We start from the raw sequence: 576716 nt of genomic DNA, 5'->3' as shown, positions 1-576716 counted from the left end.
ACCTAAGCTTTTTCCAATTATTTAAACTACTAGGAAAAATTATATGACGAAATCGGCGAATAAGTTTAATAGATTTTATTAATAAAAATCTCTACAGTCTTTGTCGGGCCGAAAGACTGACGTACGTGAATAGGATTTACAATTAAATAACTTTCGGTGAGAAAGAGAGAGAGAGAGAAGATACGAATATTGGCGCGATCTAACGCTCGACGCGAATACAAAAAATTAACGCTAACACCGTTGGACAAAATATCAAATATATTATGTCACGCGATAATTAAGGGAGGTGCACCTATCCTGCGGTGCAATTATGGTGATCAGCCGTAATTGTTGAAGCAAATTAAAGGTGCTCCTCTGATCCAAATCAGCCGTGCTGCCTCGATCGCAAATCTACTGTATAATTGCTGTCGATTTTGCTGCTGCTTCCGTGATGCTGCTACTGTTGCTGCTTCCTCGCTCACCCTTGCACACGTATCCAAAATCCAAATAAACTTTTTTATTGGCAAATCGTTGGAACACTGTGCTAAACTATTTTGGCGGTACTACACAACTAACAGCTGAGATGAAACTGCTAATTCAAAAGATCGCGCGCCCCCTCTCTCTCTCAATACTTAGAACTAACGCGCGAAAATCAGAATCGCGAACGGTTCGATTAATTGAATCGACTACCGTTGCAATCAATAAAAATCATTTTAATTTTTTTAATCAAGTAAACTTAACAGGTATATATACGCATATCATTTTTTTTCCATGTAATAAAATTATCAATATTATCATTAATTATCATTTTGAACCCGTCTAATAATAATATTAAAATGAATATCTACATACATTTAGCCACTGAAACAAATTTTTTTATGAGATAAACCTTGGAATAAAAAAAAATCAAAGAATGCGGTAAAAAAATTCATCTATATTAACTTAGAAATTCATCTGGATTGCATATGAACCTACCTAGAATTTTTTTGAAATTCCATGTGGTAATCCTATAGATCCTTAAAATTATTACAAAATCCACGTGTATCATGCTACAATTCCAACGAAAAAATCCATCTAGATAGACCAGCGTCGACATTCAAATTCATCTGGATTGACCAAGAAATACATTAAAATTTCCCAGTAGATACACCTGGATTACTAAAAAAATTCAGCTGGATTAACAAGTAAATCCACCTGGATTTACTAAAAATCGACGTAGATTGTCCTAAAAATCCAGCTGGATTGACCAGTAAATCCACCTGGATTTACTGAAAAAACCACGTGAATCATCCTAGAAATCCAGCTGGATTGACCAGTAAATCCACCTGGAATTACTGAAAAACCATGTTGATCATCCTAGAAATCTAGCTGGATTAACCAATATATCCACCTGGATTTACTGAAAAAACCACGTGGATCATCCTAGAAATCCAGCTGGATTAGACCTGGATTTGACCTGGAAATCCATTTCCAATCCACATGGAATCCATGTCAATCCATATGGATATCCAGCTGAATATCCACCTGGAAATCCAGCTTGGATTTCCAGCTGGATTTTTGCAATAGGGGAATGTTTCTTAACTTTGAGGAGGCCATATTATGGTGACCTTTTCATGACCTTGAAGGCCATTTTTAAGGTCATTTCAAGATTAAATTCATTTTTTTAAATGGCAACTCCTATTTTTGACACCGGATTCAGAAAGAGCGGTAAAATTTACGTTCAAAACGGTATTTCAAAATTTTTTTCATGACCTTGAGAAGGTCGATTTAAGGTCAATTACTTGATAAACTGGCTACGGGTGATTTTTTTAATATTTAAGATATCGGAAAATGACCTCTACAAAATTTGTACATAATATAGTCGGGCCCCTGAGGGTATCAACAACTTTGACCTTGAACTTTATCTACAAGGTCATTTCAAGGTCAAAGTGTTTTTTTAATGGAGACCCCTATTTTTGACATTGAATTTGAAAAAAGCGAAAAGTTTTAAATGTAAACTCACATTTTAAACTTTTTACAATTACCTTTAGAAGATTAAATCAAGGGTAAATACTGAAAATTCGCTAAAAATCGTTTACTTTAAGCTTTTAAAGTTTATGAACGAGTAAATATCAAGATGAACTCGTGAACCAATGACCTTGAGTATTTTGCTCTTGAATGCAGTTTTCAAGATTATTTTAAGATCAAAGTAATATTTTTTATGGCAACGCCTATCTCTGACACCGGATTACCATGATTGGAAACAATAATAATTTTTAGGCTCTAAATAACTAAATTATTATTTTTAAATTGTAACAAAATAACGTAAAATTGAACATGAAATAATTGTCAAAAAATAATGATCTATGGCTATTAATTAATATTACTAAACTAATCTTTTAAAATTATAAATTTGACTCGAGTGTGGTTCAATGTGTTTACGACGGTACGTGTTTATTTTCACTGTCAGTGCTTTTCGTTAATAATAATTTTTACTCAGTCAACTGTCAAGAATTGAGTTGGCATCCCTTATTAGAAAATTTGCTACGACTAGTATTGTTATGTGCGCTTCATGCAATCTTTCTTAGGAAGCATGGTTCTTTCGGCGTGTCTTAGTTTCTACGATACTATTTTGTTCCTCATTATTAAAATAATATGACTTCCGCAAGTTTTTGAATTTGCGATATTTTGAAAAAATATGACAAATTATTCAGCAAATGAATGCGTTGAAATACTACTGGTTCTTGGAGAAAGCCGTCGTTATTATACTGCTGCTGCTTGGCTGTATGCCGAACGTTTTCCCAACCAGCGTCAACCGAGCGATGTGCAAATAAGAAATATTGAAAGACGCTGTCGTACAAATGAGCTACATCGATAGAGACGTAGACAAAGAAATTTAAATAGTAATGATGGAAGACTTATTACCGTATTGGCTATAGTTCATTTAAACCCTCATATAAGTACAAGAACATTTGAACGTCAAATCGGAATTCCTCATTCTACAGCTCATCGTATGTTAAGATCAGTGCGTTACCACCCATATCATATTACACTGCATCAGGAGTTGAATGAAAATGACTATTTACTTAGAATGGATTTCTGTAGATGGGCGCTCAATCAACTAAATGAGGATCCAGATTTTTTTTGGAATGTTTGTTTTGGTGATGAGACTACCTTTAAAAGTGATGATACCCTTAATAGACATAATTCTCACTACTGGTCTCCTGTTAATCCTCATTGGCATCGAGAAGTAATTAATCAACATCGCTGGAACGTTAATGATTGGGTCGGAATCTGTAATGGACAGATCGTTGGCTCGCATTTTTTTAATGGCACTGTCAACGCTAATAGATATATCGACTTTCTGAAAAATGATCTACCTGGATATTTGGAAAACATTCCGCTGAATGTTCGACAGCAAATGTGGTGGCTACAAGATGGTGCTCCAGCTCATTTTGAAAGAAACGTAAGAGCATTTATAAATAATCGATTCCCAAATTGTTGGATAGGTCGTGCTGGGCCAGTTCCTTGGCCATCAAGGTCACCGGACCTTAATCCATTAGATAGTTATTTCTAGGGATATTGTAAAAATGTTTTTTACGAAAACGCGCCTACGACTAGATTAGATATGATCGCGAGGATCAGAAAAGCTTGTGCAGCACTCACTCCCGAAATACTTGAAAATGTTATAAATAATTATTGCTGCAGACTAGAAATTTGCTTGGCGAACAATGAAGAACAATTTGAGCATATTATGTAATTAAATTTTTCAAATATTATTAGTTCATTTAATTCTAATTGAAAGTTTTTTTGTCGATTTGGAAAATATTGTTTAGTTAAATAATTATCATTATTCGTTAAATGAAATCGTTATCGTAATTTTAAAATTTTTAAGAAACCAAAATTACTGTAAATTTAATAAAGTTACCTTATTCTAAAATCTCTATCAACATTTATTTTTTTCTACCCATCCAACTTTTCCAGTTACGAAATCAGAAATTAAAAAGATCGTTTTATTCAATAAGAACCTAAGTGATAGCATTATGATTTGAAGAATTTTCACGCAAATAAAATAACCCAATAATTTACCTTAAAAGGTTAAATAGTCCCACAGTAAAATTTATAATTTTATAATATTAGTTTAGTAATATTAAAAGACCTTGGCCTTGAAATGACCTTGAAGATGAAGTTCAAGGTCAAAGTTGTTGATACCCTCCCTACCCGACTCTATTATGTACAAATTTTGTAGAGGTCATTTTCTGATATCTTAAATATTAAAAAAAATCACCCGTAGCCAGTTTATCAAGTAATTGACCTTAAATCGACCTTCTTAAGGTCATGAAAAAAATTTTGAAATACCGTTTTGGACGTAAAATTTACCGCTCTTTCTGAATCCGGTGTCAAAAATAGGAGTTGCCATTTAAAAAAATGAATTTAATCTTGAAATGACCTTAAAAATGGCCTTCAAGGTCATGAAAAGGTCACCATAATATGGCCCCCTCAAAGTTGAGAAACATTCATCTGAAACATGTTTTCCGATACCCATGAAATCTTCGAGTAATCTTCATCCGAAAGTTAAAATGGGACACCCTGTGTATATACTTAATAATATCTCCTGATAAAGTCGAGGTTGTTGCACTAAGTACAGTCAACACCTCTCGCGACTTTGACAATTGGTTGGATGATTGGTTTGATGTTGCAAACGTGAGCGATCGCCCCTCCCCAGTAATTTGCGTCATGTATGGCCACTAGAAAAGGAGGGATCACGAGAGTAGTATCAGCCGATCAGATAACTAATTGTCGGCTTTCGGACTGTATCTGTTGGAAGTACCTGACAGATATAAGGAAGAAACCTATTGATTGCCCGCTTTTTACAAACAATTAGACGAAACATTCGGTCATTATATTTTAGATGAACAGCGAGGCTAATCGGGAGATGGGGGCGGCAATGGAGGGGGACCGTGTCGTCGATCAAGTGTCAGGGGCATATGATACAGGCATATAAAATTTAACAAATACTATATGTTTAGAGTTTTAGAACAGCTGTCGAACAATCATGGAGAAATAGAGTGCGGATCCGCGATTAATCAGAGTTTTTCTTTAACAAATCAGAGTTAAGCACCGAATGTTTATAAAGAGATATTGTTCCTTAGCACCTTCAACTATGGCCAGCGATACCACTATATCAAGTGTCGCGTCATCCGTACCCGATACCGCTACGGACGACCGCGGCCCCGAATTCGTCGTGCCTTTAGGCCCCATTCGACACACGGCTGCCAACAATGCGAGGGCAAGAAACCCTCGCATGATAGTACCCCTCAAGCCTCCCCAGAGAACTGGTGCAGTGAACGCACCATCCAGGGAAGACCTGAACACCCCTTACACCACCTGCCTCGAACACATAATGGAGTCTACGGAGAAAGTGGCGGAGCTTCAGGCCAAAGCGTGGCCCGAAATAAATGAGGTAATCAGACAAGCCAGGATAATCCTGGATGCTTCTCTCGAATCAAAGCGACTCGAGATAAGAAGACTCGAGGTAGGGTCGAACTATAAAAATGCAAACACTAACACTAGTGCGATAACCTCTTCGCCACTTCAAAACGGTGGGAATCATCCATTCTCCATCGACAGAATTTTAGACCCTGAAAACAACATAACCTCCAATAACACTAGAGCCCCTGATATAACTACTAGAGAAAATGAAACTAACCCTGATATTACTGTAACGGAATTATTTAAGCCGACTATTCGTTAGAATACTTGCTCGCGGCCGTCCGCACAATATTTATCAAAAGGAGGGCTCGGGAGGCACGAATGCTCCCACGACTGAATGGCACACCGAGCGTGTGTGCCAATCGCGCACGAATCAAAGGGAAGTCGGAAAACGAACGGGTTGACGTAGTGACATATGACACAAATATATATATTACAAATTTATTATTACAAACACAATAAAAGAAAATAAAAGAAAGACACACAAATTAATAACTAGACGGAGCACGCACACTCTGTCTCGCAAATCGGCCTAATACAAAAATCGCTAATCCGCTTAATCGGATTATCGGCAATCACTGCCCGATAATCCGCTCAAGCCTAAGCGCCCGCGAACGCACTCGCGACCTCAACACCCGGCAACGGGGGCCGGCATCGCTGCCCGACCTGCACCGTTGCACCCACGAGCACCACTGAACATGCAAGAGAGCGAGAGAAGGAGAGAGAGAGAGAAAAAACCGGCACCGACCTTCCCAACGACGACCTCGGGCGAAGATGGCCGCTCTCGGCCAACGGCTGCGGCTTGTTGCTGCTGCTGATATTGTTGCTGTTGTTGTTGCTGCTGCAGCTGGCCGCCGCTAACCCCCTGTTGTTGCTGTTGTTGCTGCTGTTGCTGCTGTTGCTGCTGGTGCTGCTGCTCAGCTGCTCGCCGGACTTGCTCGCCGAACGCGCGCGCGCCGGCGGTACGGGCTTCGCTCTTACCCGCGCACACCAGTGCTGGGCGGCAAGGCTTGGCTGGGCGCGACCCAGCCACTCACTCCACACTCACACCAAATGGAACCACCGATGCGCGCCCACACACCGGGTACGCATCCACAAACAAACGACGTGGCGAAGCACCGCACCGCTTCCAAAAGCCAACGGAACAAAACCGGAAATCGGCGACGACAAAATAAACGCGCGCACGCGATCGGCCAGCCCAAACGATACTACCGATTTCCCCCCTCGGCCGCGCTCTCCCCATTCCACTCGCCCCCACGCATAACGATCCTGGCAACGGATCGTCGCCTCATCAACCGCCTCCAGCTCCGCCAATGCCCGTTCGCCGCACCTCAAACAGAGAAAATGTAGGCATGAGAGTGTATCCAAATACACCCTCAGCCCGGGCGCAACGAACGGACGAGAGAGAGACAAAGGAGAAGCCGGCAAGCCGAAATTCTCCGTCACATTACATACAGGGTGTCCAAAAAGTTCCGGGATACCCTAGTAAGTCCTAAGATATAACTATTTCCGAGGAGATTAAGGTCACCACTGGATTCCTCGTTCAAAGTTACTACAGAAATGACCTTAATCTCCTCGGAAGTAGTTATATCTCAGGACTTACTAGGGTGTCCCGGAACTTTTTGGACACCCTGTATACTGAGGTTAACCAAAATAATCTTACCAGCGACATTAGCAATCAATTAAATCAAACCTTTGGTGCACTAGCTAAAACAATAGAGAGCACTAATTCTACGTCTAAAGCATCCTTCAAAAGGGATTATACCCTCACATCAAAAGCTAATGTCAATGTATGGTTAGATCGGTTAAACTCAGAACTATCAGCAAAAGAATTATTAGATGTGATAGATTCAAACACTAAACCTAAAAGAATTTTTGATATTGATGAAATTGATAAAAGAAATAGACTGGTTAGAGATATTATAATCAATCATCTAGATGAGAACTACCACAAGATAATTCTCAATATTAATGACCCCAAAGAAATATTAGCAAAGATTAGAGAACATAGAAGAATAGAGGCGAACACAAATGATGCTAAAGTGAGGGAAGAGCTGTACAGCATTAAGATCAATAAGAAAGATAAAGTCTCAGTATTCTTGGATAAATTTGACTCCATTATTAGAGAGTATGAACTCTGTGATACAGCCTTTCCTCTCACTGACGCTGAGAAAACGTCTGCCTTTATGAAAGCTGTGAAAGACATGTACCCCCGAGTTAGAGAAATGGAAATAATCACTAAATAAACAAAAGGCAGAGGAATGAATATAGACGAGATGAAAAATTTCATTCGACAGCTGGAAGCTGACTTAAGGAGCTCTGGCGTCTCAGAGGGAGTCTCTGCCAATGTCGCAAGAACTGGCGCAGCGGCCGCAACCGGTACTGGTCCTAGCGGTGGGGGCAAGTGCTTCAGATGTGATCAACACAATGTTGATCACATCTCGGACTCTTGCCCGCTGATCTAGTATGGACTGTGGTTCTGCTATATTTGCAGAGACTTCGCGCACCACACGGGCAAAACCTGCCCTCGTGGAGATGGATCCCACCGAGGTGGAGGGTACGTTGCCAATAAAAATAATAATAGAGAGCTGAAAGAATCTAAAGAAAAAGGTACATATAGAGATAACAGGGAAATTTCAATAGAGGTAATGGTAATAACAAAAGAGGCAAAGGTTATTGCGAAAACAATAGAGATAACAAAAATCAAAACTCTAGAGGTCGCAACAATGGTAGAGTAGGTAAACGGTGCGCAAGAAGATCTTATTACCCAAGCGGAGACAAAAAAAAACAGAAACTGGCGAACGCTGCAGTCGCACATACTGAAGGTAAGAATAACATTAATAAAGTAAACAATAAGATAACCTTCTTATTAGATTCCGGAGCGACGGAACATATTACAAATAAAGCGTTCATCTTGCGAAATTTTAAGAGAAGCTCAGGAACTTATATTAAGAGTGCGAACAAAAATAAATCAGCTGAAATCGAGATAGATGGAAAAGGAGATCTTTACCTTAAAAAATTAAATAAAGAAGGTCATACCATTGGACTATCTACCGTTCTAGCTGCCCCTGATATATCCGAAAACCTAATGTCCCTTAGGAAATTATTAAAATTTCCATCATTAAAGCAAAGGGAAGACACACATTGTCATTCATTTACCTCTAGTTGATAGAAATTACTATAATCTATACCGCCTGCACTCAATATTGATACCACAATTAACGAACTCAACTCAAAAATCAGCATATATTAGACACAGATATCCGTACTTGGCATTAAGTTCGGACCAAAAACAGTATATAGAGATGGACCACCACTCATTACAAAGTTGTGTGCGAACACGCTATACCTTTATATGTCTGGTAGGAGGACCTGTTTTAGATGCTAATCTAAATAGTAAATGCGAACTAGGACTGCTATTACAACCATCCAGACATGAACTATACCATTGTGACATAGTTCTGAGAATACAACAAATTACCAGTTGGAATTATACGAGTATATCAACGGATGGGTCATGGATATACTCAGCCAACCAACAAGATACAGTCCAAATTATCTGCCCGAACCAAGTGAACCAAAAAACCGAAATACAAGGGGTAGGAATATTAAGAATTACCCCAGGGTGCATCGGTTATACCAAGGATGCGACCTTGTTTACGGAAGTGGACAAAAATAATACAAATGTTTACCTATATCAACCAAACTTAACCCTTAACCTAACGAATCTTTACCCGACACTAACCTACTGTTCATGGTACCCCGGGTGAGGAGTGTATGATGTAAAGAGGTTCAATCGTTAGTTTGTTGTGTTGTTATAGAGTAAAGTTACGATAAAGGTCCACCTTGCTAAGGGTTCGCGAATCGTGTTAGCTACGTACACGTATATATATAAACCCAATGGCGCCTATTGCGTTAGCGCGTTTAGTCGCGTTGCAGACCCATCGGAAGGCCAAGATCGAGCAAATCGGGGCTCGTATGAGGGAGCACGCGCCCGACACGCTCAACCGCGTCATCGTGCAAACTCGTGTAGATACTATCAGTGAGATCTGGGCCGAAGCCTGCAAGACGCACCACGACATTACCTTACGTGCTGAATCAGAAGAGCACCCGTACACAGTCGGAAACGAGTTTCAAGCGATGCGCTGTGCTTACGAGGACGCGTCTGACTGGCTCATCACGACCCTCACTAACCTCCCGTCGGAGGACAATCACAATCCGCGCAGACGTACACGCGAGGACGATGAGACAGATGACCAACTCGCGAAACTCCCACGTTTAGACCTACCGTCGTTCTCGGGAAATTATGTGTCCGCTGTGGATTTGCGCACGTTCGTCGACGAAGTTCAGCGAATCATCCGGGCACTCACCAATCTACGAACACCTGTACAGCACTGGGACATCTGGCTTGTGCACGCACTGGATATACGTCTAGATCCTGAGTCGAGAAAGATCTGGGAGAGCGAATTAATTTATCGCGAACGGCAGACGACCGCAATCACGATCGACGGCTCAGATGAAAACCCATGGCGCTTCGCCAAGTTCGTGGATCTAGTCGCGTTCTTAGATCGAAGGGCTCAATCACTACTCGCGATTCATGCAGATAAGGACGAGAAAAAGGGACCGTCTACCAACAGCTCGAACCATAACTCGCGCCGCGTTCATCACGCTAACGCATCCTTGCTAACGAGAACGTCTAGGTGCGCCCTATGTACGGGAGAGCACTTCATTTCGCGTTGCCCGACTTACCTTGCTAAAAATGTCCACGAACGTCAGAGCGACGTGTGTCAATTGAAGCTCTGCTTTAATTGCCTCCGCCAGCATAAGTTCAATAAGTGCAGGTCGACGTACACATGCAAGGTCTGTCGTGAAAAACACCACTCGACGCTCCATCGACCGAGTAGCAACCCTAGTAGCGCCGCGCCCAAAAGCACGCAGAATGGCACGAATGCGAGTGCCGAATCGGAAGTCCGAGCGAATGTCGCACGAGTAGGCGCGCACCGCAACATCGCGGCACATGCATGCAACAAAAGTGTGCCCGAAGATGACTGCCCAGTTCTCCTAGCCACCGCCTTGGTGAAAGTCGTAAGCCCCGATGGCAGGGAAGTCGGTGCCCGGGCACTCCTAGACCAGAGGCGACCTTCGTATCCGAGTCGCTTGTTCAACTGCTCGGACTCTCGAGGGATCGCGTACACACTAATCTAACCGGTGTGGGAGGATGCGCGGCTGGATCAGTAAAATCCGCAACTCGTTTCACATTACGATCACGATCGGACGCGAGCTTTCAAAAGCAGGTCAACGCGTTTATCTTACCGCGACTTACCTCTGATTTGCCATCGCGCGCCTCCACGAAACAGGACCTCACGCAGCTTGAGACTTTACCTTTGGCCGATCCTTTCTTTTATACGTCGGGTCGGATCGATCTGATGATCGGAGCCGACCTCTACGGTCAGCTGCTACGCCCGGGTCTCATGCAGGTTTCGAGCTCGGGTTTGGTCGCGCAAAACACTGCATTCGGGTGGATAATATCGGGCCCTATCTACAAACCCTCGTCACGGCGGGCGGTACACGCGAACTGTGCGTCGATCAAGGTCCTTCGGTGCGTAGTCAATAGTGACCTGAGCGAGCTGCTACAACGCTTCTGGACGCTTGAGGAGGTGCCGGCCGTCACCGATTCGCTAAAACCGGACGATAAAGCGTGCGAGAAGCTTTTCACTGAAACGCATAAGCGAGGAAGCGACGGTCGTTACCAGGTACGTCTTCCGCGTGTAGGAGAGATACCACGCGTCGGTATGGAAACGCAGCGTATGGCCTTGCTCTCGTTGACTTATCAGCACAAGCGCTTGGCTCGTGATCCGCAGCTCAACCGCGCGTACACGGAATCCATGCAGACCTACTATGATCTCGGCCACATGGAGCGGGTCCCCGACTATGAGAGAAACAATCCCTACGCGTGGTACCTGCCACACCACGCGGTTATGCAGGCTGCCGCGATACAGCCGAAAATACGCGTTGTTTTCGATGCGTCGCGTCAAACTCGGGACAAGCACAGCTTGACTGACTTTCTCATGGCCGGGCCCCCGCTTCAAAGTGACCTCGACCTCATTTTACTCAATTGGCGCAGATATCGCTATGGCTTCACGGCCGACATAGTGAAAATGTTTCGGCAAATTCGTGTAGCGCGCGAAGATCAGGACCTCTAGCGCATCGTATGGTCACCTGTCGCCGAGTCACCCCCCATTCACTATACACTGACGACGGTAACCTACGGTACCTCCTGCGCGCCATACTTAGATATTCGTACTCTCCAACAGCTAACTCGCGACGAAGGGAAACGCTTCCCACTCGGCGCGGCCTGTCTCGAGTCAGAGACGTACATCGATGACACTTTCGCCGGCGCGGACGACCTCGCAAGCGCGACGAATACAGAAATGCGACGAATTGATAGCCATTCTGAGATCGGCCGGCGTCAAGTTGGACAAATGGGCGGCTACGCACCCCGAGCTACTGCCTTCAAGCACGACGCAAGGCAACGGCTGCGCGTCGAAGAAAATCGACAGCGAGAAGGCAGTGAAAACCCTCGGTGTGCACTGGTCGCCTTCGCTGGACTGCTTCAGTTTCACCACCGATGAGATCGAGTGCCGTCGCGAAAAACTGACCAAGCGAACTATCTCCTCCGATATCGCGCGATTATTTGACCCGCTAGGCTGGCTCGTGCCAATCACCATGACCGCAAAGACCATCCTGCAAGATTTATGGCTCGAGAAGATAGACTGGGACGCCCGCGTGTCAGGTGAAGTTTTTGATAGATGGCTCACCTACTGCCGCTCCTTAGGCTTTCTCTCGTCGTTATCGGTGCCTCGTTGGTTAGGCCTCTCGCAGCGCAAGTCATACGAGGTACATGGCTTTTCGGATGCCTCTAAACGTGCGTACGCTGCCGTTGTCTACCTGCTGATTGATAACGATGACGGTACCTTTGCCGTTTCGCTACTCGCGGCTAAAACAAAGGTCGCCCCCGTGAAAACTGTTAGCATACCTAACCTTGAGTTGCTCGGCGCAGTGCTGACAGTTAAGCTCGTCCGCCACCTGCAAGGGCTCGAGTTCGTTAGGTCCGCGCCGGTGCGCCTATGGTCCGACAGCCGAATCGTCCTCATGTGGCTCAAATAATATCCGTGCCACTGGAAAACGTTCGTCGCCAACCGCGTTTCGCTCATACAGACCGAGTTACCTTCTGCGACGTGGGATCATGTACCCACGAAACAGAACCCGGCTGACATAGCATCTCGCGGCGCTACCCCCGCCGAACTAAAATCGCTCGATCTATGGTGGCAGGGCCCACCCTGGCTCGCTTCTCACTCACAAGCATGGCCTCAGTCGCCAGAAACTGTGAAAGTCCTGCACACAAAGTCGAGAAATGACGAACCAGAGGTATTGTCGCGGTATTCGACCTTGACCATATTGACACGCGTGACAGCTTGGTATTTGCGACCGTTTTTACAATACACGCGGCGCAAGGCGCAAGAGGGTTTATACACTCCGTTCTTCTCGACGGCAGAGCTCGACAACGCCCGGCAGGTAATCCTGAAGCTTGCTCAGTCGCATGCATTCGCCTGTGAGATCGAGCTTTTACGGGACGGTAAGGGCCTCAAACGGCACGCCTTGCACTCATTGAGGCCGTTCCTCGATAGCGATGGTGTCTTGCGGGTTGGAGGTCACTTAAGTAACGCGCCGCTACCTTCTCACGTGCGAAATCCGCCGATTCTACCTCGTCAATCGGCCCTTAGTCGACTATTCGTCGCTCATGCACACTGTAAAGCCCTACATGGTGGACCTACTCTGACCATAAGTGTTCTGTTACGATTCGCATGGATCATAGGTATGCGTGCGCTTATCAAGTCTGCGATTCGCAAATGCGTAAAGTGCCAACGCCACAAACCCCGCTTGGCCCATCAACTAATGGGTAACCTACCAGCCGAGCGAGTGACGCCTGCTCGCCCTTTCACCATCACCGGCTTGGACTACGCCCGACCGTTTCAAGTGCGTACCTCCAAAGGTCGTGGCCAACGCGCTTTCAAAGGATATATCGCCTTATTTGTTTGTTTTGCCACCAAGGCGATACATCTGGAATTGGTGAGCGACCTAACAACAGCAACCTTCATCGCAGCCTTCCGCCGTTTCGTCAGCCGACGAGGGCTATGCAAGCAACTCGTCAGCGACAACGCAACGACCTTCCGAGGCGCGGATGCCGAGCTGCGTGCTATGTTCCGCGCAAGTTCCATTTTCTTTCAAGAAGTCGCTTCTACCTTAGCCAACGATGGTATCACGTGGACTTTCATACCACCCACCACGTCTCACTACGGAGGGTTGTAGGAAGCGGGTGTGAAGTCCACTGAACACTTGCTCAAGCGCTTCGTTGGCGAGCACACTCTCACCTTTGAGGAACTTTCGACCGTGCTTGCTGAAATTGAGGCATGCCTCAACTCTCGTCCGCTCTGTCCGCTCTCTTCGGACCCAGAAGATCTGCAAGCTTTGACGCCGTCACATTTCCTCATTAGTGCTACATCAGGCCTCATTCCTGACGAGAAGACACCGGCTGTACCAATATATCGACTTAGCCGCTTCCAGCTTCTCCAACGTATTCGCGACCAGTTCTGGAAACGTTGGACCAGTGAATACGTGCTCCTACTCCAGGAAAGGGGCATTGGACAGCTGGTCCTTCTGAAGGACGACCGTTACCCAGCTTCCAAATGGCTTCTTGGTCGGATGCTGGAGATGCACGCTGGATCTGACGGTGCTGTCCGGCTAGTCACGATGAAGACGGCCAACAACACCTTCAGACGACACGTCGCTTGTCTCGCACCGCTGACGCTGGATCATCAAAAGGATCAAGAGGAGTCGGCCAAGTGGGAGAGATCAGCGCGTAAAACTAAGTCGCGATAGAAGGTTCGTCCTTAAGGAGGAAGGCGGGCGGAATGTTTTCGGTATCTGCGCCTGGGTATCCGAATCGTCTGTGGGCCTCGCGTAGCGCTGCATCGCACATGCATCGCAGCTGACCTCGCAATAAGCTGACATATATTTCCGGCTACCTGTGCCGCGTCCGAGACAGGATAAGCTGTGATGCATGTGCGATGCATCTGCACGTCATTATCGACACGTGTTGGACAACCGAAAGCGGTGCGGTATGGGCGGAGTCCGACCGTGCGACGCGCTCTTAGCTTTTCTATTTGCGCTACGGGCCCTGAATGCGGGGGAAGCGGGAATGCTTGGCGCATATAAGACGAGCATCGCTTTCCCCAGTTTTCAGTTTGTTCAAGTTCGTACGCCTCCCTTGACGGATCCGAACTTTGTCATTATTCTGTGCGCTGCGGTGACAGTTTTTTGTGAACGAGAGAAGTGATCGTCATGACCCCGGCGAGAGCACCGTCCGACCTCGTGACCAGCGACTCGTGGCTACTGAGCCACGGACAGGGAGACCTGCTGCCGTAGGTGAGGTGACCAGCCCTCAGAAGTGCCTCCAACCACGCGGCTCTGTGCCCATCAGCTTACTCAGGTGACGCTGTAGCGAGGGCTGTCCCCGAGACGTCGGGGCTACACCGTTCCTTTAATTTCGGAGACACTTTCTCTATCTTTCTCCCACTCTCACGAGTCCTAAATTAAGCGGTAAGTGGACCGGATGATCCACCGAATTACGCGAGCACATACGACTATAATTGTAAGGGCGAGAGCCGAAAGGCGAGCGACGTCTCTGTGGCGGACATATTTGATACTTGCGTTCTACCTGTTGTAATTTGTTATTAATAAAGTTGCTGCATCTAAAAGGCTTTTCCCCACTTGTGACTGGGGTTTTTATGCCGGCTAGGTGCGGTCTCTTCCCTAATCCGGGGGATATAAAACTGCGACTCTTCTTTGTATATTGAACCTCTAAACAGCATCCATTTCCTTGGACCTACCTAGTACTCACTCACTTTCTCTCTCTTCTGCATATACTATTGAATTTTGTTCACCTACTTATCTAAAACAGATATTAAATTGGAAGAATGGACCCCACAAACTGAAACCTGAACCAGCCAAGAAAAAACATTAAGCGACATCATGGAAAAGACGCAAATGTGTGTTATAAGAAATCATAAAAAAATCACAACAACGCAATCAGGACTGATTTATGGAGGATTCAGTATTAATATCCTAATCATAATAATTATCAGTATAATTTATAAATGTTGCATTGTACGCACAAAAGCGATAAATAATACCATAGTACACGAATCACTTCACGTGCATACACCGGACCCTCGACACAGATCAATCTTTCATAGCCTCGGACTGATTACGAATAAGCAAACGCCTGCCCGGATGTCTGAAGAACGATCTAAGCAACAAGCTCAAATTGAAACCCTTCACATTCAACCCTCGAAGAAACCGAAACCCTCGGCGACTATACCTAATCCGTTGATAAAATCTGAAAATTCTTCGGGTTTACAAATCCAGACAGCGGAGTCTGTACGAATTTTTTTTTAATCAATAAATTATTGATCATTTGTTTCAGTACCCAATATCGTCATGAGTGACATGTCCGGCCACTTGATAATAGACCCGACTTGCATCAAGATCCGGTACTTAAAGCATAAGCCGCTGAGCGAACTCTTGACACGATTAGAGAGTATCGGACCCATAGAGGAGTTTCATTCACTGCAAAATCTCACAAACAACAGTACAAGAATTATTCTCTGCAAATTTACTAGAATTAAATATGCAGTTGAAGCAAGAAAAATAAAAAATTGGAACATAAGCGAGATAAATCGTGCCCGTATTGGAAAACCGAAACCGTTACGAACAAACGATTCTAGGCCCACGGAGAAAACCCGACTATTTTGTCGACTTCCCTGGACAATTGAAGAGAGTTATAGGGAAATCTCATTTTTCCAAGACTTCATACAATTCGGACCCTTAGTGTATCATAAAGTGGTGCGGGATAACAAAGTAGCCCTTGCTATAGGCTACGCTCAGTATTACAAAGCTGCTGATGCCGCAACAGCCTTAAAAGAATGCGACCCTATTTACGAAGCTAGATATGCTGACATAAGGAAAAGAAGATGGAACCACAGTGATGAAACTAGGCACCACTGGCTTTTAAAAAACAATACCCTAAATCAAAAGTGAGAAGAGTGTATAAGGTGAATTCTACCGAAACAAGCCGACCTAACATAGGATTAGACAAAAATGGACCCTCTACAGATCTTGTTACGCTCACGGAAATTAAATTAATGGATCCTACTCCTAATCCACGGGTAACCTTACGAAAAGCCCGATGAATTGACCTAACGGAAGAAGACGTGATAACAGGAATTGACCCTGAAGATAGAAGATACTTCGAATCAGCTGTATAAATTATAAGTCATAGGATAAAAAAATTATTGAACCATTCAACTATATTATTATTTTACTTAACGGACCCATAACTCTTTAATCTTTGACCTATTTCTTTACTCTTGTTCATGTATAGTCTTAAATCTTTGTACTTTTTCTCTCCTCTCGACCACGCAACTAACTAGACCATATTTCTACCTTAGGATGGAAGAAATTAACGGAATTCGCCTCCGAGCTGTGGTACCAGTAGATGACTCCTCCACTGCAATTCGAGTCAAATTTGATGACCCTTAATAAGAAGCTGCGGTCATCAAATTATTTAGTACAGTGGGGACCATACGCTTTGCTACAACGATAGCAGACCCATCCTCCTCACATTATGGAGAAATCATTATAGAATTTCTTCTTGAGGATGATTACCTTGCGGCAGTATTAAGATTCTTCCCGTGTACCGTAGGGGAATGTCACCTTACACTTCAAATGAGCACTCTTCGGAAGACGAAGATGAGGAAACAACAGACCCAATTGGGTTCACGCCACGATCGACTACACCAGACTATGCGAAGGAGGATGACGCTGACCGATGATTGCATTTCCTTTCCGCGATAAACAGGGTAAATCATGGCCAGAACAGCGGGTCCATGACGACTTCATGCAATTTGGACCAGTAGATTATATTAAAACATGGCAAAGCTCTTGCGGGCCTATGGGAGTAATCAAATATAAGTATAAATACATATTTAGTTGGAGTGTCACTTCGACATTAAGCAACTTAAATAAACGTTATATCGTATATATAAAGCACATCTCACAGCCAAACTCCGGAACAGGTCCATGTACGTTTATCATGGTGCCTGCAGACACTATGTTACCAAGACAGAATTGGAAGCACATAGGACCATTTGCCAATACCAAAACAGGAATGTACTGAGAACGCATTGGTTCTATGGAAGGGCAGTGTATCTTTCCGATTGGGACCAACATTTGCAAGACTGTAATCTAGAGACCTACGATTACAACAGATCACCCTTTGATAGTATAAACAAGCTGACCTTGTTTTTGCAAACTCCCTCAGCCAAACCAAAGGACCAAATTTTGTTACTCCAGGACCAAATTTCCTGTCTACAAGACTTAGAGGGACTAGATCTAACAACCGGACCGGATAACCGCCAACTTGCGTTGCGCAAATAAAGATTGGACCAAATTAACGAGCTTTTGCCTACTTCTATTAACTATTTTGCTTGTATATCAATAAAGAGGACCATTTATCTTATTTTACTATTATTATTTATCATTATTATGTATATTATTATTTTCTTCTTGTACTGCCCTAGTTGAACCCAAAACGTTACCGAGAACGGCAACGATTCTAAGGGGGGAGGGATGTTACGTGACGTTCCATTATGTTATAATTATATTTTACGATTAAGATTTTGCTCTCTAGAATTCCGTTTGAATATAGTAATAAAACACTATAGCTAGCAGTATTCGTGTGCGCGACTCGGTGGGAATGAGCGGCAGAGGCTGATTCACTGCGACAGCATGCTGCAGTCAGCGTGCTTAGCTAGGTAATACGAGCCGATACGAGAAGCGTAACCGTCTAAAGTATATGTGCGAGAGAGAGACGGAATGCGAGGGACAAAGAATATATAATAAACCGGTGAAAACAACGAGGAGAGATTAGTCAGTCAGGACTGAACGCTAGAGCAACTAGGCCGCAATATTTCCGAATTCAGAGTTCATCTCGCCAATTGAAATTTAAATTTAGTTTGATTTGTCCGAGTTATCCGGCATTATTCTTTTACTTAATTAATAGTTGAGTTCAGTTTGATTGTTAATAAAAGGCAAAGAAACACAGCATACAGGCAACTTGTTCACGCTGCTAGGACCAAGAAAAAATATATTAATCCACAGTATTAATTGGACATATACGAATATACGTGTACATTTGACGGACCTTACAATCCGTTTAAAAAGAAACAGAAAGGAGAGAGGACCAATAGATAGAAAATAATATATAAAGGTCCGATTGTCAATAACTTTAATTAAAAAATAAGTGAGTACGATATTGTTTATAGATAATAGACAACGCGAGGCGAAGAACACGCGTCTATATATATATATATATATATATATATATATATATATATATATATATATATATATCTTTTAATTTTCGCTCTATCATGTACTTAAGCTTTACAAAATAAATTTTATAAGTACTATTAAACGCACTTGAATATATCCATATGCTTCCCCGTTATTGCTTATTTTATATATAACCGATTACAGATAAATATATACGAATACGTCCGATCGAATATCTCACGATCGCGGTATCGCGAGCCCGGATTCAAATCTACGAAGACTTTATTATTGACGCACGAACGGGACGGGGTGCCTGAGAGCCTGATTGCCGGCCGAGTCAAAGGCCGCTCGGCTGTTGAAAGGCCTTCGTACGGGACAAACTCGCCTCGCGCGAGTTGTCACCCATCACACCGGGTCCGAAGTCAATCTAATAAAGAAACGTCTTCTGTCACCTGGAAATGAAATTGACACCACGCAAAAAACGCAAGTCCGAGGAATAGGAAAAGAAATAATATCAACCCTTGGTACAACCCAAATAAGGATATTTGACATTTACACTATCTTTCATGTAGTCGATGATGCTTTTGGAATGACTTATGAAGGAATATTAGGTACTTTATTTCTCGAAGAAGCTAAAGCTATTATAGACTTTGGATTCAATAATTTTAGAGGAGAAAACTTTGTTGTACCTCTATTATTAGAACGAGACCTCGGAAAAATCATGCTAAGACAACAAATCAATAAAGTGCAGCTTAGTTAGTCCTGACGAGTTTGACAGAATATTAAACGAATTGATACCCTTAGATTTTGGAGTACCGCTTAATTCGGCCGTCAGACACGTTTATAGTATTGCACAAGACAGCGTTAACGAGGAATTAGATATAGAAGATATAGATAATGATTTAGGGATAGCCGACAATTCTTAGATGAAACCAACGAAGATAGTAATAAAAGCATAGAAGATTATTTAGATTTAAGTCACCTGAACGATACTGAAAAGAGTTACATTGTTAATCTCATTAAGGAAGTACGAGATGTCTTCTATCTTCCTAGCGACAAATTACGGGAACCGATCTTGTCTTGCATGAGATAAGAACAATCGATGACGTACCAGTAAATAGTAGACAGTATCAATTTCCTCACGCTATTAAGGATAAGATTAACTATCATGTCGAAAAATTACTAAAAGCTGGTATAATACAAGAATCTACTTCACCATACAATATCCCCATATGGATCGTACCTAAGGCAACAGACAGTAATGGAAGAATGGTGTTGGACATGAGAGGATTGAACGAAAAAACAATTGCTGATTCGTATCCAATACCTAACATTACACAAATTTTTGACCAAGTAGGAGGTGCTAGATTCTATTCCGTACTCGATCTCGCCATGGGATTTTACCAAATCAAGATGCACCCAAAAGTTGCGCATAAAATGGCTTTCAGTACTCCTTTCGGCCACTATGAATTTGTGCGTATGCCATCCGGTTTGAAGAATGCGCCCGCGACTTTTCAACGTTTAATGGATACGTTGCTCCGCGGACTTCAAGGGGTAGATCTGTTCATGTATTTAGACGATATAGTTATATATGCAAATACACTTGAAGAACATGATCGCAAAGTTTCGAATATTGGTTGAAAGATTACGAAAGGCAGGATTGAAATTGTAGATTGGAAAATGCAAATTTTTAATGCGACGAGTTAATTACTTAGTTCATATAATAAGTGAAAATGGTCTAGAGACAGATCCGAAAAAAATAGAAGCAGTTAAGGAATTCCCAAGACCAAAGACGGTTAAAGCTGTACGTTAATTTTTAGGGTTATGTGGTTATTATCGTAGATTCATTAAAGATGTATCGTAGATTCATTAAACCTTTGACCAGACTTTTGCAAAAAGATACGGTGTTTGAATGGACAGATAAAATCGAAAGATCATTTTGTGAACTTAAGGAGGCTCCAGCGACTACCGCCGGGATCAAAAACACAACAAAAAATAAACTTTCAAACTAACGGCTAAAAAATCTTATAAACAGTTTCTAAAGCAATATTATTACTAAATAGTACGATTTTCAACTACAGTTGGTAACTTTTTACAACAGAAGTTCCAGAACTTGAGTTTGGTACGACGCACTTAACCTATAAAGTAGACAATTTCAGACTTTTTTGGAGAATATCTCAAAATTTTCCACGGCTATCCATATTTTGCAGTACATTATTCGAAAGATCAAGTTTTTATCTATAAGAAGATCAGTTTTTCATTGCGTAACTACACCATTACTTTTAGTTATTGATGAATTTCTAACATTTTTTCACCTTGTTCCATAAGATACTATACAAAAAGCGCAAACTTTGAGATGAAATATCTCGAAATTTTCCACGGCTTGAGGGGTAAAGAAGAATACCGTTGGATTCAGTGCATTTTCACTTATCGAAATCACTATAACTAACATCGAAACTTTTCAATACCCCTCCTCGCTGGAGCCTCCTTAAAGAGTTGCTGTGTAGCACTCCATTATTACAATTCCCAAACCTTGATAAAGATTACATAATTCGTACTAATGCCTCTGGAATTGCAATAGCAAGAATACTCTCACAAGGCACCATTGGATCGGACCAACCTATCGCATACACCTCTCGAGTACTACGTGGTCCGGAGTTGAATTACGAGGTTTACGAAAAAGAAGCGCTTGCAATTATTCACAGTATCAAAGCATTCAAATCATATGTCTTCGGAAGGAAAATCACCATTATTACTGATCACCAACCTTTAGTTTGGTTTAAGTCAGCCGACCTCAATACCAGGGTTTTCAAATGGCGTTTTTAAATTTCTGAATATGACTATGAGATAATTTATCGCCCAGGCAAAGCCAATGCGACAGCCGATGCATTATCACGAAATCCAATAGAACCAGTTAATGTAAAACATATACGTCAGAATGATAGAGAAATTAAAAATCTAGTTTACTCTTATATTAGCAAACAGACGGTGAAGAGTTTCAATTCTTAATTGATTCTACTTCCACTACCAATATCATTAAATCCTGCTGTGTACCGGACGATATACCTATCCAAATGTCCAATATCTTACCCATGCAGAGTATTTTTGCTGAAGATGATTATTAAGAATGTGGATTTGTCAAGTTAACAATAGCCGGAAATGAAATAGTATTTTATGTTGTGCAAATTGTCAAATGTCATATCACGGAATCATAGGTAAAAATTTCTTATACAACACCAGTACGAGGATAAACTATAATAATGTGACGGTGTAGGCCCGTCATGGCCTGCACCGTGCGCTTATCTCCCTCTCCTTCCTGGGCAAAGGCGCACGGCCGGCATCAAGCGCACGTTTTTACCACGTGCCTGATGCCTGCCCTTTATTTTTCAGCTACGCACGAGAGTGGAAGGAGAAGCCGTGGACGCGACTACGCGCTCGAGTATTGAGAGTGCGAGAGAGAGAGAGAGAGAGAGAGAGAAGCAATAGTTTGAGTATTGGGCTTGGCGCGCGGCACTTGTCGCGACGGGCAGTGCCGCGTGCCGCCGATTAGGCAAGTGGTGGGAGAAGGCGTGAGAAGCCGACTCGCACGCACTCGTCACTAGATCGACAGACAAGGAGGAGATCGGCCGCACTGGAAGGACTACCATTGCTTCCCTGCCTCAGACCAGAGAGAAAGTGCGAGAGCCGTGACGACAAAGAAGACTGGGCCACGTTTTGCGCTAGTCGCCTCACCTGCAGCCCACCTGCCAAGCAGCAAACAGAATTTGGTCAGGTTTAGTTTTCTCTCCTCTCGTTTCTCTCTCTAATTTTCCTCGGCGATTCTCACGGTTCGCGTTGCTACGCCAGGCTTTTCCGAGCCGGCGTAGTTTTCGGCAGTGCGCAATTTAAGTGATTGTTTGAGCCGGTTAACGAGGTGACATGGCGCTAACGTGCCGGTCATCTCGTTTAGGCTAAGTTTCGCGTGTTATTAGTAATAAGTGATTTGTGTTCTCGTCGGCACTCGTGGTAGTGCGTTTATAATAAACGTGTGTTAACGAATTGTGTGTGAAGTCATTTTGCCCGCTGTTCTCCTTCCTGCTTTGCTTGGAGCGATACACCGCCTCCCTTGCCTTCCCCCTTTCAAATAATTGGTAATAGTAGTGAAGATATCGGCATTGCAGGCCGACGCTATTACAATAACAATAGCATAAACGAAAGTAACGCAGTAAAACCTGTTATTAGTGAGAGTAACATGCAAAAATATAGGAAAATTTATAATTTATATACGCCACTCGTTGAGGAAGAATCTCCTTTATTGAATATATATAATCCAAAATACGGATGGACACAGTATATGATTAATAGTTTATCTGAACAGAGTCTAATAAAGGAAAAGTATACTTTAGGAATTCGTGATGAAACCGATCAAATTGACCTAATAGATATTAATGGTTTAACCCACAGAACTTTAGGACCAATAACACTGAAATTATTTAAGATACCAATGAAATTCCATATTGTACAAAATGACTTTCCTGTTAATTGCGAAGGCATAATAGGATCTGATTTCCTTTTTTTTAGTAAAGCAAGTGTTAATTTTGACACAAAGACAATAAAAATAGGAGACACTTACATTCCTTTTAGAAGACGGAAAATACCAACACAAGAGAATGACAGTTACATATCAGTAATCACCGAAGCAGACAAAACTCATCAAATTCCTGAAATAAATGTAGTTACTAGAAGGAAAAGACAACAAATGGAACAGTCGTTTGACCCTGTGGTAGTTCAAAAAGAAACTGATGAAATCAAACCAATAAAACGTCCACGTGGATGACCCCGGAAAATTCCTGTCAATAATGATAATAAAAATATTATTCCACACCCAAGAACACCTCCTGTCGAGAAGTTGCCCATACCAGAATCTGTCGAAGTTGTTTCTAAACGTTACCCCGAAAGAACTCGAAATGAGATACCTGATTACGTAGAAAGTGATCTAGACGATAGTGAACTTGAAGCTGAAGCACGAGTTATACCCAAAATACCTATGCAACCCAAACAGAATCTACCTCACAATATACAAGATACTGATTCCGAAGAGGACTCAATGAATAATAGTTCGGATGAGTCCATAAATAACGACAATGACACCGCTAATATAGTTAAAGTTAAAGAAGCCATACATGTGCGCAACGACAATGTTGCTTATTTTATAAGCAGTAATGGACAACCTTGTGACGAAGGCGCTCGAAAATTGATAGAAAATAAGAAAATTAATACTAAGGTAATCTTACAAGTGGGTGAAGTCTCAAAAGAAAAGAAGAAGAAGAACTATCATCAATTTGGACTCTGCATACGAGGAGACCGCCCAGAATCGTTAACTCATATCAAAGATTATATACATATTACTTTAAAATTATTTAGAGATTTGCTAATTAATACTAATCAAACTGAAGTCTGTATTGCACAGAGTAAACATATAGAGAATTTAAGTTGGTTAGAAATAGAGTATTTATTAGATAGCGTCTTTAGAAATAGTGGAATAAAATTAATAATTTGTACAGATAAGTTAGAGTATGTACCCTTAGAACAACGCGACGGAATCTTTTATGAATTCCATAAATCCCCAATTGGAGAACATTGTGGCGTTTCAAAAACCTTTCACCGGATCAGACAAGAATATTATTGGGAAAATCTAAAAGACGATATATAAAGGCGAATCCAACAGTGTCTAGAATGTCAATTGAAGAAATTAACTCGTTTACAAACCAAACAATCTATGATAATAACTGATACATTTGCTACAGTGTTTGATAAAATTGCTATGGATATTGTAGGCCCTCTAAAAAGAACAATAAAAGGAAATGAATACATTTTAACCTTACAGGATCAATTAAGTAAATTTTGTCTAGCTGTCCCATTAGCAGACACCTTATCATCAACAATAGCGGACGCATTTCTTAAGAAATTCATTTATGTTTTTGGATGTCCGAAAGCTGTGCTTACTGATCAAGGCAGAAATTTTTTGAATTCACTAATGACGCGTATTTCCAAGCGATTCAAAATAAAGAAATTAAAAACCACAGTATTCATGCCTCAGTCGAACGGTTCCCTGGAGAGATCTCATCACGTATTAATTGAGTACTTAAAGCAATACACCGATCTTGACAACAATTGGGATGATTGGCTCGACCTAGCTATCCTAAACTACAATACCTGTGTATGAAGTTGTATTTGGCCGCTTAGCTCTAATGCCCTCAAATAATCCCCTTCGTGAAAGCGATACGTTACCTACGTATAAGGGATATATAATAGATTTAGTTGCGCGTTTATATAGTATACGAAAATTAGCTTACAAAAATTTAATTAGCTCTAAAGAAAAATCAAAAAAATATTATGATAGACATATAAATCCAAAAGACTTTAGTTTAGGTGATTACGTTTTCTTAAAATCAGGACCTAAACCAGGGAAATTCGGGGATCATTACTCAGAGCCTTATAAAATAGTTGGTATTCTTCCAAAACATAATGTAAAAATAGAGACTAAAAAGGGCACAAAAATAGTTCATTTAAATAGACTCTGAATTTCACATATAAACAAATCAACTAAAGAAAATAAGCCAAAATAGAAAAAAAGGGAGAGAAGAAAAATATAATATAATATAAAATAAAATGAGATAAATCATAAAATAAAATATACATATTATGAAACAAACAATAGATAATTGAACAAAAGGAACATATAATAAAATATTTTCTGATTACAGAACCGAAAACATGATGCATTCTTCTCTGTTATCACTAAAAATGCCTTCTACAAAAATAAACGTAACAAGAAAATACATTCAATTATTAGTTAAATAACTATGAAACTGCACAAGTGATTCAATATAAAGTCCAAGTAGACCGAACTGTTTATTATTGTGGAATGCATTCACACAATTCCATAATAGAGTATGGCGCAATAGAATATTTAATGGATCTAAGCCAACAAACGTATTATGATTTGCACAGAAGCGGTACATTTTACTTTGACAATTCTTATGTATTTCGAGACATTAAAGTTAATCAAACCACACTTAGACCCGCTATACTTGTAGGAAGCGTAGATCATAATGGAGAATGTACCTACGGTAGTTATTCCGATGCTTATGGAAGCTGGAGTTCCGTAGTTATCCAAGCTAAAATAAAAGTAACTTTACAAGAATATACCGCTTCTGTCGACTTAGATAATAACCAAATAATATTACGTAGTGGCGTTAGATGTATTTTAGGTAGTGAACATTGTATAGATTCTACAGTAGTACAAGTAGGATACACTTTTTGGGAAAGTATACCTAAAGATGTATGCAAATTTAATCAGTATCAAATATTGTATGAAGGAGCAGCTAATCAAATTGAAGGTGAAATAGAACAAACTTTATACTCGTTCATAATAGAAGACATTGCTTTCGCGTTAATATCCAAATCTAAACGTAATCTATATGGTTACGAAATTATAGTTACCGAACACCCAAAATTATTTGTTTATGTTGTCGAAAATAATGCATTTTTCCTAAGTAAGAAAATATCGATGAATAACCTAGATATATTTGCATATGTAAATTCTAAATTTGTATATGTAGAACGTCACATAAAAGTACAATTAAGTCGTATGTACAAGGATGTACATCGCTGTAAGCAAGAAAGAGAAATTTTGAAAAATGCACTTGCAATTGCTAGTCATTCTCCCGATCAGTTTGCCTATAATCTCATGAAAGGACCCGGATACATGGCTGTAACAGCAGGAGAGGTAGTGCACATCGTTAAGTGTATACCCGTTGATGTGAAAGTATCGCAAGGAGACGAATGTTATGCTGAACTAAAAGTAATCCATGACAACCATACCAAATTCTTATCTCCTTAAACTGTTGAATTATACGTAATAACTATACTGTACACATATACAAATGTGATATAAATATATCCATGAGTGATGATGCGCGCGCCGCTATCAGTATGTATGTGAGGATATGTGAGTGCGTGCGCACATGTATAGAGTATATGACAGTCAGTCGGCTATGTAAGAGACAAGAGAGCGCATCTCGACATGTCTTGGATACATGTATGTAATCTATATGTATCAACTCAATCATTGACGTTTAACATTAAATAATCATGTCATTATTATTGTTGTAATGAGGGGAACCTCAACATTGTTATTATTTCAACGATCCACCTCATATTCAACATGGTAGCAGAGCGTGGTTTAAAAAAAGGTGAGAGGTTAGGTTATACACGTGGTGTGAAAAAAACTATAAAAGTATAAAAAAAGGTGAATACAAAATCAGGAAAAGAATAAAATGAACTTTTAAAAATAATATGTAAAAAGAATTATACAAATTAAACGAAAAAAAACGAATTTATGAGATAATTGAAACACAAGGTGTATAAAAGAAGTGAAAAGAAAAATATACTGTGTAAAAAAAATACAAAATATAAAAATATGAATGATTAAGAATAAAATGAACTTTTAAAAATAATATGTAAAAAAAATTATACAAATTAAATGAAAATTGAATGAGATGCGCGCGGATAAAGTATGAAAATACATTTTGATAAGAGAAGCACGTGTAACGAATCCGAGTAAAATGACAAAGCCGGACGAAATGTCGATACCCGTTTTTGACGGTCAAGAGTATAGTAAATGGAAAAAACGAATCCTTTTATTTTTGGAGTGGAAAAAGTGTAAAGACCAAGCAATAAAAGAAAAATGTGATACTACGGGAAAAGAAATGGAGTGGCAAGAATCAAATATTAAAGCTATGAATTACATATACTCAAGTATAGTATATCGAACAAACAACTTGAATACGTCGGTGATGAAGACACCGCGTACAAAATAATAAAAAAATTCGACCAAATGTATTTAAAACCATCAACATGTTTACAAATTTGTGTGAGGAATAGACTTGATCGACTAAGATTAAAAGACTTTGAAAACTCAAGCACATTTTTCCTTGAATTTGAGAAATTAATTAACGAATTGAAAAGTGCTGGTGCTACAGTAACAGAGACTGAAAAACTTGACTATTTAATTAAAACGTTGCCTGATACACTCAGTCATTTCGGTGACATTATAGACAGTGTTAAAGACTCAGATAAAAACTGTGAATTTCTTAAAAATAAAATCGTGCTGATGGAAACTAAAAATAAAATTTCTAATAATCATATAAAATCAAGTGTATTTAAAACTGAAGTTCGTGACGTTGAGTGCAACAAATGTCATAAAAGAGGTCATTACGCGAGAGATTGTCGAAGTCGAGGAGGCTTCAATCAGAGGGGTAGATGGCCAGGAGATGGTCACTACCAGCAACAACAACATTCAAATCAACAACAACAACAACGACGACAATACGAAGAGGCATATCAGCCAAGAGGTTTTGTGAACAACGCGAGCAGAGGTAACTTCACAAATACAAGAGGTAGAGGTTACAACGAGAGAGGCTATGGTCCAAGAGGACGTGGAAGAGGTTATTTCAACAACAACAACAACAACAACAACAACAGTAAATATCAACATAACGCAAGGTATACATCTAATGAAGAAAATAACTTTAGGTCAAATGAATCATTTTTTGCGAAAGTAGAGTTCGAAAAAGAAAATGTTTATGATTATAACAAAAAAGAAGAAACTTGTAAAAATAATAGTAGAGTTTATATGAATGATTTTTGTAAAATAGATTGGATACTTGATAGCGGTTGTTCTGATTATATAATAAATGATGATTCTTATTTTATCGAGAGTTCAGAATTGAAAATACCAGTAGTAGTAAGAGCAGGAGATGGTAGACCTTTAGAAGTTACAAAAATTGGAAAAGTTTTGATGTACCTGATTGTAGGTGGTAAAGAATTTGAAATCACAGTATCTAATGTATTTTTTGTAAAAGAAATGGATAAAAACTTGTTAAGTTCTGCGAGAATTACAGATAACTATAAAATTGTTTCAATTAGAGAAAAATCGTTGATTTACAATAAATTTGAAAAAATAGTTCGAAAAGCTTACAAAGAAAATGGAATCTACAAATTAGAAAGTTATGTTTTAAATAATAATCACAATGCAAATAGCACACATACGATGACTGAAAAAGAGAGATACCATAGAATGCTAGGACATATAAATTTTAATTATTTAAATACCATGTGCAGAGAAAATTACGTGGACGGAATTCCGAAAAATTTAGAAAATATTTACTTGAAATGTGGTACATGTATACAAAACAAAATGCATAATTTACCTTTTAAAAACGATAGAAGCAGAGCTAGAGAAATATTGGAACTGGTTCATACAGACGTAAATGGTCCACACAAAAATACTGGTTATAATAATTCGAAATATTTTATAACGTTTATTGATGACTTTAGTAAATTATCGGTGGTTTATACCATAAGATCAAAGAGTGACGTACCCACATGTTTTCTAGATTATATAAATAAAGTTGAAAATTTCACTGGTAAAAAGATTAAAAAATTGAGATGTGACAACGGCAAAGAATATATAAATAGAGATATTCTTAACTTGATTAGAGAGAAAGGTATAATACTAGATAAATGCCCCCCACACGTTCACGAGCTGAATGGAACAGCTGAACGATTTAATAGAACTATTATGGACTCTGCAAGATGTTTATTATCAGACGCAAAGTTAAATATTCGATATTGGCCTGAGGCGATTTTAACAGCGAGTTATTTAAAAAATAGAACTATTGCAAATACTTTCGTGAGAAAAAGTTCTTATGAAATATTCTTTGAAAAAAAGCCTAATATTAAAAATTTGAATTTATATGGAAGCAAAGTATTTTTTAGAGTAGACGAAAGTCAAAGACATAACAAATGGGATAGAAAATCGGATTGTGGAATTTTAGTAGGTTATGAGAATGTAGGATACAGAGTATTATATAATGGTAGAGTTAAAGTTGCAAGAAATGTAGATATAATAGAAAAAGATGAAAAGTTGATTGGTTTTCAAGGAATTAATGAAACTGATAGCGAAAGTGAAATGAATGATAATGATGTAGAATATGAAGTTTTTGATGAAAAAAATAAAAGTCCAATAAAAATTAAAAGTACAAAAAATTGTCCAAGTCCAAAGAAAAATTTGAGTCCAAAAAGTGAAAATGAACAACTTTTAGATTGCGAAGAGTCTGAGATTCCAACACGTAGAAAGTCGAACAAAGAAACAAAAAAACCTGACAGATGGGGTTACAGTAATAACGAAGTATATTATATTTATGTAAATTTTGTAAGCGCGAATAGTCCAAAAACGTATGATGAAGCAATGAGTAGTAGTGAATCTGATCTGTGGAAAGATGCAATGCAAAGAGAAATTAACTGTATAAATAAAAATATTACATGGAAACTAGTACAAAGACCTAAAAATTAAAAAATAATTGACGTTAAGTGGGTTTACACAAAGAAGGCAAATAATTTAAAAAAAGCAAGGTTAGTAGTCAGAGGATTTCAGCAAAAAGAAATTGTAGAAGATATATACTCACCTGTTGCGAGACTGCAAACTTTAAAATTATTGTTAGCATATTGTGTACAAAACAAATATTTGATTGAGCAAATGGATGTGGAAACTGCGTTTCTAAATGGTACAATAAAGTCGGAAATTTATGTAAAACAACCGGATGGATACAACGACAAAACCGACAAAGTGTATAAACTAGAAAAGGCGTTATATGGACTGCGAGAGAGCCCGAGAGCTTGGTATGAGTGCTTTGATAAGTTTATTACAAAATTGAATTTTAAAAGAAGTAATAATGATTATTGTTTATACATTTTCGAAGATAAGAATGGGGAAAAAATATATATAATTTTGTTTGTAGATGATTTATTAATTTGCGGAAGGAATAAAATCAAAATAAATGAAATAAAGTTGAAATTAAGTGAAAGATTTGCAATGAAAGAAATGGGTAAAGTAAAGACTTATCTCGGTATTAATGTTGATTATAATTATAAAAATGAAATTATGACTTTAGATCAGAGTGAGTATATTGAGTCCTTAGCAAAATACTACAAAATAATTAATGGTAAATTACACAATACACCTATGGAACAAAATTTGAATATTGATCCCGCACAATCAGCATCAAATGACATAAAATACCGTAATTTGATAAGACCTTTACTGTACATAAGTTCATGTACAAGATTTGATATAAGTTATAGCGTAAACTATTTGAGTCGATTTCAAAACTGTTATGACGAAACACATTTTAAATACGCTTTGAGAATTTTAAAATATTTATACCGTACAAAAAATTTAAAATTGACTTACAAAAGAAATTTAGAAGCCGAAATTCTAGATTGCTATGTTGACACTGATTGGGCAGGCGATACATTAGATAGGAAATCCACTACTGGATTTGCAATAAGAATTTATGGAAATATTATATTTTGGAAAACAAAAAAGCAAAATAGCGGAACGATATCATCAACATCTGCTGAATATGTTGCATTGTCAGAGGCAGTAAGCGAATTAAAGTTTATAAAAGGTTTGATAAATGATTTCAAAGTTAAAATTGATTTACCAATAAAGATTCATGAAGATAATGTTGGAGCAGTTTTGATAGCAAAATATGGTAATTTAACAAAAAAATCCAAATATATAGAAATATACTATCATTTTGTAAACGAATGTTATGATAAAAAGGAAATTGACATCGTTAAAGTAGACACCGAGAATAATTTAGCCGATATTTTTACCAAAGCTTTAGGAAAAAATAAGTTTGAAAAAATAAGGTCATTGTTAAATTTGAGAAATTAATTATTACGATTGCTATTTTTACTACAATAACCAAAAGTTTATTGAGAAAGGAAAATTGTTAATTTAATTTTATAATTTGAAAAATTGTTTGTAATCAGAAAAATAACTGTTTACCAAAATTACGTTTGTACAGTATAGAATTAAGGAGGTGTGTTGAATTATACGTAATAACTATACTGTACACATATACAAATGTAATATAAATATATCCATGATTGATGATGCGCGCGCCGCTATCAGTATGTATGTGAGGATGTGTGAGTGCGTGCGCACATGTATAGAGTATATGACAGTCAGTCGGCTGTGTAAGAGACAAGAGAACGCATCTCGACATGGCTTGGATACATGTATGTAATCTATATGTATCAACTCAATCATTGACTTTTAACATTAAATAATCATGTCATTATTATTGTTGTAATGAGGGGAACCTCAACATTGTTATTATTTCAACGATCCACCTCATATTCAACAAAAACATATATTTTGAAAGCTTATGGGACAGTAGTTGATTGTAACGCTCTACTACCCACATTCTTTTATTTCAATGATGACTGGTATAAGTTTTTACCAAGAGCAGTAGAAGCAAAAACTCCCATCACTCTTAAGCCTTTTTCTGGATTAACCTGGAAATACCAGAATATTCCTTCACTAGCCACTAACGGAATATATACAGAAAAGGATCTACAAGATTTAATGAACAGAATCCTGTTCCCCTTGGAACAACCTGCAGTAATAAATGATGTAACCCGAGAAATTCGTGGACACACCATAAAAGACAGTAACGGAATAATTGGATAGTTAATGAACGAGAATGTAATGGAGCAGTTAGTAGTCAATACCTGGAACAAAATGTGGATGAAATTTATGACCTTTGGTACTTTCAGTGCCGGTATACTTGCAATTATACTAATTGTCCAAACTACAAAAAAATTAATAGAAGTCCTCATCAATGGAATAACTCTACATAGTATTTATGGATGGTCTTTTCATCTGATTGGGGCCATATGGAATAGTTTAACTACCTTTCTGATACATTTAGCACCAAAACCCACAGAAGCGAAAAGGGATGTAGAATCACCAGCAAATATTGCCACCACTCCTGGACAGGAGTTATATCCAACTCTACATACAACAGAAAATGAAATAACACAATACAACCAGAGTAGTTCGATTCCAGCATTACAATCTCAAGCAGTTTAACCATCATTCGGATTTCTCCCATGTTAGGGCAAGACCTTCGAGATTAATAAAATATAAAATATAATAAAACCTTGATTACAGCATGATACGACAAGATCTTTATAATTAGAATAAAAATTTCGATTGCTCTTCCTCGTTGCATCCTCTAGTAATCGTTTAAGTGTGGGGGTGTGACGGCCAGCTGTAACTTAGTTTTTTTTTAGATTAATTTAATTATTAAATATGACGAACGGAGTGGAAACCTTCCTGATTTCCCACGATGAAGACGCTTTCGAAATAAAGTGTTTATATAAACTTTGATAGTGGCCCGAGCCTGCGTACTCGGCCTTACAATCGACGCTCTATCCTGCTTTGTCCCACGCACATGTGTTGACAGGAGCCTACGATCATCGCGTATACATCGTGAAGCGTTATCACGCTGATAATGGAAGGGGGCCATAAAAATGCAATTTATCTTTTTTTTTCCAACCGAATTTTAAGAAAATATCCGTAATATTAAATAGATTTTAATCAATTTTGTAAGTTATTATAATGCGCATCTTTTAGTCACCAAATAACCAATAAATAATTTTATATTAGAACAATAATGCATTTTATAATAAATCGTAGAAGTTTTGGATTTTTCGAAATATTTATAATAATTGATTTATTGTAATAATCACTATGTATCGTTAAAATTAACTAAGTTTAGTACGATTTTGTATAAGTAATTATAAGCTATAGCGTTACTCTTGCTCTTAAAAGTGGCACTCCGAGAGCCATCTCTGGAGAAAAGGGCCCAAGTTAAAAAGGGACCGCTCTTTCTCTCTCTGAAAATTCACGCCCACAGACCAATAAACAAATCCTAGATATGATTAGAAAATTTCCCACCAATACAAAATTTGGCCGTTATCGCTTCATGGGCCTGAGGAAAGGGATTTCCACCCAATCACCTGCTTATAAAACCACTGCTTATAAAAAGCTCTGTACAAGACTGGAGGAGTAGAGTGAGCACCAGGAAGTGCCTAACAAGAAGTGATTACCAGTGAGTGAGTGCTGGAGGAAGCATCAAAGAAGAAAATTTTGAAGAAGTCAGCCAAAATTCAATTAAGAAGTCACCCAACTACATCCAGAAGAGAGAGAAAGAGGTCAAAGAGCAGAGAGAGCGCAGCCTTAATAATAAGTAATTAAATAAAATAAAAGTAAGTAAAACCTTATATCTGGCTATCCTTTTCTTTCTTAAAGCAATCCGTTTTTTGGAAATTCATTAAGCGTGAGTCTGGTGAATTTTCATTAAAGTCCCTTAAGAACACATTAAGCGTGATTCTGGTGTGTTCGTAATAACATTTGGTTATTACATACCGCGCTAGCATACAGTTTTCTCCACGCAACAATATTGCTCGTCCCGGCTTATGTGTTAAACGATAGCCAAATCAGAGCAAACCATGAGTTTACGCTTACTCCAAGCATACCTGAGAGTGACCCCGACGTCACATTATAGAATAGAAGTAGCTAGCTTGGAGGCTGGTCCGAGATTAGCTACAATCGGACTAGCCGAGGTTACGGCTACACAACAGGCCATGCTGCAGAAGACCATCGACTTGGCCCTATCTCGAGCCCCGACGGGCTTGGGATGTGCGGCAGGCATTGAGCACGAGATTCGGGTCGGTGATACGACGCCAATCAAACAGCGTTACTACCCGGAATCGCACAAGGTCGAGCAGGAGATGCATAGACTGGTAAGGGAAATGTTAACCCAAGAGGTAATCGAACCAGCGGACAGTGGCTGGTCGAGCCCAGTGGTTATGATACGCAAGAAGGACGGTTCGTACAGATTTTGTATTGACTTCAGAAAGGTCAACAAGGTCACCGAGCCGAATGCGTATCCCCTACCGTTTATGCAAGATATATTAAGGCGTTTGCGAAACGCACGCTATATATCGACGCTCGACCTCAGCAGCGCGTATCACCAGATTCCACTCAAGGCCGAATCTCGGCAAATTACGGTCTTTACCGTACCCGGACTGGGACATTACCAGTTCGTACGAATGCCGTTCGGCCTCTCGTACGCCGGCGCCACCTTCCAACGGTTAATCGATAGCGTAATCGGTCCCGAACTAGGCGAATTCGCTTTCGCCTATTTGGACGATATGATAGTGGTATCGTCCAGTTTCGAGGATCACCTACGACACTTAAAAACCGTATTGGACAGGTTGTGCAAAGCTGGCCTCTCGATTAATCGAGAGAAAAGTATCTTCTGCAAGTCTGAAGCCAAGTACCTGGGCCTATTGATCAACCGCGAGGGAATCAGGCCGGACCCTGAAAAGGTGCGCTCTATCGTGGAGTACCCACGACCAGGAAACGTGCGACAGCTGCGCACCTTCCTGGGGGTTGCTTCATGGTACCGCAGATTCTTGACCGACTTCGCCACACACGCTCAACCGTTAACGAGGTTAACAGGAAAAAAGAGCGAATATGTGTGGGGAGAGGAACAGGAACAAGCCTTTGCCAAACTTAAGGCACTCATGATGTCCGCACCATGCCTGGGATTACCGGAACCCGATGGGAGGTATGTGCTGGAGACAGATGCTAGCGCTACGGGAGTCGGTGCCGTCCTGATACAAAATGTAGGAGACGGAGACCGAATCATAGAGTACGCTAGCAGAGTCCTTAATCCGGCTGAGCAAAACTACTCAGCTACGGAGCGCGAGTGCTTGGCGGTCGTGTGGGCCATCCAAAAATTTCACCCATACATAGAAGCGTACCCGTTCAGGGTGGTAACTGACCACAATAGCCTGAAATGGCTATACAACCTGAAGAACCCAATTGGACGTCTCGCCCGATGGACCTTACAACTTCAAGGCCATACTTTCGAGATCGAATACCGAAAGGGGGAATACAATGTGTTGCCCGATGCCTTATCACGCGCTTTTGAGCCCACGAAGGCAGAGGTTGGCGCAATGGACCAGCCGAAGTCAAGGGACAGCGCCTGGTACACGGATCAATTCAGGCACGTCGAGAGCCACCCAGAGAGATACCCGAATTGGGTGATGTATCACCGAAAGCCGAACTACGACCACCAAGAAGAAGACGGATACGGCGACGAATGGAAACTCGTCGTGCCCCCGGAGGAACGCAAAGCGGTGTTGTTCGAGAATCATGACATAGAGACGGCAGGACACTTGGGACGCGAGAAGACCTTCGCCCGCGTCGCCCAATCCTATTACTGGCCGGGAATGTACACGGATGTTAAGGGATACGTCCAAAAGTACCAGGTCTGCCAACAGTGCAAGGTCGAGCAGCGACCGCCGCGCGGGCTCATGCAGGACCAAACGTGGTCTATGCCTTGGCAAGTGGTCGCGGGCGACATCGCCGGACCCTTTCCGAAGAGCCCTCGAGGGCACGAATACGTCCTAATATTCATCGACGTATTCACACGATGGGTCGAATGTATACCCATACGTAGTGCTAACGGCAAGACAATAGTGAAGGAACTCCGGGAACGGGTAATTCTACGTTTCGGTACGCCAAAGATCTTCTTGTCCGACAATGGCACCGAGTTCCGCAACCAGTTGGTAGACGGGTACCTAAGAGATCAGGGGGTAAAACGGACCTTCACCCCAACCTATACCCCGCAGGCTAACCCTACGGAAAGGGTTAACCGTACCTTGAAGACGATGATAACATCGTATCTGCAAGGGAATCACAGGGAATGGGACCGAGCGCTACCCGAACTCATGTTCGCATTGAACACGGCCGTCCATAGTTCCACAGGGGTCAGCCCTGCCATGCTCAACTACGGCAGACAACCGGGAGCCCCGAATACTCTCCGGAAACGGATGGACGAGCTCGCCGCGCAAGAGGAGAGTTTGCTTCGAATCGGGCAATGGAACGAGCACATGCAGAATAGCCGTTCCGCCGTTCAGCAAGCTCACGAGAGCGCCTCGGATGAGTCCCTGAGGCAGTCAAAGTACTACAACGCCAAGCACAGGGACCACAGATTTAAAGAAGGGGATTGGGTGTGGAAAAGGAATCGCGTACTGTCCTGCGCGGCGCAGGGCATTTCCGCGAAGCTAGCACCCAAGTTCATAGGTCCCTTTATCGTCACGAAGGTGCTCGGCGCCAACTCATATCGCCTCGCCAACCAACAGGAGGAGGTCACGGAGCTGATTCACGCTAAGGACCTCAAACCCTATTATGGGTGAGATGGCGATATACCGGAAGATGGAATCCGACCACGAGATGACGACGAGGCCTCTACCACCGAGGGAACCGAGGCGATGAGCGTTCCGCCCAATGCGAGCGATACAATAATATACGGAAACGGGAGCGCCGATACTCCGGACAGTACGCTCCGAAATGACGACGCGACAACTCCGAGCTCGCCTCGCCGTACTCGTCGTGTTCCCCCCAGCCGAGTCCCACTAAATATCTCTCCTACTAACGCGACGAAGCGCCCACGAGGAAGACCTCGTAAGTGTGCGCGAACTACACACACTACACAACATCGACAAACTACTCGAGCCCCTCCTCCTATCATCGGGAAAAGGAAGAGGGGCAGACCACCGAAAACGACAACCGTGAATGCATGAGACACGGCGAACGAAGGACCTGGGAGGACGACGCCAAGGACCCCACCTTCGACTCCGGCGACGAAGGCCGACTCAGCCGAACGGGCGCCCACCTTCGATGTCCAAAGCTATTCGGGATATTAACTTGCTGGATTATTACAGGATGCAGATCACGCTTGAACAATTCGAGCAAGCGGCAGCCGCCCTCCTCGGCCTGGACTTGGGTCCCGCCGTTGAAGGGGTGGTACATGCCGCCTTGCACCTCATAAGTGCCCGGAGAGAAGAGGAGGAGCAAGCACGGTTGCGAGCTCACGAGAGCTCGTCATCCGTGCTCATCGAAGAGCTCCCAACAGCAGACCCCACCGCGATGCCGTCAACGACTCCCGGCATCGCGCGCAGCGATGCCACACCGCTGCCCGGACCCCCAGCGGGATCAATCCCGCTGAAGGCCCCGACATCATCCATCGGCACCCAGACGGAGAAGGTTGCCACCGACGCGACCTGGCGCCCCAGGTTCACTAGCCAGACACCCCCGTCTGGCGAACGGACCTGGGAGGAAATAGTCGAGGGGTTGAGGGAAGTCGAGCAAGGCTGGGCGACCCTCAACGCCCTCCAACGGGCCGTGTACGCTGAGTACGACGGGTACGCAGCCGCGGGACACCACCTAGACGAGATGGACCACTGGGATAAGGTGGTGTCCCGCCGTCGCCAGTTCGCGTCGGCGATCAGGGAGGTGCAGCAGCGTCACCGCCAAGCCCTCGAGGGCCCGGCGAGTGGCAAATCCACGGATCTCCCCCAGCCTCCGATCATCGGAGCCAGAACAGCGGCTCCGGAGGTCAGGTCGGAGGTCGGCTCGCGCCAGGGCCCGCAAACGTGCGGGGTATACCTGGTGGTGAATGTCAACGGCAGCCAGGGTGGTCATGCAACGGGGCCCATCCACATCAATGTGGTATTAGGGCCCGCGGGTGAGGACCCCACGGTTGAAAGACCATTGTGGTCCGCCCCGAACCGTAGGGACGGGTTGCCACTGACCCCCAGGGAACGTGGCCTCCCACGGGGCACCCTTTCCCGCGTGCAATGGGAAGGGTGCAACGTATGCCACTACCCCGGGGTGACCCGCACGGACCGTTGTCCCCGCGTGCGACGCCACGCCGACCTGGTCCAAGAGAGGCTGGGGTGGGAGGCGCACGGCCGTCCTCCATTGGATGACCAGGGCGAAGAACTACCCGGGAGACCAGCCAGGTGATCTTCCCCTGCCCCGTGGGCAGGGCCACCATTATACTACCCGGCAAATAAAAATTGAATTGAACATCTCACGGACTATGACCCTTTATTATCCTTTCTCTTCTTCTCCTCGGAAGGGACAGCGCTAATGGAATTATCGTCAAGGACCCCATAGGTCCAGACTGGAAGGGGGCTGTGACGGTAAACGTCAAATTAGCGCTGATAACCTAACTTAATTACTGCCTGGGAGGGCAGCACCTACCGGGGGGACGAAATACGTAACGAAGGAATTCGGCGCGCGAGCAGAGGGAACGCGCGCGATTGAAACCGAAGGAGTGAAGCACTGGCCATCGTCACGTTTGCTCGCCTTTGTTTCGCTAACGCCGATTTACGTACTGCCGATACCGGAAGCCTACAAAAGTACGTGCCAGTGATCCAGAGAAGTGCCAGGACAGTAACTGCCGTTGACGTGGTGCCGCACACCTGCAGAGGGAAGGAGCACGAGCCGCCGAAGGAGAGTGTGTGAGGTTTCGCCATCGAGGGCGAAACCGTGTGCGCGCGAGTTCGCGACCGGCAAAAATAAATAAGACAGTTCCGCGCAGTGCGACTACTTTTCATCCGCTCCGTACACCTGCAATAACAAGGTAAGCTGGCCAGCTTAATCTCGCGATCGCGGTTGCATGTTCAATAATTAACTTCCGACATTCGAAGTGTGCATGTAGCGGCTCTAATAACAAAGAGCGGCGAGCGTCCCGACAATACGTGTTGTCGATGAGCGATCGTCGATGTAAACAAACGCGCGGGCTGACCGTATGTAGTATTTGAGTAATAATAAAAGATTCAGTTCGTGTTACTAACAAGTGTTTTCCGACTCGCTTACTCCTTATAGCTTCCACTCATTTTATTATAGGTTAATTAGAATTACTGGTTGGCTGACGCCTGTCTCCGCATGCTCTTCGGACTACATTTTGAGCATAGATTATTAAGTTCGCCCTTTCAACAAAGTCGCGCGAATAAAAATATAATTAAAGGTGATACCCCGTTACAATAGATGTACATTCATGAGTTTAGCGGGTTGTAGTAATACAGTGAATATGACCGTTACAAACGTGTGAATCGATATTGATAGTAGATCAACTATGGAATGAGTCTTGTAATTTCCATGTACTTTATAAGGTTGAAACTTTTATTAATGATTTAGTTTATATTTATTAAGCAACTAGGGAAGATATACAATTAATTCAATCAACAGTCTTTCCTATTTGTATTATATTTTACACATTCGTGTTACGCAATTTCGTTGTTTCTACAACGTAACAAGTAAAAAAAGAACAGATCTTATTTTTGGACAATGATTTTCTGAGAACTTAAATAAAAACAACAGTGACTACCCAGTCTGATTTTGTCGGCACTGCCAATAAACTTTTTTCGCCTTCCCGACCATCGTCAGCCACCGCACATTACATTTGATTAGCAGTAGTTTTATTTGAACGAATGGCAGGCACACAAGTATTTTCATATCTTTTGATATGTACTTATCATACCATCGAATATATATGAAAAAAGAACGTAGACACAAAATAACCTTTAATGTGAATTCGGACTATTTCAATTTTGTCATTCACCGTTCTGACTAAAAAATAGTGCACCAGATTTTTTATCTTTCTAAAAAAAGACTCTTTTTTTCATTTAATGGTAGCCTGCTACTCTACTTACTAAATTATTTATGTTACGTATTTATCAGGAAATTTAGAAAATAAAAGGCTTCGGCTACTAACCAACCTGCCGGGCTTGCAGGTTTCGATGCTCACGCGCAAAAGAGCTTAGAATGAGAAACAGAAAAAAGTTTGAATTCAGTTCAATTATTCATGTACAATTATACATCCTAATATCGACAATTTATTTAACTACAAATAAAATAAGAAAATTGAAATTTTTATTAAAATAAAAAAACAAAAAATAATAATAATAAAAATAGTCTTTTGTGCGGCATACAGTGATGAATCTCTCTGACAGACTCGGACAGTCAAATGTTACTCAGCGATTGAATTTCTGTTCACCACGGAGCATCAAATCGTCCTGAGTCTGAGTCCATTGTCGTGGTGCTTGCTTCTGCGAGGTAACAGAGAAGATAAAGAGAATGGAAACTCACGCTGTGCTGGTTATCTTCAGTTGCCTCCTCCTCCGATGAGCTCGGGCATGGGTTGTAATGAAGCAAACACCTATGGATATGCTGCAGAGGTCCAGGACGATCCGGCTTACCAAACCAACAGCTAAAGTCCTGTAGCAATCCTCGGTGTTGAATACTGGTTGTTTCCTTTGCTGCTACTACCGGCGTCTTAGCGGACAGAATTCACCACCCGAACTCTCTCAATTTCCTCTCTTTTAGTCCTCTTTTATTTTCTCTCTCTACTCCCCGCGCCGTCATGTCTTAAGTCGCGCAGCTAATCCGCTCTTAGATCCTAAGCCGCTAATCCATACCTCATATGAATAGCTAGGCATTACTAATGCGCTAACAAGATGCTTAACGATAGTGCGCGCTATCAATAAGAAGCCAGAGGCGACAGGAAAATAGCTACTAAGGAGTTTTTCCCGTTATACTTACTGCGAACATCCGATCCTTTAATAAGAGGAGAGGAGCTTCATCTCTCCTTTAACGCCCTGAACGCCATCGTCGACCGGGCTATAAATAAAATAAATAAAAAACAATCAAATAAAATAGTGAAAAAAAATTAAATAAAATCCACACACCGGGTGACGAGCGACTCTGTCCACATCAATCGTCACACTAACATCTTAGAGATAGATACATGCTACCAGGTGCGGCCTCACTTGAGACCTGAATCCTAAGACGGGAGCCCTGTAGACTAACCTCTTGGAAAAGACGCTGGCAATCCGTCGGAAGCATCCCCGCGAGGACGACACAGACAAGGTCCCATAGTCTTGCGAAGACCCAGCCATCTTCCACGACAGGTCACAATGTCGGTGCGAGCAGCGAGCCAGCCAGCGATACGGATGGAGTCATCTGGTGGTCAACTATCTCGGTCCCGATAGCTCCAGTCGCCGCAGCCTGTTGCCTCTTCTTTTGACATGACCGCTTGGCACCACCCCAGGTGCGAGGAAAAGTTCGCCCATCTTCATACATCCTGTAGGTGATGCCATCCTCAACTCGGATCCTCTTGAAGGACAAAATTGGCGGCGTGTGCATTGGACGACCGGGAGGTTGGTACGTACGCGCACTAACTCGCACTAACATTACCATTGCGGGTTTCCTGATGGTAGAATCGTCCGAAACAGCAGTCGTCGCTGCTGTTAATGACTTGACCGACATTGAAAGTCCGTAGCCCGCGAATGTCGACAAAGTGGCTTTCTGTGCAGCCTTTGCTTTTCCCTCTTGGTAACATACCGTAGCTTGCAACAGAGCATTACGGGCATGGCTTTTCAGTCGCAGGGATGAATGACGGATGTCTTATCCGTCCGCCATCCCATGCTGATGTTGACAGTTACCGGACTAGGCCCCTTTTCAGAGTCTGCATCTCTGGGCCCAATTCTAATACTTCAGAGATGAATAGCTCCTCCATGTGGCGTTTTTTTTTAGCGGAATGCCCCGGTATGTTACGAGCTGTCTGAAGCACGGACTCTAACTGGCGAGCCGAGCTAGAATTTGAACTAGTTTTCCATTCGGCCCAACCTGTCAGCCTCACCATATCAATAGGCAACATCTTAACCTAAGTATCTGGGGCAGAACCAGTCCGTGATACTGCTTCCGATAGACAGACGGGCGGCAAAGTTACCTCAGTTGGGATGTCGTCGTCCAGTTGTGACCCCCAGTCAATAACGCTGACAGTTCATGTTAGGCGTTACTGCTATTTATCTCCAATCACCTCCCTCTTCAGCGCTGTCATAGTAATCGCCGCGATCACAGATGCTCTGTAGTGCGGTCGAGGGACGGATTGGTTCCTGTAAAGATTTCCAGGCATTCCAATCTCAGAGCGAGTGGTGTAATGCACCGGTTGTGGTTAAAAAGCACGACGGTATCAATCACTTGTGTATTGATCTTGCGGCTCGTGAATCGAAAAACGCTTATTGACGCATATCCGACACCAGGAGCAGACCTGGTATTCGATAGATTACCTGGTGAACATTACATCTCGAAGATCGATTTCAACAGTGCATATCTGCATGGATGCGTTGTTCGGTACCGAGTACGAACCGCACATGTTCAAGTACCTGGATGATGTGATCGTGGTGAACGAGACGTTTGAGAAATACCTGGTGTGATTAGAGAAGAATCTGCGACAAATGATGGATGCTTTTTTGGAAATCAACATCACTAAGAACTAATTCGGGTGTTCCAGTGTTAGGTTTTTGAGTTATCATTGGATAGCGCTGGTCTACGCCCAGACCTCGATCGTATAAAACAAGTTTTGGAGTTCTCTGTACTTAAGAATGTCAAGCAAGTATGTTGTTTCTTGGGTATGCGTGGATAGTACGCTCGATTTATCGACCACAAATTTGAATTAAAAATGCTACTCATGAAGCACCTGCATAAGAACCTGACCTGATAATAGGGACAGGAGCAACAACGAGCGTTCGAGATTTTGAAAGTTGCACTACGGAGGCCCCAATGTTAGCTCGACCAGACTTTAGTAAGCCCTTCTACGTTAATTGTGATGATCTTATGCGCTCGGTGCATGTTTGATGCTTAAGAACGACGAAGGTCATCATCATTCGGCGTGTTATGCTAGCCGCATGCGAACTCAGCATGAGCGGAATTATACTGTTTCGAAGCTGGGATGCCTAGTGTTCTTGTTCGGAATGAAGAAATTGCGACCGTATATTGAAAGAGATTATTTCATAGCAGTCACTGATCATCCCACATTAACTTGACTCCTTATTAAGAGGGAATCCATGAGGCGCTTTGCACGTTGTGTGCTCGAGTTGCAACAGTGGGACTTTGAGTTCGTCTATCGGAATGATGTGTTGCATCACGTTCCCGATGCTTTCTGTTGGGGATTTAAGGAAATGGAGGAAATCCCGGTATTCGAACCATTGCAGATCACTGAAATTTTCAGCAACTACAGGAGGACGAACAGCGTCCATCGAAATTCCAAAATTGAAAGATTAAAGATTAGATGGTCTACCGCTATTGTTGCCACAAACTTTTGGACCCGGTGACGTACCCGAAGATATGTTAGTGCTTAGTGACCCCACTGGAGCTTCGGGAGCACGTAATACGTGATGCACACCTGGAACGTTCAAGCGGACGTTACGGTTAGGAAAAGACATATGATCAGATAGCCCGCGAGTACTTTTGGCATAAAATATGGTACGACGTACTGGAATTTGTGCGGTCATGTTCGCAATGCCAGCAGTACAAACTGGAACAGCGTACGCCACAGTGTTTGATAAGTAAACTCTTGGTTAAGCGATCGTGGGCACTAATTGTGATGGACATCATCGAACTGCCGCATAGTAAAAACCAATTCAAGTATGTCATTGTATTCCAAAACCTGTTGACCAACACCATGACGTGGGTGGAATTCAGAGCTCTGTTTTCGGAGATTGGGCAGGCAATAGCACAGACATTGTTGAAGTTGATCCTGTTTCGGTGGGAAGTTCCGGATTACCTGGTGAGTGACAATAAAAATTATTGCTGTGAAGTAGAAATTATCGAGGAATTAAAGAAATACAGGATCGAGCACGTTCTTTACTCGCTGTACCATCAACAGGTAGACTTTTCTGAGCGTGCGATCAAAATCCTAAAAATGATTCAGTCGCGATGTCGCCGTCGAGCGGTGCGGAAGTGCAACCGCCTAACGCATCATCGCTACATAAGCATTTCAAGTGTCATCCAAATAGAAAAGTAGGAGTAGTTGTGTGTTTAGTATGTGGAAATTTCTATCATACGAGTGAAATAGTAGCAAAAATCAATGCAGGAAATGCAATCAAACTAATAAATAGCTCATTCATAATATGCCAGGAGCATCCAAATTTTGCACTAACATCAAACTTGCCATATGGGGACTTAAGTGAACAAGCTAGTGCTTTCATAACACAATTCAAACTTGTAAGTAGAGAACAAATAAAACAGGAAATATTAAATGAGCTTGTGAATGAAAAGCAAATTTTAAATGAAAAAGATGATCATATGGATGTAACACAGATCAATGATTTGGATGAATTACAACAATTAAAAGCCGAAAATAACCTATTGAAAGAACTGTACAAAGAAACAAAAGAAAAAAATGAATTGCTCAATGAACTACTAATTAAAGAAAAACAAAATAAAAATGCAAATACTAACATTATGAGAAAAACATATGCTGAAACAATTGCACTACCAAATCCTAAACCCAAAAGAATACCAACATTAATAATAAAGAAAAAGAGTAATGATAACATAAACTTAGAAAATCAAGTAGCACATTACTTAATTAAAGACAAAAACATACAAACAAAAAGTGTACAAGTTAAAAATACTGACACAATAATTATCAACTGCATGACCGAAGAAAATGTCACAGTGTTAGAAAAAACTTTACAAAAAAAACTACCGGCACTTACTGTTCTAAAAGAAGAAATATGTAAACCGATAGTTAAAGTAGTAGGAATTTCTAAAGCTTTCACAACAAATGTAAAAGATATAGAAACTGATATTAATGCAAGAAATTTTAGTCAATACGAAGAAAAATGCAAAGTAAATCATGTATTTACAAATGACAAAAATAAAACAGTAACTGCAATAATAGAAGTTCCATCTATTCTATATAAACATATAAAAAACAATAGTAACAAATTATTTATTGAATGTCAAAACTGTAGAGTCTTTGACGTCATCAACACATATCCGTGTTACAACTGCTCAGGTTTTGGCCACGGCGGCGGAAAGTGTGAAAAAGCAAAAAAAGAGCCAACGTGTTATAAATGTGCTGGCAAGCACCAAGCAAAAATGTGTAGTAGCAGCATACTCCAATGTCCAAACTACATTTTCCACAATGAAACATATAGTAAAAACTACAACGTAAACCATAGTGCAATCGACAGCGAAATGTGTGAAGTTTTAAAAATGAAAATAAAAAGGTATATTGAAATGACAGATTATCCAATTCAACCAACCTATCAAAGATATTTTGGTAGAATAAACTTTGAAACAAACACCCGCAAGATATATAACCGTTCGAGAATAAATAACAGTTTATCGTTATCATCATTATCTACTCCAAGTCCAACAGGTAATAAAACCAGGAATACTAAATAGTTTTCTGCAATATTACAATATGGATAACAGCTTATACGATATTATATTTGAAAATGAACATAAAACAGATAATATTGATGATCTAAACAAATATATATGTAAAGAAAATAATATCATTCTTTGTATAAACATCAGAAGCCTAAAAAAAAATTACAATAAATTACTAGTATTTCTGAAGAACCTCGAAAAAAAACCATGTATAATAGTATGCACAGAAACATGGAATTTAGACAATCATGAAATGTTCAATATTCCAGACTATAAAATATATTACAATGAAAGTAAAATAAACAAATCAGATGGAGTTGTTTTGTATATGAAAGAAGAAATCACCGAAATTACAGAATTTCTTGAAATAGATAAATTAAAAATAATTAACTCTAATATTACACTAGAAAACAACAAAAATTTGGTGCTGTCTGCAATTTACAGATCTCATGATTTATCTAAATCTGAATTCCTATTGAATCTCAAAGAATTATTGAAAATAAACAAAAAATATAAAAACAATATTTTAATGGGAGACTTTAATTTTGATATATTGAGTGAAGAAATACTAGATCAAGATTTTTTACAAGTACTGCTAGAAAATGGATATTGCCCTGGACTACATACCATAACAAGACCATCCAATATTGATATTAACAAAGGTACATGTATAGATAATTTCTATGTTAGGCTAGGAAAAGTCAAATATAAAACTTACGTCCTCAACGTACCCTTCAATGATCACTACCCAATAATGATGAGTTTAAGGAATAATTATAAATGTACACAAAAAACCAATTTCAAAATAATAAACTATTTTAAACTAAAAAATAAAGCCAAAAGAACTGTTTGGACTGACATATAAATTATAAAAAACCCTAATCTAGCTACGAACAAATTAATAGAAAAAATTCAAACATGTATTACGGCATCATCTAATAACAATAAACACAATAAGAATAAAATGAACCCAAGGAGTAATTGGATAACTAAAGCAATAATGATATCATGTGCACACAAAGAAAAACTTTATAATAATTGGAAAAAAGATCCCAATAATGCAACAAAAAGAGAAAAATATAAAAACTATGTAGAAACTTTAAAAAAGACCATAGATCTAGCTAAAGAAAAATATGAAAAAAATCAAATCAAAACAAATCAACACAATCCACGAAAACTATGGGGAAGAAAACCAAAAAAAACAATAACATAAATCATCTATTAATAGGTAATAATAAAATTACAAACTCAAACGACATTGCAGAACAAATGAATACATTTTTCAGTACAGTAGGCAAACAGATATGTGATAATATTAGACAACCAATAAATAGTAACATTACTCTACCATCTATGAACAACAACAGTATTTTTCTACATTTAACAAATAGAATAGAAGTTCAACAAACAATAAGGAAAATGGGCAACAAAAATGGAGGATCTGACGGCATCAACACTCAGGTACTAAAGATGATAATAAACCATATAAGTGATCCGTTGACCTATATCTTTAATTTATGCTTACAAAAAGAAATATGGCCTGACGAATTAAAAAGTGCTGAAATTATTCCTATCCACAAAACTAAAGAGAAGTATCTACCAACAAACTATAGACCTATATCTTTAATATAAAATATCGCCAAAATTTTTGAAAAATTAATACAAATCAGGATTACAAGTTTTTTCAACAAACATAATTTATTTTCTAATAAACAATTTGGTTTTAGAAAAGGTCTTAGCACCAAAAATGCCCTATACTACCTAACCAATCAACTAGACAAAAGTAAATCAATAGCAGCAACTTTCTTGGATCTAGCGAAAGCTTTTGACACTGTGGACCACAAAATTCTACTCAAAAAACTCTATAGATATGGAATTAGAGGTAGTGCGTATGAACTTATCAAAAGCTATCTAAGTAATAGGAAACAAAGAGTTAAAATTAATGGTGAATATAGTCAATATCAACACGTCAACATTGGCGTACCACAAGGTACAATATTGGGACCTTTTTTTTCATAATCTACATTAATGATATGTTACAATTGCTACCAAATGATAATGTGTTGGCTTTTGCTGATGACAAGGTAATTATCGTGAAAGGTGAAACATGGCATGAAGTCAAAAGAAATATGAACTTCTACTTAAACAAAATATCCATTTGGCTAGCATTGAATAAACTGTCACTAAACATTGACAAAACAGTATACATGGCATTTGGAAATAACTGCAATAGCAACTCAACATATTTACATATAAATATAAAGGGTGCATCCATTTGAAAAGTTGATAACACTAAGTACCTTGGAGTGCATTTCGATAGCCATATGAGATGGGACATGCATACAAACATGCTATACAATAGACTAAAATATCTAACTTATATTTTCTACAAATTATCTAGGATAATGAGCACAAATAATCTACGTATGATTTACTATATGATTCACCATGGAATCTCTAGTGTATCACTATGTCAACCTGCAAGATATGTTCCTGAAAAAAAATTCCGTAACAAGGAAAAAAACTATACAGCCCCTTAAAAGAAAATTAACAATCAGCATTAAAGATAGCTATACAAAAGCTTTAGCCACCTTCAATCAACTACCTTCTCACCTCAAAACTTTAAATAGCAATACAAAAACAATAAAGGACAAAATAAAAAAATGGATAAAAGGCCATCCATTCTAGATACAGAAATACAATGAACCACAAAATACATTGCAACAATTTACAACAAATATATTACAAACTAAAGCAACAAGGGAACTTTGATAATAGTCTAAATTCAGCATTGGAAGTCCATGTGGATATGGATAAGGATAAGTTTCTCTTGGATGTAAGGACATATTTGTGTTCACAAGGCACTTGTACACTTCATCACAATCGTTCTCATCATCGAATGTCTGAATATAACATGAAAAAAATTAATGTATCAGATAACTACAGAAAAATAATAGAAACAATTGCAAATGTGACTAACATAGCATGGAACTCACAACGGATAACTATTAATACCAAAACAAAAAACGGACTTAAAGAAGGAAAAAGAAACGAAACTTACATTCTAACAAAAACAGATACAACCAACATAAATTTCATTAATAAATGTGAATATTGCACATACAAACAATTAATTGGTAAAAAACATATACATTTCATAAAAGAAGAAAACAAAGAAGATCACAAAGAACCAAATACAGATAAAGTAAGATATAAACCCATAGAAACAGTATTTAAACAAATAGATGATATTGCAGACAATAATAGTATGCAAATAGAAACAAGTAAACCAAAAAATACACCAGGAAAACCGATTCTACAAACAAATAATATTCGAATGACCTATGGAGACATCAATTATCTTGGAAACAATAAAGCATTATTATACTTTTATAGAGGTATCAAAGGATATCAAACTTTCACTAATTCATTGTACTCACTTGAACAACAACCTAAATATAAAGATTTGATAGTCTTAGATGACATAGTATTCACAGCAACATGTAAATATGATTCACATAGACAGCATACTGAAATGTTCCCTCACTATAGAGTCACGTGTGCTACAGGACTTACTTATCCTGTTAGACTAAATACATACGAAAGAATATCATACGCAAGAAAAATGAAAGCATCAATGACGACAATCGTAACGGCCAGACAAATGTTAATCAGATATTGGAGATAGAAGAACAAAATCGAAGATATTTGGTGAAGTAAGCTTTTATAGGAAGCATTCTTGCTACCAATATTAAGCCATACTTCATCTGTGAAATATTATAATATTTTACAAACCAACTCTTAGTTTTAAGTTTTTTGTTTTTTTTTTATTATTTTTTTTCTTAATTTTCTTTTTTTTTTTTTATTTTTTTCTTAATTTTCTTTAAGTGTTTAGTAGTTTTAAAATACCAGACCAGCGAACAGGTTTATCCTCTGCCGGGTTACAAATTTGTAATGTAAAATTGTATAATTATTACTACTTGTTGTAATATTTTGTACTATACTCTGGTTAATAATAATAATTATAATAATAATAATAATAATAATAATAATAGATTATGGTGACCTTCGTGGATCGTGTTCACCGTGACTGAGAATAAACACTTCCACGAACTCCACCATGCCATGAATACCGCAATCCAGTCAAGTATCAAGATTTTTCCCGCGTTCCTGTACTTTGGTCATGAGTCACAACCCGACAAGAGCTTGCACCGTGAAGTTGAGATGCCTAGCCCTATGCTCTGAATTTCGCATGAGGTATGGAAAGAACGGATGCAGCGGCTTAACGCTTTGCGTGATCTGATGTCTAACACTAGAGATAAGCATGCACTAGAGGTAACGTACCTAATGCAGCGTATCTTCACACGCGGGTAACCCCCACTACCGTGAATCCACTTAAACTGCTCTTAGTTCTGTAAAGATAATTCGGGCTTCGAGAAATATTGAAGCAATATTTAAAATTGGAACTAAATATTGGAACTTACTTGGTAATGAATATATGATGAGAGCCACGGCTCGCGCCGTTGGCTTCGTCAACGTCTTTCCCTTCCCAGTGACAGAGAGAGAGAGAGAGAGAGAGAGAGAGATGCCGCCGATTTCCCGCTACTCAAAGGTTTTTGGTGGGAGACGCTCGGTGTCCGGCAGTAGACTGCGACAGCAAGTGAGTGAAGTACGCTTTGTCCGCGCCGTCTGATTCCTTGGTTTTTTCTGTGGCCTTTGTATAAGCGAGCGAGATTTAATTCTCCGACGCATGTGCAAAGTGGTGCAGCTGTTTGTCATGAGGCCTGTGTTACAAGAAAGAATGAATGAGCTACCAGCATCTGTACAACCCGGGGACATCGAGCAGTTTTCCCTCAAGATTGGTCAAGTTTTTCTCTCTCTCGTAAGATCGCGTCGCCGGCAACCCACGGAGGATAGGATAGCTCAGCGGTTATTTCGCTCGAGGGCCTATGGAGAAACGTGAAGAATAGCTCGTAACTGTCGCGCCAGGCGGGTTCCATGCGATTTTCCGCAGGAACTCGCGGCTGCGGTAGTGCGAGAGCGCGATTGTTGTCATGTCGAATTACTGATTGGAATTGTTAGACTGTGTAGATAAATATATGTATTAAACGAATTTATGAGGGATTACTGTGTAGACCATTGCTGCCTGTTCCTTCCTACGCGCGTCGACACGTTGTCTTTCTCGTTCCCGGCGAAGCAGCTTGGCCTTCCGGGCTTCGATCTCTAAAGAATTCGTCGTGTTCTCTGGCAACGAGAGAAAACCCATGACATGGCATCTTGTGGGGAACGGGGGTCGACCGCGTAACGGGAATGGTCAGTAGTGCGAATTGATTTTCTTTTTATTGTTGGCGACTTAGTATAAGTAGGCGTAAGCAAGCGCGAGCGGTGTTATTGTTGTTATTCTCGCTAGGCATCTTCTCGATTGGCATGTGCTTGCTGGCGAGTCCGATGTTTACACCGTGAGTGCGGCATTGGTGTTGAATGTGCATAGGAGAAACTTATTGGTTGCCGGTGCGCTGTTTACGCGTTTAGAGGAGTGAAAGAGCTGGGTGAGTGCGCGCGTTATTATCGCGCGTCGAGTATCGGATCGGTGTGCGGGCAGTGAAAGGTCGCGAAGGCCCGTTGTTTTGTTTACGGTCACGCGCTCGCTAGGGTCGCGCATCTGTTTACAGGCGCGTAGAGAAGTGAGTTTTCTCGGCGGACCGTGCGCTGTTGCCTGTGCGGCCAACGCGTCGATCTGAAATTTGAACCGGAGCGGTAGCCGTGGAAATATAACGGATAGAGGCGTAGGCTACGTGTGTGTGTGGACGGTTTGTAGTAGTGAGTAGCTTTGCATGTTAGATATATGACGAGTGACAGTAATTTTTATTCATGTGACTGTGATGAGTTGAGCGTTCGACCCGCTGACTCGTGGAGCTTCTCGAGCTAAAGCTCAAGGAAGAGGATCCCTCTCGCGGTAACGCACAGGAGAGAAGACTTTATTATTGTGGTAAACAGTGCCGCGTGGGTTGGTCTCCCCTTGATTCGCGATGCCCCTCGCGTGCAAAGATGGCGTGAAGATGCGCCGTATTCTGAGAGACGCGCGCGTGAAGGTATTGAAGAAAAAGATCGAGGACACCGAGCCCGTCCAGTTGATCAACCTCAGGACTATGAGGCAGCTCAATACGCGCGGTACAATTGACGAGTTGTACGATCGCGAGTTGCGGTTTATGATGGCATGTGAGAGGCCTGACCTTGACCCTCCATTGCGACCTGATGATTTTGCATCAGGAAGGGTCCCTGATTTCCCATTCAGGAGCTTCGGTAAAGAAGTTGGAGCTAGCGCGCAGGGAGAAGCGGGGGTCGCGACGCCGTCACTAGGGCGCGGGCAGTGGGAGACTAGGTCGGAGGCATTTGTAAGCGTTCTTCTACCGCAACGCACGGAGCAAGTAGGCGAGAGGGATGCGGGCACATCGGCGCATGAGTCCTTTTATAGGGCTTCGAACCTGCCGGAGGTGTCCGCTTCTATGGAGATGAGAGCGAGCGCGAAGCAATGCGAGCCTGTGAAACAGGTGGGATCGAGAGAGGAACACTGTCCATTCGGGCAAGTGTAGGAAATGCTGGCAGCTTTTCCGCGATGGGTATATCGGATGGGATGTTCGATAGCAAGAACACGGTATATCGTGTCGACCGAGAAGTCATGAAGCGATCGGCAGCGCGGCCCCCCCCCCCCCAATCTCCGAGAGCAGAAAGAGCAATGGGCCGTGCAGCGTTGAACGTGCCGTCTGCCCGCGTGGGGGGCTACCAGCGAGTGCCGCGACCCAGGGATCGTTGGCTAGCGATACTGCCCGTGATCCGGGGGACGGCGGCGTGTTCCGGACCGCGTTCGAGCATGATGGGGCATCGCTTCACGCGAGTACGCCGCGGACGAGAGTGGGAGCCGCGCGTCGTACCGTGGCATGGGAGAGGCGCGCGCGCGATTTACTCGCCGACGGTGACTCTGCAAGCCGTGAGGGTGCGATCCGCAGCAGTGTTAAGCATTTAGATTTGGCTACGTTTTTGAGACATGCCAAACGATTGTTTCAAGCTCAAATCTATGAAGCTTTGAAGCGACATAATTCTATAAAAGTGAATGATGTATTTAATGCTGAGTATGCAGTTATGAAGAATGATGAGAAAACACTCGATGTAAAGCATTTCAATACTAAGATGATGCCGATGTACATAACTACAAGTATTTACGAATGGTATATTGAGAATGTACTCGAGCCTATCAGCACTAGTATGGAAGAATTCCAAGAGCGAGATTCAGGGTGGCCTCTTCGCGTTATACTAAATTTAACTGTCAATATCAGTAAATACAATCCTATAAGGGCTGATTCTTATATTAAGTTGCTAGAACCTATCAGAAAAAGGAGGACCTGTCTAAATGTGCAAAACTACGATGATGATGAGTGTTTCAAATGGGCTATCCTCTCAGCATTACATCCGGTTGCACTGAATCCAAATCGTGTCAGCGCATATACTATGCATCAGCATAAGTATAATTTTAGATATTTTACATTTTCCGTGGATCCGAGGCTAGTCGTTAAATTTGAAAAGGAAAATGATGTTTCAGTAAATGTGTATTTTGTAAATTTGAAAAATGGCATCTACGAAGTTTTACCTCGGCATTTGACCGCTGAGAAGAAGGAAAAGCACATGAACCTTCTTCTAGTGGAGAATTATTACGTTGATGTAAATGCTGAAGAGAATGAAAATCAAATACAACGTCCTTATATGCCTTATAAAGTACACTATGTATGGATAAAGGACTTGTCTCGACTGATGTATCGACAATTATCATCTAGGAGATGTAAGTCATATATTTGTGATCGTTGTCTGCACTATTTTCGAACTGAAGAAAAATTGAAAATACACGATATTGATTGTAAAAATGTGAATATATGTAAAATTGTGCTTCCTGATGAGAAAGACAAATTTCTACAATTTAACAATCTCAAAAATATGTGTCCTGTGCCATGTTGTGTATGCTGATTTCGAGACTCTCTTGAAGCCGGTGTCTAATGATGAACGCGCCTATCAGCATCACAAATCGTATAGTGTTGGTTTTTTCGTGATGTGTAGCTATGATAACTTTAATTCACGTTACCGAAGCTACAGACGGACAACTATCGATGACATTAATCCAGCCAAGTGGTTCGTACATCATCTCTATGATTTAGCTATGTACCTACAGAATTTATATAAAAATTGTCATCATTTTGGGTGACGAAACTTCTGGTTTCTCCTCTGTTGTCATACGTTGCACTTCCGTCACGATAGCCTTTGGTTGTGGTGGCTGACTCACTGGATTCTGGTTCCGAGGTAACGTCTGAGATGGGCCTGCCGTATTCATTTTTGCACAAGCCCTATTGAAGTTTTCATTGGTGGCATTTCCTGGTTGCTGATATGACGGGTTTGGCCTAAATTCGTCCGATCTCTGCAATTGGTCATAGGCAATTGCTCCATATCGACGTCCCATAGATTTTTTATATGAACCTGTGTCTGAGTTATAAAGACGTCCCGGGTGTCCTGTATTCTCTTGGTAATTCTTGTAATTTTTATTCTGATACTGCCTTTGTGCTGGAATTCAATTCTGTGTTATCATTGGTATTGCTGTTTATAATTACACGGATAAAATTCCTATCCATTACTACGTTCAACAAATAGCTGCTGCAATCTCCAGGTAGCTCTTCCTATTCCTCAGCGTACTATACTTCGGGTTGTTGATCCTGCACATAAGCTATATTAAAGCTCGGAAGAAATTTTGACCAATTGCTAATGTACGAGGGTGGTCCGATCAGTACTTAGCCTCACCGCCCGATGGCGCCACTCTCGCAAAAGAAATATTCTATCACGTAGTACAACCTTCTCGATGGTTACTGTCAAGATTTTAGTCGGATCGAAGTTGTAGTTTATTTTTGAGAGCGTCTGAAAGCAAGTGTGTTCGTTGATTTTTGAAAAATGAAAAAAGAGCAGTATCGCTCGGTGATTCGATTCTTGTTTTTGGAAGGCAAATCGCCCAGCGAAATCAAAAAACGCTTGGATGCTGTGTACGGTGACTCTTCTCCTTCGATGGCGATCGTCAAAAATTGGTTCAACGAGTTTCAAGGTGGTCGCACGTCGATTTTTGAAGAGCCACGTCCAGGTGCTCCGAAAACGGCTACCACGCAGGATAACGTGACAAAAACTCATGATCTCGTATTGGCAGATCGACGATTGAAGGTGCGCGAAATAGCTAAGATCGTAGGCATCTCAAAAGATCGCGTGGGTCATGTCCTGCATGAAATTTTGGGCATGAGAAAGCTGTCGGCGCAATGGGTGCCGCGTTTGCTCACTCCGGACAACAAGCGCAACCGTGAGACAACTTCAGAGCAATGTCTGCCGCTGTTTAAGCGCAAACCGAAGGAGTTTCTGCGTCGTTTCGTGACAGTCGACGAAACATAGATCCACTGGTATACACCAGAGACCAAGGAACAGTCGAAACAGTGAACTTTACCCAGCGAAAGTGCTCCGAAGAAGGCGAAGACTGCCCCATCAGCCGGAAAGGTGATGGCCACCATTTTCTGGGATTCACAAGATATGATCTACATCGACTACCTGAAGAGGGGCAAAACGGTCACAGGGCTGTACTATGCCGAATTATTGGGCCGATTCGACGTCGAATTGCAGACAAAACGACCCCATTTGGCGAAGAAAAAAGTGCTCTTCCTTTTGATTCCAAACTTGAAAAAGTCATTCGCCGAGTAGAAATTTGAGTCGAATGAGGAGGTAATCGCTGCCACGGAAGCCTACTTTTCAGACCTCGAGGAAACGTATTTTTCAGACGGGTTAAAGAAGTTGGAGCATCGCTGGGCCATGTGTATGAAACTAAAAGGAGACTATATTGAAAAATAAAACGTCATTTTTCCAAAATTTTTGTTTTTCTTTTGTAGGCTAAGTACTTATCGGACCACTCTCGTAATATTCCGAATTTTTCCATTTAGCTTATTTTTGGTTTCTATTCGCAGCGCTTCCTTGTACGCTTCATTGAGGGTCTCGGATTGCGTACTACCTACGAGGTCATCACTTTCCTTTGGTAATCCATCAATAATTATCGTAGAATTTTGCATTGTCATCATCATTAATCCAGTGAATGCTTCCCTGAGTTGCTCTTTTAGAGCATTCTTCGCACAGTTCAGCAAGATATTAATCCAATAGTGAAAGTCTTAAACGGAATCCCCTTGCTTCATGCGCTGGCTATGAATTTTCGGTTCATAATAGGCGTAGTCTTTACAAGACGGGAATCGTTCTTTAAAATTTTTTATTAATTCATGAACGTTCATAATAGATTTTCCATAGATACAATCGCGCACGGGTCCCCGTAATTTCGTAAGTTGAACGTAATTTTGTTCTTATCCACTTGAGATATGTCTTGAATAAAGTTCTTTGATGAAACATTCTTTTCATCGAATTCGGAAATGCGTTGGACAATAATTTGCAGCGTAAAGCTAGCAGACATATTTTTCAAGAGATCTAACGTGGCTTGGTCCGTCATGACTGTATTTATTAGTTTTTATATTTTTAAAAAAGTGTAAATTTACTATTTAATTCGGCATTATTTGGTATTATTTAATAAAATAAAAGAATAATAATAAAACTTTTAAGCGAAAGAACAAAAGATATTTCTGATAAATTCAAGCAAGCAAAAAAATTTTCTTACAAAGCGTGTGAAACAATTTTCAAAACCGAAACGAAAAACGAGCTGATAAGTCAGCTTCTTAGGGTTTCGGTTTTAGCAGTGTTGCGCACTAAGCTCTACGAAGCGTGAAGAGAAATATATATAAATATATATAAAAAAATTACATTTAATAAAAAGAACAAAAAAAAAGATTTTTTCACCATTTACGGTTTGCAGAATGCCTCTTGAACAACGCTCTGTTATCAGTTGTTACGCGCCAGGGCTATTAGGCCAATTTGGCCGTTATTTCGAAGCTCTTTTCAGTAGCCGATCGGCCTCTAGCTTGGATTAGAATAAAAGACTAAAATAGTTCATCAGCCACGCGGGCTAGCAAACTATTTATTTATAACAGATACTCTGACTCTGCTTGATTACTCGTTCTCCAGCGTATCGTGTTTTCGATACACTGCTTATAAATTGAATTTATAATACGTAGTAATTTTAGGAAGGAAAAAGAATATAATTTTTATGGATTATTAATTTATTATATAATTACGAGTAACTTGAACTTTATTTACATGAAAATAGAACACTAAGTAGCAGAGATATGTTTTACTAGTTTCAACAATAATTACATAAATGATAAATAAAAGAGACAAAAAGGAAGATCGTCTGTCATGTAACGGTACAGTAAATTGTCCTCCACTTTTCAATTTCTGTACTTCTTAGACCGTTCAAGAACCTCTTGGCGTCTTTGCACGTACGAAGAATCCTTGCCGAGAATTCACAGACCTCTGCCGTATTCTCGAACTTGTGCGAGAGTGCATCTGGAACATGATACAAAGCATCTTTCCTATGTACGATCTCACACATGAGCTGTTGGAACTCTAGCAACCATTGCTTGTCACCCCGAAAAGTCTCGCTTATATAGAAGCTGCATCAACGCGCTTGTGTGATCCGTCATTACCACGAAGTGGAACCCCTCGATAAACGGCCTAAACTTTTTAACTACAAAACGAACCACTAGAAACTCGATCTCACTAACCATATACCGACGCTCACGCTGGTTCAGCATGCGGTTCGTATAACAAATTGGGTACTCATCGTCCTCGAATATCTGCATTAAGCCTGCACCCAATACCAGAGGAACCATCGCAGTGCAGATAGAACGTTCGTCCAAAGTCTGGCCGCGCAAGCACAGGAACTTCCATGAGCGCACACTTTAACCGATCGATCGCCTCTTGCTCCTCGTCGCCCCATACCCACGGTTGATCCTTTTTGATCGATTAATATAAACTGTACCTTGGTATCGATCTCGTTCTCGATAAACCGCACATACCATCTGACAATGCCCAAAAATCGATGCAGTTGCTCTACATTTTTTGGCACCGGGTAATCCAGGATCGGCTGAATCCTTTCTGAGTCGAGGCGCAGGCCCTCACAGTCTAATCAGTAGCCGAAATATGTAACTTGGGTACAAAAAAAATTCGATTTTTCAAGTTTATTTCAAGGCCTACATCTACTAACCTACGCAACATTCAACCCAACCAAGCCATGTAATCCTCGAAACTCGTACTCACTACCAACAAGTCATTCATATATCAAAACACATTCGGTGAGTACTCCGGGCCAAATCAGGCCTCCAGTACCGCAAATGCAGTGTACTGCTGGCTGCTTTCATCCACCAGAATTTGCTAACATGCTGACCGTAAGACGACTTTCGAGAGAAAAACCGCCCTGTGCAGCTAGTCTAATATTAAATCGAGGTTAGGCATGGGATATGCATCGATTTTAGTCACCTTGGTCACCGGACGAAAGTCTAGGCAAAATCGATATGTTCCGTCTGCCTTCTTAACGATCACCGGCAAACTACTCCACTAACTGTCCGACAGCTAATGATGCCCTATCTGCATCATTTCCTCCTGCATAAAGATCAAAATCGGAGGTGACATTCATCTCAGAGGCGTCTTAATAGACCGCCTGTCGTCGATCTCTATGATATATTTAATCAAGTTCGTCACGGCTGGTGTCACGGTCGGTCTCCAGGCTTCGATACAATACTGTGCACGAGCGCCAACATATATTCTCGTTGCGTCTCACGGTATCCGGTTAGTTCCACGCACTCCGCGAAGATATACGTTAACCTATCCTCGTTACACTTCTCAATACTAAATTCTTCCATCCACTCGTTCCAAAAATCGACTCCGAGTATAAGATCATGAACAGACTTTACCACTGTACATGCCGTTAAGGCTCCGCAGTTTCCGCCAATCTCCAGGTGCAGTTGCAAATCTTCGAGCGTACCTGGTACTTCATCCGAGACTCCCTTTACTTCTATTATCGGAGATTTCAGTTGCGACTTGAATCTATTCGTCAACCCGGGGCTCACGAGGGTCATCTGTGCACTCGAGCCCAACAGAGCCGAGTAATTCACGCCATTGATATTAATCGTGACAAAAAACCTATTTTCAACTACCGCAATATGCGCTATATTCCTATCATTCGTTTCCTCTGTGGTAGAGCTTCCCAAGCTTGCCTCGGCTTTCCCCTCTACTAATACAAAAGGTACCTCCGTCACCTCCTACGGCGTATTCGCTTCTTTGGCAACGACCCTATTTACATGCATCGACTTATTCATTGCTAACTCAACCTGCCTGGGCGGTTTCAAGGAGTACCGGTACTGGCTTGACTTGTCCATCACTTCACTAACACTGACCCCATTGGAGGGTTCAAGGAGCGTGAAGACTACGTTTCCGCGGTCCGCTTAACTTGGCCCCTGTTCAGCGCTTCGTCTATCCTGTTTAGGTCTTCGTCCTCAACGGTATAGCCTAACTCACCGCGACCGGAGCATTGCGGTTTACCCAAAATTTCGCGTCCTTCTCCCGTTTCCTCAGACTCTTCCACCGCCACTTTCTCTGATCTCGTTAAGCCTCGCGGTTCTTCCGGTGCCACACCCCCTTACTGGATGTGGTCCGGGGACACCGCACTCAACAGATCACTTCGGTGTACTCTCTGCCCAGCATACGGCCACTCTAGTACGAGCGCGGACAAACAGCAATTTCTTGACCTACTTGTCACTCCTGCCGATTCCAAAAACTCCTAACTGTCGATGTTGGCTACGCTTAACTGCTCGTACCTATTTAACAGATTATCCGAAAAAAACGCTCTCAATCCGGGCTGTCCACTACACGTGTCCTTAACCGCTCGCACATGATCAATTTTCTGCTTCTCTAAATTCCTCGTCCTATGATCCGGGCCCGAGCTCGGCGGGTTGCTGATGAATACGCCCTGCAACGCCACCTATGCTCGCTCAAACAAATTTACGCAAAGCTCAGTGAGCGGATACCGGCCCCTGCCTGCGGGTTTCCCTGTACGTTCATACTACCCACATACGTGGGGCAACTTTTAAACATAAAATCCGGCGTGTCGCAAACCTGTCATGACAGTAATGCACTCGGACACGCGTTAGCACAATGCCTCAGTCGTTAGCACTTAAAACATCGTGACGTGGTCCCGTCGCCTCCATGACTCTCACCGATACCTCGGCTAGGAACTGCGCACTTCGATGTCCGCTCACCCCAGACATATAACGAACCCTGCTAAACGGGTGACCACTGGCAAATCCATCACCATTTAGACGTTGTTCATCTCTCTGCTGCGGCATCCGGCTCGGCGGAGTCGCGCCTTATTGTTTCGCCTGTTTTGAGTCACTCGCCTGAACACCAGAAGGTGCGGCATCTCCCGCACTTAAACTTCTGGTGTCGTCGTTGTGACTTCTCCATCCGTGGAGGAGCTTTTCTTTTTTTTACTTCGCGCGCGCGATCGAGCGTTTTCCGACCACTCCATCGGAGCGACGTCGGTCTTTTTCTCCAACTCTAGTGTCACCACATTCGCAGCTCTTCTTCTGAGCCTCGATGTGTCCTTATATGTTGCGTCAGCCACGAGCATGTTATCGGGGGCTGGCGGTGGCCGCCAGTACTTTTCTCGATCACGTTGCCGATTATATTCGCAGCCTACTCGTTTCAATTCCCTCATAGACACGAATGACGTCCTATGTAATACTCTCGCAAATGTCGGGTGCAGGCCCTCCTTGCAGATACTCACTTCCTTTTTCTCCGACTGAAGACGGTCAAAGTACCTTATTATACACTGAAATGCGGTGATGTAGTCGCTCAAGGACTTGCCCTTGGCTTACGTTCGTAAGCGCAACTCATGATATAAGTCTTATCGCCTCTAATGCCTCCCGAATTTCTCGTTAAGTTCTTTGAAAACTCGTCGAGTTTTGACCAGTTCATCTCGTTATTTCGGTACCATAGCGCTGCCTTCACCGAGAACATCATACCTACCGCCTCCGGTACCTCACCGTCATCTAAGCCATAAAAATTTTGATATCGCGTCAATTCATCCACCCGCATCCGCGTTACTTTTACCGTTAAAATTTGAGCAACCAAACGCGGAAAACGCTCACGGCGTCAGCCACGTTACCACTAATATATCCACAACGTACTGAACCTACACACTAGATGGTTCTTACACTCACCCAAATGTGGCTTTTACACATCTATGGTCGGTTTTTATTAAAACTCTGTTCGGGAAGGTTGCGAATTAGCGCAATTTTCTCTCGTACTAGGTAACCTTGGCGGATTTACGCCAAGTTTTACCGTCAAGTTATACGGTTGCCTCTTTCAAAACAAATACTATACAATAACTAAAATTTTAAACATTCACATTAGCCGTGCTCTCGTGTGAAGACGCGTCAACTTCTTAGCATCAATCCGCTTAGTAACAACACTACTCAACTCGACTTTATGCCGCAAAACAAAACAATCAAGGACGGTTGAAGACCCTCGAAACTCTAGTCCGAACTCACACCCGTCCAGGCCCAAGCACAACGACGACAGTAAGCAGTGATGTTCGCTAATATAAAATTAAATAAAACATTGCACTCGCTCACATTAAAACTTGGAATTCCGTTGGCTAACGCGGCTCTCTTCTTGCTTCGTTTCAAAGGCACAGCTAGTGAAATGGAAAGTAAACAAACCGCTCGGATTACTAACAGTCACGACTCGATCGCTCTCAATACATAACAAAAAGCGCTATTTTATGACGCTCGACCTTTGTGAAGCTTCGAACGCGCATTCTCCTGTCCAACCTTCGTCCTCTCAAAATTTCTCGTATTCAAAATGAGCAAGTTCGCTTCAAACCACCTACCGTTCCTCTCGACAAAAACCCTGCCAATTTTACAGATTCCCCACACGGGATGCCATGTAACATTATGATTTATTAAACGCGTAAGGGGAAGAATCATATTTGATTATTCTCACAAGCCGTACGAGGTCTGTCCGGAAAGAATCGGGCCTACCTTTATATTTTCGTGCTAGCGTTATTCTTTATCATCTGATAGGTGGCATCCTTCAGAGTAATCCCCACTTGATTGAATAACACGGTTCCATCGATGTTTCCACTTTTCAAAACAGTCCTGGAACTCATTTTTAGGGATAGCCTTAAGTACACTCGTCGCATTGTTTTCAACCGTTGTTTTGTCATCGAATTGGTGTCCTTTGAGTGGTTTTTTTAGTTTTGGAAACAGCCAAAAGTCACAAGGGGCTATGTCAGGACTGTACGGAGGTTGTCGAAGCAATGCGATATTGTGTTTGCTCAAAAACTGCTGCACAAGATTGGATGAATGCGCTGGCGCATTATCGCGATGGAGAAGCCAGTCACCACTTTCTCAAAAGTGCGGCCGTTTTCTTCTTACTACATCACGCAAACGTTTTAAAATTTGAACGTAGTATTCTTTATTGATTGTCTGACCTGTTGGTGCATATTCGTGATGTATGACACCTTCAAAATCGAAAAAAACAATCAACATTGAATTAACATTGCTCCGACTTTGACGTGCTTTTTATGGTCTTGGCGATTCAAGCTTCCACTGTGAAGATTGTTGTTTTGTTTCAGGATCATAACCATAAACCCATGATTCATCACCTGTAATAACTTTTCTAAGCACATTATCATCATTATTGATCATTTCCAGATTGTCCAGAGCGATTTCTAAGCGAATGTTCTTCTGCTCTGCTGTGAGCAATTTTGGGATGAATTTCGCACACACGCGTTTCATTCTTAAATTTTCGGTTAAAATTTCTGAAATGATAGTTTTTGCTATCCCAAGGTCTTCTTCTAGTTCTCGTCAGTCATACGATGATCTTGTTCGATTGCAAGTCGCACCCGCTCAATATTATCTGCGGTTTTTGTCGTCGAAGGTCGGCCGGAACGAGAATCACTATCGACAGAAGTGCGACCATCCTTGAACCGTTTATACCACTCTTTTATTCGTGTTTTGCTCATACACTCGCTTCCGAAGGCCTTTTGCATCATTTGCAATAGTTTCCGAACTCATTTTTCCGAGTTGAAAGCAAAATTTGATGCAAATTCGTTGATCTTGTTTTTCAGTCATTTTTCACAATATCAAAATCCGACGAACGCGAAAAAAGGCACTGTAAACAAAGACACGCTGCGTATGAACTATACGTCCGGCAGGTGTCAGTAAGTAACCAATAGATTCGCGAGGCTTTACTATTGACGTTTCTGTCCGGTAGAGGTCGCTCGAACACTATGGCGCGAAGATATAGACGTAGGCCCGATACTTTCCGGACAGACCTCGTACTAGGCCCGACTACAAGCGCCGTGTTACTAATTATTTTTAAGGGAAAGATACGGGAGGCTCATTCGTTCCACTGCAAATGTGATAGCTGGGTCTCGTTACAAAGTTGGCGGGCTGGGTGATAGCTTGACAGGACGGGAATGACGGGCGTACATAGAAATAACTCTCAATCATTTTCAATTATATTTATTCCATTAACACATATAAAAGTAGAGCTTAGCTCCCATTAATGATGCCGGCCAAAGGTATTGCTCCTGAAGTAATGTGTAGTGGGCATCGGTAATGGTTCTTGACTTTATCAGGTTCTCCATGGCCATAGCAAATGAGCAAGTCAGGGCCGGCCAGGGCCCCATTACAAACCTGAAGAAAATTACACAAAATGCACTCGACATTGAAAGAGGATTTAATATTAAAGATCCAAAAAAGCTCTCGAAAACAGTAAAAATTTAGCGAAAGTTGAAAATATACGACTAGTATAGAATGAAGGACGTAGGGCGACATGCGAAATGTGCAATAAACCAAATCATACAACAAAGAGTTACTGATACTGTACACTTAAAAATCAAAGTACCCCAATAGAACAATCTATACAATATCAACACTTAATATCTTAAGTAACGCCGCAACCGAGCTGGACCGCCTACAATAACCAAATTCAAGCCTCGAATAATAATCCGATAATTAAAAATAATACTATACAGTAAAGACCGCCTAAAACAAATTCTTCTATTTGTAGTTATCATAAGAAACCAAAATAGATTATCAAAAAAGGAAGCTACGTAATGGAAAATTATAGTTAATGGCAAAAAGAAACGGATCCTTCCGCAATCGGTCTGATCCGAGAATCACAATGAAAATAGCGCCGAAAAAACAAGCAATAAATCACACGACACAAAAAACTATTCTTTTACTTAACAACAAATCACCGATATTTTATTTAGGAGCAGTATGTCTTCTAGTAGATACGGGCACGGCAGTTTGATTATTAGAAATATTAAAAAAACCAATAATACTGTTAGTAACACTAACTAATGCCTAGAATTAACAGGAATTACCCAAAAAAGTATGTTAACTCTAAAAAAATTACACTAAATTTCATAATTTTCATTTATATTTCTACCTAGTACCTGCCAACTTCCCTATTTAAGAAAAGGATCTAATTGGAAACGATATACTTAGAATATAGAATGCTTAGATTAACAATGCAACAAATTTTATAAGACTAAACTTTTTTCGTATAAAATCGATCTAGATATGTCTTATATATTATATATTATATCCGAACCATACCGTCTGTACAAAAAAATTTTAATACTCAGAAACCAGTGTCATAACTTTGTGAGACTATCCTAGAATGAAATAATCACTGAGCGCTACAAACACGAGTAAAAAAAATTCTATCATAAATTAATACAACTTCGTACACATGTAATATGGTAAAACAATTCTAACACCCGTCACAAATTAACAAATTTATCAATGAACAAATTCAGGACTTATTAAATAAGGCATCGTGGAAAAGTCCACTAGCGTATATTTCGGGCCAGTTTTCTATAAACCGTAGAAAAATACGAAAAAGAATGAATCATAGCCACTACGAATTGTATTTGATTATCGTGCTTTGAATGAAGTAATTCCGGATAACAGCTTCCCTTTACTACTAGATTTAGATTTGTTCGATCAAATAGCATGAGGATAACTATTTTCATCGTTCCATATGAATTTATCATACAATAAAAAAATTATACAATTATATATATATATATATATATATATATATATAATTGTATAATTTTGAAATTCCAAATTCAAACTAATTCTTATTCATTAACGCGACAACCATGAGAGTACGAACTATATAAAATAATAGGTGATAAGTAACATCACACTATTGAGACAAACCGAAAGCGATATATTATAAAGGATTATTTGAAGTGACAACAGTACGCACGTAATATGAGAAAGAAAACTATTATTCCGCATCGATATTCACAAACCGTAGATCCCCAGAATCCCCAGGATCCAATTTAAAAATAATAACGTCCTCGCAACAAAGAGCCCATGGGCAAACAACGAGGGATGTACTCGTATGTATGAACCAATCATAAACTAGTTATGACATTCATATTTGAAGTGTAACGGGGTAAAACCGTTTAATTATCTTATTCGCGCTATTATACTAAAAGGACGCGCGTAATTATTTATGCTCAATACATAAATCGGAGAGCATGTGGAAACGTGCGTCAGTCAACCAGTAAGTCCTCTAATCTGGGAAAAGTGAGTGGAAGCTATATGAAAAGAGCGAGTCAAAAACACTTGTTAATAACACGGACGGAGCCTTTTATTATCATTCAAATACTACACAAAGTCGGCCCGCGCGTTTGTTTACATTGACGCTCGCTCATCGACAATACGCTTTGCCGGGACGCTCGCTGCTCTTTGTTATTAGAGTCGCCGCATGCACGCTTCGAATGTCGGAAATTAATAATTAATCATGCAACCGCGATCGCGAAATTAAGCTGGCCAGCTTACCTTGTTATTGCAGGCGATCGAAGGAAGCACAGACAAACCGCACAGCGCGGAACAGTTTTTAATTGTTTGTCGCCGGTCGCGAACACGCGCGCACGGATATGGTTTCGCCCTCGATGGCGAAACCTCACACACACTCTCGTCCTGGCCTCGAACTGGTAGCTGGATGGCACCTGGGCGGCTACGATCACGGACGACTGGCTGTTGCTGCTCTAGCGTGTTGATGTTGATGGCTCGTAGATTGGCGATAGAGATAGCGAAAGCGGGCGGACTCAACGATAGTCGAAGCTTCACTAGTTCGGTTTCAATCGCGCGCGTTCCGTCTGCTCGCGTGCCGAATTCCTTCGTTATGAATTTCGTCCCCCCGGCAGGTGCTGCCCTCACAGGCAACAATTAAGTTATATTGTCAGCGCTAATTTGACGTTTACCGTCACAGCCCCCTTCCAGTCTGGGCCTACAGGGTCCTCGACGATAATTCCATTAGCGCTGCCCCTTCCGAGGAGGAGAAGAGAAAGGATAATAAAGGGTTATAGTCCATGTGATGTTAATTCACTGTTTATTTGTGGGATAACATGACGGTGCCCCTGCCCACGGGGGCAGGGGAAGATCACCTGGCTGGTCTCCCGGGTAGCTCTTCGCCCTGGTCATCCAGTGGAGGACGGCCGCGCGCCTCCCACCCCAGCCTCTCTTGGACCAGGTCGGCGTGTTGTCGCACGCGGGGGCAACGATCCGTGCGGGTCACCCCGGGGTAGTGGCATACGTTGCACCCTTCCCACTGAGCGCGGGAAAGGGTGCCCCGTGTGAGGCCTCGTTCTCTGGGGGTCAGAGGCAACCCGTTTCTACGTTTCGGGGCGGACCACAACGGTCTTTCAACCGTGGGGTCCTCACCCGCGGGGCCTAATACCACATTGATGTGGATGGGCCCCGTTGCTTGACCACCCTGGCTCCCGTCCACATTCACCACCAGGTTTACCCCGCACGTTTGCGGGCCCTGGCGCGATGTGACCCCCGACCTGACCTCCGGAGCCGCTGTTCTGGCTCCGGCGATCGGAGACTGGGGGAGGTTCGCGGAATTGCCACTCGCCGGGCCCTCGATGGCCTGGCGGTGGCGCTGCTGTACCTCTCTGATTGCCGACGCGAACTGGCGACGGCGGGACACCACCTTATCCCAATGATCCAAATCGTCTGGGTGGTGCCCCGCGGCTGTGTACGCGTCGTACTCGGCGTACACAGGCCGTTGGAGGGCGTTGAGGGTCGCCCAGCCTTGCTCGACTTCCCTCAACCCCTCAACTATGTCCTCCCAGGTCCGCTCGCCAGACGGGGGTGTCTGGCTGGTGAACCTGGGGCGCCAGATCGCGTCGGCGGCACCCTCCTCCGTCTGGGTTCCGATGGTCGATGTTAGGGCCTTCCGGGGGATTGGTCCCGCTGGGGGCCCGGGCAGCGATGTGGCATCACTACGCGCCATGCCGGGATTCGTCGACGGCATCGCGGTAGCGTCTTCCGTCGGGAGGTCCTCTATGAGCACGGATGACGAGCTCTCGTGAGCTCGTACCCGTGCTTGCTCCTCCTCCTCCTTCTTTGCACCGAAAAGGAGCAGGGCGATTTGCACCACCCCTTCAACGGCTGGACCTAAGTCCAAGCCGATGAGGGCGGCTGCCGTTTGCTCGAACTGCTGGAGCGTGATCTGCATCCTGTAATAATCCGGCGAATTAGTATCCTGAATAATTTTGGATATCGAAGGTGGGCGCCTGTTCGGCTGCCCAGGGCCTTCGTCGCCGGAGTCGAAGGTGGGGTCCTTGGCGTCGGTCTCCCAGGTCCTTCGTTCGCCGTGTCTCATGCATCCACGGTTGTCGCTTTCGGTGGTCTGCCCCTCTTCCTCTTCCCGATGATGGGAGGAGGGGCTCGAGTAATCTGTCGGTGTTGTGTAGTGTGTGTAGTTCGCGCGTACTTACGAGGTCTTCCTCGTGGACGCTTCATCGTGTTAGTAGGAGAGATATTTAGTGGGACTCGGCTGGGGGGAACACGACGAGTACGGCGAGGCGAGCTCGGAGTTGTCGCGTCGTCATTTCGGAGCGTATTGTCCGGAGTATCGGCGCTCCCGTTTCAGTGTATCAGTGTATCGCTCGCATTGGGCGGGACGCTCATCGCCTCGGTTCCCTCGGTGGTAGGGGTCTCGTCGTCATCTCGTGTTCGGGATCCATTTTCCGGTGTATCGTCCTCTTGCCCATAATAGGGTTTGAGGTCCTTAGCGTGTATTAGCTTCGTGACCTCCTCCTGTTGGTTGGCGAGGTGATATGAGTTAGCGCCGAGTACCTTCGTGACGATAAAGGGGCCTATGAACTTGGGTGCTAGTTTCGCGGAAATGCCCTGCGCCGCGCAGGACAGTACGCGATTCCTTTTCCACACCCAATCACCTTCTTTAAACCTGTGGTCTCTGTGCTTGGCGTTGTAGTACTTGGACTGCCTCAGGGACTCATCCGAGGCGCTCTCGTGAGCTTGCTGAACGGCGGAACGGCTGTGCTCGTTCCATTGCCCGATTCGAAGCAAACTCTCCTCTTGCGCGGCGAGCTCGTCCATCCGTTTCCGGAGAGTATTCGGGGCTCCCGGTTGTCTGCCGTAGTTGAGCATGGCAGGGCTGACCCCGGGGGAATTATGGACGGCCGTGTTCAATGCGAACATGAGTTCGGGTAGCGCCCGGTCCCATTCCCTATGATTCCCCTGCAGATACGACGTTATCATCGTCTTCAAGGTACGGTTAACCCTTTCCGTAGGGTTAGCCTGTGGGGTATAGGTTGGGGTGAAGGTCCGTTTTACCCCCTGATCTCTTAGGTACCCGTCCACCAACTGGTTGCGGAACTCGGTGCCATAGTCGGACAAGAAGATCTTTGGCGTGCCGAAACGTAGGATTACCCGTTCCCGAAGTTCCTTCACTATCGTCTTGCCGTTAGCACTACGTATGGGTATACATGTGAATACGTCGATGAATACTAGGACGTATTCGTGCCCTCGAGGGCTCTTCGGAAAGGGTCCGGCGATGTCGCCCGCGACCACGTGCCAAGGCATAGACCATGTTCGGTCCTGCATGAGCCCGCGCGGCGGTCGCTGCTCGACCTTGCACTGTTGGCAGACCTGGTACTTTTGGACGTATCCCTTCACGTCCGTGTACATTCCCGGCCAGTAATAGGACTGGGCGACGCGGGCGAAGGTCTTCTCGCGTCCCAAGTGTCCTGCCGTCTCTGTGTCATGATTCTCGAACAACACCGCTTTGCGTTCCTCGAGTTTCCATTCGTCGTCGTATCCATCTTCTTCTTGGTAGTCGGAATTCGGCTTTCGGTGATACATCACCCGGCCGACGACCTTCCAATTCGGGTATCTCTCTGGGTGGCTCTCGACGCGTCGGAATTGATCCGTGTACCAGGCGCTGTCCCTTGATTTCGGTTGGTCCATTGCGCCAACCTCTGCCTTCGTGGGCTCAAAAACGCGTGATAAGGCGTCGGGCAACACATTGTCTGCCCCCTTTCGGTATTCGATCTCGAAAGTATGGCCTTGAAGTTGTAAGGTCCATCGGGCGAGACGTCCAATTGGGTTCTTCAGGTTGTATAGCAATTTCAGGCTATTGTGGTCAGTTACCACCCTGAACGGGTACGCTTCTATGTATGGGCGAAATTTTTGGATGGCCCACACGACCGCCAAGCACTCGCGCTCCGTAGCTGAGTAGTTTTGCTCAGCCGGACTAAGGACTCTGCTAGCGTACTCTATGATTCGGTCGCCGTCTCCTGCTTTTTGTATCAGGACGGCACCGATTCCTGTAGCGCTAGCATCTGTCTCCAGCACGTACTGCCCATCGGGTTCCGGTAATCCCAGGCATGGTGCGGACATCGTGAGTGCCTTAATTTTGGCAAAGGCTTGTTCCTGTTCCTCTCCCCACACATATTCGCTCTTTTTTCCTGTTAACCTCGTTAGCGGTTGAGCGTGTGTGGCAAAGTCGGTCAAGAATCTGCGGTACCATGAAGCAACCCCCAGGAAGGTGCGCAGCTGTCGCACGTTTCCTGGTCGTGGGTACTCCATGATAGAGCGCACCTTTTCAGGGTCTGGCCTGATTCCCTCGCGGTTGATCAACAGGACCAGGTATTTGGCTTCAGACTTGCAGAAGACGCTTTTCTCTCGATTAATCGAGAGGCCAGCTTTGCACAACCTGTCCAATACGGTTTTTAAATGTCGTAGGTGATCCTCGAAACTGGACGATACTACTATGATATCGTCCAAATAGGCGAAAGCGAATTCGCCTAGTTCGGGGCCGATCACGCTATCGATCAACCGTTGGAAGGTGGCGCCGGCGTACGAGAGGCCGAACGGCATCCGCACGAACTGGTAATGTCCCAGTCCGGGTACGGTAAAGGCCGTAATTGGCCGAGATTCAGTCTTGAGGGGGATCTGGTGATACGCGCTGCTGAGGTCGAGCGTCGATATATAGCGTGCGTTTCGCAAACGCCTTAATATATCTTGCATAAACGGTAAGGGATACGCATTCGGCTCGGTGACTTTGTTGACCTTTCTGAAGTCAATACAAAATCTGTACGAACCGTCCTTCTCGCGTATCATAACCACTGGGCTCGACCAGCCACTATCCGCTGGTTCGATTACCCCTTGGGTTAACATTGCCCTTACCAGTCTATGCATTTCCTGCTCGACCTTGTGCGATACCGGGTAGTAACGCTGTTTAATTGGCTTCGTATCACCGACCCGAATCTCGTGCTCGATGCCTGCCGAACATCCCAAGCCCGTCGGGGCTCGAGATAGGGCCAAGTCGATGGTCTTCTGCAGCATGGCCTGTTGTGTAGCCGTAACCTCGGCTAGTCCGATTGTAGCTAATCTCGGACCAGCCTCCAAGCTAGCTACTTCTAGCTCCATTTTGGCCTGTGATCCCTTGAACAGCAACGTGTTATCGTCGGGGTCAAGTACCGCTCTGAACAACTTGATGAAGTTCACTCCTAAAATACATTCCTCGACGAGGGTAGGGAGGATGGCTACTCTCGTCGGCATCGTCAATTCTCCCACGGTGAATGGTAGCAGGGCGTGACCAACGATCGTTAACTTACGACCGTCTGGTAATCCTGCTGTACCCGCGTGGGTGGTGTCCAATCTGACGCCCAGTACAGACGCTATTTGTAGAGCATTACTACCCATGGCTGTGGTTGAAGCTCCCGGATCATAGAGGGCCCGTATTTGGAAGTCCCCTATTTTCACCGGTAACCACCAACGCGTCTCCTGTTCCGGAGAATATCGGGAAACAGTTTCGACGGCTCCACAGCTTTGCTCCTTATTTATCATAGCGCTAGCCATTGTGCTGTCGCGTGGTCGAGTGACGTTACTTGTCGTCCGAGCCACTTTGGTTAGGACGAGCGGAGTTTCCATGGGGTTATTCTTCGACGATTTATCCGCCTTTGCCCGTGCCCCCGAGGGCGTGTGCGATCCATACGTCACCGCCTCGGCTGGTCTAGGGTCTCTGGCTTTACTAGCGTCATAACCCTTCTTCTCCATGTGCACTCTATCGCCACGCTTATCTTTGGCGTCACTAAGGGAGTTCTCGCTCTCGTCGCTCAACACGCTCGCTACTAACGGCGTGGGCTGTGTTGGCGGAGGCTGCGAGATCTCTTTGACGGGGTTTGGGTTACTGGATGAAGGAGTGGGATTAACCCCACCTATCCACTCCTTTGCTCGTTTCCCTTATTGCATTGGGGACAGAACTTCCTGTAGTAACCCAGTAGGCCGCACTCGGCACATTTGATCGGTCCTGAGAACTCTCTTCCTCGTCTGCGGGGAGTCTCTGGCCTTTTGGCTCGGTCCTCGGAAGTTAGACTTTTGTCGGCGCGATTATTCTTCATTTCCGCCGACATTTCCTTGATGGACAACAGTATTTGGTTAAACATGTCGATGGGCAGAACCTTTTTCTCGCCATCGACGGATTCCAGACTCGGATTAGGTGTCGCCCCCGAGGATACCTCCCCAATTTTCTAAACTAATACAATGTTCAAGAAGAAATCGATAGTATCGATAAAATCACACTTCGATTATTACGGCGAAAATTTACAGAAATCAATGGTTTCAAACAGTGATAATCCAATAGACGAAGACAAGGTAAATATATATTATATAAGAAAAATTCGTGAAATCAAGATAAGAAATAGAGTACTCCAAGAGCGAATTCCTAGCCGTTCGTAATAAGAAAAATGGGTTTCAGGTATGTAAAACTTTACAAGATGTCCGCATTATAATGACTTGATAAGAATTAATTAACTAACATTAATCCCGAAGCAAGAAAATGTTTACAAAAGAGAAATTCACTAATACTATTCCTTTTAGTTTTAATATCTTTTCAAGCGTAATTATAGAATGCATAAGCAGAAATTTATATTAATTTATCATAGGAAAAACATATAGAATAGAAGGAATTTTACAACAATCAATTGAAAATTCTTGGTCAAAAATGACTGAAGTGCTCAAAAAAAAAAAAATCCGAATCCTCCCCTTAAAGTTAAAAAACAGACTTTCTCATGAAAATACCACAATATGACAGTAATTATTTTGGTGCTGCTAATGATAAGTATGAAAATCTATAGTCTATCGGTAAAGATACTGATGCTACCGTTACGTATAACAATACGCAAATTTATCACAGTTTATCTGAACTATGTAAGGATGATAGCCTGGCTGTCAATGAGTCAATAATAGCCACTAATTTAATAACATCATTGATCCATTATTTAATGAGACTAAAAAACCTAAGATAGGAGAGCAAAAGTTGAAAATTGGTGTATCTTTACCTAGTTATAAGGTTGCATAAAACAACATTATAATGAAATGAGTATTAGAATGATCCAAATAAGCTCGTCGATTACTTGTAGCTCGTCTTCAATTACTTGTAGCTCAACAATCAGCAGGTAACAATAGTCATATCAACGAAATCCATTCGATAATTCAAGAACTACGCAAGGATGGATAATATATATATTGAGAGTATTACTCCCATACGTTCATTATTAAAGTGAGCGTTGAGGTATTCGGACGTAAACTTAGTCATCAAGCTTTCGAATATCGATTACAACATTGACTAATACCTCCTCGAATACCTTTTTGAATAAATAAAACCATATATATATAAATCAGTTAAGAATTCTCATTCAATATTTGTGCACTTCAACATAGCATCCAATAATGATCCCGGCGTTGTGTTATAATGCACTGATATCAAGATGATACGCATCCATACAAGTTTTATAGAAATTCTCAAAAGTATCAGCTAATAGTAGTATATCTGTTTTAAGATATAGATCAGAGTACTCTTTCAAATGTTTGATATTGAATGCATTATACACTTTGCGCATTCTAATAGTCAGCCTCAGAGATATTGTTATCAGTCAATTGGCTATGAAAATCCTTAATAGAAGGTAGATCTGTCTGCTTTAATTTTTCGAAACTATTAACATACTAGTATGGAAAAATACCTTTTCTTTGAGCTATTCTATTTGTATTCTGCTATATTCATCTTTATCAAATTCATACTTTGAAATATCAAGCTTAGTTACATATGAAGTTAACTTTTCTAGATGAAAACAGAGGAAAAACAATAATTATAGGAGGAGACGTCAACGCAAGAACAGGAAATAAAGGGAGAGAATGGGAGACAGAAGAAAACCTAGAAGAAATAAAGCCCAACGAGTGTTCAACGCAGAGGAAGAACAAGTGATAAAATAGCTAGGAGAAATGGGCTTAGTGATAACGAATGGAAGAAAAGAAGGAGATGAAAAGGAGGAAATAACATATATAGAAGCGAGAGGAATGTCAACAATAGACTATGTAGTAGGTAACGAGGAAGGTGATGAGGCAATAAAAAGAGTTTAAATAAAAGAGAGGGTAAAGTCGGACGACTTACTTGTAGAAGTGGAATTGGGACACAAAATATCAGAAGAATGAAAAGAAAAGGAAGAAAGAATGATAGTCGACTGGAGCGAAGAAGGTATAAGAGAGTATTAGAGATGGATAGACGTAATAGAGGGAACAGAAAAATGGAAAGAGATAAAAAAATAGAATGAGGAACGCAGTCGTAAAAAAGAAGGAAAAAAAAGGATCGAAAAAAAGCTGGTGGAGAGAAGAATGTAAAGGCTAGAAAAAAGTAAAATATACAGACAGAGGAAAGAGAGACACGAAACGAGAGAAGAGTTTTGAGAAGAAATAAGAGAAGAGCTAACGAAAAAAGAAGAAATAGAACTAGAAGAACAGCTAGAAAAGTCAAGATACATAAACGAGTGGAAAGAACTGAAAGAAGATATGAAAAAGTACAGATTAAAGGAAATTCAAGGAAAGGGAAGAATAAAAGGTCTACAAATAAGGGAAAGGTTTAGGTTAGGTAATGAAAGGAGAGGAAGCAGGTATTGAGAAAAAGAAGAAAATAAGAGATGCAGAATGTATATGAAAGAGGAAGAAAATTGGAAGCACATATTAGAAAAATGTGAAAAAAGCAATAAGGAAAGGGAAGAATGGGAAAAAATAATAATAGGAAGCAAAGAAAAGATAGCGTGGATGATGGAGCTAAAATAGAAAAGAAGATGAAACGAATAGAAGAAAGAAAAAGAAAAACAAGAAGACGAAATTTTAAGACACTAAGGACAGAAGGAAACAGACAGAGACGCAAGACTCGCAGACATATCTACATACGCAAACATACACATAAAAACACACACACACACTCAAACATACACATACACATGCAAACACATATACAAAACACAAGTACTAACAACTACACAAGCGAGAGGAAGCAGGTATTGGATGCAGGGGTAAAAATGGAAAAGAAGAAGAATCGAAGAAGAGAAAGAAAAAGGATAACAAGAAGACAAATTATAAGTTACTAAAGAAAATAAGTGAGGTTGAGGAAAGGAAAGGCAGAGGGAGCAATAGGAAATGAGAAAAAGGAGTCAAAGCTCTAATAAGGAAAAAGACAGATGAAATGATTAGCAAGAAAGAGAGCAAAAGCAAAAAAAAGGCAAAGGTGAAAAGGCAAATGAAAGTAATGAAGGAAGAAGTCGAAATGAAAATAAGCAAGAAGGAGAAAAACAGAAGAGCGAAAAAGGCAGATCTCGGAGAGAGAGAGGACAAGAAGATTAATCAACAGAAAAATGGGAAGAAAAGCTGAACAGACAGGCGCGGAAGACAGAGACACAAGATTTGCAAACACACCTACGTACGTACACATATACACAAAATACACACACAGACACATACACACACAAAACACATGCATTATCAACTACACAAACTGGACACGAGACACAAATAGTAATGTAAGAAATGAAAACCAAATGTAACATATTGTAAGTAAATAAACATATTATCGTACAGCGGACTCTTTTTGTTTTTATGATTTGCGATTATATTACTAATTTCTTTGACTTTAACGTTGTTTAGCATAGGATTTATTTAATTTGTTGGTTCATTTTTTAACAGGTTGGATTCGGCATTTTCAGTTATGATTCGTTGTTAGGGCTTAAAAGTATTTTCTAAATGTTCCGCGAATGTAGTAGCTTTTTTCGAATCTTTTCTAGCCCATGACTTGTCGTTTTTTAAAATTGGGGGAGAGAACTTTTGGGCACGATTTATTTTTTTAGTTGCTTTCCAGAACTAGTAGTCTATGGCTTCTGTAGCTGTTAAATTTTCTAGAAAGGTTTTTATTTCCGTGTTTTTTTCATAACATTTGCTTGATAACATTGCTTTTAGTTCTTTAATCGACCTATTGAAATTTGTTTTATCCAATTTTAGTCTACTCCGTTGCCATATTTTCCTTGACTTTCTTTTTTCTTTTAGTTTTTCTAGTACACTTTTTGAGATAGGTATTTTAGATTTCGTGGCTTTGTGATTGGGGATTGCAATATTAATAGTTTTATAAATATATTGTTGTAAAGTTTTAATCGCAGTGTCAACCTCATCCCGAGTTTTAAGTGAAACGGCACACGTTATTTTTTTCATTTTGTATCTTTCTATAAGTATCCCAATTTGTTTTTTTTTTATATAAAAAGCTATTTTTGATGTTTAATTTGACTTTCACGTTATAGCTTATAATTTATTAATAATTTAAATTATTAATAATTTATTAGTAGTAGCATAGTAGTAGCAGTAGTAGTGTTAATTTTATCAGTAGATATCGCCACAAACTTCTTCAAAGGATCAACCATAGGCTTAAAAGTTTCATTCAATGTCTTTTTTAAATCAGCTTAACCGCGTTAATTGATGTTTGTGCCTGATGGCCTCAGATAATTGCTCGAGCACATTCTTATCTTTTTTAAAATCAACCATGTTGATACTTATAATTTCTAAAGTAAAATAATCTTCATCTACTTACTCAGTTATATTTATAGCAAAAGATCGAATCCCTCTCTATATCGTCTGTGATTTATTGTTCTTTCTCTGTCAATAACTAAAAATCTGTGATTATCATCTCTCAAACATTTTAAACAAATAGCTTTAAACTTCTCAAAAGATATATCTAAGTTAATATGATCATTTTAGATATGTTTAATATTTACGTCATCTTGTCGAAACAAAACTAAAAATTTACATTATCTCGAATGAAATACTTTGAAATGTAAACATACAATTGACAGTGATAGAAACTATCTACTTTTTTCTATAAAGAATAATGCTCTCACGTTGTCTTGCTTTTTAGTGACTATATTATCGAAAATCATGATGGAATTTGAATGAGCTTTATTTGGTAAAACAACTGCTTCATGCTAACCGAATGCATAAAACTGTATACCATCAATCGATTCCAAGAAATTTTTTGAAAATTTATATTCGGGCTTATTAAGGGACTTTAAGTAAGCATATACATTTTCAAATCTCAGTCCATTAGGATAAGTGATTGGTGTTAACAAACACTTAGTTTTTCCATAGTTACTAGGTCCATAAACGCTCTTATACTATCAGGTAGTAGTTCACCATGTTTTTTTTCTCGTTTTTCCGTCTTCATCATCTTATAAAAATTTATAAATATAAATCCATGTTGTTTACACGTTGCCAATATAACAACGAATGAAACCACTAACTATAAAAAGACTGCTTATATATTTTTAGTTTCATTAAGATTTCATCTTCTAAAGAGGTATGATCATTCATTGTCAAAGAAAGATTGGTTCCAGGTTAGTGAAGAAGATTATCAATAACTTGCTATTCGAAGCTCATTTGCCTCGTTACCAGTATTACAGACCGGGTACTAAATCGAAAAAACGACTGACTCGAAGTGATCCTGAAAAAAATTCGATTTTTTTCAATTTTTTTAAATAGAAAGCGCCTTTTTTGACATCAGCAATCAAAAGAGCGGGAAATTTCACGTTCAAAACCATTGAAGTCAAACATTTTCCGTTGACCTTGAAGGTCATTCAAAGGTCATTCAATTCTGAGGCCTCTTAGAATAACTTAATTGATGGAAATAGACCAAAGCTTGCTTTAGTTGTTTTGTTTGATGGCAATTAGCGCTTACCTCAAATTTGATCTTGTTTGTATCCTGTATAATCATTTCAATGTCAAAGACTTTTTCCGATGTCCTCCTCATCTGATATCGGCAATTGATAGAGCAAAAATTTCCTTACTTATACTTTTAGAGTTACCCAGGAACAACGGCGTGGACGTAGTAATTTATGTTTCTTTTGGGGCGCTTTATTATCGTGAGTACCCTTGCCTCTCATGTGATTCAATAAATATTTTCTCATTATATTTATCGCAGATGCTCGAACAGCAACCATACTTCTTGACAGTATCCTAATCGATGGTAAAAAGCACCAACAGTATTCTTGACGATTTTAGCGGAAATAAGAGCTGATTCATCAACAATCCTTTGCCGTAATTCATCCAAATTTTGGGGATTTGTTTTATATACTCGATCATTCAAATATCCCTAATAGAAGTAGTCAAGATGCGTCAAATAAGGTGACCTAGCTGGCCATTCAATTATGCCTCTTCGTCCTATCCATCGATTAGTATATTACTGCATCTAAGTAAGCATGAACAGTTCGTGCATAATGAGCTACTGCACCATCCTGTTGATACCATGTATCATTGAAATTTTCTCCAGTTATTCATCTTATTGTAGAAACTATTTGATTCTGCAGCATAGCTTCATAGTTTTGGGCATTCAAGTTACCATCAATAAAAAATGGCTCTACAATTCGATTATTTAGCATTATAGCTCAGACATTTGATTTTTGTGGATGTTATGACTTGTCTTTTCTTACCTAATGAGAATATTTAGATGTCCAGTATCTAGAATTATGCCTATTCAAACTTGTGTCAAAATTCAACGTGAAGATTGAAATCATCTTCGTTTAGCTTGTGTATCAGTGTTACTTAGAATAGATGAAAATTCGCTTTCTGTTGGACGTTATTAACAGATGATTCACTTATTTCGTATTCTTGAGTGGCTCTACGAATGGAAGTATGTGCATTGGTAGTGAATGTTAACAAAACATCTAATGATTTCTCTTCACCACTTACTGGCCTTGGTCTGCATGATCTAGGTAGATCACTAATAATGCTGGTATTTTCAAACCTTCTAACAGTTTTTGAACTGTTGAAAATGAAATTAGAATTCTATCAGCCCTAAATGTTGCATGAAAAACATCTCTCATAGCACTATAAAATTACTGCACTGGACCCCAACCTTTCATCATGAGAAGCGTTATTCTTTCACTATCAGTTAGTTTGTCCATTGCACTATTCTCTTCAGTAGACCGTATCCGTATGCTAATCAGAATATGAAAATTCAGAAATAAGTAAAATATTTTTTTGAATTGTAAACTATTGCACTGGAAAATTTTTTGACGAGCATACCAGAGCAGCTTGAAAGGGCAATAACCAGTAATTATTCCTAGGTAACGCTAAAAATAAAAGGAACTTCTGCTTTTTCAATTGCCGATATCAGATGAGGAAGATATCAGAAAAAAACTTTGACCTTGAAATGACCTTACAGAATAAAAACAAGGTTAATTTTGAGGTCAGCGCTAAGTGCGACCATACAAAACAACTAAAGCAAGCTTTGGTCTACTTCCATCGATTGAGTTCTTCTAAGAGGCCTCAGAATTACCTTTGAATGACCTTTGAATGATCTTCAAGGTCAACGGGAAATTTTTGACCTCAATGTTGAACGTAAAATTTTCTGCTCTTTTGATTACTGATGTCAAAAAAGATGCTTTCCATTGAAAAATATTGATTTGAGTTTGAAAAAACCGTCAAGGTCATCTTCAGGATCAAACCCAAAGTCACCGTTAAAGTCCTTGTTGAAAATTACTTCACTAGTGACCTTGACATATTTTGAAAATAAATCACCTGGAAAGTTATTTGGGTATTTCAGGACTTTTTGGACACCCTTTATAGTTCTCAGTGTATATACTAGTTATATATATAGTATAGAGCTCGAGTGTGCGAAGAAAGGGAGCGCGTGCTCGCTGTAGTTGAGCGCGGTTTTAGCGGCTTGCGGAGGATGACAGACGTGATCACTCCGGATCAGCGTGGGTTGGTACCATTTTATCTCTCTCGTAGAGATGAATTTTAGTTTTCTCTCCCCGTGGAGGGGAGCTATAATTGTTTTAACTCCCCCGCTAGACCTTGTTGAACGACGTGCTACCCTAGTCATTTTCGGGAGTTAGAGAGACCCTACAAGTGTAGTCTCTCGACTATTTGCACCCTGAGATGTTCTTCCTAAACATTTCTTCTAGTAGAGAACTTTCTATCCCGTCCATTCACTCTATCCTTTCTTGCAATTATCATTAGTTAAATAATTACGCATATCAATTATTTACTTGTATTTATTCATTGTTTTAATTGTACATTGAGTATGGCATATTTTATTGATATAATCTATCTTTTCAGTATGCGTCATAGTTATTTGAAAATTTCAGTTGAATTTTTATATAAATTATAATCGTTTATAAATCTTTTAACTGTATTGATCCCTTCCAATTCTATTTATTTTTACCTTATTTCCAACCAATCATATATGTTATGTATTTAATGCAGCGCAGACTATATTTTCTTAATTTTGATTATATATATTTTTTTTATTTACAACTTATGTTACATATTGGTTTAAATTTTCTACTTCACTATTTGTGTCTCGTATCCAGTTTGTGTAGTTGCTAATGTATGTTTTCTGTGTGTGTATGTGCGTGTGCGTGCGTGTTTTATGTATATGCGTATGTAGGTGTGTGCAAATCTTGTGTCTCTGTCTTCCACGCCTGTCTGTTCAGCCATTCTTTCCATTTTTCAGTTGCTTAATCTTCTCTTCCTCTCTCTCTCTCTCTCTCTCTCTCTCTCTCTCTCTCTCTCCGAGATCTGCCTTTTCCACGCTTCTGTTTTTATCTTTCTTGCTTATTTTCTTTTCGACTTCTTCCTTTGCTACTTTCTTTTTCCTTTTCACCTTTGCCTTTCTTTTGCTTTTGCTTTCTTTCTTGCTAATCATCTCACCTATCTTTCTCCTTATGAGAGCTTTGACAACTTTTTCTCATTTCCTATTGCTCCCTCTGCCTTTCATTTCCTCAGCCTCATTTATTTTCCTTAGTGTCTTATAATTTCGTCTTCTTGTTTTTCTTTTTTTTCTCCTCTTCGTTTCTTCTTCTTTTCCATTTTAGCTCCATCATCCATCATAATAACATCCATCATAATCATAATAATAGGAATTACTTCCTATTATTATTTTGTCCTATTCTTCTTCTTCCTTTTTACTTTTTTCACATTTTTCTACTATGTGCTTCCAATTTTCTTCCTCTTTCATACATATTCTGCTTCTCTTATTTTCTTTTTTTTCTCAATACCTGCTTCCTCTCCTTTCATTACCTAACCTAAACCTTTCCCTTATTTGTAGACCTTTTATTCTTCCCTTTCCTTGAATTTCCTTTAATCTGTACTTTTTCATATCTTTTTTCAGTTCTTTCCACTCGTTTATGTATCTTGACTTTTCTAGCTTTTCTTCTAGTTCTTTTTCTTCCTTTTTCTTTAGCTCTTCTCTTATTTCTTCTCAAAACTCTTCTCTAATTTCGTGTCCCTCTTCCCTCTGTCTGTATATTTTACTTTTTTCTAGCCTTTCCTCTCTCTTCCTCCTTCTTCTTACACTTTTTATCTTTATCATTTCTTTCCCTTTTCTTTAGTTCTCTCCATGCTTCTTTTTTTAATTAGCCATCTATTTCCTCTGTTTTTGTTTTCATACCTTATTGCTCTTTCTAATGTTGTTTCTTTCATTTCTTGTCTTCCTATTTCCTATCAGTAACTTGGCGTGTTTCTATCCAATCCCAATACCCACTTTATGTATTTTAGTTGTAATCTCTCTATTTCTTCATATCTCTTCCATCCCCAGATTTCTGTTCCATAGATGATCACGCTTTTCGCCAGTGCATCGAACAGGTTTATCCATAGCTTCCAATTTTCTCAAAATAGCTTTTCTCGTAGCCCCCAGACTCTTCCTAGTTCCATATTTCTTTTCCCCTTTACATCCTTTATCTGCTTTTTATTTCCGTTATTTCTGCTTATCACATATCCCAAGTAGTTGTACTCTTTAACAATCTCTATCTTCTCACCTTCACATTCGAATTCTTCTTTCTTTTCCCTTCCTCCTCCTCTCCTGCATTTCATCATCTTTGAGTTTCTTACATTTAGCTCTAATCCCCTTTCTTCCAGATACCTTTTTAATTTTTCCAGCATTGCATTCATTCCACTTTCACTCTTTGCCATCGTCACTATATGATCTCTATGTCCTAATGTCTATATTTTCTTCCTTCCTATCACTACCCCTCCTTCTTGCACCTGTTTGATCTTCACTTCCAGGTCGGCGAAGGCAAGATTAAACAGCGTGGTGCTCAAAGGGCACCCTTGCTTCACGCCTTTGTAAGTCTCAACCTCCCCAATTATTTCTCGTCCAACTTTTGCCTTACTCCCTGTTTTCTTATATATTCCTTCTATTCTTTTCCTAGTTTTTTTGTTTATCCCTTTCTTTTTCTCTTTCATTGTTTCCCATATTTTCTTCCTCTTTATCTTGTCAAAAGCGGCTTTCATGTCAGCAAAGAATACACACAGTTTTCCTCCGTTCTTCCCTTTTTCTCTTCCTTATTATTGCTTTTAATATATATATATTGCATCCATTGTTTCTCTTTTCTTCCTGAATCCCATCTGCGTTTCGCTTAGCGTTTCTTTAGCTTCTAGTTCTCTTTCCAGCTTTTTCCTCGATATTTTCGCATATATTTTATATCCCGTGTCCATCAGCATTATTCCTCTATAATTTTCTACTTCTTCTTTCCTCCCGGTCTTATATATTGGTACTATTCTTCCCTTCCATCATTCTCCCGGGTATCCTTATCCGTTCCATATTCCATTTAAGCATTTTGTAATATCTTTTAACAAGCCTTCCGTGCCTTCCATCCATGCTTCATTTGCTATACCATCTTCTCCTGTCGTCTTTTTCTTTTTCATTCTTGTTATTACCTTTTCTACTTCTTTTACTTTGATCTCTTAACCTTCCTCTCCTTCGCTGTCTTCGATTTCTTCCCCTTTGCTTTCATCCTTTTCTTTTTCTCCCAGTTGTCCCTTAAAGTGCTTTCACCATTCTTCTTTTCCTATATTTTCATCTGATCCAATTCTTTTCTTCCTATTGCAATTCACTTTATCCCAGAATTTTCTTCTCGTCTTATCTTTTCTTATTTCTTCTTCCACTCTTTTCCCCTCAGCTTAATTCGCATTTCTTATTTCCTCTCTGTATTCTCTCTTTGCTTCTAGGTATTTGCCTCTGTCTCCTTCCCCTTTTTTTACCTAATTTAACTCTGCCATTACCCTAGCCCTTTTTATACTACATACTTCTCTCCACCAGCTTTTTTTCGATCCTTTTTTTTCCTTAGCTTCTTTTTTACGACTGCGTACCTCATTCTATTTTTTATCTCTTTCCATTTTTCTGTTCCCTCTATTGCGTCTATCCATCTCTGATACTCTCTTATACCTTCTTCGCTATATTCGTCTATCATTCTTTCTTCCTCTTCTTTTCTTTCTTCTGCTATTTTCTCTCCTAATTCCGCTTCTACAGGTAAGTGGTCCGACTTTACCCTCTCTTTTATTTAAACCCTTTTTATTGACTCATCACCTTCCTCGTTACCTACTACATAGTCTATCGTTGACATTCCTCTTGCTTCTATATATGTTATTTCTTCCTTTTCATCTCCTTCTTTTCTCCCATTCGTTATCACTAAGCCCATTTCTCCTAGCTATTTTATCACTTGTTCTTCCTCTGCGTTTTACACTCGTTGGGCTTTATTTCTTCTAGGTTTTCTTCTGTCTCCCATTCTGTCCCTTTATTTCCTATTCTTGCGTTGACGTCTCCTCCAATAATTATTGTTTTTCCTCTGTTCTCCTCTATCTCTTCGCTTAGGTATTCATAGTTTTTCATTTTCTCATGTTGCATATACACCGTTGCGACCATGTATTTCCTCCCTCCGATCTTTATTTCTCCTGCTATTAGCTCACTTGTCCTTTCTTTCTTTCATTCAACCTTATTTATCCCTTTCCTCTCTCTTACAGCCATTCTTCCTCGCCCTATTTCTCTTCCCCTTCTTCTTTCCCTTCTTGAGTCTCTCCACTCTGTGTTATACCCATTCAGTTTCTTCTCCACCCCAGTTTTTGCCCATGCCTCTTAATCCGATTTTCCGTTAGCCCTATTATATTGAATTCCATAACAAATTCCCAGTCGTCTTCTTCCATGCTCCTAATCCCCTCCACGTTACAGAATAATATTTTTATTGCCTTTCTTCCCTCTCTCTCCCTACTCTTCTCTCTCCCTCTCTTTTTTCTCTATTGTTTTCGAAGCACTTGGGCCCTTTTTCTTACAATTTTACCTTCTTTCTCGCTCCACTACCATTCTTCCTCTGACTTCACCCCGTTATGGCACATCTTTACCTCTTTACCTTTACTTTTTATTTCTCTCGCTTTCTTTTTTACTTCCTCTCTTATTTTCCTCTGCTTCCATGTCCAGTCCTGATCTATGTACATCTTTTTCTGTCCGAGCTTCTTTTTCCTCTTCATAATTCGTTCTTTTTGTTCCCTTAAAACGCATATAATTTGTCACATCTTTTTTCCTCTTCCTCTCCGATCATCCCTCCCTGCTATCCCTCCTATTCTTTTCAAATTCAGTATCTCCCCTTTCATTTCTAGTTTTTTCCTTAACCAGTCCTCTGCCTCTCTCTTATTTTCCCATCTTATCCCACCCTCTAAGTCTGTCACTATTATATTGTTTATCCTACTTTCTCTATCCATTTTTTCTCCCATATAGTCTATTGCTTCCTTGTTGCCTACTTATGTTCCTCTTTGCTTCTCGTTTCCTCCTGCTATACTTTCTTTTGGTTTAACGCATTCTTTTCCCAACTAGTTCATCCTCTCTCCCCATTTTTCCTGCAGTTTCTTTTCTCTAAGTTTTGCTTTTTCCCTTTCATCTTTCATCTCTTTTTTCCTTTCTTCTTTCGCTCTCTCTCTCTTGTTCCCTTCTAACTCTTCCTATTTCTTTCTCCCATCTTTCTTCTCTTCTTTTCCCCTCTGCCTCGATTCTTTCCATTTTTCCATTATTTCTTTAAACATTTCTGTCCATTCTTTCCTTTCATCCTCCCATGCCTCTCTTAAATTCCTTATATCTGCCCGAATTTTTTCCATTATATCTTCTGCAGAGCTGCTTTTTTCCACTTCACTTATCGCGGTGTCCAATCCCTCTTCCTCCTCCCCTTCCATCTCGCTCCCCTCACTTTCACTCTTGCATCTTTTTGCCTCTCTCATTTCTCCTCTAATATTCTCCCTCAGCCCCTCTCCGCTCTTTCTCCCCCTCACCACCTTTACTCTTTTCTTTTCCTCCTCTGAACCTTTCTTATCTATACTTCCACCTTTATATCTTAATTTTTCTGTTGTCACAAATCATTCCATCACTATCCCGTACGCCTTAATTCGACTCTCTAATTCTGCTCGTGATTCCACCTTTATTCGCTGTCTTACCTTTTCTGTCTCCGCCTTTACTTTTTACCGCCCCTCCTCTCTATCTGCCTTTCCCGCTTCCTGATTTTCTCTCTTAACCTCGACTTTTCTTTTTTCTTTATTCCTCAATCTCTGCTTTTTCCTACTCTTCTCCAAACCTCTCTCTCTCTCTCTCTACTGCACTTCTCTTTCGCCTCCACGCTCTTTTCACCTCTATCTCTCTCCTTAAACACTTTTCCTCTTTAACTTTCTCACCAAAAATCGCACTCACAGTCAAGACACGTCAACTCCATTCCACGAGTCGAAACCCCCGGGACACGATAATATAAATAGCAAATTACTAAAAGAGTTACGCTTAAAAGCTGAAAGATTTATTACCATTGTAATAAACGCGATATTTAGATTGTCATATTTTCCTACACAATGGAAAATTGCAACAATCATCCTAATCGCTAAAACAGTAAAATCTCTCGAGCTAGTTTCTTCTTAAAGACCGATCAGCCTACTCTCCACCTTATCAAAAGTCTGTGAAAAAATAATTGCCGCGAGGCTAAATAAAGTACTAATACAAAAAAAATACTATACCCAAACATCAATTTGGTTTTCGTAATAAACAAGCTACTATCGAACAAATAAGTAGAATTACTGCAAATATCGGAAAATTCTTAAGAATAATGAATATCGTGTAACAGTTTTCCTTGATGTAACTCAGGCTTTTGACAAAGTTTGGCATTAAGGATTATTATACAAAATCAGTAAAATCCTACGAGTAAATCTTTATTCACTTTTAACCTCGTATCTTGATTGCAGAACATTCAAAGTTAAAATAAATAATGAAATAACTAAACTCTATCCAATAAAAGCCGATGTTCCAGAAGGTAGTGTTTTCGTGAAAATTTTATATTTAATTTACACCCACGGTCTCCCTACAATGAAAGGTATTAGTATCGCCACTTATGCAGATGACACAGCAAACTCTACCTCACTCTTGTCTCCTTGAAACTACAAAGATATATAAAAAAAGCAGAAAAATGGTTCAACGAATGGAGAATAAGGGTCAATAAAGATAAATGTATCCAGGTTACCTACACCTAGAAAAAAGGAACATGCCCAGTAGTAGACATAGATAACCATCCAAGACTAGTAGGAGATGAGGTTAAGTATCTAGGTATGCACTTACTAAGGAACCACCCCAACCCTCCGACTCCGATTTTTCTGCAATTGAGATATGTTATAGCTCGTAAAAAAATAAAAGAACCGTATTTTTTTTATCGACCGAAAAAGCTATCTAAGGGATGAAACCCACCCCCAAAAAACAGCTTCCGTTTAAAATCTAAAACAAAAGTATACAGAATTCGTGACCAGGGGCTGTTACCCCTTCATTGGAGAGTGAACAGAGCATTCATTTGTTACCCTGATTTCCTAACACCACGAACACAATTTCCATAAACCACGAGCTAGTTACGCTGTCACGCTATAACCCGTAACTCCTAAAACCCAATTTCCATAACCCTCGAGCTAATTACCCTGCCACGCAGTCACCCCGAACACCTACACCCGAATTTCATCAACTATCTAGCTGGTCACCCTGCCACGGTGTAATCTCAAACTCTTAACCCAAATTTCCTTAACCCTCGAGCTGGTTAGACTGCTACGCTTTAAACCCGAACTCCTTCACCCGACGTTCGTATAAATTTAACCTATAAATCCTACACCCAAAATTCATCAACCGTTAAGCTCGCTACTCTGCCAGTCTTTAACCTATCATTCCGACACACGAATTTCATCAATCCTCGAGCTGGTTACCCTGCCACGCTGTAACCCTCAACTCCTAGACACGCATTTCATCAACCCTCGAGCTGGTTACTCTGCCACGCTCTAACCCCGAACTCCTACACCCGAATATCATAAATCCTCTAGCTGGTAACCCTGCCACGTTCTAACCCCGAACTCCAACATACGAAATTCATCAATCCTCGAGCTGGTCACCCTGCCACGCTTTAACCTGTAACTCCTACACCCCAATTTCCATAACCATCGAGATAGTTACACTGCTATGCTTTAACGTGTAGCTCCTACACCCCTATTTCATCAACCCTCGAGGTTGTCACCCTGCCATGCTGTAACCCTAATCTCTTAACCACAAATTCCTTAAACCTCGAGCTGGTTACGCTGCCACTCTGTAACCAGTAACTCCTACCACGAATTTCCTCATCTCTCGTGCTGGTCACCCTACCACGCTCTAATTCCGAACTCCAACACCCGATATTCATCAATCCTCGAGCTGTTTGCACTGCTATGCTTGAACCTGTAACTCCTACACCCGAATTTCATCAATCTTCGAACTGATTACGCTGCCACTCTGTAACTCGTAACTCTTACCCCGAATTTCTTCAACTCTCGTGCTGTTTAACCTGCCATGCTGTAACCCTAACCTCTTAACCACGATTTCCTTAAACCTCGAGCTGGTTACGCTGCCACTCTGTAACCCGTAACTCCTAACCCGAATTTCTTCAACTCTCGTGCTGGTTACCCTGCCACGCTGTAACCCCATACTCTTAACCCCAATTTCCATAACCTTCGAGCAGGGTACCCTGCCACGCTGTCACTCCGTACTCCTACATCCGATATTCATCCATCCTCGAGCTCTTTGCACTGCCATGCTTGAACCTGTAACTCCTACACGCGATATTCATCAATCTTCGAGCTGGTTATCCTGCCACGCTTTAACCTGTAAATCCTACACCCAAAATTCATCAACCCTTAAGCTGGTCACTCTGCCAGTCTTTAACCTATCATTCCGACACACGAATTTCATCAAGACTTGAGCTGGTTACTCTGCCACGCTCTAACCCCGAACTCCTACACCCGAATATCATAAACCCTCTAGCTGGTAACCCTGCCACGCTCTAACCCCGAACGCCAACACCCAAAATTCATCAATCCTCGTGCTTGTTACCCTGCCACGCTGTAACCACATACTCTTAACCCCAATTTACATAACTCTCGAGCAGGTTACCCTGCCATGCTGTCACCCCGAACACCTACACCCGAATTTCATCAACCCTCTATCTGGATACTCTGCCAAGTTCTAACCCCGAACTCCTAAACCCGTATTTCATCAATCCTCGAGATGGTTACTCTGCCAAGCTCTAACCCCGAAACCCTACACCCGAATTTCAATAACCCTCGTGCTTGTTACCCTGCCATGCTGTAACCCCATACTTTTAACCCCAATTTCCATAACTCTCGAGGAGGTTACCCTGCCATGCTGTCACCCCGAACAGCTACACCTGAATTTCATCAACTTCTAACAGGTCACCCTGGCAAGCTGTAATCTCAAACTCATAACTCAAATTTCCTTAACCCTCGAGCTGTTTACCCTGACACGCTCTAATCCCGAACTATTACACCCGAATTTCATCAATCCTCGAGCTGGTTACTCTGCAAGCTCTAACAACGAACTCCTACACACGAATTTCTTCAACCCTCGACCTGGTTAGCCTGCCACGCTGTCACCCTGAACACCTACACCCGAATTTCTTCAACACTCAAGAATGTTACCCTGCCATGCTGTAACCCCATACTCTTAGCCCCAATTTCCATAACCCTAGAGCTTGTTATCCTGCCACGCTGTCACCTTTCACTCCTATATCCGAATTTCATCAACCATCGAGCTGGTTACCCTGCTACGCTTCAATCTGTAACTCCTACACCCCTATTTCATCAATCCTCGAGCTGGTTACCCTGCCACGCTTTAACCTGCAATTCCTACACCCAAAATTCATCAACCCTTAAGCTGGATACTCTGCCAGTCTTTAACCTATCATTCCGACACACGCATTTCATCAACCCTCGAGCTAGTTACTCTGCCACGGTCTAACCCCGAACTCATACACCCGAATATCGTCAATCCTCGAGCTGGTCACCCTGCCACGCTTTAACTTGTAAGTTCTACATCCCAATTTCCATAACCATCGAGCTAGTTACCCTACTATGCATTATCGTGTAGCTCCTACACCCTTATTTCATCAACCCTCGAACTTGTCACCCCGCCATGCTGTAACCCCAATCTCTTAACCACAATTTCTTTAATCCTCGAGCTGGTTACCCTGCCATACTGTAACCCCATACTCTAAACCCCAATTTCCATATCCCTCGAGTTGGTTATCCTGCCACGCTTTAACCTATAACTCCTACACCCCAAATTCATCAACCCTAGAGCTGGTTACTCTGCTACCCTCTAACACTGAACTCCAACAAACCGAATTTCATTAACCCCATTAACTGGTTACCCTGCCGCGCTCTAACCTTCATCTCCTACACCCGAATTTCATCAATCCTCGAGCTGGTTACCCTGCCAAACTGTAACCCCATACTCTTAACCACAATTTCCATAACTCTCGAGCTGGTTACCCTGCCTCGCTGTCACATTGAAAACCTTCACCTGAATTTCATCAATCCACGAGCTTGTTACCCTGCCACGCGGTAACGCCAAACTCTTAAACCCCATTTCGTTAACCCTCTATCTGGTTACCCTGCCACTCTCGAACCCCGTACTCCTACACATGAATTTCATTAATTCTCGATATGGTTACCCTGCCTCGCTCCTGAAACACCTACACCCTAATTTCATCAATCCTTGAGCTGGTACCACTGCTACGCCCTAACCCCGGACTCCTACACCCGAATTTCATCAACCCTTGCGCTATTACCTTGTCATGCTGTAACCCCATACTCTTAACCCCAATTTCCATAACCCTCGAGCTGGTTATCCTGCCACGCTGTCACCCCGATCACCTACTCCCGAATTTCATCAACCCTCTAGCTGGTTACTCTGCCAGGTTCTAACCCCGAACTCCTACACCCGTATTTCATCAACCCCCGTGCTGGTTACTCTGCCGCGCTGTAACCCCATACTCTTAAACACAATTTTCATAACCCTAGAGCTGGTTATCCTGCCACGCTTTAACCAGTAACTCCTATATCCGAATTCCATGAATCCTCGTGCTGGTGTCATTGCCATGCTGTAACCCCATACTCTTAACCCCAATTTCCATAACCCTCGAGCTGGTTTCCCTGCCACGCTGTAACCCCATACTCTTAACCCCAATTTCCATAACCCTAGAACTGATTATCCTGCCACGCTTAAACCAGTAACTCCTATATCCGAATTCCATGGATCCTCGAGCTGGTGTCATTGCCATGCTGTAACCCCATACTCTTAACCCCAATTTCCATAACCCTCGAGCTGGTTTCCCTGCCACGCTGTAACCCCATACTCTTAACCCCAATTTCCATAACCCTAGAACTGATTATCCTGCCACGCTTAAACCAGTAACTCCTATATCCGAATTCCATGGATCCTCGAGCTGGTGTCATTGCCATGCTGTAACCCCATACTCTTAACCCCAATTTCCATAACCCTCGAGCTGGTGTCCCTGCCACGCTGTAACCCCATACTCTTAACCCCAATTTCCATAACCCTAGAACTGGTTATCCTGCCACGCTTAAACCAGTAACTCCTATATCCGAATTCCATGGATCCTCGAGCTGGTGGCATTGCCATGCTGTAACCCCATACTCTTAACCCCAATTTCCATAACCCTAGATCTGGTTATCCTGCCACGCTGTCACCTTTCCCTCCTATATCCGAATATCTTCAACGCTCGAGCTGAATTCATCAACCCTGGAGCTGATTACCCTGCTATGCTGTAACCCCAATCTCTTAACCCTGATTTCCATAAACTTCGAGCTTGTTATCCTGCCACGCTGTTACTCCGTACTCCTAAACCCGATATTCATCAATCCTCGAGCTGGTAGCACTGTCATGCTTGAACCTGTAACTCCTACGCCCAAATTTATCAATCCTCGAGCTGGTTTCACTGCCACGCTGTAACCCCATACTCTTAACCCCAATTTCCATAACCCTCGAGCTGGTTACCCTGCCACGAAGTAACCCCAAACTCTTAAACCCCATTTCGTTAACCCTCTATCTGGTTACCCTGCCACTCTCGAACCCCGTACTCCTACACACGAATTTCATTAATTCTCGATATGGTTACCTTGCCTCGCTCCTGAAACACCTACACCCTAATTTCATCAATCCTTGAGCTGGTACGACTGCCACGCCCTAACCCCGGACTCCTACACCCGAATTTCATCAACCCTTGAGCTATTACCCTGCCATGTAATCCCAATCTCTTAACTCCAATTTCCATAAACCTAGAGCTGGTTACCCTGCCACTCGGTAACCCGTAACTCTTACACCGAATTTCATCAATCCTCAAACTGGCTACCCTTCCAAACTTCAATCTGTAGCTCCTACACCCCTATTTCATAAACCAGCGAGCTGATTACCCTTCGACGCTTTAACCCCGAACTCCTACACCAGAATTTCATTAATCCTCCATATGATTACCCTGCCACGCTCTAACTCCGAAGTTCTACACTCGAATATCATCAATTCTCGAGCTGGTTACCCTGCCTCGCCCTAACCCCGAACTCCTACAACCGAATTTCATCACCTCTCGAGCTGGTTACCCTGACACTCTTTAACCCCATACTCTTAACCCCAATTTCCATAACCCTCGAGCTGGCTACCCTGCCACGTTGTCACTTCAAAAACCTACACCTGTATTTCATCAATCCACGAGCTTGTTACCCTGCCATGCGGTAACGCCAAACTCTTAAACCCCATTTCGTTAATCCTATATCTGCTTACCCTGCCACTCTCTAACCCCGTACCCCGACACACGAATTTCATCAATTATCGAGCTGATTACCCTGCCTCACTTCTGAAACACCTACACCCGAAATTCATCAATCCTTGAATAGGTACCTCTGTCACGCCCTAACCCCGGACTCCAACACCTGAATTTCATCAATCCTTGAGCGACTACCCTGCCATGCTGTAACCCTAATCTCTTAACCCCAATTTCCATAACCCTAGAGCTGGTTACCCTGCCACTCTGTAACCCGTAACTCCTACACCGAATTTTATCAATCCTCAAGCTGGTTATCCTGCCAAGCTTTAACCTGTAGCTTGTACACCCATATTTCATAAACCAACGAGCTGATTTCCCTGCCACGCTTTAATCCCGAACTCCTACACCAGAATTTCATTAATCCTCCAATTGGTTACCCTGCCACGCTCTAACCCCGAAGTTCTACACCCGAATTTCATCAAACCTCGAGCTGGTTACCCTTCCACGCTTAAACCTGTAACTTCTATACCCCAATTTCATCGACCCTCAAGCTGGTCAGCTTGCCACGCTTTAACCCCGATTTCCTACATCCGAATTTCCTTAACCATCGATCTAATTACCCTGCCACGCGGTAACGCCAAACTCTTAAACCCCAATTCCTTAACCCTCTATCTGATTACCCTGCCACTCTCTATCCCCGAACTCCTACAACCGAATTTCATCAACCCTCGAGCTGGTTACTCTGCCACGCTGTAACCCCATATTCTTAACCCCAATTTCCATAATCTTCGAGCTGGTTACCCTGCCACGCTGTCACCTCGAAAACCTACAACTGAATTTCATCAATCCTCGAGCTTGTTACCCTGCCACGCCGTAACCCCAAACTCTTAAACCCTATTTACTTAACCCTCTATATGGTACCCTGCCACGCTCTAACCTCGAAGTCCTACACCCGAATTTCATCAATCCATGAGCTGGTACCACTGCCACGCCCTAACCCCGGACTCCTACCCCGTTAGGGCGGTGAGAGTTGAGCGCACCGACAGGACCTGACACTCCTGACGTACCCGAGTCATACACGCTCCACATCAACATGCATCTTACGATACTGCACTACACTGACACACCCAATCCCGGGGAGCTACTCCGGAGATTCCTCACCATACTACCACAAGCACTACACTAAAACACACAGAGACGTACATTTCCCTGAACCAGGTGGTAGGGGTAACCGTGCCTATCTGGCTTTCATGGCACCCAGGGTCACGATAGGTGTCGCGGACGGTACCTCGGGAGCACCTGGCGCACTCTCGAGTATTAAATATGGAAAGACGGATGCGTATTGCTCCGCCTGAAAGGCGATTCTATCGGTAGACAGTCTTTCCAGGCGGCACTGTGGAAAAATTTGGGAGCGGAATCTCATGTCAGAAATATGACGGCAAGTGTACACCTGCAGATCTTGGATGTAGATTGTACAGCTTCTAAAGAGGAGGTAGAGGCCGCCCTGGAAGAAGCGACCGGCGACTCCCGAGATCCGAAGGTACTCATATTCGGCCCGAATGCCTGGGAGCAGTACACGGTAGTATGCGAGGTGTTACCGCTGCCTGGGTTACAACCAAGCGTGTTGGTTGTACGGGCAGTGACAGGAGTAACGCTTGTTGGAAATGTGGGAAGGATGGCCACAAAAGCAATAAATGCACGGAGGTAAATCCGATGTGCTACTTATGCTATGAGATAGGTCACACGGACGCGGGGCACGTACCAGGGTCAGGAAAGTGCAAGGTTTTCAGGGAGGCGTTGGAGGAACGCAGGGCGGCTCTGAAAAGCAATGGCGAGGGTACTTCAAGGTAACCTAGGACATCGAGATGCCGCACAGCTATTACTACCACAGATAGCGACGGAGAACAGGACAGACATCCTCATACTGAGTGAGCAGCACAAGGACTGGTCAATGAGTAAGACGTGGTTCAAAAATACCTCTGGCACATGCGCAATTTGAATAAGGGGCTCTGAAGTGAAAAGGATTAGGGGATCAGGCGCAGGCGAAGACTTTAATTGGATCAAGGTGGGGGATATAACGTACGTTAGCGTATACCTTTCCCCAAACCTTGTCATAGCGGACTTTGCAAAGAAATTAGAAGGGATAGAGGACCGGCTGAGAGAAATTCCCGGCTACCTAGTAGTAGCGGGGGATTTCAATGCCAGGGCGACGGAATGGGGAATGGGAAGGACAGAGATTAGGGGTAGATTGCTACTGGATATGGCTGCAAGGCTAGACCTGGCAGTTGCCAATAGAGGTCAAAGATCAACTTACATCCGACCGGGTTACAGGGAATCGATCCCGGACGTGACGTTTTTGTCGGAGAAATTACAGCAGCGGGTAGAGGGTTGGCGGGTAATAGACGACTATAATGCCAGTGATCATCGGTATATCACCTTTGAGGTGAAGGACAGGCCGGAGCAAGGTCATAGGGCTACTCCGCGCCCCTCAAAGCGGAGCCTGAAGGATCTTGATAGAGATCGCTTTTCAGAGTTGCTTCTGGAGGCACCGGCACCTAGAGATAGACTGCTAGATGGTCTAGCGGACAGACAGGCGGCGGAATTCCTGATAGAGGAGACCTTGGCCTTGATAGAAAGGATATGCGATGCTACCATTCCTATGAAAGGCGGGCGCCCGGACGGCAAGAGGGCAATTCATTGGTGGTTGAATAAACTGAGTAGTCTGAGGAAGACGTGCATAAGAAGCAGACGTAGAATGTACAGGGCGGCGAAGAGACGCAGGCCAAACGCGGATGCTCTAGCAGAAGAATATAGGGTGGCTAGGAAGCAGCTAACGCGGGCAATAAAAGACAGCAAAGACAACAGTCTGAGGCGGCTGTGCGAAGAGGTGGAAGGAGATCCGTGGGGACTCGGATATAAAATTATGACGGAAAAACTCAAAACTGGAAACGGCGCTGAGCGTAGAGAAAAAGCCGTGATGGGAAGGATAGTAGATGAACTTTTCCCGACGCATCCAGCCAGAGAGGATACGGAAGACGAGGGTACACCGGGCGCTCCAGTTTTCACGAGGAAGGAGCTTGAGAGAGCGATATCCTGCCTGAGGACTGGAAAAGCCCCGGGACCGGATGGCATTCCAAGCGAGGTTCTACGACTGATCGCCAGTATCAGGCCGAGGCTCCTCCTGGATATGTACAACGGATGCCTCAAGGGAGGGATGTTTGGGAGAAGATGGAAAGTAGCGAGTCTAGTACTCTTATACAAGGGGAAGGGAGATCCGGACGAACCATCGTCGAACAGGCCATTGAGTCTTTTAGATACGGCGGGGAAGCTTTTCGAGCTTTTATTGAGATCGAGACTAACGGACGCAATAGAGGCAGCAGGCGGACTGGCCGATAATCAGCACGGTTTCCGCAAAGGTCGCTCCACGATAAAAGCGATAAGATCTATCACGAACGAAATACTCGAGACGAGACGCGTGAAACGCAGAGAAAAACCAATAGTGCTGACGGCGACGTTAGATATAAGAAACGCATTCAACTCGGTTCGGTGGACGGACATTCTTAAGGCCTTACAAGCCTACGGGGTACCGGAGTACCTGGTGAGGGTGATGCGGGATTATCTACGACAAAGAAAGATTAGATACGAGACGACGGAGGGGTGGATCACAAGAGATATCACAGCTGGAGTGGCGCAAGGTTCTATCCTGGGTTCACTACTCTGGAATCTCATATACGATAGTCTGTTACGCTCTCCGTTGCCAGACGGAATAAAGCTGGTAGCGTATGCGGACGACGTCGCTATTGTGATTGTTGTGCAGGAAATAAATCTAGCCGAGGAGATCCTGGATACTGTGATGACAATCATAGGGGACTGGATGAAGGCTCATGGCCTGGTGCTTGCAATCCACAAGACAGAAGTGACCATATTCACGAGGCGAATGATAGAAACAAGAATAACAATGGCGGTACTGGACACTGAGATTCAGACAAAAGGGGAGATGAAGCAGCTTAGGGTCACGCTTGACTCCAGATTGACTTTCTGGCCTCACATAGAGCGAGTGGCGGAGAAGGCCACGAATAGGGTGGCTGCCCTTAGCAGACTAATGGCGAACACCTATGGGCCCAGGCAAAGAACCAGGAAGCTCTTAATGGCTACTACTAACTCTATGCTCTTGTACGGGGCAGAGATTTGGGCGGATGCGATGGAGGTGAAGAAATACCGAAAAAGACTGACGGACACGCAGAGAAGAGGTGCCTTGCGCGTGGCAAATGCGTACCGGACGGTCTCGAACGAGGCTATTCTGGGAGTGGCGGGTGTGATCTCGGTGGATTTGTTGGCTAAAGAGCGTAAGAACATCTATGAGAGGTGCCAAAACGAGGGTAGAGAAGAGGTGGCTAGGTCAGAGAGAGAGAAGACACTCCAAGCGTGGAAGGAGCGCTGGGTAACTGATGGCAAGGGCGCCTGGACCAGACGGATCATCAGTGACTTGGGGGCGTGGGTAGGTAGAGGTTTTGGAGAGATCAATTTCTACCTGACGCAATTTCTCACTGGACATGGGTACTTTCGGAGTTACCTACATAAAATGAATAGAAATGGTTCGCCAGACTGCGTTCTCTGCGGAGGTGTGACAGATGATGTGGAACACACAGTTTTCCATTGTCCACACTGGAACGAGGATAGGCAGCGTCTGATAGAGGACATAGGCATAGTTATTACACCGGACAGTGTAATCCAAACAATGCTCGGAAGCAAGGAGAACTGGGATAGAATGGCGGAGTACGTGGAGAGTATACTCAGGCGCAAAAAAGCGACAAGCTACTTAGAAGCTTAGGAATGCGACGACGACTAAAATCTGACTTAGTAAGGTAAGGGAAGGGCGTCTAACTTTCTATGATACGTGACAAACGGGGGCGCAATTGACGGCCGTGTACAACTTGGACACGCGTTTCGCAACGAACAGCGAGTTTTATCAGTGTGACGGAGGCAGGCATAGCAGGATTAGGCTAGCACAGGCCACCCAGTGGAGAAGTAATGCTCGCGTAGTTCCACACTGGGCGGTGGTGGGTTGATGTTACTTCGAATTGAAGCGGTGATCAGGCTCGCTGCGAGCATGTTCACGGCAGCAAGGATAAGGGGGTTTGGATGGTCAGCTGTCTCCGATGATTATGCCACTATATATAGTGGCGGTATATGAGGAACCCGGCGAGTCCGTCACACGGGCGAAGAATGGATTTGGAAGCGGAAATATCCGCAACCCAACCCGATCAACGCTTAAGGTCCATGAGGATTTATCCCCGTTTTTAACCACCATAATAAACAAAAAAAAAAAAAACCTCGGACACCTACACCCGAAATTCATCAATCCTCCAGCTGGTTACCCTGCCACGCAATAACCCCTAACACTTAAACCCTATTTCCTTAACCCTCTAGATGGTTACCCTGCCACGCTGTAACCCCGAAGACCTAAACCCAAATTTCATCAACCCTTGAGCTGATTACCCTGCCATGCTGTAACCACAATCTCTTAACCACAATTTCCTTAAACCTCGAGCTGGTTACGCTGCCACGGTGTAACCCGTAACTCCTACACGGAATTTCTTCAACCCTCGTGCTAGTTACCCTGCCACGATGTAACCCCATACTCTTAACCCCAATTTCCATAACCCTAGAGCTGGTTATCCTGCCACGCTTACACCGGTAACTCCCACACCGGAATTTCATCAATCCACGAGCTGGTTACCCTGCCAAGCTTTAACTTGTAACACCTACACCCCTATTTCATAAACCAGCGAGCTAATTACCCTGCCACGCTGTAACTGCGAAGACCTACACCCGAATTTCATCAATCGTTGAGCTGGTACCACTGCAACGACCTAACCCCGGACTCCTACACCCGAATTTTATCAACCCTCGAGCTGGTTACTCGGCCACGCTCTAACCCCGAAATCCAACACCCGAAATTCATCAAGCCTCGAGCTGGTTACCCTGCCACGCTTTAACCAGGAACTCCTACACCCGAATTTTATCAACCCTTGAGCTATTACCCTGCCACGCTGTAGCCCCAAACTCTTAACGACAATTTCCTTAAACCTGGAGCTGGTTACCCTGCCACTCTGTAACCTGTAACTCCTGCACCCGAATGTCATCTACGGTCGAGCTGGTCACCCTGACACGCTTTAACCCCGAACTCCTACACCAGAATTTCATTAATCGTCGAACTGGTTAATCTGCCACGCTGTAACCCCATACTCTTAAACCCAATTTCCATAACCCTTGAGCTAGTTACCCTGCCACGCTGTCACCTCGAAAACCTACACCTGCATTTCATCAATCCTCGAGCTGGTTACCCTGCTACGCTTTAACCTGTAACTCCTACACCCGAATTTCATCAACCCTCGAGCTCGTTACTCTGCCACGCTCTAACCCCGGATTCCTATACCCGAATTTCATTAATCCTCGAGCTGGTTCGATATTTTTCTTACAAAGTTTTTCCAAAATCGAAAACCGAATACATCCAGTGGTTGTACCTGCTGGTGTCACTTCTCTTACAGTTCATTCACAGTGTCCACTCCATGAGTCTAGTAATAAACTGCTGTTTTCCTACAGTTAGGAAAAAATACATGTTGCAACCATGTTTGAAGTAATTAATTCGACAGCTTTCCTGATGCACTTTCTCGTAAAAATATATTAGTTGCATTGAATAGTTTTTTTGAAACAATGGGTCCAAACTCTCCGTTTGTTTCTTTTAATACCATAAAAAGGGGTGATAGCAATGTACCTTTTGCAGATAATGTCGGTTAAATCGTATAACTATGCGTAGTCTATGATACTGATTGTACTACTGTCTTCTTACCTTTTTCGCTCAATGTTCTGCCAGTATGCATTTCTAAATTGAATCCACTTTGATCGGAATTATATATGTTACTTGTACTTTTGGTTGATAATTCTGTTTTTATGAGCTTAATAAAATTTTGACAATCTAACTTTAAACAAGCCTCATTTTGAACAGATACTTTAATCACATAGTTAGTTATTTTACGCGACACAATTTAATGTTTTTTTTTGCTATTTGAACTACATGAACCGCATTCGTTGATTGTGGTTTCGACGTCATGCCATAGTTTGATTTTGTTTTGCCATGCACGTACTCGAGTGTCTTTAAGGTGGAAAATAAGAGTTACATTATTTCATGTCAGTAGTTTTATATTGGCTAAAACCGCCTCGCCAAATACGTACATATATCTATTAGTATGGTTGCAAGAGTGGTCAGCCTCCGTGCGCCTTCGGCTGGTCTCTGCTAATTTTTCTGGGTTCTTTCTCGGTAAAGAAAGCCGGCGCTGACTTTCACAGGCCAAAGTTCGCGCTGGTTGGGAAAGGTTGATACAAAGAATCGGACACTTTAATTCATTTATATTACATATGGCGATCTCATTTATTGACGCCTTTTCACAAATATCGCTACAAGATTAACTTCGCCGCGGCGAGTGCGCTCGCTCAGCCTTTCCGCGACTAGAGTTCGTGGGATCACGCGAGCGAGATCGCTCAGCGTGCGCGATAAAATCAAAATACGCTAATGTCCGTAATCGAGCGAGAGCTGGCGCGAGAGAGATAACCAGGCTTTGGACCCACCGGATGCCGACGGTCCGTCGACAGAGATGCGACGCCGGCGAAAGCGTAGGCCCGCTGGAAACGGCGCCGTGGCGACGAACGAGGTTGCTGCAGGAAGGGCCGCAACACGGCCTTTGCCCCGTGGACGGCGAATGGTCGCTGCTTGTCCGGGCTCGGCTTGGAACTTCTGGCTTCCTCGTAAGTGTGGCAGTCGCACCGCTGGCAGTCGTTCCTTTCCGGCCGAAATGTCGTCTCGTCCAGTCTCTCTTTAGACGGCCCTAATTACTCGAGAGCTCGCGCCTAACTGCCCTTCTTCTCTCTTAATTTCTCCACCTCGCGCCGCTGCGCTCCCACTTCTCTCGCCGTCAAAAATCAGTCAAAATCGCTCTCTCTCTCTCTCGCTCTTCTCGCTCTCACTCGCACTCACGGCGACACCTCGCCGATCGTCGCGCTCCTCTCTCCAGATCCTGCAACGACACAAGTATGTAGTCGCTATATAGCGTACACTTGGTCGCTGCGTTCACGCGAGGAGAGTGCCGCACACAGGGCCAGCGAGCATCGCTATAGCCCTGTCACATGGTAAAAACAGTTTGTCTAATGCATTTTTTCGTGATAACATAATAATCGAATTTTCTCAGGGATAGTAGTAATATTTGTTGAACATAATGATTTAAATTAAAATTATAAAATAAAAATTAAAATTAAATTAATATTAAATTAAAATTAATTCCCCGTAGCTATTTCGAACTTTAAAAATTTGTATGATTTCGTAGTTGCATTTGCTATTTCCACCTATATATAAATATACGCTATTAATTAAACGTTATCTTCTACAAAAAATGTGCATATGTCCTTTTATTTGAAGATACTATAAATATTTCGAAATCCAGATTATGAATGACAGGGAACTGGGTTCCGGATTTCAGAAAATTGGAATGCAGGTGTTTGAGGTTAGAGCGTCGTAGGGTAACCAGTTCGAGGGTTGATGAAATTTGGGAGTAGGAGTTCGGGGTTAGAGCGTGGCAGGGTAACCAGCTCGAGGATTAATGAAATTCGGGTGTAGGAGCTGGGGATTAGAGCGTGGCAGGCTAACCAGCTCGAGGGTTATGGATATTGGGGTTAAGAGTTTGGGGTTACAGCGTGGCAGGGTAATCAGCTCAAGTGTTGAAGAAATTCGGGTGTAGGAGTTTGGGGTTACAGCGTGGCAGGGTAACCAGCTCGAGTGTTGATGAAATTCGGGTGTAGGAGTTGGGGATTAGAGCGTGGCAGGGTAACCAGCTCGAGGGTTATGGAAATTGGGGTTAAGAGTTTGGCGTTACATCGTGGCAGGGTAACCAGCTTGAGTGTTGATGAAATTTGTTTGTAGGAGTTCGGGGTTAGAGCGTGACAGGGCAGCCAGCTCGGGGGTTGATGAAATTCGGGTGTAGGAGGTCGGGGTTAGAGCGTGGCGGGGTAAGCATATAAATCCATCATTAAACCAATTTGGACTTATGGAATTAAACTCTGGGTTACTGCTACAAAGTCTAATATATTGATATCATTGAAAGGTTTCAAAATAAAACTCTGAGAGCAATCATAAATTGAGCGTGGTATGTTACGAACGAAGCTATTAGAAAAAAGATTAGCAGTCTGATCATAAAGAAGGAAATAGAAGTAAACCGTAGAAAATACACGAGCAGAATATCGGAACACCCATATCCACTGACAAAAAACCTACTGCGTTCAACTCCTAACATATCAAGATTCAAAAAATACAAATCACCTTTTTCACAAAATTAATTATATCATTTTATATATAACTATAATATTTGACATATTCAATTAAGTTTATTTTTATTTTTTTATTTTATTAACTATCTTTTAGATTATCCAGCTTTTGTAAATGTAAAGCACAGTTATTTTTATCGGTACAGAGCACCGGCAATATACCATCATGTATATACAGTAAAATTTTTATCTAATGTTTATTTATTTAATGTAAATTTACTCTGTTGGATATACAGATTATAGATAAAATTGGAATTGGAATAAAAAAAAATTATTATTATCTTAATTATTTATGTATTTATTAATAGAGTATTAATAAATAATATTAAGAAATAGAAATTATTCAAGTGTCTTACTTGTTTTATTGGTTGATAGTGGATATACGAGGGTGGTCTGATAAGTACTTAGCCTACAAACGAAAAACGAAAATTTTGGAAAAGTGGTGTTTTATTTTTCAACATAGTCTCCTTTTAGTTCGATACACTTGGCCCAGCGATGCACCAACTTCTCTAACCCGTCTGAAAAACACGTTTCCTCGAGGTCTGAAAAGTAGGCTTCCGTGGCAGCGATTACCTCCTCATTCGACTTAAATTTCTGCCCGGCGAGTGACTTTTTCAAGTTTCAAAACCAAAAGAAGTCGTACGGGGTTAAATCTGGAGAATACGGTATATTGGGCAGCAGTTCGTAGCCTAATTCGACCAATTTGACCATGGCGACGGCGGAGGTGTGAGCCGGTACGTTGTCATGGTGGTAAAGCACTTTTTTCTTCGCCAAATGGGGCCGTTTTTTTTGCAATTCGACGTCGAATCTGCCCAATAATTCGGCATAGTACAGCCCTGTGACCGTTTTGCCCCTCTCCAAGTAGTCGATGTAGATCACACCTTGTGAATCCCAGAAAACGGTGGCCATCACCTTTCCGGCCGATGGGGCAGTATTCGCCTTCTTCGGAGCACTTTCGCCGGGTAAAGTCCACTGTTTCGTCTATTCCTTGGTCTCTGGTGTATACCAGTGGATCTATGTTTCGTCGACTCTCACGAAACGACGCAGAAACTCCTTCGGTTTGCGCTTAAACAGCGGCAGACATTGCTCTGAAGTTGTCTCACGGTTTCGCTTGTTGTTCGGAGTGAGTAAACGCGGTACCCATCGCGCCGACAGCTTTCTCATGCCCAAAATTTCATGCAGGACATGACCTACGCGGTCTTTTAAGATGCCTACGATCTTAGCTATCTCGCGCACCTTCAATCGTCGATCTGCCAATACGAGATCATGAATTTTTGTCACGTTATCCTGCGTGGTAGCCGTTTTCGGAGCACCTGGACGTGGCTCTTCAAAAATCGACGTGCGACCACGTTGAAACTCTTTAAACCAATTTTTGACGGTCGCCATCGAAGGAGAAGAGTCACCGTACACAGCATCCAAGCGCTTTTTGATTTCGCTGCGCGATTTCCCTTCCAAAAACAAGAATCGAATCACCGACCGATACTGCTCTTTTTCCATTTTTCAAAAATCAACGGACACACTTGCTTTCACACACTTTCAAAAATAAACTACTACTCCGATCCGGCTGAAATCTTGACAGTAACCATCGAGAAGGTTGTACTACGTGATGGAATATTTCTTTTGCGAGAGTGGCGCCATCGGGCGGTGAGGCTAAGTACTTATCGGACCACCCTCGTACTAGAGGTTGAGAATAAGACTGTTATTTTGAGCGAATCCTGAACAATTGTGCTTAAAAAAATTCTTCCTAGGCGACTCGTCTTATTCGCTACTTGATGCTGGTCGTGAGCGCCATTTGCTAACTGTCGAAGAAGTAGAATTGTCTCGCTGGTGCTGTCTCTATAATTATTTTCCTCGATTCTCAATCTTTTTACAATGCTGATCTCTTCCAGCACTTCAACTCTTACTTCGTAATTTTGCGATCCTTTCTTTGAGATTTGCGATTTCAAGAATTTTATAATACTCCTATGGAAGTATATCCGGATTATTATCAAATATACAACGTTTGTTATCATAAAGACTTAATGCTGTCTTTTCCTCTTTTTCTGTTAATACTGTATGTAATTTGGTTCGTGTATTACACTGGGTATGTTTAATAATTTCTACTCTATTTAAGCATTTTCGATAATCTGAATGTGTGATACTTTTTTTAATCGTATGTTTTTTCACTTTTGTATTTTTCAGAGTTTTCTCATTTGGTATTTCAATACTATACAGTTTACTTCGTAATTCAATTCACTTTCTCATAATGGATGCATTGCACTCATCCTTCAGATCCCGAGTAGCTATAAATTCCGAATCCCCGTCCTCTTAAGGTTAATAACCGATACAACGGGGATGGAATTAGTGTTCAACAAATGAAACAATAGAAAATATTAAAATTATATATATTTTTATGTTATTTTCAATTTCTACTTCTTTAAGGTGGCTTGGACTGTTGGTGCCATACATAGCGAGGGGTGCCATGGGGGCTGTCATGAAATAAATGCTTATCGATGATTAATTTATATGTGTTTATAAAAACTCAAAACCCCCAAGTCGAAGGCGCCAAAAAGTTGCTGGTAAAAAGCAAAAAAGTGTTTTCCGAAAAAAAAAATTAAAGTGAATAAAAAAAGGAAAATTTACGAAGCTTGGCAATAAACGCAAAATCTATAAACTTTTGGAAACCGTAGCAGAGCAAAAGAAAAAAGAAGTCGTTCCCGGATAGAGGTTAGTGTATAATTGTTTTTTGATTATGTATAAATATAACTTTTTTTTTCTTCTGTACAAATCTGTATGAAAGTTAATACTTGCATAATAATAAGTACACAACTTCAGTGAATTTAATACTTGTTATATGTTTATGTACAGGTTGATGCTGTTGATAATGCGAGTAGCAATAATTTACTACAAGGGTGTGCAATCATTGAAAAAGAAACTTTGGCTAAGAGTATGTGGTGTGATACGTGTGCCAAACCATTGTCTCTTCGAGACTTAATAAACGAAACCCGACAAGGATTAGTCTATAAATGGTTTATAATGTGTGGCTGTTGTGGTGCCATTGTCAAAGTGGAAGCCGAAAAAAAAAATAATAAATATTATTATGATACTAATCTGAAGTCAGCTATAGGTAAGTAACTCATGTGAAATCATATACTGAACAAACACATATATTTGAAATGATAATCATTTTAAATTTTAACAGGAATGATTGATGCGGGTATTGATGAATCTAAATTGAATACCTATCTATCAACGTTGAATTGCAATACATTTGAAGCCAAGTCCTTAAAACGTCATGAGAGATTTGTGGGAAAAGAAATTGAAAAACTAGTAAAAGAAGGCAACCATAGTAGAAAAAAAATGACAACTCTTGAACATCAATGGAAAATGTAGGTTGCCTTCAACAACAATTTGTATTGAAAGGTGCAGCCACAAACACTATATGTACTACCTCAATACTGGTATAATCAATTCCATGAGAAGACTGGTTTGCTTATTTTTTAAGATGACAATGTACGAGGTGTGATCAAAAAGTAAGGTGAATTTTTATTTTTCTCAAAAAATATTTATTTATTCATCAATTTTTATTTTATCTCCTTCAAAGTAATCCCCCTCAGATATAATGCACTTGTGCCAACGCTTTTTCCAATCCTCAAAGCATTTCAAAAAATCATTTTTTGTGATCTTGTTTAGTTCATCCTTCGATGCCGTGTTTATCTCCTCAATCGTGGCAAAACGCCGTCCTTTCATGGGCCTCTTCAGTTTTGGGAACAAGAAGAAGTCACAGGAGGCCAGATCTGGGGAATACGGTGCCTGTGGCATCGTTACTGTGTTGGTTTTAGCCAAAAATTCGCGCACAAGCAACGATGTGTGAGCAGGGGCGTTATCATGGTGTAAAAGCCAATTTTTATTTTTCCACAAATTCGGACGTTTCTGGCGGATTGCTTCGCGCAAATTGCGCATAACTTGCAGGTAATATTTCTTATTTACTGTTCTACCCTGTGGCAAGAACTCATGATGCACCACGCCCCTGCAGTTAAAAAAAAACTGTAAGCAAAACCTTTACATTTGATCGAACTTGGCGTGCTTTTTTTGGTCTTGGTGATCCAGAATGCCTCCACTGGGACGATTGAGTCTTAGTTTCGACGTCATAACCGTATACCCATGTTTCGTCACCTGTTATAACCCTGTTGAGTAAATGTGGATCATCGTTGACGTCATTCAGTAGCTCTTGGGCGATGCTCATGCGACGTTTCTTTTGGTCGAAATTGAGCAATTTCGGAACAAACTTCGCTGACACATGTCTTATGTCTAAAACACTCGTCAAAATTGATTGGCACGAACTAAATGAGATGTCAATATCATCAGCAATTTCTCTAATGGTAATTCGACGATTTCCCAACACTATTTTCTTCACTTCTTCAACATTCTCATCAGTTGTTGATGTGCTGGGGCGTCCAGAACGAGGTTCGTCGTCGGTGTCTTCTCGGCCTTCTTGAAGAGTTTATACCACTTGTAAACATTTTTTTGGCTTAAAGTAGACTCACCGTATGCCACTTTCAGCATTTCAAGTGTTTTGGAACATTTGATTCCATTTTTCACACAAAATTTAATGCAAACTCTTTGATCCATGTTTTTAGACAGCAGCAAATCGTGGAACACGCAAAACACTTCTAACCTTGATGCCTCTCACAAACAAACCAAACATACTACAAAGCTGAAATTTGGAACGTATGTTCTAGACAAGTGTACCAACATAACCAAATAAATAAGTCGAAGATCGAACGGACGTAGCTCGCTAAATTTCAAAATTCACCTTACTTTTTGATCACACCTCGTATATTTCTAAATCTTTCTACAAACTATATTTAAAACTTATAGATTATAATTTAAGCATAGATAGTTAGTACAATTAAGTACGTTACTATCTATACTTATTATATACTTACTATCTATATATATCATATCATCATATAAAATGTTATGAAAATTTACTAAAATAGCGCAATGAAAATTGATCATGTACAACTTATAATAAAATGAAATTACATAATGAATTTTATATACAAACTTGATTTTTACAACGTTTATCGTGTAACTAATATTTGTAAGTATAACTGCACATAAGTAAACATGTATCAGATCATATAATTCAATTGGAAGAATCTTTTTTTTTCTATTTTGATTATTGAAATAAAATCAATTTTTTGTTCAATATAAGTTTTCAAAAGTTTATTTCTTTATTTATACTGAGATTATCTTTCATTACGTATCCCTCACTATTTGGTTCTATATTTCTTTAGCAACTGTTCGATGTAGTGACGGGCGATATTAATCGATTATACAAAATCGGTCGATTATTTCATTAGGAAATCGATTATTGAGTCGATTTTTTTGTTATTCGATTAATCGATGCGCGATTATTTTTTACTACTAATCGAAAATCAACCTTACCGATTAAATGGAAGTCGCAATAAAGCAGAAAAATTGGAGCTGCATAGTGCATCTGTGCATGTAAATATTGCAAACCTAACCCTGAATATTTCAAGCAAGCTCCTTTTCGTTAGTCACGGCTCGCTCACTGCACGACGCGCAAATTTAACGCTAATTGTTTATTATATGCAAAAGTACAAGCAAGCAAGTATTGGTGCATGGACTGATGAGAGTATTTGTTTGTGATTGCTATATTGAAAGTTACGTTACAGGTATAGTAATAAAATATTTTAAATCATGAGATATCAAATTATTTCAAATATGTCTAATTTTCACATTGTTCATTGTTGATAGTCGAAATGGGTGATGAACAATATACTAGGAAATTTCATATTTATTTCAAATTTGACGATGACCTGAATATAATCATGCTTACATTATCGAGGATATGAGTCTTCGTGAATATTTACGGTTCAAAAGTATGTATGATTGAAATCAATTAAATGCTTGATAGGAATTTGAATGAATTTTTAGCTTGTTTTTCGTTTTTATGTTACAGATTATAATGGTTTTGTATTTAAATATATTAAGAAAAATCACTTTCAAAATCAGGAACTTAAATTGTTATTTAGATTACTAGATGATATTGATTAGTATGTGCTTTATACATTTTATTTTTATTTTTTCCTATATCGAACCTGAAACTAACCTAAATGAATAATATTGATTTTTATAGTGCAAGAGTTGTTGATGATACAAATCCAGAAGTTGATGCATTTTCTGATCCTGCTATAACTTCAAGAGTTAAATTAAAACTAGCACCAGCACCTGAATTACACATGAAGAAGTTCGCAATTTATCTTAGATTTGACTGTGAACCAGAAAGTAATGTTTACCTTATGGAGGATTTGACTCTTGGCCAATATTTAAAGTTTAAACGTATATGAGAAAAATTAATTGAATGCTTGAAAGGTATTGAAATATATTTTTACCTTGATTTTTATTTGTATGTTACAGATGATGATGGTTTTCAAGTGAAATATGTTAAAGATAATTATTTTGAAAAGCAAACAACGACAATGTTGCATAAATCACTGGATGATATTGACTAGTACGTATTTTACACAATTTGCTTTTCTTTTTTTTCGTATTTAATCGCAAAATAAATAAATAAACATTTATTTTAATGATTTTTTAAGTGCAAGAGTCAATATTGGTGATCCAGAATTTAATAATGAAGATGGATCTCTTTTAAGGTTTGTTTTTAGGAGGAATTTGAGTCAAACAGCGGTGACCTCAATACACAAGAAAGTGTACCTGTTCACAAAAATTGTAACTTTGCTAGCTCTGGCTCAAATACTCAGCATTTTGAATAATCGAAGTGAGTTAATTAATACTTTGCTGTCGCTTTTATCGTTTTCTTACAATGTCAATATATTTTATATTTATAGGAGCGATAGTATAAGTCGAATTTGGAAACATTTCTCCATGACTAATGACAAGGACTATTTTGAATGCCATTATTGCAACAATAAAATCAAGACATCTGGTAATACGACCGACGCTTGGAATCATCTAAAAATTAATCATAAATTGCTGCTCAGCGATACAGACTCAAAAATCTCAACAGCTAAAAAAAAACAGAACCAAGATGCTTCTGCACACTCTCAGTGTGGAAGTGCAAAGAAAAGAAAAATTACTATAAATATAAATTAATTTATATATTTCATTTATCACAGTTACACTGCCCGTCAATCACTTTTGCCATGCTTACCTCAACTAGGCAAACTTGAAAGTTTTGTATCTCGGTCGGAAATCATCGTATCACAAAAAACAGCAGGGCATTTTAAAGGTAATTGCAAAAGCTTCCATTTAAGACGTGCAGAGACTTAAAAATGAAAATTTGTGTTTTTTACAGTTAAAAAAACTGATTAAAAAAATTTCAATTTTTTTAACCTCGATTTAAATCAATGCCAATTTAGAACCAGGCGGTGGAGGACAAATCGACCGGAGGGGTTCGGAGGGTAATGTCTTTCCCTTTAAAATTAGCTCCCGCGGGGTTCTATCCGATGTTTTTTAATCGAGTTACGGCGTTTTTTGTAAAAAAATAACCCTTTTTTTCAATCCTCAATTACTTCGACTTGCGTACGTTTTGGAAAAAAATGCCAAGGAAAAAAGTTTCATTTTGTGCCCAAGAATACGAAAATAAAGTCAAAATAAAGAAATAGAGAAAAAATTTTTTTTCGGTTTTTTAGCGCATTAAAAAAATAAAGGAATTTAACTTTTTTTTTACGCTTCGTTTTAAAATGTCTAGGGACGTAGTTAATCACAAAAAAACTAAAACACCATCGTTTTAAAATGTCTAGGGACGTAGTTAATCACAAAAAAAAAAAAACACCATCGGCGACATCCTGAGCGCCACACACACGAATACCAGCAACCACACACATAAACACCCGGGAGAACATCACAGAACCGACACGGGAGCGCCCCAGGAGGCGCTCCAACAACCGGCACAAGGACACGAGGCGTACGCGCTAGAAACTGAGCGGCCATCTTGAAGCGCCGATATAGACTGAGAGCGAGCGAGCGAGACAGACTGAGACAGAGCGAGCGAGACAGAGCGAGCGAGACAGAGCGAGCGAAGCAGACTAAGCAAGAGCGAGCGAGACAGACTGAGACAGAGCGAGCAAGACAGAGCGAGCGAAATAGACTAAACAAGAGCGAGCGAGACAGACAATACGAAATGATAAATAGAATAATATGCAAATGCGAAGATGAGGGCGCTACAAATGAAACGGCGTATACTATATACGTATCTATGTTACGACCAATGAGCAAATTAGAAGAAAATTTGATTTCCGTCCGGATAGACAAATAGATAAGAGTAGGGGTAGATCTTTTCCAACAACTAACGATAGCTACCTTAGTGGGGGGGTGAGAGAGGGTAAATAACGACGAACGTAGAAGAACTAAGGAGGGCGCTGTATCCTTCTAATTTACATACGGACCAATAATAAAATATCCGGAGGGCGCTACCGATATCCGAATTAGCATACCGACCAATAATAACATTTCTTCTCGGAAAGAGGAGAAGAAAAGCGATCTTTGACCGCGAGAAGCCGATTCTCGTCCATTTTGCCACTGGATCTCTCGATAGAAGGAGCCTCTGTCAGATAATTTTGCTACAGAATTATTAGCGCTAGACGCCTTCCAGATTCTTTTTGCCAATTTTGTTTGCCGCATAGAAAAATAATACCGCAAGGAAAAATTGTAAGTAGGCAAAGTGCTATTCACTTTTATTTAATCGCGGAGTGCGGGAATAAATCGCTCAGTGCCGTAGGTCGTCGTGACGCGTGGATCCGTCGACGCCGGTGCCTATCGAATCGCGCTGACCTGTCCGCCATTCCGTATATTTTAAAGTGAGTGTTAGATGTTACGAATAAAAATTGCGATTTAGGATTTGCGCTGACCTGTCGTTAACTATTTATTATGAACGTAGGTTTAACCGAATAAAATTTGTCTTGATTATTTAGTTGTGTTGACCTTCCCGCCATTTCGCAAACCGAATGTAAGCGTTAGGATTAACCAATGAAAATTGAGATCTAGGGTATTCGCGCTGACTTTTCGCTGACAAATTGCCGCGAACGTAGAATTAGCCAAATAAACTCACCCTGCCTATTTAATCGCGCTGACCTTTCCGCCATTTCATGAACCGAGCGTGAGCGGTAAGATCGAACAAAGGAAATTCGCGACTGAGTTATTTGCGCTGACACTCTCTCTTTGCTAATCGAAGACCGACCGGAAAATTATTAACGTTCCGATTAATTTGTATCCTTACGGAATTATGAGTATTCAGAATTTTACCGACCATATTCACTCCGACCTCGTATGTGAGAATTATTAATGCATCAATAAAGTGATTAATTATATTTATATATAAAATTTACTTTGATATCCTACCTCTATTGCATGCTAGCGATTTTCAGCCGCGAGCGATTACATACGGATACCACTAATTCGCTGTATTTTCGGGTCACTCGATAGGTAACATACGCGCGAATTATACGACCTGACTTAAGGAGCCATCACTTGAGCTGCCGGCATACCCTAGTCAAGGAGACGTAGAAAGAGAAGGAGAGTTGGACACCAAGGCCTGAAGTGAGGATACAACGCGTATCCCCCGTTTGCCCACTCTGCGCAGTCGCCGTTAAGCAAACCGGGATACGCGATAACCCTACTGGCCTTATCCCCGACGATCGCCGTAATCAGCTGACGGTCTGGCGCCCTAAATAATCGGGGGTAGAGCCAAAAAGGCCTTGTGGCGGAAGAAACTCGGAGAGCGGTCAAAACTCCCGAAATTCCCTGCCACAGGCTCTTTTGCAGAATTAACAAATCTGCATAACAGCGCTCGATGTGCACTTTTTGAGTAGAGCACCGTGAGACCGAGAGAGGAAAAGTTCTTCCCTCTCTCTCGGATTGTCATCTCTCTCGTTCTCTCGTCCCTCTCCGTCTCTCGAATCCCAGCTGATCACTATCTTTAACTTTTGAACTTACTCTCTCTTTCTTGCCTTCGCGAGAGTCATCATATAAAAAGGAAAATACGTATTTTATTATTATTTTTTTTATTTTATGTTTTATATTTTTTAATTTATTATATTTTATTTAATTATTTATTATTAATTTTAGTTTTGCTATTATGTCTTAGTTTATTTAATTTTTTATATTATTTATTATAGTTTTTATTGTTTTTAGATTTTATAAATATTAGTCCTTTATTTCATAAAAAAGTTTATGTTGATTCTAAAACGACGCAACAAGTGTTCAGCATCGTCATAGTATATATCTAATTTACCGTTTCACCAAATATTTGTCAATAATAAGATTGCCAAAAATACCATCCATAGAGCTTGTAGTAGATGGTAATATACAATGTTAAGAAATATCGATATATTCATTTTTATCATTCGATATACCATTTCTGAGATCTAACTAAAAATTCAATTTCATTAGATAAAACTTTCATATTAGTAGTTAACTTCAGTATTGTAAAATGCTTCTTTGATGAACTTTATTTTATAGATCGATGAAAAACTCTATTTTTTGTTCCTCTGATTTTGACAGGTCAGAGATATTTCAAATCACCAACTTAAATCATGATTTTCTCACCAAGGGGTAATTCATTTCCAATAATACATTGAAAAATTCTATTTACAATATTTAATGCTTATCTAAGAGCTATTAAAGCTTCATCTGAGATAAATACTTTTCTTTTTCTCAATTTTTCAACTTCTCTAGATTATATTTTGATGTCCCATAAGAAATAAATTAAAAGCACCTTGAGCGTTTGAATGTCACAGTAAATAATTTTATCAATATTAGTTCATAGTTTAGTTAATTATTTATACAGAAAATAACAACATAGAATCTTTTCTACTTGAAAATTATAACTCAATAAATAATTGTAATTTACAATTTGATTTGATAAAGATCACTTACTAACTGAATAAAATAATTTCAAAAAGTTCTATGTACAACCTTTAGTTGCCCAGGCAACAAATCAATCTGTTCATTTCTTGTATATATATTAGTTATCACAAACTATTCCACTTGCATAAAAATTATATGTAAATAAAATATAAATGTACACAGCATTAAAGTGCAATATACTGTTCATTTTCTGATGCATATAGTAGTAAACTGTTAAATGAGCACACGTGTTCGAAATTTGCGTAGTCAAGGTCATAGTCAATATTCAAAATGAATGAGAAATTTTATAAGCAACACAACTTATTGTTTTGATATGATATTTTATATAATTTTTATATTAATTATGTTAATGTAATAATCCATTGAATAAACTTATATCGAAATAACAATTTAAGAACACACGTTTTATTTAAAAAATTTCGCTCCAAAATACGTCAAATCATACAAGCCAATGACATGTCTATATGCCCATTTTCAACCAACTAACTACAACGTTTACAGATTTCAATTTTCAAGATTCTCTTTCAATAAAAGGATAATGTTTTAAAAATTAATTTCATAATTTATTGCATAAATATACTTATGGTAATAAATTTATAAAAAATATTTTTATTTCTTTCACTTTTTATCGTAAAATGAATCTTACTTAGAATAATTAAGTCTTACAGATTAATAATGAATTGCCATTTCAAAAATTCGCAGGCCTATGATTAAATTAGAGATGAAAAAAGAATAAAATTATTATTGAATGAAAGTTACGAAAGAAGTTAAATCAATAAAACGACGGATTGTATGCTCTACATACAATATATATATATATATATATATATATATATATATATATATATATATAGCAAGTTTCAGTAATTCATGTGTAATTAATAGATCAATCATAGATTTTTACATTTTACATTTTATACTGGCTTATTGGCGTAATTTTTATATCGTCAGAATAAAGCAATATTAATTGTTTCAACTAACAGGAAAATCAGTGAAAAATTAACAACCAAGTGTGTTTGTAAGTATTTTTTAGAAAACAAACCGTTAACTGTTGAACGCTACTTAAGAATTACATTATCATTCACGAACAAGTGTTCTCTAAAAGTGTGTAAGAGAAGACACTCCAGTTTAATATTGACAACTACTTAATAAGTGTAGCTTAATAGTCTAATAACTTTCTGTAGTATAGTAGTATAGCAGTAGTAGTAGTAGTAGTAGTAGTAGTAGTAGTAGTAATATTAGTAGTAGTAGTAGTAATAGTAGTAGTAGTAGATATAGTGACGATAACAGTGGTATGTTATCAGTGGTGGAGGTAGTAGTAGTAGTAGCTGTAGTGATAATAACAGTGGTGTAGTGGTAGTAGTAGTATTAGCATTAGTGTGGTAGTAGTATTAGTGTAGTAGTAGTAGTAGTAGTGATAATAACAGTGGTGTAGTATTAGTGGTGGTACACGGAAAGAAATAGTATAATAAATATAAAAATAATAAATAATAAAACTTACTATATTACATAAGAAAAGTGTGACATTTTTGTGTTATAATAATTTTTACTATACAGTATAGTCAAATTTCTTTACAACAGTTTTTATTATTCATTATAATAATTTTTCTTATGAATGTAAGAATTTTTATTATATTCGAATACTAAATTTTATTACAATAACGCAGTTATGTAGGTTATGCCGTTTAATCATTTTTAATGAATTTATAAAATATATTTTACGTACAGAAAAAATATTTGAAAAAAATTATTTATCATTTTTAATTTATTATGCTTGTTAATCTTGATTATTTTTAATTTCAGACTTTTTGTATATTTATAAATTATTGACATCAAGACTATCTGTAAGTATCGTATATTTTATACCACAAAATGTTATATATTTACATCGCTGTTATACTTTAATGTTATACTACTTACTTATACTTATATTAATCGCAATCGCTATTACAATACACCGAACGGCTTTTCGCATATTAATCACGTACAAAGTTCCTTATATATCAATCTTTTGATTGTTCGGCCACTCACAGGATAGAAATTTGAAATACGCCATCTAGTGTAAGTGGAGTAACCGTAAATTATATCTAATTTATACCTAGACAATACCAGTTTCATTTTTTCTTATAATTTTCATTGTTAAAATTTGTTATTTATTAATATAAACTCTAATATTATATATATTCAATAGTTTTATAATATTTACGACATTTCACGATAACATAATTTTTTCTATCTAACATAAAAATTTTCACTTTTTACATAATAAAATTTATTAGACACATAAGCTTAACTCTAATATTATATATCAAAGATTCTTATACTACATATAATAGAAATTTTACTATAGTATAATCTTTACTATCTAATATAGTAATTTTTGTCAAGTGATATCGTTTTGCTTGTCAAGCAGTATAGCAAAAATTTTTATGATTGTAGGAATATTTGCTAAAAGTATAACAAAATCTACCATTAATTTTAAATGTCACACCGCTCCTATATAATATAGTAATTTTCGTTTGACTTTATTTTAATGTTTCTTATACCATTTTCTTCGTGTATTAGTAGTAGTAGTGGTAGTAGTAGGAGTAGTATTAGCATTAGTAGTATTAGTAGTTTCAGTGGTGATTATAATAGTGTGGTATTAGTGGTAGTAGTAATAGTAGTATTAGTAATAGTGGTAGTAATAGTAGTAATAGCAGAAGCAGCAGTAGTAGATAGCAGTGCTCCTAACGACAAGGCAGAGAAGTAGTTTGAGTTTGAGTCAGTGAGAGAAATAGAAAGAGAGAGAGAGAGCATATTTATATGTGTATGTGTGTACGTAGTTGTTTAGTTGCATGTGTGCTTGCCCGTATGTATACGTGTGTGAAACAAATGAAAGAAGGGGAGAGTGAGGAAGGATAAGATACTGGGAGACAAAGAAAGAGGAAGAACAAGGTCGAAAAAGAGATAAAGAGAGGGAAAGAGAGAAAGAAAAAGAGATACAAAGAGCAAGAGAGAGAGGTAGACAGAAAGACAGAGAGAGATAGAGAGGAGAAATAGGGAAAGAGAGAGAAAGAGAGTAGTAGCCGTGATGGAAAAAGGGAATAAGAAGAAAAAATAAAGGTGTAGCTAATAAAAAAAAAAGGAAAAGAAAAAATGTGTCGCATGCAAAATCCTTCAACAACTTTCCTTCTCTGTGGCTGACTATCTGTCCTTTATGAGTGTTGTTGAAGGTATGCGTAAGTGGGGAACAAAGGCGTGAGATACTTTCCCCTATCCCGCTGAAATTGTGGAAGGGCATTGTGCTCAGAGAATTTAAGCCACGCCCAAAGCAAGCCTCTATGCTCCACCTCTGAGTTCCCCTACTGGTATACTTGCACCTCTCGTGAACTAGAATCATTGAGTGGGGAACTGAAGAAGTAAGCTTCTTTCATTTTGGTGGGGTGAACGATTGACGCGGAGGGGCGGGGAACAGACAGTTCGGCAGCGCGACCCAACCTGGGCACTTCGCTGTCCGGCGTTTCATAATTTTAATATTATTTGTAATTTTCGTCTACTGTAAAATAAAACGGTCGATTAACAATATTATCTGCATTACTCTGCTTTAAATAGTTCGATACTGGAAAATAGTGTAAAATAAGATATATGCGCAATAGTGAATACTTGTTCGAATGAACTCTCCATAATCATGTACCATTAAATTAGAGTTTTTGAAGTGTATAAGTCGAAATTCTCATACGCCTTCCAACTATAGACCAGAAAATACATTGTTTGAATATCTTTTCATCTATGTGAATATCTACGAATAAATAAATAAATTATAACATCGAATTGGATAGCTGAGACAATGTTTGTAAAAGATAACAGTATCTATTTTGTATGCAAGAATGTTAGCAATTTGACGTTGAATGTGGTTACAAGAAAGTGTCAAGAATACAATTAATAGTGTCATTTTCAACTTCCAAGTGTCATGACTGCAGCAATAGAATTATATTCTAATTCACTTTACGTTTGAAAAATACTCAGCATTCTTTTTTCCTGTTTATGGTTGACGTTCTTTGCTCTCGTACACAAACGTCGAGGCTCACTTGGCAGTATTAATATCATTATAGATATATACGTTAATTCGTGATTTTCATTGTTCCTGCGTTTTGCTCAATGTGATAGTAAAAGTGCCAGATTAGATATTGATAGCTTTGTGTGACAAGCTCGACTTGTATAGCTCATTATTTACCTAGAGTGCACTAGTTATCATTTTCTTAAATTGTGTGAAACGAAAGCTGTGCTGTGATCTTTATTTTACTCATTCATTCAAGTTGAGGTTGAAGTAGTTTATTTTCCTCGTGTTTTCAAGCTAAGTGAATTGAAAAAAGTGCACACTACACCACGTTGACTCAAACTGATTATGCAGTATTCACTTACAGGTAAAAATTAATCCGAAAAGTTATTCGCTGTAGTACAAGTAGCTTTTATTGTTTTAATCAATTTATTATATTTAAAAATAAGAAAATTTATCGAAATCGGAAAGATTGCTGACAAATGTATATTATTAAATATTTTAATATTATTGTAATTATCAATTTATTGAATTTACGATTACAATAACATTAAGGTATTTATTAAATAACATAAAATAGAGTTTATAATTTGGATTTGCAGCTTATATAATGAAAAATATTACAAAAAATGCTTCAATTAAGCTTAGCCATTTAGTGATTTCTAGACCGTCGGACAGCGCAAGCGTTGAACTCTCCCAGTGATTTAAACTACTGGAGACGCGTAATTAATAGGAGCAAACTTTTTTAATCAATATATTAAGTAATTTTTTTTTATTACTATATACAATAAAAGTATTAATACATAACTTTCTCAATAACGATATATATTTATAAATTCTGAATATTAATATTATGTTTATGCAAGTTGTAACTCATATAACTTTTTGTCTTAAATAAAAAGTGTATTTTTTTATAATCAGACCGATTATGTAATTGAGTCTATTATCATATAGAAAATTTATAACGCCCGGTTTCAAAGCCATTATTAAATATACATCAGTAACTATATTTTTCCCAACGTCTTTTACAAATTTTAAGTTTCTAAAAAGTTATGTATTGGTCTCAGAGAAATTTGAATTACAAATTTTACAAATTATTTCATACTTTCAAAAATGTTTATGAATCACACAAGGTTATTAAAATATATTAATCTATTATAAGCATGTATACAATTGTTGAGATAAAACCGCGCGAGATTAGCTTATGCACACCCATGTACACGTACATATATTTATTTTCTTACGTATTTATATACCGTTTTAAACACTGAATAAATTAACTCCTATACATGACGAAATCCTTAGTTTATAAAAATAGCTTATTCCGTTATCTTTATTGTAAATTAATATTTTAAACAAATATTTACAAGTTTTGATCGAGAAAGATTATTATTACAATTATCTGATTCTATACTTTATTGTGATTTGAGATATCTAATTATTTCGATATTGAGATTTTTTAAGTGCTTTTAAAAAGATCTATTCAGTTATCACACATGCATAATTCTGCTTAATTATTTGTGATATAAATTTGGAAAATTTCATTCTGCTTATATGTTACAATTATAATGAAATCCGTTGAAAATACATTTTTCTGAGGTTTAGAATAAAAAAGCTTTTTCTTCACTAGAGCGTCCGGATGTTTTTCCTTTTCTTACTTAAAGTATTTTGATCGAAATTCTACATAAACGTTAAAAAGGTTCGCAGAAAATACTTTTTATTTGTAATTTTATGTTATTAGCTACTAAATGAAAATTAGTCATTTAGTTAGCAGTTACTTACAACAATTTCTAAAAGAAATATGGATAGTAAAAGTCAAGAGCTTTAATTTGATATTTTGAACAATAGAAAAAAATGATTTTTAATATGCTTGTCATTAATTAAAAGCTCTCGAATTATATTAAATCGATATTTTTTTCCTTATTATCGTATATAGATGTCAGCTAAACTATATATAAAAGCAGTTAGTTTTTATTTTAGTGTTCTTAATATGAAAATCTACGGTTTTAAAAGCTCTGCAAGGATATACATTTTAAACAATAAATATTTTATGGTACGATTTTCGACGCAATCATTTCAATTTAAGTGAGATTAGCGTTACCAATAATATAAAAGTCCAGATAATATGAATATTTGTGATCTTTTTGACACCTGACTTTAGATTTCTAATAACCAAAAGATCGTACTACATATGTGAACGGAGAGACATACAGGTTTTTTATGCTTCTAATACTATATTAGTATCGTTAAAACGTATTATTTTATGTAGAATAATTCCATAAATAAAAAAAAATATTCGTCTGTTAAATAAATATATTAAAAGTAGGATTATATAGGATTAAAAACAGTGTAAATTGAAAATTTGTATTTTATCGTATAAAAATCAGGCTATTGAAGATATGGACTTCAGATAGATTAGGTTTAAATTGAGATAAAATCTTAAATTTATACTCCAGTCATTATTTAAATTACATTTTACTTGTTTAAAAAATTAAGTTTACCACGCTTCTTTGAGATTTATAGTGAACGAAAATTATTTTATGAAGGCTTCTTATCTTCGATAGAATCTATACCTTAGAATAATCCAAGCATTATTTCAAGAAAAAATCTTTGTCTTGTTAAAAATGTACTTTTTCGATATTATAGAAAAAATGTTTTAATTTTTAGGAAGACTTCATTTTAAACATCACATAACGTTATTTAAAAAGTGCCACACTAATTCCAATGTACAAATTCTAATAAAGAAAATGAGCTCTTCTAAAAAAATTCTAGTCATTTCAATTTTGAGAAAAGGGTTCAAACTTAATGTTTTCAGTAAATAAGATGTTATGTAAATAGACTTTCCAGGCTATGTTTTCAAAATTTTAAGATGCACGACAGAGAAAATTAAAACTTTTATTGCGTATTTTGAGATAAAAAAAAGTTTTAACTTAATATTTCGATTATGACGATTTTTGTTCATCAATAAATAAGACTTTTTAATTTTTCCTGTTTAACATGTTTATATTCAGAAAAGTACATTTTATGTAATGGATTTATAATTTTATCTATGATCGATTTGAAATATTCGATAAGCTTTGTGCATTTAAATAAATATGATAAAGCTGAATTGTAATGAAAATTAATAAAAATTCAACAAATATAAAAAATCATAATAACCTATAAAAAATTTCATGTGTACCATTTCATAGCAAACTAACATTTTTAACAAGGAATTCAATAACATTTTATGATACAAACAATTGATACCCAATACTTTATTTCATATTTTAAATTCAAAAATTAATTTACTCTGTTTGAAATTTAATAGCACCAATTATTTGAAGTGATCTGAAATTAATGATTATTATTTTAATATCATTATCATTATGTGACACATATTTATACAATTAAATTAATAATAACATTCGTAGAAACAATTTGTTCGTGGTGTCAATCGAACCTCTATATATATAATATGGATATATTGTAGGGATAGTATCGGTTTGGTAAAGTTAGTTCTCTGAGTTTCCATAAAAACAACTCATAAGAAGGATGTATATGGTATGAAAGTTTATAGTTTTGCGTCGAATGATCTTTGCAGAATTGAAAAAAATTAATTAAAGCAGTCACAGCTACGATCGCAACAAGTTATCAACGAATACTATTTTTTCTGCATTGACTTTATTTCATGAACAATGATGGGAAGACTACAATAAAATTCAGTCTATACATTTTAGTCTCTTTAATAAAATTGTCAATAGTTTATGGAAAAGATACTCAAAATTGCTTTGAAACAAAAAGTGATATCGACATCAGAAATGCTATAAATATCGTCAAAATTCGTAAATTAAAAATATATTTAAATATTTTTATTTAAATTTTGTAACTAACAACTACAACTACTTTTAAAAAGAAACCGAACGGAATTGAAAGTAAATTTATCGGTAGTTTATGAATAGAAAAGTCAACATCAAGAGTTTAACCTGGGAAACAATTTTTTAGAAAGACATGAAATGTTTCCTTATACGATCGTAGCAAAAAAATTGCTTCTACGTATCTGGTTACATACTTGACGCCAACTCTTGTTCTAGTAAAATATAAATAAAATGACTTCCAATCCGGTTTCTCTTTGAAAGTATTTGTGGTTGTTATTTGAGAAATTCGAAAATTTCGTATAGTATTTTGTTTTTCTTTTTATGATTTTTCAGAAAATCTGCCCTATACTTTTTAAGATGGTATAGACCTTATTCAGCATGACGTCACAACGCAATAGCTGCGAAGAATGGTGGTCAAAGTTTACATTGAGTCTTATGGGAACCGGTACAATAAAATTTGCTAAAAAATAAGTCTGATATTAGTTTCAATCATTTTGTGATAAATAAAAAGTTTAACTATTATAAAACTATAAAAAAATAGTAATAGTAGGTTCAATATGATTATCAATAAAAAAACTCATTTATCCAATAAAAATGTAGGTTAATTTTTTTTATACGAGACAATAATTTAAAAAATTTAGTGAAAAAATATTTATTATTGTATGAATTGATTATATAAAAATCGACAATTGTTTCAGTAGCTGTACATAACAGTTTTATAACAGTTATGTATAAGTTTATACAATGGTCAATTGTGTTGTGGGCTGTACGTCAAAGTCTAAAATTATGGTTAGTAATGTATAGGGATCAAAATTAATAATTAGACTCATTTTGTTAATATATCTGTTCTTTGCTTCATTTGGTAATGATATGAAATAGTTTTTCAAGTTTGTTGAACCTAAAAGTTTTGCCGATGATTAAATCTACTTATTTCACGATAAATATTATTCAAGAAAAAATTTTGTTATTAATAAATGTATTTGCATAATTAACTTTCTTATTCAAAACCATAGTTCTCTGTTTATATCTCAAGATTTAACCTACATTCACTTTACGGCAATGATTCTTTATTGAATATTATATCGAACCTACTATTACTTATTTTTTTTATAGTTTTATAATAAATAGACTTTTTATTTATCGCAAAATTATTGAAACTAATATCGAAATTAAATATTTTAATACTCTTCATCATTATAGATTCAATAAACTAAATTACAAAGTTATTGAGAGTGACACCCAAACTCCAACTAAAAATCATATATTGATTATGACAACGTTTCGCTGGTTTGCCTTCCAGCCTCCTCGTGTCTTTTATTAAATTGTCAACAACGCAACATGTAGAAATTCAAATTTTTTAAATTATAGACATGTCAAACATCATAGTGTTATACTTAGCAATAAGACAATATAAACTTATTCAACAACCAAGGGATTCAAACTCACAAATTATACTCAATACTTGATATACTCTATAGTATGATTTGTGACTTTGAATCCCTTGGTTGTTGAATAAGTTTATATTGTCTTATTGATAAGTATAACACTATGTTTGACATGTCTATAATTTAAAAAATTTGAATTTCTACATGTTGCGTTGTTGACAATTTAATAAAAGACACGAGGAGGCTGGAAGGCAAACCAGCGAAACGTTGTCATAATCAATTGTATATGATTTTTAATTGGAGTTTGGGTGTCACTCTTAATAACTTTGTAATTTAGTTTATTGAATCTATTATCGAAATTATTGTTTAACAAATTTTATTGTATCGGTTCCCATAAGCCTCAATGGTTATTCTGACCATCATTCTTCGCAGCTGTTACGCTGTGACGTCATGCTAAAAAAGGTCTATAGGTAATCAAATTTAAAATTTAGGGAAATGAAAAACAAAGTATCTCTTATGGTTATCATAAATATAACTTTCAACTAATACTGATGATTTTTAGAGACGTATTTTTCGTTATTTTTGTCATAATCTTTTAAACGTACAGTCTATAAATAGCATCTCATGTTTAAAACTGTAACCATTGCAAATTTTTATCAGTCATATTTCGTCATTACATTAATTTTAACAAAACATTCTTGTGTAACATTCTGTTATTACAGTTTGACATTTAAAAATCTTCTTGCATGCAATTAAAAATCGTCATGCAAATCTTCTTGTTGTAGTTGAATGATTACATCTTTGGAGGTTGTATGAATTATTGTTTTTTCGGTACGAGTAGACTTACTTAAGGTTTGTAGAATTAAGATTTCCAGTAAAGGCTGAAGTTTATAATATTTTGGTAGCTTTAGTAAAAATTTTTCTTGAGAGGGTAGAATTAATACATAGCCTTATAGAGATTATTATTATGTATATGCTATGTATTGTTATTTTTTTTAAATAACTTAATTTTCAGCCAATCAAGGGCTTTGAAATATGACATACTATTTTATTTATAACACTAGTAACTTATAAAATGAATTTATAAAAATTTGTCACCACATTCATACTGTAGCCAACAATACCTTAAAGAGATTCTGAAGTACACGATGAATTTTTTTCACGGTCTTCATTTTTATTCACGAAAGTCGATGCCGAAAGAACCAGCCTTTATTTTGCGTTGTTTTCTTTTAATCTTAGCTATTGTTGCTTTCATTAATGTTTTGTTCAATTCTGTTAAGACGAGCAAAACTATAAATTTTTGTGTAATATATATCTTTTTTGTAAGCAATTTATTTTAGTAAGTTATTCATTTGTAAATTTAGAAAACTTGTTTCTTTAGTACGAGGATGGGTCAGTAAGTCCTTAGAAAATCCAAGAAATAACGCTCAAAGCATCCCAACTTACGTTGCACCAGTAAGCGTTACTATTAAATAGAATTATTTCAAGGTTTCAGCCAGACCCATCGAGTAGTTCCGCTTTTATCGTTGATCAAAGTGAACAACTTTCGTTTCTTGTTAACAATGAAAAAAAGTGAGTTCCGAGCGGTAATAAAACATTTCTATTTAAAAAGCCTTACACCAAAAGAAATCAAAGCTGAGTTAGATGCAGTTCATGTCAAGTCTGCCCCTGTGTTTAAGACTGTTTATAACTGGGTAAATGAATGCAGATAAACATCGTTCAGGCCGTTCTGTAGACGTGAGTACTCCAGAAATGATCAATAAAATCCACAACATGGTGTTGAGTGACCGAAGAATTAAATTGCGCGAAATAGTTGAGGCCACAGGGGTTTTAAAAGGTACAGTGATTTTGATATTGAATGAGAAATTGGACATGAGAAAAATTTCGGTAAGATGGGTGACGCTTTTGCTCTCAGTCGAGAACAAACGCAGTCGAGTGGTGGTCGCTGAGGCTCTCTTGGCGCGCATCCATCGTAATCTGGACGACTTTCTGCATCGATTCATAACTGTAGACGAAACGTGGATACAACACTACACTCCTGACGAAGGATCAGTCAAAACAGTCGATTGTGAGAAAGGTCAACCAGCTTCAAAGAAGGCGAAGACAGTAAAATCGGCCGGTAAGGTTATGGCCACTGTTTTTTGGGTTGCACCTGGAATTATCTTCGTCAACTATTTAGAAAAAAGATAAACAATCACCGGAGAGTATTATGTATCGTTGTTGGACCGGTTAAGCGAGAAAATAAAGTAAAACGTCCTCACCTGAACAAAAAAAATCTATTTCATCAAGATAATCCACGAGTGCACACTTGCTTAGTTTCAATGGTTAAAATTAAGGAATTGAAGTTCAAATTAGTAGACCATCCATCGTATTTAACACATCTAGCTTTTAGTGACTTTTTTTATTCCCAAACCTAAAAAAGTGGCTTGCTGGACAACGATTCATCTCGAACGAGGAGGTCATAGCACAAACATATGGTTATTTTGAGAAACTTCCAAAATTATTTTTTTCTGATGGTTTAAAAACACTTGAAGGACGCCTGGAAAAGTGTATAGAGCTAAAAGGAGATTATGATAAAAAATTTAAAACAATCTATCAAAAAAAAAAAATTGTTTTTCTATCTTTTTAACCCACCCTCATAATTTGGAAAGACGGCTAAGTCAAATATTTATGAAAAACTTGAAATTTGCAGAGAATAACTACAATATAAATTTTTCATTACATCAATTATTATTCAAATTTAGAAGAAAACTTAAAAAAATAAAGATTAAATTTTTACAATTAAAACCTTATTTTTTGAAATAATTTCTCTTACAAAAAATCTAAATACATATTATAATGTATATTTACATAGATATTATAAGAACGAAGATAGGCACTTATGTGTGCGCGCACACACACACAGGCACATATCCTTTTTAATCAAATGATAATTCACAATTCATACACAACTTAATTAGAAAAAAAAGATATTCTGTAGTATTAACAATCTGTATAAAAAAACTTTTGATAAAGTAAAAAGTTTCATGAACGTTTAATAATATGAGTGCTGTATTATTAATACATTATGCATACACACATATACACACACATTCACATCTATAATTTTTATTCCTTCATTGCCATTCACTGCTCTTTTTAAATTTTATTACAGCTACCAATCTTATTCAGTTATTTTCTTGAAAGTATTTCTAAACTTTTCAAAATAATAAAATGTGGAGACGTGGAGATTATAATCTCCACAACGTGGAGATTATAAATCAATTTGTCGTAACTTAGATTAATTAATATATTTCGTATAAGTTTCAAGAGTAAAGAAATTTAAACAGAAGAACGAATTTTAATATTAAATGGCTTATCTTCAACATTTTATGTAAATTTTTAATGACTTTCATTCTTGGTGGGCTACTCATTTCATTGTAATATAATTACAAGATTTACTTTTACTGTGAAATTTATTGATAGTTATTACAATATAATATTTTTATAAAATAAAAAATATAAGTTTAATCTGATTTGCATTTTTTTTTTATAAAATACTATTTTGTGTATGTGAGAAAATTGCTCTAAATGTATATTATTTTCAAAACTTAAATTATTTTTTCTGGTTTGTACCTAATATTGTTGGCAAGCAGATCTGGCAAAAATGAAAATTTATATTTTTTTCGAAACTTTGTAACATCTTTATTGTCACAATATTTATTTTATCAAGTACTTTAATTAATCTAAGGTACTAAATTTAATTTGCTATTTTTATATAGATTTCGCTTTTTTTAAAAGTTTAAAAACACTGCAGAGAAAATCACAAAATAAGATTAGTAAATATAATAACATTTAAAAAGAGCAGTGAATGGCAATGAAGGAATAAATCAAATATAAATATTTTGCATATCATTTCCACTGCACTATATGTAAATAAAATTATTATGCAATAGCACAACCTTTTGTTTCATATACTATGAAAGTACAGATATGAATAATAAGTTACTTTATGGATATTAAGTTAAGTGTTCATTGATATTATCGAAAATTTCACACACTTCCTTTAGACGATATCAAGGAATCAAGGTGATTTCCGGCTCGACAAGATATATATATGAGAGAAGGCGGAAAATGTGATATCATCTACATAAGATAACTACCAGGTCTCTCAAAATTCTCTCTCTCTCTGTCTCTCTCACCGATTCGAAAGCTTTGCGAGTTACTTGAAAGAAATCAACGCATACTAATAATGAGCGCGGGAACACCCATTGGAGAGCCATTTCCATTAATTTATTTAACACGTGATTGATCTAAGCGTTTATTTTTATGGGTATATTATACGTAAATAAAAAATTTTCTTGTAAATAAAAATAAGTTTTATAATGTATTTGCCTCAACTACTAATTTGTATAGTCTATACAAAGTAATACATTGAAAGGGGTGCCAGGTAGAGGATATGGAGTATTAGATAGTTAATCTAAAATAAAGTTAAAAAATTTTTTTTGTTAACTAAAACTGAATGAAAAAGTTTTGACAAAAAGCAAAACTATAAATTACAAGAGATCTGAATGTGGTCACTGGGAAATTCTCAAGCCCGAACCTATGAACTAACCTACAAATGTTAAGTCCTGAACGCTCAAATACATAGGATAAAATTAGCTGTAAAAACAACATTGCATTGTGATGATTCCAATGATATTATAGTAAACTTGATTGAAGATCGTCAAATAATCTATGTCAAAACTTTTGGGAAGCATCTGTTTTGTTTACAGAGGCCTAATTTGAATATTTATCATGAAATATCAGTCTTGTATGAAAATGACTCAAGTTATTACTGATGAAATATATCAAACTTGAAATTTAAAGAGTTATCAACTTCATTCAAACACCGCAGTTACGCTAAATGAGTATGCTACTATTTTATACAATAACACCGTTGATGGAAGTTTTGACTTCAGTCATATCAACAATGTACTTACAATAATTTCTGTTCAAGAAATGAATTGGTTAACACAGACGTCACGAAAAAGAAATATGCAAGGCTTTAGAACAAGGTTTTGAAGAATCTCGTATTGTTGTTGCATTGGAAGTGAAAAAACTTACTATTGAACATACTTATTTATTTATATCACTTAGTTGACAATTCACGTTTGTTCTGACAGGGTGATTTTCCACCGTTAATATTGTTTCTGATAAGGTTGGCAAATTCACTAATGAAACATTAATTTGTGTTTTTCTTTTTTTTTTAATTTGCCTTTACGATCAAGTACAGCATTTATCAATATTTAAAAAAAGGAACAATAGATCCATGAAAGAAAAATTTTTTTATTTCTGCGTTCATGATATCGGTTAAAAGACGTTTAATTCTCTGGTCTATGTTACTACATAATAAACATCGCTTTTCTCTGTAAGTTTGTCATTTGATAGGATAATTTTTTACTCTGATTTTTCTATTATATATTTTCTGGATGTATGCTTAGATATCATAGGTACAATATAATTTAATAGTAATTTAAAGGGATCATTACGCGTAAAGTTCCAAATTTAGATAAAATCATTGTTATAAACTAAGATGTGTTGTACTGAATAATACTATTTGTTACGTCTCTTATCGTGGAAAATTTTGTAATATTCGACTTCAAAGATTGCATATTTTAATATAGGCTCTTATATAGAGCTGCGTGTAAATTGAGAAATTTCTAACTTAACTTAAAAAGTTACTATAACAAATATGATTTTTTTGTAAAGTAATACTTGATCATTCAGATGGGTTTTTGTACATAATTAGTTATTGTGGAAAAAATTTACAAATCTTTAGTAAAAGAAAATATTGTCAGTGAAGTTGGATATCTAATGGAACACATACCATGGTGTTTTTGTTGAACAAGAAAGCATAGTTTAAACAGAGTGCTGATTTCATTTATATATGGAATGATATAGTAAAATGATAATGTATTATATATATTAATTTTGAAATGATTATTTTATAATATATTATTAATGAAATAAAATTTTAACTAATGGCACTATCCTAATATCTTAATTATTCAGGAAATAGAAATAGAATTTGTCAATTCCATTTTTTTATTAACATTCATTGATAGTAAAATTGTAATTCTTTTTTTCAGGATTTTTATTATGTGCATCTAAAAAACTGTTTTATCAGCTTTATTATTTTATCAATTATTATACTATCAATAATATCTTTCAATACTTGAGAACTTTTGTTATTTTTATAAAGTATGACTTTTTTTATTTTTCTTTCATTTAATTTTTTCGGTATAGTGATAAACTATTTCTGTGAACCTGTTAAATAATTAATTGTGTGATTTAACTAAAGGCAAAATAAATTACAAAAATGATTACGGTAGAAACTTCTTTATTGCAAGAAAAAAGTAGCTGGATGACTAAGGCGCTCGGATAGAAGTGACGCTTTAGTGCTGAATACTCTCACTCAACTTACATAATGCACATATATATACGCATCGAAATACACGAGTGGCACACTACATACATACCTTATATCTAATACTCTCTTATGAGAATATACAAGCATCTTACATATATATGTTTTTTTATTTAAACCACGGTTATAAGTATATTAATCTAATGTCATGCTTGCATTTATCAATCTACTTACTAATTTTCGTCTTCCCTTTTTACTTCTCGTCCTAGACTGAATAATAGCTTTGGCTATCTGATGGTTCGTCCTGAGACACGTACTCGATTTCCTCAGTGCACAGTTGTCTCGTGTGCTTTCTGATAGAAGATAGGACCTGTGAGCATTTATGATTTATCGTTAAGGATAAATTCAAATATTTTCCCGTATAATTTAAATACTAACAACTTTGGAAATATGTCTGCCGATTGATCCTTTCAATTTATCGATTTAATATTTATTCATTCGAGTTTTATCACTTACACAAAGCGAACGTATGCTGATGAAACCTAATTGAACTGCTTAGATTAATCGTAGAATATTATTAGCTATAAATCGGCTATAAATATAAGCGATAAAAGTTAAATTCTAAGTGCAATAGTTCATAGATATAGATAAATAAGTACACGATCAATATAGCTGATGTTTAAAAGTTTCAGCAGGTCTTGTCAGAAAAAACAAACAAAAAAGAAACAACTAAGGATAAACTAACAAAACACTAGAGAACAATTCTAACAAAACTAACAAAATTAATAAAAAAACTAAACATCAATTAAAACTGAAAACCCATTAAAAATATTATATGTAAATATAAATAAAGGAAACATATCTAACGAACGTCAAACACAGAATATCAATATAACCTCTTATGCTATTCTTCAAAAAGTTAAAAACAAAAGAAAACAAGAAAGCAACTTCGATATCGTAAAACCACATAATCAAACAATTAGTTTTAAACCGCAAAAAAGAGAGATATTCCCCAATGCACTCGATGTCAGGATTGTGTCATACCAAAACAACTGCCATAATATTGGCGTTTGCATTAAATGCGCAAAAAATCATCTCATCCCTGAATTCCTGATATCGACAAAAATATAAGAAATAAATTATGCAAACTGTAATAGTAATCATCTAATCAGCTATAAAAGATGCAGTACAAGAAAACTACTGCAGCAAAAACTGTTTCTATCAGTAACAATAAGACCAAAAAAGATACTAGGAAAAATTTAAATGAATGAAAATAATGTTGTGTCACATCTCACGTATGAGCAGGTAGTACACGGTAATGTTTTCATAAGACAAGAGGAACCGAAATAAATGTAAATTTAACCGTCATCGGCAAATAACAGTCAGCTGGAAACTACGATGATGCAATTGATGAATAGAACAAAGACAATGCTTAATCTGCTTACAATGTTCATAAATAAGATTAAATGAATGCAGAAATTAAAATAGTTATTTGGAACACAAGCGAATTAGCCACATATCTTGAATTAAAAATTTGTTAATAACTAATAATATTGATATAACATTAATTTTTTAATATTACGCACAAACATTTTTTTGAAAATACTGCAATATTCAATATATAGCATAAATAACCTTGACAATAAAGCACATGATGAAACAGTAATTATTAAATATACCATTACACATCACGTAGACGAATATCACAAATATAACTACCTACAAGCTACCAATGTATAGTTGATAAAAAAAAAGCATTTATGCTCTCGGCCACATACTGTCCGCCCAGATACTTTATCGTTAGAAAATAATATAAAAACTATTTTAATAGCTTAGAGTATCGATTTCTCTTAGAAGGTGACCATAACGTAAAACATCTATGGTGGAAATCAAAGTTAATAACTCGAAATCCGAAAGGAGTTAATCTATATTCAGTAATGCAAGCGGAAAATCGAATTCTAATATCTACGGGTGATTCCTACCTATTGGTCCTCTGATTCAAACCAATTACCTGTTTTAATTGACTTTGTCGTCGTTAAATAATTATGCTCTAAAGGAATAATAACTAAACCATGCCTAGAGTGAACTTCAGATTATTTCCTAATAATTATTTTTCCGAAATAATACTAATAGAAAAAGTATTTTTTTTTATAATAGCAAAAAACTGATATACCTACAGAATAATATTAAACGAAAACTTAACGGCTAAAATATTGCTAAAAATTAATCTAGATATAGATACTGCAATTGAAAATTTGAATAAGAATATTTATGACGTGAGCAATAGCGCAAACTCAAAAATTTCAAACTACTTAATATTTAATGTATTTTTTTGAAAAATGGTTTTCAAAAACGAAGAAAAATATGGTAATGAAGTAAATAAAAATCTGATAAGATAAATTAGAATCAATCAATTAAAGAACTATATACTATCACTACGAAGAAAAAATGCGGGAATAAAATTTTACTTTTAACCGTCACGGAAGCTACATACTATTCACTTTAGAAAACAAAAAGAAAAAAACTCGCCCCCAACGGTTTACTCTTCTCATACTAAAGAACAACATGACATGAGCAACACATACATAGAAAAAACTAAGCACTTTCGTTGCTAAATAGTTAGACAACGTATTTATACCCTCGCCACGGAGTATAACAGAAAAAGAATAATTAACCTTACTTAGCAATATACAGACAATTAACTATAATAATTATATAGGCAATATTAAAAATAATATGATATCAAATCTTGATAACAAAAAGAGCCCTAGACATGATAACATAAATGAAGAATTCCTTAAAGTACTGCCTCTTCAAGTAAAAAGACCATTACAATTAATACAATAATCCGAATATCATACTTTCCTATTGAATAGAAAATAACAACAATAATATTAATCGCAAAACAAGGGAAGCCATCCGAACTTGTTTCATCCTATAGACCTATTAATCTACTTCCTATTCTATCAAAAATATGTGAAAATAACAATTAAAATATTACATAAAATTTTTATAGAACAAACTATAATATCTAAGCATTAATTCGGATTTCTTTATAAATATGCGACAATGGAAGAATTTAATAGAATAATTACTTAGATTAGGGAAGCTATCGAAAAAAATTAATTTTTGCACTGCAGTATCTCTTGATGTAGCTAAAGCTTTCGATAAAATTTGGCATAAAGACCTAATATTTAAACTTAGTGAAATCTTACCTGAAAATTTTTACTTACTCGTAACTTTATATCTAAGCTATAAGATTTTTGTAGTAAAAATAAATAATAGAATCAATAAATTATATCCAATAGAAGCTAGTATTCAAGATTGCTTCATTATTAAATTTAATTTACGAGGTGTGTTCAAAAAATAACGAGAATTTTCGTTTTATGAAAAAAATATTTATTTATTCATCTACATTAATGTTGTCGCCTTCAAAGTAGTCCCCTTCGGATACAATACACTTATGCCAACGCTTTTTCCAATCCTCGAAACACTTTCGAAACTCGATCTTTGTAATAGCTTTTAGCTCTTTCAGTGATTCGCTTTTAATGTCATCTATGCTTGTAAAACGACGGCCTTTTAATGTTCTCTTTATTTTTGGAAATAGAAAAAAGTCACATGGAGCCATATCTGGCGAATATGGAGGCTGAGGCATCGTTACAGTTTCGTTTTTGGCCAAAAATTCACGAACAAGCAATGAAGTGTGAGCAGGCGCATTATCGTGGTGCAAAAGCCATGAATTGTTTTGCCACAAATCCGGGCGTTTTTTTCGGATTGCTTCACGCAAACGACGTTGAACTTGTAGGTAGTACTGCTTATTGATTGTTTGACCTTGTGGCAAGAATTCATAATGCACTATGCCATTAAAATCGAAGAACACAGTGAGCATAACCTTCACATTTGACCGCACTTGTCGAGCCTTTTTCGGTCTTGGCGATCCAGAATGCCTCCACTGGGACGATTGAGCCTTAGTTTCGACATCATATCCGTAAACCCATGTTTCGTCACCTGTTATAACACGTTTTAGTAGTTCTGCATCTTTATTGACTTCATTTAGCGACTCCTGAGCAACTTCCATTCGCCGCTGTTTTTGTTCGAAATTCAACAATTTTGGAACGAATTTTGCTGCCACACGTTTCATACCCAAAACATTCGAAAAAATTTGATGGCATGAGCCAACTGATATGCCAACATCATTAGCGACTTCTCTGATTGTGATTCGGCGATCGTTCATAACCATTTCTTTCACTTTTTTCACGTTTTCATCGGTTGTTGATGTGCTTGGGCGTCCGGGTCGTTCGTCATCTTCAACGTTTTCGTGGCCATCTTGGAAACGCTTATACCACTCATAAATCCTTGCTTTACTCATAGCAGACTCACTATATGCCTTTGTTAACATTTGACAAACTTTACTACACTTTATTTCATTTTTTACGCAAAATTTAATACAAATTCTTTGATCCATTTTTTTTCACAAACGAAAATCGCCGAGCTCGAAAAACACGTCTAACGTTAGCGGCTGCCACTTAAAAAGTAAGCAATGAATATTGCTGAAAATTTTATCGTACTTCAGGGGCATGTGTACCAACATAATAAAAAAAAATTTTATACAAGCGGACTCTCCAAACCCGCGAAATTTAAAAATTCTCGTTACTTTTTGAACACACCTCTTATATCTGTGATATACTAACCATGGAATATATAATCACTACTTACGCGGATGATACAGTAATACTAACCTCACATCCTTATCCACCACAAACCTGTACAAATATGTAGAAGTAACTGGAATTGGCGCAACTTTGGTTCGCAAAATGAAGGATAATTAACAAATCAATCTATAACGCAGAAAAACAGTGGCAAATACTCAAGGATGTATTTAGCAGATTAACATGACTAAACCACATTTTGATCGATTGAAAAGAATTTAACTTACGATTACGAAAATTTTACTGGATGTTAGACAGATAATCCAAACTTACAATTAATAATAAATTATTAATATATAAATGCATAATTAAACCAATATGGTCTTATGCAATTTAATTATGGCTCACGGCAAGAACGTCAAACATTGATATTATTGAATGATTTGAAAATATAGCCCTAAGATTCATTCCGAACGCATCATCGTTCGTACAAATAGGGTGATTAAAAAAGACATAAAGTTGACAACTGTATAAAAAGAAATAGAAGCTACATGCAGAAGGTATATGAATAGAATATCTGAACATGCAATCTTTTATCAAAAAATTTGCTTTATACACCACCAACCGTTTTGAGATTCAAAAAATATGAAACACATTTCGTACTAATCTAATTCTAACATTATTATCTTTTTATTTATTAAGATAATGTAAATATGCAACGATAATGGTACGGATCACTAGAGAAGTTCCTTCGTGTATAATTTTATCACTAATAGCATTCACATAACATTTCTTTATTGTCACTTTCCTAGACAGATTGTAAATAAAGATGGTTGAAAAAATTTTACTAATCTTACTTGCGTGCATAGCTTCACATAATTTCCCTTTATCATTCACAGATGCCGTAACTTTACTCCCCCTTACATTTTAATATTTGATTTAGCAGCATTATTATAGCAGTAAAGCTTTACGCCACTCTTTCTGTCATTTGTCACTCTCTCTATCAAAACTATCAGTGTTGCTAACTTTGAACTCGGTTCGTTTATCGTAAAATACTCTACTCTGAAAGTTAAGTTCGATAGGCTTCTTTGCCGTTTCGTTTTCGTGTCCATATATTGTAATGTTGTTAACGAATATGTAATCAGCGAATCTTTGCTATCATCACAAATTGCGTCCGTGAAAGCTTCGCTGTTGTCAATCAATCCTTTATACGTTAATAAATTTTTTTTGTAAATGTGAAATATGTAATGTCTAGCCATAAAGTATTAGCTAAATATAACAATCAATCTAAAACTTTACGCTATTTTGTAGTGCTTATCACTTTATCTCTACAGATTTCGTCTTATTAAGATCCTGATTTATAGACATAAGCGTTCTTTATCCTTTTGCATCTTTGGAATCGGAACGTTCCATATTTTCTATAAATTTTGTTAAATTCAGCTTTAGAGTTTCATTTTTCTTATCTCTAATTAATTTTTTGCATAAGTATTCATTTGGTTTGCCTAAGTCCTTCATCAGTTAGTTCAGTAACTGTAGTTTAATTCATATTGGACTCTTTTTGTCATTTTCTGCCAATATTATGTTGTCTGTGAACAGTACTGTCACAACAAAGCAATTATCCAACGATAAAACGAATAAGTACGGATCATGATCGTTTGTCGCGAAGTTTCATTGCAAGTCTTCCATCGTTTCCGCGAAAGTGTCGTACCAATTTTTTAGACTAGTTTTTAAATCATCAATGATCTCATCAGCTTCAATACTTTGTTGTATTAGTCTATCATACAAGTTATTATGTTACATATTTTCATATGGATTTCGTCTTTGATTGGATTATTGTGAAAAGCTATTTTAACATTAAGTTGAAATATAGTTAAATTTAATTTATTCGCATATATAACAGTGTTCTAATCAGCGACAGTTTCTTACAACTATTTTAGCCTTTTTTTATTTCAGATCCGTCTGCGTTAAATTTAGCTTTTAGTATCTATCTTAAAGTTAAAATGTTACATTTAAGCCTTCTCGTATCTGTAATCGTTAAGTCTTAATGTATCTAGTTCTACAGTAATTGATTTTAATCGTTTTTTTTTATCTTGTTTTATCATAGCTTCCGTAAATGATATTGGATTTTTTGAATTTTTACCAGTACTGCATACAATTTTTTATTATCAATTATTTTCAAACATGCATTAATATTATGGTAATAATACTATACATAATAATATTATTTATAATATATACAATATTTTTTCGCTCATCTTAATTTTTTTGGTCTTCCCTTTTGGTTTTGGTCTTTACTTCCTTATCTTCGTAGCCTTCGTCTCTATTATCTACATTTGCTATCTCTTTGAAGCTTAAGTCTCGTGTCGTTTCGCTTACGAACATATCTTTATATACTTTTTATGAATCTTATTTCTCTCGTTTAAAAAATTCTTTTTGTTATTAAATCTTACAATTTATGTCTACATTTATCTCGTATAACCTACGAGAGGGGGGGGGGGGTCAATAAGTCTTTACGAAATCCAATAGATGGCGCTCGTCACGCTTAAATTATGTTTTTGGCAAGCAATACTACTAACTAAATGTCGTACAAAGTTTCAGCTCGATTCATTAAGTCGTTTTTTTGTGAGCGTTGGTTGAACAAAAAGTTATTGGTTTATTTGAAAAATGGAAAAAACAGAGTTTCGAGGGGTGATAAAACATTTTCATTTGAAAAGCCTTACACCAAAAGATATCACAGTTGAGTTGAACGCAGTTCATGTCAAGTCTGCCTCTGTGTTTAAGACTGTTTATAGCTGGGTAAATGAATTTAAATGCGGCCGTACAACAACAAAAGATGAACCTTGTTCAGGACGCCCCGTAGAAGTGAGTACGCCCGAAATGGTCAACAAAATCTATGATATGGTGTTGAGTGATAGAAGATTAAAATTGCGAGAATTAGTTGAGGCTACATCAAAGGGTACAATCATTTCAATTTTGCATGAAAAATTGGTGATGAAAAAAATATTAGCAAGATGGGTGCCGTGTTTGCTCACTGTTGAAAACAAACGAATCTGCGTGGTCACCTCTGAGGCTCTTTTGGCACGCATACGTCGTACTCCGGAAGACTTTTGGCGTCGACTCGTAACTGTAGACGAAACATGGGTACACCACTACACTTCTGAAACCAAAAAACAGTCGAAATAGTGGATTACCGCAGGAGAACCAGCCCCAAAGAAGGCAAAGACAGTAAAGTCAGCTGGCAAGATTGTGGCCTCGGTTTTCTGGGATGCGTATGGAATCATCTACATCGACTACTTGGAATAGGGCCAGACGATCACTGGACAATATTATGCATCATTATTAGGTTAGCTGAAAGAAAAAATCAGAGAAAAACTTCCTCACTTGAACAAAAAAATGGCTCTTTCTTCAAGACAATTGCTCGAGTTTACACGTGTGCAGTTTCGATGGCAAAAATTAACGATTTAAAGTTCGAATTAATTGACCATCCACCATATTCGCCTGATTTGGCTCCCAGTGACTTTTTCTTATTTCCTAACCTCAAAAAGTGGCTTGCCGGACAACGATTCACGTCGAATGAAGAAGTCATCGCTGAAACAAATGCCTATTTTGAGGGTTTTCAGAAATCATATTTTTCTGATGGCTTAAAAAAACTGGAAGGCCGTTTAATAAAATGTATCGACGTTCAAGGAGATTATGTTGAATAATAAAAAAAAAATTACATACACAAAACTATTTTTTCCTTCTTTTTGTAAAGACTTATTGACCTCCCCTTGTATTAGTATACACTTTACCACTGCAGTATCGAATTGCATTTCTGTATCTTTTGGTCTCTCTCAGACATAGAAGTTACTATAGTGGCTACATATTTCATTTCCTCCTTTTTTCATTTATACTTTAAAATCATCAATAAATGTAGAAGTTTTTACATTTTTTGGTACTAAACTTCTGAAACTTTAAATACTTTGAAATTTTTAGGAATTTATATATAAATAATATTGTTATAAATCAATATATAGAAAAAAGGGTGTTTTCATAGATCTAATTCATTCATGGAGAAATTAGATAATGAAAACATGCTAAAAATTATTCATCTTGAAGTTTTTAGGGTCGGAGATTATGAATACGGAGTCAGATATTGCAAATTTAAAATGGTGGATTCAATTTGGCAGATAAACATTCGAGATTTCCTGAAATTCAAATAAAATATACATATGTTTTCGGGATCGTTCATTGCAAATATAAAATCAAATTTCAAAAATTTAGGATGGTGGATCCAATACGGCTGATGGAAAACGTTATATTCTGCAAAATGAGAAATAAGAACTCATTTTTTGGGTTTTTGGGGTCGTTGGTAATGAATATGATGTAAGATCCTCAAAATTCTACTAATATTATTTGTAACATTTCACTATGCATTGGAGTAAAAAATAATTGCTATGAGGTATACCATAAAAAATTATGTATAAAAGTTACTTCTAGATAGATAAAATTATTCAAAAGATGATCAAAATAATAAAAATGAATAAATTACTCATACGTACAAACAAATATAAGAAAAAGAACAAGAAAAATAAAAAAATATAAAAAGAATGAAAAGCAATTATAAAAATAAAAATATTTAAAAAAATTCTGTCAAGTCCGTGTGTCAAAAAAGGAGTGTATTTCATAATGTTTCCAATTCATCAATTGAAATTAGAAAATCTAGTCCAAAAAACGCAGTAAAAATAGTTCTTATAGCAAATTTACTAAACTTATTTTTGTAACCAACAACCCTAAAAACCATGAGATAGTATGTTTTGGTGATGATAAAATTAACGTATGAATTGTGTGACTGAAAAAGTTAAAGAGTAAGATACATCCGAATTGTTTATGTTGATTTGTCATTTACATTCTAGTACTAGTACTTTCATATTTAACTATTTGTGTAGAGTTAAGTTAAATAGATATATAGTTACTTCTGAAGCTAGATGCCACATTCTTTGCTACTTGGTAATCCTGACAGTCAAAAGTTCCACGTTCAATTATTTCAAAACTTGTACTGTTTTCTTTTCTATAAATTCAGTTCCTTCTTCGCTTGACAAAAAGCCTATCTTCACATATTTACTTCTGGTCAATATCATGATTTACATAATTTCTTCGAAACTTTTGTCTTGAATGTATAGCTTCTCGGAAAAGTCCATTGTTTCATTAGACCTATCAGAGCCGCATGAATTTGCATAAGTAACTGATTTTTTTTGTACCTAGATTTACTATAAGGTAATCATTTTAGTTTTTGAAAAATACAAACTTCGGAATCTCTAAGTTCTTGATCAATATTAGTTTTGTCGAAATCATCAATTTTCATATATTATCATTTTTTATTATTTCAATTTGATCTTTTTTTTATTAGTTACTTCGTTACTGTTTTGTTTTCATTATTCAATTTTCTGCTTCGCATCACCAGATTCAAAAAAAATGAACTTTTTATTTGGATTCGGGTCACGTTATTTTTTCATTTCATCTGCAAACATTCTTAACGATAACGAGTTTTTAAGCAAGTCTTTAGCATAAATCATGTCATTTATCGAAAATGATATTTCGTCATTCGATTTCAACTCTACTATACCTTCATTTTCATAAGTTAAATCAGTATTCTGTTTCTATTTGCATAACCAATTATACCGGAATTCGTTGATTTTAACAACCTAACGATAAGTTACGAATTCAAGATTCTTACTTACTTGAGTTAATTGTGTATCCTCCTTATTTCATTCGGATTAGTACTCAGAATTATCTAAATTATTCTTGATAAATTAAAACTTCTTTCTGAAAAATTTTTTTATCTGATTGATAATGTGTAATACGCCTACTCGTACCGAGTCTTCCCGCAAATTTTCCTCATTGATGAAAATCTGAAATTTCCGAGTCAAAAAATCTTCCTTGAGCGACTTTAGGTGAAGTCTTTTGCCGTTTGATATCAATTGTATTTCCTTCGTCTTTAGATGTATTTTATTTTCCCCTTCCATCTTACCATGAATGATTCATTGTAATATGATCAACGAATTTGAAAACTAAGCAGAACTTCTAGTTGTTATTATGATATTCGCTCTTCCAATGCCTCTTGAGTCCGCAGATGTGGCACTGATTATTTTGCGTTGTTGGAAGGTCTCTCCCCTTCTGCACTGAGAACGTCTTGGGCATTTGCGGAACTACACGTGGTCCAACTTGTAGAACAATGCGTTTTAGTACGTCGCATGAAACTTTATTACCTGTAGCAAATTCTCCAATGCAGTCTGTCGACACTACTTCTGGAATAGCTCTTTCGACTACATCGTAGAATAAGTTTCTTTACAACTCGTCTAGAGAATTTCTACCTACTGAGTAAGTGTTGTATTTTCTTACACCTGCTTCAAACTTCTCAAAGTTAAATGCAAATTCTTTATTTTTGTCGTATGTCAAATTCACTTTCCGTACATTGAACACTCGTTTTGTGGATTTTTTCAAACTCTTCTCTCAGCATGTTTGATTGTGAGTTAGATTTATTCGTAAATTTAGATCTGTTGAACGGCTTAGTCATTAACAAATGCACGGAGCTTCTATTTCGATTCTTATTGATCAACCATTCCTTTTGTTATACTACCCTTTCTTCAATCAAGTCAACAATAGAAGCTTTAGTAGCGCACATGGATCCTCCTCGTTTATCAATTGACTTCTGTAATACTCTGATGCTCATAGGTATGCTTCTTTTTGGGGTCTGATGAACGCTGAGAATCACCATATCTTATTCTCCTTGTTTTGCTGTGTTACTATGTTTCTGCTGTTCACGCCAGCCTTTCTACCAATATGCAACATTTCTAGTGCTACCACTATTTTATCTCTGCTTGAGTCGATTTTCACTCCAAGCATATGAAAATTAGTTACATTCTACTATTTCAGTCGACGTATTTTATTAGTAATATTAGCAAAGATTATGACGATAGTCGATCGAGATACTGTCTGCTGAGCTGTACTGTTTCTCAAGCAAATGCTTGAGAAACAGTACAGCTGTACAGTACAGCTGTTTCATTCGTCATGCACTTGAACCTTTTTTCATATCGTCCAATTATTTCATCGTTCAAGACTCCAGCTTCTGCAAATGCAACAAATTGATTAGTTGATTTGTTAGACATAAAAAGGTTTTTAGTTTTTCATTATTCAAAAGTCAAACTGACCCGCAGAAATTAAACATCAGTTTTTTATATCTCTGCACAACGTTTAGCTAGTATGTTTTCTAGTCTTGTCAGGCCTTAATTAGTAATACTGAATACAAGATCACATTACTTGTCAATTTATTAGGAAACATTCTTGTGTCAATATACAATGACTTTATAATGGTCTAATATTTCTTTTAGTACGTAACGGTATAACGTAAAATATTTAATGTTATTGCAACAATTCAAAGTTATTGTATATTGACATAAGAATGTTTCCTCATCATTGGACAAATAATAATTTGGACAAATAATGTAAGTATTCTCAGGCTATGAGTGGAACAGGCTCAACTCATTTAAACAAACATCAAGCATGCATGCATAAAACTTCGTACGATAGTCTGAGTTGTCGGATTTCCTTTATATGTAATTAAATTAAACCTTCCTATGCGAATGAGTTGGTTAGACATCACACCTGTATGACAGTCTGTTGACATGCTTCAGTAAATCAGAGTCCCACTGTGTAGGACATATGTAGCATAGCTTCAATATCTCTCAGTACTATGCAAACATACTTACAAAGCAAATCATGCAACTTACTGTGCAGAGCAAGAACATGCACATTTTACTGTGCAGAAGTAATACATGTACATTTGACTACTTGTATGAAATAATTATGAAACTTCTTGAAGATGAGACAGAGTCCACTGGTATTTATGCTTTTCTCTACCAAACAAATCTCTTCATTTCGATGTTTAACCGTTAGGTTGTACATTTTCCAAAGCACAAGCTTTACTTCTTGCAGCTTGTCTGTTGAGTAATCAAAAGTGGTAAATTATGTGTATTTATATATTAAATAATATATTAGTACGCCACTTTACATTTTAATTTCATAAAAATAAAATGTATAAAAATGTTTTTCAGTTATCATTTATCAATTTTAAGAAAAAAACTTTGTATTTCCAATCAATAAACGGATGTGAGTTCTTAAGTTAATCTTGATCTTGCACTCATGTACTCAGCTCACTTCCAGCTCTTTCGTCTCCTCCTATTTCGAGTGTAAGAGTAGATAGTGTACGCGTGTACGTCATCGTCGGTTCCTTGTTCATGGATGTGTATATCTTTGTGACTGATACGCTTGTGCATCTACTTCGACGATCATTGTGGTCGGCTGACTCTCACGATGACGCGCTTTGTTCATACGCGCAACAGGTTGCTATACGTGTGGCGTAAATTTTTGTCGACGGGTACATGCTTCCAAGAATCTAAGAACCTGACATAACATGAAATAGAGGAAAGTGGCGAAGTATAACATGATACGTATCAACTTTTAAGACTCCAGTCTTCTTTTTGCGTGTTATATCTACTTTATTTAAGTTATGTATAATTCTTTGCCTGGCTGATCTTCTCATTTAACTTTCGTATACATACACACTCAAGTACATAAGTCGTACACTACATACATATCTTACATTCAAATTCAGTTATAGGTTGTTTTAATTTTCCAGCGTGAATGTTGTGATGAACCAATAAAATCCTGCAGAGTCCATCTGATAAATTACTATTTTTGATTGATTTCAAAATATTATATGAATTAAGATATTTCCGATCCTTATTAACATATTTGTAATCGTGATCCATTGATAAGAAGCTATCCGTTCGTCCAGTTTTTGAAGATGCATTTGATTTTATAGGCACTGTTGAAATTATATATATAAAATTATATATATGAGCCATTCTACAAAAGTTCACATATTGAGCGTTATATCTTGTAGTTTTTTTGCATTTCACCAGAATGGTCTGTAATTTGGTGTGAAAGTGTGTTGATATGTAAGCATTCTGAGAAAATAAATTACAGAACCATTCATCATGATATATCTCAGAAGTAATCGTAAATGTGTAATCTCCGAAGCCTTTTTTCTATGTGATTTTCGTAATTTATCAGCTTTCTCTACATTTTTGATTCCAAAAATATTTTTATTGGTATTTTTGGACTGTATCATTTGAAAGGTCTTTACTCAAACTTTCATTGCATGCATGAATAAACTAAAAAAATTTTTTTTTTCTTCAACTTTGACTCACTTAAGTAAATGTGATGTGATTCGAAAAAAAAAAGGGATACATGTTTTTACTTTTTTAAGTGACTTAATATTTTTTAATCGATTTTTGAACTACACCATCTTGACGTATGCGAAAAAACCTTCAATTTCATGTATTATAATTATTCAATTGACACATTTTAGAACCATAAAAAATACGTTAAACTTTATTTTTTAATCCGAGTAAAAATTCATTTTAACTCCGAAGCCTCGTTATAGTAAAGATGCCAATATTTTTTCTTTGACCTACTACGGTTAAAAGAAAGCTTTTGGATCATATATGAACCTATCATCACATTAATAGCATTCAATTTAATTCTTTCCTACAAAAATAAAGAAATAGTCGTTTTTGTAATCTCCGAAGCCTTTTTCGTAATTTTTTATGTACATGTTCTTAAGCGAGGAAGTTACATGTATACTTTTAATTTCTTCATCCTTTCGATAGTTATAATACTAAGCATCCCCACTCCAATTCAATTTCACATGTTACATATCGGTATGAAGTCGCTGTAAGAGCGGCGCCACAGCCAACTTTGATCACATATACATGTATACCTATAATAGATACAGGTTACTTCTACAAAATATAAACAAACAAAGTATAACCGCTGTCAAAAAAGTTATTCCAGAAAAATTAAAGTCTTTTTATGGAACCCTAGACGTCCATCAATTTAAGTGGAACAAAGCAGAAAACGATTTGGTGAGATTTAATGCAATTAGCTGCTATGAATGCGAGGTAACGCAAAAATGTAAACATTACCACCTAGGAGAAATCCGATTTTCAATATTAAATTCAAAATCTACTCAGTCTACCATAAAAAGCAAATCTTCGAAAGTTCAAAAGAAGTCCGTAAAAGTACCACCTAAAATTGTAAAGAAAACAAATGCAGCAAAAAGAATAGTACAAAAACTTGTAAGACAAGAAACAAACCTGAAAAGAAAAAAAAAATAAAGCGACATATCTTTAAAGAAAAAAATGATTATTTAGTTCTATATCAGTATATTCCAGATGTTCAAAGTAAGATTGTATTTTATTTAATAAAAAATGTATTATTTCATTATCGTTGTTATAGTTAAAACATGGTATAAAAACTGGATGTAAAATAAAATTTATGTTATTTCAATAAAAAAAAACCATTAAAAATTTATTTTATTATCAACTAATTTCTTTAATTTAGTAATTTTTATAATATTTTAAGTATTGTTTACATATAGTATACAAAAATAGAAAAAATTAGAAAGTAAAAGAACAATTTTTATCGCATAAGAGGTTTTTTCTTTTTTTTTTTGTTAAAAAACGTCTGTAAAATTCGTAATTTTGAAAATAAATTTAGGGCAGCTTAGGAATCCCTTCTAGGACACATTTACTATAGTTTAAACATTCAAACTCATACAAATATGCAAAAAAAATTTTTTTTTTTAATTTACTGAAATTATGTCAACTTTTGTAGAATGGCTCATATATATATATATATATATATATATATATATATGTGTGTTTCTTAATAAATTCTATAACCTAAATAAAAATTCGTTATGCACTAAATTTAATGAAAAACTTTACATAAAAAATACAGCAATATTGTGCTTGACACTTTTAGTTCTCGAAAAAACTAAGTTCAGTAACCTCAGTATTTGTATAAACTATTTCATAACTTATATTGTGTAGAAATGTATCAGTTAGATATATTTCTATGTAGAATTCTCATTTTTAAATGAAACTTCTAGCGCAATAACTAATATTCTATTTAAGCTTATAATAGATAGATGTATGATTCCTTCACTTCTTTTTATTACAATTAGCTTTGGATGATTTTTGAATATTTTCTTATTTTTTATTACTTATAAATAATTTTTTAAGTGCCATTTTTACCCCTTCATACATTTTATAGCTAAGACCAGCTTTAATAGTAATAATATATAATATTATTGAAGTAGTTGTGGCTTAAGTTTTTTTTAAAGACGGCTGTGGCAGCTCTAAAATCTTAAGCTTCTGATCCAGAAAGATGTCTTAACTTGAAAAACTTTGATGCAACTGTATAAGTGAAGAATTTATTTTCTTGGTTCAAACACCAAGGGATAATTTTTCATCATTATATATACATGTCGAAGCATTAAAATAGTTACGGATGTTTAAAACTTGAACTTTTTATCTGGTAGTGTTTGGTAAACATAATATTCTGTATTATTGTGAAAATTACAGAGTATGTATTTCATAAACACACTATGCACACTAAACGTACTATAGCTTTCAGTTTTGTTTCAAAAAACGATAACTGTCCTTGATATTCCGAAATAACACCTCTTAAAAAATTTTTTAAAATAGTGTAACTTTTGGTGATGATATTTCATACAATGGCTTAGCAAAAGCTTTTACACAATGATTTTTATCTTCTCATAATTCAATGGTGCGCGTAGAACACTTGCCGCTATTCAGCAATGGTACTGGGACCAATGTTCATTATTAATTAAGTTATGGAAACCTTTGGTTTTTTACATAAAGTATATTTCGTGTATAGTTCAACAGCTATATTAGTTTCCATAATTTTTGTCGATCCTTTATAATTTTACCTGTAATCATGATTACATTTTTTATAATCCAAACTATTTAGCGGCAATTTTTTTAACGAAGTGCGAATGAACAATTTATTTGCGAATAGTATTCTATCAAAGCACAGTGACTTATATCGCATAAACTTTATGTAATTTTGGACAATTATATGAGTAAATAGTTTGATCGTTTTTATTTTCATGATTTTTCTTACATTACGTAATAAAGTGATAGTATTATTTTGAGTTAAAATTGTCTCAAAATAAAAAGAGTTATTTAATAGAATAATGATTTATTTCATATACAGTTCTTTAAAAATTTTGTTACTAAAGTACTACATTCTGATACAACTTCTTGCTATATCTTGAAACAATAATTGTATTTCTTTTAGGTTCAGCGTAAACTTCTATCGATTATTTTAATGAATACATATTAAATGTATCATACTTTATAAAGTTATTTTCATAGAAAAAAATGTCTTTGTATCCTTTAAGGAGTTTATTAATAAATACCATAAAAGCAAAAAAAAATAAAAAGCCTGCGTATCGCCTTAATCGAAACTATACTTACAATGGAAGGTACCTAAATAATATAATACATGATACCCACATTAAAGTTTCACTTACTCTAACACCTATATTTTCGATACTTTCAAGTTCTGACTCTTCAAAGTTAGTAATTTTCGCGGTTTCTCACTTCATTTTTCAGAAGTAAATTAAATACTATTTTAATTCATTTCTAATACGTAACATACTGTCTTGATTCTCTTATAGTTTTCTTAAATGATAAATTTTGTAATAATTGAAAGAAGGGTAATAATAGTGAAAGATGGAAATTCACTTAATTTTAATTATATTCAGCAACGTTTCATCAGCACATTTGCTGACCTCTTCAGGCTGATTTCTCTCGTAGTCAAATTATTATAGGCTAAAACGAATAGCTCGTAGCCAGTCACGTTACAATACAGTGACGTGAAATTCAATTAAAATTAAGTGAATTTCCATCTCTCACTATTTCCCTTCTTTCCATTATTATAAAATTTATCATTTAATTCATTTCTCTTTTGTCCCCATCACAGTACCTTACATGATTGTAACTTAAATATTTTTTTGGGGTTACTTTACATGATTCTGGCCTTAATGCTCTTTTGTGATTTCATCATTTATTTTAGATCTTGAATTAATTATCCTATCAATTTTTTAATTGTCCTTAAATAACGTTTTATATTAATAAATGTAGTATAAAAAATATAGATTAGAGCAAATTTTTTAAAATTATGAGAAAATTTATTTAATGTAATATTACCGATACTTTTTTATTATTGGATGATATAACAAATGAAATACTTGAAATCGGATCGTTAATATATTTAATACAATATGATTTAAAAATAAATTTTTTGGAATATTTTATAAAAAATATATACTTTTTACTTGTCAGTTTAGAAATATTATATTACAAAACTTTATAATTTGTTAAATGGTTTTAACACTACATGAATGATACAAATAACAAGATATATGTGTATACTTTAGAGACCAAGTTGACAAAATTTTTGGAATTTTTCCAAATTGAGTATTAACGATCCACTTGTAGCATTAATTAATAGTAGATAAAATAAATAGATAGAAAATAATTTTAAGCTGGATTGTTTATAAATAATAAGATATTTGAAAGAACTTTATTGATTGTTGAAAACTATATGCCATGAGTCAATGAAAATATAACAATAATAGTTTCTTTCGGAATTGAAAATTTGAATGAAGAGGATTGCAATGAATTAGAAGTCTTTATCCCATGAATTTAAGTCTAAAGTACTCGTAAGTATTATAGACTTTTCAGAATCATAATCCATTAAAACCGATGCCCAAACCAGCAGGCTAACAGTAACACTAATTATTGAATCACCTGCTTTTTTGAAAAAAAAGTATTTAAATACTTTTGTTTTTCGAAATTCATTGTTTACTAATGATTGTTTAAACAAATGACAAATTGAATTGCAAAATTGATAAATTAATAAGGCCAATCGATTCTAGAGTCAAAAACAAGAAAACGTAGAGTAAATTTTTTTTATTCGATGCTTAATTTTTTTGCAATAACGCTATAAACTATTCATATTTGATTTTTCAATAAAAAAAAGCTTCTTCCCACGTAAAATGTACTTGTTTTGTTTGTGAGTAAAAAATTTTATTGAACAAGGCACCTACCAAGATTTGCGAGTATAAAATATTAAACATGTATAAAATTTATGTAAAAGTTAACTTTAGACGATCGGTTAAATAGATAATAAAATGAACTCTACTTTAGAGGATTGACTTTAAGTGAGTTATTTATTTTTAGTCGACGATTTTGACTACGTGAGTCCTTTTTCAAGACTTTCTTACAAATAAAATTATAAACATAAAATATTATAGTCAGAGCTACCTATCAATAATTTTGTATATATGACATCGGGCAAAGCTTATAGGTATGTGCAGAAGCCACTTTTCCTTGAAAAATCGAATATGAATTATTTATAGCGTTATTGCAAAAAAACTAAGCCTTGAATAAAAAAATTGACTACGTTTTTTTCTTGTCTTTGCTTCTAGAATCAATTGGCGTTATTAGTTTGTCAATTTTGCAATTTAAATTTTTATTTGTTTAAACAATTATTGTTAAACAAAGCATTTGGAAAAACAAAAAATTCGGGTACTTATTTTTTCAAAAAAGCAAGTGATCCAATAGTTTATTTTCATCTAAGCGCAATATCCTAAGCATAGGTAAAAGCCATTTTTCCTTGAAAAATTGTATATGAATTGTTTATAGCGATATTGCAAAAAAACTAAGCCTCGAATCAAGAAAATTTACTCTACATTTTCTTCTTATTTTTGTCTCTAAAATTGATTGGCGTTATTGGTTTATCAATTTTGCAATTTAATTTTTTATTTGTTTAAACAATTATTGTTAAACAATGAAGTTAGAAAAACAAAATAATACGGGTACTTTTTCCAAAAAAGCATATGATCCAATAATTAGTTTTACTGTCAGCCTGTTGGTTTGAGCATGGGCTTTAATGTGTTAAAATCTACACCAATGAAAGGAAAAATTGAAACCAATGGCAATAAATTTAGTCTCGAAGCAGAAACTCCTTATAAAAGTAATCAATTTCAATTGGTAACTGTAGGAAAAATTATTATAATGAAAATTTTAAATGAATTGAAATTTTTTACCATACAAAAATTATATCCTCATTTACACTTATGCCTTGAAATAGTTTTAGAAAACACTCGTAGAAAACAATGGAATATTTTCATTCAATATATATGAACTAGAATAATCTATAACGAATCGATTTCCTGAAGCAAGATGAAATTTTTATCGGTTCGTGACATTGATTTTTGTCAATGAGGTATTAAGGAAACAATTAAAATTGGAATCAATACATTTAAAACAAATCCTAATTTCATTAAGTTTGAAACTATAACTTTATATTTTTTCAAGAAATGTAACTAAACTTGTAACTAAGAAACATTTATGTGAAAAAACTGAAATTGAACTTACGAACTCTGATCAGTCTGGTTTTTCAAAAGAATAATTTTGTAAAGAAACTGAAGTAATCGAGATAAAAAAGTACTTTGCAATTAGTAAGAAGTGTTACTAAATACAACTCATTCATATACTATTCAATCAGTATTACATCATCTAGTCAACTTTTGTCTTCTGTATTACTTTTTTTTATAGAAAACTATTGAAATTGAGTTTGGACCTATAATTCACGTAGAAATAGTATAAATTATACTGAATAATTTGGTTGAAGTTTGTAGTACATTTCTTAAATTAACGAAAGAAGAAGTTAAAAAATGGATAATAGATTAGTTAAGACTACACTTGAAAGAAAATACTTAGCTTTTAACCGATAATTGGACTAGACAATCAGCAGATCATTTTATAAGTTGCTTAACGTCTGTCAAAAAAGATTGCGTTTCGAGCTATTAACAATAACTGCATATACAACAGGACTTTGTCGACCATTAGACGGAATCAGAATTTTTTAATATTTTTTCTATCAGTGCTTTTTCAACTATTTCAAACTAACATGTCGCCGCTTGTGTTGATACATAAAGAGCTTTCTTTAATTCACAAACTTGATTTGAATATTATGCTATCAGGTGTATTATTGCAAATACCCATTTTTAATCGATAATATTTTTATTTTTAGGCTTTATGACTAAATTCAAAGTTCTATTTACCATGAGAGAATTTAGTTTATTGTTTATAGTCAGTTCCTACTTTTTTCTATCGTGTCTAAGTTTTATTTGACTAATTGAATTCGGAATTTGATATACCATCGATTAGGTACACAATTAATAATAATCTCTTATATCAATTTCTTTGTATGAAACATGAGGCTTATGCCTTACCCTGTCACTCCGTTTAGATTCTGTGTCAATTTGTTTTTCTTTTTCATTACTGTGATTTGGATTACTGTGTATTTCTGTTTCAATCACAGATTTATTATTTATTAAAGGAATTTTATCTACTTTGATTATTTTAATAGATCATTCTCTCGGAGTTGACTCAAACATTTCTAGTTTAGAATTGTCAGATTTATTTATTAATGGTATATTTGATTTATCATTATCAGATTTATGTGACTGTACGGTTTTTACTACATCAGACATATCGAATTTATTCATTTCTGAATTTTCCGTACTTATTCCGTTTTGCCTTACGAGGGTGGTCCGATAAGTACTTAGCCTCACCGCCCGATGGTGCCACTCTCGCAAAAGAAATATTCTATCACGTAGTACAACCTTCTCGATGGTTACTGTCAAGATTTTAGCCGGATCGGGGTTGTAGTTTATTTTTGAGAGCGTGTGAAAGCAAGTGTGTCCGTTGATTTTTGAAAAATGGAAAAAGAGTAGTATCGGTCGGTGATTCGATTCTTGTTTTTAGAAGGGAAATCGCGCAGCGAAATCAAAAAGCGCTTGGATGCTGTGTACGGTGACTCTTCTCCTTCGATGGCGACCGTCAAAAATTGGTTTAACGAGTTTCAACGTGGTCGCACATCGATTTTTAAAGAGCGACGTCCAGGTGCTCCGAAAACGGCTACCACGGAGTATATTATTTATGACAAAAATTCACGATCTCGTATTGGCAGATCGACGATTGAAGGTGCGCGAGATAGCTAAGATCGTAGGCATCTCAAAAGACCGCGTGGGTCATGTCCTGCATGAAATTTTGGGCATGAGAAAGCTGTCGGCGCGATGGGTGCCGCGTTTGCTCACTCCGGACAATAAGCGCAACCGTGAGATAATTTCAGAGCAATGTCTGACGCTGTTTAAGCGCAATACGAAGGAGTTTCTGCGTCGTTTCGTGACAGTCGACGAAACATGGATCCACTGGTATACACCAGAGATCAAGGAACAGTCGAAACAGTGAACTTTACCTAGCGAAAGTGCTCCGAAGAAGGCGAAGACTGCCCCATCGGCCGGAAAGGTGATGGCCACCGTTTTCTGGGATTCACAAGGTGTGATCTACATCGACTACCTACAGAGGGGCAAAACGGTCACAGGGCTGTACTATGCCGAATTGTTGGGCCGATTCGACGTTGAATTGCAGAAAAAATGGCCCCATTTGGCGAAGAAAAGAGTGCTCTTCCACCATGACAACGCACCGACTCACACCTCCGCCGTCGCCATGGCCAAATTAGTCGAATTAGGCTACGAACTGCTACTCCATCCACCGTATTCTCCAGATTTAGCCCCGTGCGACTTCTTTTTGTTTCCAAACTTGAAAAAGTCACTCGCCGGACAGGAATTTGAGTCGAATGAGGAGGTAATCGCTGCCACGGAAGCCTACTTTTCAGACTTCGAGGAAACGTATTTTTCAGACGGGTTAAAGAAGTTGGAGCATCGCTGGGCCAAGTGTATCGAACTAAAAGGAGACTATGTTGAAAAATATAACGCCACTTTTCCAAAATTTTCGTTTTTTTTTGTAGGCTAAGTACTTATCGGACCATCCTCGTATTACCGATAATTCATTGCATCAGTAATGACGTCTCTTACCACTATAAATTTTCCATTTTTCACTTCTCATACTTTATAACCATTTAGGTTATAACCGAATACTATGTCTTTAAAAGATTTATTATTAAATTTCCTTTATTGAACTTTGTTATGTATATAAACCGTTCTACTAAAAATTTTTAAAGATTTTTATTGAGGCTTTTTGCCATGTCAAAATTCGTATGGTGTTTTATTTTGCTTCGAAGCTTTTGAACGGGTGATATTAACTAAATAAGTAGCAATTAAAACTGCTTCGCCTTAAAATGTTTTGTTTAGCTGAGCACCTCTTAGTATTGCGCGGGTTTTTTCAGTAACAGATCTGACCATGCGTTTAGATAATTTATATAATTACGGAGTTTGTGAAAGTTTTAAATAAAAAGTTATGCCTTTCTGTACGAAAAAAACTTTTATTTGATTTGACTAATATTCTCTTCCATTGACAAAATAAAAGTTTACTACTTTTAAACTGAAATGAGCTTCATCTTTTAAAATAAAATCAAAGAGTGATTAGGCTGCATACATCTGAGTGAACAATTAGCAATAGCCTTCTTATAATACTTGTATTTTTTACTTTATTAACAAGTAAGCGCTCTTACTTGTCATTTATACAAACTTGAAATATACTGTCATGGCGTGTTACGTTATTTGTATCATTTGTATCAGTGACCATTTGTTTATTTCTCAATTTTTTAAATGTACTTTTGCTAGTATAATCTAACCGTTGATGCCATAATTTATAATCATTTTGTATGGCACTATAAACTTTGAAATTAGAGTTTATTTTATTTAAATAAACTCTTATAAATTAAATTATTTAATTGGCTTATCTTTTATAATAACTTTATCATTTTTTATTACCTCAATTATTTTATTATTAAAAAAAATGCTCATTCCGGCTTGTTACATCTTTCTTACAGATATTAAGTCTTGACTCGGGGGTTGAAATTAGTTATACAATTATCTATATTCTCACTTTTTATTTATTTATAGTTTATAGACTATAGTTTAGTGGATTGTAGGGTTTACATGGTTGTTACTTTCTTTGTGGTTTTTTTATTTGTTTGCTCAACTACTCTGGTCGGCTCTGGATATTGCTATTTGTCTGTGTCTAGACGAGATATAGCCGAAGTCGATAAATACAATTCACAAACACTCGATTTCGGGTATTTAGTTTCAATAGTAATAATGAATAACAAATCGATAATCCGTTGTAAAATTTCATATCGTGTACAATTCAAAATAAAAATTCGGTACAATAAAGGTTAAGACAATGAAACTTTAAAGTGTTATACATTCGAGTAGTACAAGATAATAGAAAAATGAAGAGTACAAAATTAAATGTAAATTCAAAAGAGTAGTTCAGCTATCGCGCATCGCGAATCAATTACCGAAAAGTCGAGACATTGTTTTATACATTGACTTTTCGGCCTACTTTAATTTTGCTGAGTTCGATCGGATGTTGAATTAAGAATTTTGTGTTTCGCAAAAAGGATAATAGTTGACGTTTAGTTTGCTATTTCAATTTCGGTTGACTACTGACGATCTCAATAAAAAAAGTTTACGTATCAAGACGTAATACAGATAACAAATTATGAGAGATTTCCGGACTATATAGAACGTCCTCGAGAATTCCTATGCTTCTCAATCTGCTTGTTAAATCAACGACACCCTTTTTTGTTACAGTAATATAAATGCCATCCTTTGCTGCTCCAACCTTCACTGGCGGGTTCAACTTAATAAAATTATTAAATAAACTGTCGTTGTTGATCAAATAGTTAGATATTCCAAAGTACAGAAAAAATGTATATTATTGTTTGATCCTGTGTCTTGATAATTTTCAACAATAAATGCAAAGCCCGATACATTTGAGTACGACGTTGAAGATTGAGTTTCTTGTATTATTCGAACAGACTTTTTTCTTCTCTTACAAAAGTTCTGTTTTTTTCTTGCGGAATACTCGTATTCAGTTTTTGATTACATGATTATTTCTACCGCAAAGATGACACTTCATGCTTAGTTGTCTGAAATTATTATTTCACTTAAAACCTTCCTAACGCGGTCCTTGTTTTTTTAATTGTTTTGAATTTTGAAAGTTTTTAGACATATTCATTTTATAATTAATTGATTGTTTGATTATTCTTGGTTGGCTACTTGCAGAACTTTTGAATTCGTATCGCTGCTCTCATTTTTAATTTTATTTAAGGGTTTAAAAGTCTTATTTTCACAAACACTACTATTATGTTATTTTCAGATAAAATTCCAACCGCTGTTGTTATACGTAATTGGCAAAGCTAATAATATCGGAGCTACTTTATCAGTTTATTCTAACTTAGCACCAGCAGCAAATAAATCAGAAACTAATTCATCAAAAGTCGTTCAATGTATTTGAATAGTGATAATCTCTTCCGCCGTGATAGTTAAGTAGCTAAGCTTTTACGTTCCTAAATACTGTTTAAACTTTTGAGTATTTGTACAGTTGTGCTATCTGATTTTATAAAACCAAGGAATGAATCCAATAGATACTCAATACTGATACTCTTCACAGTTTTTCCAGCTTTCGTCCATTCATCTGGAAATTTCTTTAGCACTTCATTATCAATCACTTGAGGCGCATAAAGTTCACTAACATCAGTAATGTACGAGTTTTAATTTTCGAGCATTGTAATTTTCACCATTAAATGGCTTAGCGTTTCGTTTCAATTTTGAGTTTTTCATTTTTACTAAAAACTCAACACACGTTAATACTTCACAATCTTTAATCTTATTTCACGTTGTGCAAAACACAGTTTATTCACAAAAAAATAAAATAAATTTTACACACCACATGTGTATGTAGTTTATAAGTTTACTTAAAACAGCAGTACAACACTGCTGAATGTAAGTAAATGAAATAAAATTTGTTTTTTCGAAAATAAAATCTTATAATTTATGTATAATAAAGATAAATTTGAATATTCTCAGTATGTAAGTTGTGGTATGTAAGTTTCTTTTATGTATCCAGCCTATGTATAGGTAACTTGTTTACCTCTTTTGGCATTTATAAATGTATGTAGAGTAATCCATGAGCTTTGTATTTTTGGATCAAATAATAAATAAATAAATAAATGAATAAAACACGAAGGTGGACTTTGTGTGGAACCTTGGTCCATAACTTCTAGGGTTGTAGGGTTATTTATTAATTAAAATAACTCAAGAATATATTTTAAAGCAGAAAGAATTTATTCAGAGTACACAAGGAAAGACACGTCTATATCGGAGTACCATCTCAGAGACTACGAGTATATGTGACCTATAGTGCACAACTACAAGGCTTACAACTTACTCTAATTATCGATGATATTGTTCTTCACACTATTCAATTTGATATGTGTTATAATTTTGTGATATTCTAGGAAATACAAGAAAAACAAAGACTGATTTTCGTTCTTAAGTCTGAGTTACCCTCATACATATATTTAAGCATTCCAAGAATATTAAATAGACTTCAGTGCGGATAGTCAAAGGTTAGAGGTCTGCTGATTTTAAAAGATAAAAAATATGCAAAATCTAGCAATACCTATATTTTTCCTGGTAGCCTTATAATCGTGGAAATGTTGATTTGCTGTAATTTGATAAAATAATTCCTAATAGAAAACTAACATTTCAAAGATAAAATCATAAGTTTTCAAACAGCATTGTAAAGCATCTATAGTCGTGTTTTTTATATTATTAAATATTAGAATATACTTGAAATGATATCTCAGCGTTGTATTGTTTTATTAAATTGCTTCTCTAATCTGTTTCTAATAAATATAATAAAGAGCTCAAAACAGTAGGAAACCGGCATATACTATAAACGTTTAACAAGGAAACCCCCCCCCCTCATTAACCCGACAACACCGATAGCAATATTCTTTTAATATGTTGTAGATCATAGAAAAATAAGAAGTACGTATTTTTATTAATCGGCAGAAAAACACTTTAAGGAAGTAAAATCTACCCTCCAAGTCCACCCTCAAAAATGAATTTTGCAATTTATCTCAATTTCTAATTAATATTTTACAATGAAATAAATTTCATTTCACTTCTCATGAAAATGCGGACTAGTGTATGCAGTTACGACCATAAGAGATGCAATCCTTATTTTTGTTATTGATAATTCTACCATTTTTGTGCCTATTTTTATGAAAAAAATTTTAAATGAGTCAAAAAAAAAAAATCTAATAAATAATAAATATTACTGTAGGTTAAATACAAAAATAAAGTTGACTTGTTCGAGATTATTTTTCGAAACTATTATAATGAAAAGACCACCCTAAAAAACATTTTCCAATATTCTACAGATTCTAATTAATAATTTACTATGATATATATTGCGTATACTCATAAAAATGGTAGGATTACCAATAAAGAAAATAAGGGTTGCCTTTATGATCGGAACTGCATGCATGCACTAGCTTCGCATTTACATGAGAAGTAATATTATGTTTATTTCATTGCAAAATATTAATTACAACTTGAGATAAATAGTAAATTCATTTATGTGGATGGATTTTGATAGCGGATTTCACATCGTCAAAAGGTTTTTCCGCCGATAAAAGAAAACACGTGTTATTTATTTTTCTATGATCTACAACATATCAAAAAATTATTAGGTATAATATTATTAGATATATTTTATATTAGGTTATAATAGGTATAGTATATAATATAGCGGTCGGGTCGAGAAGAAGAGGCGGCGGGGGTTCCTTGTAACACAAAAATCTGCTCCGACGAAAAATAAAAATAAATCGAATTGAAGATCTTATAGCATGAATACACTAAGCACTATTTCAAAAATGCAATTAAGCTGAAACTTTTTTTTACGTGAAAGATAGAATAACATTAAATTTCTATTCCATTAATAGAAATATTACAAAGTAATATGTAAAAAAAGTAATACGTAAATCATTCTTTAATGTGAATTTAATACTACTATTTGAGGGGATGCGCGGTAAAACGGTTTAAGTCGACTTATACCGTTTTTCATATTATTGCATAATATTAATCTGACAAATTCTTGTCATATTATTACGTCAACAGCATTACGTAAAAGTGATTTTAACCACTTTAAATAAGGATTGTTCTTATGAAAACGGTATAAGTCGAGTTATACCGTTTTAAAAAATATTTTTCAAAACGGTATAAGTCGACTTATACCGTTCTGAAAATCATATTGTTCTATTGGAATTTGAAGAATGTCAAGCTAGCTGATAGAATCACAACATTGTCAGATATCTATAGGTATATCTAACTATACCTTTACGAAGGTGCGCATACTTGTACAGTCGGATTTGAAACCTTTTAGAAATTTCGCACTTATAATGTGTCAGTCGAGATTTAGCTTTCGATCATTAAACTTGTCAATTACAAAGTGTCCAAGCGTAGAAGTAAATATGGAAAATAACGATTCAAGTAGTTGTAGTAGTGAAAATGAATGTGATGAATCAAGTAATTATGATGATAAAACTGATTCTGAAACAGAATCGTCTTAACTTTCACTGACAGACGATGAAAAAGTTGTTGAAAATAAAGGAAAGAAAAGGAAATTGAATAAAAGTTCTCACAAAGGACCGAAACAAAAAAGAAGAAAAAATTCAGGGAAATCATACCTCACTCGCAAAGGCAAAAAAGTAAATATTATTCTGCAAAAATTTTTGTTTATATTATCACTATTTTTGAGTTAGTGTTATTAACTTCAGCCTTCATTTTTTTAGATACCCGCAAAAATTTTTGATACTGTAAAAAAATGTTGCAAGAAAAGTTGCTGTGATAAAGTTAACGTCAACACTCAACAAATATTGTTTAAATCTTTTTGGGAACTTGGAGATAAAGAGAAACAAGATCTATTTTTGAGTAAGTTTATTCAAAAAGAACCACTAAAAACACAAAAAGCAGTTGTTTTACGTAAAAATCGACAATGTTCTTGGATTTATTCTGTTAATTATCGTGACGAAAATATACAAGTATGCAAAACTTTTATCATGCGTCTATTTCAAGTTTCTAATAGACGATTAACTTTCATACAATTGAGATTAAACCAACCAGTAATAGATATGACAGACAAAAGAGGAAAACATGGAAATGCTAAAAGAATTCCTAGCTACGTATTTGATCTAGCACTAACGCATCTAAGTTTAATACCTTACAGTAAATCACATTATACAGATTCTGATCGTTTATATTTCGAAGATTCAACGTTAACAGTAAAAGAGATTTATGAACTTTTCAGAGAGTATTTTTTTACTGAAACAAATACTCGTCTTACAATGCAGTATAATACATACAACCAATGGTTCAGAGAGAATAGTGTTTATTCGTTACAACAACCTCGAAGTGATGTGTGTGATTTTTGCACGGAATGTAAAAATAAATTGAAACTAAATCCAAATGATGAGTGCAAAGAACAGCTTGATAAACATGAAAGACTCAGTGACGAGTACAAGAAGAAAAAAAAAAATTTTTGAAAAAGTGTAAAAAAGATAACACAACATTGGTTTTTGAGTTTGATTATGGTCAGAATTTATTAGTTCCAAAGTTGAGTGTGAATTCACATTATTATAAACAAAAACTGTCGATGTATATATTTAATATTCATTGCCACAATAATAAAAATAGTGCATTTTACTGGTTTTTAGAACATACTTCAGGAAAAACATCAGATACAGTGGCATCATTCGTTAATGATTTTTTAAAGCAATACTTGCCATGTACAACAGTAAAAAAAATAATTTTCTTTTCGGATTCTTGTGGTGGTCAAAACAAAAATCAATTAATAGTTAAGTTTTTGTAATGGCTGAGTAAGCTATACAATGTATCTATTGAGCATATTTTTCCGGTTCGAGGCCATTCTTACAATCAGTGTGATAGAAATTTCGGACTTCATGGTGTAGTAAAGAAAAAACGTGAAAACATTGAAACAGCTTTAGATTATGTAAAAATCATGGAACGTTGCAGAAAAAATCCACAACCGTTTCTCGTTACTAAAGGTACACGCATAATTAAAGATTGGAACTCTGCTCTCAACATATATTCATACAAAAAACCGTACAAATTTAAAATAGAATTCAAAATACAGTCATATGATAGATTTGAGTATGATACGAATGGAAATGTGAAGGTCACGTACATTAACGATCACACAAATCAAGAAACATATGCGGTGTGGAAGGAAAATTTTAATTACAAAAGGATTATGAAAGAAATCAGAAACGTTCCAAGCGTAGGTTTAGTACCGGCAAAAGTTAAAGATTTAAAAAGCTTTTTAAACTCCCTCAGTGTTGAAGCTCGAGCATGGTACGAAAGCATATTTTCAAGCGTATCTTCCAGAACAAAAGAAAAAAAGAAAAAAGACACTTAAACTTCAAAACCCGCAACAAAAAAAATTAATTTTTGTTAAAAAAAATGCAATAAATTTAAAAAATGTTATTTCAAATAGGTGGCATCATACAATTTTTCATTATTAATCTTGTACAAGTAATTTTTTTTTCAATAAAGTAGCAAAAAGTATAAAAAAAGCGTTTAATAATTTTCAAAACGGTATAAGTCTGAAATTGGTTTTTCAAATTTTTTAAATGTTTTTCAATATTAAATAAATTTTATTGATTCTAATCGAGTATATTAATATATTGCCTAGTAGTGAATCATTATACCAAGTATTTTAAAGATCGGACGTTTCTAAATATGTTTTTCTCATTTTTCTCAAAATGACATTTTTCGACTTATACCGTTTTACCGCGCATCCCCTCATTTGCTAATAAAAACATTGATTTCACGTGAATTTCATCTTTTGCACATATACAACATTTAACTTTATATTTCACACAAGATTTTTTGCTTATGCAAGCTGTGTTATTACAACTTGGGATAAAATTTTCTGAAGGTGGTAATAGATATACAGTAATTATCTTAATTGTCACAATTACATTAATTGTTTATAAATGATTGCACATTTATAAGGCCAAAATCGCAATATACCTCCTTCATTAAAAGAATCTGAACCCCGCAAAAATCGTCGAAACAGTTAAAAAGAAATTTTCAAAAGCTAATGCTCATTTTTGTAGATCTCAAAAAAAAGATAAAAGGATAAATAAAATTGTTTCTTGTATTTATTCTTTTCTAATATTGTTTGTACGTAACTGGTGCATATATTGACGATCTTTGAGAAAACTATCACGCCTTACAAAATATTTTACGAAAACTAACACATTGAATATTTTGTAATAGAAAAAAAAGACGATTCAATTACTACGGCAAAAATTTAATATTCTTTTATGGAAATAAAATTTTTTCATTGTAACATGAATTGATAAGAATATAAGAATTAATTAACGAAAAAAATAGTCAACAAAATTTTTCTATTTTTATGTGATGATTTATATATTTATTAGTTTGACATTAATCTTGATTTTTTAAAGGTCAACCCTCAATGAATAAAATCCAAAACACTAATTACTTTTTCGTCAATGTTTTGATTATAAGGTTGTAGTCATAAATGCCGTTATAATCAATAGAAATTAATAGAAGTTAAGAAATAAGTTAATAAATAAATAATTAGAAGAAGAAATAAACTATTACGTGATGATGCGGTTTATTTCTATTGATTATAATGGCATTTATGAGTATAACTTTATAATCCTGAAAAGGCTGCAAGTTATACCGTCGAAACATTGATGAAAAAGTAATATAGTATTTTGAGTTTTATTTACTGAGGGTTGACTTTTGAAAAATCGACATTATTGTCATGCTTGTGAAAAAAATGAAATGTGCTATTTTTGATAAATATTTAATTGTTCATTCTTTGAAAATTATTATAAGGTATATTGTATGTTATAGTTATTTGTTCGTCAACTTTTGCAGATAATTTTTTTATACACATTTTAAACAATGTATTGGAGAAATATTCCTTCTGACTTTTCGCTACATGAATATTTAGATGTTTCAAAGAATTATGTATTTTAAGTAGGAACTCATGATTGTTAAATGATCAAATATATAATTTTACTATATGGAATATTTTATGCAAATTAATTTTTTATTCTCAATAAATATTTTAAGGTAATATTTCATATTAAGAAAATTATATTTTATTGTACTCACTAAAAAAATCACTATATTACAGTATGTGTCACATAAACTGTATTGCATATGTATTATACTGTATGTATTTATATACATTATATAAAACATTGTAAGAAAACAAATTCAAACAGTTATTTGTAATCAAATAAGGTAGAATCGGTATCTGTTCCAAATGAACCGAACTTTACCAGATCACTAACTTGACTTTATTTATTTAATTTGCTAACAAAATGAGATAAAGTTACACATTTGAAAATTTCATAGAAATACTCTAGTTTTGAATTTATGAAAACGTAGCAGAGTACAAATATCTAGCTTCTACAGAAAATACATTACTTCATAGTATGGCTAGGCCATTGGTTCACTAGCATATTTAGCAACATATAATAATATAACCAGCAAGCTTTATGATTGGAATCCTGCACCTGGCACGGCATGAAATGACCTGCGTCTTTTTGGGTTTGAATACTCTCCCCTCGCTGTAGGTAACGTGCGCTTCTTTTCTTTAATCTGTCTCCTAGTCTCTATATTTTTCTGCTGCCTTTATACTTGTTAGTCTCCGTATGTCTCTGTCTCTGTCTGTCTGTTTCGGTCTGTCTGTCTGTCTGTCTCTCTCTCTCTCTCTCTCTCTCTCTCTCTCTCTCTCTCTCTCTCTCTCTCTCTCTCTCTTCTACTTTTCTGTTGCTTTTTCATTCAAAGTCTTCTCACTATTTCTCTGTTACTTTGTATCTTTCTACCATTATCTTTGTATTTTCTTTCTTTCTCTGTTTCGATTCTCTCCCTCTTCTCCTGCCAGCCTTCTTTTTTCTCTTTATCGGTTTTCTGAAAACGTTTCTTTTAGTTAATCTCTTGTTTTATTTTTGGTTTTTGAAAAATAAAATTTCATTTATTTTACAAGTATTAAATTAAATAAAAAAATTTTAATGAAAAACTATGATATTTAAACTAAAAGGATTCTAAATTAATATAGAAGTATTTATTTAATGAAAAAAAATGTTAATTTTAGTTTATATAGCACTTGGTTCGTGGTTCACTTTTGAATGAAGATATTGTATTACGTTGCAGTCATAACCTGAAGGTGAGAACGGAGAAGACATGAAGCAGCCTCGAGCTAGGTGGTCGCACACGATACTTTTCACCCACGTGAAAACATTTTATAAAGTTTTTATAAAATTTTTATAAAATGCCTTTTATAAAAATTCTATAAAAAAATGGTGCTATAAAAACTTTATAAAATTTATAAAAATGATCATTTTATAAATTTTACATAGAATTTTCTAGTTCTCGTTCTAGTTGTAATTTGGTGCTCTCTGTAGCCTTCTCGGGCTTTTAGGATGCCTTTCTCACCAGCTTAATATGAGAGGCACCCCCCACCTTATAATACCTAAAATTTTTGTGAATTATTTTCGTACAATTTTATAAAATTGATAAGTTTTGATATAATTTTTATAAAATTTTATAGAATTGTGTGATAATTTTATATTTTTATTTTATGAAGTTAAGTTAAAGATTATTAAGATTTTATATCAATATATTCCATATAGCTTTTCAATACAACACTAAATTAACAATTGGAATAAATATGTAAGTCAGTATTTCTTGGAAGCTCTCACGCTGTTCATGATCTTTCTATCCCTACTAGAATTAGACAGTACGATTCGCGTGCCCTAATTTTTCTCAAGTTTTATTTTGAATTCAAAAATATTAAAAACTATTATTTTTGTATTTTCTACACTAAAGACGCTTACGTCAACTAATTATAATCTTCTTATGAATTCTTAATGGCTTTCATTATACTGAAATATAAACTATCTATAAAAAAATAATTTGAAAAATAAATAAAATGCAATTTGAAAACTCTCATGTATATAATTCTTTGTAAACATAACTTTTCGTATTTTCCCGTTGATGTTCACCAAGATAAATTATAAGAGAATCCCAAGAACGAACTCAAGATATGGCTACTTATAATTGACCATGATTAAAAACGTTTCTCCGTAAATCAATACAAATTTTATCAAATGTTTGACCTTGTGACTTATTAATTGAAATCGCAAAGGCTAGTTTAACTAGAAACTGTTTTCTCTTAAAAGTGAAAGGAAATATATCTTTACAATATAAACTGATACGATTTAAAAATACAATATTTAAGAATTTAAGAATTATAATGATTTAAGAGTATAATTAGCCTTATCACCTGTTAAAATCAAACATTTTATTAAATAATTAGAAAAGTCAATAATTCTTAATCTTGTACCATTGCATAAGTCTTCATTAATACTAATGTTTCTGATAAGTATGATAATACAGTTTTTTCTTAAGTATAAAACATGCGGTGGTAAAGAAAGAGGATTTGAAGTATTTAAATATTTTAGTGTAAGTATATCGTTAATATCATCATCATTATTACAATTTTCAGTACTGTCAATACCAATATCTATATTTTTTGTATTTAGATCAAATTGGTAACTTGTTTATGAAGTACAGCGACGTTTCTTGATGCTAAAATTGAACTTTTGCCAATTTCTTCGAATTTTTCCTCCTTAATTAATTTACCAAATATAATATGAAATAGATCATTATTTGCTTCAAGTTTACGAGTACAGGTTTCAGGGAGACTAAAATTATCATCATGATCATTTAAGATTCCGTTACCAACGTTCAATAAAAATTTAGCAAACTCAATTTCATTTGGTCGAACTCTTAAATTTTAGGTCAGAGAATATTTAATGTTTCCACTATTCACTATATTTAATTGAAAGGTTTAATATTTCAGGGCCGGTTCTTATTGTAGTAGGATGAAGTTGTCTAAAATCTCCTCATAAAATCATAATTTTACCACCAAAAGGTAAATTATTATCCATAATATCTTGAAGTGTTCTATTAACTATTTCTAAAGCATACTTCGGCGTCATTGAAGCTTTGTTCCAAACAAATACATCAATTTCTTTTAAAAATTGACATTCTTTAGATTGAAGCTTAAAACTTCAAGAAGAATCACTGTACATAGGAACTGGTAAGCTAAACGCTTTATGCACTGATCGTCCATTTGGAAGCAATGTTGCTACGATTTTCGTAAAAGCCATTGAACAATCTTTTATATTCTTCATTAATAACAAATAATAAATTGTTGTGTAGATAAAAGTTTTTCGAGATCCTCCTGAACCATCAATGTACGCATAACTATTTCGTTTGTAAGAATTTAGATCAACAGCGTGAAGAATATAATCAACAATTTCTTTTTCTTGATTATTTAATTGTCTATATTATTTATTTATTTATATTATTATAGTTGCATCGACAACAAGACCATTAGCGACTTACAATGAGTACAAAGTAAATAATAGATACATTTTTTTTACAATAAATAATACATAATTGAGAAGTAGATACGATATTTAATAGTAGATTTAATCTTTAATAGAGAATAAATAAAATCGCAGGAAAATAAAGGTTTTCGATTAAATTTTGTCAATGAGTTTAATGTCTTTGAGGAAATTAATCACTTTAGAGAACATTTGAGGATCTTTGAGAGTATTCTCGAGGTCTTGGCAGAGATTGTTATTTCTTCTTTCTTGATTGAAAGTGGGACAATTTGACAGAATGTGAGGGACCGTCAATCGCTCTTTACAGGAGTCACACTGAACAGGAGCATTTTTTTCTAAAATGTGTTGATATGTCAGGAGAGAGTGGCCTATTCTTAATCTAGTGATAATTTTTTGTTCTTTACGTGTAAGCCTGCCGTATTGGACTTTTTGTAAATCATCCCCTCTTATCGAGTCAGATAAGAGTTTACATAGAAAGGAGTATCTTTTAAAATAACCATTTAAGTTCCATTGGCACACTTTAATAAAGTTGGATGTTTCAATTTGGTTGTTATTCATTTTGCTTTGTATTGATATCAGAGAATATTTCAATACGTTTTATCAACTTGGAACAAGTAGATTTTACATCTCTGTTTTCGAGTTTAGGATATAGTTCTCTCATCATAGCTGAAATAAGAGTAGTTTTGGCGGAGAATTCTGAGGCTAATTTATCGATTTCTGAGTGACCTTTGGACCTATCTAGGAAGTTCAAGAATTGGAGGTAATCAAGAGGGTAAGTGCTATTGGGATCTTCTAAGCTTTTTTTAAGCGGAAGAATTTTACTTTCAAGGAAGGTCAAATCTTGTTTTGAATTTTCTGGTTTTATTTTTTTTAGAGCTTATTGCATTTTTTGAACTCTCAGTTTTTCTTATAAAACTTGTTTGCTTGGGGGTTGGTGAATTTTCATCGGAATAGAAATTATCCGAGAGAAATTTAGAATTTGAGACAGATGCCCGAGTTGAATTTGAAAAAACAGTAAGTGGCTTTTTAAATTTGAAAACAATCGGTGTATGTTGGATAACACAATGAAGGTCTGCACTATCAGGTGGGACTGTTTCCATGGCTTCGGACGCCGCTATACTATCAAGGAAGTCTTGGTGATTCAGTGATGTTGTGATGACATCAATTTCTATATCTTTTGTTTTTGTTAAGGAATTTTCTGAGTCTTGCGAAAATGGTGATTGATTGTTTTGATATATATATATATATATATATATATATATATATATATATATATATATATATATATATATATATATATGTGTGTGAAAGCTTGAATATTTGTTACTGTTTCTACATTAATGTGACAATTAAACATTTGTAAAAGTGTAGGAGAATACAGAACTACTCATCTGTTATCTACTGTTCCGGTCGTTAGGTTGTTCATAAGTTCGTTATCTCTTCTACGATAATAAGGATAGCTATCCTCGTTTGTAGTTGTTTCATTATAAAAATTTTTCGGAAAATGTTTTGAACATTTATCATCAACCGTACACCAGTCGCTACTTGGTCCATGTATTATATTTTTCATCACAATTTCACGTAATTGAGGGTTCGGGTTATTTATTGCTTCAGGTATTTCGGCTGATATGAATCTGTCGACAATTTCAGGCATAGTTATTTTGAAACCGTGTTTTCTAGTAATCAATAAATGCATATGTGGGAAACCCATACACGTAAGCTCCTACTTCACCAAAAAAATTTTTTTACGGCAAAATCAAGTAAATGATCTTTTTTCACATTAAAAATTCAAGCACAGAAATCAGGTCGATCAGCGATTTTTGGCCAAGTGAAATATTTTCTTCAATTTTTTTTCCATTTTGGATTACATGTCATAGTTTTTTTTTTTTTTTTTTTTTTTTTATTAGAGCATTTTCAACCCAGAAGAAGGGTTATAATGCTACATGTCATAGTTAGAAAAATACACGGTTTTCCTTTGTTATTAATTATAGCCATTGCATTTTGATAACATTGTTGCATATTACCAGGTGAACCTATAAATGTTAGGAGAATAATTGTTTTTCCTTTTCGACCTTCAATATCAGCAGCAGCATTATGCATATAATCATGCAAACCTTTATACGTGTCTGCTCTTATTTCTTTTTGATGATTTCTAATATAGTTGATTCTATCTTTTTTAATTTTTACGTAAGAATCAACTATCCATTGTTGGAATACTCTGCGATCCATGAGAAACGGATTAAATTCTTTACCTCTAATTGCTATTTTATACCTAGTATAAGTCAATCGAGTTATACGTGTATTTTTTGAATAATTATTCCCAACTCGTTTTAAATCTTGATGCCACCCTCATGTACCATAAGAATAAAATAGTGGACAAATCCATGGTTCAATGTTAGGATCCATTGTGCTGATGCACTGTAACTGTTTATCACTTACATTTCTAATAGTTACATAAGATTCAGATATTTTCCCATCGGTTATCATTGAAAAAATTGCAGTTACTTCATTTATTTGTTGAAAATTATATCTTCTTATATCTGTTACTAGTGATAACAATAATTTTAGCTCTGTAGAAGTATGAGATCTGACGTTATTGTTCAATAATTGTTGATTTTCCAATTCTTCCTTCATCATTACATAAGATCGAGCGAAATCATTGTGTTGTCTAATTATGGTATCAAGTATTGTTATCGTATCGATATGAACTAATGGATATTGAATTATTCTATAGTTAACTGCTTCTTGGAGATAAATAATAAAAAGTTGTCTGTAAGATAGATTTTCATTGATATTAGCATATAATGCAATATTGATTTGACAATATATTTGACTTTGAACGGTAAATTCTAACTTCAGATGACCTATTATACGTGGGGCTCGGAAGACCCTATAAGATCATTTCAAGGTCACGTGTAGTGAATATTCCACATGAAGGAAAATGATCAAATCACAGAGAAATAATAAAATACTATGAAGGTATCAGGTATAGAGTCTAGTTGATCCATGTGGGCAAAATAACTCAAACAATTCAACGCAATTTTCTTTTATTTTACTGTTTATTGAATTACATCTATTGACAAACTGATAATGACAGGTTCTTCTTTCAATAACATTAATTTAACAACAATTTAGTTAATTAATGTCAGTTAATCATAAAGTGCCGTTGCTCGGGAATAAATAACCTGCTTCTCTTCTAAAATCATGATCATGACTACTATTTTATTTGAAGGGTATTCCGCCATTTCGCATATTTCACTAAATCATAAAAAGAGAATTTATGTTCAATTTTTTAGGATTGATGTAAACACAGCCTTCTTTTGGAAAAGTTTACTTTGAAAATTCAGATTTGCATGTAACGCAATACCGTACGTGTATCTTATTTTTTGAATATCAGATAACTTAAACCTATATTTCCATCGCATATTTAAAAAAACTGACCATTGATATAGTTACAGAATGGAAAAGCCAACTAATAAAAATCTAAATTTACTTTCGTAAAAATTTCTAAAAAGATGGTTGTATTTACATCAATCCTAAAAAATTGAACATAAATTTTCTTTTTATGATTTACAGAAATATGCAAAATGGCGAATTACCCTTCAAATAAAATTGTAGCCATGATCATGATTTTAGGAGAGAAGCAGGGTACTTATTCCCGAGCAGCCGCACTTTATGATTAACTGACGTTAATTAACTAAAATGTTGTTAAATTAAGGTTATTAAAAGTATAATTACCTGTAATTATCATTTTGTCAATAGATGTAATTCAATAAACAGTAAAATAAAAGAAAATGACGTTGAATTGTTTCAGTTATTTTGCCCACATGGATCAACTAGACCCTATACCTGATACCTACGTAGTATTTTATCATTTTTCTGTTATTTGATCATTTTCCTAGAACAATCACTTCACGTGACCTTGTAATGATCTTATAGGGTCTTCCGAGCTCCATGTATAATAGGGTCATCTGAAGTTAGAATTTACCGCTTTATCCGAATCCGAGATCAAAAATAGGGGTTCCTATTTAGAAAAACAAAGTTAACCTTGAAATGACCTTGAAACTTGAGTTCAAGGTCAAGTCTAAGGTCCCCAATGGTTGACCCCCTCTAAACCTTACAACTTTCATTTTTCGCTATCATGCAAAATCAGGAAAATATTTAGACCGTTACATTAAAATGGTCTACCCTATATACATGTATATACATATATAATTAAACAAAAAGATAAAACTTATGCATCCACTGCCATATTATCGGATGATGAGGAGTTAGGAAACGCTGGCAGTGGTTGAATAGGTGACCGGTGCCTGCTATAAAATAATAAAACAATAACAAAAATATGAAAGACGTTTAAAGTACTCGTGGCATGTTTACTGATATAAGAGTGCATGAAGAAGCAACCGCATAATCTGACGAAATCGACGAAATTAATATATAAGACATAATATAATTATAATTAATATATATATATATATATATATATATATATATATATATATATATATATATATATATATATATATATATATATAATGTAACGGGGTATGACCGTTTAATTATATTTTTATTCGCGCGACTTTGTTGAAAGGGCGAACGTAATAATCTATGCTTAAAATGTCTTCCGGAGAGCATGCGGAGACAGGCGTCAGCCAACCAGTAATTCTAATTAACCTATAATAAAATAAGTGGAAGCTATAAGGAGTAAGCGAGTCGAAAAACACTTGTTAGTAACACGAACTGAACCTTTTATTATTACTCAAATACTACATAAGGTCGGCCCGCGCGTTTGTTTACATCGACGCTCGCTCATCGACAACACGTATTGTCGGGACGCTCGCTGCTCTTTGTTATTAGAGCCGCTACATGCACGCTTCGAATGTCGGAAATTAATTATTAAACATGCAACCGCGATCGCGAGATTAAGCTGGCCAGCTTACCTTGTTATTGCAGGCGTACGGAGCGGACGAAAAGTAGTCGCACTGCGCGGAACTGTCTTGTTTATTTTTGCCGGTCGCGAATTCGCGCGCACACGGTTTCGCCCTCGATGGCGAAACCTCACACACTCTCCTTCGGCGGCTCGTGTCCCTTCCCTCTGCAGGCGTGTGGCACCACGTCAACGGCGGTTACTGTCCTGGCACTGGGCTGAATGTTCCTCCCTTATTATATTAGGGTTAACGGCACGTGGATCGGCGATAGCAACAACAAAAGCGGGCGGACGCAATGATGGTCAGTGCTTCACTCGTTCGGTTTCTATCGCGCGCGTTCCGTCTGCTCGCGCGCCGAATTCCTTCGTTACGTATTTCGTCCCCCCCGGTAGGTGCTGCCCTCCCAGACAGCAATTAAGTTAGGTTATCAGCGCCAATTTGACGTTTACCGTCACAGCCCCCTTCCAGTCTGGACCTATGGGGTCCTTGACGATAATTCCATTAGCGGTTCAGCATTCAGTACATTTCAATTTTAACCGTTTCAAATGCACAACAAGATCTAAATTTGTAAAATAAATGTCGAAATAAAGATGGTAAAGAAAAATTTTTGCATCAGATATTAATTCAAAGAAAGGTTGTAATAAATGTAAAACCACGCGAGATCCTAATGTACATTTGGATAACTTATCTTCTATTACAATGTTTTTTCCACAGCATAAGTCTACACTATCCATCAGCAGTGCACAATCCCCAAAATTTAAGACTGAATCGTGTAGATTTTACAGAAATGAACTGTTTCAAGCACGTTCTAGCATACGATTTAGCCATCATTTCATCCACTGATAAAGATGATCTTCAGAAGCCAAGCTTCAGAATATTTTTTTGAAATAGTTTCAATAAAGCACGAACTTGCCAAGCCTTATTATTTGGATCTCTATCTTTGGCCTTAGAGTACTTCAATTTGGACTTGATCAATTGAAACTTATGTCGTGACATAGCTGAAGAAATTATTACAAGATAAAAAAGGGTCAGTTAACCAATAATTCTCTCTGAGATTTTCTTGTATTGAATGAGGTCATTATAACAATTCCAACGAATGTATTCAGATCAACTAACGATAAATCAAAGCTATTTTCCTTACATTCCTCGATGATACACGTTTTCATTTTATTTGAAAAAAAATGTTCAAATAATTCTCTTGGTTCAAATTTCCTAATTTGTGTGTGTGTAGATTTAGGAAACAATAGTTCATCTTCAAGCATAGCAGAATATATCCCTTTCCCATTTACCTATTTAAATTTATGATCTTGTTCAAGCTTACTTTGATCTGCTTGATAACTTTTCGGAGCCCTCTTGAAAGTAGCTTTCGACAATTTTTCATCACGATAATTATCCAAATTATTATCTGAATCATTTTCAGAATCTGAGGAACTAGAATAATTTGCATTTTGTATCATACAGTTCTCATCACCGTCTGTTGTATATGCTTCAGTATCACTTTCAAGATCAGGAGAAACAGCATGCCTCGATCGTTTTTGTGGCATTGCAAGTATAGATAAAGAAAGAAATTGTTCAGAAACCCTCGCGATTTCAGGATATAATAAGAATCACTTTTCGATTGAAAAAACAAGATATATTTTATCGACTTCAACTGCCGATAGTTCACCAAATAGTCTTTGGGAAAAATTTTCTCAAAGAAAGGATGGGTTACGTTATGAGTATAGTATATATTTGATAGGCATTCAGGAGGCATTTTCTGTATTTAGAGCCGCTTGGAGAATGGAAATGCCGTACGTTTGGACTCCAAATTGTATTGGAAAGTTTCAAAAGTTGAAACGGTTGAAAACAATTCGTACAAGTTTGATAATTTTTTTCTTGAAAACTATAGACTTAGGGAAAAATTTATCAAAACAAAAAAGTCTTAGAATTAGTCAAAGAAATCTCTCATTTCAAAGAACTCTCTTCAAAATCATATTTTTTGAAAAATTTTGCATAATCTATGCAATGCAAATTGCATAATCCCTGAGCCCAGTTACTTGCAGGTATATATTCCAGACCTCTTAATCCCAAATCCATTAATCCTTTCAGTCAATCAAACGTGAACTCGATCGTAACTTTAATATGCCACCCGTAAATCGTAAATTTTTCGAGTCGCCGTTCCCATATAGCAGACCAAATATTTGATATTTGATGTCATTTAAAGGAAATATTCTTTACATTTTTATTTATTTATATATTTGAGGAATCATTGATGTCAGATTTTATGAAATAGAAATTCATTGTAAAACACTCTCTTCTTTTTTAGTTCAAATTCAATCAAATCAAATATTTTTGGTCTGGTTCATTATACTCGCTATTTTGAATTTGTAAAATATGACTTCATATTCGTAATCAGCAATCCCAAAAACCCATGTACGAGATCTGTTCGGAAAGTATCGGTCCTACGTTTATATCTTCGCGTCATAGTGTTCGAGCGACCTCTACCGGACAGAAACGTCAACAGTAAAGCCTCACGAATCTATTGGTTATTTACTGACACCTGCCGGACGTATAGTTCATGCGCAGCGTGTCTTTGTTTACAGTGCCTTTTTCGCGTTCGTCGGATTTTGATATTGTCAAAACTGAATGAAAAACAAGATCAACGAATTTGCATCAAATTATGTTTTCAACTCGGAAAAACGAGTTCGGAAACTATTGCAAATGATGCAAAAGGCCTTCGGAAGCGAGTGTATGAGCAAAACACGAATAAAAGAGTGGTATAAACGGTTCAAGGATGGTCGCACTTCTGTCGATAGTGATTCTCGTTTCGGTTGACCTTCGACGACAAAAACCGCAGATAATATTGAGCGGGTGCGACTTGCAATCGAACAAGATCGTCGTATGACTGTGCGAGAACTAGAAGAAGATCTTGGGATACCAAAAACTATCATTTCAGAAATTTTAACCGAAAATTTAGGAATGGAACGCGTGTGTGCAAAATTCATCCTAAAATTGCTGACAGCAGAGCAGAAGAACATTCGCTTAGAAATCGCTCTGGACAATCTGGAAATGATCAATAATGATGATAATGTGCTTAGAAAAGTTATTACAGGTGATGAATCATGGGTTTATGGTTATGATCCTGAAACAAAACAGCAATCTTCACAGTGGAAGCTTGAATCGCCAAGACCAAAAAAAGCACGTCAAAGTCGGAGCAATGTTAATTCAATGTTGATTGTTTTTTTCGATTGTGAAGGTGTCATACATCACGAATATGCACCAACAGGTCAGACAATCAATAAAGAATACTACGTTCAAATTTTAAAACGTTTGCGTGATGCAGTAAGAAGAATACGACCGCACTTTTGGGAAAGTGGTGACTGGCTTCTCCATCACGATAATGCGCCAGCGCATTCATCCAATCTTGTGCAGCAGTTTTTGAGCAAACACAATGTCGCATTGCTTCGACAACCTCCATACAGTTCCGACATAGCCCCTTGTGACTTTTGACTGTTTCCAAAACTAAAAAAGCCACTCAAAGGACACCGATTCGATGACCAACAAACAACGGTTGAAAACAATGTGACGAGTGTACTTAAGGCTATCCCTAAAAGTGAGTTCCAGGACTGTTTTGAAAAGTGGAAACATCGATGGAACCGTGTTATTCAATCAAATGGGGATTACTTTGAAGGATGCCACCCACCAGATGATAAAGAATAACGCTAGCACGAAAATATAAAGACAGGCCCGATACTTTCCAGACAGACCTCGTATAAATTTTTTCGATCGAATCTCATCACTTACAACTTGGCCTCACATATGCTATATAGGCTATTTTAATGTTGTTATAAAATTCCGAAAGTACTTAACCAGAATCAATGATATCTCGATGAAAAAAAAGCTACCTTGAATCTGAAAAATGGATTTTAAAGGGCAAGACTGTTCTGTTATAGTAGTATTACCCGATTTTGAAAAAAAGAATTATCCACGGTGTTACATAACCTCGAATATACGAGTAGCAATAAACCGTGTCTTTCGCACATTTAGGTTAGAATATCTCGAAAACCTAACGTATAGAGTTAATTCTGAGCTCAGATTCGGATTTAGCACACCAAAATCCTTCGGATATACAAGGTCCCGTTTCTGGATGAGAAATTTGTTGGCCTATGTTATCTATGTAAGAATTTTACTCAATATCGATGATTTAGAATGTTTTTTACTTTCACTCATTCAATCTTTAAATATAAAGATATTTTAATTTAATTGGTCAAATTTTTTTCTTTTTTTCATAATATTAAAATAATCGATGGACATTGTGTTATCTTCATGCGACTGAACGAAAGAAACGGTAAAAACAGTCGAATCCTTATGGTGTATTCTTTGCCATTTTGTTTACTATTATGTTGTTGTTCTGGTGCCGTCATACTATTATCCCTACTAAAAATGTTTACATCAGTTCTGATGTAAGAAATATCGCTAGATCCCGTCGGATGTTTTCGCCCCCTATTTCTTATGCTCGAACCTGTTCTCATTCAAGATCCAACATAAGAAATATATAAAAATGACTTGTATTCTAGTCTCATGAAAAATCTGATGCATGAAACTGTCCTCACATGTGATCTGACGTATGGTCACATCATATGTAAGAAACCAAACTATTATAAAACTTTATAATAAATAACAGTGTTCATGTTATCAAAGCAATCACCATTGTTTATCATAAATTTTTATAAAAGTTTGGTTTCTCACATATGATCTGACCATATATCAGATCGTATGTGAGAACAGTTTCATGCATCAGATCCTTCATGAGAATAGAATACGAGTCATTTTTATATATTTCTTATATTGGATCTTGCATGAGAATAGGTTCAAGTATAAGAAATAGGAGGCAAAAACATGCTACGGGATCTAGCGATGTTTCTTACATTAGAACTGATGTAAGAATTTTCAGTAGGGAAGGCACCATTGTGCAATCTGTTTACCATTTACACAACAAATTGTAGACATGTTAGGAACATATTATGCGAATGAAAATGATGCCAAAGTACTTAAAGGAATTCTTAATAATCCTGAAGGTTTAGTCATTCTTTTGAGACGAGGTAAAAAGGTTTTTGGGGATAGGATTTTCAGAAATGTTATTCCTAAAATAATTGAAATGGGGTATGGGGACTCATGCCTACATTGAAGAGTCAGTGGTCATACTGAACCCAGTGTGAACTCTCTCTCTCTCTCTCTCTTTGTCTTTTCTTCCTATTTTTCCATTCATCACCGATGTGCGCATGACAACCGCGGTGTCGCAGACTCAGGACGACTTGGTATTCCGCGGTGAGTAGAATTTCAACTGCTGAGCGACCTTTTATTGTCTAAGTCTGTCGAAGAGACTCACCACTACATGCTGGGCAGCAATGCTGATTTGCAGTAGTTAAGCACCTCTCCCTGATCACCGTTTCATCTTGAGCGTTTGTTCGAACGGAATACGTTCACGAATGACTATTTTGTTATTATAATTATTCTTCGTTTGTTTTATTCTTTTTTTTTTAATTTATAATTTCTTTGTTTCTAATTAAATAAATTATTGGCTTAAGGATTTTTAATTTATAAAGTTGAGTTTGATTTAATTTTTCTTCCCATTCCAGACTCTCTTGCGCGCGAACGTCCCTACCTGCATGTTTGGCAGGTTGCTTAATAGCCGAAACATTTTGGCTTCCGAATCCTCTTGTAAATAATTAAGTAAATAGAGTTCCGGGCAAACATTTACTGTAAAATCCCACTATCCCTTTATAAATAATAAATGTTTTAATAGTCCTGTATAAGCATATATATCGTTTATAATATGCTTTTATGTATGTGATATACGAGGTGTGATCAAAAAGTAAGGTGAATTTTGAAATTTAGCGGGCTACGTCCGTTCGATCTTCGACTTTTTTATTTGGTTATGTCGGTACACTCGTCTAGAACATACGTTCCAAATTTCAGCTTTGTAGTATGTTTGGTTTGTTTGTGAGAGGCAGCAAGGTTAGAAGTGTTTTGCGTGCTCCACGATTTGCTGCTGTCTAAAAACATGGATCAAAGAGTTTGCATTAAATTTTGTGTTAAAAATGGAATCAAATGTTCCAAAACACTTGAAATGCTGAAAGTGGCATACGGTGAGTCTACTTTAAGCCAAAAAAATGTTTACAAGTGGTATAAACTCTTCCAAGAAGGCCGAGAAGACACCGACGACGAACCTCGTTCTGGACGCCCCAGCACATCAACAACTGATGAGAATGTTGAAGAAGTGAAGAAAATAGTGTTGGGAAATCGTCGAATTACCATTAGAAAAATTGCTGATGATATTGACATCTCATTTAGTTCGTGCCAATCAATTTTGACGAGTGTTTTAGACATAAGACATGTGTCAGCAAAGATTGTTCCGAAATTGCTCAATTTCGACCAAAAGTAACGTCGCATGAGCATCGCCCAAGAGTTACTGAATGACGTCAACGATGATCCAGATTTACTCAACAGGGTTATAACAGGTGACGAAACATGGATATACGGTTATGACGTCGAGACTAAGACTCAATCGTTCCAGTGGAGGCATTCTGGATCACCAAGACCAAAAAAAGCACGCCAAGTTCGATCAAATGTAAAGGTTTTGCTTACAGTTTTCTTTGACTGCAGGGGCGTGGTGCATCATGAGTTCTTGCCACAGGGTAGAACAGTTAATAAGGAATATTACCTGCAAGTTATGCGCAATTTGCGCGAAGCAATCCGCCAGAAACGTCCGAATTTGTGGAAAAATAAAAATTGGCTTTTGCACCATGATAACGCCCCTGCTCACACATCGTTGCTTGTGCGCGAATTTTTGGCTAAAACCAACACAGTAACGATGCCACAGGCACCGTATTCCCCAGATCTGGCCCCCTGTGACTTCTTCTTGTTCCCAAAACTGAAGAGGCCCATGAAAGGACGGCGTTTTGCCACGATTGAGGAGATAAACACGGCATCGAAGGATGAACTAAACAAGATCACAAAAAATGATTTTTTGAAATGCTTTGAGGATTGGAAAAAGCGTTGGCACAAGTGCATTATATCCGAGGGGGATTACTTTGAAGGAGATAAAATAAAAATTGATGAATAAATAAATATTTTTTGAGAAAAATAAAAATTCACCGTACTTTTTGATCACACCTCGTATGTATGTAATAAATAAAACCTTTTCTTTTATTTTTACTATATTTCAACGTTATTTAATATAACTTTACCTCATTTTTATGATCTTATCTTTTAATATGAGGGGGGGGGGTCAATAAGTCTTTACGAAATCCAATAGATGGCGCTCGTCACGCTTAAATTATGATGTTTTTGGCAAGCAATACTACTAACAAGATATCGTAAAAAGTTTCAGCTCGATTCATTAAGTAGTTTTTTTCTGAGCGTTGGTTGAACAAAAAGTTATTGGTTTATTTGAAAAATGGAAAAAACAGAGTTTCAAATGGTGATAAAACATTTTCATTTGAAAGGCTTTACACCAAAAGAAATCGCAGTTGAGTTGAACGCCGTTCATGGCAAGTCTGCCCCTGTGTTTAAGACTGTTTATAACTGGGTAAATGAATTTAAACGCGGTCGTACAACAACAAAACATGAACCTCGTTCAGGACGCCCCATAGAAGTGAGTACGCGCGAAATGGTCAACAAAATCCACGATATGGTGTTGAGTGATAGAAGATTAAAATTGCGAGAATTAGTTGAGGCCACAGGGCTATCAAAGGGTACAATCATTTCAATTTTGTATGAAAAATTGGGAATGAAAAAAATAGCAGCAAGATGGGTGCCGCGTTTGCTCACTGTTGAAAACAAACGAACCCGCGTGGTCACCTCTGAGGCTCTTTTGGCACGCATACGTCGTAATCCGGAAGACTTTTGGCGTCGACTCGTATTGTAGACGAAACATGGGTACACCACTACACTCCTGAAACCAAAGAACAGTCCAAACAATGGATTACCGCAGGAGAACCAGCCCCCAAGAAGGCAAAGACAGTAAAGTCAGCTGGCAAGATTATGGCCTTGGTTTTATGGGATGCGTATGGAATCATCTACATCAACTGCTTGGAAAGAGGCCAGACGAACACTGGATAATATTATACGTCATTACTAGGTCAGCTAAAAGAAAAAATCAGAGAAAAACGTCCTCACTTGAACAAAAATAATGCCTCTTTCTTCAAGACATGGACCATCCACCATATTCGCCTGATTTGGCTCCTGGTGACTTTTTCTTATTTCCTAACCTCTAAAAATAGCTTGCCGGACAACGATTAATGTCGAATGAAAATGTCATCGCCGAAACAAATGCCTATTTTGAGAGTTTTCAGAAATCATATTTTTCTGATGGCTTAAAAAGACTGGAAGGCCGTTTGATAAAATATATCGGCCTTCAAGGAGATTACGTTGAAAAATAAAAAAAAATTACATACGCAAAACTTTTTTTTCCTTCTTTTTGTAAAGACTTATTGACCTCCCTTGTATTTACTTGCTTTTATAATAATGTTACTTAATTTATAGTACATATTTCCATAAAAAAACTAGAATTTCTCTGTTCTTTATCAAAGAACATAATACAAAAAGCATAATGACATTATATAAATTAAATAGACCATTATCAAATCATCAAATAAAAGCACTATTTAAATGGAATATATTTTTCTTATTATATCATTACTGTTAATATAATCTATTATTATTTTATATAAATAATAGTAGTAGCTTTCTTAGTCCTGTATAACTAATTATCCTTTTATGATAGTATGTATAAATAATTATCCTTTTATGATAGTATATACACATAAATGATTGTAGCCTATCCTTTTATTTTGTACTTTTATATCATCTTTATGATATTGATCTATTTGACGTTTTCTTTAATATAACAAAAGCTTTAGCTAAGTCTAAATAAGAAACAACCTTTTTTTTCATTTTCGTCTATTTCTTTGAATATTTAATTAATTATATAAGATAAAGCATTTTTTCTTTTAACTTTTTTCTAAAAGGAAACTATTTTTTAAGTATAAAAAATTATATATTCTCACATGTGTAATTTTTTCAACAATTGCTCTTGAATTTTTCACAAATAATACATGTGAGAAAATATGTTTAAAATTAATGATATATGTATATTTTAGGTTAATATTTTACTGGTAATGATTTTGATTATTGGTATATGTATACTTGTGTACAATTAATCAAGCTTAAATATAATATTTTTTATTTGCTCAATGTATAGCCTTCACGGCCTTTTACATAATGTTCCACTTTTACATCTATACTTACAACTAATACTTAACACTACGTCTGCTACTTCTATAATAATATAATGTTATTGTTATAATCTCAACATTCGCGCTCGCATACTTTCCCTCTCTCCTACCCTCCCTTTCAAAAGCTCGCTTCTACTCTTACTCAGGATACCCCTCATCCCCCCTCGATTTGGCCAACTTCTCGAACATGTAAATATAGTTGCATATTGCTCTATTCGGGCTTCCCTTTAGAGCTCTAATTAGTTTATTCTCTTTCTCTTCTCTCCTGCCAGTAATTTTCTAATTTTCTAACTCCCTCACCCATCTTCCCCCTATTTCCTCTTTTGCCTTACTACATCAATCATATGATCTAGGTTTTCTTCCTTTTCTCCGCAGATTCTACACTTACTATCTTTATATCCTTTCGCCTGCTCTCTGCCTACATTCCCACACCTTATTCTCGCCCATTGCTCTTTTACTCCCCCTGGAACCTTCCTCTCTTCCCAATACGCGTCTTCTCCCACCGTCTCTTTTAATTTTCTGTAAAGCCCGTTGTATTTTGACTCATCTATTTTACCCCACAAGCTTTGAAGTTCCTGCTCTGCTATTCTTTCCAGCCCCCTCTCTATTTTACCTTTTACTTCTTCTGTCTCTCTTTTGTCCCATATCATTTTTAAAATTTCCCCATCCCCTACTCCTTCTAAACACCTCTGTACTCTCCTTCCCCACTTCGTCGGATTTTTATTTAGTATGCTTCTCACTTCCTCTCTCAGACATATTTTTGGCCATCTTCCTTCCTCCATTTGTACTATCTCTTCCAAGTATCCCATTGCTCTCCTTGCTGTCTGTAATTCCATCGACGTTCTTCCTGCTTCCATGGCTCCAATATAATTTGGTGTGTTACTATTTAATCCCATAGCCATTTTTAAAAATTTCCTCTGTACCCTCTCAAGATTTTCCCATTTTTGCCACCCCCAGATCTCTACCCCATATAAACACCCCGCTTTTATTAAGCTGTCAAAAAGATAAAGCCTTTTTTTTAGGTTTTCAATTTTTGCTCTTTTTACGATTCCCCATGTCGCGTTGATTGCTCTAGTTACTTTCCCTGTTATTTTGTTTATATGTGTTGAATTCCCGTTTTTCTGCGTAAACCAGTACCCCAGATATTTAAATTCTTTAACTACCTCCACTTTTTTGCCCTTGTAAGTAAATTCCCTCTCCCTACCTAATCTTCCTTCACTGCAAATCATCAACTTGATTTTCTCTGTGTTAACCTCCATCCCTATCTCGTTACTGAAAATCTCCGTTTTCTTCAACATTTCCCTCAGTCCCTCCTCGTTATCTGTCAATATCACTATGTCTTCCGCGAACTTTAAACAGTAGAATTCCCCCCCCCCCCCCACTACCGTTCCACCTACTTTTTTCTCTTCCCAGATATTGTCTATATCGTCAATAAATAAACAAAATAGGCTAGGGCTCAGGGGGGCATCCCTGCCTAACCCCTTGGGACGTCTCGAAGCGCTCTGATAGTCCCTCTTTAGCTATTACCTCATTCAAAGTATTTTTGTATATCTTTTTTATCATCTGCAGCATTTTTCCTCTTATCCCATTCTTTTGTATTTTTTCTATCATTTTTGCTCTGTTTATTCTGTCGAACGCGGTTTTGAAATCTATAAAACCTAGATATAATTTCCCCCCCTTCTGCTTTAGCTTATTGCCTATAATCGCGTTCATTACAAAGATATGCTCTCTCATCCCCCTTTTCCCTCTGAATCCTGATTGGCTTTCCGTATATATATTTTTATTCTCTGCCCACTCCCTAATTCTTCCTGCCATAATTTTTGTTAATATTTTGTAGCTCACGTCAAGAAGTGACACCCCTCTGTAGTTTTTAGTCTCTTCCTCGTTTCCACTTTTGAATATCGGATATATTCGCGCTATCTCCCAACCTTTTAAAATTTCGCTCCTGTCCCATAGTTCATTAAAAATTTCTATTATTGTTTCTGTCCAACTACCGCTGTTCTTTTTTAATGGTTTCCCCCCTTCTGATCCTCGTCGGTCTTTCTTTATTCACTACCTTCCAAAATTCCCCCATGTCCCTGCATGCTGCCATAGTTTCGATTTTTTCCTCGTTTGTCTTTCTTATCTTTCTTCCTATCATCTCTTTCAATTTGATCTTCTCGCTTCTCCACCCCGCCCTCTTCTCCTCTGTTCTTTCTTCTCTCCACTTATCCAAACATTTCCAAACTTTCTTTTTCTGTTCCCCTATTTCGCTTTTTTTGTTTCTGTTCGCCCTCCCTCCCCCTCCGTTTCATTTCAATTTTAATTCCTCGGCTGTTGTTTTTATATTCTCTACCAATAAGTTCCATTTATCCTGTGCTGTTTTCCCCTTAAGCTCTTCTGCCCTCCATTTTTTCCCCATCAAATCCTCATATTCTTCTACTTTTTCTTTCCTCCATATGAATCTTTCTGTGACTTTTTCTGTCCTTCCCTCCCTTTCCCCCTCCCTTTGGTCTTCTTTCCCTATCTCGAAAATTACTGGCAGGTGATCTGATTCTATCCTTGTTACTATTTCCATCCTCGTTACTAGTTCTGTTAATTCTGTTCCCCCTTCCACCACCAAATCGAGGACCGATGAGCCCGCATCCTCAATAAAAGTAGATCTCCCCCCTTTATTCCCCTCCGTGCATCCGTTTTTTATCTCCGCATTACATTATCTCAAGTTTTCTAGTAATTTTGTTCCCTCTCTGTTCACTTTTCTATCTTCCGAATTTCTCGTTTTACCCTTACTTATTTGCTCGTTCCCCACCCTTACATCCCCTGCTATAATGAATTTTTTCTTGTCAAATAAACTCACCTCTATCAATTCTTTCAGCTTCTTAATCATTTTGTTAATTTTCGCGTGATTATAAATCGTTATTACATCAATTTTTTCTTTACCTAACGGAATATTTCTTATTACTACCCCGCATTCCCATTCCTTAAACTCCGCGTTTTTGCCTAGCTCCTTCTTAATCTTCACCAAAACCCCCCGCTAGCCCGGCCTCTCGTTTTTACCCTAACGGCTGCTTTCATTTCCCATCTATACTTTTTGTTCAATTTTTTGATTAAATTTTGTTCTTTACTTCCTTCTACCCACGTTTCCTGTAACAAAATAATATCGAATTTACTCAGAAAGTCTCTGCACTTTAATATATTTTTGCTCCCTGCTATATTCCACGCTACGCACTTACAACCTACCCCTCGTTGCTCGCTGGTCTCTTCGTCCGCCGTTGGTCCACTCGCTGGTCCCTCCTTCTCCTTGCCATCTTCCTGTGCTGCCAAACTACCGGTTTCCTCTTCTGAAATCGTTGCTTCTACTCGTTCTGTTCTCTGCCGTGGTACTGCTCCCTGTTTCCCTGCTGTGGCCTCCCTCTCCTCTCCAGTTGCTCCTCTCCCTCTCTCCTGATCGGAAAAAACATCCTTTCTGTTGTTTCCACTATATTTCCTCTTCTTTCGTCCCATATGCTCATCCTCCCGTTTATTTTTATTTTTAAGTAACCCACTTGCACTTGGTTATGTTTCTTCCTTTCCTGCTCTGCTATCGTTTCAATCCATTCCTGTACTTCTATTTCTCTAGGTGTTCTCTCTTCTTCTACTCTTATTCCTATTTTTTCAAAGTTCGCCACTTGCTCCATAAATTCAATTTTTTCTCTAAAGTGTTCGAAGGTCAGTAGTAATCCTCCCCTTAAGGGTTTCATCTTTTCTATATTGTACTGTTTCCTTGTAGTTCCTAATATTATTCCTTCTATTTCTTCTTTTAATCTTTTTCCCGAAGTCCTTACTCCTCTAATAAATACGTTGTTTTTCCTGCTCCTTCTCTCCTTCATTTCACATTCGTACTCTCCTAATTTCATTGCGTCCGGTTTGTTTACTTTTGGCTCTTGTCCTCCTTCCGCGTTGCTCCTATCCTTAGTTCCTTGCTGATCGTCGTCTGGTCGCTGTGTCTCTTCCCTTTCTTGTTCCTCGTTGCTCTCGTTTTCTGCGCTCTCGTTCTCCTTTTCTTCTTCCTCCCTCCTACATCTACTGTAACTCTTCGGTTTGTTCATTTTCGCCTCTAACCTCTCTTCTTGCTCTCTCATCCTTTCTTTCATTCGTTTTTCCATCTCTGCCAGTTTTTCGTCAAACTTCTCAACTGCCCTTCTCACCGTTTCCTTTGCTTGTTCCACTGCTTGCTCATCTATCCTCCTCTGCTCTTCCATTTTCCTTATTCTTCTTTGTAGTTCCTTTAATTCTTCTCCTTCGCTGTTGCTGCCATCGTCTCTCGTATTCGTGCTCTTGTTGTTGCTCTTTCTCCCTCCTTTCCCATCCTTGTTCTTCTCTATCTTTTCTCCGTTTTCTTCCTTATCGACCTCGCCTGTTTTACCTTCCGGTTCCTGCGCCTCTTCCACGTCTTTCCCGTCATCCTCTTCTTGCTCGGTTTCCTCATCTTCATCGTCGCTGACCTCCCCATTATCCTCTGTCCTCTGCACTATCTCACAATGCTTCTCTTCCTTTTTGTTGCTGACCCTTACGTCAGCCTTTCTCGGTGGTGAACGCGTGATTTTGTCGCTTTTCGCGAACCCAGCTTCGTTGCTCTCCTCTTCTTTCTGCAAGTACGCTCTTATATCAATTTTCTCGTTGCTTTTCTTCTCGTTTTCCTGTTTTTTGGGCCTGCCTCTGCCCCTCCTTAGCGTCCCCTGCTTTCCCGCATCCATATTTGCTGCTTCCATAACCTCACTTTTGCTGCTCCTCTTATTTTCACTCCTCTTCTTCTTATCTTCTCGCTTCCTTCACTTTCTTTTCACTAGGTCGATAAATCCACTCTTTCTCGGTGTGCCACTTCACTTTTCAACTATTTTTGCTCAGTTTTGCCTTATTTTCGCTATTCAGATTGCCAGCTCACGTCTCACATGCGTCTTTCCCGCTCGAGCTCGAGACCGGAAGTCCCGTACAATTAATTATTTATTCTTTTTATTTTTAATTTTCTATTCAATTTGATATTTATATATTTCCAAATATGTTTACTATATTTTATATATTCATCGAAATGAGTCAAGCCATTTTTTATTTTAGCATCTTTTATGAATTTAAAAAAAAATTCTTTGCTTCACTTTTATATTTCGAGTTGCTCTATGCCATATTTCATATAGATCCTCTGTATTTTTATAAGATATAATAATTCCTTTTGTGATTCAAGATTATATAGTCCTGTTAGTTTTGTCCTTTACTTTGTTTTATGCAGGTTATTTTTTATAAAAACAAAAAAAATTTTTTTTAGGTAGTTTTTTTTATTTTTCAACATAATCTCCTTTTAGCTCTATATTTTTCTACGCATCGTTCTAAATTTTTTTGAGCTGTTCAAACAGTGAGATTACGGAAGCTTCCCAAAATCGGCATTTGTTATCATCTTTCCTTCTTCCAAGTAGTCGATGTAGATCATGTCGCGTGCATTCTAAAAGCCCCGTTCACCTTTAAAAGTTCACGGTTTTTACGATTTCATTGTTTCTGTAATGTAGTATACATCCATGTTTCATCGACAGTTATGTATCAATGCAGAAAAGTGCCAAAACAGCCTCAGAGTAATTATTTCCCACTGTGATTGTGTTTATTCTTCACTGTAATGATAAAAACTACTTGATGAATTTGGCTGAAATTTTGACATCACTGTATATAGGAGTAACGCTTGCTGTCGTATTATAAATTATGACGCTTTGCGTGCCATCTCTTATATTGTCTAAAAATTTATTAAACGACTGTCACATTTATTAAAATGTTACAGGCGATTTCTGGTTTTTCTATAGTTGCAATATCATACCAGTTTATTTTTCTTATTATAATTTGTAATTTGTTACTTTTATCGTTTTGTTACCGTTCATATTTGATCTTATTATGTCATTAAATAACATATTGTTAAATATTAAAATATACTTATATTCAATGGTGGTTTCTGTGCATCATTGCCCTATGCCAATAGATCTATATGAAATTCGTCTACTGTAAAATAAATATTTGCAAAAGACTTGATCTTTACATATTCTTACAGATTTTTTAAAACTTCTTATTATAACTACCATACCTGTATACTCTTGTAACTTTAATTCTATTTGTATATCAAATTGTATAATAACTTACTAAATTTAAGCAGTCTATCTCCTCAATTTTGATGTTAGAATCAAAATCCCTGTAGATAAACAAGACTATATCATCATCGTCCGTAGTGTCGTTCGTCACTGCTTGGTTCCGAAAATGTCTGCTGATTATTGTAGTTATGGTGTTTCTGTCTATAAGCTCCGAAGAGCTTATGGACTTTAGTTTTTTTGTTTACACTATTTGACTTAATTTCATTTTTAAACGTTGCACATGATTTCGTGACTTTTAGATAATCTATATAAATTTTATAAGTATCTTAACGAACGTCATTTATTAATATGAGCGTGTTCCTGTCAAAACCGCGTGAAGGATTAACATGCGAGAGAGAGAGAGGGGAGACAGTAGAGTATAGTAAGCTTACATGGTCATGGGGAAAACCCCGTAGACTAAAGATTTGCAGTTTATTTACAACATATTTTAAATAATACAATAATAATAATAGTAATAGCATTTACAGAAACAAATAGATCCGTATCATAAATTTAGTAATTACTAGAAAATATTAATTGCATAACATAGTGGAAGTACAGATTGAATCAATTTAATTCGATTAACAAGTAAGAAAATAATACAAAATGAGATTCAAGCTCAGCTCAATCAAAAGAAATGTGCAATATTGCAATGTTAGCATTATTAGAGAAAAAAATTAGGTGTAGAAACAATTATTAAGAAAGGAGAGTTTGCGAGCATACCTTTACAACTAACTTAAAAACAGTCATTCTAAAATGGCTTGTAAGTCGGTGAATTTTGCGAGATTCTTGTCTTCGTCATAATTACTTTTGATTGGAAAAAAATCTCGAGGTAGAACTAAGTGACTCCAGAAATTTGATTTCCTGTCCTCTTTTTTCTCTTCCTTAAAACTAAAGACAGATCACGGGATGGAATTTTTGGTAGGAGTAGAAATTCAAGGTGAGGAGCAGAAGATGGGAATGTATGAGAGATGAAAGATAATAAATTAATGAGAAGGTAACATAGTCATAGAGTTAGATTAAATGGGGGATATTAAATTTGAGGTAATGACCAGGGATGTGAAGATATTTTACGATAAAAATAAAAGCACTGACATTAAAAGGGAGAGAGACAGATGGCAAGAGAGAGAAAGCACCAGAGTTAGAGTGTTTATTGAAATTATCTCTGTGAGTAAAACCTTCACGTTTGATCGAACTTGGCGAGCTTTTTTCGGTCTTGGCTCATGCGGCAGGTTCCATTGGGATGATTGAGCTTTGATTTCCACATCATAACCATAAACCCATGATTCATCACCAGTTATGATCCTCTGGAGCACATTTGGGTCGTCACGAACCGAGTCCAATATCTCCTGAGCAAGGTTAACGCGATGCTATTTTTGGTCGAAATTGAGCAGTTTTTGCACGAATTTCGCGGCGATCCGACTAATGCCCAAATCATCGGTTAAATGGAATTAGCCAATCGATGTGTTTAGATCCTCAGAAACTTCTCTAACGGTGATTCGACAATTGGCCAATACTATTTTTTCACTTTATCAATGTTTTCGTTCGTTGTTGACGTGCTGGGGCGTCAGGCACGTTGTTCGTCGTTCACATCTTCTTGGCCCTTTGAAAACATTTTGTACCATCGATAAACGTTGCTTTGGTCGAAGGTAGCTTCACCATGTGTCACAGTCAATATTTGGAATGCGTCCGCGCACTTTATTTTGTTTTTCATACAAAATTTGATACAGATTCTTTGATCCATTTTTTAGAATAGGCAAAATTCGAAAACAAGCAAAAACACATCCAAGCAAAACAGCTGTCAAAAATTAACTAAACATTCAAATTGATCGACCTTGTCAGTATAAGTAAGGGACATGAATACCAACATAATTATGGCGATTGAGTTGTCCATTACTATGAAAGGTAGCTTCGTCTGAAAACATTACGTATCTGAAAAATTTAGGATCTTCACGAATCCTGGCTTGTGCCCAATTACAGAATTCGAGTCTGCGACGGAGATCATCTGGCATCAAAGCTTGAGTCAAAGTTATGTGATACGGATGAAATTTATGAAGCCGCAAAATTCTACCAGCTGTTGTTCTTGGGATTCCAGTACTTCTCTGAATTTCACGTAAAGAGATATGATGATCCAAATCAACCATTGCCAAAAGAACGAGAATTCGTGGATCATCGTTGTTCTGTCTCATAATGCGACGACAATTTCTGCGTATTTGTTGTTGTCGTCTCTCTCTTCGTTCAATAATTCGGATTCTACGTGGTTTGGGTATCGAAGCCTCCCTGGGTAATTTTGACGGTAATATCTTGCTACAGCACCATATCGACCTTGACATGCCCCGAGAGAAAACAGAATGTTAACGATTTCGTTTTTCGAATAATCTGGCATACAGTGCCGCTCACGCACTTTTACCCCCCCACGGGCAAAATCAGTCTAACTTCAAAGTTTTATATCTCTGGTAGAAATTAACGTACAGAGACGCGCGTGGGTGCGTTTGAAAGGTCTTTCGGAGAGCTTTCAAATGATATGACTCACGGTTGCCATCGATTGTTTTTTTAAATTTTGCAACAATTATGCAAAATTGAAAATTCTGAAATTTTTTTATTATTTTTGACAATTAGCCAATTTTGGAAAAATAAATCGTACGAAAATTTGAAGTACACCATTTTTTAGCTATTATCAAGCCCTATCTGAATCACTCATCAAAAATTTATTTTCGTCAAATATGACGCGCGCACGGGCATTTTTTCCTGGAAGTGACAGTTTTTTTCAACATTTTTTATCTCCGTCAAATTGTAACAATCGAAAAAAATTTATAGGAGAAAAAATGTTTGTTTTTTCACGTAGAATACTGCAATAATTTTTTTTTTGGTTTTTCGAAAAATTTTTTTTTTCGGTTTAAATTATTTTTCAAGGTCGAAAAAAAAAAGATTTTTTTTTATGTAATTTACGATACTTGTTATGTAGTATTATTGAATGGGTGGAAAAAAATTTTTTTTTGTGGTTTCTCATCTTTTTAGCGTACCGATGTGAGAAAAAAAAATTGAAAAAAACCGAAAAAAAAAATTTTTCGAAAAACCAAAAAAAAAATTATTGCAGTATTCTACGTGAAAAAACAAACATTTTTTCTCCTATAAATTTTTTTCGATTGTTACAATTTGACGGAGATAAAAAATGTTGAAAAAAACTGTCACTTCCAGGAAAAAATGCCCGTGCGCGCGTCATATTTGACGAAAATAAATTTTTGATGAGTGATTCAGATAGGGCTTGGTAATAGCTAAAAAATGGTGTACTTCAAATTTTCGTACGATTTTTTTTCCAAAATTGGCTAATTGTCAAAAATAATAAAAAAATTTCAGAATTTTCAATTTTGCATAATTGTTGCAAAATTCAAAAAAACAATCGATGGCAACCGTGAGTCATATCATTTGAAAGCTCTCCGAAAGACCTTTCAAACGCACCCACGCGCGTCTCTGTACGTTAATTTCTACCAGAGATATAAAACTTTGAAGTTAGACTGATTTTGCCCGTGGGGGGGGGGGGGGGGGTAAAAGTGCGTGAGCGGCACTGTATTTGGCTCTTTTGAGTCGCTAGACACTACGAATTTTTCACGTGAACTATCCTTAGAAGGACTACTCACGAGTCATCTCTTTCATAAATTGTAACACGTACGTTAATAATTTAAGCCCGAACAACGTTGCGTCACAAATTATTTAAGGGGAAAGGCTCGGAAGGCGCACTCGCTTCGTCGCGGAAAATTAACGAGGGCTCTGTCGTCCAGTAATATCGATAATCGCGGTTTGACTAGTTACGAGAGAGACAGGTTGCATAAATAAACTTATCGGTTCGGATATTTTACACTTTATTAAAATAACAATATACATATAGCGTTGACGTGTGCGTCGGCCAAGTCTGGGCTAAGTCCATTCCGTGCGAATTAACGCACAGGAAACAGACCTTCGCCTTACAACTATCCCGCGAATTCCATGAGGGTGATGCGAATTCACGCATACAGCCACTCATCCGCGTCCGGCCGATACGATGCTTAGAGAGAGAGAAATCGAGGCGCGCACCGAAAAACAAAAAGGGTACCTGACCTTGGGAGGGAGCGCTACTGCGGAAGTCCGCGTCCACTGGGCCAACGATGTCGTCCTCAAAGGCGGATTTAGATGGATGTAGCTGGTCTTCCTCCTTGATGATGGTTGCTCGATGGCAATCAACTGCACACACTGGTTTTTGTCGCGAGGCTCAACTAGCTAGTAATTAGTTGCCGGTCAAAACCCTACTACTGTCCGATCTCGCGCCTTCCGCAACGTCTTACGCGCCCCTCCTCACAGGCACCCAAAACGGCCGAGCGCCGCCGGCTACGCACATATATGCGACTCATGCCGGCGACACTACTTCTCTCTCTCCTCCTCTGCTCTCCGCTCTTGCCCTATCCCTCCAACACCAGGCATCTCCGCCAATCAGGAATCAAACCTGCAACAAAGCGACATCGTGCGTCGATACTCGGTTTTAATCAACCAAGACGGATGTGGCAGCGGCTCAGGGGGAGGCACGCGGAAGAGAGAGAGAGGCGAACAGGGCGATCGAACTCAACGATCGATTTGCCCGTCACAAAAGAATACTAAAGAAGTGTTATTTTCCGATTTAGTTGAAATTCTGTAGAATTGTCCGGAATCACACCAGAAAAGAGAATAAAAATAATTTGTTTTCCTACAAAATTATTTTCCAAAATTGATTCTACGGGAAAAAATATGAAAGAAACGTATGTTTCTTTGTCAGACTTCAAATGATTACCTTTCGATAATTTATTTAAATAACTTTCGATAAATAATTGTAAATGGCAAAAGGAAAAACACGGGTTTTTTTTCGATTTACCTACGATTGGCATAGTTAGTTTGGCGCTATCTTGCCCAAGTTTGGCAAGGGCCTTAATGGATTAAGACAATGTGGGAGTGACCAGTTTAACATTCTTTCCAAATCCGAAATAAAAAAATGAGGTGTTTTGAGTAGCCGACTTGGTAGCCAGCCAAATTAGGCAAACGTGTTAATAATAACGGAAGCTTATTTTCCATTTTTTATCCATTTTTCAAGGCTTTATTCAACTATTCATTCAAGATTTATTGAAGATTAGGTTTAATTTTATTTCATTTAATTAACGAAAGCTTATTTTCCATTTTTTAGCTTAGACGTCGTGTAAACTTCCTAATTGTTGACATTCTCTTATATCTAGGGGCGTATTTGTGGACGACGTTTCTCTTTTCGTTCAATGATTCGGATTCTCACGTGGTTTGGGTACCGAAGCCTCCTTGGGTAATTTTGACGGTCAAGGCCAATATCGTGCTGCAGCAAGATATTACCGTCTAGTTTATTGGTTGGGGGGGGAGGGCAAGATATTACCAGCAAGTTATTCGGTTATTACAATTAATCTTACCCTTGCCCAATCATCCCTGTGCATAGATGAAGAAAATAATAAGTTTGACCCCTACATAACCTTACGGGGGGGGGGGGGGGGTTAACCACACCCCACACGTAATACCTTATCTAAATGTAGAATTTCTTGCTCTTTCAGAATCCGGGATCAAAATTATAGGTTCCTATTCAAAAAATGACCTTAAAAATAAATCTCAAGGTCAAATCTGATTTCTGAGAAAGGTGTCCCTCATTGTCCCAAACAATTTTTGTCTGAACAATTTTTTTGTAGAACGCCAACCGTAGAAAATTTCGGGGTGGTTCCTTTATAATGGGACACCTTGTATTGGGTTGATTTGACCTTGTACGCGACCCGTCAAGGTCATTTCAAGGTCAATGTTGCATTTCCAATTGTATCTTTGACTGGAGATTCTAATTCTGCATAAATTTCCACGTTTAGATGATATTTCGTAAATGAATAATGAATCTCTGGTCCTCTTATTTTTACCTTTTATAGCATATTTTAGACCGTTTCTTGATTTCTACTGAACTAGGCAACCATGGGGATTTACTTTTTCTGATGACCAATAATGGCTATTATGTCTAATTAATCTTCCTATATTGCTTAACGTCGCTTCATCGCTCAAACAAACATTTAAAAAAAAATCAGGTATCTCATCCAACATGTCAAGAGCCCATCTACAAAACTGAATTCTAAGTATACGATATTCTGGACTTAATTCCTGTACCAGAGTAATGTGATACTAATGGTATCTTACATATTGTAATAATCTTTGAGCTGTAGCTCGCGGAATTCCAGTTTTTCGTTCAATTTGACGCAAACTAGGGTAAGGGTTTCAGCGAACCAAAGCCAAAATTGTAAGTAATCTAAGATCCATATTATTTTGGAGTACATTCCCTTGTCTTTGGCGAAGCAGTGGATTATTTCTGAATCTTCTCTTAATGTTATATACTGTTTTTATTTTATATTTTTACACAATTCATGCAAAATCAAAAAATTGCATAGAAAAAATTCCCTTGTATACCTTGACTTACTTTAAAAATTATCAGTTTGAATTCATAAGAAAAAAATTTCCTATTATTTAAACAAAAGTTGCACTTGTATCGGGTACGTTGATGCTTAAGAAATTTTTCCTAAAAGTAAATCCCACATTAATATCGTTAGGTGCTCAATCAACATCATTGGGCCTTATATGTATGGCTTAACATATGTAATGATCAAGTGATTGGGCCATATTTCTGTGAACGGACTATTAATGGTGCAATATATTTAGAATTTCTTCAGAACAATTTGCCGGAATACCTAGAAGATGTTCCGCTTGCAGTTAGAATTTATGGTTTCAACAAAATGGCGCTCCTGCTCACTATGCTCGTATTGTACGAACGTTTTTAAATCAGTAATTTCCATATCGATGGATAGGGCGAGGTGGCCCAATTACGTGGCCTCCTAGGTCACCAGAATTGAGTCCACTTGAATTCTTTTTGTGAGGATATGTAAAAGATGCCATTTTAGACAACCTCCAACAACACCAGAGAACATGAGAGATAGAATTACAACAGCGTGCCAAGCAATAACTCCTCACATACTTAGAAACGTGTAGAATAATTTTCTCTGTAAATTGCAATTGTGTTTAGAAAATAATGGTGGACAGTTTAAACATCTGATTCACAATTAAATAAATTCCTACAAAAAAAAAAAAAAAAAAGAGCTAACTTGCTGAACCTCTACACAATCTTGTCTTAACTGGTTGGATCTCTACACGATCTTGCCATAACTGGATGGATCCCTACATGATCTTGCCTTAACTAGCTGGATCTTTAAACATACAAACCCTTTTCCAGGGGCTGTAAGACCTCGCATACGGTGGGAAGACTTAAGCATTGAATTTAAGTAGCTGAGGGCCAGTTTGAACTATGTGAGTTCAGACGTTTTCAAGCCCCGTAAATGCTTAAATCAGTGTAAACCAAGAAACAGCCCAAAATATGCTAGAAAGTGTGTTAATTAGGGTACCAGAGATTCATCATTCATTTACGAAATATCATCTGAACGTAGAATTTTATGCAGAATTTGAATTTCCAGTCAAAGATACGGGTTCCAATTGAAAACGCAACATTGACCTTGAAATGACCTGGGAGGAGGGGTTATTGGGGAGATCATCCTTACCCCATACGTGTAGCTTTATCTGAACGTAGATTTTGACAAGGAACTTAAATCCGTGATAAAAAAAAGGGGTTCCTATTAAAAAACAATATTGTCCTAGAAATTACCTTGACTGGTCACATTCAAGGTCAAATCCAAGTTCATCATGGCCCCCTCGATCCTAAACAACTCCAGTATACTAACTGGAGTATACGGTGCTTTATTATATAGATATATGTCTAATAACAAAAAAATTTGTTTATTGTCTCTATATGTGAGATAGACTGTAAATAAACTTGGAGTAATAATAATAAAAGAAAATACATGGAAAAATATTAATCGAAGACCAACCTAGTTAATCACACCTTCCAACGTCAAGAAGTGACAAAAACGTCAACAAAATCAGTGCTGTCATTCGTGAAGACTATCTCCGAACCAGTGATCGACTCTATGAAATAAGTAGAATATCATGGAGTGTAATTCAGAAGATTTTATTCAAAGATTTGCACATGAGAAGAGTTGTGGATTTTTTGAATGCAATTTTAACAGTGGTGTTGACTGCCGCGATATGATCAATGTATATCGTGACTTCATGATCCAATAACGAATAAACGGTGTGGTTAGATAATGAAAATCTAAGACTGATTGAATGAAATTTTGAGAAGTAATTTATTTATAAATTTTCCCATTTATTATATATATTTTGAGAGGCTCCGTGATTTAGTATCATCTGTTTACGTGGACTGCTTAGTTACATCACGAAATTTTTGTAGCATTATTCAGCATCTTCGTTTACGTAATTTTCGTTTGATAAAAGTAATTCTTCTTTTGACATCGGTTTTTCTTCACTTATAATTTTGATGTTGTTTAAGTTTTTAATTTTTAAAACAAATGTTAATAAATACCGGTGTATGCATAAGTTTTTGCCGGTTTTTGTGGTAAAGAAAAGGCATAATTTTCAGTAGAAATTATTTTCTTTTTTTTCAAAATATTTGCCATCGTATTCCACACACTTTGTCCATCTTTGAGGTAAATTATGAATACCCTGCCAAAAAAAATTGTTTGTCCTTTGCGGTAAACCATTCGTCTAGTCATTTTTCGATATCCTCATAATTTTTGAAGTGCTGTTCTGCGAGCGCGTGCCCCATGGATGCGAAGAGGTGATAGTCGGACGGCGCCAGGTCAGGGGAGTACGACGGGTGCGGAAGAACGTCCCATCAAAGTGATGTCAGGGTGTCTTTCACTGGTTTTGCCATGTGAGAAGGCGCATTGTCGTGTAACAAAATCACTTTGCCATGTCTTTTAGCCCATTCCGGTCGTTTAAATTGATTATTTGTTGGCAATAGCGTTGTGTGTTAATGATTTCGCTGGGCTTCAAGAGTTCATAATAAACAATACAGCTCTGGTCCCACCAGACACAAACTATGGTCTTCTTGCCGAAGCGATTTCACCTTGATGCTGAAGGACCAGCTTCGCTAGGCGATAGCCACGATTTTTTCCGTTTTGGGTTTTCAAAATAAATTCATTTTTTGTCACCAGTTACAATGCAGTGCAGAAATGACTTTCTGTCGTGGTGTTGAAGCAACATTTCACAAGTGACTTTGCGATTTTCCATTTGCCGTCCATTCAAATCGTGTGGGACCAAAATACCGAGTTTGTTGATCTTCCGCATTGCTCGCAAACGTCTGCTGATTGTTTCTTGTGATACATTTAATGCTGAAGCCAATTGCTGTTTAGTTTGAGTTGGGTCTTGATCCAGTAACGCCTGCAATTCCTCGTCATCTCACTTTTATGGTCAACCAGAGCACGCACCGTCTTTCACATTAAAATCGCCATTTTTGAACTGTCGGAACCATGTCTCGCATGTTCTAATAGATGGAGCATGCTCGCCATATGTTTCTACCAGCAAACGATGACTTTCTACAGCCTTTTTCTTTTGATTTAATAAAAAAAGCAGAGCGTGCCGCAAATGTTTTTTTTTCAGGCACAAACGTTGACATGATCACTGACCGTTACCACACAGACGCTAATGTTCAGCAGACTGAACTGATGTGTGTTTGTAAGTTTAATGTCAATATAAACAAACTGACATAGTGTCAAATTCCGTCGCAACGTATTATTCGGTAGCGCCACTTCCGAATGAAACCAGAAAGAACTTATGCATACACCTATATAATCCATGTCTGATGCAAAAAAAATGTTATTTTACTTTATAATTTATTCACACGCTGATTCATTACATAAAGTAAAAAATACAAGATATAGAATATTATGCACAAGAATTGTCGAAATGATCAATTAGATAAGATTCACCTGAATTTTTTTGACATACGGCTGATGCTACTCTAAAGTCACCGGATGGGGAATTTGGATGTTACAGTGTGATTGAACGCTTCGTTTGCCTGACTCGAAGCTGTAACGCAATATTTTTCCGAATTATTAGCATATTCTGCAAAAAAGTCTTCTAAAGCTCGAAGTAATTCAGGACTCTTTATGATGAATTTCTGTTCAAAAACTTTTTTGCCATTCAATTGCCCTGCATTTCCGATTACACGTTTTATAATCTAATACTTTTTTTGATAAAAAACCGATCATTGCTCCATACCCGTTTAAACTATCATACACTCTACCATTTCCACGTTTAGACCAGCCCATATCATAAGAAACAATAATGTTCATTATCGCACTTAGGCTGCTATCGAAGTCAGTTTGGTTTCCTTTTTCATGAGCTGCAATTGCATTTATCATCTCGTTGAAATATTTATCTTGGTATTTACGAGGGCTGTAATAGAAGTGATAAATGATGGTTATTCTTTACTATATCAATATATTGTAACGGCCCAGGAAAATAATCAAATTATTTTCGCGGCCTGTCAACAATTTCTTCTTCGCTGCTCGGTGCGGGGCTCACCGCCGCCCCGATCAGCTAGCCGCTTCCTGATGTTCCGCCGCGCACGGGCGGATACGTACTGCCCTGAAAAGGGATCGCGAAAGCGCGGCCAAGCACGAGAGCGTGCGTGGATTTTAATCACGAGCGTGGGAAGGGACAAAGGTGCCTTCCTGGGTACGCCCAACACAACGGCAACACTTGAACAGGTCAAATCGGGCTTTATTTACTTAGTCAGATTTTTTTATACCATACGACATGCCGAGATTTCGCTTCGAATTCTGCTTCAGAGAGAGAGAGAGACGCTCGCTCGCGCAACTAACGCACGCTAAGTTGTCGCTTACAAACACAAGGAAACTCACCGGGAAGTAGCTGCTGCAGACAGACTACTCCTTCTCGCTAATCGCCCTCGTTATCGCCCTTATTCGGGCGGGCAAGCTCTGCTCCTGCGAATCGCCCACTCGAGATGACGGTCCACGGGCTCTGGCGATCCTCAGGGATGGCGTCAAACTCTCTTGCGCACTTTCACTTTGTTTTTCTTTTTCCCCGATCGTTTTCCTCTTCTCTTCTTTCCTTTTGTTCGCGCGCGCATGTGACAACAGCTCGAGCTCCCAGGTCTCAGTGTCCGAAAATCGTCTCTTCCCCCTACTCTACCGCCGCGGCACGCGCCTCTTCGAGTCTCGCCCTCTCTCTCTCTCTGCTTCGCTTCGCGCTGGCTTGCCCGCTTGGCCATGCTCGGCCTCGCGTGCGGGCAATTTACCGCAAAAACGGCCCCGGCCGTTATAATATATATATATATATGCGTGTATATATATATATATGCGTGTATATATATATATATATATATATATATATATATATATATATATATATATATATATATATATATATATATATATATATACACGCAAATTTGTAAATACATTTCAGTACGTTATTTTAAATATAAACAATGCGCTGTTCGATCGAGATTGGTCAGATTCAATAAAATATTAATTTTCTTACATATGAGAACGTAGTTTTTCAATTTGTTCTATTATAAGTCTTCATTCTTCCAATGTAGTTCGTTTGCAGTTTCTTTTAGCAGCTTCTTCAATGGCTCGACCAACCTTTCTTTTTTATATTTTTTGTACGTGTTTGATGAAAATGACGGAATATCCATGCAAGCTAGAATTTTCATCAATTCGGAATATCCTATTCCAGCATGTACTGTGCCTGACAAAAAATTGATAGTTATTTTCGATATCGTAAAGTATTCTAAAATAAACATAAAAATTTTTAAATGAAACTGTGGCTACGAGGAAAAATGACGTAATTTATTTTTATTAAGAAAGTTTCACATGATTTCAAACACTTATAAAAGCTCTCATTCACGACGTAGATGAAATTGTTTTTGAAAACAATTTAATTTTTGCAGATACATATAAAATCCTCTTGGTTGTTCATAGATTAAAAAATAATTGTCTTTTTTATGAGTAAATCAATATTTGTCAGAGCAAAAGTCTTTTTACCTGATACCCACAGATAAATTTTTTTCATTGCAATAAGATACAAAATTATTTGCATAAACATAAGATAATTTTTAGTTAAATAAACGTACAGTATTGTTGTTTAGTTATTTATAAGTTGTACTTAAAAACTTGGCTTACCCAAAAGTGCATTTGTTGTAATATTGCTGTGTAAAGTCTGCTTCTCTGCACTGGTTTCAGAATTTTTAATCTTGTGAAATCCGCCCAGAGGCACATTTGTTAATATTCTATAAGAACTGTATTTAATTACAAAGGTTGAGTGTAGGCCTCTTTTTATTTCAGCTACTGTATTTTCAATTGATAAAACTGACGTGCATGAACGGCAATGCAAAGTTTGTGTAAAAACAGACAATTCTACAACACGGCTTCCAATAAGAAGTTGCCATAAATTTAATTTAAAGTTGTCTACTTGTTTCAAATCTCGATTTTCATCAGCATTTTTTTCCGGGCTATTTTTCTTCTGCTGGCACAAATTTCTCTGACTTTTTCTCTCCGAAGTAATTCTTTCGATCGGATCGATTTCCCTTTGATGCGATATTTCTCGTCTGTAACTGTCATGTTTTTTGTACAAAAAATCGCAAAGATTGTATGTAATACGTCAGATAAGTTTCGCTTACAAAAAATATTCAGAGCAGATATTCAAAATGATCGATGTTGACTGTTCGAGAGCTACTAAGATACTAATACTGTTTCCGAAGCAGACTGCGATTTTCAAGGACTGGTGATTAGTTATTTCCAGGTATATTGAAACAAGTGCAGCGAGTTCATAATATCAGAGAGATTTATTTCATCTCCAGTCATCTCTAAAAAAATAATGCATATATCAATTTCACATATTCAATGTATATTCTGCTCAATAATATAATAAACATTATTTCGATAATTATCATAGGTCTACATGTATGATATTTATTGATTATTATTACGGATTTATGGTTTACAGTCAAAAAAGAAAAACAGTGCGAAAAAAATTCAACTGCAACCATTTTTTTTTTTAATTTTATAAAGAACTACTATAAATTAAATTTTTTTTTAATTTCAAATATAATTCAAACAAACTTACCTACAGTGTTATTGTAGGTAATTTTAATATTCATCAGTTGTACGTTGTTGCATAAATACGAAATTATCTGCGACTTTTGTGATGTATAGAAAAAATCAAATTGTTCTACGTAAGTAGAATAATTCAAATAAATGAAAGCCGGTCGAAGCATAAACGACGTAATAAAGACTAAATTCTTATTTCAGAGACATCGCGGTACGTATGTATACCAATAATACACAGACTCAATTGCAGAGATGCCAGACTCCCACAGCTTATGCATGGGGCCTTATGGAAAAACGCGATGTACATGCGCAATACTGTTGGTTGTCTAGCATTTCTATCTCTGCCAGCTAACTGCGTGGTACGTGGTGTTGCCAATTCTGATCTATTGCGGTAGGCACAGTGTGTTTATTTCATTAAAATTATTTATTTACCGGTTTTTTTCTTACCTCACAGTGCCAAATAGACGTGTAAATTAGTTCTAGAATTTATAGCATGAAAGAAATTGTGATATATTAGTACTTTTTTTCAACATAACTTTGACTCGCATAGTCGGTATTGCATTACCTTGAGTGCGTGTGGGTCTCTCTTTCCCCTGTCTAAAAACACTTAGTATTTTTCTTTCCCCTCACTTTCTAAATCTTATGAATATCTCTAATCCTGCCTGTTGCTGTCATCGTTTGCTTTGACAATGAGAGTTTTCATGCCGTGAACTATTTGTCGTTCTAGTTGCTATTGCCGATATTATATTGGTTTTGCAGTTCATCAGCAAGGTGCTTAGTGTTGTAATTATTGCGTTACTGGACGACTTGTGTTTGACATTAAGATGTAAATTCATTTCACAAATAAAGTTAGATAGATATTGTTATTTTTGAATTGTAAAAAAAGTCAGTTATTCTTCGACTTTGTTAAATTTATTTCGTAGGTAATATATTTTTTAATATATTACCTTAAAAAGGGAAATCTATAATATTTCCGATACGTTAGTGGTTGAAATAAGTTAAAATAAACACTTTGCTCGGAAGGATCCTTGATGTAAGAGTTATTCTGAAAAAAAACCTCTTGAAACTATACAGTATGCCTTTTATAAAGCGAGAGGTATTTTTTTTAAACGTTGTGACTACTTTAAAAATAAAGTGACAACGTCTAAATTCTATTTAATGATCCCCCCTTCTGTAGATAAATTTAGTTTTAAGATAAGTATTGATATGTTTTATTTGAAAAAATTATTTTTCGGATAAATGCCGGAGTCAATGAGAGATCATCGTAATTTGTGGTCGATTCAATTACAAATCGTTCAACTGTCGTAGAGTTTCTATTTGGTTTTGCAATAAACTAATTAGTTTGAAAGGTGCATAAAAAAGATAGAATTCTAAAATTTTTCAATTTGATTGTTTTGTTTGTAAACAAAGTAACGGTAGTTTGCACACTGTTATCCTAAACCTTGTACCGTTCGCGTACGTGTTTTTGCTATTGATATTATGTTTATATATAATATCAATAAATTATATTAAACAATATAATTTAATATTATATTGTTTAATATAATTAAACAATAATATATTTATTATTAAGCAATCGCAATCGATTACGCAATTTGAGTGATAATTTTTCTCGAATAATGAAAAATATTCGAAAATTATGTCAACAATTGAGAAGATCACGGTGCAATTATCGTTAATTGAAAACTACTCCAAACACTTGTTGTTGTTAAACCAAATAATCATAAGCAACGCCACAGATCTAAATGGTAGATGACAGTAATATAGCCAGCATCAAGTTATTTGTTATTATTAAATTTCTGCTCTTCATTCTCCTACGAGTATTCAATAAGTGTTATTCTCTTTCTCTTTCTAATTTTTTTAGTAAAATAGCCATTGTACTTCCTAATCTCGTAGATATTGCGTATACGTCGCTTTCATCCTCGAAACGACCCTTGTAACGTGGCTGCTGGTGTTCAATCCAGGTTTTCATCCGAAATCCATAGCTGGTAGCTACATTGATCAAAGTATTGTTCATGATAAATACGAGTAGTCAGGCGATTTCTACGTTCTACAATTACTCCGAGCACTTCTTGCAATTAAACTATTTAATTTAGTCGTTATCAAAACCAAAACGATCGACGATTTTTAACTTGATGATTGCCGTGGCTTTCAAATCAACAAGACCTCGAGCTTACTAGACTCAGACAATAATCGGCTCATCTGACGTGGTAGCTGTAGTCAGCAATGCCTAGAGATCTTCTACACCATCATATATCTGGATTCTCTGGGCTCAAAACAGAGATAGCATAACCGATTAGATGGCAGATGACAATAATTAATCATCGTAAGGTATTCTCGTATAAATCTATAATGATTATTTTCTCGAAAACGGATGCTCTTCTAGCTTTTTAAGTGGTTGAAATTTTGTTGAAAAACTATCGATTCGAATTGATCAAATCCATAAATAATATATTTTATAAATATATTTATATTTTATTTTATAGATATATTTTATAAAAATTGAATAATCAATCACAAACTAAGTATATGAACTAGTTTTCAAATGTCAACCTCAAGAAAGCCGTCATTCATTCAATGTCGAGATAAGATAAAAAGTTTTGTAATATAAAAAAAATTTATTTTTAATTTGTCAAAGAATACTAAAGCGTTTCACATAATTAGAAATAAAACCTTGACATATAATACAATATGACATATAATATACTATAGTAAAACGCGACATTTTAGAGTAGTTTTTAGTCGTTCGAGATATACTCTTGAGTAATTTTCGAGATTGCGGACGGTATGAAATGCACGGAAGATGGTGCATGGTATACATTACATGGAAGATATCTGACGGTACAAGGTACATGATCGCCAGTACACGATAGCCTGTACACGGAAGACAGCGGACGGTGTACGGTACATGGGTAACGGCACATGTGACAGCCGTGCATTGAAGACGGTACACGATATACGGTACACGGAAGATGATGGACGGTATATGGTACATGGAAGAGGGCGAACGATGTACGGTACGCGGAAGACGGCGGACGATATATAGTTGATGGTAGACGGTGAACAGTAGGTGATACACGGAAAATGGCACACGAAAGACGATGGACGGTAGACGGTACACTAAATGTGGTGAACGAGACGATAAACAATAAAAACGGTAGACGAAATAATGTAAAACTCTTTAGATTCCAACGGTTTACACGCCGTAGATGAGACAGAGAATTAGTTCTTTTTAAAACAATTTAAAATAGTTTATAATACACGCTGCCAATTGCTTTGTAAGTAAATATTTTGAGCTTTATTCTTTCGAAAAATGTACTACGAGGTGTGTTCAAAAAGTAACGAGAATTTTTAAATTTCGCGGGTTTGGAGAGTCCGCTTGTATAAAATTTTTTTTTATTATGTTGGTACACATGCCCCTGAAGTACGATAAAATTTTCAGCAATATTCATTGCTTACTTTTTAAGTGGCAGCCGCTTACGTTAGACGTGTTTTTCGAGCTCGGCTATTTTCGTTTGTGAAAAAAAATGTATCAAAGAATTTGTATTAAATTTTGCGTAAAAAATGAAATAAAGTGTAGTAAAGTTTGTCAAATGTTAACAAAGGCATATAGTGAGTCTGCTATGAGTAAAGCAAGGATTTATGAGTGGTATAAGCGTTTCCAAGATGGCCACGAAAACGTTGAAGATGACGAACGACTCGGACGCCCAAGCACATCAACAACCGATGAAAACGTGAAAAAAGTGAAAGAAATGGTTATGAACGATCGCCGAATCACAATCAGAGAAGTCGCTGATGATGTTGGCATATCAGTTGGCTCATGCCATCAAATTTTTTCGAATGTTTTGGGTATGAAACGTGTGGCAGCAAAATTCGTTCCAAAATTGTTGAATTTCGAACAAAAACAGCGGCGAATGGAAGTTGCTCAAGAGTCGCTAAATGAAGTCAATAACGATGCAGAACTACTAAAACGTGTTATAACAGGTGACGAAACATGGGTTTACGGATATGATGTCGAAACTAAGGCTCAATCGTCCCAGTGGAGGCATTCTGGATCGCCAAGACCGAAAAAGGCTCGACAAGTGCGGTCGAATGTGAAGGTTATGCTCACTGTGTTCTTCGATTTTAATGGCATAGTGCATTATGAATTCTTGCCACAAGGTCAAACAATCAATAAGCAGTACTACCTACAAGTTCAACGTCGTTTGCGTGAAGCAATCCGAAAAAAACGCCCGGATTTGTGGCAAAACAATTCATGGCTTTTGCACCACGATAATGCGCCTGCTCACACTTCATTGCTTGTTCGTGAATTTTTGGCCAAAAACGAAACTGTAACGATGCCTCAGCCTCCATATTCGCCAGATATGGCTCCATGTGACTTTTTTCTATTTCCAAAAATAAAGAGAACATTAAAAGGCCGTCGTTTTACAAGCATAGATGACATTAAAAGCGAATCGCTGAAAGAGCTAAAAGCTATTACAAAGATCGAGTTTCAAAAGTGTTTCGAGGATTGGAAAAAGCGTTGGCATAAGTGTATTGTATCCGAAGGGGACTACTTTGAAGGCGACAACATTAATGTAGATGAATAAATAAATATTTTTTTCATAAAACGAAAATTCTCGTTATTTTTTGAACACACCTCGTACATGAATGTCACATAGAACTTTATAAATAATAGGTTGAACGAATTAATGAATAAATAAAATATTGAACAAATAGATGAAAAATCTTTTATTATTCTAAACTATGCAGGAATTTCTTTTTGGTGATTTTGGAATGTTGATGTTATGAGTTAATGTTAATGTTGATGTTATGTTGGTTAATTGTGTTACCATCCATTGCTTGCGAATGCATTGCAATTAATACGTCAGAAGTCTGGGCATCGAATATTATAAGTACAGCTAAGCTTGATCGTGTACGCGATGCGCTCGTGAAGTTCGATCAATCACGCACGTTTCAAAAAATATCTTGAGTATGTAATTCGCTTGTCATACTTTGTATCAGAGCTTTTTCTTCGTTTTTCAATTACTATTCCAAATATTTACGCAATCTTAATCGTCTCGCGGAACAAACGCACAAACTTCAGTCTCTAACCAGACAATCTCAGCGAATCTTCCTCAACTATTGGTCCCTTTATCTCGAACTTTTTTTTATGAGATCAACATATTGGCACATCAATACCTTCTTATTTGTTCATGTTTATATGGTCATCAAAACTTGAATAATTATAATATCAATATTGTTCAAAGTGGCACGCACCTTTATCCAATGTTGAATTCACAGGTTCTTTCCGATCGAAAACATATTGAGTTGAATTTGAGATATTGAGATGTGAACAATAAAAAGTTATATGATTGCACGTAGCAACGCGAGTGCAAGTGAGTACAACAAACTTTCAATATTACCGCTCAATCAAAAATTCAATATCTCGAGTTTTATTCAAAATTTTTTTGATTTAAGAAGTTATATGGGTTTTTCTTATTACCGGAAATACATGGAAATTTACAAAATGTTATGAGTTTATTAATAACCTAATTGTTAGGATTTAAACAATTAAACTTTTAATAAATAATCACCTGGTAATTTTACAGCAAGTCTGAAGATATTTAATTGAAAAAACGTTTGAAATTTTCGTTATAAATCTTTTCTTACAATTCTTTTGTCTCATATTTGTTACATGTGAGAACTTCTCAAATCGATGTACATCGATTTACTGCAGCTATTTATTGTCACAGCACTTAGAACTTTCCATCAATATCATATCTGCATGCATAACTATATTTATCAACACATTTATTGATGAATAAAAATACAATTTGCATCTATTTTTTTTATTTATATATTTTTTAACAAAAAACCGATTAGCTTTTACTCATTTCAAGAGGTATCGAAGATATTATCTAAAAGATGTATTAAATCTACGATTGATAAATGTATTAAGCTATTACACTACTATTATACGATACGAAACCATACGTACTCAAAAATAGATGTTACGACCATAGTCTTATATTAGTTTAATATCCTGCTTTTATTGCTATCTCGTTGAAAACACATATGAACGTTCTTCAAATTTAATGAGTTTAATATTCTGATAATTAATTTTCGTTGCCTTCATACCTCTTAATTTAAAATGTTGTGACGGTAAACGTCTTGTTTGCGCTACCGTCTCAATCACGCGGCTACCTGCGAGGGCAGCACCTATCGGTTGGAGAAAATATAGAAAAAGGGAACTCGGTACGAGACGGGACGGAACGCGCGTGAATATGAAAGAACCAGTCGAGGACTAGCAATCCAAGCATACAGCTGCCTAGAACAACATTAGAAGTTTTCCCGAGTTTTCCGAGAGTGCCAGTGATCCAGCTGAGTTACCAAAACAATAACAGAAAGTTATAATTTCGTCGCTACCGTCACGAGTGTGTGTGTGAGTGGGTGAGGAATTTCGCCATTGAGGGCGATACCGAGGGCGTGAAACCCCTCCCTCAAAAGACTGAGATATCGGAAGCGGCATACGAACTTGTTTTCCCCCTCTGATAGTGCGACCGATACTAAGGTAAGCTGGCCAGCTTAATATCGCGATTTTTCACATATGACTGCGCTTAACTAATTGCTATTCCTTTGTACTCTGTAAGAATCGGTAGCGTGCATGTAAGCTAACTTTGCGAACAGAGTTGCGGACGATCCGGCGATGCATGTTATTGTCACGCGCGCTGCGTAAACATAAACACGCGGGCCAAGCATTTTGTAGAGTATAATAAACTAACTCACATATGGTTCAAACGATAATTTCACTATTGTCATTATTAGCTAATAGTAAGTTGGTTGACTGACTCCCATCCCCTCCTGCTCTCCGATTAATAAATTTGAATATTTTGGTATCACCGCGCGCATTTCGGTACGATTGCGCGTCGAGCAAATTAACGGAATAAAAATGGAGTAATCATCCCGTTACAATGTATAAAAGATAAAAATTTATTTTCCTCCATTTTATTCTATTCATTTTATCAATCTTCGAAATAGATTTTAAGACAAATATTAATTCAAGTATTAAAAATAGTTATAAAATTACCAATTTACAATTAGCTTGAAAACATTACCTGTTATATTCTCAAAATGATTTATTAACAGCATATTTTCATTCTTACAAATTATTTTCGATATTAATTAATCATTAATTCAATTTATAACTGAAATGTAAATCTTATACTTCGACTTATACAAGGTGGTTCTGATGGATTATAGTTCCCAGAAATAGATTATAGAAAAGAATTTTTCCAATAACATATCCACAAAAACACTAGTAATACTTAATCTACTACAGGCTTCTCACTTTTTAAAGTAGTTTACTATAGCCGTTATTTTAAATTATACTAGCTTTGATATGGAAGAATTTAAGTGACAGCATTCATTAGAAGAATCATATACGGTGTTAAAAAAATTTCAATTAAATGGAAAATACTTACGGATTTTATCCTTGAATATGATTTTAAGATCCTTTAGAAAACCATTCCAAGTAAAATAAAAATCTAGATATCAGCCTTTTTTTTGGCTAAATTAAAGTTTTTTATCGACATTTTATAGAATTTACCCTTATTATGTCGTTTAAATGTTCGAGTAACAAGTGGTTATGGTTAGTAACAAGTATTCTTCGTTTCGCAAATCGAATCGCGCGGGCGGAGCGGCCTCGACTGCGAGGCAAACAAAGCGGCGTAACTGAGAGAGCGCGGAGGAGAGAGACAGAAGAGCGACACACACGTGTACCAGCAGTCTTTTCCTGTTCGCACGAGTTACCGCACCTAATCTTGAAATAAACAACACGTTTTCACGATTTGGTGGCAATTAGAGCGGGCAAGAAAAGCCAAACCTAGTGCGATATCCGCGCATGATAAAAAGTAAAAAGCCTTTTGCGAATCGTTACGGCGAATTTTCCGCGTGATTTTGCGTGTTCATTTTTGTGTGACGATTTGCTGGTGAGGCCGCGGTCCACCTTCAAACATCAAAGCGGAACCCCGAGTTCGACGAACTCGGGATCCAGCACCGTACAAAGGCCGAAACCTTCAATTTGATAGTAATCACACTCGATCCTGTGGGTATCAGCACTATCTATACTATACTACTTGGTATGCGTAAAATGTAAACAAAGAGATTAAGCTGATAACATTAACCAATGGGTCTATGTACAGATTTTCTAACTAGATTTTCAAGCATATAGCATTTTTAAATTTACAATGTAAGCTATGATGAGCAATTAGTTATATTTGTTCATTATTTTGCTTTAAAAAGTGTAAAATTCATTATATATATAGTTGAAAAGTATAAATAAATTATCTTTAGCTTATAATTAATCATATTATTTATTTACGAAACCATGACCGTTTGTTACTCAAACATTAAAACGTCGTAATACGGGTAAATTCTATAAAATGTCGATAAGAAACTTTAAATTAGCAAACAATAAAACGGCTGAATTCTAGATTTTGATTTCACTTGGAATAGTTTTCGAAATGGTCATCCAATCATATTCAGGAATAAAATTCATAGGTGTTTGCCACTTGATAATGATTTTTTTTTAAACACACCGTGCATAGTTTCTGATACCGAAAAAATAGTAAATAATAATCAAATTTCAATTTGAAATATGTATATTTGAAACTACACATTTTATTATTCTAGTTATATTATTAAATTTTAAACTAAATAGAAAAAGACATCAGCGAATGATTTAGATGTTTCTCAATCTAGCTTTACTACAAAAATAATTTACTTCAATATTTTGTGAAAATCGTTCTATGATATATCATTAGAACAAATCGATGTGTTAGCAACTGATTTTTGTTCAAAACCAAATTACTGATATCCAAGCTAATAGTTGACAATAAATATTTTCGGTGACCATAGCGGAAAATAAGTTTAGTTTGGTGTTATGGAAAGATGATCTGATAGAATACAGTGTAGTGCCAACAAATAGAATTAATACTGATCTGTCCTATATTAAGAAACTTGTACATACCGCGACAGAGAATGTAGCGCTTTAACCGTGGTGCGTTCAGCGTTACACTTAAATGGCAAACATGATTTTTCGACTAATAATTGAGAATACTAGTACTTTGTACGTTTCATTGACAGGTTTCCGCGTAAATATAATTTTTATTTATGTTTTTTGCACCCGAAAACCGAATTTCAAAGTTAAAACGTCTTCAGATAAATAAATAATAGTATGTCAAAAACTATACAAGATATCGACATTATTCTGATAGCATCGATTTTAGTTCATACAAATACATCAAAGAAGTTTGGAATATTATCGAAATATTCAATAATATGGTTGCTAATTTACTGGCTAAGTTCAGTTGGAATACCGGTGTCATAATAATTCAATTATTAATATTAACGATCATATTATTATATATTTTGATAATATTGCAGACTTTTTTCATGTATCTGTACCAACTAAAATCGATACTACCAGAATAATGTCGATATTTTGTATAGTTTTTGAGATATTATGATTTATTTATTAAAAGTGTTAATAAATTTTAATAGATTTATCTGAGGATATTTCAACATCGAAATTCGATTTCAGGGTGCAAAAAAAACATAAATAAAAATTATATTTATGCGGAGATCTGTCAATGGCCCTGTAAAATATTGGTGTTCTTAATTATTTGTTTAAAAATCGTGTCCGTTATTTAAGTGTCACGCTGAGCTCATCACGGTTGAAGTGCTATGCATTCTACGCCGCAGTATATATGAGTAACTTGATGTGATCGAGTGGTACCTTCTGATTTGAATCGAAAAATAAAAGTTATATTGTTAGTTGGTTACATCGATACATAAAAATATTTACCCCGCCCTTCGAACTAGCAGGTTTAGTACTTTAACGTAAGTATTCAGTGAAAAAAAACAATATTCTTTCATAGCCTTGATGTAGATGAGCTGAAACACGATTAGAATTTCAATAATTTTTTACCGTTGCAATCCGAGCATTGAATATTTAAGTTTGAAAATTTATTTTCCATTGCTGATACAAAGTCCGCCTTGTTTTCAAGCCTGAACGACTTTTGTGCAGTACTGGAATAGTAGAAACAAAAAATCTGACAAAATAATATCTCAATGCTGAACATATGAGTCATTCAGGCTTGAAAGCAAGGCGGACTTTATTCTAGTAATGCAAAATAAGTTCTTAAACTAAAATATTTAATGCTAGGATTGTAATGGCACAAAATCATCGATACGCTAAGCGTGTTTAGACTTAGGCACATCTAGGATATAAAGTAAATATTGTTCCTTTTTCACTATAAACTGAATTTACCAGTTAAGGGAACGTGTTAAATATTTTATATGTATTGATGTAGTCGAAGAAAAAAATATCATTCTTATCTAATTTTAGCTGTTGATCTGAAAGTACCACTTTATTACAGAATACCATTCGATTAAATCAACGTTTCACTGTTGATGTAATTTGATTATAATTTATACATAGATAATAAAAAATATTATCTCGGACTGTTTACCGATAGGACTGCATAATCTGGATGCCAAGGTTTGTAAATATACAAATAAACCTATACAATTAAATAAAACTAAATAAAATGAAATTTCGATTTTTAAAAGTAGGTGAAGTAGTAGTTGTCGAGGACTAGAAAATTACACGAGAGAAATATAGATTGATGCTCATTAAAATGTGTAAAAACTTGCGTCATTGTTAATGAAAGTTGATTTAAAATAATATTCAATAAGTAAATGTTGTAATTTAATTAATAAAAAAAGAAGTTGATAACTTAAAGCCTATAAAAAAAATGTTATTATTAATAAAATGTGCTAGACAAAGAAGTTAATTTATAAAAATTTATCGTTTGTTTTCGGGGAATATGTATTGTAATTTTTTTATTTGTTTCCATTTTTATCAGTTTGTATTCAAAATACTCTTTATCACTTTGTATTCAAAATATTTAAAAAACCCTAGAAATTACCTGCGCATGGCTTGCTGCGCAGTGGCTTATGACATATCCTTCTTCAACGTGTCATGGTGTCAGAATTCATGTCATTTTTTAAGTGTTAGAATCGTTCTGTGAGCATCCAAAGGCGGAAGGATGTCTGAAAGTTGAGTGAATGATGAGAGCATGTGAAAGCAAAAGCGTATAAAAGAGAATATAAATGTAAGATAATTAAATTAACGTAACGTAACGTGACATAGAACATGAGAATAAAGAGAGAAGATGACATGAGTTTCTTAGCGAGAAATAATGCCGAAGCAGTTCCTCGCTGGAACAGACGATGGTAGATACTCGTATTTCTTCTTCTTATCACGATAGTCTTACTATCGTGCCTGAGCGAAGCAAGCTCAGACGGTACGGTTGTCTCTAATGCCTCAACTGTTAGTTATAATAGCTTAGCTTGAGGTTACTGATCACTTCGTCATACGGTATATAATAAATTCACCTATTTTTCGACCCTAAAAAAATTTTTTTTCATTAACTCCATATAAATTTACAATCTGTCTACAAAGACAATAAGCTGTCTGTCACAAAGACAATAAGCTCAGGCAATAAGTTACAATGTCTGTTACAAAGACAATAAGCAAATGTTTCTACTACTTGACATACACAATCTAAATAACAGAACACTCCAGTGAGTATGCTGTTTTTGTTTACAGTTTTTGCGTAATTAACTTAATCTATTTCGTCGTTCATCAGTTTATGTTTCTTAAGTCTAGCGTTGGTAATCTCTTCAGAGAGCAGTTTGCTAATAAGTTCGTTTGAGTGGTTTTGCAGTCTGGTGTGGTATTTTTTGTAGAAATTAATTATTTCCTCCTTTACTGTTGTAATCTGTAAGTCTTTTCGAATGATCTCATTTGGCACGAACCAAGACGCGTTTGTTATGCTGCGTAGGACTTTCGATTGATACCTTTCTAGTATTTCGATGTTCGAGTTCGAAACGGCTCCCCATAAATGGATGCCATAAGTCCTGATTGGCTTGAGTACTGCTTTGTATAACAAGAGTTTGTTTTCGATTGTTAGCTCGGATTTTGCTCCAATAATCCAATACATTTTTCTCCATTTTAATCCTAGTTGTTTTCTTTTTGTAAATATATGTTGTTTCCAAGTCAACCTTCTATCCAAGTGGATGCCTAAGTATTTGACATGGTCTTTTTGCGGTATGTATTTGTCATTAAGTGTAATGGATGGACACGTATTTTTACGGAGGGTGAATGTGGTGTGAACTGACTTACTTTCGTTAACTATTATTCTCCACGAGTTAAGCCAATTTTGGAGGTGATTATCTATGTAATTTTGAATTGTTTTGGATGCTGTTGTTGCCTCTGGTTGTACAGATAGAATTACTGTGTCATCTGCATATGTTGCTGTCACGATGTTATTTGATATTGGTAGGTCAGAGGTATATAACAGATATAGCGTTGGGCCAAGAACACTGCCTTGTGATACTCCTGCCTTTATTAGATGACTTTTTGACTTACACTTGTTTATTTTGATTTGAAAAGTTCTGTTTTGTAGGTATGACTGAAATAGCTCGTAGTGGCGCAAAGGGAGAATCTCTTGAGCTTGCATAACAATCCTTCGTGTCACACTCTGCCGAATACTTGTGCGACATCCAGAAATATTCTAGTGCAATGCTTTCTGTCCTCTATCGCCTTCTTAGCCACAGCCACTATTCGGTTAACCTGCTCACACACACACACACACACACACACACACACACACACACACACACACACACACACACACACACACACACACACACACACACACACACACACACACACACACACACACACACACAATCGTGGAGTGACTATTCCTGAATTTGAATTGATGCTCGGGGATAAGTTTTCTGTTTGCTATTGTTGGAGTGATTCTAGCTATTATTAGTTTCTCAAAAATTTTTGATAGTGAAGGTAGAAGGCTGATCGGTCTATAAGACGTTAACAGTTCTGGTTGTTTTCCAGGTTTATGTATTAATATAATCTCAGCTACTTTCCACTGGGAAGGAAAATAGCAGAGACGCAAGCATGTATTAAAAACAATCGTTATGTATCTTGTCGCAATTTTGGGTAGCATTTTAATCATTTTTCCCGTAATATTATCAAATCCGGGAGCTTTTCTATTTTTAATATTATTAATAATAAGTAATACTTCCTTTATTTTTATCGATTTGATCGGAGTGCTATCTTGTGCATCAGATACTTCTAGTAAAATTCTTTCTTCCCGTTCGGTAATTATTCTTTGGTGTGGCTGGAATATAGTGCTAAGGTGGTTTGCGAAGGTTTCAACTTTTTCCTCGTCCAATCTCGCTCAGTCACCATCCGGTTTTCTGATAGGCGGTATATATTTTGTTGTTCTTTTAAGTCGTTTTGAGCTTTCCATAGTGAATAGTCTGTTGCTTCTGTTGGACTCAGTGTTCTAAGATAATTTTGTGTTTGGGTATTTTTTTCTTCTTGTAGCATTTTCTTTAGGACTTTGATTGCTTTGTTGAGTTTTGATTTATCTTGACTTGATCTGGTTATTTGGTATCTTTTTCTTAGTGATCTTTTTTCTTTGATTTTTTGTCTATTCTAGAGGAGTTGATTCGTTGCGTATTATTTCTGGTTGTTATTGTAGAACAGTCATTAATGGTGTTAGATAAGAGTATGTTGAGTGAATTTATGCAGCTTTCTATATTATTAGTTGTTTTAAGTGGGATATTACACGTAATACGTTCATCTATGGAGAGAGCATATTTTTTCCAGTTCACTTTTATGTGTTTGTTTACATTGATGTGTACTTGACGGTGAAGAGTAATTATTACCGGCGAATGGTCCAATCTAAGATCTAGGCATGATGCCACTTCGAAATAATTTTTGCTTATCCCTTTTACTATTGCAAAGTCAATCAAGTCCGGGAGCTTTTTTAAGTCTGTAGGCTAGTATGTTGGTTTTCCGGTGGATATCGGGTGAATTTATTTTTTTGTAGTATTTCATAGAGTACTCTGCCTCTGGGTGTTGGAGTTTCTGATCTAGATCCCCACCACGGGTGCTTCGCATTATAATCCCCTCCTGCTATAAAACGGTTTCCTAGTGTTTTGAAGAATTCTGTCCATTTTTCCTTTGTGATTGTTTTGTTTGGAGTACAGTAAACAGCTGATATTGTAATCGGTCCCTCTTTATCTTTGATGATTACGCTAGTTGCTTGAAGGAAGATTTCACTAGTATGTTTGTGAACGTGGTGATTTATATTTGTTTTAATTAGAATCGTAATACCTCCGTGTGCTTTATCGAGTGGATGATTTGTTTTGTGTACTGAGTAGTTTGGTATATGGAGAAAATTTTTGCTAATAAAGTGCGTTTCTGAAACTAACATAATATCAATATTTTCGTGAATTAAAAATGCTTTTAATTCGAGGTATCTTCTCGTAAGGCCATTTGCATTCCAGATAGCAATTTTTAGATTTTACATGGTGTAACAGGCTGCCGTTTAGTCTATAATACCTCTGGAACGTATCTATATAATTACTAAACGACGCCTAGTTATCTATGTGCTCAAAGCACATCAACCTACCTTGTCTCGGAGTGCGCCTGCGCAGAGTCTCTTCTCTATTCCGAGTTGGGTTCCCCCAACTCGCCGCTTGGCGGCGCTGTCGCCCTTGCTTAGTGGCGCTCGCGCGGCCGCTGCTGGAAACTCCGTTGACGATTCCCGCCTACCGGTATCCGCGTGATCCGTGCTAAGCTACCGGCGAATTCGAATCGAATGTCAACAAATATAGACGCGACCTCCGGACAAAGGAAAGACACAATAACGACTACTTGATTTAATGATGACGATTAACTGATTTATTCAATAAAATCGAATACACGGGGGATCTGCCGAGAGTCTTGCGCACTCTTGCGCGAATGACAATACACGCCGTATGGGAAAGAGAGAGAGAAAATCGCGGTCACCGCGAACTAACCGCTCGCACGCAACAATTAATTTCCTCGCGCACGCTGCGCGGGATCGCACGCTATTAACAATAATAGAAAGGGGAAGGTGCACCTACCGCGAGAACGATGAGGATACGGTGGCCAACTGTATCCGAACAACAAACTGCTGAAACGCCGCTTCGCTGCTCGCCGCACCGCCGCGATTACTGTTGCTGCTGTTGTTGTTGCTGCTGTCGCTGCTACCGCTGTTGCTGCTATTGCTGCTGCTGCTATTACTGCTGCTACTTTTGCTGCTGCTGCTGCTGCACCCAGCACACCGCACCAAAGTTCGCACTGTTCGCCTTAGCACCACCACACGAAAACTTAAACGGCTCGGGAAACAAAGGTTAGCTGCACGATACAGGCGGACTGAGTGACACAGTCATACTGCCTGTTGAACGCTCCCCTCCCGGTCATTGCCCCTACGCGCCCTCTCTCTCTCGCGAACCGATCGCGGCTTTTCTCGATCAGCCGCTAATTAACCTCGCGCGAGTCGAACGATTTTCGGTAATCGTTGCAATGGTTATATTAATTTATTAATAAGTGTGGTTACTAATTTTAATAATATGTCCATTGTTTGCGTCTTTTTTTCCATCAATTGTTCAAGTTTATTAATTGACTTTTCATCGTTACTGCCATTATTTTGTTCTGTGTGTACTGCTGTTTGTTTTGGTGTTTCCGTTTCAATCTGGCCGTTATGTTTAGCTATTACCTGTGCGTATATTGTGTTCGGTCTAACTCTATTGTCATTTGGATTTGAATTTACATTTGTGATTATTTGTGTTTGTGTGCTATTTTGAAATGTTCTTTCACGCAACTTGGGAAATAATTTTTGCTGTAATTGCTTACGTACCGGGCAACCTTTATAATTTGCTGTATGATTTCCTTTGCAGTTTGCACATATTACATCTTTAATTTATTGTTTGACTGGACATTCCTTGATTTTATGATATTCAGCACATTTAACACACACTGCATTTTCAAAACAGTAATTTTTTGTATGTCCGTACACTTGGCAGTTTTGACACTGAGGAATTTCTCTTTTTATGTTTGGTGGTTCGAATTTGATTACTGTGTGAAGAAGTTTGGTTACGTTGTAAATGTCCTGACTTTTATAATCATGTTCAATTTTAACTGTGAAGAGCGGTAGTGGCGCTTTTGTGATGCGATGCCTTATGTTATGAATACTTAGTACTTTGTGTCCGTGATTTTCTGTGGTAGCTTTCAATTATTCAGTATCAACTGACGAAAGCATGCTTCTTAGAATTACTTTGAAACCTTTTTCTTCTTTACGCTAGTAGGTGTGGAATTGTGTTTTTTTTTCTTTCAGCGCATTTATTATCCGGAGATACTTGTCTGATATTGTTGGTCGAATTTTAATTTTATCTTGCCCTATTACTTTTAGTGTAAAATTATTTTTGGCTATTGTGTTTAATAATTTTTTTAACGATTGGATATCTTCTACGTTGTAAACAAAGATCGGGGGGATTTGTTTATCGTTTTGTTTGCTTCGTTACTTCCTGATTTTTCATTTTCACTATGATTATTTTCTTTATCATCTTGTAGTATTTTGAATCTATTTCTTGTATTACTTAGCCAGTAGTCTAATTTTGCTTGTTTGATAGTTTGAATAATTTGTGTTTCATTGCCTGGACTGCTTCGACTGCTTGGACTTCTTTTATTAGAAGCGATTTTCCATTCTCCAGGTTTATCTTTATTGTTGGATGTCGAATCATCACTTACTTTTGTGGCCATTTCGGCCGTCTTGTTTTGTGGTTCTGTTTAAATGTGTTTCACCTTTAACTATCACTTCACTTGATATGCTATTGCTATAACTATGACTTTTCCGGTAGAGCGCAGTTTTAACACGTTTATTCACCTCAAGGTTCAAACGTTAACAATGACTTAAAAAAAATAAAATAAAAAGAAATAAAATAATAATAATAGTAAGTTAATTACAAAAGCATTGATTCAGAAGGTTTTCTTATTTAAAGATTTACTTATTCAAATGATTATGTATATTATACAGGATGGGCCATTTCAAAATATGCACCCAGATTACTCCACCCAGGTGATTTTTCCAAAAAATGTTTTAGACAGAACTTGCTTGGCTTTGCGGGGTGTTATATTTTGATGACCTTACCTTTGAAATTAGAGATCATGTTTAAAGACTTTCAAGGTCAACTTTTTTTAAAATGGGAATCTCTATTTTTGAGAACGGATTTAGAGTAGAAAATTCTACGTTAAAATTAAGTATTGTGTATGGGGTCCGTTTGTCTCCCAAAGGTCACGTGAAGGTCAGTATTTTCACAAAAGTAACACATGCAAGGGAAAATTATACAATCAGCTTTGCAATTAGGAATATATTGCAATGACGAGATGAGACCGCTTAAGTAGAAAAAAACTCAGAAAAAATTATCTTGACTTCTAAAGATATATGTGTTAATAATCTTGACCTTACTCTTATAGTAATTTTTCGAAGTCAAAACAAACGTTTTATGGCTAATTCGCGTGGAAAAACTAAGTTTTAATAATCATTAATGATTCATTACTTTAGTGAATAAAACTAAAAATAAAGCTACTAATCGGACAAGTTTTACTTAAAATTTTATGTAATAATTTTTCTTTTTAATTTTAAATAATTTTTAATTGAATTATTCATTTTAGATATTGGCAAATCTTTCAAAGAACCATTTTTTGGAGCATCGATAAATTAAAAAATTCATAATATATTTCATATTTTGGTTACTTTACTGCTTATCTTTTTACAACAAACGATATTATATAACGGTCTATTTCAAAGTGTGTTATTACATATCTTTTTGTAACATCTATTGTCTACACGTGATATTAATGCTTAATTAAACTTAGTCAAAACATGCAAGATTATACTCGTAATGAAATAATTGATATTCTGTTGGTGTTCGGTGAATATCATCGTAACTATCGTGAGGCACCAAAATTTAATCGAGAACGGTTCCCAAATTAACGTTAACATCCATCAGATACCACGATTGCTAGGATAGAAAAATGTGAAAGGCATCGACGTAGAGTAAGGTGACAAGATATCATGATAACGTACCCGAATAAGATCATGCAATAGTCTTAACTGTATTAGTATGGATTCATTTGAACTCGCATTTGTGTAGACGTCAATTGCAGTGCAATCAATCAATCCACGTAGTACAGTTTGAAGAATTTTGACTATTTATCGATTCTATCCTTATCATATAATATTAACTAAGAGGTTAACACTTGGAGATTTCCAATAAAGACTTAATTTTTGCAATTTGGCCCAAGAAATGTAAAATCGCAATTCACATTTTTATCCACATTTTAATTACGTCATATTTTCTGACGAACCAACGTTTCATAGTGACACAGTAAATTGAATCGACACAAAAGTTATTATTGGTCAATGGAGAACTAAAATTGACATTGAATCGTGAAATTGATCGATAACATCACTGGAGTTTCGTAGTTTGGTGTGATAATGTTAATGGCTATCTAATTAGGCCTTGCCATTTTGTTGGAAACATAAATTTACAAAGATATGTACATTTCTTACGACATAATATATTTTATTTTTTAGAAGATATTGACTTGTTCACTAGGCAACGAATGTGGTACTAGCGATGATACACCTGTCTACACAAATTCAAGAGTAAGAAGATTCTTAAACCTCAAACTTTCCTATAGATAGATAGGAATTTGAGCAAATATAATTGATGCATGGAAATCAATTCCAAAATAGGTTCTATCATCAACTGTTCAAAGCTTCCAAAGACGAATTCAACTATATATCAACAATGATAAAGGGATATTAGAACACTTAATTCCATAGATATAATCTTCTGTTTTGTAATAAAAATAGTATCACTTACTTTCTTTAATGTTGAAAATGAATGCATAAATTTTTTGTATTTCTATTTTTTTAATTTATGATTCTTCAGTTTATACTGACAAAATGTTGATCCACGCATAATAAAAAAAAATATATTCAAAATAATATCTTAATTTCATATTTCTTAATGAACATCTCAATGACCTTAAATCATATAAGATAAACTTGAATTTCCTGCTCTTTCTGATTTCGTACTTGAAAATAAAGGTTCCTATTACAAAAAAAAAAAAACAAAGTGGACTTGAATATGACATTAAAGACAATGTCCTACGAATGTGTTCTCTGTTGTTGATCTATTTTTGTCTCAAATCTTTTTCACTAATTGCTAGGTGCCACGGACAAATTAAGGAAAAAAATAGAACTGACCTCTACATAATCTTGACGATCAATTTTACCGCGACTATGTTACCTTATTTTAACGTAGAATTTCCCACTCTTCTCGTATCCGAAGTAAAAAATAGGAGTTCCATTGAAAAAAACAAAGTTGTTCTTGAATATTCTTTGAACATGATCTCCAAAGTCAAAGGAAAAGTCATCAAACTATTCCCTCCTCGAAGCTAAGCAAATTCTGAAAAATTTTTGTTGCGAAAGTTTATCTAGGGGGAGTAATTTGGATAGATCTTATACAATGACCTACCCTGTATATTACCATAATATATGTAAATTAGAATAATATATATATTAAAACTCAACTATAAGCCACCAGATGCAAATCATCAAAATAAAATATTTAATTGTACACAATCGCGTCTTTCCTTGAGTTAAGTACTCAAGGAATCAAGATACAATGTAAAATAAATAAAATGGATAGCTAGCGTAACAAAGAAGTAGGTTGTAGACCGGTTAAACTTTATCGGTTGCTATCATAAAAAACTATACTAGATCTTTTCTCGTACTGTCCTCTCTGTACCTGCGTCTTGGAGGTCTTTTTGTATGTATGCCTTGATGTCGCCTTGACTAGGTTGCCTTGTAGATGTGATCTGCAGAGTTCTGTTGCTATAATCGTTAAGAAAACGTGTTTTGGTACATGAATAGACAAGGTATCTAGCTATCTAACGCACTACTCGTTTTTTCCCTCAGCCCTCTAGGGCACCGTCTAGGTGCGCAGTCTCATTGTTTAATAGCCAGATCTCGTATCACCACAGCAACATACGTGGATGATACGGCCATATTAACATCACATTCAGAGGCAAAAATAGCAGCCAAAACTATCCAGCATTACATAGACAGTCAACTCCAATACTGGCTAAACTCATGGAGAATCGCAGTAAATGAAAATAAATCAGTATAAAGGAAATTCACACGACGAAAGGACATCTGCCCTCCCATTACACTGAATAATAAATATATTCCACAAAATAACAAAGTCAAATACTAGGGCATCAACTTCGACAGGAGACTAACACGGAAAGAACACATATTTACAAAATATAAGCAATTAGGACTGAAATTGAGGAAAATGTTCTGGCTCACTGTAGGGAAATTGGAGTTATCAATAGAAAATAAATTATTGCTATACAAAGTGGTAATCAAACCTGTATGGACACATGGTATCTAATTATGGGGCGTTGCTTCAAATTCGAACATTGAAATCTTCGAAAGATTTTAATTAAAAGTATTACGAAATATAGTGCGAAAACCATGGCTTGTTCCGAATGAAATAATCAGGAATGACTTGCAGATTCCAATAGTAAAAAAAGAAATAAAAAAATTCTACACAAACTACAATACGAGGATTCAAAACCATCCCAACAATATTATCAGCAACCTTTTGAAAACAGCTATCACCAAAATGAGACTCATAAAACATAAACTTATAAATCAATGATAAAGAAAAGTGAAACAAAATATAATGAATCAAGTATAATGTAAATAAAAGTCAGATTACTCAGTGGAGTACTCGGCCGCTATACATGTAACTGTCCGATGTATTAACAAATTTACTCATTGTATAAACATTAATGTCAGATTGTAAAGTTTCTTAGGAAGTAATAAAAAAAAATTTATCTTTATCATAAGTTTTAATTATTTATAAAACTCGAATCATCCTACGGGGAGGTTGATGACAGTCCGAGACTCATTAAAGCTGTAGCGATTACTGCCTGCGTAAAGATATGCTGCATTAACCTCCACCTATTAATGTATGCTTACCTCTAATGTTATATTTTCACAAAACTTTTCAGAAAGATTTCACGAAACATTTCTAATAAGTTTTATAAAATATATCAGAAACTTTTTGTGGAATCTTTTGGTACAGTTTTTATATAAAACAAACATTTATGTATTATTCACGATAGTGAATATAACCATTATTTTATTTATTCATTCATCTTTATAACCAAATAAATTTATTAAACTAAACATTTATAATCATAGAAAAATTTCACTCGCAACGGGGATTGAATCCCGGACGCAAAGGGTAGCTCGCTGATACTTAACTAATTACGCTAACGCAACACTTAATTTTTTTGATTAAGTATCTAATTATCAAATAAAATTATTAATATTCTAAAAACTATCGTTGCAAATAATAACAGAAATATTTAAAAAAATATTACAAGAATATTTCAAAAATTGTTATAATGCATCCAATAAAATATTTCTCGAAGCAGATACCATATTGCTGCAATGTTTTTGACATCTTTTGTAAATATTAACATTTAAACAGAAATTAAGTATTGAAAACTATATCGAACTTTATACATAATTGTATCGTCATCAAAAATACTGAAAAAATATGAAGTAACTAAATCATTTTGAATATTTTCATATTATTTAAAAAATGTTCTGTTATCAAATTCATATGGATATTTCATATAATTTATATTTAGTATTCCTTGTTTTATAGGTTAATTAATTTCAATAGTAACACTTCAATTTAATTTTGTATAAATAACAAATAATAACTATATTTAAAAAACTGATAAAATATTCAAGAATTAAAATAACAGTTTGACAAATATCCAAGTATTGAACCATTTAAAATAGTAGTGAAATATTACATGAAATATTTCTCACATATTACCCAAATGCTTCTGGAAATATTTTTAAAATATTGCGTGTGAAAATAAAAAATAATATATCGTGGAGATGTTTCTAAAATCTTCTAGAAATATTTCAACAAAATATTTTTAAATAATATTTTAAATATTGAGAAACATTTCTTTGAAATAATATGTTGAATTGTTTTGAAATATTTCTAAAATATTTTAGAAACCTTAAAGAGATATTTCAGGAAAATATTTCTTAAAAGATTCATTTTCAAATATTTCATACTCTGCGGATATATGTGGAAGTTGGTTAAGAAGTATAGTGTCTGTTTCAATTGTAATTAACCAGAGTACGTCACGAGATATTACTTTTCCAAACACACACACACACACATATATGTATATCCTCAGATATATATATCTAAGGAGTGAGGCAGTGTGATCGTTTGTTTCACATTCTCCTCCTATACACTAATATTTCTGGCAATCCGGATACTCATACCATCTTAGCCGAGTAAACTATCGAGTCATCTAAGTCTTTGAGTGTAACCTGTCTACATTTAAGGCTGCTCACACTATGCTCCTCGTAACGGCTTCTGTTACTATCTAACGAAAGTCTGGAAATACGATCCAGGTGTGAGTTCTTTTGAACCGCTGGTCTGAAGCTTTCTTTATATCGGAATATACGATTCAGATCTTATAATAGCACCGCTTATATGCGCTCATAAGTGGGTATGGTGAAAGTGAAGGAATCAGGACTTTTAGATAAATGAACTCCACGCTTAAGTCTATTCAAACTTTATTTTTACATTTGTGATACCAAGTAGATATGCCCAGCCAAGAATTTAGATGTATCTGGAGGGAATAGCATTGGCTGACCCTGACTACTACATCACGGATCATATTGACTGATTCTAAGGAACTGATATATATATACCCAGGCATTCTCTTGGGTGGATCGTGAAATTGTTCAAAGAATCATGTTGAGCTGAGTAATTAGTGGTCCCACCTCCTCACTACTACCTTTACGCCTTCACTAGTTTAACATTCAATTCCGGACCACGCTACAGGTACCCATTGTCTCAACCTCTTGAATATATTACAGCAATTTTGGGAATAAATGGAAGTCTTGCTAAAGTTTCAAATTAATATTTCAGAACAAGAGTGTAAGAACCATTACCAACAGACTTATCGGAGAGTTTCCTCAGGTAGCTATATCTTACCTTATCACTAGATTTAGACTGTCAGGTTGTGACGAAAGCTCTTTACGAAAATCCGATTAGCAGCAGGCTTATGTGGCATTAATGAGGGAATACGGAGGCTTTCGGTACATTTAGTAAATTCTAGATACATATTTGGATTTGGTCGTCTGTTATTACATCACTCACCTTATGGTTATCAAGGCCGACGGTATCAGAAGAATCTAGTTCATTTTCAACGTAACTCAGGCTGCGGTCAGCGAACTGTTCCTCAACGACTACCTGAATCCTTGACTTAAATTACAGACGTATTTTGTAATTATTTTGAGTCGTCGATGATTTTATAATTTTGTTTTCTATGCAGATATTCTCAAGATGTTTCGACAGATCCGTTTTAATCGACAAAACATAAATTATCTTTATATTATTTGGTGGATCTCTTCACATTCTACTCGAACCGGCTGATAACTGTTGTAAAGTGTTATCGACTGGTTACTAGTGATACGCAATCATTTTTGGTACAGGTAGCAGAGGATTACTTCATGAGTACCAGAATCGTTTTAAATAGTTGACATCAAATACTTTGTTAAGGTTTGGTAATTTGGTGTTTATCGATGAAATTAATTTACTGCCAACTAGATCACCCTTAACTCTAGTTATCAATCTGGACAATAGACCAGATGATTTACTCAGGTCGGCCACAGTGAGAACTACCAGCTCTACCTTGCAAAGATCCTTTGAAAAACTGATTTGTCTACTCATAAATCAGAAGAAGAGAGAGTCCGCCGTTTCAAACAGATCTAGCTTTGCCATGGTGGACAAAAAATGTAGGTTGTTTAAGTAACGGTTGCCTAGGATGAACCCAAGCCCTGATTGATTTGGAAACGAAAGACTTCCTTGTTGCCATTATAACCGTATAAAAGGGATTTAAGAACGTTTGCTAGTTTTGGATGTGACAGGGCCCTGGCCGGAATGGCCGGCCCTGTCTGGCTCGCTCTCTCTCTTTCCCGCAGCTCAGACTTTCGCTGTGGCGCTGGCGAGCATAGTGGAAATCAAGAACCATTATCGATGCTCGCAATGCTTTATTTTAAGGCCCATATTTATGCCGGGCATCATCATTGAGAGTTAATTGGGAGCGAGAGCGGCTGCGGCGAAGAAAAGAGAGAGAGGAATAGATGCGTCGCGTGTGACGAACGAGCGAGCGCGAGTGACTCGCGGAGATCCGCTCGCGAGAGCGAACCCGCCGGCGTTGCTCGATCAGGCACGCGCGTGGTTGGGGAGAGAGTTCGAGCCGAGATCTCGAGAGGAAAAGATCGACTGTGACGGCCGAGAGTACGCGTGCCATAAGAATACGAATCGTCAAGCAAGGAGAGACAAAGAATTGAGACGACGCTGAGCAGATTGCGGCCAGAAGAAATTTTCCATTGACGCTCAATGCATTAGGGATTTCATCTCAGCCTGCCGTCAACCTGCCTGCGGTTACAGCAACAGTTCCTGCCTTCGTCAGGTCAGGTCGTCTCTCTCTCTCTCTCTCTTTCTTTTTATTCACAAGTGCGCGACGCGTCGAGGTACTCGTGATTATCCGCGAGAACGGCGAGAGCGGCGAGAACGGCGAGACCCTCCTTTGAATTCCTCTCAACGTATTGTACCGTGTCCCCGTGCGTTTTTCCGCACGAGCGAAGGCACGCGGCCGCAGAGAACGACGCGTAAATCAGAATTGTCTCTCTTTATAATTATGAATCTTAATGAGTAATAAAATTGATTGAAGGTTATCGAGAGTAATTATTGTGTGCGCCCGTCATTCCCTTCCTCTCGAATTAGCATCTTATACACCAACTTCGTGACGAGGCCCATCGTCACTGATGCAGTGGAGCGAAAGAGCCTTCCGCACCTTTCCCTTTAAAATACCTTTATTAATGAGATAATTCTCCAAACGCATAAGTTCAGTGTCACACGAGTAGCGAAAGGAACCACTCGTGCAGATCACTGATACTTACGAACATTGTAAGCTAGAAAAGATTGCTGGGTTCTGAAGAAAAAGTTATAAGATTTACGTGATAGTATGCGACAAAAAAAGTAGTGACTGAGTGTTTATGGATAAGACTGCGAACGTCAGCAAAAAATCCACATTCAGTATCTGATTGTAATAGTTTTAAATGGTAGCGATTCATTTTGAAAGACAGAGAGGACTCACGTGGCGAGGTAAGCATTCTGATTGAGCCATACAAGATTAGAAATGTAAAAGTAGAGGCAAAACTTGAGAATCACGAAAAGTGCCTCATCGTAAGTATTTTTTTTACCTTTTTATTCTCTCTCATTCCTCACATTGCATACAGTGACACACCGAAAACCTGGTGGGATAAATATGTAAGTATTGTGAGATCATTAGCAGCAGGTTACTATGATAAGTAGACGCGGACGCTGATGTAAATATAACGCATATATTAATTCAATAAACTCGAAGATTGTCATGTCACCGATACAATCTTTATTTTTGCTTCTGAGGCATTCTCTTTCAGCAGATAACTGTAAGCAAATGAAGTCGTATTTATCTAAGTTAGCCATACGCTCAGAAATCTTCCAGATCCCCATCAGATGCGAGTATGAAGACTAATGACTTACAGTAAAATATTATAGATTAGCTAGAATCAAGGATTCTTTAAAGTTGACGTTACAAATATGTACACAGTAGTAAAATTTCAATGCTTACTCACCTAGTTTTTACTTTTCGTAAAAGGTGTGTAACGTGATGGGAGGGATTTTTCTTGTTGTATAATGATCTTTCAAGTTATTCAAAAATCCTGGGAAAATAATATTTTATGACCCGAAAACCATAAAAACTTTTTTAATACGTCTTCACGTCACTCTGCCATTACCTCTTTTACTTTTCGCTGTTCTCATCATGCGTATGCCTACACAATACCAATTTTTATGCGCGTATGAATGAATTGACGCAGAAAGTCGTCCGTATTACGGTGTATACGCGCCAACAGGGTCTCAGCGACCACCACTCGATTGCAATTGTACTGTAAGAGCAAACGCGGCACTCATCTTGCCGAAATTTTCCTCATGTATAATTTCTTATAAAAAATAGAAATGACTAACTTTTGCAACCCCTGTGACCTCAACTATTTCACGCAAATTTATTCTTTGGTCTGTAAACAGCATATCGTGGATTTTATCGATCATTTCCAGGGTACTTATCTACAGGACGGTCTGAACGATGTTAATACGCAGTCAATGTAGGCTATGTTTAAATTCGTTTAGCTAATAGTAAATAATTGCAAACAAAGAGGTAGATACACCATGAACTGTATCTAACTGAGCTTTGATTTCTTTCGGTATGACACCTTTTAAATAAAAATGTTTTATCACCGTTCGAAATTCACTTTTTTTTCATTGTTAACAGTAATCAAAACTTGTTCACTTTAATCAACGATAAAAATGGAACCACTTGATGGATCTGGCTAAAATTTGGCAGCACTCTATTTAGAAGTGATGCTTGCTATTGCTACATAATGTTCCATTTCATACAATAATTTTTCGATTGTCTTTTCAACAGTAAGAAAAAGTAATCTAATTAATTTGTTAATATTATTGTGCTTGTAAAATTTAATTTATTATTTTTCTAAAACTTTTTGTTTATAGCATATGAAATTTTTCTATTTTTCCAAAGATAAATACAATATATTTTTATATTTTTCGACATTCTGTGTGACTTTCCCGTACGCTCAACTAAAAACATACGCTCAAAATTAAATTTTCACACCACATATCAAAAAATATCATGCGATACATATTCAGAACAGAGATTCTCGTCTCGTGTGATTTTCTATCTTGGCTTCGCTTGGACGTAAATCCTACACGAAACCAAAATCTACTTTCCTGCACTTGTGTCGTAATGTATTATAATGATCTATTCATATTGTATAAAAATACAAAAGTGATACGAGGGTGGTCCGATAAGTACTTAGCATACAAAAGAAAAACGAAAATTTTGGAAAAGTGGCATTTTATTTTTCAACATAGTCTCCTTTTAGTTCGATACACTTGGCCCAGCGATGCTCCAACTTCTTTAACCCGTCTGAAAAATACGTTTCCTCGAGGTCTGAAAAGTAGGCTTCCGTGGCAGCGATTACCTTCTCATTCGACTCAAATTTCTGCCCGGCGAGTGACTTTTTCAAGTTTGGAAACAAAAAGAAGTTGCATGGGGCTTAATCTGGAGAAACGGTGGATGGGGCAGCAGTTCTTAGCCTAATTCGACCAATTTGGCCATGGCGACGGCGGAGGTGTGAGCCGGTGCGTTGTCATGGGAAAAGACCACTTTTTTCTTCGCCAAATGGGGCCGTTTTTTCTTCAATTCGACGTCGAATCGGCCCAATAATTCGGCATAGTACAGCCCTGTGACCGTTTTGCCCATCTCCAGATAGTCGATGTAGATCACGCCTTGTGAATCCCAGAAAACGGTGGCCATCACCTTTTCGGCCGATGGGGCAGTCTTCGCCTTCTTCGGAGCACTTTCGCCGGGTAAAGTCCACTGTTTCGACTATTTCTTGGTCTCTGGTGTATACCAGTGGATCCATATTTCGTCGACTGTCATGAAACGACGCAGAAACTCCTTCGAATTGCGCTTAAACAGCGTCAGACATTGCTCTGAAGTTGTCTCACGGTTGCGCTTGTTGTCCGGAGTGAGCAAACGCGGCACCCTTCGCGCCGACAGCTTTCTCATGCCCAAAATTTCATGCAGGACATGACCCACAGGGTATTTTGAGATGCCTACGATCTTAGCTATCTCGCCCACCTTCAATCGTCGATCTGCCAATACGAGATCGTGAATTTTTGTCACGTTATCCTCCGTGGTAGCCGTTTTCGGAGCACCTGGATGTGGCTCTTCAAAAATCGACGTGCGACCACGTTGAAACTCGTTAAACCAATTTTTGACGGTCCCCATGAAGGACAAGAGTCACCGTACATAGCATCCAAGCGCTTTTTGATTTCGCTGCGCGATTTCCCTTCCAAAAACAAGAATCGAATCACCGACCGATACTGCTCTTTTTCCATTTTTCAAAAATCAACGGACACACTTGCTTTCACACGATCCCAAAAATAAACTACAACTCCGATCCGGCTGAAATCTTGACAGTAACCATCGAGAAGGTTGTACTACGTGATAGAATATTTCTTTTGCGAGAGTGGCGCCATCGGGCGGTGAGGCTAAGTACTTATCGGACCACCCTCGTACTTCTCTCTCTCGCCTTCTCTCGTTTTTCTCCGTCTCCTACCTAATTACTCTCTTTAATTTATAAACTTGCTCTCTTTACCTTCGTGAGAGTCGTTATATTAAATGGGAAGTCATATTTTCTCGTGGCTTATTTTACAGTGTAGAGAGCCGAGTTATTAGCCGTTGGTCGATCACATTAATTGTTGCGGCAATGAGCGATTTATTTTCTTCACTATTGGACTGTTAGGAAACCGTGAAGTTTTTTGGGAGGAGTCTTCTTCTTTGGGAACAAGAATCAAAGACAGATAGAGACTAGAGCGTACACGTTGCAAATTCACTGGCGAATAGTATTATCACCTGACGTTTATAATAAAAGAAGTGAAGTGAATAAACTTTCTTTTCTCCGAAATAGTTTCTAGAGAAATTAATTGAAAAATCTAAACTTTCCGTCAATCCCTCTCGACTTGTGTTATGTGATATATCAAAGTTATGTACCACAATGAATAGCCATTCATATATCAGAATAAATGGACTAATTATCGAAAATATTGCACTTTCTCCTTAGATCATCAGGTCAACAAGACATCTACGAGGTCTACGAGAAAAGGTAGAAAGTGTTAATCTCAGTAAGATCATCAAAACTATTGTACACTTCCTGTAGACTATAAATGAATGAATCAGTCATAGAAGATGGAGGATAGAAAGTGTGAGATACCATGTATAAGGAATAATCAGAATATATTTACTTCCAAAATTGTAGTTCGAACCCTCAATGAAGATCAAAATCAAAATCATTGTGCAAAGAAAGAAAGAAAGAGAGTAATAATAATGTGTATATTTGTCATCTGATCTGATATGTAAGATGGCATAGGTGAAAAAAGAAAGAAAAATATTTAGACTATCTTATAAATATAAAAAAGATTAAAAAACATAAATTTGTAATTGAACGACTAGAATTTCATAAATTTTATTAAGTTTATAATAAATAGACACAGAGAATTTTTTCCGGCAAATTTAACATGAATTTAATATGCATGTAAATAATGAAGTTACATCTATGCATTGCTAATTACACGCATGCTTTATATACAATGTTACGTAAAACAGCGCCTCTGGTAAATTTATACCGCAGGTTGCTATCGCGACCTGACGTACATCAAAGTCATAGACTGCCTCAGTTTCACGACTAATCTGTGTTTACTATCATACTACTCCCTACCGCTATTTTTTATTATGTAAAAAATTGTTGAATGTAATTCTTAATTAAAAGGATTTTTATTTGTTCTCATTGTTACAGTGAAATGCTGATTAAAGAAAGGAGTAAACTTATTCGGAAAACACACCATTAAAGCACGTGAGTTCGAACCCTCATCATGTAAAATATTTTGTTATCATTTTTTTTTGTATAATGTATTTATATATAATTCAGAGAGTATTTTTTCATACCGTATATATTGTTAGAAAAGTTTTTCAAATTAAAAAATTTTTAAAGGTTTGCAAACTGAAATATATATGTTGTAATAGAAAAATACGACCGACAACCTGAAGGGTTATATCTGCAGCAACCTGCACAAATTATTTACAAAGAGGGTGGGTTTAGAAAGCGCATACGCTTCGATGGCTGCGTAATATACCAGATGTGTAGATTAATCATGCACGAAACTAATGTTGGGATGAGGATTAGTAATAGGCGAAATACGATGACGCTTAATTAAATAATACTTACCTTTATTACAAAACTAAAACAAGAAAAAAGTAAACAATAAAAAGAAATGTGCGCATACAAAATCTAATAATGAATTAGAATTTCGGCGGTAACCCTAATTCGCCCAAACGCATTAATATGATTACCAGCAAAGTACTCGGTAATTTTTTTTTGAAATTTGAAGTAAAATTGCTCGGTCATATACACATGAACACAACGCCGTAACATCTAGAGAGGGAGAGAGGGAGAGAGAGGAGAAAGGAGAAACATCGGCACCGACCTTTGCGATATGACAACGGCCTCCTGGTTACTACTGTTTTGGTGCTCTCCTATCGAAATCGCTCACGTCAGGTTGCTAGTCACTGCTCTCTGTTCGAATAAACGGTCATACGCTCCGGTTCCAATATTCAATATTCGCTGGCTTGATCTAGCCTACTACAACAACAAAATTTAATTTTGTTGCGGCCCCTCCCGCCGACCCCAGTAAGTAATATCTTTAATAATAATCGAAACCCAGCTATGCCGAGTAATATAAAAATATAAAATATTAGTTTCTAGAACATCTTGACGAAATAGCGAAAAATGATTACTTAATAAAAATTCTAAATAATAACAAAATTCAAATTGATAATTCGAAATAATTTGCTGTGATTATAGCTGAGCTAAAAATAGAAATATTGATTTTTATACTTTCCAAAAAAAGGAAATAGACCATTAAAAGTCGTTTTTAAAAATACACATTCTTTAGTTGATATAAATGATTTAAAACAAGGAATTGATTTCTATAATCAGAAAATAATAAGAATTTCTAGCAATGAACATAGAATAACTAAGTAGCCATTGTCAATTTTTGTCGTGGAAATAAAAACAAATGCAAATAACAAAGAAATATACAAAATTAAAAAATGTATGAATCAAATAATTATATTCGAAGAACCGCGTCAAGAAAGAGATATTTCCCAATGCATGTGATCCCAAGTATACTAACACATTAAAATTATTGCAATAGAACTCTAGTCTGTGTCAAAAACGCGACAAATTATTTTACTTTAAATTGTTCTATTCAAGCAAAAACAGAGGACTACAAATAGGCCAATTGCAGAGAAAATCACGTAGCTAGTTATAAAGTTTGCAAAACAAGGAAACTTGTCCAGTAAACATTATTTCCAGCACTGTGACACTATTCATTAAATTATTAACGCGTTTTGGGGAATTATCTTTTTTAATAACTCCCACGAGCCATGCAATGGGCCCGTGCCCAAGCGCCGTGTCACAAATTATTTAAAGGGGAAGGTAAGGGAGGCTCTTTCGCTCCTCTGAAACGGTGATGATGGGCCTTGTCTCGAAGTTGGCGGACTGACTGATAGTTCGAAAGAAAGGAAATAACGGACGCACACAGAAATGACTCTCAACAACCTTTAATTATATTGATTAACGTCGGCGGCTTCGCTCCCACAAGCGCATCGCGGTGAATCGCTCGTGTTCCTTTTCTCGTCTACGCGATGCATATTCTCCTCTCTTTTCTCGCTGCTGCCGTTCTCGCTCCCCATTGGCTCCCACCAACGTTGCCGGCCACAGGTATTAGTCCTGAAATAAAGTGTTGCGAGCATCGGTAACGGTTCTTGGCTTTTATAACATTCGCCATGGCCACAGCGAAAGAACGAGTCGCGGGAGAGAGACCGAGTCAGACAGGGCCGGCTATCTCGGCCAGGGCCTCTTCACAATTCGATAATGCTAACAGAAAATCTAATACCAATATCTGCGGGTCAACCTATTAACCCTCTGATATTAATAAACTACCAGATATAATAAATTTCGCGATTATATAAGGCGTTTATTTCAGTTATATAATCGCTGAATCGTCTCTTGACTTAACCTTAGATCACTCTCTAATTATTATAAACTATGATATAATAAGTACAATTAATACGGAATATAGCTTAAATAATAAACTAACATGTAAAATACCGCTTAAAGTCCAACAAGACAAACAATAATAGCTACCAACATAGCAACTTTAAAATATCCGAATAATTTAAAATTATATACATCTAAATTTAAAACAGTCTCAGATAAATTGAAAGAAAAACGAAAATTAAGGAAAATTTAGTATCAAATTAGATTAAAATCGGACAAAACAAAATAAAATTTTTTTTATTACTCCAAGTTTATTTATGATCTGTCTTACGTATTGAGACAATAAGCAAATGTTGTTACTATTAAACACATATATATTGTTTGCGGCATCTGCGCTCCATGTGCGTAGCACGAGAGTAGAGAGCAATAATTGATAAAATTTTTTTCGATTGCTGTAAAAGTGAAAGTCTATTCGGAAATGCAGTCCTTTGTCGCTTAATTGGGTGTTTTTGCGGATGAGGAAAACCCAGAATACGAACAAGTGCGTCAGTTCCAGCGGTGAGTGCGCGATGCAATAAAAAAAGGGTATGGTTAACCGGCAATTGTCGCGCAGATAAACGCTTGGCAGAAAATTCGGCACTATAACCCTTGCAGCTCTCCGACCTTGGGCAGCTCAAACAGTAGCAACTCGGCTCTACTCATAGGGGTAGCATAATGCGGGCTGTGCCCGTGACCAAGACGTTGGCACTGTGCTGCTCTAGGAGACGACCTTCCTTCTCGCACAAGGTGCAATTAGCGTCGTGTGGTAAGCGAGTAGTTTTAGTTTGAATGGCCAATCACACGCAAAGCGAGACTGCCGAAATTTTGTGACACTGATGATTGAAATCTAACGCGTTATGGGGAATGGTAATTCCCACGAGCAATGCAAAGGTCCGTGCCCAAGCGTCCTATCACAAATTATTTTTAAAGGAGAAGGTAAGGGAGGCTCTTTCGCTCCTCTGAACGATGACGATGGGCCTCGTCACTAAATTGGCGTTTTGAGCTTCGGTTTGAGAATAAAGGAATGAAAGGTGCACACAATAATCACTCGCGATAACCGTTAACAATATTTATTCTCGAATTTAACAATAAAGAGCGACGCCGCGAGTTCACGCGTCGTCCTCAACGCCGCGTGCCTGCGCTCGTGCGGATAATCGCACGGGGGCACGGTATGATGATTTGAGAGAGTACAAAGGAGGGACTCGTTATAATTGTGGAATTCGCCGTGTTCGCGGAAGATCGCGATCACTTCGCCAATGCGTTGCGCACTCGTGAATATAGAGAGAAAGAGAGAGAGAGAGAGAGAGACGACTTGATCTGGTGAGGCTGCTGGCAGGAATCGCCGCTGATGCCGCTGCAGGAACTGCTGCTGGTAATTGCTGGCAGGAATTGTTGCTGGTAATTCTGCCGCGGGCAAGAAATACTGCTAGACTGCAGGCAGGCTCGTGGCAGGCTCAGATGTGGATTCCTTGATGCTAGAGTCGTTGCAAGTCCTTTCCTTGTTGCTATCTGCTAATCGTCCTCTGCTTCTTTGTCTGATTTGTTTTCTTTCACGTGCGCACGCTCGGCCGTCAAACGATCCGTCTAACTCTAAATCTCGACTCGAACTCTCTCCCCTAATCGTTCACGCGTCGGCTCGAGCAACGCCGGCGGCTTCGCTCTCGCGAGCGGATCGCCGAGGGTCACTCGCGCTCGCTTACTCTCTACTCCCGACGCGTCATTCTCTCTCTCTTCTTCTTACCACAGCCGCTCTCGCTTCCAATGGGCTCCTAATGACGATACCCGGCTCAGGTATTGGTCCTGAAATAAAGCGGTGCGAACATCGGTATCGGTTCGTAATTTCAAATGCTCGCCAGGGCAACAGCGAAGGAGCGAGGCTGCGAGAGAGACAGAGAGAGAAAGAGCGAGCCAGACAGGGCCGACTATTCTAGCTAGGGTCACAATTATTAATTGTACACAATTATACACACCTGTCATAAATTATTAATTGTAAATTAGTACGAGTAGCATAACTCTCTGTACATTTGTCGATTGTGTTTGCTCATATTTAGATGGCTTTCCCTACTTATGACTGGGGTTTTTATGCCAGATAAATACGAGCCTAATATACTTGATTAAAATCTAACAAATTTAAATCCACGTCTTTTATTTATCCAAACTTCACGCACGATATCCGTATTAAATTTCAAAGAACTTGACTTACATGAGACTTATAAATTCTTTCTTATAGGTGACTTGAATGTCTGTGCTGAATCCAGTTAACTTGGAAATTTTACTAAAGCAATTGTCCAAATTGTTCATATATATATATATATATATACATATATAATATATAGTAGTATACTCCAGTGAGTATACTTTCTTTGTTTTAGAGTATGATTGAAATCATTTTGTTAATTTATTTGCGTATTTATTAGTTTATGTTCCTTCCGTCTGGTGTTAGGAGGGGAGGTTAGTCTTTACAAAAAGAAGGAAAAAAAAGTTTTACGTAAGTAATTTTTTTTATTTTTCAACATAATTTCTTTGAAGGTCGATACATTTTATTAAACGGGCTTCCAGTTTTTTTAAGCCATCAGAAAAATATGATTTCTGAAAACCCTTGTTTCGGCGATGACTTCTTCATTCGACGTGAGTCCTTGCCCGGCAAGCCATTTTTTGAGGTGAGGAAATAAGAAGAAGTCATTGGGAGCCAAGTCAGGCGAATATGGTGGATGATCAATTAATTCGAACTTTAAATTGTTCATTTTTGCCATTGAAACTGCACACGTGTGAACTCGAGCATTGTCTTGAAGAAAGAGACATTATTTTTGTTCAAGTGACGACGTTTTTCTCTGATTTTCTTTTAGCTGACCTAATAATAACGCATAATATTGTCCAGTGATCATCTGGCCCTTTTCCAAGTAGTCAATGTAGATGATTCCATATGCATCCCAGAAAAACGTGGCCATAATCTTGCTAGCTGACTTTACTGTCTCTGCCTTCTTTGGGGCTGGTTCTCCTGCGGTAATCCATTGTTTGGACTGTTCTTTGGTTTCAGGAGTGTAGTAGTGTACCCACGTTTCGTCTACAGTTACGGGTCGACGCCAAAAGTCTTCCGTATTACGACAAATGCGTGCCAAAAGAGCGTCAGAGGTGACCACGCGGGTTCGTTTGTTTTCAACAGTTAGCAAACGCGGCACCCATCTTGCTAATATTTTTTTCATCCCCAATTTTTCATGCAAAATTGAAATGATTGTACCCTTTGATACCCCTGTAGCCTCAACTAATTCTCGCAATTTTAATCTTCTATCACTCAACAACATATCATGGATTTTGTTGACCATTTCGGGCGTACTCACTTCTACGGAGCGTCCTGAACAAGGTTCATCTTTTGTTGTTGTACGGCCGCGTTTAAATTCATTTACCCAGTTATAAACACTCTTAAACTCAGGGACAGACTTGCCATGAACGGCGTTCATCTGTGATTTCTTTTGGTGTAAGGTCTTTCAAATGAAAATGTTTTATCACCGCTCGAAACTCTGTTTTTTCCATTTTTCAAATAAACCAGTAACTTTTTGCTTAACCAACGCTCACAAAAAAAAACGATTTAATAAATCAAGCTGAAACTTTGTACGATATCTAGTTAGTAGTATTGCTTCCCAAAAACATCATAATTTAAGCGTGACGAGCGCCATATCTTGGATTTTGTAAAGACTTATTGACCTCCCGTCGTAGCGATGAATGTCTTGAGAAGTTTCTTAACAAGATTACTTGAGTGATTTTGAAATTTAAAATTATATTTAGCGTAGACGTTTTTAATATTTCCTTTATCTGTAGGTATCAGTAAATTTTTTCGGGTAATTTCATTCAGAACGAACCAAGGGATCCGTACTATATTGCGTAGAACTTTTAATAGAAATCTTTTCAGGATTACGATATTCGAGTTAGAAACAGCACCCCATAGTTGAGTACCATATGTCTAGAGTGGTTTAAGTACAAGCTTACGATATATAGCATCAGTTTGTTTTAAATTGATTGCTCCAATTTCGTTTGGCTGGACCAGTACATTTTCTTTCATTTTCGACCCGACTGTTAACGTTTAGTAAATATATATTCTTTCCATGTAAGTCTTTGATCTAGGTGAATACCTAGATATTTTATTTGATTGCTTTGCGGAATATATTTATCGTTTGATATAATAGGAGGACAAGTATTTTTTCGAAGTGTAAATGTCGTATGCATTGATTTGCTTTCATTTACTATTATTCTCCAGGAGTTAAACCAATTTGGAAGGTGATTTTTTATTGATTTTCAGATTAATTTTATTTATTTATTTTCAGATTGATTGAGTGTGCTATTTTGAATGTGTTCTGGAAGTCTGTCGTTGGGAAGAAGGTGACAACCCTGTGACGGAACATCAGCGCTGGGCTGACCGCTGCCTTTTCATTCGCAACAGAAGTTGCGGCAATTGCAGATCGGATCGAGCCCCGTACCAGTACGTCCTCGAAAAAGTAGAGATGATTCTGACTAGTATAAGCTCGAGTATAGAGCAGCAACAACATGAGAAGAGCCAGCGCACGCAACGGCTAGCGTACCTACTGCTAACTCGCGTGCATGTACAGACGAGCCTGTGTTATTATCGACAAAGAGACTTATTACAAAACTTTTTTCTGATTTACATTTGACGAAGAAATGTGCATTGGGAAGCGAATCGAATGGAGCCATCAGGATGGTATCTGTTTATGAAGAACTTTTACGGAATCATAATAAGTGTATTCACAAACAGAATGAAAAAATGAATAAAATTAGTGATAGGGTTGAACAGTAGCAGCGAGATATAGTCAATATTTTGCGTCAACTTGAAATTACCAGATGTAAAATATGTTTGGATGCTAAGATTGCTGTACTCTTTCTACCTTGTAGACATATTGTTATATGCATGGAATGTGCATCAAGAATTCATGATTGTCTAACATGTCGTTAACCAAGCGTGTTAAAGCTTATTTTGCGTAAATTTGTTCTTGTTTGGTTTTAATAAAGAGCCTATTATTTAAAAAAAATGTTTGTGTACTTTATTTTCTCTTTTAATCTACTATTTTATATATTAATGTTAAATTTTATGTTGATAAAAAAACTGTTCAAGTTAATTGAAAATTTTGGAAATATGATATTTTTATGTTTCTTATATATATATATATATATATATATATAGTGTGTGTGTGTGTGTGTGTGTGTGTGTGTGTACAAAAAACAATACACATTTCCAAAATTTATATCTAATAAGTAGGTAAAAAAACAAGGATTGATCAATACGTTAATTTTTATTTATTTCAAACTTAGATATAAAAATCAAATTACATATCATCACGACTTTTGCGAGCGAATATTCCTCTACTGATAGCTACTGCATTTTTAAAGGCACATGGTGAATTTAATAGATACGCGTTGTGGTTACTGCATACGGAACTGCTATCGTTTAAAAGATTCTTGAGTGATGGACAATCCATGTCTTCAACGTTAACCACAGTCATTCTGTAAAAAAAAAGCAAAAATAATCATTAGATATCATTTTTTTTTCTTTTTACGATGATACGCGACAAAAAGAAACATACTGTGCATTGGTCAATAAATTTCTCAGCCATTTTGTTTTTTCAATATAGTTGCTTCATAAAGTGTAATGTTTTATTCATTATTTTTCCAAGGTCATTATAATGTAAATCACCAGATTTCCGTGGAATATTATGAAAATTTCTCGCTAACCACCAGTTTTCGCACTGATTTTACTTTAATAACTACTCCCATGGGTAAGGTGGTTTAAACAGAAGCACCGATGGAGTCGGATCTTCTTTCAGAGGACAAACAGCAATCTCCTTGAATACGTATTCGTTCAAGAAAATTTTGAAGCCCTGTACGTCTACAACAAAATCCATCGTAATAACTAAGGAATCGACAACTGCGTCAATACAGTCGAATGAAAGCCTTTTTATGCTAAGCTTGCACTTGTTGATTTTCCAACAATTTTTTTTTCTAAACAAATAGATTCTCTTCTGCTTAAAATTTTTTTTACCGCGACTATAATTTTTCGATCAATCACAATCGTTCACTTCCTCCACACTTTTGCCAACCAATTAGCATTGACCAGTAATGAATATAACGTGATGGATTGGTAAATCTGCTCAGTTAAGTAATTAGCATCATAGCTCAGTATTTCAAGAACACAGCTTTGTTGCTTTTACGCGCACATCATCTGGCGAAGGGTGGTCATACTAGTATCGAAGACATCGAAAGATGCTTGGCACTGGGTTCATTGGTTTTGCGCGAAGCGAATGAGTTTTCTCGTTCATTGAACTTGATCGTGGCTGGCAGACAAAAGCTGCAGGCAGCTATGTGCATGATAAAAGCATTTTACATCTGCTAAACGAATACAAGAGTAGGCTGTTGGCACAGCCTTCCGTTGCCACTTCATCGATTGCCAAACCTATTGTGAGCAAGCATAGCGAACAATCGATATACAAACCTCTCGTTTTTTTAGATATAGTTGGTGACAGTCTCAAACCGGCTAGTACTACTACACCGACTGTTGTCAATCCAGCTCAAGACTCAACAGTTCGCTGGAACGACATCAATAGAGCGTTCAAAGATAGAACGAAGAATGGTGTAATAACCAATCTGAAACATCTGAATTTAAATACATTTTTGAGGCATGCTAAACCATTATTACATGCTCAAATCAAGCAGAGCTTGAAGGAACATAATTCTTTAAAAGTGAATGCTGTACTAAATGCCGAGTATGCAGTCGAAAAGAATAATTGCGATGAAATTCTTGATGTAAAGCATTTCAATACGAAGGTGGCACAGATATACCGATATACATGAGTTGTTTATTGAAAACGTTTCAGAACCAATCAGTAAGAACACAGAAGAATTTCAAGAACAAGACTCGGCTTGATCTCTTTGTGTCTGTAGTCCCTTGCCTCCTTTTGTCTTTTTAGTCAAACTGAACAACAGACTAATCATGTTATTGAATTTGATACTATTATGCGCTCGTATAGCCTCGTTTGGATAATTTTTTTTCCTATGAATACTAGATATCTCCAAGATTTTTATGTAGTTCTTGATGTCATTCGAACTGATTAAACTTTGATTAGGTTGCTATGCTACCAGGAACTCTATTAAACCCTGTGTTTTTGGATACTTGAAACCATCGACGTCTATGTTATTTTTGTCAAAAATCACCGTAGATTTACCAAGCGTGTATGATCCATTTCGTTCTTTACGTCCTCCATAAATCAAGTCCATAAAATTCGAATCACTTTTATCTAATACATTCGTGTACTTGTCGCTTTGCCAGCTTTGTGTTCATCTTCGTTGGTGTCGTATAAACGGTTATAAATCTGTGTAGTATTGTGCGTGACAGTAGCATCTCTATTTTCGTTACTAGACTAAGCAGTGTCACACTTATCGACGTTATCTGCAAAATAATTGATTTCGTATTTTGATTTTTTTCTGTTTAGAAATTTTGGCTCTTTAACTGTAATAAAAGCTTCGAGAAGATTTTCCTTCTTACTTATTAAATTTTTGATTGGATCCACTTCGCTTATTATGGCCTCAAGAGGATCGACTATTGGATTGAATGTCTTATTCAAGACTTCGTCGGGATAATCGCGGCTATGCTTCAATAAACTATATTTTTGTCTTATTGCGTCTTACGCTTTTACGAGTTAAGAAAGCACATATTTTTCCCGTTGATAATCAGCCATGTTGACGCTTCAACGATTGTCGAGATACAGTATACTGCATTACTATTGTGATATATTTATAACAAACAAATCAAAGCCCTTTCGATATCTTACACAGTTTAAAGCTCTGTCTTTGTCGATCACTAAAAACCCATATTTATCATCCAACCAGCATTTTGTACAAAGTTCTTTAAATTGATTGTAAGTCATATCTGAATTCACATGATCGTTGTATATATGTTTCATATTTGCTTCGTCTTGTCGAAAAATTGCCAATAAAATGACGTTATCTCTCACGAGATGCTTAGGAATACGCATGTACGTTTGCGAGAGATAGAAACAGTCGACGCTTCTATGTCTGCCCATACAAAAGAAAGCGCGTACATTGTCCTGTTTCTCACAAGCGATATCGTCGAATATCATAATTGAATTAGGCAATACATGTTCGGGATCGATCACGGATTCGTGCTCCTTGAACGGAAAATAATTTACACCGTCTATCGGGTTTAACATCTCTTCCAATAATTTATACTTTGGCTGATCGAGAGATTTCGAGTACACGTAACATTTTTTAATCTAACGCCATTGGGGTGAGTGATAAACGCCAAAAGACCACAGTTCGACGGATCACAAAAAATAACTCTGATGCTATTCGGCAGTAAATCTCCTTGACGCTTTGGTTGCTTATCCTCCCGCACGATGACGTTAAAATTTTCTACGGGAAGTTTCGCAGTTTGTTCTTTGAAATTCATACTCACGAGACAGAGTTCGAACGATAACTGGTCTCATGGCTATATATATATATATATACCTGTTTTTATAATTTGAAACGTTAGTCGTGTGTTGGACTTAATCGAGCGATGATCATATGCAAACGTCAAAGAGCAAAGAAAGGACGAGGATTGATCAATGATATCATCAATAAACTTCCATTTGAGCTCCGTAGTTCAGGCTATCAATATTGCGGACCAGGAACTAAGTTAATAACACGTTTAGCTCGCGGCGATTTAGGAATCAATCCTCTCGACACAGCTTGCAAGCAACACGATAAAACGTACTCGAAAAATCGAGAAAATATACAGGCTAGAAATATCGCACAAAAAATTTTAGCTGAAAAAGCGTTCAATAGAGTCTTCGCTAAGAATTCTAGTTTTGGTGAGAAAGCAGCTGCTTACGCTGTATCTAACGCCATAAAATTAAAATCAATGTTGGGTATGGATCTCAAGAGGAGAAAAAAAAGGACCAAGGCGAAAGGATGCAAGAAAACTAAAAAGTTAATTAATTTAAAAGCGTGATCAAAGCGGTCACATTCAATATAGTGATTTTTTTTAAGTAGCTAATTTATTGAATAACATGTATTTTTAAGAACACGTAGAATAAGATATATTTTTTATCGATAAAAAATTTTTTTCAATTGCTATAAAAAAATATTCTTTTATTTTTTCTTAAACCATCCAAAGAAAAAGCGAAATTCTTCGCTGACTCTGACGACGACAGCAGCAGCAGAAGCAGCAGTTCATCTTTTTATAATAAATTTTGTATTTTTATCAATAACAAAAAATATATTCAACATAGAGTTTAGATGAAAAAAAAAATGTTTATTTATTGTATTCGAGATGATGTATAATGATGACATGTGTACATATGATTATTAGTCCTTGTTTTCGTTATTGAACTGCTGATAGCCTTTTTGTCCAGGAAAATTATTAGTACTGCTCGAAAATTTGGAAATAGTTTGTTTCTGTGTCGATGATTGTTTGTTCTTCTTTTCATCCGGGTCTTGAGGAAGACGAGAGTACTTTACTTTAGGGTAGCGATCTATTTTATGGGAATGCTGATTGATAAATGATTCGATAATTCTTACTCTGTGTTATTTATAGTAGCTTACAACCACGAAGGCTACAAAAAAAAAAAAGAAAGTAAGAAGGATTTTGTGTTTTATTTCTTTTTCCATCTCGGTTTTCACTTTTTTTTATTAAACGATTATCGGTAGGTTAGACACACACACACATTGAACTGCAAAAAATTCATTTTATACTAACTATAATAATTATACAGGGTGTCCCATTTTAACTTACGCACCAAGATAACCCAAAAACTATGAGAGCTAGCGAAAAATGTTTCAAATAAAAGTTACTCGTCTCCGAGGGGGACATATTATGGTGACCTTGACTTTGACCTCGAGGGTCATTTTCAAGGTCATTTGAAGGTCAACTTTGTTTTTTCAAATAGGAACCCCTATTTTCGACCCCGGATTCGGAAAGAGCGGAAAATTCTACGTTTAGATGACCTATCATGCGTGGGGTCCGGGAGACCCGCCAAGGTCATTTGAAGGTCAACTTTGTTTTTTCAAATAGGAACCCTTATTTTCGACCCCGGATTCGGAAATAGCGGAAAATTCTACGTTTAGATAACCTATCATGCGTGGGGTCCGGGAGACCCGCCAAGGTCATTTGAAGGTCAACTTTGTTTTTTCAAATAGGAATCCCTAATTTTAACCCCGGATTCGAAAAGTACAAAAAATCCTAAATATTTTATGTAATGAATTAATTCAACTTTCCATGGCCATTTAAACGTCAAATTAATGGCAAATTACTTTACTCAGAACAGTTTCATGTTTTCATATGAGAAATAAAGTATGCGTAAATTTTAGAACACACTAAATATATTCAACTTTTTATGTACAGAGTTTAACAAAAAAATATTAGTCATTAGTAGTAATAATCAACAGTATTAGTCAATCTGATGAGGAATAACTCAATAATAACAATAATAATGATCTGGCAATAAGTTGGTGATGAATGATGCGCACGCACAATTACATGAGATGTTCAATAGGTCCCCCATTGTTTGCTAAACATGTTTCCAAACGCCGATGATAATTATTGAGAACGTTTGTAAGTATTTCAGGCGTAACAGCTGCACAAGCTCTTCTCACTCTATCCATCATATCTAATCTAGTGGTAGGTGCATCCTTGTAAACAGCGTCCTTGCAATATCCCCAGAAATAGCTGTCTAGTGGATTCAGGTCAGGAGACCTAGGTGGCCAGGGAACTGGACCACCTCGACCTATCCAATGGTCACGTAATTGAGCATTCAAAAATTCTCTAACGTTTACAGCAAAGTAAGCTGGAGCACCATCTTGTTGTAGCTACATGAGCTGCCGAACATTCAGTGGGATGTCCTCCAAGTATTCAGGTAGATGATTCTCCAGAAAATCAAGATACGCTTGGCCGTTGACATTGCCATCAAAAAAATGGGGACCAATAATATGCCCGTTGAATATTCCCACCCAAACATTAAGACTCCAACGGTGTTGATTTATCACTTGACGATGCTAATGAGGATTGACAGGTGACCAATAATGACAATTATGTCTATTGAGTTTACCGTCACTTTTGAAGGTAGCTTCATCGCTAAAACAAACATTCCAAAAGAAATTGGGATCCTCGTCCAGTTGATTAAAAGCCCACCTACAGTAATTCATTCTGAGTAAATAATCATTTTCATTGAGTTCTTGGTGCAGGATGATGTGGTATGGATGGTAACCCACGGATCTTAACATCCGATGAGCAGTAGTACGAGGTACGCCCAACCGACGTTCGATTTCTCTTGTACTGATGTGAGGATTCACATGAACCATTGCTAACACAGCAAGAAGTCTTGGATCATTGTTGTTCACATTTCTGTTTCCACCTCTCTGTCGATGAAGATCATTCATACGGCAACGTCTTTCGATATTTCTGATTTGCCTGTCATTAGGATGGCGCTGGTTCGGAAAACGTTCAGCATAGAGCCGAGCAGCAGCTCGGTAGTTCCGGCGACATTCACCAAGTACTAAAAATACTTCAACGACTTCATTTCCTGAATAATTGGTCATTCTGTGAAGAAATATCAAAGACGTAATGCATATTTGAAAGATAACACTAACCACAAGAGTGGTAATAATTTGTTAATACTTACATGAAAAACGCTCAACGACTTTTTCAACAGTTGTTAAAAAAATGCTTACTATTAATTATCACTCATCTCAACACTAAATTCGTCACTCCGTTCAAAACAAAAATCGACGTTTTTATTCAAAAACTTACTTTTACCTCTAAATGAGCATAAAGAATTGAATACACGTTACATCTCGACGTTGACAGAACGGACAACCTTCCATACTTCCCGAATCCGGGGTCGAGAATAGCGATTCCTATGAAAAATAGTTAACCTTCACATGTTCTTGAGTGATCAACCACAAGTTACACCTTGCCTGAACGTAGAATTTTTTGTTGTTTCCGAATCCGTGATAAAAAAAGTAGGGTACTCCAGGAAAAAACAAAGTTGACCTTCAAATGACCTTGGCGGGTCTCCCGGACCCCACGCATGATAGGTTATCTAAACGTAGAATTTTCCGCTCTTTCCGAATCCGGGGTCGAAAATAGGGGTTCCTATTTGAAAAAACAAGGTTGACCTTCAAATGACCTTGAAAATGACCCTCGAGGTCAAAGTCAAGGTCACCATAATATGTCCCCCTCGGAGACGAGTAACTTTTATTCGAAACATTTTTCGCTAGCTCTCATAGTTTTTGGGTTATCTTGGTGCGTAAGTTAAAATGGAACACCCTGTATATATAATAGCATCGTTAGTTATACAGGATGTCCAAAAAGTAACGAATCAAGGAAATAACTTTCCAGGTAGCAAAGCTTTTGCGAAGGTCAAGATCGTTTTAGGACTAACTTTCGACGAGGAATTCGATGGTAACCTTGGATTTGACCTTCAACCTCAATATCAAGGTCATTTGGAGGTCAACTTTTTTTAAAAATGGAAACCCCTATTTTCGACACTGCTAATCGAAAGAGCGGAAAATTTTACGTCCAAACATGCAATCAGGTCATGATTGAGGTATGACCTTAAGCTTAACCTCAAGGTCATTTAGCCTCATCAAGGTATGGGTCCACGCCGTTGTTCCTGGTTGATGCTAAATGTAATAATAAAATTGGTGTCAAAAGTTCCATTTAAAGGTTTCCATTTAAAAAAAAAGTTGACCTCCAAATGACCTTGACATTGAGGTGGAAGGTCAAATCCAAGGTCACCATCGAATTCCTCGTCGAAAGTTAGTCCTAGAACGACCTTGAGCTTCGTCGCAAAACCCAAGCCTGAGTGGTAGAGCGAGGCATCGACCCATACCTTGATGAGGCTAAATGATCTTGAGGTTAAGCTCAATGTCATACCTCACTCATGACCTGAGTGCAGTTTGGACGTAAAATTTTCCGCTCTTTCGATTAGCAGTGTCGAAAATAGGGGTTTCCATTTAAAAAAAAAAGTTGACCTCCAAATGACCTTGACATTAAGGTTGAAGGTCAAATCCAAGGTCACCATCGAATTCCAAAATTAAAAAATGGAAAGCGCCTTTTGTTACATCAGCAATCGAAAGAGCTGGAAATTTTACGTTCCAAATCATTCAGGACAAAAATTTTCCGTTGTCCTTGCAGGTCATTCCAAGGTCATTCAATTCTGAAGCCTCCTAGAAGAACTGGGTTGATGGAAATAGAGCAAAACTTGTTTTAGTTGTTTTGTTTGATCGCAATTAGCGGTGACTTCAAACTTGATCTTGTATCCTGCAAGGTCATTTCAAGGTCAAAGTTTTTTTTCTGATGTCCTTCTCACCTAATACCGGCAATTGAAAGAGCAAAACTTCCCATGCTTTTATTTTTAGCGTTACCCAGGAATAACGGCGTGGTCGTACTAATTTATGTTCCCTTTGTGGTGCTTTATTATCGTGAGCCTCTTTACCTCTCATGATTTAATAAATATTTTCTTGCTGTATTTATCGCAAATGTTCGAACTGCTCTCTATTTACTTCTTAACAGTATCCTAATCAATGGCAAAAAGCACCAATAGCTTTCCTGATGATTTCAGCGGGAATAAGAGCTGATCAACGATCCTTTGCCGTACTTCATCCAAATTTTGGGATTTTATTTGTATACACGATCTTTCAGATATCCCCAATAAAAGTAATCAAGAGGCATCAAATCAGATGACCTAGCTGGTCATTTAATGGAGCCTCTTCGTCCTACCCATCGATTAGTAAATACTGTACCTAAGTAAGCATGAACAGTTCGTGTACAATGAGCTGCTGTGCTATCCTGTTGATACTTTTATGTCTGTTCTTTCTATAACCTAGTTTGAGGAGCAGCGCAAGCTAATTGGTGGAACCGAAAGGAGTAAAGAAGCTGAAATAAGTGACGGAGCATAAAGAACGAAAACGGAGAGAGAGCGGGAGAGAGAGAGAGAGAGAAAGAGCGACATGAGTTACGCGTGCAGTCGATCAAGAAGGAAATCATTAGTTGGTTGGAAATCGTTATCTTCTGCATAACCACGCATTTTTTTAGCCATGCATAGATTTTCCGAAGTTTTTCTTTGTTCGGTACACTTCCTCGTCGAAGATTTTTTTTGAGAATACACGCTTGGTGTGCGGGGCTAATGGGAGTTTTTCTTGTGGTTATGTGTTGCGGTTGGATCACGTTAGCCAGCACCTATTCTGGATACTGCTGTGTGGAGAAAAGAAACGGCACGATGCGTGTACACAGTGCGTGCGCGGCAGTTTTTCATGGAGAGCTCCGGCGAATTTGCGAAGGCGAGCAAGCAGCCGAGCTGGCGACGAGCCGCGTCACTAACAACAGCAGTCCCGGGCTAGATCAATGCCGTGTTTTTTCTCTCTCTATCTCTCACGAGATATTAGGCGTTCGATGGAAGATTGGCCGACAGTATTGCGGCTGCGTACGCGCAAGGATAAATAGTTATAAATATTTTTTTTCCTTTTCCGAGTAGATCGCGAGGCTACTTAGATTTTGTTTCTAGGAAAAAAGTGTAATTTTGTAATTTTGTTTTTATGTATAGGCGTCAGTTTTATGAGTCAACTCCTTAATATTAAACGGATATCACAATGATTTTTAAATCCGACTTCTTCCGTATACTGAATTTTGTTTCGCATGCAATTAGTACGTGCACCCGGTGTGCTATTCAGTTCGCGCCTTCTAAATTCCTCCTTTAAATAATTTGTATGGATAGCCTTGGATAGGCTCATCGATGTCAGTAAGATAGCTCCGCTACAAGTTAAACTATGTTCATTATAACGGGTGATGTCACTAATACGATGGGAGCTGGCGAGAAATTGATAGCGATATTTCATCTTATAATTAAGTATGTAAGTACGAGGTCTGTCCGGAAAGTATCAGGCCTACCTTTATATTTTCGTGCTAGCGTTATTCTTTATCATCTGGTGGGTGGCATCCTTCAAAGTAATCCCCACTTGATTGAATAACACGGTTACATCGATGTTTCCACTTTTCAAAACAGTCCTGGAACTCACTTTTAGGGATAGCCTTAAGTACATTCGTCGCATTGTTTTCAACCATTGTTTTGTCATCGAATCGGTATCCTTTGAGTGGTTTTTCTAGTTTTGGAAACACCCAAAAGTCACAAGGGGCTATGTCAGGACTGTATGGAGGTTGTCGAAGCAATGCGACATTGTGTTTGCTCAAAAACTGCTGCACAAGATTGGCGCGTTGAGTTGTGGTTCGTCAGCGCGTCAATATCACGACGACGTAGTAAATGAACTATCGAAGGAAATAAATAACGAGGACCGCGAACCTGAGAGAAATTTATTAAAGAGAATCCCACCATCACCTCATTTATTATGTACAATAGATAACAAGCAAATTTGGTGACTGGTTGATACGGGTAGCCAAATAAGTGCAATTTCAGATGAATTTTATAACGAAATAAAGAATTCTCCAAGTCTATTAGAATTACCAGTCACAAATATGGTTGTGTCGGTAGCTATTGGAAAAAAACCAACTACGATAAAAAAACAAACTATGTTAAAAATAAGTATAGATGGGGAAACTTTTGAATTTATTTTTTTGGTAGTACCATCTCTAGCAAGTAAATTAATTCTTGGAAATGATTTTCATTTAAGGATCGGATTAATTATCAATTATTGGCATAGAATAATACAAATAAAAAACAGAGTAATAAAAACCTCATCGACGTTGTTCGAACCGGGCTCTTCGGAGAGATTTGTCTTAACAGAAATAAAAGACAAAACATGCATCTATATATTAACGTCAAATCGAAATATGATCGAAAATGACATTATCGATGTGTTTGAGACTGAATCACAATTACAAAAAAATCAAGAAGAAAATGATGACAAAATTTCATATAAAATATATAGTATTGATATGATTGAAGATATAAAAAAAGAAATATCCGAAGGTAACGTAATGTTAAGTATAGATGATTACATGGACGATCTAGATAATTTATTAAATGATGGCACAATAAATGCATGCACAGTCGAGAACATAGATGATACTGATTTCGCTGAGGAGTTTGATTCAATCGCGAGAAATCTCACAATGATTGATGAGGGAAAAAGGAATATTTTCATGAAGATGCTTATGCAATTTAAAAAACTATTCTCAGACAAACCTGGATGCGTGAACAATTATACTCATAGGCTCCGCTTAAAAACTCCAAATCCAAAAATAAATCAATCATATCCCGTTCCATACGCGTTACGTGACGAAGTAGAGATGTGTTTAGGGAAAATGCGCCAAGCAGGAATCATTGAATTGGCCGTAAGTCAGTACTGTAATCTCCTTCGAATCGTACGTAAAAGCGACGGTGCGATACGGGTATGTCTCGATGCTAGAAACTTAAACAAATATTTGGAAGAAGACCACGAAGCACCACCAATAATAACAGACATCATGCAAGTGTTTTTCAAATGTAAATTTTTCTCGAAGATAGACATGACGATGGGCTACTGGCAAATTTACTTAATAAAGAATCACGACCACTGACAGCATTCGTCTTTAAGGGTCGAATGTATCAATTCATACGTGTACCATTTGGTATAAGCACAGCGAATAGTGCTTTCATTCGAGCTTTCACAATGGCATTATTGAGCCAGGTTCCTATCATGAACATTTTCGAGAAACAATCAGAAGGAGAAAATAACACTGAGAAACAAAATAATAAAATAATCGTTCCAAACGGAATAAATATACAAAAACATTCAGCAACTTATGTCGATGATTGCGCAATCGGTACTCAAACATTCGAAGAACATATTCAGGTTTTGCAAGTCATTTTCTCAAAATTAATGGCAAATGGTTTCACAATAAATTTAAAAAAATGCTAATTCTTATTAGATAAAATAAAATTCCTTAGATTTATCGTGTCATATAACGGTATAATTCCTGATCCAGAATGTGTTGCGATAATAAATAATTTCGAAAATCCCAAAAATAAACAACAATTACAGCACATACTTGGAGTATGTAATTATTACCGACGTTTCGCAATAAAACACAATAATTTTATATCACCGTTTCGAGATTTACTAAAAGATAAGTCAGAATGGCTATGGACGGAAGAACATACTCGCGCCTTTGATGCGCTAAAGCAGAACTTTACTCATACTATTTGCTTGAGTCATGTTATTCCGAACTTTCCATTTAAAGTTCAAACAGATGCAAGCAATAGTGGTATAGCAGGCATTTTATATCAAATAGACGAAAACAAGGAGCATGGTATAATTTCTTGCTAGTAAATGTTTAACACAAACTGAAACAAAATATACAACGACAGAATTAGAGCTTCTAAGCGTCGTGTATAGTATTGCCAAATTCAGAGAGTTTTTAGTGGGCCAGACTTTTGAAATCGTGACGGATCACTAAGCGTTAACATTTCTGAATTCGACCGTATTTCACAATTCACGGCTGATAAGATGGTCTCTGTATTTACAACAATACTCATACACCGTAGTACACTGTAGAGGCAGGGACAATACAGTGGCGACTTTTTGAGTCGTAATCCCGAAAGTAAATTCAAAGAATATACACAGGAAAATCTCACAATTTCATTCCTTTATAACTATAGCTTACCAGTGATAAAAGGTGACGAAGCATCTTCATTAATAATAATTGCATTATTCAATGCAGATGCCTCATTAAAACAAATCATGAAGAATATAGCAGAAAAACAAAATAAAGACCTAGCTTGTCAAAATCTTCTTAAACAATTAAATAATAAAATAAAGAACAGGAACATTTACAAGTTTATGAGAACGTATTATTCATGAAAGAGCATAAATCGGAAACGTGGTGTATTGTAATACCAAAAGAAATAAAAAACGAAATCGTAAAATTCACCCATTTTCAATTAGGTCACCCTGGAGTATTCAAAACAGTGTCATATTTAAAAAGATATTATTATTGGCGCACAATGACGAAAGATGTGAAGACATACGTGTTAAATTGTGACCTTTGCTAGCGCGTTAAATACCTCACGATCGCGATGGAGGGGCTGTATCAGCTCGTGGGGGCCGAAAGGCCATCCGATCTGGTGACGGTTGATTTTTATGGCCCTCTCCCTCGCGGTCGGGGGGGAGTGGAGTACATATTTGTTGTGTTGGACGCGTTTTCGAGGTTGATTCGTATTTACCCCATGAAGAAGGCCACGACAAGCGCTGCGCTTAAAAGACTTGTCGAAGAATACATTCCGGAATCCGGAAAGTTTCAGAGAATTTTGAGTGAAAACGGCAGTCAATTTACGTCCAATAAGTGGAAAATCGAATTGGAAAAACTCAGAATAAAAGTTGTATATAGTTCAGTCAGACACTCCCAATCCAATCCCACTGAACGGGTAATGAGAGAAATAGGCCGATTTTTCAGAACATATTGCGAAAATAAACATACCTTCTGGCCATTATATTTATCTAAAATGTAAGAATCTATTCAATATAACGACTCATCATAGTACGGGCTGTGCCCCTAATGAATTACATTTTGGACAAAAAATTCAAGATAAAATAACCACGCTTTTAAAGTTTCCACCATCAAATCCCATTAACCATAAATAACTTATAACTTTTACGAAGAAAAACATTGAAAAAAATTACGCAGCTCGTACCAAGCATCAAAAGCCGTCCAAGGTTGTGATAAAAGAAGGAGACCTGGTACTTTTGAGAGTTAGACATTTGTCTAATGCCTTAGATAAGGTCACTAAGAAATTTTTCCACTTATTTGAAGGGCCTTTCAGAGTCGCGAGAGACCTGGGTTAGAATGCTTACGTTTTAGTTGATCTCGACGATCCTAGTGTTGAGAGGGGTATCTATAATCATGCAAATCTAAGGAAATACTATAAGGTTTAGTTTAAAGCGTTTTGGTGTTAGTGATCGTAAGATTAATCCTTCAAGAAGGGTATGCTTTAATCTGAAATTGAAGTGCTACCAACCGGAATAAAATTTGAAGGACGCGTGTGTAGGGCATTGACACACTTAATCGAGGTGAGAATTAGTTTAAGTCGCGAGCGAATTGAGAAATCTAGGTGCACCTATATGTATAAGCGGAGGAAGATTTGCGAATTAATTAAATTGTTAAGTGTAAGTAGGCGTAAAATGCGAGAGTAAATGATTTTAATTGTGTAAAGCGGTGCGATCTGTGTGATGTTGGCGTGGTGTGTGAGTGGTTTGCATGGACGCGCGTTTGGCGCGTTCTGATTGGCGTGGCTCGGGGAATGTGCAGGGTCGCAACCTCCATTTCCGTGTGGACCGTTGTCTTATATCCGGAGAGTGATTGGGGATTTCCCCCCGGGTGTTTTTTTTTGTTGTTTTGGGCGTTTGAACCCAACCACAAAAAAGGGGAGAGAGTTGTAACGTGTGCCGTTTAATCGAGCGTGCAAATGATGAATCCCGCTTGTGGCGCTCGTGAACCGTGTGTCCGGTCGGGCGCAATGCTTGTGAGGTCGTGGTTGTAGACGGCTCGGTCAGTTAGACAGATGTCGATCGGCGCTCAACAGGGACACACCATCTCCACGTCCGGGGCTATATTCTTCTCCTCAGAGAAACACCTTCTGGTCCACAACCTCAGTATCGAGTGCAGCATTCTGCCCGGGAGGCCGTCCTGTCTGCGAGCGAGACCACGAGTTACCTTGTGAAAGTCTAACGGGAGTCAACCGATCCGGACTATTTTGGGGAACTCGAACGACGAGCCCGTCTGTCGGAGCATCTTCCAGTACGTATCCAAGTCAGCCCTGTGTAGCAAAAGGAGATGATACTGGGGGACGTTGCATCCCTTGCGTTGCGTAAATGGAGGTGTGAGGTGAGAGAATCAGCGGTCTAGAATGTAAAGTTAGTTTATAGATTCATGCGATTGATATTGTTCTATGTAATCCGTAGAATCCGCTTGAAGACGCGTATTCAAATTGGGAAAATAGCGATGTTTATATTGTAGTAAGAGTGCGCAGTAGACGAACCTTTGATAACGAACTAAATAAGATGACAATGTAATAATAACAGATTATATTCTCTGAGTTACTTCATATACCGTCCTTTCTGTCCCCTCATACGAGATTGTATTTACATTGCGGAGCTGTTTTCGAGATCTGCTATTGGATTTAAGAAAATACAATTACAAGGTTTTTTATCAAGTATCAAGCTAGCAAATGCTTTCGACAAGCAATTAGAATTCATAAAATAGGTGAAGTGCCTAGTAAAATTGCAACTTATTTAGAATTGCCAAATTCTATGAGATACGCCGGACACTGTTTTAGACGGAGTTCAGCTACTCTCTTGTCAGACTCTGGAGCATCTATGGTTATGATTAAGCAGCTTGGGCGATGGCGATCGGACTTAATAGCACAAGGCTATGTAGAAAACTCTTTACATAATAGAGAGTTGATTTTTGATGGTATTATCCAAAACTCCCATCCTAGGAATAATGTTTCTAATTCGTCTATTAGTAAACCAGCAATTCAAAATCAAAATGCTTTTCCAATTCCATCAACGTCTTCAGTACCACTGCATAATAGTATTGAATCTAATAATTATTCTAAAATACCAAATGCTGCGCAGCAATCATTGTTTGAAACAAGGAAAGCTTTTTTTCTGTAGAGAAAACGTGGGGTCGCCCGACTTTTGCAAAAACGAGGCGCAGCCGAGTTTTTGTGGGTCGGGGTGACCATAAAAAAATATACAGGGTGGACCATTTTAATCGAAGCACCCAGAAATCTTTTTCCAGGTAAGGATGCGTGAAACATGTTTCAGACAAAAGTTGCTGGACACCGAGGGGGACATAATCGGGTAATCTTGAAAATGACCCTCAAGGTCGAAGTTAAGGTCACCACAAGATGCCCCTCTCAAAATGCAATAACTTTTGTCTACATCATTTTTCTCTAAACCATACCGATCTTAGGTTAGTTAGGTGGAAAGATTAAGAAAAAAATAACATTGAACTTTACGTGATGTTGGGGGCGACCTTGGTGGTCACCCAGACCCCACGTATAATAGGTCATTTGAACGTAAAATTTCCCGCTCTTTCTGAATCCGAGGTCAAAAATGGGGGTTTCTATTTAAAAAAACAAAGTTGACCTTCGGATGACCTTGAAAATAACCCTCAATGTCATTTTCAAGATCACCCGATTATGTCCCCCTCGGAGTCCAGCAACTTTTGTCTGAAACATGTTTCACGCATCCGTACCTGGAAAAAGATTTCTGGGTGCTTCGATTAAAATGGTCCACCCTGTATATTTTTTTATGGTCGCCCCGACCCACAAAAACTCGGCTGCGCCCCGTTTTTGCAAAAGTCGGGCGACCTCACGTTTTCTCTACAGAAAAAAAGGTAGGTGCAGAAGCTGAAATAGAGTGCTAATGTAAAAAGTGTCCACGAGTAGCGCTGATGCAGTTAGTAAAAGTGAAAACCAGTCGGCAGCGAAAATAAACATGGCGGCGAGCAAGCGGCAGCAGCCGATAACGTTATTTTAACAATTATTATTAATTATTTTTGTACATACTTTCGAGCCAGAGTAAAGAAAAATAGTATACGATACACTGCTGTTAATATCGGATGTCCGAGCCGATGAGAAATATGGCCTCGGCTTCATCTCGGTCTTATCTCTCGGCTCGGAAACCCAACTTTCCAGCCTAGTATCGTAATATATTATCTACTAATAATCGAAAATTTGGTTTTTGAATGTGTAAAATAAAAGTTGTAATGTTGCAATCTTTATTCAAAAAGTAGAATAAGAGTTTAATAATAAATTAACCCGTTGAGAAAAAAATACTATAAGATTTGCAACGGTAGTCGTTTGAATTAATAGAACTGTTCGCGATTCTGCTTCTCGCACGTTAGTTCTAACAGTTAAGAGAGAGAGGGGGCGCGCGATCTTTTAAATAGGCAGTTTCGCCTCAGCTGTTCACGAGAGTTTACCGCCGATTTGTGTTTTACACTTTGTTTCGCAAAAAGTAAAGTTTTCTTTGGGTCAATTACGTGCGTGAGTGCAACGGCATTTCCGTGACAGATAATAGCAGCAGTACAGAAGCAGCAACAAAGTTATATTAAGGCAGATCGAGGCAGCGCAGCTGATAATCGAGGGGCAGCGGCAGTTGAGATTTTTGCAACAACAATTACGGCTGATCACCGTAATTATACCGCATGGTAGGTGCACCTTCCGTCATATTAAGCGATACAAAATACATTCGTTATTTTGTATATTCGTGATAGCGTTATTTTTTGTATTCGCGTCGAGCGTTAGTTCGCGGTATAATTCGAATCTTCTCTCTCTCTCTTTCTCACCGAATATAACTAATTGTAAAATCCTATTCGCGTGCGTTAGTCTTTCGGCCCTATAAAGACTAGTAATTTTTATTAATTAGAGTCTGTGAAATTTATTCGCCGTTTTCGTAATTTAATTTTCCTAGTGGATTAAGTAATTGAAAAAGGCTTAGGTTTTAATCCAATCACATCTAGGGGATTAAGAAGATTAGGAGTAAAGTCGCTCACACTTAAAACTCAACGAGTGTCACAAGACACGTGAGTTCAACTCCGTTTAACAGAAGACAACTAGGATAAATCATCTGACGTTAAGGCGAATACACGTACTATCATACGTGTTTAACGGAGCGGCGGTTTGCTCTGCATCGTGGGAATTTGTTCTTATATAAATTTCCCATTTTTCAAATAACCTTCCCCGTCACAGATTATATTTATTGCAGTTTTTGATATAATAAATCATAAATTTAAAAACGTGTTTCATCACTAATACACATTTTCCACTGTGATATGGGTTTTTAAAAAAATTGAAAAATCTACCTTTGAAAAAAGTAATTTGTTAAATATGTTAATATTGATATAACAATAAGAAATAAAAAAGAAGGTAAAAACGCGTAAAGTTTATCTAAACCTATATATTTTTATTTTCCTATATGAAAAAGTGATGCTGAGTGAAGTAATTTTATTTATTACCTGATTGACTAAATTTCGTCACGTGTGTCGCAATTATGAGTAAACCGGTCATAATAATAAATCGAAGTACTTTACATCTATCAATACAAATAAGTATAATAATTTGTAGGCATTAAACTGTAAATGACTTCCACATTCTCTCAATGGCTTAACCTTAAAAAAATACGATAAAGTAATCTTAATGCACTTCAATTGCATTTATTTATTAGACATATAAATTAATTGAATATATCTTTATTGTAAAGTTTAGCTTCGGATAAATATGATCAATACTGAGAAGAATGGTAAATTGATATTTTATATGAAATTCTGCGAATTTATTTCGGTGTAGTCGGCACCGTTAATTTATTTTAAATAAATTTTGAAATTTAATTTATAAATGTAAACAAACTCTCCAAATGGTTTCAGATGAACAATGGAAAAAACAGTTAAATTAAAATAATATATCTGTTGATATGGAGAAATCTTATGGAAAGCTTGATGCTATGAACCAATACGTTAAAAAAGAAACAAAATTAAATTATTAAGCGCAGCTGATGGTTCTATCCTATCCTTATCCTTGCCTTATATTTATTTTTATACGTTTTACATATTTTATTCCTATCTTATCTTTAAAAAAAGATGAGTTGCTGACATCCAGCGTTGTGATTTGTTGATGCAAAGATAGAACGCGAAATTTTGAATTTTCCTATACTTTGAAATATTATTATTTGTAACAGGCTGCCGTTTAGTCGCTAAACTCAAGCAATGGTAATTGCCGTAACGGCTAACCGGTGCTCCGCTAACTACGTGCTTGGAGCACGCTAACTCACCTTATGCCGGCGTGCGCTTGCGCTGGGTTCTCGTAGCGAACCAACTCCTATGCTCGTGCTAGCCGCTAGAGGTGCTGATGCACTCGCTTGTCAGCGCTCCGTCGACTGCCGCCGATAACTTACTCGACGAACGACTCTATCTATCGCGCTCGAGATCTATGCTAAATTCTCGGCGCGCTCGAAACAAAACATAAACATAAACATAAACGTAAACATAAACGTAAACATAAACGTAAACACCGGTGCAAGGTGAGACGAAATAATAAGGTCGTCTCGTATTACTCACGAACTACTTTATTACAATAACCAAATCTCATATACGGGAAGAGTAGCCGAGAGTCTTGGACGCACGCGATGTGTACAAGGGTAATCGAATGGAGAGAGAGAGAGAATTAATTCCGCGGACGCCGCGGACTAATCGCACGCGCAACAATATTAACAAAATTCACCGCGCACGCTGCGCGGGATCGCACACAAAATCAATGTAAAAGTGCAGCGTACTTGCCGCACGGATGATAAGCATATGGTGGCCAACCGTATCCGCCTACAAAACAAAGAGTTGCCGCTGCAACCTGCTTCGGCTACTATTGCTGGGCTGCGCTGCAAATGCTGCTTCTGGGCTGTTGTTTCAGCTGTTGTTGCTGTGCACGAGGTGCTGGACACGCACTTAATTCACCACACTCGGCACAGAATATCTTTTGTCACTCCTATATACACTCTTTGACACTGCTGTTCAATAACGTGACTTGGCCAAGGACAACGATGCAGCTAGGTTGACGAACTCGGCTGTACTAACTCGCTAGCCCTCCCCTCCCGGTCGTTGCCCCTAACGCGCTCTCTCTCTCTCTCTCTCTAACCTAAGCCGATCACGGCTATTTCGCATAGCCACGTTTGACGGTGCGCGCGAGTCGTAACGACTTTCGGAAATCGTTGCATATTATATATCAAAGAGTGTAAGCTTTCTATTTTAACTTTAATTTATGAATAATTAACATGGATAATAAACTGCAAGAATGGAAATATGTTAGTAAATTGGTTTAAGAGCATAACACGTTATGTTTTGAAATTATTTGTACCAATTGTTAATTTTATAACCATCTTCGATACTACAATCAATATCTATGTGTTAAAATTTGATAGAAAGAAAAAGAGAATGAATAAAAATAAAATAGAGACTACATATTTATCTTTTATATATTTTAAACTAAAACGTATGCGAACAAAGGAAATTAATTATCAAAACATTAAATCCGTTAAATTAGAAGAATATTCACGGGTGTTTTCATAGTGGCAGCAAAAAGTACACCATGTTAAATGTATTACTCATACTAATATAAGATTGGAGTCATAATCATTACTATTGAATATGCAAGTTTAGTGTTGTATAATAGTATAATAGTATAATAGCATTATTGATCTTAGGTCGGATTAATCTTTTGAATAATTTTTCCGATATATCTTGAAATGAGTAAAAGTTCATCGATTTTTGAGAAAAAATGGGTGCATGTTCTATTTTTATTCATCAATAAATATTGACGTATGTAGTCTATTTTAAACAGCATGACTTATTCGTGTCCATTGAAATCTTGAAGTTGACATGTAAAAGGTTCAAATAATGTAATAAATAATAGTAAAACATTTAAAAAAAAGCGCGTGAAGCGCGCTAAATAACACTAGTAATTATAACTTCATAACAGAATTGTATATTGAAAAAAAATGTATACAACATTATATAAATTTTTACTTATATCCTTGTACAAAAGACCACGTTTGAGTGAGAAAAAATACCGCAGACTTACGGGCCGCATAAGTTTGCAAGTACACAGAGAGACCTCAGATGCCTCGCTTATTATACAACTTTAGCATAGAGAATCTTTATACTAGCGCGAAGTGTTTGGGTATACCGGTATAGAAAACCAGTTCAACCGACTGGATCCTCTAGGATCCATTACTTTTACGTAAGATGCTCCGTCAATACCATTGTAAATATTTTTCAGGTAATCTGAATCTTTACAACAACTCCTTATATGCGGTTCCAGAGACAAATGCTTTTTTCGCTTTTCCAAAAGTTTCTCTAATGATTTCACCAATTGTATTGTAAGGCAAGTAACACAAGGGATGCCATGAAAATGATGTCCGCGCCAAAAGTTCTTTTCCTTGTATTTTTATGATGATAATCTTTCCCAGGAAAATGTCGGTTCGAAGAGCCGTACTAGAGGTTCTATGTTGTACTCGAGAGGAATGATGGCTATCTCTTTCAGGATGAAATCAACTTCAAACTGCTTGAATCCCTGCAAATCCACCATGAAGAACATTTCAAATAAGAATGAATGACTGCTCATGCTGCACCTCGTTTTATACTCGTATCTCCTGCTATCGAGCCGTATTTTTTCTTTCTTTTTAATTAATCACTATACCATTTTTTCACATCTCCACTTACAGGATTATAGTATACAATGCTATCATGTAGAATCAGACAGTAAGCTGCTGTATTATCTGGAAAATTTTCTCTGGCCTCAACATGAGTCTTACATCGACCGGGCACTCTTGAGAGATTCGTTTTGTTTCGAACAGTCAATTAATTACGAGCGGCACTTTTTCAATGAAATTTTTCTTGTTTAGTATAGGCTCTGCATCCTTACTGTAGTAAGAATTTTGAAAGTTCACAAACATATCGTAGAACATGGCGTATTGATATTGATTGATGATGAGATTAAGATTTTCATATGGGTAGTACTGCGAATTGAGAAACAGATTGAAATTTCTGATATTGCAATGATCAAATTCGCTAGCATTTGCAGATTTCTCATCGTTCCGTTTAGTTTAAAAAGCCAGTACGACGAAGCGTGATTTTCCCAGGTGATTGGAAGTTTTGACGATCCAAACATGTCTTAATGTCGCCGATAACTTTGGATATTCGCACAACTCCCAGGAACGGAAACTCATGGTGATTGGTCGGTCTTTGCCTATGTAATTTAGCAGTTTGATTTTGTCTGTCTGACAATATGATATAAAGAATCATAAATTCTTTGATTTATCAATTTCAATGACATTGATCTCGTAGCAAATTTCTTTGAACAAATGACAAATGGCATTATTAACAAAGGCTATAGCGGGTTAACAATGTTAAAATTACCTAAGAATGAATCGTTATCGGGGATCAGCCATCCGAAAGAGCATATTTTGAGGCTCTCTCACCTAAATTTTCAGATCCCTAGGTGGCAATAGAGTGCCACAATCGTAAAAAACTGGTTTTTGTGAAAATAATTTCTCCTGCTTTACTGTTTGTTGAAAAAATTCTGAAAAAATTCATGGATATTAAATTTTTTACTGAAAAATAGCCCGATTTTTTTCAGATTTTTTGGATAAAAATCAAAGTCAGAAAAAATTATTGAAATTTTAATGATTTTTTAGGTTATAAAGGTTATATTTGGATAACATCTACATAATCATTTTTTATGTATTTTTTCCCGTACTTTCGAATACATTTATTCAAATTATCATATTTTGACCGAAACATGCTCAAAAACTGAGAAAACCGTTATTTTTCGCGTTTTTCCCATGTTTTTAACACAAAACCTCAAAATTAGATCCTTCACTAGGTACTAAAATACGAGTACCTATAAATACTCTAGGACTCTTTGCCTGTATGCAAGAACACCAAAAAGTAGTTTAGAAAAACTCCTAGAAGTTCATACAGTCAAGTATTACTTCCCTGTAACAGCAAAGAGCAAGACCAATCATTTATGATTGAGACATTTTTGTTGCTTAAAATTAATTCAAACCTTAAAGCTATAAAACATTTTGAATTAAAATAGTTTGAACAATATAAGCTAGACATTTTTTTAACGAGCCTCTTATTATATAGACAATCTTGTGATCCACAAGTTATAGTTATCGTACTTAGTCATAATTATTTGGTACAACGCTTTATTCATAGTTTCATTGAATAAAACTTGTGAGATTGCATATTTGGATTACACATTAATATAATAACACATTATATTACACATTAATGATTAAAAAAACATTGAATTTACTTCTGTGAGGTTATGAGAACGTTTTAGAACAACAACATCAGTTGTCTTCTGCTACGTCAAATTATCTCGACGACCTACTAAGTCGCTCGAAGAAACGCTCAGTATCACGCGGTGAGCTAACAGGTCGGCCTCAGAAAAAGTACTTTTTGGTTAGTGACCTACCCACTCACTCGATGGCACTACCGGGCTTCCGTACTCCCCTCCCTCCCAGAAGAGCCTACGTAAATCTACTGCGCATGACAACGAATCGTTGGTCATCTAGCCCAATCATGGCCGACGATTCTGACGGTTCGCTTCTGACTATTTAAATGGAACAAAAATGTACCTCAAATCTGAACGTGGATACATTTCAAGTTTGTATTTTCATGACATTCGAGGCAAAAATTGAAGAATTCCGTTAAGCGCTTTTCAAAAAAAGTGAAAAAACAAAAATTGAAAAATGTATTATATTTTGATAACATTTTATAAATAAATATCCTTATAGATATTTAAAATCTAAATAAAATGAGATATTCAGTTAAATTACTGAGGATAGATGTTTCATGAATCATGTATGATGGTATAATATAAATTATTATAATTATGATTAATATTACTATTATTTTCTAAAGAAATTATGACTATAATATTAAAAATGATTTTAATAAATTACGATATTTGACGGTTTTTTTATGCTGAGTTTTTCTCTGAGGTCCGTACTCGCTCTCTACGAAAATTCTGTGGGTACGTTCGACTATAGACTATAGTCCGACCATTCATCTGCCATCCGTTTGACACGTACGATGACCGTTGAGTGACCACAGCACTCGCAGCAGCAAAAGCTAACTCCGCAACAGATTATTCTCGTATTAACACCTATAAGTACTTGGTAGTAACGATTGCATTTCCAATAGAAAACGAAGTCAGTAACAGTATATACATACCGACCTTAATGGATAACAATTTTTGTTTTGTATTATTATAATCAGTATTATTAGTAACGTTACAATTGTTACAGAGCATTATATTAATTTAGAAAACGGAGTCATTTTGCAGTATATAAGTAAGTATTTGAATCTATCGAAATTTTTGTAAATTAAAAGTATCTTAAAAACTAAAAATTCATCGTATGATTCAAGGTTAATTTTTATCAAATACCTCCATTATTTTGAAATGTCGTGTACATAAATTGCAGGAAAATATATTTTCTATTCATTTTACACTAATTTGTTTTGAAAGAAAAAAAGGGATATTCCAAGATTTTTTTCAACAATTTCATAATATTTTTACAATCTTTGAGTATCAAGAAGGGCAAACGTCATTTTTGATGAAGTTTATTGAAGGAAATATAACATTACATTTGCGGTTATCATTTATAACGATATAATGATATGATAATTTACTTTTTTCGTTGGAAGCATGTAGTTTACCATAATATTGATATATTTATCACTATTCATTGTACCTTCTACAAAATATAGGTCATCTGTTTCTTTTCCCGACAAACAACCCCAAATTATTACAGATCCACCACCTTTCTACACTTTTGCGGACTGACAATTACTCTTGAATTTTTCGCCAAACGTCACACTCGTTTGGGTCATAAAAATGTAAAAAAAATCTTGGAATATCCCAAATACTTTTGTTTTTAAAACAAATTAGTTTAAAACTGATAGAAAACGTATTTTTCTGCGATTTATGTATTCAAAAATAATAGAGGTATTTGAAAAAATTGACCTTAAATACAGTAAATGAAAGATTTTCGAATGATAAAAATTAGTCGGACAATTTTATAGCTATTTCAAATTTTTGTCAATTGAACTTAAAAGTTGAAAAAATATAAGGAAGAAAGAATTATGCCATGATATATTGATACAACATTTATAGAGTGTTTCTAGTATAACGAAATCGACGATATTACATGGTTACAAAAAATATTACTTTTTAAATTCAAATCTGCAAAAAAATTCTGTAGTGAATCAAACCTACATCGGATTAAGATTTTTTTTGTTTATAAAGACATTAATTTTGAATAAAAAAAATATTGGAAACGACTACTAAAAAATTCGAAACTCCAAGACTCTGTAAAGCTTAAAAATCGTAAATAAAATGAAGCGGGTGCCTCATAATTTTGAGTAACTTGTCTGACTACATTAAAATTTTTTTGTTTTTATGTGGTAAATCCACTCGTCCATTTTTTTACAATAACATCTATATCAATTCTGTGATTTTTTTTGTAGACACAGATCTTATATAAATGCTTAAAATATTTACCAAGGATGACTCTTTAATAGATTTTTTCACCTTTTTCTTTAAAAATTAGCAATGAATTTTTTAATAATATACATAATCCCATAATAAATCTTACAATTTTTTCATTTCAGTTTTTTCATAAAATATGGATAATTTTGATGCAACTGACAAATGTTGCAATTGCTCCAAAAAAATCTCAGTAAGACAGCTACACAATTAAAGATTATTAATTTAGAAAGTGAGGTTGAAGCTGTTCTTCAACAATTAAATATAGATAAATTCAGTGTTGGATCTAAACTTTGTGATAAATGTAGAAGACTTATTTTTTTTGGTACAAAAAAATCTAAAGTTGATGAGCAACCATCAAGTAGTGATCAAAGTCAGCAACGAGTTCTCAGGAAGTACCTATCTCACAGAGTTCGGGAAATTCTCTTCGAGGTAAAATTAAATAATCCTAAAGAAATAAAACCTACTGTTGAGCTACCCCTTAAAAGAACTTTTGCCTCTCATAGCGTGTGTTGTGTCTGTAAAAATACAAATAAATTGATTCTTGTGCCATTGAATGCAAGATTACAATGTTTCAATGAATTGAAAATATTTATTCCAGATGGTAATCGCGTTTGTTCTAAACATTTAATCAAAAAACGATTTTTCCAAGATGAATTAAAATTAATACAATTGTACTGTAACACAAGTTTTTTAAATGCAGATGAAATATGTTTATTTCTGTATGTAATATCAGACTTAACGTCGCAAACATTCTTAGATAAAATTAAATCATCAAAGCTTAGCGAGAAACAATTATTTTCTTTTACTGACTGATGTCTTGATGACTGACTTTACTGTCTCTGTGATAATTAATTACAAGAGTTGAGTAAATTGTTAGTTTCCATGAGATCATCACATTATAGGGACGAAATAAAAGTCTCAAGTTTTTGCGAATCGGTAATTAATTCATTTGAAAAAGACATCTTGCCCATATTCTTTCGAGTAAAAAGTATCTCAAGGGAAGAATTAATTCGTGATCATACTTCTATTTTTCTGAAAAAACTTTTTAGTTTAACGAACGTGCTTGCTTTGGTATTTGACGGTACTTATTTACGTCATCAAAAAAGTAAAAATAATGACTATCAACGGAAATCATATTCAGGTCATAAGAAATATTCTTTGAATAAGCCATTTACTATTTGCACCACAAACGGGTTCGTCGTAGATGTTCCTGGTCCGTTCTTAGTTACGGAAAAAGATGCAAGTATTATGAAAAAAGTGATGGAAGATCCGAATGGTGTAAGAACTATTATGAGAGAAGGTGATGTTTGTATTGTGGATAGAGGTTTTAGGGATGTGGTACCTTATTTAGAAAGTCTTGGATATAGGGTTCTTATGCCCGCCTTGAAAGGGAAAAGGCCCAACTTGACAACATCTGAATCAAATGAATTTCGTTATGTTACAAAATTGAGATGGGTAGTAGAGGCCGTTCACGGTATTCTCGGGAAAAAATATAAACTTCTCCACCAGGAGTTGGATAACAAGCTTCTACCAAAAGCTGGCGCATATTGTAGAATCGCTTGTTTTCTCAACAACCGTTTTGGAAAGCGTTTGAACAGCGATAAAGATGAAAATGGATTGCAAAACATAATTATTGAAAGAATGCTGAAATGTAATCGAGATGAAAATACTTTGGCATCAGAAGTTGCGACAGCCAGATGGTCTAGACGATCTACTACTATGACTAAACTAACGTCAAATGAAATAACTGACTTTCCGGAGATGACTGAACGGGATTTTAAGATTTTTTTTTCAGGTACCTATCAAATAGGTCAAGCCGTCTGTTATCTGGCTGAATTAATGGATGATAATCAAAATATCAATTTGGAGTATGTTAAGTTGAAACCAAATATTATTAAAGTATTAGTAAAATCCAGGCATATAAATAGTAAGACCTATAAGTGCTACGTTGAATACAAGCCTAATTCAATCGGCTATAGCGGTATTCTACGACAAGCATGCGACTGTGCGAACGGATTACGAACTGTAGGCTCTTGCTCACATATCGCAGCAGTTATATACTATCTCACTAATGCTAGATATCAATCGAAAATTATTAGACCAGTAAAAATTCTTTCTGATTTGTTTTCCTCCATAGATATTGATCCAGTTATAAATGAAGATAGTGATAAAGATTAAGAATAATTAAATTGTAATTAAATTACTTAAATTGTAATTAAAATTGATAATGTTAAAGTTCTTGTAAATTTTAATTGATATGGATTTATCACATTTACATTGACAATACATTTCATGAACAAATTGAATGCACATATTTATATTTTATGACGAAGAAATTTAAATCGTCATACTCTCACCAGCTATAATATAATATTCGATAGAAGTTTGTAATATGTATAGCTTGTTTACAGTTACGCAACTGTACGAGAGAGAGAGAAGACGTAAACAAGATGAGAGAGAGGGTAAGCTGGAGAGAGAGAGCTGGGCGGGGATGAGATGGGAGAGCAGAAGAGATACGCTGGCGGCGAGCTCGGACGTTTTTGGGAAGATCGCGAAACAAGGAATACGATTACCTCGGAAAATACTGTGCTGGAGAACGAACCGGAGGTGGTTAGCGAGAGCGTGCGTCGTGCGTGTGTGACGGCCGATCCATTTTGGAAAATCTGCGAGCGTACGCGCATATTCGTAAGTGCCAGCTCTTATCATATAGCAACTCTCTCTCTCACGTTCCAACGTTCTCTCCCTTTCGAATATTGCTCGTCGAGGAGCATTCATTTGTAATTTTCTCTATTCTAATTCTTTTTATTTAATGAATAAACGTCTATTGTTTCGTTATTGAAAATACCATTTGGCTCTCCCACTTTTTGCTGACACCTTCCTCGCAAAATTAAGGACCCTGCCGCCTCCGCAAACACGAGTAAGCCCGTGTTTTAAAACTGCGCTAGCCGCTGCACAGTAGACCAGTGCAAGGTCTGCAACGTCTCGCGAACTCGCGAGAAACGAGACGAAAGTCTCGATTGTTTACGGTAGGTTTATTCGCGAATTTCGCATAAACACGAACTATTCAAAAAAATTAACCGCACCGTTACAATTTTTTATAAACATTATTCTAATTTCTACTATAATTATATACTTACTTACTCAAGGATATTATTTCATTATAATAATTTATAGTTTCAAAATTATACGGAATTTTTCTGTACTTGAAGTTGGCTGAATAGGCTCTTTGCATTTCCAGGGAAGTAATATTTGACTTTATGAATTCTTAGGAGTTGGAAAATTTTTCTAAACTACTTTTTGGTATTTTTGCATACAGAAAAAGAGTCCTAGAGTATTTTTAGGTGTTTTAGTACCTAGTGAAGTATCTAATTTTGAGGTTATGTGCTAAAAACATGGGAACAACGCGGAAAATAACGGTTTTTTCAGTTTTTAAGTATGTTCCGGTCAAAATATGATAATTTGAATAAATGCATTCGAAAGTACAGGAAAAAATACATAAAAAATGATTATGTAGATGTTAGCCAAATATAACCTTCATAATCTAAAAAATCATTGAAATTTTAATAATTTTTTTCTGATTTCGATTTTTATCCAAAAAATCTGAAAAAAAATCGAGCTATTTTGCAGTAAAAAATTTAATATCCATAAATTTTTTCAGAATGTTTGGAGTAAACCGTAGATCAGGAGAAATTATTTTCACACAAACCCGTTTTTTACGATTGTGGCACTCTATTGCCACCTAGGGGTCTAAAAATTTAGGTGAGAGAGCCTCCAAATATGCTCTTTCGAATGACTGAACCTCGATAACGATTCATTCTTAGGCAATTTTAACATTGTTAACCCGCTATAGCCTTTAACTTTATTCAAGATTGTCCCGTCCAGTGCTGTGAATTTTCCAATCACATGAAGCATGCTGTGTGATGGTAAGAAATACAGATCTTGATATTAAATTGAAATCCGAATCGCTGTTGTTGAATGATGATGATGCGCATGAATCTCATATGAGCGATAGATTCATTGATCGCGACACCTGATTGAATGCTTAGAATTTCTTCCACTTCCTTGAATGTAGCAAAGTAGTATACAGGTTATCTTCCATCACGACTGCTTACGACTTTTAGGCTGAGACTCCTCAGAAATTGTATATTGACTGATATTTCGTTGATATGGTGGGCTACTTATATACCCACTTCCAAGCTTCCTGTTGAACACCAAGCCCATTATGTTGTCGCCTTGATGTGAACTCGTACTGTGATGACTTCTCCTCGAAAATTTACCAAGTTGTCGTCTTGATCAACAATACGTATTTGTAGAGGATCAATGGACTTGCAAGTTATCGGATAATGAATTACACGAGAAGGTACTTTAATGATTTTATATCCTGATGGGATAATTGGAAAAAATTCGAGAATGGTATGTCTTTTGTATTAGTTTATATATACTTCAGAAGTGAGGTTGTCTACTCTCAGTGCATTGATTTTCAATATGCGAATAGATAAGTCTGAGTGATGAGAAATGTTGGGTGGTAGTTTTCGATATCCAAAGCCCAACAGTTGTCCAATGAAATCTTTTTTTTGAAAATCAACTGTATAACTGCAATTGATGATACTACGAAGAAGTAATTTTTATACAATGCGTTTTGAAGAAAGTTCTGAATCTCCTCGATTTCGTAGCTTCCTTCAGGTAAAATAAATTCCTTGTCTCTAGCGTAAAACTTATTGTTGGGTGATTTAATGTTTGGTATAGAGTAAAACGTTAGCAATTCTATCAAGACTAAATGTATTCCATGTTCGGTGATAGCTCTATTGCGGAAAAATAGTATACCTCGAGTATAGATGATGTACCTGAAAGACTTAAAGTCAGAGAACAATCCATGATAGTTCTCGACAGAATGATCCGCTATCAACATATACAGCTCCTTATATAGCTCTCCGTTCGCCAAGTTTATTCGATAAAAACTGTAAACAAAAATGGCCACAGTTATGAGTGTTATAGTTTTGATATCTCTCGTGATTGTATTTGACTTTATCGATATTCAGATAAAGCAATCCAAGGAAGGTTGTAGATCACCAAAACTATCAAAGTGGATAACGTTCTTGCCCGTCTTGCGATAGGCGACCTATTGCGAACCAGGTCCAATTTTATTATCTAAATTAATGATGGCTGATTCTCTGTAGTGTGGACCTCAAGCAGGCAGATCATTTCTCACGTATACTACACGAAAATTTGAAATCTTCATCAGTTTAGCATATTTTATCAAGTTGTTATGAGTTTTCTCCCGTTGCTGGAGAATACGACGAATTCTTTAGAGATCAGGGCCCGGAAGGTCAAGTTGCTTCGCAAAAGGCAACGTTTCGACACGCGCAAAAGGAATAGGTAGGAATGGTCAATACAATAATCACTCACAAACTCGTTTAATACATATATTTATCCATACAGTCTAACAATTATAATTAGTAACTCGATGTAACAACAATCGCGCATTCGCACTACAACAGCCGCGAGTTCCTGCGAAAAATCGCATGGAACCCGGCTGGCGCGACGGTTACGAGCTATTCTCCATGTTTCTCCATAGGCCCTCGAGCGAAATATCCGCTGAGCCTCCCTATCCTTCGCGGGTTGCCGGCCACGCGATCTTACGAGAGAGAGAGAGAGAAAAACTTGACCAACCTTGAGGGAATACCGCTCGATGTCCCGGGTTATACAGATGCTGGCAGCTCGTTCACTTTTTCTCGAAAATAACAGGTCTCGTGACAAATACCTGCGCTACGTTGCACACGCGTCGCAGAATAAATCTCGCTCACTGTCACAAAGGCCAAAAATCAAGTACTAAGATGGCGCAGACAAAGCGTGTCGCACTCAATCGCTGTCGCAATCTACTGCCGGGCACCGAGCGCCTCCCACCAAAAATCCTTGAGTAGCGGGCAATCGGCGGCAACTCAAGCGTGCCAACCCCGCCGGCTTCCAAATCATATTCCTTGTTCTCTCTCTCACTCTCTCTGTCACCGGGAAGGGAGAGGCGTTGACGAAGATAACGGCGCGAGCCGTGGCTCTCATCACAAAGTCATAGTCGCTTAGTGCTCGATTATGCAGTCTCATTTTCTCAAACTTTTTTTTTAAACCTTTTTCCGACTATGGTTTCCCATAGCGATAACTTCCATTGTCTGATTATGTCGTTGAGATTCGGTCAATTGTTTTTGAGATATCTTGGCATCATTAGCGGCCTTCGCTATACCAGCAGTACCTCCAGCAAGAGCACCAGTTGCACTCAAACCATCAAATAGTGGAATGAGAAATGGTATTCTATCACCAATTTTCGCTAAAACTGGCAATATTCGAGGCATGCTGACTCAACTTCTGCCACCAACCATCTTTACAGCTTTTTTCACAGCATTTAAAGCCGAACGAATAACCGCGTTGAATCTATTAATCGGTATTGCTGCTGCTGTTTTCGAAGCGGCGCTCACAATTGCTTTCAGTGTAATATTCTTTTTCTTCCTTTTCAATGTAGCGCCATTTTTTTTTCTTTCCAATTACTTTCTTTTTTTTTCGTAGTAGAGCCTTGTTTCCTATTGAGACCCATACCAAATATATTTTTAATCTTCATAACGTTTACTACAGCGTATACTGCTGCTTTTTCATCAAACTTGCTGTCCTTTACCAGTATTCTATTCCAAGCCTTAATACCAAAACTCCGTCTGCTTTGTTTCTCGCTGCAATGTCTTCTCGCGAATACGTAATATTGTGTTCTTTGCACGCTGCGTCAAGAGCATTAATACCTGGATAATCACGTACCAGTCGTTCCTTTAGTGAAGTTACTGGATCACAGTACTGATAACCTGGCAAATGAAGCTCGAACGAAGCGAGTTGATGAATTTGTTAACAATACCACGTCCTTAGCGTCTGCGATATTGGTCATCACTGTTCGACAATTGCTGTATGACTGAGCTCTGTCATATATAAGCGCTCATATTCATATCTAAATCTGAGTAGTAGTCGAGATATCGAACGATTCACATGGAATTCGAGGAGCAGTCGCTGAGTCTTCCAGTCGTCAACTTTGACGAAGTGGTGGAACAAGAAAAGCGTGAGAAGCGGCATGGAGAGTTGTTACCAAATAGTATACGTGCAATATTCTGTGGTTCATCGAACTGTGATAAAACAAACAGCTTACTCAGTCTGATCACATATCCAAATGGTCTACGATTTGATAACATCTACGTATAATCTAAATCGCTCAATCAACCGAAATACAAATTTCTTGAGAAACTTTTGAAGCCGATAGATAGCATTAATTACTTTCCATTCAGTGAACATGAGACAGTCATCTCACCGGATAAAGGTCAACCTAAGTCCATCATCATATTCGACAACATTGTCACTGAAAAACAAGACAACGTTCGAGCATTCTTCTGTATGGGAAGACATAAAAATGTTGATCTTTTTTATCTGTGTTAATCATACGCGAGAATTTCAAAGATCAGAGACAACGTATATGTATTGGCCATATTTTGTCAAGATGACGTCAATTTACGATACTTTTACGACGATTATGTAAACTCTGATACAGCCTCTATTAAATTTAAAGAAATTTGTGCAAGTTGTTGGAAAGATAATAAGTATGGTTTTATCTTTATTGATCGAGATAAAGCAATCAGTCATGGTAGATACAGGAGCGATTTTGACTGTTTTGCTATAAATATAACACCCTAGTCATTAGTAAATCATTATTTATTGTGCCGTTCAAGAGTCAAAATGGCTGAATTTGAGCAGAAAAAGAATATATTAATGCAGTTATCCAAAGTTCGTGAAGCCATCAGATGTAAACATAAGTTGTTAAAGGAAGGAAAGGCTAATTTTGAGAAGACATTTAACGAGACCTTCAAACCGATCATTGATCATTTAGAAAAACTTATTACAGAGAGTAGTAGTAGTACTAGTAGTAGTAGTAATATTAATGAAACGAAGAAAAAAAAGTCAATTCTCAAAAGAACGACAAATCTAAGCTCAATGTAACCGTTGATACCGACGAAACTTTAGAGCCCAACGATTCCAACTACTTCAATGAAACTTCTGATGTCTTTAACAGAACTATTCAAGCACTTCTTTCGAAACTGCTAGCAGTGAAATTGACGATAGCGATGTTACTGCTGCTGCTGATGATGATTATGATTATGAGAATAGTTATTTTTTTGACAAGCCTGAATTGAAAAATTCTATATCGGGAAAGTACTAGAGGTTACTAAGCATCGACAAAAAAAAGATTTGTAGATAGGTCATACGGAATACGTAAGCAGGAAGAAAATTATGTGATTGGCAATTCTCCAATCACTTTCGAACGAGACAGCATTAACGTCAACGGAAAAAAAGTATTCGAAAACACCTGGTCTAATGGAACTTTTAGTAACGAAAGAGCCTAAAACTGCTTTAATTGACGATAAAGATAATATGAATTATATTCAAATTCTCACTGAAACAAATGCTCAAAAGAGACAATTTAAAGGAGGTGTAGATTTCAAAAATAAATATAGTGAAAAATCCAAAACTTACGAGGTCTGTTCAAAAAGTATCGCGAATTTTGTTTGTTTTCAAAAATTATTTATTTATTCATGAATATCTATTTTAACTCCTTCAACGTAATCCCCCTCGAATATAATGTACTTGTACCAACGTTTTTTTCAATCCTGGAAGCACTTAAAAAATCATTTTTTGTGATCTTGTTCAGCTCCTCCTTCGATGCCATTTTTATCTCCTCAATCGTGGCGTAGCGTCGTCCTTTCATGAGCCTCTTCAGTTTAAGGAACAGGAAAAGTCACAGGGGGCCAGGTCTGTGGAATACGGTGGCTGCGACACCATTATTGTGTTGTTTTTGGCCAAATATTCGCGCACAAGTAACGATGTGTGAGCAGGGGCGTTATCGTGGTGCAATAGCCAGTTTTTGTTCTTCCACAAATCCGGACGTTTTTGGCGGATTGCTTCGCGCAAATTGTTTATAACTTGCAGGTAATGTCCCTTATTGATCGTACTCCCCTATGGCAAGAAGTCATAATGTACTACGCCCATGCAATCGAAGAAAACTATGACCAAAACCTTCACGTTCGACCAAACTTGGCACGCTTTTTTCGGTCCTGACTCATACGACAGCTTCCATTGGGATGATTAAGCTTCGGTTTCCACGTCATAACCATAAAGCCATGATTTGTCACCAGTAATAACCCTCTGGAATACATTTAGGTCGTCACGGACCGAGTCCAATATCTCCTGAGCAATGAACGCGATGCTGTTTTTGGTTGAAATTGAGCATTTTTGGCACGAATTTCGCAGCGACCCGACTCATGCCCAAATCACTGGTTAAAATCGAATGGTATCAGCCATTCGATATATTTAGATCCTCAGAAACTTCTTCAACAGTGATTCGACGATTGGCCAATACTATTTTCTTCACTTTATCAATGTTTTCGTCTGTTGTTGTCGTGCTCGGGCGTCCGGCACGTTGTTTATCGTTCAAATCTTCTCGGCCCTCTGATTTTGTACCACCGATAAACGTTGCTTTGGTCCAAGGTAGCTTCACCATGTGTCACAGTCAACATTCGGAATGCGTCCACTACTTTATATTTCGTTTTTGATTTAATGTTTTTTAATAATTTTATCATTTTAGTAAACTAATGGGGGTCATTGAGCATAATCTTGATATCTTACAAATGATTGTTTTATTTTTTTTCTTCGTTAAAAGAAGCATATTCTTACAGAAAATTTGGGATTGACAATCTTATATTGCAAACATGGTATTCAGTAGAAGCATCGTTGTCCAAATAATGTTGATGCGTTAGGACATGTCTTAGAAATAATTAATTTTTCAATTAATACCATATTTTTTCGACGTAGGTAGGATTGTTTAACAATTGGAATTCATTCATATTATACACTCTAATATAATGAGTATACAAAGACTCTATTATAGACTAGAAAACCTATTGGCGTACACGGCTTAAGCGTGACTGACAGATATAGACTCTTTTTCCACGCATATATACAGTATATTCAGTATATGCAGTATACAGAGTATCTTAAAAGTTAGGATACACCCAATGAATATTGCACGTATAAGCTTTCTTAAAAAAAGGTGAAGGTCATTACTTAAGTAACTTTTTATGAGGAAGCCAGTGGTGACCTTGACTTTGATCTTGAACTTGTCTTTCAAGATCACTTCAAGGTTAACTTTTTTTTAAATGAGACATTTATTTTTGACAACGGTAATCGAAAAAGCAAGAAATTTTATATCCAAAAATGTACTCAGATCATAGGTCAATGTGACTTCGAACCTTCAGCTAAAGGTTATTAAGTTTTACGTATTGACCGGCTCTGATCTGTACTTTTCGGCTTAGGGGTATTAAAAAGATTAACGGGGTTCTTGTGGTAATAATATTAGTGGTGATCTTAGATTTAACCTTAAGTTTGACCACGAAAATCCTTCCAAGGTTAAAGGTAAACTTTTTCTTAATGGAAACGGCTATTTTCAACAACAATAATCAATAGAGTGGGATATTTCATTAAAATCTGCTATGAATTAACACTAATCTATGTGAATTTTGAACCTCCAAGGTCATTGAAAGCTTATTTTGTCTAAATTTAACGTTATCCAGAAACAACGATGTGGACGTATTAAAATTTGTTCCCTTTAGGATACTTGATTAGCGTGAGTCCCCTTGTCTCTTATGATTGGGGTACTTGATTAACGTATTGCATGAATCTCTAAGTTATGAACTCACATCTCACTAATCTTAAACTTTCAACTCTCACAAAAAGAACTAATATTTTATCAACTAATGACTAATAATTTTGTAAACTGATATTTAAATAAGTGTTTAATTCCGTATTGTTCTATCTTTCAAAAATTTAGTTTACATGTAAAATTGTGGTACAGCTTTACCTAAAAATATCAGATTACAACTATCATTTTTCAAACTAGTATCTTCATTGTGATTTTTCATTCAGATTGATATTTGAGTAAGGTTTGATCCGTCAACTTAAATGTTTTTAATAAAACATTTAACTTTGGTAGAAATCCGATCCTACTCTTAACGGATCAAAATACAATTAAAAAGTTTAATAAGTTGGCAGTATTAGAGATCTATCTAAGTCGGGCAGATCAAGGTCAGCAACGGGTGAAAAGCATTCACTGAATGTTTCACTATTATTTACTGAAAATTCACATTCTTCCATCCGCAGAGTCAATTCAGAGTATAACACAAGCAAATTATCTACAAACGAACTATTGACAGAATGGAATTTTCAGCCATTTAAAGTGAACTTAGGTCACAAATTAAACGAAGACGATTTTGATCATCGCGTTGAGTTTTGTGAAAACATGATGGCACGCATAGTTAAAGATCCTAACCTTCCATCAAACATAGCTTTTACAAATGAACTTCTCAACTGGATGAGACTTTAAACAGATATAATTGCAGTTATTAGGTAGCTGAAAATCTTTGCTGGATAAGAGAAGACCAATCGCAGTACCAGCAAAAATTGAATGTTTAGACAGGAATACTTAATAACCGTATTATAGGACTTGTATTATATTACCTGCAGACTATTCAAATATTTATATATTTATTATTGTGACTCCATTTATTATTACAAGAGAAAATTACAGATCCTATGATGAATTTGGTAGATAAGTGTTTTGAAAAATTTGTCAAAAATGTAAATATTTGTATGAGCTAAAATTTATGACCTGTAACTTACATCTATTAAGACACTTAGCTGTAATGGTATGACGTTTTGATGTTTTTATAATACCATATTTTATTGATAGAAACTTAACTGCTGAAAACTATGAAAATATACTTCGAGCTCAAATAGTTTCTGCTATAAGAAAAAATAGGAAAAAAGGAGAAAAAGTAGGAAACATTTTCGAAAATACATAGTTTCAACAGGACGGTGCAGAACTTCACTATACACGAGACGTTCACGCTTACTTAGATGAGATATTTGTTAATTGTTGGATAGGAAGAAGAGGCGCAAGTGAATGGTCAGTTAGGTCACCAGATTTAACGTCGTTAGACTATTCTTATTAGGGTAATCTGGTGTATAAAACAAAACCCAGAAAATTGGAAGAATTATGGCAAAGGATCATAGACTAATCTGTTGTCATTCCAACTGAAATGATCCAAAATGCTGTTAATGCTTTCTACCATCGTTTAGCTTACTGTCAAGGAATGAATGGAGAACAGTTTGAGCACTTAAAGTAAGATTGCTTCTAATAATTAAGCATGAATGGTAAGTGGACTCACGCTAATCAAGCACTCTAAAAGGAACAGATTTCACTACGTCCACGTCGTTATTTCTGGTTAATGTTAAATTTGAAAAAAATGATCTCACATTGACCTTGAAGATTAAAACTTCAATTGAAATTTGAACAAAAAATTCAAAAACCCCCACCCTACTCTCAGTCATTTCAAGGTCAACCTTACTTTTTGAATGGGAACTCTCACTTTTCGTCGCAGGTTTAAATTTGTAACTTTGGGGGTAGGGTGGGGGGGGGGTCAGTCGGACCCCATAACTATCCTATCATCTGAACGTTCAATTTCACGTAGAATTCAAGTCTGCGACGAAAAGTGAGGGATCCCATTTAAAAAGTAAGATTGACGTCGAATTTAATTTGGGGGTAGGGTGGGGGGTCATTTGGACCCCACACACATATTACATGATTTGAACGTAAAATTTCCCGCTCTATCCAAATCCAGGATAAAAAATAGGGGTTTCCTTTTAAAAAAATAAAGTTGACCTTCAAATAACCTTGGAACTCAAGTTGAAGGTCAAGTTGGAGGTCACCGTCGGCTATTCCCCTCCAAATCCTAAAACTTTTACCTGAACTATTTTTCGCTATCATGCTTCCGGAACGAAATAATTGGCCACTTCTATTAAAATGGTTCGCATGTATATATACAGGGTGATTCAAAAAGATATATAAATCGGGATATTTTTGGATTCGTCTAAAAAAGTTATATAAAATCGAATTAATAAAAAATTTTTATAGTAATTAAGTAATGAGATAATTAGCGATTAATGAGAGCCAATCAACGGCTAGCGTTGGCCCGGCGGCTGCTTGATGGAGAGCGGGAAGGGGAAGCAGTACAAACGCGCTCACAGCGATGCTCAATTCACTATCTAGCCAATATATCAGTATATCTATATCAGTTTTTAATACAATGCGCATTATTAAGTATTGGTTTTAATCGATTTTATACTTAATAAATCTGAAGTATGAGCAATTCCACAAAGAAACGTTCATAATTCTGCAGTTTTCACAAATTTTTATATTAGGGGCAGGCGTCTATGGAAATCATTTTTATAAAATAGATTGTGTATAAATCGACAAAAAAAATTTATTTACATTTTTCGAAGATATCTATTTCTTTTTTATTCTGCTTTGAAAATTCTGCAAGTTAAGACATTTTTTTACGATTGTCACGATAATCAAAGTCAACAATATCTCAGCTTATGAATCAATATTTTTTTACCTGTAAGAGCTCATTTTGAAGAACAAAGTATGCCCTACAATTTGATGTCAAAAAATATATTTTATACCCATTTATAAACAAATTTGAGCGCTAAAATGTAAAATTTTTTTTCTGATGTTCGCTATTTTGTTTGTTTACAAGTGTATCATCGTCTCAAATGTAACAACCACCTTAAAGTTATACGACATGATAGACATTTACTTAAAGGTTAATAAGTACTTTGATTTTTGTAAAAATATCAATTACAATTGGAGCTATTGACCTTTTATCTCTTTTTAACTCTTTTATCAGATGGAAAGTCTAAGGAACTAATAATCAAGAATAATAATTTTATCATATTTTTCAGATTTATTGTATTGGGCGAATTGCAATATTTAAAAAACGACGATGATAATTTGAAGGTTAAATACTGCCAGCACATAGTATTGATAAAATATAAAATGTTGTCATAAAATAAACATATGGATCTCAGACAACTCACAATCATAAACAAACATTCAGAATGAGCATCCAAGGAAGTTAACAATAGAATTCCAATGTATTTGAGGTGAGTCAATTAAAATATATTTGTAAAAATGTTTAACTTGTAACTTTATACTTCAAACTTTAGACTTATTCCAATTTAACACATTGACTATATATTCTAATTTTTTTAATCAGGCCAAATTTCGTTAGCATCCATTGATAGTAGTGTAACGGTCCAGTCTGATTTGGTTTTTTTCACTTCCCACTAGTGACGGGCGATATTAATCGATTATACAAAATCGGTCGATTATTTCATTAGGAAATCGATTATTGAGTCGATTATTTTGTTATTCGATTAATCGATGCGCGATTATTTTTTACTACTAATCGAAAATCAACCTTACCGATTAAATGGAAGTCGCAATAAAGCAGAAAAATTGGAGCTGCATAGTGCATCTGTGCATGTAAATATTGCAAACCTAACCCTGAATATTTCAAGCAAGCTCCTTTTCGTTAGTCACGGCTCGCGCACTGCACGACGCGCAAATTTAACGCTAATTGTTTATTATATGCAAAAGTACAAGCAAGCAAGTATTGGTGCATGGACTGATGAGAGTATTTGTTTGTGATTGCTATATTGAAAGTTACGTTACAGGTATAGTAATAAAATATTTTAAATCATGAGATATCAAATTATTTCAAATATGTCTAATTTTCACATTGTTCATTGTTGATAGTCGAAATGGGTGATGAACAATATACTAGGAAATTTCATATTTATTTCAAATTTGACGATGACCTGAATATAATCATGCTTACATTATCGAGGATATGAGTCTCCGTGAATATTTACGGTTCAAAAGTATGTATGATTGAAATCAATTAAATGCTTGATAGGAATTTGAATGAATTTTTAGCTTGTTTTTCGTTTTTATGTTACAGATTATAATGGTTTTGTATTTAAATATATTAAGAAAAATCACTTTCAAAATCAGGCACTTAAAGTGTTATTTAGATTACTAGATGATATTGATTAGTATGTGCTTTATACATTTTATTTTAATTTTTTCCTATATCGAACCTGAAACTAACCTAAATGAATAATATTGATTTTTATAGTGCAAGAGTTGTTGATGATACAAATCCAGAAGTTGATGCATTTTCTGATCCTGCTATAACTTCAAGAGTTAAATTAAGACTAGCACCAGCACCTGAATTACACATGAAGAAGTTCGCAATTTATCTTAGATTTGACTGTGAACCAGAAAGTAATGTTTACCTTATGGAGGATTTGACTCTTGGCCAATATTTAAAGTTTAAACGTATATGAGAAAAATTAATTGAATGCTTGAAAGGTATTGAAATATATTTTTACCTTGATTTTTATTTGTATGTTACAGATGATGATGGTTTTCAAGTGAAATATGTTAAAGATAATTATTTTGAAAAGCAAACAACGACAATGTTGTATAAATCACTGGATGATATTGACTAGTACGTATTTTACACAATTTGCTTTTCTTTTTTTTCGTATTTAATCGCAAAATAAATAAATAAACATTTATTTTAATGATTTTTTAAGTGCAAGAGTCAATATTGGTGATCCAGAATTTAATAATGAAGATGGATCTCTTTTAAGGTTTGTTTTTAGGAGGAATTTGAGTCAAGCAGCGGTGACCTCAATACACAAGAAAGTGTACCTGTTCACAAAAATTGTAACTTTGCTAGCTCTGGCTCAAATACTCAGCATTTTGAATAATCGAAGTGAGTTAATTAATACTTTGCTGTCGCTTTTATCGTTTTCTTACAATGTCAATATATTTTATATTTATAGGAGCGATAGTATAAGTCGAATTTGGAAACATTTCTCCATGACTAATGACAAGGACTATTTTGAATGCCATTATTGCAACAATAAAATCAAGACATCTGGTAATACGACCGACGCTTGGAATCATCTAAAAATTAATCATAAATTGCTGCTCAGCGATAGGGACTCAAAAATCTCAACAGCTAAAAAAAACAGAACCAAGATGCTTCTGCACACTCTCAGTGTGGAAATGCAAAGAAAAGAAAAATTACTATAAATATAAATTAATTTATATATTTCATTTATCACAGTTACACTGCCCGTTAATCACTTTTGCCATGCTTACCTCAACTAGGCAAACTTGAAAGTTTTGTATCTCGGTCGGAAATCATCGTATCACAAAAAACAGCAGGGCATTTTAAAGGTAATTGCAAAAGCTTCCATTTAAGACGTGCAGAGACTTAAAAATGAAAATTTGTGTTTTTTACAGTTAAAAAAACTGATTAAAAAAATTTCAATTTTTTTAACCTCGATTTAAATCAATGCCAATTTAGAACCAGGCGGTGGAGGACAAATCGACCGGAGGGGTTCGGAGGGTAATGTCTTTCCCTTTAAAATTAGCTCCCGCGGGGTTCTATCCGATGTTTTTTAATCGAGTTACGGCGTTTTTTGTAAAAAAATAACCCTTTTTTTCAATCCTCAATTACTTCGACTTGCGTACGTTTTGGAAAAAAATGCCAAGGAAAAAAGTTTCATTTTGTGCCCAAGAATACGAAAATAAAGTCAAAATAAAGAAATAGAGAAAAAATTTTTTTTCGGTTTTTTAGCGCATTAAAAAAATAAAGGAATTTAACTTTTTTTTTACGCTTCGTTTTAAAATGTCTAGGGACGTAGTTAATCACAAAAAAACTAAAACTAAACGTAAAAAAAAGTTAAATTCCTTTATTTTTTTAATGCGCTAAAAAACCGAAAAAAAATTTTTTCTCTATTTCTTTATTTTGACTTTATTTTCGTATTCTTGGGCACAAAATGAAACTTTTTTTCCTTGGCATTTTTTTCCAAAACGTACGCAAGTCGTAGTAATTGAGGATTGAAAAAAAAGGTTATTTTTTTACAAAAAACGCCGTAACTCGGTGAAAAAACATCGGATAAAACCCCGCGGGGGGCTAATTTTAAAGGGAAAGACACTACCCTCCGAACCCCTCCGGTCGATTTGCCTTCCACCGCCTGGTTCTAAATTGGCATTGATTTAAGTCGAGGTGAAAAAAATTGAAATTTTTTTAATCAGTTTTTTTACTGTAAAAAACACAAATTTTCATTTTTAAGTCTCTGCACGTCTTAAATGGAAGCTTTTGCAATTACCTTTAAAATGCCCTGCGGTTTTTTGTGATATGATGATTTCCGACCGAGATACAAAACTTTCAAGTTTGCCTAATTTTGAGGTAAGCATGGCAAAAGTGATTGACGGGCAGTGTATATTCAGTTATATTTCAATTATTACAATAATAAATTTATAATAAATACAGTAATATATATTTTGTCTTAGAATTTTTTATAGAAAAATGTTGCAATCGCAGATGCCTTTGAGAAAGTGAAGTCATATCAAGGTGCGTGCAACATAAAATAGTTATTACTGGATTAGCATTTACCATATATATATTTTATTTGTAGATGGTGGATTAGAATGTGACAAATTGAACAATGCTTTGGCTTTTATGATCTGTAAAGATACTTTGCCAGTATCTATAGTGGTGAAAGAAGGTTTCCGAACATTCATGAAAATTGCCAAGCCGCTGTATAAACCACCGTCAAAAAGAACATCGATGCGACAATTAGAGGCTAGATATGATAAATTAACAAAAAGAATTTATTGATGAAGTGGAGAGAATGTCTTGGTATTGTGTAACAGCAGACAAATGGACAGATAATTATATACAAATGGACAAAATTATATAGGTGTCACATTACATTATATGGAGGTTGATAATTCAGAAATGAAGAGTAAAAATTTAGGATGCTTTCCTTTGGACATAAGATCTAATACTGCTACTCTCGAAAAAGCATTACTCGATATAAACAGTATAAAGTATAAACTCGAGTAAACAATATAAAGGTTTATTTGATGTTTTAGCTGACTGATCTCACATTTATTTATAATAAATTTTTAAAGTTTGTTTTGATGTACAATGATGATTAATGTACTGTTTTCATGGCTTAAGAGAGGGGATACATCTGATTGTGTGATCTGTTTTGGTATAAAAGGCAACAGACACTGTTTTGATTTGCAGTATTTCTTAGTCGTTGTCCGATTTGAATTTTGAATATTCGAACGAATGTTATAGGATGATTTTGACAGTGTATTTTTGACTTTATTGTGATTTTTAATTTGATTGTGACTTGCGAATTGAGGTAAATGTTTTTTTAGCGTGATTATTATTTGTTTTTTGGTTTATATCTGTTATTGTAACCATTTTCTCGTTTTGTTTTTTAATAAAGATCTGATGAGGTTGGATATTCACCAACGAAACACACGTGTGTAACCTGAGATGATTGTTTGATTATTATTGTTTTCACAACGGGTTGGCTCTAAAATTGGATATAAAAAATTTTTTGTTTAAAAAAATGGAGAGTGCTAAGAATAAGATAACCATTACTCGATATATTTATTGCTTTTTAAGTAAAAATTTCAGCAATCATAACTGATGGTGAAGCTGCACTCGTTAAAGCGTGTGTCAATATAGTTGGCGCAGGTAGACATTTAATTTGCAATGCTCACAATGTTGCACATGTTTTAACAAACACAATTGAACATTCCAAAGAAGTAAAAGGTATTATAGATAAATGTAAAATTATCGTTACAACGATCAAAAGAAGTAATGCAGCTTCAAGAAAGTTGAAAGAGGAGCAAATAAAAATAGACGGTGTTGATGAGAGCAATGTTCGGAAGTGGAATCAAGATGTATTAACTAGATGGACTTCCAAAGTTGAAATGCTTGATAGCTACATGGAATTAGAGCCATTTCTTTATACAGCTATGGCAGAATGTTACCACCCTATTGATTTATTGAGTAGGGACGAGCTAAGAACTCTTAAAGAAATTCTGCCTATGATGCAAGCTGCATCGAAAATGATAACAGAAATTAGCAGTGATACTTATCCAACTGCAAGCTTAGTCATTCCTATTGTTCATTGCTTAGAAAAAGAAATTGGCACTCATGTTGTTGAAACAGAAGTAGGAAAATGATTCAAAATCACTTTAAAAGCTAAAATGGATAAATGATTTGCTAATTTAGAAAGCCATCCATTATTAGCTGATGCCACGTTATTGGATCCACGTTTTCAAAAGATCCATTTTAAGAACTTCAATTGTGCCGCTGATGGAGTAAAAAGAATAAAACGAAGACTCATAGCAAATGCAGTTCATGTAAAAAAAGTAGATACTGTATCTACATTATAACCTGCAGATAAAAATAACACTAGACAAAAGTCTCTCTGGGACCATAATCATTCTATGAAATTAGTTACAGAAAGGAAAGCTCAAGAGAAGTCAAATAACGTATCATCAGACTGCATCCAGTCAACAATGGATTCGGAAGTATCTTATTATTTGAATGAGCTGCATATAGATAAGAAGGAGAATCCTATTGAGTATTGGAGAAGGAATGGTCAGACAATGCCGAATCTGGGTAATGAATCTCTGCGTAGGTTAACCGTTTTAGCGACAAGCGTCCCGTCCGAGCGACTATTTTCCAGAGCTGAAAATAGAAAAAGAGATCGGAGAAGTAAACTGTCCGGTAAAAATTTGAATATTTTAATATTTCTGGGGTGATTTTCTGCTAATGATTGGTCAATTTAAACTTCTTAGTGCTATTTTTTTATTTATTCATTTTAAATATGTATGTGTGTGATGTGTGATTGACATGTTGTGCATTTAGGATTGTAGTACGAGGGTCGTTTAAAAAGTCCGTGTAAAAATAAAAACTGCTTGATTTTTTTTAATAAATCATTTTTATTTTTCAACATAGTCTCCTTTTAGGCTTATATACTTCATCCAACGCTGCTCTAGTTTGTTAATCCCTTCCAAATAATAGGATTTATCCAAGTCTGTAAAATAGGCATTCGTTTCTGCAATCACCTCCTCATTTGAAGAAAATCTTTTCCCCGCCAGACATTTTTTCATATTAGGAAACAAATAGTAGTCCGACGGAGCCAAGTCTGGAGAATAGGGAGGATGTGAAACAAGTTGGAACCCTATCTTCATCAGTTTTACGGCCACAACTGTTGAGGCATGAGCTGGCGCATTGTCGTGGTGGAAGAGGACTTTTTTGTGGGCCAATCGTGGACGTTTCTCTAGCAACTTGGTTTTCAAACGATCCAATAACGATCAATAATATTCGTAAATAATGGTTTTACCCTTTTCTAGATAATTGATGAAGATTATTCCTTGCGAATCCCAAAAGACAGTCGCCATAACCTCCCCGGCAGAAGGAAATGTCTTCGCCTTTTTCGGAGCAGATTCCCCCTTGGTAACCCATTGTTTTAACTGTTCTTTGGTCTCAGGAGTGTAGTGATGTATCCATGTTTCACCTACAGTGATGAAACGACGCTTAAAGTCTTGCGGATTTTGCTGGAACAGCTGCAAACCATTCTTGTAACACTTCACACGATCTCGTTTTTGGTCAATCGTGAGCAATCGCGGCACCCATCTAGCAGGTAGCTTTTTCATGTTCAAATGTTGGTGCAAAATATTATGTATCCATTCGCTCGAGATGCCTACGGTACTAGTAATCTCACGCACCTTCACTCTTCTATCAGCCATCACCATATCCTGGATTTTATCAATGATTTCTGAAGTGGTAACCTCAACAGGACGTCCAGAACGTTCAGCGTCTTTTGTGCTCATATGGCCACTCCAAAAATTTTGAAACCACTTATAAACCATTCTAATCGAAGGTGTACAATCACCATAATGTTTATCAAGCTTCTGTTTGATCTCCTGAGGCGTTTTGCCTTTGAAAATTAATGTTTAATCAATACACGAACTTCTTTTTCGTACATTTTTTTACAACCACTCGATTTCTTTGATTAAAACGAATGTAAAACGTAAAGTAATTGGCCGATCTGATTGAAACTTGGTGTGTGCTCTTCCAAGATATGCCACTAACTAAAAATATCCTTGATACGCACTACTAGCGCCATCTCTCTAACTTTGCACGGACTTTTCAAACGACCCTCGTAATTTAAATAAAATCCTCAATTCATATAAATATTCTATATTCCATTCCTTCCCAATTGATTAGTAATTAATTTAGTGGGATAAGGTGCGTTTACAATGTTTGCATGATAAACTTGATATAATATTCTTTTTACTTGAATAGAAAATGGAAAATTTACTTATTTCTTTTTATCATTTTCAGCTTACTTTCATAATGAAATGAAGCAGTATCTAACTATTTAAATCTTTGAATTATTGTGATCAACTCAAATCTCAGTTTGAAATCACTAGTGGCAATGAATTGTGAATAAAAAATTTTTCAAATAAAGAGTTTATGTTATTTAACTTTTATTCATGTCAAGAAATAAGTAATATTTACAAAATAATAAGCAAGCGCCTGAATGCTTTGTATAACTTGTATTCAAAATGCGACAGTCCAGCAATCTCAATATTTTCTTTTTCCATTTTTATCAGAATTCATTGATAGCGTTCTTTCAAATATTCATAGATTTTGTAGACATCAATTACTGAAAATGTTTAAAAACTCATTCAAAATTTAATAGCTTCTACTTTTATAAATCTAAGTAAATATAATTATTATTACGAGCTGGCTTAATACAGAGATATTTATTTTTTTGTAACTCGCGTGTCACGTATTCCAAGCAATTATTTTTAAACTCCTAGATCATCCCCATAGAAGATAAGTTTTCTACTAATTTATTCAACGCTTCTTCAATCAAATAAAAGAATTGGTTGTACAGTTCTTCTTCATCTGTTCTGCTAAAATCTAGCTTTGTAACGCCTGATAGTTTTCTAAACTCTACCATCTTTAAGACTAATAATCACTACTAATTTTAAGTGAAATTTAAAAGTAATATTCGTCTCTCAAAACCTATTTTGTGAGAACAACATGAACAAATGAAGGCTATGAAGACAATTACCAGACTGGCCGAAGTTAACGGTTAAGAACGTTGTTTTGATCAAGTTTGCAGGGCATTACAGGGGCTCAAATACTAATTTTCTCTTCAGTTGGTATAGCAGAAATCGGTGTGTTTAAACTTTAAAACGCAATGTTATGTATGTCATTTTTTGTTAGTTATAAATATTTTGTTAGAATCGTGACAAAATGTTCGATTAATCGATTATTACCGATTTTTGTGACGCGATAATCGATCGTTCGTTTAAATAATTTCGACTAATTGATTATGACTAATCGATTATTTTTGCGATAATCGCCCGTCACTACTTCTCACTGCAAAACAGCAATCTCTTATGCATAGCAAAACTTAGGAAAAGCGTTATCAAAATTACGGTGCTACCTCACATGTAAATGTAACTGTGTTAGGGCAGTTCGACAAAAATCAAGACCATATAAGGAGTGTGACATCACAAGCGTGGAAAATTTATTGTTTACGATGTAAAATCAATAATTGCAAAGTTTTTTTAACGAACAAAAGCATTTTTTTAGTCAATTTCCATACGCTAATCTCGAATTTCAAGTTATTATAATCATTTAATACGCATTTGTTAACTTAACTTAATTTCTAAGTGAATATCGCTAAGAGTTTTGTAATAAATAAATAAGATGTGAATTTGAATATATAACAGCGATCTTGGCACCTTAAGAAAGAGAAGCAAGAATTTGACACTTTGATAACTGATTTTTAACTGAGTTGTCAATAAATACAAAATTTTTAATTTATTTAAACAATTAAAATTGCGTTGCGAGATAGCGATTCAACTGTACATACATATAAAATTACTCATAACGATCGTTACCCGTTTATTGATTTTATAATAGTAAAAAAAATAATTTATTATTAATTATTATTCAATTATTTATTTATTATTTTTCATTATTTTCGCGAATTAATTTGATTAATTTACTCAATTTAATTATTATTCAAAAACTGTTTGTTAAATTGGTGATTTTTATTTTAAATAATGTTCCGCTTATCATAAGTGATTTTATGATGTCAAAATTTTCTATAAATTTATTGTAAATTTTGTTTTTTTTATTTATCTAACTTAAATAGCTTATAACTTTAAGAGGCGATTTTTTCTTAAAAAACGATTTATACTCAAAAATTCGTGATCTTCGACTTAATTTTTTAAGTCACCAACTTTTAATTTCGAGCGAGCTATTTCGCAACAATACCTGTTCAAAATTTGTGCAAATATCAAATATGGCGTTATATTTCAAACAGCCCATCAAAGGAGCGAACTGCGTGCATGACACTATGTTCGCTATTCGATGATCGAAACAATAGCAATGTTAAAGTATGTTTACGTGTCAACTTCTTGTTTGCTCTCGGAAACGCTATATAAATATATCTTAGAGTCCGAACTATATATATAAGATCAAACGTTACAGTAGAGTAGAGCAGAAGAATCTTATTTTATTTATGAATGACTTAGGGAACTGCTATTAAACTCAATCATTCCATACCAACTGTGATTAAATATTGATATTTTTTATTCATTATTTCTTAGCTACTCTCAATCAACAAATCGCCATCATAAAGCTTCAAGAGTAACCACTAATAAAGTGATGTTTCAAGTTATATAGTCATGAAAATTTGCGCTATATTTTTAGTAGTGCGTTCAGAAAATTAAATGTTAAAAGTGTAGCTGATTTTATACTCTCAAACAACAACGGCACACAAAAAAAAGCTGTCTATTCAAGAAACCAGACCTATCAATAGTTATTTATTTTGACGTGCTGAATACGAATCTGAGGTTGGTTTTGCCTAAATACCCCTAAGAATTTTTGAAATTCGCAAAAAACAGTGAAAAATCACAGAAAATCGTAAAAATTTGAGTATTTACTTTTATATCCCCACAACTATGAAAAAATCCTCACAACTAGTAGAACTGCTTAAAAAATAAAAAAATTGCGAGAAAAGAAAAAACGTAAATTGTGGCATTCAAGAAGTTCCCTCTCTTTTCTAAATATGATTTATGTTTTTTTTTGTGTATTTTCTTTTTTTATGACGTTGACTCTATTTGTTCTTCCCCTTTTTCCTCATGTAACAAACTCTTTTTTCTCCAAATGACCTGTGTCAAGAATTTATTTTTCTTTTTCTGCTGATACTCACAGTGTCTTTTTTCAGCATCCAGCAAAAGTCTGCCATCATGTTAACGTCCTATTTTCGTTGGTATCGATTCTCCATTACACTTATATCTTGATGGAATTGTTCTCCTTGTTCTTCGCTGAAGTCTACAAGATTAGAAGGGAAGTAATCAAGATAAGAATATAAGAAATGCATTTTATAGCTTATCAAGAAACCCACATTTTTTTAATTTTCTAACATTTCTTCGACAAGATCCTTATAGTTCTAAGTCTTTTAATTTCGTAAGAAATTCTCACATACAGATTTGAAACTTTGCCATGCGACTTTCTCCTTGGCATTCTTTTTTGTCATGAAATTTTTATCTTCAAATAGAGCACGAACTTAGGGGTCATCAAAAATATCTTTCACTTTAGCGTCATTTATTGCGAGAAACTTTTCTTCTAAATACACGAAACAATCACCATCTTAATGAGAGCTTTTACATACTATTCTACGAGAAAGAGGAAGGCCGGTGGAAGAGTGTGGACGTGTCTTGGATGTAAGTGCGAGTTTTGGTGAGAAAGTTAAAGAGGAAAAGTGTTTGAGGAGAGAAATAGAGGTGAAAAGAGAGTGGAGGCGGAAGAGGAGTGGAGTAGAGAGAGAGAGAGGCTTGGAGAAGAGCAGGAAAAAGCAGAGAGAGAGGAATAAAGAAAAAAGAAAAGTTCAGGTTAAGAAAGAAAATTAAGAAGCGGGAAAGGCAGGTAGAGAGGGGGGGCGGTAAGAAGTAAAGGCGGAGACAGAAAAGGTAAGACAGGGGATAAAAGTGGGATCACGAGTAGAATTAGAGAGTCGAATTAAGGCGTACGGGATAGTGATGGAAAGATTTGTGACAACAGAAAAATTAAGAGATAAAGGTGGAAGGATTGATAAGAAAGGCCCAGAGGAGGAAAAGAAGAAAAGAGTAAAGGTGGTGAGGAGGAGAGAGAGCGGAGAGGGGCTGAGGGAAAATAATAGAGGAGAAATGAGATAGGCAAAGAGATGCAAGAGTGAAAGCGAGGGGAGCGAGATGGAAGGGGAGGAGGGATAGGGTTTGGACAACGCGATAAGAGAAGTGGGAAAAAGTAGTGGTGCAGAAGATATAATGGAAAAGATACAGGCAGATATAAGGGATTTAAGAGAGGCATGGAAGGATGAAAGGAAAGAATGGACAGAAATGTTTAAAGAAATAATGCGAAAAATGGAAAGAATGGAGGCAGAGGAGAAAAGAAGAGAAGAAAGATGGGAGAAAGAAATAGGAAAAGTTAGGAGAGAACAAGAGAGAGAGAGGAGAAAGAAAGAAAGAGACGAAAGAAGAAAGGGAAAAAGCAGAAAGTAGAGAAAAGAAACTGCAGGAAAAATGGGGAGAAAAACCAGTTGGAAGAGGAGTGCGTGAAATTAAAAGAAAGTATAGAAGGAGGAAATAAGAAGCAAAGAGGAACAGAAGTAGGCAATAAGGAAGAATTAAAGTATATGAGAGAAAAAATGGATAGAGAAAGTAGGATAAACAATATAATAGTGACAGACTTAGAGGGAGAGTTAAGATGGGAAAAGAAGGGAGAGGCAGAGGACTGGTTAAGGGAGGAACTAGAAATGAAAGGAGAGATAGTGAATCTGAGAAGAATAGGAGGGACAACCGGGAGGGATGATCGGAGAGAAAGAGGAAAAAATATGTAGTAAATTAGATGCGCTTCATGGGAACAAAAAGAAGCAATTATGAAGAAGAAAAAGAAGCTGGGACAGAAAAAGATATACATAGATCAGGACTGGATGTGGAAGCAGAGGAAGATAAGAGAGGAAGTAAGAAGGAAAGCGAGAGAAATAAAAAGTAAAGGTAAAGAGGTAAAGATGTGGCATAACGGGGTGAAGTCACAAGAAGAAGAATGGTAGTGGAGCGAGAAAGAGGGAAAAATGGTAGGTAAAAGGGCGAAATGGTTTCGAAAACAATAGGGATAAAAGAGAGAGAGAGAGGAGGGAAGGGAGAGAGAGGGAAGAAAGGCAATAAAGATACTATTCTGGAACGTGGCGGGGATGAGGAGCATGGAGGAAGACGACTGGGAATATGTTAGGGAATTCGACATAATAGGGCTAACTCAAACCTGGGTGAAGAGGCAAGGGGCAAGAACTGGTGTGGAGAAACAACTGAAAGCGTACAACATAGAGTGGAGAGACTCAAGAAGGGAAGGAAGAAGGGGGGGAGAGAAATAGGGGGAGGAATAATGGCGGTAAGAGAGAGGAAAGGGATGAGTAAGGTTGAATGGAAGAAAGAAAGGACAAGTGAGGTAATAGTAGGAGAAATAAAGATCGGAGGGAGGAAATACATGATAGCATCAGTGTATATGCAACGCGAGAAGAAGGAAAACTATGAATACCTCAGCGCAGAGGTAGAGGAGAACAGAGGAAAAACAATAATTATAGGAGCAGACTTCAACGCAAGAACAGGAAATGAAAGGAGAGAATGGGAGACAGAAGAAAGCCTAGAAGAAATAAAGGCCAAGGATAAAGTGTTAAACGCTGAGGGAGAAGAAATGATAAAATGGCTAGGAGAAAGGGGCTTAGTGATAACGAATGGGAGAAAAGAAGAAGATGAAGAGGGAGAAAAAACATATATAGGAGCGAGAGGAATGTCAACGATAGACTATGTAGTAGGTAACGAGAAAGGTGATGAGGCAATAAAAAGGGTTTAAATAAAAGAGAGGGTAAAGTCGGACCACTTACCAATAGAGGTGGAATTGGGAGACAAAATAGCGGAAGAAAGAAAAGAAGAGGAAGAAAGAATGATAGACGACTGGAGCGAAGAAGGTACAAGGGAGTATCAGAGATGGATAGACGTAATAGAGGGAACAGAAAAATGGAAAGAGATAAAAAATAGAGTGAAGAACGCAGTTGTAAAAAAGAAGATAAGAAAAAAAAAAGGATCGAAAAAAAACTGGTGGAGAAAAGAATGTAAGATAAAGAGGGCTAGGGTGATGGCAGAGTTAAATAAGGTAAGAAAAGGGGAAGGAGACAGAGGCAAATACCTAGAAGCAAAGAGAGAATACAGAGAGGAAATAAGAAAAGCAAAAGAAGATGAGGGGAAAAGAGTGTTAGAAGAAATAGAAAAAGATAAGACGAGAAGAAAATTCTGGGATAAAGTGAATGGCAATAGGAAGAAATGAATTGAGTGAGATGAAAATATAGGAAAAGAAGAATGGTTAAAGCACTTCAAGGAACAACTGGGAGAGAAAGAAAAGGAAGAAAGCAAAGGGGAAGAAACAGAAGAGATCGAAGGAGAGGAAGGTGAAGAAATTAAAGAAAGAGAAGTAAAAGAGGTAATAAGAAAAATGAAAAAGAAAAAGGCGACAGGAGAAGATGGTATAGCAAATGAAGCGTGGATGGAAGGCACGGAACGCTTGATAAAACATATGACAAAATGCTTAAACGGAATATGGAACGGAGAAGGATATTCGGAAGAATGGAGGAAGGGATAGTACCAATATTTAAGAAAGGGAGGAAAGAAGAAGTAGAAAACTATAGACGAATAACGCTGATGGACACAGGAAATAAAATATATGCGGAAATACTGAGGGAAAAAGCTGGAAAGAGAACTAGAAGCTAAAGAAACGCTAAGCGATACGCAGATGGGATTTAGGAAGAAAAGAGGAACAATGGACGCAATATATATATTAAAAACGATAATAGGGCAGGAAATAAGGGAAAAAGGAGGAAAACTGTTTGTATTCTTTGCCGACATGAAGGCCGCTTTTGACAAGACAAAGAAGAAGAAAATATGGGAAACAATGTAAGAGAAAGGGATAAATAGAAAAATTAGAAAAAGAATAGAAGAAATATACAAGAAAACAAGGTAAGGTAAAAGTTGGAGGAGAAATAATTGGGGAGTTTGAGACTTACAAAGGCGTAAGGCAAGGGTGCCCCTTGAGCTCCTCGCTATTTAATCTTGCCTTCGCCGACCTGGAAGTGAAGATCAAACAAGTGCAGGAAGGAGGGGTAGTGATAGGAAGGAAGAAAATATGGACATTAGGATATGCAGATGATATAGTGATGATGGCAAAGAGCGAAAGTGGAATGAAAGCAATGGTGAAAAAATTAAAAAGATACCTGGAAGAAAGGGGATTAGAGTTAAATGTAGGAAAATCAAAGATGATGAAATGCAGGCGAGGAGGAGGAAGGGGGAAGGAAGAAGAATTCGAATGGGAAGGTGAGAAGATAGAGATGGTTAAAGAGTACAACTACTTGGGATGTGTGATAAGCAGAAATAACGGAAATAAAAAGCAGATAAAGAAGGTAGAAGGGAAAATAAATATGGGACTCGGAAGACTATGGGGGCTAGGAGAAAAGCTATTTAGAGAAAATTGGGAGCTAAGGATGAACCTGTTCGATGCACTGGCGAAAAGCATGATTATGTATGGAGCATAAATCTGGGGACGGAAGAGATATGAAGAAATAGAGAGACTACAACTAAAATACATAAAGTGGATATTAGGATTATATAGAAACACGCCAAGTTACTTAATACGATGGGAAACAGGAAGACAAGAAATGAAAGAAACAGAATTAGAAAGAGCAATGAGGTATGAAAACAAAATAAGAGAAGAAAGAGATGGCTCAATAAAAAAAGAAGCATGGAGAGAACTAAAGAAAAGGGAAAGAAATGGAAAAAATAAAAAGGGTAAGAAGGAGGAGAGAGAAAAGGCTAGAAAAAAGTAAAACATATAGAGAGAGGGAAGAGGGAGATGAAATGAGGGAAGAGTTTTGGGAATAAATAAGAGATGAGCTAAAGAAAAAAGAAGAAAAAGAACTAGAAGAAAAACTAGAAAAATCAAGATACATAAACGAGTGGAAAGAACTGAAAGAAGAAATGAAAAGGTATAGGTTAAAGGAAATTCAAGGAGAGGGAAGAATAAGAGGCCTACAAATAAGGGAAAGGTTTAGGTCAGGTAATGAAACGAGAGGAAGCAGGTATTGGAAAAAAGAAGAAAATAAGAGATGCAGAATGTGTATGAAAGAGGAAGAAAATTGGAAACACATAGTAGAAAAATGTGAAAAAAGCAGAAAGGAAGGCGAAGAATGGGAAAAAATAATAATAGGAAGCAAAGAAAAGATAGCGTGGATGATGGAGATAAAATGGAAAAGAAGAAGAAATGAAGAGAAGAAAGAAAAAGAAAAACAAGAAGACGAAACTGTAATACCTTAAGGAGAGACGGAAATAGAAGACAGAGAAGCAAGACTCGCAGACACATCTACATACACACACTTACACACACATACACATAAAATACGCACACACGCGTAAACATAAACATACACATGCACACACACAAAACACAAGTACTAGCAACTACACAAGCGAGAGGAAGCAGGTATTGGAGGATGGAGCAAAATGGAAAAGAAGAAAAATCGAAGAAGAGAAAGAAAAAGGTAAATTAGAAGACAAATTATAAGATACTAAGGAAAAGTAAGTGAGGTTGAGGAAAGGAAAGGCAGAGGGAGCAATAGGAAATAAGAAAAAGGTATCAAAGCTCTAATAAGAAGAAAGATAGATGAAATGATTAGCAAGAATGAGAGCAAAAACAAAGGAAAGGCAAAGGTGAAAAGGCAAAAGAAAGTAACAAAGGAAAAAGTTGAAAAGAAAATATGCAAGAAAGAGAAAAACAGAAGAGCGGAAAAGGCAGATTTCGGAGAGAGAGAGGAAGAGAAGATTAATCAATAGAAAACATGGGAAGAAAAGTTGAAAGGACAGGCGCAGAAGACAGAGACGCAAGAGTTGCAGACACACCTACATATGTACATATATACATAACACACACACACACATACATACGCACACGCACGCGCACACACACACACATACACACATACATTATCAACTACACAAACTGGATACGAGACACAAATAGTAATGTAAGAAATGAAAACCAAATGTAACATATAAGTTGTAAATAAATAAACTAAACTAACTAAACTACATACTATTTATACACAAGACTAATTGTAAGTATAATATGAAGTCAAGGAAGTAGATACTATACGATGATGGATCAACCAATGGTGGGCGTATAAAGTTTTTCGACCCTACTTCAAATTTGCCTTAGTGGACCAATTTTTTTTAGCATAGTGACTCTGCCTATATTTGCTATCCCACAAACATAAGAAGCAAAGATTTTTAATAAAATCTGATTGTTGTCCCAATATCATGGTTGCAATTTTAAGATCACCATAATCTTTCCATTGATATTCAGAGTATTTTATTTTTTGCAATACTATACTTCAATTTTCATAAGTTTCCTTCAGTTTAGTTGAGTGAGCTATAGGAATATGTGAAAACTTATTTCCGTTGGGATGTAAAACAGCTTTGAGACTTCGTTTCGATGAATCAATAAGACTTTTCAGTCCTCATCTTTATATGAGTTTGGTTGTAGCTTATTAACTAACCCCTTTACATTTTTACAGTGTATTGAAGAATTTTCTGTATCGATAGTGAAATAATAATTGAAATTCGTTTTCACTATCTCGATAGAAAAAAGCTGTTATTCTCTGTGCCAGCAGATTTTTATTATTGAGTACCGAGGCTAGATATTCAGCTCCATCTTTAGGTAGTCCTAGATTCCGAGTAAGATCACTTAACTCCTTTTGATTGAAGGTCTGAGGAGCTTTTCTTTCTCCATCTGGCAAGTATTCATCTTCACAGCTTCTTTTATTTCACTCTCGGTAGTTTCTTCCTCAGACAATGCCTGAACTTCCATTTTCTCGGCTACCCTTGAAGTGTTTACATCCATGACACTGTAACGGTCCAGTCTGATTTGTCCCTTTTTTCCCTCTGCAAAATAGTAACCCGTCGTGCACGAGAAAATCAAATAAAAGCGGTAATTGAGCGTAGGCGCTCTTCTCACATATATGTAAATCTGTTAGGGCAATTCAGCGAAAACAAGACCATATAAGGAGCGTGACGTCACGACTGTGGGAAATTTATTGTTTACAATGCACAATCGACAATTTCAAAGTTTTTCAAATGAACAAAAGCATTCTTTTAGTCAATTTTGATGCGCTGATCTTGATTTTTATGTTGTTATAGTTCTCAAATCTGTATATATTAGTTTAATTTAATTTACAAGTTAATAATGTTAGTTATTTTGCAATAAATAATTATATTGTTAATTCGAATATGCGATTACGTTCGTAACGTATTGAAACAGAGAAGCAAGAATTTGACACTTTGGTAACTAATTTTTCACTGATTTATCAATAAATAAAAAATTTATAATTTATTTAAACATTTAAAATTGCATTGTTAGATAGCGATTCGATTGTACATATCTGTAAAATTAGTGATAATAGTAGTAATGATAAGTAGTATGGGTGGATTTATCTTTTTCAAACCTATGGCAGGTACGATTTAAAGATCACTCTAAGGGCGTTCAAGACAATCACGTGAAGAACCGGAAAAGAGATTTGTGTTATAATCATCAGTAATCATTATGTTGCTATAAAATATCACATAGATAAAGAGTAAATTAAAATAATAAGTAAGAGCAAGAACAAATGGCCTGCAATAAACAACTTCGACAGACAGTAACTTTAGATTTTCTCTTTTGAGTTCAGCAAGAATAAATTCTGGCGAATCATCAAACTCAGGATTTTTATAACTATTTTCATTATGTAGCAATCACAGGCATTGAATCCAATGTCTTCTTCGTTCGTGCTCACTTCAAAAAAATATTAATATTCGGGTATTAATATTCGGGTGCTTGAGGTTCTAGAAGGGAGAGCATAGTTGTGTAGGAAATTAACATTAACATTTGAAGATCGTAGCATCTTTAAGATCGCCCATAGTAATGACATGACGCTCGTGCGGAATTAGTATAACGTGACAGGAAAGAACTTTATACAACCGGAGCAATTGTATACAAGGCAGGTGAGGCTACTGATCCCATGGGAATAGAGACGCTTGCAATTAAGTAGACAAAAGTTGTCGTTTACTACTGACACTACAGTTTTGATTACTGCTCTGACTGGTGGAAATACTGTTGGTAATGAAGAGAAACGTAATCAGTTTGACAGGGCTGCACCATAGTAGATAGGTCCTTATTGCTTGCAGTCCTTTAACCTTTGACGCTCTGTCCTCCTCTGTATAGGAATGGTGGTAATGGAACCTTTCACATATCTCTCGTCTCTCTCGCATTTGTCAATAAATCATTATCGCGAGCGAACAAATTATTATAGACTAGCCCTAGGTTGGCTATCACTTACACCAAACAGGTATAGAGCCCTCACTGTCCTGGCCTACTTTGTAGTGTCTAGGAAATCTCCACAATACTTAGCAAAAAATTTATCCGTCTTGCTTCACGGTGTCATTACCCGGTGCTCAGGTCGTCATCCGCCATCGGCATTCGAATACAGAGCTCCCCGAACCGAAGTTTGGAACCACTCCGTTACCATCCTTGCGCAGAAGTTGTTCAATTGATTGAACATGACCTTATTTTCCACTGATTTGATTTCTAACTTTAAAGATTGGACACGTGACCTGTTTCTAAATTATGAGGTTAGAGAATGGATTGAGAGAGCGATCTGCGAACACGTAATACCAGTACCAGCACTGTCCGATTACGCTTGTATACCAAACCGGATCGACCCTGTCACGTTCTCCTAAAACTGCCCAGTCTCTCACAGAAACTCTACTATCGACCTACGGTTCATCAAATAACCAATTTATCTGTTAGTTGTTTCCAGTCCAATACTCCATTGCTTCCAGTCCACACCTTATCACCTTATCCCACTCAATCTGCCTCCAAAATAAGTTTTATCGTGTTTTTACAGTTTGTTTGTGTATTATATTAGTATCTAGTCTTGCCAAAAGTATCTTCTTAGCCTTTATATTTAAATTATTAAAAATAGAACTTTTAATTTAATCACAAAATGAAAAGAAATTTTACTCGATTTTCTCTATTTATGCAAATAGCGTATTTATTATATATCTAGTTATCTTTTGTGGAGTATACTTACCTTAAGCTTATTTAAATCTTTATTTAAATCATATTCTTATATACACTGTCTATATTAATCTCTCATTTTTCTCTTTATCTTTATTTTTATCCTCATGTTGTTCTATCTTTTATTTTCTTCCATCTCATCTTATTTTCATACATACATATATATTTTAAATCATCATAGCATTACTGTCTTCTGTAAATTCGCTACTCATCGTCAAATAATTTATGTATCATTTTAATTTAGTTCCTTTATTAGTTAAAAGCGTCAATATTTTTCTTATATTTTTCTTATGTATTTATATAAGATTTTGTTATGTTTGATTTGTACATTTCTAAACTGCCGGACGGGGTTTTACCTCATTGCCGCAATAAATGAACTAATCTAATCTAATCTAACTATCTTTCTATCTTTGTCTCTAATGCTATAGGCATTTATACAAAGGCATTCGTTGAATAAGATAATAATCTCAAGTGAGATACGTGGTATGTATTTCCTTATTTCTATCAAAATTGAACATATTTACAGTAAAAATACATACTGTGATCCGCAACTATGATAGATATAGTTAACTTAAGATAAGAGCGTAAGTGTAAGCATAGCCGTGCGATCTCTCTCTCTCTCTCTATGTGTATATATATATATATATGTATATATATATAACCCTCCCTCCAAGAAGAGACAGAATGGTCTCAAGACACGCTGAGCCAGAACTATAGACAGTACGCCATCTCATTCTCAGCGCACTCGGACTCTTTACCAAATGTCTAGCTAATTTACACAATGAGGACTTTTCAAGATACATGTGGCAGTGGCTCTACTGGTATAATACCGGCCTGCGGATTTAGAGTACGCGGGATTGATTCCCTGACTTGTCCTTTTGTTTTTTTAAATTACCTTAATACTTTTTTTTTCATTTCATATTTGTTATCAAACATTATAAATGATTAGGAATATTTAATAACTATTTAAATAAAATTTTAATATACTGTAATGGTCCTATCTATGAGCTAGTTTATTATGTCACTGAAGCACCGCAACCCGTCAAACGCATTTATCTGTTTACACAAATTAGCACCTTAAACGGCGCCACCTCACCGATTATTCGATTGTCTTAGTACAAGAGTCTAATTTCATAACCAAATAAGGAGCGTAAAGTCACAGAGTAATAGATATAGATATAATGATTTTTGTTATTTGAGAAAATATGTTAATTAGATGTAATTTTGATATAACAAAGTATTTCTTATATAGATTTTAGTACGTAGATTTAGAATATAGTAATACGAATTGCGTTTAATTATTAAATAATAAGGAATTTTAATATGCAGAATTAATTTATTTATTACACTATAAATATGAATTATTAGAAAAATGTAAGCGATAAAGTTATATTAAAATTTAATAATTTTCTATTGTAAATATTGTAATATTGCATGAATTGACTTTATTAGTTCATAACTTTTGACGATACTATTTGTGATAATTGTAAATTATACTAAATCGATCAATAACTAATTCTGTAAAGTTCACATGTGTTCAAAGTTCAGTATTGATGTTTATTTACTTGTAAATCAAGAAAATTTATTGCTCAAAATTCACGAATGTTTTTCGAAGATTCGAAAACTTCTTGAAGAGAACTTTCCTGCAAAAATAGGCGGGAAAATCTGTGTATAAATACACCCACTATTGCACAGGTTGGTATTCACTTCTAGCCTTGCAAAGTGAGCGCATGAGATTGAATAAACTTGGCTAATATCTAAGTTCTTTCTCTCATTGTGATTAACTGAACAAGACCCCTCCTTTCCTATAATTCGAGCTCAACTTATAGAACAATTCGCACCCTAAGAAACTAGGGCATAGTCTGACTTTCCTTGAAACCTTATTCATATTCGCATATATTTCATTTATCAATTTATTTTATTGACAATTAGAGTAATTTTACTAGAAACGAATTCTTACTTATTAACGCAACTAGATACGGGAGTACGAATTATTATTTATAAGTGTATTGTGATATAACATCACAATACATTTAAATAAATTACCAACCAGATAGAAAGCACTAGGGTCCTAAATTCTAGGGACATTCACCAATTATATGGTCTACGTGAACCAGAACATACATTGCTATACTAAGTATTGTACCAATTCGTAATTAAATACATGTCCTTACATATGTCTTTTCTTTCCTCAAACACAAAAGCTTAAGCCACGACGGAGTTTGATTTGACATACTTGCAAGAATAGTACAGATTTTAGGAGAGATAAATGAAACATAACGATTGGAGATAAGAACAAAGTTTGGATTTGAAACAGTTTCACTTAAGGTGTTCGGGTAGAAAACAGATAAAGAACAGCAGTGCTTGGTCACTCGTGTATCAGATAGGAGCATTGAAGAGGCTTGTCATTTATTAAAAAAACTAATAAAGTTAAAAGGGACGTGTTATCAGTAGAAATAATAGAATTTTAAGAATTATTCAAGAGAGGCGTGTCAAATTTGGACAGGAAGTAAAGACGACAAAGAAGTAGTTTAACGGGGTGTAGTTTCGATGAGAAACAGTCGATGTGATAGAAGAAGATACATTTAAAGCAAGAACGGGTGTGATGGATACTCAGAAAGAAAAAATGAGCATAACATGATTTACATTTGCACTTTCAGCCTGAAGGTAGCCAATTGACGATTTTTAAGTCTCAATGACAGAATATTGGCGTAGCTGTAATTCTCCATGACCAATTAAAGTAATCACATAATTTGTCTACGAGTATCTATATATTATTTCATTTCATTTAATTGATTTTTATCCTGCGTAACATTTCACATGCATTTATATTAACCTATAATAGGAATATAAAAATAACAAAATATATTTTATATAAAAGGCGATATAACGAATATGTCCATATACGAAGACGATTAAATACTTTCCTCAGATAGGATAAAAACCTGAAACTGAAAGATAGCCTGAAAGGCTATAGCGGGTTAACAATGTTAAAATTGCCTAAGAATGAATCGTTATCGGGGATCAGTCATTTGAAAGAGCATATTTGGAGGCTCTCTCACCTAAATTTTCAGACCCCTAGGTGGCAATAGAGTGCCACAATCGTAAAAAACGGGTTTTTGTGAAAATAATTTCTCCTGCTTTACTGTTTGCTCCAAACATTCTGAAAAGATTTAATGATATTAAATTTTTTACTACAAAATAGCCCGATTTTTTCAGATTTTTTGGATAAAAATCGAAGCCAGAAAAAATTATTGAAATTTCAATGATTTTTTAGGTTATGAAGGTTATATTTAGCTAACATCTACATAATCAATTTTTATGTATTTTTTCCCGTACTTTCGAATGCATTTGTTCAAATTATCATATTTTGACCGGAACATGCTCAAAAACTGAAAAAACTGTTATTTTCCGCGTTTTTCCCATGTTTTTAGCACATAACCTCAAAATTAGATACTTCACTAGGTACTAAAACACCTAAAAATACTCCAGGACTCTTTTTCTGTATGCAAGAATACCAAAAAGTAGTTTAGAAAAATTTTCCAACTCCTAAAAATTCATAAAGTCAATATTACTTCCCTGGAACTGCAAAGAGCCTATTCAGCCAACTTCAAGTACAGAAAAACTCTGTGTCATTTTGAAATTATTAATTATTATAATGAAATAATATTTTTGAGTAAGTAAGTATATAATTATAGTAGAAATTAGAATAATGTTTATAAAAAATATAAATATGTGTATTCAATTTGTTCATGAAATGTATTGTCAATGTAAATGTGATAAATCCATATCAATTAAAATTTACAAGAACTTTAACATTATCAATTTTAATTACAATATTATTCTTAATCTTCATCACTATCTTCATTTATAACTCGATCAATACCGCTATAGCCGATTGAATTAGGCTTGTATTCAACGTAGCACTTATAGGTCTTACTATTTATATGCCTGGATCTTACTAATACTTTACTAATATTTGGTTTCAACTTAACATACTACAAATTGATATTTTGATTATCATCCATTAATTCAGCCAGATAACAGACGGCTTGACCTATATGATAGGTACCTGAAAAAAAAATCTTAAAATCCCGTTCAGTCATCTCCGGAAAGTCAGTTATTTCATTTGATTTTAGTTTAGTCATAGTAGTAGATCGTCTAGACCATCTGGCTGTCGCAACTTCTGATGCTAAAGTATTTTCATCTTGATTACATTTCAGCATTCTTTCAATAATTATGTTTTGCAATCCATTTTCATCTTTATCGCTGTTCAAACCCTTTCCAAAACGATTGTTGAGAAAACAAGCGATTCTACAATATGCGCCAGCTTTTGATAGAAACTTGTTATCCAACTGCTGGTGGAGAAGTTTATATTTTTTCCCGAGAATACCGTGAACGGCCTCTACTACCCATCTCAATTTTGTAACATAACGAGATTCATTTGATTCAGATGTTGTCAAGTTGGGTCTTTTCCTTTTCAAGGCGGGCATAAGAACCCTATATCCAAGACTTTCTAAATAAGGTACCACATCCCTAAAACCTCTATCCACAATACAAACATCACCTTCTCTCATGATAGTTCTTACACCATTCGGATCGTCCATCACTTTTTTTATAATACTTGCATCGTTTTCCGTAACTAATAACGGACCAGGAACATCTACGACGAACCCGTTTGTGGTGCAAATAGTAAACGGCTTAATCAAAGGATATTTCTTATGACCTGAATATGATTTCCGTTGATAGTCATTATTTTTACTTTTTTGATGACGTAAATAAGTACCGACAAATACCAAAGCAAGCACGTTCGTTAAACTAAAAAGTTTTTTCAGAAAAATAGAAGTATGATCACGAATTAATTCTTCCCTTGAGATACTTTTTACTCCAAAGAATATGGGCAAGATGTCTTTTTCAAATGAATTAATTACCGATTCGCGAAAACCTGAGACTTTTATTTCATTACCTATTCCAAAAATAGACGAAATAAAATTTTTCGATGATCCAGTCCGTAGTTTGCATAAAAATATGACCAAAGCTTGTGTAACGTCCTTATCATGGAAACTAACAATTTACTTAACTCTTGTAATTGATTATCAGAGAGACTTGTGAAAGAAAATAATTGTTTCTCGCTAAGCTCTGATGATTTAATTTTATCTAAGAATGTTTGCGACGTTAAGTCTGATATTTTATACAGAAATAAACATATTTCATCTGCAGTTAAAAAACTTGTGTTACAGTATAATTGTATTAATTTTAATTCATCTTGGAAAAATCGTTTTTTGATTAAATGTTTAGGACAAACGCGATTACCATCTGGAATAAAAATTTTCAATTCATTGAAACATTGTAATCTTGCATTCAATGGCACAAGAATCAATTTATTTGTATCTTTACAGACACAACATACGCTATGAGAGGCAAAAGTTCTTTTAAGGGGTAGCTCAACAGTAGGTTTTATTTCTTTAGGATTATTTAATTTTACCTCGAAGACACTTCCCGAACTCTGTAAGCTAGGTACTTCCTGAGAACTCGTTGCTGACTTTGATCACTACTTGATGGTTGCTCATCAACTTTAGATTTTTTTGTACCAAAAAAAATAAGTCTTCTACATTTATCACAAAGTTTAGAGCCAACACTGACATTATCTATATTTAATTGTTGAAGAATAGCTTCAACTTCACTTTCTAAATTAATAATCTTTAATTGTGTGGCTGTCTTACTTAGATTTTTTTTGGAGCAATTGCAACATTTGTCAGTTGCATCAAAATTATCCATATTTTATGAAAAAACTGAAATGAAAAAATTGTAAGATTTATTATGGGATTATGCATATTATTAAAAAATTCATTGCTAATTTTTAAAGAAAAAGGTGAAAAAATCTATTAAAGAGTCATCCTTGGTAAATATTTTAAGCATTTGTATAAAATCTATGTCTACAAAAAAAATCACAGAATTGACATAGATGTTATCGTAAAAAAATGGACGAGTGGATTTACCACATAAAAAGAAAAAAATTTTAATGTAGTCCAAGCTACTCAAAATTATGAGGCACCCCCAATTCCGCTTCATTTTATTTACGATTTTTAAGCTTTATAGAGTCTTGGAGTTTCGAATTTTTTAGTAGTCGTTCCCAATATTTTTTTTATTCAAAATTAATGTCTTTATAAACAAAAAAACCTCAATCCGATGTAGGTTTGATTCACTACAGAATTTTTTTGTAGATTTGAATTTAAAAAGTAATATTTTTTGTAACCACGTAATATCGTCGATTTCGTTATACTAGAAACATTCTACAAATGTTGTATCAATATATCATGGCATAATTCTTTCTTCCTTATATTTTTTCAACTTTCAAGTTCAATTGACAAAAATTTCAAATAGCTATAAAATTGTCCGTCTAATTTTTATCATTCGAAAATCTTTCATTGAATGCATGTAAGGTCAATTTTTTCAAATACCTCTATTATTTTTAAATACATAAATCGCAGAAAAATACGTTTTAAAATCAGTTTTAAACTAATTTGTTTTAAAAACAAAAGTATTTGGGATATTCCAAGATTTTTTTTACATTTTTATGACCCAAACGAGTGTGACGTTTGGCGCAAAATTCAAGAGTAATTGTCAGTCCGCAAAAGTATAGATAGGTGGTGGATCTGTAATAATTTGGGGTTGTTTGTCGGGAAAAGAATCAGATGACCTGCATTTTGTAGAAGGTACAATGAATAGTGATAAATATATCAATATTATGGTAAACTACATGCTTCCATCGAAAAAAGTAAATTATCATATCATTATATAGTTATAAATAATAACCACAAATGTAGTATTATATTTCCTTCAATAAACTTCATCAAAAATGACGTTTGCCCTTCTTGATACCCAAAGATTGTAAAAATATTATGAAAATGTTGAAAAAAGTCTTGGAATATCCCTTTTCTTCTTTCAAAACGAATTAGTGTAAAATGAATAGAAAATGTATTTTCCTGCAATTTATGTACACGACATTTCAAAATAATGGAGGTATTTGATAAAAATTAACCTTGAATCATACGATGAATTTTTAGTTTTTAAGATACTTTTAATTTACAAAAATTTCGATAGATTCAAATACTTACTTATATACTGCAAAATGACTCCGTTTTCTAAATTAATATATTGCTCTGTAACAATTGTAACGTTACTAATAATACTGATTATAATAATACAAAACAAAAATTTTTATCCATTAAGGTCGGTATGTATGTATATACTGTTACTGACTTCTTTTTCTATTTGAAATGCAATCGTTACCACCAAGTACTTATAGGTGTTAATACGAGAATAAATCTGTTGCGGAGGTAGCTTTTGCTGCTGCGAGTGCTGCGGTCACTCAACGGTCATCGTACTTGTCAAATGAATGGCGGATGAATGTTCGGACTATAGTCTATAGTCGAACGTACCCACAGAATTTTCGCAGAGAGCGAGTACGGACCTCAGAGAAAAACTCAGCATAAAAAAACCGTCAAATATCGTAATTTATTAAAATCATTTTTAATATTATAGTCATAATTTCTTTAGATAATAATAGTAATATTAATCATAATTATAATAATTTATATTATACCATCATACATGATTCATGAAACATCTATCCTCAGTAATTTAACTGAATATCTCATTTTATTTAGATTTTAAATATCTATAAGGATATTTATTTATAAAATGTTATCAAAATATAATACATTTTTCAATTTTTGTTTTTTCCCTTTTTTTGAAAAGCGCCTAACGGAATTCTTCAATTTTTGCCTTGAATGTCATGAAAATACAAACTTGAAATGGATTCACGTTCAGATTTGAGGTACATTTTTGTTCCATTTAAATAGTCAGAAGCGAACCGTCAGAATCGTCGGCCATGATTGGGTTAGATGACCAACGATTCGTTGTCATGCGCATTAGGTTTACGTAGGCTCTTCTGGGAGGGAGGGGAGTACGGAAGCCCGGTAGTGCCATCAATTGAGTGGGTAGGTCAGTAACCAAAAAGTACTTTTTCTGAGGTCGACCTGTTAGCTCACCGCGTGATACTGAGTGTTTTTTCGGGCGACTTAGTAGGTCATGGAGATAATTTGACGTAGCAGAAGACAACTGATGTTGTTGTTCTAAAACGTTCTCATAACCTCACAGAAATAAATTCAATGTTTTTTTAATCATTAATGTGTAATATAATGTGTTATTATATTAATGTGTAATCCAAATATGCAATCCCACAATTTTTATTCAATGAAACTATGAATAAAGGGTTGTACCAAATACATATGACTAAGTACGATAACTATAACTTGTGGATCACAAGATTGTCTATATAATAAGAGGCTCGTTAAAAAAATGTCTAGCTTATATTGTTCAAACTATTTTAATTCAAAATTTTTTATAGCTTTAAGGTTTGAATTAATTTTAAGTAACAAAAATGTCTCAATCATAAATGATTGGTCTTGCTCTTTGCTGTTACAGGGAAGTAATACTTGACTGTATGAACTTTTAGGAGTTGGAAAATTTTTCTAAACTACTTTTTGATGATCTTGCATACAGGCAAAGAGTCCTAGAGTATTTGTAGGTATTTTAGTACCTAGTGAAATATCTAATTTTGAGATTATGTGCTAAAAACATGGGAAAAACGCGAAAAATAACGGTTTTTTCAGTTTTTGAGCATATCCTGGTCAAAATATGATAATTTGACTATATGCATTCCAAAGTACGGAAAAAAATACATGAAAAATGATTATGTAGATATTAGCCAAATATGACCTTCATAACCTAAAAAATCATTGAAAATTACAATAATTTTTTCTGACTCCGATTTTTATCCAAAAAATCTGAAAAAAATCGGGCTATTTTGCAGTAAAAAATTTAATATCCGTGAATTTTTTCAGCAAACAGTAAAGTAGGAGAAATTATTTTCACAAAAACCAGTTTTTTACAATTGTGGCACTCTATTGCCACCTAGGGGTCTGAAAATTTAAGTGAGAGAGCCTCAAAATTTGCTCTTTCGGATGGCTGATCCCCGATAACGATTCATTCTTAGGCAATTTTAACATTGTTAACCCGCTATAGCATTTTAACAATGATTATGCTAAAATCCTTTGTAAAACAGCTTTAAGTGAATTGGAACGCTATGTAAATGAAAAATGTCACTATATGGTCTTTGATCCTAATAGTAATAGAAATAACAATATGTGAAAAATTTAGAGATGGAAATGAATTGAAAGAGTTTGGAGGGTTTTGAATTTGAATGCTACATTATTATGTAGATTATCGCGTATTTTGTACCTACTTACCTATGGTTCGCGACCGTGACTTTTGATACTGAAAATTATTTTTGTAAAGAAAAAAACATGTTTCTGACATATTTTTATCACGTTATTATGCTTATTACAAAAATTAATTTAAAAAAGTTTAAACCGAGAAAACACTAAAATACTTTGAATAAATTGTTGATTGATCTAGTTTATTGACACGTTTTTTCACGTGAAATATAACGAGACTATTAGTTTTTAAGATAAGCCTTTCTACAAGTATACATCTTTATCGACACATATTTGATGTGTAAGTTAAAAAAATCTTAAATTTATTTATACATTATATAAAGAATTCCAACTAATTAAGCGCAATTTTCGAGAATTTAACCGATAAATTGAAAGTTTCAGTTGCAACGATTGTTTAAATAAGTCGTTCAATTAATATCGAACGCCCTCAAATCCATCTTTTGTGCAAGATGAACCTCTGCCTCAATTAGCCACTTAATAAACAGATGCTACACCGTATGCGTTTTGTGTGTCTAACAATGCGTGAAAAAGCGTTAAACCAAGTTAATGCACGTTAATTACTTGTTCTGTTAGGAGAAGGCAAGAAAATGATGCTCAGGGGTTGGCTGGAATCCACTAATTTATTTTAATTGAAGTCTATAAAATAAACTGTTGGAGCGAAAGTTACAGCGTGCGAACAGGATTTGTCAAGAAAAACTGAAAAGCGAAAAAAAAGAGAGAGAGCTAGCTGAGAGGGGGCGCGCGCAGCAGGAGAAGAACGATGAGCTGCCCCTACTCCCAATCACATTCGAGTACTCGTCCTCAGCGGTTATTTCTCCAAACATCCCGCCCGCCTCGTTGCAGGAACGACCCTATGAAGGATTGCCTTCCTTACTGAGCTGTTCTTTGGCATTCTGGAGAGGCAGTCGGGCGATCTTGACGGCTGGGCGGACGTACTCCCCAGAAGCTGTGACAATGGTGGCTGTCCGAACCAACCGTCTGGACCCGGGTGTACGGCAGTGATCCTTCCGAGTGGCCAGCGACCGTCTTGACGAAGTAATGAAGGATCGGCGATGATGACGAATTCGCCGACCTGCAAATTAGGTCGAAGCCGCCTCCATTTGGGCCGCTGTATGAGAGTGTTGAGATACTCTCGGCTCCAGCGGGACCAGAAATGTCCTCTCATAGCTTGAATAAGCGCCCAGTGACTAACATGATCCAAATTCTCGTCGTTGGAGATCGGCTGTGGATAAAACGCAGCAGAAGTCCCGATGAGGAAATGGCTAGATGTGAGTGCGTCAAGGTCGCCCAGATCGCCTGACGGCGGCACGAGAGGCCGACTGTTGAGGATGGCTTCAACAGCGACGAGAAGCGTGACGAACTCTTCGTAAGTAAGTCGTCGAGGTGAAGCAATTCGCTGAAGGTGCCGCTTCATTGACTTTACCCCTGCTTCCCAGAGCCCGCCGAAGTGAGGGGCCGATGGGGGAATGAATCGCCAGCTAATTCCTTCCTTGGCGAGCGATCCTTCAACTACTCCCCAGTCAATCTCGGCTTCACTAAGGAGCCTGCGGAGCTCAAGGGCGGCACCGCGAAAGTTGGTGCCGTTATCGCTCCAGATTTCAGCCGGCCGGCCTCTTCGACCGGCAAACCGCTGCAGGGCGCCAAAGAAACTGACAGTGGTGAGGTCCTCAACGAGCTCGAGGTGGACGGCCTTGGTACAAACGCAGACGAAGAGCGCGACGTAGCTTTTCACAGTGAGGGCGCCTCGCCCCTTGTTACGGCACAAATGGAAAGGCCCGGCGTAGTCGACACCGCAAGTCGAGAACGGCCGGGAGGGCGTCACATACACACACTTGGGCCGGCGGAAGAGAGGCCATGCGCGAGGCTAAGGCCTTCGCCGAAAATCGGGCGCAAACAGTGCAGTTGCGGAGGTATCGCTTGACTCGAACCTTGGCCCCGGTAATCCAGGCCTTCTGCAGTGCTCGAGCATAGGGTGCCCTGAAGCCGCCGTGAATACAACGCTCATGGGCCCATCGGATGACCAACTGAGCGAGGTGTGATGATCCGGGAAGGAGGATGACGTGCCGCTCGTCGTAGGGTAAAGGGGAGCGGTCGAGTCGCCCCCCGACTCGGATTACATCGTTGTCGTCGAGGAAGGGCTCAAGGGATTTTGTTCGACTGCAGCCCTTTAGCGGATAGTCTTGGCTCAGCTGAGCGAACTCCTCAGCGAAGAAGTGACGTTGCACAATCCTGGAGCAAGCGATGAAGGCCTGGCGGAACTCGGACACCGTAATAGGAGACAGTGGCGATGCAGTGTCTCTCCGTCTTAGAAGACGAATGGCGCGTGCGGTAGCTCGTAATAAGGAATCGAGCGTCGAAAACTGATCGATGTGGCTCTTCTCCGGATGCAATGGCTCGTCCTCAATCTGCACCGTAGCGCAAGACACGTTGTTGCCATGCTGGCATGCCAGACGGTCGGTGTCGTTGACCTCGAGAGGCCACTCGCTTGCTGATTGCACCAGCTAGTCTGGGGCATGCCACCAGAGTGGGTGCAGTGCAAGTTTGGTGGAGTCGGTGCCGCGGGATGCGACGTCGGCTGGGTTGCAGCTCGTGGGGACGTGGTGCAGAGTGACGCCAGTGGAGATCTCTTGCACATGGACCACATAACTGTCGATAATGTCGTGCCCCACGGGTTCGTCTGAACGGAGCTAGTGCAGGGCAACCTGTGAATTACTCCAAAGATGGCAGCCCATAGGCGGGATCGACAGTGCGCTGGCGGTGTCCTTTAACAGCATTGCAGCGATCAGGGTGGCCCGAAGCTCGAGCCTCGGGATGGTCATCCGCGCTCGTCTCTGGGTGGTCGGGAGCAGGCTCTTAACTGAGGCTAACTTTGACTTCGCGCAGAGAATGGTGCTGGTGATTTTGCCGTTGCTGTCGGTAGCTCGGACATAGATGACAGCGGCAATGGCCCGTCGACTGGCGTCTGCGAAGGCATGCAACTGCATTTCTTGTCCTGGGGTACTGCCAAGCCAGCGGTCTATCGAAAGATCTATAGCCTCTTGAATGCTGGTGCGAAATGCCAGCCATCGGTCGAGCCAACTGGCCGGGAGTCTCTCGTCCCACTCGTACTTCGCTCTCCAGAGGTCTTAGATTATAATTTTAGCTACTAGTGTCAACGGCGTCAGCCAACCTGCGGGATCAAAGATAGCAGCGAGCTCTGCCAACGCGGTCCTCTTCGTCAGACTTGAAGGTGGATCGACGATCCCAGGGCGAAACCTGAAGTGATCCGTCACTGGATCCCAGATGATTCCCAACTCGCACACTGGCCCGTCGGTGGAGAGCCGAACCCAGTCTGGCCGCAGATGGTCCTCAGCGGGGATGTCTTCAAGAAGACCGGGCTCATTAACCACCCACTTACGTAGATGGAAGCCGCCCGTCCTGAGCAGACCGGCAAGCTGATCTCGGAGGCTCTTTGCTGCCTCTAGGCTGGAACCGCCACTAAGGAAATCATCCATATAGAGATCCCTTTGAAGCAGCTTTCGGGTCAGTGGAAACCAATGTCCTTCGTCCTCGCCGAGTTGCTACATGGTACGCAATGCGAGATAAGGGGCGCAAGCCGTGCCGTAGGTGACAGTTCGGAGAGCAAAGTGTTGAGCTGGCAAGTCGCACGAAGGACTCCAGACGATGCGCTGCAGGTGGACGTCTCTCTCGTCCATCAAGATCTACACATCTAAAAAACCGTCCCCGAATCCTCACAAACTTCCTCAGCGGTCAGTAGTCTCATATGACCCAGCTGCTCGTACTCCTCCATAAACTAACAGTAACTGTTGCGCAGAGCGTGGTCGGAGCGCATTTGTCGATGCATGGAGGTGAGGGCGGAGCGCGCATGGGATAAACTGGTCCCGAGGAGGGCCTTCTTCTCTGGCTTAAGAGGTAGTCTGACAATGTATCGACCATCGGGCGTCCGTCGGACCCCTCGAGCGAAAATAGCCTCGCACTCTCGATCGGCTGAGATCCGTCATACCGACAGAACGTCTTCGAGCGCCCAGAACCGCTGCACCAGTGAGAGAAGTTTCTCATGATTGCCTTCGTCGCACACCTGGACCGCAGTGGCGAGGGCCCTGGTGTGGGAGTGGCCGGTCGACGATTCAAAAATCGTAGTGGAACCCATCAAGGTCCAGCCAAACGCCGTGTTCTGAGCTAACAGGGAACCGACTCTCCGAGTGCCGGCTCGGATGACGCGATGGTAGAGATCTGCTCTTATGACTATGTCGATCCGCCCAGGTTGATTGAAGGTAGGATCAGCCAGCAATAACTTGCGACGGATATTGGATACCTCAAAGTCGGGGACTCCCGATGGTGGGACGATGCCGATTGACCGAAGAACGACGGCGTCGGCCCAAATGGGCGACCGTCGACCGACGTCTGCAATGTAGATCACCGCTTGATATTTAGCGGAGTCTCTCCCACGTTGGTACGACGTAGTCGGCAGCCTAGTCTGCGGGCGAAGTCGAGCTTGATGATGGTCGCCTCCGAGTACGGGTCAAGCAGCGCCCGCGCTGCAACCTTGCGGTCACCGCCATTGCTTAGAGCGACGATGGCCGTGGGAAGCACGGCTAGTCACGCCGTCCCGTCCTCTCCAGCTGGCTTCGTGCTAGTCGCGGCCGCTTGGAGCGTCGCCGATTGACCATCGTGAGATGTAGTCGGTTGTGATTCCTCATCCGTCTGACGGCTGATTCTTCCAGCGCCCTCGTGGATCAAGGTATGGTGGGCACCAGCGCAGCTCCGACAGGTGTTGTTGGAGGGGCAGTTTCTGGCAGTGTGACTGCTCCCAAGGCACTTGTAGCAGAGGCCTCTTGCAGCTACCAGCTTCCGTCGCTCTTCCGGCTCTAGCCCTCGGAAGGTTAGGCAGTGTCCGACGTAGTGGGCCTCCTTGCAAGCTGGGCAGCCCCCCCTTGCGCGAACTGTCCCAGTGGCATGTGCTTGGATTGTCTTTGAGGTAGTGGGCTGGGCAGTCTTCCGTCGACCGCTTAAGTAGTCGTTGGAGGAGGATGTAGCCACCTGACCGAGAGCGTGTAACGTGCAGTATCGCCGCTGTAAAAACTCGGTGAATTGGCTGAAGGAAACTTCGCTGGTTATCGATGAAGCGTCGGATGACATGCTGGGCTCAGGTTCTTCCTCCCAAGCTCTCTTTGTGACCGGATCAAGGGCACGCACACCCATGAAGACAAACTAGGCGTCCCACATTTGGATGGGTTGGTGCAGTCGTTCGAGTTGGGTGCGGCATCTGTTCAGCTCATCCATGAGCGACTGTAGGCCTTCTGGTGTTTCCCCCATGAGAGGCCTCAGATTCACAAGAGCGGCAAGGTGGTCTCTTACTCGCAGCTTCGGCTGGTCGTTACGTCTGCAGAGTTCATCCCACGCCTGTTTATAATTGTTCGCAATGGAGCGGAAGCTTCACAGCGCCTCCTCCGCTGGCCCCTTGACGTTCGTTTTGAGGTAGTTGATCTTCGCCGCATCCCCTAGCGTAGCGTTGTCATGAACCAGGTCCACGAAAAGATCCCGAAAGGCCTCCCAGTCCTCGGGCTTTCCGCTGAAAGTAGGCAGCTCCAAGCGAGGCAACTTCGAGAGGGGAAAGTCTGTGCCGTGGTCTGCCGCAGTCAAAGATACGTTGGAGGTTGACGCACGGTCCTCTGAAACCGCGCAGCGGGCTTGATGATCCAGCAACATGTCGCGGCTCTCCACGTAAAGCTCCTCCGCCAGTACGAAGGTGTAGCTCGACCGATAATCAACGGCCGACTCATCGCCAAGGGTCAGGAGCTGGCCATGATTGTGATGAAGATCTCGCCAGTATCCTTCCAGTAGCTCAAGTCTTGAGTTGATGGACCCGAGCGTCCAGTTCGTCGTAGACGTGCTTGCGACCCTTTCAGCAATCCTCTGGATGGCCCGTTACAACTCCCGTTGAATGTCAGCAAGCTCCATCTGCCGATAATGGGGATGGAATTTAGTGTGGGTGCCGTGATCGGGCAAATATTTGCGCGGTCAGCCAGCTGACACCTGAAGCCGACCTCTCGACGCATGAGGCCAGAGCGCTGAGCCGAGCGAATTCGATTCTAAGTTCGGGTCGATTAAGCGCAGTCGACAAAGGAAGCCTGGTTCGACAGTCCGACGGCTTGTCGCACACTTAACGACCTTCCTGCATGATAGCTCAGCTAATTTCAGCGCTTCGCCGCTGCGCCGCATGGCTCACTCTGTCGCACCGACCATTGCTGTAGGAGGTTCAGCGAGCCAGTGAAAGCGAGCAGCCTTGCTGATTTCAGCGCCATTCCATCGGACCGGAAGCGGCTATGAGAAAAGGGACCCATAAGGCCTCGTCGTCGTTTCGGCTGGAGTGCAATAAATAGTTGCGGGAAGGGGGTCCTCCGGTCTGCACTCTGCCATCCACGGAGATGTTGATCATCTTCAGGATAGCTTGCTTTGCTCCACTGACTCGCTTATCTCCAGACAGGCCCTGGTGCAAAGCGACTTGCTGAGCATCCGAGTAATCGTCTGCAGTAGCCGCGTGCTGCGACGTTCGTTGATCGTAATGATGCCGTCATCAGCGACGGCCGTCCGCCGCGACTCCCGCCATTCGCAATGAAACTCGGCTCTCGCGCATTCCAGCGATCGTTCGAGGCCGCCGTTTGGCTTCACACCCGTCGTCGGTGTGCGAGGCTGTTGCCATTGGCGGCCGCCCGCCGTTACGTCAGTGCATTGACTTCGTCGTTGACAGCCACCTATCGCGACGCCCACCGTTCGAGCAAAAACGCTTTCGCGTCAGCGGTCAACCACTGCCATGGCCGCCATTTTGGTGCGCGTGGCAGTCCTTGTGCCCATGCATAGCAATCTTTCACTGCGATGGCTCGTCTAAATCAGCGGCCGTCGGCAGACGATAACCACCAGAGCCACGCCAGCTTCCACGGCTGGCTCAGTCCTGTTAGGAGTTAAAGAGCTATGCTCGCGTTGCACATAACTTTCAACTCACCTTTGATTCGTTTTTTTTTTCGTCAGCGTATCCGGCTCGAAGGACCAAATGTTAGGAGAAGGCAAGAAAATGATGCTCAGGGGTTGGCTGGACTCCACTAATTTATTTTAATTGAAGTCTACACAATAAACTGTTGGAGCGAAAGTTACAGCGTGCGAACAGGATCTGTCAAGAAAAACTGAAAAGCTAAAAAAGAGAGACAGAGCCAGTTGAGAGGGGGCGCGCGCAGCAGGAGAAGAACGATGAGCTGCCCCTACTCCGAATCACATTCGAGAACTCGTCCTCAGCGGTTATTTCTCCAATCATGTTCGTTAAATTTTAATCATGAATGACAACAGATTAAGCATCGAGCATGATTTAAAATAAGAAATGAGCAATGCTTTTATTGCATCTTTGCAATACAGATATTAACACTGGTCAAAAAATTAAATAGTATAGAAGGATATAAACAAATACTCGATTCCACTTATCTACATAACATAAAATAAGAGAAAGAGAGTTAAAATAATGCGCACTGTCCGATAAGTCGGATATTCTTTCCTTTCACGGCATTTGGAGAGCATCGGTTTGGGTAGCTATGCTCCTTCTCTTGGTATTGTCGAGCTTCAAACTCTCAATGGACGTTGGCTCAGTTTATTTGGTGAAGATACTGTCCGTTACGGACAGACATAAAGAGGCTAGAATATTCAAAGAGATACTAATTTTTCAATTATATAATTATGAAAAGTTAATTTGTTGTGTATATTTTCTATACTCGTTCCAGAATAAAATAGTAGGAAACACTGATGCCCATGCTCTTGAGACAAACTGACATTTATACTTTTGTAGAAAATTATAACGGGGAAACCGCAGTAGCAATTTCCCTGCCGTCTCTGTCGTCCCTGGCCTCTTACTATTTGCGTGAGTTATCGTTAAGCCGGGCATCGATGTAATTGCATTAGCGCATTACTAATGCCCGACTTATTGGTTTGAGGAGTGGATTAGTGGTTTAGAGAGCTGAGAGTGGATAAGCTGCACAACTGTAGGGAAGGAAGTGTACGAAGTGGGAAGGGGAAAGAGAGTATAAAGGGAAACAGAAGGAGAGAAACGGGAAAGAGTACTACCTCGAATCGGTAAGACATCGGTGGCGACAGCGCGGAAGATAAATTACACAGGCCGACAAAAAATTTTACCAAGAACCCGAGTATAGTTTTCCGAAGGTTTTTTGCGCGCTGAATCCGAATCCGAGGTCAGAATTACTCTGGTGGCTCCGGTTTTCGAGATATCCTAACATTAAAGTGCAAAAAAACGCGATTTTTACCTATATTTGAGGTTATGTAGCAAAGAAAAAAAATTTTTTTTTCAAAAAACTGTATACATCAAATTAAAGTATGAGTTTTCTTCTTTCAAATGCCGTTGAGTATGCTCGGATATCTTTTTTTTTCACGAAGTTACACTAATTTGAAAATTTCAAATTTTATGAATTTAAAAAGCACCACACCATTCAGCCCAAGCTATCTAACAAGTAACCATATTAAAGAGCCACTCACCAATTTAAACCAAACTTGGAAATATGACAAAACACTAAAAAATATTGTGAGCATCGTGCTTCTATTTACAAAATGCTCTCTTACGGGTAGAAACCACCCCTGCCAACCCCTAAACAGGCTCACCCACATAACCCTGGGTAGAGCAAGTTTAATTAACTGCTTTTTGATAAAAAAACTCATTTTCTAATCACAGGTATGCGTACTAATATGATCTAGATAGGCCTCATCCCCAAATACCTCCTCAACCCTTTAAAACCAGCCCTCCCAACCGCGTACAAAAAATAAGCTGCGTATGTCTATCTGTGATTAATTCCTTCATCGAATTTCACATGATTAAAATAGCTTACCCAGGGTTCTATGATTAGCCTGCCCAAGGGTTTTTAAGGGTTGTACATGTATACAGGGATAAGGCATATCCAGGTTAAGATGTGTATGTCTATTTGTGATTAAAAAATTTATTTTTTCATCAAAAAGGATTTAATTAAACTTGGTGTAACTAGCGTTACGTATATAAGCCTGCAAGGGGTAGATAGGGGTGGCTTTTAACCCTTTTCGGCATACATTTTTCTATTGACTATTCTGGCTTAAAATTTCTTACTCGGGGGTTTTCGGGGTCGCTGAATACGAATCTACAGTCAGAATTTTCATTTTTGAAAATCCAAAATGGCAGATTCAAGATGGTGGATGAAAATCATAGAATTAGCATATTTTTGGTTGGAAATTAGTACTCGGGGGTTTTCGAGGTCGCTGAGTTCGAATATACTACCAAAATTTCGTTTTTTCAAATCCAAGATGGCGAACGCCAGATAGCGAATTCAAAATGGTGGAGGATATTTTTTTGAAATCAATATTTTGCTCGAAAAATAGTAACTTGAAGGGTTTCCAAAACCCCCGAGAATGAGTTTTTTTTACCGAAAAGCAGTTGATTAATCTTGCTCTACCCAGGGTCATGTGCGTGTGCCTGCTTAGGGGTTGGTAGGGGTGGTTTTAAAGGGTTGAGGAGGTATTTGGGGATGAGGCCTATCTAGATCATATTAGTACGCATACCTGTGATTAGAAAATGAGTTTTTTTATCAAAAAGCAGTTAATTAAACTTGCTCTACCCAGGGTTATGTGGGTGAGCCTGTTTAGGGGTTGGCAGGGGTGGTTTCTACCCGTAAGAGAGCATTTTGTAAATAGAAGCACGATGCTCACAATATTTTTTAGTGTTTTGTCATATTTCCAAGTTTGGTTTAAATTGGTGAGTGGCTCTTTAATATGGTTACTTGTTAGATAGCTTGGGCTGAATGGTGTGGTGCTTTTTAAATTCATAAAATTTGAAATTTTCAAATTCGTGTAACTTCATCAAAAAAAAAGATATCCGAGCATACTCAACGGCATTTGAAAGAAGAAAACTCATACTTTAATTTTATGTATACAGTTTTTTGAAAAAAAATTTCTTTTCTTTGCTACATAACCTCAAATATAGGCAAAAATCGCGTTTTTTGCACTTTAAGGTTAGGATATCTCGAAAACCGGAGCCACCAGAGTAATTCTGACCTCGGATTCGGATTCAGCGCGCAAAAAACCTTCGGAAAACTATACTCGGGTTCTTGGTAAAATATTTTTGTCAAATTCTGTCGGCCTGTGTTATATTCGGCACCGCAGATGGTAATTCTGACTAGCTGGTAATTTGGTGAAATGGGTTGTCTCTGGCCTCTGCAACACACTCATTGGCGTTTGCGTTATCAACACCGACGCCCAAGACTACCAAAAAAGAAGGGGTGGTAGTTGAAGGCAACCAACACAGTGTAAGCTCTCTTCTTTCTCTTCACACTCTCCGTTTTCTTGCGGAAGCGCGCATGACGATTGCGGTGTCGCGGACTCTGAATGACCTATTACTCGACGGTGAGGAGAAATGCAACCACTGTGTGATCTGTAATTATCTGAATCTGCTAAAGAAACTTACAAGAAATCTGCAGAAATACCGATGAACTCCGTTTCGCCTCGAGCGCTTTTTCTGACAGGACTTGCCGTAAAAGATTTTATGGTTTTTTTAATTATAATTCTTTGTTTTCTTTTCTTCTCTTCAATTAATATTGTCATTTTTATTGTTATTTATTTTCTTTACTTTATAATTTAATAAAGTTGTAAATTGTAACAGTAGGGCTTAACCTTGACTTTCTTTCTTTTCCTGTCCCAAACTCTCTCGCGCGTGAAGGTTGCAACTTGCACGCCCGACAGGTTATTCAGAAGCCGAAGTATTTTGTCTTCCGAAACCCCGCGTAAATAATATAGTTAATACAATCGCGGGCAAATATTTATTGTAAAATGACTCTCCCTTTACAAAATGCTGGTACGGTTTTCTTATTTGACCCTTCCAAACAAGCGTACATAAGCTTAAAGCGAACGAGAGCATTCTTAATCGCTATCAAAGAGCCAAACTGCTTAAAGTACGACACTTTCTAAAAACGAGAGAGAGAGAGAGAGCATGTAATGCTGACAAACATGGTTGATTAATATGCGAAACAAAACTTAGTTTATCATAAAAATAACTCCCTTAATCTTTAAACTTTACGACTCTACCAATAAAGCTATTATATATGAAAAGTCATAAATACTAGGTATTTTACTACAAGAGAAAGACAGAGTTACACATTTAGTAATATTCAAAATCAACCCATTACTCAAATACCAAATCTGAAACCTCTCTGAATGCGACTGCAAGTCTAATGCATCACTCGAAAAAATGATCATTCGCATAGGAGGAGATCGTAGAGAATCTAATCTAATCATCTTGTAGTCCGTTAGATATAACCGTATATGTGAACAAGACAAACTGCCGAAGCTTAACAGAGTACCTTCGCTCAGACAAGTATGAAAAACACCAAGAGAGAAAAGAACTGTGCACACCATAAAATAAGATTTATGATGATACAAGTATACAAATAATAGGTGATTTTCTGTATCCCAAGACAACCATGGTATTTTCGAAGGATTTTGGTACGCTAAATCAAAATCTGGCCTCAGAATTATTCGATCACGTTAGGTTTTTAAGATATCCTAACGTAATGTGTAAAAAGCACTGTTTTTTGACATATTTGAGTTTATGTAACGTCGTAAATAAATTTTATCACGGAAAACTATTTAAAGTATCTGAAAGTACAAATTTTCCCCTTCAAAATGTCGTTGAGTTTGCCTAAATATCTTTTTTTTCGCCAAGATATCGCATTTTAAAATTTTCATATTTATAAATTTCTTAAAATTCGAAAATTCATTAATCCATTAAGTTCTAAGTGGACGATTTTCTTTTACTCTTTCAATTAATCTTTTATCAGGAATAGACATCTGGAATAGACATTTCTGACGTAAAATTGTCTAAACTTTCGATCTATGCTGTTAGAATTTTGAAAAAATGCGTGCGTGTGTATGCGTATATGCGTGTGTGTGTGTTGACTTCAGATTCATGATTAGCGACCTCAAAAACCCCCGAGTAACAATGTTCGAGTAAATTCACTGAACAAAAAAATTCGTGCAGCAAAGGGTTAATGAATTTTCGAATTTTGAGAAATTCATAAATGTCAAAATTTCAAAATGCGATATCTCGGCGAAAAAAAAAATATTGGAGCAAACTCAAGGACATTTAAAAGGGAATTGTTTGTACTTTAAGATGCTATGAATAGTTTTTTGTGAAAAAAATTATTTACGATGCTACATAACCTCAAATATTTAAAAAAATAGTGTTTTCTGTACTTTTAGTTTAGGATATCTTAGAAACCTGACGTAATGGAACAATTTTAAAGCCAGATTTGGATCCAGCACACTAAAATCCTTCAGAAATACTGAAGCTTGTTTGTGATACAAAATCTTGTATACCTGGGATAATAGAGCATGATTAACGCAGTCAGACATATATGGCTGAAATCAGTGTAGACCATATCTTCTTGAATATCGGTATCAAATGTATCAATCAGACACTCAATAAACTCTGCAAGATTAATAGTAGTTGAACGGGAAATAATAATTCTCGGTTGTGCTAGATTCTCTAGACAATTAATTATGAATATTGAGGGAATACTATCCGGACCGGCACTTTATGAAGATTTAATCTGAGGGAGACCATGTTTGATCTCTTCAATGATGAAACACATTTGTGATAGTGATTGAGAATCAAAAGATAAATCAGAGTAGTCATCAGAGATAAAAGATGTAGTGAAGATTGAAGAAAAACGCTTGGAAAAGAAATTAACTATGTCTAGACCATAGTTTGCTGTCAGATTATTAAACAATATACTATTAGGGGTTTTCAATATGACTACAGTTACGGTTAGAAAATTTCCAGCATCCACTGGGTTCAGAGAGTAAAGATTCTTCAGAAGCTTTTATAAATAAATCAAAGTTGTGCTGAATAAGAAGTTTATACAACGATCCTAGAAGCCTAAAATTCAAAAATATCCGTCTACTTCCTGATGATTTAAATAAGCAGTACATTCTCTTCTTCTTGAAAATGGTCACACGTAGCTTACTAGACATCCATTTGGGAGATAACGGTATTCATAAATGGCGTAATATAGTTAATTATTCCAAATAACTTTCTATAAAATAAATCAACTGTAGCATCTGCACGATAAAGATAATCTTCGAACAATTTATCCTAATTTAATGTTGATAGCGTAGAGTTTATGACTTGGATAGTTGGCTTACTTGAAGTTGCAATAGAGTATAGAACTATTATTTAATGATCGTAGTGATTAAGTGTAGATATGCCGGATATCCACAGCATACGAGGTGTGATCAAAAAGTAAGGTGAATTTTGAAATTTAGCGGGCTACGTCCGTTCGATCTTCGACTTTTTTATTTGGTTATGTCGGTACACTCGTCTAGAACATATGTACCAAATTTCAGCTTTGTAGTATGTTTGGTTTGTTTGTGAGAGACATCAAGGTTAGAAGTGTTTTGCGTGCTCCACGATTTGCTGCTGTCTAAAAACATGGATCAAAGAGTTTGCATTAAATTTTTTGTGAAAAACGGAATCAAATGTTCCAAAACACTTGAAATGCTGAAAGTGGCATACGGTGAGTCTACTTTAAGCCAAAAAAATGTTTACAAGTGGTATAAACTCTTCCAAGAAGGCCGAAAAGACACCGACGACGAACCTCGTTCTGGACGCCCCAGCACATCAACAACTGATGAGAATGTTGAAGAAGTGAAGAAAATAGTGTTGGGAAATCGTCGAATTACCATTAGAGAAATTGCTGATGATATTGGCATCTCATTTGGTTCGTGCCAATCAATTTTGACGAGTGTTTTAGACATGAGACGTGTGTTAGCGAAGTTTGTTCCGAAATTGCTCAATTTCGACCAAAAGAAACGTCGCATGAGCATCGCCCAAGAGCTACTGAATGACGTCAACGATGATCCAGATTTACTCAACAGGGTTATAACAGGTGACGAAACATGGGTATACGGTTATGACGTCGAGACTAAGACTCAATCGTCCCAGTGGAGGCATTCTGGATCACCAAGACCAAAAAAAGCACGCCAAGTTCGATCAAATGTAAAGGTTTTGCTTACAGTTTTCTTTGACTGCAGGGGCGTGGTGCATCATGAGTTCTTGCCACAGGGTAGAACAGTAAATAAGGAATATTACCTGCAAGTTATGCGCAATTTGCGCGAAGCAATCCGCCAGAAACGTCCGAATTTGTGGACAAATAAAAATTGGCTTTTGCACCATGATAACGCCCCTGCTCACACATCGTTGCTTGTGCGCGAATTTTTGGCTAAAACCAACACAGTAACGATGCCACAGGCACCGTATTCCCCAGATCTGGCCCCCTGTGACTTCTTCTTGTTCCCAAAACTGAAGAGGCCCATGAAAGGACGGCGTTTTGCCACGATTGAGGAGATAAAGACGGCATCGAAGGATGAACTAAACAAGATCACAAAAAATGATTTTTTGAAATGCTTTGAGGATTGGAAAAAGCGTTGGCACAAGTGCATTATATCCGAGGTGGATTACTTTGAAGGAGATAAAATAAAAATTGATGAATAAATAAATATTTTTTGAGAAAAATAAAAATTTACCTTACTTTTTGATCATACCTCGTATACTTAATTAATATTCTAAGAGATGATTCGTCTACCTGAATGCGAGAATTCAAATCTGAGATCCCATCATAGAACTGTTGTCATTGTCTTATAGCTCTACCTCGTCCATAGTTTATATTTTAAAGTAACTTAAATAGATCTAGAGCGCGGTGAAGAGTCCAGAAAGTGTCATCAGAGGAAGAAAAACTTTAAGCAGTCTAATTTTGCCACCAACTTTCTTGCCAAGGCGTAACGTGCTAATTTTGGAATCATCGAAGTTCTCCCCACCTATCAGTGCCATGGAGTCTGCAGTATCAAGTGATGAAGAGAAACGTGCCGGAAAATTAAAAATTATGATATTGCACTTTCTCTTCCTCCAATCGTTCAGCTCAGCAAGAGTATCATCCTTAATACTGGAAGACAAGTTGGTGAGGTTACTTTCAATCGATGTGACATGATAAAGAGTGTCAATACTTGATTCAATAGAGTCAGAACAATCCACAAATTTATATGAGATCTCGGCCAATTTATTATATCGTGTAACTAGATTATCCGAGATTTCGGCGAGTCTGCTACATTTAGCACTTAATTCATCGAATTTCTTGTCGAAATTGCTTTTCATATTTTTTCACAACAATGTCAGAAAGATCAGACTAGTAGTTATTAAGAATAATGCGTTCACTTTGCGATTAGGCAATACATTAGTGGGATTAACCACCGAGCCAACACCAGAGACTGGGAGAGGAGCAACCGAAGATGACGAAACGGACCGCGACATTGTTCCAGGTTGACTATCAGAATTTGCATAGCATTTTTTAAATGATCAATTTGATCATCTTTATGTATTATTTGCACAGCTCTTATGAAAAAAAAGATATCCGCATAACATCACTGATATTAGTAAGGCCTTTAGATGGATAAGAAAAATATTTATGATCAATCATCAAGAATTACCTGTGCATATAGACCAGCACACAAAACGCTCTAGAAAAGAATTTCGAAGCCGGACATTAAACGATACGAGCGTTACACAATTTCCAAAATCAGTTGTGCAATGACAACACGCACTGCTTGTGAATCGACGATCTTAACAAGATACATCTACTTTCATCGAAGGTTCGACTAAAGACTTACATACTACAGCATTAAATATTGCATTTTTATAAGTTATTTTCATTACAAAACTTTGATGAGCATTTGTCTAGCTATGGTATTCTAATTCTTACATTCCTATTTCGTGCACAAGTGATTCTTTCTATGTTTTTTAGGCTTATTGAGTAAACCAGTCCAATGACGCATGTTATCTTTAGTGTGGGAATATAGTTTTGTGTTGTATGTTTGATAAACATTTGTAAGGAGATGGAAATACTATGTCATAAAAACTATCAGATCTTTATGTCATGATTGGAATTTTAGTGAATACACCGACTTCGTAAATATTTTTTATGTATTAAATTATTTACCAAAGTATAGTACAGTTTTATTGTGACATTAATGATTAAATTAATTAGCGCGTTTTGGGGAATTATCTTTTTGATAACTCCCACAAGCCATGGAATGGGCCTGTGCGCAAGCGCCGCGTCATGAATTATTTAAAAACGAAGGTAAGGGAGGCTCTTTCGTTCCTCTGTAGCGGTGACGATGAGCCTCGTCACGAAGTTGGCGTTCTGGGCGTTGAATCGAGAGGAAGTGAATGGCAGGCGCACACAATACTCACTCTCGATATCCTTTAACTATATTTATTCTCAAACGTTTCACAAAAAAAACGAGAGGCGACGCGGATTTACGCGTCGTCCTCTGGACCGCGTGCCTTCACTCGTGCGGATAAACGCACGGGAGCACGGTACAATAATTGAGAGGAATTCAAAGGAAGGCTTTTTTGCCGTTATCGCTTTGCTCGCGGATGATCGCAAGCACCTCGCCGACGCGTTGCGCACTCGTGAATAAAGAGAGAGGGAGAAAGAGAGAGAGAGAGAGAGACGACCTGACCTGACGAAGGCTGCTGGCAGGAAATGCTGCTCGTGATACAGGCAGGTTTGCGGCAGGTCTAGGTGAAGTCCACAATGTCTTGGGCGTCGCTGGGAATTCTCTATGATTGCAATCTGCTCGGCGTCGTATCGCTTTTTTGTCCATACTATGCTATTCGGGTTTATAGTGCGTGCACTCGGTCATCATAATTGATCCTTCTCCCTCAAGATCTCTCTCTCCCAAACCGTTCACGCGTCGGCTCGAGCAACGCCGGCGGCTTCGCTCTCGCGGGTGGATCGCCGTTGGTCGCTCGCGCTCGCTTACTCGCTATGCGCGACGCGTCAATCTCTCTCTCTTCTTTTTGCTGCAGCCGCTCTCACTCCTAATTGGCTCCCAATGACGATGCCCGGCACAGGTATTGGCCCTGAAATAAAGCGGTGCGAGCATTGATATCGGTTTGTAATTTCCACCACGCTCGCCAGGGTAACAGCGAAGAAGCGAGCTGTGTGAGAGAGAGAGAGCGAGCCAGACAGGGCCGGCTAATCTAGCTATTTGTTATTTCCCAAATAGTGAATGTTCTTATAAGTTTTATAACAGTTTAGATTCTGAAAAGGTGTTCCAGGTGCTGACGGTGCTTTATTAACTATTGTTTAAATGATGTTATCTTCCGTTATTTTATCTATTGAGTCATAAGGGTTTTTATAAGCTTGTTACATCTTACGACGTCTCTTAACCTTCATTAAAACGTTCCAAAATTCAAGCTCCTAAAGAAACAATCATCATGATAGTAATAATCCTACACATAGGAAAACTAATAGTTGACACTATCATTAGAGAATACACCTTGCATATAATCTATGGTTGGTTCTTATAACTTTTTGGGTTTATTTTCAGCTCAATAACACACCTATTAACAACCTTACAAAGTCCAAGTTATTAGGAAGAAAACATCGAACTCCTAGTTATGCACCTATTCCCACAAAAACCTAAATTATTATCCTTACCTACCTTGGCTGAACCACCCCCTCCTCTCCAAAAAACAATAATGAATATCTCAGACACTAAACCATTGTACAAATTGTTTTCTTAACAGTTTTTACCGTGTCACCTGAAATAAAAAACGCAAATAGGAAAATGACACATTATACTAATATCAACTTTTTTTTACATATTATAATTCATTAAACAATGAATTATAATTACAATTATAATTATAATTACAATTATATAATACATTAGTATGCATTCACCTTCGTGCGACACATTTCGCCCCCGAAGGATACTATCACAAAAGTATTTTAACGCAGCATGCACATAAAACTTATATACAATTACACTCATATTGATGCACTATGCTAGGTTCAATAAATAAGTTAGAATAATCACTAAAAACTTCCATGTATACTCGCTGAAATCCATTGCAGTATACTCGCAACTTGTAGAAGAACAAGTTCCGTAGATTCCACGAATCTTCGTTAGGGCCATACTCTCCCATATAAAACGCCTCCCAATACATGCGATTACACCACCTTACGGTCCTTATTATAACCCAACCCTAAAACTAATAAAAAAAGCATAAAACTTAAATAACCCAACAATCCAAACAACACCAAAACACTATGTATTTACGCATATCCTCCAATACTTTCTCATTCCCGCCTTAAGCTCAGCAGAAACTGGCAAACCACTCCTCGTAGCCCGTTTTACAGCACAAGCATGTTACCATTCCTGGAACTATAATTTAAATGCATATACATACACACAATACATGATATATAAACATAATACATTACATACACATATAATATATTACATACACACATAATAAATTAAATATATACATAAATACTTACACTTACAAATGAATATCTCATTCTTACTAACCCAGACATCGTTTGTAGACACTTATGGAGGATAAAACCAAACTGTGTAAATTGACCCCACACGCGTATTATACGCTGAAAATATGTTCACAAAGCGAAAACAAAAACCAACGGAAGCAACTTCAACACTCGCTGAATTGTAAAATTTAAGATCCTGAACGCTAAGAACTACAATGACCATTTTTACATCCCCGCTTTTCTCACTACCAAGGATTGCAATTAATACATATTAACCGCAGTATCTTGGGTCCTGAGGTGTTATGTCTTACGACATCTCTTAACTTTCATTATAAAGATCCGAAACTCAAGCTCCTAAAGAAACTAAAATTCTGTATACGTCGACAAAAAATCATTGCTCTCTTATGAACTCCCACCACAAAGAGATATGCGGTAAGCAAATGTCTTACTCTGCAAATTGCGATGTAACAAGCAAGATCTACTTAAAACTGCAAATATCGAAAAATTAACGAATTTCGATAGCTATTAAAACCTTGCAAGCGCCGTATCGGGCAGTTTGTAAGAGTTCAAGTTAAAATCTACATCTCAGAACTTCGTTCCACACCTACACGTAAATTTGGTGTATTTGGTAATTACAGCTTTAACGTGCCTAATACATTTTGTTAAATTTTAAATAAACACTACATAGTTAGGAAATATTCAACGAGTTATTTTCTGCATTTTTAAACCTGATCTACGAGACATCTCTACAATATGATTCCAGGTATTATAACATTAATTTATTCATTTATTCATTTGTCTGCTTTCTTTTTGTTCATACTTCTATATCATATATAAAATATATATGGAAAATATAAGTGAGCTTTGCTCACTAGATTTTATATTAGTACGTCTTAAATGTTAGTTTTAACGAGTATCTAAAGCCCAAGACGTAACAGGTTTATGATTTGGTATTTATATACAGGTTTATATTTTGGTGATATTTTTTTTTGAATAGAAAAAATTCTATAAAATTTATTAGTTTTATATTCTTGTGATCGGCTTTATTGAGATCGTCGATGTCAATTTCATTTACGATTATGATTGTTTTTTTCAGTTCCTTAGTTTGTTTTAGTTGAATTTTTTTATCAATGTATATTGATAGTTTCATGTAAAATCTATTTTAGGATAATTTGAAATTTTTTTATTAACGTGAATAGATTTTAATATTAAGCAGTATTTTTTTTTGGGAAATTTATATCCCCATGGATTTCAAATGTAGGACACGAATTTCCATTGAATATTTTTAGTATTATTTCTTTTAATTTTTCGAAAATGAGCGTGTCTTTCATAATTTATTTCATATTTTAATACTTAGGGGTTTTCTATTATCGACTTTTTGAATTTTCTTTTTTTAGTATTTATGTTCTCAATTAAATTAAGTTTATTAGGTAGTTAGTTGATAAACGTTATACTCCTTCTGTAATTGTTTTTAATGCTTATTGTTTTCAATTGTTTTAGTAATTGCTTTTTATTATAACTAATCTAGTTATTGTTGTAAATTTAAGACAGTTCTTTATAACCGTAAAATATTGATTCAAATGAGAAAGTTTGATCTATGTTTATTGGGTTTTTATTAATTTTAAAGCAATTTTTGTAACTATTTTAAGTAGTTTTATAGCGGTCAAATTTTGGTTATTCAATCAGCTGGCTCATCACGGCTCACTTCGAGTGACTTCTCTCCGACTTATTTAAGAAGGGAACCTGCTTTTGGAAGTCTGAAAATATCGTAATTACAGATTTTTTTTTCTCAACCGTGATAAAACCAATCGTTTTGAAACTTTAGATAAGTTTTATTAAGTATTTTTGCTAAACAATGTAATTTTTTTAGCAAAAAATAATAATAATTTCTTAACAAAAAATGAGATCATTGGGACGTCTTCGATCAATGACTTACTTCACTTCGTACAACTTCAAGCTCCCAAATGTCATTTGAAACAAAAATGAACAAAATATTTTATAAATATACTCTATTAAGTATAATATGAATGAATAAAAATAATAAAAATCAATTTTAAAAATTTTGGACGTTTTTGAAAAAAAAAAAAATTATTTTACTGTAAAAAAATTTTCATATTTTCAAAAAATAAAGTAATTTAAATAAATTTTTTTGCAAAATCTTTTCGTTTAAATTATGTGTAGTCTAATTATCTTCAAAATAAAAACTTAACGAATTCGATAGGATAAATAGCATTTTTGTAATCGTGCACGCAAATTTAAAAAATATGGTTCTGAGAAAAATGCGTTTAAACTTAGTCGCATGAAAATTTTTTGCATTGAGTGTACTTACACCGATAAAAATTAATCTAAAATTCTAGTTTCATACAGTTCTTCTTCAGTTCTCTTTACTTGAAACTTCCAGTTTTAACTGTTTTCCATTTTTCGACACTCCGTGCGGAAAGTGCGTTTTTCCACGCTCGGCAAAAAACGTACGTTGAAAATCGCACTTTCCATACGTCATATAAAAAAATACGATACGGCACATGTTCGGGAAAGAGTTTCTCGTCTCGTGTACCATTCCACCCTCACTTCGCTCGGGCGTAAACGCTACATGAGACTAGAATCTACTTTCCCACATTTGTATCGTAATGTACTATTTCGAGCAGTTTTGACTTTGGTGTAGTTATCACTTCTTCGCTGCTGCTTTTTCTTGCGTTCAGAATCGCTCTCTTAGGCATAAATTTGAGCTTGAACTTCAACTTTAATGTACATTAAGTCCACAATTTCTAAAACATCCCTGTAACCTTCATTGAAAATACAAGTAGCAATATCATAAGCAGATATTTCAACGATTTTAGCGTTAGTATTCAAGTTTTTACGTGCCAGACGCCAAATAGTAGAATTGAAACTTTCTTTATTATTCTTAGTATATCCGTCTAGACATCTCGTCAACAGATTATTATGTGCTAAATCTTCGAATATAGGAAGAATATGCTTTTCAAATTCCTTGTCAAGTGAAGGAGGATACTTGAATGACTTAGTCATTTTGACAGCTTTAGCTTGCTGCCATTTGCATTATGCAGAATCTATATGTCGCTGAATCGTTAATTCATACTAAGCAGCTAACTTTTTATAAGCATATTCGTTAACTTTCTCTTTCTGCCAAACTTTTATTGTTTTTTCATATTTTGCAGGCGTGTACCCATTCATACGAGGTGTGATCAAAAAGTAAGGTGAATTTTTATTTTTCTCAAAGAATATTTATTTATTCATCAATTTTTATTTTATCTCCTTCAAAGTAATCCACCTCGGATATAATGCACTTGTGCCAACGCTTTTTCCAATCCTCAAAGCATTTCAAAAAATCATTTTTTGTGATCTTGTTTAGTTCATCCTTCGATGCCGTCTTTATCTCCTCAATCGTGGCAAAACGCCGTCCTTTCATGGGCCTCTTCAGTTTTGGGAACAAGAAGAAGTCACAGGGGGCCAGATCTGGGGAATACGGTGCCTGTGGCATCGTTACTGTGTTGGTTTTAGCCAAAAATTCGCGCACAAGCAACGATGTGTGAGCAGGGGCGTTATCATGGTGCAAAAGCCAATTTTTATTTTTCCACAAATTCGGACGTTTCTGGCGGATTGCTTCGCGCAAATTGCGCATAACTTGCAGGTAATATTCCTTATTTACTGTTCTACCCTGTGGCAAGAACTCATGATGCACCACGCCCCTGCAGTCAAAGAAAACTGTAAGCAAAACCTTTACATTTGATCGAACTTGGCGTGCTTTTTTTGGTCTTGGTGATCCAGAATGCCTCCACTGGGACGATTGAGTCTTAGTCTCGACGTCATAACCGTATACCCATGTTTCGTCACCTGTTATAACCCAGTTGAGTAAATCTGGATCATCGTTGACGTCATTCAGTAGCTCTTGGGCGATGCTCATGCGACGTTTCTTTTGGCCAAAATTGAGCAATTTCGGATCAAACTTCGCTGACACACGTCTCATGTCTAAAACACTCGTCAAAATTGATTGGCATGAACCAAATGAGATGCCAATATCATCAGCAATTCCTCTAATGGTAATTCGACGATTTCCCAACACTATTTTCTTGACTTCTTCAACATTCTCATCAGTTGTTGATGTGCTGGGGCGTCCAGAACGAGGTTCGTCGTCGGTGTCTTTTCGGCCTTCTTGGAAGAGTTTATACCACTTGTAAACATTTTTTTGGCTTAAAGTAGACTCACCGTATGCCACTTTCAGCATTTCAAGTGTTTTGGAACATTTGATTCCATTTTTCACACCAAATTTAATGCAAACTCTTTGATCCATGTTTTTAGACAGCAGCAAATCGTGGAGCACGCAAAACACTTCTAACCTTGATGCCTCTCACAAACAAACCAAACATACTACAAAGCTGAAATTTGGAACGTATGTTTTAGACGAGTGTACCGACATAACCAAATAAAAAAGTCGAAGATCGAACAGACGTAGCCCGCTAAATTTCAAAATTCACCTTACTTTTTGATCACACCTCGTATCTCTATGTGCCCTACATATTGACTTTTTTTTATAAGATACTGCTGTCCATATGGTTTTTTTTTTTTCAGGAGAGTCTGAATTCATTTACGGACAACTGACGAAAGCCCGCCAAGTGTGGGACTCAGTAGCTTAGGCTACCAATACCCACCAAACATATCTCTCGCACCGCGACCAGCCCGGAACTGTTTATCATATTATTTCAGACTGGGCGGCTGTCATTGCGTGTCCAAGCACACATTCATCCCTTTAATACTCATTCATTCCCGAGTAGGCTCTGAAATGTTCTCATTCATTCAATTTTCCAAGCATCCATCCGTCTTTTTGTTTCGTAACTCATTCGAAACGTACAGCGCGATCTTACGCCATGCGTCAGCTGTTGTCAACATTACGTTCGTCATGGTTTCTGGCGTAATCGGTCCTAATTCTGTCTCCAGTCTCAATTTTTGCTCGGCCCAACGGTCGCACACGAAAAACGTGCGCTCCGCGTCGTCCTCAGACCCCTTACAGTACACACAGTCTGGGGAAGTTACCTTACCCATTCTGTGCAGGTACTTTCGGAAGTATCCGTGTCCGGTCAGAAACTGGGTGAGATAAAAATCCACCTCCCCGTGTTTTCTGTCTTTCCACGGACCAACGTCTGGTATCAGTCTGTGGGTCCATCGCCCTTGAACGTCTGTCATCCATCTTGTCGGCCATTGTTCTGTCGTTTTCGTTCATTCCTCTGTTGCAGCGTCGGCCCTCCCTATGGTCGCACTAAATACGTTTCCTTTCGCCTACCAAGAGGTCGATCGGGATAACGCCCGCGATCGCGAATATCGCGTTTTCCGAGACTGTTCGGTACGCGCACGCGATTCTTAGCGCTCCCGTTCTTTGTACGCTCGTCATAGTCTTTGCGCGTCTCCTCACCCGTAACGAGTTAGCCCATACCTCTGCTTCGTAAAGCATGATGGAGTGGGTTACGCCCATCAACAGTCTTCGTAAACTCGATCTCGGTCCTTTCGTATTTGCCATCAGCCTACTCAAGGCCTTGGTCCTTTCATTGGATCTGGCAGTCGTGTCTCGTATGTGGGGCCAAAAGTTCAGTTTCGTATCTAGAGTCACCCCCAGGTACTTTACCTCACTTTTGGTCTCCAGTCGTTCCCTCTATTCTCTGTCTCGTCAGTATCAGTAAGCCTGTCTTAAAAAGAACCAGGCTCAGTCCGTGGTCCGCCATCCACTCATCCAAACGCCTCATCACCTGGCTCAGCTTGATGAGTCAGATGTGTGTCGCGGGCAGTTATTACGACTGCTATGTCGTTAGCGTAGGCAACCAGACGCGTGTCCGGGGGCATGTCGAGCTTTATTAATCCGCCGTACAGTACGTTCCAGAGGTCGGGACCCAATATGGATTCTTGTGCCACCCCCGCTGTAATTTTCCAGTACTTCCGTCCTTCCATCGTTTCATACGTCAGTCTTCGGTCTTTTAACTAATCTTTCAAGACTCTTAAAAGGTAGGCGGGCATCTGAAAGCCGTCTAGTGCTCTCAGAATATCCACCCACCTAGCAGAGTTGAAGGCGTTCTTTACGTCTAATGTTACTAGGAGCGTTATAGGTCGGGCTCCGTAGCAAATCTCGTTCATTTTATCAACTACTTGTCTCACGTCTGTGATTGCTCCTATCATTGACCGTCCTTTCCGGAAGCCGTGTTGTCGGTCCGATAGGTCACCAGCGGCTTGCACCGCCGCGTTTAGTCTTGGTCTCAGTAGCAGTTCGTATAATTTGCCGGTCGTGTTGAGAAGGCTCAAGGGCCTATACGAATTCGGCTTATCGGATTCTCCCTTGCCTTTGCCAATGCGTACCAACCTCGCGTTCTTCCAGAGTTTACTGAAAACACCCGCTGTCAGGCACCCACTGTACAACTGCAAGAGTATGTCGGGCCCTCGAGTCGCTACATACCGTAACAGTTCAACCGGTATACCGTCTGGTCCAGGAGCCTTGTTCATCTTCATCAAGGTTGTCGCTTGTATGAGTTTTTCCCTTGTGAAGCAAGGACATTCTATTTCTTCGTCCGTGTTCGTGTCATCGATTCTGTCAGGATACGTTGAAAAAAGACCCTCAACTATCTTTTCCATTGTCCTAGCGTCTTTTGTCTCCGGTGGAGCTCGGACATCTAGTTTCCTGGTCACAATTTTGTAACCCATCCCCCACGGGTCCGAGTCCACCTCGTCTGTCAGTCGTGTCCAGCATTGTCGTTTGCTGTCCGTTATAACTTGTCTCAGCCTTTTTCTGGCAAGTTTGTATGCCTCTGAGGCTTCTTCGTCATGTCTGTTTCTTTGTCTTTGTGCCTGTCTACGTCGCCGGTGACATTCGCGTCTGATGTCTGCGATTTCTTGCGTCCACCAGTACATCTGTCGCCGGTCGCGTCCGTATGGTTTTTTCGGCATCGTAGTGTCGCATAGGTGACGGAGGTATTTTTCCTCCTCCTCAGTTAACTTCTCCGCCGAGTCACGGTCTATACCATTTCGAGTGATTTTCGTAAAAGGCTCTGCATTTGCAGTAGTCTGTCGAGTTCTTTTCTGTCCAGGTGTTTCGTGTCCCATCGTAGAGGGGGTAACACGTTACCTCTTCGTCTAGTCGTATTTTCGTCTGTCACTTCAAAGATGATGTTTTGGTGATCACTGGCTGTATATTCCTCGATCACTTTCCATCCCCTTATTCGCGTCAGTAGTCTGTCTGTGGCCAAGGTCACGTCTGGTATAGATTAACCCCACCCCTGTCGTCTAAATGTCGCCGTCTTTCCCTCGTTCACCACTACTAGTTCCAGCCTCGCGGCCACCTCTAGTAGCAGTTGTCCGCGTCTGTTTGTCGTGGGCGTACCCCTCTCAATCGCCCGCGTGGTAAAATCGCCCGCCACGATCGTATTTCCGGGTATATCCCTCATGGCGTCTTCGATATCTGCGAGTCTGTTCATTCCATTTCTTGTAGGTATCAGTATCTTCTTTTTCTTTCCAAAATATGCAACCTTGATAATATGAACTTCTTACATTTAGATCAATTATTTTTCCTGTGTAATAGGCAATGGTCGTAGTTGTTCCATGAAGTGAAAATCTTCTTTTTTTCCAAGATCCATTATCAAACACTTTAAATTCATCTGATGAAACATTATGAACTTTTTCTTTTTCTACTGCTTTTTAACATACACTGTTGAATACTTTATTACTTGCAGAATATAAATGCTGATCGATTTTATCATATCCATTTATACTTAAACTTTGGCCCATGATGTCCATAAGGCCTCCGAATAAATTTAGGACTTCTCGACCGAGGCCGAATAGTCTTATAACAAAAATCATTTGTCTATTTACTTCATAACCATTATTAACATATGGAGAGGAATGGATTTCTTGGATTCTGTACGAACACTTTACTACTATTTTAAAACCAAAACCACGGCTATCTTTTTTTGAAAACTGGACTAATTAATGACAAGATCTACAAACTACGAGGGGGGGGGGGGGTCAATAAGTCTTTACAAAAAGAAGGAAAAAAAAGTTTTGCGTATGTAATTTTTTTTTATTTTTCAACATAATCTCCTTGAAGGTCGATACATTTTATGAAACGGCCTTCCAGTTTTTTTAAGCCATCAGAAAAATATGATTTCTGAAAACCCTCAAAATAGGTATTTGTTTCGGCGATGACTTCTTCATTCGACCTGAGTCGTTGCCCGGCAAGCCATTTTTTGAGGTTTGGAAATAAGAAGAAGTCACTCGGAGCTAAATCAGGCGAATATGGTGGATGGTCAATTAATTCGAACTTTAAATCGTTAATTTTTGCCATCGAAACTGCACACGTGTAAACTCGAGCAATTGTCTTGAAGAAAGAGCCATTTTTTTGTTCAAGTGAGGAAGTTTTTCTCTGATTTTTTCTTTCAGCTAACCTAATAATGATGCATAATTTTGTCCAGTGATCGTCTAGCCCTTTTCCAAATAGTCGATATAGATGATTCCATACGCATCCCAGAAAACCGAGGCCATAATCTTGCCAGCTGACTTTACTGTCTTTGCCTTCTTTGGGGCTGGTTCTCCTGCGATAATCCACTGTTTCGACTGTTCTTTGATTTCAGGAGTGTAGTGGTGTACCCATGTTTCGTCTACAGTTACGAGTCGACGCCAAAATTCTTCCGAATTACGACGTATGCGTGCCAAAAGAGCCTCAGAGGTGACCACGCGGGTTCGCTTGTTTTCAACAGTGAGCAAACGTGGCACCTATCTTGCTAATATTTCTTTCATCCTCAATTTTTCATGCAAAATTGAAATGATTGTACCCTTTGATACCCCTGTAACCTCAACTAATTCTCGCAATTATAATCTTTTATCACTCAACACCATATCATGGATTTTGTTGACCATTTCGGGCGTACTCACTTCTATGGGGTGTCTTGAACAAGGTTCATCTTTTGTTGTTGTATGGCCGCTTTTAAATTCATTTACCCAGTTATAAACAGTCTTAAACACAGGGGCAGACTTGACATGAACGGCGTTCAACTCAACTGTGATATCTTTTGATGTAAGGCCTTTCAAATGAAAATGTTTTATCACCGCTCAAAACTCTGTTTTTTCCATTTTTCAAATAAACCAATAACTTTTTGTTTAACTAACGCTCACAAAAAAACGACTTAATGAATCCAGCTGAAACTTTGTACGATATTTAGTTAGTAGTATTGCTTGCCAAAAACATCATGATTTAAGCGTGACGAGCGCCATCTATTGGATTTTGTAAAGACTTATTGACCCCCCCCCCCTTGTAACATGCTCACGATGGCTCCAAAAATTCTCATAAATACAATAATTCTATAAAAATGCGTAGAAATTTTACTAGGCTTAATATAATTTGACGTGTGCAACTTCTTCGCAGAGACGCATAACCTTAGAGTATCATCTCGACCTTTTTGTAAAGATGTGTTTAAATATTGAAACCTTTTTCTGGGCCTTGATAAACAATATAATGATCCACGCGGTACTTTTGGATAAGCATTCGACAAGATGTTTTTCAAAATCAAGAAAAAAACTTCTAGTAAAAATTATTTTTTTCGTGAATTTTCATGTGATAACCTTGTACTTAAACCATTAATCTTTTAACTGTTAAAGGCGTATATATACTTCTCTATTTTTTATTTTTTTGACATTATTTTTTAAACCGTAAGAATGGCATCAAATTTCCGGGTACTGTTTTGGTTACTGTCCACTAGCTGCAACGACTGACTAGCAAAAAACAGGTCTCTGTCCGAAAACGCGCTACAGTCAAAGGATTAACGAACATAAACGTCATTTTTTAGACATGTGTTTAATTGCAAAATTTATATGTTAAACAAATTAATAATTTGATCCAAGGTACCGTTCCTTTTGTTCTTTGATATGCTGAATACGAATCCGTATTCAAATTTCAAAACCTTTGTTTGCAAAATTAATGTATGACATGTTTCATACAAAAAATAGTAACAATTTTCTTTTGTATCATATTTTTTCTAGCATAAAACGCGTTAATATCGAAATCTTTCTTTAACTATCTGTGCACAAAATTGTTGAACTTTAACAGAAAAGTTATATACGAGGTGTGTTCAAAAAGTAAGGTGACTTTTCAAATTTCACGGGCAACGTACTTTCGATTATCGATTTTTTTATTTTGTTATGTTGGTACACTCTTTCCGAACATCTGTACCAAGTTTCAAGTGTATAGCATTTTTTGTTTGGTTGTGAGAGGCGTAAAGGTTATAAGTGTTTTGCGTGCTCGGCGATTTCTTGCTTTCGAAAAATATGGATCAAAGGATTTGCATCAAATTTTGTGTAAAAAATAAAATAAAGTGCTCCGAAACATTTGAAATGTTGACGGTGGCATACGGTGAAACTGTTCTGAGTAAAAAAAATGTTTACAAGTGGTACAAACTCTTCCAAGATGGTCGGGAAGATGCCAATGACGAGCCTCGCTCTGGACGCCCAAGCACGTCAACAGCTGATGAAAACGTTCAAACAGTGAAGAAAATTGTTCTGGAAAATCGTCGAATCACTATCAGAGAAGTTGCTGAGGATGTTGGTATGTCGCTTGGCTCGTGCCATGAAATTTTTTCTAACGTTTTGGGCATGAGACGTGTGTCAGCGAAGTTTGTTCCGAAATTGCTAAATTTTGACCAAAAGAACCGTCGCATGAGCATCGCTCAAGAACTGTTGAATGACGTCAACGACGACCCAGATTTACTCAAAAGGGTGATAACTGGTGACGAATCATGGGTATATGGTTATGATATCAAAACCAAAGTCCAATCGTCCCAATGGAAGAGCCCAGATGAGCCAAGACCGAAAAAAGCACGCCAAGTTCGATCGAATGTCAAAGTTTTGCTCACTGTTTTCTTCGATTACCATGGCGTGGTGTATCACGAGTTCTTACCATATGGACCTAAGGTCAATAAACAGTATTATCTTGAAGTTATGCGCCGTTTGTGAGAAGCAATACGAAGAAAACGCCCAGAATTGTGGAAAAACATTTCATGGCTTTTGCATCACGATCATGCCCCTGCTCACTCATCTTTGCTTGTGAGAGATTTTTTGGCCAAAAACAACACCACAATCATGTCTCAGCCACCAGATTCACCGGATTTGGCCCCATGGGACTTTTTCTTGTTCCATAAACTAAAGAGACCTATGAAAGGACGGAGATTTGCAATGATTGAAGAGATAAAGACTGCATCGATGGAAGAGCTCAAGGTTATACTGAAAAGTGCTTTTGAGAAACGCTTTGAGGATTGGAAAAACCGTTGGCATAAGTGTATTGTATCTGAGGGGGATTACTTTGAAGGGGACAACATAAATATTGATAAATAAATAAATATTTTTTCTTAAAAATACAAAGTCACCTTACTTTTTGAACACACCTCGTATATGAGCTTTTTTCCAAAATGACGAATAAAATGCAAAAAACTGAAAAATAAATTCGTTTCTCGTCACCATTGTCTTTTCCTTTAAATATGAAACTTAGAAAAAAGTTTTATGGAAGAAAAATGTCTTAAATTTTATCAAGAATCTCTCAGATTTTTGAAAAAAATTTTTGATTTTTCAAAGAACCATAAAATTTATATTTCCAAACAAGTTATTAAAAAATTTTAGAGTATTTTTTGACTAATTCTAAGGCTTTTTGTTCTTATCAATTTTTTTTCAAAAACCTTTATTTTATAGTATTCAAGCAAAATATTATTAAACATTCTACGACTCCTTTCTAACCATTTAAGTTTTTATCGAAAAATCAATAATATTCTCCAAAAAATTAAAAAAACTTGAAGTATTCCATGATAAATTTTAAGATATTCTTCTTCTATAAAATTTTGTTCTAAACCTCATATTTTTTAAAAAAAATAATAATAATGAGAAACGACAATTTTTTTTAGGCTTTTACATTTTATCCATCATTTTGGAAAAAGAGCTCATATATAAAACTTTCCTATTAAAATGCAACAATTTTGTGCACTGATGGTTCAAGAAAAATTCAATATTTACGTATTTTATATTAGAAAAAAATTGTTAAAAAAATTTTTTCACTATTTTTTTGTATGAAACCCGTTATACGAAGTCGGTCCCAAAAGTATCCGACCTACTATCATGTCTTCGTACGAAGAGACTCACAAGTAACACTACCCAACCGTTACTCACCGATCAGAATGAAACTTTGCACATTCATAGAACACTAAAAACTATGGAACCCCTATTTTTTCATTTTCTTGGAATTAGCTTTTAAGGGGTAGAAACCACCCCTAGAAAATGATAAAGGCGGAAACCTCCATGAACAAAATATAAAAAAAATATATATATATATCATACAAACTCATTCTCCCAAACCTACCCACAGAACCCACTCAAACGAAACATCCGCCTTACCCCAAATCTTACCCCTTTTCCAAATCATCCCATCCCCTTACCCGAACATAGAGCGTCCAACTAAACTAATTAAAGATTTTCGTCTTGACTATACCACTCTCACGTAAATCAATCAAACCTTATTATCTCTTCCACATAAACTAACCCCATCGCGACTGCCCACCCACCCACCCTGGATAGGCTTTCAAGGAGTAAAATCCAACCCCAGATACTTAAACCCAATTTCCTTGATCCCCGAGCCCTGTAACCTGCGAGGCTATAAACCCCAGACCCTTAATCCCAATTTCCTTAATCCCCGAGCCCTATAATCTTCGAGGCTATAACCCCAGACCCTTCACCCCAATTTCCTTAACCCGAGAGCTCTGCATCCTGCGAGGCTATGACCTCAAACTCTTAACCCTAATTTCCTTAACCCCCGAACCCTGTAACTTGCGAGTCTATAACCCCAGACCCTTCACCCCAATTTCCTTAACCCCCGAGCCCTATAATCTTCGAGGCTATAACCCCAGACCCTTAACCCCAATTTTCTTAACCCCCGAGCCGGGTTTGTGGACTTGTCCTATCTTTCCTCCCTTAAATATTCGTTTTAAGTTATAGGAACGAATATTTTAATCTTCGGAAAATTCATGAAATTCGATATTTTGAAAAATGAGTATTTTGGCTGAAAGAAATATTTAAGCAAACTCAACGGTATTTGGAAGAACAGTGTAGGTCTACTTTAAAGTGTTTTTTTTTAAGGAAAGAAGTTGCGAAGCTACATAACCTTAAGAATAGGCCAAAACCGCTTGTTTCGTACATTTAGTTTAGGATATCTCGAAAGCCTGAGCCACCAGAGAAATTCTGACCTCGAATTTGAATTCAGCACTTGGCAAAACTTCGGGAAAGTATACTCGTGTTCTGGTAACATATTTTTGCTAAATTTTGTCTACCTGTGTTATAGTTATATTAAATTCCTTGATGTTAATTTGAAAAAGAATTGATATCAGTTTTTTATAATTTTTGATAATTTATGTGTTGTTAAAACATATTAATCTTAAAAACAGTTTGAGAAACATCTGATTAATTAATAATTATAATGTATTTTCAAAAATTCGAATAAAAATACTTCGTAATGAAAATAAGTATAAAACTGTTCATTCATAATTAGTATAATTTAAATACACAAACTATAAGTTTTTTTTATATTTTCTGGCTTTCCCATAACACAAGTCGGTAAAACATCAAAAAATATACTACGAAGCTATTACTTTATAAAGAATAAATGATTTTCATAAAAAGTTGCCGGTCTAGATTAATTTCATGCTTTAACACATTTAGAGTAAAATCTTCTCTTTATAAACATTTGTATGTACTTAATAATTTTTGTAGTAAAAGATATTTAAAATACCTATTAATCTTTCTTTGTTAATTAGCCTTCATATGTCACGTTTTGATTCTTTTTCTTTCCATATTTAAAATAATAGTTCGATTTTCAAATAGCAATAGTTAAATAATATATTGAAGACTGCTTTTTGTTTGACCAAAAATTTATAAATTCAAAATGCTGATGAATCCAAAAAATATTTTAAATTTGCTGCGTTCTGCTTTCGAAGGTGCTGAATATAACATCGAATCTAGAATAACTGATGAAGAACGATCTTTCGCTTCTAACCTGGCAGATCTTATAAGAACAGCATCCGATTGCTCATTATTTATTGACAGTTATGAAAGTTTATCTTACAATGAAGAAAGCGTAATAGCTGAAGCATTGGAAGTTGATGATTTGCATTTAGAAGAATCTGATGATTCAAATGAAGATGATAAACATCTGCCATTAGACGGTAGTGCAGATTTGGAGTATAAGATAAGAGCGGTCACTTACTGGCGTTCAGGTAAGAGAAAAAGAAGAAGTCTTGAATCTGTACAAAGTAAATTTGCAAATGTAAAACATCAAATGATGCTGTACAGATGGGAAAATCAAATTGAAAAAGGAGGATCAAAGTCAGAAAAACTACTTAAAATTTCAAAGTATGTTTTAGAAAAGTTTAATAGTGCTTCTGATAAATGTTTACCGATTCACGATTCAGATTTGAAAAGGTGGGCGCTCGAAGCTAGAGAAAATGTAAAGTTATCTTTGAAATTATTTAAGGCTTCATCAAAATGGATACATAACTTTAAAGTGAAGCATAGAATAGTCTCTAGAAAAATCAATAAATTTGTTACTACTGCACAATTGTCAAATGCTTCTGAATTATCACAGTCGGCTTCGAAATTCGTAGAAGAGATTCGGGATTCAATTTGGAAGCTCATGCAAGCCGTACGTTGTCAATCAAGGGATCACTACAAGTAGAATGTCTTGCTCAATCAATAAACTCATTAACCCATAGTTACACTATACAACCGAATATTTCAGCTGATGGCAAACTCCATTCTCCCTTATTAATAGTCTTGAAAGAAACTGATGGCGAGTTTGGACCAATTGTACGAAAGAATTTGTATACAGCAAATAATATTTTTGTTTACCCTTCTAATTCTGGAAAATTGACATCTCAAATTGCCGCAAAATGGTTTGAAAAAGTCTTTCTCTCTTTTGCCGGTCTGGACTCTTCACTCTTGTTGGATTCTTGGACAGGGCAAATTGAAAAAGTATTTGAAAAGATAAATAAAGGAAATAAAGTCGTCCAAATTCGTACTATACCTGCTGGAACGGGATGATCCAACCTTTAGATGTCTATGGCTTTAGACCGTGGAAAAATTTCGTCAAATGTTTTTCTGATATGGTAATGTTAAACAATTTTGAAATAAATTTACATTTGAGAAATACCATTTTAAAATTACAGTCATTGACACATTATCAGTTTTCAGTGCCAAGATTCATAAATATGTTTAAATACGGATGGTGGAAAAGTGGCTACGTGACAGATCAACAGAATAAATGTCAAACCCCTGTGCAATACTGCTTTCAGAATGATACAAAATGTGCATTTTGTTGCCAATCTGCAATTATCAAATATGCTTGGTGTTCTGAAAACTTGTGCATACAGCATTTTTTTGCGATCAGTGAAGAAAACCCACCTCATTATTGTAACGAACTTGTAAAATAGAGGATATCTCTTGATACAGTAATGTATGTAAGAGGTGAAGTACGTGATAGACAAGGGGACTCACGTGAAACAAGCACCCCGATCGAGAGAGGCAAGGGGACTCACGTGAAACAAGCACCCCAAAGGGAACAGAATTTACTACATCCACGTCGTTGTTCCTGACCTTAAAATGACCTTCAAGGTTCAAGTTCCTCGCAGGTTACAGGGCTCATAAGGAAATTGGGATTAAGGGTCTGGGGTTTATAGCCTCGCAGGTTACAGGGCTCGGGGATCAAGGAAATTGGGTTTAAGTATCTGGGGTTGGATTTTACTCCTTGAAAGCCTATCCAGGGTGGGTGGGTGGGCAGTCGCGATGAGGTTAGTTTATGTGGAAGAGATAATAAGGTTTGATTGATTTACGTGAGAGTGGTATAGTCAAGACGAAAATGTTTAATTAGTTTAGTTGGACGCTCTATGTTCGGGTAAGGGGATGGGATGATTTGGAAAAGGGGTAAGATTTGGGGTAAGGCGGATGTTTCGTTTTAATGGGTTCTGTGGGTAGGTTTGGAAGAATGAGTTTGTATGATATATATATTTTTTTTTTATATTTTGTTCATGGAGGTTTCCGCCTTTATCATTTTCTAGGGGTGGTTTCTACCCCTTGAAAGTTAATTCCGAGAAAATGAAAAAATAGGGGTTCCATATTTTTTAGTGTTCTATGGATGTGCAAAGTTTCATTCTGATCGGTGAGTAACGGTTGGGTAGTGTTACTTGTCAGACGACCTCTGAATTGCGCAGCTCCGCCAGTTTCCATACACTCCTGATATAGCTCCTTGCGACTTTTAACTGTTTCCACTTAAATACCGCCACATGTGTGAGAGAGATAGAGAGAGAGAGAGAGAGAGAGAGAGAAATAACTCTGAAAGGGCATTTGATCTTAGTTCTGCAGCAGGACTCCTCGGTGAGCGGAAAGCGGCTGGTCATCTTTTCCTTAAAGGCGCATCGTCGCCTTCCCGGTAAGCAGCTCCCTCCTAGACTTCTTCTTGCTCCTCGTGGCCTCTTTCCTTCTTCTTCTTCTTGCTCCTCGTGCTCGAGTCTACTTCTTACGACCTCCACTGACTGACTCTCCAATCTGACTGATTGTCCTTGCTCTCGCTCAATCCCTGACTTGACTTACTCCTCACACCGCTCGTACTCAACTGCTGCTCAACTCTTTTTTCTCTAAACGCTCGTTACATCCCCTCTTGATCTAATTTCACGGCGGCACGCGACGCTGCTAGTCGGTCGCACGCCTGCTGTGAACCATTGCCTAATACCGACACTTGGTACCTTATCTCTCTCTTTTTTTCTTCGCTATCTCCATGTCTTGCTCCTCATCGCCCTCGCTTACCCCTTTCTTGGTTTGTCGATCATTATTGGCCGCTGAAAGACAACAAATCGCATTAGGCGTACTCTTTAAATACGCTTAACGTTGGTTTCTAGGCCAGCCGAGAGTAGAAGAAGGGAAGGGAGCAGCGCACAACAAAGCGTCGTCCCCTGTTCCCGTCATATGATAAAAACTACATTGAAACACGTGAAAAAATTTTTTTTTCTAAATTTCAATGTTGATAGTTAATATTTACTTTACATATAAAACTATATATTTTTTCTTTTTGGAATTTTTCCCTGTACTGCATAGATTCAGAGATAATTGAAACTGTAAAAAGTAAATTATTGACAGAAATCGTTATATATTTTTATCAGCTCAATAAAATCGATTCGGTTGCGCTCATTTCAAATAAAACACAAATATGCGTTGCCATTCAAATTTTTTAAAATCAGCCGATTAGTTCAGAGGTTAGAAGATACTTTGTGCGGGTCAAAAAAAACGTTAAAAGAAGTTTAGTTTTTTACTGTAAAAAACGTAACATTTACATTTTTCTATAAAACTTAAAAGTATATGGAATGTATATCTTCAGCCTTTAAAAATTAGCCGTTGTGCGTTTTTCTTCTACCATTCTAAACAGAGCAATAGTACTTGGAATTTTGTATAATTTTAATATAGGTTGACCGCATACTTATGCACTCAACTATAAATCATAAGTATGAATTAGCAAAGTTATTGCATATTTATTTTCCAATAAATAATATCCCTGATTATAGCGTATAACAAATCGCAAAAATTTTAATTTATAGAGTGTTATAGGACAATCATTTCTGCTAATAAACTTTGGAATTATCTATACTTTAAATTTTATATTGATAAAAATGAACGATGTCAGCATGTCACGCCAGGTGTCACTAGTAAAGTGAAAGCTAACAGCTACTAAGGCTCTGGTTATACGCGTGGAGACGACCAATTTCCTAAACTCTACAGTCTAGCTTACTCAAATATAAAATATTTTACAAATACATAGCATGGGTTTTATATTTTATATTTTATAATTTTAAATACAATAAATTTAAAATTATAATAATTAGATATAAATATCGTTGTCACTTACGTTACAAATCTTTCTATTGTAACGGAGAATTAGTGACCGTTCCCGTCTGGGTTACTCGTGGCCGTCCGCAAAAATTATTTATTCGGGGATTCGGGAAGCAAAAGACGTTCCCACGACTGAATAACGCGTCGAGCATAAAAACGTTAAACGCACAGATTCGAAATCGGGATAAGGAGTGATACAGCGGCAAATAAACACAACAGCGGATTAACACACTAATACTTTAATCGTCAACAATAAGTTACAAGACGGCAATATCGCGCGTATACACTACGAGCGGCACAACAACAAACGCAAACGCGAAGGTGAATCGGTGGCTGGTCAGCCTGCCGATTCCCTTGTTAGAACTAAATATTACAATAAATGCCCTACAAACACTTTCGGCCGTTAAACTATCAACGGGTAGCCAGCAGGTCTGCCGTGCTACCACCCATAAGCTGGCGCCCAAACATGCAAGAGAGAGAGAAACAAGAGAAAAACATGGCACCGACTTCAACCTTCAGCCTCTCTAACGGTTAGAGCGCTCCGCAGTGTGACATCACTGGTGTGTTCTCCGCTGACCGCCTCGCTGATGTTTGTTGTCGTCTCTATTTGTCTTCTTGCTCGTTCTCTCGGACGCTCCACAATACTGCTACCTCAATCCGTTGTTTCGCTCGTTAATTGCTGTTGTCGTTGTCTTCGTCGCCTCTCCATTGCTCGATACTGCAGCACGTCAAAGCTACTCGTGCGCGCACCCGCGCATCTCGTCGGTTACCCACACGCACAGGTGTCGGGTATCCTTCGGGACACGGCTGGGCGCGACCCAGCTTCACACTCTAATACTTGTCCTCGCACCGGGCGTGTCTCCGAAAACGAAAAATCGTCGACGAGGTCGCGGGGCTAACTTCGGAAAAACCGTGACCTTCGGTTCAATCCGAGCGCGCGACTTCCTCTGCTTATAGCCTAGCAGAGACTCTCGAATTTTCCGCGATTCGAGCGCTCATTCTCTCTCTCTTTCTCTCTCTTCCTCTTCTTCTGCGCCATCTCCATCGCTCTAGTCGTCAGCTCAGTCCGTGTTCAGCACCTTGTAAACAAAACCAAGCATGAGTGTGTGTACTACACGCACACACTGTCAGCTAGGCGCGGCGCACGGATATTTGCGAGAGCCAAACGGACGAAATCGGCCTAGCCGAGATTTTCCGTTACACTATAAGAGCGTGGTTTCATGTGTGATATTTAGCCTCATTCCATTTTTCAACAAATATATTTAACCGAATAGTACAGATTGCTTACGGTCAAAAAATTTTTCATGTAACTCGAGAAACATCGAATGTTTACACACAGACAAACACACATACACAGGGACTTCTATTTCGATAGAAGCACCTGAATAACTTTTTTGGAACGCATTATTTTATAAAACTGTCAAAGTACATTTCGTGGATTTTAAAAATTGCAAGACGATGGCGATCTTGGATTTGACCTTCAAGTTCATTTTCAAGGTCTTTTGCACGTAAATTTTGTTTTTTTTAAAAGGATATTTTAATCTTTATTGTACATTAAGAAAGAGTGGAAAATTTTGAACATATATATCTCATAATGAACTTCCAAAACTATTGTTCATTATAAAGTAGCAACTCGAGGTAGGTAAATCAAATTGTTTAATTGTCAGTTATCTTCCTTTCCTTACTCAGAATACTTATTTTACCTTCCTGTCAATTCATTCTCCGGTAAAGTTTAGCTGATTTTTATCTAAAACAGCACGATTTCTTCCTTCGGTCATTATACTTCTCCATATCAATTTACATACTTTTTTTTTACTGAAGATTATTACGTAGTCGGATCGAAAAATGAAAAAAAAACAATTTCAATGTGTAAATAATTAATTTCATTCATGAATGTTTATAATATTACCTGTGTTCTGTCAATGGTAGAATAGCCAACGCCTTAGGCCTACAGTGAGGATGCAACAGGGTGGAATTTTAGGCTCCAATATAAGCCAGCCGCTGAAAATAAGACTCGAAAGCTCAGCCGGTTAAGCAAGGTTTGAGATTTCAGGCATATTTGTATTATATTTTCTTATTATTCTTAATAATCTATATTTAAAAATAATAAATAACATAGGCCAACAACATTTTATAAAAGTCAAGAACCTGAAACCAGACATTGTATACTCAATAGATTTTCATGCGCTGATTCCGAATCTGGGCTCAGAATTGCTCAGGTTTAATTCTCATGCCTATAAATATACACGCATAATGGCATCATAAGTACGGGAGTCCGCGTATAGCGCAGTGTTCAGTCTGCTGAAACCCCATAACCTCAAACTCGATATTTCCTAAGCCAGTCGAAATTCACATGTCATTTCTTGAGTAATGCTGAAATCAGAACATTGACGGAATCACATCAAGCCGAAGCCCAGTCGGGCACTGCTCGTCAAGTTTTGACAAGTTTCGAGAGCACGGTATTATTGAGTTTTGTGTTATTATAAGCCTATAGTAGAATGTTCAGATCCGACATTTTTCAAACAACCATATCTTCGTTGAAAAAATTATAAAATTAATTTAGAATAGTGTTTTTTGTAGCCCAAGAGTTGCTCTTTTAGGAACTGTAACCAGAATAACGCAGAAAAAAATCCTTCGTCATCTTACAGGTGGTAAAATATAGCAAAAAAGAGTGTTCTTGACGGTTTTAGGTTAAGATATCTGGAAAATCAACGGAATGATCGCATGAAAATCTATTGAGTATACTATATCTGGTTTAAGATTCTCAAAATTGTTGGTCTATGTAATTTTTTTCAAAGTGTCAAATATGTTAAATGTCTATATTTTTACAAAAGAATGGCCTTTGTATAATGAGACTCCACTATGATTCGAATTCAGAATAGTTAACAAAATTGTTGAGAAGTATGGGTATATACTCACAATAGTTTTTCCAGTTCTCAAGTTCATACTGAAAGAGAGTTAGTAATATTTTTGTGGATATGTATTAATCTTTTAAAATAAACAAATCTTTTATTACAGCAGATTAGAACTGTTCTTAACAGTAGAAATTAAGTTTTATGGTAATTGATTAAAAGGATTAGTTTGCTCTTTACTATATGGAGATATTCAGTAAAACTCATTTGAACTAATTGTCTTCTGTATATATATGTAGTTTATTCTCTAAATAAATCCCAATAGAAGACGTACCTGCTAGTAAAACATTTTGTGAAAAATTTTGTAAAATTCAAAAGAAATTGTAAAAAATTGTAAAGCATTATGAGTAATCGTAAAAGTTAGTGTTTAATTTTATTAAATTGTCGATTTTCTTGCTATACTTTCTAATAATTTTCCAAAATTTCTAACATTTTAGACCACAGTTTTCATAATTTTCCTTAAAGATTTTTTTAGAGTATCAATAGGCATAAAGTGCTTAGTAAATATGCCGGATTACTCACGAAATGAGATTGTGGATATTTTAATTATTCTTGGGAAGTATCGTAGAAATTATCTGGCAGCAGCTTTACTGTACGAGGGTGGTGCGATAAGTACTTAGCCTCACCGCCCGATGGCGCCACTCTCGCAAAAGAAATAATCTATCACGTAGTACAATCTTCTCGATGGTTACTGTCAAGATTTTAGCCGGATCGGATTTGTAGTTTATTTTTGAGTGCGTGTGAAAGCAAGTGTGTCCGTTGATTTTTGAAAAATGGAAAAAGAGCAGTATCGGTCGGTGATTCGATTCTTGTTTTTGGAAGGGAAATCGCGCAGCGAAATCAAAAAGCGCTTGGATGCTGTGTACGGTGACTCTTCTCCTTCGATGGTGATCGTCAAAAATTGGTTTAACGAGTTTCAGCGTGGTCGCACGTCGATTTTTGAAGAGCCACGTCCAGGTGCTCCGAAAACGGCTACCACGGAGGATAACGTGACAAAAATTCACGATCTCGTATTGGCAGATCGACGATTGAAGGTGCGCGAGATAGCTAAGATTGTAAGCATCTCAAAAGACCGCGTGGATCATGTCCTGCATGAAATTTTGGGCATGAGAAAGCTGTCGGCGCGATGGGTGCCGCGTTTGCTCACTCCGGACAACAAGCGCAACCGTGAGACAACTTCAGAGCAATGTCTGACGCTGTTTAAGCGCAATCCGAAGGAGTTTCTGCGTCGTTTCGTGACAGTTGACGAAACATGGTTCCACTGGTATACACCCAAGACCAAGGAACAATCGAAACAGTGGACTTTACCCGTCGAAAGTGCTCCGAAGAAGGTGAAGACTGCCCCCATTGGCCGGAAAGGTGATGGTCACCGTCTTCTGGGATTCACAAGGTGTGATCGACATCGACTACCTGGAGAGGGGCAAAACGGTCACAGGGCTGTACTATGCCGAATTATTGGGCCGATTCGACGTCGAAATGTAGAAAAAACGGATCCATTTCGCGAAGAAAAAAGTGCTCATCCACCATGACAACGCACCGGCTCACACCTCCGTCATCGCCATGGCGAAATTGGTCGAATTAGGCTACGAACTGCTGCCCCATCCATCGTATTCTCCAGATTTAGCCCTGTACGACTTCTTTTTGTTTCCAAACTTGAAAAAGTCACTCGCCGGGCAGAAATTTGAGTCGAATGAGGAGGTAATCGCTGCCACGGAAGCCTACTTTTCAGATCTCGAGGAAACGTATTTTTAGTTAAAGAAGTTGGAGCATCGCTGGGCCAAGTGTATCGAACTAAAAGGAGACTATGTTGAAAAATAAAACGCCACTTTTCCAAAATTTTCGTTTTTCTTTTGTAGGCTAAGTACTTATCGGACCACCCTCGTATATGAGGCATTATATTGATAGACAACATCCGATTGACATTGCTAAAGCCAGAATTGAACGTGGTGATAGGAAATGAACACTTATAACGAGATAACTTAGACGTGTTATGGTGACCGAGTAGTATGATCATCGAATTCTTGTTGTTTTAGCAATAGTAAATGTAAATTCTCATATTTTTTTAAGATAAAATTCAAGATTATTCAACAAACTCGCATTGTGAAATCAACGGATCAAAGAATTCTTAGATTTCACAGATTTCACCCTGACACATCACCTTAACTTACGTATTAACACCACGATAATTACATTGAAAACTAGCATTCTGTAATTCAGCTTAAATACAGTTGCGTCATAATCCACATTTTTTTAATTTGTCTTGTTTTCTGATTGAGCAACGTTCCAAAACACTATTAAGTCAAATAGATATAGTTTTCATTATTGGCCTATGGAGAATGGTTTGGTGAAATTGATCATCAGAATCATTTGAGCATTACGTATTGTTTAGTGTGGAATTATAAACAGTTATTTGATTGGACAATATTTGTTTTAAGGAAATGTGAACTCTAAGAGATACTTGAGATTTTCACGTTGTGAACTACCAATTTTCTTGGAGAATGTAGACTATTTTACAAGATAGTTCGCCTGCTCATAAGAGTAGAATTGTTTGAATTTTTTTACCACCTAATTATTTTTCTATGAGACTACTTAAAGAATATAGTTCATGCAAATCTATCGACAACCAAAGAGGATGTCATACGACATATTATTGATATCTGCAGAAGTATACCCAGATGGGTACCACTGTTAACCGTTGAAAATTTCGAGAGTAGAATTCAGTTCTGTATCAATAACGATGGAGGAATTTTTGATAATTTGATAAAATAAGACTTCAACATCCTTTTTCATTAGATAATTTCTTACAGATTCTTTTTTGCTTTAATCTCCTGGAATCTCAAACCTTGCTATAATAGGTTGTGCTCTTAAGTCTGGGTTCTCAAGTCTTACCTTCACCAGCTAGATCATATTGGAGCCCGAAAATGCACACTGTTACGTCCTCACTGTGGGCCTTGCGCATTCTACCAATAACAAAATACATGTAATATTATAAACATTCATGAATAAAATTGATCATTTACACATTGAAATTGATTTCTTTTCATTTTTCGATCAGAATAATAGTAATAATCTTAAATAAAGATAAGTATGTAAATTGATATGGAGAAGTGTAATAATTCAATGAAGAAATTGTGCTGTTTTTAGATGGAAATCAACTCTGCTTAGGAAAATGAATTGACAGGACGATGTACTGAGAATTCTGAGTAAGGAAAGGAAGTTAACTACCAATTAAACAATTTGGCCTTCCTAACTCTAGTTGTTACTTTAACCTCATAATGAACAATGTTTTTGGATGTTCATTATAAGATATATATGTTAAATATTTTTCACTTTTGCTTAATGTGCAATAAAGATTAAAGTATTCTCTTAAAAAAACAAAGTTTACCTACAAAATGGACTTAAAATGAACTTGAAGATCAAATTCAAGATCACCATCGTCTTGCAATTTTTCAAAATTCACATAATGTACTTTGACAGTTTTATAAAATAATGTATTCCAAAAAGTTATTCAGGTGTATTTTTGAAAATGGGATATCTTGTACAATATTACAATAATTACTTTTGTATTGAAAGCATTCAAGTCTAATCCGTTTTGGAAAATCCACTGTGAGATTTCAAATAAAATTTATCAAATAAAATACATTTTAGAAAATAAAAATTTAAATTGCTGATAATTATTTTTACATAGAAGTTATTAAAAACTTAGTAAAAGAGCGTCATTTAAATAATTTAACATTAATTGTAAAGTAAATGAGTAGTGAACTTAAGCAAAAATCACAATGAAAAATGAAAAACTCTATAATTGTCCGAGTTTATTAATTTAAAACTATAGGATTTATTTGTTTAATGTATAATAGCATTATTAATGTAACTATTTACTTAAAATTCGCCTTTATCGACCGCTCGTTTTGTTTAGTATATGCCGTTTACAATGTGTTCGCCGACTTTCCCTTTTCTTTCACAAATAATGTTTAACCAATAATTTGACAACTGTATCCTTAAGTTATACCAAATTGTAATTGATGGAAAGATTACAAAAATATTAAATATACATTTTTTACTTCCGTGTAAATTACCGACATAAATCGGCGAAAATTCCTTTCGAAAAACCGAAATATTACAAATAAAAAGAATATTTTTGTTTATTATTATTGAAAGGTCTTTATGCCTACATAAAGATAAAAAGAAATAAGAAAGACGCAAAAAAAGCGAATAGATATTTTAATACATTAATTAAGTATAATAACAAAAATTAACATAATAAGGTGATATTAGGAACATTTATTTTAATGTGTAAATTAGTAAATAAATAAATATAATATATAAAGGTAAATAGTAATGTTAAAGAAAAGCCTTGTACGCTTATTATCAATAATAGCTCGAATACAAGTCAAGAAATTCATACTCGAAGAGCTATCTTTTCAGAGAAAGGTCCAAGTAAATGGGTTCAAGCCTTTAGCAACCCCGGAAAATTTACGCCCTTTGACCAATTAAGTACCAGAAAAATAATGTGGATCAATGTTAGAATAAAAAAGTCAAGGTTGACCATAAGTTCATTTAATTTTAAACTTGCTTTACGGCTCTTAACAAATTCGCTGTAGCTGGTTGCAATATATTCGTGTACGCCAAATAATCCAGTAATAAGTACTCTTGATTTTCGAACAAATGTTTCTTTAAATTCTAGTAAATCGATCGACTAAATCGTGAATCTATAACAGTATCTACCTCTTTAATAACTACTTTATTCCACTACTTAAATTTAATATTAAGAGTAATTGAATTGTCTATCAAATAAAGTAACAATTTGTTGGCTATAACTAAAGTCAGGATATTTCCAAGAGGTATCGAATCGACAAGACGCAATTACATCTTGACATAATATTTGTTCAAATATTTCTCGTAATTTCAATTTAATTTTCACATCACTTTTTATTGTGCATTTTACTCCATGTCAGGGGTGAGCAATGGTGCGGAAGGGATGGTCAAGTCAAGTACACTGAATTTTGATATTTTCTTTTCAAAAATCAGTTTACAAATCGAAAGTTAAGACTAAATAGCCGGCATAAAGAATCTCACCGTGTGAGGAAAAAACCGCTATTTTACAAAAAAAGGATCTAATCTAAGATCGAGGTAGCGCGTACAAGTGTAAAGGGAGGCACACTCGCGTTGTCGGAGTCTGAACGTAAAGTTCATCTCTTCTCAGTCTCACGTCGCATGCTGCCGAATTTTCTTGCCAGCCTCGCCGCCAACGCCATCCCGCTCCGTACATATGTTTTTTTTTGGGCCTTGCAGGCACGTTGACACGCTTATCGCGTTCCAGCTCTCTCGCCTTCCGACTCTCTCGCTCCCTCTCACTCGCCAGCTTACCGGTTCTAGGAGCAATCTTATCATTGCCCTATCCGGAACTCATCAAGTAAGATGAGATGACCCACACAACCAAGAGTAAAACTCCACACGGGGTCTGCGTAACGCATCCCGCGCTCGTGCACGTCCATGGATCGAGTTTGAGCTCCGAGAGCAGTACCGCTGACTCAATCGCGGATCCGCGAGAAGCCGCCCGGCGTACATCATCGCGGCATTCGTATCTCATCCGTCCTCTCATACTCTACATCGACGATCACACTCGTACGTCCACTCCTCTCTTGCAGACGATTACAATAAATTTGTCGTAAACCGCTCGATCCAAGATTCGCTACAACTTATCCTCTAACCGCAAGCTAAAACTAATCAGTTACTCCACTGTGGATTCATTCTCATAATTGTCGTGTCGTGTGATGGTGCCCAGACCCGAGAGCAGCAGTTCATTTTTTTATTACGCGTCTTCGAATTTCGGCCGTAGGTTCGAAATCGAGCAGTGTGTACGGTGACTATGATTCACGCTTCTCGTGAACGCGCATGTCTTTTCTCACATGACCCATTTCCTTCATTCTTTCTGACTTTCAATGCCTAGCGATATTTTGAGTACCTATCAGCTATTTGAATTCTCATTATTTCCTAGCTCGCGTCTTATTTACTTTAACGGGTTCATTTTACTAAATCGATACTTCTCGTTTGCGTCTCTCGCGCGGTCTCACACTCATCGTTCTGGACTGTTCCATAAAATAAGACCTTTCCATTGACGTTTTTTTATACTCCATATGTTCTTAACCCTTTAACGTGCAAATATCCAAAATTTTAACGTCAACTTTAAGCTCGTGCCTTTTAATTATAACCCGTGTGGACAAAATATTGGGTCTATAAAAGTCTCATCTTTCGAATGGCATCGTCAGATTTATCAATAAATGAGCACAAATTGTTTATTTTTAAAACTAAACAAAAAAATGGAGATTTTCGATTTTTTTTAAAGAATTTGGCCCCCATTAGGATACGGGACTCGAAAGTTGTACTTCAAAAATATACTTTGACAAACTTTGATTTTTATTGTTAACCAATCCAAAATGGCGCCCGAATGCCTAAAATTATTGCAAAACCACAGTAATATGCACTTTTGAAGTATAATCAAAGTTTTAGCGGAAAAAATGACTTCTGAGTCTTATAACAATAAATTTCATGCATATTAGCAAAATTAGCTCAGAAAATTGATTTTCAAGATGGCGGCCGTGATGAGTTAGCTCAAATAACGTACTCACACAGTTTTATGGACACTGTATAGTCTTCAATCCTCATTATTCAACAGTTTTATAAACTCTCAACTCCATTAGATCAAAATTCATTAATATCTTATCAAAATTTAAAATGGCTGATCCAAGATGGCGGACTGCAAACTCAAAAATAGCAATTCAGGAAAAATAAAAAATACAGTCGCATTCTACGTGAAATTTGGAATCAAAATTCTTCTATTTAGTTTCTCGGTTAGAGCCGCCATTCTCGAGTAAAAAATTATCAAAATACCGGAAATCGAAAATTCGCCTCTAAACTTACCAACCATGCTTTCAAAAGGATGTACAATGGCTTTACAATGACAGTTCTGCGCTTTTTGTCTCTGATTTTTTCGTAATTCAGAGTTGCCCGATTCCCACCACGAGGAGGTGAACGTTTTTGAGAATCATATTTTTTGTATTGTTTTTGTATATTTTTTTATTTTTTTTTATTTATTTTTTGTAATTTGTTCTGTATTTTTTTGTATGTTTTTTGTATTTTTTGTTTGTATGTTTTTCTTATTTTTTTTGTATTTTTTAACGTTTTCTAACTTTTAGTTTCCTATCTTACTTGCATTTGAGAATGAGGCGTCTTGAAGCATGTACCACAATAATACATAGAACATGTAGTGCAAAACTTTCGTGTACGAATTTTACAACTCTGATAGCCGCACAGTTTTCGGACTTCAAGTTGTTTGTTTTCATAAAGGGATGATCTAGATTTCTTTCAAGGCTTACTCAAGTATTTTTTACCTACTCCCATAGCAAACTCTTTTGTACTTATTTTCTCCCCCTTACTCTGATTAGCAGTATTATATACAGTCACAGCATTAGTTATAGAAGTCTGGATAGTTATATAAGTCGGGTAAATATTATCCATGTCCATTTTTTATATCGTATCATTGATTCTATTTTATTGCAACGTTGATCATGTAGGTCAACTCCACCTATGAATTTATTATAAATCAAAAAAGCTCTTGGAAAGTCAATTTCTTTTTTGTCTTTTTGACCTTTTTTGCGACGTAAAACAGGGCTTAGTGGTGTTGCTCCAGCTTCAGTTGATAAAATAGAGACTGGTTTCGAGTCCATTACGGTCTAGAAATTCAAACCACTATTCTGATCATGTTTTACCTTATGTTTTCCTCGATCATCTTTCTTCTGTATACTATTTTTTATAGAGACTCTATTTTCTCTAACTATACCTTTAGTACACAACCTATATTTTGTTAAATGGATAAGTAAATCTGGGTTTGTGAATAAATTATCGAAGTAAATGTGCAATCTATCTCTATTATGAAGAGACACGGTACTGAAAACTACTTGCAGCATATTGACAACTACATGACTACCTAAAGCACATTTTGATAATACCCCATCCGTATCAGAATTTTTCCCACAGTAAATTTCAAAATCAAAAATGTAGCCATTGGCACTGCAGAGAACCCACAACTTGATTCCAAACCTCATGGGCTTACCTTTTATGAATTGTTTAAAAACTGTTCGCCCATAAAACTTCAACATCATTTTGTCTATTAACAATGCTGTTGAAAAAATAGCATAACGCATCAAATTTTGTCTGAATATATCTGTCATTTTTCTGACGCGATAGATCCTATCAATATTGTTTCTATCTTCAGGCTTATGAAATAATTTTGAAGCTACTGATATAATTTCGTGACCAGATGTTCTTCGAAGTTCGACATTGACAATGAAATTTTTAACTCGATCTGCTCAAATCTTCTACATGACATTACAGATACTACTGGTTCAGCTCTCAAATGTGGGTCCGCAAATCTCAAAGGGATTATTGGTAATCCCTTTGAGATAGTTTTTTATTGTATGTTGTAAATATAATAATACCAATGAAAACATCAAGTTCAGTTCTCGACATTTCACAGCCATTTATTTTTGTGCATTCAATGATGTGATCCTTCAATTCGAGAGTAAAGAAGTTTTAAAATAAATTTGATGGAGTACTTTTCAATATGCTTTCTTTATCCGACTCTTTCAAGAATATCTCATTTATGAAAGTCCTATTATAATTATGTTCTCCATTGAGCCATTTGTAATGGTGATCATTTTCTAATTTCTTTTGTGAACTACTGTAACTATTGTAAAGATTATCGTAAGAATTGACAATAAACGTGGACGTGGAATTATCAACTTGCTCCGAGTCTGAATCGTCTTCTGAAGAATCTTCAGAATGTTCATTTAGTGAAATATCTGAATCAGATTCACCATTTGGTATAACATTAGCATTGATGAACTTTCCACGTTCATCATACTCAATAGACCTATGTGCAACTGAGTTCCATCGACTGGGTCTTTTTGAATTTTCATGTCTATAATTAGATTTCCTTTTAAATAACATTGTGCCTTATATACGAATGCAGATACAATATTTGTAGGGAATCAAGTTATGTGAATCTAAGCAGTTATCTAATCCAATGCAAAGTTATCAAAAGTTGCAGTCAAAATTCATCCGAATGATTTCATGACCAAATATTTTCCTGGGATCGACCATCACAAATGTGGAAAAGATTCCAAATCGGAAAAAATTTGAATTGCAACCATGCTTTCTGGGTTTGTGGACTTTTATTCTCCACTCGAGGATAAAATCACCTTTCAAAGATTGTACGATAAATACAAACTTGAATACAGTTTCTTTAGGAATAAACTCATGAAAATAGAATTGTCATTATAGCTACTGATATAATTTCGTGACCAGACGTTCTTCGAAGTTCGACATTCACAAATGCAAGAAGTTCGTAAATTTGAAAGACAATTTATATGAAAACTATGATCTTCAAGAGCATGTATCTCCTTGCAGTGAGAATCGGAAAACTCCGATCAAGAATGCGTGGTTGCAAAGTTTGTAGGCGAATTTTCGATTTCCGGTATTTTGATAATTTTTTACTCGAGAATGGCGGCCCTGACCGAGAAAGTGAATAGAAGAATTTTTATTCCAAATTTCACGTAAAATGCGACTGTATTTTTTATTTTTTCTAAATTGTTATTTTTGAGTTTGCAGTCCGCCATCTTGTATCCGCCATTTTAAAATTTGATAAGATATTAATGAATTTTGATTTAATGGAGTTGAGAGTTTATAAAACTGTTGAATAATGAGGATTGAAGACTATACAGTGTCCATAAAACTGTGTGAGTACGTTATTTAGCTAACTCATCACGGCCGCCATCTTGAAAATCAATTTTCTGAGCTAATTTTGCTAATATGCATGAAATTTATTGTTATAAGACTCAGAAGTCATTTTTCCGCTAAAGCTTTGTAACAAAACTCATTCCTTTGTTACCAATTCTTTTGCGGGGTAAGTGAGGCACTTTCGCTCATGACAATTGAGAGAGAAGAACGAGGGGAGGTTGATAAATAAATTATACACAGACAAGAATCAAATCTCACTTACAACCTATTATTATTAATAATTATTCACACAGAACATACGCGCGCATAACATAATCTAAATTACCGACCAACAAACTACAAATCAAACAATAAACTACTTAAGATAATCACAAATGAACATTTCGCATTTTATCCTAATACCAAATCGCATACTTAACCTATTACAAACTTACTTAAAACTACGCGAACTAATACCGGGCAAATTGCCCGGCACGTGGGCGCCTGGACAATTCACCGGTCGCAACTTACGTCACTATGAATTAAACCTAGCGCGAATCTTCAGATAGCCGGCACGTGAGTGCCAGGCTATCTCTTTCCACGCGCACCGGTCGTCGCATCAACAGAGAGAGAGAGTGTAGAGGGAAAGAAGAAAAGGAAGGCTTGACCTTTGTTCTCCTGTTCCTCGCAACGTCAGGAATCCTGAGCGATGTGCTGCCGCAGGAAGTACCGGGTGTCTTCGCTGGTCAGATCGTCGCTAACCGCTGTCACTGACCAGGTATCCGTAGGCGACGTTGACTCTCTTGGCAGGTGGGCTGGCTGCAGTTGCTGGCAAAGCCGTTGCCGGAAGGGTTGATCTTCCTTCCTCCCGGCTATCCCAAACTGCTCTCTCTGCTGGGCTCGGACTTCCGCACTCTCGTAGGACTAGGCTTAGACTCCCTCACTCTAGTAGGGCTCGGCTACGACTCTCCTCACGCACTAATTCTTGCGCGCATCTTGCAGTCGCTCAGCGGCGCTCGCTCCTCTCCCTACCTTGACCTATTAGTTAGGCGGCACGCGACGCGTCGCTTATCGGTCACGCGTTGCGCGCCTGCCAATCCCGACATAGCCCTAATACTCTCTCTCTCTCTCTCTCCGCGCTCTTCAACTTTTCTTGCGCTCAACTGCGCTGGCTCGTCCTTGGCGCTGAAACAAAAGGCCAAGTGTTAGACGCATACTTAAATGCGCCCAACGTTGGCCACCACGCCTAACCGAGTGGGGGAGGGAGAAACGCGGACGAGAGACCGGCACGCGGCCTGCTCTCGTCACAACTTTGATTATACTTCAAAAGTGCATATTACTGTGGTTTTGCAATAATTTTAGGCATTCGGGCGCCATTTTGGATTGGTTAACAATAAAAATCAAAGTTTGTCAAAGTATATTTTTGAAGTACAACTTTCGAGTCCCGTATCCTAATGGGGGCAAAATTCTTTAAAAAAAATCGAAAATCTCCATTTTTTTGTTTAGTTTTAAAAATAAACAATTTGTGCTCATTTATTGATAAATCTGACGATGCCATTCGAAAGATAAGACTTTTATACACCCAATATTTTGTCCACACGAGTTATAATTAAAAGGCACGAGCTTGAAGTTGACGTTAAAATTTTGGCTATTTGCACGTTAAAGGGTTAATTTTACATTTTAGTGATGAATATACGCACAAATATTGTGTAATCCTTTGAGATCAGTCACTAATAAATACTCTTTTGGTCGGAGATGACAAAATGGAGTGAAACGATTTTTTATGTCGGAATGTTGTAATTTAAAAACTGTAATAGTCTTGTTCAACTCCTTCAGTCATAGAAGCCACTATAGTGGCTATCTGATTTCTTTTTTTTTTTAGTGATACTTCTTTTTTTTCTTTAAAAATTCTGAAGTCTTTTGCATTTTTGAAACATATGATATTCTTTTTTTTGAATCAATAACACTAATTTGTTAACTTATAATTAATTATAACTGTTATAAACATATTATATTGGCACTTTCAAATTAACAAACATTTAATTGTAATTCTTTCAGTCATGCATTCTAATTTTTATTTTGGAAGTGCAAATATTAGGACCCTTTGTACTTTTTGACGCTGAATCTGCATCTGATACAAAAAATTAAATAAATCCAAAGTTAACCCCTTTAATAATATAAAAACTACACCTTTTTTCATAATTTTCTTTGTTTGTTGATGTATAATTTTTTTTACATTTATTATATTTAGAATTTTTACATTTAAAATTAATTTATCTATATTTCCACAACAAAAAAACTTTAAATTTTGTGATTGGAAGGGTAGTCCTCAGCGCATTTTAGGGGTTGATTTTATTTTTTCTTTTAATTTTAATGCCAGATTTGAATTCAGAGTCGAAAAAAACATTGGAAACGTATGTCGGGATTTTCATAATAAAGCAAATTGAACTACCTGACTGTAAGGGTTAAATAGTGAAGTAATAAACGATTTTGTACTTTCTCATATTTTTTATATTTTCCGACGATTGTGCAGGATAAATTCTACTTATATCATCTGCATGATAAAATAATTCAATTTTTCTAATCATTTGTAACGAGAATGTACATGACGAAGGGGAGAGTGTCCGATGGATTCATTCGATTCATCATTTACTTTCGAACTAGCCTGAAGCAACTCGACATTACGCGCATGCCAACGGTTTATTAATCCTCAAGTCGTAAGAAAGAAAAACGAAAGGAAAAGAAAAGAATCCTAGGCGCTACGGCATAAAGGGCGACAGGTGTACCTAAGTGCCGCAGAACTTATTTATGTTCCATCTCATAGAGATCATTTGACACAGAGGAGTATATTGTAGATGAGACTACGCGCAGGAATCTGCTACACGATACAGGTAGGCTAGCCAGCTTTTACGTTCAGTACTTACGCAAATCGTTTACCCTTTTTTTTATACTGCAGAGCCATGGTAGCATGTGGACGATCTCATGAGAGATCGTCGGTCAATATGCGCGGCAAGAAAGGCCGAAAATGGCGGCGCCCGTATCCGTCACGTGGTAAGCGGATAATACTTTTCGATCGCAGGCCAACATCGTTTATTGTAACCACAGTGATTAGAAAGCGTAGTAAATCAGTCTTAAAGCAACTACTACAACATTGACCCTCCACGTAATTTCACTGGTTAACCTGTCCCTAATCGCATCCGGCGCACGATGAAACGTTTTTCAACGTCGCGCTTTCGCTATATCGCGGTGTTCTAATGAGCGAGCCAAGACACACCTTCCTTCGTACGAAGCAGTAGCAAACGGTGGACCCTTACGAGGATGACCGCCCCGTGATTATTATGAAGATAAGGGTATGAGAGTGAAACTCGCGCCGTGACGTTAATCACAATTTCCCGGGCAATCGTGCATAGTGCGTTAATCCGTGTGCGTGGACGCAGAATCTCACATATTACATAAAAGACAGCACGCGTCTCATGTAGTCTAAACATACTAGCCCGATCAAAGAAAATAATTAACCCTGTTACACATTTCGGGAATAATTATGCGCTTTCTACTACGTGGCGTAAGATATGATAAAATGCCTTTTTTCTCACGTGCTTTTCTTGCAGCTAAAACTGTATAGAAAGTATAGACAATTTCAGATTGAATTTCATTAATAGTCATCGAAAGAAGAAAAACAGTAATATATATTTTTTCAGCTTTGTCCTCTGTCTTTTATAATATTTTCTCTTACTTTATCAATTAAATTTGAATTGAACATACCTTAAGCTTCAAACTTTTTGCTTTGAGCGTTTTTTATAAATGATATTTCCTAATGAGTCATCAGAGCATTATTTTTTTTCTCAATCACAAGTGGTTTTTTATGAACTGTTAAAGTTAGATAAGACAACTTTAGCTACGAGTATATTGCACGTAACGAATCCATTACAAGTTTTTGTTTGTCCATACTTTCAAATTAGAACTCTTCATCGTCTTTCGTCAATTTGAAAAAATTATGTGAATGTGCTTCAGCGATTTCCATTAATTCTGTTTGTGAATAGCTTTATTATTAATTGATATCAGTTTTAATGTGATCTTCTTGCTAATCCTCATCAAGTATCAAATAGTCCTGGTCCATACGATTAGTCGCAACTTTCGAACCATGAGCTACGTAATTATCGATAAATTTTTTAAATTCACTAAGTTCCTGTCATTTTGTACTGGTGATACTTTCTCTGATGAGATGTACACAACTGATCAGTTTTCGTGAAATAATAACTAAACGTTTAAAAAATCATTTTTGCAAGTTTTGCAAATTTTTCTTGGCAAAATTTATGCATGTAAAATTATTTTTATATACCTCATATCTACCACTTTTGTTTTTCTGTTTTCCAAATCATTACTCAATTGCCTTGACTTTATCATTTTAATATATAGTGGTAGATATTCACAAATCTTATAGTAATTGGAGCTTTCATCGTTATTTTAGTGTTAAAAGTAAAAGCTAATACGAGTGATGCGAATTACATTGCAAACTCTTCAAAAGTTCAGAACTAAAGAAATAAGAATGCAGATAGAAAGTATTGTTGGACCATGGAATATTTTCTGGAAAATGATACATTTTTCACTTTAGGCTACCGTATTCGGGTTTTTACAAGTAGAGGATATTCAATTGGTAAATGGCTCCCGTACGCGCAAGCAGCTCCTGTTAGTGTGACAGCGTCAATACAGTCGAGGAAGCAGAAGGAATTCATTACATTGGAAAGTAACACAATCTCCATTAGTTTGTTCACTCACCGTATAAAGCGTAAATTAGCTAAACGAATAGTAGTTTTGCTTTAACGTGTAAAATATAAATTTTTGACGACAGCGCAGGTCTATACCAGTATAATAATATCTGTCAGTGTTCTTTATACGTTGCCGTATTTTGCACTGCATAGATTTATAAATTTCTAAAAAATGAATTTGATGGATAATCGTAATTATGAGATAAGTAGTGATGAAAGTGAAAGTGGAAGTAAAGAAAATAATATTTTAAATATAGCAATTAAAAAACAAAAATGTATTTACTATACTTCATATATTACTATCTGTGAATAATTTCGTCGTATACGATATATTTAACGACCAATTGTTCTTTGTATATAAAAATCCTCATACGGCTATGCTAGAAGAGAAAAATTTTCAAGCATCAGCAGTGAAATAAGCTCCTTTGCACCAGAGCAGGAAATGTTTGCATCGTGGAATATAAGAGCCAAGACATTCAATGAGTTCTATGCGTCCCTTCTTTTCTGTAATAGCGCTCGTTAAGCTGCTGACGCATAAATAACTAATACGTAGTCAGTTGGAAAGTCGTTCTCCGTACGTTAGCAACAGTCTGTCTATACCTGTATAGAGAGCAAAGGTGATTTGTCTTATAAGCCTATTACATAAATATATTTGCTGACTCCAATAGCGGCCTCCTACAACGAGCCGCTCACTAACGTGGAGTACAATATCTACTTTAACGCACTGCTCCGTTCGCCTAATAGCGGGCATTTAACTTTTATTATTGATTTTCAAAGGAAAAGTCCTCAATGATACCTTCGTGCAAGAATTTTTTAAAATAGAAATCATGTTTTGAAATATTTGCAATTGTTTAAAAAATATTCAATAACGTTTTGAAAAAAATTATGTTTTATTGATCTATAAATACTATAAAAGTTCTACGAATATTTATTAAAAAGCTTAACCCTGCTATGAATTTTGGTATTAAAAAATTCCTATTTTTTTTCAAAAGTTAGTAAGTTTTGTCCTAATTAATATTTTTATATAAACATTTTGAAAAATTTCTCTTTCCATATGTAAAAGAAATGTACAAAGTTTGACAAAATTTGATTAATCAGTGTCTCCAGAGTTATTGAAGTAACCTGTAATGGCCTATATTATAGTAAAAATTTATAGACTAATTAACAAAAAATTAACTCGTATCACATTAATTCTGAGCTTAGTATGCAGTGCGTATGTATAGTTTTAGTCATCTTATTGTCATTGGTGAAAATAATCATTTTATAGTTAAAATATAATACTTGTTACTTTATATTTCAAGTGACTCTTATTAATTGATAATATATTTTCAGCTATCAAGCGTTTATTAACAGCTATGTTACCTAAGCAGTTTTATTTTTTGGGATGCATCCAAAAATGGGAAATTTTGTCATATTCAGAATGTTTCGCAGACAAAATACTACTCTGATGGTAAAAATTGAACATAGATCTTAGAGTTATAAATTTAGTCACGGAATGTAATAATTAGATTTAACAATTTCAGGCTTTCTAACTTTTTGATGGCAAAACTCGAGCTTTTTAGAGACGTTGGAATCATTTGAGTGTGGAATAATAATATTTACTATCAAAATTGCACGAGCACGAAGTAAGAGAAGATGAGCCCGGAGGAAGAGGGTAGCCGAGGGGGCGGGTCCCCGCCGGCTGCTGGGGCTGCACTACATCAAACTTCTTATCCATTGACTGCTAGTCCACCTTCTGGAACAGAACCAAGTGCACGTGAATCAGTTTTAACACCTATTTCTGCAGCTGATACCACAACTTATGTCAATGATTCTACGATTACTACAATGCATCAACAATCTAGCAGTGTAAACAAAAGTCCCGTAGCTGGTGGTGATGTCGAGAAATTCGATGGTAGAATTGTGTACAACCCTGATGGTTCAGCATATATAATTGAAGGAGAAAGCGAACTTAGTGACGATGATTCGCTACCTGATGGCTGTATTGTTGATGGAAGAGGTATATCAATTCCACACTCTTTAGTTTTTCCTCAAATTGCCAATGCTTATTATGTATCGAGATTGTACGCTCATCAAGTTTATCAACAACACCAACTTCAACGATCATCTACAGCTTCGTCTAATTCTGAGCTACCTGTAATGCACAGTTATCGAGTAATTAGTTATAGAAGCTCTGACGGAACAAGACAGTCACCAGCTTCTGTATTAGCACCAACATTGCGACCTACTTCTGTACCAGTAAAACCTATTTTGATGTGTTTTATATGTAAACTAAGTTTTGGTTATGCTAAAAGTTTCATAGCACATGCTCAGGGTGAACATCAACTTACATTGATAGATGAGGAGAGACAAATACTATCACATTCAACTGCTTCTGCAATAATACAAGTTGTAGGAAAACATAAGCAACCTATTGTGAGTTTTCTTGAACCAGTTTCAACTTCTACGTGCTCTCAAGATTCGTTGGAACATTATTCACTACAACGTTCAAATAACAGCAACGAAATAAATTGCCAAAATAAATTAAACAAAAGCGGTAAAGATCCAAGTATAAAGAGTTTATTTAATAATTCACAGACTTTGCAACAGAGGCTAATATCTGGTACTCCAATAACAACATCATTGGCAAGTCAAAATATAATAAATAACAATCAGCAACAACACGGTCAATGGATTAATACTCAAGTAAGTTCCTCGCCATGGTCAAAAGTTACTGAAAGTTCAACAAATAATTTTTCCACATCTCCTTCACCTGCAACGCACAAAACCTCACAATCATCTTTTACGAGTACATCTCAGCAACCACCAAATTTTATTAGTGGTACTACTATTGGCGTGTGCCCTGAACATATTCATGGTAGACCAAGTGGCGTTGATTGTCCTAAATGTGAATTAATCTTAGCGAGTAGTCGATTGACAGCAGTTGGAGGATCTTTAACAGGAATACATAGTCGAAATTCCTGCAAAACTCTAAAATGTCCTAAATGTAACTGGCATTACAAATATCAAGAAACTTTGGAGATACATATGAAAGAAAAACATCCAGATAGTGAGACTTCATGTATTTACTGTATAGCTGGGCAACCTCATCCCCGACTTGCAAGAGGTGAAACATATACTTGCGGTTATAAACCCTACAGATGCGAAGTTTGCAATTACTCAACAACTACCAAAGGAAATCTCAGTATCCATATGCAATCTGATAAACACTTGAATAATATGCAAGAATTACAAAGTGGTAATAACGTTTCTGTAAATAATCCAACATCATCACAAGAACCCTCATTAACAACTCGAAGTCCTCTTAATCAACAAAATCAGAGCCCATTGTTGCCCACTCAATCGACGAATCAAATTAAACCAAAACCAACTTTTCGTTGTGATGCATGTAACTATGAAACAAATGTAGCAAGAAACCTACGCATTCACATGACAAGTGAAAAACACACACACCACATGCTTGTTTTGCAACAAAACATTAAACATATCCAAACATTATCTGCTCTTCAGTCACATCATCAGCAAGTACAACAAAATCAAAGTCAACATCATCAACAGCAGTTTGAACAATTACTTCATTTAGGTAATCTAGATAAGCCGCAGCACGCTGAGGCTGCTTTAGCTGATATGGCTTATAATCAGGCTATTTTAATACAAATGATAACAGGAGGTCAATTACCTCCACATATACCGTCAGACATAATTGGAGGAATCGGAAATGCGAACACTTTAATTAATATAGGATCTGATGTTGGGCTATCTCCGGAAACCATGGAACCTCCACCTGAGCCATCAGATCCAAATCCTTCAAATTTATATCACTGTTGTATTTGTAATAATTTTTCTACAGATTCCATTGAAGAACTTGGTTTACATCTTGCATCTGACAGAACTAAAAATCGAGAAAGTGAAATACTTACCAATATTGCAGGCCATTTTACATGTAAACTTTGTTCTTACAAGACTAATTTAAAAGCTAATTTCCAACTCCATTGTAAAACCGATAAACATTTACAAAGACTACAGCATGTTAACCACGTTAAAGAAGGTGGAACTCAAAATGAATGGAAGCTTAAATATCTAGGTTCTCCAACAAGTTCAGCGCAAATACGTTGCCATGTTTGCGATTACTATACAAATAGCGTTCATAAATTAGCTTTACACGCTGCATCTCCAAGACACGAAGCTGCAGCTTTATTACTTCGTCACTTACTTGAAGCTAGCGCTAATATTCCATCAGCCGTAAAATTATATCATTGTGCCCTTTGTGGCTTCAGTACAAAAAATAGACTGCCATTACTACAACATGTTAGATCATTGAGACATCTTCAGATGGAACAACTACATCAAATACAAAGAAAATCTGGAACACAAACGAATGAAATTTTTCATACTGATATTGGAGATATTTTTCAAGTTATTCCGGATCCTAACGAAACTGCTACAAACGAAGAATCAAAATCACCAGCTAATTTGTTATCTAGTACAACTACAAATAGCGGTAAGTAACAATTATTATACGAAGTTATTCGAATAGGTTTAACAGCAGAAAAATAAGCAAGTTCAGTAGTAGTTCATGAATAACGGCACAGTAAATCGCGTAATATAATCTATGCATTCTTATATTTGCATTATTAATCAGTGTCAGTTTCTAGATATATTCATATTTCAAAAATTAAATAAAAAGTCAGGGCCTAGGATTTTAATGAAACTTTTAGAAGGAATTTTAAATATATTTCTTGATGACAATTTCCCGGTATCTCATCACGGCAAGTTTTTAAAAATTTTCAATTTTTATATTTCAACTCATGGCTGATTTCACCTCAAATAATACAGAACACCAGGTGACCGGTAACCAAACAACATCAAAACACTTGAATATTGTTCTAAACTCAAAATAAGAAGACTCGTATTTTTCATTTCCCCTAAGATGCATAGTTGCATCAATAATGCACTTGAAAGATACACTTTCAGAAAATGAACTAACAAAACAAATATCGTATTCAATTTTAATCGCTTTGCGTATGCTCATTTATCAAAGCCTTCAAATTTATGTACAAAAGCAAATGTATAAATGCATTTCCGGAAAAATTATGCACTTTTTTCCAAAAAATGCACCTTATAAAAAACTTGATGTATTTCAAAGACCCCATTTTTTTGCACTCATAATTTTTATCAAGATTCTCTGATATAGGTATATCTATAGCTTGTATAAGTCTCATTTTCGGTTTTTGCTTTGTTACAAAGAAAAAAAATTGTTTCAACTATAAAAAATTTTATTCTAGCAATCATGCATTCATACTCACAAGCACATAAATAAACAAGTACAAGTTTTATTGATTATATCACCTTTTTTTATTGTCAGTGTTGTATTTTTTAACATTTTTTTTCCTTTTAATATTCTTGACATTCTTAAGTTTCTTAGAAATTTTTCTAGCTTTAACCAAAACTCTCTTTGCTTTACGTTTCCTTTGAATATTTTTCTTTTTATTTTATTTTATTTTTACCCAATAATGAACAGCAGTGCGAGCTATGAAAGATGTAGATTTACCCTAAGATATCACTGACTTCCACATGTGACACATTTCGTTCTGCCATTTTCTCATTACGAAAGTTTTCAACCTCATCCATATAAATCAATTTTATCAACGGAGTGTACTTTTGAAGATTTTCAACAAAGTATTTCGCATTTTGAATGACTTCAATTTCAGAATTATATAAATTATGCACTTGAGCATAATGCTTCACCAAATCATCTACACCATCAAAAGCATCTTTACCATGTCCAGTCGCAGAAAATATCCATTCCTTATATATTATGAATTTTTGAATTCGTGCAATTGAAAACGGTTTTTGAAATGACTGGCAGGCCCGTCAGATACTATACTAATAGAATTAATTAAAATATCATTAATTTCCTCCATTTTGCTAATAATTTTAAGAATTTTATGCAGTAAAGCGTTGGAATAATCGTGCTTTAAGTTATTGCTTACTATCGCAAAACTTTTTGTGACATTGTCTACATAGCAGACAGAAGATGTATATTTGTTTATTTATCCAGTGATTGCCTTGAACTGGATTTTTTAAATCAGTGACCAATTCCTAGCAAAATATATATGCATTAGCAAATGTTGGGAATCTAATTTTACTCTTTCTTTTTCATCTTTAACTGTTAAGCATTGTATTTCTTTGATTCGTAAATGTGAAATTACTGTGATTATATGTTTAGTAATTTCTTCCTTGGATATAGCAATGAATACTATTCTAGTTTCCAAATTTCCTTTATTCCACAATGTAAACGTTATATTATTATCATTCTATTTTTCATCAATATGTAAAACGTCAAATGTCGGCAACTGGACATAACTCGCATTCTTGATAGTAACATGTTTCTTGAGGTATTGAACATATTACTAAACTCAAACTACAAAGATTAAAACTACTTTTACCAATAAAGATTTTCGAAGCAATTAAGTGCAACTCAAAGTTGACACAATAAATACACAAGCATACGTTATTCATTAGTTTGATCAGAACATGCTTTGGACGCATAGAACAGAACTTATATTTGCTAATTTTTAGACCCAGATTCTCTTGTTTCAAAGTTTGATACACTTTCTTTAAACTACGAGTTAAAGAACGCTTGACTTTCTAAACTTTTGTGCCGTCTTCTCTTACTGTTATCCCATCTGATTTATTAGCGCTTTGACTGAAATAATTGAAGTCATCATTCAAGTTATATTACATGTCAATGTTCGTTTGACAATATCCAGTGGATAATTATAGCAGTGGATACTGCTATAATTTACTATAAATATCTGGATTTGGAGATAATATAATAGCTATAAAATTAACACGCACAAAAATTGTACATTAATAGTAATTACATAATAAAAATTTGTTATTTTTACCTTCATTTGAGACAATTTTTTTTGTCTTATCAGTCATATAATTAGTAGCTTGAGGGGGAAGCGTCAAAATTTGAAAGTTTAATAACAAAGACGCGAAAATTGTTAAGAGTTTGATCATTTCTGAAAGACACGAGCAATTACTGAAAGCTTTAGAGAAATTGTTCCTTAATTCTTGAGGGAAATAATTTTCTAACTATTTTATAGGCTCCTCAGTAGGTACATCATAAAACTTTTGTAATTTACAAACTGCAGCTTCATAGAACGATGTGACAAGCTTCTTCTTTTTTTTCATAACATATTTTTCAACACTTGTATTTTTTATTTTTCCTTTCTTACACAAAGGAGATACTAGATTTTCTAAATTAGCGATTATTTTATCATTAAATTCATCTATGAAAAATGAGAACTCTGGTAGGAGATCATCTTTTTCATCATTTACTTCCATTAAAATATTATCATCTGTCATTGTTTCTTCCTCTATTTCTACATGCGTTGCGTCATAAGCATTAACGACACGCTTATAGCAGTTACTACACACACTGTCACTAGCTTTTATATTTGGATTTTCGAACTTCCTTCGTAAAAATTCAGCATAGTCACGAATTTCTTGAAAATTCACTTTATTAATGTCATACATGACTTTAGTATGTACTTTGAAATTGTTGGGCATTTTAATCTTTACGTAGAGTATGTTAACATAGCTTACATATTGTCAGGCAGAAATTCAGAAAGTACTGTCGCTACTTGTTGAATAAAAGAGAAGACTATTTATAAGTATCGTTGAATTTGTTTGTATACATAAACACAGTGACTACATACGTAAAGATCTATGACAACAGCTGACTTCAGAACAAGGCAATACCCACCGAGTATCATGTTATTTATGTGATTGTGAGTGTGAATGCATGATTGTTAGAATAAAAATGTTTGCATTTGAAAACAAAATTTTTTATCTGTAATAAAGCAGAAATCGAAAATCGGACCTATACAGGATTAAAGGTATTGTATCAGAGAATATCTATAAAAATTTTGACCGCAAAAAAATGGGTTTTTCTGAAATACATCAAGCTTTTTATGAGATGCATTTTTTGGAAAAAAGTGCATAATCTTTCCGAAAATATATTTATACAATTGCTTTAATACATAGATTTGAAGGCTTTGTGTTATTCTATCATATAAAATAATATTCATCCGATTCCAATGAGAAATAAGCATTCGCAAATTTATTGAAATCGAATACGATATTTTTTTATTAGTTTATTTTCCGAAAGAGCATCTTTCAAGTGCATTATTGGTGTAACTATGCATCTTTGGGAAAATAGAAAAAATATGGAATTTCTTATTTTAAGCCTAGAACAATATCCCAGTATTTTTATATTGTTTGGTTACGGGTTACTCGGTATCCTGCATGATTTGAGGTAAAATCGGCCTCATAATTAATCTATAGAAAAATACAATAAGCCAATGACTATTGTTATACTTGAAAACATTACAGTTTAAAATCTTGAATGTTGTGAATATCAAGATGAAGACACTATATATCTACATATATGTATAAGTGCGTGCGCGCGTGTGTGTGTGCGTGCGTGTGTGTATGTAAGTACTTTCCGTACGCTCGGCCGAAAACGTGCTTTCAAAAACAAGCTTTCCACACGTCGTACCGAAAAATAATATATGACACATGTTCAGGAAAGAGTTCTTTGTCTCGTGTGTCTTTTCACTCTCGCTTCGCTCGAGCGTAAACGCCATGCGAGACAAGAATCTACTTTTCCGCACTTGTAACGTAATGTACTACTATTTCCGATTAGAGCAACAAAAATTTTTTCAGGGAAGCTCTCATTTTCCCGTGGATCTTACATATTTCTGCTTATACATTACTAATATTTAAATCCAATTCTCAATTTATCGAAATTTCACCAACAAAATTTTCCGTAAATTGTATATATACCTACATAAAATAAGAAAAATCTTTTTATAGTGATCGTGATGTTTCCAATTCGAAGATTTCATTACGTGTAATTTAAAATTTATAGATACAAATATATTTATACAAATGTAAGTTTATATTTATTATATTATATACTTATTATATACTTATTATATTATAATAAGTTATAATCACTACGAAATTTCTAGATAGAACATTAGTAAGTTCATAGGTATATAATGTAGAATCCTCTTATTAGGAAGATGATCTGACAAAGTGAAGACAGTTTATTCGTTATTTGATTGGCTGAAAGAGAGTTACGTGATCAGCTATGTTACGTGCCAGTTTTGATGTCTCTTCAAAACGGGCACGTGTTAGACCGTTTTTAGCTCCGAGTGGTCCCGACTCGGGCGGACTAGACCTTCAGTACGGTACCCCGACCGTGTCGCCGAATGGATCGCGTCTTTACCGATAATATCCGAAGTTCGTCCTTGCGAGAGCCAGGCGGCAGTAATCAGGCTGGAAAAAGGGAGGGGGCTTCGCCGATTGACTTAAATGAACTTACGCCGGTATGTTAGATAAGTTTATATATATATTTTAATACGTCGGATAACACTTCTAATAATAATATCGCGCTACTATGTGGTTCGCGATTTATTAAAATAAATATTTTAATTTGCGCGGTCAGCGGTGTTTACACACTTGGTCCCGGTACGCAATCACGTGGATTCACCGAAAGGGGAACCTTGATTATGCTTAGTAATATTAGAGCGCAGAGGGGGAGAGATAATAAAGAAAAACAATAAGGAAGAGATTTCAGCTTATCGAAAATAGAGCCCAAAAGTACTCACTCTGTCGTCTAGGTCCAAAATATTGTTTGATTTGTGATATAGGTAATCACTGGTTTCGAACTCGTTCAATAAACTGGTCCAATATATTTTCTTTATCCAATAATATTCCAATAGTATTCCAATAGCAAATAAAGTGAGTCCTGGTATGACTTTTGTTCACGCAAGAAAAATCGTTAGAAATAACGATACTCGCTATTTCGATATAACTTTACTGTAATATTCTCAAACTCTTGCAGGCTTCTTAGTTGAGCGCTGACTTCTGACTGACTAAGGATTAGTTCGTTGTTTACGCCGGTTCGTTATATATCTTTTGTCCCTCGCTTTTCGTCTCTCTCTCGCACATATACTTTAAACGTTTACGCTTCTCGTATCGGATCGTCTTACCTAGCTAAGCACGCTGACCGAAGCATGCCGTCGCAGCATGCTGGCGCAGCGTGAATCAGCCTCTGCCGCACGTTCCCACCGAGTCGCGCACACGAATACTGCTGATTATACTATGTCCGAACGGAAGTCTCGGGTCCGAAATATTATTTGACAAAATAAAAAAAATAATACAATGAAGCGTCACGTAACAAGCTATTACATGATAGTATGTGTTTTATATTCGTTCATAAAAGATTATTAGAAATTGTCATAGATGAAAAGACATTTTCAGAGTTAGTCAGTATAGTTAGCATGAATTTAGTTATGTTATTATTAGCACTCTCCATTTTGTTCAGCAAAAAATTCTTTAATCCAATTTTAGAGCCAACCCGTTGTAAAAAAATAATAATCAAACAATCATCTCAGGTGGTTACACACGTGTGTTTCGTTGGTAAATATCCAACATCATCAGATCTTTATTAAAAAACAAAAAGAGAATAGTTACAGATATAAACACAAACAAATAAAAATCACGCTAACAAAACATTTACCTCAATTCACAAGTCACAATCAAATCAAATATCACAATAAAGTCAAAAATAAATAGTTAAACTCATCTTATAACTTAACATTCGTTCAAATACTCAAAATTCAAATCAGACAACGACTATGAAATAATGCAAATCAAAACAGTGTCTGTTGCCTTTTATACCAAAACAAACCACCGGTAGACACAATCAGATGTATCCCCTCTCCTATGCATGAAAACGGTACATTAAGCATCATTGTACATCAAAACAAAATAATAAAAAATATATTGTAAATAAATGTGAGATCAGTTAGCTAAAACATCAAATAAACCTTTATATTGTTTACTCAATAAACCAGTGTCCTCTTGTCTATTTATAGTGTTATCAGACCAATTAATATATATCATTTCCGAAATTAATCTCTTACAATAATTAGATTCTCTATCTAAAATTATTGTGTTGTCCCAGTCAAACGAATGTGTAGGATAATTTTTCAAATGCATAGGCACAGGAAGAGATTTATCTAAAGGTGTCTTACTATGCTCATCTATGCGTTTTTTTAAACTTCTCTTAGTTTGACCAATATATACAGACGGGCAACTATCACAACAAAATTTGTATACTATATTTGTCTCATTCCACTTATCTGTAACATCTTTACCCAGTTTTATAATATTGTCCTGCTTGTGATTAATTAATGGTATACAATGAATATTAAATTTTCTTAAACTATGGTTACATAAGTTAAAAAATCTTTTATGAAAAGGCAACGTTAAAACCATCGATTTAATATTCGTATTTTTTCTATCATCCTGAGCAGCAATACTATTACAAAATCTATGTTTACGAATGCGATCCAATATACATGTATTGACAAATTTTTCCGGGTAATCATTATTTTTTAAATTATATTTTTCTCGCAAAACATTTAAACAATCTGTCTCCATATCATCCATAACTAAATCAGTAAACAACGGTGATATTGGAGAACCCATCGGTGTACCAAAAATCTGTTTGTAAACTATTCCATCAAACTGGAAAAAAGTATTATCAAACAAAAACTTTACCGTATCAACTATTTCAGTAAAAGGTATCACGGAAACAGAGTGAATCTTATTAAATCGCCTATCGAGACTCTCAATGACTAAATCACACGGAACGTTTGTAAACAAAGAGCTTACATCTAATGAAATTAGAATATAATCTGACGGAACTGTTATGTTCTGACGTTTTTTTATAAGTTGAAAACTATTGTCAATATGTGAAAGTGGACGTAAGTTACATTTTTTTATTTCTTTGTCTAAAACTGTAGATAAAAAATGAACCGGGCTATTAATAGTTGAAATAATAGGTCTAAGTGGATATCCATATTTGTGAATTTTAGGAAGGCCATAAGCTTTGGAAAGTACCGTGTTAGTTTGCGTGAGAGCATATTTATTATACTTAAAATGTATATAGCCCTTTTCATTAAAATCGCGAAGAACTTTATAAACCCTCAACTGCAACGATCTCAAAACATTTTTAGTAGTTACAATTTTATATGTATTCACGTCATTTAATAATTCAATCATTTTTGATTTATAATCACAAACTTCCAAACAAACCGTTAAATTACCCTTATCAGCTCTTGTAAAAAATATATTGTCATTATCTCTAAGAAATTGCTTAGTGTGATCTATTTTTTGTTTCAATTCCCTCTCAAACTTCGATATTATTGTGTATTAATAGTAGTAATTGTGTATTAATAGTATTAATACAATATTAATATTAATATTAATATTGTGGATGATACTGCTTCGTGGAAAAAAGGAATAACAAATAGCTATATAATTAGAGACACTATAATAAAGAATTTGAAGAGAGTTGCTAGCAATACTTTGCATGTATCGCTAGCTTTACATATAAAAAAATGTAACTTACGTCCACTTTCACATATTGACAATAGTTTTCAACTTATAAAAAAACGTCAGAACATAACAGTTCTGTCAGATTATATTCTAATTTCATTAGATGTAAGCTCTTTGTTTACAAACGTTCCGTGTGATTTAGTCATTGAGAGTCTCGATAGGCGATTTAATAAGATTCACTCTGTTTCCGTGATACCTTTTACTGAAATAGTTGATACGGTAAAGTTTTTGTTTGATAATACTTTTTTCCAGTTTGATGGAATAGTTTACAAACAGATTTTTGGTACACCGATGGGTACTCCAATATCACCGTTGTTTACTGATTTAGTTATGGATGATTTGGAGACAGATTGTTTAAATGTTTTGCGAGAAAAATATAATTTAAAAAATAATGATTACCCGGAAAAATTTGTCAATACATGTATATTGGATCGCATTCGTAAACATAGATTTTGTAATAGTATTGCTGCTCAGGATGATAGAAAAAATACGAATATTAAATCGATGGTTTTAACGTTGCCTTTTCATAAAAGATTTTTTAACTCATGTAACCATAGTTTAAGAAAATTTAATATTCATTGTATACCATTAATTAACACAAGCAGGACAATATTATAAAACTGGGTAAAGATGTTACAGATAAGTGGAATGAGACAAATATAGTATACAAATTTTGTTGTGATAGTTGCCCGTCTGTATATATTGGTCAAACTAAGAGAAGTTTAAAAAAACGCATAGATGAGCATAGTAAGACACCTTTAGATAAATCTCTTCCTGTGCCTATGCATTTGAAAAATTATCCTATACATTCGTTTGACTGGGACAACACAATAATTTTAGATAGAGAGTCTAATTATTGTAAGAGATTAATTTCGGAAATGATATATATTAATTTGTCTGATAACACTATAAATAGACAAGAGGACACTGGTTTATTGAGTAAACAATATAAAGGTTTATTTGATGTTTTAGCTAACTGATCTCACATTTATTTATATTTTTTAAAAATTTTGTTTTGATGTATAATTGTGGCGAGCGCACCGAGCATTCGAACCAACATTCGAACGTGGTTGAGAAACAAAAGTGTGAGCATAGCAACGAACATTCATTTCGTTTAATGAAATACATTTCTATAGTTAGTCTGTCAATTGTATTCATAATAAATAGACGTTGTGATATTAGCCAATTGACTTATTATTAATAGGAGTAAATACTCGAACAAATAACCATTTATTCCTATATTGGTGACCCCGACAATAAAATTGTGTTACAATTCAAGCGAGAATTGTAGTATTTTATTGGTGAATTTCCTTTTCGCCATCGTAGAAGATTATAGCCTCATCACAAGATGCTTCGCGACGAGGGTCAACTTGTAGTTCTACGTGAGGAAAACGAGCTGCTTCAACGACAGATCGAGGAACTACGTCAACAAATGGTGCCGCAGGAACCACCGCCGCAGCAGCAGCAACTACAAGAACAACAGCAGTTGCAGCCTCAAGGCGTCATTGCTGACACCGTCAACCAACGCCATGCAGTACATCGTGTCGCTGTGAAATTGCCGCCGTTTTGGTCAGATAAACCAAGCTTGTGGTTTGTTCAAGCTGATTCTCAATTCACGCTTTCTGACATTACTAATGAAGTAACAAAATTTCATTACGTTGTTTCTCAATTAGACGCTCGCATTGCATTGGAAGTAGAGGATGTTATTAAAAATCCTCCTCAATTAAACCCCTACACATATTTACGCACAAAAATAATTGAACGATTATCTGCGTCTGAGGAACAACGTGTCCGCCAACTCATCAGTGCGGAGGAGCTAGGCGATCGTAAGCCTTCCCAGTTTCTTCGGCATCTCCAATCGCTTGCTGGTACAACTATTGTGCCGGATAACTTCTTACGTCGGCTTTGGCTTCAACGTCTTCCGCAAAACGTCCAGGCTATCCTTGCATCACAGTCTGAGTTGGCGATCGATAAACTTTCTGAGCTTGCCGATAAAATCATCGAAGTTTCGCCTTGTCCTCCGAATTTCTCAGTCAACGCTGCATTGAACAACAAAGGTACTGAAAACGATTTATTAAAAGCGGTCGCTGAACTGCAAAAACAAGTCGCTGAATTGGCTGCTTCTCGTTCACGTTCTCGAAATCGTCACGGTTATCACCATAATTCTCGTAACCGAATTAAATCTCAAAACCGGGACGATTCTTCTAACAAAAAAACAGACGAGGTTTGTTGGTATCACAAAAAGTTTCAGCAAAATGCTAAAAAGTGCGTCAAGCCTTGCAAGTTTTTGGGAAACGACCAAAGCAGTCCGTAAGGACGGCATCTGACTGCTCTTCATCTAGTAGCCGTCTCATTGTTGTTGATAAAGTTACCAAAAATTATTTCCTCGTCGATACAGGTTCTGATTTATGCTGTTTTCCTCGTCGTTTATTACGAGACCGTCGTTCTCCTGTTAACTACGAGTTGTGTGCTGCAAACGGAACCAAAATAAAAACGTATGGTTTTCTAAACTTAAATCTTAACCTTGGACTTCGTCGTGATTTTCCATGGAGATTCATCGTCGCTGACGTCGATCTGCCGATAATTGGGTCTGATTTTCTCGCTCATTATCACCTTTTACCGGACTGTCATACAAAACGTATCGTCGACGTAACCACTGGTCTTCGAGTACAAGGTTTATCTCAGCCTTTTTCGCAGAGCAGTATCAAAGTGGTTCAAGATTCTTCACCATACGCTACTCTTGTGTCTGAATTTTCTGAAATCACTCGTCCTCCGGGTTTACCTCGAAACATCAAACACGAAACCGTCCATCACATTCGTACTACTCCTGGACCACCGGTTACAAGTAAAGTTCGCCGATTATGTCCTGAAAAATTAAAAATCGCTCGCAAAGAATTTGAATACATGTTATTAGCTGGCACAACTCGTCCTTCTGAAAGTTCTTGGTCTTCACCTCTGCATTTAGCACCAAAAAGTGACTCATCTTGGCGTCCCTGTGGTGACTTTCGAAAGCTAAACACTCGAACGATTCCGGATCGCTATCCGGTTCGTCATATCCACGATGCCACTTATTTTATCAATGGTTGCATCATCTTTTCTAAGATCGATCTTATAAAAGCTTATCAACAAATTCCAGTTGCTGAAGAAGATATTGGTAAAACTGCAATCATCACACCATTTGGTCTTTTTGAATTTCCATTCATGACGTTTGGACTTCGAAATGCTGGCCAAACTTTTCAAAGGTTTATGGACGAAGTTTTGCGTAGTTTGGACTTTTGTTTCACCTATATGGACGATATTCTCGTTTTCTCTCGTTCTAAAGAAGAACATGAGCGTCATCTTCGAATTATTTTCGAACGTCTTGCAAAGTACGGCCTAGTTATCAATCCACAGAAGTGCATCTTTGGAGTTCAAGAGGTTAATTTCATTGGTTACACCATTTCTGCTGCTGGCATTCGAGCCCCAGAAGAACGAGTAAAGGTGATTCAAGATTACCCTTTACCAAAAACAGCTCAAGATCTTCGCCGTTTCCTGGGAATGTTGAATTTTTACCGCAGATTCATACCTCATGCCTCTGAATATGAAGCTCCTCTGCACGGTGCAATCAGTAATCCATTATTGGAAGGCGCTCAACCAATCACATGGACACCTGAACTTGAAGAAGCTTTCATAACCTGCAAGAACTGCATTTCATCTGCTTCACTTCTTGTTCACCCTCGCATTGGTGCACCTCTTGGTTTATTTACAGATGCCTCGAACCACTCTGTTGGAGCTTGTTTACAACGGCTTGTTGATGACGTGTGGCAGCCTCTCGCTTTCTTCTCTAAGAAAATGTCAACAAAAGAAAGTTCTTGGCCTGCTTATTATCGTGAACTTCTGGCTATCTACGCTGCGATTCAACACTTTCGCCATTTTCTGGAAGGGTACCAATTCACGATCTTCACAGACCACAAACCATTAACTTACGCCTTACAACAAAAACGTGAAAAGCTCCCGCCAATTCAACTCAATCAACTTTCATTCATCGCAGAATTTTCAACAGATATACAACATATCAAAGGTACCGATAATGTCGTTGCCGATACTCTTTCCCGGATCGAAACCGTTTCTGCACCATTTGATTTTGAGTTGCTAGTTAAATCTCAAGAAAAAGACGAAGAACTCAGAAGAATTACAAAGAAAAACTCTTCTCTCAGCATTGAACGTGTGCCGATTCCTGGTACCTCACTTATGGTGTTTTGTGATACATCAACAGGAAAACCTCGGCCCTTCATCACACAGCCTTTTCGTCGTGACATCTTCAATCATCTGCATACTTTGAGTCATTCCGGCGCAAACGCTTCACTCAAATTGATCAGCGATCGATTTGTTTGGCCTTCCATGAATAAAGATTGCCGAAATTGGGCTCGTACTTGCAGCGATTGTCAACGATCAAAAATTACTCGCCATGTTCACGCTCCACTTGGAAATTTCGAGACTCCAACGAAGAGATTTTCGCACATCCACATCGATCTGATTGGTCCACTTCCACCTGCACGTACTTTTCAATATTGCTTGACTGTCATCGATCGTTTTACTCGATGGCCCGAGGTTTATCCTTTAGAGAACATAACTGCAGACACTGTGACTCAAGCACTTTTAGATTGCTGGATATCTCTTTTGGGCTTTCCAGAAACTTTATCCTCAGATCGTGGTCCTCAATTTACTTCACACCTCTTCAAGAACTTTACAAAACTCTTCGGAATCCGACACAATTTCACTACAAGTTGGCATCCTGCTTCGAACGGTTTGATCGAACGCTTACACCGCCATTTAAAAGCTGCAATCATGGCTCATTCTGACATCACTTGGGTTCAAGCTTTGCCTCTTGTACTTCTTGGTATTCGTTCTGCTTTTAAAGAAGATATCAAGGCTACTTCAGCAGAGATGGTCTACGGAGAAACTCTTCGTTTACCTTTTGAACTGCTTTCTTCAAACCTTGAAAACAAGAATCTCGGCGATCCAAACAGCTTCCTCTCAAGCTTACGAGAGTTCATGTCACGCTTACGCCCAACTCCAGCATCAAGACACTGTCAACCTGGCGTTTTCGTTTTCAAGGAGCTTTCCAAATGCAGTCATGCCTTTTTGAAACAAGGACCTTTTCTAAAGGCACTCCAACCACCATACACTGGCCCATACGAAATCATGGATCGAAACACAAAAACGATTACACTCAAGATATGTAATAAACCTACCAAAGTCTCTATTGACCGAGTGAAACCTGCATTCATTTTGCAAGATGATGTCACACCTGTTCCTGTTTCTGTTCCTAATGCTGTACCTACAAAACCAATTCCTGTTCCCGTTTCTGTTCCTGATTCTGTACCTACAGAACCAATACCAGTTCCTGTTCTTGATGTTATGCCTACAGACCCCACGCAAATTCCCGAACGCACTTCGCGATTTGGCAGAAGAGTCAAATTTCGAGACATTTTAAATTTGTAGCCAAATTCTCTGCCAAGGGGGGTAGTGTGGCGAGCGCACCGAACATTCGAACCAACATTCGAACGTGGTTGAGAAACAAAAGTGTGAGCATAGCAACGAACATTCATTTCGTTTAATGAAAAAACATTTCTATAGTTAGTCTGTCAATTGTAATCATAATAAATAGACGTTGTGATATTAACCAATTGACTTATTATTAATAGGAGTAAATACTCGAACAAATAACCATTTATTCCTATATAATGATGCTTAATGTACCGGTTTTCTTGGCATAGTAGAGGGGATACATTTGATTGTGTGTCTACCTGTGATTTGTTTTGGTATAAAAGGTAGCAGACACTGTTTGATTTGCATTATTTTATAGTCGTTGTCTGATTTGAATTTTGAGTATTTGAACGAATGTTAAGTTATAAGATGAGTTTAACTATTTATTTTTGACTTTATTGTGATATTTGATTTGATTGTGACTTGCGAATTGAGGTAAATGTTTTGTTAGCGTGATTTTTATTTGTTTGTGTTTATATCTGTAACTATTCTCTTTTTGTTTTTTAATAAAGATCTGATGAGGTTGGATATTTACCAACGAAACACACGTGTGTAACCACCTGAGATGATTGTTTGATTATTATTTTTTTACAACGAGTTAGCTCTAAAATTAGATTAAAGAATTTTTTAGCATGAATTTAATAAAAATTAATATATTATTAACGTTTTCCTCAAGTGAATGAACGTCTTATGATAAGTCGCCACATAGAGTGCTGGTCTATATACAAACCACTCCCGGAGAGAAAGTTAAGACTAATGTTAAAAATTATAAGTGAAAGCTGAAGAGCGCTTTTCAATGCTTTTAATGTGCTGATTATAATAAAAATAATGAAAAAAATGTCAGATTCATAGTTGAACTTGAACATTGAAGGTCAAATAATTAAAATGCATATTTGAGCTTGAAAATTAGTATATCTATGTATTATGAACCGCTAAATACGACAAAAATAGTAAAAAAAGATCAGTCACCTCTTTGATCTTGAACTTTGAAGGTCAAAGCATGAAATGGGGTATTAGCGCTTAAAAAATGGCACTTCACAGTCTTTCTGTTAGTAAGAAGGCATTCTAGACAGTCCATAGTGCAGAAGTACTGAGTTCTACCCTCGGATTGAATGCGTTCTACCACCCAATGAGACTTCGCAGTCTTTCAATCAGTGATAGTGGATATAAGTTCCTTCACTAGCTCCATACACCTTGTAATGTTATAATTTTACAAAAGGCTTTCGCTGTTAGCGTTTCCCAGTATCAACGACGTGGACATTGCGAAAATATAATTCCTTTGGGGTGCTTGTTTATTGTGAGTCCCCTTGCCTCTCACGTCACACTATTGGCATTATGTTAGTGTCTGTTATGTGTGGTACTCTTCAAAGCATGGAGTTACATACCGAGGAATATTACACGTGGAATAAATGTACGAGATTCTGCACGTTATCTTTCGCAAACTGCATAAGTGGCATCTTCGCATGTACTGTCCTTCGGAAAATGACGTCCAATCAATCGATCAGGGTAACTAACGTTTTGAGGGATGTTCTCAGACACATACTTCAATAAAGCCCTGACAACTTCTAATCGAAACTCTGAAAGCAGGTCCTGCATTTCTCATTTTATACATGGCATGAGCGTTTGAGGGGCATAATTTATTGTTTTTCGTACAGTTTCAGTAATGAATAGTTGTCTACATTGTCTATACCTCCCAAAATTTGGTTATGGTCGTGGATACACGTTGGTTTTATGATATCCTCATCTGTGCCACGACGTTTCTTGCCAGTTTGACAAAAATCAATCTCGTGCATGGTTAACAATATACGAACACTTCTTTATACGGACATACACAATGCGAGCCTGACGATGGTACGGTTCTAAGAAGTGGACTACAATATCTCCAGTAACACCTGATCCGAACATTCTATAGTCAGTATCTGCTTCTGTATGCACAATAAAGTTTCGAATGAATCCTGTTTCACAGTCAATTAGCTCAAATAGCTTAATGCCACACCAATTGCGCTTCTAAGGTATATACTGTTTGAATCTGAGCCGCCCTTTCCAAAGTAATAGATTTTCATCAATATAGACTTTTTTCCCTGAAGTGAGAGCTGCTGCAAACTTAGATTGAAGAAAATCTATTACTGGCTTGATTTTCGCTAAAGTATGGCCTGCAATATCCGATGCACCGTATCAATAATTAATACTACATTCCCCATCACGGCATCTAGCATAGGATTGACCAAGGGAGAAATTTGCGATTGCTCTTGTCAATGAAGTATTCAAAGGTTTCCTTCCACTTGAGAGAGAAGTTGTTTAAGGTGCATATTTGATTAAAAATATCTAAAAATATTAGTTTCAAATTGTTTGAAAGTCTTTGCAGCTCTTCGTAATCAAGGCCGTTAGTGCTGGGTCTGGATTTGATTTGTTTAGTCTTCAGAGCTTCGTTAAATTCGACAAAGGTGAAGGGACCTGAAATCCAATTGTTTAATTTGTAAGGTGAAGTTTTGCATGGCTCCGTGAGGTACCACGGGGGCTTATTTTATCGAGTGTTGCCGCGACTTTCTCCAGTCGTTGGTGATTTGAGCATATATGACCAGATTTTATTTTGGCCCACTTGTTTTTTAAGATTTTGCAAGTGATATAGATATATTTAGGGTTTAGGTAAAAGTTTGTAGACTTCATAAAGCTTCTGTAGTGGGCGAGACGTTTGTCTTTTTGAAATTTGGCGACCTGTGCTCGCTTGTCTTTTAATTCTATGAAGTCTTTTTATTTAAGTCTAAAGTGAAATTCGGGGGCCGATAACAAACTAAAATGTCGAGTTGAGAGAGTTTATGTTCTTGGAGGTATACTTATATCACTGAGTTTGTGATGTTGATCTATTGCTGGAAAGTTTTCGATGATATCGATTACGGATTTTTGGAGGCACGATTTAGCTATGTAAACTGTTTATTTGTATATGAAGCAGTTTGTGAAATCAGTGCTAAGGTAAATCCAGTAGTTTGTGTTGCTTTGATTTATTTGAAAAGAGTCCGGGAGCAGGTGCTTATCTTTTTCTTTGATGTATATCTGTCATTTACAAGAATAGATATGGGCTCTTCCTGATTTTATCAAACTTGTGCAAATATTTGTTAAGCCAGATACTGGGGATATTTTTAAATCTTCGAAAATTTTTAGAATTGCTTTGTCGGGAATGGTCAGATTTACGTTTGAAATAACTACTCTTGTTTTTCTTAATTAGTGGTCGAATATTCTCAATATTCGACCACTTGTATCACTTAAATTTTTTGTTTATCAACACTTTGGCTGACTTTGCTGCTAAGAAATATACAGACCTAATTTTGAACTTTTGATATATATCACGAACTTCTTGCAAGTTAATGAAGTTTTTAATTCCGTCGTGATAGTCGTCATGGAGTATCCTTTAATAGATTCAATGATTACTGCAAATTCCTTGCGCGAGTGGGCAGCAGCCGCTGCAGCGCCTGTAAAAGAAGTGAATAGTAGGACTTGAAACATCATGGAGAGACCAGGTAGAACTGGACTAAAGGGTGAGGATTTCCCAGAGGCTCCACTCATTTTGCACTTTCAGCACCATAAACTGCAACCGCAGTTTGCATGCTTACTTTTACATTTGCAAAATCTTATTCTTGTTAAAATACTGTAGCAATGATACAAACAGAGCAGTAGATTATGTAAATACCGGTTTGTAAACACGTGAGCCAGCAACACGTCAGCTCGGGATGAAGGTTGAAACCAGCTCTTATTTTTCAATGATATCATTATGGAGATTCGAACGTCGTATAGTTTATCAATTAATATGCCTTGATTATTTTTGCATGTAATTCCAAAAGTATGTTGGCAAACTAACAGTTCTAAAAAAAATTCAAATTGACTTTTCATTTGAGTGGATACATTCAATACTTTTGAAGTTTCATAGGACATTTATATGCGCGTATATATCGTGAGTTATCTCTTTTGTTAATATATAATTAAAATTGTTTATTAGCGTAATATAGAACATATTAACATGTTAAAAGAACCAAAGCATAACATTTTTTCAGTAGGTATATTATCGCGTATTTATGTATGTGTTTTTGTTTATAGAAGATTCGGATGTAAAATAATGAAAAAATCAGAAGTTATTAGTATCGTTATAAATTAAAAATTAATTGGAGATTCTATTTCTCAGCAAAATGAGAATATGTATAAGGCCAAATATATCTTTTTGTTTATAATGTGCCAATACATTGATTTTTATTCTTCACGTGTGACACATTTTAAAAATATAATTTAATCTAGTTAGTCGCATGTAAAAATAAAAAAACTTTGTTTTATTATGCACCAACAAGCGTCACTATTAAATAGAACGTTGCCGAAGTTTCAGCCAGATCCATTGAGTAGTTCCGTTTTTATCGTCGATCAAAGTGAACAATTTTTGTGTCTTGTTAACAATAGAAAAAAGTGAGTTCCAAGCGGTGATAAAACATTTCTATTTAAAAAACCTTACACCGGAAGAAATTAAAGCTGAGTTAGACGTAGTTCATGGTGTATCTGCCACTATGTTTACAACTGTTTACAATTAGGTAGATGAATTTAAACGTGACCGTAGATCGACTGCAGATGAACATCGCATAAGGCCGTCCTGTAGACGTTAGCACTCCAGAAATAATCAATAAAATCAACAACATGGTGTTGAGTGACCGAAGAATAAAATTACTCGAAATAGTTGAAGCCACAGAGATTTCAAAAGATACAATCATTTCGATTTTATATGAGAAATTGGAGATGAAAAAAATTTCAGCAAGACGGGTACCGCGTTGCTCTCAGTCGATAACAGACACAGTCGAGTGGTGGCCGCTGAGGCTCTCGTGGCGCGCATCCACCGTAATCCGGACGACTTTCTGCATCGATTCATAATTGTAGACGAAATGTGAATACACCACTACACTCCTAAGACGAAGGAACAGTCAAAACAGTGGATTGTGAAGGGTCAACCAGCTCCAAAAAAGGCAAAGACTATGAAATCGGCCGGCAAGGTTATGGTTTTTTGGGATGAATATGAAATTATCTTCGTCTACTATTTAGAAAAAGGACAAACAATTACCGAAGAGTATTATGCGTCATTGTTGGACCGGTGAAGCGAGAATATAAAGGAAAAATGTCCTCATTTGAACAAAAAAAAATTCTGTTTCATCAAGACAATGCACTAGTGCACACTTGCTTAGTTTCAATGGCTAAAATTAAGGAATTGAAGTTCAATTTAGTAGACCATTCACCGAATTCATCAGATTTGGCCTCTAATGACTTTTATTTATTTCGAAATATTATTTATATTCGAAACCTAAAAAAGTGGCTTGCCAGACAACGATTCATCTCGAACAAGGAGGGCATAATACAAACAAATGGCTATTTTGAGAAACTTCCAAAATTATTTATTTATTTTTTTTTTAATGGTTTGAAAAAAACTTGAAGGACGCCTGGAAAAGTGTATTAACCTAAAAGGAGATTATGTTATAAAAAAAATTGTTTTTCTATCTTTTTCTAAGGACTTGTTAACCTACCCTCGTATATCAGTTATGTCAAATGTATAATTCTGTAATTGTTAAGTTAATATTAAAACAAGTTTATTATAGTTCATAAATGAGTTAGAATTGTCAACTTAACTTATTATGTTGTATTATTATGACTATCAATAACTAATAATTGTCAAAAATCGATTTGAGATCGTTAAAAAAAGCACCATCTCTACAATTTTTCGTATTTGAGGTCGTTTTATAAAACATGTTCATTTATAGCTAGGATACAGAATCAGCAATAAAATTTGTGGCACAGTCATTTTTCATTTAATTTTAGTTGGTATGACGGTAAATGTCCGGTTTGCGCTCCCGTCTCGATCACGCGGCTGCCTTCGAAGGCAGCACCTACCGGCTGGGGGAAGTAAAAAGTGAACTCGGTCCGAAATGGGGCGGAACGCCGGCAAAGAAAGAAGGACTAGTGGAGCAGTACCTTAAGAAACGGTAACAGCGTGCAGGAGTTGAGAAGCACCTGTAGTACCGGTAGCAGCGTGAGTGTGTATGGGAGTTCTATCAAAGAGTGCAGACATACGAATTCATGGGCGGCCAATAGTTTTTGTTATTGCTCTTATCGCGTTAACGCAGCTAACACGCCATCGTAGGCCAGCTACGAAATTAACGAGCTGGTCCGACGGAAGCAGCAGGGCGATTGAAGAGGCCTCGTTTTCGTGGTAGAAAAACGGCAACCTGAGCCATGTGTTGAGAGGCGACGCTGAATTGCTCCCCCAGATAGCGCGACTAAACGTATAAGGTAAGTTGGCTAGCTTCGCGTTATGATTTTTGTTAAACGTCCGCGCGTAATATCCTAACTCTCCCCTCACGTCTGCGAACATAAAGAAACCGGTAGCGAGTATTTCAAACGAGCGACTGTAAATGAAATAGCGGTGCGTTAAGTTGTCGTGCACATCGAATAAACGTTAATGCGCGGGCCAAATGCATTGTAAATAATTACCATAAATAAACTAGTCTGTGTGTGATCGAAATGATAATCTAATTTTGTCCCTTGTTATTACTTAGTTGGTTGACTGATACCCGACCTTTCCTGCTCCTCGGTTAGTTAAGAAAATTGATTATTTCGTGCTCATCACGCGCATTCCAGTACGAGTGCTCACTAGGTAAGACTAAGGAATTCACACGGAATTCATACCTCGTTACATTAGACACACCGTAATAAGCAGATTTTTTTCCTAATTGCTTTCAACAGAATTCATGTAATTATAAATTAAAATAATCTCCTGAAAATATCAATGAACTATTTATATTTTAATAATACACTATTGACCATTTTACTTATCAAAATTTGATATTTTGATCGTCGAAATTCAACTCCTCTCACGTAGCATACCTCGCATAGTACTATATTTAAATAAATAAATCTTTTATCATAAATAATTCAAGAGGAAAACAAAATTGATGTTGCACGGTAGATTTCGAAGGCACCCAAACATATATATATATATATATATATATGGGTGATTCCAGCAGTTTTTTAAAAGTGGCTGCGCAGGGGGGTCAGCCGATCTTCTCGGCGATTTTTTCTATGATAGAGTATGTCAAAAAAAGCCTTTTGGCTATCTCAGATTTTCGTTAATATATATATATGTCCATATATATTTTTTTAAAGTCTGAAAATCTGCCTGTTTTTGGCTATTTTTGAAAAATCGTAGCTCCACGAGTTTTCAATATTTTTCAACGTGCGACGTCTCATTTGATTCGTGTACTTTTATACTATCAAGAAAAAAATTGTCCATTTATAAAAAGTGACAGCTACTGGGTGTACTCTGACGATATTGGTACGCTTTTAGGGTCAATTTGATGCTCATATTCCGAGCACTATAACTTGGCCAATTTTCAATATTTTAGAACCAACCGCATGTCATTTTTTTTGTCTTTTTAAGACCTTTCATTTAAGATCCAGCGCATCTCAATGGACGCATTAAAACTAGAGATATAGCCGTTCGAAAATGACCATTTTTTTAAAAAATCGAAATCGCCAATTTTTGAAATCGTTTTATTTGAAAATGAAAAAGGGTCATATTGTGAAATTTTCAGAGCATGTTCTACTCGATTTGAGCTAACTAAAACCGCCTCAAAGTAGAAAAAAAATTGAATGCGTTTTTTTTTTCGCCTTTGAAAATGTCTATTTTTGAAAAAACGGCCAACTTTTATCGGCTATATCTCTGGTTCTAATGCATCGATTGAGATGCGCTGGATCTTAAATGAAAGGTCTTAAAAAGACAAAAAAATGACACGCGGTTGGTTCAAAAATATTAAAAATTGACTAAGTTGCAGTACTCGGAATATGAGCATCAAATTGACCCTAAAAAGCGTACGAATATCGTCGGAGTACACCCGGTAGCTGTCACTTTTTATAAATGAACAATTTTTTTCTTGAAAGTATAAAAGTAGACGAATCAAATGAGACGTCGCACGTTGAAAAATATTGATAACTCGTGGAGCTACGATTTTTCATAATAACCAAAAACAGGCAGATTTTCAGACTTTGAAAAAATATATATGGACATATATATATTTTAACGAAAATCTGAGATAGCCAAAAGGCTTCTTTTGACGTACTCTATCATAAAAAAAATCGCCGAGAAGATCAGCTGACCCCCCTGCGCAGCCAGTTTTAAAAAACTGCTGGAATCACCCATATATATATATACACAATACTATATATATACTATATATGGGTAATTCTTAGCTATTTCGATTGACTTGTAACCCTTAGGTTGCGGATTTTTTTTAATTTGACACACTTGTTGTACACATAAAAGTGAGATTTTTCCTAAATTTTGAAGACAATACATTAATTATATCAAAAGTTATTAACAATTAAAGAAAAATGATAAAAAATTTTCAAACGGCTATATTTTAAAAACTAATAAAGATAGCGAAGTCGGATTTTTTTGAAAAGACTTATGCTTTAAAATTTTGAAATAATTACAACAATAAACAATAAAAAATATTTTCGAAACTTATTAATTTTTTGTTTAAACAATTGCTAATATCTCAAAAAGTATATATAAATTTTTTTAAATTCTTACTCCTGCGTGTTCCTAAGGATTTTTGCTATCGAAAACAATTATAAAATTCAAGGGCCCGACATATTGGAAGGCGTAGCCCTAATCAAAAGAATATGCCTTGGCGTAAGGCTGCGGTAGCGCTCCAGTGGATTCATGGTCGAAAGGCACTTTAGCTTTAATCTAAAAATCTAATAAAGATACCGAAGTCGGATTTTTTCCAAAATACTTCTAATATCTTGAACTTTCGAAATAATTCCAACAATAAACAATAAAAAATTTTTTTCGAAAGTTATTAACTTTTTGTTTAAACAATTGCTAATATCTCAAAAAGTATATTTTTTTTTTGAAAAATTCTTGCTCCTGCGTGTTTCTGAGGATTTTTGCTATCGAAATCAATCATAACATTCAAGGGCCCGACATATCGGAAATATTAAAAATATTAAAAATATTAAAAATTATAAATATTAAATATTAAAGTAGCCCTAATCAAAAGAAGATGCCTCGGTGTACGTCGCAACGGCACCGGGACGTCTTCGTGGTCTTACGCTGAGGCGTTTTCTTCTAATTAGGGCTACACCTTCCGATATGTTTGGCCCTTCAATTTTATCATCGATTTCGATAGCAAAAATTCTCAGGAACGCGCAGGAGCAAGAATTTAAAAAATATATATATATTTTTTGAGATATTAGCAATTGTTTAAACAAAAAGTTAATAATTTTCGAAAAAAATTTTTTATTGTTTATTGTTGTAATTATTTCGAAATTTTAAGGCATTATAAGTATTTTCGAAAAAATCTGACTTCGATTTCTTTATTAGTTTTTAAAATATAGCCGTTTGAAAATTTTTTATCATTTTTCTTTAATTGTTAATAACTTTTGATATACGAGGGTCGTTTGAAAAAAACCGTGCAAAAATAAAACTGCTTGATTTTTTTTTCATAAATCTTTTTTATTTTTCAACGTAGTCTCCTTTTAGGCTCATACATTTCATCCAACGCTGCTCTAGTTTATTAATCCCTTTCAAATAATAGGATTTGTACCTCGTAATTAATGTATCGTCTTCAAAATTTGGGAAAAATCTCACTTTTATTTGTACAACAATTGTGTTAAATTAAAAAAAAATCCGTAACCTAAGGGTTACAAGTACATCGAAATAGCCAAGTATTACCCATATACTATATATATACTTCTATATAGTATTACTTGTATACGAGGTGTGATCAAAAAGTAAGGTGAATTTTGAAATTTAGCGGGCTACGTCCGTTCGATCTTCGACTTTTTTATTTGGTTATGTCGGTACACTCGTCTAGAACATACGTTCCAAATTTCAGCTTTGTAGTATGTTTGGTTTGTTTGTGAGAGGCATCAAGGTTAGAAGTGTTTTGCGTGCTCCACGATTTGCTGCTGTCTAAAAACATGGATCAAAGAGTTTGCATTAAATTTTGTGTGAAAAATGGAATCAATTGTTCCAAAACACTTGAAATGCTGAAAGTGGCATACGGTGAGTCTACTTTAAGCCAAAAAAATATTTACAAGTGGTATAAACTCTTCCAAGAAGGCCGAGAAGACACCGACGACGAACCTCGTTCTGGACGCCCCAGCACATCAACAACTGATGAGAATGTTGAAGAAGTGAAGAAAATAGTGTTGGGAAATCGTCGAATTATCATTAGAGAAATTGCTGATGATATTGGCATCTCATTTGGTTCGTGCCAATCAATTTTGACGAGTGTTTCAGACATGAAACGTGTGTCAGCGAAGTTTGTTCCGAAATTGCTCAATTTCGACCAAAAGAAACGTCGCATGAGCATCGCCCAAGAGCTACTGAATGACGTCAACGATGATCCAGATTTACTCAACAGGGTTATAACAGGTGACGAAACATGGGTATACGGTTATGACGTCGAGACTAAGACTCAGTCGTCCCAGTGGAGGCATTCTGGATCACCAAGACCAAAAAATGCACGCCAAGTTCGATCAAATGTAAAGGTTTTGCTTACAGTTTTCTTTGACTGCAGGGGCGTGGTGCATCATGAGTTCTTGCCACAGGGTAGAACAGTAAATAAGGAATATTACCTGCAAGTTATGCGCAATTTGCGCGAAGCAATCTGCCAGAAACGTCCGAATTTGTGGAAAAATAAAAATTGGCTTTTGCACCATGATAACGCCCCTGCTCACACATCGTTGCTTGTGCGCGAATTTTTGGCTAAAACCAACACAGTAACGATGCCACAGGCACCGTATTCCCCAGATCTGGCCCCCTGTGACTTCTTCTTGTTCCCAAAACTGAAGAGGCCCATGAAAGGACGGCGTTTTGCCACGATTGAGGAGATAAAGACGGCATCGAAGGATGAACTAAACAAGATCACAAAAAATGATTTTTTGAAATGCTTTGAGGATTGGAAAAAGCGTTGGCACAAGTGCATTATATCCGAGGGGGATTACTTTGAAGGAGATAAAATAAAAATTAATGAATAAATAAATATTTTTTGAGAAAAATAAAAATTCACCTTACTTTTTGATCACACCTCGTATATCACTTGTACAGTAAGTTTTTCTCTGTCACTGATATTTTTTCCATCAGTTTATTACTTTCCAAACTTTTCTTTACGTTCCTCAGTCGCGTTACTATCCATTTTTGCACATGGCCAACACACTTTCTTTTGTATTGTCAGTTCATCTTCATACAAATTTCTATTCTACCATAATACTTTCTTTGTACAATTCTTCAAGAATTTCTATGATTCCCTGATTCTATTTATTTCCATCTCTATGATTCGCTGGACAAGTATTTTGATGCTTTTCATACCATTCTTCATAGTCAGCAGCACCTTTCTGACTTTCCTACTTGTTACACCCTCTTCAGTAACTATTTTTTACACATTCGGTTATTATTCTACTAGTTTCTTTTCCAGTCAAACTTTTAATTCCTTGAAGAGAGGAAAAACCTTTTTTTTGCCAAATTCCATCACCAGAAACACTTAGTTCTTTCCTTTTTATCTCCTGCTCTAAAAGTAGTAAAGCTTCTTTAGCTAGTTCATCCACTGGATTATTTTCTTGGATTCCGGAATGAGATGGAACCCAGTAAAGTATAACGTCTTAGTACTTTTTCTGCAAAACTCAAGAGCACAATATTTTATTTCTAGGACATAAGGGTTATCATGAGCGGACATTGTAGCATTTTTTAAAGCCAATAGGGCACTGAGTGAATCGAAAAATATAGAGTAGTTGTGGTTGAAGTCACTGAGCGCGATGTTGAGAGCTTGCACAATAGCGATACATTCAGCGGTGAAGATAGAGGCGTAGTTATGCAGACTTAAGCTAGTGTTTATATTGTGAGAAGGACAGATGCACGCGCTTCCTACAGCAGTGGATATTGAAGATTTGCTACCGTCAATGAAAATGGCGATCAAATTCCTCTCAGTAACCAGCTCGTTGATGAGAGTATTTGGATTTGCAGCAGTTTTCAAGCCCATTCCAAAGTCCAAGTCTATATTCAGGTTTTGAATGATAGACTTGTACTCAACTGTATACATTTTATAATTTTCGCACTTATACATAATATTTTCAGTATCGTTCAGATTTTTGGTACATGAGGATATAATTCTTTGATTTTGAGATAGTAAATGATTTGTATTTAGCAGTTTCCTTTTAAATCGGTTGATTTTTTTCGATGTTAATAAATTGGAATTTGAAATAACTTTGAACAAATAGCAGTTACACAAAAACTTTGTTCTTTCTTATGTCAAAGGTAGTCTTGATTCAACTATGAGAATATTAGTTGGCGTGTTTCGTCGATAGTCGAGGGCAAGTCTGATGGCGGTGAATTGCATCCGCTCCAGTTTTTCAATTTCTTTAACTTGGATTGGAAAATATATAAAACAACCGTAAATTAGACAAGATCGATCATAGCTTTTGTATAATATTAAATGTGTTGCAGGGTCGGCTCTCCGCTACGTACCTCTTACAAATTTGATAATGTTCAATACCCGCAAGCGTTTTGCTAACACTGATCAATATGATCTTTAAAGTTTAATTTATAATCTAAAATGAAGCCTAAAAATCTTACATTTCGGCTGGATTCTATAGTGACATTGCCCACATTGATTTCCAAAGAGCCAGGAGCTATATTTTGACTGTTGAAATGCATGAATACAGTTTATTTTATTTATTTAGTTCAGTTTATTTAGTTGTACAGAATTCAAGGCCTCGGCTAGATAGTTTTTGTTGTATTTTGTTAATAGCTTTTTCTAAAAGCTGTCGATGAGATTTTATCTTTTGGCAACAGTATACCGCAATGCCATCAGCAAATTGGGATACACTAACGCTTTTAGGAAGACCAAGTACAATGTCAGCTACGTATATGCAGTATAGGAGTGGACTTAGAACTTCACCTTGAGGAATGCTTCTGTTGACAATTCTTGTTGCATTACCCAGGATATTAGCGTAGATGACTATTAGTTATGAGGAATTGAATAAATTTAACTAGATTGAGTAGGCATCTCATGTCTGCAAGTTTTTGCAAGAGGATATCGACAATTACTCTATTAAATGCGCCGCTGGCATCTAGAAATGCAGCTAGAACAACGTTTTTGTTGGCAAAGGCTTCTTCAGCATAGACAAGAAAGTTTGTCAGGTTATCAGTGGTGCATTGACCTTTGCGGAAATCAGTTTGACTATTCGAAAGAAGGTTATTGTATTCAATTCATCACTGTAGCCTATTTTTTAGCATAGTTTCGAAGAGCTTACACAAACAAGATATCAAAGAGATCGGTCTAACATTTTTTCCATCTGACTTGTTGTAAAATGAATATAGCTGTTTTTCCAATTTTGAGGGTCACAGTTAGAAATATACATTTTGTTGAAAATGTCTAGTAGGATAAGTTTATATTCTATCGGAAGGCGCTGTATCGATTCGAAGTCGATGTCGTCCATGCCTGGACTGGATTTGACATTTTTAGTCTCGAGAGCTACATTGAAATCCGTAAAGTCAAAGGGGAAACTTAAAAAATCGGTATTTGATCAGGATTGGATTGGCATCACGGCGAACTAATTTTGTATAGCGCTGTTTCAATTTTATCTTTAGTTTGAAGATTTTCAGGCATGTGATCTGACTTAACTGTGGACCATTTATTTTTTTAAATTTTGCTAGTATTCCAAACGTGTTTGTGACAGTTTTTAAATTAATGCTTTCAGCAAAAAGATTTATAGAAAAGTCTTCTCTTTATTTTAAACAATTTAGTAGCTTGAGCATAAGATTTCTTATAGGCAATAAAATCATCTAGTTTTTTATTGAAGCACCAGCGTTTGAAGGAGGCTGTACGAAGTCTTTTCGTTTTATTGCACTCCGAATCTCACCAAGGTACCGGGTTACGATGGAGTTGTTAACAATTTTTTTCCTGGGAGTACAATTTACAATCGCTTCAGTTACAATGCAAGTGAAAAAACAATATTTTTCTTTTGCTGATAGATTATCGTATTCTTGGCTCAAAAGCCTTGGGAACTTATTTTTAAGGCGAGTGTAAACTTGTTCCTAATCAGTTCTGACAGATTTTAGATTGAAAGATTTCTTTCGGTAAATACTTTTTTGTATAACGGTATTTATGTATATCGGGAAGTGATCCAAGCCCCAGGTGTCTTTGGCAAGTTCAATGTTGATTTTGTCAGCTATATTAGGGCTAGAAAAAATTAGATCTAGATTAGATGGAGAAGTACCCTGAACGCGAGTAGTTGTATTTGTATTATGTAGGAATAAACTAGATTTGTTTAAACTATCATATAAATTTTCTCCATTGGGATCATTGGCTTGGCAATTCCAAGCTAGATGGGGGGAGTTGAAATCGTCAACAAGAATAGATGACTCTTGTGTATTTATATTGCCAAGAACAGTGTTCCATTGGGCTTCTGAGAGAGTAGAACTTGGTGCTCGATAGCAGACAACTAAACTAATTACAGGATTAACATTAGTAATCCGTACGCCGGCGATTTCGACTGAAAGATCAGGGCTTTTGAGATTGGTAATTTCCGTGTAGGCGATGTTGTTTTTTAGCAGTATTAGTATACTGCCGCCGTTCTTGTGTATACGATCTTTGCGAAAAGTCTTGAAGCCGGTAAAGTGGAAATTTTTTCTTTCTACAGTAAGCCATGATTCAACGCAGACAAAAATATCAGGATTTGTCAGAACTTTTAAGAGGTCTTCTTGTTTCTTAACAATACTTCTAGCATTCCAAAATAAGATTTTGAGTTTTTTAGTAATTAAATTGAAGGTGAAGTTGTCTTGACTTGAAGAGAGAGATGCGTTGCTATTTTTATTGCTAGCCATTGTAGAAAAGGATTTTGTTATTATGTGATAGTTTCACTGTCAATTTCGATTTCCGAGTCGCTTTGAGTCATTTTGGTTAGTTTCTTTTTTATTCTTGTCAGTCGTCCTTTCAGTGTTTTGTTTTGAATATATTGGTAGACTATATCTGTCATGGTGATAAGATCGTCGGTGTTGTGCGAAAGAGACTGAGCAATCAAGTGAGGATTTTTTTGACCGAATGAGTTAGTAAGAAAGGTTTCGAAAAAGTCAAAATCATATGGTAATTTTTCATTGAGTTACAGCGCCTCCCTAGCAAGAAGAAGGTCCTCTTTAAGATTTGTATTGATATCTTCAGGATATTCAATTATTTTAATTTTTTTCGGAGATGGGCACTTGAAAGGAGTTTCCTCGGAAGCCGAAGAATTTTCTCCGGTCTGGATCCCTGTCTTCGGTATTTGAGTTTGTTGTGTATCAGCTACTGAAGAGGAGGAGGCTGTAGAGGCAGCTGGTCTTTTTGGAGTCGAAACGACTGGAGGAAATGAATTAGGAGACTTGTTGAGCTCCTGATTGGTAGAACCTCTGTTTTCCGCTGGCTCAAGCTGGCATACCGGTAGTGTTGCAGTGGGAGGCCGGCTGGGGCACTGTTCAGTTGTGTGACCGCTTTCTTTACAAACATAACAGCTCATAGAGTCGGTACTGAACTCAGTATGTAGTAGAATCATGCGTCAATTGAATAGATTCCAGGATATACTTTTCTTCTTCTTCTTTTACAAAACTTGTCTTCTAAACGGAAGAATGTGTGATCTACCAGGTTTATTTAAGCCTGCTTTTATGTAGCTAACTCCAGACACTGGATTTATACCTCTGCTTTTTAAACATTGGATTAAGATGTCATGAGGTATGACAGGGCTTATATTGGATATGACCACTCTTTTATTTTTTTTATTAAAGGTCTAATTTTCAGTTGAGAACCTTTTACAGTAATTTCTTTATCAGTCAATTTATCAACTAAATTGTTGTCAGTGAGGAACACACACACTCTATTGCCGGAAATTTTGGAAATAAACCTCATGTCATTAGTGTCAGTTATGTTCTCAAGTCCGTCGATGTACCTAATCGTCAATCGTGGCACTTTCAATCGAGTCAATAACTATAGCATGTTCTTTTTTCGGAGAGGAAGGTTGAGCGGTGATATTTGCATAGATGTTAATATTCTGTGTAGTAGCTGTGGTTTGAGTTGCGCCTGTATTAAAGCCTGCCTGATCGATCGCTCTAATTGGAGCTAGCTTTTGCATTGCAAACTGCAGCCGCAATTTGAAAGCAGAGGAATTGGTGCGAGCGCAAAAGAAAAAAGCTATTAAGCTTCTACACTTTTACTATTGCAATAGCTAACACTCGGTACTTATACGGGGAATGTTGAACTACTGACTTCGCGCACTGTTTACAAGCGGAATCAAAACACGTCTGCTCGCTAGGTGTCTCGAACGCGAATCCCTTGAATAACTTTCTTTTATTTGCTGATGTATTTCGTTTTTTACCTCTAATATTATTGTATCTAATTTGCTTTAATTGTTTTCATATATATATATATATATATATATACAGGGTGTCTCAGACCACCCGTCCACCCCCCAAAGTGTGCCGAAAAAGTTTTTTTTTTTCAAAAATTAATAACGCAATTATATATAAATCGAGTACGCTCTATCGATTGGACGTAAAATCAACTTCCGGTTCAAACCGAAAATGGCCTATTCAGACCGCAAGTGCATGAAAATCCATTTTTTTAATTGGAACATGCATACTTTTTTTCAGATTCAGATTCTACGGTAAAAAATACGAAAATTTCATAAGAAGAATTTTTTGAAAAAAGTTTATATTTGACCTCTAATTGACGTCTGAAGTCTGTAATCCACCAGTTCGTACTCAAGCTGCGAATATGCACGTTTTAACAATGGAATAGGATAATGTGGCTCCTCTAAGAGGTTTTCGGGGTCGCTGAGTCCGAATCCAAGGTAAGTTTGATCTTATCAGGTCATTTTGAGGTCAATTCAAGGTCATTTAGAGGTAAAACAAAAAAATATTAGATTTATCAAGAATGAAGTACTTTTAAAATTTTAGCCTTAATATTACAAAAATATGAATCTCGTCGTTTTTTCATTTATTCTTGTTATTATTAATCTATGTATTTACATAGCGTACTTTTATGAAATTAGGGGAAATGAAATTCCAAAACAAATTAGTTTAGCGAGATAAAAATCTTTATTCTCAAAACATAATAGATTTCGTTGCAGTACCAACATTTGTTTATAATAACATAAATAATGATAATTTGTTTTATTAGAACCTAACATAATGAAAATTTTTATAACATAATTAGATTTTATCTTCTATTGTTCTGTAAAAAAAATTTTTTTATGAATAACGCTGAAATAACTGTGCGAAAATAGACGGTGAAGATTTGACAAAAACTTTAATGTTCAAAATGCGCTCCGCCTGGAAAAATACATGCTTGAACTCTTCTTTGGAAATTATCAACAGCTCTTCTAATTTCTGCTGCCTGCAGCGACCGAATTGCATCCGTGATTCTGCCAATCATATTGGCTCTCGTTGTCGGACGTTCTTGGTAAACTATGTCCTTTACTCTTCCCCACAAATAGTAATCCAGGATAGTCAGATCTGGGGATCGAGGTGGATAATTGACAGGACCAAATCTTCCAATCCACCTATTGGGGAACATACGATTCAAACTATTTCGGCAGATATGTGCCGTATGTGCAGGACATGCATCTTGCTGAAACCACATGTCACGCCGTAACTGCAGCGGGAGGTTTTCCGGGGATTTTGTGGTGACTAATAACGACAATTCCACGTATTAACTTCTGCATCACTCTTGAAGGTACATTCATTCGAAAATAGAAAATAGAAAATAGTGAAACTCATCCGACAACGAGAGCCAATATGATTGGCAGAATCACGGAAGCAATTCGGTCGCTGCAGGCAGCAGAAATTAGAAGAGCTGTTGATAATTTCCAAAGAAGAGTTCAAGCATGTATTTTTCCAGGCGGAGCGCATTTTGAACATTAAAGTTTTTGTCAAATCTTCACCGTCTATTTTCGCACAGTTATTTCAGCGTTATTCATAAAAAAATTTTTTTTACAGAACAATAGAAGATAAAATCTAATTATGTTATAAAAATTTTCATTATGTTAGGTTCTAATAAAACAAATTATCATTATTTATGTTATTATAAACAAATGTTGGTACTGCAACGAAATCTATTATGTTTTGAGAATAAAGATTTTTATCTCGCTAAACTAATTTGTTTTGGAATTTCATTTCCCCTAATTTCATAAAAGTACGCTATGTAAATACATAGATTAATAATAACAAGAATAAATGAAAAAACGACGAGATTCATATTTTTGTAATATTAAGGCTAAAATTTTAAAAGTACTTCATTCTTGATAAATCTAATATTTTTTTGTTTTACCTCTAAATGACCTTGAATTGACCTCAAAATGACCTGATAAGATCAAACTTACCTTGGATTCGGACTCAGCGACCCCGAAAACCTCTTAGAGGAGCCACATTATCGTATTCCATTGTTAAAACGTGCATATTCGTAGCTTGAGTACGAACTGGTGGATTACAGACTTCAGACGTCAATTAGAGGTCAAATATAAACTTTTTTCAAAAAATTCTTCTTATGAAATTTTCATATTTTTTACCGTAGAATCTGTATCTGAAAAAAAAGTATGCATGTTCCATTTAAAAAAATGGATTTTCATGCACTTCCAGTCTGAATAGGCCATTTCCGGTTGGAACCGGAAGTTGATTTTACGTCCAATCGATAGAGCGTACTCGATTTATATATAATTGCGTTATCAATTTTTGAAAAAAAAAAAACTTTTTCGGCATACTTTGGGAGGTGGACGGGTGGTCTGAGACACCTTGTATATATCCCTTATACATCGGCGGCTTCCTTTGTGTCCCAGGACATACATTACTTATCTATTTTATAAGTTTATTCAATCCAACTAAAAACTTTTCAGTATCTAAATGATTTTGATTAACTATAAATATAGTATTAATTCATTTTTCGAAAACAGAATCGATTGGTTTCCAAACAGTTTAATCTCTATGAATCTCATCTAAATTTGTTTAAGAATATTTAAAGCATTGTTGCTTAGATAATTTCATCTAATAAAATCATCAACTTTTGCAATATTCATTTGAAAATATGTCATCCACTAATCCTCCACTATAGATTCAAGGTATTTAGTAGAAGTCATTTTACACTTAAAAAATATAACGTACGACGATAGTTAGATGCAATATTGAGGGAAAAAAAACGAAAAGAAAATTACTGTCTCAATAGACTATAATTTTTGCCCGACTCAACTAGCTTATTAAACAAAATGGTGATGCTGTAGGCGAAACAATGGCGGGTATAATAATGATATCAGCGGTGTTAACTAAAGAGGGGATGAATAATGTTGCGAAGAGTGGAGATAGGTTGAGGGGGATTGTACGGAACTATATCATCTTTATATTCTCATTTATGCTTTGACATATTCTATTATTAACACAACTGAGACTTTAATTAGAAGTTATTTTAATTAAGGTAATGGATTATATTTCAGATATTCAAAGCTTTTAGTGTCTGACAAATCTTGTTGTTTGTAAAAAGCTTGCTTATGTACTAATGTGTTTTGATTTCAAATTTTCTATTTTTTTAGCCACTGTATCATTGAATTAAGCTTCTAATTAAATTTTGACATGTTAATAGATGATTAAAATGTATCATGATCGTATCTTCTGAAGATCTGCCATATAAAAATTTATGATATGTTGTACATAATTATTTACATATTCAAGAATTATTTATGCGAAAGGTAAAGAAAATAAACAAATACTTCCTGCAAATTAAATATAAGTATTTGATATAGACTAGATTATTTAGCTATGTTTTTATGATTAAAATTATTGATTGAATTATTTTTCAATTATAGAAAAATTTTAGATCTTGAAAACTAATAAGATGTTCGCCAATGGCAGAATCAACCTTCATATAAAAAACGCTTTGTACATGTCATTCTCAAGAATAAACTCATTTTACATGTGCTGTATTAAATGTTCAAAGATTTGACACTTGGATTGTTGGAAAACAAAAACCAGCTATATGGATATAGTGGATTGTGATATGTATAAAAATCCAACTCAATATTTCGAAATAGCTATGTTATCTACAGAGCATAAAGATTATAGACAAAATATTCTCTACTCAATGTATAATTAATAAAGATAAATGTTGATTAAATAAAATTATCATATAAGAAAAGGGAGAAGGCTCGTTCTTTTGTTAACTATATGAGCCAGCAAGCGGTGAGTATTTAGGCAGAGATACTTAGGAATAGGTAACATACTGGGACAGAGTAGTCCAGAGATTGCACTCTCGATCTCTCGTGAATAGATCAGCTTACATTACTGTAGCGCTTGAGAGACACTAGCAGTCATCTGAAAAAGAAAACATAACCTCTTCCACGTTATTAGAGAGAAAGAGAGAGAGAGAGAGAGAGAGAGAGAGAGAGAGAGAGAGAGAGAGAGAGAATGAGGGAGGAAGGGAGACCGAGAGAGAAGGAGAGAGAGAGAGAAATCCAATCGCAATATACCACTCTATACAATGTCTCTCTCTCTCTCTTTCTCTCAACACAAGTGCTTTCCTCCTTTCTACCAAGCCAAGATAGATACAACCACATAGCAGTGAGTCAAATGAGCTGAAACATACTGAATTTAGTGAAATGAAATATATAGTTATAATGATGAGTGCAGCTCTTATTCGTTATAGGATTTTTATATTTTTACGATCGTTCCATCACTTAAACAATCTAAACAAAAATATATACGCATTTCTCAAGTCAAAATACACATCTTATATTTTTCTAAAGATAAAATATTTTCGAAATTAAATTCTTGAAACTTTTTTAGAACGTTATAAAAATTTTAATTGAACGCCAAAGATCAGATAGTTCTGTAGAACTTACAATCTCTACAAAATGAAGAAAAAATCTTGTCCAGCTCAAAAATTAACCGAAATATCGATAAAAAACACCGAAACGTCAAATGAGATTCCATTTTACTCCAGGTTACTGAAAATATAGTAAAAGGAGTGTCTAAACATACTAAAAATAGCAGTCTATTTATATTTTCGGAGAGCTCGAAGGCATATTTGACTATCTTAGTCGGCTAGATCCTTTTAATGTATCATTTTCGATGGATATGGAATTTGTATTACACAGTTTTTAATCTAACGAGTGACGTCAATCGCGTTTTGCGTCATCTCTTGTTTTTATTAATATTCAATTTGTAACGGGGTAGCGCCTTATTCGGCACTGACGTCACTAATTTATTAAGGGGAGAGTAAGAGAGGCACTTTCGCTCTTTAACAATCGGGGAACGAGAGGGTAGGTCGAACGAATAAATAATTTTCCTTACTTGGAACATACAACTTAAATCTATTCAGACAAACAAATACAAAATCGGTTACAATAAAGTTTACATCACGCGCACATATACAGAACAACTTAAACTAACGCGGGAGGACGAATGGCCCGGCGACTAAATCGCCTTGGCCATTTACCTCCTTACAAAGGAAAGAATACGTCGAAACCTCTCTACCGCATTACGATGAGCGTAGCCGGCAAGTGATCGCCTGGCTACCTATCGTTCCTACGCGGCCGCGCATCACCATGAAAGAGAGAAATACCGGAAGAGAGAGATAACCTGACCTTTGTCCTTGGCGATGAGCCGGCAACGGGGAGTTGACCTGGCCGCTGGCTGGGTGTCTTCCTCGGCGTAGCCCGTGGTGAACCCCCTGGAAGTCATGCCGTACATGGCGGCGAAGGCGACAATGAATGCCCTGCTGCAGGTGTTGCCGCCACACGTTGCCTCGGCTCGCCCTGGTCTGGTCACTCCTGCACGTGTACTTCTTCTTCTCTCATTGCGCTGCTACTTCCAACTTCTCTCCTTAACTTTCTTCCGGGAACTGCCTCACGCGACTTGACGCCTGGTCAGCGTTCGCGCTCTCGCCGGGCTCTCCCACCAAGCCCACTCATTAGGCGGCGTGCGACAGAAGCGCTAATTGGTCGCGCGTCACACGCCGGCCCAAACCTGCATAGTGCGTGCATAGACGCGCACTCTAGCATGCTCGCTAACTCTCTCTCTCTCTCTCTCTCTCTCTCTCTCTCTCTCTCTCTCTCTCTCTCTCTCTATCTACCTCATAGTCGCTGCGCTCTTGCTTCTTCGGGCGCTCTCAATCATGCTCGGCAATTTTCGGCGGCTGGAAAAACATAAAGGCCAGTGGTTAGGCGCAATAAATATATGCGCCAAACGCTGACCACGTCGCCATGCCGAGTGATAAGAGGGAGAGAGAGAAGGAGGGCAGACGAGGAGCAAGCGTACTGCTTGCTCTCGTCACAAATTTTATGCTTGAGTCAAATTAAAACTATTATAAAATATACTGTATACATAAAATAGTTCTACGCCTTGACATGCTTAGCATCCGACGATATAATTGGCAAATAAAAATCTAATTACGTTGATATTCACAGATTTAGTTTTTATTTCAAACATAGTAATAACGTAGCAGATATTTAGATGTTAACTAAACTATAGAGAACGGACAATATAACAAGTTCGTTTCTTTTTCTTCTCTTTCAAAATAAATTTAATAAATTTTTTTATAAAAGAAAATACTTTAATTTAGTTTCGGGTTTTTGTTCGTTAAGAATAGTACTTTTCGCAAACTTTATTTCCAAATTTTCATTTTTAGTAACATAACTGTCATCATCAACTTATTCATCCTTGACAATTTTGAGGTTATTTTTTCATGTATAAATTAAAATCCAAAAATTTTGTTGAATAAAATACTGCACAAGATAAACCGAAATTATTTCATAGTATTTCATTTATGAAATAATCTTATAGATTATGATTCTTTTTATTGTTAATGATATTTATTAGAAACTAAACTTTACAACAAAGATATTCAAGAAATTTATATGTCTTAAGAATAAACATAATTAAAAAGCATTAAAATTATTTTATTAAATTATTTTTACATAGAGCCCTTGAGTGAATGTGGATGTTATTCTTTTTTTTAATGTTTATAAAGCATCTTACTTATTTACTTAATTAATGAATATAAAATCGATGTAAAACGACTGAATTATTTATTAATACAAATTTACTGAATATATCAGTTGTTGTGCTAATAATATTATATACACTAAATCTAATATACGTCCATACTGCCTTATAATGCTAATTCATGTAACTACCTATGAACCAATCAAATCACGAATAAAATGCCTTCTCTTAACAAGCCATTACATTTTTATATAGGATACATTTGATCGCATACTGAAATTTGTGACAGGGCTACAGCCAGTTTGCTGGTCCAGTGTACGGCACTCTCCATGCGTGAGTACAGCGACCGAGCGCGTATAGTAACAAGACATACGAGGTGTGTTCAAAAAGTAAGGTGACTTTTCAAATTTCACGGTCAACGTACTTTTGATTATCGATTTTTTTGTTTTGTTATGTTGGTAAACTCTTCCCGAATATCTGTACCAAGTTTCAAGTGTATAGCATTTTTTGTTTGGTTGTGAGAGGCGTAAAGGTTATAAGTGTTTTGCGTGCTCGGCGATTTCTTGCTGTCGAAAAATATGGATCAAAGGATTTGCATCAAATTTTGTGTAAAAAATAAAATAAAGTGCTCCGAAACACTTGAAATGTTGACGGTGGCATACGATGAAACTGTTCTGTGTAAAAAAATGTTTACAAGTGGTACAAACTCTTCCAAGATGGCCGGAAAGATGCCAATGACGAGCCTCGCTCTGGACGCCCAAGTACGTCAACAAATGATGAAAACGTTCAAGCAGTGAAGAAAATTGTTTTGGAAAATCGTCGAATCACTATCAGAGAAGTTGCTGAGAATGTTGGTATATCGCTTGGCTCGTGCCATGAAATTTTTTCTAACGTTTTGGGCATGAGACGTGTGTCAGCGAAGTTTGTTCCGAAATCGCTAAATTTTGACCAAAAGAACCGTCGCATGAGCATCGCTCAAGAACTGTTGAATGACGTCAACGACGACCCAGATTTACTCAAAAGGTTCATAACTGGTGAAGAATCATGGGTATATGGTTATGATATCGAAACCAAAGTCCAATTGTCCCAATGGAAGAGCCCAGATGAGCCAAGACCGAAAAAAGCACGCCAAGTTCGATCAAATGTCAAAGTTTTGCTCACTGTTTTCTTCGATTACCATGGCGTGATGCATCAGGAGTTCTTACCATATGGACGTACGGTCAATAAACAGTATTACTACTGTGGGCAAAAAGTAAGGTGAATTTTCAATTTAAACTTCGCGGGCTTAACATTTCGGGCTAGTTCTTTTTTTCTTGAGTTGGTAGGACTGCGAATGACACCTGGGACAAATTTCATGTCAATGTCATCATCAGTAATATATTTACGCTTGTGTTTACCAAACGACCAAGAGTGCATGTTTCGATTTTTACAATGTCTGATTTAATTGAGCAAAGAAGTGCCATCAATTTTTGTTTGCGGAATGAAATTTCGGCTGCGGAAACGTTGAGGATGTTGCGGAAGGCCTTTGGTGATTCTACCATGTCGCAGAAAAATGTTTATAAGTGGTACAAAGACTTCAAAGAGGGTCGAGAACGTGTTGATGACTTGGAGCGCTCCGGACGACCATCGACGTCAACAGATGACCAACACGTCAATAAAGTGAAGGAATTAGTGCTCGAAAATCGTCGGTTGACTGTTAGAGACCTTACTGATATGATCGGAATATCAGAAGGATCTGTGAAAACAATTTTGAAAGACCATTTGGGCCTACGAAAAGTCAAATCTCGTTTGGTACCGAAAACGCTCAATTCGTTCACTCGTTCTTCGTGACCATTTCGCCAAAAATTCGACGCATATCGTTCCGCAACCACCGTATTCGCCTGATTTGGCTCCGTGTGACTTCTGGCTATTCCCAAAACTCAAGAGACCACTCCGGGGAACGCGTTTCGAGTCGATTGAGGAGATAAGAGCTGAATCGAAGAAGGCGCTGATGGCTATACCGGAAAGGGACTATTTGGCATGTTTCGAGGATTGGAAAAAACGTTGGCATAAGTGTATTTTATCGGGAGGGGATTAATTCGAAGGGGATGACATTGATGTAGAAGAATAAATAAAGATTTTTCATTTTACAAACAAATTCACCTTACTTTTTGCCCACAGTAGTATCTTGAAGTTATGCGCCGTTTGCGAGAAGCAATACGAAGAAAACACCCAGAATTGTGGAAAAACAATTCATGGCTTTTGCATCACGATAATGCCCCTGCTGACTCATCTTTGCTTGTGAGAGATTTTTTGGCCAAAAACAACACCACAATCATGTCTCAGCCACCATATTCACCGGATTTGGCCCCATGTGACTTTTTCTTGTTCCCAAAACTAAAGAGACCTATGAAAGGACGGAGATTTGCAACGATTGAAGAGATAAAGACTGCATCGCTGGAAGAGCTCAAGGCTATACCGAAAAGTGCTTATGAGAAGGTCTTTGAGAATTGGAAAAACCGTTGGCATAAGTGTATTGTATCTGAGAGGGATTACTTTGAAGGGGACAACATAAATATTGATAAATAAATAAATATTTTTTCTTAAAAATACAAAGTCACCTTACTTTTTGAACACACCTCGTACATGCTCGTGTCGTTGCAGGGCCGGAAAAGAAGAGAATGTAGAGTGACATCGCGAGCGAGAGAGAGAGAGAGAGAGAGAGAGAGATAGCGACGAAGAAGTTTTGGTCTAGAAAAAGTGGGAAAAGGAACGGCGTACGTGGCAACAAGAAGAAAAGGCCATAAATTAGAAAAAAGGGCAGTTAGGCGCGAGCTGAAAGAGAGAGAAGGTCGCCTCAAAAGTGATCACTAGACAAGGCTGACGAGCTGACCACCTGAACTTCATCTTCGATTAATTATTTTAGCATCAGTATTTTTATAATCTTCATGAACATCTAACGTCTCTTCAACAATCATATCAATATCATTAAACTCATACACGGCATCTATTAATATTGCTTTCAACTTTTCTGACAATTTAATTTCTTTGACATTAATCTCGCTATCTGGTATTTGTAAACTTTGAAAATATGCTAATAATAAATTGACTATGTTCAAAGAATTGATCTTCATGTTTTAATCTAAAACAAATTCAAGATATAAATACTCGTTTTTGCAGTTGAATAATTTTACAAACGACAAAAGAAAACCTAGTCTATAGATAGAATTCGATCATACGTTTTTAACAGTTATATTTCACATGTTTACAAATCAAAATATTTGAATAAAATTATATATGATAAGTGACATAAATACTTACGTAGTAGACAAAAACTTTTCTTCTTGTTATGTACTATATTTTCGTCTTCGGACAATTTGTATGTAAATATAGAAATAAGTTTATTTATAAATCCAGCACTATAAAAAAACTTTAACTTTTTAAATACTTGACTTTTCTTCAACTACTATGAATAATGAAACATGTATCGGATGTCTTATTATCGTAATGGGCGTAGATTTGATATAAGTTATCTTCTTCGAGCCATTGATAAGACAAAATTGTAAATAAGATAAAGTGTACAGTAAAGTAAAGTACCAACAAAAAGTAAACTAAACCAGAAGTGAAAATTGAAAAAAGTAAACAGTTTATAAGTATAAGTATAGGAATTGAGACTACAATATCTATTTATAACTATTAATATAATCAATTATTCGTTAAAATTTCTTTTCTGATTGATAAATTGTAAATGATTAAAAAGGAAAAAATAACTATATTAAACTTCCACTTTTGAAATTAATAATTTTTAACTGTTATTACTTGTTATTTTTCTTTATTACGAATTAACTTTACGTTTAAAAAATAATAACTACTATTATTACTCTTTTATACACAGCTATATGTAATACAATGCAAATAATATTTTTAAAAATAACTGATACTATAACTGTTATTATTAATTTCGAAAAAACAAAATAGTTAATAATTATTTATAATTTATTTTAGTCTCAAATCTTATATTTATAAGCCGTTATTAATTATTTTTATCTTTTTTGTATTTATAATGAAAAGAAAATAATTATTACATAAAATTTGTAATACTTGGGACATATTGTTATGCAACATGAATGTCATTCAAGAAATACGTTTATTTTTCGCTATTTATATAAGGTTAGCCCGCATGTGGTTCGGTAAGGGTGGTTTATAAGGGTAAGGGTTAGATAGGTTAGGGGTAGGTGGATAAGAGGTATGTGATTCAGCTGGGATAACTCTCTTATGGTGTAAAATTCAATTATTTCAGTAAATAACAAACGACTAAATTTGTTTATCCCAGAGTTAGGTGGATTAACCTGCTGATAGTTTGACGGGAGTGGTTTCTAGGGGGTGAAATACCCTTTAAACATTTTTTTTAAATCCGGAAACACGTCAATTTAATTTTTGTATTTTCTCATTATCAGTGCGATTTTTTAATCACTCGAGCTGATTTACTATATTACATGTCGTGAAACAGTACAAAAAATAGTGTATTTACCCCTATTAAAAAGGGGGTTGCAACTCGATATAAATGTTATGTCCTTAAAAGCGCCTTTTTATAAATTTTTTAACGTTGAGTTTACTGAAAAGTATTCATTTGATGCTGAGAAATATTAAAAAAACTGATTTTAGGGGTTGATTTTCAGGGTGAATTTCACCCCTTAAAAGCCCTCATGGGCCGATAAAAAAAAACACGTATCTAATTTTTTTTCACGTACTACAATATATCCCAAAATCGTTCAAATCGGTGAGGTCGGGTTGGGGTGGTTCCCTTGTAAGATAACTCCGAATATCCTAGACAACTTTCGTGTAAACAATTTTTTCGTACAAGGACAACTTTTTGAGATATTCAAATCCGTCATTAAAAATGAAACACCCTGTACCCTGTAAAGGCAAAACGCCTCAGTAGATTAAACAAAAGCTTGATAAACATTATGGTGATTGTGCACCTTCGATTAGAATGGTTTATAAGTGGTTTCAACATTTTCGGAGTTGCCATATGAGCACAAAAGACGCTGAACGTTCTGGACGCCCTGTTGAGGTTACCACTTCAGAAATCATTGATAAAATCCAGGATATGGTGATGGCTGACAGAAAAGTGAAGGTGCATGAGATTGCTAGTACTGTAGGCATCTCGAGCGAACAGGTACATAATATTTTGCACCAATATTTGGACATGAAAAAGCTATCCGCTAGATTGGTGACGCGATTGCTCACGATTGACTAAAAACGAGATCGTGTGAAGTGTTCCAAGAATGGTTTGCAGCTGTTCCAGCAAAATCCGCAAGACTTTAAGCGTCGTTGCATCACTGTAGATGAAACATGGATACATCACTATACTCTTGAGACCAAAGAATAGTCTAAACAATGGGTTACCAAGGGGGAATCTGCTCCGAAAAAGGCGAAGACAATTCCTTTGGCCGGGAAGGTTATGGCGACTGTCTTTTGGGATTTGCAAGGAATAATCTTCATCGACTATCTGGAAAAGGGTAAAACCATTACAGGCGAATATTATTCATCGTTATTGGATCGTTTGAAAACCGAGTTGCTAGAGAAACGTCCACGATTGGCCCACAAAAAAGTCCTCTTCCACCACGACAATGCGCCAGCTTACGCCTCAGCAGTTGTGGCCGCAAAACTAATGGAGATAGGGTTTCAACTCGTTTCACATCCCCCCTATTCTCCAGACTTGGCTCCGTCGGACTACTATTTGTTACCTAATAAGAAAAAATGGCTGGCGGGGAAAAGATTTTATTCAAACGAGGAGGTGATTGCAGAAACGAATGCCTATTTTACAGACTTGGACAAATCCTATTATTTGGAAGGGATTAACAAACTAGAGCAGCGTTGGATGAAGTGTATAAGCCTAAAAGGATACTATGTTGAAAAATAAATAAGATTTATTAAAAATTTTTATGTTTGCACGGACTTTTCAAACGACCCTCGTATACCATAATTATATTAAAAAATTCTTAAATATAACAAACGTATGAATAATAAACAAAAAGTTGTATCTGATGTATATTGATCTGTATATGAATGGTAACTATTAAAAGAAATAAACAAAAAATTTTATGATTCAATGTGAAAATTTCCGTTTTTTATTTTTTATGAAATTTTTCAGAAATGCAAATTTTTTCATTGAAATCGAATATCATCTTCGGATATGCAATTTCTTCCAGATTCAAATCTGTAATAAATAACAACGATCAATACTTGAAATTTACAAGTTGGATTATCGAGTTATTTAGAAATCAGACCCTAAGCTGACTTTTTAATTCGAATGAATGAAAAAATTAAAAAATATAATACTATAAAGGTTTTGAAAATTCGAGATTCCTTGCATACTAAACTAAAAGTGCAAAAAGCATAATTTTTACACATATTTGAGGTTATGTAACATCATAAAGTAATTTTTTTGATAAAACTAATCAATGCATCTTAAATGCATTTCCCTTCAAAATTAATTTTTGATCGTTCAGATATCTCTTTTTTCATCAAGGTATGCTAATTTGAGTTTAATTTCTGATCAACTTACGCATTTAAATGCAGGAAGTATATATAATTGGCAACTCTATTTTTACTTCCTAAATTACAGTATAGGCCGCTGAAAAAAGACGTGTCCAATATTTTTTGATACTCTACATGTATGCAAAGTTTGAAGAATATCAGTAAAGGATACCTCCCCCCCTTTCCTTGTAAAATTACTTATTACTGAGCAAGCCGCTGGCAATCCTATTTATATTAATGAAAATCATTGAAGCACAGAAGAATTGCATGTAGCTAAGAATGTGCAAAGTAGCTCGCCTCTATAAAGCTAATGATGCAATAAATTTAGATTTTCTTGCTTAATTAATTGAAGCTGAAATTAATATTTTCAAAACTAACTATTCAACTGTAGAAAAATTGTAATATTACTATGAAGCGATCACAGTTTTTAAAGTAAGTATATAAAAAAAGAATAAATCTATTATATATCAGTACATCATGAACTTTGCTGTGTTTGGGAGCAAATGGAATAAGGATTCATGGCATGTTAGCTTTTGGTTATAAAATCTCCAACGACGATCAATATAATGTAGATGATAAAAGAATTTGTAATCTAGCCGATTTTCAATGAAATAACGATGCTGTGAACGAAAAACTAGTAAAGTTGACGTTACTGTATTCATGAATGTAATCACTAATCTTCAAATAATTATAAATAAAATAGCGGAAAAATTGAAAATATGCAGAGAAGAGATTGTGAAATTATAAAAAAAAATTTTAATGACTTCAGCAATGACGTTGTTTGATATTGTTTAAATTTTGCGACAAAATGGAATATTAAAGAGTAGTTAGTAAAGTTCACAAATAGGTACGACACAAATATCCACCTCGAAAAGTAGCTATACATGGATTTGATGAAACATGGTACGTTGATCTTGTTGAAATGCAAGGCTATTCGAGAGGAAATAAAGGCTTTCGATATCTATTAACTATTATGGACACATTTTCAAAATATGTTTGGGCAGTTCTAGTGAAACAAAAAACTGGTGCATGTTACCAAATCAATAGAATTTGTATTAAAGAAGATTCGCATTCCTAAACATTTCGAAATAAACCAAGGCGAAAAATTTTATAATACAAGTTTTCAAAATCTAGTGGTAAAATACAAAAAAATCTATATTCAACATCTAGTAATCTTGAGGCTTTTATTTTTGAATATTTTAATGATATACTTAAAAATATTATATGGAAAAAATTCAGACTGCAAGGATATTATAAATGGCTCAACGTTCTGCCTGATTTATTGAAATCATATATAACGGTTTATAGAATTCAGTGCGTTATAGAGAGGAAATTATTATGAATAAAATTAACCTCGGCGATACTATGCTTGATTTGCCACCGGGTTTGTGCAATGGCTCGTACTCGGCCGAGCCTGGTTGTCGGCCTCAATGCTACCTCGTGGGCTGCGTAGAGCGTGTGGGTAGATGTGAGAAAAATCGCGAATAATAAATATGAAAAGAATTAGCACAGAAAAGGAACAAGAGTCAGGTGAGATAAAAGAATGCATAACTAGTATAACTGCTATTTATATTAATGAAATTATAAATAATACAAATGTAGAGTTATAATAATACATTTTAAAAAGCAACGCAGGGTAAGAAAGAGAAAGCTAGCAAGCCAACAGAGAGACAAAGTACGATCCATGCCTTCTTCAAACGTTCGTGCGTCGAAATTCGTTAATACAACAACGACTCGCTATCCTCCCGTCAAACCCGCGTTGGTTATATTCTCAGCGCACCGCATGCGCACACTCTATCCACGTAGACGCTGTCGGAAGTCGGCGTCGATGGCAAGGCTAAAAATGCTATCCTTATTAACGGAAAAACCACACAAAATCGGCAAGGCCTCAAAAGCAGCGTGTCTATCGACACGTGTTCGCAGTGTCGAGTCGAACAGCTAATTATCGCTCGTGCTGTCCCCTCTCTTACTTTATTCTCAGTCGCATGCGTCCTAACCGATCAAGACTACCTCAGCGCGATACATATGTTCAGGCATATCGCTCTCTCTCTCTCTCTCTCTCTCTCTCTCTCTTTCTCTCTAACGCGACTCTCTGTTGCTCCCTCTCACTTCTTGACTGCATCAGCTGCTGCTATGTTGAATACCTATATGATTGCATATAAAGGATATTGACATAATTTATATAAATCCTATGGTTTATATGAAGGTAGAGAGAGACGTAACGAGTTTAGAAATGAACTCGTTATAATATAATAAGTGGAAGCATCGCACAATAAACGTGAAAACCTAAATATGTATCTAAAGAAAATGAAATACACATATTGAGATGATTCTCTTATGATCAACAGTTATTCAAGTATTCAAAATTCTGTGACGAGAGCAGGCCGTGTGCCGGTTTTTGGTCTGCGTTTCTCCCTCCTTCTTCACTCGGTAAGGCGTGGTGGCCAACGTTGGGCGCAGTGGGGTATGCGCCTAACACTTGGCCTTATTGTTTTAGCGCCAAGGACGGGCCAGCGCAATTGAGCGCAGAAAAGTTGAAGAACGCGGAGAGAGTGAGAAAGAGAGAGAGAGAGAGAGCGAGCATTAGGCCTGTGCAGGGATAGGTAGGCGCGCGACGCGTGACCGATAAGCGGTGCGTCGCGTGCCGCCTAACTAATAGGTCAGGAAGGGATAAGAGCGAGCGCCGCTGAGCGGCCGCGAGACGAGCGAGAAAAAAAATGCGTGCGCGAGTCCAGTCCAGTTCGAGTGCAGAGAGTGTAGGTTTTGGGATAGTTGGAAGGAAGGCCAGCTCTACCAGCAACAGCTTTATCCTCGATTACGGCCAGTCCCGCTTGCAAGGAGAACCGACGTCGCCTGCAGATTTTGGGTCTACAATTTCGACCGACGTATCCTGTAGATCTTGGCCAGCAACTAGAGCCAGCATCGTTCGGCAGCAGTCTGACCAGCAACGACGACCGACACTCCCTGCAGCAGTGCTTCGTTGCAGGTTCTCTACGTTGCGAGGAACATTAACAAAAAAAAAGGTCATTCCTTCTTTTTTTCTTTCTCTCTACACTCTCTCTTTCTCTGGTGATACGACGACTGGTGCGCGTTGAATAAGATAGCCAGGCATTCACGTGCCGGCTACCTAAAGGTTCGCGCTTAAGTTTAATTCGTAGTAGTGTAAATTGCGACCGGCGAATTGTCCAGGCGCCCACGTGCCGGGCAATTCATCCGGTATAGGTTCGCGTAATTTTTAAGTAAATTTGTAATAGGTTAAGTGCGCGATTACGTATTAGTTAGGATGAAATGCGAAATATTTATTTGTGATTATCTTAAGTAGGTTACTGTTCTATTTCGTAGTTAGTTGGTCAATAATTTAGATTATGTTATGCGCGCGTATGTTTATGTAAATAGGTATTATTAATAATAGGTTGTAAGTGTGATTTGATTTCTGTCTTTACATAATTTATTTATTGACCTCCCCTCTCTTTTCTCCCTCAATTGCCGTGAGCGAAAGTGCCTCACTTACCCCGCAAAAGAATCGGTGACAAGGAGAGAGTTTTGTCACAATTCCGAGTAGACGATAATGTGCCAGTGAGCAAATCTAAACACAGTTTTGAACTCCTAACTGGTCTACAGAAATTTTACTATTCAATGTATTTCGAAAACTAAACCCGTAAGATATCTTCTGCTGGATCATAAAATAATCCTATTGTTGACAATTTTTAGATGAACTATAGAAATTTATGTATTCAGATGTCTATCTTGTAGAAACAGTTTTTAAAAGACGCGGCAATAAAGTCTTTTTAAAATGTCTCTGCTTTGATAATAATAAAATTCATCGATAAATCAGGAGACTATAAATCAATGAAATACAAGTATCAATTTATATGTATCTAGACTATTGAAATAAACAAATGATTTCCATATGACAGGGTTACAGCGAGTTCGTTGGTTCTATGCGCAATACTCTTCTCACGCGAACGCAGCGACCGAGTATGGTTGTCAGTAGAAGCCGCAAGGAAGAGAGCGACAGTGAGAAGAATGAGAGAGACAGAGTAAAAAGAGCATTTTGGCTTAGGAGAAAGAGAGCGATGCATGCGGCGGTAAATAGAATCAGTAGAAATAGAAGAAATATTGATCATTTTAATATTGATGAATTTAATATTGATGAAATTTTAATATTGATGAAATATTGATTGAAATCAGTAGAAATATTGATTAAGCGAAAGGAGAGATACTCTACGCTATTAACGCAACAAGTATATACACGGGATTGCAAATTCATCGCCATATCGAAGAGCTGGTAATTGTTCTGTTTCCCAAGAACTGTGAAGGCCGATATCGGCCTGCTATGCAGCAACATTCCGCGGCCCCGATAAACTAGGTCGCGCATCCACTGTCCTAGGACCAGCGGTGATTCCAGCCCGGCAACCACTACCAGCATGAATTCGCTTTCGTCGTCGCCGCCTCTCCTCTTGCGAGCCAGGGGCATCTAATGGATTGCTCTTTAAAACTTTATTTTATTCTCTTGCGCCAGTTCTCGCCCGTCCACGATCGTCTCTTCTTTTCTTTTGTATAGTGCTATTGCGTACCGACGCTGAGGGCGTTCGCTCGCACCTTCATAACTGTTATGAAAGAGTTTGATTCCTTTCCTATTCTTTGTCAGTATCATCAACACATGTAGTTTCTGTCATTCCGAAGTCTGGAGTTAGTGAAACAGGCAGAGGCGAAAATCGCTTTGTTTACATCGAGAGATTAATGCTATTTAAGTAGAGTGTGCAATTACATCACAAACAGTGATTGTACGAGCCTGGTGTTTCAGCTATAATTTGAGAGTGTGAGTGTACTGTATATTGATATTCGAATTTGTTGAGTTGTGATAGTCGTAACGTATTTTTCCCGGCTATACTGAAATATTCTTTTCAATGAACGAACGGTCAAGCGTGTCTACGTGTAGCGGTCAAGACCTCGTGTTCCGAACTCTCACCCAAATCATCGCTGTTGATGGGCATTGTTTGTGAGCGTTAAACCGTTTGTATAAATATAAACGTTGAGCGTTTACGTGTCGATCTCCGTTAAGATAGGATGAGTAGGTCCATTAGTTGTGTTGTTTGATTTATTTGTCGCACTAGAAGTATAATGCGATGACGGTGGGAAGATCCCTGAAGCGTCAGAAAGCGACCGATGTAATTTACTTATTGTCCTTATTAATATTGATTATAAATAAATTACTTTGGAATAAAAGGAAAAAAGCGAGGATAGTAAGAAATATACGGTGTTCGCAGTACCAGGGATGAGGATGTTCGAATGTGGTTACATGATTTTCGGATTAGTAAATGCGCCAACGATATTTATCCGTTTGATGGACGCGATTTTCGGTTCCGAGTTTGAGTCATTCATGTTTAAATATCTCGATGACGTCATAATGGTGACGGAAAATATTGACAAGTATTTAGTCTGGCTTGAGCGAGCTTTGCGAAAATTTGTTGACGTGGGGCTCGAATCTTATGTAAAGATATGCGAGTTTTGATGCTCTGAGGTGACGTCACTTGGAAATCCGCTGGACAGCCAAGAGCTGTGAGCTTACGTAGACCGGATCCAGCCGGTAATTGAGTTTCATCAGCCTCAAAACTTCAAGCAACTGCGACGCTTCCATAGCATGTGCACGTGGTTTGCGCGATATATTGAGCACGAGAGTGAGATGAAAGTGACGTTCACGAAGCTCGAAGGAAAGATCGCCTACATCATACGCCAGACTTGTTATCGCACGTGTACGAAGACAGCAAAATAGTAGCGGTATTCGCAACTATCAAAAATCCCAAATATCTGCAACGTATGAAATATGTAATTGTGAGAACGGGTACAATTAGAAATTGGAGAGTAGAAGATGGTATGCTTTACCGTTTTACGATGGATGAAGTACTCGATCCGGTGACAAATCGCAAATAAATGTTAGCGTCTGCAGTACCGTTAGAACAGCAAGCTCAAGTGATATGAGACGCACACTGCGAGCCGTCGGCAGGACATTTCGGCAGGGATAAAACTTATAATATGGTTGCAAAGGAGTACTATAGCACAGTATGTATCGTGATGTAACGGAATTCGTGCGCTCGGGTGAGAAGTTTCAGCGGTATAAAATCGAACAGCAATTATCAATTGATCTTATTAAAAAACATATAGTCGAGCGGCCATGGATAGTAATAACGGCAGATATAATTGAATTACCGAAAAGCAAAAACAGATTGAAATATCTTGTTGTATTTCAAGATTTATTGATGAAATACTTGGAATTTGAATCTCTGATGTCGGTTACATGTAACCTCCGGTTGACACCATCTCCATCAACGCGGAAAGAACGCGGGCCACGGAGTTGTTGCGTAATCTACGGGTAGGCCGTGAGACCGTTTCTGAGACGTGGATATAATAATGAGGTAACGATACTGGAATTGATGGGATATATTTTGGCGGTTGAAACGCGATCTCTCACCGCTGAGGCGACTACGCCAAGTGAGTATGAGGACCGCGAGGCTGTGTCTCCGCTGGTGATTGCAGAAATTTGGTAAGGTGTGCCGACTCTTGAGCGATGACAGGAGTTGTTCAGAAGATTCAGCCTCATCTTGGACGAGTTGATTATACGGGAGGATAATCATGATAATCATGATAATTATGCTGATTATGCATCAGCTGCGATTTAGCGTATCAACGAGGTCGCCCGCGGCCAAGCGTCCGCTGGCTCAAACGTTACCACCTTGAAGCACGACGTGGTTATCCAGTATAGCCAGTACACTTGACTCGGCATCTGTGCCACAGCAGAAAGTGCCGGCCGTAGTAGTTGAGATAGATGGTGATGCAATGTCGCCTTCCTCTCTTCGTACATTAAGGTATAATAAAAACCTCATCTTAGCGCCCCCCGTCCAAATACTTTCACTGGTATAGTTTTTCATGAGACCTTTACTTTGAGTCCAAACTCAACGGAAATCGGAGAATCGTTTAATTAAGATTGAACAAATCAAAAGATTGCTGACTACAGTTATAAATATTTATTTATTATAGTCGTTACTATATAATCGCTATAAACTTATAAATTATTAGTATTTTTATATTTGATTTACTTTGGAAGAAACACCTCGTATTTATCATCTACGTGTGTTCAAAAAGTAAAGTGAATTTTTATTTATATGAAAAAATATTTATTTATTCATCAGTATTTATGTTGTACCCTTCAAAGTAATCCCATTCATATATAATACACTTGTTCCAACGTATTTTTCCAATCCTCGAAGCACTTCTGGTAAGCATTTTCTGGTATAGCCTTAGGTTCTTCCAGCAATTTTTTTTATCTCCTCAATCGTTCCAAACCTCCGTCCTTTTATGGGTTTCTTGAGTTTCTGAAACAGGAAAAAGTCGCAGGGGGCCATATCCGATGAATATGGTACCTGAGGCATTATTGTGGTTTTGTTTTTGGCCAAAAAGTTCGACACAAGCAATGATAAGTGAGCAGGTGCATTATCGTGATGCAAAGTCCATGAATTGTTTTCCCACAATGTTGGATATTTTTTGCGTATTACCTCTCACAAAAGACGTATAACTTCAAGGTAATAGTTCTTATTGACCGTACGACCTTATGGTAAGAATTTCTGATGTACGAGTACTACGCCACGGTAATGAAATAAGACAGTGAGCAAAACCTTGACATTTGATCGAACTTTTGACGTGCTTTTTTCGGTCTTGGCTCTTCTGGAGTCATCTATTGGGACGATTCGGCTTTAGTTTCGATGCCATAACCATAAATCCATGATTCGTCACCAGTTATGACTCTTTTGAGCATATCAGAATCATCATTGACGTCGTTTAACAGCTCTTGAGCGATGCTCCATCGATGGTCCTTTTGCTCAAAATTAAGCAGTTTCGGAACAAATTTTGTTACTACACGTTTCATGCCTAAAACTTCGGAAAAAATTGCATAACACAAGCCAACAGAGATGCCGACATCTTCAATCACTTCTCTAATAGTGATTCGACGATTTTTTAACACCATTTGTTTCACTTCTTCAACACTTTCATCTATTGTTGATGTGCTGGGATATTCAAGGCGAGGTTTGTCTTCGACATTTTTTCGGCCTTTTTGGAACAGCTTATACCACTTATACACATTTTTCTTACTCAGAGTAGACTCACCGTATGCAATTTCAAGAGCTTTAGAACACTGAATTCCATTTTTCACATAAAATTTAATGCAAAATTTTTTTTTTGTTATTCTTGACACTCTCCATTTTGTTAAGCAAAATTTTTTTTTATAAAACCAATTTTAGAGCATACCCGTTGTGAAAAAAATAATAATCAAACAATCATCTCAGGTTACAACACGTGTGTTTCGTTGGTAAATATCCAACCTCATCAGATCTTTATTAAAAAAACAAAACGAGAAAATGGTTACAATAACAGATATAAACCAAAAACAAATAAAAATCACGCTAACAAAACATTTACCTCAATTCGCAAGTCACAATCAAATTAAATATCACAATAAAGTCAAAAATACACTGTCAAACATAATATTCGCTCAACTACACAAAATTCAAATCGGACAACGACTATGAAATTACTAATTGGTACCAAAAACCGACTTGTTCAGGCAGAATTTTCAATTTTTATTCTAACCATACAACTCAGCAAAAAAGAAACATTGTGTATAATCTGATTGATAGATCTTTATTACTATCTGATGCAACCTTTCATGAAGACAATATAAAAATTGTTAAGAGCATTTTAAAAAATAATGATTACCCGGATAAATTTGTTAAAACATGTATATTGGATCGCATTCGTAAACATAGATTTTGGAATAGTAGTGCTACTCAGGATGATAGAAAAAATACGAATATCAAATCGATGGTTTTAACGTTGCCTTTTCATAAAAAATTTTTTAACTTATGTAACCATAGTTTAAGAAAGTTTAATATTCATTGTATACCTTTAATTAATCATAAGCTGGACAACATAATAAAACTGGGTAAAGATGTTACAGAAAAATGGAATGAGACAAATGTAGTATACAAATTTTGTTGTGATAGTTGCCCATCTGTATATATTGGTCAAACTAAGAGATGTTTAAAAAAACGCATAGAGGAGCATAGGAAGACACCTTTAGATAAATCTCTTCCGGTTCCGATGCATTTGAAAAATTATCCTACATATTCGTTTGACTGGGACAACACAATAATTTTAGATAAAGAGTCTAACTATTGTAAGAGATTAATTTCGGAAATGATTTATATTAATTTGTCTGATAACACTATAAATAGACAAGAAGACACTAGTTTACTGAGTAATCAATATAAAGGTTTATTTGATATCTTAGCTGACTGATCTCATATTTATTTACAATATATTTTTTATTATTTTGTTTTGATGTACAATGATGCTTAATGTACCGTTTTCATGCATAGGAGAGGGGATACATCTGATTGTGTCTACCGGTGGTTTGTTTTGGTATAAAAGGCAACAGACACTGTTTTGATTTGCATTATTTCATAGTCGTTGTCCGATTTGAATTTTGTGTAGTTGAGCGAATATTATGTTTGACAGTGTATTTTTGACTTTATTGTGATATTTAATTTGATTGTGACTTGCGAATTGAGGTAAATGTTTTGTTAGCGTGATTTTTATTTGTTTTTGGTTTACTATATATCTGTTATTGTAACCATTTTCTCGTTTTGTTTTTTTAATAAAGATCTGATGAGGTTGGATATTTACCAACGAAACACACGTGTTGTAACCTGAGATGATTATTTGATTATTATTTTTTTCACAATGGGTTGGCTCTAAAATTGGTTTTATAAAAAAAAAATTTTGTTTAATGCAAAATCTTTGCTCCATTCTTTTAGATAGAAGAAATTCGCCGAGCACACCAAACACTTCTATCCTCTGACGCCTTTGCCAGAAAAAAAACATGTGTTATATATTCAATACTATGAATATACATATAATCGTGGCGAGTATACCAACACAACAACAAATATTAAAAACTTGAATGTACGTAGCCCTAAAAAATTGAAAAGTCACCTTACTTTTTGAACAGCCCTCGTATATTCCTTATTTTTATCGTAATTTATTAATAAAAATTGTTAGTGATTAATAGCTCATTTTTAAATTATATTTTTAATATGCAATTTAAATATATAACATCTGTATATATTAGTATATTAAGGGAGATCTCTCCTCAAAAATAAAAAAAAATAAAAAAAAATAAAAATATCTAATAAAATCATAAAGCATCGGTAAATCATAAGAAACTTAGCTATGATGATTCATTATCACTAAAAAAAATCAGAGCTCAGTATTAATCTCTTATAATAATTACAGTAATTGTAAGTAGCAGAATGCCAAAAAGAAGTTCAATGAACATCTGCTCACTCTCAAAACAACTAGCTATGAAACAGAACAAAAGAAATGAAGATAGATTGATATAATATTGACAATAACAGATCATTCTCACAACAATAAGATAAAAATTCACCATCCAATATGAATCACCGAATAACCAAAATTATAAATTCACTAATAATCAATTCACCTTGGTTGAATCGAGAGCGAGTGCTCCAGTGCCAGTATTTTACGAAAACCGCAGTAATAAAGTGTGCAAAACTGTAATTAGATTAATATATGAAGCGGATTATTAAATGAGTCATTTAAAAAAATGAATAGTGGTACATTTATCAGTAATTTATTTGTGATCTACGGGGGTGGTCTGATAAGTACTTAGCCTCACCGCCTGATGGCGCCACTCTCGCAAAAGAAACATTCTATCACGTAGTACAACCTTCTCGATGGTTACTGTCAAGATTTTAGCCGGATCGGAGTTGTAGTTTATTTTTGAGAGCGTGTGAAAGCAAGTGTGTCCGTTGATTTTTGAAAAATGGAAAAAGAGCAGTATCGGTCGGTGATTCGATTCTTGTTTTTGGAAGGGAAATCGCGCAGCGAAATCAAAAAGCGCTTGGATGCTGTGTACGGTGACACTTCTCCTTCGATGGCGACCGTCAAAAATTGGTTTAACGATTTTTAACGTGGTCGCACGTCGATTTTTGAAGAGCCACGTCCAGGTGCTCAGAAAACGGCTACCACGGAGGATAACGTGACAAAAATTCACGATCTCGTATTGGCAGATCGACGATTGAAGGTGCGCGAGATAGCTAAGATCGTAGGCATCTCAAAAGACCGCGTGGGTCATGTCCTGCATGAAATTTTGGGCATGAGAAAGCTGTCGGTGCGATGGGTGCCGCGTTTGCTCACTCCGGACAACAAGCGCAACCGTGAGACAACTTCAGAGCAATGTCTGACGCTGTTTAAGCGCAATCCGAAGGAGTTTGTGCGTCGTTTCGTGACAGACGACGAAACATGGATCCACTGGTATACACCAAAGACCAAAGAACAGTCGAAACAGTGGACTTTACCCGGCGAAAGTGCTCCGAAGAAGGCGAAAACTGCCCCATCGGCCGTAAAGGTGATGGCCACCGTTTTCTGGGATTCACAAGGTGTGATCTACATCAACTACCAGGAGAGGGGCAAAACGGTCACAGGGCTGTACTATGTCGAATTATTGGGCCGATTCGACGTCGAATTGCAGAAAAAACGACCCCATTGGCGAAGAAAAAAGTGCTCTTCCACCATGACAACGCACCGGCTCACACCTTCGCCGTCACCATGGCCAAATTGGTCGAATTAGGCTACGAACTGCTGCCCCATCCACCGTATTCTCCGTCTTTAGCCCCGTACGACTTCTTTTTGTTTCCAAACTTGAAAAAGTCACTCGCCGGGCAGAAATTTGAGTCGAATGAGGAGGTAATCGCTGCCATGGAAGCCTACTTTTCAGACCTCGAGGAAACGTATTTTTCAGACAGGTTAAAGAAGTTGGAGCATCGCTGGGCCAAGTGTATCGAACTAAAAGGAGACTATGTTGAAAAATAAAACGCCACTTTTCCAAAATTTTCATTTTTCTTTTGTATGCTAAGTACTTATCGGACCACCCTCGTATGCTTATATAAATATGAAGACCTGACCTATAAAATAAAGGATGAAGTTTTAAACGAAAGTGCCAGATTTATAAATGCAAAAGTTAAATCAATGAAAAAAGAAGAAACTAGAAAAATGCTGATAGATGAGAAATTGAACAAAATTAATAAAACTGATTTAAACGGCACCTTTCATAATCAAGACAGAGATTTGAAAAAAAAATACTCGAAAATACCTACTATTAAGAAATAATATAGATAAGAAAAATAACGTTTTGGAAAAGAAACATACACACAAACACACATACACACACCCATACACACACAAATATATATATATTCTGATGTAGTAACCCAACTTAACGTCAATAATTATTAGATAGACTAGCTAATGAATCAATAGAATACGAGTAGGATATTAAAAGAATTATTAGTTTTATGATTAAAGCAAAATGTATTAAACTAAAATCAATAAGAAAAATTGAAAATGATAAATTAATAATCATAAGTATTAATTATGACAGTGAGGACAAAATTATACATGATGTAAGTCAAAATTTGAGTGATTCATATATTACAGAAAAGGACAAGATTAATAATCCAATTATGAAAATAGTGGCTATAAATAATTATGATAAATGAAGTCATAAAAAAATTGAAAATGATACAAATATAAGAAACTTTGAATACCTAAAAAACGAATGTAAAGTATTATATATATATATATATATATATATATATATATAGGGTGTCTCAGACCACCCGTCCACCCCCCAAAGTGTGCCGAAAATTTTTTTTTTTTCAAAAATTGATAACACAATTATATATAAATCGAGTACGCTCTATCGATTGGACGTAAAATCAACTACCGGTTCCAACCGGAAATGGCCTATTCAGACCGGAAGTGCATGAAAATCCATTTTTTTAAATAGAACATGCATACTTTTTTTTCAGATTCAGATTCTACGGTAATAAATACGAAAATTTCATAAGAAGAATTTTTTGAAAAAAGTTGATATTTGACCTCTAATTGACGTCTGAAGTCTGTAATCCACCAGTTCGTACTCAAGCTGCGAATATGCACGTTTTGACAATGGAATAGGATAATGTGGCTCCTCTAAGAGGTTTTCGGGGTCGCTGAGTCCGAATCCAAGGTGAGTTTGATCTTATCAGGTCATTTTGAGGTCAATTCAAGGTCATTTAGAGGTAAAACAAAAAAAATATTAGATTTATCAAGAACGAAGTACTTTTAAAAGTTTAATCTTAATATTACAAAAATATGATTCTCGTCGTTTTTTCATTTATTCTTGTTATTATTAATCTATGTATTTACATAGCGTACTTTTATGATATTAGGGGAAATGAAATTCCAAAACAAATTAGTTTAGCGAGATCAAAATATTTATTCTCAAAACGTAATAGATTTCGTTGCAGTAGCAACATTTGTTTATAATAACATAAATAATGATAATTTGTTTTATTAGAACCTAACATAATGAAAATTTTTATAACATAATTAGATTTTATCTTCTATTGTTCTGTAAATAAAATTTTTTTATGAATAACGCTGAAATAACTGTGCGAAAATAGACGGTGAAGATTTGACAGAAACTTTAATGTTCAAAATGCGCTCCGCCTGGAAAAATACATGCTTGAACTCTTCTTTGGAAATTATCAACAGCTCTTCTAATTTCTGCTGCCTGCAGAGCCAATATGATCGGCAGAATCACGGATGCAATTCGGTCGCTGCATGGATTTTCATGCAGCGACCGAAATGCTTGGATTTTCATGCACTTCCGGTCTGAATAGGCCATTTCCGGTTGGAACCGGAAGTTGATTTTACGTCCAATCGATAGAGCGTACTCGATTTATATATAATTGTGTTATCAATTTTTGAAAAAAAAAAATTTTTCGGCACACTTTGGGGGTGGACGGGTTGTCTGAGACACCCTGTATATGTTCTGGGACACAAAGAGGTCGCCCGATGACGGTGATGCGTTTTCGCGATAATTTGACATCTGTTTGTCCGCCAGTGAGCCCTTCGAAATTGTTCACTGTTTACTTAGAGATAAGGTTTTTAAGTTCTTCTTCAGTTATCTTGTTCAGTTGCTCTAATAATCCCCCACATACTGATCATCTAAGATGAAATAGATGTTATTCTTCCTTTAAAGAATTTTTATTGTATGACTATTGTTTCTTTTAGAGATTAGGAAACATTTCGATTTTATAAAAAAATCTTTTCCAGAGTCAATCGTTTGCCAGTTATTGACGAGAGTAAACTGCGTTCTTTAAAGTTTCTTTTTTAGAAGAAGTGAATATTTATTGTGTTCTTTTTGTAATTTTTCATCGTGGTTTTTGTGATTTTGAAAGAAAAAATAAATAATTTTCAAATAATAGCTATAATCAATGCCATGATTGTATTCATGATAAATGTAAGTATTTATATATATATATATATATATATATATATATATATATTCTACTAATTAGAAAATCTTACGTTATAATAATTAATTTTTATAATTTTTATAGACTCCTCCGGTCCTGTTGGCAAGTTTGCCAACTTCTATGTTCTATAATCTATTAATCTCTATTTTAACGATAGTGAGTAAAATGATTATTTCAATAAAATATATGTATCAAAAATATATTTATTTTTATTTAATTAATTTTTGTCTTTTCAGCTAAATATAATTATGCTGGATCCGCTACATAAGTGACATATCCAGCATGACTAGAATATACTTATTGAGGTATGTTTCACACACACACACACACACACACACACACATACACACACATACGCACACACGAACACATAAATATCATATATTTATTAATATATATATTTTTTTCTGCTTTAGTTACAGTGCCGCTTACGCACTTTTACCCCCCCACGGGCAAAATCAGTCTAACTTCAAAGTTTTATATCTCTGGTAGAAATTAACGTACAGAGACGCGCGTGGGTGCGTTTGAAAGGTCTTTCGGAGAGCTTTCAAATGATATGACTCACGGTTGCCATCGATTGTTTTTTTAAATTTTGCAACAATTATGCAAAATTGAAAATTCTGAAATTTTTTTATTTTTTTTGACAATTAGCCAATTTTGGAAAAAAAATAGTACGAAAATTTGAAGTACACCATTTTTTAGCTATTACCAAGCCCTATCTGAATCACTCATCAAAAATTTATTTTCGTCAAATATGACGCGCGCACGGGCATTTTGTCCTGGAAGTGACAGTTTTTTTCAACATTTTTTATCTCCATCAAATTGTAACAATCGAAAAAAATTTATAAGAGAAAAAATGTTTGTTTTTTCACGTAGAATACTGCAATAATTTTTTTTTTGGTTTTTCGAAAAATTTTTTTTTTCGGTTTTTTTCAATTTTTTTTTCTCACAGTCGGTACGCTAAAAAGATGAGAAACCACAAAAAAAAATTTTTTTCCACCCATTCAATAATACTACATAACAAGTATCGTAAATTACATAAAAAAAAAATCTTTTTTTTTTCGACCTTGAAAAATAATTTAAACCGAAAAAAAAAATTTTTCGAAAAACCAAAAAAAAAATCATTGCAGTATTCTACGTGAAACAACAAACATTTTTTCTCCTATAAATTTTTTTCGATTGTTACAATTTGACGGAGATAAAAAATGTTGAAAAAAACTGTCACTTCCAGGAAAAAATGCCCGTGCGCGCGTCATATTTGACGAAAATAAATTTTTGATGAGTGATTCAGATAGGGCTTGGTAATAGCTAAAAAATGGTGTACTTCAAATTTTCGTACGATTTTTTTTTCCAAAATTGGCTAATTGTCAAAAATAATAAAAAAATTTCAGAATTTTCAATTTTGCATAATTAAATGTTGCAAAATTAAAAAAAACAATCGATGGCAACCGTGAATCATATCATTTGAAAGCTCTCCGAAAGACCTTTCAAACGCACCCATGCGCGTCTCTGTACGTTAATTTCTACCAGAGGTATAAAACTTTGAAGTTAGACTGATTTTGCCCGTGGGGGGGGGGGGTAAAAGTGCGTGAGCGGCACTGTATATCTCGAAAGTATGGATAGATTGACGAGGCAATGAGCAGCGGAGTAAAGAGCTACAGCTGAGAGGGTTGTGACCGAGAGAGCTTGCGGCCATAAGGGCTTTACTCGAAAGGGCACAAAAAGCTATAAAAGATGTGATCGAAAGGGCCGAAAGGGCTGTGAGAGCTGCAGCCGAAAAAACAACAAGGCCTGTGAGGTTTGCGGCCGAAAGGGTTGCGAGGGCTGCGGCCAAAAAGGCAGTAGTTGAAGCAGCCAAAAAAAGATTTGGAAACGCTATACCATTAGAAGCGATTGTAAATCTACCGCCAAAAAAAAATTTATCAATGTAAGGTTATTTATTATTATTATTATTATATAAATAAGTTTTTATTTTATAACTAAATTAAAAATTTAATTATTTTTATATCAATAATGATTTTGCTGCTGCTAGACATTCAATAAGTAGCATAGAAAATGCTCTTCCAAGGGCAAACACCGTTACTACCAGCAGCATGATTACCATCGCCACTGCTACCGCTAGCACGCAGAAATTGATTCCAAGAGTGAAGTGCATAGAAAATAGAAGGGACCCCACCATATATTCCTGTTTTATTAGAAAACCGACGCGACCTACCAAACTATGTGGTAGGAAAAAAAATAAATAAAAAAATGTATATAAAATTTTTTATAACTTAATAAATAAATTAATCATTTTAAATAAAAAATATCTCTCTTTCTTTTTTAAGAAGTTAGTAAAGCGCTTAGGTAAGCTAATTGCTGGCTCGACATAGTGAGCCCTCAAAGAGAGGAAGCGTCTCTAGAGCTTGAGGTGCGCTCGCTATGGAGAGGGGTAATGTCTCTGGTGCCCTGTATGGTGGCTAGGTGCGTTTCTAATAGTATAGATGCTTCTCTCTCTCTCTCCTTCAACAGGTTATACCTATTTAGCATATATTTTATATATATTTTATAGTATATATTTTAGTTAATTTTATTCGAATATTAATTAGTAAAACTTATAGAATTTTCGTTTACTTATTAATTTATTGTTCAATTATACATTGAATATAGAAGAGTCTGTCTATAATCTTTATTTTCAGTAATGGACATAGCTATTTCAAAATACTTAGATGAATTTTTATATGTATTACTGTTAACTTCATCGATACCTTCGAGTTCAGATTGCTTCTACCTATCTTCAATCCATGTAAACAATTTTTGTACATTTATAACGGCACATACAAAGTTAATTCGATTATCGTAATGATATATACACAACGCTTTTAATGGCAAAGGTGCTAATGGTGGACATCTCATCGCTTTCAAGATCCAAAATTTTTCTATAAAAGGAAAAAAGAGAAAAAGGTTCTAATTGATAATGATTTCAATTTCTGACAAAAAGTAATTTTAATACGTAACATACTGTCTTAATTCCCTTATAGTTTTCTTAAATAATAAAATTTGTAATAATGGAAAGAAGGAAAATAGTGAGAGCTGAAAATTCACTTAATTTTAATTATATTCAGCAACGTTTCGTCAGCACATTTGCTGACCTCTTCAGGCTTTATTAACAGAAAAACAACAAATTATTAACAATAAAGTTACAAATGAAATTTTAATGGCATATAATTATATGTACTGTGACGGTAAACGTCTTATTAGCGCTGACAGCCCAACCATGCGGCTGCCTGCAGGGGCAGCAGCTATCGGATTGGGAAAGATGTGACGAGGGAATTCGGCACACGACGAAATGGAACGCGCGCGTATGAAACTGAACTAGTCGAGGATTAGCTATCGATATCGCCTGATAGAGTCGAGGATTAGCTATCAATACCTCCAGCCGCAATTCACCAAGAAATAAAGTTTTTCCCGAGTTTTTCCGGTGCTTCGAGACGAGCTGGTTAGAAGAGACAGAAGCTGTGCCTTCGCCTGACGGAGACGAGTGCGTGCAAGCGTGCGTGAGTGAGGAATTTCGCCATCGAGGGCGAAAGCGACAGCGAGAGTCGATTGACCACAGAAGCGGACTTCTCCGAGACACATTTACGAACTGTTTTCGCGTTCATTGTGCGACTGCTAATAAGGTAAGCTGGCCAGCTTAATTTCGCCATCGCTACGTAATTGACGATAACTAATCTCTCGTGCATCATAAGAAGCGTGCATGTATTAACTCGGCGAACAAAGAGCGGCGAGCGATCCGACGCTGCATGTTATTGTGGCGCGCGCTCTTTGTAAACATAAACACGCGGGCCAAATACAGTGTAGAATTAAGAGGCAATAAACAACCTCGTTTGTGATATTGATCGTAATTCTGATGTAGTTATTTCTCGCTAGTAGATAATTGGTTGACTGATACCCGTTCCCTCCTACCCTCCGATTTTCGAATTTGAATGTATAGGCAATCCCGCGCGCTCTTCGATGCGATCGCGCGCATAAATTAAATAAACGGATAGCTACCCCGTTACAGTACATGTTTGTACCTGATTTTTCTCGTAGTCAAATTATTATAGGCTAAAATGAATAGCTCGTAGCCAGTAACGTTACAATACAGTAAGAAAAAATAATTTTTATACTTACTTTTTAGGTAATATTTTTTATAAACATTGTTTCTTTTGCAATCCTTTTACATAAATATTTCTAGAATTATGTAAATAATTGTTTAGTATACGTGGTCAAATTTTATATGGTATAATGTCAGATTTCCATAATATATCGTGATGAAACATTTCTAAGAATTTATTCACTTTACGATATATGATAGGAAGTTTAAGCCAATGATGCGGTGGTTCAAAGAAAAGCACAGTTGAAACAGTATCAATATATAAAGGTAAATACGCGAGTTCTTTACATACAAAAGACTCGTTGGAACCTTGAAAGCCTTGAATATCTAATACGTAATCCATTTGAAAAGATAAAGAAGTTAATGTGAACTCTATGAGATACCAAAGCCGTTATGAGAGTACATGCATGTGTTGGTTCTATATAAAGTCAATACCTTACCACCATTCGAAAGTAGAGGGCGTCATAGTTACCATAGTTGAGTTATATAGTATGATTATATGTAGTTTGTATTAAATTCCAACATTGTATATATTTTGTTTCTTTTTATGGAAAAGCATTGTGTTGTTACGTCTCGTGCATCAACTACGAATAGCTAATGAATGAGACGTTCCAATATGTTGACTAGTGGTTGGATATGTCTCAATTATAATAAATGTATGTGGAAATGTATGTCTGATAATTGTACTACCTTGATAATCGTAGCTTTTAATTGTTGATAAAATATAGCAGGCTCTAACTGCTTGTTGAATTGTATGAGTGTAGCAGGCTCTAACTGCTTGTTGAATTGTATGAGTGTAGCAGGCTCTAACTGCTTGTTGAATTGAATAGGATAGGTTGTTGAATAATACTTGCACGATGTTACTTTGTAACAGTCGCGAGTTTATTAAGTAAAATGATCACCAATTGTCGGACCGGTGTGTACGGAGTTGAGTCTTACAGGTACTTATTGACTGACTGACGGACTGATCAACTGCCGAGAGTAATTTGTTCATTGCTTTTTATATCTTTTATAGCTCTTTTCAAGTCAGTATTGCGATATTGTGTGACATTTTTGTTTTCGCTGATTATAAATTCTTGCGTTTTGGTGACTTAGTTTCGGAGTGTGTTTCGACAGCTTTTTGCTGTCGTGTGAATAGTTTAGCAGTTTTGAATGTGCATATGTTACAAAAAGGATGCGTCGTAAGGCTTAATTTCGGAGAGTCATTTAAAAAGGATTTCAAAAAGGATGCGTCGTAAGACGTAACAGTGTAATTTGATTACATAATGTATTTTTAATTTTAAACTAATTTTTTGACATCAATGCTATTGGGATTATATTGTATAATGCGATCGTGTAATATTAAACAGTAGGCTACAGTATTTTCAGGAAAATCGTTCCGAGGTTCAAATTCTAGGCGAACATTGGCTAGTGCGTTTTTTAATGTTTCATTTTGTTTGTAGCAGTCTATAACTATTAACGGTACTTTATTAATGAAATTTTTTTTATTGAGTAACGGCTCCTTTTCTTTACCATAGTAGGCGTTTTGAAAATTAGTATATATATCGTAAAGAACAGAATACTGATTTTTATTGACATTCAAATTGAGATTTCCATATGAATAGCATTGTGAATTGAGAAATAGCTTCACATTATTAATATTACAATGATCAAAATTACTAGAATTAACACTCGCTGAACTTTTACGTTTAGTTTGCACAGCTAAAATAACGAAGGGAGGCTTTTTCAATTGATTGGAAGTCTGAAAACTTCAAACATGCTCTGATGTACGAGGTAATTTTGGATACTCATACATTTTCCAAGTACGATAACTCATTGTAATTGCATGATCTCGTTCAATCTGATTGAGTAATTTGATTTTTTCTTTGTCCGCAACCATCACATAAGGCATCAACCATTCAACCATAGTTACAGTAATTTTTGATTTTTCTGAAGCAGCAAGATTCCCTACCGGAGTACTTAAAATAGCATTCAAATCATTTCTTGATCTTTTGAGAATAAGTTGCTTGACATTGGCTACAATTTTTCGATAATCTTCAGCAAAGCCCATTAGTATACTGAAAGAGATAGTCACATCAAAATAACCTAGAACATTACATATCAAAACTTCATTGATATCACCATTCCATCCGGCATTTTCAGCGATAGAGCTTTGACATGGATTGAATGAAAGCCAATTTTTCATGAGGCTCGTTAAGCCCACATTTTTGACTTTATCAATTTCAATAGCATTTATTTCATATCGTATTTTCTCGAACAAATGACAGAGGGCATTGTTGACTAATAAAGTATTCTCCACTAGCGTAGTACCGTCCGGCTTGGTCAGCCGACCACAAACATGAATCATACTGCGCGATGGAAGCAGAGATAAATCTTGATGTTGAATTGCTATATGGATTTCATCGCTATTACTGAAATATGATAATAAATAAGGCTGATAAACTTCATAATGAGCTATAGACTCTTCGAAAGCGACACCTGAATGAATATCTAAAATTCCATCCATATTGTTGTTGTTTTATACAGCACACTAATATGCAAAATAATTTCTTCCGCGATTTTCGACGACTTTGAGTCTTAAGCTTTTCAGGAACTGAATATTCTGAGGTGTGAGCGGTCTGATAACTCACTGTTGACTGGTCGTTGATTGACATTTTTATCTTTTAATATAGCCTCGACCGGTCTTTATATTGTAAATGATGCCCATTACTAAGATATGGCTTTTATATGTACTCACATCAAGATGATTTCTCCTCGAAAGTTAACTAGGTTTCCGTCTTGATCAACTATACGAATTTGAAAATGATCAATGCTCCCCACATCGACTGGAAGGTAAATGACGTGAAAGAGAACTTTTATAATCTTATATCCAGGTGGTACTGCTGGGAAAGATTCATATATAGTATGTACTTTGCGATCATTTATGTAAGAGCCTGTAGTAATATTACACTCTACATGTAAAGCGTTGACTTTGAGAATAGTTTCGGGTAAATCAGAACTATGTGTTTCGTTTTCAACGATCGTGCATCTAGTCAAGCCTAAAATTGATCCAATAGAATCTTCTGGTTCAAAATGTATTTTTTGACTGCACTGAATGACACTACGTAAAGTATTATTATTTGGTTTCAGGCTAAAGGATATACCTTTACGTGCTAATGCTTCTTTGAGAAAGCTTTCAATATATTCTATTTCGTAGCTACCAATCGGTAAAGTGATAGCTTGTTGATCTTCGATGTAAAATTTATTATAACCAACGTCAATGTTTGATATTGAATTAAATGTTAATAGCTCAACTAGACCAAGAACGTATTTTTTATTTGGTATTAGTTCAATCGGTGGAAAATAATGTATTTCGAGTACGGATGATGTTCCCGATGTCCCAATGTCAGTGTATTCTCCATGACAGATTCATATCAAACGATAGTCATTCTTTGAATGAGTATTTTTTATACTAGTCGTCTTTTTTATAGTTTCTTCAAAAGAAATTTGATACAAAGATGGCCGCAATTGTATGTATTACAATCTTGATATCTAATATAATTATACATGATTCTATTAACTTTGAAACAAAGCAATAGATATATAAGCGGTTGTAGATTACTAAAACTATCAAAATACATAACCTCATCACTTTTCTTTTTATGCGCTACCCAATGAGTACCTGGTCCACTTTCATCACCTAAATTTACAATAGCTGTCTCTTGATATCGCGGTTCATCGGCTGATAGAACATTACGTATGAAAATACCTCGAAAATTTGCAATTTTTAGTATTTTAGCATATTTTTTTATATGAAGATCTGTCAGTATTCGATTAGGTAAAGTTACTTCGAGCTTTTTTTAAACCTTTTCCACTTGAATATGGTTTCAAATGAAGACCAAAACCTTTACAATGCGGTTTCAAATAAAGTCTTTTACCAAGAGCAATAGTTTCCATAGTTTTATTGTGTATATAAGCTTATTTCAATTAATTTTGAGGGGCCTTAGCACTGTTAACCGCTTTTGTTATTAAAGTACCTCCTCCAGCTAGAGCTTCAGTGCCGCTCAAAGCGGAAAAGTAATGGAATTAAAAAAGGAAGAGCTCCTCCCTTTTTACTAGGAATTGGTAGAATAGGAGGTATATTTATTTTTCTTCTTCCTCCAGCCTTCTTCACAGCTTCTTTAGCGATTTTTATAGCCGAACAAATAACGAAGAGTGATTTATTACTAGGCACAACATTTCTTGAGGTAGCGTTCATAATTTTTTTCAATGCAATTGATTGATAGATTTTTACTTTTTACATCTGTCTTTTGTCGTCGTCGTCGTTGTTGTTGACGATTTTTGAATCCCTTGCCTCGTTCCTTTCTTCGTTTTAAAATTTTAACACCAATAGCAAATTTACTTTTAACTTTCATTGTGTTGGCTACAGCAAACGCAGCAATTTTCTCACCAAAATTACTATCTTTCGCTTACACTCTATCTCAGGCCTGTTAAGCTAGAATTTTGTTGGCTTCGGTTCTCGCGTCAATTTTCTCTCGATTCTGAGAATAAGCAATATCGTGATCTTTACAAGCAGCGTCTAGCAGATTTTTTCCAGGATTACTTCAAACAAGTCGTTTTTTTTAATTTAGTTCCATGCAATACTGATAATCAGGCAAACGAGCTTTGAATGGTAAGTTATTAACGATCTTATTCACTAAACCAGCTATAAATATAGCGGAGTGAAGGAATGAATATTATTTAACTTTAGAAATTACAAGCGTCAACATGCTTGATTTTGAAAGAGAAAAGAAGGTGCTTGAACAATTATCTGAGATTGGTGATGCCATCAGACGGAAGTATCAACTAATTAAACGTGATAAAGCTGATTTAGAAAATACATTAAATAAAACTTTCAAAAACTTCTCAAGTCAAAAATAACAACTGACACTTCCTAAAAATCTCTATATTTCAATAGTACTGTTAATGAATTAAATTCTATATTGCAACCGCTTAATTCTACATTTGAATCCCCTATTTCTATTGCTGATGATGATAATGATGATGCTGATGAAGACGAATTTAATAAGATTACTGAATCATCATTTGATACAACTGCAATTAATTTAGATAAAGTTAGTTCAAATGTAACTATAGAACAACAAAAACAGCTATTGGATGATTCGATTGTAGGAAACTATATGCGATTATTGCTGCTACTACTAAGCGCAGAGGCCAGCTGGACGAACTCACCTGTAAGTTTGCCGCTCGAGGAAGGAGCAAGAGTACAGAAATGTTAATAATAGAAAAGCGCTTTAAAAAGCAGTGCGCCGCTACTCACTGAGGGATAGAGAGAGACAGAGAGAGAGAGAGAGAGAGAGTGAGAGAGAGAGAGACCATCATATAGCTTACCAAAAAACCCAATAACCCTACCTTAACAACCTCTATAGATAGCGTCGTGCACTCTGGCGAAAGGCCCACTGGCGGATAAACACGTGTCAAATTATCGCGATAACACGACATCTTCATCTGGCGGCCTTTTTGTGTCCCAGAACATACATATATCCGTTATACATTGGCGGCTCCTTTGCGTCTCAGGACATACATTGCTTATCTACTTTATACAGATTGAAATTCCCAAATTTCTATGTATTCATAATGCTTTGAAGATAAATACAGATATATCTGCTTAATTTATTATAAAAAAAGAACAAGAGACGGAGACGTTGGAGGGGGAGGTAATTTTGGCCTCTCCACGAGTTGTGTAGTAGAGTAAGAGTCTTAAGAGTGTGGCGAACTTTGATTATTCTCATTCTGTTAAAAGTTTCCACTACCAGTAGTACTCTATTCTTTCTGATCTCTCTCTCTCTCTCTCTCTCCAACTCCTCGCCCAGGAAAGTCTTTTCGGTGTCTGGAAGCAAGCACGGCTGATAGCTCTTAAAAAGTATAACACTTCATCATCAACCTTGGACGTTCATCCAATAGCATTTATCTACTTCCTATTTAAGATTATTAAGAAACTCGCCCATAAGCAATCGTGGAGTATTTAAATAAGGAAAAGCTTCTAAGCTGGTTTCAGGTTGCATCATAGCACGCAGATGGTGCTCATTAAACTGTCTGACGAAATACGTATGGTCATTGATAAAAAGAAGGTGAAATTATTACAATTTTTGAAACGATATCACTTTCTAAGCTTCCCAGATAATTGCGTGCCCTTGGGTACTCCCGATCGACTCATATCGCTTTTATTTTGTCTACATGTGAATGATCTAAAGGACGTACTGAAAGAACATGAAACATCTTATCTTATATCTTATTAAAAGGAATATAAAATTAACTGAAGTAGCTGGATTAGAAGCAGGTTGAGCGAGTGACTCCGATTTGTGCCTCAATGGAAGCAAGACAAAGGTCAAGACCTTTGTCCTGCTTGGACTTTGTCCAGCTTTGACAAAAAAGGATATAAATGACATACTTACTATCGGATGCCTGGCATTGAGGTGCAAGATGAGAGTTTTGTTCCATTCAGGGAGGAGATCACCGGCCTTGGAGTTACGTTAGACTCCAAGCTTACCTTGAGACAACATATATCGTATTTCGAAAAAGGTCAGAAGAGCTCTGTATGCGTTTTATCAAATCATGTACTATCGAGCTTTAGTTTAGACTAATGAAGTCGTTGGTCCAGCCATGTATCAACGATAGTACGATGGTGTGTTTGGAGACCTCTGCAGAGCAGAGAGTAAGACTGCAGAGACTGAGAAATGTATGTATGCGATATATTTTCGGCATCCCGCGTTATATATCTGTCTTACTTTTTAAAAAAAAATTAAGTTGGCTGCGTCCTGATATTTGCAGGGATTATTTTATTTCCTTGTATAAATGCTTTAGAATGGAGGAGTTTGGTTACCTGGCCGTACTTTTTAATAATTATAAGTCAAGATATCCGAATAGGGTGGGCCAGGCGAAGCTGAGGGTTATAGAGACGAGAACAGAGATAACCAACAGGTCCTTTCAAATTATATATGCTCGTCTTTGGAACTCTCTTCCTCAGCCTTTGAAATATATTCCGTTGCTAAAAAGCATCAAGAGGAGGTTGAGCGCACGGTTTTATTGAACTGGATACGTAGGCATACAAGAGGTACTACTGAAGCTATTTATATAATTTATTTTTACTTAACATAAATGTCTTTAAAAGTTTTTTCTGACTGTATTACTAGTCTTAAGGAAAACATACTAATTTTGTGAGCATCACGTAATGATTTCCTCAGCAAAAAATCTGGTCTATTATCTAGTTAAATAAATTAATGAAAAGTTAAGTATATTTATGTTTTGTACAGTTTGTTGACTCTAGATTTTGATTGAGGAAATCTCTGTACATATAATACATTATTTAGTTATATTTGTACTCATTAATGTTACGTGAATGTGATTATACAGAGACTGTGATACGTGATAATTTATTTTAATGTGATACCTTCACCAAATTGGAAAAATAAAATTTAATATTTACATATTAGTGTATCGTATTATTTTACTTAATCTCCTCAAAAAAAAAAAATTATTTAGTAAATAAAGAGGTATCAATCAATCAATTAGTCTTTCACTCTCTCCTAAAATTAGCTAAGTTGAGTTATCATCATGCTTCTTATTCGATCTCCTAAAGACGTTTAGTTTTTGGACAATATTTTTATTTATACGCTTCCTGCTAAAGAGAATATTAATAAAAAGAAAAGTAGGAATATTACGTTCGAGATTGTGATTGTTTCTAACGTTACATGATAATATAAGAAAGGTAACATCATGAGCATTAGTACTAGTAGAGGAGGATACGTTTTAAAAATAAACAAGGTTTAACTAGTATCAATCTATTAGAAGAGTCGATCCTAAATAGTACTTTCTTATATTCTTAAATCTCCTAAATGGACTTTGAAATGTTAAATAAAGTTGCCATGAGATCCTCGACTTCACTATCAGAAAATAATGAAAATATAACTCGTTATATGAAAATCAAAATTATTTAGTCATAACATTTTAGTATTTGACCATTCAGATAAACAGACGTGCCAACACTTTGTTTTACCCAAAAACCTAAAATATTAACTTATCAAGTGAAGTGATAGTTGAATTTCTATTTGTGTTCTCCAGATACATAATAAAAAGGCAATAATTGTCGAAATGAACACTCTGATAGAAGAAGACGTATCTACTCTTATTAACAACAACGACGAAAACTGGAAACTTATAAGCAGCAAAAGACCTTGAAGCAGCGGAGATAACCAAAATATGAACAAAAAACGATAAGCCCAATTACCGAATTACTAGCTAAGTAAATAAATAGAAAGTAGGAGATACTGCAAGATAACAAAGAAAATCAAAGTAAGAAAGAAAATAAGGTGAACAAGAAGTAAATACTGTTACGAATGCGATTTATAATATCGAATTCATACGTTTGTATCCACGGCAACGTTAGAATAAATATTTTTGTTGTTGTTTAGTTAGTTGACGCCTGAGCATCAAATTGAAAGCATCACGTTTGTGTTTCAATAAAGTTTTAGTTTGTGTTATTTACGTATTTTTATTGATTATACGTAAACGTAACAATACATTAAAAAACAAATTACCTCCGATTTTTGTTCACAACATAGACGATATTCGTCTCTTAGAAAGATTAGTAACCGAAATAGTAAGAGATAAAAAAAATTAAACTCCAACTAAGAGAAAGAAACTCAAAACTTCATACATACCAGCGTAAGAAACATAAAGGTTTCAAAGTAATATTAAGCATGTACTCTTCAGTAGATATTGAAATATTTAAAACTGCCTTCGAAAAATACGAGTATGTATACGAAGTATTAAGCATCTCTAATATGTGGAATTGTTTTCCAAATTACCAATGCCGTTATTTGCTATTGAAGTAGAGCATGCTTTCAAGAGCCAAGAAATGTATAATGTAAATATACTTTTAAATACAGTAATTAAATTCGATCCACTGAAAAATAAAAAATAAATTCTTTTAATGTAAAAACTATTGAGAACTCGCGCATATAAAAAATTATTATAATAAAAATACTATACGAGTACATGTAAAAACTGCAAAATATCACACATTTAAAGAGTGTTTTATTAAAGAAAAAATAAAAAGAGTAATCTATGAAAATTGCATAGGAAATCTCACGATAAGCTATAAAAGTTATCTAATACATAGACAGTTACGGCAAAAATTATTTTCTAGACTATGTGACAAAATATTTAATTAAAATAATGCACAAATTTCAATACGAATATTAAAAGAGTCAGACCAAATACTACATAAGCCCAGGTACGTAACATCAAAACTAAATTACCAGAGGGAGACCCGAATATCAAAGCAAAAAACTTTTCAGACAAACCCAATTAAACATACTAGTGATGAAAATACTAACAAATACAAGCGCACGATAGAACAATTAATGAGAAAAATGTCCACATTCCTCAATTTATCAACCGTACTAGTCAATAAAATGGCATAATGAACAAACTGAAAATTACTCTCTCGAACGAATGATCTTATGCAGAGGTATCTCGAATTAAAAGCATTTTTAATTTATAAAAACATCAACATTATGCTAACTTCAGAAACTGACATTACAAGAAACAACTTTTTCAATACTTAAAACTATATGGTACATAAAATAAATCACCTACTCAACAAACTACAAAGAGGTATTGCGATCATCATCAAAATAAAAATTAATCGTTATGTTCACGCACAGATTAATGAAATTTATTTACAACCTATCAGAGTAATTATAAATGATAACAAAAATTCGCTAATAATGTCAACTGTTTATTGTCCTTGAAACAAAACAATAACAAACAAAAAGTAGACACACTTTTTCTACTCTCTTGGAAATCGCTTTAGGAGACCATCCGGTTGTTTATAGTAAAAATTAAGCATTTTCTTTGTGAATGTATAAACGATATCATATTAACGATATCATCATGAAAACTATTTTATCTTAAAGAGCTCGGTAAGAACTTTCAATTTCCTGATTACGAGTACATGAGTACCAAAATGTTATTTAGAAACCCTAGAAATTTTCCTTAATCGTAACATCTTATTTATTGAAATAATTAACTTTACCACGCCTTCCTGAACATTAAAGTTCATAATTTAAAAAAAACTGGTTGACAAACATAAAAAAATAATTTTTTTGATAATCGGTTCCACTCGTTCCATAATATATATTCTAGGAAAGACAACCTCTTGAAATAATTTCCGTTAACTCTAATGTTGAGAAAGGCATGGTAAAGTGAATTTTTTCAATAAATAAGATGTTACGATTAAGGAAACTTTCTAGGGTTTCTAAATATCATTTTGGTATCCATGGACAGGAAAATAAAAGTTCTTACCGAGCCCTATAAGATTATTTTAAGTTTAATTTTATTTTTTTTAATGGAAACCTCTATTTCTGACAACGGCTATCAAAAGAGCAAAAAATTTAAAGCCTTAAATGATATTTTAAAGTCTGTTGTTTTAACTTTGAGGATTTCAAATCAAGGTTAAATATTTTACAAGTACTCAGTAGCTATTGCTTCAAATTTATTATCCTTACTTTTGGCGCTACCCAGAAATAACGATGCGGACGTAGTGAATTCTGTTTCCTTTAGGGTGCATGATTAACTTGAGTCCCCTTGCCTATCACGATTGGAGTGATGTTGGGCCGGTAAAGGCAATGCATTCTGGTGTCTAGCCGGTAAAAACAAGATAAAAAGTCTTAGAACTTGTCAGTTATTATTAAAGTTCTTGTTCGAAATGTTCTCCATTTTTTAGTTAACAATATCCCATGTGATCATAAAATGCTGAAACTGCCTTTTGAATCATATCATTTGGGATCGCCTGAATCGTCAACAAAAATGAACAAAAGTAATCTAGTAGTGACATTAGAGCATATAATAGCTACAATGCGCACAGCTATGCCCCGCGATTTTGGGTCTTATCTTGGTTAAGGAAGCCGGCGTTAACTTTCACAAGCACAAATTCATCGTGAACGGCTGAAAGAATGGAGATCAGGCAATCAAGAAATATTACACGTTAATTTCATATATATATATAAACGGCGATCTTTTCATTACGCCCTCATAACATCAATTACAAAATCAATTAAATATCTATAGGGTAAGTGAACAAACTTCCCACACACCAAAACACGACCAACAAATGAACTAAAATTTAAATTAACAAGGAAATTTACAAAAGAGATATTGTATTCACTCACTGACAGAAATGCTACAATCGAGCGTAATTTAGACGAAGAAAACACAAGCGAATTCGCTCAGTGTCCTCGACGCAAATGGATGAAATTATGGCAACGAAGTTCCGAGCGAGAGCTGGTGCAGAGAGGAGAGATATTCAAATGCTCTGGAGAGCGATTTACCAGGTTCCGTCGTATTCCGCTCGCAGGTGACAATCCGAAGGCGACGGAAGTGTAATCCGATTGGCAGAGGCGCTTGAGGGATGATGACACCTGCACTGTTGTTCAGCCTCGAGGATTTAGATGAGAAGCACCTTGCAAAAACCTCGTGGCGGCCTTTGCCTTGGTAGAGATGGACGTGTCTGCCAAGGCAATACTCATACCCTGAAGTTTCTCGGCACTGCCCCTCCAGAGAGTATCCTGGGTAGCTCGGATAAATAAAAGTTCTTCAGTCTCTCTCTCTCTCTCTCTCCACTCTTTCTTCTGATTCTCTTGCTGGTTTCTTGCTGGATCTTTTCTTTGGCTTTTCTCTCGACTCTCCCTCTGACTTCTCTCTTAATTCTTGTGAATTCTCTCGCTAAAGAATCCGCCGATCAACCCCCTCTCCGCTAATTAGTCGCTATCTTTCTCTCTCTGCTCTTCTCGCTCTCGCCTTCATCTCGAGCCACCTTCTTCCAGCCGCGCTCACATCTTCCAGGGCCCGCAACAATCCAAGCGTGAACGTCATGTTGCCACAGCCACGCTTGGTCGTTGGGTCCATGCGAGAAGAGTGCCGCACACAGGACCAGCGATTATCCCTTGGATTCTCCCTACCTTAAACTTTCCCCTCCTACTGGTCCGGACCCCCTCCCATCACTTATTCCGAAGTGCCGCCACTTTTAAAATTCGCTCGGGTCATGCTAACCTAGTCCGTATCCTGAAGGATACATATATATGTGTATATCGGATAGATAACTAAGCGCATATATGTGGGGTGCGAAAAAAATAAGCCGGTCTATCCAAGGTGACGGTGACGCTCTAGAGGCAGAGGCACCTCAGAGAATATTGTCTGTATTCTCAGCTAAGGTCGATATCTGCAAAGTAACCCTGTTATTGTGTTGGGATGAAACGCATGATCATAAACACAACTAGAAATGAATACTTGAACCGAATGCATATGATGACAATCGCTATTAACAGCTGATCCGCGTTACAGAGAGATTCACTTGACGACAATGAAGATCAGCGTAAAAGAAAAGAAAGTGTCGCTACGCGAGCTCAACAGTAACTGAAAAAAACAAAGATAACGAGTGCCGAATTTTCCGCGAAAGAAATACCCTCAACGCTTTTGACCCTGAAGAGGGAAGCCTATCAAAAAAGCGAAAATGGATGCTACCCTTAAAACAATAGTCGGTTACCTGAGCATGGATGGTCAAGCACGTTGTCGTTCTCTTTCTTTTATTGCGCACATCTGGGCTAAGAGAAAGTTTTTTGACATTTCGAGTCTCCCGTAAAAAATTTAGGAACCACTGTTCTCTACGTTTTCAAGGGTTCTCTTTTCAGTGATATTAGTAAAGGCCTCACAAAAAAAGTTTTACCATCAAGTCAAAAATCAGAAAAAAACTAGATTTTTCGGTTGAGATTTTTTTTTAAATCAACTGTTTATTTTCTTAACATTTTTCGGTATATCCAAAACCTCTCTAGATCGCTGCATCAAAATCTGAACTAAAAAGAGTGAGGGTTTCCGAACACGAAAATTTTTTGATTGTACAAAATGGCGGCCGGAATGAAAAATTTTTTTCTATAAATTCACACATTTTTTTCTGGAAAACTATAGACTTTTATCAAAATTTTCTAACAACAAAAATATCTTATAATCAGTTAAGGAATACTTCAAAATTTTTTTAGAATCGTCCGAAGAAATTTTTGAAGTTTTGAAAAGTCACAAGATTCCAAATTCAAAAATCGTATCGAAAAGTTCTGAAAAAATTTTAAAATATTCTTTATTCATGTATAGCAACTATTCAAACGTAGCTCTCGAAAAAGCGTCCTGTCATTGTTAATGGGTTAATTCGTCTGTGCTCTCAACCAGCATCCTCTGACGCTTTAATATCTAAAACTTTATACATTATAGAAATTTTGTCAATCTCATAAATAATTATATTCTCATGTTACCAAATTTGTATCAAGTGACTTTACCATTAAAGGTACTGTTGCTATTTAATTCAGAATTATTATTACTTCTTGCGCCTCCTTCTTAATTTACCCGTCTTTGCCTGCTGCTAAAGAGTGACCTGCTTTTCCTTTGGCTCGATCGACTGATTGTGAGTCATCAACGCAAGTTAAACTTTCATGCTGACAAGAAAGTATTATTCACCTTGTATGCTTAGCAATTATTCGCTATCTCTTCCTGTACTATATAACACTTTCTACTATCTCCTCGCTTTATCACTATTCTATCCTAACAAATAACATCCTTTGCGGGATCTAGTACATGTCGTATCGTGAGATTTTAGATTAATTCTTGTCCTTAATTATCTTCTGGTAACGAGACAATAATTTGAACAGAATAATAATTATTAAAAAAATGTGTAACTACAACAACTTTTGAGTTTTTATCTCATAGTACCTTTTTCATTATAGCTTAAGTTACATATCAGAATAGAGTAGCAATTAACATTACAATTATGTTATGTAATGCAAAAGAAATTAGTTAATTTTCCATTTGCATCATCACCTAACATGTTTATGAGACCTTTTAATCAATCTATTTTACATTTATTAAAAAGCATATCAATTGAAATATTTGTAGTTATTAGTCTCTTTCTCATCTCTAAGGATGGAGTCTTCTCAAGTGCAATAAGAGTTTTCAGATTTGTTTATGATAAGCGAGTTATCCCAGCTGTATAACATACCTCTTATCCAGCTGCCCTAACCTATCTAACCCCCACTCTTATAAACCACCCATACTGAAAAACGAGCAGGCTAAACCTCCTAACTCTGGGAAACACGTTTGTTATTTCCTGAAAGAATTTATCCAAACCCCCATAAACCACCCTTACCCAACCAAATGTAGGCTAATAGACCTAACTTTGGGAGAATGGAGTTTATCAGTTGCTTTTTCTTAAAATAATTGATTTCTACACCGTACGTGGGGTATCCCATTTTTTTTTATAAAATATATCTGTAGCTCAAACATAATTTATGACAAATAAAAATACGTTTAATACATTTTATTTTAATAGTACCAAAATTGCCAGAAATATCTCTTAAAAATAAACACGAGAATAACACGAGGTCTAATTATCATTTATAGATCAATACATATATATTTATATTCGAACTTATACTACGAACTTATACTCGAACTTATACTACGAACACCCGACTATAAGTACTGTGGACGCGAACGAGACGACGCGGAACACACGTTTTTCGCGTGTGACCGCTGGACAAGACTCAGACAGGAACTGGAAGATACGGTCGGCAGCATCACCCCCGATAACATCGTGGCTCTGATGCTGCGTGAACCCGAATGGTGGCGCTTAGTCGCTACCTATACGGAAGCTATACTGAGACGTAAGAACGCGGACGGCTGCCTGGCAGATGACTGAGCAGACGAAGTGACGCGACGTTACGAGATTCGGAGGAAGGAAAAGAAGGGACGAACACAGGCAGAACCTCCAGTCAGAAGTAATATCAACATAGTCCCTGGCTAGGGGAAGGACACCAAGGATATGGCGGTTTAGTGGGTAGGCCTATTTTTTTTTTTTTCGGAGAGTCCCACATAACCCTTCAGTCAGCAAGACTAAGCGGAATCCGCAAAAAGGATTCCGCAACTTCTTGTAAAAAAAAAAAGAGAAACAGCCCAACGTCCAAGATAAATAAAAGTTCGATTATCAAGGTCGTTTTTTATTTAATCATTACGTGTGTTCGTGCCACATTTAGTAACGTGAACCAATCTAACCAATGTATGCAAAGAGGGAGTGTCCAGTCTATCTAGGCAAGATGAGAATGCTGAGCCGATCAAAACAAGAAGTTTTATACTCACTCAATGAAGGCAAGGTGGGAATGCCCAGCCAATGAAGACAAGACGATGTCTATAGATAGAGTTGTGGTCAATGTTGTAACACAAACATTTATCACATAAAATGTTCAAATATACCGCCGTTCAAAGTTATGCAGTGTAGAATTCTATGTTCGAAGTTTTCAACTGTGGACAACATAACGTGACGCGGAATAGCTCTACAAGTTTGTATGATGCGTTGCAACATATCTTGCCGTGTTGTTGGTTGCTGTGCATAAACAACACCTTTCAAATAGCCCCATGAAAAGAAATCTGGACTTGTTAGATCTGGTGATCTTGGACACCACTCAGTAATGTCACTACCAATTCCTATCCATCGTCTTCGATATCGTTGGTTCAAGAAGTGACGAACTATTAGTGAGCGATGACACGGTGCACCGTCCTGTTGAAGCCATAATTGTCGTCTTATTTCCAAGTTCACATCTTCCAATAATTCTGGTAATTCATTCTGCAGGAAATTAAGATATGCTGCGCCGTTGACATTGCCATCGAAAAAATAAGGTCCTATCAGATAACCATTTATTATACCGCACCAAACTACGAGGCTCCATCTATGCTGATTATCAACATGACGTACCCAATGAGGGTTCTGGATAGACCAATAATGACTATTATGGCAATTGAGTTGCCCATTACTATGACATGTATCTTCATCCGAAAACATTACGTATCTGAAAAATTCAGGATCTTCACGAATCCTTGCTTGTGCCCAATTACAGAATTCGAGTCTGCGGCGGAGATCATCTGGCATCAAAGCTTGAGACAAAGTTATATGATACGGATGAAACTATGAAGCCGCAAAATTCTACCGGCTATTGTTCTTGGGATTCCAGTACGTCTCTAAATTTCACGCAGAGATATGATGATCCAAATCAACCATTGCCAAAACAACGAGAATTCGTGGATCATCGTTGTTCTATCTCATAATGCGACGACGATTTCCGCGTATTTGTGGTTGACGTTTCTCTCTTCGTTCAATGATTCGGATTCTTACGTCGTTTGGGTACCGAAGCCTCCCTGGGTAATTTTGACGGTCAAGGCCGATATCGTGCTACAGCAAGATATTACCGTCTAGTTATTGGGTTGGGAGAGCAAGATATTACTAGCAAGTTATTGGGTTATTACAATTAATCTTACCCTTGCCCGATCATCCCTGTGCATAGATGAAGAAAATAATAAATTTGACCCCTACATGACCTTACGCGGATGGGGGATTATCCCCCCTTACACATAATACCTTATCTAAACGTAGAATTTCTCGCTCTTTCCGAATCCGGGATCAAAATTATATGTTCCTATTAAAAAAATGACTTTGACCTTCAAATGACCTCGAAAATAAATCTCAAAGTCAAATCCAATTTCTGGGAAAGGTGTCCCTCATTGTCGCAAACAACTTTTGTCTAAACAATTTTTTTGTAGAACGCTAACCGTGAAAATTTCGGGGTGATTCCTTTAAAATAGCACACCCTGTATAGTTGGTCTTTTAAGTCGTTTAGTAGCTTTCTATAATGAGTAATCTGTTGCTTCTGTAGGACTCAATGATTTGAGAAAATTCCATCTTTGTGTGTTTTTTTCTTCGTATAACTTTTTCTTTAGATCTTTGGATGCTCTTTTTACTTTAGTTTTGTCTTAACTCGATCTAGTTATCTTATACCTTGTTCTTAACAATCTCTTTCCTTTGGTTTTTGAGGCTATTTTAGTGGACGTGATTTACTGTGTTTTATTTCTATATCTTGTAGTAGAGCATTGATTAATATTTTCAGTTAGAATTACGTTGAGTGAGTTAATGCTGCTTTCTTTATTAGCTGTTTTAAGAGGAACCTTGCACGTTTGCATTCTTCCATGTAAAAAACATACTTTTTCAGTTGAGTTTAATGTTATAATTTACTTTATTAAATACTTGGTGGTGTAGGGTAACTAATACTAGCAAATGATCTGATAATAAATCTTTGCATGATGACACTTCAGAATAATTTTTGTTTATGCGTTTTACTATAGCAAAATAAATCAAATCCGGAAGCTTGTTTATATCTGTAGTCCAGTATGTTGGTTCTTCAGGGGATATCTGGATATAATAATTTTTTTGTAGTATTTCATACAGTACTCTGCTCTGTCTTCAACCCTCGTCGAGTGAAAGGGAAGACATTAAAGCTTCAAACAAGTTGGGAAGGGCCATATAAAATCGTTAAGAAGATCAATAATGTAGATTTCTGCATCCAACAAATACCAAAATACAGGAAGAAGATTGTACACATTGACAAATTAGCAGCATATCACGATAGGTAATTCGCTTACTCTTCTCACGGTTTTTTAAACTGTATTTATTTTTCCGTGAGACATAGAACAAATGCCAGAGTAATAGACAAGGTGAGGTCCACAGCATGCTAATTCTTCACACTTGTAAAAGTCCATCACATTACACACAACTTTACACAAAAAACTCAAGGTTCAAGGTTCAAGATTCAAGATTCAAGATTCAAGATTGAAGTTTTTTAAGGCACAGACTTCTACGGAAGAATAAACTCGCTTAGAATAACCGAGATCTTAGTTCAAGATTCGAATTTTTACATTCAAGTTTTCTAAATATCTTTATAGATTGTCAGGACGATAATAAAAAAGTCGGGGATAATGTAATATATTCGATATAAACTCTCCCGAATGTTTGGATGCTAAGTACTTTTGTTTATTAGATTTAGTTATTTACTATTTTTCCAGTCAGTCGATACGACAAACTGATTCTACATACACTGTTTCTGATTTAATAAATATAGTTTAGTTTCTTTTATTAAGTTTATATTTCGTAGTAATCATTTAATAGTGACTACAACAGTATGTTAGAGTTGATAATTTTGATCCTCACCAAGGATGTTTCGCATTATAATCGCCTCCTACTATAAAGCTATTTGCTAGTATAATGAAAAAGTCAGTCCAGTTTTATTTTATAATTGGTTTGTTTGGAGGATATTAAACAGTTGATATTATTATCGGTCCATCTTTATCCTTGATGATTATACTGGTTGCCTGTAAATAGCTTTTTATAGTGTAAGTATGGATGTAGTGGTGTATTTTTGTTTGTATTATAATCGTAGAACATCTGTATGCTTTATTAAGTAGATGATTGGTTTTATGTACAGTATAGTTTGGTATATTAAGATAATTTTTGCAAGTAAATTGTGTTTCTGATATCACGATAATGTTTATATTTTCATAGATTAAAAATGCTTTTAATAAAAGGTGCCTCTATATAAGATTGTTTGCGTTTCAGATAGTGAGTTTTCGAGAGCTCATTATGCCATTTTGTTTAGTAGTACAGTTAAATGATTTAAAATTATATCCATTCTTTGCATTAACTGCTCCATTATATGCTCGAGTTTATTATTTATGTTCACTTCGTTGGTATGTATACTTAGCACTGCTTGAACAACTGTTTATTTTGATATTTCTATCTCACGCTGATCGTTTTGTTTTGATATTACCTGTGCATATGTTATGTTTGGTCTAACACTATTGTCGTTGGCATTTACATTTGAATTTGGCTTTTGATGAACTTGAATACTGTTTTGATTTAATTTTTTTTCTCGTAGTTTAGAAAATAGTTTTTACTGGGCATCCTTTATAATTTGCGGTGTAATTTTCTTTGAAATTTGCACATATTAGTCTTTTATTTTTTGTTTAATAGGACATTCTTTAATTTGATGTTGTTTAACATATTTCACACGCTTTTGTAACAATAGTTTTTTGTATGCTTATATTCTTGGCATATTTGATATTGAGGAATTTCTCTTTTAAGTTCGGTGGCTCGAATTTGATTACCGTTCTTAATAGTCGATTTAATTCATAAATTTTCTGGCTTTTATAATCATGTTCAATTTCAACTATGAAAAGCGGCAATAGTAGTTTTGTGATGTGATGCCTTATATTATAAATATTTGTTATTTTATATGCGTGTTCTATGCCTGTTTTTAATTCATCTATATCAACTAACGGATGAATGCTTCTTAAAATAACTTTGAAACCTTCATGTTCTTTGCGCTGGTAAGTGTAAAATTACATGTTGTGCTCTATCAATGCGGTAATAATTGGCAAATATTTTTCCGAAGTTGTTGATTGAATTTTAATTTTGTTTTGTCCTATCACTTTTAAGGTGTAATTTTTTTGGTTATGATATTTAGGAGATTTTCTATCGGTTTGATTTTTTCTTATTGTAAACGAAAATCGGAGGGGATTTGCTTTTCAACTTATTTGTTTTGTTGTTTTCTTCGTCACTTTAAATTTCTGTATTTTCTTGCAGTATTTCGTACCTGTTTCTTCTGTTACTTAGTCAGTAATCTGACGATCGTGTTTGTCGTTTCTTAAATTGTTGTATTTCTGAGCTCCTTCTCTGTCTTTTATTATTTACAGTTTTCCAGTTTTCAGTTTCGTTTTTATTAAAAATAGACATGTCGTTCCTTGTTTGAGTGGCTATTCCGACTGTTATTTTCTTTTGTTTTGAAGTACCATTAATGAATTTTAAACTCAACTATCATTTCACTTGATTTGCTAATACTATAGCTTTTCGAGTAGAGCACAATTTCAACACGTCTTCTCACCTCAAGGACCTGAACGCTGACTGTTCCTGGTAATGAAATTTTAAAAATACACAAATTTTTCACATCTTTTGTTTTCGAAACTAAGTTTACAAAAGATTTCCAGCATTGTGACGTTCAATCTTATCCTATGTTAAATATCTAAAGTTCAGACTCTAGGATATATTTATAATCGTGTTTCCGAGAGAAAGCCAAAAGTTGACACGCAAACGTACTTTGAAATAGCTATTGTTTCGATCGTCGAATAGCGAACATAGTGTCATTCACGCAGTTCGTTGCTTCGACGGGCCGTTTGAAATATGAATAAATATTCTTGCATCTGTCGAGAAATGGCCTGACAATGCCGCAACAAATACTTAGCCCAATTTCTAGACATTATTAATTTTATTAGGGGAGTAGATAGCCTAAGGCTACTTTTTCCTTATAAGAGAGAGGGTCTTATGAGTTGATCTCTTAGATTATTATATAGCAAAGGGAATAGTAGAGCTAACCATTGAATAATAAAATTAGATGTGAGTAAATAGCTAAGTTTTTATTCCAAACAGTGCTCACGCTGCTAAACAAGGTAGGATTGTACGTCTTTCTTGCCGCAGCGACGAGCGAAAGAGGCTCCTTTATACGTTTGGTGGCCCATACGTATTTTTAATATTTGCCCAAATTTTGAATAGGTTGGATCGCGAAATGATTCGCTCGAAATTAGAAGTTGGTAACTTAAAAAATTAAGTCGTAGGTGACGAATTTTTTAGTATAAGTCGTTTTTCAAGGAAAAATCGCCTCTTAAAGTTATAAGCGATTAAAGTTAGATAAGTGAATAACATAAAATTTACTGATAATGCGGAACATTATTTAATATTAAAGTCACCAATTTAACAAACGGATTTTGAATAATAATTAAATAACTCGCAAATTACTCTTTTTGCCATTATAAAATCAACAAACGGATGACAATCGTTATCAGTAATTTTACATGTATGTATAGTTGAATCACTATTTCGCAATGCAATTTGAATTATTAGAATTAATTATAAATTTTTTATTTATTAATAACACTGTTGAAAATCAGTTATCAAAGTGTCCAAGTCTTGCTTCTCATTGTTAAGGTGCTAGGATTGCCATTATATATTCAAATTCGCATCATATTTATTAATTGCAAAATTACTAACGATGTTTACTTGCAAATTAAATTAAGTTAACAAATGCGTATTAAATGATTACAACCTAAGATTCGAGATTAGCGCAATGAAATTGACTGAAAAAATGCTTTTGTTCGTTAAAAAAATTTTGCAATTATTGATTTTACACGTAAACAATAAATGTCTCACGCTTCTGACGTCACGCTCCTTATATGGTCTTGATTTTAATGAATTGCCCTAACACACTTATGTGTACACGCGAGATAGCGCCGTAGTTTTGATAACGCTTTTCCTCAGCTTTCCTATGCATGACAGGTAGCAGTTTAGTGGTTGGAAACGAAAAAAAAATTAAATCAGACTGGACCGTTACAGTATGTAATTATGTTGGAACCTTAGTAACCAGTAAAAAGAATATTTAGATTTAACGTATATATGATTCCCGGATCAACCTTTACCTGGAGTTGTCCAAAACAGCGCTTCAAATGTTTAACTTTTCCATTATGTACGTACATGAATTTTTTTTTTCAAAAACTATAAGCTTATAGAAAAAGTACCAAGAAAGAAAATGTTCTTGGAATTATATAAGGAATACAATGGAATTTTTGAAAAGGATTTTAAGAATATTTTTTGTTTTTGCTGTTGATCAATTTTTGTAAAATCAAAAAATTGCTCAAAAAATCCGAAAAAATTCTCATATATTCTTTAGATAATTATTAGAATCGGGGGAAGAACGTAAATTTTGAAAACTTTAAATATATAAGTATATTATAAAAGTATATTGAAAGAGCAAACATAATTTTTTTGCAAAAAGCATATTAGTTTATTTAAAGTAGATGATGATGTGGCTGGTATACAAGCCTACTCAGCATAACAGTCAAGATTGACGCCAGAAGTGTGATAACTAAAGGTTAAATATGGCAAACGAATTGATTTAAAGTCGATGATTAGGAGATATATTTGTAGTTTGCATTATTTAAAGAGGTTTCGAATGAGAATAGCTATAACGGTCTAAGTCCGCTATATGTCGAGAGGATCCCGATGAGGGAAAGATAGTAATTGCTAATCTCATCGTCAGTTTTGCGAAAACTGATTCTACAGTACAGATATATGTCTAAGAAAAACTTTTTAACTCCTGGCTGTTTTACAAAATTTCATCAAAATAATTAAAAAACTTACTTTTGTAACGGATATTTAGTGACCGTTCCCGTCTGGGTAGTTTGGGGCCGTCCGCACAAATTATTTATTCGGGGATTGGGGAAGCAAAAGACGTTCCCACGACTGAATAACGTGTCGAGCATAAACACGTTAAATGCACAGATTCGAAGTCGGGATGAGGAGTGATACAGCGGCGAATAAGCACAACAGCGGATTAACACACTAATCCTTTAATCGTCAACAATCGATTACAATACGGCGATCTTACGCCTATACACTACGAGCGGCATAATAACAAATCCTAACGCGAAGGTGAGTCGGTGGCTGATCAGCCTGCCGATTCCCTATCTAAAACTAAATGTTACAACAAATGCCCGACAAAACACTCTCCGCCGTTAATCTATCAACGGGGTAGCCAGCAGATCTGCCGCGCTACCACCCATAAGCTGGCGCCCAAACATGCAAGAGAGAGAGAGAGAAACAAGAGAAAAACACAGCACCGACCTCGATCTTCAGCCTCTTCGACGGTTGGAACGTTCTGCAGTGTGACGTCGCTGGTGCGCTCCTTCTCACTGATCGTCTCGCTGATGTTTGTTATTGTAGCTGTTTATCTTCTTGCTCGTCCTCTCGTTCGCTTCACAATACTGCTGCCTCAATCCGTTGTTCCACTCAATGATTGCTGCTGTCGTTGTTTTCCTTTTTATTGGTTGCTCGGTATTGCGGCAACGTAGAAACTGCTCGCGCGCGCACCCGCGCACCGGGCGTGTCTCCGAAAACGAACAATCGTCGACGAGATCGCGAGGCTAACTTCGGAAAAACCGTGACCTTCGGTTCAATCCGAGCGCGCGACTTCCTCTGCTTATAGCCTAGTAGAGACTCTCGAATTTTCCGCGATTCGAGCGCTCATTCTCTCTCTCTCTTCCTCTTCTTCTGCGCTATCTCTATCACTCCAGCCGTTAGCTCAGTCCATGTACAGCACCTCGTAAACAAAAATCCAAACATGAGTATGTGTACCACACACACACACTCTCCACTTGGCGCGTCGCACGGACATTTGCGAGAGCCAGACGGACAAAATCGGCCTAGCTGAGATTCTCCGTTACACTTTATACAATAACTTTGGCTTAACAATACTATATTTAACAGTATCTATTGTTTTTTTCTAGAATTTATGTTTATATATTAGTTTTATGTACTATTTTTATTTTTGAAATGAAGTAAAAGTCGTCTTGTTAAATTGCTCTGTATGAATTTGCTTACACGGTTTTCAAGAAAATTGATTCTTCGTTTATTCATACAGTGCACTTTTTTCTATTATAATTAAATTAGTTTATAAAATTTTTTTAAATATTTAAAAATAAAATATTAAACTTTGCAATTAATGGTTTGGTTTTTTTCAGAACGTCGCGAAGATGACAACGATTGTGGTAATGAAATAAAACAAGAGATAGAACATGATCAAGATTTAGATAATGATCAAGAACAAGAACAGGATCAAGAAATAGAAACTGAAGATACAACTTGTTCGTTATGTTCTTTTCAAGCATCTACAAGTAATGAACTCAAAAACCACCTGCAAGATAGACATGTTCATAAAAATAACGAAATTAACACGACTTTCAAAGATGAATTGAACTTAGAACTGTTATGTCCTCTGTGCCAAGATAGTTTCAAACATCGTTCTGATTTAGAAAAACATGTAATGCAAATTCATTCTGTAAACACTGATGGGTTACAAAGACTTTTACACCTTGTAGATCAAAGTCATTGGTTAAATATCAATCCTCCAAATTCAAATGCGTCAATATCTTGCCGTACATCTCAACTTCTTATGCCCAGTAAATCTCAGGAAGAGGAAAACCTAGAGCAAATAATTGGCGAAGAAGAAGAGATATCAAAGTGTAATATTTGTCAAAGAATATGCAGATCAGTAAAAGAACTTCAATTACACCATCGAGAATCTCATTCAACAGTTATGCCATCTCTTGCTGTTAGTGAAAAACATGTTTATAAATATAGATGTGGTCAGTGTAGTCTCGCTTTTAAAACATTAGATAAACTACAACAACATGCACAGTATCATGCTATCCGAGATGCTACCAAATGTAGTATATGTTGTCGTTCTTTCCGATCTGTGCAGTCACTTCATCGTCATTTGGAAACAGCTCACTTAGAACTGCAAGAAGATGAATTGGCACAATACAAGCAAAATCTAATAAGTTCTCATCCTTTATTACAGGCACTGACGGAAGAAGCTCTTCGACAACAAGGATTATTTAGTAATGAACATATTCATGAAGATGAATCAAAAGCTGGTGACGATGACGATAACGATCTTAGTGATTTACCACCACTGCGTAAAGAACATCAATTATTAGAAGAATATCTTAATAGTCAATCCATAGCCGAAGATTCCTACAATGATCCTGAACGAAAATTTAAATGTCACAGGTGTAAAGTTGCTTTTACAAGGCAATGTTATTTAACTGGACACAACAAAACACTGTTGCACAGAAAAGGTGAAAAAATGCCTTATCCCATGGAAAAATATTTAGATCCAAACAGACCATACAAATGTGATGTATGTAAAGAAAGTTTCACGCAAAAAAATATCTTGCTTGTGCATTATAACAGTGTTAGTCATTTGCATAAACTAAAAAGAGCTATGCAAGAACAAGGCAATAATAATACTGTCATAACTGTTGCACCTTCCGTAAGCCCAACTGAGTCAAGTGATAGTCAGCTGGAATCAGATAAAAAGCCTTATAAGTGCAATATTTGCAAAGTTTCTTATTCTCAAGGGAGTACTTTAGATATACACAAAAGAAGTGTTCTCCATCAAACACGAGCTAGTAAAATTCATGATCTGACCATCACTGGACAAATAGACTTAACAAAACCATTGATCGAACAACCTACGTCAAATCCTAATAGTCCATCTTGTGGTAATAATCTAGAAAGTAATACTTCCATGTTTTCTTGTTCAAAATGTAGTGCTCTTTTCATTACTCAAGAGCAGCTGTCTAATCATCAACAAATGTACTGCATTTTTAGTAACCCACTAGCACTTTTTCAACAAATCACAGCATCTCAGAAAGAATTAATATCACCATCAAAAACTCCACCTCCATCAGTATCGTCAACTGGATTATCTGAAAAAAATATACGATCACCAAGTTCTTTGAGTATTCTGACTTCTCAAGATATGTTTTATCAACCAAAACACAAAACTTCACAAATATACAAGCATTTACTTGAAAGTTTCGGCTTTGATTTAGTCATGCAGTTTAACGAGAATCATCAAAGAAAGCAAAGGAAAGAAGGAGAAGAAAATGTAACTTCATATCGAATGCCAATTCAAGAGTCTATAAATACAGATTATCAAAATCGAATTATTGAAAATCAACTTTGCCATGAAAAAGAACAAGATCAATATGATATTGGTGATGAAGACATTATTCCAGAAATTAAAAAAAGTACTTGTCAACATTGCAATAAGGACTTTAGTAGTGTATGGGTTCTCAAAGCGCATTGCGAAGAAGTTCATCGTGATTTAGTTCCGCGTGAATTCCTTGAAAAATATGCACAACAGTTTAAATGTGAATATGAAAAGAAGACTGTCATTGTGACGGCTGCAACATCATCGTCAACAACGACTGGACCTATCAGTAGTATACCAACATTATTTCATATTCAGGACACCTTATCAGAGAACAAAGAAAAAGATGATTCATCAGAGAACAAAGAAATAAACAATAAATCACCAGAAGCAACTTCTACCACACCAAATACTACACCAGCATTAAGTAATACACCCGTATCGAGTACAGGTTCAGTAACACCTACAGTTTTAAGCAACATTCCTCAAAATCCCATTCAACATCAACAAGCTCACTTAACATTAGCTCAACATATGTCTGAAGTACAAGCTGCGTGCATTAATGCATTAGCAGCATCACATCTACAACAGCAACTCCATCAGTATCCAAGTTTGATGATGAGTATGATGGGGTTACCAATGGGCATCAACGTACCAGCGTTAGCAGCAATGAATTTGCAACCTCCCTTGGTACCAATGATGTTACCACCCCAAAATTTCGATGGAAGTAATATTGCTTATGTTTCTTCACCAACACAGTCTGATTTACTTACAAAACAGCATCTTAATGTACAGCATTCACAACAAGCTGCTTCGGTAAGTAACTAAATAAAAAATATATCTATTAATCTTAAATTACTTTAATTGTAGTTTTGTGTTTTTTCCATTTTCAATAAAATTATCAATTTACAAAAAGTTTTAAATGATGAAAGTTGTGACTACGTTTATACAATAGAAAATTACATTGCATGAAGATATAATCAACAAATTAATTTTTTTTTTTTGGTAAACAACGTACAATTTTAGCATTAACATATATAGAGTTAAGTGATCTCGTATAGGTCGCAATTTTATTTTGTATCTATGCTATTCTGTTTGATCTCATGTATTTCTCAACATTCAATAATAGTTCCATTGCTTCAAAATTAGAAATGTTCTATCAATCTAATTAATTAACAAAATTTAAAACAATTATTTTCACCTACATTAGATATTCATAAAAGTCTCATAAATTTTGTAAATGCTTTTCACTGTCATAGGCTATTAAGAAACGAATGTTAGCTTTAAAATTTATTATAAAAAATTATATTACAATATTAAAAATGATAGTACTGATTTAAAATATAATATATAAATAAAAATATAATAGTCTTTTATCAAACTCGTTATACAATATTAGTTGACTCTATCTTTAACTCTTTACTTCATATATTTCTTTTATATATATTTTTTTTGAGATAATTTATATATTTATATATAAATACACTTCTCGCATAAATGAAAGGAACAAAAACAATTTGTAATTTTTTTGCCAATTTTCAACAGTCTGTATTTCAGTGAGAAATTGTCGTACAGGAAATGAAAAATATAGCTTTTGAAGCTTGAAAACTTTAGATTTTGAATCATTTTGTTACAAATTTTTCGTAACACCTGTAGCCATGCAATTCATGGATAAAGCACAAAACAAAAATTTTCCAAAATTTTTACCTTACTATTTTACTCTACGGGCATGAAAAAACTTTTTCGAGCTAGATCAATGCATAGGTGGCATAGCCTGTTCATTCAGCTTCAATTTGATTTTTGCGGGAGTCAGATACGATCATTTGTCTTCGAGATATCGAATTTTGAATGCAAAAGGATCTTTTTTCACTCAATTGCCGATATCTCTGAAACTACTGGTCGCCCAGCGAACGGACAGAGGATTTCGTTTTTTGCAGAAGATTTTCTACAAAAATCTGTCATGGTTGATTGGAAAAAAAATTTTTTTTTTCGTTTTCAAGACAAATAAGGTTTTTGATTGATTACTGATTTACCGCCGGCATTAGCGTTATCCAAAGCATACCATGTGGAAGTTGCACGGTCGGATTTACGCTTCTTTTGTGCTTACGCGCGTGTGTTAGATTCTTTGGAAAAAATGAGACCCCGTGGTTCGTCAGCTCAACAGTATTTTACGACTCCAAATTCATTTTCTAAAGTGTGTAATGTGTTTAGTATCGAGTGTTCGCGCCTCTACTCCTAATTACAGCTTGCAACCTTTGTCGCATATTTGAAATGCAATTTCGGATCATCCATTGAGGGATCTGATACCATACTCTTATCAGAGCGTTCTCTAACCCTGCTAAATTATTCAGATGGGGATAATTTTGACGCAATCGACGGTCCAATATGTCCCAGACATGCTCTATGGGATTCAGATCAGGACTCATTGCAGGATGCCTCACAATCTAATGTTATTCCTCTGAAAGAATTGATAGGTGATATTCACTGTGTGAGGCCTAGCAATATCTTGCATAAAAATAAATCCTCTCCTGTTTCTTGCTAACGGTAACACGAGAGGTTGCAAGATTTGGTCAATGTAACGCCTAGCATTGAGAATATCTCGAACAATCACTAAAGGAGTACGAGAATCCCGTGAAATTGCAGCCCAAACCATCACCGATCCTCCACCGTAAGCAGCTATGGGACGAATGAAATGTTCTTGATAATGTTGACCTGTACGACGCCAAGCTGGGGGTCTTCGGTCTTTACCATGCAGGCAAAACCGAGACTCGTCAGAAAAAAAGCGGTTCCAATTTCTCATTGACCAGTTCACATGGTTGTAAGCGTACTGCAGACGAACTCTACGGTGTGCAACGGTCAACATCAGTCCACGGGCAGCAGTTCGAGCACGGAGTCCAGATTCGCGAAAACGATTTCTAACCGTCGATCGAGAAAGGTTTCGCGGCTGTCGTTGTTGTTGTTGTCACTGTTGACGATTCGGGAAGTTTCGAACAATGACGTTTGCTGGAGCAAAAGGGTCTTGGATGGCCTGTCGAATGATTGCTCAGTCATCTCGACTAGTCGCTGCTCGATGTCGTTCTTGTCCAGCACGTTGTTGGTATCCATTTGTTTCCCGGAATCGGTTGTACGTACGAGGTAAAACCAAAGCACTTACGCCGAGTTCTTCACCAACTTGTCGATATCTGTACCCCTCCTGAACAAAGGTCATTAGCCGAGCGACTTCTGGGGCAGATAAATGTCGCCTGGGATGCATTATGGGATAAATTGGAATTTAAAAGCTACGGTGAGTAATTTCGTTAAAAATAATAATGAAAAAACTGTTGATTGGTTTTTATTACCAGAAGTCGAAAAGTTTTGAAAAAAACTGTTTTGTGTCACGTAATAGCTCTGTAGAAAACGTAAAAAATTTATCGCTCAGAATTTTGCGCAATGAGTACCATGGGCACCTTTTGGATATCGACTTTAATTCTATTCAATAAAATTTTTTTTAGGAAAAAAAGGTTTGAATATGTCCATAGCATCAACGAGGTAAGCCAGAAATGGCCAGGTCAGAAATAAAAAAAAAATAAATTTTTTTTTTAATTTAAAAAATTTTTTTTATTTAACTTTACAAAAAATAAATTAGCGGGAAGTTACAGGGATGGCCTTTAGGGTGAGCCGTTTTTCACATTTTTTGTTGTTGATTTTTTCGATATTTTTTTAAGAAAATTTTACGTTTTTTTTTTTTCAATTTTTTTAGATTTTTTTTTTCGTTAATCAATCTTGAGAAAACTCAAAATTGAGTAAAAAGTCGAAAAAAATGAAATTGTTGATTTTTAAAAAGATTAAGTCAAGTTTAAGGAATTAATATCTTGTTCCCTTCATTTTTTCAAAATTTCAATCAATCGGTCCAGGAAAACCGCTGAACCAATCGATCTAAAAATTTAGGGGAGTCTTTGGGGTACGTTAGACTGTTGTAAAATTTTTTTTAACATAAGTTTTTCCTCCAATATTGCCGAAGATACAGTTGATTAATCAAAAAAAGGGAAATTGGCACTTTTTTGCTCTTTTTTCACGTTAACGTTACAGGTGGAAAAAATTTTTTTTTCCAATCAACCATGACAGATTTTTGTAGGAAATCTTCTACAGAAAACGAAATCCTCTGTCCGTTCGCTGGGCGACCAGTAGTTTCAGAGATATCGACAATTGAGTGAAAAAAGATCCTTTTGCATTCAAAATTCGATATCTCGAAGACAAATGGTCGTATCTCACTCCTGCAAAAAGCAAATTGAAGCTAAATGAACAGGCTATGACCTATGCATTGATCTAGCTCGAAAAAATTTTTTTTCATGCCCGTAGAGTAAAATAATAAGGTAAAAATTTTGGAAAATTTTTGTTTTGTACTTTATCCATGAATTGCATGGCTACAGGTGTTACGAAAAATTTGTAACAAAATGATTCAAAATCTAAAGTTTTCAAGCTTCAAAAGCTATATTTTTCATTTCCTGTACAATTTCTCACTGAAATACAGACTGTTGAAAATTGTCAAAAAAATTACAAATTTTGTTTTTTCCTTTAATTTATGCGAGAAGTGTATAATAATATAAATTAATATCTCTTATTATATAACAAGGCAATAATAATACTGTCATAACTGTTGCGCCTTCCGTAAGCCCAACTGAGTCAAGTGATAGTCAGTTGGAATCAGATAAAAAGCTTTATAAGTGCAATGTTTGCAAAGTTTCTTATTCTCAAGGGAGTACTTTAGATATACACAAAAGAAGTGTTTTCTATCAAACACGAGCTAGTGAAATTCATGATCTGACCATTACTGGACTTAAATAGACTTAACAAAACCATTGATCGAACAACCTACGTCAAATCCTAATAGTCCATCTAGTCCATCTATCCATCTATCCGAATACTGCAAAAAAATTTTTTTTATGCCCGTAGAGTAAAATAATAAGGTAAAAATTTTGGAAAATTTTTGTTTTGTACTTTATTCATGAATTGCATGGCTACAGGTGTTACGAAAAATTTGTAACAAAATGATTCAAAATTTAAAGTTTTCAAGCTTCAAAAGCTATATTTTTCATTTCCTGTACAATTTCTCACTGAAATACAGACTGTTGAAAATTGTCAAAAAAATTACAAATTTTGTTTTTTCCTTTAATTTATGCGAGAAGTGTATAATAATATAAATTAATATTTCTTATTATATAACAAGGCAATAATAATACTGTCATAACTGTTGCGCCTTCCGTAAGCCCAACTGAGTCAAGTGATAGTCAGTTGGAATCAGATAAAAAGCCTTATAAGTGCAATGTTTGCAAAGTTTCTTATTCTCAAGGGAGTACTTTAGATATACACAAAAGAAGTGTTTTCTATCAAACACGAGCTAGTAAAATTCATGATCTGACCATTACTGGACTTAAATAGACTTAACAAAACCATTGATCGAACAACCTACGTCAAATCCTAATAGTCCATCTAGTCCATCTATCCATCTATCCGAATAGTGCAAAAAAATTTTTTTCATGCCCGTAGAGTAAAATAATAAAGTAAAAATTTTGGAAAATTTTTGTTTTGTGCTTTATCCATGAATTGCATGGCTACAGGTGTTACGAAAAATTTGTAACAAAATGATTCAAAATCTAAAGTTTTCAAGCTTCAAAAGCTATATTTTTCATTTCCTGTACGACAATTTCTCACTGAAATACAGACTGTTGAAAATTGTCAAAAAAATTACAAATTTTGTTTGTTCCTTTAATTTATGCGAGAAGTGTATAATAATATAAATTAATATTTCTTATGCCCTTCACACTACCTAACCCATTAACGCCCAGGTGATCAGAATTTTTACTAAATTTTCAACGTGTTTATTTATTATGTTAGCGGACCAAAAAAATAATGCAATATCTCTATTCCTACGTGAAATTTGATGATATTTCAGAATTTGAGCTCGAAATTTCGATTAGACACCAAGAAAAAAAATATGGCAGATTGGAACGTAAAAACGTGAAAATTTTTGAAAAAAAATTTTTTGCGTACTATTTATTACAATAATATCGCAAAGGTATCAACTTTTTACTATGATCAGAGGTGATCATGGCACTTGAACATTAAGAAGAATTTTTTTCAGAAAAATTCATCGTCGTGTTATTCCAAAATGGCGACGAGAATAAAAAAATTTTATAAAAATCTTAATCTATTGCTTTCTTAAAAACTATAAATTTTAGAAAAAAATGTCTACGAACAAAAATGTCTTAAAATTAGTCAAAGAATACTGTTAAATTTTTTCAGAATTTTTGGAAACAATTTTGATTTTCGAAAATTTCAAAAAATCAAATTTTTGAAAAATACGTAAAAATTTTTTGGCTGTTAGTGTAAGATGTAGGTGCATGCACGTCGGAGCGCATGCGTAATTGAAAGTGTGATGTGTCTCAGTAAAAGATTTGGTGCGGTGTGAGGTAGCCAGGCTGACACTCGGCGGTCGGTAAGGAAGAAAGCGTTTCGTCCCGATGCTATCGGTTGGACTCGTCAGTGAGGCTTGACGGCCGGTAACATCTGCCTCATACGCTCGAAGTACGTGAGTCGCTATGCAGACTTATATATTCAGCGAGCGTATGTCTTGCCGCTCGTGGCTGACCGATGCCATCTCGATGGGGATGGTCGAACCGTGGGAACGCCACATCACTCCCCCCTTAGTGACGAGGCGGGGGCTCGAGTCACGATAAGAGAAGAGGAGCGGGCAAGAGAGAGAAAGATTTGAAGGCAGATGAGGACGGGTGATAGTAGAGGAGGAACAACCGTGCGAGAGGGGATGTGCGAGCCGCGTTGCGTGGGCTTCTCCGTTGGACATCCTGCTCGGTGATAGCTCCCACGATAGGTGGCGGTGAGCGATGCGCCCTATGAAGGTTGGAGGTGTTCCTGCGGGGCCTAGTGGGCCAGCAAGCTCTACTAAGATCAGAAGGTTTGATTGTTGCGTGATCACATCACGGTCGGGGTCACCACTTTGGCTGTTAGTGTAAGAAGTAGGTGCATGCACGTCGGAGCGCATGCGTAATTGAAAGTGTGATGTGTCTCAGTAAAAGATTTGGTGCGGTGTGAGGTAGCCAGGCTCACACTCGGCGGTCGGTAAGGAAGAAAGCGTTTCGTCCCGATGCTACCGGCTGGACTCGTCAGTGAGGCTTGACGGCCGGTAACATCTGCCTCATACGCTCTAAGTGCGTGAGTCGCTATACAGACTTATATATTCAGCGAGCGTATGTCTTGCCGCTCGTGGCTGACCGATGCCATCTCGATGGGGATGGTCGAACCGTGGGAACGCCACAATTTTTTGAAAAAAATTGAGTGTTCCTTTACTAATTTTACGATTTTTTGGCCCTTAAAAATTTTTTCGTAGTCTATAGGTTTAGAGAAAAAATTTTTTCTTGAATTGTACATAAAATTTTGTTTCTATCTACCACTGCAAAATTCACGAACAAATTCGTACATCATTTCACTTATGCGTAGATAGATATATTCTATACAATTTTTATTTTATATACAGGCGTGCGTGCCTTTTCAATTATTTGAAACCTTTTTTCCCGTCGAAATGAAACAATATATAATTGCTGCTTCTAAAGAGAATAATTATAATCTGAAATTACAAAATCTTGACACTCATGGTATAGTTATTTTAAAATTATTCAATAAAAGAAAGTCTCAGAGAGGTTATTAGTTATTTGACCCACTGTTATCTAGTGAAATTGTTTCTTCTACAATGACTCGTGGTAAGTTTAAACAAATCAAATCTAAAATAAAATATTCAAAAGCTAAAGACAAGGATTAAAACGATTGAGGGTTTCAATTTTTTTTTCTTATTATTATTTCGTTGAAAAGAAAAATTATAAAGTTGAAAATTGGTATATAGGTATAGTTAGTTATACTGATCCAAAAAATAATTTATCCATATTTTTTGCGAACAGCATAATTTTTATTCCTTAGCCGAGAAATACCTTGTAGATAGTCGGCAAAATAGATCGTGTTCGATTTAGCCATACTTTACCGTACTGTACTGTTCGCTCCCCATATAATCCAATTCTTAATGACCACTGTATAATACGGTATGGTTAATCTTATACCTTGGCTCTTATTTATTGGGTTATATGGAAAGCGAACGGTACAGTACGGTATAGTACGGCTAAATCAAATACGACTATTGTTTTGGTTTCTGACAATGCCTGGAATGATATTTTATTATTAATTCATTATTTCTTATTATTTATTATTGCAGTATTAAAATTTTTCAACTTGCACTTTATTATTGTATATTGAAATATTGATAAATGCTGTACTTGATCGTGAAGGTAAATTAAAGAAAAGGAAAACAAAATGTCATTTCGTTGGCGGATTTTCTAACCTCATCAGAAATTTTATAAACAAAAGAAACAACGAACAAAACGATTATTTAATTTGCCGTAATTTAATTATTTAATTTAAGTCGAATAGTTTCGCTATTACCTTTATTCGATCAATCCATAGGATTGGATGTATGAATAAACGAGATAAAGGAATAACTTCGAAAAGGCTTTATTATGGTACTTATATGTGGATAAAAAGTTGTACTCGATTATGAAGGCTAAGTCAAAAAAGAATTTAAAACCATAAGTTGACGTTCCGTTGGTGGATTTGCGAACCTCTTCAAAATTTCAATGAATCAGAGAAACAACAAAACAAAACAAAACAATAATTTAATTTGGCGCACATTACAAAGATTTGATAGTTACGTTTACATGATATTAATGGTGGAAACCCGTTCTGTCAGAACAATAATATATTGTCTACTGGACATAGGAAGTAATTTTGGTTTACACATTAAATTAGCCTTTCACGGAAAGCCGTAGTAATAGGATTATGTATTTGCTTTAAATTTCTAACATCCGCTTTCTTTCAAATAATTATTTCACTTTCAATATGGATCCTTTCAATTATTAGCCATTTTATCCACTGTAAGAAAAAAGTCTGAACTTTATTCCAATCAAACTAATGAGCAAACTGTGTCATGTACATATTAATCACCACGACAACATTTTGATTCCTTTTATGTTCATCAATTCGGATTTTTAGCGCCCGTTTCGTCTCATCCACATATGATGCTTTGCAAAACCGAATATTTTAGCTTATATACAACGTTCGTGTTCTCCAGTTTTAGAATGGGGTCGTTCTCTAATTTAATAATTGTATACTGTTGTCCTTTTCACAATAGGAATCGTACGGATGTTATATTGTTTGAAATTCGACGCAATAACATGAAAACTTTGGTTTCATATGGAACACAAACAGTATCCGTTATTTGCTGTATGCTATTATCATTGATATTGATGTTCTGTGTGTTCTGTGTTATGTATTGTAATTTTTTAATACGTTGACTTGTTCTATAAAGTCAATAATGAATTCATTATTTTTCAATATTTTCACGATTTTAATGTTATGATCGAAACGTTTGTCGGGTAATAAAACGGCTACGTCAACAAAGTTACAAACAATGTTTTCTTTAAATAGACAGGATTATTAAAGGGAAAGTGGATTACACGACCTAATGCTATTTCTTTTTTAAGTCAATTTGTAATTACTTTTCTTTTATCTGTCATAATCGTTATGTCTAGAAAGTTAAATTTATCATTTGTTTGAATTTGTGAAGTAAATAGCAATAAATTTTTATCATAGGAGTTGAATACTTTCTTTACATCCGCAATCTGATTGTATTTTACGATCAAAAATGTGTCGTCCACATATCTATAAGAAACTTTAGGCGTGAACTTATATTCATGTTTAAGTCGAGCAAGATAATCACTCGCCAAATCATTCATAACAATATCTGCAAACAGAGGAAAAAATCTGAAGAAATTGTTTTCATATATCGTAGGATTAGGATCAAAATTCAATTTATAGACAAACCTCATAAAAAATGATATATTATTAAATCCAAAAATTAGGATATATTGAATAATTTAGAGTTCGATAAAGATTCGAAAAATAAAATCAGATCTGATGTCCCAAAAGGTGATCCATTTATACCCATCATTACATTAGTTAATAGACCAATGTATATGTTAGCAAACATTTTACACAATGTCTTAAAAAATATGTTACACTTCCAAAATCACATTTAGATAGCAGTTTTTAATTTGTAGAAAAACTTGCTGATATTCTATTGGAACCATATTATGTTTTCGTTTCGTTAGATGTGTTATTGTAATTTACGAATGTTCCTTACAAATTGGTAGTAATTAGTTTGGACGGCAAAATATAATCCATTTCACATAACTGTAAGATTTTCTTCGAGATTAGAGTAAAACGTACAACATTTTTATAAGAAAACAATTTGATGGATTTGTCCAATTTTCCTGTGTTTGCAAATATTGTTATAGATAATGTAGAGAATAATTATCTTACACGACTTAAAAATTCATATAATTGCACAACCAAAGTTTCTTTGAGATATACTCGTATGGATGCCATTGTTTTCATTGTAAAACACATTCAAATGAAAGATGTAATGAAATTTTTTAACTTCTATGATAAAAATTTGCAAATTACTTCAGAAATCGAAACAAATGAATGGTAAATTTAATTTACTAGACATAACGATTATGAGAGATAAAATAAAAGTAACCACAAATTGGCATAAAAAAGAAGTAGCATCAGGTCGTGTAATCCACTTTCACTCTAACCATCCTCTCAATTCGAAGAAAAACATTGCTTATAACTTCGTTGAACAAGCAATTTTATTATCTGACAAATGTTTCCATGTAATAATAGAATAGAAATCGTAAAAAATATTACAAAATAATGGCTATCTTATTGACTTTATAGAATGACATACAAGTTAACGTATTGAAAAATTACAATACATAAAACAGAACACACAGAACAACAACAGTGATGACAATAGCATACGGCATATAAAGGATACCGTTTGTATTCCATAATCAAGTTTATACATTATTACATTTAACCTCAAACAGTATAACATCTGAACGATTCCAATTAGAAAAAGAACAATATCGACAATTGAAAAATTGAATAAAAACTCAACTCTAAAACTGGAGAACACTAACGTTATGTATAAAATTATATGTAGAGTTTATAATGTGATATGGGCAAATCCACGGAACTTTTAACTTTTGTGAAATAGCCATAACACTGCAATTATTGTAGCTATGTGAAATTGTAAGCAAATACCCGCGTGAAAATAAAAAGTATTGGCAATGTATCTCGCATATATTGGCAAAAAGTATCGCAGATGTATTGGGAATATATTGGCGATAGCTATGGGAATACAATTGCCAACAGCTGCCTTGATTACGATTAGCAATATGTTGCCAATAGTTCCTAAGTGAGCCTTAATTTTTGATTCTATTGGCAATGTATCGATAATAGTTTATATATTTTTTTATTACAATGTTTCCCTAATGCGTTGGCAATATGTTGCCAATAGTTCATATGAATATTATCTACCAATGCTTTGGCAATCCATTGGTAATGGTTTATATGAAAGTTTCTTGACTTTTGGAAATATATTTCTAATAGTTATCCAAATATTTCGATTTTTTTACAACAAACAAAAATAACTAATTCTATTAAAATACTGTCATTTTATTAATACTTTCTTTCTTATAATTTTTTTTAATTATTAATAAATTTGATACAAAATATAATTTAACAGGACACTAGAACTCATCTAAGTTATTTAAAATGAAAAAAAAATCAGTATTATTTTGGGTGCCGGATTGAACGACACATCAGATTTACTACCGTTGTGAATTTTGCGGGGGAGAGGCCTTTTTCACACTTCTTGTTGACATAGTCTGAAAATGGAAATAAACGTATTTTCAACGTTAGTTGGTACATGATTAAAAATTATGAATATTGCACATAAAAATTAATCGCATTTACATTCGACGCAGTCTGCAATGTCGATAGGTATCGGCTCATGTCTTTTGGAGTGTCCTCGAGCACACATATTTTTCAAATTTTTCACTCCAATTAGAATTTTCAGTAAGCGCCTCGTCATTTCTTCTGGTTTGTTTTTCCATCTGTAGACGCACGTCAAATCAACTTTTTTAATCCAGACTTCAGGGAAATCGTCGCAAATCAACACTTTCCCTACTCCTGATCGTCGGCATTTAGTTAACGGATCTTCATTTTCCTGAGAAAATTTATATTATTATTTTATAATTTAACACTTACTTCTTTTTCTTAAAATATTTATAGCCTATTGCATTTAATTTACTTCGTCGCTTTCGTAAACTGGTTGTGTGTTTCGTTGCTGAATTTGCCTGCGTATCTGAAACCATAATTGAAAATAAGAGACTGATTTTGGTACTTAGAATTGAACATTAGTTAATTCGGGGATTACTTGATTTCTATCAGAACGGTTTCCTATTTCTTGATGTAGCGAGTTATGAATGTGATTGGGTTGCTGAAAAATTATTCATTCATGAGAAAAATCGAAATACGAATGAAATATTAATATAATAGCATATTTATGCTGAGATTTTATTTTAAATACTTGCCAAAGCTTCTTCCATGTGATTATCTACACGTTTGGGAGATTGGCTGTTATCATCAACCTCTTCATCAGAGTCATAGCCATTGATTTCCTTTGATTGTATTCCGGTATTCAAAAGCTGTCCACGTTGGCTGTCACCGATAATTTGACTTATAGGTAAAGGTGTGCTGTTATACAAAATTGGGCTATGATGCAAAGGTGTACTGGGAATAGCCTCATTGTTCCGTCAATGAGCTTTACTTGCCGACGGTCTATTGCTGTTTTCTTCTGCGTGATTATTTTCTTTCTTTAAAAAAAATTAATAATTATATCTTGTTCTCTACATAAAAATAAATACGTTTACGAGTCAAGCCAACTTTTCACGAAAGCTTAACTACCATATATTTACATGAGCTGTATTTATTGATTACCGACGGATTCACCTTTTTCGTAGTCCAGTCATATATGCTGTCCCAGTGCTTTTTCCTGCTTCGTTTTGGTGGAAGCACTGTTTCAACTGTGCTTTCTTCTTCGTCCTCATCATTGCTCACACATCCTTCTTCAGATTCATCATCACTTTGTAATAAACAATTGTCATCATCTACATTCTGTGATAAACAAAGAATTCATACTATATATCTTTACAAAATAAAAATACTTATAATTGGCATCGACGCTTCTTATTACTTACGCCTGTTGATTGTTTACTCGACTTGTTCGAAAAGTTTTGCTGGCTTATATCCCTATTTAACTCCGAAATTACATCTACTGCTTTTTGACAACGATTGTCGAAAATATTTTTAGTGTTCAATAACACATTATTTTTTGTGATAATTTTATCATCTCTTTTCCTTTTTTCTAATTTGTCTTTTCCTTTTAAGTAATTTCTTTCTGCTTCGGCGATTTTTTTGTGCGTATTTTTGTTTTTCATTAAAACTTCGCCGTCAGTAGTCACGTTAAGCAGATTCAAGTACTTTTCATCTTCTGTAAAATAAACAAATGTATAAGCTAACTGAATGTTATTACTTATGTATCACGCAGATATAAAGTATTTCGCTTATTTAAGAAAAATAACGTCTCGATAGTTTCGTTTGCTACCGAGATATCTAGATCGAAAATAAATCAGTGTTTTTCTTATGAGTTGATAAAAGGAGCGTGTTATCACTATTTCGATTAATCTCTAAAAAAATTTAATTTATTTAAACCGATTGATCATTAATTTTATACTAACCATTTTTTCTCACAATCTTGGCTTTGTATAGTTTTCCATCATTATAGCGAACCTATGTCTCTTTGCCTTCCTCTGTATCCGGCTCCAACTTATCGACGCTCACTACACTCTTGGTTTTATGGTTCTTCCACAAAATCAACGCGTACATTTTGCGGCTATATTAGGTTCTTTCGTTCAAAAACTCATAGCGCAAAATGTCACTATTTATTTGGTTATGCCAAATATTGACAGTCGAAATTTAAAAAAAAATGGAATGTTGTTATTCAAAAAATATCAATAACCTGAAATATTACAATAGTAAGATTTAAGTTTTGAGGTTGAATTGATAATTTTTTTATAAATATAATTGAAAATGCCGAAACAGAGGAGTTCTTTCGAAGAGTACAATTCTGAAACGCAATATCGCTTGGAAAAGCTATTGAAAAGTGATGTCGGTGGTCCGGATAGCGAAATAACACTCAATGGCGAAACGACATTAGGCAGAGTAATATCTAGATTATCATCTTTATTAATTTTTGTGAATAAATAATAAATCAGCATAACATTTATAGAATGACAACAGAAACATTATTAACATTGAAAGTTCCGATTTGAATGATTTTTTTTATTGCTGTGACATGGATATTGGCGATGATAATGTGTCTTCATCAAATTTATCAAAGTTTAATTATGGTACGTATACTTGAGGCACACTAAGAAATATTTCATACCATGAGTGATAATAATTATTATGATGCGCTGTTTGGTGTTGAGTTTATTTTTTAAAGCCGTATACTTGCTGAATATTCTACACGTTTAACATAAGTGCACAATATATGACGCGAAGCAGTTGTATGATTAGTCAAGCTACACGAAGTTTATTATGCCTATGCCATAAACGATTGTCTCTTCTCATTTTACGAAATTTACTTTTGATTTTTTAATACTCAGACATGAAATAAATTGTGTTTTGTGCATTATTATTACATAAATGCATTGAATAATCAGTGGTTCATATATATATATATTTCTTTCCTTTTAATTATTTTTGTTATAAAGGCTAAATGCCAAAGTGTAATTTCCCTTGTTCAATTCAGAAAACTACAGAAATAAAGACGAGGACGACTGCGATAACTTCAGCGACACGAGCAGCTTTTCTAATGATGACGAGACTGAACGAAATAATCAGCAAGAATGTGCTCCTGATGAAAAATTGTTCCCTGGATCGCCAATTACTATGTTGGCATTCGTAACATGCCTAGCCGCCATCAAATTACGTCACAGCTTAAGCAAAGTATGCATTGCTGATATTTTGAAATTGATTGCAATATGCTGTATCGAGCCCCACAGCTGTCCAACTTCGTACTATAAATTTGAACGATATTTTGCTAATCAACAGAACCATTTCAATAAGTACTATTACTGTGAAAAATGTCAGGCTCCGGTAAATAATACTGATTATAACATAGACACTGATGAATCGATTGAAAATGACGAGTTTATAAATACGGATGAATTTTCTGATTGTAACGATTCAGATGACAAAAATTATTTTTTAGAAATCCCTTTAATACCACAATTAGAAAATTTTTACCAACGTCCAGGATTTTATAACAGTCTCAAAGATATTTCTGCTCGTACGAGCAATGACGAATCGTATCGTGATATTTATGATGGTAGTGTATATAAAGATCTCTGTGGATCAAATGAAATTTTGTCTTGCGAAAATTCGATATCGTTCCAATGGTACACCGACGGTGTTAACATTTTTAATTCAAGCAAATATAGCATCTGGGGATTTTTCTTAATAATTCTAGAGCTACCGTATAAACTAAGATACCGCGTAGAAAATGTGCTTTTAATCGGTTTATGGTTTGGGGAAAAAAAACCAAACCCAAATTTATTTTTAACCCCAATGAAAAAATCTTTGCAAATGGAGTATGAAGGTATTAAAGTTTACGTCAAAGATACAATGAGGTTCGTTAAAATTCGAGGAACTATATGTTGTGGTACCGCGGACTTACCTGCAAAAGCTCTTTTCCTTTGCGTAAATCAGTACAACGGCAGATTTGGATGTAACATTTGTTTAGAACAAGGACAAACTGTTGAAAATACTCGCGTGTATGCATATAGCAAACGTCTGCGTTTACGTACTGATTTGGATACAATAAAGAATGCAAAACAAGCTTCTGAAGTGAATGTACCAGTATGCGGGGTAAAAGGTCCTTCAATACTGTCAAAAATTTGTCGTAATTATCTCACTTCAACAAGCATAGATGTGATGCATTGTTGTTTTGAAGGTTGCATTAAACGTCTCGGTCATCTCTGGTTTGATTCAAAATTTGCTGGCGCTAAATTTTCCATACATCATTTGATTGCCGTAGTAGATTTCAGATTATGTTCGATACGACCACCTTTTTTTGTTGCGCGTCGACCAAGGCCAATTAAAACACATTTCTCACACTAGAAAGCATCTGAATTGAAAAATTGGGGGTTGTATTATTTACTGCCGGTTTTGTGTGGTCTATTACCACATAAATATTTAAGCCATTAGATGTATTTTTGGTTAGGGCTTTATTTACTATGTCGAGATAAAGTGATGGACCAAATGATAGACCTGGCTGATGAGTGTTTTGATAAGTTCATTGGAGATTTTGAAAATTTATACGGCTTAAAATTTATGACTTGTAATTTTCACAATTTGAGACATTTAGCATTGATGGTTCGCAGATTTGGTCTGCTGTTTACCACTACATGTTTCCCTCTCGAAGATTTGAACGGAAAATTGAAAAGAATGGTTCGAAGTAGTAATGCCCCTCATTTGCAAATTATTTACAACTTGAGTATTCATATGGCAGTATATACATATAAAAATGAACGATTAAAGGATAACGAAAAAGCAATCAAATTCTGTGAATCTATCTTATCGCCTACAAGAAAATTTAAACTAACCAAAATTGGAAATAACATATTTTTAGCTAGTGAATCCTATAAAAAAATACCTGAATGTCTAGTTGAACTGATAGTCAATAATCACTGGTGTGAGAAAAATATTTTCATATTTTCAAAGGCATATATAAATAATATGTTGTATACATCTGAAGAAAACCAAAAAGACAAAAAGACAGACTCGTCTTATATCAAGTATGAATTTAATAATTATCAAAAATTTGGAATAACACAATATTTCGTACTAGTTACAACTTACAATTGTTGGAAAATGTATGATTGTCAGGGTGAATATTATGCAATCATAAAAAAAATAGAAGTTATAAACCCATTCTCAATCGACTTACCATCAGGTATACTATCGTCATTGTACTTACAAGCTAAAGTTTATTCACGATTGGATATTATTGATATTAAATACTTGAAAAGTGTTTGTTATCGTGTGAGAATCGAACACGAAAATCGCGATTACATCATAGAACCTGTTAATAATCTTGAAAATGAATAAATATCTGTTTATATCAGTACAATATTTCACTAAATATATTCAAGTTTTACTCAAAGTATAAATGTTGTAGTTTTATATGTAAAAAAATATAAGTTTAATATGAAATAAAAATTTGTTAAAGTCATCGTTGCATGTCACTGTGCCATTGAGCGATTATTATATAAAATATTGTCAACGAATTGCCAAAGTATTGGCCAGCAATTTTGATATAAACCATTGCCAATGTATTACCAAAGCATTGGTAGATAATATTCATATGAACTATTGGCAACATATTGCCAACGCATTAGGGAAACATTGTAATAAAAAAATATATAAACTATTACCGATACATTGCCAATAGCATCAAAAATTAAGGCTCACTTAGGAACCATTGGCAACATATTGCTAATCGTAGTCAAGGCAGCTGTTGGTAATTGTATTTCCATAGCTATCGCCAATATATTCCCAATACATCTGCGATACTTTTTGCCAATATATGCGAGATACATTGCCAATACTTTTTATTTTCACGCGGGTACTTATATGCCATTTCGATAGAGCATCCTATTACTAACATTTATACAAAAAATTGAGTGCCCAAGTCTATTTTATTTAAAAAAAATAAGCCGTTAAAACCTTGAAAACTGGAGATTTTTCAATGAAATAACCTAAATTTTTTTCAATCTTTCGCATGCCCTACTCGCGGCCCTTCAAGGATCATATTGATTAAATTTTAGATAGATAACTGACCATAATGGGAAATCGTGGCATGAGTCATGTCGATGTGCGAATCCCCATAACAATCCTACACCATGCCAATGACGTGAAATAACTTCATGTAAAATGGATGTTTTATCAATATTTTGTTCTTTTGCGATCGCGGCCCTCAATATAACCAACTATTTGAACGTATTACTTATTCCTGATACTAAAACGAAGAGATCTAGCCGTGACACGAATATGTGCGCATGATATACGCGTGACAAGATTAGTTTTAAGTAGATAAGAAAATTCGTGCAACCATAAAAAATTCCATAATATCGTATAGCACATCTTTAAAAATATTTTAATATGATTTCTGTTGCCTGTGATTCTATTAATCCATTAATTATGATCATAAAATACGAGGGCCGCAAGAACCCCTGTTATTATACCGTTGCTATAAAATAAAATGGATATACAGTCGAACTCCCGGCACTTCTCGTTGCGGCACTTCTTGCGCCCCCGCACTTCTCGCTGGCTTCGCCGCAGCACTTCTCAAGGGGCAGGACCGTACACTGCCCCTTGCGTACCAGGGGGTCTCTCTTTCTCTTACGGCCTTATTGGAAGGCTTATTCTTCCCTCTTTATAATTTCAATAGATTTCCGAATATGTATGGATAATCCGACTTCAAACTTTTAGTTTTATGGATACACATACATAATCCGACATTAAACTTTTAGTTTTATGGATGCAGATAATCCGATTTTAAACTTATGAACCCCTTTATAATGATTTTACACTAACAAATTAGAATCTGACAAAAAAAAACGCGATAGAGAATGTCTTAGACTTTCTCGTCAAACCAATTGATGCTTTTAATTTTTTTAAAGAAAAAAAAATTTTCCGATTTATTTTTATAATAAACAAAATTTTTAGCGATTTATTTTTATAATAAACAAAATTTTTAGCGATTTATTTTTATAATAAAAATGTAACAAAAATATAAAAAAATATGGTATTAAGAAAAAGAAGTATTTCGTTCGTTCATGTTTTACAAAGAAATTAAATAACTAATTATTGCCTATACATATGTAGAAATCATAAATAAAATTTATTTGCGTTCAATTTTTTAAATTATCAAATAAAAGTTGACTGTCATATTAATTATACTTCGTTGTTAACGTATGAATTTTGTTTAATATAAGGCGCAGCTGCTTATTTTGAACTAACTATTTTTGAGTGCCCCAAAGGGCCCACGCGGCAAGCTACAGTATGCCCATACCTGGCCGTACGCTCTGATTGGCTGCCGCTCACCGAGAAGTGCCGGGGCGAGCTACTCCCGAGAGCGAGAAGTGCCGGGAGTTCGACTGTATATTAATAAAACGACGATAAAGTCAAAGTTATACATTCCCAAAGAAAACAAAAATTGGATGTGCAGAAAAGTAGTATAAATTGTTTACTTGCAGTTCAAATTACAAGCAAATGAATTTTTTCTTTACGCGACATATTATAATTTTTAAATAATTTAGTTTGCGATTCTTCTTATTATGTATAATTATTGTTATTGTTATGTATAGTTGTACTTATTTGCGTTATTTCTTATTGTCACTGAGTTTATTTACGATATTTATCAATGAGAGATTATAAAGAATGATTTAATTTAATAAAATTTAATTTTTGTTCGAATTACTTATATTTGACCTTCTGACCTTGACGGCCCTTGGTAAAAATGTTGCACAAACGTGGAATATTACTCCTCGATGGTAGATAAACATATGTGCAAAATAACAAGAGTGTGCGATTAAATTTTTTTCCAAATTTTCTTGATATCTGAAGTTAAGAATTCCGTGGATTTGCCCATATACGTGGGTTAGACGAAATGAACGTTGAAAGTCCGAATTGATGAACACGGAAAGAATAAAAATGTTGATGCAGTAATTAATATTCACATGAGATAGTTTTCTCATCAGTTTGATTGGAAACTCCGCGCATGTTTCTGGTAAACATCAACATGCTGATAAAAGAAGAGGGACATAAAACTGTGAGTACGTCTTGTTCTCTAATTTCCTAATTAATGTCTCTTCTCTTAAGATGCTCAAAAATTAGGATTAGAATGAAATAAAAATTAAAAATTGTCCTAAGTCAAATATTTAACTTACGCATCGAATCCTAATTCCAGGGTTTGGTTTAGCCATAAAACAAAGTAAAAAAAAGAATTGTAATTTTAATAGGAATTTTTACAATTTAACAGATTAATATCATAGGAGGTTAGGTTCAAAATTATTTTATAAATTTTTGAATATTGTTTCAATTTAACTTCAATTTAATTAAAGCAATATAATTAATAAATAGTTGAATTTTATGTTTAAAATCCGAAGATAACAATAAATTGTAGTAAAGATTCGTAATGAAGCTTCCGAGCTTGCAAGCTTTTCCCATTATTTTTGTATAAACAATTATTTGTTAATTGTATTTTACAGCGAAATTAGGTTGTATTTTTGTTGCTAATATGACATAGCCTACAAGTACCGTTATGATTGAAAATATAACTGTAAAATCTTGCGCACCATCATTTATAAATAATAAGCGTCATTAATGTGCACGAAGGATACTCTAACAATAAGAGCCATCTCTTGAATCAAGGCTCATACTCCGATGCCCGTGCCAATGATTTTCCCCATGCCCCGCTCTAATTAGGGCCTAGAAACCAAATGAGGGAAAATCGAAAGAGCCTGGTAAGCCAATTAGCAGCCGACTTGCCGCTCCACTCTTTCCAAAAATGAGGGAACGAGAGAGGGACTTGCCTTCTAATCACCCACAGGATATAAAAAGGGTCATATGTGACCAAAAAGGCATTCGTGTCACCACTAAGAAAAGACCAAGAATCCGTCAAGAAACAAGTGACAAGCTAGGAAGTCAAGGAGCCAGCTATGACCAGAGTACCAGATCGTGTCCAAAAGAAAAAAAAATAGTACGCTAAAGGACAGTAATTATTTTCTCTCTCTCACTCTCTCTCTCTCTCTCTCTCTCTCTCTCTGTCTCTTTTCTGTCTCTCACAATTAGATCACGAACCTCTAAAAATTGTTTTTCCTCGGTATCTAAAGACTACTATTGATAGGCTGTAGATATGATCTTTATAGGAAAATCGGGTTCTACTATAAATAGAAGCCTGGATACTTGGATCAATTGAAATCTAAAAGACAGAAGTATAAGGAATAATGGCATCTTTCCTTTCTGAATAGTTTTTATAGTGATCTATGCTAGTTTAGGCGAGAAATCGCAGTTTTAGCGACAACGGAACCCTGAAAATGCGCCAAGTCTCAAGCGCACGTGAGTTGTGTCATTGCCACAACGTCACATTACATTTAAGAATGTGTGTATCGTAAAATATTTGCTTTGAAAAGTAAATAATGAGTATATAATTATATAATTCTATCCATTATAAATAAGACCATCAATTTCAAATATTTTTCTTTTAGATACATGTAAATCCATGTAATATTATTTGGTTACTCAAAGAATATCCGGACCGTACTTATGATACGTTTGAAAGAATTAGAAAAATAATTTACTGCTTATTTGAAGAATAATATGATTATCCAATGAATATATTTATTCTAAATTTCTTCAAAGGTCATCTGTCGACGCGGAGCTCACAATGAGCGGTCAAGCGATCACTCCCGTTAACTCGCGGATCATCGGCGGTATCGCGAAGGTCAGGCGGCACTATGGTCGGTTGACAGCGGTCTCGATTGCGGATGGGCACGAAGTGAAAAGAAAAAGAAGAAGAGTACTCACTCTTTATTTCCGCGGTTCTTTTGTCCTACACTGACTGGGTCTGCTCCGGATCAGCTCGTCATTACTCATTCCTTTGTCCTAATCACTGCAGTCTTCACTGCTCAGCTACCCCTCCTATTTAATGTTTGGGTGTTATTCTCTGCTGCTCGGGTATCACTCTTACTGCGACTCCGATGCTACATTTTCTGCGGCCCAGTTACTACTTTTTCTGCGACTCGCGCGGCATCGCTTCGCGTCTCTTCGATTACCTTACAGTCACGGGTTTTAATTTCATTGGTTGAAATTGTTGTCAAGTCGATAATCAGCGCCGTCTATAATAGTCTTTTAGCTCGCGCAATTTTGTTAATGGTCGGATTTTGACGCCTAATTTCCTTATTTTTCGGTTAAGTATCGTCGGTTTTACCCTATTTGTCAACATACCACTATCTTATTTGTCATTGGACGGTCTAGTCGCGCGCGTTGATCAGTTTCGCGTCGTTATCACCTATCCTTTACGCACACGCGCTTGTTATCCCTACCGGTCGCCCCTACCTGAGTATCGGTATTGTCCATCTCGCTTACACGCACGCTTTACGTTATTCCCCTGCTCGCGCTCGATCGCTGTCCTATCGGTCATCTTGCTTGCACTCATACACTGACTCTCTCTCTCCCTTCCCTACTCTCGGTCTAACTCAAGCTTGCTACCGAGCGTGTCGCAACATGGCCGCCGCTCAGCTCACGCGTTAACATCGCGTCCCGTTTCCGCTGTTTCTGTCGCTTCCCAGGGCGTGTTAGGTCAATCGTGTGTGTGTGCGTGTGTGTTTCGAAAGGTCCTTCGGGTGTGCTAATTGGGTGACCAGTGGTGTTAGTGCATGTATGCGGTATTCTCCTTGCGAATTAGCCAGCAGAATCAGCTGATCTTGGCTCCGACTTTTTTCGTAGCCTGGCTTCCTGGGGGAGTGTCGGTCCGGGTTCCTGTGTGTGAAAGTGTGTGTGCAGGGGTGTAAGGGTCGTGCGCATCGATTTGGGCGGGTCCTGAGAGGTGTTTTTCGCGAGATCTCGGGATTGTCTATATGCGCTTATGTGAGCTAAGCGGCACCAGCTGATCGGGCGTCCGCAAGCCCTGTAGGTCAGGATTTTTACGTGATGACGCATCATCACAAGTTTCACACGACGATCTAAAGAATCAAAATGTGAATTAAAACTTTACTATCTTTATTTTCTGTGAAATATTTACTAAAATGATATTTGTATTTCTCTCAAGCGTTGAGCGCATAGTGAAAATGTACCTAACTACTGGCCTTTGTTTTAACCGCCGATGATCGCCGGCCGAGGCCGAGCAATTCTGAAGGAGAGCGTCTCGAAGAAGCAATGAAGGAAAAAGTGAAAGAGAGTGAGAGAGAGAGAGAGAGAGAGAGTGCACGCACGAACTATGCAGGTTTAGGCAGGTATACGACACACGACTAATTAGCGTTCCTTATCACACGTCACCTGTGCGGGCAGTCTGAGGTCACAGCAGGGCAGGTCGTGCCCGGCTGAGTGGCAGTTGCAGGAAGCACCGAAACAGTATGAGCTGAGTACGCGCAGGTCGATATCTTCGTTGCGACCGAGGAGCCAGGAAGAAGAGGCAGCATTGCCAGTGGCAGCGTCTTGCCTAGAGCCCGGAAAGGAGAAGACAGTCTCACCAGCAGCAATCTTTTCCTCCTGGCCGGCGGTTCGGCACCCAGCAATGTCAAGTGTCCCCTTTGTCCTGACTATCTCTTTCTCTCTCTCGAAATAGTACTATCTCTCTCTCTCTCTCTCTCTCTCTCACTAACAATCTCTCTCTTCATGGCAACTGCAATGTCGCGTTAGGCCTAAATCAGGTAGCCGAGTAACAAGGCGTTCATTGGCCGGGTATTCGACTTGATGTTCGGGGAGTGGCTCGTGTAAAGGTAAAGCTTGCCAAGGCCATTTCATCGCCGGGAAAGTTTGCAGTCTAGTAATAAGTTAAAGCTTGCGCTTTGAGTAATAATTTTAAGGTATTAATTGTGTCCGTTAAGTTATGGTTGCGATGTACGTTTGGTTATTTCTCTTCGGTTTTTCTTTTGACAGTTGTGTTCAGTAAGCTAGAGTTGGGGTTTATGTTCAGTCCTTTTTATAGTTGTGTTCATTAGTTTAAGATGGCGAATTATATGTTCTTGTTTTATATGTTTTTCGTTCTTGTAAAATACAGAGTGATAAATAGAAATGACGGTACATAATTACTTCTTGACCTATCTTTTTTCTCTCTTTCGAATGTTGAGAGCAAAAGTGCCTCTCTTATCCCTCTTTTTAAAGAATTGGTGGTAAAGCGCGTAGGTGACGCGGCGACTTTGTTACATGAGCTTGAATATTTTCATTTACAAAAGTAACCGAATACTCATGTACTTGAAGTGGCATCATTATTGTTCACGTTATTACTAAATAGGCGCTTGTGAAAAGCTTCAGAAAGAAATAGAGAGAACAAAGCCATTTCATTCAAGTAGCTCGTGGCTGATTCATGTGTAATCCAGAGAATAAGAGAGAAGGAGACCCAACTCCATGTATGAAAAATGAAACAATTTTACCAACCAAGATCGACAGGCTGGTTGTGATGGCTCCCTCTGACTAGTTTCAGATTCCTGTAGCGTGCGCCGCCCATAGCGCATAGTCAACTAATGAATCAATGCAGTCGATAATTAATTACGTTGAAATATTTTTTACCAGAACATAGAGAATCAAATAATTTCAACAATTATTCACAAATATATTGAAGCTTATCATAAGCTGTTAACATTATGACTTTATCCTAAGCCCAAATAGTTTTAAATTATCATAAATCATCTCTATATCGGTTCACGTACTACTGCGATGACTGGGCGAGTTAAAGCTTTTGCCGGTACAACGAGGATGGCGGGATTGATCTAATGTATAGATTTTTCTTTCCTTTTTATTAGAATAATTATTTTAATGACTTATTTTGTTTCAGTAAATATTGCCACACTTTCACAATTCATAAATGTTATTTTCACTGTATAATAAATCAAATGTGAATAATGTTAAATTCATTTGATAATTTTATAGTAATAATTACCAAAGAATATCGAAATAAATATTCATAATTTAAATGCCATAACATTTTATTCATCTTATTTCAAGTATAATTAGATAACTTCGACGAGAAAATCTATTAAAAAACTATAATAAAATTGTTTTGGCGACTAAAATATACGAATATGTGCAAGCATTAGTACATGTAATTATCACTCGACGTATTATTAATAATCCACAATAATTAAATAATAATATTTGCTAAAATATAAATATTAAATGATAAATTTATTAACAAGTTGATAAAATAATTAGCAATATATTGTTGGTATATCAAGTTATAAACAACAAAAATGTATACTATAAAACAGTTCAATTTTTCATGTTTGTTTTATTTGTCAAATTGTCACTATTAGATGCCTTTCTCTTTGTAGTATTTTTTGTTTTGTTTTTCTTTCATTCTTTAAATAGCGCCACCGACTAGTGTGGATGTGTGTTTCGAGTGCTCTCTTATATCCGAGCGATTTCTAGAGAGTGTCTATGAGATATTTACTAATAGAATTATTCAAAACAAAATAAAAATAATAAGTAGAAAGGAAAAAAATGTCAATAAGTCTAGCCAATACGGTTACAACCTTGCAAACAGTGCAGATATCACCGACTAATAAAAAATTGGAAGAACCAAACAATAACTTAGCAGAATGGAAAACAGTATATAACAAAGGGCTGCAAAATAGCCTAGGAGAAAATCAAAGAATAAATAGGAGATAAAAACTGATAAGAGTATTGGCTTTGAAATACTAACGCGGTAAAAACTAGCAACAAATACGAAATACTAAAAGAAAAAGATCACAGCAAAATCACAGGTAACAGAAATTCATTATCTAAAACAACTGAACCTACCTTTTTTTATAGAGATATCGTCATTTGAAGTTAAGTATTTTAGTGGTATTTTATCATGGTACCAGTCATGGTTTTATTTAATCAAAATTAACTTCGAACAAACCTTTAATTTATCATCACTGTAAAGGTTAATTAACCTTCACATAACCTTTTAGGATTCAGCAAATGATATGAAATTCAGCGATTCAAAAAATATATATCTAATTTTTTTAAATATTTTTCTTAATTAACCGCGATTTGACCTTAAAATGAGCACCTTTTGGCAAAAATGAATACTGCAATGCCGTTTTTCTTTATGTAGCTTTAGCCTTCAATAAAGTTTGGTATAAAGGACTATTACATAAACTAAATAAAATTATACCAAAAACCTAGACCTACTACTAGAACCATATCTAAGCTTTGAAACCTTTAAAGTAAGAATAAGTATTGAAACAACTAAACTCTACACAATAAATGCCAGCGTCTCCCAAAGAAGCGCTTTAAGCCTCACACACTCATGATCTTCCAACCATGAAATATGTCAACATCACCATGTATGCGAATGATGTACTCGTATTTATTTTAATATCACATCCTAATAAAGTAAAAATAACCCACACTATGCAAAAATATCTCGATACTACTCTTGACCGATTCCAAAAAATTGAAGATCACAATAAACGAAACGAAGTCAATTTATGTAACATACATATTAAAAGAAGCATCATGTCCACCAGTACACATAAATCAGCAAATCCTACGAGATGATGAAGCAAAATATCTTGAAATGCACCTGGATCATCGGCTAATGTGGAGACCATATCTGAACTAAAAGAAATCAACTAAACCTACAGATAAAAAATATTACTCGTTACTAGGAAGAAAAGCCAAGTTGTTAATTAAAAACAATCTATTTGTATACAAATTCGTAATCAAATCAGAACGGACTTACAGCATATAACTTTGAGGTACTGCTCAAATACAAACCGAATAATAATCTTGCTGATGTCGAGCCATACCAATTGAGCTTAGAAGACTTGAAAGACATCGATTTTTCTCTCTGCAACGTTTTAAACGTAGAAAATACAATACGGGACGAGCTTGTAGCCAAAGCTGAAGCAAAAGCGATACTCGAAAAATCAAATCTGTGGCAGAAAATTATTGACCTACGCGAGTACCTAATGATTTTAGAGATTTTTCTAAGGCAACATGAATTGTAACATGAAATGTAACATATTTGGTCTAATTTGAGAGTAGTTTATGGTTCGAAAAAAAAGGATCAATGCTAGTTTAAGAGCGTATAAAATTAAGACTACGAGTATAAATAGAAAATCTAGCAATGATTTAGCCAAAAACTTCCTCAAAAATGATGAAAATGAGAAATCAACTGCTACTCAAGAGTATGTTACGAAAAATGAAAAGAAGACGATAAGAGAATATAAAGAGCGTTACAAGAAAGTTGTTATATCATAGCATATCGGAGTTTATGTTAAATGTTCTTTTACCTACAAATATAAACCGATATTAGATACTACTACTGATAAATTTAACGTTGGCCTTTTTACTGTAGACAACGACACAACTTGCTTGAAAAAAAGCCATCAGTACTACTCAGCATGTCAAGTATTAATGTATATAATAGGTTTGACAGAGTGTGATTTATATATATGATCACCAAAAGGTAGTGATTTAGTTGTGATGGAAAGAGATAAAAAGTATCTGAAAACTGTTATACCAAAAATAGAAGTTTTATTTTCATAGTTTTTTACCTACATTGTATGAAAGTGATAAAAAATGGTATTAATAATTCTATTTCAAAAACTGCATTTAACCGTTCAATATGATTAAATACAGAAATGGTTTTTACCACTGTATATCAAAATTTTTCTCTCGTTATAACAAAATTCTAAGCCTTCAAATATTTACGATTGAGTTTAAATAAGTAATTGTTACTATGTGCAAGTTACATTTATTAGTAAAATATATTGTGATATAAAAAAAGATAATTGTTTTGTAAAGTATACAAATATAAAATAATTTTTAAATATATATGTATGAAATGTTTGAAAAATATTTATTAATTTATTCATGTAAATAAATAGATATGAATTAGGATAATTGGTTTCATGTAGAATTTTCTTTTATTTACAATTTTCTTTTTTTTTTAAAGAACACTAACTTTTTGTTTTTATAACTAAACGTTTCAGATTAACCATTATACTCTTAATAAAAATTATCTTGTCAAAGTTTTTAATTTGTCAACAATTTTATGAGTTCATATTATTTGCATGATTTTTTCATTATGGATTCGTACGCTCCCCACTTTGTAAGTCTTATCCACTTGCTCTCCTGTAAACTGTTGATTGTTAGATAGAAATGGAGGTATCTTGAGTAAAATATTATTTTCTTTTTCATCTAGCATCGATTTAGTTTGAGGAAAGCCTTTGTCGGCCAAAACTACATCTCCAGGCTCTAATAATTTCAATAAACTTGAACTGGGTGGTTGTTCAACGCAAAACTCCCTGGCATTAATAATAATTTTGCAATTTGGGTATTCTTCTAGGAAGTTTTCATGCAGTTTCCTCAACTACTATTTTATTTGGCCATTTAACATGATTTTGACAGACAAATAATAATAATTTAAAGTTTTGTAAGAATTTCGGGAAATATATGTTTTGTGAACATGAATTTTATCATCATTAAAAAAATAAAAATTCTATTTCCATCTGTATTTTTTTTTCTCTAATCCCAAGTAGGTTGTGTTATATCTTTCAATAAAATCTTTTGAACCAGCTAAAATGTTTCTCTATTTACACCAGCTAAATCAATCTATAATTGTTCATCGCTGATACTTTTAAAACTATGAAAGCCGTTGCTATACTTTTCACTTATTTCGATTTTTTCTTCCTGCGTCAGTTAAGAATCAAGAGTCAAGGGTCGAAGTTTAAATGCACCTTTTGTTATTTGTTCACTGGTAGGCGTGTTGGGTGTCAGCTGCCGTGCTAACGTTAGAAGAACGAGTAGCGCTACAAACAGGAATTAACTAGTTCGCTGATTCGAGTACGCGAGCATGCGAGGAGAGAGGGGAGGGGTGAAGAGGCCAAAAGAGAGAGAGAGCTGCGAGCGCTGCAAGCTATTGATAATGGCTGCGGCTATGACTGCTGCCGTTGTCGCTGCCATTGCTGCTGCTGCTGCTGAGGACTCCTGTCGGGCTCTCGATAGTTACCCCATCGGCTCGTCCTTGGGCCACGTCTGCCACCTATGAATATCGCGCGAGGGTGGGAGACGTGTAAGTGTTATCAGACGAGCGGCGATGAGATTAGCACAGAATAAAAGAGGTTCGGCTAACTGGTTCATATAAAAGGTGCGTCGGTGAGTGGACTCCTGCTCAGAAGCGGGTAGTCGGAGTGTCTCCTTCAAAGTCGCCTTGTTAGCGGGCGGACTTACGGGTGGTCGGAAGTGTTGAACACAGTGGCGCATGACTGTGATGTCATAGTACTGATACGAGCTAGCCGGCCCCTCCCTATGCGGTAATCCGATTGCGAACGCTACGGGAGAAATGTAGATTATAGGTTATGCAAAAGAAGAGACACTAATTATCAAGAAAAATTTATTTATTTTAAATAAGCCAAGAAGATTCACTAAGCTGTCTGCCCAAGGTCAAACCACGGTAGTTTTCTACTATTTCGATGCCTATTTCGTAAGTTAGCTGCTGAAGGTCAAGCTGTTATGTTCGCCTAACTATTGCTATGCTCCCTTATTACTTGGTTTGCCCAAGGTCAAGCTATGCTATTTCTACTTGATGCTATACGTCCATACTAAACTGTATGTTACGGTCAAGCTACTTAATATTCTTGATTATTTCTATTGTACTAATCTGTTAGTCTGCCCAATGCCAATCTATTCTATTCTTACCATTGCTATTCCATTATTTTATTAGACAATGCGGGTCAACTTAACTATCCGCGCGGACACTAACGCGATCGCAGCCCACACTTACGATAAATACAGGTCAGGTCGGTTGGTCGGTCAGCGAACGTTCGAGAACAAAGACGACAACTATTTACGCACCGTAGATTCGCGGGTCCGCGAGACCTACTCTGTTCCCGATTCAAGGGTAATGGTGTACTTAAAAGTGCCACGAAGTTGTCAGATCCGTGTCTCTCATCCTTTGTCTCTCTTTCTTGTTCTCACTGGTAGCACTTGAAACACTTTGTCGGCTCACACTCTCTTCGATTGCGTTCGTCCTCGGCTGCGGTCTCCAAGGAAATAGGCCGCGACTAGCACTGTGACGTATCGCGTCCCTTCGGTTACCTCTCCTTTTTTCTCGCGGATTTTTATCCTATTGGTTGAAAGTGTCAACTTTCCAGCCAACCCGATCATCAGCGACGTTTATTTTGTTAGCTTATCCCGCGCAATTTTACTACTGATTAATTAGTTACAATCGGTTTTTCTTATTCGTTATCTTACCCATATCTTGGTTATCATTGGTTAGTCGAGAGTGCGCACAGTTTAGCGTTACCTATCATTTGTCATCCTCCGTTTTCTCTCTCGCGTTCATCAGTCCTACCGGTAGCCCCTACTTGCATATCAGCATCCCCTCTCGCGCCTACTCTCTCGGTCGCCTCGCTTACACTTATGCTTCCCCCCCCCCCCTCGCTCTCTCTGGCTCATTATTTTTTGCCAATCGCGTCACAATATGGCCGCCGCTCGGCTCTCGCGTCAACGTCGCGTTCTGTCATCGCTCTCCGTGTCTGCCTCTAGGTGCTTGAAAGGTCGGTCAGTGTGTGTGTGTGTGTGTGTATGTGGGTACGTTGGGCTGTTATTGGGGTGTGTTGATTGGGTGGCAAGCGGTGTTAGTGTGCGTGCGGTGCTTCTCCTCTCAAAGTCAGTGGCCAGGATTAGCTGATCTCGGCTGCGAACTTCCTCGTCGTCTAGCTTCCTGGGAAAGGAAGTCAGGAGTTCTGTAGAAAATAGTGGGCACGGAATTTTCTTGTGATAACGCATTATCACAAAATATTGTATTAACAGTGATTATTTCAATACCAACAGCATCGAGAAATTATATCATACCTCCTTAGAGCTTGTTCGTAATGGGAATTAGGTTTTTTGTCTACTAATGAGATGATTAATAGATTAAAGCATGGGCTGCGACGATCCTCAGATTTTCTATTCCTCACAAAATGTCTATTAAAAATCCTATGTTTATATACTGGAAAGAAATGGTGAGCCATCCAACCTGTTGAATATTTATATGAGTGAAATATTGTCGTTTTACTTCTTAAATTACAGAAGTCAACCTTAATTTCAACCTTGATGAAAAATTCGTATGCATAGAGGACTTTAAATAATAGTTTACTTAAAATATTCAAAGAATTCTTGGTAAAAAAATCACCTCAAGTACAAACACAATCAACTTACTGTCTTAGCCGTAATTTTCTCAACCGCTCATCACGTCTAGTATTTTTGTGTAGAAAACGAGAATTTGATATTGAAAACCTGTAAAACTAAACACCTGTTGAATTACTTGTTTTGTTTTCATAATGAGGAACCCAGCATGCGCAGCTTGGCTTTCCACATTTTCTTCTACTCATAACGTCAGCCAACGATTCTGAAACTAGAAGATTACTTTAGGCATAATGTTTTTTTCTTAAAGTATTTATTTTTTACTGTATCCTCATTCACTTTATGTATATAAAGAGTGACCCATTTTAATCTATTATGTGGAATATCTCAAAATTGTAGTTGGATACAGAAAAATGTTTCAGACAAAAGTTGTTCAGAACTAAGGGGGCCATCTAATTGCAAACTTAGATGTGATTTTTTTTATTTTCAAGGTTAGAGTGTTTTTTTAAGTGGGAATCCCTATTTTTTACATCGGAATCGGATAGAGCAGGAAATTCTACGTCCAAATCTATATTTAAATTTTTTTTTCCTATGGCTTTTGGATGGGCATTTCAAGGTCAAATGCTAAAAAGTCCTCTGATTGCTATGTGCTAATCTTTTCTGATGAATATCAACCCCAATGTTACAATGACCTTGAAAATTTAGACCTTAAAAAAATTGTAATTACTTTTAGCGTTACCTAGAAATAACGAAGTGGACTTAGTGAGGTGTTTTTCCTTTGGGGTGCTTGATTAGCGTGAGTCCCCTTGCCTCTCAATTTATGTTTTTAAATTAACCATTGAGTATGTGCTCAAACTACTAAATAAAGATAAATGGTGTTCTCGTAATTTTGCATTTTGAATTACTTATCTGTTAGCCTCCCGTTTAAGGATGTTCGACGGTGTCATGCGGGGGGGTGAAGAGGCAGAGGGGTATCCTATGCTTTAACATAGGAGAGAGCAAGTATTGACAACTTAAGATAATGAAATACTTTTGTGTTTAAATTTTTTGTTTTCATACCTATACATGAAATATTGTAATAAAAGTATCTACAAATAATTTTTTTATCGTGCGAAACTGATTTTTTATAAGATTAAGAATTTTTATGAGCAAAAATTAGTACTAGAATCTTTACGTGAAATGTGGCAACATCGCTCTCATTTGAATTTTCCGTTTGTGAAGTTGTCAACCTTTCTATCAAAACGTATGAGGCAAGTGATGTGGTCAAACACGGCTTCTGACCTGACATAACCTATCTTGTACTCAAATACCTAGATTCGTCACATACTACTGTTGTTTATTTTTTTATTGAAAAATGCCGAAGGAAAAAGTGTATAAGTGGAGAGGAAGATTTGTTTAAATATAATCTTCTCTTTTGAATCATTTTTTTATCAAAATAAAATGCTGAGCATTTATATTATCAGCAGTGTTTTTGGAGGTTGTGTTTAACGTATGCATGTTTATCGCGGTTACGTCTACTGCTGGACTGCGACGTGCGACACGTTGACGCGACCGCGACGTTGCCACATTTGTTCCGTAGCCTGCATCAGTTTCAAAAAATCATTTGAAAGTTCAACTATATATTGCAAAATCTTTGTAAAATGGACGGTATGATATATATATAAATACACGAAAAGATTGCTTGTAAACTCTACTAAAAATTGATATAAGTAGTTTATTATTCTCTTAACTCTATTAGTACGAAAAGTTTCTGAATTATAATGAGTATCTCTTCGCCCATAAGAGCTTATGTATAAGCAACGAACTTTGGAATTTTTTTTCTTTAATATTTCAACGGAAAAAAATATTGAAAAAATTCATGATAGTCTATGATGCTTTTAAGTATAACATATAAAAAAATCAGACAGTTCTCTTAACTTTCGTCTGATCATCGAACATCCTTAAGCACGATCTCTAACACGGACTGTAATGTTTGTACTGGTGGTACTTAGATGCACAATTACAAGAGTAAGTTTTTTTCGCGATTTGTTATCAAATCTCTTAGAGATACACTTCGACACAAAATTAAGAAATTATATTATTATTATTATTATTATTGTTATTATTGTGTAGCAGGTGGAACTCGAAAATTCATAGATTCATCAACACAAGTTTTCTATTTCTCTGTATATTTCGCAAGTTCTAACCACAAGTTCTTTCCACTGTACCACATTTTTGAGTATAATTCAACTGTGTATCGGCATTTGACTTTGAAATGCCCATCCAAAGGTCATAGAAAAAAAATTTAAATATAGTTTTGGACGTAGAATTTCCTGCTCTTACCAATTCCGATGTCAAAAATAGGGATTTCCATTTAAAAAAATACTCTGGCCTTGAAAATAAAGTTCAGGATCAAATCTAAGTTTACAATTAGATGGCCCCCTTAGTCTTGAACAACTTTTGTCTGAAACATTTTTCTGTATCCAACCACAATTTTGAGATATTCCACATAATAGATTAAAATGGGTCATCCTGTATATGATACTTTCAATCACACCTTGTTGTAATTACTTCCTTTAGATGGGGTTACTCACGGTTCTCTGTGTAAACGAACAATTATTTTTAATTTCACTATTAAATCTAATGCATCTGGCGAACTTTTAGTCACGTAAAGCGCCATATATATTGTAGCAGTCTCATGCGTATAGCGAATACTCTGCATCTTTTTTGCATAAAAGCATTATAATCAGTTACCCAAATCATGAAATAGTTGCAAATCGCAGAGATGCAATGGATAATCAATTTGTGAGTACATAATGTTACCATTACGTAATGCAGAGTTGGCCAATTCATATCAGTAATATCAAAACTAAATGATGTTTGTTTGAAATTTATCAATTTCAAGATAATAAATTGTTTTATTCTGTTTTTCACACAAGATGCAAAGCGATATGTAAATTCAGAAGAAATTATCAACAGCAACCTAAGTTGATATGATAATATTAATTCCATTTTTATTAAAAAATAATAAAATTAATTAAGAAAATGACGTAACCATTTAACTGTAACCATTGTAACGGCGATAGTATAAGCATCTCTCGTATTAGTTATCGCCGACAAAAACGAATAGATTTTAATTACCGTGGAAGCGGAAAGTAGCTACGTAAGATATCACAGGCCGACAAATCTTAGAACTAGAGACCATACCTAGTGTGCCTGAAATATTTTGATGCACTGAAAAAGAATCCGAGCTCGGAATATAGCCTATAGGTTTAGGTTTCGAGATATTATAACCTAAAAGGCTCAAAAACACATTTTTTTGAAATATTTTAACCTCCTAAATTAGTGAAAAAAAGTTTTTTTTTCAAACGATAAGGTCATTTAAAGCGCTAGATTTCTACTTCAAAATTTACTAGTAGTTTATGAAAATTACCATTTTTTCTTTCACATCTATGACGGATTGAAGAAGTGAAAATTTCGATTTTCATTAAGTATGATATAGAGGTAATTTAATATAAAAAATTTTGCTGTAAATATTATTGAATTATCATGAATTAATTTAGTAAAACAACGAAAGAGTTTACTTTAAATGCGATTTAAAGTAACTTTAACTTTAAATGGTAAATATATAAGGTTTGTGGTTCTAGAGCGGCAAGATACTGGGTTTATGGATTGAGTATGAGAGGTATAGCGTCTTGGGGTTATTGAGTCGCAGAGTACAGGTTTTATGGGTTAAGGACATGCATAAAAAATCTCGATTAGCGAGTTTAAGCCTTAGCTGAACGGAGCGGTTCAGCTCTTGGACCCGCGGAGAGCGTCGTGAACCTTTGCCTCGCTGCTGGAAACGCGAAAGAAGTAAAGCGTAATGCGCGGTTGCAACACAACAAGAGGAAAGGAGGTGGGCCGGGGAAAGTAAATAACTAAACAGCGTTACGATAAAAATTAGATATATAGTAAAATAATATAATTGTACAGAAAAAAAGAAAAGGTTACATATCGCAGGCATCTAAAAGAGAGAGAGAGAGAGAAAGAGAGAAAGAGAGAAAAAGAGAGAGAGAGCGAGAGGGAGAGAGAGAGAGAGAGAGAGAGAGAGAGAGGAAAGCAGCAAGCTAATGGAGAGGAGAGTAGGCACCGATATTTACAAGTATGTTAGTGGCTCCTATCCCATTGCATAAGCGCTGTTGAAATCGTCGCCGAGAAAACTATGTTAAAATCGTTAGGAACGAGTGCTGCATTGGTGCCGCTTGCGACTCGGTCGCTCGCAATACTCTCTCGTGCACGTAATTAACTCGAGCAAACTAGTGATATTAACAGCGAAAGAAAACAGGCAAGCCAAAACACGTGCGCGCTAGAATATGATCTAAGTTGTTCTCTTTCTCCCACGGTGACGCCTAACCGAACCACGGAGATTAGTTTATATTTTAGTCACCGCTTGTCGTGATCTACGTTTTCTCTCTCTTCCTCTCTCCCCTCCGTAACAACCTGCCGTGTTCTGCTACCTCTCTTCTCATGCCATTGTTTGCTGAAAGTCATATAGTGTGATATATTTCGGATATAATTAATAATTAATATTATATATGGAATAAGAGGGACTATTACTCTCTTTATACCACCTCTGAAAATTCCCTAAAAATAAAGAATATTCAAAAGTTACTAAAAATTAAGAAAAAGTATAAAATAGTCATAATTTAGAATATACTTGCTTGCTTCTTATATACATAAACTTTCCAACGTATATAAAATGTTTAAATATATTTTTTAAATTTATGTCTTGTTTGCGCTACCGTCTCGATCACGCGGGTGCCTACGAGGGCAGCACCTACCGGCCGGGGAAAGCGGAAAACGGGAACTCGGTACGATATGAGACGGAACACGCGCGAAGGTAAAAGAACCAGTCGAGGATTAACTATCCGAGAATTAAGAAGGGCAGAGAAGCCAGACGCAAACACGAACGCTTAAAAAGAGTGCAGAAGCGAGTCCATCAATAATTTCCGTTGTTGTTACCGTTCGGAGTGAGTGGTGATATCGCCATCGTAGGCAACCATGAGGTCGCGGAATCCGTCCGACAGAGTCGACAGGACGACGGAGAAAACCCCGCTTCCAATGGAGAAAAGCGGCGACCTGAGATATATTTTGAAAGACGATATTAATCTGCTCCCCTTGACAGTGCGGCTATTCGCATAAGGTAAGTTGGCCAGCTTCGCGATTTTTGTTAAACGACCGCTCTTGATTACTCTCCCCTCACGCCGGCGATTGTGAGAAAACGAATATCGTGAGTGAGAGATTATAAACGAAATGCCGATGCGTAAGATTGTAGCGTGCACTGTATAAACGTAAACACGCCGCCCAAGCGTATTGTAGATTCCATAGAGAATAAAGTAGCTCATATGTGGTTATTGTAAAACATTAATGTATTGTTAACATTGTTAGTAAGTTGGTTGGCTGACACCTGTCCTTCCTGCTCCCCGGTTAGTTAATAAAATTGATTATTTCGATCTCGCTACGCGCATTCCGGTACGATTGCGCATCGGGCGAGACAAAGAAATAAAACGGAATTCACACTCCGTTATAATATCAAACAGAGTAAAACAAAGTATACCGGGTGTTCCAGACCATCCGTACAGCCATTTTAAAATCGAAAATTCGTGTTTTTGTGAAAAATGTTTCAGATGAAAGTTGTTTACAACAAAGGAGGCCATCTATCTGTATAATTAGTTTTGACCTTGAACATCGTTTTCAAGGTCATTTGAAGGTCGAATTGTTTTTTTTAAATGGGAACCCCTATTTTTGACACCGGATTCGGAAAGAGCGGGAATTTTTACGGGTATTTTAAAATTTTTTTTCATGGCCTTGAGAAGGTCGATTTAAGGTCAAATGCATGAAAAACTGCCTAAAAGCGTTTTTTTAATTTTTAAGATATCGAAAAATGACCTCTACAAAATTTGTTCAGAACAGAGTGAGCCACCCAATGCACCAAAAACCTTTGACCTTTAACCTCATTTTTAAGGTAATTTCAAGGTCGAAGTGTTTTTTGTAATGGAAACCCCTTTTTTTGACCCCGGATTCGCACATAGCGCGAAACTCAACATAATACCTTATCCAAACGTCAGATTTCGCGCTATAGTACAAAAATTTATTATATATCTGATGGTGCCAAGCAACATTTTAAGAATAGAACTCAAATGATGCACCTTGCCCATCACAAGACTGATTTTCAAATTGATGCGGAATGGCACTGTTATGCAACGTTTCATGGTAAATGCATCTGTGATGGACTAGGTGCTTCTTTGAAGAGTGAGGCAACCCGATAAAGCTTACAAGCTGAACCAAAAAATGCTATATTAAATTCTATAACTCTCTTTAAATGGGCTAAGGAAAAGTTCAAGAACATACAATTTCTTTACTATACAAAAGAAGAACATAAGAGGTTATCTGATACATTAAAAAGAAAATTCCCAAACCCACCTGCTGTAACCAAGATTCAAAGTAGCCATGCGTTTATTCCAAATACTGACAATAAATTGATAGTGAAACGCTACGCGGCTGCACAAGATAATGTGGATATTATACAATATTAGAATTAACAACAGTTGTACATGAATTGGACAATATCTTACACCATATCTAACCACTGAATTATTCCCAGTATAATTTAAAAACAGCTGTCCCCCGGGTACACATGTTAAACGCCTTGGGGTTATAATTTATTGAATTTTTAATTGCAAACAGTTTGCCTCATAGCTTGTGTGGGTTATTTGGTTATTGGCCTCACTAGATTATTCTCATTATAATTTAAAAATTGCTGCCCCTGGGCACGCAGGTTTAATAGCTTGGGGTTAGTTTTCTTACATTTTTATTTATAAACAGCTTCTCCTGAGCTTGCGTGGGTTATCTGGTTGGTGTCTAGCGGTCCAAGTTACTTTTTCGATTTACTCAAAAAGGATCGCCTTTACTGAACAATCTTATAAAATAAAAAGCTCTTAGAATTAGTCGTAGACTACGTATGAATTTTTGTAAAAGATCTTGGGAAGTTTTTTAATTTTTCAAACAATCCGATAAATCCAAAAAGCAAAAAATCGCTCAAAGGAATTCGAAAAAATTCACACTTGTGTTTTGATGAATTTCAAGCAATTTTGTTCCTTAAATTTTTTTTCCAAAGTCATTTCCTTCTGAGTAAAAAAATCGCAGTTTTTTATTTTTGAAAATTTTCAAAAAATTATAACTTTTTTATTTTTCATGTTAGCGAAAATGGTCTCTGTTACTTTTTTGTAGGAAATGAGCCAGATTTTCATAAAAAAATATGAAATATTAATTTTTCTAATATTTATTACTAAAAATTTGAAAAATAAAATTTTTTGTTTACGAGTTTGTCTCTTGTAGCCGCCATATTGGAGCCGCCATGTTGGATTTTGCAAAGGCGCACATAGCCTCAGAAAGTAGATATCCTAAGCTTTAAAATGAGTCGTTGCACGATTTTTTTGGTCACATCCAATTTTGGACACAGCAGTGATCCGGTTGACATGGATCGTCCCATATATATATAACATTGTAATGAAAAGATATATTTTGATTGAACCTTTTTGAAAACAAAAAAATTGTATATTTGTTGGTATTTTGGTACAACTAGCTTCTAATACACCTAACAAAGTAATCTCAGTTACGCAAAATTATAAATTCTTAATTGATTTACTATAGCCAATAATGCAATATTGTTAAGTGCTATATCCGAAGCCTTTGTTTAAAATCATACAATATTATTTTGGATTAATTACACTACTACATAACGAATGACATTTGCTTTTAAGATATTTTTTGTCATATTTTTTTACATTATCATATTTTTGTTCACTGTGAGATAAGAATTAAAGTTAGATATATTATTAATTCCTCATGAAAATATAAAAATAAGAATTAAAGTTGAGTATATTTTTATTTCTCTATTAATATAAAAAATTTGTAATTATTAACTTATTAAAAAACATCATGAAATAATACTAAAAATGCTCTAAAAAATATTTATCATAGTTTCAGAAAATGGGCTTCGGAAATGACGTGATGTGTTTTCTTCCAAAATCGATTCTGAAATACTTACATTTATTTCAGCATAACTTGAGCTTTAAGAATACTAAAAATTTTCAATAATTAAGGTGAAATATTTTTCAAAATCCTTGTAGTTTTTTACATAACAATGTTTCGGAAATGGCGTTGAATTTTCACGCGGAAAAAAGTGTTGATATCTGTTGTTATATACAAGAAAAAAATCGTTAAAATATATTTCCAAAAGCAGTAGTCGATAGATTTTGACCTCAACTTTTATTTAGCCAAATGAAAATTGCAATAATATGCATAAATGGATGAGTTGTATGAGCAAAAATCGTAATTAATAATTTTTGGTAAAAATTGGAAAAAAAATTGAAGACGATTCAATGAATTCAAATCACTTATTAAAATTGTTAGTACTTGCCTTTTGAGATACTTCAATGTATATATATATTCTAAAGCTCATTTATTTCAATGCCGATTAAAACGATAATTTTAGCAATAAAGTATTACTAAATTTGAAAATACTATTGGCGTTATCGAAAAAAGGCTTGGAAGATGGGCCTTTTCATTTTCCATTCTAAAAATATCTGTTGTACAGTTGTGCTTGATGCGGTAGAGATAGCTACGGAAGCAGCAATGGTCAGTGATCACCTGAGTTAGTTGGAAAGTGACGAGGCCGTGGTTTCTGCTCGTCCACTTGTTGACATGTGGGATAATGCGGTGGGTCCAGTGACATTTTGCGTCTTGATCCCATCTCCGCTGCCATTCTTGGATCATTTCTTTTCTACAATGCCATTAGGTCGTTGGGCACAATTCCTGATCTCACTGAGAGAGCTACATTTGACACTGTGCGATAAGCTCGGGATGTGTGTGTATGTGTATATGTATGTGTACATGCATATATCAAAGAATTTCGTATCTGTGCTATTGAAAATTCATAATACATGATTAAAGTTCATAAAAATCCATTGAAATATTTTAATTTTTACACACGTTTGCGGGTCTTTGGGATATTTAAAAATATACTGAATTTAATTATTATTTACAGAATGTCAAAAGCACACTAGATGGAACATTGTAAACCAAAAATATTATTATTGTAGTCGAGTTTCAAGAGAATACATTTTGATCATATTACGGTGGATTGTTAAAGACTGTTATTTTCCACGGGTAATCGTAGAAAAAATAGCCAGATTAATAAATTTTTATTAAATTACAATCTAATGAAAATTTCACTTCAAAGTTTCTAGCAAATTTAGCAAAACTTTGGAAATGTGTGGAGTTATTGGTTCAGGGAATGTCGACAAGTTAACCCATGAAAAACAAAAATGCTAGGACAATGTACTAAGTGATACTTATTCAATTTTCGATCGCATGATCAGCTGTAGAATAAGGTATACATCGTCTGAATATTTTAGAAGTACAAACATAAATTATTGTTATTTTGAAAGTAAAAATAGATGTTTTGGATATATAGAAAAGATTCTCTATTTGAAAAGTGAAACTGAAGAAAAAATACACAGATCTGCAAAATAAGAGGTTGTGATTGTTGTTGGCCAACGGAAGGTCATTTTCGAAGTAATTTTTTGCGTATAATTTGAACCTGGAGTCAGAATTCATTTATCTCGTCAGGTTTTTTTAGATATCCTAACCTAGTAGGGTAAAAAAGGCAGATTTTTGGTATATTTGAGGTCCCATAACAACGCGGAAATTTTTTTTTCTAAAAACAGAGAAAACCACCTGAAAGGTATACCCTTACCCTTTAAATTTCATATTTAACATTTGAGATATCTTTTTTCTCATTGAGATATCGTTGATTGGAATCAAGTATTTTAACAGTCCTGAAACGGCCAATTTCCCGAATATGCACATATGGCACATGGAAGACTATAACCTCACGCCTTTATACTCTAATTTCCATAACCACCGAATATTTTAAACTAGGACGCCATAGCCCCAGAACTGTAAATCCCTATTTCCTTAACCCTCGAACCCTGTAACCTGTGACGATATAACCCCAGACCCTTATACCCTAATTACTTTGACTCTTGAGCCCTGTAACCTGGGACGCTATACCCTAGACCTTTAAATCCCTATTTCCTTAAACTTTGAGCCCTGTAACCTACAACACTCTAACTCTAAACCCTTATACCCTAATTTCTTTAACCCTTGATCCCTGTAACGCTATAATCCTAGACCCTTGAACTCTAATTTTCTTAATTCTCGATCCCTGTAACCTGCGATGCTTATTGGGTTAGTATCATAACTTCATGCATGCGATAATTTCCTGGTAAACAGTAAACAGTTTCCAAACACCATTTTCACGGCTACCTTTCCAGGGAGGATTTATCGACGAGCAATTTTCATGAGTCGTTTTCACAACTCTGCTCTTGGTGAGTTCTTCTTTCGAGTCATTATCAGACGCTCTCATAGCTACCTTGAATTATTTATAGTATATTCTATCAGCTGTTTTCACATTTTTGTTTTCTTTGTAATGGACGTTCGTAGATGTTCAAATGACCCAGACAATTTTTGTTATATTTGCGGTCGTTTTATGTTTTCGAAGCAAAAAATTAACATTAATGTAAGTGTCAAACAGTTTTACAAGAGATATTTCTATACGATTTCAAGTATATTTTCTCGTATATCGATTTCAAGTCAAAATAAACCTTGGGTTCCACACAAAGCTTGTAAATCCTGTGTTTAAATTTTAAGACGCTGGAATAATGCCACATACATAGTTACACCCATGTCTTTCAAAACACCAATGTTATGGCGGGAGCCTTTTAGTCATGGTGACTGCTATTTTTAACTAAAACTACTGGCTTCAATTGCAAAAATTCTCATAAAATAGTGCATCCAAATGTATCAAGTGTCACAAAACCTGTGATGATGAGATCTGATGCTATCCCTTCTAACCTTCCAAGTTGGAAGAAAAATGCTGATACCAATATAGGTGGTGAGAAAAAAGATCTCCAAGAGTCTGCAGATCTTGTTGAGCAAGCTGCACTAAATGACTGTCGGAGACTTAGGCTTGCCCAAAGACAAATCTGAACTACTGGAAAAGCAAGAAATAATAAATTATAAATTTTATTAGAAATAATAAATTTTAGCCGGAAGGCTAAAAGCAAGAAATCTTCTTGTCCCTGAAACTACATTTTCTTGATACAGACATCGAGAAAAGTTATTTATTTCGTTCTTTTCTCAAGATGAGAACTATGTTCATTGCAATAATGTTCATGGTTTAATGCAAAAATGTGGACTAACATATGATCATGGTGATTGGAGGTTGTTTATCGACTCCTCTAAAAGGAGTTTGAAAAGAGTTTTGTTACATAATTCTAATAAATATGCTCCTTTGCCTATTGCTTATTCCACTCACTTGAATGAGTCATATGAAAATTTAGATATTATTCTCCAAGCTATTCAATATGTAAATCACAAATGGGATTTATGTGGAGATTTGAAAATCGCTGGTATGTTTCCGAGACAACAGTCAGGGTTCACAAAGCATCCATGTTTCATATGTTTATGGGATAGCAGAAAAAGGGAGCAGCACTATGTTAAAAAGCGTTGGCCTACTTGTACTTCGTTCAAAAAAGGCGATCTTGATATATTAAAAAATCCATTAATTGATGCGAAAAAAATACAACTACCGCGACTACATATCAAATTGGGACTGATGAAGCAATTTGTGAAAGCCCTTGGTAAAAAAAAAGGTTGTTTCAAGTATCTCATTGAAAAATATCCTAACCCGAGTGATGTAAAGATAAAAGAATGTATATTTTTAGGGCCTTAGATTAGTGATTTAATGAAAACAACTGATTTCAAAAAGGTGATGAGTGTAAAGGAAAAAGAAGCCTAGATAAGTTTCAAAAAAGTTGTGAATGGATTTTTGGGTACCAAAAAAGCTCTTAATTATCACGAGCTGATAAGTGGAATGCTAACAAGCTTCAAAAATTTAAGTTGTAATATAAGCATAAAGATCCACTATTTATATTTTCATTTGGATTGGTTTCCTGAAAATTTAGGTGATAGCGAAGAGCAGGATGAGCGTTTTTATTAAGACATAGCAGAAATGGAAATGCGTTATCAAGGAAAACGTTCTACGGCTATGCTAGCTGACTCTTGCTGGTCACTTCAACACGATGAGCCACATAAACAATATAAAAAAAGGCGACCTGGCACAAGATCTTTCGAACTAAAGTCACTAAAAGTCAAGAAAATTAGATATGCTGAACAACAGTCGTACGCTTGAAAATTTAGTGCTCTAGGATAAAAATATTGTTTCAAGAGTAACATATGTGATTACTTTCTGCGTATCTAGCATCTAAACCCAATCTTTCTTACTTCTAACCATCATTTCCGTGACATTATTGACCGTAATGTCTATAAATTTTTCTAGATATTGTGTCTATCCTCATTCTAAATACGGGTACTCAAAGAAGGTGCGCTTTAGGCTGCACCTTTCGCGACCACAGACTACGCAGTATGGAGACCCAGTCGCTCTCCGCCATCTATTGCTCTTGCCTAGCATCAACCATCACATTACTTTTCACCGTAGATAACCATCCTTATTTTCGTTCCTGCATCACTTGTATATCCTCTTACGCTGGTAAGTTTGAAAATCTACAGGGGTTATGGCTGCAACCAGTAAAGCATCTTTAGAAACCGTATAGAAGTAGTTTACAGGATTCAAGGGTTAAGGATATTATGGCACAAGAGTCTGGGTTCACAGTGTCGTAGGTTACAGGGCTCAAGAGTGAAAGCAATTAGGGTCTAAGGGTCTGGGGTTATAGGGTCACAGGTTACAGGTTTCGAGGGTTAAGGAAATAGGGATTTAAGGATCTAGGGCTATGGAGTCGTATTTTACAGTGCTCGAGGGTTATGGAAGTTAGGGTACAAAGGCGTGAGGTTATGCCTTGCATATGCCATATGTGCGCATCCGGGATATTGACTGTTTCGGGACTACTAAAATACTTGATTCCAATCAACGATATCTCGATGAAAAAAAAAGATATCTTAAATCTTAAATATAGATTTTAAAGGGTAAGAGTATACCTTTCAGATGATTTGCCCCGTTTTCAGAAAAAACATTTTCCGCGTTGTTATAGGACCTCAAATATATAAAAAATCTGCCTTTTTTACCCTACTAGGTTAGGATATCTAAAAAAACCTGACATGATAGACAAATTCTGACTTCTGATTCGAATTGTACGCAAAAAATTACTTCGAAAATAACCTTCCGTTGGCCAACAACAAAACCATGCAGATTTGTGATATTAATTCTACTCATAAAAATTAAAATTTATTCTAATATAATGCAAAATAAACATGTCATGATTAGGTTGATCACATTAAAAAATGTAATCATCCATCGTTTTTAAAAATTGAATTGAGATATTCTACTCCTAATAATATATAAAGACCATGTACGAGGGGAGGTCAATAAGTCTTTACAAAAAGAAGGAAAAAAAAGTTTTACGTATGCAATTCTTTTTTATTTTTCAACATAATCTCCTTGAAGGTCGATACATTTTATTGAACGGCCTTCCAGTTTTTTTAAGCCATCAGAAAAATTTGATTTCTGAAAACCCTCAGAATAGGCAATTGTTTCGGCGATGACTTCTTCATTTGAAGTGAATCGTTGTCCGGCAAGCCATTTTTTGAGGTTAGGAAATAAGAAAAAGTCACTGGGAGCCAAATCAGGTGAATATGGTGGATGGTCAATTAATTCGAACTTTAAATCGTTAATTTTTGCCATCGAAACTGCACACATGTGAACTCGAGCATTGTCTTGAAGAAAGAGGCATTTTTTTTTGTTCAAATGAGGACGTTTTTCTCTGATTTTTTCTTTCAGCTAACCTAATAATTACGCATAATATTGTCCACTAATCGTCTGGCCCTTTTCCAAGTAGTCGATGTAGATGATTCCATACGCATCCCAGAAAACCGTGGCCATAATCTTGCCAGCTGACTTTACTGTCTTTACCTTCTTTAGGATTGGTTCTCCTGCGGTAATCCATTGTTTGGACTGTTCTTTGGTTTCAGGAGTGTAGTGGTGTACCCATGTTTCGTCTACAGTTACGAGTCAACGCCAAAAGTCTTCCAGATTACGACATATGCATGCCAAAAAAGCCTCAGAGGTGACCACGCGGGTTCGTTTGTTTTTAACAGTGAGCAAACGCGGCACCCATCTTGCTGATATTTTTTTTAACCCCAATTTTTCATGAAAAATTGAAATGCTTGTACCCTTTGATACTCCTGTAGCCTCAACTAATTCTCGTAATTTTAATCTTCTATCACTCAACACCATATCATGGATTTTGTTGACTATTTCGGGCGCACTCACTTCTACGAAGCGTCCTGAACGAGGTTCATCTTTTGTTGTTGTATGACCGCGTTTAAATTCATTTATCCAGTTATCAACAGTATTAAACGCAAGGCATACTTGCCATGAACGGCGTTCAACTCAACTGTGATTTGTTTAGGTGTAAGGCCTTTCAAATGAAAATATTTTATCACCGCTCGAAACTCTGTTCTTTCCATTTTTCAAATAAACCAATAACTTTTTGTTCAACCAACGCTCACAAAAAAACGACTTAATAAATCGAGCTGAAACTTTATACGATATCTAGTTAGTAGTATTGCTTGCCAAAAACATCATAATTTAAACGTGACGAGCGCCATCTGTTGGATTTTGTAAAGACTTATTAACCCCCCCTCGTATGTTCGTGTCTATCGGACGTAAACATTATATATATTAAGGATTCCTCAAAGATGGTTAGCTGACTGTGATCATATTATGTTTATATTATTAATATATGAATTAGTATTTTATTTTGCCAATAAATGTTTGATGTATGCTGATAATTCGTAATAAATGATTGACCGTAATGATTGACCGTATGAACAATTAGCGTAGTTTTGCTAATTTTATTAGAATCATGTCTAATAAGAATGTTTTTTTTAAATTTTTATAAATGTTATAGAACTAAATCATAATTATTTTTCCTGCATTACTAATATATATATTTATTTTGGATAATTAACCAGAATATTACTCTCAATCATAATAAATCTTCCAAAATTATAGAGAAAACATTTTTTTGTTATTCGATTTAATACCATTTTTATTGTAAAATTGTCATCATATTTCTATAGCGGATTGATTCATTTTTTGAATGAAGGTTCTGATGAGGAAGATAAACCAGTGAAACGTCGAAAATAAAATGAGTGGAGAGTTTTTATTTATACGTGGGTGGATTGATAAGTTTCCGGCCTGACCAAGAAAAACAACGTTTTTAAGAATTTTTTTTTTATTTCTCAACATAATCTCGTCCAAGGCTGATACATTTCTCATAGCGGTGTTTTAGTCTAGTAATGCCATCTCTATAGACTGATTTGTCAAGCTCCTCAAAATACCCATTTACAGCTTCGATTACTTCTTTATTGTCCACAAATCTCTTACCGCCAAGCCATTTTTTGAGATTAGGAAACAGATAATAGTCACTCGGGGCTAGGTCTGGAGAGTAGGGAGGGTACGGCATCAATTCAAACTTCAGATCGTTGATTTTAGCCATCGCAACGATTGACTTGTGCACTGGTGCGTTATCGTAATGAAACAAGATTCTTTTCTTCGCCAGATGAGGTCGTTTAATTTTCACCTCGTGGCTCCAACGTTGCAATAAGTCTGCGTAGTATTGATCAGTGATAGTTTTACCCTTTCCAAGGTAATCAATGTATATAATATCTCTTGCATCCCAGAAAACAGTAGCCATAACCTTGTTCGCCGAAAAAATTGTTTTTACGTTCTTTCGAGTTGGTTACCCTGGTCCAATCGACTGTTTATTCTGTTCTTTGGTTTCAGAAGTGTAGTGATGCACCCAAATTTCGTCAACGGTTACGAATCGACGCAAAAATTTGCTTAAATTACGCTTATACAACGCCAAATTGGCGGTAAAAATGTTTTTTCGAATCAATATTTGGTCGACTGTTAGCAAACGCGGCACCCATCTTGCACAGAGCTTTTCCATATGCAAATGTTGGTGAAAATATTTTGCACACGTTCATATGACATCTTACAGGTCTCAGCTATCTCACGCACTTTTAATCTGCGGTCTTCCAGCACTATTTGATGGATTTTTTCGATCATATCTGGAGTTGTGACCTCAACAGGGCGTCATGAGCGAGGCTCATCAGAGGTGCTCACACGACCCTTTTTAAACTCGGAAACCCACTGCTTAAAGGTTGAATATGATGGGGAGGATGTCCCCAGTTTTGAGTCCTACTCTTCTTTGATTTCCTTCGGCTTTAACCCTTTTAAATAGAAGTATTTGATGACAGCACGATTTTCCAGCTTTTCCATTTTTAAGAAAAACACAGAGGCGCCTTGTTCAGTGTGCTCTCAAACTTAAACTAATATGGCGATCGGGCTGAAACTATTGCTACAAGCTATCTAAGGATGGTAATATAGAACGCCACCTTAAGGTAGACCAAGTGGCGCCATCTCTTGATCAGGCCGGAAACTTATCAATCCACCCTCGTCTATATAGGGTACTCTCTTATTTCTTTGCTCTATAATTTTGCAAAATATTAATTTTATTAAATAAGAGTTTTTTGTAGACAATATATTTTGCTTTATGGAATTATATGAATTTTCTTTGTAACAAATTATTGGATATATTTGATATAGTAAATCGATCAAGGAAAAATATTTAATTATAATTATAATAAATACAGATTTCTCAAAATTAGTAATTATTCACAAAGTTTTTAATTAAGTATCTTAAACCCCGTAATAAATAATATCTATGATTCTTTCAATTTTTGGTATGATTTATTCCACAAAATTTCCATTTTTAATTAACATAACAATTTGTAAAATAACATAATTTTTCAGCACAATTTTTTATGGTAAACTGAGATAAAATGTGAATCAAGCTTTTTTAATTTTCTTAACGACAATCTGTAAGTGTTCAATATGAAAATAATATTAAGATTTTTCTTAAAATTCGTTATGGATATTAAAAACACTTGTTTTTCATGTATATTCAAGATTATCAATTTTGTAATGATGGAAACAAGGGAAATAGTGATAAATGGAAAATCACTTAATTTTGATTATATTCAGCAACGTTTCGTCAGCACATTTGCTGACCTCTTCAGGCTTTATTAATAGAAAAACAACAAATTATTAACTATAGAGTTTGCACAAGTAATTTTAATAGTATATAATTATATGGATATGTGTATACCTGATTTCTCTCGTAGTCAAATCATTATAGGCTAAAACGAATAGATCGTAGCACAGTCAAGTTACAATAAAGTGAGAAATCAAGTATTTCAACCCATATATATACTCTTCATCTATTGTCCCTTCCTCATCGATCTTAATAAAGGCTTATAGGTGCGACTAAGATATTGTATATCCTCTTTTCTATTTAACATGTTTTTATATAAGCCAATGTGTAACATTTTGGATATTCTTCGTTTCTTATAAATCTTTTCATAATCCAATATCTCAGCTTTTTTCCAGTCAAATTCGCGTGAGAACGTTCTTCTGTGTGTAGCTACTACTGTATCAGAATCAATGTTTTTTTTGTGTTCGATTAATCTAATTTTTAAGGAACGTTTACTTTCACCTATATAGACCGCTGAACATTGTTTGCAGTTAAAACTGTAGACAATACCAGTGTTGTCTAATAAATCAGATTTGTCTTTTCCTAAACAGATAAACTCTTGTAATGGTTTTTGTAATAAAGAGATAGGCATAATGTTATGTTTTTTAACACAGATGAACATTTTTTGAAAACTCTATTGTTAATAATTTGTTGTGTTTTTTTATTAACAAATCCTGAAAAGGTCAGCAAATTTGCTGACGAAACGTTGCTGAATATAATCAAAATTAAGTGATTTTCCATCTATCACTATTTCCCTTCTTTCTATCATTACAAAATTAATCATTTAAAAAATCATAAGGGAATCAAGACAGAATGTTGCGTTTATATTCAAGATTCCATATAAAAATTGTATTAAAAAATATCTAAATGTCTGAAATCGGGCACTTTCCCGTTGTTTTACATAATTATTTCATGATGATTTATTATTATTAACAAAAAATTATATTTTTCATAATATTTTATCAATATTCAAGATAAATCATGAAATTTTTAATAGTTTTTTATAGAATTTTCGGAAAAAGTCTTTAAAATATTTCCGGCAATGATGCTAGTGTAATCTTACAGTATGTTCTACATTCTTTATACATATCTCACTTATTGTATCAATGCACAATATATCACCCAAGTACATCACAGAGACGAAATATTTTGATGGTAAATAATGAACGGTTAGTTTTATTATTTTTGTAAATATAAAAGGAGTAGATGACATACCATTTGGTATGACATCTACTCAGTTAACCTTTTTAACTTCAAGACGAAATGATAAAACTCGTCTGATTTTGGAATTCGAAAATACTTTAATATAAACTTATCTGAATTACTGTTACATTCAGCAATTACTCTTTTAGCTATTACTGTTGTTATAACAATTTCCATTCCATCCAACAATTTCTCCAAATCAAATTTTATAATAGGAATAGTATTTTGATAGACTGAACATTTAAATAATATTTTATAGTCGGATAACTTTCAAAATTAATTTTCCATTACTAAGTCTAGATCTGTACCTTAGATATTAGTTAGCGTTTTGCAAAATAGCCCCTGCAATTCGTTCTTGTTCTGTGTCCTTGTTCCTATGTCTCGACCAGATGTATTAGTGACGAACGCTAATTTTTATCGGCAACTTTTCTCTTAAGGCTGTGTACGAGCGGATTTTGATGTTAAAATATCAATACAAACTGTGACAAACTTAACACGAATGGAGTCATGCTCTCCATCAACGGCTTTAACTACACGAGCACCTCAACCAAAATGAACCTGTCAATCATTTTTTGTGAATACAAAATGGCATAATGTGACAGATAAAATGATGGCACTGATTATAAAAAAGTCGAATATCCCTCTAAGTTAAATTCTTTTTGTAGGTGTATCTATAAGAAATCATTCACGTGATAGCGAATAGTTAGCATATCTGTTTCCTTTTTCTTTACAATAATCGACGATTTGTGGCGACCAATCGATGCTTTTTGAATATTATAATCACGGTACTACCGGTGGCTAGCACTTCGCAATAACGACCGTTTATTCGTTACTCTAAACGTGACTCTAAACGGTACTTTATTTTCAAATAATGCTAGGTATTTCTAACATAAAATAGCACCTGCTCACTTGAATAGTACGACGTTATTTTGTCAGCGGACAATGGCAAAATAGCCAAGTACACGGCTCATCTCGTCTATGTCGGTAGCGTCTTCTAAATATCTCGGCGGTGTGATTATTCATACGATATTACTTTCCACTAGTTTAATCAGAGCTTTACTATATATTAGGAAAATTTATCTATACTCACAGACTCCTTCTTAGTAAGGGCGGAAATAGATTTTTATTATTTACCCCTCTCTATTGCTCCATTTTGACAGTGATGTTACTGGCATATTTCTATAATAGCTCAAATTAATCAATTTTAGATAGTTCTTTACCTATTAACGATGTCTAATCACGCATACATGATTTACTTAGCTGCATACGTAAGTCTGACTGATCGCCTACATACATATACATCTTTTGTCAATCACTTTGCATTATACATATACATCCATAATTACACTTATCATCGTACTTGTATAGTCAATTTCAGTTGCATTCGGAGTAAAATTTCACGCTCCTTTTATTTATTTTTCTGCATGCTCGTATTATTGTAGAGTCGATTGCATCTGTTTATTTCAGACACACTCTAAAAGTTGCTCGCTATCACTATTTCACTCTCTCTTTCTCTTTTGTTTGTCTGTTACTAGCAGCCATTTGGCATTCAATGTGGTTACTACCAGTCCTAACCATACACCACGTACCATAAAGGGGTCATATGTGTCGAAAAGCGTAAAGCTTCCTCACGAAGAAATATTAAGAGCAGTCAGGGTGCTCGTGGGCAGTTGGTAAAACTGATTGGTGGCTGCTTCCTTATAGAGGTGCCCCTCGAGCTCCAGCAATAGTAGCGTCTAGAAAAAAGTGTGTGGTTCTAGGGATTGCTTTAGTTCTGAGGTCGGTTTAAGGGGGAATGCGTATCCAGTTTTCATTCGAGATTAGGTCTGAACATGTCAGAACATATACGAGTATAACTTTGTGTCTGTTAGAATGAAGAACTTATGTTTTATAATGAAAAAAATCTTATACGATCTTTTAACTGTTACGTGTCACGACTGTCTATACCTGCATGTCTTAGTTTTAAGGCCTGTCTCTAATGAAAAAAACTGTCATAACAGGTAAGAAATTATAAAATGTTATATATATATATATAGACAGTCGTGACACGTGACGTTAATGGTTCGTATAAGGTTTTTTTCATTATAATACATAAGTTCTTCATTCAAACAAACACAAAGTTATATATGTTCTGACGTGTTTAGACCCTATCTCGAAACCTATACATATATGGTTAAATAGTTAAATAGTAATATATATATATATATATATATATATTAGAATTAATGTATCAATGTTCGAAAATACGATTATAGCAGTATAGAGGTTGTAACGGAGAAATGCAACCGTTCCCGTCTGGGTAGCTCGCGGCCGTCCGCACAAATTATTTATTTGGGGATTCGGAAAGCAAAAGACGTTCCCGTGACTAAATAACGCGTCGAGCGCAACCACGTTAAAGGCACAAATTCGAGGTCGAGATGAGGAGTGATACAGCGGCGGATAAAGACAACACCGGATTAACACACTAATTATTTAATCGTCAACAATCGACTATAAGACAGCGATCTCACGGCTATATACTACGAGCAGCACAATAATAAACGCGAACGCAAAGATGAATCGGTGGCTCGTCAGCCTGCCGATTCCCTGTTTTAAAACTAATTATTATAATTAATTGCTCGACAAATACTTTCCGCCGTTAATTCATCAACGGGCTAGCCAGCAGATCTGCCGTGCTACCACCCATCAGCTGGCGCCCAAACATGCAAGAGAGAGAAACAAGAGAAAACAGACGTGCCACCCACACTCTCTCAGCTTGGCGCGGCGCGTGGACATTTGCGAGAGCCAAACGAACGAAATCGGCCTAGCCGAGATTCTCTGTTATAAAGTTTTTTTATATAGGAATAGACTGACGCGAATGGGACAAGCAAGCGATGTGTCTTCTTGTACCGCTCACGGAAAGCAAGTTTGCCCCGTAGTGGTAATGCTTCAGAGAGGTGTGACGAGAATCTCTTTGGGTTGTTGATTTTAGCGTATTGTCCCGACTCCATCTCAATGTCAATTATCTTCGGAGATACCTTGATGATAACGGAGCTATAATTCACCTTCTAGCAAGCAGAGTGGCCAAAAAATAAGAGAAAGGTAGGACATTACTGAACAAGTCGAGGCAACGAGCTAATATTGAAGATGTGAGTGGCGACCTAGCGAGGAGAGCGAGTACTGCGAGCAAGGTGGCTTTATAGCCTTGGATATACTCGTATACATGAATATAGTAATAGTAAATATTTTATATTACAGATTAATTTATCTAGACTAATTTATTTCTGAATAATATAAAATTAACGGAAGCCATAATAATAAAAAGATTTATCTCACACTGAATGAAATGTCGCTTTTTAATAAACTTGTTTAGTAGAAAGTCATAAGAATTATTTTTTATTTAATAAACTTGCTGAATAAACTTGTTGAACTTTTTGCTTTATGAAGTCGGACTTAACAAACATAATGCAAGAAATCGTTCGAAAGAGAGAAAGAGAGAGAAAGATTGATTGATTCACTGAAAAATATTTATTCGCCATATGCAAAAAAACAATTGTAATTACACATTACATCTGTACATTTATTTTTTTTCTTATTCAATCAAGATATTTTTTTAATGTATCTTAGAAAAAATATAAAATTATAAAAATATATAAATTTATGGATGTATATAGGTTTCTCTCATTTAAGTCAAATTCACAGCTTTAGAGTATCACAGTATTAACAACATTAATAATAATTGATATAGTTTGAGAGACTAGATATCAGATCAAGACTAGTGGAAATTATTTAAGTCCAGTAATGCAGTCAGAGAACATTTATAGAGACCATTTTGTCTGTCTCAACAGGTTACAAAATAACTCCAGTAGTGTCTACGCATCCAATTCTAAAAAGTGTGCACGTGCCCCTTTCTTAAAGCCCCCAAGCAACAGAATATGTTTCAGAGGCTAAGGTAGAGAGTTCCAGAGACGGGAACCTATTATCTGAAAAGATTTGTTGGCCATCTATATCCTCGCCTCTGCAACCCTCAGCTTCGTCCGACCTACCCTACCTGGATACCATAATTTGTGCTCATTAAAGAGCACAGCTAGATAACTAGGCTCTCTCATCTATATATATTTGTACATGAGCAGGGACGTAAAGTAATCCCTGCGCGCATTCGTGCGAAGCCAATTCAACTTTTTTCTATAGAGAGAAATAGGCTCATCACGTGGTGTACTAAAAATATATATCACTGATGAATTGCTCAGTCTCTGTATCCTAACTTTCTGCTCCGTAGAGGCATTCAAACAAACTACTATACAATAATCAATGTGCGGTTGAACCAGCATCTCCACCAGCCTACGTCTAAGCAGTTTCGTAGTACAAGGTCTGATAAATCGCAGACCGTTTTTGAAACAATGTTGACATGCGACCTCCAAGTTAATTTAGAATCTAGCACGAGTCCAAGACTGATTATCTCATCGATAAAGGGGACAAAGATCCCATCTGCTCCTCAGTACCAGGCAATCCCTCCACATATACGTATTTAACATCTTTGTTTGTTCCAAAAATTACAGCCTTAGTTTTTCCAGCATTAAGACACAAATCTCAATCGCTAGCCCAGTTCGCTACCAGTCTAGCTATTTCATTGTCAGTCGTTGTATTCCACTAGATAGGTAATTTTACGGTATTATTTTACGATAAATCTGCAAGTCATCAGCATAAAAGAGGTGAGAAAGTTCATGTCTTTTTAATACGCCCTTTAAGTCATTCACATACAGATAAAACAGAAGCGGTTCAAGCACCGAGCCCTGTGGCACCCCAGATTGATTTTCCGCCAGTCAAAGATCCCACCCTTAGAGGTAACTCTTTAAGTACGACCTTCAAGGTAGGACCTCAGCCACTGAAGAACAGATCTAGAGAAACCAAGGATCAGAAGCTCACACAAAAGCTTTGATAATAAAATGGTATCAAATGCTTTGCTGTATTCAAACAGTAGCAAAATTATCATTCTCCGTTTGTCTGTGGATATACGTATGTCATCTGTCAGTTTAATCAGTGCCGTCTGGGTACTGTAATACCATCTGTAACCAGTCTGAAGAGGATTGAGAAATTGTTATTTAAATACTCCGTGATCTGTTCGTGGGCGAGCTTTTCAAGGATCTTTGATAGGAAGCAAAGTAGAGCAATTAGACGAAAGTCCGAAGCCGTTGGGAGAGTATTGCTCTTCTTGAATGCTATTAGTTGTGCTCGCTTCCAGACTTCCGAGAACACTCCTCCCTCAAATGAGGAGTTAAATATTGATACTAAAGGTTGCCTTATCACAGGAAGAACTTGTAAGGAGAAGCGAGAGACAGCCAAGATAACGTCACTGGCGTTAACGGATTTGAAGATAAACCCCCATCATCAGCTGATTCCTATTCCATATTTACGCTATCGATACATTGTCGAGACGGAAATCCCAGCGAAGTGGTTGTTCAACTCATCCAAGTCAAACTCATGAACTCCATCTCCATTTACTGCTGCTAAGAGGCTGAGGTACTGCATTTCCTTCTATATGTTCTTTCCCTCATCAAGAGCGCTCAAAAGTTGGTTGTAAAGGTAGTTAATGCGCACTTGTTCCATATGGACGTCGACCTCGTTGCAGAGTCCGAGCAACTCTCCCAAAAGATGCACCTGCCCAGTGCGTTTGTAACATCTGCGCAGGATGTCTCATCTATAGACGGGTTTTCTTAGCTCTGATCCAAACCACGAAGCATATTTTTTCTTAAGACAAACTGATTTTAAAGGCGCTAAGCTGTTGATAGCCTGCGTTAGATTCTCATTTAAACCACGAATAGTACCCTCCAGATCTGACTTGGCAGACTCAGGAGACGTCCGATCACAGCTTCTTAAAAGTTCTGCCAATCTTTCTGGGTTCGGGCAAATACTACGAAAATTTCGGTAGGTGAAAATTTCCTTCACAGGAAGCGGTGCATAAATGTCAATGGTGACATCTATAACAGCGTGTTTGCCGAAACTGAGTAATAATTCAGTTTTGTAGTCCCTATGTCGTCACACTCATCAGTCATAATAACATTTATCCACGTGTGAGACTCCTCCACGTGGTAAATCGTTCCATATTGGACCAGTTTCAGACACAGCTCATTCTTCAGGCATAAGAAAGTAAGGACGTCATCCAATCGAGAGGCCATGTCAGCTTTGAAGTCACCTATGATAATTTAGTGGCTAAAACCATCACAAAGATCCCACATTACTTCAAAAAAAAATCGGAGCCCTGCTGCAAAAGTATCTTGGGTAGACGATAAATAACCCTCAGGAGTACCGAATGTCGCCACTGGATTACTCCCAGTACCCTCCCGTCCAAATTGCTCGGTCATTCCCTCAGTCATCTCTTCATTCCCCTTTCATCCCGTAAACTCAGGCGATACGTGAGATACTCTTGACGACTCCCAATTCTCTCTTTGCGGCACAATGGCAGTGAGTGTTTGCGTTGTTCACACTTTTCCGTTTTTGAGGGTGGCATATTGTAGTCATACATTACCACCCCTCTCCCTGGGCGCCAATAGGTTGGCATAGCCCACTGTCTTTCACCCCTTCGCTTTCAATCACTTTGGAGATCCGGAAGTCAAGTTTGCTACGACATCCCTGACGCACACAGTGAGTCGGAGCCTTTTTAATCTAAGGCGGCGACCTCCTCGAGAGGAGTACCGATCTTTTCAAAGTTCGACGCTCAGGAAGAGCGGAACTAAAGGCTTGACCCTCGGTTTGGGCGCGACGGGACTCTAGTTGCCCCAACGTCTGCTACGTCGGAAGCATGCAGCATACAAATCTTACGAGATTTGCTTGACCTGGTATCACTACCCCGCAGAGGCCAACCCAAGTTGGGATGTCAGAGGAAAGACTCAGTTGGAACAGCCAGAGTAGATTCCTAAGACGATCGACCAGCTAAGCCTCCCCTCCTGGGCTTGCGTTCGAAAAACATCCCACCCTGCGTACCTGTGTTAAGGGATTTCTCCCACGACTCACAGGTCCATCGCTTCGACGTACCGAGGCACGTCTTCCCATTGCGTTTCGGTCATCCTGGTGGGTATCCGTCATTCGAAAGCGGCACAATGGCAGACAGCTTCGACCCAAGTGAGTTCTTATTGAGATCACTGACAACAAGTAAGCTGTGAACATCTCTCGTTTAGCCTTAATCACCTCGCGGAACATACCCTCGTCCTTGACGTTATAATGCATTGCTTGAAGTTATAATGCAGGAAGACAAGGCAGGTTTCACCCTCTGCACTCCCTCACGATCCGCCCCCTCTACGCTCGCTACATAAGAGCCTACACATCATCGACCTGCCTCTGGATGGTGTCGAATCTCTGGAATAACAATTCCAGTGTGCTTATCGGGATCAATATATTATTGATGCTAGGCAAGTCCGGAGTCCCAAAGAAGTGATCGTCAATACTTTAGTGTCTATCAGTTTTACTGCTCACTTCCAATTCAATATCATTCTAGAGCGATACTAGCGACCTCATGCTAGTCTCAAGCTCTGATAACCGAGCACAAACTACCCCCTCAGCAGAGCGACAAGTCTCAGTCGGCAAGGGCCCCAGTAGCTCCCGCAAGCTGAAGTGAGCACTTTGGTAATACGCCTCGCTCCTTTGCAGGAGAGAGCGTGCCAAGTATGGTCGAGCGTTGATCGGTTGCTACGATGTTATTGTTGTATAGCTTGTTCACCTGAACTTTTCTTGCAGGCATGGCCTACGCAACACTCACAGCAGCCTCGACTGACCGTCTTTCTGTATTTAGAGTACTGCTGGTTGATGTTGATGGTTTATGGGCCTTAGCTCTACAGTTATTGCCGGACCCATTTGTCTTGTTTCCAGAACACTTCGAGTATTACGGCTTTTGACAAATAATAAAAGGTTTCAGAAAGAGAAAAAATTAGAAAAACAATTATTGAAATTGAGACTTACAACGATCGTACGCTGATAATATATCTATAATAAATGTAATTAATCGTAGGAAACTAATAGGCAAAGTCTAAACAAATATTTGTTTTAATTCTTGTTCTAAATAGTTCCTAAAATGGTTCAATATGACGCACTAATATGTTGAAAAAAATGATCACAATGGTCCATTTTATACAAATAAATCATTTTCAATCCTTATAGTATTTAATGGCCTTGAGTCTCTTTCACGCGTTAAATTTGCAAAAATTCGATTTTTCTACAGTGGTCAAGCATTAGTTTACGAATAGCCCAATATATCTTAATATATAATATATAATATATAATAATATCTTCTGAATAAGTAAGCACCAGAGACATAGAAGTACGAAAACTTGTCAAGACCACGTAAATTTTGAATTTCTAGATTTTTAAGCGATTTATTATGCTAACGTTAAGATATATTTCCAGCAAAATTATTATTTGTTTTGACTTTATAAAATTATTTATGCGAAATACGAACAATAATTTAAAATTATCTAGCAAATTTATTATGGTGAAAACTTGGATAGTTGATAACTGATTTTTATATAACCGTTATCAACAATTGTGAAAAAAAGCGAATATGATGCATTATTAATGTTTTGACAAGTTTTTGTACTTCTATGTTTCTCGTGTTTATATATTCTCACTGTTGTGAATGACGTCACACTCCATAAAAGATATTATATTGGACTATTCGTAAACTAACACTTGACTGTTGCAAAAAACTCGAGATTTTGCAAATTTAATGCGTGAAAGTGACTCAAAGCCATTAAATACTATAACAATTGAAAATGATCTATTTCTATAAAATGGACCATTGTGATCATTTTTTTAAACATATTAGTGCGTCATATTGAACCTTTTTAGGAACTTTTTAGAACAGGAATTATGAAAATTACAATGAATTCGAACTTGTAATTTAGGTGAGCAGTATTTAGCGTAACAAATATAGTTAGTTTAATATTTCTTCTTAACAAAAGAATTCGATTGATTTATTAAGAAAATGTATGTATAAACCAAGTCAAGAACTGAGAATCTGAAAGAATCAATAAATATGGCCTAATTTCGGTTGTGCCGAGCAGTTTGCGCTACCTTCTTATGTATAAATAGGCTCGTCTGCGCTCCAGTAAGTCACTCTTGAGTGCAACGCGGGCAGTTAACAAATAATCACTCTTGACCTTAAGATTTAACTCTATTTGCTGTCTTGCTTTGCAATCAATTTTACCATACCAAACTACGTTTAACGATCATCTTTTGAGGAATATATCCCTCTATGAGATAGCACCTATGAATGTTTTTATCAAAACATTAAATATATAATTAATTTGCCACCTAGAGAAATCTCTCTGATAAATTTGTTGCATTGGCAGGCTTCAGCTTTAATATAAAAGGTGAATTTGATAATTTAATTCAATAAATTACAATCAATAATTGGTAATATTCAATTTCTCATTTTAACGCGAGCTAAATTTTATACACAAATGTTTGATTTTAAATAATAAGTATAAGCATTTTTACTATAATAAAAAGTTAAAATGTTACAAGTAATAATTTATAGTCAATGCAATATGTACAATTTATAATTGTATGATTGACTATGGAAATATTTGTAATGTATTTTATTTATAATATAATTTTCAATCCGAATATATCATAATAATACTTTTTTTTTAGATTTCAGTAGGTTGCTTGCAGTTCAAGAGTCAAAATAGCAATGTCCTCGCTAATTGCTTTCACATTCAATTGCACATAGGATTATCTAGGGAAAGCCCGGGCAAAATGGATAAAAAACGACCTGATTTAAATATATTGAAACGTAATCATTTATTTATATACTATGAATTTTGTACAATATAACACAATATTTATCTTTGAAAAAACTAAGAATAATTATTAAAATAAATAAACAAAAAAGTGATCAATCCTAACAATTTTTATAGGCGCTATATAAAATAATTACATAAAATAACATTAATAATAAATAACTAATATTAACTAGCAAAAAACTTAGATAAAAGAATTACACTTAACACAATAGCAACATTCGATGCCGACATCTGTAGTACAATCTTCATGTGCCCCGTTAGAATCCTAATATTCTTGGAACCAGTCGACATCTTGGGGCCCTTCTATTCCTACTTACAAAATAATTCTTAATACCTTTTTTTATTTCTCTTGCCTTTAACTCTCTCTCTCTCTCTCTCTCTCTCCTCTCGAAGCATCAGTTGTAATATCATTTTTACACCTATTTTTCATTTGTTCATCTAACTTCTAAAGTCAATGTTTCACTAACAACATTTGTCAGTCATTTTAGGGCTTCTAATTTATAAAACAGAACAAATATTATCAATTATAAGCTGTGTAAATTTATATTATGCAAAATATCTAGTTCAATTTTGTTTAATTCCGTATATAATGGGAGAATTTATGCGCAGTGTATAGATGTATAAGATAATTAATTGTGCATGTTTTTGAGTGTTATTATTGTCTGTTTGTTAGTTTTATATGACTTAAATTTACATAATTAATAATTTGTAATATTTGTTTTTTTTAATAAATTAGAAGCCTTGAAGAGTCTGACAGATGTCCATTTTTCGAAATTTTACAGACTTATCAAAAAATATTTTGAAGGTATCTGTATTCTCATCATAAAAAATAAAAACAGGTATAATTTTTCATTTTTCAAAAAGTTGTACAAACTACCCCTTTTTCTATCATCTATGTGTGGGGTGCGGTCAACCCCCCTCCTATCCTACCGGGGCAAGGGTGAGATTAATAATAATAATAATAATAATAATTCTAATAATAATAATAATAATTCTAATAATAATAATAATAATAATTCCAATAATAATAATATGACACCCAACTGCACCGCGGTGGAGTTTGAAAGGAAGGCGACGCTGTTAGAAGACGGGATCAGGGACCTGCCCGGAGATGTCATCGTTGCGGGGGATCTCAATGCGAGGGCGATCGAGTGGGGAATGAACGAAACGAACCGACGTGGACGACTGCTGCTGGAAATGGCCGCAAGGTTGGACCTAGCAGTAGTAAATACGGGACACACGCCGACGTACAGACGACCAGGGATTGGAGACTCCATCCCTGACGTGACGATGACGTCGGACAGAATCCTGCCACGGCTGAGGGGGTGGCGGGTGGTCGAGGACTATACAGCCAGCGACCATCAATACATCGTCTTCGAAGTGGCTAGATGGACAGAAACGAGACAAACGAGAATCCACCACCCCCGCGGTGGAATCTACGGAAACTCGACAGACGAAAATTTTCGGAAGAGCTAATGGCAGCACCGGCTCCAGGAAAGAGAATTCTCCCTGAACTGACGGGCCGGCAAAGACCGGAAAGACTGAGAAACGAGACGGCCAAATTAATAGACAGCTTGTTCAGAGGCCCAATGCCGAAACGTCGACAGATACAACAAAGACAACCACAATATTGGTGGACGAACGAAATAGCCGAGTTACGCAGGATATGCCTGAAAATCGGCGACGAGTGACAAGCGCAGGGGGCGGACCCGAAAGGGAAAACCTCCAAACCATATTCAAAACAGCACGGAAGACGCTGACGAAAGCAATACTGGACAGCAAGACGCGATGCTGGAGGAAGCTCTGCGAGGGGGTTAACGAGGATCCCTGGGGGACAGGATACAAAATTGTGACCGGCAAACTAGGGGTCCGAGTTGCACCCGAACTCAAAGATGCCGAAACAACAGGATGGATCGTTGACGAACTATTTCCGACGCATCCGATTCGGAAGAACGTGACGGACGACGCTGACGCATCGGCGCCCCCCGTCTTTGCCGCTGAGGACCTCATCAGAGCAGCGAATGCAATGAAAACGGGCAAGGCCTCGGGACCAGACGGAATACCGGGCGAGATTCTCCGGCTCGTGCCTCTTCTACGGCCGGAGATACTTCTCGACCTGTACAATACCTGCTTGATGACAGGAACGTTCAGCGATCGGTGGAAAGAGGCGAGGCTCGTTCTTATTTCAAAAGGTAAGGGCGACCCTGGCACGCCTTCGGCCTACCGACCGTTGAGTTTACTTGACACGACTGGTAAACTCTTTGAACAACTACTGAGACCGAGACTAATGGATGCGATACAGACCGGAGGAGGTTTATCAGATTTGCAGTTTGATTTCAGGAGGGGTCGATCGACGATTGGAACGATCCAAAAGGTGGTCGACTCTTTCCTGAAACTAGACAGACACTGCCACGCAGCGCGACCTATAGTATTGCTGGCGACGCTCGACATTAGGAATGCTTTCAAGTTTGCTAGTTGGAAGGATATCTTGGAGGCGCTGAAAAGCAACTTCGGGATCCAGCCATACCTGCTTCGAGTTCTGGAGGATTACCTAACAAACAGACGGATAACGTACGAGACGATCGAGGGACAAGTAACAAGACAGGTCACCGCTGGGGTGGCACAGGGGTCGATACTGGGACCTGACTTCTGGAATGGCTTATACGATAGCTTGTTTCGGCTTGGGATGCCACTCGGAGTGACCCTCGTTGCTTACGCTGATGACGTGGTGGCGGAGGTTACGGAGAGGTCCCCCGAGCTGGCGCAGCTGGCGTTGAACCTGACCATGAGACGAGTCGGACGATGGATGACAGACCACGGACTACAACTCGGAACGGAAAAAACGGAACTTATGCTTCTTACGAGAAGACGCATATAGACGATACTGCACATGAGGGTGGGGACATGCGAGATAGAGACCAAGAGGGAAGTCAAGTACCTTGGAGTAACCCTCGATACGAAGATGACCTCCTGGCCTCATATACAGAAAACAACCCGGAAAGCGGCAGAGAGGATAGCATCCTTGAGTCGCCTGATGGCAAATACGACGGGACCGAGATCGGGAAAACGACGACTGTTAATGGCGACAGCTCACTCGATCCTTCTATACGGCGCGGAAATATGGGCAGACTCCCTGAAGACAAAAAAATACTGTAAGGCGATGATGATAGTACAGAGACAGGGCGCACTGCGAATCGCTTGTTTCTACCGAACAGTCTCTGCGCAGGCTATTTTAGTGGTGGCTGGCGTAATACCCGTGGATCTTCTAGCCTTTGAAGGCAAAAGGATCTACGGGAGCAGCGCGGACATAGGACGAAAGAACGCGGCAATCGCTGAGCGCGACAGGATTATTGGCATTTGGCAAGGCCGATGGACAGAGGAACAAGGTGGTAACTGGACGAGACGATTGATACGGGACTTGAGGCTGTGGCTCGAAGGAAATTTGGTGATGTAAATTTCTACGTCACCCAGCTCTTGACGGGCCACGAGTACTTTCGACGGCACCTTTACAATATGAACAGACTACGAACACCCGATTGTAAGTACTGTGGACACGAACGAGACGACGCGGAACACACGTTTATCGCGTGTGACCGCTGGACAAGACTCAGACAGGAACTGGAAGAAACGGTTGGCAGCATCACCCCCGATAACATCGCGGCTCTCATGCTGCATGAACCCGAATAGTGGCGTTTATATAATAATAATAATAATAATAATAATAATAATAATAATAATAATAATAATACGTACAGACGACCAGGGATTGGAGACTCCATCCCTGACGTGACGATGACGTCGGACAGAATCCTGTCACGGGTGAGGGGGTGGCGGGTGGTCGAGGACTATACAGCCAGCGACCATCAATACATCGTCTTCGAAGTGGCGGGACGGACAGAAACGAGACAAACGAGAATCCACCAACCCCCGCGGTGGAACCTTAACAAACTTGACCGACAAAAATTTTCGGAGGAGTTGACGGCGGCATCAGCCCCGGGGTCGAAGATTCCTCCTGAGCTAACGGGCCGGCGAAGAACGGAAAGACTGACAGACGAGACGGCGAAATTAATAAACAACTTGTGCACCAGCACAATGACGAAACGACGACAGATACAAAAAAGACGACCACAATACTGGTGGACGGACGAAATAGCCGAGCTACGCAAGATATGCCTGGCAAATCGGCGACGTGCGACGAGGGCTGGAGGTGGACCCGAAAGGGAAAACCTTCAGGCCATATACAAAACAGCACGGAAGACGCTGACGAAAGCAATACGGGACAGCAAGACGCGATGCTGGAGGAAGCTCTGCGAGGAGGTGAACGAGGATCCCTGGGGAACCGGCTACAAGATTGTGACCGGGAAACTAGGGGCCCGAGTCTCACCGGAACTTAAAGATGCCGAAACAGCAGGACGGATTGTTGACGGATTGTTCCCGACGCACTCGATTAGGACAAACGTGATGGATGACGTGGACGCACAAATGCCCCCCGCTTTTACCGCTGAGGAGCTCATCAGAGCAACGAATGCGATGAAGACGGGTAAGGCACCGGGACCGGACGGAGTATCATCCGAGATCCTCCGGCTCGTGGCTCGTCTACGGCCGGAGATACTTCTCGACCTGTACAATACGTGCTTGACGACAGGAACGTTCAGCGATCGGTGGAAGGAGGCGAGGCTCGTTCTTATTCCAAAAGGTAGGGGCGACCCTGGCACTCCTTCGGCCTACCGGCCGTTGAGTTTACTTGACACTACTGGTAAACTCTTTGAACAATTACTCAGACCGAGACTGACGGACGCGATACAGGCCGGAGGGGGTCTCTCAGATTTGCAGTTTGATTTCAGGAGGGGTCGATCGACGATTGGAACGATCCAAAAGGTGGTCGACTCTTTCCTGAAACTAGACAGACACTGCCACGCAGCGCGACCTATAGTATTGCTGGCGACGCTCGACATTAGGAATGCTTTCAAGTTTGCTAGTTGGAAGGATATCTTGGAGGCGCTGAAAAGCAACTTCGGGATCCAGCCATACCTGCTTCGAGTTCTGGAGGATTACCTAACAAACAGACGGATAACGTACGAGACGATCGAGGGACAAGTAACAAGACAGGTCACCGCTGGGGTGGCACAGGGGTCGATACTGGGACCCGACTTTTGGAATGGTCTATACGATAGTCTGCTTCGGCTTGGGATGCCACTCGGAGTGACCCTCGTCGCCTACGCTGATGACGTGGCGGCGGTGATCACGGAGAGATCTCCCGAGCTGGCGCAGCTGACGTTGAACCAGACCATGAGACGAGTTGGACGATGGATGACAGAACACGGACTGCAACTCGCAACAGAAAAGACGGAACTTATGCTTCTCACGAAAAGACGCATACAGACGATACTACCCATGAGAGTGGGTACATACGAAACGGAGACCAAAGGGGAAGTCAAGTACCTTGGGGTAACCCTCGATACGAAGATGACCTTCTGGCCTCACATACAGAAGACAGCCCGAAAAGCGGCAGAGAGGATAACATCCTTGAGCCGCCTGATGGCAAACACGACGGGACCGAGACCAGAAAAGCGGCGACTGCTAATGGCGACAGCTCACTCGATCCTCTTATACGGCGCGGAAATATGGGCAGATTCCTTGAAGACAAAGAAGCACTGTAAGATAATGACGATGGTACAGAGACAGGGCGCTCTGCGAATCGCTTGCTCCTACCGAACAGTCTCTGCGCAGGCTGTCCTGGTGGTGGCGAGCGTAATACCCGTGGATCTTCTTGCCTCGGAACGCAAAAGGATCTATGGGAGCAGCGCAGACATAGGACGAAAGAACGCGGCAATCGTTGAACGCGAAAGGACGATCGACATGTGGCAAGACCGATGGACAGAAGAACGAGGTAGCAAATGGACGAGACGACTGATACGGGACGTGAGACCGTGGCTTGGAAGGAATTTTGGTGATGTGAATTTTCACGTCACCCAGCTCTTGACGGGCCACGGGTACTTTCGACGGTACCTCCACAATATGAACCGAGTACGAACACCCGACTGCAAGTATTGTGGACACGAACGAGACGACGCGGAACACACGTTTTTCGGGTGCGACCGCTGGACAAGACTCAGACGAGAACTAGAGACAACAGTTGGCAACATCACCCCCGATAACATTGTAGAGGTGATGCTGCATAAACCCGAATGGTGGCGTTTAGTCGCTACCTATACGGAAACCATACTAAGACGTAAGAACGCGGACGACTGTCTGAAGGACGACTGAGCAGACGGATCGACGCGACGTAACGACGCACGGTAAAACGATACGAACGAAGGAACACAGACAGAACCCCCAGTCAGAAGTAATATCAACATAGTCCCTGGCTGGGGGAAGGACAACAAGGAGATGGCGGTTTAGTGGGTAGGCCTGTCTTTTTTTTTTTTTTTTTTTTTTTTTTTTGGGGAGTCCCACATACCTCCTTAGATCAAGACTAAGGGGAATCCGCAAAAAGGATTCCGCAACTCCTTGTAAAAAAAAAAAAAAAAAAAAAAAAATAATCATAATAATAATGATAGTAATAATAATAATAATAATAATAATAATAATAATAATAATAATAATAATAATAATAATAATAATGATAATAATAATAATAATAATGATGATGATGATAATAACCCAATACCCAAGATAAATAAAAGTTCGATTATCAAGGTCGTTTTTGATTTAATCATTACGTGTGTTCGTGTCACATTTAGTAATGTGAACTAATCTAACCAATTTATATAAAGAGGGAGTAAACTTCCTAATTGTTGACATTCTTGGGTACCGGTTTGGGTACCGAAGCTTCCCTGGGTAATTTTGACGGTCAAGGCAGATATCATGCTGCAGCAAGATATTACCGTCTAGTTATTGGGTTGGGGGGGGGGGCAAGATATTACCAGCAAGTTATTGGGTTATTACAATTAATCTTACCCTTGCCCGATCATCCCTGTGCATAGATGAAGAAATTTTTTACCTATATGACCTTACGCGGGGGGGGGGGGTGGTAATTGCACCCCACACATAATACCTTATCTAAACGTAGAATTCGGAATCAAAATTATAGGTTTCTATTCAAAAAATGACTTTGACCTTCAAATGACCTTGAAAATAAATTTCAAGGTCAAATCCGATTCCTGGGAAAGGTGTCCCAAACAACTTTTGTCTGAACAATTTTTTTTTAGAACGCCAACCGTAGAAAATTTCGGAATGGTTCCTTAAAAATGGGACACCCTGTATAGTTTCTCTTAAAAATTGAATCTCAAAGAAATTTAACCAAGAGAGAGAATAAATAAATTTTTCTCTAAATCGGTCCAAAACTCAGTAAAAAAAATTACTTTGAATTCATTAGCGCCTTTCCTTAATAGAAAACAATTTATGGTTTTCTTTTTTTAAGATACGGTTTTTAACGGGAATCACCCTAGATTATCTGATAATTCCTTGAAATGATATGTCTACTCACAGACAATAATAGTATGTACTACGTTTTATAAAAAAAAATATAACAAAAAATTATGTTCTAGCCCCTTACAAAAATAAGTCTTTTAAAATTGTGTGATCACAAATATAAAATATATGTAAAATGTTCCTAAAATATATTTGTACGTTAGCATAAATGGTTCCTAAAAGGGAAATTATTTTTTTAACTCTTAAAAACCGATTTTTTTATAGAAATTGACATATATAATTGATATTGATAAAAATTTTAGAATATTATCATTTATATTGTAGCGAATAAGTATATCTTGAGGCGTACATACTCGTATGTAATAAGGAGTGAATACAATGGAAAATATCGAGCACGAACATGAGAGAGAGAGACCGGCTGAAAATTTAGAGACGCACTGAATAACTAGAAGTTCTCTGTCTAGCCCTTTTCCTCCCAAATAACACAAATTTTTTCTTAACATTCATCCTCATATCTTTTAATGAAAAAATCGTATTAAAAATTTAGCAAGCATCATGTCTTGTAGATTTTGACCTCCTCTTTCGAATGCCGTTGACAAAATTTACCTAAATTGTAAGCCGGAAACGTTATAGGCCGGTTTTCCGGAAAATTCACAAATTTTTCGCGTTTTTTTTTTCTAAAAAAAGTATATTTTGAAATGGAAAAAGTTTGCACACACTATTGGAAACACTGTTATCGGTGTGATAGATGTCTTTTCTTTCAAATTCTGTTGGATTTTTTCCGAAATTCAAAATGGCGAACACAAAATGGCGTTCGAAAGGAAAAATTTTTTTTTAAACTTGACGAATGAAAATTGAAACTGAGGAATAGATAGCGAAAACCAGATTGAGAATTTTTTATTAGGAAGATTAGTTGCTTTCCGTTTTAAAGTGGTTTACTCAACGTGACATTTTCAAATATGATAAGTAACACAAAAGTAAAATAAATAATCACTGTTGATAACATCAAATTTACAGATAATTAATTGGATTATTTAAAGCTTTGAATAAATATCTATGAAAGAAACGATGTGTTACTTGAAATTTTTGTTGAATCTGTCTCAATATAGGCTTAATTCACTTAGCTATCAACTAATTAAGTGATTAAAGAAATATAAATACACTATATATTATTTGAAATAACGCGTTATAATCAATAATATATTGCTACGGAGAAGTAACTACAATATAATACATAAAACGATGCGTTTACTTCTAATAAGAACTATTTATTAGCATCAATGTCACATTTACACACGCCAGCTTACGCTTATATGATAAAATCTATAAAAATATTTAGGTTTTATAGGACTAGAAAATAAAATAATTAGTGTTAACAGTGGGGCTCCTAGACTTTTTTCCTCATGTTCAGTGAGCCTTATAGAGTGAAAAATAATGTAATTGGATGGCTTAGGAATTCTGGATTGAGAAATTCAGTAGCTTTCTCAATTTCTGATAAATCATCAGGTTCTTCCAATGGCAAGCTATCGACGACTGGTCCTTTCAAAGATTCTGTGTTTTTCAATTTTTTAACCATCACTAAAATAGATTCTTTTCCTGAACAATTAACGTTACCATTTTACTTATAGAAATGAAACCGTTAGATAGGCTATGACGAAAAGCTAATCGATACATTCTTGCAGTTGGATTACGGCAAAAGCCACCTTTTCCACGTAGTTTAGAGTGATCATGTTCAACAGAAGTTTGATTACAAAGACCTGTCGCAAGCTGAAAATCATTAAATTCCTTTTTGAAATCTTGATATAAACCTAACAAAGCTTTCACAGTTACTTGAATGCTATTAAAACACGGAGGTATTTTAAAAATTCCTTTCTTTGTCCGCGTTCTCCACTGTCAGGAGAAAGTTTACTTAAAGCTGCTGAATTTCTGGGTTATTTTCCGATAAAGGGCGCTTTTGCTCATCTATGTTATGCAACGAATAAGAATTACTGGCATCTATAACTTTACCTCTATACTCTATACTCAAAGATTTAATCAAAGACCAAACAATTTCTTCAAGCTCTTCTCCCGATGCTCCGCTTTGATTGATACCGGAAGTTATTAATTGACACCAAGGGTTTGCGGCATAGATAGAATCGAGCGTAAACAAAAGGACATGTTTGCAATAGTGCTGCTTCTACGACCCGGCCTCATATCAGTCAGATCAGATTAACGTGATCGCGTTTTTTACAACATTCTTATTGAGACATAATTGAAATTCCATCTAATTTTACAACGCAAGCTAACTGATCTTGAGGTAGAGTTGCAAAAAACTGACGCATTTTTTTGTGAATAAGAGGGTTTATTTCACCCGGCCAAACATCATAAATCGAAATCCAATTTCTAACGTTTGATTCAGCAGGTAAATTCACGCCAACATCTCTTAATCCCGTGAAACAAGCCGCCGAATAGTAATACATAATTTTAGTAAGATCTTTCTCGTCATCTGAGTATGGACTTGTACTATCTTTTTTACGTAATTGCATTGAAATCATTGCTTTAGCAAACCGAGAAAGATCTTGTTAATCTTTGTTCTCAAATATCAAAGTTAAAATGTCATCTTTCTTACACATACTTTCATTTTATCAGAAGAAAGATTTTTATTTTTTTTTAAATTTGATATTTCCGCATCTTTTTTTTTAACTTCTGAATTCAATTTTTTCAGTTTTTCGTCAGCAAGAAAAAGTTTACTTTGAAGCGAACGGATTGTTACTAAAAATCGGAGAGAACATTCTAATTTTTTATGCTTTTTAGAAACTGAAGAAATCAATTTATTCGTGGGTAAAGTTACGGACTGAGTGTCAGATATACTTGCAACTCTAACATTGCAAGTATGTGTGAGCGATGAGCAAATATCGTAATCCAAGTAATCGACATTGGAATCTTTGCTATTGAATTTAGAAAACAGTTCTTTACAAGACCGGTAGGTCGCTGGATATAACTGTTTTGTAATTTCAAGACAATTATTTGAAACAATACCTGTATCTAACTCGCACTCGGCTTCAATACATCGGCACTGGCATCGGTTCTAGCATTTTTTTGCAGAAATAACTGAATGTTCAGAGGCTGTTGCAAGTCCTTAGATGGAGCTGCAGTCTGTTGCAAGGTATCATTTCTGTCTCGAGATTGCTGAGATATTGATCTGCAACGTTTTCCAATCAGTGGGAGTCAACGTGTTATCAAACAGTTTCAGCTTTCTTGCATCATAAAAATCATTTTTACGAAAGTGACATTCACAAACTTTATATTTTTTCAAAGTTATTGCTGACAATATGTTGAGTAACGGGTTTCCATTAATAATTTTAATGGTAGACTAGTCACTGTAGTATAGTGCATAAAACGTTGATAATGAAAGTTTAAAATTCCATTGTACATACCTACACAGTCCAGCCACTTTTTTTGTCGCTCTATATTGGATGGAAAAGTAAATAATTTGTCCTGTATGAGCTCCCTTACTACAGCTTCGGTAACAGCAACGATCATAACCTGCACGTGGACTCATTTTTGTGAAAAATCGAAAAACACGAGCGAAACAAATTGAAACTCCGCGTAGTTAGTAGTTGAACTTGAAAAATGATATTAGTCGCTCAAAACAGCACTGTGATCATGGAAGCTCAAAACTGAACTAAGAATACAATGTTTTTCGTTTGAAATATCCACAGAATAACGAATAGGGAGCGAATTTGATTTCCCATTACCAAAGCGCGAGGTACAGCAAACGATAATAAATTTTACACGATGGTAGGCGTCATTTCTTCGGGAAATTACAAAAATTGTCTAACTATCGCGATTACTTTTGTGGGCATCTTTTCATGCAAGTACCATAAAAATTGATTTTGGAAGAGAGCTACAGTGGAATGTGTAATCATTCTGACTTTCTAACTTTGACAACAGCTCGTGGATTCAAAAGTCACGTCACAAGATTTTATACGCAAAGATCATTATGCGATTAGGATAGGTTTAGTCGTTATATTGCGAGTTCAGATTGACCGATTTTTGACATTAAAATTCGATAGAGTTGGTTATTTGAAGAGCTACCTGATAGAGTTATTTGCTAGCCTAATTTGAAAAATATTGGCAGAGTTTTTATCTGATAAGAAGGGCAGGGACCGTCATAAAATTGCAGGTAGCAGCGTCATATCGCTAACATTACGCTTGCAGTACGTCAGAGTAAATTTTCATTTTCAACGCTACCAAATTGTTTAAAAAAGTATTTTTTCAATTCCATACATGTAGCACTTTTAATAAAAAAATTGCGCAAAATTTAAATGGTAAAAATCGGTTGTATCCAACAAAAGATAGAGCGAATGAACTGTATTTCGGTTTCGAGCCACATCGTACGGCACTTGTGTACGTAAAAATCTATTCTCGCGGCTAAAATAGAGTTTAGTCGTTATATTGAAAGTTTTGATGAACCGATTTATATTATTTAATTTTAATAGAGTTTGTTATTCGAAGAGCTAATTAAAATTAAGACCCAATATAAATTGAAACAAATTACAAATATAGTGTAATTTTCAAAAAATAATAAAAATAATTATAAGAATCACAATAATATCACAGGTCAATAAGGATTTATCTCAAGAATAATAGCAATGTATACTGAAAGTTTTTAATGCGCTGAATCCGAATCTGTCCTCAAAATTTCTGTATCATGTCAAGTTTTACAGATATCCTAATCTAAATATGAAAAAACACGGTTTTTAATCATGTTTAGTTTTATATTACATCACGAATGAATTTTTTTTCTTAAAAACGGGTTCTGCCTTTTGAAAACATTATTTTTACTCTTTTTTCAAAAAGTAAATACCGTACACTGTTACGTTTTTTGGATGATTTAATACAATGCCACGACAGAATTCTACCATAAAGTAAGCTTTTTAAAATTTCCTAAACTGAAATTGCCTAAAATACTATTGTTTAGTTAGCTAAGAGTTATATTTTATAAGCACCAACATAAGTACAACATAGCTAAAATCTCTACAGTCTCTTATTTCGTCTTGTCATGAATCTTTGGATTTGTGAAACCTTTTCCTCTTTATATTTAGGCTTCTTGTTCCCCATTTTTCCTTGTGCTTTAGTCTATCATCTTCAGGTTTCTAATTCCAGCAGTAATTTGCCAAAATATTAACATTCCTTCGACACTGGTATTTTCTTTCTATGTCCTGGATGACTTGGTAAAATATTTTTCCTTGCTTTTCACTCAGATCTCCAAGGTTTTCAGAAGAAGAATCTAAATAAGAGTTTATAAAGTGTATCTTTAAACTCATACTACAACCTAACTTTTTAGATCTGGTAAAGTAATTTCTTAATGATTACCTCAAAATTTTCCACTTTCGTATTCCTCAAAAAAAAGATTTCTTCTTTTACATCTTTGCATCAAATAATTCTAAGAATGCATTCAAAAAATACTTAAAGCATTTTCCGTTCTGATCTAGTGCTTTCACGAATTACTTTATCAATCCTAATTTTATGTGCAAGGAAGGTAAAGGTATCTTTTTTGGTTCACAGAGGGGTTTCTTGATCTGATGGCTAATCAGATTTTTCCCAATGATTTTCAGTAACTCTACTAACCCACGAACGAATGTAACAAGCGAATTTTGTGTATCCTGATATGTATACAAGAAGTATAGTTATTATCTTGAAATCACCACATATAAACCATTTATATTTTTTACATCTGATTTTTCAAGGACTCTCTGCATATTTTCATAGGATTCTTTTAGTTGCACTGAATGAATAACTAGGATAGAAGCATGTTCGTTTCCATTCTGAAGGAGAATCTTCAAAATCTTTTTCGAAGAATTGATGAAGAGGATCGATTTTTCATTCTCTGAGAAATATTTAACGTATTCTTTCCCTATCTCTGTACCTAGAAAAAGTTGATCCTGGAGCCAGGACATTTATCTTTTTTAATCGGTAATAACTAGTAACAATAATAAATCATACACATACTATAACGAGCGACTTGTAGCTCGTTGTGTCTCTCTCTCCAAAGCCAGTAATTGAAATATTTATACTTATTTATATACATTAATTTATAAATTGTTTATAGTGCAGAGAAAGCGTTAGCGAACTGATAAGTGACGAGCTCTTTGATCGATTATCAACTGCGAATTTGTGATGTGGACCTCACAGAGAAGCGATTGTCGCGAGGAGAGAGAGAGAGAGAGAGAGAGTGAGATAGAGTGAGGAGGTGTGATTAGTCATTGAGCAATGAACTTGCAACAAGTTCACACATGCACGCATTTTGTCTTTAGCCTTGATTAGAAGAAAAGAGTGTCTGGGACTATACGCGAAAAGCAATTAGAATCAACTTAAAATCAACAGATTCGTACGCGGAAGGCGATTATGCTACGTATTTGGAGAGGCGTTAATGCTAAGATCAAGGAAACAAAAGCATTGTGTAAAGCATACGCGCTACTGAAATTAGACGAACGGCGAAGCACTATAAGAACTAGATTCTAACTTGATTTTGTTTCTTCTTCTCTCTTTTCTGGCTTGCATTTCATTTTCGCTTCGCTTGTCATCATTGTTCGTTGCAGTTCACAACGCGGCGTACGCTTGCATTGCACCAACTTGCGCTACGTTGTGCAGTACTTTTTTTGTACGCCGAAAATTTCTATTTCTTTTTTTTTGTTAAATACATTAGCTTATTTATTTTGAAGTTTATACGTTTTATTTAAGTACCGTTTCTGCTTTTCTGTTACTACTCGTTTGGGCTACATTTCTCTTATTTATTGTTTGCTTTATTAACGCATAGCTCACAACACTCTTCACGGGCCGACTTTCTCTATCTAGGAAGAAGGCAACTTAAGGCAGCTAGACCAAGACAACGTCTACGCAGGAGCACAGAGTTGCGCTGAAGGGTAATACCAACCGCAACCATTTTTTTAGTCTGAGAATTAATTAAATCTATCTTCCGGATTTTATTTGGAGTTGGTTTAAGTGACAACACCGTTATAACAATACGTATTTAATACGTGTACATATATTTTTCAATGTAAATGATATATAAATAAATAAATTTTAATTTAGAAAGCTAAACAATCCAACTCATAATAATTTTTATCATTTATCTATTCTAGTATTCAGCCCATTTCAATCTTTCTTCACATTTACAGTTCTCATCTATGACATCCGTTTTCTTTGAGTCTTCTGCAAATTATAGTTTCAACTACTGGATTGCTTAAACATTTATTTATAGCAAATGTTATTTCAGGCACTATCATTTTTCTATTTTGTAAACTTGTATTTACAATGTACTTATCTTCTTGAATATTTGTTTTTCTTTTTATACTTTCTGCTACAGTCGTTTTCTACACCCTAGTTTTCATACATTTTTTTACATTATAATCTAGATTCCGCCTACAAATATTTAATTTTTTTTATTATTGACATATTGAAAATTTTTGTTTTATGCAGAGCAACAATATGATTAAGAACAGCTTGTTAGGCTTACGTCAAACGATGTTTAGGTCGATGGTTCAAAAGTAGGTATTTTTTAAGACTAAACACGGAAACTTCGAGCAAAGAATGACATGTAATAAATAGAGCAAAATGAAAGGATAACAGTTACCATGCATCAAATAATCAATTAATTAAGTGTAGTCTAACCTTGATAATTATCCCATGACAATTAGTTGCTGGTAGTAGACAGTTTATCTGATCAACAATTTGTGCGAAATGTGGATTGATTTAAAGGGTAAAGTCAAATAAAAAGTTAGTAGATACTTCAGTTAAATTCTTTAATCAAAATAAAAAAAACAAAGTATAACTTATACTTAAGTTATTTCGGATTTTTGATCTGAGTGACAAAAAGATTTTTTATACGTAAACTGTTAAGAGTTCGGAATTGTAAGAGTGAGAACGCCAGAGAGCAAAACAGGAAGGAACGCAAGAGGCAAAAAAGTGTCCATCAATGAAACACTGCTTTTATACCCGCACTAGCTAACCCTTTCCTAAAGTAATAGCTAACTCATTTTAAATTCAGACGCTGATTTACCAAAAGTCATTGGATCAAATCGTGATTAGCTTACAAATTAGGATTGGTTACAGAGTAAGTATCCATGGTGAGTAATACACCGGCAGATGACATTATAGTGTTCTACGGTATCGGTAGCGGATGTAATTAAAGGGAACAGTATTGATAACAAATAATAACAAATACATCATATTAATTGAGAAATTTTTAAAACCGTCGGCCTTACAGTTAATTCATGGTACATATGGTTTAATAATACAAATACATATATATCTACTCATATTATACGTCACGTATCGACGTGATAAGCTAACGATAAATTCTTTCATTTAGCCCTCGTTTTAATTACATTTTACATACACTTACTTCCAACGATGTTGAACTACCTACTGACTGAAAAAAAGAATTTAAAGCGATTAAATTTTGTCACAAAAACTTTTCGAAAATACAAATGTTATTTGCATATTCTAGGAACTATTTTTCATGTTTATCAATACGCCCTGATCCATAGAATTAACAATTTAGATTTTTCTGTTACGCAATTTTCAAGAAATTTTTATTTTGAAAATATATTTTTTTAAATATATTGAAATTAAAAAGTAATAGTAATAGTAATAATAATAATAATAATAATAATTTATTTCCTGTGAAGTATACATAAGTTGCTTACTTTACCCCCTTTCATATAATACTTTCCCTTTACATAAATTGTCCTAACAGTGTATATAATTTTTTCCGCGGTCTAGGAATAATGTCATTCTTTGGTCCTTGATTTTTATTATTTAGATTCTTCTTTCTCTTCTTTATTGTCGTTTCTTCTGTTACTCCAATTTTCTTTTCCTTCTTTCTTATCATAGTTTCCCCTTTTCTCTGACTTTCGAGCCTATAGTCGCTGCTAACCTCCTAACTTCTTCCACCCTCGTCTCCACCCCTCTTTGTTTTCTTAGTCTTATTTTTCTTATTCCATTCTACTATTTTTTCGAATGCCCTGGCATATTGACATGTTCCTTCTTCCATCTTACCTTCCAGTACTCTTCCTAGTTTTCTGATTAGTTCCTCTCCCGTACTATCGCCCCTTCAGTCGTTCATCGCCTTTATTCATTCCTTTTTAATAATCTTCCACGCTGCTTCGCATATCCAGATATGCTGTAGATCTTCATTCTCTTCTCTACAAATTCTGCATTCTTGATTGTTGTAACCTTTGTTTCCCTCCTTTCCTATTCTCCCGCACCTTATTCTTACTTATTCCTCTTTCAGATAATCTTCTTTACCTCTTTCATTCCAGTATTTCTATTTTCCTAAATCTGTTTTCCAATTCTTGTAGTGCTTCCAGTATTTTGGCCCATCTATCCTGCTCCATTTTGTTGGATACCTTGTTCTGTTCTTATTTTCAAGGTTTTTCCAGTAGTTTCCAGTAGTTTTCCTTTTTCTAATCCCTTTTCCATGAGTATCTTTAACTCACCGTTTCCTGCTTTTGTAGCCGATTTTAGCCCTAACCTTACCCTATCTTGTTGGATTGGTGTTCAATAGTCCTCTAATTTCCTCTTTTAAGCATATTTTTGGTAATATTTGTCTTCCATTTCAATTATTTCTCCTATATAATTTAGGCTTCATATATATTTAGGTGTGTTCATGTTTATTTCCAGTGCCATCTTGATTACTTTCGCTTGTATTTTTTCTATTTCTTCTTACAACGACCAGCCCCACACTTCTAACCCATATAGGCATCCCGCCCTCCTCATTGCATTTAGTATCAATAGTCTTCTTTCCAACACTTTCAGTCTTGCTCTGTTCATTAAGCCCCACGTGTTGTTCACTGACCCCTGTGCCTTTTGTTTCATTTTTCTAATATGTGTTCCGTATCCTCCCATCGTAGTAAACCAGAAGCTCAGATATTTGTATTCTTTCACTACCTCAAACCGTTTCCTGTTGTAAGTCCATTCTGCAATTCTCTTTAATCTTCCTTCTCTTCTTATCATCATCATCTTTGTCTTCTTCACGTTTAGTTCCATGCCGTTTCTCTCATTATAGCTCACTATATCAGTACTATATCATCGGGGAACTTCAAACCGTAGACCTTTTGATAGCCTATGACTGGACCCCCTTTCTTTTTCGAGATCCACATCTTATCTATCCGCTATCTCTTTCTTCTTATTGTTCTCCATCTCTCTTGACTTTCTTCTTCTCTCGTTGTACTCCTCTCTGTCCTTATCTTCCTTGGTTACTAAGAATTTGTTAAGTTTTTTCTAAACTCGGCTACTCAAATTTTTATATTCTTTATCTTTCCATTCTCTTGCTTTCAACCTTCTCACTATGTCTCTCATTTCACCCTGCCTCTCAATAATATAGTCAAGAGTAGAGTTGCATCGCATACCAATGTACGTCATCTCGCCTTCCCAATCCCCTTCTGTGTTTCCATTCCTTATTATTCCCCCATTTCATTACAAAATTCTATCAGTCTCTCTCCTTCCTTGTTTTTTTTCTTATCCTGTGATTTTCTTCTCCTATCGTTGTCCTCTCTATCATTTACTTCTCCCACTCTTGCGTTGAAGTCTCCAATTATTAGCAGATTGTTTTCTCTTACTCTCCTTTCCTCTATCACTTTTTCCAAGTCCCTCCTCATTTTATTTATTCCTTCATTATTATATATCGTTACTACGTCACACCTTTTCTCTTCAGAGACTTTTATCCCTTCTGCAATTACCCCGTATTTCAATTCTTTCATCTTCACTCCTGATGCTACTCGTTTTCTTACTCCGTACTCCGACTAAAACTCCTCCGCTTGCTGTTCCTTTTCTTTTTGATCTTACTGATGCCTTCCCTCTCCACATGTGCTCCTCTCCTAATTGCTTCAGGAAGCTTTCCATCTTTTTCTCCTTTAGCCATTCTTCCTGCAATATTATAATGTCGTATTTTTTATGTAATTCCATTCTCTACCAATTCACTACCTCTTTAATATCAATAAAGCAGACTACGAATAAAGTACAGCCTGAAGTAAAACTTTTTCTTAAGTAATCGATTTTGTTAAAAGTGTTTTACAAGCATTTCCGACGAAAGATGGTTCACGTGAATACTTTCACTTTTAACATTATATTCACTTGCCCAGTTCAAACATCTATCCTGAATCTTTGTAACATATGCTTATACAAATAATTCATAACTCTGATTATCAAACGCTATCAATAATTGATATATTTATGTTGTTCTTATATAACTTAGCATCTTTAGCTTTATTACCCGGTGCTTTCTATAATTCATAATTTCTAATACAATCAGAAATATTGAGGCCTGCAATGGCTCGGTCGGTAGGGCGACGGACTCGCACCCGGTAGGCCTGGGTTCGATTCCCAGTCCCTGCTGATTGATACAAGCACCATTGAAAAAAGTTTCATGTGCTTTGTTCTCAAATACATTGCAAGCCTCCGTCGCTGATTAGCACTGATGGAGCATAGATAGAGCGACGTTAAAAAAAAAACAATCAGAAATAGTTCAGTAGGGACTCTAATCTTTCATTTGATCTTTAAATTCAATTTTTATAGATACAGAATCCAAATCACGCAATTGCAAAACATTTTCATATAGGTTAATTATATTATCGCAAATGATACAGTACATTCTTATTTTCTTTTTTATACCAAAAATTTTCAGTCATTATTTCACAATGTGCATAAAGCTTATGACTTACAGCATTAAATTTTTCTTCAAATATCTTGCGATTTTGTGTGGGAACACGAAGATTTGAGACTATACTGTGAACCGTACTAGAACTCAATCCGAAGTTAGCTTAAATCTTACAAGAAAGCTACCCAACCCGAACTCACCGATTTTGATAATTCTTTTATATCTTGCAGTACATTAAAAATGCAAGAGATTGGTAATTTTTGTATCGGTGGAAAAACATATTTAAGAGGTGAAATCCCCCAAAAAAATACTTTTCAAATAACTTTTCTTCTAGTCAATATTTTTTAGTAAAACGAAGTGAATAATAATCCTGATAAAAAATAAAATAACCCCTATTTTTAATACACGAAAAATTGACATCATTTTCTGGAGTAAAAACTTTTAAAATAGTGTAATTATAACCAAATTTTTATATTTATAAAGATAACAGAAAAAATAAGTTTATTTTCTAGTATTTAGAGGGTGAAATCTAACCTTAAATTTCATCCCCAAAAACAGGTTTTTTAAATAGTTTCTTTCCTAATCAATATTTTTTAGTAAAACCAAGTGGGTGATATTCCTTATCGAAAGTATAACAAATTCTGGTGACATTGACTTTTGGGAGTTGTAACCCCTATTTTTGATAGGTGAAAAATTGAAAAATTGACATGAATATACGCAGTGGAAAAATAGTTTAGTTTTGAGCAGATGTTTATGTTTTGAAAGAAAATAGAAAAATAGAATTCTTCAATTTCTAAATTATCAATAACAAATAATTGGAGAGGGTAAACCTTCTCTTATTAATAAAAATTAGTATCTAATGAGTAGATAATGCGGAAGTTTTAAATAAATTTTCTAATTTTCAGTACTCGATGGCCGTCGCCATACTAAAAATATTAGAAAGAAGTGAATAATTTAATTATTATTATAATATTATTTTAACTTTTTCAAACACGAATGGGCAAATCTTAAATTTTAAATAATAATAATAATGGAATAATAATGAAAGAAATAACATTCGTTTTTTATTAGTGATGTAGAATATTATAGTGTGATAAAACGTTTGTGTACAAAAGAGTAAGGTTTTTCAATTATCAAATTTAATTTAACATATAGAAAATAAATATCAAAACTGAACCAAATGAAACGTGTTATCTGTCCTTGTAACGTCAAATTCTTACTTGGTACATAAAAGAGAAATCAAGTATTATTTACAGTGTAAATGTCTCATGTCAATATTTTATTTATTAATTATTACAATCCTTATTTAATTTCTCGCACGGACATACTCGCTGATAATTGAACGACGAGCGCATGGCAACGATTCATCTAACGGTTATTAAATTTGAGTAAGCGACAAAACCGTGGCCTACGCGGTGGCTACTTATCTTATGATTTTGCTCGCAATGACTGTTGGCTGCTCGTTTAGGTTAATAGTCCTCTCCTTCTCCCCGATTATTGATGGCAAGCACACGGTCAATACAGGTTGAAAGATATGAGAGACGACGGTAATGAGACTCTTCTTGAGGGAGGTTATAGAAGACACATGTAGCCAAGGTAGATGCTGGAGAAGTATCGCACGAGCCGGGAGGTGTAGTCAGTTCGGAGGTCCCCAGGCGAGAGAGAGAGCCATCGGGGAAGTCTCCTCAAGTCAAGTGGCGCCGTCTCTACCTTGACCATGGGCCGGCCGAGTCATATCAAGCCACACGCACTGAGCGCAATCCATCAATGGCGGCAAATATGAACTGTACCGTTACATTCTCCTCTTATTGCACGTAAGGGCGCATGTGGATTCGAAGAGAAGCTCCATAGTACGAGCGCACAGCGTCACACATAAAACCCTACAAGCGAATCCGTCATTATGACAAACCCATGCCGAACGCTCATCGCTCAAACATCCCCTCTAACGCAGCTTACAGCCATCAAAGGCCCCAAGCCACAACCGCGCAAACATTACACAGGTCGACCCAACTCACTCACCCACTCACACCATCACACCATTTCTCGTAATTACCACACATAAGCATACTTATCGTAATTCGAATTGCATCGACAATGTCCAGAGAACGGAAATAATTCGTTTCACATCTTTATTTCAATCGAGCTAATTGCTAAAATTTCGCTTTATAACATAATGATTTACTTACAGCTATATATGTACATTTTCATATTTATTACTAATTATTCGTCTTAGTCGTCAAAGGAACGTCGCTTATTCCTCGTGGTATTTTCGTAGATTGATACGGTTATAGGTGCCAATGGATTGATCCTGATTATTCGGATCGCTAAGTATAAAAGCGTTTTGACCAAATCTCTCGGCAATGACGTAAGGGCCTTCGTACAGATCGAAGAATTTCTTTGTGACTTTATCTAGAGCATTCGATAAATGCCTAACTCTCAGCATGACCTTATCTCCGGGGTCGAGCACGACCTTCGATGGTTTGTGACACTTTTTACGTCTTTTGAAATTACGCCTCAAGTTATCTTTTGCTAGTCGAATCATTATTTCTCTATCGATGAGTTGTCTCTCGGAAAAGTGTACTACCTTTTCTATCTCGTCTTTAATGAGAACACCAAAATGCAGTTCATGCGGAGTAAAGTTCATACTGAAATGGGTCGTTATGTTAAGAAGCGTTTGTATTTTGTTCACGTGATTTGCATAACTTGTGTGCTTTTGGCGACAATATGTTCTAAACAAACGACCAATCTCCCGCATCACTCTCTCTGTGGAGTTACTCTGAGGGTGTCGAATCGAGCTATATAACACGCAAATCTCCTCACGTTCAAACTTGTTTTTCCACACTGGAGAAGTAAACTGTGTGCCATTGTCCGGTAGTATTCGCTGAAATTTTCCACAATCCGGAATGTAATCGTCAAACACCCGTTTCAAAGATGCAACTGTAGTTGCGGCTTTCATAGGGTATAGTCTCACGAGCTTAGAGAACGCGTCCATCATAACCAGCAGGTATTGTACACCCCCGCGAGAGCGCGGAAGGGGGCCGAAGAAATCCGCTGTTACTAGGTCATTCGGCTTGTCGGACGATACGAATTCGAAATCCCCCTCCATCGCTCTCAAGAGATACTTGACGCGTTGACAAAGGTCGCAGGACAGCACGTATCTTTTCACGTCTCGATGGAGTGATCTCCAGAAATAAAATTTTTTCAGGTATGATTCGGTTTTAAATACTCCCGGATGTCCCAATTTTTGGTGCGTTGCAGTGATTAATTCTTTTTGTATAGTGAGAGGTATTACTATTCGCCAATTAATATCACTTTTATTTTTCTTAAATAATACATTCTTGTAAACAATATAGCCAGAAACTTCTTTATTTTTACCCGTTATTTCTTTTATCAATTCTGCATTTTTATCATCTAACCTTTGCTGCTCACTTAGATTCTTAATGATAGTTTTCAATCTATCCGTGTTATCGTTCAGTGCAAGAATCAATAAGGAATCTAACTTTTCAAAACTGTCAACTGGCGTCAGGTCGTGAAGAGTTGCAATTTTCAAAGAGCTTTCGATATTTTCCAAAAAATTTGATTCGGGGTTTCGACTAAAAAAATCTGCGACTGTATTGTCACTTCCTTTGCAGTGATCAATCGAGAAAGAAAATTGTTGTAATAAGAGCATCCAACGAATTAGCCTACTATTGTGATATTTCGTATCCGACAAGAAAATTAAGCTTTTATGGTCTGTAATAATTTTAAACTTTACGCCAATTAGGTAGTAACGATTTTTGTAGACAGTATAAATTATTGCCAAGAGTTCGCGTTCAGTTGTTGTAAAAAGTGATTCCGTAGCGGATAAGCAACGGCTTACTAATGATATGATTCTATGATTATTATCGTCGTCAATCTGGAACATTACGCCCGAAATTCCTTTATCGGAAGCGTCGCATTGTACTATGAATTCTTTATGAGGCAATATGTAACTAAGACATATTGTCTTCATGAAATTTTCCTTTAGCTTCACGAACGCTTTTTCGTGCGATTCTGTCCAATTCCACGGCGAATCTTTTCTCAATAAATCTCTAAACGGATCGATAAAATCACTATATTGCACGCAGAAACGCCTATAAAAATTGCACACACCTAGGAACGATTGCAAATGTGTTAAACATCGCGGTCGTTCGAAGTTTTGGATTTTTGCTAATTTGTTTGGATCGGGAATAATACCTTTAATTGATATTTGATAGCCCAAGAATACTATTGTTGTTTGGAAGAATTCGCATTTATTTAGATTAATTGTGAAATTGTACGCTATGAGTTTGTCAAATAATTCTTCAAGGACCAACAGATGCTCACCGAAACTCGAACTTCCAATTAGTAGGTCGTCCACATATTTCCGAAGAGCCTTTTGTAGTCTCTCGGAGCAATATTGTACGGCCAACTGTAGAGCACGAATCAATGCGCCACTAGCAGTCTTTAAGCCGTAAGGTACGCGGATCCATTGGTAGACCATTGATTCAAAAATAAATGCTGTAAATGGGCGTGAATCTGGGTGCAACAAAATTTGCCAAAACGAATTTGTGAGTTCCAATTTTGAATATACTGAAACATTTTCGAAATCCTGAAGCAACTCGCCAATTACCGGAGGCGATTCACAGTCATCTTCGATATTTTCGTTTAATTTTCGCGCATCGAGACAAAGGCGAATATCATTATTATCCTTTATAACGACTCTCAGCGGGTTACAATAAGGGCTCACGGCGCGTTCAATTACCCCCGTATCCAACATCCTCTTTATCGTTGTGCGAACCTTGTCGCGAAGCTTAAGCGGTACCGAGTAGTTCATTCTAATATTGGGATTCTTTCTTATTAATTGTATGCTGTGCTCATATCCTTTCGCACATCCAATCTTAGGAGAAAAAAGCTGCTTTTTCCTTATTAATAAATCTAAAAATTTTTTCTTTTGAACATCGTTCAGTGTTGCAAGATTATTCGCGATTGAACGTAGTTCGTCGGTCAGATCTTTCGCCGATTCCTCCCGATCCGCTCTCATTTCATTCATTAATACAATATCACAATTATTATTTTGCTTATTCTGTTCATTTACATTTATATTTTTATCCTCAATATTTTGATAATTTATGTCTTTCCTTTTTTCAATTTGTTTCATTTCACTTTTTCCATTAATTAATACATCATTATACAATAAATCCATCTTATCAATCCTAATTACATACATTATAATTTCATCACTTTTCATTGCTGAAAGTAATCTATCCGACGAACCCTGTTCGAACAACACTAAACTTTTTGGAATTTTGTTTTGTTTTATTCTAATCTCCGTTAAAAAATAATCAATTACTATACCATTGTTTATATTCCAATCATTCCCGAGTATAATATCATTTGTCAAGAAGGGTACAACTACAAATGTATGTGAATTTTTGTAACTACCTACGGAGAACTCAAGCAAGATTTGCTTTTTTACCGACGTGGTTCTCTTCCCTATTGCTGTTGTGACTGTTACATTTGATACGGGTAATTCCGCTATATTATTGTTACTTTTTAATCTATCGTAAAATATTTCTGAGACCGCCGTAACCTGACTGCCCGTATTAATCACATCCCAGAAAGTCTCATTAAGAATGTCTATTTTCACGTGTGGTGCAAGTGCAATCTTGTTAATCTCGTGATTTACATTATGATCCGATTTTTCCAATATATTCCTTTCCATGTCTGGAATAAAGTCAATGATCAACTGACATGCTGACGGATTAATTTGCAGCATGCCATTTATTTGTTTAAAGATTGGGAGTTATTTGATCGGTTATTATTGTTGAAAATTGGCGGGGGGTCTTGAAACGTCAGGCAAGTTTACGCCAGAGCTCGCCCTTTGAGAATTAGTATGGGAGAGGTTTGATTGATAGTGGCTATCATAGTTCCCAGTCCCATTATAACTACTGTTTTTGTCAGAATTTGCAAAGCTCGTGCGCCCTCCACCGCGACCTCGACTTCTGTACATGTATGAGTTCGTTGAGTGAGTCGACATCCGATTCACCTCAAGAGGTTGTTGCGTATAATTTGCAAAATTTTGTCGACGCTTATAGTTACGCATTTTTTCTGCGTGAACCGCGTCTAGCCCAGCAAGAGTGCGTACAATTGCGCTGGTATTGGAAGCATCGACTGAAGCAAGTGCTTGCCGAACGGAATCTGGAAATTGCTGTATTATAATGAAGTTCCGTTCATAGTCAATCAAAGGTGGGCGGATATATGTAGCCGTTTTTAGTTTCTTGTAAAAGTACGTCTGCAAATTACCGTCATTTGAAGTAAGCCTCCCGACCGACCACTCACTTTTCTTTTGCACCTGTATTGGGATGGAGTAAAACTCCGTAATGAATGCTGTTTTAAACGCGTCATAATCTGTAAATTGAGGTTGAAGGTCAAACCATAATCCCGCTCGACCCTCTAAAGAGATTCGCACAACCGAGAGTCTTCTATCACTGCTAGTATTTCTCAAACGAAAAAATTGTTCCAACTCGTCTAAATATTCTAAGGGATTCAATGTGTTCTCGTCAGAGAATCTTGGTAATTTGTACTCTATGTTTACATTTTGAAGACCACCTATAACCTTCAATACTTCAATCATACCTTGCGTGTTATCGCCGTTCTGATATTGTTGTTGTGATGGCTGCGCTACTACATTTGCTTGTTGTGCTGCTGCTTGTATTTGCGCATTTAGTTGCGCGTTGGTCTGCTGTTGTTGAACGAGCTGTGCACGTAGCTGTTGAAGCTCGGCATTCTGTTGATTTGCGTCGGCCGGGGCTCGTTGAATCTCCTCTACTCTGTTGCGTAATCGCTGAATCTCGGCTAGTTGTTGTCTAATCTGCTCTTGAGCAGCAGCATGAGCAGCAGCTTGCGCAGCCATTTGTGCTTGGTTGGACATCTCGTCTTTTCTCGAGCGGTTTCTTCTACTATATGGTTTTGAATTAGGAAAAGTACACGACGATTTCCTACCTACTCGCGTGACATAACCGGTCCTTCTTTCCATACAAAATTTTTCAACAAGTTAATTTAATATCCAGCGAAGAGCCAATAATTAAAATAAAAGAGCACGTGGATTACATATAATGAAAATACCCGTTGGGCGCCATTGTAATGTCAAATTCTTACTTGGTACATAAAAGAGAAATCAAGTATTATTTACAGTGTAAATGGCTCATGTCAATATTTTATTTATTAATTATTACAATCCTTATTTAATTTCTCGCACGGACATACTCGCTGATAATTGAACGACGAGCGCATGGCAACGATTCATCTAACGGTTATTAAATTTGAGTAAGCGACAAAACCGTGGCCTACGCGGTGGCTACTTATCTTATGATTTTGCTCGCAATGACTGTTGGCTGCTCGTTTAGGTTAATAGTCCTCTCCTTCTCCCCGATTATTGATGGCAAGCACACGGTCAATACAGGTTGAAAGATATGAGAGACGACGGTAATGAGACTCTTCTTGAGGGAGGTTATAGAAGACACATGTAGCCAAGGTAGATGCTGGAGAAGTATCGCACGAGCCGGGAGGTGTAGTCAGTTCGGAGGTCCCCAGGCGAGAGAGAGAGCCATCGGGGAAGTCTCCTCAAGTCAAGTGGCGCCGTCTCTACCTTGACCATGGGCCGGCCGAGTCATATCAAGCCACACGCACTGAGCGCAATCCATCAATGGCGGCAAATATGAACTGCACCGTTACATTCTATATAAGTTTTTGTAAACATAAGATATCTGTTTGAATTCCATGTCTTTACTGAACGGACGTGATTCAGGAAGTTAAATAATTTCTTCAATATTTTCAAATTTAAATACATAAAATAATTTATTGTTAATTTCTGTTTTATCGAAAAGGTAAGAAATTTCGAATGTTTATTTTGCATTCCATTAGCACAAACTATTCACAAAATTAATTAATGAAAATGCAGAATTCACGACAAGAGTCAATCCTTTAGTTAGTGATGATTGTATAAACCTACAAAACATAGGCCATGTCCACTTTTTACCATGAATAGTTGGTCGAAAATCACTGCAATGTTGATCATGAAGATCAACACCTCCCATAAACATATTATAAATTATAAAAACCAAAGAAAACTCTAGTGGAATTTTTTTTTATACTTTTATCAGTTCTTTCCACTTCAGATCGTGGTGTAACATAGCTTGCAGTTGAAATGATAGAAACATTTTTAGAATCCTTTACTGTAACATAGTTTATGCCACTATTTACTTCGTGAGTTACAACATAAGTACCACGCTCAGATTTTTTATCGATGGTATGTTTTTTTTTAAAGTATCAAGTTCGGAAACTACTTCTTGTTTGTTAGCTTTCTGTTTTGTCTGCTTGCCTGCTTTCAAAGTTGATTTTTTCTTTGTTAGATTATTTATTTCGATTTTTGCATTATTTTTTTTCGTTGCTTTCGTATATTTTTCTTTTACTTTTTTAGCTGCTTGTTTTTTAGCTGTTTGTTTGTTAGTCAATCTTTTAACAGTTTTAACTTTATTTGAAATTAGAGACTTTGTTTTTCTTTTATTTTTCTCTTGATTAGAAGCTAATAATTCTTTGAACATATCTTTAGTAAAAACTCGCTCGTCTCTTACTGTCCCAGTTGCTCTGAGACCATGTTTTTTCATTCGTATGAGTAAATCAGGTGAACTAAAATAATTGTCAAAACTAACGTGGTATTTCAAAATTTCATCTGCCGACTTTCTCTGAAAAAATTCTTTTAACATTTTTATCACTACTCTAGAACCCAAAGCACATTTTTCTTCGCTACTTGAATCGTGACCACAGTAAACATCAAAATCTAATAAATATCCCTAAATTGTACAAAGCGCCCAAAGCTTTATTCCAAATCGTACAGGTTTATTTCTTATAAATCGTTTGAGTATGGTACGACCAAAAAATTTAACCATCATCTCATCGATCGAAAGGGCAGAACAAAAAAAATCAATTTGCTGAATATTTTTTCGAAAAATGTTTATTTTTTTCTGACTCTCCATACTCTATCTGCATCATTTCTATCTTCTTTTTTATTCATTTTAAATTTATTTTTTATATTTTCAAATTTATTACGCGACATGGTTTAAGAAACTGTATCGGAATGGTACAAAGAATCGTTAGACCAATAATCTCTATAACATTTACGACTGTTGATAATAGAAAACATAACTATCCCAATGAATTTATTCAAATCATCAGTATCAATATCTAAATCATTTTCAGCACTTGCTTCAATTATATAATCTTTTATTTTATCTGAAAAAAATAACTCAAATAACTCATCGCATGTTTTTTCACGCAAATTATTTTTTATCTCCTCATCCAACAATATTTCTGATTTTGGTATCGAATCATAAAATTTTTCTCCATCTTTCCATACATACTCATGTGAAGGTTCTAGTTTTTTATTTGAAGAAATGAGGGATTCGTCAACTATTTGATACCCTTCTGGATAATTGCGTCCTTCAATAATCTGATCACTGTCAGCTGAATCGTTTTCATTGTTTGATTCATCTCCACTTCCAATATCATCAGGAATCACTGCAATGTTTCTAAATAAACTTTCGGGTAAATTAGAAAACGTTTTATCTGTTCCGTCAACATGATCGGAATCTAAATCCATAAGCTCAGTAGTTTCAACAGTAATGCTACTGTCGGATTGCTTTGCGTTTATCTTTGGCATACTTTACACCAGATGTTATTTTGTAAAGTTATTCAAAATTATAATATTATGAGGTTCAAAAATATTATAATAAATCAATCGCAGTAGTAGTCGAAGTTTTCATATAAATTATTATTATTGTAATACAATAGTAATATAAATTTTGTAGTTTATTTTTTTTAAGTATAAAAATTTGCGGAAAATATCGGGTACCTATATGGATTTAGGATTGCAGATTTTACTGCAAGTACAAAAAAATGACTGTTCGCCACCTGGCGGCCGTTTTATAAGTGAAATATAATTTGAAATAATTTTATTGTAACTTTTATTATTTAGAAAATTAATGAATGCTAAACCTGTGGATTTTCGCTAGAAAAAATATATTTATAAAATAAATTAAGTTTATCAGCCATTTCGAATGCTCGATATTGATTTTCGATGCAAGAATTTTCAAAAATCAACACCAGATATCAAATCAGCACCCTCAAAACACAAGAAATATATATTTTCTCATTTTCCTTCATTTTTCAGAATTTTTCAATTTTTCGTCCGCTATTTTAAATTTTGGATTTTCAAAAATATCAATAACCGATAACAGAAGTTCTACAACCATACTGATAGTGAAATTAAATTGTTTATTAGGTATACGTTACATACTTTACTCGAAAAAAAAAGGAAATTCAGTTAAAATAAAAAATGAAATTCGCACTAAGTTTGAGCCGCCATATTGTTTTTGGATCGCAAAATTTTGAAAATCTGTTTGTAGATTCGGAAAGAGTAAGTCTTTTTGCTTCGGAAATGGTATCTTGCATGTCGATTTCAAGCGATTCTACCCATTTTACAAGACGATAAACCAATCGGTAGTCTCATGGTCGATTGTTCAGAAATGGGTTAAGAAAATCAGTTAGCGGAAAACATAAAAAAATAACTTAATAGATTGGATGGACGAAATTCATGATGTAGAAATAATTTTAGAAGAAACGTTAGTTTACCAGGAGGAATACAAGGATCCTGATGCACAAATTATCGAGGACGATATAATGCATCATTTTCCTCCTCCTGTAGAATTTCCAACAAATTAGTGTAAAGAAGATAGAGAAGATTTATCTTTTGATTATAAAGAAAGAGTAATGAATTATTGGGGAAGTGGGAAAAGAAAAAATTTGAGTCTTGAGAGTGTCAAAAGTAAATTAAAAAAAAAAAGGTATCTTCTATCAGTCAGTTTCAGTTTTTGGCTCACACAGTTAACCAAGGTGGAGCATACAGAGAAAAAATTGCCCGAACTTGTGATTATGTATTCCAAAATTTTAAATCTACTGTTGACGCTGGTTTTATTGTGCATGATCAAGATTTGCGTCGTTGGGCATTACACGCCAAAAATGATCTAGAGTTTGAAGATTTTAGGTTCAATGCTTAAAAACACTGGTTATCAAGATTTAAATTGCTCACAGAATTGTATCAAGAAAAATTAACAAATTCGTTACCCGAAAAACTTTCGAAAGTAGTGCAGAACTAGAGAAACAAGCTCTTACATTTGTTACCAATGTAAAGAAAGCTATTCAAAAAATTGGAATTCATAATACATATAATACAGATCAAAGTGGATTCCGATTGGAAATCCACTGCGGACGGACACTTGCGGTGGAAGGCCAAAGTCAGATTCAATGTCTAGTACAGTCGGTATCATCAACGACACGCAGCTATACTATACAACTCCTAATATCAGGTGAAGTAAAAGTTTTGTCACCTCTCTTTTTAGTTTTAAAGGAACAATCTGGCCAGTTTGGAACAATTGTAGAATCCGAATTGTTCAAACCTCAAAATGTATAAGTAGAAGCATCTAAGTCTGGAAAATTAACTTCAGGTATGTAATAATTAAATATAATTTAAAAATAACAGAATGCTGGTAGAAAAATGTTGAACAAATTCTTTTATTGCAGATCTTTTTAAAATTTGGTTGAAGAATATTTTTCATCCAAATATTGGTCCTACCAGTATATTGCTGCTGGATTCTTGAAGTGGTCACTGCGAAAAAGTAATTGAAAAAACTAGACTAGAAAATAAGATCGTTAATGTTATGAAAATTCCAACTGGAACTATAGGAAAAATCCAACAATTAGATGTATACGGATTTCGAGCGTGGAAAAACTGTTCATCTTTTTCAGATAATGTTATGTTAATGGATTACGATATGAATTTACATTCAAGAAATACCTTGTTCGCCTCTCTCTCTCTTCCGCGTGCCGCTGAGCCGCTGTCACATCGGTCTCGGTTGATGAAAACCGAGTATCGATGCACGATGTGGCTTTGTTGCAGGTTTGATTCCTGATCAGCGGAGATGTCTGGCGTTGGAGGGATGGAGCGAGAGCGGGGAACGGAGGAGGAGAGAGAGAAGTAGTATCGCCGGCATGAGTCGCACATGTGTGCGTAGCTGGCGGCGCTTGACCGTTTTGGGTACCTATAGGGAGGGGCGCGTAAGACGTCGCGAAAAGCGCGAGATTGCGGCGTCAGTATGGCTTTGACCAGCAACTAATTTTGAGCTAGTTGAGCCTCACGACTGAGAAGTGCGTGAATAGTTAATTGCCAAAGAGGAGGACCATCTGCATCCACCTAAGGTTCCACCTTTTGAGGTCGACGTAGTTGGCCCAGTGGATGTAGACTTCCACAGCAGCGCTCCCTCCTAAGGTCAGGTACCCTTTTTCGTTTCTCGGTGCGCGTCTCGATTTCTCTCTCTCCGAGCATCGTATCGACCGGACGCGGACGAGTGGCTGCATGCGTAAATTCGCATCGCACTCGCGGGATTTCGCGGAACAGTTGTAGGACGATGTTCTGTTTCCTGTGCGTTAATTCGCACGGAACGGACTAGCCCGGACTTGGCCGACGCACACGTCAAATGCCGTATGTAAATTGCTGTTTTAAAAGTGTAAATAAATGTCCGAAACGATGAGTTTCTTTGTGCAACCTGTCTCTCTCGTAACTAGGTAAATTGCGATCATCGACACTACTGGACGACATAAGCCCTCGTTAATTTTCCGCGACGAAGCGAATGTGCCTTCCGAGTCTTCCCCCTTAAAATAATTTGTGACGCGACGTTGTTGAGCTTATTTCCAATACGGAATTCAAAATTATTAACGTACGTTTGACATTGCCAAGAGCTATTTTAATTTTAGATTTTGTTTGGAGATTTTCAGAAAAATGTGCCGGCTTTGTTTTTGACCATTTATTTTTCAGTATTTTACTGGTGTACCATACGAAACTATGGTTAGTTCTGAAGTTTTGGCGAACAAATGATTTATAATGTTCTCCTTTTTTCTTTTTAAATAGTTTAGTCGCTTGATCATACGATTTCTTATAGACGATAATATCAACAAGCTTGTTGGTAAAATTCCAACGTTCGAATACAGCGGTTCTAAGCCTCTTGGTTTTGTCGCATTCCGCGTCACACTATTTTATCGAGTTACGATGAATTATGTTACTTACATTGTTTTTCTTGGGAGAGTTGTTTACAATAGCCTCCGAAATAACTTCAATAACTATGTTGTATTTGTCGTTAGTAGTTAGGATGTTATAATCATTAGTGAATAGTTTGCCGAAGTTGTTCTCGAGGTCACTGCAAACTCTATTCTAGTTTATTCTAACTAACTTTATGTCGAAAGAATTTTTGCAGTAAATGCTTTTAATAACTAATGTGTTTATAAAAATCAGAATATGTTCCAAGCCCCAGGAGTCTTTTGCTAATTCAAAGTTTACTTTGTCGGCAATGTTTGGACTAGAAAATAAAAGATCGAGATTGGACGAGGATATACCTTTTACACTAGTAATGGAGTTGGTATTGTAAAGAAAGAGATTAGTTTTATTTAAACTCTCAAGCAGTCTGTCTTCATTTGGATCGTTAGCATTACAGTTCAAGCCTTGATGGTGAGCATTAAAGTCGCCCACAAAAATATTAAAATCATCTCTTTCTGTGTTGCTAAAAGTGTCATCCTATTACTCTTGAGTTAGCGTACTACCTGGGACTTGGTAGCATACGATTAGGTTAAGAACAGGAGAAATATTAGTAATACGCACTCCTGCGATTTCCACAGATGAATCCGGCAGATGAATGAGTGCGGTCTTTACGAAATGTTTTGAAATCTGCAAAATGAAAATTTTTAATATCCTAACGAAGTATCCTCCAAAGCATCAGTGGCCACTGAGTGCTTGTGTCAGTCGGTAGTCTTTTTCATCGAATTTACCGGAACTTGGATACCAGATTAATTATCCATTCGATGTATGATCTAATGGTATATATGTCGTTAACAGCTTAACAGTTAAAAGCTTTGTTTCGAATGCATGTTTGACAGCATACGTAATACTCCCAAACCTTTTAATATTTTCTATATCACACTTGTTTTCAGGATTTATAAATACATCAAAAGACTTTTTAAACCAATTGACTTGCTAGGGGTTCTATTGTACAGATATAGATCTACTGTTAAGTTATACATTCGCTTAGATAAGTCTAAATCTATCATAAGGGACCTGGTTTTTTTAATCAACATTCGATTAGATCTTACAGAAGTAGTATTAAGTAAAGGTATGTGAGGACTGGCAGAATTTGATTCTACGAGGTGCGTTCAAAAAATACCCGGAATTTTTAAATTTCGCGGGTCTGGAGAGTCCGATTGTCAAAATTTTTATTGTGTTGGTATACATGCCCCTGAAGTATGATAAAATTTTCAGCTATATTCACTGTTTACTTTGTCTGCGGTAGTCGCTAAGGTTTGACGTGTTTTTATGAGCTCGGCGATTTTCGTTTTTTAAAAGAAATGGATGAAAGAATTTGTATTAAATTTTGCGTAAAAAATGAAAGAAAGTGTAACAAAGTGTGTGAAATGTTACAAAAAGCCTATGGTGAGTCTGCTATGAAAAAAATAAGTGTTTACGAGTGGTATAAGCGTTTCCAAGATGGCCGCGAAGACATTGAAGATGACGAACGCTCCGGTCGACCAAGCACGTCAACAATCGATGAAAATATGAAAAAAAGTGGAAAAAATAGTTCTGAATGATCGCCGAATCACAATTAGAGAAGTTGCTGATGAAGTTGGCATATCAATTAGCTCATATCATAACATTTTTTCAAATGTTTTGGGCATGAAACGGGTGGCAGCAAAATTCATTACAAAACTGCTGAACTTTGACCAAAAAAACAATCACATGAACAACGCTCAGGAGCTGTTAAACGACGTCAACGACGATCCAAGTTTACTTGAAAGGGTCATAACTGATGATGAAACATGGGTGTACGGTTATGATGTCGAAACTAAAGCACAATCGTCCACCTGGAAGCATTCAACGTCACCAAGAGCGAAAAAAGCACGTCAAGTTCGATCAAATGTGAAGGTTTTTCTTACAGTTTTCTTTGACTGCAGGGCCGTGGTGCATCATGAGTTCTTATCACAAGGTCGTACGGTTAATAAGGAGTATTACCTTGAAGTTATGCGGCGTTTGCGTGAAACAATCCGAAAAAAACGCCCCGATTTATGGAAAAACAATTCATGGCTTTTGCATCACGATCACGCACCTGCTCACTCGTCGTTGCTTGTTCGTAATTTTTTGGCCAAAAACAATACCGTAGTCGTGCCCCAACCTCCATATTCACCAGAGATGGCTCCGTGTGAATTTTTACTGTTCCCAAAGTTGAAGAGACCCATGAAAAGACGGCGTTTTTCCTCGATTGAAGAAATAAAGGCCGAATCGCTGAGAGTGCTCAAGGACATACCAAAAAGTGAATATTAAGAGTGCTTCGAAGATTGGAAAAAACGCTGGCATAAGTGTATTATATCTGGGGGAGATTACTTTGAAGGGGACCACATTGACGTAAACGAATAAATAAATATTTTTTTGGAAAAACGATAATTCCGGGTACTTTTTGAACACACCTCGTATACCCTCTTTCTTCATTACAACTAGATTTTTCCCTCCAGTAAGCTCAATACCATTATAGACTTAAATGAATCTAATATTTGCATTTTTTCTTAGCAAATTTTGCGATCAAATTAAGAAAGCTTCTAAACAATTACTGGATTTTAACTTGTATTTTACAAAGTATGTTAATGTAAATTTAGTGCAATCGTTAACAAATCATATTATAATATTATAATGCGATATTGATCCAGAAATCAACTTGGTTTAATTGATCTGATAGTATCTTTATAAATAATATGTAAAGGTTTCGATGCCCTGATTTATATTTTATTGTAAAACAAATTTCACAATTACAATAAAATGCATTTTTTATAATTCATTATATTCTTATCTTTGTCATTCTTCAAGTTAATGTCTAACTTTTGTAATTTCTTGAGATTAGCTAATGAAGGATGTTCTAGTTTAACGTGTCATAGCATAATTTCGTTTAATTTTTCTTTGTAGTTTCTCGAATTTGAATAATATGAATAAATCCTCTACTTTATCAATATTATCTAAACTATTTATGTCAACTATTTTATAGTTAAGACTAATAATAATCACATTAATAGTGTGATCACTATTAATGGTTAGAAGTGAGTTAAGTTTTCTTAGTGAATGGTTCCTCCTAATTTCAGCATCGTTATTATTCTTTTCTTCTAAGCGACCAGGCAATTCAATCAGAGATTGGATAAACATGTTATTGAGATTAATCGTTCTTGCTTTATACCTATATCATTGATAACCTTTCTCCCGAGTATCTATGGAGTTTTTAATACTGAATGAAATAATCCAGTTTAGATTATGGTACTCCCAATAAGTATACATCTCCGGTATCTAAAATATTTTGAAGATTTGTTCATCTAAGTATATAGCCTAACTCATGCTAATTTACTGGTTTAAGTACTCTAGAAAACTTCTGGTATAGTCTATTGCTTATTTATCTAGAGAGTGTAGAAATAGTGACATCATTTAATGCACCCGGTGATTTGTCAATTGCCGCCAAGCTGATTCTATTCTTATTGTTGTTGCTATCGTCATTTAAGTAAAACAGATATTTAATATTATTAATTTTAGTATTTTTTACTGCCTTTACTTTAGAGAATGATTGAAATAATTTTGTTAATTTATTTGGGCATTCATTAGTATATGTTTTTTCAATTTGTTGTTGGCGATGGATGTCTTAAGAAGTTTGTTGACAAGTTGACTTGTGTGGTTTCAAACTCTGAAGTTATATATTGCATAGAATTTTTTAATTTCTTCTTTAACTATCAGAAGCTGTAAACCATTTCGGATAATTTCATTCGGTATGGACTTTTGATTGAAATCTTTCCAGGATTTTGATATTCGAGTTATAAGCAGCATCCCATATTTGAATGCCATATGTTCAGACCGGTTTAAGTACAGCTTTATACAGCAGTAATTTGTTTAATTTACAAATCTGATTTTGTTTCAATGAGTCAGTACATTTTCTTCCATTTCAGAGCCAATTGTTTACGTTTAGTAAATATATATTCTTTCCGTGTAAGTTTTTAGTCTAGGTGAATACCTAGATATCTTCCTTGATTGCTTAGCGGAATATGTTTGTCGTTTGATATAGTAGCAGGACAGGTATCTTTTTGAAGTGTGAATGTCGTACGTTTTGATTTGCTTTTATTTATTATTATTCCTCCTTAGAAGTTATATATATGAATTTTAAAGATGATTTTTTATATAGTGTGACGGTAAACGTCAAATTAGCGCTGACTGTTGAGCCTAATTGCTGCCTATGAGGGCAGCACCTGCCGGGGGGACAGAATAGGTAACGAAGGAATTCGGCACGCGAGCAGACGGAACGCGCGCGAACGAATTTGAACCAGTGAAGCATCGACCATCATAGTGTCCGTCCGCTTACGCTATCATCCCGTCGATTCACGTGCCCTTGACATCCGTACGCTTTAATAATAACGGCAGCTAGTGATCCAGGAGTGCAGCCGCCAAGGAGCCACCGAGTACCAGCTGGAGGCCAGAACGAGAAAGAGAGAGAGTGTGAGAGGTTTCGCCATCGAGGGCGAAACCAGTGCGTGCGCGCATTCGCGACTCGCGAACACCAAAACAACAATAAAACTGTTCCGTGCTGTGCGAAGTATTCGTTGTTTCTCTTCGATCGCCTGCGAGTAAAAGGTAAGCTGGCCAGCTTAATTTCGCGATCGCGATTACACAAATAATAACTCGATTCTAACATTTAATGCGTACATGTAATGGCTCTCGTAACGAAGAGCGGCGAGCGTACCGGCAAAGCGTGTTGTCGATGAGCGAGCGTGAATGTAAACAAACGCGCGGGCCGACCTTTTGTGAGTTTTGAAGGATAATAAAAGATCCGATTTACCTTACTAACAAGTGTTTTCACTGATTCTCTCATCTCACATAGCTTCCACTCAATTTAGCTTAGATTATAAACGATTATCGGTTGACTGACGCATATTTTCTCGTGCTCTCCCGGAATAGTAGTGAGCTTTGACGATTTACGTGTGTCCCAGTAATATAACCACGCGATATAATCATTGAACGGTACTAACCCCGTTACATGGCGCCCAACGTTAAAGAACCTACGGTGTTTCTGATTGTTCAAAACACCGGTTCTTAATATTAACCTTGCGCTCGGTCAACCAGTAGCTCAGGTGGCAGTCAAGTGTTGTTGTGCGCACTCGACACCGAAAGCCACAATAGTAAACAAAGCCCGTTAGCTAGCTTGCGAAGGCCCGCTGCGGCGAAAAATTGTAAACATTGACTGTGAACGCGTGCGAGTGCGACCGAAAGATTCTCGAGCGTAAACACCAACAAATTTCGAAAGTTGCCGTAAATAATATTATACCCGTTGGCCCGGGGAAAACTAACACCGGCAATTTTCAAACGAAATTAATTTAATTGAATAATTTTATTTGACATTGTCGTAACGTAAAAATTTTTTTAATATTATTAACTGCGGTTATTGGTGTTTACGCACAACGCTCATTACAATATTTTAGATACTAACTCACACAGCCGTGCTAACAAACAGTTAGTACGCCTGATAGGTAGGATCATTATATTGCGTATTGACGAGCAAAGAATTTTTCGGCAATTAATCCGTAAAGCGCCCTTGATCAAGCCCAGTGCTGACAAATAAAATTTTTTTTATTTTTCAATTCGGCGCACGAATTTTAATATAACACTCGCACGCGCGTAACATACCTGTAAATTTACATAAAAGTCAACCGCAAGTAACCTAACAACAAATCATGGACCGCACTCAGACTGAAGTAGAAAATTGGGTATGGACGCTCCAGGAGGAGGAAGTAGAAGAATACCTCGACCAGCTGGAGCTCAAAACTAGCGGGAGCAAGCTCTCGAGAGCTGCACGACTACACAACGGTACTAACCCCGTTACAATAGCTTTGTAATGTTTTGGTTACTATTGTTGCCTTGGGTGTACTGTTAAAATTGCTGTATCATCTGCATGCGATATGTTTCTGTCAAGGTATTAATAGACATTAGAAGTCCGAGGTATATGTATAACAGATATAGCGTTGGACCTAGAATACTGCCCTGCAGTACTCCTACTTTTATTAACGACCATTTTGATACGTTTTTATGTATTTTAACTTACTTAGCTCTATTTTGTGACTAAGACTGTAACAATTCGTAGTGGGGTTAAGGAAAAAATCTCTCAAGATTGTGTAGTAGTCCTTTATGTTAAACCTTATCAATCACCAATATACCTGAGCGACAATCATAAATATACCAGTGTAGTAATGTTTTATCTTCGATGGTTTTCCTCGTAACAGATACTATTTTGTTCATATGCTCAATCGTGGCGTGTTTACACTTGACATAGAATTGATAGTTAGGGACAAGTTTTCATTTTAATTTTATTGAATCAATTTTATTTTTCTATTTAATATTATTAGAACAATTCTAGCCAGGATTATTTTTTCAAAGATTTCATAAAGTGCCGATAAAAGACTAATTGGTCTATGTAAATTCACCAGTTCTAGTTCTTTACTGGTTTTAGGTATTAAAACAATCTCTGCTACTTTCAACTAGAAGGAAAAATAGCAGAGACTCATTTATGCATTGAAAATAACTGTTAAGTATCTTATTGCAAATGTGGGTAATATTTTGATTATTTTTCCTGTAATATCATCAATCCCGAGAGCTTTCCTATTCTTAATATTATTAATAATTTGTAATACTTCCTTTATTTTAATCGATTTGATTGGTGTACTGTTTTGAACGTCAGAGCCTTCTAGTAAGATTTCTTCTTCTTCTACGGTGATTATTCATTGGACACGGTTGAATACTGTGCTAAGATGATTTGTGAACATTTGAGCTTTTTCCATGTCCAATCTTACTCAGTTACCTTATTTAGGATTTCTGATAAGCGGTATAAATGTAGTTTGTTTTTTAAGTCATTTAGTAGCTTTCCGTGATGAATAATCTATTCTTTTTGTAGGACTTAGTGATCTGAGATAATTCTATGTTTGTGTGTTTTTTTTCTTCGTATAATATTTTCCTTATATCTTCGGATGCTATATTTAGTTTAGTTTTGTCTTGATTCGATCGAGTTATCTGATATCTTTTTCTTAATAATCTTTTTTCATTGATTTTGTAGGCTATTTTAGTAGACATGATTTGCTGTGTTTTATTTCTATTTATTGTAGCAGAGCATTATTAATAATATCAGTTAGAATTACGTTGAGTGAGTTGATGCTGCTTTCCATATTATTAGTTGATTTAAGAGGTACATTGTACGATATACGTTCCTCTACGTAAAGAGCATATTTTTTCTAATCGACTTTGATGCTAGTGTTTACTTTATTAAATATTTAGTAGTGTAGTAGCGGCGAATGATCTGATAATAAATCTAAGCATGCTAACACTTCAAAATAATTTTTGTTTATACCTTTTACTATAGTAAAGTCAATCAAATCCAGAAGGTTGCTTATATCTATAGGCTGATTTGTTGGTTCTTCAGTGGGTATCGGAAAGAAGTTATATTTTTTAGTATTTAATAGAGAACTTTGCTTCTGTATGTTAGACTTGATGGTATTGATTCCCGCCACGGATATTTCGAATTATATGTGCCTCCTACAGTACAGCGATTTCTTATTGCATTGAAAAAGTTTGTTCAGTTTTCTATTATGATTGTTTTGTTTGGAGGACAGTATCTTTGATGATTGCACTGGTTCCTTGTAAATAAATTTCACTAGTGTAAGTGTGGATGTAGTGATATATTTTCGTTTTTAATATAATCACAGTAACTTCGTGTGCTTTATTAATTGGGTGATTGGTTTTATATACAATGTAGCTTGGTCTATAATGTGTTTGAATTTATTATTTGTGTTTACTTCGTTAGTATGTCCACTTACAAGGGAACCACCCCAACACTCCGGCTCCGATTTTTCTGCAATTGAGATATGTTATAGTTCGTAAAAAAATAAAAGATAAGTATTTTTTTTATCGGCGGAAAAAGCTATCTAAGGGATGAAACTCACCCCCAAAAAACAGCCCCAAAAGCAGTTCTATAGCAATATCTTTAGTTGTAATGAATATTTTTTTATGAAACAAAAAAGCACAAGATACTTATAACAAAAGTAACAGACACACATCAATTGTCCCCGGGGGTTGCAACCCCTACGTTGTATAGAGGAAAAACTGTATGTTTAAGTGTATTTTTACCTTACAAAAGCAAAAAATTATGTTAAAAAAATTTTTAAAATGATATTCTAGTAGAAAATGATAAAGCAAAATTGACGTGTTTCGGGGTTTTCCTATTATCTATTATTTCGAGGGTGAACTACCCCTTAATGTTATTAATACAATATAAGCAGTTGTTAATCGCAGATTATGCTGGTTATTTCATGTTCTATGATGCTCAAAAAAGCCAAACACATGTATACTTTTGCTTTGCCGAATAAACTATTTAGAGGGTGAAAGCTATCACCGAAAGTTACCCCTCAACACCATTTTATAGCGAAATTTTCGTATTTTATGCACAGTTTTCGACGAAACAAACTCTAAAAAATTCATTTAACAAATTTTAGTTAAATATATGGATTTCGTCTAAAAGGGTCGCAACCCCCTAAGTCGTCTGAAAGAAAAGCTATGTTTTCAAAATAATTTCTTGCAAAATTTTTTCAGAAGAAATGAAGTTTATGAAATTTCGTTTAAAATCTAACACAAAAGTATACAGTATCCGTCACCAGGGGCTGCTACCCCTTCATTGGAGAATGAACAGAGCATTCATTTGTTACCCTGATCCCCTACCACCCCGAATCCAATTTCCTTAAACCTCGAACTAGTTACCCTGCCACGCTATAACCAGTAACTCCTAAACCCGAATTTCATCAATCCTCGAGCTGGTTACCCTGGCACGCTGTAACCCCATACTCTTAACCCCAATTTCCTTAACCTTCGAACTGGTTACCTTGCTACGCTCTTACCCCGAACCCCGACACCCGAATTTCATCAATCCTCGAGCTGGTTACCCTGCCACGCTGTAACCCGTAACTCCTACACCCCAATTTCATCAACCCTCGAGCTGGCTACCCTGCAACGCTGTAACCTCAATCGCTTAACCCCAATTTCCTTTACCCTCGAGCTGGTTACCGTACCACGCTCTAACCCCGAACTCCTACACCCCAATTTCATCAACCCTCGAGCTGGTTACCCTGCCACACTCTAACCCCAAAATCTTAACCCCAATTACCTTAACCCTCGAGCTGGTTACCCTGCCACGCTGTAATCCCGAACTCCTGCATTTCAATTTTCTGAAATCCGGAACCCAGCTCCCTGTCATTCATAATCCTGATTTCGAGATATTTATAGTATCTTCAAATAAAAGGACATATGCACATATTTTGTAGAAGATAACGTTTAATTAATTACGTATATTTATGTATAGGTAGGAAATAGCAAATACAACTACGAAATCATGAAAATTTTTGAAGTTCGAAATAGCTACGGGGAATTTCATTTTTAAATCATTATGTTCAACAAATATTACTACTATCTCTGAGGAAATTCGATTATTATGTTATTACGAAAAAATTCATTAGACAAACTGATTTTACCATACTAATAGGTATATATACGTATTTCGCGAGGCGGTTTTAGCCAATATAAAAATACTAACGTGAGATAATGTTACTCTTATTTTCCACCTTAAACACACTCGAGTATGTGCGTGGCAAAGCAAAATCAAACTGTGGCATGACGTGGAAACCACAATCAACGAATGCGGTTCATGTGGTTCAAATAGCAAGATTTGAACTGCAACTGTTTTTTCCTTGATAGAAATCGCAATCGTTGACGTATGTGATAAGCCAAGTTATAACAGTGGAGGAACCTCGGGCACCTTGATTTGATATCGGTTTGTGTGGTGCCAACTTCAAAACATGTTTCGTTCACTTACAGTATATATAAGCATATTCGTTCAGCATACTTCAGTAAATTATTAATAGAACTTTGCTTTACATCTACGTTTTTGAATATCAAAATTGTGTTAGAATGGCAATTGAAATTCACAACGTCATTCAAAAATTCATGAAAACATTCCACATAAGTGCGGTTGTAGAAAGCATACCTATATTAAACGATGCTGAGAAACAGCTACACGATTATGTTGAATATATATTGAGAAAAAGCATTGAAACAAATTTATGTATTGAATGTGAGACAAATGAGAACTTATGTTTTCTGGATGATTTTGATATTAATCCAGAAGTAATTGACGATCAATTTGAAGAAATACATGGTGTAGACTATGCCTAGGTACCTACTTGTACGGTAACAAATACGGTACTCGACGATGGATATAAAAGAAAAGCTGTTGAATACTGGGAAAGTGGTAAGAAAAAGAAACTATCTTTAAGTTCCGTTCAGAGTAAATATAAACAAGTTTCATCAGAACGTCAGTTGAGAACATGGAAACAGCAAATTTTGACAAGCAGGACCAAAAGAGAGAATCTGTTTAAAGTTTTAGGATATACTTTACAACAACTCAAAGGTGCTTTAGTTCGGAAGTTAACAGTGCATGATTTAGATCTTAAAAGATGGGCTTTACAAAAAAAGTATGAGTTAGATATGCCTTGGTTCAAAGCTTCACCCAATTGGATATTACTATTCAAAAAAAAGCATAAAATTGTATCGCGTAAAATAACTAAATACGAGTATGTGACTAAAGTGTCTGTTGAAAATGAGGCTCGTTTGAAGTTAGATAGTCAAAATTTTATCAACCTTATAAAAACAGAATTATCAACCAAAAGTGCAAGTAACATATATAATTCCGATCAAAGTGGATTCAATTTAGAAATATATACTGGCAGAACATTGAGTGAAAAAGATAAAAAGACAGTCGAATCAGTAGTACAATCAGTATCATCGACTAAGAGTTACGGGTTATAGCGAGGCAGGGTAACTAGCTCGAGGTTTAAGAAAATTGGGTTCGGGGTGGTAGGGAATCAGGGTAACAAATGAATGCTCTGTTCACTCTCCAATGAAGGGGTAGCAGCCCCTGGTGACGAATACTATATACTTTTGTGTTAGATTTTAAACGGAATTTCATAAACTTCATTTCTTCTGAAAAAATTTTGCAAGAAATTATTTTGAAAACATAGCTTTTCTTTCAGACGACTTAGGGGGTTGCGACCCTTTTAGACGAAATCAATATATTTAACTAAAATTTGTTAAATGAATTTTTTAGAGTTTTTTTCGCTTAGTTTTAGTTTTTTTATGCATTACTACGTCCCTAGACATTTTAAAACGAAGCGTAAAAAAAAAGTTAAATTCCTTTATTTTTTTAATGCGCTAAAAAACCGAAAAAAAAATTTTCCACTATTTCTTTATTTTAACTTCATTTTCGTATTCTTGGGCACAAAATGAAACTTTTTTCTCCTTGGCATTTTTTTCCAAAACGTACGTAAGTCGAAGTAATTGAGGATTGAAAAAAAAGGTTATTTTTTTACAAAAAACGCCATAACTCGGTTAAAAAACATCGGATAGAACCTCGAAGAGCTAATTTTAAAGGGAAAGACATTACCCTCCGAACCCCTCCCGTCGATTTGCCCTCCACCGCCTGGTTCTAAATTGGCATTGATTTAAGTCGAGGTTAAAAAAATTTTTTTAATCAGTTTTTTTACTGTAAAAAACACATATTTTTATTTTTAAGTCTCTGCACGTCTTAAATGGAAGCTTTTGCAATTACCTTTAAAATGCCCTACGGTTTTTTGTGATACGATGATTTCCGACCGAGATACAAAACTTTCAAGTTTGCCTAATTTTGAGGTAAGTATGGCAAAAGTGATTGACGGGCAGTGTAGTTTAGTGATGTTCAGTATATTTTACACAGACAGCACTTTTATAACAATAGTTTTTTGTATGCTCTTTGGCAGAATGTTGTTGTCTTCGCACCACGTTGAAAGTCAAGAGGCTAAAAATGTTGGAAAAATTTTCATAATCGTATTCGTAAGAGCGATGCCTCGATAGTTAGCAGGGTTGGATGGATCTTTTTTTTCGTTGAATAGCTAAATATCCGAGAGGCACCAACTCACTGGTATATTTCCCATATCAAATACCTTATTGCATAAATTGGTTAGATATGCAGTCCATGTTCCGAGTAGGTTTTTGAGAAACTCGTTTGGGATCTCATCCTGTCCAGGGACTTGTTTTGTTTTTAAGGTGTTCAAGACTGTGCGAACTTCATCAAAAGTAAATCCTCTATCCGGAAATGGGTGTGAGCAGTCAAGATAAATGCTCATCGTTAGGCATCTAGGTGGAAAGCATTTGTCGTAGAAATCTAACAAAATGTTGGTAGGATACAGGCAGGGCAAGGTTTTGTGCGATCTAAACTTTTTAATTGTTGTTTAGAAAACCCTGTGATTCTTGACATTTGCTAAATTTAATTGCTGTTGGTGTATAAACTCATTTTTCTCTTTTTTATATAAATTCTTATAATCTTCCCTTACAAGATCATATGCAGCGTTGAGGCCAGAGTTTTTGGACCTCATCCACATTTTATAGATTTTTTTGCGTTTAGCACATGCCGCTTTGCAGTTACGGTTGTACCATGGCTTATTACGAGGCTTCATAGATGGCATATCTTTGTGATGAATCCGAATTTACATACCTAGAGCTCTAGAAGCAAATTTATTTCCATTTATAAATCAATCGTTGAGGTTATCTACATCGAGGAGATCCAGCATATTGATTTCATCTAATTTGTTAAAATACGAATTATGTTTTTCGTGATTCCAATCAAACTTTGTTCGATCTGGCAGTTGTGTTGATTAGGAGCGACATGATTTATGACTGAATCTATGGATGCGAAAACTGGAAGATGATCAGATTGGCTAGCGTTTAGGATTGAGAAGTCAGATAAAGTGAGCAGACCTTCTTGATTAGTCCATATCAAGTTGATTGTACTAGTGCCATTGTTGCTAAAAAAAGTGTAGTTTCCTTCATGATCCGGCTTCTTCCGTGTAATACTGTAAGGCCGATGCTTTCCATCGCTTGACAGAGTAAGCGACCTTGTTTGTTGCTACTAAAATCGGCAGCTTTGCGCAGGTTGTTGAATCGTGAATTGGCTACCGTTTCTTCTGCTACTTGATTTTCGTCGCTGATACGTGAACGAAAGTCACCTCCTACAATGATAACTCTGTTGTGGTGGTTGGATTTGGTAGTAAAAAAGTGAAGGAATTTATCTAACCTTGTTTCAAACTTAGATATGTCTGCGTGCTTGAGAGATACGTTAACGATTATGCAATCAATCCGATGAACGAAACACTTTATGGCCATAAACAAACCATTGCACTCTATTAGTTTATAAGATTGAAATAGGCTACGGTTAACAAAAATGCCCAATCCTCCACTTGCTCTACCCTGACTCTTGACTTTTGTAGCTTGATTGTCAAAAATATCAAAGTTTGTAAATAGAAGCGAGAGTTTGCTAATGCTATCATATCCAGGTTTCTGAAACACATAAGATTGCAGTGTTAATAAAGTTATCAAATTATTCATTATTAGTTAAATTAAGAAAGTTTTTAAATGCATGTAAATTCCAAAAAACGATTATGTTACGCTCGGTCATTGGATTGGTGCGATGATCTGCGGTGTTATTTGTATGTTCGTCGTAGGTGTGTGAAGTGATATCTCATTGTTGAATTGGTTGTGTAGACGAGCAGTGTAGCTGCGCCTGGTATTAATAGAGCTCATTGTGGCGTGCATTAAATTTGAGAATTTTGTCGAAAAGGAGAGTGAGAGGATGGACGATATTCCATGAGACCGTCGTCTTTCCATATTTTGGTATTATCATTGATGGTGATTTTTCGATATCCAACCTTTACTTTATTTCCTTGTTGTTTTTCATTTTTGGCTATTTCACCCAGCTTTCTCTGCATATGTTGTTCTTTTTTTGTTCTATCATTGAAGATGTATAATTCATTGCCCTTGAATTTATCTTTGTTGCGTATAACCTCGTATTTTTTGTCGTAGGAGGAGAGCTTTTCTACTGTCAACGTTTATTTCTTTTTGGATGTGAATGAAACTGTATCAATAATGATAGTTTGGACGCCGACTTTGTCTAATAAAGTCGGTGATTTCAACTTTGGATTTGATGTTTGTTGGGAGACCTTTGATCACTATATTGTTTAACTTTTCATTTTTTTGATCTTGCTTCTTCACGATTTTCAAGTATTTTAAGGCGTTTAATCAAGTAGTCTATATCCTCTCTCCATTTATCTTCTCTTTATATTATTTCCTCTGCAACTATCTCTTTCACATGGTCTTTCAAATTATCAAATTGATTTTGAACATTCGATACTTGGTTGCTGAGTGTATCGACTTTCTCAATGAAAGTTTCAAGTATTTTCGCGAGATCCTTTTCGGCATTTTTTGCCTTATTTTGGTAGATATCTTATATAGATCTTACGTTTATTGTCAAAGGGGGTTTCCTGGGTGGCATTGTCAAGTCTCGCGTGTGAGGTTAGAAGTCGAGCGTATATACTGTTGCGCTGCGGTTAGCCACTTGTGAGTTAGGTTAGAACTAATCTCAAAAATGCAATAAGTTTTTGGAGGCTAATTACAAGTAATCGGCCGATTTTTATAACAAATTTGATTGATTGATCAAATCGGCACATCTACGATAAACTTAGCCTAGCACCAATTACCTGACGATCTCACTCTTGATATATTGATAGCACGTTTTATTGCGACATACTCGTTTTCCACTTCACCGCTTGCAGATAATCTTATTGAATAAGTAACGAGGGCAAAAATACTGGATTAACTTCAGCAATCAGTTACCTCCGCGCGCGCATGCATCAAATTCGCCAATAATTTACGGAAAAGCTCCCGCGATGCGACAAATGAAGTAAACGTTATTGGAAGTTACTCACATGCAATGCCTGTGTTCTATATATAGGAGTTGCATATTTGATAGTTTTGTATCTGTTTTTATTTAGATTTCCAATCGCTATATCAATATCTTGTTTTATTTTTAGTGGTATGTTACATGAAAGTTCTTCATTTATTATTTCCCTGTAAAGTTTCCAATTTGTTTTTTTATTATACAGTGAGAAGTTTTTTAAATTTGTTGTGATTGTTTATTTAACATTAATAAAGATTAGGAAGTGATCTGATGTCAAATCAAAGCATAATTTCGCTGTGGAATATTTAGAACATAATCCTTTTATAATTACAAAATCTATTAAATCCGGTAATTCATTTATATCTGAAGCCCAGTAGGTGGTTTCTTCTGTTAATATTGGTGTTGAATTTTGGATTTGGAGTTCGTGATCTGGATCCCCACCATGAGTGTTTAGCATTATAGTCTCCACCTGCGAGGAAGTGATTTCCGAAGCTATTAATAATTTTTTTTATTGTTCTTTTGTTATTGAGTGTTTTGGAGAGTATAATGTAGTAATACTATTTGACCGCTGTTATCTGACATTACTACGTTTGTTACTTGCAGGTAATACGTATTTGTATGCTTTTATTCCGTGATAATTTATAGTGTTTTTAATTACTGTAGCTATACCTCCGTGTACCTTGCCGTCAGGATGGTTAGTATTGTATAATGTATATTGTGAAATTTTAAGACAATTTTTATGAATAAAATGTTTTTTAGATATTAACATAATATCTACATTATTTTCGGTAAGAAACAGTTTTAATTCTATGCTTCTTTACGCTAAACCATTAGCGTTCCAAATTGCGATTTTTATTTCTGTGTTCATTTAGTTTTGTTTATGAGCGTCGTGAGTAGATTTAGCATTGTGTCCATTAGGTTCATCAGCTGTATCATCACGTTTACTAGTTGACTGTTATTGTTGTTGTTATCTACTAGTTGATAACTACGTTGGATTTGGTTCTTCTTCCGTTGTGTTTACATTACCGCGTGCAGCATGCATATGAAACATTTGTTCTAACGTTGTTTTCTGTCATTGTTATTTGTTTTGGTCTTACTGCTGGATATAATTTCTGTTGCAGTAATTTTCTTGTGCTGCATCCTTTGTAACTAGCTAGGTGATTTTCACCACAGTTAGCGTATTTTACATGTTTTATTTTTGTACGTATTGAGTAATCTGTTTTTAAATGATTTTTTGCGCATTTAACACAGACGGGTATTTTGTGACAATAATTTTTTGTGTGATCGTACTTTCGGCAACGCATGTATTGAATAATACCTCGTTTTTTATACGGAGGTTCAAAATTTATAATTTGGTTCATTAATTAATTTATTTCATATAGTTCTTTATTGTTAGAATTTTGTTTGCGGCTGTTTTGTTATCTTGTGTTTAATGTTTGATATAGGGATAACTGAATGATTATATGATTCTATTTCTGTTTTAAGTTCATTTCAATTAACCGCCGGGTGCATATTATTTAGTATCGCTTTATATGGTTTCTTTTTTAGTTCGATTTTAGTTAGATTAAAAGCTTAAAGATTTTCTATTTGTATTTTTATTTCGTTGTTATATAAAACTTTTAAGGAGTATTCATTTTTTGTTATATGATCTAATAATATTTTGTATGCTACTTACGAATATCAGCTGAGGTGGATGGAGTTTTCTTAGTACTTCCCTGTATCGAATGTATTGTGTTTGCATTTTCGGTCTCGATTTCTATGCTGTTGATTCCTTTTTCTTGTAACAATTTAAATTGGTTAACTAGTTTCATATTGTCTTTAGTGTTTCTTAATCAATAGTCTTCAATAATTGTTTGTTGCTTCTTGTAAGATTTTTTTCTTCAGGATTATTCCTGAGTTTTTTGTTTTGCACCGTTTTCCATCCGATTACTTCTTCACTTAATTTTTCGTTATTCATTATTGATATCACTGTCACTGTTTGATTGGCTTTTTTTAAATTTATGCTTATTTGTTGCGTTTGCTCTAGGTGCTCGAGTTTACTTACAACGGAACCACCCCAACCCAACCCCACCGATTTTAATGATTTTCGGATATGTTGTAATACTTGAAAAGCTATTTGACACGCGTTTTTTACATAGGCTGACATCCACTTTTAAGGGGTGAAATCCACTCCTGATATCCACCTTGAAAATGATTTTTTAATATATCTCTGCATCTAATAAATATTTTCAAATAAAATGAACGCCGGTAGAAGCACCTACTTATAAGAAATATTTTGGCATCAATTTTATTTAAAAATATTCATTAGATGCAGAGATATATTAAAAAAACCATTTTTGGGCTGGATTTCAGGGGTGGATCACCCTTTAAAAGTTTATGTCAGCCGATAAAAAACACACGTGTCGAATATTTTTTCAAATATTACAACATATCCAAACATCATTAAAATCGGTGGGGATGGGTTGGGGTGGTTTCCTTCTTAGAGCGTTCCGTTGCATGTCCATTCAGAATGAGCGTTACCAAACGATTCTAAATATGACTGGAACCTTTTTCTTCTTTGCACCGGTAAGCGTAAAATTGCGTATTTTTTTTAATAATTGGCAAATATTTTTCTGAAGTTGTCGGCTAAATTTTAATTTTATTTTCTTCTATCACTTTTAAAGTATAATTTTCTTTAGCTATTGTGTTCAGTATATTTTCTAACAGTTTGATATTCTTTACATTGTAAACGATGATTGGAGGAGATTTGCTTTTCTATTTATTTGCCTCGTTGTTTTCTTCGTCACCATGATTTTTTTATTTTCTTTAATTGTTTATTTTTTTGAAATATTTCGTACCTGTTGCTTGTGTTACTTAGCCATTAATCTGATAATTGTGCTTGACGTTTTTTAAATAAAGTTTGAATTTATGGGCTGTTTCTCTGTCTTTTATTATTTACAGTGTTTTAGTTTTCAGTTTAGTTTATATTAGAAATAGACATGTCGTCCCCTATTTAAGTAGTCATTTCGGTCATTATTTGTTTTTTTATTTATTTGTTTTGAGGTACCGTTAGTAAATTTTAACCCGTTTTCGCCGAGAAAGCCACTCGAGGTACCCCAGTCTTTGAGAGCTTGTAACTGACGTTAAAAATGTAAAAAAAAATTGAGATGGCCATATTCTGAAAGTTCAAAATCTCCTCTTTCCGATGGTATCCATAAAAATTTTTGAAAAATTTTTTTAGCTATTGCAAAATGCGATTTAACAAAAAATACATGAATTTTTCACCCATCTTTTTTTTTAAATCAAGTTTTGAACCTCATTAATCCGTGGAAGAAATTCTTGAATATTAGGGACTCATGATTCGTGGATCGATTTTTCACATGGGGGTTTTCACAATGGCGCCTTGATTGCAAGATTTTTGTCAATATGTTTATAAATTTTTTACTCAATAACTATGGGGTTATGAAAAAATTGTCAAGAGGGAAAATGTCTTCAAAATTACTTAAATATTGCACTTAAATTTTTTCAAAATAATTCAAGAAAATTTTTGTATTTTTGCAAAAAGAAAATTTATGCAAAATTCATAAGTTGCTCGAAAAAATCCGAAAAAATTTCCCATATATTCTACGGTTTATTCTAAAAATATTTTATTCTTATAAATTTTTTTATAAATGTAATAGTTTTTGAATAAAAAATTTGTTAAAATCAAACTTACTCTAACTTTTTGTCTCTTGTTTCCGAGATAACTATATGCACGTTTGGTGACTTACATTTACAAAAAATTTATAAGAATAAAATGTTCTTAGAATGAACCATAGAATATATGGGGATTTTTTCGAGCAACTTATAAATTTTGCATAAATTTCCTTTTTGTAAAAATAAAAAAATTTTCTTGAATCGTTTTAAAAAATTTTGGGTGAAATATCTGAGTAATTTTAAAGATATTTTACTTCTCGACAATTTTTCCATAACCCCATAGTTATTGAGTAAAAAATTCATAAACATATTGATAAAAATTTTGCAATCAAAGCGACATTTTGAAAACCCCCATGTGAAAAATCGATCCACGAACTATGAGTACTTAATACTCAAGCATTTATCTGCCACATATGCTCTTCTTCACCGTTGCCCCAGTGCCGTACCTCGGAACAAGAAGGCTTGCATAAGTGTGAGCTCGCCATGCACACACTCGCAGCCGAGCGCGGCGCGCGGATCTCAACGAAAGTCCGACGGCTGAAACAACAGCCATGCCGTCATTTTCCATCACAATTTTGAAATATCACGAATATTACATTTTTTAAATAAATTGGAACTTTTCTTCAGACAAATAAAGGATAACACAGATATCTAGAGTGATAAGCTGTAGAAGTATCTATCGCTCTTTAGTATTATAAGCTCTAGATAATGTTAGCCTCTACGAACATCATATATTGATAGAATCAAGGGAAATGATGCCAAATTTAAACACATTATATTGATATTTGCTATAAAATAAACGTAATATTTCGTGGGAATGTTAGAAACGTTCTTTTTAAAAAGATGAATTATAGATTTTACCTTATTGTCAACGTATATCATGTTTCAAAATCGTTGATTTATTTTTCGACATTAACTCAGTAGCGTTAAAAATTTACTTATAGCATTATTCTTCGTGTTTTTTTAATTATAAGCTTGATTTAAATGCTTGATTTTGGAAATTACAATATTTTGAGAAATTTAATTATACTCTGAGTAAATATATTATAATTTACAGAAAATCTAATTCATGCCAAATATTTTTCAGATTAACGCTACTGTATCGCAGAAACGAGCAAGAACTAGGATAACTGATGATCAACTTAAAATTTTAAGAGCTCATTTTGATATCAATAACTCACCTGGAGAAGATCAAATTATTGATATGGCTGCACAGAGTGGATTGCCACCAAAAGTTATAAAACACTGGTTCCGCAATACATTATTTAAAGAACGACAACGAAATAAAGATAGTCCTTATAATTTTAATAATCCACCTAGTACAACACTGAATTTGGAGGAATATGAAAAAACTGGTGAAGCTAAAGTGTCACCTTTAATTTCTGGTACAAATACTATCTCTGCAGAACATAAAACTGACGAGCAAAATATGACTACGAGCCAACAAAATAATGATAATATTCTTCGTAACGAAATCAAACAAGAATATTGTGATCGAACTATTAATCAACAATCTATTGATGATCATCATTCTCCAGAAAGTTCTGGAGACCAGCATTCGGGACCACAATCTCCTGCTGTAACTTCAGCTATAAGTAGTAGTCATCAAGAACCATTAACAAATATTGCCACTTCCAGTCTTACTGATGCATCTACTATGCTTCCTCCTAAGGTGACTTCTCAACATTTTTTTACACCAAATCCCCAATTAATGAATACTGTATTGCCTAACGCATCTCAAGGAGTTCCAACAAATACAAGATGCTTAAGTCCTAAAACATCTGATTTTACATTTAATAATAGTAATGGCAGTAATTCAGGGGGTAATAGTTCTGGAAAAAGAGCAAATAGAACGAGATTTACAGATTATCAAATTAAAGTTCTACAAGAATTTTTTGAAAATAATGCTTATCCAAAAGATGACGATTTAGAATACTTGAGTAAACTATTAGGATTAAGCCCACGAGTTATAGTTGTTTGGTTTCAAAATGCTAGGCAAAAAGCGCGTAAAGTATATGAGAATCAACCTCCTCTAGAACCAATTTCTTCTGGAAGCCGAGATAATGATGATGGAACAGGTCGATTTCAAAGAACACCAGGTCTTAATTATCAGTGCAAAAAGTGTCTTCTTGTGTTTCAACGTTATTATGAACTTATTCGACACCAAAAAACTCATTGTTTTAAAGAAGAAGACGCAAAGCGAAGTGCTCAGGCACAAGCAGCTGCTGCTCAAGTGGCAGCTGTTTTCAGTTCAGAAGATAGCAATAGTAGTTCAACTACTATAATTAATACCCAACCAACAAATTCTTATAATTCTCAATCCAATTCTGACCAATTAAGTGCTAATACAAATTTCTTCCCTCAACAAGCAACGCATCCTCATCAATTAAGTCAACAATGTGTACAATCAGAATCAAAAGACCAGAATTTTCAATGTGATAAATGCAATTTAGTCTTTGGCAGATTTGAATTGTGGCGCGAACATCAATTAGTGCATATCATGAATCCTACTCTTTTTCCTCCAAATTATCCACCGGATTCTGCTTTCGGAATTTTGCAACAACAAGCGTTACATAACTCGAATTCATCATCAGATATAACTCATTCTTTGATAAACGTAATACAAGAAAAAAAGAGAAAATTTGATGACTTCGAAGAAAGTCAAAGTGCAGATGGAAAATCGACTTCAGATCACAATGAGCAGCCGAAAGATAAAAGATTACGCACAACGATACTTCCAGAACAATTAGATTATTTATATCAAAAATATCAAATAGAATCAAATCCATCGAGAAAAATGTTAGAAACTATTGCAAAAGAAGTAGGGCTCAAGAAACGCGTTGTACAAGTATGGTTTCAAAATACACGTGCTCGAGAAAGAAAAGGCCAATTCCGAGCGCATAGTCAAGTTATAAATAAAAGATGTCCATTCTGCCCTGCTCTGTTTAAAGTAAAATCAGCTCTTGAATCGCATTTGCATAGTAAACATGCTGATCAAATAGCAAGAGGAGATATTAATGTTGACAATATTCCTGATGAAGAATTGTCCTTAGAATCATCACCTTCAAATTCGAGTACTCCTAACTTAATATCCCCCCTTTTCCCATCTATCAGTACAGAAGTTGAGGCGTCGATCAAAAAGTATTACGAAGAATCAATGAAACGTTACATTTCAGAATTTCAAACGCATGCCAATAATGGGAAACAAGATACAAATAATACTTTATTCCCATGTAGTAGTTATGAATGTCCTTTGGATTTGAGTAAGCCAGTTGATTTGAGCAAATCAGTGAAGTTGACGATAAATAACTTATGTGGTTTAATCGATGATCAGAATCAAAATCAACTTACTCGAAGCGGTAGTGACTATGGTCCTTTAACAGACTTATCAGAAAAAAGTATTTGCGACGATGATAGCTTGAGCGAAACAACTGAGTTTATTGATGAAGAAAATTGTCCAATTAGTCCAATGTCTAATCCTCAAAGTTCTAAACACATAACCAATATTGGAAATATTTCTAATTTAAATGCTGGAGGAAATTCAACATCTCAGAGTAGTGGTAAACGTTATAGAACACAAATGTCAACAACGCAAGTAAAAGTTATGAAATCATTATTTTCGGATTACAAAACTCCAACAATGGCTGAATGTGAAATGTTAGGACGAGAAATAGGATTACCTAAACGAGTTGTTCAGGTATGTATCTATACCATAATTTTAGGTCTATGCGAATTGTCTAGAAATACGACCAATAATGATATACACTTCGCAACAAAATTAACGCAACACTATTTTCAACTAATATAGGGCGCTATAATACTATTATATAACTAATAATAATTCGAAGACCGATATCTCAGATAAAAAATTTTGTAAGGAAATCAATTATTTTTAACTCAAAGGTTGAAGACTCTACTCTAAGATGGTGGAACTCAATTTGCGATTTGAAACAATTTTAAATTTACAATTTTAAAACTCACAAATCGTAAACATTCGTAGTGCGCCTAAATGTAAGTGAATTTCTTTCGATAATTCTGATCATCCTATCTTAATGTACAAGTCTTTCTTTTTAATTAAAAAAAATTGACCTTTTAGGATCTGTTTTTACGATTTTACAGAGTTTTAAGAATTGTATTAAAAAAACGGTTTTTTTTTTCGTGAAAACTGTGATCATTTCAATTTACTCTATGATTAAATCAGCCGTGTAGAATGACTCGATTTCATAGATCGATATCTCAGGTTGAAAATGCTATATGCACGGATTCGTTTGTTATTTCTTAGTTGATTCTGATCAAATCGGAATGAAAAACTCGTAAAAGAGCGAAACGAATATTTCTATCGACTTTAGCGTTACCCAATAAGCACCACGAGGAATTCGTTAATCGGGTTTAGGTTATAATATGTGTATGTAGTTGTGTGTGTGTATATGTTTGTGGGGGACCGATTACTAATAATTTTACAGAAAGCCCTTAATATCTTATATTGACGCCTTAAAGTCTAATAATTTCAACTAATCTTACAGAAATATTAGTGCAAGTTCATGTCATATCTTATAGTATCTCATACCATATCATCTGGAGCCTAACCTAGTTCCGCAAGATTCCTTGGCTGTCTCTGCCTAATACGCGATCGTCTATCCATCATATCCCATACATGTTTAATTGGATAAAGACCTGGACTATTCAATAGATGTGTTAGTATTTCTAAGTGGTGTTTTCGGATGTAAGCTTAAGTAATTGAGGGTTCTATAACTGAAAGGAGACGAAACGAAAATCTGCCTAATAAGTATTGTCCAACCAAGTAAATTATCAACTTATTCAAAACTTAATTAAAAAAAATGTGGTTATATAGAAGATGCAATTTGGTATCTTTTTTCTAAATAAACTTTTTTGATAATTTTTATAGTTTATAAATTATTTCAACAAAAAGCCATTTTTGAGCATTTAAATATTTTCAAAATTTATCACGTCGATTCGCGATAACTTTTGCAAATGATCATATTCTTTCTGAAACTATAGCACGGTAAATTTTGATTTATTAATGCGTCTGCTCAGTCCACGTACGATCTTTAATAATAAATACAAATAAAATGGTGATTAAAAAAAAATTTGTTTGTATTGTAACGGGGGAGGTTATCTGAAAATTGGAAAATTTATATAAGAACAAATTCCCACGATGCAAAGCAAACTGCCACTCCGTTAAACACATATGATAGTACGTGTATTCGCCTTAACGTCAGATGATTTATCCTAGTTGTCTTCTGTTAAACGGAGTTGAACTCACCTTAAGTCACGTGTCTTGTGACACTCGTTGAGTTTTAAGTGTGAGCGACTTTACTCCTAATCTTCTTAATCCCCTAGATGTAATTGGATTAAAACCTGAGCCTTTTTCAATTACTTAAGCTACTAGGAAAATTAAATTACGAAAATGGCGAATAAATTTTACAGACTTTAATTAATAAAAATTACTACAGTCTTTGTAGGGCTGAAAGACTAACGCACGCGAATAGGATTATACAATTAGTTATATTCGGTGAGAAAGAGAGAGAGAGAAGATTCGAATTATACCGCCAACTAACGCTCGACGCGAATACAAAAAATAACGCTATCACGAATATACAAAATACCGAATGTATTTTGTATCGCTTAATATGACGGAAGGTGCACCTACCATGCGGTGCACTTACGGTGATCAGCCGTAATTGTTGTTGCAAAAATCTCAACTGCCGCTGCCCCTCGATTATCAGCTTGCGCTGCCTCGATCTGCCTCAATATAACTTTATTGCTGCTTCTGTACTGCTGCTATTATCTGTCACGGAAATGCCGTTGCACTCACGCACGTAATTTACCCAAAGAAAACTTTACTTTTTTGCGAAACAAAGTGCAAAACAAGTCGGCGGTAAACTCTCGTGAACAGCTGAGGCGAAACTGCCTATTCAAAAGATCGCGCGCCCTCTCTCTCTCTTAACTATTAGAACTAACGCCTGAGAAGCAGAATCGCGAACGGTTCGATTAATTAAATCGACTACCGTTGCAGTATATTCCTTTTTAAATATTCAATTGAAAATTTTCGAGGAAATTTTGAATTTCTAGATTCGAATTATACCAAAATGTACATTATACTGTCCAAAAGTTTTGTTCAAAATTCCAGCACATTATCTGTTATTGTTTAAGAGTCATGGTAATTTTTTTATGAGCGCGCAAGGCGTACATAAAATCCGGCGCGCGACTGGCTGGTCGAAGGCAACGGAAACATTCTGAAGAAATATGCTAAAAGATGCGTAAGTTTTGATAAGTTATATCGCTTATAATCGTAATATTCCTAGATATTTCATAGAATTTTATTGTTGCTTATTTAATTTAATTCTTGATTATAATAATTAAATCACTAAAGTATTTACATTATTGATAACTGATCTTCATTTTATAAAATATATAACACATTATAATTTTTTTATCATTTATAATAATAACATCAAATATTAAATTAATAACTATAGCACATTTTTTCATATTCACAAGCAAAGTGGTACATGCTCATAGTTTCATTTGTAAATTTATTATTAAACGTTTCTTTTTTTAAATTTCTTTTATAACTGACTCTTTTTTAATAATGTCTTTATTAAATGAAATGAACAACAATTAAATACGATGAAACAATTAGGATTATTACGATTGTAAACGATATAACTTATCGAAACATACATATTTCCTACCATATTTCTTCAAAATATCTCAGTTGCCTTCGACTGGTCAATCGTGCGGCAGATCGTATGTGTGTACGCGCCTCGTGCTCAAAAAAATTATCAGGATTCGTAAGCAATAACAGACAATGAGCTAGAATTTTCAACAAAACTTTGGATAGTATAACGAAAATTTTGATATAATTAAAAACTAGAAATATTATCAGTCGACGCCTCCATTAAATATAGGAGATTTTATATTGATCTTAGACAATCAAGCACCGTAAAACTTATGGCAAACAGGGAGAATCACAGAAGTATATCAGAGTCCAACTGACATTATTACAAGATCAGCCACTATCCGCACGGGAAAAAAATTTTTAAGGATATCGGTACACAAGTTAATTAAAATATTTGAAGAAAACGTAAAAAATTGACTTAATTTTTTATAGGGGGGATGTTTCGGATGAGTATCGTAGTAAATTAGTGATGACGAAAAGTCAAAAGAATTTTCTTGGTCTATTCGTTGCAATCTGTAGTTTTCGAGTTTGAGAGATTTATTCCGCCCTGCCGAAGACCGAGACAAAGATAAGGCGGTCAAATGCAGACTGGAAAGGAAAGGAATGCTGAGCGTGGTTGGATCGGTTAGTGCGCATACATGCAGCGGTCCTCTTTGTATAATGTAATTGTATAATATAATTCCCTCTTTGTATATGCCTCCGATAAGGGGATAGACGTAATATAGATTATTTGCAAACAAACACTTTGTAAAATAGAAGAATAATGGGCTGGGAGTAACTTCGAATTTTTAATCACGAAATGCTGTTGTAACGGAGGAAGAATCGTTGCGCAATATTTGTAATGAAAATGATAGATACAGGAGTTGGTCGGAGGTTGGATGTGTGACTGTGAGTGACATACGACAAGCATATGAGAGGTCTGCCGAGCGATCCCCGAAAGTACATGTATGTCTTGTCATAATTGGTACTACAAGTGCAACCATTGGCAATACAAGTGCACCATTGGTACAAGTGCAACCATTGGCACTACAAGTGCACAAATTCAGTGCAATGGCACTACAGTGCACAAGAAGGCTTGGACGCGTAACTGATCTGCCAAAATTGAAAGAGAAGCGGACGGCTCGTGGCCTTCCATGGAAAATCGAATGCAAGGTCCGGGCCATTGAGGCCTCGGGTAAGAAGAAAACGGTGAAGATGAAGAAAAACTTAGCGGTGCTCTCATCAAAATCTACTGAGACTCGTTTCGAACATTCAGTCGACAGGGTGCCGTTTCAATTTCATTTATTTTTAATTTTACCGAGTGTGACTTTTTTAATATTTTTCTACTGCGATTATTTGTAACTTATTTTTTATCATACCGATGATGATTTATTTTATCTAATTATAATTAAAATTTTACTTTATTAAACTTTGTTCGATTAGATTCTGAATATGTAAGTTTTTATTTTGCATTATTTCTAGGATAAGTTGTGTAAAGTTCAGTTTTTATATTTATTCAATAGTTCACTTAAGTCAGTTCGAACCTCTTATTAATTCATGATACCTTCACTCGAACAACATTTTCAATTAAATATTTAAAAAGGAATTTATAAATTAATTTTTTTCAAAAATCGCCATTTTGTATGTATTTATTATTCAAGATCGTACATCAACTTAACAAACGTGCAGTACATCAAATTTTATCGCTTCATAAAGAAATATCATCATTTGCGAAAGTTATGGCTAGTCGAAGTGAAAAATTTTGAAAAACTTTGATCGCTCAAAAATGGCTTTTTGTTAAAATAATTGATAAACTTATCAAAAAAGTTTATTTAGAAAGAAAAAACGAAATCATATCTTTTATGTAACCATATTTTTAAAATTAAATTTTGAATGAGTTGATAATTTACTTGGTTGGACAATACTTATCTGGCGGATTTTCGTTTCGTTTCCTTTCTGTTGCAGCAACCTTAATTCTTGTGGAATGAGGTAGTGCATTATCTTGTATGAAAATGAAATTGGGACCTATGCGACGATTGATTGGAAGCGTCTCGTTGTTAACCTTGGAGGTAGAACCACAGTAAAATCTGTGTGATCCCTTAAAGATATTTCCATGAGGGATTTACCGGAGAAAATTCTGTTCAGTTGAATATGATTTGGCTAAAACGGTCCCTCCTATGACGCTAAATTTGTATTCGAGCATCGATACTATACAGGCAAAATTATGACTCGTTTTGTGAACAAGACGTTTAATCAACCATTGCCCATAAGTTTTAGCATATAACAGACGAGATCTATGATGTTTTGCTGCGAGAAAGAGTACTCTAGTACGAATTCGCGATCTTAAATCTACTTCGTGATGACGTCTTGTTACTGTTTGAAAACTGATTTATCTATGTGGCAAGGCATTGTTATGAATTTGTTAAGCATTTGTTTCTGGTTCACGTAAGGTTGCTCGTATTATACGGCGGCCCTTATCAGTATTTGTTACGTGTCTCCTACCTTGCTCCGTCTTTCTGCGATAAGTTCCTGGTTCATTGAATCGAGACATAACTCGAGAAACAGTCGAAAAATGAACTCCCATTCATCTTGCTACTTTACGGCGACTAAATCCAGCTTTTTAAAATGCAACAATTTGCACCAATTGAATTTCTTCAAGGGAATCGTTTTTATTTTGCCAGGAAATCGATTTGAACAGTTTTAAAATACTGCCGTAAGAATCAAAACCCGTAGCCGTTAACTAAAAAAAGTTATATAATTTGGCCAAAGAGTATTTTTTAAAGAATGGTAGATTTGTAAAGAACCGTATTCGTTAAAATTTGGACTCGATCAAAGATGAACTTGAAAATTTTTTTTAAATTACTGATTTAAGGAAACAACATCAACAGATAACAAGCTCGATAAATTTGTAAACTTCCTTTTTTTGAGAGATAATGAATTTAAGATGAAAGTTATAAAATAATAATGTTTACAAATTCTACGAATTTGTTTTTACATTTAGCTGGAGTTCAGTCTAATCGATTACCTCCTTGTGGTGCTTATTGGATAACATTTAGGTCGACGATAATATTCGTTTCGCTGTGATACAAGTTATTCTTTACGATTTGATCAGAATCGAGAAATAACATTTGAACCCGTGTATATGGCGTTTTCAACCTGAGATATGGATCAACGAAATCGAGTCATTCTACACCGCTGATTGAATCGTAGGGTGGATAGAAATTATCAAGTTTTTCACGAAAAAATACGTTTTTTTAATAAAATTTTAATAAAATAAATCTTAAAATGCTGTAAAATCGTTATAAAAGATCATAATAGGTCAATTTTATTTTAATTAAAAAGAAAGAATTATATTTTAAAATACAATGATCAGAATCATCGAATAAAATTACCCACTTGTGGGCACACGGCGAAAGTTTACGATTTTTGAGCTTTAAATTTAAAGCTTTAAATTTAAATTTAAAGTTTACGATTTTTCAGCTTTGAAATTAAAAAAATTACTTTAAATTTCACAGTCACGTAAATAGAGGTTGGGTCATATCGCAAATCGAGTTCCGCAATCTTAAAGTAGAGACTTTAACCTTTAATTATGAAAAAATTCATCCTCTTACGACATTTATTATCTGAAATATAAAACTTCGAATTTGTGCTCTTTTTTAGTCGGAAATAGGTGATGTGTTAATTTTGTTGCGGAGAATATTATTTCATACAGTATGTTGTATTTAGTAGATATTTTTAAAAACTTTAGAAGGTTTCAATTATTTTTCAATGCGTTCCAAAAACTATTTTGAAAATGTTATGAAGTAACAATTTAAAAAGTATAGTTTTCTACGAACATATTCATTCTTCATGATAGTTCATAAAAATAATAACTCCATCCAACTCTGAATAAGGTGCAATGTCGGATAAACATGTTAAAAATACCTTTAACAGAACTTTAATTTAGGGTAGACAAACTATTTTGTTATGAAAAGTTATAATTTGAAATCGTTGTACTCGCTCGCGTATGCACAATATAAAGTTTCAGGAGATGTGAATGCTTTGATGGCTAAACAGTGTACCTGATTTACACACTAATTGCATACATTGTTAACGTTGGTATGAGGATTTAGATCGGTAGAAAACACTATAATACTCGCTTCATATAGATGTGCTTTATTAAGATATAAATTGTATATACAAATACAGTGACGCCCGAGAAACTAACAAATGGTACGATTTCGTAACGCTTTTGGGGATGTTAACCATTCACTGTCAATTCCGAATACGACAACCAATTATAATTTGCGTAGGACCGATAAAACTGCGCGACCACACGTACGCAACGAATACACCTGAACATGCGAGAAACGGGAGGGCGGGGTAGATAAAACGGTACCTATTCAGCTATGGTTGTTGCTGTTGTGGTTGATGTTGCTGCAGTTGCAAAAAATGAACGCGTACCTTCTACACCTCCTCAATCGTCGTAGCCACCAATCTTTGGGTCAGCGAGACCATCATCCCTTCTATCGCGAATTTCAAGCAACACAGATCTTCCTGTAATGACAAAATTTTATTTTGCTCAATTCTACAGGGTGTTTCATTTTAATCCATCCACGTAAGTATTCTCCGTAAAAACGAATGATATCAAAAAATGGCCTCTATAAAAGTTGAAGGAGACAGAGTCGTTCATCCAATAATATGAACGACTTTGACCTTGAACTTGATTTCCCAGGTCATTTGAAAGTTAAAGTATTTTTTAAATGAGAACTTCTATATTTGACCCTGGAATTGAGTAGAGAGGAAAAATTTACATCTGAAATGACATGTCAAGTTTGCTTTAGCCCTTAATTAACCTTGGACAATTCAAAGTCAAATGCTTAAAAAACTGCCCTAGTCGTTTCGTCAAATTTTTTTATTAAAATAAACGTTTTGAAAATATACTTATAAGAATGTATTCTTTAACTAAAAAGATCCATGCAGTCTTATAAAGGTCATTTAAAAGTCAGAGTGGTTAATTTGTCAGAGAACTTTTTGTTAAGAAACCGAAAATTTATCGGAAGAATGTAACAATGGCCTTGATTTTATCATCAATATCCCAAGTTATTCAAAGGTCTATACTTTTATTCCATCTTTAGCACTACTCAGGGATAATGACATGGAAGTAATCCGATCATGTTTTCTTGAGATGCTTGATCAAAGTGACTTCCCTTTTTTCTTTAATTATTAATTTCTAAAAAAGATCTCTGTTATTTTTAAACTTTTGCCCAAGATGAATCTAATATCAGATTTGTGATAAATGACCATATGAAATTTCTAATAATTTTTTTCAGAAATACTCGAGAAAATGAACGAATTGACCGCATTTGGGGTACTTTTGACCTCTTTAAAGACTTCTCAGTGAAAAATCAATTCTATGCTCATACTATACAACCTTAAATGAATCTGACTAGTTTATTTAATAAAAATTTGAGATACATTGCAACGGTAGTCGATTCAATTTATCGAACCGTTCGCGATTCTGATTTTCGCGCGTTAGTTCTAAGTATTGAGAGAGAGAGGGGGCGCGCGATCTTTTGAACTAGCAGTTAAGCTTCAGCTGTTACTTGTGTAGTACCGCCAAAATAGTTTAGCACAGTGTTTCACCGATTTGCCAATAAAAAAGTTTACTTGGATTTTGGATACGTGTGCAAGGGTGAGCGAGGAAGCAGCGACAGTAGCAGCATCACGGAAGCAGCAATAAAAGCAACAGCTATTATACAGCAGATTTGCGAACGAGGCAGCACAGCTGATTTTGATCTGAGGAGCACCTTTAATTTGCTTCAACAATTACGGCTGATCACCGTAATTACACCGCAGGGTAGGTGCACCTCCCTTAATTATCGCGTGACAAAATACATTTGGTATTTTGTCCAACCGTGTTAGCGTTAATTTTTTGTATTCGCGTCGAGCGTTAGATCGCGCCAATATTCGTATCTTCTCTCTCTCTCTTTCTCACCGAAAGTTATTTAATTGTAAATCCTATTCACGTGCGTCAGTCTTTCGGCCCGACAAAGACTGTAGAGATTTTTATTAATAAAATCTATTAAACTTATTCGCCGATTTCGTCATATAATTTTCCTAGTAGTTTAAACAATTGAAAAAGGCTTAGGTTTTAATCCTATTACAGCTAGGGGATTAAGTGGATTAGGAGTAAAGTCGCTTACAATTAAAACTCATCGTGTGTCAGAAGGTACGTGACTTAAGGTGAGTTCAACTCCGCTTGATCGAAGACAACTAAGTTAAATCAGCTGACGTTAAGGCGAATACACGTACTATCATATGTGTTAACGGAGCGGCGGCATTTGCTCTGCATCGTGAGAGTTTGCTCTTAAATAAATTTCTCATTTTTGCAGATTTATCCCCCCGTTACAACATACTTAACGTAAATTTTTACATTTTAAATTAAATATCTCGAGTTTACAAACTTACATCTCAAAAAATTTTCGATATAGCTTAAGTTTGTAAAACTTTGTAATTTTTTATTTCATGGGCTAGTAGTTCTTTTAAATGATAAATGAGTAAATTATTGAACGAAATCAGTTTACTTACGTTTATTGTTCGATAGTATAATAGTTATTGAATAGCTAAGCTAATTAAATTTTAATTGTTTAACATTTTCTTTCTTTTTCATTTATTATTATTATTTCTTTTTTTTTAAATTTTTATCAATATCCATCAACAACTAAGAAAGATGTGGTGCTCAGAATTGCTTTCTCTTATTTGCTTTGGATATTTCTTCCATCTCTTTCTTTTGAGTTGTATCCGTTTGTACTATTTTATTTTCGTCATTTTTTTTGAACTTATTAATTCCGTTTTCTAATACTTTTTCCAATTCTACACTTTGATTTAAAATTTCTTTAAATTTTCTAAAGTTATTTATGTGTCTATATTCTTACATGTCAATTTCTTTCTGAATTTAACATATTTATAAAGAATCATTTTTGCTGTTTGCGAATGTTATAAGATATAATCATTCGTAGTTTGTCCTACCAAGATTGTTTTGATAGCTCTATTTAATATTTTATATTAGAGACTGAAGGAGATAATCATATGAGGAATATTTTAATCTGACATGCTAGAGTATATCTTTATACAATTCTTCTGTATATCTTTTTTCTAATTAAAATAATTAAAATAAGTCATTTATCTGCTCACAATTATAAGTATCATCTAATTTGTTACATTCAAAATTATAATACAGAGTGTTCCAAAAGTCTCGGAACTATACAAAATCTGGAATGGAACGTGACATCGGGAAACAAATTTCAAATAAAGCTTATAGTTTTGTCATTGACGAACCTAGTCATGTTAAATGATAAAATTTGTAATAATGGAAAGAAGGGAAATAGTGAGAGCTGGAAATTCACTTAATTTTAATTATATTCAGCAACGTTCCGTCAGCACATTTGCTAACCTCTTCAGGCTTTATTAACAGGAAAACAACAAATTATGAACAATAAAGTTGCAAATGTAATTTTAATGGCATATAATTATATGTATATTTTTGTACCTGATTTCTCTCGTAGTCAAATTATTATAGGCTAAAACGAATAGCTCGTAACCAATCACGTTTCCATACAGTAAGAAATCAAGTATTTCAACACATATATATATTATATATATTCTTCATCTACCATCCCTTTCTAATCGATCTTAATAAAGGCTTATAAATATGACTAAGATATTGTATATCCTTTTTTCTATTTAAACTGTTTTTATGTAAGCCGATGTGCAACATTTCGGATATTCTGCGTTTCTTATAATTCTTTTCATAATCCAATATCTTTGCTTTGTCCCAGTCAAATTTGTGTGAGAGAGCTCTTCTATGTGTAGCTACTACTGTATCTGAGTCAATGATTTTTATTGTGTTCATTTAATCTAATTTTTAAGGATCGCTTACTTTTACCTATGTAGACCGCTGAACATGGTTTGCAGTGAAAACTGTAGACAATACCAGTGTTGTCTAATAAATCAGATTTGTCTTTTCTTAAGTAGGTAAACTAGAAAGGCCATAACTCAGAGGAGTATCAGCTCACTGAGTTGAAGTGTCTGAGTTGAGGTGTGTGCATCTTCAGCTCAGCACTGTCGACCCCCCCTCCTATTAAGTTATACGTACTCCCCCCTCCCCTACTGAGTTCATGTGTTCTGATGCCGTGCGTTTTTCCACTCCCTCTGCTCTACTGTAATGCCCGTGCGTTCTACGCACTCCCCCCCTCTCCTACTGTACTATACTGCCCGTGCGTTCTACGCACTTCCACCCCTCTCCTATTCTATACTGATATGCTCTGACGCCCGTGCGTTCTTTGCACCCTCCCCCTCAATCTCTACTGAGCTAATGTGTTCCCAATGCGCGCATTCTGTATTACGCGTTTTGATTTTTATTGTGTGTGTGTGTGTGTTAAATTTTTAGGTTTATCGGTTTTTTGTTTTTTCAAACTAATAATTTGTTGAATAACATGTATTTTTTAAGAACACATAGAATAAGATGTATTTTTTATCAATAAAAAAAAGAAAGTAAGTAGGATTTTGTGTTGCATTTTTTTCATCTTTGTCTTCACAGATACTTGCACTTTTTTTCTATTAAACCATCTTGGGTAGATGAGAAACGCACATTGAACAGCAAAAAAAATAATTCGTGATATACCAATTATAATAATTATTTATGTATAATATTTATTATAATTAGCATATTTATAAAATTTATTATCATTTGTATGTATTAGTGCTTGGGCCCTCTCCCCCCCATATACCAATCGTGTAGCCAATATATATACACAATAGGAATCGTACGTGGTAATAGCGACAGTGGCTCCAGCGGTGGAGCATCTGCCTGCGGATCCGGAGGACGCGCGTTCGATCCCCCGATCCATCCGTTTTTTTCCGATAAATCTAAAAATTTAACACACACACAATAAAAATCAAAACGCGCAAAACAGAACGCGCGCATCGAGAACACATCAGATCAGTAAGGGCGGAGGGAAGGGGGAGGAAGTACAGAGAACGCACGGGCGTCAGAGCACATTAGCACATAGTATAGGAATCAGATCAGTAGGGGCGAGGGGGAAGTGCAGAGAACGCACGGGCGTCAGAGCACATCAGCACATAGTATAGAAATCAGATCAGCAGGGGGGAGGGGGAAGTGCAGAGAACGTACTGGCATCAGAGCACATTATCATAGTATAGGAGAGGGGGGGGGGGGGGGTGTAAAACGCACGGGCATTACAGAAGGGCAGGGGGAGAGGGGAGAACGTACGGGATCAAAACACATCAACTCAGTAGGGGAGAGGGGAGTGCGTAGAACGCACCGGTATAATTCAGTAGGAGGGGAGGACGTGAGTCGACAATGCATGGGCTGCTTAGTTGGGGTGAGGTGAGGTGAGTTGACAGTGCTGAGCTGAAGATGCACACACCTCAAGTCAGACACTTCAACTCAGTTAGCTGATACCACTCTGATTTGTGGCCTCTCTAGTGTACCTACTTTCGTAACGAATGAACGCTAGTAATGGTTTTTGTAATAAAGGGATTGGAGTAATGTCATGTTTTTTTAACACAGAAGAACATTTTTTAAAGATGTTTGTAATTATTGGGAATAGCGACTGTAGGTAGTTTTTGATTTATTAATTTGTTAGAATTATTCTTCCCTTTTTTATATTTGTTAATCCGTTTGTGTATGTGTTTTCTGATAAATTCAGATGGATGATTATTCTTTTTCAGGATATTAATAACTATTTTTAAATTGCGTTAACGAAATTTTTTGTCAGCAAGTAAAAACACCCGGTCAACTAAATTTGAAATTATATTAACTTTTTGATGAATTGTAAGTTCTGAGTTAAAATTCAAAATTCTGTCAATTTGTGTTGTTTTTCTAAACCAGTCAAATTCTAATTTATTATTATTTCTGATAAATTTTAAGTCGAGAAATGGAATAAAATTATTCATTTTAATTTCAAACGTAAATTGTAACGTATTATGATAAAAATTGAACGTCTCGACAACTAAATCAATTTCATTTTTCGGAACGGACGTCAAAGTATCATTAACATATCTATTGTAGAAAACAGGATTAATTTGATATTTATTCTACAACACGTTCAGGCAGTGTTTCTCTAAATCTTCCATTACAATATTAGCCAATAAGGAGAGATGGGGGAGCCTATCGGACTTCCAAATATTTGCTTATAATAAATTTTGTTGAACACAAAATATGTGTTATTAAATAAAAATTATATACCTCTCTGAATATCTTCTATTGAAATCTTACAATTTTTAATTTGTTCTTTACGTTTGTCCAATCTCTCCAAGATTAAATCACAAGATATGTTCGTGAATAAGGAACTTACATCTAATGATATTAAAATGTGATCGTTTGGAATAAAAATATCTTTTAATTTCTGTTTTACCTGTCCACTATTTAAAATGTGAGAGTTAGGTTTATTTATTACTGTTTTAAGAGCATTATATAAGAATTTTGCTAATTTGTGAGTAGGGCTATTAATTGATGAAATTATTGGTCGTAGTGGCAAATTTTCTTTATTTATTTTTGGTAATCCATAGCATTTTGCTATGGATATGTCGGTTTGAGTCAAATCATTATTATGCCAATATTTATTCAGAAAACCATTATCATTCCAATCTTTTAAAATTCATTTTATGTCTCCTTATAATTTTTTCAAAGGGTTTGATTTAACTTTGATATACTCGTAAGTAATATTATCATCTAATAAAGTATTCATTTTTTCTACATATTCTTTTTTCGACATGACTACTGTGACATTTCCTTTGTCTGCGTTTGTAAACATAATGTATAGATACGTTTTCAGAAAATTTTTTGTTGATTTTTTTGTTTTTTGAACTTTGATTGTGACCTTAAAGTTATTGTTCAAAGTCATTTCGAGGTCAAATTTCATTTTTTAAGTAGACACCCTTATTTTTGACCCTATAATCGGAATCATTGGAAAATTTTACATTCAAATATTTTATCATATGTAGGGTCCATAAAATCCTCGTCTCTCAAGATAATTGCCAAGATCATGCGAATTTCAATGTTATTTTTTTTAATCTGTCTACCAAAACAATTATACAATAATACGGTTTAACGAAAAATGTTTCAAAAAAAATTACTGAACTCCGAAGGGAACATTTTATGGTGAACTCCGCTTTAACCCTGAAGTTTGAAAAAAATATTTCTGTACAAATGATCTTCAAAGTTCTGACCATCGGTTGTGAGTACATATTTGAATCCTCAAGAATACATATCTAAAGGGCAAAATTAAGTTATTTATACTCTAATTATCTTTCCCGAATCGATAACCTGTTAGGCATAGTGACATTGTGCAATGAAGGTAAAAAGCAGAATTTAAAATAAATATAAAACACGTTATTGAAACAAGGAGAGAGAGAGAGAGAGAGAGAAGCAAAATGATTATATAGAAGAGACGGTCATTGGCGAATACGCCGTCTTCATAATCTTTAGAAAACTGTTATGAAAAGAACTTTTATTTCATGAATAGAAAAATGAAGGTTTTATATTGTTACCGAGATATGGAAAATTCAAATTTAAATAGCAAACTGTATATTACTTTATTATATATGATTTATATTTTTAAGAAAACGATAAAAATAATGATAATACTATGCTAGAAGAATATTTAATTATAGACCGTATGAACGAAAAAGAACGTGATTTGGCGAATAAGTTAGTTAACGAAGATACAGATATATTTAATTTATCTTGTAACGGAGAATTTGCGACCGTTCCTGTCTGGGTAGTTTGCAGCCGTCCGCACAAATTATTTATTCGGGGATTCGGGAAACAAAAGACGTTCACACGACTAAATGAAGCGTCAAGCAAAACCACGTTAAACGCATAGATTCGAATTTAGGATGAGGAGTGATACAGTGGCGAATAAACACAACAGCGGATTAACATACTAATCCTTTAATCGTCAACAATAGGCTACAGAACGGCGATTTCGCGCTTATACACTACGAGCAGCACTATAATAAATCCGAACGGGAAGGTGAATCGGTGGCTGATCAGCCTGCCGATTCCTTGTCTAAAACAAAATGTTACAACAAATAAAATTTTAATGATTTCAAGGTTGAAAGAATAAGCGAAAAGTTATATATATTATATTTTATATTTTATATTATTTTTATATTATACTTAATTCAAAGCCAGAACACTTAACAATTAGTTTAGTGAGCTCATTATTTGCCAATAAGAAGTGGTTTGACTTGCGATCTGGAAAATTATACTACGACGAGATTTTGTGGTTCGCAATTGGTAATTTAACCAGATTTTGCCGGGTTACTTCCACCATAAACTGACTTTAGAGAACCAAGTATCAATTGCAAATGAAGAACTTATCGATTATATCATCGATGGCATAGCTGAAGACCAACTTCAAGATCACGCAAAAAGATCAATTTCAAATTTACGTTATCGCTACTTGAGTCATTTGGAAAATTGAGTTTGAGATAGAATAAATAACATAATTTCCAATTTCATCGAAGAAATACAAAGCAATTTTCACAAGGTTCAAAAAACAAGAATGACGATTTGAAACGAACAGTTTGTTACAGGTGTTTTGAGACAGGTCACATTGCAACGTATTATAAAATGAAAAGAAAGTCATAATCAAAGAATGTTACTGGTGCTGTATTATTATATAAAAATTCTAAAGAATGAGGACTTCCCAGAACAACTATGGTCAACTCATCTACTATAACAATCAGCTTGAGCGTTTGCAAACGTAGCAATAGCAACAGTGGCGCACACAACCACTGATGACTAGGTCAACTATAATCTCTTCGTAAGCTCCGTGAACATCATCGTCAACATATGCCTTGCAGAATGAAGCTTTTGATAAAGTTAGTTTTTTTTATGATCATAATCTTCATAATTATAATAATAAAGAGAAAAAATTTATTATGGTAAAGCTTGTATTAATAACTATAGAACAATTCTTGATTATGGTGACCAATAAATTTAATTGAAGAAAGTTTTTAACTGTGATATTTGCGCAAGCCCGTAAAAGAAAAGATTAATCATTTTCGTGGCATAAATAGAAAATATTCCATTGTTTTTTAAATTCTATTTGGTATTTAATACTACTATGGATTGTAGTGCAATTTTAGGGCGACTTTTATTACTAACCAAAATATTGAAGTAAATTTATGGCGGGAAATCGCAGTAAAAAGAGTATTAAAAGACAATGATAGATAGGCAAAATAAGAGTATGCGTTAACTATAGACATTTAAATAAGATAACTAGAAGAAAAAATTTTCCAACTTAACTCATTGATGAAAATATCGATCTCCTTAAAGGAAAAAAGTTTTCTACGATGCTTGACTTGAAAGATGGATCTTTCTACGTGCAAATAAATAAGTTATTAAATATATAGTATCTCTAGGACATTTTAAATACTGACGTGTTTCACTTGGTTTCACAAATTCATCTCTAGTTTTTGTCCAATTTTTGAATAGAATTTTTAAACCATTACTAAGACAAAACTAAATTTTGCTTTATTTAGATGATATTTTAATAGCTACTGATGGTCGTGATTTACATGTTTAAATATTAAAAGGGATGTTTGAGTTTGCAAGCAAGTATCATCTGTGTTTCAGTTTTGATAAGAGCATATATTTGCAAACTGAAATTTTATATCTTAGATATCATACTAATGTTTTATCTGTCTTGAATTCTCCTTTTCTACACAATGTATGCGAAGTACAACGATTTTTCAGATCAGCAAGTTAATTCAGGCGTTTTATTCAATGATTTTCATTGATAACAAAATCACTATATCATTTATTGAAAAAAGACTCGAAATTTATTTTTGGTGTAGCCAATTTTGGCTATTTATTTACCTACAGTTGAAATTCAATTACATTGTGATGTTAGTGTAAGTGGCTGTATGGCAATAATCTTAACAAAACAAGATGATACTGTTTGGAAACCAGTTTTCTTTTTCAGTCAACGAAAAACACCGGTTGAAATGTTACCATAGCTTTGAACTTGAATGCCTTGCAGTTATCTATACGATTAAACTTTTCCAATTGTATTTGAGTAGTATAAAATTTAAAATTGTAACGAATTGTGATAGCTTTCGTTAAATTTTTAGTGAGTAAACAATTAATCTACGTATTTCACGATGGGCTTTTTTCGAAGATTATGATTATGAAATTGTACATAGACCAGGAAAACAAATGAGCTATGTAGATGCACTTAGTCGTTGTCATATTATCGTAGACGTAAAAGATAACATACTTTAACAAACATTGTCAATTTTTTAAAACAAAGATGAAGAAATTTGTAAAATTCAAAGCTTACTTGAAAAGTCTGAACTCGAATGGTATGAATTATACGATTATACAATTATATTTTGCGTACCAGCTTCGATGGAAAATAATGTAATTAGATCTGGCCATGATAATTTAGGTCATCTTGTAATAGAAAAAGTTTTACAAAATCTTTTAAAAGTTTAT

At 36.2% G+C, this 576716-nt stretch overlaps 5 protein-coding genes across 5 annotated transcripts; 3 read left to right on the top strand and 2 right to left on the bottom strand.

The window, feature by feature from the left end:
• Positions 1-9351: 9351 nt before the first annotated feature.
• Positions 9352-11654, top strand: LOC131669149 (uncharacterized). The gene is made up of 2 exons (XM_058943834.1): positions 9352-10536; positions 10746-11654. The coding sequence occupies exons 1-2, from the start codon at positions 9352-9354 to the stop codon at positions 11652-11654; spliced, it is 2094 nt and encodes a 697-aa protein (XP_058799817.1).
• A 178-nt stretch (positions 11655-11832) lies between these two features.
• LOC131669141 (uncharacterized) lies at positions 11833-14391 on the top strand. The gene is made up of 3 exons (XM_058943823.1): positions 11833-12570; positions 12670-13817; positions 14007-14391. The coding sequence occupies exons 1-3, from the start codon at positions 11833-11835 to the stop codon at positions 14389-14391; spliced, it is 2271 nt and encodes a 756-aa protein (XP_058799806.1).
• Positions 14392-178158: 163767 nt separating this feature from the next.
• Positions 178159-181360, bottom strand: LOC131669127 (golgin subfamily A member 6-like protein 22). Its single transcript, XM_058943799.1, has 4 exons — positions 180155-181360; positions 179850-180053; positions 179667-179753; positions 178159-178257 (listed from the first exon to the last, which is right to left on the bottom strand). Exons 1-4 carry the CDS (start codon positions 181358-181360, stop codon positions 178159-178161), a joined length of 1596 nt encoding a protein of 531 aa, XP_058799782.1.
• A 44039-nt stretch (positions 181361-225399) lies between these two features.
• Positions 225400-559219, top strand: LOC131669114 (zinc finger homeobox protein 4; the record flags this gene model as incomplete). Its single annotated transcript, XM_058943756.1, has 5 exons — positions 225400-225410; positions 355305-355422; positions 355496-358473; positions 443656-446450; positions 556610-559219. Coding segments are annotated over exons 3-5 (8271 nt in total), but the record flags the coding sequence as incomplete, so codon positions are not given.
• LOC131669121 (uncharacterized) lies at positions 304764-305366 on the bottom strand. The gene has a single exon (XM_058943770.1). The coding sequence runs from the start codon at positions 305364-305366 to the stop codon at positions 304764-304766; it is 603 nt and encodes a 200-aa protein (XP_058799753.1).
• Positions 559220-576716: the final 17497 nt, after the last annotated feature.

This window comes from Phymastichus coffea, unplaced genomic scaffold (assembly GCF_024137745.1).
Source record: "Phymastichus coffea isolate CEN01 unplaced genomic scaffold, Cenicafe_Pcof_1.1 PCOF00007, whole genome shotgun sequence".
NCBI lineage: Eukaryota > Metazoa > Arthropoda > Insecta > Hymenoptera > Eulophidae > Phymastichus > Phymastichus coffea.
Note: the sequence above shows the minus strand (reverse complement) of the source record. Positions and strands in the feature narration are given on the sequence as shown.

Excerpts from the sequence above, each read along its gene's own strand:
- LOC131669149 (XM_058943834.1), top strand. The coding sequence starts at position 9,352 with ATGGCGCCTATTGCGTTAGCGCGTTTAGTCGCGTTGCAGACCCATCGG. Across the intron at positions 10,537-10,745 it reads CCACCGCCTTGGTGAAAGTC|GTCAACGCGTTTATCTTACC; the intron begins GTAAGCCCCGAT and ends TTTCAAAAGCAG.
- LOC131669141 (XM_058943823.1), top strand. The coding sequence starts at position 11,833 with ATGACACTTTCGCCGGCGCGGACGACCTCGCAAGCGCGACGAATACAG. Across the intron at positions 12,571-12,669 it reads AGTTCGTTAGGTCCGCGCCG|ACCGAGTTACCTTCTGCGAC; the intron begins GTGCGCCTATGG and ends TCGCTCATACAG. Across the intron at positions 13,818-14,006 it reads ACGTCTCACTACGGAGGGTT|TGCTACATCAGGCCTCATTC; the intron begins GTAGGAAGCGGG and ends TTTCCTCATTAG.
- LOC131669127 (XM_058943799.1), bottom strand. The coding sequence starts at position 181,360 with ATGGAAGCAGCAAATATGGATGCGGGAAAGCAGGGGACGCTAAGGAGG. Across the intron at positions 180,054-180,154 it reads AGAAACATAACCAAGTGCAA|GAGAGAGGGAGAGGAGCAAC; the intron begins GTGGGTTACTTA and ends TTTTCCGATCAG. Across the intron at positions 179,754-179,849 it reads AGACCAGCGAGCAACGAGGG|GAAACGTGGGTAGAAGGAAG; the intron begins GTAGGTTGTAAG and ends ATTTTGTTACAG.
- LOC131669121 (XM_058943770.1), bottom strand. The coding sequence starts at position 305,366 with ATGGGTGTGCGTGCCCTTGATCCGGTCACAAAGAGAGCTTGGGAGGAA.